This window comes from Macaca nemestrina, chromosome 14, assembly GCF_043159975.1.
Source record: "Macaca nemestrina isolate mMacNem1 chromosome 14, mMacNem.hap1, whole genome shotgun sequence".
NCBI classification, from domain to species: domain Eukaryota; kingdom Metazoa; phylum Chordata; class Mammalia; order Primates; family Cercopithecidae; genus Macaca; species Macaca nemestrina.
In genome coordinates, this window is record NC_092138.1 from 79,354,445 (window position 1) to 79,779,362 (window position 424,918).

The 424,918-nt window shown below is 41.3% G+C and overlaps 7 protein-coding genes, 1 long non-coding RNA gene and 1 pseudogene across 16 annotated transcripts; 4 read left to right on the forward strand and 5 right to left on the reverse strand.

Moving 5' to 3' along the window:
- The first annotated feature begins 84,940 nt into the window (after positions 1 to 84,940).
- On the forward strand, positions 84,941 to 85,203 carry LOC105481106 (ATP synthase subunit f, mitochondrial pseudogene; annotated as a pseudogene).
- Positions 85,204 to 103,478: 18,275 nt separating this feature from the next.
- LOC105481045 (actin like 7B) lies at positions 103,479 to 111,284 on the reverse strand. Its single transcript, XM_071078121.1, has 2 exons — positions 110,878 to 111,284; positions 103,479 to 104,868 (listed from the first exon to the last, which is right to left on the reverse strand). Exon 2 carries the CDS (start codon positions 104,822 to 104,824, stop codon positions 103,577 to 103,579), a length of 1,248 nt encoding a protein of 415 aa, XP_070934222.1. The 5' UTR covers positions 104,825 to 104,868; positions 110,878 to 111,284; the 3' UTR covers positions 103,479 to 103,576.
- On the forward strand, positions 109,202 to 113,009 carry LOC105481046 (actin like 7A). 4 transcript variants are annotated; one of them, XM_071078118.1, is made up of 3 exons: positions 109,222 to 109,328; positions 109,531 to 109,704; positions 111,494 to 113,009. In XM_071078118.1, the coding sequence occupies exon 3, from the start codon at positions 111,575 to 111,577 to the stop codon at positions 112,880 to 112,882; it is 1,308 nt and encodes a 435-aa protein (XP_070934219.1). In that variant the 5' UTR covers positions 109,222 to 109,328; positions 109,531 to 109,704; positions 111,494 to 111,574; the 3' UTR covers positions 112,883 to 113,009. The 4 variants fall into 4 exon arrangements, with proteins under 4 accessions (XP_011738596.1, XP_070934219.1, XP_070934220.1 ...); XM_071078119.1 differs by having other exon boundaries at positions 109,531 to 109,690; XM_011740294.3 differs by lacking the exon at positions 109,531 to 109,704 and having other exon boundaries at positions 109,202 to 109,328.
- ELP1 (elongator acetyltransferase complex subunit 1) lies at positions 112,681 to 183,130 on the reverse strand. Its single transcript, XM_011740296.3, has 37 exons — positions 182,900 to 183,130; positions 179,985 to 180,189; positions 178,688 to 178,840; positions 176,274 to 176,355; positions 175,445 to 175,525; positions 171,773 to 171,858; positions 167,875 to 167,971; positions 167,435 to 167,525; positions 166,203 to 166,326; positions 164,544 to 164,637; positions 161,559 to 161,789; positions 160,304 to 160,474; positions 157,624 to 157,723; positions 155,667 to 155,849; positions 152,928 to 153,034; positions 152,521 to 152,624; positions 151,314 to 151,367; positions 151,111 to 151,216; positions 150,164 to 150,279; positions 149,725 to 149,798; positions 148,581 to 148,659; positions 148,411 to 148,490; positions 147,065 to 147,202; positions 146,870 to 146,955; positions 146,411 to 146,559; positions 143,816 to 143,939; positions 142,807 to 142,904; positions 141,024 to 141,225; positions 139,159 to 139,220; positions 131,365 to 131,427; positions 130,610 to 130,670; positions 128,950 to 129,063; positions 128,348 to 128,459; positions 127,526 to 127,653; positions 126,897 to 127,051; positions 123,798 to 123,873; positions 112,681 to 118,442 (listed from the first exon to the last, which is right to left on the reverse strand). The coding sequence occupies exons 2-37, from the start codon at positions 180,132 to 180,134 to the stop codon at positions 118,375 to 118,377; spliced, it is 3,999 nt and encodes a 1,332-aa protein (XP_011738598.2). The 5' UTR covers positions 180,135 to 180,189; positions 182,900 to 183,130; the 3' UTR covers positions 112,681 to 118,374.
- A 197-nt stretch (positions 183,131 to 183,327) lies between these two features.
- Positions 183,328 to 200,237, forward strand: ABITRAM (actin binding transcription modulator). Of its 2 annotated transcripts, XM_011740295.2 has the most exons (6): positions 183,372 to 183,536; positions 184,595 to 184,646; positions 185,266 to 185,395; positions 188,144 to 188,220; positions 188,317 to 188,386; positions 188,476 to 189,500. In XM_011740295.2, exons 1-6 carry the CDS (start codon positions 183,458 to 183,460, stop codon positions 188,608 to 188,610), a joined length of 543 nt encoding a protein of 180 aa, XP_011738597.2. In that variant the 5' UTR covers positions 183,372 to 183,457; the 3' UTR covers positions 188,611 to 189,500. The 2 variants fall into 2 exon arrangements, with proteins under 2 accessions (XP_070934225.1, XP_011738597.2); XM_071078124.1 differs by lacking the exons at positions 188,144 to 188,220; positions 188,317 to 188,386; positions 188,476 to 189,500 and adding an exon at positions 199,803 to 200,237 and having other exon boundaries at positions 183,328 to 183,536.
- Positions 191,484 to 264,008, reverse strand: LOC105481107 (catenin alpha like 1). 2 transcript variants are annotated; one of them, XM_071078117.1, is made up of 19 exons: positions 263,798 to 264,006; positions 248,734 to 248,923; positions 241,630 to 241,817; positions 239,746 to 239,865; positions 235,478 to 235,567; positions 234,265 to 234,435; positions 230,423 to 230,623; positions 228,103 to 228,189; positions 223,791 to 223,949; positions 221,512 to 221,604; positions 216,560 to 216,710; positions 206,794 to 206,831; positions 201,752 to 201,802; positions 201,518 to 201,672; positions 197,432 to 197,480; positions 192,884 to 192,940; positions 192,626 to 192,739; positions 191,877 to 191,960; positions 191,484 to 191,739 (listed from the first exon to the last, which is right to left on the reverse strand). In XM_071078117.1, the coding sequence occupies exons 1-19, from the start codon at positions 263,936 to 263,938 to the stop codon at positions 191,674 to 191,676; spliced, it is 2,205 nt and encodes a 734-aa protein (XP_070934218.1). In that variant the 5' UTR covers positions 263,939 to 264,006; the 3' UTR covers positions 191,484 to 191,673. The 2 variants fall into 2 exon arrangements, 1 of the variants encoding a protein (XP_070934218.1); XR_011612777.1 differs by lacking the exons at positions 191,484 to 191,739; positions 191,877 to 191,960; positions 192,626 to 192,739; positions 192,884 to 192,940; positions 197,432 to 197,480 and adding an exon at positions 202,497 to 202,686 and having other exon boundaries at positions 201,585 to 201,672; positions 263,798 to 264,008.
- On the forward strand, positions 262,808 to 283,441 carry LOC139358191 (uncharacterized). The gene is made up of 3 exons (XR_011612778.1): positions 262,808 to 263,200; positions 274,070 to 274,175; positions 283,307 to 283,441. It is a non-coding gene; the product is annotated as an uncharacterized lncRNA (long non-coding RNA).
- On the reverse strand, positions 269,492 to 371,890 carry LOC105481049 (transmembrane protein 245). 2 transcript variants are annotated; one of them, XM_011740297.3, is made up of 18 exons: positions 371,297 to 371,890; positions 360,559 to 360,676; positions 358,621 to 358,722; positions 344,780 to 344,896; positions 342,233 to 342,466; positions 338,484 to 338,653; positions 337,325 to 337,348; positions 331,837 to 331,941; positions 324,545 to 324,627; positions 315,693 to 315,783; positions 311,835 to 311,933; positions 309,279 to 309,410; positions 301,858 to 301,980; positions 301,570 to 301,715; positions 289,286 to 289,386; positions 287,455 to 287,629; positions 284,582 to 284,776; positions 269,492 to 270,479 (listed from the first exon to the last, which is right to left on the reverse strand). In XM_011740297.3, exons 1-17 carry the CDS (start codon positions 371,876 to 371,878, stop codon positions 284,599 to 284,601), a joined length of 2,580 nt encoding a protein of 859 aa, XP_011738599.2. In that variant the 5' UTR covers positions 371,879 to 371,890; the 3' UTR covers positions 269,492 to 270,479; positions 284,582 to 284,598. The 2 variants fall into 2 exon arrangements, with proteins under 2 accessions (XP_011738599.2, XP_070934217.1); XM_071078116.1 differs by lacking the exon at positions 269,492 to 270,479 and adding an exon at positions 283,125 to 283,421.
- A 12,051-nt stretch (positions 371,891 to 383,941) lies between these two features.
- On the reverse strand, positions 383,942 to 421,456 carry LOC105481050 (ferric chelate reductase 1 like). 3 transcript variants are annotated; one of them, XM_011740299.3, is made up of 5 exons: positions 421,134 to 421,450; positions 403,257 to 403,341; positions 400,656 to 400,794; positions 395,016 to 395,262; positions 383,942 to 391,238 (listed from the first exon to the last, which is right to left on the reverse strand). In XM_011740299.3, exons 1-5 carry the CDS (start codon positions 421,369 to 421,371, stop codon positions 391,066 to 391,068), a joined length of 882 nt encoding a protein of 293 aa, XP_011738601.2. In that variant the 5' UTR covers positions 421,372 to 421,450; the 3' UTR covers positions 383,942 to 391,065. The 3 variants fall into 3 exon arrangements, with proteins under 3 accessions (XP_011738601.2, XP_070934223.1, XP_070934224.1); XM_071078122.1 differs by having other exon boundaries at positions 421,272 to 421,448; XM_071078123.1 differs by lacking the exon at positions 383,942 to 391,238 and adding an exon at positions 391,245 to 393,961 and having other exon boundaries at positions 421,272 to 421,456.
- Between the last annotated feature and the right edge of the window lie 3,462 nt (positions 421,457 to 424,918).

Sequence of the window (424,918 nt, forward strand, 5' to 3'; positions counted from 1 at the left end):
GATTTGAATGGAAAAGGAATGCAGGAGCAGGCCATTTATCACTCTTAAATAATAAGTTAAAGTTGCAGAGACTGAATTGGGCAGAGACTGGCTTTTAATACTGAGTGGGAGACAAAAATCAACTATGGAACTCGCACGCCTCCTAGTGGCGTATCGGGATTACTGCCGAGTTGGATTGCTCTCCCACTTGGAGCCATCGGCCCTGCCCCGAGGTTCACCGGGACATCATCAGTCCATATCAACTGAGAGCCTCCCTTAGACCAAGCTCTGGGCTATGTGGCATTGCATACTTAGTATCATTAATGCTCACAGTAGGTGACTCTCACTAGACCCATTTTATAGACAATGAAAGAAAAGCTCAAAAAGCTTCAATCACTTGCTCAGACTTACCAAGCTGGAAAGGATTCCAACCAAGATTTGCGGAATTCCCAGTTCAGAGCTCCCTCCCCAACATCACATTGAGTACAGAGCGTTAAGGATACAGAGATGAATAAGATGCAGAACCTGATGGGCTGTTTGATCTTACCGCATTCACATATTTTAACTGGGCAGGCAGACTCATATTAAATCACCAGAACGCAAAGTCCTAAGTGCTGTTTGCAAAAGGAGTCCAGTTCATGTGCTCCGGGATCCCAGTCCTCCCGAACCCCAGAGCATCCCTGACTCAGCACCCAGGCCCGGGGAAGCAGGGAGCTGGTGCGTAGACCACTGCATTGTTAGTGAGGCCAACATGAAGAACCGCCTGCCTCCAGCCTGACACTTATGTAAGAAATCAGGCCCTGGGTTGAATCGCTGTAAAAAAAACAGACATCATTAACCAGTCTAAACCTTCAAACGCTCCAAGTCAAGGCAGAGTCAAAAGAGAGTTAACAAGCCTTCCAATTTGTCTTTTACAGGGGTTGACTTGTCAGGTCAAGGAAGATACCGGATCCTACGGGAACTCTACACTGTGAAAGTCAGGCTGTTATTTTGGCTTGTTGATAGAACTGACAGGTTAAGAAATGACTGTGGCCAAAGAAGATCTGGGCATCTATTTTTGCAAGGTACCAGGGTGCCATTTTCTGCTTGGCACTGGCAGCAAACTATCCCACAAGAGAGAAAAACAGTCACAGGTTTCTTCACATGCTGGTCTTTTACATACATAGAATTTACGTGGCAGGAATTTTTTTTCTTTTGTTGATGTATATAAATACATTTCTATAGAAATAATATCATACTTTACACACTATTTTGCAAACTGCCTTTTTCCACCTATCCTGTGAATAGTTTCTCAATTAAATATTCTTCACTTTTTAATAATTGTTTGAAATTCTAATTTATAGATTTAGCTAATTTTGAAATGTGTAACTATTTAAAAATAGAAAATGAAGCTTATATGGCTTCAAATTTTTGTAAAAGTCCTTTTATTCCATTTATTTCTTTTATTATTATTCTTGGGTTTTTATTTTTTACCTTCTTCTAAGGAAAACAACACTAAAAAATTCTTAAAGCTAAAGTTTTGTTACATTTTCCTCTTTCACATTTAAATCTATGTGTGACATATTTTTCCAAATATTTAACCAGTAGCTCCACATCTTTTATTCATATAATGTAGAGGTTAAGGGTGGGAACTTCAGTGTTAGGTCTGGGTTCAAATTCTGATTCAACATCATACTAACAGGGTGACTCTGGGCTGGGCAGTGACTGCGCCTAAGCTTCATTCCTTTGTCTGTAATAAATGAGTAATGATAATTGATGCTTTCCTGCGCTATTGCAAGAAGTAAATAAATAATACAGCAATAATACTGCATTATCTTTTTGCCTGTCTCATATAAATGTAAATAAATACATTATCATTTTGTATGGAAAGCCCTTTACATGAGACAGGCAAAAAGATAAGTTTCAATAAATGTTATTAGTATTTCTTCCCTATTAATTCAAACTACAGTTGACCTTGAACAAGAAGGGTTTGAATCGCTGGGGTCCACATGTATGCAGATTTTTTCAGTAAGAGTGTGCCTACCTCTCCTGCCTCCCCTTCCACCTCCTCCATCTCTTCTGCTTCTGCCACTCCTGAGACAAAACCAACCCCTCACTTTCCTCCTCCTCAGCCTACTCAATGCTGAGACAAGGATGAAGACCTTTATGATGATCTGCTTTCACTTAATAGTAAATATATTTTTTTCTTCCTTACGAGTTTCTTTTTACTTTTTTGAGATGGAGTCTTGCTCTTTTGCCCAGGCTGGAGTGCAGTGGCGCAATCTCAGCTCACTGCAACCTCCACCTCCCGGGTTCAAGCAATTCTCCCTCCTCAGCCTCCTGAGTAGCTGAGATTACAGGCATGTGCCACCACACCCGGCTCTTTTTTTTTTTTTTTTTTTTTTTTTTGTATTTTTAGTAGAGACAGGGTTTCACCATGTTGGCCAGGCTGGTCTTGAACTCCTGACCTCAAATGATCCACCCACCTCGGCCTCCCAAAGTGCTGGGATTACAGGTTTCAGCCACTGCATCCGGCCTATGACTTTCTTAATTAAATTTTCTTTTCTCTAGTTTACTGTAAGAATATAGTATATAATACATATAACATACAAAACATGTGTTGACTGTTTATACTGCCAGTAAGGCTTCCAGTCAACAGTAGGCTACTGGCAGTTAAATTTGGGGAGAGTCAAAAGTTGTACATGGGTTTTCAATTGCATGGGAGATAGCACCCCTAAATCCCGTGTGTTCAAGGATAAGCTGTACTGCCTTTATGCCACTCTAGATCTGTCTATATCTGTGTCTTTTTCTGAGGTTTCTCTTTTGCCCCATTGCTTTGTCTAATTACTCTTGTACCAGAAGGACACTGCTTTAATTATTTCAGTGTTACGCTTGGTTTCAATAAAGCTGGTGGTGTGACTCTCTCTACACTTCTTTATGCCTATTTCTTAGCTTTTCTCACGTTTATTCTCCCAAAGAATTTGAGAACCATTTTTGTCTAGTTTGAAAAAGCTCGTGAGAATTTTTACAGACATGTCACTAAAGTTATGCCCCTCTTTTTAATATAAAATCTTCCTATCAAGGAATCATCTACTCCAGTCTTTTTTCAGCCCCTCTGTAACACATTCTAGTTTTCATCACACATGGCCTGCATATTTCTCAAGTTTATTCCTTTTAGTTAAGTCTTTTTCTACTTCCATTATGCTTGGGACCTTCTATCCCTATTATACGGATATTATACTAGCTGGTTTTGCTCATATTCATTCATTTATTCTTTCACTCACTCAACAAATATATATATGGAGTATCTATTATGTCCTAAGGGCTTGGTTTCATGCACGCATGAATTACACACATACTCACACCTCACCCTTGTGGAGTTTACACTCTAGTGGGGAAAAATAAAAAAGAGATATAATGAATATGTAGGTAATATAATATTGCACAGGATGTTACCTACAGTGTGGGGAAGGCAGTGTATCGGGATTCCGAAGTGCTGAAGGAGGTTGCAATTTTATATAGATTGGTCAGAGTAGTCCCTACTGAGATGTCTTTGAGAAAGGCCATGAATATATGAACTTTGGTGGAGATGGAGCTGTTGAGGGGAAGAATTCTTAGCAGAGGTTGTAGCCAGTGCAAAGGCCCTGAAGGAAGAGCATGGGCAGTGTCACAGCCATCTTATTGGAAAAGCTGTGATTTTTGTACGGCACTTTAAGTATAACACTCAGTACACATACCAGTACCAAGATCTTGGAGAAGATGCCAATCACAAAGACATCCTTAAACCTCAAACAAGTCAGCAGCCTTGGTTTAGGGGTGGGGGCGGCACCACCACCCATACTTGATTAAACTTGTGACTCCAAACCAGAGACCCCTCCCCCTCATCCCTCTAACCCAGTATTTCTCAGTACAGATACTATGGATATTTGGGGCAGGACAGTTCTTCACTGTGCAGGACTGTCTCATGTGCTATAGAACAATTAGAATCCCTGCCCCCTGCCTGCTAATTGATGTCAATATTCCCTATCATTGTGACATTTGAAGCAACCTCAAACTTATTCCAAGTATCTGCAGCCTGAGAACACCATGTGGGGTCATCAGGGACCAGCATTGTAGACAACTTCTGGTATCAGGGTTTTGTGTGCTTATTCATGAAAAGGCAAACTGTTTTGCAGATTGAACGAGGAGCCCTGTGCATTACATAGCAGCCATGTTGGCAGGAAAATCGGCATCATGATTTTTTTAAAAAAAAAAAAAATGAAGTTCAGAGATGTGAAGAAACATGTGCAAGGTAACACAGTTGAAAAGTGAAGAGATCAGAATAAAAGCCCAGGTCTTCCGGTTCCTTCTTCACACACATGATAAATTAACTATCAGCAACTATCAGCAATTCTAAGTTCACCCAACTCATTTCAGTCTCAGTAAAAGCTTTGCACATAAACAGGGGTATAATAGGAGGAAATGAGCTAATCCTATATAATTTAACATTAATAATAGTAGCTTTAATGATAGCTAACAGTTATTAAGTGTGTTCCAAGTGCCAGGTACCGTTCTAAAGAGGTAATCAATATTTCCTGTTTACACTTACTTCTACAATGTAGGTATAATATTACCACCCATTTAAAAATTAGGGAAAAAAGTCTTAGAAAAGTAACAGGGTCATGCAGAGAGGAAGGCAGATGTAGGGTTTGATATCCATAGTTAATCTCTTAACCCAGGGGTCCCCAACCTCCGGGCCATGAACAAGTACCAGTCAGTGGCCTGTTAGGAACCAGGTGGCCCAGCAGGAGGTAAGTGGCGGGAGAGCAAGCTAAGCTTCATCTGTATTGACAGCCGCTCCCCACTGCTCACATTACCATCTGAACTCCGCCTGCTGTCAGGTCAGCAGCTGCATTAGATTCTCATAGACGTACAAACCCTACTGTGAACTGCGAATGCAAGGGATTCAGGTTGCAGGCTCTTTATGAGAATCTAATGCCTGATAATCTGTCACTGTCTCCCATCACCCCCAGATAGGACCATCTAGTTGCAGGAAAACAAGCTCAGGGCTCCCACTGAGTCTACATTATGGTGATTTGCATAATTATTTCATTATATATTACAATGTCATAATAATAAACATAAAGTTCATGATAAATGTAATGCACTTGAATCATACCAAACCATCCCCCCTGCCCATCAGTGGAAAAATTGTCTTCCACAGAACCAGTCCCTGATGCCAAAAAGGGTTGGGGACCACTGTCTTCACAGACTATACCACCTTCAAATAGAATTTCCTTCTGCTTCTATAGCAGCAGTTAGTAAATCACATGGGAATAACCCTGCAGGGGTTCTATATTTTATATCGCGCTTTCATATAAAACTCCAATAAGTCCCTTTTTCAAAAGTGTTTCCTTACAGCAAATCAACCAATCTAAACAATGAAATCCCAGAATAGTGTCTAAAAGGTAAATCACCTCTAATTACAATTAGGAAGGTGTTTGGCTGAATTTCAAAACACTTTTGAGTCAATAGTTGCCTTTTGGCCACTGCTAGCAACAAAGTTATTTTAAAAAGCAAGTCAAACATAAGACTTTTTTTTTTTTTTTTTTGGAGAGGGAGTCTCGCTCTGTCGCCCAGGCTGGAGTGCAGTGGCCAGATCTCAGCTCACTGCAAGCTCCGCTTCCCGGGTTTATGCCATTCTCCTGCCTCAGCCTCCCGAGTAACTGGGACTACAGGCGCCCGCCACCTCGCCCAGCTAGTTTTTTGTATTTTTTAGTAGAGACGGGGTTTCACTGTGTTAGCCAGGATGGTCTCGATCTCCTGACCTCGTGATCCGCCCGTCTCGGCCTCCCAAAGTGCTGAGATTACAGGCTTGAGCCACCACGCCCGGCCACATAAGACTTTTTGTATGTCAAGCCATAAAGGCTTTTTGGGTATCTAATGGGTTTTGATGAGCACTGTGAGTGAGTTGTACTAGAAATCAATACCACACACTTTATGGTTCCCTGGGAATACTGTACACCTGTGTTTTAAACACAAGGGACAAAAAGCTTGCCCACATTCATCATATTGTGGCCAAACACAAGATGTTTGAAAAAGTCTTCAACCACACGGAAACAGGTCTGAATTTACCTCTTTTTCTACTGAGCCATGCAAGACATTTAATAGCTGGAATGCCTCATAAAGTATAAAATGCTCAAGCGGGAGAGTCACAGGAGAAACAGTTTTGAAGTTACTAAAAGCAAAGGGACTTTAAATATCACATAGTCCAAATTTATTCCAACATCTTATACATATGGGAGAATTATTTTTAAATGATTGCACAACTTGTGAGCGGCAGAACCAAATATGTTTATTTGTTGATTCATGTATTTGTAATTTTAGCCCACTAACATTTCTCAAAAATTAGGATCATCAAAACACAAAGATGTCGTCTGGTAGAAAGGAAAATATATGTATCAAAATCTCAGAGATAGCCCTGGGCAACACAGTGAGACCCCATTTCTACCAAAAAAAAATACAAAAACTAGCCAAGCATGGTGGTACACACCTGTAGTCCCAGTTACTCATAAGGCTGAGGTGGGAGGATTGCTTGAGCCCAGGAGATTGAGGCTGCAGTGAGCCAAGGCCACGCCACCGCACTCTAGCCAGAGGGACAGAACAAGACCCTGTCTTAAAAAAACACCCAGAGCCAATAAGGCTAATAGAGTAATTGTAACAAAACATTACTTTACTTAGCTATTTCCAGCCTCCAACACCGAAAAAGGGTTGGCAGGGGGCAGAGGAAGTTATAGACTTCTTATTGCCTTATAAAGGAAAATTGGTTACCATTTATCAAGTGAAACATGAATTTTCCTTATACTAATTTGTGGTAGGAATCTATCATTTGACACTTTATATGAGAGACATTGAAAATCATCCCCAACAACATCCTCCATGTTGATTTTACTAAAGGTATACAAATAGGATTTCTTCCCATGGTCATTTCTCATATCAGCCATGAATAAGAGTTAAAGCATGACATTAAACTGTTACTCAGTGGTGCCTTTGACTTGCAGGCAGCTGAGTTAACGCAGCTCAGGTAGGCATGGTAATGCTGATTGGTCTTTATTACGATGAGGACATAGTTCCGAGTATAGGGATAAATGGATAAAACCTCACTCAGAGTCACTTCCTCAAACAACAGTAGTCCTGGCCAAGCTTTGGACAAGGATTGGTTCCATCCATCCTTAACGAGCTGTACTCCCTGGTGAGACCTAAAATTGTAGCTACTCTTTTACTGGTTGACAAGATTCATATCTTTTGGTGGCTATGCTTAACAAAATAGTACAGAACACAGAAATGACCAAAGATCTTGAAAACTATATGGCATGGTGGTAGTAATGTACAGTAATGGCCCCTAAGGAATCAAGCATCCCTTAGGAAGTCCCCTCCTATACTGACTCTAGGCTTGAATATGTAACTTGCTTTGACCAATGAGATTTCCCCTCACTTGTTACCCTCAGACCACTATGTGCAGAAGCCCAGGCTAGCTTAGTGGAAGATGAGAGACCATGTGAAGTAGAGAGGAGTGTCCCATCTGATGCCCCAGAGAAAAACCAGCTTACCAATCTCCACACATGTGAGTGAGGTCCTCCTAGGCCATCCAGCCCTAGCCCACTGGCCAGCTGACTGCAAAATGCCCAGTCAACCACTGACTCATGAACAACAATAAAATGGCCATTGTTTTAAGCCATTGTGTTTAGGGTTGTATTTATACAGCACAGCTAACTGAAACAGATACCCATTGTAAGCAAATTACAAAGCAAGAAAAAGATTTCAAAGTATATTTGATATTTTTTTTAATCTCTGAATTGAGCAATCCTGTGCCCCCAGTTTCCAAGTGGGTGATGTTTCAAAAATCTGTGGAAGTGCTCTAAAGAACCCAACATGCATTTCCTACAGAAATTCTGACTACAAGGATGACTGGGTTCCACAAAAGTGTATTTTACCAATATAAAAGATATTGCTTAAGAGATGAGGTGTAAAAATGTTTAATTATTATAATTAAAGTTGAAAGTGCAATTGAACTAGCAAATTAAAAATATAAATGATGGTGCTTGAGAAAAACAAGTTCATTTTTAGATTGTTTTTTTCCTCAATTACCTAAGTTAATGGTTTCTGCAGTAAGAAGCATCTACAGGGCTCCAGATGATTCCTCCTCCTGTTGTTCATGCACCTGTCTACTGCCTCCTTTTGGGAGTGGACTGAATCTAGTGATCTGCTTCTAATGAATAGATTACAGCAAAATCATGGTATGTCACATTCGTAATTAGGATACAAGAGACTATGACTTCTATCTTACTGGCATGCTCTATTGCCTTCTCAGTTTGCACACTTTGAGGAAGCAAACCACCATACTGGAAAGGATCACATGGCAAGGAACCGAGGATGGCCTCTGGCCAATTGCCATTAAGAAACAGAGGCCTTCAGTTCAACAGCCTACAAAGCACTGAACCCTGCCAACAACCATGTGGAAGTGAGCTTAGAAGCAGATCCTTCCCCAGTCAAGCCTTGAGATGAGACCGAGGCCCCAGCCAATACCTTGATTGCAGCCTTTTCAGAGATCCTACAGCAGAAGACCTAGGTAAGCCATGCCTGGATTCCTGACCCACAGAAAGTGTGCACAACAAAATGTGTTGTTTTATAATGCTAAATTTTGAGGTACTTTGTTACACAGCAGTAGATTACAGATTATGATGTCCTGCATGGACATCAAAGTCACATGAAGAGCTTTTATGTTTTTAGTCATAGTTTAATTTTAAAATATTATTTTAAAATTTTTTAAGTAGAAAAAAATCCTTGTTATTAAAACATTTTCAAAAGAAAAAAACCAATTTTCTCCCCAAAATAACCTCTCTTTACCCATTTGGAGCATATCCTTCTATATATTTTTTATAAAATTATATACAGTAGGCCTTCTGTATCCATGGATTCCACATCTATGGATTCAATCAACCACGAATCAAATAATACCCAAAAGAAAAATGGTAAAAAATAACAACAATAAAAAAATATAAAATTTTTTAACCAATACAGTATAACAACTATCCACATAGCATTTACATTGCATTAAGTATATAAGTAATCTAGAGATGACTTAAAGTATACAGGAGATGTGCATAGATTATATGCAAATACTGCACCATTTTATATAAGGAACTTGAGCATCCTCAGACTTTGGTATCTAAGAGGGTCTTGGGGCCAGTCCCCAAAGGATACTGAGGGATGACTTTATTACAAATGGTATTATACTACGCATAGTGTTCATTAGCTTGCCCTTTTCACATAACAATGGCTAAGATCTGTTGGCAGACACAGACATAGTTATTTTTTACAGCTTCAGGATATTCCATATAATGAATGAATCATAATTAATCATTTCCTTACTAAGAAACAGTTAAGTTGCCTCTAATTTTTTATATTGTAAATAGTACTTTAGTGAACATTCTTGGACATGTCTCTTTGTGCATGTATATGAATAAAGGATAAATATTTTATTTTTAGAGATAGAGCAAAATGCTCTCCAAAGAGGGTATAGCAATAATCACTCTGACCAAATTATATAACACAAGTTTCCCCTCACCTTTATCAATAATAAATACTATAAGTCTTTGTTATTCTTGCCAATCTAACAGATGAAAACTGTTACTTCACTTTCAATCATGTTTTACTATAACCTAATAACACTAAAAAACATGTGGATTTCATTTTCTTGCACACAAGTGAATTGTGACCATAAGTATCATTTGTACGTGTCTTCCAGAACTTCAGGAATTTTTTAATTTATGGATAAGAAAAAAAGATTTCCTGAGGTAATTCACATGTGGCAGGAGATACAAAAGAAGGAAAGGAATTTTGTTAAAAGATGGGTTGAGAAGTAAAATAAGCCATGTTCTATGGGAGGGGAACAGGGTTGCAGCCAGTGTCCAAAGGAAATCAAGGGGCAGTGGCCAGCCACCAGGTGGTTAGGAGTGAAGTGGACAGATTAGGGGAGCATTGGCTCCACCTGGGAAAGATATTCTTTAACTCAGATGTTTAAAACTGTGGGCCTTGAAAATGCCTATATTTGTTTCTTGGGAGAACAGTTGTCTGTGTCAATAATCCTTGAATCAATTCACCTGAAGAAGCTATTTGCTCCAATAAAACCCAGCAATAACAACTTTGTCTCTGATTATCTAAAAGGAAGATGAAATATAGTATTTCTAATATCACGTCAGTTCTGCAGAGTATACACTATTCTCATTTTACAGATAGGGCAAACTGAGGCTAGGAGAGATGAAGTATCTTTGCCCAACTTTATAGTCATTATTTGGCAGAACAGAAATGAGCTTTTGGTACCAACATGCTCATTCTTTCTATCAGGTTCTGCTGCCCCAAAACGATGGAAAAACTTGGCCCTGGTGCTACTTTCTTATCATTCTATTATATCATCTTGGAAATGCCATTTAAACTCCTTGGACCTTGAGCTTGCTTTCTTTTTGGAAGAAGGGGGTGGAATTAGATAATCTGTGAGGTTTCTTCCAGATCTAACATTCTTGGACTCCATTATACTATCTCCTGGACTACAAAGCTGACTTAGGGCTGGGGAGAGAGAGAGTGCATGCACTTTCATCTGGAGGCTAATTTAACATAGTCCATGTACCTTTTAGAGATACAATTCCAGAGCAAGAAATCATAAGTTTGGGAATGGGAATCAGAGCAGGACAAGGAGGCCACTCCAGGAGACTGTTCCAGAAAGCTGAAAGTTTCAAGAAGCCTTTGACACTCAATGAGATGAAATAGGGTTCAGAGTCAGGCTTGTAAAAAAGGAGAGACAGGAGAAGAAGGGAGGACTAAAAAGACTAACTTTTGAAAGGCCATACACTAAAAGCCCATTTATTCAAAATGAGTTTTGACAAAGCCAATTTTTCAATTACTATTATCTATTTGGAACTGTTTCCTGGAGCGAACATGATTCTCCACTTATGCATAGTTGGCAAGTAGAAACGAAGAATGAGAAAATAACATCATGCTTAATGTAAGAAAAGGAAAGGAATCGACCTTTTTTAAATGTAACAATTTTTCTGATTATGAAAACATACGATAAAAAGTTTTGAATGGACAGAAATTATTAAAAATCACTTATAATCCCAGTACTTCCATCATGTAGGTACATTTCTTACTAGTTATTTTCCTATGCACGCTTTTAAAACAAAATTGGGATTCTATTATGCGTGCAATTTTATCTGATTTTAAAAACTCAATATTATAAATACATAACGTTTTCCCCAGCTGTTAGAAATTTTTCAAAAACAGCATTTTTTAATGGCTGCAGAATGTTTCATATTTTGGGCATGCCATGATTTACTGAACCCTTCTCCTGTGGGTGGGCAAACAACAAACCTATGTGACAAAGAAATGAGAGAAGCCAGGTCAGGCGCGGTGGCTCACGCCTGTAATCCCAGCACTTTGGGAGGCCAAGGTGGGTGGATCACTAGGTCAGGAGATTGAGACCATCCTGGCTAACACGGTGAAACCCCATCTCTACTAAAAATACAAAAAATTACCCAGGTGTGGTGGCAGGCACCTGTAGTCCCAGCTACTCAGGAGCCTGAGGCAAGAGAATGGTGTGAACCCAGAAGGCAGAGCTTGCAGTGAGCCGAGATCGCACCACTGCACTCTAACCTGGGCAACAGAGTGAGACTCCATCTCAAAGAAAAAAAAAAAAAAAAGAAGAAATGAGAGAAGCCAGGGAACTATGGGATTTGGTGTTTTCATTCTCTATTTTCATGTAACAAACTACCCCAAAACTTGGTGGCTTAGAATAATGCAACATTTATTTCATTCACAGATCTGCAATTTGGACAGGTACAGTGGAGTGGCAGGGGGAACACTCCCATTTAGTGTCTGGAAGTTGAGGCTGGCTGTCAGCTGAGATCGTAGCTGGTGCTGTCAGCTGGAACACCTACTCTACACATGGCTTCTCCTTGTGGCCTGGGCTTCCTAACAACATGGCAGCTTGGGTTCCCAGGGTGAACATCCCAAGAAGAGTGTAAGGAGTAGCTGTATCACCTTTTCAGACCTAGCCTCAGAAGTCATGCAGCATTCCTTCTGCCACATTCTATCAGTTAGAAGTGAGTCACCAGCCGCGCTTGGGACTCACGCCTGTAATCCCAGCACTTTGGGAGGCCGAGGTGGGCAGATCACCTGAGGTCAGGAGTTCGAGACCAGTCTGGCCAACATGGTGAAAACCCATCTCTACTAAAAATACAAAAAATTAGCCGGGCATGATGGCACATGCCTGTAATCCCAGCTACTCAGGAGGCTGAGACAGGAGAATGCTTGAACCCTGGAGGCTGAGGTTTCAGTGAGCCAAGATCATGCCACTGCACTCCATCCAGCCTGGGCAACAAGAGCAAAACTCTGTGTCAAAAAAAAAAAAAAGAAAGATAGAAAGAAATGAGTCACCAATGGCCGGCCAGCATCATGGGGAGAATTAGATTCCACCTTTTGATGGGTGGAGTGGCCAAGAAATTGAGAACCTGTTTTAAAGCCACATTTGGTACTACTATAAACTCTCCCACTGGAGCTCTTTCCTGAAGCTACAGTTCTAACCCAAGAGATGTGCATTCTTCTCCTCTGCCCATGCCCACCTGCAAGCTTCCTGGACAGATGACAGACAGAGGGCTGGACAGATGACAGACAGAGGGCTCCACAGATGGGGCCTTTCTTGGAATTAACTGTGGTTCTTGAATCCAAAGCCACAAAACAGAATGGATCCTGCCTTAGGGATACAAGCTTCTCCCTTTCTTGTCCCAGGCTAAGCTCACCACCCCAGGAATCCCCCATGGTTTTAGTTCCTACTCCTCCGGAAGCTTCTAATCCTATCAAGTGAGGTTCATAGACCTCACTGCTGGGGCAGCCATGACTGAGCCTGAAGCACAAACTCCTGGTCCCCACTTGCTGAGCCGCCCCTGCCCCCAGGCAGACCTTCCTAAGGCCCCAAAAGTCTCACTGCTCCCATGGTCCAAGGAGACTTTGAAGCCAGCAGAGCCATCGCCTGTAAGCTCTTCTCTCTTCCCCACTAGATGACCTGGAATGCTCGTTGAGCCACGTCTGACCCTCTGAGACCAGCTCTACAATATGTGGTCCCTCCCTCTAGAGCCTTCAGACTCTAGCCAGTGATTCCCCCTGCCAAGAACCTCTGTATCCTCTCTTCTTTGTATCCTCATTTCTCCCCTCAACCAGGCAGATGGAGTAAGAAACCCCTGTAACTCAGAGTGCTGTCTGAATAAAAAACTCCTCGGATTTTAAATAGTCTTAGGCTAGCTAGAACTCCACACCACTCTTTTCCCAAATATTTCAGGCATTGTGGGGCCAGAACCCTAGGGGTGGGTTTTTAAGGCTTCTCCTGGGGAAGGAGAGAGGATGAATGAGCAGGTCTTACGGAGGGATGAAAGAATGGGTAGCTGGCCGAAATAAGGAGGGAAATAGGTGGGAAAGTCAGGGGATATGGGGCTGAGGGGAAGAGGAGTAAGGAATGCTTTACAGAGAGCTGAAATGGGATTTGCAGCCTGAAGGGTGGAAGGAACTATTAATATTACATCAGCATAACTGCCCTTCATAATCACAGTTTGTTTGTGATCCTCCATGTCTGCTTTGAACTACGCAAATAGTCTTTGGTATAGCTCATTTTAAGGCCTGTCCAACCCCAGAGAGGTTAATTATGAAATCCACATCAGCAATACAACTGGGGATTCAAACTTGTAAATTCATTAGCCATAGAAAAATCTATCCTGCTCAAAAACAAAAAGCATTTTCTTTTCTCTGAGCAGTTGACATCACGAAACAACTCTTCCTTTAATGTTCTCCAAAAGAGACCCATTCCCCCACACTACACCTTCTTTATAATTCTGTTATAAAAGAAGTTTCACCCATAGGTCTCTGATTTTTTTTTAATAAAACTTCAGAGTATTATTTTTGGATGGTAATATTTTGGATAAACTCTTTCATCCTGGAGTCTGGTGAAGCTTTTTTCTTTGAACCTGGAAATTTTTTTTTTTTCCAGTTTCAAGAGTTTAAGACTTCATAGTTTGGATTTCACTCCAAGTTCAAACTGCCTGGAGGTCCGTTGGGATCACAACTTGGCAAAACATATCTTGGTTCCTAAAATTAAGCAACTGTTACCAACATCTGAGCTTCCACACTGAGCTATTGAAAAGGCATTTTCATATCACAAGTGGAGGCTTCCTGCTGGGCCATGGGTGGAGCAGAGCTGGAATAAGGGGAGGCAGACCCAGCTGAAACCCTTCTCAGCCCCACACGGCCCTCCCCCACCTCCCAGATTTGCTGGGCCTGTCATTTGAGGCTAAGTCATATAGACAAATTCAAAGTTCACTCTGGGACACAGGCAAGAGAAGACAACAAAACACACATTCTTCTCTCTGAAATCTTTTCCCAGGCTCTGGGATATTGCCTGGCACTCAGTAGGCACCCAATAAAGTTTGTTAAATGCTTGAAAGAAACAAAGGAGTAGTGGGAGATAAAAGAGACAGAAAGGAGGAGGGAAGAAGAAAAAAGAAAAAAAAGGGAGGAAGGATTCTGAAGTTATTTTAAATAAATACTTATTTACATATTTATATATGCTGCCTTACAGCACATTAATGATAGATAAAATTCATTGCTTACAGTGTGATGGGAACTGTGCTTAACTGCATTATACACATTAATTCAAACCTCATGATGACACCATGAAGCAAGAAGCATTATTAACCCCATTTAAAGGTAAGGAAATTGTGTTTAAAGAGATCAAGTCACTTGCCCATAGTGCCAATAGTAAGTGTGGGGCCAGGATCTGAATGCAGGACTATCTCATGAGAATCTGATCCCTTTCTTTCCCTCGACAATTTATCCTCAGGGATCCTGCACACTTTATGTCTCTTCATTTTTTTTGTAAGGGTGATAACCAATGCAGGTGAGAAATAAAATCCTAAGCCTCCCAACCAACTTAATGGACCCCCCTCTTGGCCAAGGAGACCACAAAGAAACTTACAAACTGAGCTCTTGGCCATGACAGGGTGGGAGAGGAGGTCAGATGTGCCTTGTTGTGCCCCCTCCCTCACTGAATGCCATTAGACTTTCTTTCCTATGAGTTCAGCTGAAACCAGCCCTTTCAAAAGATTTGCTCCACCGCTGATTTCCACCGACCACCTGATGCTGCAGCTGGACTGCCCACCATTTTTGTGGTTTTGACACAGCAGCTGACCAGCATTCCTTCCTGATAAGAGACCACTGACCACAGACTGATTCTGGCCAGTCCATGGAGACTGCACACAGGGGCACTTCTGTGTCCTCCATTTCCCCTTTTGACTTACGGAGCCTAAATTCACTGCATTTAAATGTTAAGTCTCCACCCCAAAGTGAACATGGGACATATGTAACGTGCATATTTGCTTACTATGCATGCACACCCTTTCACGAATATTCATAGCTCTTCCTATAACCTGTTGAATATGTATACTTAGCCAAGCTGTTCAGCATAAATTCCTGTCTCAGCCTTCCTCCAAGTGCTTGCTTTTGGTTTCTGCTGGAGGCTGTGCTTCCCAGCCTGCAGGTGGCCAGCCTGCAGCTGCAACCCTTTATAAAAAATTAAGCTCTCCTTTCCCGATGTATAGATCTCATGACTTTAAGTCAACACAAGTCATGGGCACACAAGTGTAAGCTTTAGCATTAAGCAATCACATGGCTCATAGAGTTCAGCCACCAGAACCCAGGGGTTTCCATTCATAGGCTGAGACAGAGGCAGGCTGCTCTTTCATGTCAAAAGTGGGGAAACAGCACTCTAAGTAGAAGAGACAGTATTGCAGGTGTTAAGGCAGGAAAGAACATTCCAGAAACTGAAAGACTTACTATGGCTCCATTGACAGTAGTGAGATCAGATGGAATCAAGAGCCACCATGATAAAGATTTCATCCTGAATGCATCAGGAGGCCTCTGAGGGGTGTTAACCAGATGAGGGATATGACACCATTTATGTTTTTAAAAGAACATTCTAGCTATGGTGTGAACATGGACTGGAGCCACTAGGAGGAAACGTGCAGATGCCCAGGGAAAACTCCTTGACCAATCACTCAACAAGCCTTCTGACTTAGGCTTGGTGCCAGGAGACAAAATGATTCCTCTGATCATTTGGGGGAATCAAAATGGTCCCCAAAGGGGATCACCAAGGGACACCTAAATGATTCCAGCTGATCTCTGTCTTCCAAGAATGCTCGGTCTGGAGAGGCAGAAACTAAACAGAGTAGTCGTGCTGTAATAGGGGCAATGGTGGCAGAAGGAACAGGAGAGGATCACAGGATGCTCCCCTGAGGTAGAAAGGTTTCTTTGACCAGGATCTTCAAAGATGAATAGGAATTCTACAGGCGAATATGGAGGGAAAGGTACTCCAGCCAGAGAGATAGCGTGGACAAAAGCACGGAGGCATGAAGCAGTGCGCTACACTTAGGAACCTGATAAGGTTCTGCATGGTGGGAGCACAGGATCAGGTGGGAAAAGGCAGTGGGGAGGAGGGCAGGGGCTAAGGCCAAATACAGGTCCAGAAAGACCTTGTGCATCACCTTACAGGAACAGTATTTTCCCTCAGCGAATGAGAAGCCTTGGAAAATGAGCAGAAAGATTTTGCTTTTTAAATGATACTTGAGGGAAGGATCTAGAAGGGAGAAGCACTGAGGGTCCAACAGAAGAGAGAAGCATATGCTGTCAATCTCTAACACAGGTGACCTGGGATCCGCCGCCAGTACAATCCCATCCTGGGCAGCTGCCCCCAGCCCCTGGCTTCTCACAAAGGCTCACACACCTGCTGAGCACGCTCAGCTTGTAACAGCCCTCTCAGTCCTAAGAACCAGAAACCAGAGAAACCCCTGAAGAGGGAGGGTCATGGGAAATCAAAAAGAAACTCTGGTGCAATCCAACCTCAGAAATCAGAGAGTCCTGTGTCACTTCCACTCCATAAGCCCTTCCCAGGGGAGCTCTGCTGTTGGCAGAGTCCCTCCAGGCACCTGCCCCGGGACCCCATCCACATCCTTGGGTTTGTCCTGTCTCCTGACCCCTCCTTGCTTCCCCACATCCTCTTTACCAAGCTCAATGTGTCAGAGTGGGAAGAACACACTTTTACCCAGAAGACCACTGGCCTAGATTCCCAAGTCCCAGCTCCCACACGTATTAACTACTCTCCATCCCTGGGCCTCAGTTTCCCCATTTAGAGTCCTGTTTCCCTCATAGAGAACAGATGGAAATGGGCTTTATAGAATAAAGAGCACCATCAAAGTGGAAGAAATCCTCTCCCTACCTCAGACAGTATTTAAATCAACCGCCTGATGCAGAGATGACTGTTTCCTTCAGTCCACAGTGTGGGTGCTTTGTAAGAAGTGCTGTTGTAGGGACCATGGAAGTTTCCAGAAGAGCAGTTCTGAAGCTTAGGGCTCATCAGAGTTTCTCTGATGTTTCCCCTTCAGTTCACGGTCAAAACCACTGAGGCCTCCCAAGAGGAAAGGATAGGTCAGGGTCACTTCAACCAGGTCCCCTGGAACATAAGTGGCTATCTCTGTTTCCAATGCCAAGGACCCACCTGTATAGACAGCCCTGCCCTCCTGAGACAGAGATGGGCACAGCGAGGTGGACTGTCCCGCAAAGAGAAGGAAACAGGCAGGCATTGTTTGCCCCTCAGGGTCTCGAAGGGCTGAGCCTGAGTGGGCAGAGGAGTGGGCTGGAGGCTCCGGCAGCCTAGGGGGGCAGTCCCTGTGGTGGGGAGGGGAGCAGGGAGTTGTGTGTGGCAGCTGGGCTTACAATGAAGACATTGTTCCCTCCCTGCAACATCTGTTCCCCTAAGGGTGGAGGGCAGAGAAGGAGAACTGAGTCAGGGAGCACCTGCCAAGGCCAGGGAAAAAGCTAGAGTGCCCATCTAGAGGAAGGGAAGTGTTGAATGCTCCCATGGCAGCCCACCCTCAGCCACCTGACATGGGTTAGTGACACAGAGGAAAATACTGACTCCCTTCCTCCACCACACCCCGTTCTCTCTGATCCTTTCTCTTATTTCAGTCAGTAATGCCATGCTGTGCTTTGCCTGCTTTTGTGATTTTAACCTTTTACTATCTAAGCATTTCTTTTACACACTTCCCTAAGCACCTTTTGTAACTTACTACGTTGACCTTTGAAATCAGAAAATTCAACGCTGGTGAGTTTGCACTGAGAGCTGCATCTGCTCATTACATCACTGATGATTCTACCTTCTGCAAAGGAATCTGACATCGTGGATCAAGAAGAAAAATGTCTATCCCGGGGCTGGGCGCGGTGGCTCACGCCTGTAATCCCAACACTTTGGGAGGCCGAGGCAGGTGGATCACGAGGTCGGGAGATCAAGACCATCCTGGCTAACACGGTAAAACCCCGTCTCTACTAAAAATACAAAAAAAATTAGCTGGGTGTGGTTGCGGGCACCTACTCAGGAATCCCAGCTACTCAGGAGGCTGAGGCAGGAGAATGGTGTGAACCTGGGAGGCGGAGCTTGCAGTGAGCCGAGATCGTGCCACTGCACTCCAGCATGGGGACAGAGAGAGACTCCGTCTTAAAGAAAAAAAAAAAAAAGTTTATCCCTTTCTACTGAAACCCACTCATTTTAGAATAATTACTATGTGCTAGTACTCACATATCTCATGAAGTATGACATAATACAAATCAAGTTTACAGATGAGAAAACACTAGCTCAATGGCTTTAAGGAAGTTGCCCAAGATCACACAGCGATCAATCCCAAGTCTTCCGACTCTGAAGCCAGTGCTCCTTCCACAGTGCCAGCTTTTTCAGGTTACCCCATAATCCCACTCCCGGGAATTCATGCTGAGAAATTTTACTTTCAAATTTTAAAATCAAAAATAAAAAGTGTTCACTGTATTGTTCATTGTGATTCCAAAAACTGGAAGCAATCTAAATATTCATTATAAAGGAAAAATGAAGCAAACTGTGACAATATTATTCAACAACAGAAATTAAAATGTTATAGATTGTAGCAACATAGGTTTTCATAACTGAAAAATGGGTATGTATATTATGAACGCAACTGTGTTAAAGTATAATTATGTAAATCACAGGAGGCAAGACACCAGGCCAAATGAAAATACTATTTACAGGGAAGTAGAATTCTAGATACAATTTTTTTTTTTTTTTGAGATGGAGTCTCGCTCTGTCGCCCAGGCTGGAGTGCAGTGGCGCGATCTCAGCTCACTGCAAGCTCCGCCTCCCGGGTTTACGCCATTCTCCTGCCTCAGCCTCCCGAGTAGCTGGGACTACAGGCGCCCGCCACCTCGCCCGGCTAGTTTTTTGTATTTTTTAGTAGAGACGGGGTTTCACCATGTTAGCCAGGATGGTCTCGGCCTCCCAAAGTGCTGGGATTACAGGCTTGAGCCACCGCGCCCAGCCTAGATACATTTTTTACAAGTGTTTTTTTAATGCCATTTTGATATCTTAACAACGTCAAACAAGTAAGTTTATAACATCCCTGCTGGCTTTTCAGTGCCAGATGTGTGTGCTTTCCCAAATTATCTATCTGCCAACTCAAGGAAATTTAATTTCACTCTACAGAAATAAACACACAATGTCTTTCTTTAAACTAGGATTTTTAATTCTGTATTTTACATGGGATCGTTTATAATTTTTCACTTTCTCTTTGGGCACCTTAAATTACATAAAAAATCAGGCCAATATCTGCCATTGCTCCTTGACTTTGGCAGCATTATTGCACTGTAACAACAGTGTGTCACTCCCCCACTCTGGGAAGAGAAGACAACAGAAGGCAAGAGGCGCACTGAAGGGGAGCTCGCCATGGCTCCGCAGCAGCCGACAGGGCAGGAAAGGTGCCTCCTCTGCACAGGGCTGCCTCTCAGCACCTCCACTGCTGCCAGTGTATGAGGATTTTGAGATTTCTGGTGTTTTCATCAGAGACTGGTCACAAGGAGCTGGAATCCCCTTAAATGAGTTTGGGTTATGTGAGACTTGATCGTAAGATTCCTGGAGACATCTGCAGCACCCCAAAAGCACAAGAAGCTCAGGCGGGCTTTGTGGGACTTGGGAAGCCAGTGATCATCTCTTTCTTTCTTTCTCCCCGCCTCTCTTTCACAGGGTACAGAGCCCCAGCCACTCGCCGAGATCCTGACATTGGCAGTCTCCTGGCTTCCTCAGGCCAGCCTCTTCCCCACCCTTGCCTCACCCCTCAGAAGGCATCAAGTTCTGTCACCATAAATGGGGGTCTGAGTCCGCCGAGAACAGTGATTTAGCACAAAGAGTGCTCAGTGCAACGTCCAAAGTGGAGGTGGGTGGATCAAGGAGGCTAATCCAAGAACACCCATTCTGTCCAAAGAAGCCAAGATCAGACTGCATAAAAAGTCAGGGTTTGATAAAATACCCAGGGCAACAATCCAGGGGAGACAGAAAGAATATTTATCCTCAAAGTAAACAGAAAAAGCAAAACATCAGTAAACTGAATGGGGTCATGGTTTCGTGGGGGGCAAGAGTCCTCAGGGTGAGCCCGTGCTGAGGCTGCGCGTTGTGGGGATCTCGTTGTGGGGATCGCAGGCCAGCTCCTCGCATGTGGTGCCCACTGGCCGCCTCAGGCAGCAAAAGAAATCGAGTCCAAAGAGGTCACAGCAAGAAAAAGGGAACCGCCAGGCACGGTGGCTCATGCCTGTAATCCCAGCACTTTGGGAGGCCAAGGCGGGCGGATCACAAGTTCAGGCGCTCGAGACCATCCTGGCTAACACGGTGAAACCCGTCTCCTAAAAATACAAAAAATTAGCCGGGCGTGGTGGTGGGCACCTGTACTCCCAGCTACTCGGGAGGCTGAGGCAGGAGAATGGCGTGAACCCGGGAGGCGGAGCTTGCAGTGAGCCAAGATCGCTCCACCGCACTGCACTCCAGCCTGGGCGACAGAGCGAGACTCCGTCTCAAAAAAGAAAAGAGAGAAAGAAAAGAAAAAAGAAAAAAAAAGGGAAGCATGGGTGTTTATTGAGCAGCATCAAATAAGCAAAGACAGCAGAACTGCAGGTTAGGAAACCTGACTGCCGCTAATTTGCCAAGTAGCAAATTGAGTAAACCATTCTCTTCTTTGGGCCTCAGTTTCCCCATTTACAATGTGAAGAGACTGGACTAAAGAACCTTCCAGCAATGGCCCTTGAGGCAGTGGTGTGCTAAAGTCACTCTTACTGGCTTGTGATAACCAATTGTTAAATTGGGGGGAATTTTGTGAGCCTGGAGGTAAGCACAGCCATTAGAAAAAATAAATATAAATATGCATTTTAAAATTAAAAACTAGATGTAAATATACATTTACAATTAAATACATTATACCAAAAACCAACAGTAAATGTGCTCAAATTCCTTACTTCCTAATTATTTTACTATGGTTCACTATTATCGATGCCAGGGGTCAGTGAAATTTTCTGTAAAGGGACAGGTAATATTTTAGGCTTTGAGGGACACAGACAATCTCTGTCACACTGTTGTGTGTTTTTTTAACCTTTTTAAAATATAAAAACCCATCTTAGCTCACAGGCTGCACAAAAACAAGCCACAGGTCAGAACTGACCTACAGGCTGTAATTTGCCAACCGCTGATCTCTGCCCTGAAGGTTATTTACATGCATTTCACCTGTACTGCGGAAGCCCTGTATAATGGTGTGCTGCTACAAATCTTTTCCCAACTCCATGTTGAGATATCATGTTAGTAGCTTAAAGTCGGCCGTGGTGGGAGTCTTTACACAACGGAAATGGGCAACCATTGCAAACCAGGTGTTTTTTCCTGAAGGGTCAGTTACTGCAACATTTACCAGCCCTCCACTGTCCCGAAGTCACAGTAGAGAGTATCTCAGAAACAGAAAGTGTTTCCCAGCTCACCCAGGAAGCCCAGGCAGGGAAGCAGAATGGAAAGAGAAACTCCAGGTCATGGAGTCAGAGGAAGAGCAAGACTGAGGGATACCCCACCCTGCACACTAGACGTGGCCTGATCCACAGGTGATCCTTTGTGACCACCTCACATTTCAGGTTCACTTTTTGATGGCCAAAGTTTATGCTATTTTTCTCTTCTGTCACTTTGAAAAGGCTGTTTTTATCTTCGCTGCTGCCCTCGGCAGTAACAGAGCAGCTGAGGTCTGCTCAGAAGCCGCCAGGGACAGACACTGTACAAAGGGGTCACGGCTGCGAGGGAGACAAAGGGAAAGGCAGCCTTGTGTGGAGCGGCCACATCTGCTATTCTGGGGTGGAGTGAGTTGGGGCTTCTCCTAAAATAGAACACAACGCGCAGGTCTAGACTAAGCAGCAATTTTGGTTTTAGGGAAAGCTGATACCCAGCAGGATGAGAATAACCCTGAGAAAGTTTGTTTTCAGCAATTTGGGCTCAATTAGGCAGGGAAAGTGCCTGGTAAGAAACAAAGATACAACCAAAACCAGGAGGAGGCCTTTGGGGCATTTACGGGGGGACCCTCCCAGGAATTCCCAGACAGCAAACAGCAGCAACGTTGCCTCTGCTGCTGGAGAAACGAGTTGCAGCCTTAACTCCGGTGGAACAAGTGGTCTCTGTGTACTATTCCTCTCCAAGACCCAAGGAAAATCCACCCTGGACACAAACACTGCCTCTCACCCGCCCACTCTGCTTCTCCCAGCTGACCATCATAAGGAAAACTGACCGAAACCAGGAAGAAGTCGTACTGTTCCCAATTCCCAGTTGTCTAATCCAAACAACACAAAATACTGGGGAAGGAGGGGACGAGAGAGCAAGGTTTGGTGGGGGAGGCAGATGCACACAGAAGTGGTTAGGGACAGCTGCTTAGAGAAAGGGATCCTTGAACTAACCCTCGAAGGAATGAGCAAAGAATGAAAGGAAAGGGCATTCAAGGAGCACAAAAATGCTAGACGTGGCTGTTACACATCAAGACATTCTAACTCATTAGCCACTGGAGAAATTCAAGTTACGAACCACAGTGAAAGACAAGAAGCCAGAAGAGAACATTACTCCCCCTCTATCAACAAGAGAAAAGCCAGATGATAGAAATGGTCCTACTTCCTTTAACCCATCAGAGAGCTGAGATTACAAGGCAATCAGGAGAACTGAATTCCAGAGTGACAAGCTCCTCCATAGAGACAGAACATACATACTCTCCCACCTTTGCCAGAGCCTCTTTGGAGAAAGTGGTGGCTGCCTATGAAAGAAGAAGAGTTAACACCATAACTAATTATTTTTAAAAATTGATACATAATTATGGTACATATTTCTGGGGTACCTGTGATATTCTGAATACACATATACAACATGTAACGATCAAATCAGGGTAATCTGAATATTCATCACCTCAAACAGTTGTCATTTCTTTGTGTTGAGAACATTCAAAATCTACTCTTCCAGCTATTTTGAAATATACAATAAATTATTCACTATAACAGATTCTGAAAAGCCCAGTGTGGGTGGGTGTGACAATTGAGAATCTCTGGGAGCCCAGACACAGGAGCTCATACTCCCAGCTCTTTTCCACAACCCCTACCAGGTGCTCAGAAGACAGACTGGGCCAGGCAGGAGAGCCAAGAGAGCCCTCGCTGGCCCACAGGCATGAAATCCCACCCATTTTCCAGAACTTTTCCTTATAAGAACCCAAAGCCTTAAGGGTAAGAGCAGGCTACCCTCCCACTCCCAAGGCCTGGGCAAAGACCCACTGTCGGGAGAAGGGACAGAAACTAGGCCACCTGTCCCTGGATAAGGGATAGAAACCAGGCCACCCGCCCCTGGAGGAGGAGGAGAAAAGCTCTCTGCCCTATTATGAGCCTTACACCAAGTAACAAGCCACAGCCATCTCCTGTAGGGGGAGGAGCAGAAACTCCCCCGCAACTGGTCTTAGAAAATGAGTTATGGCTCCATATTTCACCAGAATGGCTAAAATTAGTAAGACTGATGATGCCAAGGATTGGCAAGGACATAGAGCAACAGGAACTCTCATATGCTTCTGGTAGGAGTTTGAATTGGTGCAACCACTTGGGAAAACTATTTGGCAGTACCTACTAAAGTGAAGCATGTGCATATCCCAGGATCCAGCAGTTCCACTTCTAGGTATATATCCAAGTGAAAAGAGTACACGTGAGGCCCAAAAGACTTACGAAAGAAGATTTGTGGCAGAACTACTTGAAATAGCTCCTAACTGTAAACAACATAATAATCAACAGGATTATGTATAAATTGTGTAATTATATTCTCTTCACACAATGTAATAACTACTATACAACAATGATAATGGACAAACTACTGCTACCTGCAACATGAGTAAATCCAGCCAACGTGTCGAACAAAAGAATCCAGTTGAAAAAGAATCCATGAATTCACTTATATGAAATTCAAAAACAGGCAAAAGTAACATATGATGATGAAAATCAGACAGCAATTATCCTTTGGAGGGTAGTTACCGGAAAGGGGGAGGTGGAGAATTCTACGGTCTTGGCAATGTCCTACTTCTTGATCTGGTTCACATTGTGAAAATTCATCAAGCTGTCCCTTTATTATTTGAGTTTTTTTACTTCAATGTTATACTTCAAATAAAAATTTAAAAAAAAAAAAAAGGTTAAAGAGAAGTGCATAGTGTGATGAGAAACAAGTCAGCCAAGTCAAAGTCGTGAGAGAGAAGACAAAAGGCAGGCAGGGTAGCTAGAATACGGAAGGACCTCTTGAGTCCCAGACCAAGAGGTTTAGCCTTTATTCTGTTGGCAAAAAAGTGCCACCAAAGGCTTTTAAAAAAATAATTATAGATTCATATACAGTTGTAAGAAATAATACAGAGAAATCCTTCATCCAGTCTCCCACAATGTTGACATCTTACAGTACAGTATTACAGCCATGAAATTGACATTGATGCAAACCACCCACCTTATGCAAATTCTACCAGTTTTATATGCACTCATGTGTGTGTGTGTGTGCATGTGTTCAGCTTTATGCAATTTTATCACAGGTGTAGATTCCTATTACTGCCACCACAGTCAGGATACAGAATAGTTCCATCACAGGGAATCCGAGTGCTACCACCCTTTTATAGAACCATTAAACAAACAGTGGTACATCTAAACATGGAATACTACTCAGCAATAAAAGGGAATGAACTATTAATATATGCGACAACTTGGATGGATCTCAGGGACATTATGTTGAGTGAAAGCCAATCTCAAAAGATTACGTAATATATCATTCCATTTATATACCATTCTTGAAATGACAAAATTATAGAGTTACAAAACAGATGAGTAGTTACCAGAGCTTAGGGAAGAGAGGAGGGAGGGAAGTAGCTATGGCAGATGAGGGACATGAATAACACAAACCAGAGAATCCAGCACATTCTAAGTGCAACTCTGCCTTTCCAAGACTTTAATCCTCCCACCCTTCAACCTTACTACTCTACCCCATCCCACTGCCACCCCCAGCAGCTGCCTCTTGCTGCTTTAATATCTAGTAAATTAGCAATGGCTTGGGCCTTGATGAAAGGATCCTATTGATAATGGACCCTCCCTACTGGCAGCCCAATGTGGTGTCATCTGTCCAGTGGAAAAGGAAGCTTGCCCCTGCATTCTGTGACTCCTTTTCATTCTCCTGCAGACCTCCTGGAGGAGCTGAGAGCCCTTTGACATACTTAATGCATGAGCTGTCTTGTGAGCTTGGGAGGATTACTTGGCTTTTCTTTTTCTCTTGCTTCTGTTTCTTCCCTAGATGTAATTCTATTAAACGGCTTTAAAAATAAATATGTTGTTGTGGGAGGTTGGGTGAGAGGGTAGTTAGTATGACATTTCTGCTATTTTGAAATTAGACCCATGGGAAGCCTCCAGGCACACAGTAAAGTCTGACATAATCCACTTACAAAGGAGATTAAGGAGGCTGATGAGCTCGCACGAAACAGGCAACTCCCTGATGTACTCATGGATGGTACACTGAGCCCCAGGAGCCAAATAAGAAGAGAAGGTGCATTTCACAAATGCACACCAGAGAGAAAAATCCATGCCCTGTAGAGAGGTGCACCATGCCTCAGGAACAACCAGTCCCTGAATAAAACTTCAACTGGGACTGAGATGCTGTGAGCCAGATCCTGCAGTTCTGGCTGCGCACTCGTCTCTCTAGAATGGAGACTACCTTTGAGATGGGGGGAAGGGCTTCTCAGATGAGGGACATTTGAGCTGAACCTAAAGAAAGAGTCGCTTCCCAGGCAGCAGTACGGAGTGGGGAGTGGTATTCCACACAAGGGGAACAGCATGAGAAAAGAGGCTGGCTGGCATGGGGCAGGGAGACTTGGAGCAGTCTGGTATGACTGGGAAGTATGACATGCTGGGGGAAATAGGGGAAATTGAAATCAGTGGAGGGCTTGCCTGTTATGAAGAATCTGGCCTTTAAACGACAAGCATGAGCAGTTTTGAAAGCACAGGTGTGACTCAGGATTTTAGAAAGATGACTTAAGTGGCCCTGTGCAAGCAGATACATTGCAGAGGCGAGCCTCTGGTCTGAGAGATCTGTGAGGAGCCCCCGCCTTCTCTCATCCTCCTCACTAACGAGAATAAGACAAAGCTCCAGCTTCCTGGGAGATTTACACGTTAAGGTGGTTTGGCGGCAAGTGCTGCCGTCTGGTGTTGAGACGGGACTTGTCAGAACAAGGATCTGGCTCTGGTTGATGAAAAAATAAACAAGCACAGTTTTAATTGCACGTAGTTTTAAGAGGACTGGGGGCTCCCAGCTTGAGGCTGCAAGATGCAGGCCTTCCTGAATCTACAATGAACCATCATTGGGCCATGGAGCTGCCTTGAGAAAGAGCCAGTGCTGAGCCCAGGCTAGGGAGTCAGGAAGTCTGGCTTATCCAACAGAGGGGAAGCAGCCTGATGGTGTCTGTATGGAGAACTGTCTAAGGAGCCTCCTGGGAAGGGATATATCCTAAGGGAAGGAAGAGTCCATTAGGCTCTAAGGATGGGATACAATCTCTTAATACTGAGTTCAGGGAGGTATCTGCCTATCCAATTTGTCTCTTGACCCAGCCACCATTGGGTTCATGTCAGAGTCCCCAGTGGAACAAGAGGCTGTAAGTTAAAACAGAAATACCTTGGGATTGGGGCAGCCCTCCTTTGGGGCCCCTCTAACAGAATGTGGCAAAGATGAAGGAAACAGTCTTCCTCCACACACCTCAGACATCTGAGGGCGTGGGATGGCAGCGGTAAGGAGCTACAGGAGAATTACAGCCATTTACAGACCAGCACAGAGCAGAACAGCATTCCAGCCATACCCACTGTCTTAGTCTGTTCAGGCTGCTATAACAAAAATACCATAAGCCAGGTGGCTTATAAATAATTATTATTTCTCACAGCTCTGGAGATTGGGAAGTCCAAGATCAAGGTGCCTGCAGAGTCAATGTCTGGTGAGGGCCTGTTTGCTTCCTCATAGACGGTGCCTTCTGTGTTCTTACATGGTAGAAGGGGTGAGGGTCTCTCTAGAGCCTCTTTTATAAGGTCACTAATCCCATTCATGAGGACTCCCTTCTCATGACTAATCACCTCCCAAAGGCCCCACCCCCTAATACTTTCACCTTGGGAGTTAGGATTTCAACCTATGAATTTAAGAGTGGGACACAAACATTCAGTCCACAGCACCTGCCCTACAGCAGCAATGCCCACCAGAGAGATAGCCACACCCTGCAGTCATCTATGGTGGCCTGGCATGGACATGAGAACAGCAGACACACCCTGAGCTCATGGGAAACATGCCTTAAAGAGTTGCTGGGGGCCCAGCTAAAGCCTCTGCATGGGTGGTCAGGGCCAAGCATTTGTGTCACGTGCTCAGTGCAAAGGCAGCACTGTCTCCTGAGTTCTCATTTGTCAGGTTCTGAATGAGTGTTGTCAATAGAATGAAATATCAATAATCTTGAGACAGTCAAATGTTAAAGCCAAATTAGAATTTCAGTAGAGCAGGCAAAATACTTTCGAGACTGCACCCTCTACCACAATTTGACATTATCTCCTTTGAGCATAATAAGCTGGAGTAGCAGACATTTGTGTGATGATTCTCCCAGTGTTCCTATTGTTCCCTGTTATGTAAATGCTTCCTAATGCCTCTCTTATTTCCCTACATTCCTTCTTAGGAACCAATCTGGCCTATATGCAAACATTTAGGTAATTTGGGATTTTCAAGCACATGGTCATGATTAATCTTAGAATAACAAGTGTCAAGACCAAGGCCTTGGACATGATAGCAGGAGAGATTTTGTTTAATGGGTTGCCATGGTGGGGGAAGATCAATAGACTGAAAGGCATCTAGAAGTCATTGTCATTTGAGCTATTATAAAGTCTGTGAATATATCCAATATCCCAGTCCATCCTCAACTAAGATATAGGCCCTCAAATTGTGAAAGTACCTATATCTTAGTTGAGAATGGATTGGGATATTGCCTACCTTAGATGTGGTGGAGACCATATGATCAATAAAATATCCTAAGACTTTCTGCTAAGACTCTCTGCTCCATGTTACTTTGATTAGAACTGCAATTCCAGGACCATCCATCAATAAGCTGGGCCTTTGGGATCCCAAAGTGATGCTTCCCTTCCAGTCCCACACTGAAAACTATGCCACAAACACAAAACCCAAATACTGCTGGGCTAAATCAATAGACTGGTACAAATTGGCCTTCTTTCTTTTCCTCAAACATGCTAAGTTCTTCCCCTTGCCTTCTCATATTGTCCTCTTTTACTGGAACACTCTGAACCCAGATCTTTGCACAGCCACCAATTGAGCATTAAGGATCACTTCAAAAGTCACCTCCTCAAAGCACAGAGCTGCCTCTAGGGGATTGACAATGTCCCACTTCTTGATATGGGGGGTGGTTATGGGTGTGTTCACTTGGCAAAAATTCATCAGGCTGTACATTTGACTTGTGCACTTTTTTGTATATGTGTTATACTTCAATGAAAAGTTTCTTTTACAAAATTAGTCACCTCATCAGAGAAGCCTTCCCTGACCACCGCATGCTCCCCACCCTCTTGTCAGATGCATTCTAACCAGAGCAACTCCATCTTGAATAGGGAATGGGTAAAATGAGGCTGAGAACTACTGGGCTACATTCCCAGGAGGTTAGGCATTCTTAGTCACAGAATGGAATAGCAAGTTGGCAGGAATGGTATCACAAGATTGAGGTCACAAAGACCCTGTGGATAAAACAGGATACAGTTTAAATAAAAAAAAATAAAAAATAAATAAATAAATAAATAAAACGCCAGCCCAAACCCACAAAAATCAATATGGCAATGAAAGTGAGCTCTGGTCATCCTCACTTCTCATATATGCTAATTATAATGGATTAGCATCCTAAAAGACACTTCCACCGGTGCCATGACCATTTACAAATGCTGTGGCAACATTAAGAAGTTACTCCATATAGTCTAAGAAAGGGAAGACCCTCAGTTCCAGAAAATCTCTGTCCCTTTCCCAGAAAACTCATGAATAATCTACCCCTTGTTTAGCATATAAGAAATATCTAGGCCGGGTGCGGTGGCTCAAGCCTGTAATCCCAGCACTTTGGGAGGCCGAGACGGGCGGATCACGAGGTCAGGAGTTCGAGACCATCCTGGCTAACACGGTGAAACCCCGTCTCTACTAAAAAATACAAAAAACTAGCCGGGCGAGGTGGTGGGCGCCTGTAGTCCCGGCTACTCGGGAGGCTGAGGCAGGAGAATGGCGTAAAAACCCGGGAGGCGGAGCTTGCAGTGAGCTGAGATCTGGCCACTGCACTCCACCCTGGGCGACACAGCGAGACTCCGTCTCAAAAAAAAAAAAAAAAAGAAATATCTATAAGTGTATTCAGTCAAGCAGCCCACGCCACTGCTATGCCTATGGAGTAGCCAGTCTTTTTGTTTCTTCATGTTCTAATAAACTTGCTTTCGCTTTACTTTTTGCGCTTTACTCAATGGGCTTGCCCCAGATTCTTTCTTTCAAGAGGTCTGAGAATGTTCTCTTGGGGTCTGGATCAGGACTCCTTTCCGGTAACACTCTCAATCTCATGTTGGTCTTATGTATTTTCTTCATGGTGTTATAACTATATGATCTTGTCTATGTCTCTGTTTATTTTCTGTCTCCTCTAGAATTTAAGCACCAAGAGAGAACAAGGGCAGTACCCATCATGTTGCATGCTGTATCCCTAGTGTCTATAACAGTGCCTGGCAAAGAAGAGTTAACCAGGAAAGAGTGAACAAATGAATGGTAACTTTTACCCCGGTCCTGTCCTGAATTTTCTGCATAGTTGGAATGTCTCTGAATGAAGGATGAAGATGTCTCCTTTTGGAGGTCACTTAAGCCAGGGATTCTCAAGGTCTTTGAGGCCACAACACTTTCTGGTCAGTGAAAGATCATACATCTCTTCTGTTCCTGGTACAGCAACACACACTCTGCCCTGGAGTCCCTCGGTCCTGCATGTGTGACCAGCTGGGTGGGTGTGCTGCCTGTGTGACCTCCCTGAGCCTTTATTCTTTATGTATGAAGTGGTGAAAACCATCCCTTATCTCAGGGGTGCTTTTAAAAATTAAATGAGAAAACAAATATAAAACTACTTCCAAAATAATTTAAGTAGAATATAAGACTGCTGTTAAACAGACTTACTATCTTAAGAATAATTCAAGGAATAGCTTTGCATTTAGTAGAACTCATTTACTTTTGGATAGTATTAAGAGTGTGATGTTGTTTGGCTGTGTCCCCACCCAAATCTCAACTTGAATTCCCACGTGTTGTGGGAGGGAGCTGGTGGGAGGTAACTGAATCACAGGGGAAGGTCTTTCCCATGCTGTTCTCGTGATAGTGAATAAGTCTCACGAGATCTGATGGTTATGATAAGGGGGAGTTTTCCTGCACAAGCTCTTTTTGCCTGCTGCCATCCATGTAAAATGTGACTTGTTTCTCCTTGCCTTCCACCATGATTGTGAGGCTTCCCCAGCCACATGGAACTGTAAGTTCATTATAAACTTCTTTTGTAAATTGCCCAGTCTCAACTATGTCTTTATCAGCAGGGTGAAAATGACCTAATAGAGAATGAATGGAAACAAAAAGATTTCCTTCCTTCTGTGCCTAAGAAAAAAGACGCACTTGTGTGTTTGTCAAAAAACAAACAGCAGGAGACTGCGAGGGGACCCAGAACCACCTTCTAGGTACTAGTAATGTTCTGTTTCTTAATCTGAGTGCTAATTACATAGGTGGGTTCCATTTGTGAAAATTCAAGCTATATACTTGCAGTCTTTTTGTTTTTCTGTATGTATATTTTACTTTAAGACTTTTCAAATATGTGGCAAGTCCAGCTGATACAATAGTAGAAGCAAGAAGCAGAAAAATTCTAGGCAGACCAGGGTCAGGTCCGTGGCAGAACCCCATCTTTGAGCTGAAAAGCCTGAAACCCACAGCCCAAAATGAGAACTTCCATCCCTGTGTGCCCACTCTCTCCTGACTTGTTCTTTCTGAATAATGTCTTTTTATCAATCAAATGTTGCCTTTTCCAAAACTACCTATGGCCTGCTCCACGCCCATCCTGTGCCTATAAAGACCCCATACTCAGCTGGCAGAGAGAAGCATCTGGACATCAGGTAGAGGCAACTTTGAGACAGTGGCTGGGTGAGACAACCTGACTTCAGAAGAGTGAGAGGCAGAGAGATGGCTTGACTTCAGGGGAGAGAGACCTTCCCTTCCCATCCCCTTTCCAGATCCCCTCTCTACTGAGAGCCACTTTCATCACTCAGTAAAATTCTCCATATTCAACATCCTTCAATTCATCCTCATTCCTCTTGGGCACCAGACAAGAATTCAGGATGCACCAGGTGTGAGCACCCAAAAATGCTGTAATACTGGCCCTTTGCCCTCACTGGCAGAAGGCAGTCACCCCATGCAACGAGGCAAAGGGTCCACTGAACTGGTAACACACTGCTGTCTGTGGACAGCAGAGCTGAGAGAGCATTGGAACACACCCACTGCAGCCTTGGGCTTGCAGGCGCCCCACCTGGATGCTGCTGTGGGGCCCATACAGATTTGCTCCTGTCAACACTGAAGCAGCCAGTTCCCACACTTGCTCACTCTGGTTCCTGCACTCACTTGCCTGCTTACTCCCTCTCCCAAGGAGCAGAGCCCAGTGGACCCCAGTGAACCAAATTCATTCCTGCTACAGCCAAAGTGGCCAGTTCCTGCACTTGTTGGGTCACATGCTCCCTCCTGCAAGAAGCTGAACAGGGCAGGCTGAGTAAATGAGGCACTCCTGTCACAAGTCCCACAAAGGGGTCAAGAAAATATCCTGCATCATCTGGGGGCTCATCTGGGATATGTCAGAAGGATGAGTAAAGGTGGATCTGTCAGATCTGTCTCTTCTTGCCCTCAAACTTTCCTCTGAAGGCAAATGACCCACCAAACCACTGAGTGGCCAGTTAAGGGCAAACAGCACAGCTGCAGAGGACAGGATGTGACCCTATCACATCTCTTTCTTTTGTGTGAAAGGAATGTTGGCTGTTTCCCTTCACAGAGGTCTAGCCGTCGCGTGAGACCAGGATAAGGTCCTGGGGCAACCAAAAGCATCTGGCCAAGGCCCTGCCCCATTGTTGCCAGAAGACCCCTAGACTTGACCCTGTCTCCAACCGCCCGTAAGTGTGTCAGCCATGACCCCCAGACTTTTCTGTGCTATTTTTACTTCCTTCTTTCATGGCTTCTATCTCTTCTTTTATAATGTTAAGGGTATTGCTGCAAACTGCAGAAACGTTTACATAGCATGAGCATTTGGCCCAACCATCAGATATGCAATTCAGAACAATGTGATTTCCATCTGTTCTTAGAGGTTCCATCCCCACTCCCACCACAACAGCTTCAGGTACACAGTGGCTCCACTCCCCTGTCCCGGCTGGGGTGCTTGGACGTGTCTGCAGCATGCATGTGCCATACCTAGTGGCCACACAGGGTGGGAGAGAACCATGGCTGTCGCCCAGGTCCCAGGGCAGTCTCGGGAGTCAAGCTGGCCAGCATTTCCCACTCACCGTCCCCTTCCACCTTGCACCTACACAGTCTTTCCTCCCCTGGCCGAGGGGTCCAGCTTGGTCCAAACCAGAGGAAGGATACAGTCATTAAAGGAACCTACCTGCATAGGGCAAGAGGTTTTCTCCCACTTAAGCTGTTTTTTTTTTTTTTTCCTCTTTCCTCTTCTACACAAGAGGGTTCTCTTCCCACCTCAGCACTCTGCTTATGATAGGGAAGCAGAGGAGGAGTGACCCCGCTGGCTGGGACTTAATCTAAATGAACCCATGCATCTCCCTGATACACCCTTTTGTTACAAACTCTATTCCAAGCCTTGGGTTGAATCTCTAGAAAGGAAAGCCAGATCTAAGGGATCTAAAGCCAGGCAACAGGCACAGTATTAATGGGCAAGACTAATTCCTGCTGATTAAGCTCCCGCTTCATGAAAGGAGGCCATGCTCCATGGCATAGATGAGGCCCAGGGAACCCAAATGCTGCCAACAGTAGGGGGGATGGAGGTGTAGGTGAGTGCGGATAAATCCTATTCTCTAGTCCCTCCCTGCTTCACAGGTGCAGGCCACACTGGCACCCATGGGCAGTGTCTGTCTAAGGTTACTGGGACTCAGGGATAAAAAGACAGAAGACAAAAGAGGAACACCCTTTTTTTCTTTCACGCCCTGGGTTTTCACTGAAAGAGGGAAGAGAAATGAGGGGCGCCTACTTCCCTGTCTTTAAGAATGGGCAACCAACCATCTTCACCATCCTCAGTCTATACATCTCTGGAGTGCAGCCTGAATCACTGGGACCGCCTTGACCCTCAGACTCTGGAGGAAAAACACTTCATAGCCCTTCGCACAAAGGTTTGGCCAAATTATGATCTGCAGGAAGGACTGGCTTGGCCTCAGGAAGGAACCATTCATTTTGATACCATCTTGCAGTTGGATTTTTTCTGTAAACGTGAGGGCAAATTTCTGAGGCCCCAAATGTGCAGGCTTTCTTTACCTTGCAGGGTAATTCAGAAGCCAGTAGGATTGATCCTGCCCTCATATTTTCCCATCTCAGGAGAGCCTGCAAGAGGTAATCCCAGGGAACTAAGGAAATAAACCCCAGAGGCACCTCGGACAAGAGAGCCAGCTCCCTCTGGCCCTGCTTCTCCAGGTCCACCCTCTTCCCCCTATCCAGTTTCTATCCAGTTTCTCTCTCTCACTTGCCCCCTCCTAGAAATCCTTACCCTAGACAATTCCCAGTCTCACTCTTGCCCTTCCAACAGATGCCTGGTGAATTTGGCCCCAGTAAGGTCCAGGTCTCCTCTATACAGGACTTAAGGTAAATTAAGAGGAATCTTGGCAAGTTTTCAGATGACCCTGATGGATATATCGAAGCTTTCCAGAATTTAACCCATGTATTTGAATTTTCCTGGCCTGGAAAGACATTATGTTACTTTTGTATCAAACCCTGACTAACACAGAGAAGCAGGTTGCTCTGCAAGTGGCAGAGAGATTTGGGGATGAGTTTTGTACTCACGTAGTATCAGGGAAGGGGACACATTTTACCCGACTGGCAGAGAAGCAGTACCATTGGATGACCCTAAATGGGATCCCAATGATGAGATGAGAGAATGGAAGAGGAAACACTTTCAGATGTACATAACAGAGGGCCTATATAAGACTAGAACTAAGATTCTCAATTATACCAACCTATCCATGACAAACCAGGGATTGTATGAGAATCCCACTGCCTTCCTGGAAAGGCTAAGAGAGGCCTTGGTAAAGTACACCTACATCCCAATTCAGTTGAGGGACAACTAATCCTAAAGGATGAATTATTACTCAGGCAACCCCTGATATCAAGAGGAAGCTACAGAAAAGGCCCTGGAACCAAATAGTACTTTAGAGAACCTCCTAAAAATGGTCACTCTGGTCTTTTACAATAGGAATAGGGAGGCCCGAGAGAGAGAGAGGAGACATGGGAAAGAGGCACAGTCTTTAATGGCCATCGTGGAAGCCCACAAACTCCAGAATCCCCAGGTTGCACTTATTAACTGCTACAAATGTGGCAAGCCAGAGCATTTTAGGAAAAATTATCCAGGCAGCATGAGGGAGCCACCTCGACCCTGTTCAATCTGCAGTGGGGACCACCAGAAGGCAGACTGTCCCCAGGGATGCGGTCGCTGGGTCTAGAGCCAATCTCCCAAATGGTCTAGCAGGATTGATGGGTCCTGGGGCTCCTCTCTCCAGCTCCAGTGGTCCAGACCACCAGTACCATCCAGGAGCCCCAGGGAATTCTGGAAATCGAAGAGGGGAAAGTGGAACTCCTTCTGGACACTGGGATGGGTCTCTTGATTCTCCTCTCCAATCTGGGCCCCCTCTCCTCTCTTAGCATGACCATGAGGTGTGTCTCAGGAAGGTCTTTAACCTGATACTTTTCCCAGCCCCTTAGTTGTAGTTGGAGAGACCTCTTGTTCACCCATGCCTTTCTAATAATGCCTGAAAGCCCAATTCCTCTGTTGGGCAGGGATATTCTGCCCCATATGAGGACCACCATTCTCATGGCTCCAGGACAAACTCTTTATCTCCCCCTGGTGGAGATAGATATTACCCAGAAGTTTGGGCTATTCAATGGAAAATTGGCCGAGTCACAACCACCCTACTAGTCTTGATCCACCTTAAGAATCTCACCTCCTTTCCTAACCAAAGACAATATCCCTTGAAACCAGAAGTCATAAAAGGACTACAAGCCATCATTGATAACTTAAGGTTTCAGGACCTCCTCAAACTCTGCAACAGCCCTTGTAATACTCCGATATTGGGGATACAAGGAATGGAGACTAGTTCAGGACCTCTGCCTCGTTAATGATACTGTGGTTCCAATTCACCCATTGGTTCCCAATCCATATACCCTGCTAGCTCAAATACCTTAGGGAACCAAACGGTGCTCAGTCCTGGACCTAAAGGATGCCTTCTTCTGCATACTGTTATACCCTGACTTCCAGTATTTATTTGCAATTGAAGATCCCTCTAACCAAACCACCCAGCTAACCTGGACAGTGTTACCTCAGGGATTCTGAGACAGCCCCCACTTGTTTGGGCAGGCATTGTCAAAAGACCTGAGTTCCTTTAACCTCAGGTTAAAGTTTTACAATACATAGATGACATTCTCCTCTGCACTCCAACTGAGAAAAGTCTCTCAGTATGGCTCTTCTTCATTTTCTGGCTAACAGAGGATATAAGGTTTCAAAATCTAAAGCTCAGTTCTGCAGACTTCAGGAAAGTACCTAAGTCTAGTCTTGTCAGAGGGGACCAGGGTGTTGGGTGAAGAAAGGATTAAGCCCATCTCCTCCTTTCCCCTCCCCAGAACCCTCAAGCAACTGAGGGGATTCTTGGGCATTACAGGATTCTGCAGAGTATGGATAGCTGGGTACATGAAATAGCTCTTCCCTTATATCACTTAATAAAGGAGACTCAGGGAGCTAAAACTCACTCCCTAGTTTAGGAACCAGAGGCTACAAAGGCCTTTGACCAATTAAAACAAGCCTTGCTTCAGGCACCAGCCCTTAGTCTTCCCATAGGGAAGACAATTAATCTTTACGTGTCAGAAAGGAAGGGAATGGCTCACAGCTACTCACACCCCAGGAGTTCTAACACAGGCCCAAGATCCAGCCCAGTGGCCTGTAGGCTACCTAAGTAGGGAGCTTGATTTGGTAGCCAAAGGATGGCTGGCCTGCCTCTGGCAATTGCAGCAGTAGCTTTTCTGCTTGTACCTTTCAGGTACCAGAGGCTACTAAGTTAATGATGGGGAATAACTTCACCATTTACACTCCACATAATGTGGCAGGACTGTCTTTTAAGGGGAGTCTCTAGCTAATGGACAACCACCTACTCAGATATCAAGCTCTGTTATTACAGGGATCTGCAGCTCAATTCAAAAACTGCCCCTCCCTAAATCCAGCCACCATCCTCCAAGAGGAAGCTGGGGAGCTGGGACATGACTGTGAACAGATAGTAGTACAAACCTAATGCAGCCAGAGAAACCCCCTGTAAGTAGTACAAACCTATGCAGCCAGAAAGGACCTCAAGGAAACCCCATTAAAGAACCCAGACTGGATTCTCTTTATGGACATAAGTTCTTCTGCAGAACAAAGGATCCATAAAGCAGGGTATGCAATAGTTACCCTGAATGGTATTATTGAGAGTGCATGTCTCCTTGGGCACAAGTCCTCAACTAACTGAGCTAATTGCCCTCACGAGAGTGCTTGAATTAAGCAAAGGGAAAGCAGTTAAGATTTATACTGATTCTAAGTATGCTTTCCTAGTCCTCTATGCCCATGCTACTATCTGGAAAGAGAGGAACTTCCTCACAGCTAACATGTCTCCCATTAAACACTATCAGAAAATTAATAAACTATCATCCTCAGTTTTCCTCCCACGGGAAGTGGCAGCAATACACTGTAAAGGCCAACAAAAAGGGATGGATAAAAGAGCAGAGGGAAATAGGTTGGCAGACCAAGCATCTAAAGCAGCAGCGAGAGGGCCCCAGATTTCTGATTCATTTGAAGCCCCTCTGATCTGAGAGGGCTCCATGAGAGAAATAAAAATTCAATATTCTCCTTCGGAAATAGAATGGGCCACCTCTTGTGGATACATCTTTCAGTCCTCAGGATGGCTAAAACTGGAGGATGGCAAGCTTCATCTACCAGCTGCCAACCAATGGAAAGTTCCTTAAGGCCTTCAGCAGGCCTTCCACCTAGGTAAGGATAAAACCTATCAACTGGCCCAGAGGTTGTTCTCAGGTTTAAAAAAAAAACTGATATAAATGGTTAAACAGGTTGCTAATGCTTGTAAGCCTTGCCTTAAAAATCAACCCCTCAGTCAATGGTTATTTTCCCCTGGAACCCAAAGAACAAGAGGCTACCCAAGTGAAGACTGGCAAATGGATTTCACCTCTATGCCAAAGGCAAGGGGCACCCAGTATCTCCTAGTATGGAAAGATACATGCCTTCACTAACTGGGTAGAAGCATTTCCATGTCAAACAGAGAAAGCCTCTGAGGTGATAAAAGTAGCAATTAATGAGATAAATTCTTGCTTTGGACTCCCTAAGTACATCCAGAGTGATAATGGCCCCTTGTTCAAGGCAGCTGTCATCCAGGGGGTCTCAAAGGTAGTAGGCATACAGTACCATCTTCATTGTGCTTGATGACCACAATCCTCAGGAAAAGTAGAAAAGACAAATGATATTATCAAAAGGAACCTCAGGAAACTGTGTGAGGACACTCACCTCCCCTGAACTACCCTTGTGCCCATAGCCCTACTATGTGTTAGAAACACCCCTTCAAAGCTGGGTCTGAGTTCCTTTGAAATTATGTATGGACAGCCTTCTCTCAACAATGATTTCTTGCTAGACCAAGAAACCTCTGATTTGATTAAACATGTAACTTTTTTGGCCCATTTCCAACAGGAACTAAACTAGGGCAATGTCTATTCAACCCAGGGGAGCTGGTACTGGTAAGTATAGTCCCCCTTCCCTTTCTCCCTCTACAAGCCCAGACTGGGAGGAACCCTACACTGTACTTCTTTCTACTCCTATGGCAGTGAATGTCATTGGAACAGATTTTTTGATTCATTATACTCAAAGTAAAGGCCTGGGAAGCTGATGGAGTTACCTCTGTTGACGCAGAAGAGCACCCAAAGTACAAATGTGAAGAAATTGGGGAACTCAAGCTAAAAATCACAAAAGATAAGTGTTAATAATTAACTTTCCATGAATATCCTCCTTATAGTCTTGCCTATCCTTGATGTTCTTACCTTCATTCTGTTCTATAACATGGGACGCCTTTACCAAAGACCCCTTAATCCTGAACGCCTATGGGAATATCCATTTCCCTAAACAGTTATCTCTCCCCTAAAGTGTAACTGGTTTTATATAAGGTTTAATTTCTTTCACCAGGGTGAAACAGCTCAGGGCGCAATATTGTTTTCAGAAGGATGAGTATATTTCACTTATTTCTGTAATCTTTGGCACTAGATTCTTTCCTTTTAACTCCTTTTTGTATAATATATTCAATCCATGTATACTTAACCTCGTAAAACTTGTTTCTTCTCACCTAGAGGCCATCAAGCTCCAAATGGTCATACAACTTCGGAGAACGGCTCCCTTTTGCCAGGGACCCTTAGGTAGACCTCTGAGGGAAATCTGACTGCCATTTTCCCCAAAACAACACACACCCCCCACCGCCCCAGTTAGCAGGAAGTAGCTAAGATCAGTCATCATCCATATGCTAACGGCAGTTAGATGTGCCTCTTCAGAGGGAGAAATGATACAATGATAGAGGCAGGAGGCAGATAAATTCTAGGTAGACAAGGGTGGGTCCCTGGCAAAACCCCACCTTTAAGCCAAAATGCCTGAAACTCGCAGCCCAAAGTGAGAACTTCCATTCTTGTGTGTCTACTCTCTCCCGATTGGTTCTTTCTGAATACTGTTTTAAACCAGTCAAATTTCTCCTTTTCCAAAACTACCTAGGGCCTGCCCTGCCCGCATTCTGTGCCTATAAAGACCCCATACTTGGCTGGCAGAAAAAAGCAGCAGCTGGATGTCAGGCAGAAGCAACTGGACATCAGGGATAGGTGACTTTGAGACGGCAACTGGATAAGGCAATTTGACTTCAGGAGAGAGAGGCAGAAAAGCAGCTTGATTTCAGGGCTCTGCCCTTCCTGTCCCCTTTCCAGTTCCCCTGTTTGCTGAGAGCCGCTTTCATCACTCAATAAAATTCTTCACATTCACCATCCTTCAATTTGTCTACATGACCTCATTCCTCTTGGGCACTGGACAAGAATTTGGAACACATCAGGTGCAAGTATCCAAACAGGCTGTCACACTGGCCCTTTGCCCTCACTGGCAGAAGGCAGCTGCCCCATGCAATGAGGCAGAGGGCCCACTGAGCTGCTGTCTGTGGATGGCAGAGCTAAGACAGCATTGTAACACACCCTCTGGGGCCTTGGGACACAGGCACCCCACCTAGATGCTGCCACAGGGCCCACCCAGAGTTTGCTCCTGCCAGTGCAGAAGTGGCCTGTTCCTGTGCTTGCTCACACACGTGTTCCTGCCTCTGCCTCCCACGAGGGACTGAACAGGGTGGCCTGAGTAAACGAGGTACCCTGTTGTGAGTCCCGTGAAAGTGTTAAGAAAATATCCTGAATCACAGCTCTATCTCCATAAGCCACTCACATAAAATACGTGAGAAGGGTTTCCATAAGGTGTCCTTAATTGTTCTGTTTTTTAATTGCATAAGCAAAAGATTGACCTGATGAAAATGACCCATTTTATCTTTTAACAAATTCAAACTGGGCACAGCGGCTTATGCCTATAATTCCAGCACTTCGAGAGGCCAAGATGGAAGGATCACTTGAGCCCAGGGGTTCGAGATCAGCCTGGGCAACATAGTGAGACCCTGTCTCTACAAAAAATAAAAAATTGGCCAGTGTGGTGGCACACACCTGTAGTCCCAGCTACTCAGGAGACTGAGGTGAAAGGATAACTTGAGCCCAGGAGGTCAAGGCTGCAGAGAGCTGTAACTGTGCCACTGCACTCCAACCTGGGTGACAGAGTGAGAGGCAAGACCCTCTCTCCAAAAAAAAAAAAAAAAAAAAAAAAAAAAAAAAGAGAGAGAGAGAAAGAATTCTATTTATACTGCCACTGTGGAGAACCACTGAAACACTTAACTAAAAAGTTCCTGATTACATTTCTCTGTGTCAAAATAATTTATTAATTTTGGATCTTGCTATAACATACATGATAGAGACACAAACAGAGTGCAGAAAAATCAAACATTTTTATTTATAGATATTGATTCTCATATAAAGCAACGCCATCTGTTTAAAGCTCACAAGCAGTTAGAATTGAAAGCATTCTATGAAAAAGCAAACTGATATTTAAAAAAAGAATCGAACACAATAATATATGTGAGACTAATTAACTTACAAACTGATCTCCCCCACAGAATGGCCAGCAGTCTGTGATTGAAACTGCCTTTGCAAAAGTTGTATCAGTGAAAAAATTATAACAGTAAGCTAAGCTAACCCAACTCCCATCTTGCCTTTCCCCTAATTATTCCTGAGTTATTGGGCCAACAATGAAAGACATTTAGGCTACAGTTTAAATGATTATAGGCCTTGCCCAAAACTCAACCACAGTTGTAAAGCTAATGGCAGGTCATCAGGCTGCCGGGACGAGAGGAGCCTGAATCCTGGTGCATCCCATGAAAAAGCAAAGGAGGTTATAAGACATGAAACTTCCCCAATTACTCCTGCAAATAACACCACTATTGTAGATTGGCCTTTTGGGATATCTTTCCAGTTTGGGTTTTTTTTGTTTTTTTTTTTTTCATATCTGACACCCATATAACTCTACCTGGACCCAATGACTCCACTTTTGTGGCCCCATCCAGAAGCAATTCAGACCCCAAGAGGACAGCTTCGACCCTCTATGATTTCCTTTCCACCCCAATCAATCAGCAAGTACTTGTTACTTGGTCACCCTTACCCCTTCCCCCAAACTGCCTTTGAAAAAGCCCTAACCTACTAATGAGATGATTTGAGTGTGAACTCCATCTCCCATGTTGCACAGCCAGTCTCGTGTTTATTAAACTCTTTCTCTACTACAATACCATGATCTTTCTTTATGCAGTGGGCTGGAAAAACCCCTTGGGCGGTTACATGATGCTCTCCTCACAGTTTTAAGATATGAATCAGTTAGGTTCATTACTGAAACTCTTTCTAATGTTAGTATACATCTGACTCAACACAGATGTGCTGAGCCCTAATTGTGTTTATCGCTGTGCTGATCAGAAAAAGGACTAACCCCTGTCCTACAGAGGCAGCCTGAGAAGCAACTTCGCCTCCAAAAGACAGCTGAACTTCAAATAATGGGAGGCATGATTAGTGTTCACTGGGTTGCAATAAAGTCACATGCAATCACTCATTTCCTGATTTTTTTTTTAAAAAGTGGGTTTTTACCTATTAATATATCTTTCCCCATTTTCACATTAGATCTATTTTCCTGAAAGACATTCAAATGAACTAAAATTAAATGTGTGCTTTCACATTTCCTGTGGAAAACGACTAGAGAAGTCTTTGGAAATTGCATGAATTTCACCAGTTCCCTAAAAAGCTTCCCTACAATCAAACTGCTGATTAAAAATAATAAATGCTTTTAAAAATTGTTTGGGAAATAGTTTTATTCTAACCATTCTCTCAGATTCCGTGGATCTCTTCTCCAAATCGGCTAATTATATCACACGTATCCACAATTACAACACCTAAAGCAAAGACCCAAGTCAGTCCATTGGGAAGGAAATAGAGACAGCAGCACATCCCCATTGAAACTGCCTTTGCAAAATATATATCAGAAAAAAAATTATGGCATTGGGAGAGATCTGATCTAGCCAACCCTCACTGTGCCTTTAGCCTTCAAGCTGTCAAGCTTAACTTTGGGAGACATTTAGCTTATAGTTGAAATGATGATAGGCCTTCCCCAAAGCTCAAAGTGATTAGTGATGATGAGCATTTTTGCATGTTTGTTGGCCACCTGTATGTCTTCTTTTGAGAAGTGTCCGCTCATGTCCTTTGCCTTTTTGTTTTGTTGTTGTTTTTTTTTTTGAGACAGTCTCGCTCTGTCACCCAGGTTGGAAAGTAATGGTGCTATCTTGGCTCACTATAACCTCCACCTCCCGGGTTCAAGCAGTTCTCCTGCCTCAGCCTCCCAAGTAGCTGGGATTACAGGCGCCTGCCACCACACCCGGCTAATTTTTGTGTTTTTAGTAAAGGTGGGGTTTCACCATGTTGTCCAGGGTAGTCTTGAACTCCTGACCTCAGATGATCCACCTGCCTCAGCCTCCCAAAATGCTGGGATTATACGTGTGAGCCACCACGCCCGGCCTCCTTTGCCCATTTAATGGGGTTGTTTTTTGCTTAAGTTTCTTATAGTTTCTCAGTATTAGAATTGTGCGTAGTTTGTGAATATTTTCTCTCATTCTGTAGGTTGTCTGTTTACTGATAGTTTCTTTTGCTTTGTAAAAGCTCTTTCACTTAATTCGGTCTCACTTGTCAAATTTTGTTTTGTTGCAATTGCTTTTGGGGACTTAGCCAAAAATGCTTTGCCAAGGCCAATGTTGAGAAGGGTATTTCCTAGGTTTTCTTCTAGGATTTTTATAGTTTGAGGTCTTTACATTTAAATCATTAATCCATCTTGAGTTAATTTTTGTACATGATAAAAGGTAAGGGGCCAGTTTCATTCTTCGGCATATGGCTCACCAGTTATCCCAGCACCACTTGAATAGGGTGTACTTTCCCCATTGCTTGTTTTTGTCAGATTTGTCAAAGATCAGATGGTTGTAACTGTGCAAGTTTATTTCTGAGTTTTCTGTTTCATTGAGACCAGTGGTACCTGTTTTTGTACCAGTATCATGCTGTTCGGTTACTATAGCCTTGTATAGTATAAGGCTAGTATAGTTTGAAGTCAGGTAATATGATGCCTCCAGCTTTGTTCTTTTTGCTTAAGAATGCTTTGGCTATCCAGGCTCTTTTTTGTCCACATTAATTTTAGAACTGTTTTTTCTAATTCTGTGAAGAATAGCCTTGGTAGTTTTACAGGAATAGTGTTGAATCTGTAAAGTGCTTTGGGTGATATGGCCATCTTAATGACATCAGTTCTTCCACTCTGTGAGCATGGGATGTTTTTCTATTTATTTGTGTCATCTCTGATACCTTTCAGCAGTGTTTAGTAGTTTCCATTTAGAGATCTTTCACCTCCTTGATTAGTTATATTCCTAGGTTTTTTATTTTCTTTGTGACTATTGTAAATGCAATTGTATTCTTGATTTAACTTTCAGCCTGGACATTATTGGTATATAGAAATGCTACTGATTTTTATACACTGATATAATATCCTGTAACCTTACTCATATGGTTTGGCTCTGTGTCCCCACCCAAATCTCATCTTGAATTGTACTCCCATAATTCTCACATGTTGTGGGAAGGACCCAGTGGGAGATAATTGAATCATGGGGGCAGTTTCCCCCTTACTGTTCTCGTGCTAGTGAATAAGTCTCACGAGATTTGATGGTTTTATCAGGGATTTCCACTTGTGCGTCTTCGTCATTCTCTTTTTGCCTGCTGCCATCCACATAAGATGTGCCATGCTCCTCCCTGCCTTCCACCATGATTGTGAGCCCCTCCCCAGCCATGTCGAACTATAAGTTCATTAAACCTCTTTCTTTTGTAAATTGCCCAGTCTCAGATATGTCTATCAGCAATGTGAAAACGGACTAATACACTTACTAACATTATCAGTGCTAGATTTTTGGTAGAATCTTTCAGGTTTCCTAGGTATAGAATATCGTCAATGAAGAGACAGTTTAGCTTCTTTTCCTATTTGGATTCCTTTATTTCTCTGATTGCCCTGGCCAGGGGTCCCAGTACTAGGTTGAATAGGAGAGGTGAAAGTAGGCCTCCTTGTCTTATTCCATTTCTTAAGGGGAATGGTTCCAGCTTTTGTCCATTTAGTATTATGTTGGCTATGGGTTTGTCAGAGACGGCTCTTATTATTTTGAGATATGTTCCTTCAATGCCTAGTTTATTGAGGGTTTTTTATCAGAAAGGGATGTTGGATTTTATTGGAAGCTTTTTCTGTATCTGAGATGATCATATGTTTTTTGTTTTTAATTCTCTTTATATGGTAAATCATTTTTATTGATTTACATATGTTGAACCACATTTACATGCCAGAAATAAAGCCTACATGATTGTGGTATATTAGCTTTTTGATGTGCTGCTGGATTGTTTTGCTAATATTTTGTTGAGGAATTTTGCATCTATGTTCATCGGCAATATTGGCTTGAAGTTCTCTTTTTTCCTTCTCTTCTAGATTTTGGTATTAGGCTGATGCTGGCTTCACAGAATAAGTTAGGGAATAATTTCGGCAGTTCTTTGTACATCTGGTAGAATTCAACAGTGAATTGTTCTGGTCCAGGAATTTTTTTGGTTGGTAGGTTTTTTGTCACTGATTAAATTTCAGAGTATGAGGTTAATTAGCTTAAATATCTAGCAGGAGTCAATCATATGGTAAATAACACTTAGCATCCCCTTGTCGTCTTTTTCTTACATCCTTCAAGAACTACAGGCCATTGTGCAGGGACCAAGAAATTGAATGTTGAGAAGGATGGTGTCTGATAAACTGTTTACTTCCTTTCATTCACAGAACGATTTGATAAACCATTCACCTACATAGGAATCATAGTCTCTGCCCTCCCTGAAACCAGATCTTGTTTGGAAAAGTGGGGATTTCCTTACCGTTAATAGAAGATTCACGTATTAACATGGTGTCAATCATGTCTATCTGAGATGCTGAAACTCTTCCCTTCCCACCACCACACCAAAACATACCAGGTAGGGACCAGGGAGTGGGGAGTGGAAAAGGAGGGCCTTCAGGAACTTTCTAGTCTGTTTTCATGTGTTTAGCAAGTGCCTCGTATACTTCACTGTCTTGATTTATAAGCCATATTTAGCCAGGAAAATCACCCACGCTCCTTGGGGAATTGAATGAAGAGGAAATAAAACCACATGGTGGAACATGGAGCAAAGTATCTTTATCTGTAGTTCTCCCCTCCGCTCGCAAATTACAGGCATGTTCTCATAGGAAAAAACACACAGGGCCTCCCTCCAGAATTGCCCAGTATGGGATTCAAGAATCTGGCAAGGGAACAATAAAACCTCAAGTGAACAAGCCCCACTTCTGTACATGACACAGTGACATCCATAAGCCATCTTTCAATTGCTAACTTTAGGGTCTTGTATAACAGCCCAAAACCATTACGGTGGTACCACCTGACAGCCAAGAACAGTTTCAGCAGCATAACCTTCTGTGCCCCAAAGAGGGGTTTGTGCCTTGTATAGACAGTTAATTTCAGTGATTTGGTGATGTTTTTTTCTTTTTTGAGATCAGGTTTCACTCTTATTGCTCAGGCTGGAACTCAATGGCACGATCTCGGCTCACTGCAAACTCCGCCTTCTGGGTTCAAGCAATTCTCCTGCCTCAGCTTCACAAGTAGCTGGAATTACAGGCATGTGCCACCAAGTTCAGCTAATTTTTTGTATCTTCAGTAGAGACGGGATTTCATATGTTGGTCAGGCTGGTCACGAATTCCTGACCTCAGGTGATCCGCCCGCTTCAGCCTCCTAAAGTGCTGGGATTACAGGCGTGAGTCACTGCACCCAGCCCACTGGTTTTTTGTTTTTTTTTTTTTTCTATACAGTGAGTTATCAGCACTCTCTCTGCTTCTCTTGGAGCCCCTGCACCCTTTCCCCATCACTGCCACCCCTTCTCTGCTCCTATGCACACGCGCGCGCGCACACACACACACACCCTGCTCCTACCATAGCATTCTGTAGTCATCTGTTTTACTTATTTGGCTTGCACATAAGGTTTCATTTGAAAAAAATGGCTAAAAATCCAAAGCTAAAAATTTTTGAAAAGCATTGTTTTCTTTACCCTTAACATTTTTTCAAAAAAAGACAACGGGCAGGTGAAAATATGAATACTATTAATAAGAGGTATGGGATTACAAACTTAATATATTTAAGAAAAATAATGGTACTTGTTAGGGATGTTGAAAGTGGAAAATCTTTAGCCTTATTGGTTTATTGAGCTAGTTAATGGTGTTTTTCAATTGTGACTATGATAACAAAATTAAAGAACTTATATGAAATGTTGGAAAGATAGCATCAAAGATTGTGACTAAAAGACAAGGTATTATTTGAGACTATATTCACCTATTAGGTTTACAATCTTCACCTTATACCTGGTCTATCTATTACTGGATGTGTTCAACTTTTGCATAAGTATTCAGGAAGGTGTATATATATAAAAGTAAGGAATTGCCTGCAATCTGGCTTTTTCCATAGCTGTGTCTGATAGTATCTTACACAGTGGAACACACCAAGGAAATAGGCAAGCCAGTGCAGACCCAGGTGCAGGCTCATCAGGCAGCACCTAAACTATGCAGGTGTAGAATCAGATAGAATCATCCCCAGACACCAAGTCAAGGTGAGCTGCAAGTCAACAAACTCAAGAGCCCTTGAGAGTGGAAAGGAGAATTAGGAAGCTACTCCTAGCACGCTGGGACTAAGGACATAAAATCACCATTGCAAAATTATAATTGGGAGAGTGACACAGATCTGACCTGCCCAGCTCCAGCTTGCTTCTAACCTCCAAGCTGTCCTTGTTCATTCCTGGGCGTGGGCTGAGCTAACTTTGGGAGGAACTTAGTTTATAGCTTATAGTCTGAAACAAAGATGATAACAGCCTTTTCCCAAAACAACACTGCCTTTGTGGGACTAACAAATTAGTCAAAAGATGACAAATTACGGTTTAGGAGTCATGCAGCTGGAAGCTACAAGATTCTGACCCTCTCCAAATTGCTCCTGGGGATAACATCACTAACACACTATTGTAAAATCTAAGATCAGTGTTTGAGATATTTTGCAGACCCTGCACTTGATGGATCAGCTGGCACCCCCATATATTGATAAACTTGCTCATGTGACTTTGTGGCCCCCACCCAGGAACTGACTCAGAACAAGAAGACAGTTTTGACTCCCTGTGATTTCATCTCTGACCGAACCAATCAGCACTCCAGACTCACTGCCAACACCCTAAATTATCCTTAAAAACTCTAATCCCCGAATGCTCAAGAAGACTGATTTGAGTAATAGTAAAACTCGAGTCTCCTACACAGTTGGCTCTGTGTAAGTTACTCTTCGACTGCAATTCCCCTGTCTCGATAATCAGTTCTGTCTAGGCAGTGGGCAAGGTCAACCCATTGGGTAGTTACAGACAGAAGGAGAACTAAGAAGCCTCCACACAGGTATCATCACACCTCAATGAGCAGCCACAAGTCTCCACGAGTTCAGAGGGAGCAATAATTAGCACCTAATATAGAGAATAGGTTTTCCTGAAAATTCCTCATGTGAAACAAAATGTGGAATTTGACATATGGTCTGTACTGTTCTGGTCTGGAAATCCCTAGTTAACACAAATATTCTTTCACAGCTAATTCTAGAGCAGTGCTATCCAAGAGAAATAATACAAGATACAAATGTAAAGTTTTCCAGTAGCCATATTAAAAAATGAAAAAGAAACAGATGACATTAATTTTAATAATCTATTTCATTTAAAACAATATATCCAAAGTATTATTTCAAAATGTATCATTATAAAAAGACAATTAGAGATATTTTACATCTATCATATAAAAATCTAGTATATTTTCCACATAGCAGCATTCAACAGAATACTAAATTTTCATGGGAAATATTTGATCTGTGTTTACAACATAAAATTTATAGCTGAAAAAATGGATACAAAAATCCCTATTGTTTCAAACTTACTTAAAAGTTTTCCAAGAAATAAATTGAGTATCTACTTCTAAATTTAAATTTATTAAAGTTCAATAAAATTTTGAAAATTCACTTCCCCAGTACTATCAACCCCACTTCGGTAACTCAGCAGACACACGGGATTAGCGCCCCCCATAATGACCAGCACAGTTCTAGATAAGCAGACTTCAGGTCTGGCTATCTTCAGAACAGAACTCTTACTGTACAGACGTCCACTCAGAAACAGTAACATTACAGAAATAAGAATTCTTCATTTACCAACCCAAATGCCCATCAATGATAGACTGGATAAAGAAAATGTGGCACATATACACCACAGAATACTATGCAGCCATAAAAAAGAATGATATCATGTCCTTTGCAAGGACATGGATGAAGCTGGAAGCCATCATTCTAGTTTGTTAGCAAACTAATGGTCGAAGAAGAAACCAACCACCACATGTTCTCACTCATCAGTGGGAGTTGAACAATAAGAACACATGGACACAGAGCGGGGAATATCACACCAGGGCCTGTCGGGAGTGGGGGGAAAGGGGAGGGAGAGCATTAGGACAAATACCTAATACATGTGGGGCTTAAAACCTAGACGACTGGTTGATAGGTGTAGCAAACCATCATGGCACATGTATACCTACGTAACAAACCTGCACATTCTGCACGTGTATCCTGGAACTTAAAATTTTTTTTAAAAAATGAAAAAGAAAATTCTTTACTTTTGCAGAATGCTTTGAGATCCTTAAAATGCTATATAAGCCCAGTGAAATATGGTGGGTGGAATTTCCTATAGGCTTTCCTAGGAAAAATATTTGCACTCAAATTCCAGCTCAAACACTTCCTATTTGGATCTTTTACATTAGGCTTGCCCAGCTGCAGTTTCCATGTATAAAGAAAGGGTTGATGATTATTCCCCACCAAGCTCAAGGAGTTGAAGATTAAATAGGATGATATGCAAAGAAAAAAAAAAAACCATGCAGTTATAGAGATGTTAGCTGTCATTATTACTGTAACTATAAGAGGTGGGTATCACCCTTGTTTTACAATAAGGAAACAGTCTGGAGAATGTAACTGAATAACCCAAAGTCAGGACATGGTAGGGGAGGAACTCAAAATTGTATCTTCTAGCTCCAAATCAAATACTTTTTCCACTATTGGTATCACAAGTGCCTTACATAAAATCTAAACAACTCCAATCTGAGGATACTTAGAAGTTAGTAAATAAATTTAAATCAAGAAATTAGAATTCAATATATCAAAAGATGATGGGGGGGAAAAATGAAAAATCCCCAACATGTTCTAAAAGGAAATACTGATCATGAGAAGAATGACTGATTTTATCACGCAAAATTTTAAAGGCTGATTTAGCAAACTCTTTCTCAGAATGATCAAAAAGATAGCACAGACCTTTCAAGTTTTTAAATGCAGGTGGTCATTTGTCTTACAGAAACATTCATTATCAGCCTCCTGAGGAGATGCAGGCATGTCTTGGAAAGGCACAGACCTTTGGGGATAGGTCAGAATGAGAAAATATCTTTAAACCCAGCAGCACTTTTCAAGACAACTATTATTTGAAACCCAAGGTTTAAATATAACAAGTGAGACAATGTGAGAATCTCCTTGCTTTAGTTTGCTGCACTGATTCATCATGAAGTCAAAGGTGATGCTTTATGGATAACTCTGTGAAAGTAGAGAATTGTTCAGTTAACAACAAGCTAGCTATCCTCTAGGGGTCTGAAACTAGGATGTTGGGTAGGATCAGTGCTCTTGCTAGGCCTCTAGAGAAGGATCCTTCCTTGCCTCTCCCAGCTTCTGGTGGTTCCCAACAATTCTTGGCATTCCTTGGGTTGGATGCGTTGATCCAGTTTCTGTCCCCATCATCACAGGCATTCTCCTCCTATATCTGTCTCTGTGTCTCTTACTCTTCTCACAAGGCTGCCATTCATATTGGATTAGGGTCTACCCTAATGATGTCGTCTCAGGATATTGCTAGGATATCAACTTGATAACATCTGCGAAAAAAATCTAATTCCAAATAAGGTCATATTTACAGCTGCCAGGGGTTGGAACTTCAACATATCTTTTGGGGAGATACAGTTCAACCCGTAACAAGGGGAATAACCTGTGAATTTGTTTTCTGAGTCTATTTCCTCTCAGATAAACAAGGACTTTTCAATCATCCCTTCCTGCACCATCATTTTTCTTTCCTTTTCACTAAATCATTCCCATCAGCATGCAAAATACCTAATATATGCAAAGCAAAAAAAAGCCCTCCCTTGACGCCATCTCTGTCTCTAACTATGGCTCCAGTTCTCTCTCCTGTTAAAGCAAAACTCCTCAAGAAAGAGTCCCCTTCCTTCGCTTCCTCATAATCCAATTCTCTCTAACCCAGGTCCACTCAGGTTTCTCCAACACACTTTTTGTCAGCATCACGTATGACCTCCACATTGCCAGATTCCAATGGTAAATTCTCCACCCTTAGCTCCTTGTTCCATGAGCTCTGGTCACACTGATTGCTTCATCCTCCTCAGAAGGCTTTTCTCCTTGCTTCTAACACCTCACACTCTCCAGCTTTTTCTCGTATCTAATCACCACTCCTCCCCTTCCTTTGTTAGATTAGTCTCTTCTCAAATTCTAAGGTGGAGTGCTCCTGGGCTCAGTTCTCTCTAGATGAACTTATACAATCTTATAGCCATAAATATAGTATGTACACTAACGGCCTGCCCTCACCCATCTCCATATATCCAACTGCCTACTTAACATCTCACTTGGATTTCTAATAGACATTCAGAGAAGCACTATGAAATGTCCACCTCCAACCCCACCAAAATGTTGACTCTCCCTGTCTAGTGAATGACACCATTATTCACCCAGTTGCTCAAGCCCCCCAGATTCTGGAGAAACAGCAAAGGCATGATCTCTACCCCAACTTTGCCTTCCAAATCTCACATGAGTGCATCTGATAGGTGGAACCTGAATTACATCCAGAATGCTACCTACAAGGGAGTGCAGGGATCATTTTTCTCATACCCCATATACAGTCCAGCAGTAAATTCTCATAATTCCATCTTCAAAGTATATTCTGAATCCAACTACTTCTCACCCTATCTACCAATACAAACCACCATCATCTCCATCCAGGTGGCAAGAGCCTCCAACTGGCTCCCTATTCCAATTATGCCCCCTTACAGTCTATTTTCCACATAGTAGTAGCCTGCATGATCTTTAAAATTACATCAGATGTGCCCTGCCTCTGCCCTCAGCCCTCCAATGGCTTTCCATAGCCTGTCCCAACAAGGCAGGTAAAAAATCAACGGTCAAACTCCTAAGAGAAATGCAGGAACAGCACAAGCATGACCTCTGCCTCGCTTTTGCCTTCCCCATCTTAGGTAAGTGCAAGTGCTTTGGTGGAACCTAACTTACATGGTGGCTCATGCCTGTAATCCCAACACTTTGGGAGGCTGAGGTGGGTGGATCACCTGAGGTCAGGAGTTTGAGACCAGCCTGGCCAACCTGGTGAAATCCCGTCTCTGCTAAAAAATACAAAAACTAGCTGGGCATGGTGGTAGGTGCCTGGAATACTAGCTAGTCAGGAAGCTGAGGCAGGAGAATCACTTGAACCCAGTAGGCAGAGGTTGCCGTGAGCCGAGATCGCGCCATTGCACTCCAGCCTGGGCGACAGAGCAATACTCCATCTCAAAAAAAAAAAAAAAAAAGAAAAGGCCAGGCACAGTGGCTCACATCTGTAATCCCAGCACTTTGGGAGACTGAGGCAGGCAGATCACAAGGTCAGGAGATCGAGACCATTCTGGCTAATGCGGTGAAACCCCGTCTCTACTAAAAATACGAAAATTAGTCAGGCATGGTGGGGGGCACCTGTAGTCCCAGCTACTCAGGAGGCTGAGGCAGGAGAACGGCGTGAACCCAGAAGGCGGAGCTTGCAGTGAGCCGAGATCGCGCCATGCATTCCAGCCTGGGCGACAGAACGAGACTCCGTCTGAAAAAAACAAACAAAACAAAAAAAAACTCCAGCTGCAAGCCAGGCTGGAAAAAAATACAGCCTTTCAGTATAGAAGGGCCCTCGGAAAAAGGCTGGAATGTATATAAGGCCACTTCACCACGCCAGCATGTCCCCATGCTCACTACAGCAGCATTTGCATGAGCAATCAATAAAGAGGAAATAGGTTAAATGTCCAAAAGTAAAGGGCTGGTCAAATAAAGTGCACTATATCCCAGTTAAAAAAAAAAAAAAAAAAAAGTATGTTCATTTCTGAAGGATACTTTATCAATGAAATTAAAAAATTACAATATATCATTTACCAAAATAAAGTATGGTTGAAAAGTAGCACATTTAGGCCGGGCACAGTGGCTCATGCCTGTAATCCCAGAACTTTGGGAGGCCAAGGCGTGTGGATCACTTGAGGTCAGGAGTTCAAGACCAGCCTGGCCAACATGGTGAAACCCCATCTCTACTAAAAATACAAAAATTAGCCAGGTGTGGTGGGGGGCACTTGTAGTCCCACCTACTCGGGAGGCAGAGGCAGGAGAATCACTTGAACCTGGGAGGCAGAAGTTGCAGTGAGCTGAGATCGCACCACTGCACTTCAGCCTGGGCGACAAGAGTGAAACTCCGTCTCAAAAAAAAAAAAAGAAAAGAAAAAGAAAAGTAGTACATTTAGTCTCATCCCAGTTTTATGGATAACTGGGGAAATTTGAATATGGCCTATAAGTTCCTGATATTGTTGAATCAACATTAATTTTGCAGGTATGATTATGTATATTACATGATTATGTAGGAGGTCCTTGTTCTTAAGGAATGAATGTTGAAGTGTCTCGAATTTTTACTTTCAAAGTATTCCAAATTAAAGCAGAGACAGAGAAATGTTAACAATTGGTGAAACCAGGAAAATGATATATGGGCATTCATTGTACTATTCTTCTTTTAACTTTTCTTTTGGATCAAAATTTGTCAAAATAAAAATTTAGAGGCCAGGCACGGTGGCTTAATGCCTATAATCCCAGCACTTTGGGACACCAAGGCAGGTGGATCACCTAAGGTCAGGAGTTCAAGACCAGCCTGACCAATATGGTGAAACTCCGTCTCTACTAAAATTACAAAAATTAGCCAGGCGTGGTGGCATGCGCCTTTAGTCCCAGCTACTCAGGAGGCTGAGGCAGGGGATCACTTGAACCCAGGAGGCAGAGATTGCAGTAAGCCAAGATTGCGCCACTGAACTCCAGCCTGGGCAACACAGCAAGACTCCATCTAAAAAAAAATTAGACAGAAAACTGCTAGGGAACAGTGACCAGTTTTATTTGCAAGGCTGCTGTGAGTTCAGGGCTGTTTCCTTTGCTCATGCCACATCTTTTTTTTTTTTTTTTTTTGAGACGGAGTCTCCCTCTGCCACCCAGGCTGGAGTGCAGTGGCCGGATCTCAGCTCACTGCAAGCTCCGCCTCCCGGGTTTACGCCATTCTCCGGCCTCAGCCTCCCGAGTAGCTGGGACTACAGGCACCCGCCACCATGCCCGGCTAGTTTTTTTTGTATTTTTAGTAGAGACGGGGTTTCACTGTGTTAGCCAGGATGGTCTCGATCTCCTGACCTCGTGATCCGCCCGTCTCGGCCTCCCAAAGTGCTGGGATTACAGGCTTGAGCCACCGCGCCCGGCCCATGCCACATCTTAAGTATATGCTCTCAGAATGCATGTATACAGAATACATGTAACCCAGTGTGGATTTAGACTGTCCTTTTTTTTTTTTTTTTTTTTTTTTGAGACGGAGTCTCCCTCTGTTGCCCAGGCTGGAGTGCAGTGGCCGGATCTCAGCTCACTGCAAGCTCCACCTCCCGGGTTCACGCCATTCTCCTGCCTCAGCCTCCCGAGTAGCTGGGACTACAGGCGCCCACCACCTCGCCCGGCTAGTTTTTTGTATTTTTTAGTAGAAACGGGGTTTCACTGTGTTAGCCAGGATGGTCTCGATCTCCTGACCTCGTGATCCGCCTGTCTCGGCCTCCCAAAGTGCTGGGATTACAGGCTTGAGCCACCGCGCCCGGCCTAGACTGTTCTTTATTCCTTTTCCCATTCTTAGAATACGTGCTGAGAAAATACAACCGTTCCAGGAAATGATTCACACACACACACACACACACACACACACACACACACACACTCACACTCACACTCTCTCTCTCTCGCCCACTCCCTCCCTCTCACGAAATAATTAAATGAAGGATAGCAAATGCACGGTGTATCAGCCACCAGAACCCCTCCTACACCAATGGCAGTTGAACTAATTGATCAAGTACTCTTTCCTGCCAAACCTCATTATGCCTCAGGATCCTTCAACACAGCTCTCTAGATAGCCTTGATTAACGAACAGGAGCTGGTATGAGATGAAACGTTTACCATTCATTTACTAAATGTCTACTTTAGCAAAACCTAAAAAATAATAAAAATAAAAATAAAACTCTGCGATTGTCATGAGTATCTTTGAGGCAGTTATGAAAAAAAAGAGCTGAATTTGGAACCAAAAGACCTGATTCAAGCCCACCCTGTGCCTCTTACTTCTAGAACTTGGGAAAGCCTCTTAAAGTTGTTTGCCCTCAGTTTCCACATCTGTAATAGACCTTTCTCACAGGGGTATCAGGTGGTTAAAAAGAGACAATGAACACTTCGTAAATGCCAAGGACAGTTACATACGAGGAGTGAGATCATACGAAGAATGGCCTCATGAAAAACGTAAAAACTTGCTCTAGTGTTAGTATAAATCTGGATAGAAAATGAGTTCTAAGAGCCTAAAGTGTTTTGTTTTTGCTTGTTCATTTTTTAAGCCAATCCAGAAGAAGGGCAGACTGTGAATGCATTTTCTCAACATCCATTCTTGGTTCTTCATTTCTCCAACTTCTAAAAGCCTAAGGGTTCAATCCTCGGACCTTTCTGCTGTTCATTCCACAGGTTGTTTTCTCTAATCTCATGGCTTTAAGTATGATTCTTCATATGCTCTTGACTCCCAAATTTTGAAAATGTAACAAGACGTTAAAGTTTGGGCAAGGCTCCAACAAGGTCAGAAGCTAATGCAAATGAATATTTTCAAGGTAGATATCTGAGAAGAGTTTGACTTGGGCCCCTCACTGTAATCAAGGGCATAAAATGGTCTTGTTACTAGAGATTAAGGGGGGTAGGAAGGATTTGTGAAAGGTTTTCTTTGAAGAAAGCTGTGCTGTGAATAAGTTCTCTTCATGGAAAATAGAGATCTATTGACAGAGGATGACTTGGACAGCTGACAGGTGTTCCCTGCAGTTTGGAGAAGGGGAAGAAGCCACTTAATTGGAGTGTGACTCCTACCTGGGTAATGTAAAGGTAGGAGGCTGCTAAAGCAGTGGATGGTAGCAGAAAAGATGACCCCTCAGGGATCAGCCAAGGCATAGGGTGTGTGTGTCCCGTGGACAAGCGGTGGGCCGTGCAGGAGAAAGAGTGGGCCAGGACCCTTATCATTCTTTCTCAAGTGTTCTGCTTGGCAGAATAACAGGACTATACTTGAGAAAGTCTGTGTGTAGTGAGCTGCAGAAAAACCAGCAGCAGCTGGAGGAACAGGATGCATTACCCACACCAGCGGTCTTGCAAAGAGGAGCCACCAGAGAATTCACAAAAGAACCAAGGAAGATTCAGCGTTGAATATTAGCCAGCCCCAGGGAAAGTGTAACCATGTTAGGACAGAATCACTCAAGTAAGAACTTTCTGATCTCTTTTTGCTCTATCCTCCAAGGTCTCCAACTCTGGAGTGGTTGAAACCATAGGTAATGAGAAGATAAGCAAGAAAGAGAAAAAAGCTGACCATAACTTCTTCCCCAGTGTGGCAGCCTATGTGCTATAGGCACAAGCTTGAGAGGTTTAAGATGGGGGAGTTGGAAGCAGAAGAACCATGACCTCTTCATATTAAAAAACGTGTATTTTTTTAATCAGCCTCTACATTGAGTATACACCATGTGATGAGTATACACCATATGATGACATAAGTATTGATTAACAGAGTGAACTGGACATTTTTTCTGGATCAACATTGCATTTTCCTAAAGTGAACCATGGAACTTTCTGATACACAAGAATGACAAGAAAAATCATGGTGCCTCCCAGAGTTTTTACCCGACGGCACAGAAGACCACTACTCTACCAGATGTTAAAGGGACATTCAGAGACAAAAATAAAGTTGGACTCAGGTTGCATCCCTGGAGCTGTGCTTCTTCACAATACCTGTCATGGTCATAGAAGAGGCCTTTCAGAATCATCATAGCCAGAGATAAATTTTTGATGTCCATCCCCCAGACCTGTTCTTCCCCATCTCATTAAACAGGAACTCCATCATTTCACTTGCTCAGGCCAAAATCCTTAAAGTCATCCTTGAATCCTTTCCTCCGTTTACATCCAAGAGCCAAACTATCAGCAAATCCTATAAGGTCTACTTTCAAAATTCTGAATCTAACCACTTTTGACCACCATCTGATCTAAGCCACAATCGCGTCTCCTTTGGATTCTTGCTGCATCTTCATAAGAGGTATCCCTTCTTCTACCCTTGCCTTACGATCTGCTCTCAACACACAGCCCAAGTGACCCTGTACAGCAGGTCGGAGCTGCCCAAAATCCTTCAATGCCTTCACTTTTAATTTAGACTAAAAGCCAGCATCCTCAGGATGCCTACATGATCTAGCCCCTAATCCTTTTCCAGTCTCATCTCCTACCACTCCCTCCATGCTGGTCCTGCTCTGGGATCCTGCTTTCCCTCTAACATGCTCAGCACTCTTCCATCTCAAGCCCTTTGCACATGCTGTTCCTTTTGCCTGGAATTCTCTTCTACTTTTAGGTTTCTGCTGAATGATCACCTTAATAGAAAAGCCTCCCTGCCTAATATAAATAGCAACTCCAGCCTACCTCTCCCCCAACTCCCTCCTGAACTCTCTCTTCCTCCTCTATGGTTACACCCATGTCACTTAAAGCCACCTGAAATACTAAATATTTACTTGCTTTTTTATTGTCTGCCTCTTCCTACCAGCATGTCAGCTCTCCAAATCTAGGATTTTGCTTTGTCCACTGCTGTAAGCACTCAAAATTGTTTGAGTGAACAGATAATTTATATTAAAATACTTATAAGGGCTCCTAAGTGCCAATCATGATATGAAAAAAAAAATAATCTTCCACGGCCTCTTGCAATATTTGGAAACAGATTCTGAAATGGAGAGGAGCGAGGCAGCACTCTCAGCCTCTTCCTGACTCCTTTCAGGCCTACCCTCCCCCGTTCGTATCTTTCAACAGGAACATCCCCCCTCCCACCCTGGGAGCCTTTCCACGATAGATGGGGGTGGAGGGAGCCCAGGGGGTCTCTCCTTGGCAATTGCGGCCGCACATCAGAACTTGACTCTGACACACGCAGGCACCACAGCCAGATCCTGGGCTCCCCAGGCCTCTGTTGTGACCGCCAGACAAGAATGTCTGTCTCTGTTAATTTGACTTAAGCTCTGTTTAATTACTAACTTGGTCGTTTCTGTACTCTGCTTAGCTGCTTGTAAAGTATGTGGCACTTTTGATAATTTAAGGGTTGGAATTTAGTCTATTTTTGCAATTGAAAATCAGCCTGGAGCCAGAGTTTCCCTTTTATTCAGAAAGACGAAACAGATGGGACATCAAAAGGCGGTCATCCTGTAATTTTGTCTTTTCTGATACATTAAAAGCAGGCCTTGCACACTGGCTGCTTGGTGTCATTGAAAACTACTATTGGGCCTGTAAATATGAAATCTAGTGCTTTCATTTCATTAGTTTTTATCTTTCTGTGTCCAGCTTAAGAAAAATTACTCAACAATGTCAGATGGCCACACCCAGAGGCAGCATAGAGGATGCTCAGGAAGCATGGGGACTGGGAGCAGGAGCTTGGGTTCCAGGACTGGCTCACAAGCTCTGGGTTCCATGACCCCAGTGCTCACCTAAGATCATTTTAACTGCATTTATACATTCTACAGCATTTGTTCATTCAAACCAACACTTATTTGGTATCCCATAGATATTGGGGCAGATCCCAAAAGCAAGGAGATCTGGTTCCTATTCTCATAAAGCACTCAGTCTAATATGACAGCAGATGGGGAAAGAGACCAGCTCAGTCTACATAGTTGTTGTAACCAAGGTGTGCAGAAAGCAAACCAGGAGCATGGGAATAAGTCAGTCTACTTGAAGGATGGGTGGGTATTCACCAGGAAGCGTGGCATATTCAGGACAGAGGACAGCCTGTACCCAACAGGAAAATTTAGTGTAGGCTGTGATGGGGAAGAGAGGCAGAGAAGGGGTGGAGGCAGAGGAGGGGTGGAGGCAGAGGAGGGGTGGAGGCAGAGGAGGGGTGGAGGCAGAGGAGGGGTGGAGGCTGAGGAGGGGTGGAGGCTGAGGAGGGGTGGAGGCTGAGGAGGGGTGGAGCCAGAGGAGGGGTGGAGCCAGAGGAGGGGTGGAGGCAGGGGACTGTGAGGAAAGGATGAAGGTGTAAAAGTGAATAAAGTGAAGTTTGACCTGTTAGGTTAAGGTCAGATGTTCTGGAAAAACGAAGTCACTTGGTTAAATGGGCATGATAGAAATAATAGCTAACAATTATTAAGCTTTTATTGCTACTATTTTAGTACTTTCCACTTAAATCTATGAGGTTCAGAGATGGCAAATTATACTTGCCCAAGATGATTCAGCTGGGAAGAGGTGAAGATGGGAATTTGAAGGCAATCTGCAGACCTCAGAGCCCAGCCTTTAGCCATCACACTGTCTTGCCAGGGCTTTGCAAAATATTCAGTGAACTGACGAATCGGAAAGTACTTTGCCAACTGTGAAGTGCTGCCCAAAAGTAGCCACTGGTGTTTATTAGTTTTGTTATGAAGAGCTCCAAAACAGGAGATCTTTCTTCTTCCTTGATACTTGACAGTGCAAACCCTGAGCATTTTTTCCCAGGTTCAGAATAGCAAGCAAGAAAGGCTATGAGATTGTTAGATGGACATATTATGTAAACAAACAAACAAAAGGCTATGAGACAGAAATCACTCTGGATGAAAGGAAAGGAAGTCTGGGCTTTCATGAGTCACACTGAAAGACAGAAGAAATGATAAAGTCAGGCCAGGCAACCCTTCTGAAAGCTTAGCCTGTACTGGCACCTGCTGGCGCCCACAGTAGCTGTGCCAGCTTTACTTTCAACCAGGGATTATCCTTTGGAGGGTAAATGCCCCAGGGCAGTTGTATGTATGAAGGGATTAGGGGCAGAGGGAAGGGTTGCAGCTTTTCTTCTTTTCTTACTCAAGAGGCTGCTGTGCATCTTTGGAAAAACTTCCAGCCTAAAATTCACTAGTAATAAACTACTGAGCACCTTTTATGGACACGCGTGGCACTGAGGGTCTCACTCAGCTCCCCCAAGAACAGTACCCCCAGCCCACCTCTGCAAGACACAGAGAACCGGAGGAAGGTGCTTCATTTGACCAAGATCACGCAACTAACTACTAAGTGGCAGCCCTAATTTAGGCCAAAATTCAATTTAATTTATAGCTTTTTTTTTTGTAGCACCAGGGTATTTCCAAAGACTTAAGTTCAAAGTCTAATTTTCCTATTTGCTATATATGGGATCCTGGCCCTACCAGTTCACCACGGAGAGTTTTGTCTTGGTTGATTGATCCCCTTACCTTATTCCAGCAGAGGTGGAACATGGCTACCTTACTCAAATCCTTTTCTGCAATGTGGGGAGAAACCCCTCCCATGGTGTTTGTAATGATCATAAAAATAGGTTGAATCTAAAAACACAAATAACAATATAATTACCTTTAAAACCTGAAGACCTGCTACCCCATAAAATGTTTCTTTGAACTTCCTGGCTCCAAACGGAAAGAAGAATTCTAAGGTATCCCTTGAAATGGCTCCTAAACTTGTCAGTTGATGTTCGCATCTGGAAAAATCTCTTAACCCCAAAGGTGTCCAATCAAAGATCTAGAAAGCTTATTTTCCAGAGCTCAGTTGAAATTTAAAGAAAAACAAATAAAAGATACACAGCTGAACCATATGAAATTGCCAATATTGGACTATTCTGACTTACCAAAAATAAAGTAAAAGCAGCACACTGAAGGGATTCAATGTAATTTACGCAGGCCCTCAAAAAGACAGTGTCTTCGTCACTGTAAAGTCATGGGGCCGGGCGCGGTGGCTCACGCCTGTAATCCCAGCACTTTGGGAGGCCAAGGCGGGCGGATCACAAGGTCAGGAGATCGAGACCACGGTGAAACCCCATCTCTACTAAAAATACAAAAAATTAGCCGGGCGCGGTTGTGGGCGCCTGTAGTCCTAGCTACTCGGGAGACTGAGGCAGGAGAATGGCGTGAACCCGGGAGGCGGAGCTTGCAGTGAGCCGAGATCGCGCCACTGCACTCCAGCCTGGGCGACAGAGCGAGACTCCGACTCAAAAAAAAAAAAAAAAGTCATTGGACGAGCTCCCTCCAGGCCAGATATCAGCAGGCAGGCACAAGAGTCACCTGGGTGATTATTTAATATGCAGGTTCCCAGGCCCACCCCAGAAATGCGGATTCAGGACTGGAGTGGGGTGAGTCATTCAGGGTGCCTGTGTAAAAGACATCCCAGGCATCCCAACACAGGGAGGAGGTATACCTTGCTCTGGAGCACTACTGGGCAGAAGACTGTTCTCAAGTCCTCAGCAGACAGCATTCCAGGATGCTGCACTCTCAAAGGGCATCCAGTCTACGGCGGGCAGGCCGATTTAAGGATTTATGCTGTACAAGTGGACAAGATTCTGGAGGGAAACAGTTTCAAATCTCGTTTCCACAACTTGCCCACTGTGAGAAGTCTTTGGAGTACCCAGCTTTTTTGTTTTAATGATACAACCTTGCTTTTTGTTGTTTCCTTTTGTTCCTTTCATTTTGTTGCCCGAAATGTATTATGAATCATTGCGAGAGGACCTGGACCACTTTTTGAATAGCTGCTTTGGGGTGATGTGTTCAGTCCCCATCCTTCTACCCTCCAAGGCAGAATTACTGCAGCTCTACTTGTTGGTTTAAAGACTATTTATAAGCAAGGTCCATCTTCCACATTACAGATCCAAACCAAAGCCTCCTTATTTCCACTGTTTGTTTTGCTGCAGAATGGTAACATTTACATGGAAATGGGTCTTTTTCTCTATCCTGTAATTTGGATTGTTTAGTTTTCCTTTTTGGACTTCTTTGATGCTGCTGAAGAAAGAAGTCCGCAGGAATCTGGAGAAAGGAAGAGAGTGAGCTGCCGGGCGCTGAGTGGGCGGCAATGCTGTTTGCTTCTGTGTCTGTGTGGCGCCCCCCTGCCCCCACCACTTCCCCTAGCTGGACTAAGCTATCTCCTTCCTGTTTCTGCTTTTCTCCCTCCTACTGCTTGGCCAAGATATGCCAGCACTTAGGGCTGGAGGTCCAGCTTTACCACTGACTCAATATGGAACCTGGACCAAGTCTCCCCCGGAATCTTTGCTTCCCATGTGAACAGTGAAGGTGCTTAACCAGATGATCTCTAAATTCCATTACATTCCTAACCCTACTGGGCTTCCCTTTTCTATACCCTTCTCCTATCTCGGATGAAGTTAAAAAGTTGCTTTTTTTAATACCCAAAGCATGATAATAATAACCAATGAATGTCCCCCAGATGTCCCTGAGTTCCAAAGATGACATCATTGCTATATAAGATTTTCCAAAGACTTTCCAAGGCTTTAAATCCTCTTGCATTTCTACCTCACCTACTACCCCCACTACCATTCCCCATTAGCCCCAATTTAACTGCAACCCTAGAACTTTCTAGGTTTAATTTCTGTCTCTCCCTTTCTTGCTAGAGGAATCTACAAGAAATATAACTCCACTTCCATGTATCTACTATAGAGAAGCATTTTGCCAATGCCTATAATAAGGCATAAAGAAGTGTGTTCACTGAGGCCTTATTTACCACAATGGATGTCTATCAATCCAAAAAACAAACTGGGAAATCCATTTAATGGAATACTATGCAGCAGTTCAAAAGAATGAGATCAAGCTATATGTACTAATATGGCTAGACTGACAATATACATTGTTGAATAAAAGAAGCATGCTATAAGATGATATGCATAGTATACTATCTCTTATGTAAAAACTGTATATATTCTAAGTGTATATATACACACACACACATATATATAGATGTATACATACACACACATATGTAAAGACATAGCAAAGATTTGGAAGAATATATAAAAAACTGGTAACATTGTGTACCACCACGGAAGGGATGGTCAAGGGGACTTTTTAAAAACTTTTAGGCTGGGCGCGATGGTTCACACCTGTAATCCTAGCACTTTGGGAGGCCAAGGCAAGCAGATTGCTTGAGCCCAGAGTTCAAGACCAGCCTGGGGAACATGGTGAAATCCCATCTCTGAAAAGAAAAAAAAAAAGAAAGAAAACTTTAAAAATTTCTTTGTAGAGACAGGTCTCAGTGTGTTGCCCAGGCTGGTCTTGAACTCCTGGCCGCATGTGATCACCCCTCTTCTGTGTCTCCCAAAGAACTGGGATTACAAGCATGAGCCATTGCAGCTGGCTGAGGGGACTTTAGCTACATGAAATGCTTTAATATTTTTAGTCAAATAATCACTTAATAAATTTAAAATTATTTGAAAAATACAGTCCCTAAGTATATGACAATAGTACAAAGAATGAAAGAAAAATATTCTGTTGTAAAGTTATTACACTATATATGAAGCGGTAAATTATTTAAAGATGGCTATTTATGAATATTAATGAGTATTTTAAATCCTGAGAAATACACACAAAAGAAAAATTAGGAAAAGAAGTTTAACAAATAAGACAAGAGAAAAGATAAAATAGAATTGTAAAAAATAATCAATCCAAAGGCAGGTAGGCAAAGAGGGAAAAGGTAACCAAAAAAACAGATGTAACAAACAGGAAACAAATAGTAAATGATATATTTCAATATAACCATATCAAGCACTAAGCACTCCCCTTGAGAACTGGAACAAGACAAGGATGCCCACTCTCACCACTCTTATTCAATATAGTACTGGAAGTCCTAGCCAGAGCAATCAGGCAACAGAATGAAATAAAAGGCACCCAAATAGGAATAGAGAAAGTCAAACTATCTGTTTGCAGATGACATGATTTTATAACTAGAAAACACCACAGTCTCTGCCCAAAAGCTCCTAGATCTCCTAAACAACTTCAGCAAAGTTTCAGAATATAAAATCAATGTAAAAGAATTAGTAACATGTCTATACACCAATAATATCCAAGATGAGTGCCAAATCATGAACATAATTCCATTCAAAATAGCCACACATGGCCAGGCACAGTGGGCTCACACCTGTAACCCCAGCACTTTGGGAGGCCAAGGCAGGTGGATCACCTGAGGTCAGGAGTTTGAGACCAGCCTTGCCAACTTGGTGAAACCCTGTCTGTACTAAAAATACAAAAATTAGCTGGGTGTGGTGGTGGACGCCTGTAATCCCAGCTACTCGGGAGGCTGAGGCAGGAGAATCCCTTGAACCAGGGAGTTGAGATCATGCCACTGCACTCCAGCCTGGGTGACAGAGTAAGACTCTGTCTCAAAATTCCAAAAAAAAAAAAAAAAAAATAGCCACACACAACCCCCCCAGGAAGTGAATGAGGGAAGGGAAAGGTCTCTACAACGAGAATTACAAAACATTGCTGAAAGAATTCAGAGATGACACAAACAAAAGGAAGAACATCCCATGCTCATAGATAAAAGAATCAATAGGGGGCCGGGCGCGGTGGCTCAAGCCTGTAATCCCAGCACTTTGGGAGGCCGAGACGGGTGGATCACGAGGTCAGGAGATCGAGACCATCCTGGCTAATATGGTGAAACCCCGTCTCTACTAAAAAATACAAGAAACTAGCCGGGCGAGGTGGCGGGCACCTGTAGTCCCAGCTACTCGGGAGGCTGAGGCAGGAGAATGGCATAAACCCAGGAGTCAGAGCTGGCAGTGAGCTGAGATCCGGCCACTGCACTCCAGCCTGGGCGACAGAGCAAGACTCCGTCTCAAAAAAAAAAAAAAAAAAAAAAAAAAAAAAAAAAAAAAAAAAAGAATCAATAGGGTTAAAATGGCTATACTTCCCAAAGAAATTCAGAGATTCAATGCTATTTCTATCAAACTACCAATGACATTCTTCACAGAATTTTTTTTTGAAAACTATTCCAAAATTCATATGGAACCAAAAAGGAGCACAAATAGCCAAAGCAATACTAAGCTAAAAGAACAAAGCTGGAGGCATCACATTACCTGACTTCAAGCTATACTACAAGTCTACAGCAACCCAAACAACATGGTACTGGCACAAAAACAGACACATAGACCAATGGAACAGAATAGACAGCCCAGAAATAAAGCTGTACACCAACCATCTGATCTTTGACAAAGTCAACAAAAACAAGCAATAGGGAAAGGAGTCTATATTCAATAAATAGTACTGGGATAACTGGCTAGCCATATGCAGAAGAATGAAACTAGACCTCTTCCTTATACCATATACAAAAATTAACTCAAGATGGATTAAATACTTAAATGTAAAACCTAGAACTACAAAATCCCTTGGGGAAAAAAAAAAAAAAAAAAAAAACCTATGAAATACCATTCTAGACATAGGCCCTGGCAAAGATTTCATGACAAAGATGCCAAAAACATTTGCAATAAAAACAAAAATTGACAAGTGGGACCTAATTAAACTAAAGAGTTTCTGCACAGCAAAAGAAACTATCAACAGAGTAAATAGACAACCCACAGAATGGAAGAATATATTTGCAAAATATGCATCCGACAAAGGTCTCATATCCAGAATCTTGAAGGAACTTAAATTATCAAGCAAAAAACAATCCCATTAAAAAGTGGGCAAAGGACATTAACACTTTTTGAAAGACGACATATACATGGCCAACAAGCATATGAAAAAATGTTCATCACTAATCATTAGAGAAGTGCAAATCAAAACCACAAGGAGATGTCATCTTACACCAGTCAGAATGGCTACTATTAAAAAGTAAAAAAATAACCGATGGTGGCAAGGTTGTGGAGAAAAAGGAACATTTATACACAGCTGGAGGAATGCAAATTCATTCAGCCACTGTGGAAAGCAGTTTGGAGATTTCTCAAAGAATGTAGAACTAACATTTGACCCAGCAATACAATTATTGGGTATACAACCAAAGGAATATAAATCGTTCTGCCATAAAAACACACACATATGTATGTTCATCACAATTTATTCACAATAGCAAAGACATAGAATCAACAGGTGCCCATCAGTGGTAGACTGGATAAAGAAAATGTGGTACATATACACCATGGAATACTATCCAGCCATAAAAAATGAGATCATGTCCTTTGCAGCAACATGGATGGAGCTGGAGGCCAGTATCCTAAGTGAACTAACACAGGAACAGAAAACCAAACACAACATGTTCTCACTTATAAGTGGGAGCTAAACATTGAGTATACCATAGACACAAACAAGGGAACAATAGACACCAGGGCCTACTTGAGGGGGGAGTATGGGAGGAGGGTGGGGATAAAAAACTATCTATTGGGTACTACAATTAACTGGGTGATGAAATAATATGTACACCAAACCCCTGTGACACACAATTTATCTATATAACAAACCTGAACATGTAACCCTGAAACTAAAATGAAAGTTAAATATATATCCCATTAATAACAATGTGATATGGTTTGAATCTGTTTCCACCCAAATCTCGTGTTCAATTGTAATCCCCAATGCTGGAGGTGGGTCCTGGTGGAAGGTGACTGCATCGTGGGGGCAGTTTCTCATGAATGGTTTAGCACCATCTCCCTTGGTTGTGAAAGTGAGTTCTTGTGAGAACTGGTTGTTTACAAGTGTGTAGCACCTCCCTGGCTCTCTCTCTCTCACTCCAGCTCTGGCCATGTGAAGGGCAGCCTCTCCCTTCATCTTCTGCCATGAGTGTGAGTTTCCTGAGGTCCCCTCAGAAGCCAAGCAGATATCAGTATCATGCTTCCCATATACCCTGTGGAATAATGAGCCAATTAAACCTTTTTAATGTATAAACTATCCAATCTCAGGTATTTCTTTATAGCAGTGTGAGAATGGACTAATACACAATGTAAATGGCCTACACGTCCGAATTAAAAGACAAAGAGATTGTCTGATTGGATTAAAAAAAAAGCAAGATGCCACAATATGCTGCCTACAAGAAAACTACCTTAGAGACAGCTATGTTAAAAGTAAAGGAATGAAAAAAGCTGTATCATGCAAACACTAATTAAAAGGAAGCTGGAGTGCCTTTATGAATACCAGACAAAGTAGGCTTCAGTACAGGAGTATTACCCAAGATACAAGAGTCATTAGATAATGAGGGAGGGGGCAATTCATCAACATGATACAAGAATCCTAAATGTATATACATCTAACAGCAAAACTTCAAAATGCATGAAGCAAAAACTGATAGAACTCAAAGGAAAAATAGACAACTCTGTGATTACAGTTGGACACTTCAATAATCCTCTCTTACTAATAAATGAAACAGAAAGAAAATCAGGAAGAACATAGAAGACCTGAACAACAGCATAAAGCAACTAATATTTAAAGAAAATCCCATCCAAAACAGCAGATGAGACATTCTTTTCAAATATTAATAAAACAGTCACCAAGATACACCACATATTGGGTCATAACAAAATCTCAATAAAGTTCAAAAAAGTAAAATTGTGCAAAATGTGCTCTTTCACTACAGTGGAATTAAAATAGAAAGCAAGAACAGAAAGATATGTAGAAAATCCTCAGTATCTGGAAATTAAAAATATAATTCTAAATAATTCAGAGGAAGTCAAGTAAGAAATAATTTAAATTGAATGAAAATGAAAAAATATATTAAAATTTGTGGGATACAGCTAAATCACTGTTTACAGGGAAATTCATAGCATTAAAAGTTTATAATGATAGCATTCTTGAGAACATGAACATTCCTAAAACCCACCATGCTTTCAGTAAGAAGAGTAGCAAGCACTGAGCCCACAAAATGACACGGTACAGGAGGGCCCAAACTCTGTATGCCCAGGGAGAGCAGTGTTGTAATGGGAGGCAGGGTGGCTATGGTAAACAGACTAAGCCAAATTTCCAGAAGAAAAGCTGAAACTATGTAGAAGATTATGCTGAGGCTTGAATACTTGATCTAAGAAACTCCAACTGCAAATCTAAGAAAATGCCAGCTATTAACAGAGATACAAGCATTTTGAACTGAGAAGACATAAGAGAAAAAGTCAAAGATCCAGATCTGAGCTACAACTTTTGTTTACTCTGAAAACAATAAAATCATGAGGTTATGCTCACTTAGAAAAACCTGCATATTGAGAAAAGAAGAATGATCTAAACTGAGTAAGTATTCAGTTTAAGAAACTAGAAAAAGGAAGGCAATATAAATCCAAAGCAAACATAAGGAGCAACATAATAAAGATATGAGCAGAAACCTATGAAATAAAACTCAGAAAAGCAAATTAAAAAGAAAAAAATTCCATGAAACCAAAAGGTTTTTCTTTGAATAAATAAATAAATAAATCCTAGTCAGACTGATCAAGACAGAAAAGACACAAATGACCAATATCAAGAATTTAAGGCAAAGGACAGTGGCTCACACCTGTAATCCCAACACTTTGGGAAGCCAAGGTGAGTGGACCACTTGAACCTAGGGGTTCAAGACCAACCTGAGCAACATGGTGAAATGCCGTCTCTACCAAAAAATAAATAAATACAAAAATTAGCTTGGTGTGGTGGCACATGCCTGTAGTCCCAGCTACTTGGGAGGCTGAGGTGGGAAGATCACTTGAGCCCAGGAGGTGAAGGTTGCAACAAGCCATGATTGTGCCACTGCACTTCAACCTGGGTGACAGAGCAAGATCCTCTCTCAAAAATGAAAAAAGAATGTAAGAAGGAACATCACCAGATCTACCAACATTAAAAAAAAAAGAAAATATGAACAACTATATTAGTCTGTTTTCATGCTGCTAATAAAGACATAACCAAGACTGGGTAATTTATAAAGAAAAGAAGTTTAATTGACTCAGTTTCATCTGGCTGGGGAGGCCTCACAATCATGGTGGAAGGCAAAGAAGGAGCAAAGTCACACCTTACATGGAAGCAGGTAAGAGCACTTGTGCAGGGGAATACCCACTTATAAAACCATCAGATCTCGTGAGACTTATTCACTACTATGAGAAGAGTATGGGGGAATCTGCCCCCATGATTTGATTATCTCCACCTGGCCCTGCCCTTGACATATGGGGATTATTACAATTAAAGGTGAGATTTGGGTGGGGACACAGAGTCAAACCATATAATTCTGCCCTGGCCCCTCCCAAATCTCATGTCCTCACATTTCAAAGCCAATTATGCCTTCCTAACAGTCCCCCAAAGTCTTAACTCATTTCAAAATTAATTCAAAAGTCCACAGTCCAAAGTCTCATCTGAGACAAGTCCCTTCCAGCTATAAGCCTGTAAAATCAAAAGTAATTTAGTTACTTCCTGGATACAACGGCGGGGGGGGGGGGGGGGGGGAGGTATAGGCATTGGATAAATCCTCCCATTCCAAATGGGAAACATTGGCCAAAAAAAGGGGCTACAGGCACCATGCAAGTCCAAAATTGGGGTGGGGGGCAGTCAAATCTTAAAGTTCCAAAATGATCTCCTTTGACTCCATATTTCATATCTAGGTCACACAGATGCAAGAGGTGGGCTCCCATGGTCTTCGGCAACTCCACCCCTTTGATTTTGCAGGGTACAGCCTCCTTCCCGGCTGCTTTCATGGGCTGGCATTAAGTGTCTGTGGCTTTTCCAAATTCATGGTGCAAGTTGTCAGTGGGTCTACCATTCTGGGGTCTGGAGAAAGGTGGCCCTCTTCTCACAGCTCCACCAGGCAGTGCCCCAGTGGGGACTGTGTGTGGGAGCTCCTACCCCACATTTGCCTTCCACACTGCCCTAGCAGAGGTTCTTCATGAGGGCTCTGCTCCTGCAGCACACCTCTGCCTGGACATCCAGACATTTCCATACATACTCTGAAATCTAGGCAGAGGTTCCCAAACCTCAATTCTTGACTTCTGTGCACCCATGGGCTAAACACCACATGAAAGTTGCCAAGGATTGGGGTTTGCAGCTTCTGAAGCGTGGCCCAAGCTGTACCCTTTTAGCCACAGCTGGGACACAGGGCACCAAGTGCCAAGACTGCACAAAGCAGCAAGGCTCTAGGCCCAGCCCACAAAACCATTTTTTCCTCCTCAGCCTCCTGGCCTGTGATGGGAGGCAGCTGCTATGAAGGTCTCTGACATGCCCTGGAGACATTTTCCCCATTGTCTTGGCGATTACCATTTGGCTCCTCGTTACTTATGCAAATTTCTGCAGCCAGCTTGAATTTCTCCTCAATAAAAGGGGTTTTCTTCTCTACTGCATCATCAGCCTGCACATTTTTCAAACTTTTATCCTCTGCCTCTTCTTGAACACTTTGCCGCTTAGAAATTTCTTCCACCAGATACCCTAAATCATCTCTCTCATGTTCAAAGTTCCAGTTTTCTACGGCAGGGCAAAATGCCACCAGTCTTTTTGCATAGTAAGAGTGACCTTTACTCCAGTTCCTGACAAGTTCCTTATCTCCATCAGACCACCTCAGTCTGGACTTTATTGTCCATATCACTATCAGCATTTTGGCCAAAGCCATTCAACAAGCCTCTAGGAAGTTCTAAACTTTCCCACATCTTCCTGTTTTCTGAGCCCTCCAGGTCTCAAGGAAGTTCCAAATTTTCCCACATTTTCCTATCTTCTTCTGAACCCTCCAAACTGTTGCAACCTCTGGCTGTTACCCAGTTCCAAAGTCACTTCCACAGCACGCCACTACCTGGTACCAATTTACCGTATTAGTCTGTCCTCATGCTGCTAATAAAGACATACCTGAGACTGGGTAATTCATAAAGGAAAGACGTTTAATTGACTCACAGTTCCACATGGCTGGGGAGGCCTCACAATCATGGTGGAAGGCCAAGGAAGAGCAAAGTCACATCTTACATGGAAGCAGGCAAGAGATCCCCTGTACTCAGGCAAGAGTACAGGGGAACTCCCATTTATAAAACAATCAGATCTCATGAGGCTTATTCACTACCACGAGAACAGTATGGGGGAAACTGCCCCCCAATTCAATTATCTCCACCTGGCTCTGCCCTTGACACATGGGAATTACAATTCAAGGTGAGATTTGGGTGAGGACACAGCCAAATCATATCAACAACTATGCCAATAAATTCAGCAACTCGGATGAAATGGATAAATTCCTTGAAAAAGAACATAGCCTGTGACCTGAAGGAGCTTCCCGTCTATTTGGGGAGTGTAGTAGACTTTGAGAATACCAGTGTTTATCTGCCTAAGCAATTCCAGATAGAGAAATCTTAATGAATAGAGATGTAAAAGCACTGAACAAAACAAGAGGTTTCTTGATTACTGGGGTAGAAAAATATACAGCAGACTTCATTTGGTAGGGAACAGTGTCAGTGAAGAATTTTAACTAATGGCCACGTTTGTTTTATGTGGATTGTTCTGACAGTAGCGAGGGGAAAGAATCTAAGAAGGACAAAACTAAAGAAACAGATTAGTTAGGAGGCTACTGCATGGTGTGAGAACAGATGAGGGCCTGAACTACCAGGATGATGGTAAGAACTGAGAGGAGAATAAAATTTGAGAATTATGTAGCAGTTCATACTGGCAAAAAGGGATCTGGTGCTGAGGGTTGAGATTGAATAAAGAGCTCTGGGGGAGGTGGAGGAGAAGTAGAGAGGACCTTCCATCTGTTGGTTGAAAAGATGAGAAAGCTGGTAGTTGGGGTAAAAGAGGGGTATGGGTGAAAGATTAGGAGAGACGGGGTAAGGAGGACTCCCATGGCAGAGGAGATGAGGCCATGATGGGAGTGGAAAAAGAGATGACTGAGAATGTGGGAGTCAATCATACAGCCTCTTGTGGCAGAGGAGGCCAGTAATGGGGGCGGAAGGAGTGGCGAGAGAGTGGGACCCATTGTGAAAGGCAGGGTGCAATGAGAAGAAACCAGCCTAGGCAGGAGCAGAGGCAGAGACAGCTGGGGTACAGAAAGGGAAATGCAACTCAGAGGATCCCGGGCAGAGAGGCTGATAATAGGCCACAGGTAGAAAGGGCTCAGGGGAAGAGTCTGGAAACCAGAGATCAAGAAAGCTCAGGAACAGGAGCCAGGAACCACAGGGGACACAGAGTGAGCAGCAGCTTTCACAGTTTCCTGAAAGCACAAAGTCACCAGCCAGTCATGCTTCCACACCTCTCCCTGCATGGATCATGACCCACAGTTAGTAAAACTGTGTTAATCAGGGAGCTTGCCCAAGTGGCTGCAAGAGGCTGCAAGCTTCAGCCAGAAACAGTAGGAACAAGCGGGTCTGGCAGGGGATGGGCACCTGAAGCATGCTGCATGCTGGCCCCTACCATTCTCCCCCATCTTAAACTCTGTAATACCAACTCCTGTGTCTCACTCACCCCAAGGCTTGCTTTCAGGTTGTGCTCCTTAGGGATTCCTTCTTCAGGAACAACCCCAGGCTGACCCGGGGCCCTAAAATTGCACAGCCCATGCCAGGAAGAGGGAAACAGCAAAGAAAGGAAGAGAGTAATAACCTCCAGAAAAGGCCCCACACCACCACAGCTTTTCTGGAGAGTTCCACAAGCTGATAAAGCAGGAGACTGGGCTACATGTTAGGAAAGTGAAAATTCGTTTAACCTGAGAAAATGAGATGTTGCTATGCCATTCATCAGGCTGGGAAAACAGATGCAGATAAAGCCAGCTGCAAAGTTAGCAGAAAATTCTATTTCTCCCAAGGAAACACTGCAGCTGTGAAGCTACCTCATGACACTAACATGACTACTGTAGCATGACTACTACTTTGGTACTAATAAATCTAGTTTTCTAAAATCCTGGCTTATCAGAAACTTTGTTTCTGAAATCATTTCAGTAAGAACAAAACATCTCACTCTTGGCTGCAAGATCTAATTCACTTTGACACAGAGGAGCAGCCTTGATTTTTCAACCCAGGTACAGATTCCGTAGGGGCTTTTGGACCTCACATTCCACATCTTGATTTGTTTCTAAGGAAAAGAGACCTTGTGTCTACTTTGCCATTCGGACCCGATATTGTCCCTTTACACACAGCCCTGCTTTGCTTTCACCTACCAAAATACCGTTTCTTCTCAGCTTCACCTAACCACCACCCTTCCCCAAAATCGTATCATAGCTTTGCCCTTTCTTGGTGATACAGTCCACGGTTCTTCGGGTGTGTGATCTCGTTTGTTGCAATGAGCCAATAAGCCTGACTTTGTCGGACTGTGAATTTGCTCCTGGTGGGCTGAGGCTGGCCAGGTGAAGACATGTAAGATTCCTTTGAGATTTGAGATCCCCAGTACCATGGATTGGCCACCTTAACTCAGTAATAATGTGCACATCTGAGACTCTTTGAGTCAAGCTCAAGTTCTCTGTGTTTAATTGTGTGGTTTTACACTGAATTTAGGCTTTGCTTATTTCCTTGGCTGTTCAGTATGAGATTTATTATGTGTTTCCTGAAATTTTTGGTTTCCAGTCAGATTTTGGTGTCTCTTGGTGAAATTTGCCTTTTAACACTGTCTCTTGCCTTCTGTGTGTCCCCATCTTCTGTTCATGTAAGAGAACTTCCCCCTGGCTTCCCTGGTGTGAGACATTGGCTTTGGGAAAGATCTCTCCACACAGTCTGTGCCAAGTGGCTGCTAACTTCTCAGGACATCAAGTAGAGGCAGTTTAACCTCGGGGCTGAGGGTAGGAAACACAAGTAATATTTTACCTTTGATCAACAGTCAAGCAATTTCTCATGAGCTTGTCTGCTAATAAGCTTGCGCTATCTCCTCACATAACTTCACTGAGGATGAATTAGAACTACAGTGGCCACTTAGAGAACTTTGACATGAACAAGGATGTTCATTTGAGAAGTACCTGAGGCAAAAAGGGCAAAGAGACCCTCAAGAGGAGATTATATATCTGCTCGGTCTAGAAGGAGGAGATCACTGCGATTCACGTAGCAGATTTCCCCTCCATCTCCATTCTTTGAGGATTAATAAGCAGTGGCTTTTAATTGTATGTTTTGATAAAATTATTGAGGGCCGGGGTTACTGTTTAGCTATAATGACTTTCTCTTTTGTGTCTATGTGTACATGAAAAAAGGGGTCCCTGCATCTACATTTTCTACCTTCTTATGGAAGGAAAAATAACCTCTTACAGTAATAACTTCATATTGTTCTATCCTTCTCCCTTGGGAAATTGTAAAGATTAACTGCTCAGAAAAAAAATCATTGTTATTATGGTATGTATTAGGCAGTCAAAAATGTCATTAAAGAGTTAAACTCCCTTTTCCATTAAAAAAGTAAAGAAATATCCTCCAGCCTAGGTGACAGAGCAAGACTCCAGCTCAAAAAAAAAAAAAAAAGTAGACAAATATCACTGGTGTTCTCTACTCAGGGAAAAAATAAAAAGTACACAAATGTATTTTAAAATTAATAGGCTTTGTTACTATAGTTATGACAGAAAACATCTTAGTTTCAATATAAATGACTTTAAATATGACTTTTAAATTTAACATCTGTCTCATGAATACACAGTTTATAAAATATATTTTTAAAGCATCCTGAAATCTTTCTGATAAATAGAAAAATTTTGGACAAATTGGAATGAGTTATTTATGTTGATCAAAGACAACTCAATATCTATATTGCCCTCATTTGATTATGTAAAATAATGCTAATATTCTAATTTATATAAGACTGATTCAGTCATATATTAATAACTTTGTAGTTTAAATATTATACAATATTTATAACTTCTCAAGATTTAAACTTTTGTAATTTCCTATACAGATTTTATGGGACAAGAAAGGGGATCATTGTTGGAACAAATTTCTTAAGCTTACAAAATATAAAATTGCTTTTAAGTGAAATCATAGCACAGATGTCTTTTAAAATGGTTTTGATCTTGTAAAATTCTTACAATACTACAAATCATGAGAATTTATGTTTTAGTTAAAATTGTAATTTCCAAATATGAGTTAAAATTTTACAATCTTGGAAAATGTTGGCTTGTTATATAATATTTGGATTCCTGAACAGTTTCTAAGCTAAAAAAAATACAAAACATATAGTTTTAATTTATTGTTACTTAAATACATTATATAAAGGCTATAGATTAGTAGAATGTGTAATTGCCTTTGGATGATGTGTTCATTCTGCTGCCTGAAAATGTGAAAGGTAGTATAAAATGTGAACTCATGAAAACTTAGCTAGGCTTGACAGAGCAAACAAAAACATAAAATGGGGAAAGGACACCCTATTCAATAAATGGTGCAGGATAATTGGCAAACCACATATAGAATAACAAAACTAGATCCCCATCTCTCACCTTATGCAAAAATCAACTCAAGATAGATTAAGAATGTAAATCTAAAACCTGAAACCATGAAAAATCTAAGGTTAACTTTTAAAAAAAGCCCTTCTAGACACTGGCTTAGGCAAAGACTTCATGACCAAGAACCCAAAAGCAAATGCAACAAAAACAAAGTTAAATAGATGGGACTTAAACTAGAAACCTTCTGCACAGCAAAAGAAACAATCAGCAAAGTAAACAGACAACCCACAGAGTGGGAGAAAATATTTGCAATCTATACTTCTGACAAAAGACTAATATCCAGAATCTACAAAGATCTCAAATCACCAAAGAAAAAAACAATCCCATCAAAAAGTGGGCTAAGAACATGAATAGACAATTCTTGAAAGAAGATAAATGGCCAAGAAACAGATGAAAAAAATGCTTAACATCACTAATTATCAGGGAAATGCAAATCAAAACCACAATGTGACACTACCTTACTCCTGCAAGAATGGCCATAAACAAAAAATTTAAAAACAACAGATGTTGGCATGGATGTGGTGAAAAGTGAACACTTTCACACTGTTGGTGGGAAAGTAAACTAGTACAACCACTGTGGAAAAAGTGTGTGGATGCTTTAAAGAACTAAAAGTAGATCTACCATTTGATCCAGCAATCCCACTCCTGAGTATCTACCCAGAGAAAAAGAAGTCATTACACGAAAAAGACACTTTCACACACGTGTTTATAGCACACAGTTTGCAACTGCAAAAACGTGGAACCAGCCAAAATGCCCATCAATCACCTAGTAAAGAAAATGTGACGTGTGTGTGCGCATGTGTACACACATACACACACACACCATGGAGTACTACTCAGCCATAAAAGGAACAAAATAATGGTATTCACAGCAACCTGGATGGAATTGGAGATAATTATTCCAAGTGAAGTAACTCAGGAATGGAAAACCAAACATTGTACGTTCTCCCTCATAAGTGGCAGCTGAGTTATGAGGACGCAAAACCTAAAAGTGATGCAAAGGACTTTGGAGACTCAGGAGAAAGAGTGGGAGGAGTTTGAGGGAGAAAAGACTATACATTGGGTACAGTGTATATGCTTGGGTGATGGGTGCACCAAAATCTCAGAAATCACCACTAAAGAACTTATTCATGTAACCAAACACCACCTGTTCCCCCAAAAACCTATTGGAATAAAAAAAATCTATAATAAAAATTAAAAAGAAACAAAACTTAGCTAAGCAGTTCCTGGTTTCTTGCCTTCTAGTGTTCTCTGTATTTGGAGAAGACAAAAGTTGGTTACCTTGGCTAATTGTGGCAATTAATAAAATGCTTACGACTATACTAGTATAATGTAGATTGAATATTCCTTATCCATAAAGCTTAGGACCAGAAGTGTTGCAGATTTTGGAGTTTGGGGATTTGGTAATATTTGCATATGCATAATGAAATATCCTGATGATAGACCCCAATTCTAAACATGAAATCCATGTAAGTTTCATATGCACCTTATGCACATAGCCTGAAGGTAATCTTGTACAATATTATAATTTAATGCCTGAAACCAAGTTTTGACTGCAACCTATCACATGAGGTCAGATACTGAATTTTCCACTTGTAGGGTCATGTTGGCACTCGAATGTTTCAGATTTTGGAACATTTTGGATTTTCGATTTTCATATTAGGGATGCTCAACCAGTAACTGCAGGAAAGTATGAATGTATATGCAAGACGGTGAATACGGTATGTTAAGGAATTATTACTTTGTTTTTAAAAATGGTGATTCAATGTAATATATACATCTGTTGTAATATGCTAAGATAAATTTTATCTTTTTTTTTTTTTTTTTTTTTTTTTTTGAGACGGAGTCTCGCTCTGTCGCCCAGGCTGGAGTGCAGTGGCGCAATCTCGGCTCACTGCAAGCTCCGCCTCCTGGGTTCATGCCATTCTCCTGCCTCAGCCTCCCAAGTAGCTGGGACTACAGGCGCCCACAACCGCGCCCAGCTAATTTTTTGTATTTTTAGTAGAGACAGGGTTTCACCGTGGTCTCGATCTCCTGACCTTGTGATCCGCCCGCCTCGGCCTCCCAAAGTGCTGGGATTACAGGCGTGAGCCACCGCGCCCGGCAATTTTATCTTAAAACTAAAATTTTGTTATGTATATTTATGTACATCTACATATATAAAGATATATTAACATTTTTAAAAATCCTATAAATGATAAAAAGACAAAATTTTAGGCTATATTCCATGTAAATAGAATATGCCTGAAATTACTCACAGAAAAAAGGCTTATACATCTTTTTCTGCAAATTTTAATACACATATACCCCAAGAGTAAAATTAGTGTTTCCTTTCTATAAAATGAGCAAGTTATTTGATGCCCAGATAACAGAGTTTTCTTTTGACTCACCAAAATATTTTATTAACTCTGTCCTTCTGGCATTCTCTTGAATAATTTTAGCTCAAATTTTCTTATTTGTTAGTGGATTAGACATCAAGGACTGCTGTTGAACCTCAATGAGAAGGACCTTACCAGGTATTATTAACAACATAACAGTAAATCTTATACCTCCCAAATACAAAGACTTAAGTCACACTAGAATCACAAAAAGGCTGTTTGAACAGAGATCTCAAACAGATGTACTGGAGTAACCATTCTGAAGCAGATGACCTCAGGAAGGGGTACCTTCTACCCAAGATCGAGACCAAGCTGGTGACTTCATGACGTATACAACTCCCCCCAACCCACTACCCAAGTGGTCCGGAGCCAAAGATTATTATGCTATAATCTGCATGTGCTTTTGCTCTTTTTCTTTGTTCTTTCCTCTTTGCCAAGTTAAGATTTAAATTGCTGATACTTCTTGTTTATTAACTATGATAGCTCTAAGGTCTTTATCCTTAATTTTTTTTTTTTTTTTTTTTTGGCAGCCTTAGTCACTCCTTGGTACGAGTCCAGCAGCAGGCTACAATTTGCTCATGATGAGGCTACAGCATGCAATTACACTGTCTGTTGAGTTTGTACCTACTCTCCTCCGGGTGCCACCCAGCTTCCTTTGCTACCAATTTCTTGGAATTAATCCGCTGATTTCCTAAGTAATGAGACTCAACCAAGAAGTTATTTGGGGATGACAAATACTGTCACAGGCCAAATATCCAGAACCCTGAAACTCCCACCACATCATAAGCAGAAGGGAAGGTTTCAATATCAAACAAAACAATTCTCAGAAACCTTTTGTGTTTGTTGGAAACAGCTTTTCCAACCAAATTTTCACAGAAGGAAAGCCGGTGATGGGGATGAAAGGTGTGACGGTGAGGTGCTTTGAGAAAACAGAATACAATGAGAGGTCAGGAAAGAGTAAGGATTCAGTGAGGGAAAGTGGTCTCCATGGGGTCCTCAGACAAGAGGCCAGGAAGGTCAGGAAGCCTCTGGGAAGCCACAGAGAAGATGGTGACCAGTATCACAGGGGCAGCAGATGGCCTGGAGCTTGGACCTCTGTAGAATCCAGTGAGAAAGGAGAGGTAGAAGGTGGCTCAGAGAGAGGAGCTACTTTGGGTCTCCTGGGAGGCTGGTAAGAGATTGAGGGCAGGGATAAAGATGGTCCCACAGAGGAGCAGGGCAAGCCCTGGGTCTCCGAGGTAGCCGTGTCTTCCACAGGCTCCCCAGACAGCAGACTGCCAGCTTCCATGGCCACTATGCTGCACTGTTCACAGTGGGGATCCTGAGGAAGCCATTTCCACAAACTGCCTACAGCAAGGAGCTTGTCCAGGGGACTGCAAAAGACAGGAGGAACAAGCAAAAACCAAAGGAGTTGGGGGGTGGCTTGGCAGAGCAGGAAGCATGCCACATTCTCCCACCTGCCAGCTTCACAGCAGTCTGCCTATTCATCGCCCCAAGGCTTTCTTCCATGTTCCTTCCATTCGGGTTTCCCCTCCCTCAAACTTCACTGGGCCCTGACACTACATAGCCATCCTAGAAAGAGGGGAACGAGCAGAATGACCTGTGCCCTGGAAAAGCTTATCCCCTGCTACCTCAGGTCCTTTCAGGCAGCCACTCCAACTTGAGGAACCAAGAGCCTGTGCTAAATGTGGTGAAGAGAGGAATGAAGTGATAGGTGAGGAGGCTCAGTCGAATGATCCTGGGGAGACTCTTAAAAGACTAGACTCTGAAAGCATCAAGATTAGCACTGAAGGGGAAATGGTCCCTGACAATTACAGGAAGGCCTTTCACAGACATAATCTCACGTGAGCCTCAGAACAACTTGTGAGGTATGGAGGCCAGGTATTACCTCGGAGGTGGTACTTGAACCTTGGGGAAGTTAAGCAGCTTGTCGAAAATCAGGACCTGGAAGTTCTGCCTCCAAAACTAATAGTGGTTCCAATGTATCTCACACCACCTGCCCCTGGTGGGCAGGACCAGTGACTCAGCTCCATTACACTTTCATTTGGATGGACAGGCAGGACAGGCTGCCATGGGTCTCCCCTCTGAGAGCTCTGTTTTCTAACAGGGACCTGCTCTAGGCACTGACATCCTCAGAGATTGTGGACCTGGGCCCTCATGGAAAGGCGATATCTACTTTGGGAGGCCGAGGGTGATGGATTGCTCGAGCTCAGGAGTTTGAGACCAGCCTGGCCAACGTGGCGAAACCCCATCTCTACTAAAAATACAAAAATCAGCCGGGCGTGGTGGTGCATGCCTATAGTCCCGGCTACCTGGAAGGCTGAGGCAGGAGGATCACTTGAACCCGGGAGGGGGAGGTTGCAGTGAGCCAAGATCGCACCACTGTACTCCAGCCTGGGTGACAGACAGAGACTCCATCTCAAAAAAAAAAAAAAAAAAAAAAAAAGGTGAGATCAAGGTTAGCCCTTGGGGAAGCCTTGCGTTGATGAAACAAAATCTTATCCTTTAATGCTACGCCTCTGTTTCTCTTTTTGACTCTGCACTGATATTGAGAGACAAGAGTGGTTGGGATCCAGTTCTCACTGTCCTCTCCCTCTAGGCAAGCTGCAGACATTCATTATTCATAGGTCATCTGATGTTCTATTTTGAATAAACAGCTCTGTGATCCATCCTATTATTCACTTTAAAGTAGATTAAAATATGTTCTTTTTCTTTGAAATTTTCAAGAAGGGTTTTCTGCATATCATACTCAGTTGACTTTTTCAGTCCCTACCCTCCTTTCTCATGAAGGGCACAGATTCCCAGAACTGCAGAAGAATGTGTACTCCATCCCAGGGTTCTCTGCCCCTGATGACAGAGCGTGAGCCCCAGCACCTGACTTGAGGCTTTCACAGGCTCAGAGCATTTTTCTCCCTATCAGCCCTAACACAAAACAGCCCTAACACAGCCTTGACCCAGAAACACTAAGATGGGACTGTGGCCCATGACTAACAGTTGAGGAACTCTGTTCTACAGGTACCCTGAACTCTCTTAATAATCTAATCCATGGCCAGTGAATCACTGGGATTAGGGTTTTATCCTGGAGCCTTCCTGGAGACCTTACCCAGAGAGGGGATCTGTGGGCTTCAGATATAAACCCTAGCTCCCACTCCTACCTCTGGTCTGTTCCCCTTGATGATATTCTAATCTTTCCTGGGAATGTCTATGCCAGGTGGCTCTCTGTGCCAACAAAATTGATCTAGAAAACTGGGAAGGGAAATAGGGAAAGGTTGCACTCTCCTGGAAGTTGGCCCTAGGGTTCCCTTGCCAGATTGACGTGCCTGTGTTTTCTAAGTGTTGGTTATATATTTTTTTTCTTTTTTTGAGACGGAGTCTCACTCTGTCACACAGGCTGGAGTGCAGTGGCGTGATCTCGGCTCACTGCAACCTCCGCCTCCCAGGTTCAAATGATTCTCCTGCCTCAGCCTCCTGAGTAGGTGGGATTACAGGCATGCACCACCACACCCAGCTAATTTTTGTATTTTTGGTAGAGATGGGGTTTTGCCAGGCTGGTCTCGAACTCTCAACCGCCAGTGATCCACCTGCCTCAGCTCCCCAAAGTTCTGGGATTACAGGCGTGAGCCACTGCACCCGGCCTAAGCGTTGGTTATATTTTGATTCCTCTGTAAATAGTAGAGGAACAGCAACAGATGCCTCACAATGCACAAAGGATGGACGGAACTAGTGCCCCAAGGCTGAGATGCGCCCGAGCAGAGCAGAGCAGAGCTGATCCGACAGCTGCCTCAGACAACTGAGCACAGAGAATGTGTGCTCTGGACTAGAGGTCTGGGCCCACGTCATGGAGATAGAGAACAGTGACAGTATCTTTGGGGGGTGACAGAGGGCCGTTAAAGAGGAAAGTGAACCCATAATCCCTCCCCAACAGCATCCAGCCAAGCAGATCTTGCCACCCTTCCTGGGCCTTCTAAATCCTTCCATCCTCTCTGGACCTTACTGTTTTCCAATTCTACTCTTTCATCAAATCATAAATAAACTGCAGTGCTATTTTCTCTTTATTCCACCTAAAACCCAGATGTTAGCTGGGTTATCCTTTACCCCTTTGGTCATCTCAGCTTTGATTCTACCAATTACATAGCCTTTGAAAGTCGGAAGTTCTCCCAGGAATTTGTGCTGATTCCCAGGAATTTTGTACTCTCAGGATTCTCTTTCAACTTCAGCTTCCCACCTTTCATGGGCTCAGACATAGGACACAACCCCACCTTCAGATTCACTCAGAAGAGTCTACTTGGACATAAAAGCATTAGTAAGCAATGTAGCCTTTACAGAAGATATTGTAAGGGTGATGACGAGGGCCAGGGAAGAGGCTTGGCAAACAACTTTAAAATCCCAACTGCAGAATTAAGGACTAAATTACTTCTTTACCTGGCTGGGCACAGTGGCTCACGCCTGTAATCCTAGCACTTTGGAAGGCCAAGGCAGGCAGATCGCTTGAGCTCAGGAGTGAGACAAGCCTGGGCAACATGATGAAACCCCATCTCTGAAAAAAATACCAACAAAACAAAACAAAACAAAATAACTGAGGTGGAAGGATCATCTGAGCCTGAGGAGGTTGAGGCTGCAGTGAGCCATGATGGCACCACTGCACTCCAGCCTGGGTGACAGAGACCCCATCTCAAAAAAAATAAATTAAATTAAATTACTTCCTTACAACCTTGGCCTGGCATCCAATCTCTTCCCATCCAGATGATGACACTTTGCCAGAACTGGCAGCAAAACTATCAAGAATAAGGGAAAGGTTCTGTTAACATTGCTACTGGAATATCATTTTTTATAGGTTAAGTGAGCAGAGAAAGTAAAGTTTTACCTTGAGTTCATATTAATATATCCTATACAAATTTAACATTACAGAGTGTTTCATTTATTTTATTTGTATCTTTCTCTCCTAATCAAAATCTTGGATCTTAATAATATTAACATTCATTTTAAAAAGTTTTTTTTTAAAATAAGAGATGAGGTTTCAATGTTGCCCAGGCTGGTCTCAAACTCCTGGGCCCAAGTGATCCACCCGCCTTGGCCTCCCAAAGTGCTGGGATTAGATGTGAGCTACCACAACCAGCCAATATTAACATTCTTATCTTTTATCCTAATTATATATGAAATACTTTCAAAATTATAACACAAATATTACATCTAATAATAAAACTACTGAGGGAAGTTTAAAATTATTTGCAATTCTTTTTTTCTTAGAATATATCCCACCAAGAATATATACAAGAGAAACATGTTCCAAAGTCACTTGGAATAATTCTTTTCTCTATGTGATTATGTAACCAATTTGATAAAGTTTATTATTTTCAATTTCAGGGTTAACTTTATTTTCCTTGATTTTATTTTTTTGAAAAATGTCAAACAGTTTACATGGTTCAAAAGTAAGTTATATTCAGAGAAGTCTCACTCCCAACCCTGTCATGTGATGCTTAAAGTGGTTCATAAATACATCAGGGGGATATAGTTTAGATTTTACTTTTTCTCTCAAGAGGTGGAGGAATGTGAGGAGCAGAGAAGAGCAGCAACTTCTAGAAAGAGACACAGTTCAAATCCCATTTCATGTTGGAAGTGGGCATTTTCCCAGACTTTGAGACTTGGTTTCTTCACGTGAAAATGAGAATAACAGTGCCTGCCTCCTAGAGATAGTCTCCAGATTAAATGAGATAATATGTGAAGCACTCCCACTTCACAACTATTTTGGTAAGCAAAATTTGTAAGATTCCATGTGTTAAAATTCTCTTCCTGTCTACAGTATTCAGAATGGATTGTTTCTTGAACCCAATTCTTATGGATATGGTACAAAGCACTTACACCAGCTCTTGTGTTTCCAGATCACTCCTTTACTTTCCATACTCCATAAATGCAATCTAGTCTCCTAGCAATTGGACTAGGCAGCCAAGTGTCTGCTTGCCTTTTGAAATTATTTCCCTGCCTCACTCTCCTTTAAGGTCCTTTCCATTTTAAACTTTGTCTGCAGGAAGTAAATGTGGTCAGTAGGATAACCTAATTGCCTAGACAGATGGAAGCATGCTTATAGACCACAACTGCACTGCAATAAATGTACTGTATAGAACCCAAACTTTTCTAAGTCCACCATAGTGAATTACATAGATTTTCTTAGATAAAAATCCTGTCAGCATAAATCAGTTCAGGCAGATTGCTTTTTTTATTTCTACATGAAATGAGACCAAGTTAGGCATTTGGTTGAATTGTAGGGGAGGTGGCAATCTGAGGCCTGGTATGTAGCAACCTGGAAGTCAGGCAGGCCAGAAGCGTAGGCAGAATGGGCATGGGATTGTCTGGTCATTGGAGGATCATAATCTCTACCGTGACTCTTTCCTTGCTCCTTAGACCCTGACCTGAGGCTATGAGTTAATTGAGTCTGGGGATGACATGTGTCACCATGAATCACATTGATTCTGTGGAAGAGCATGATCTGAGTCCCAAGCAACAGGAATATAAATGAATTGTCAAATCCCTGGTCATTTATAATTGGGTATGGAAATTACAGCTTCCTGATAATATGAAATAGCCAAGACCTTTTCATTTGTGAAGTCAGAGTAAAGGATACGTTACTGTATCCAAAGACCTCAAAAATAGTTCAAAGGAGATGGAGGTTTGTTCCTCTGTCACTAACAATGCTGAGGTCCACGTTGGTGAAGGCTTTTTCTACATGCGGTCACTGATGAACCCAGGTTCCCTCCATCCTATTGCCATCACCAAGGGCATTGTCCTTGTCTGCACAGTTAGTGCTAGGCCACAGGCACGTTCATATTCAGCTCAAGGGAAGAAGGAAGAGGCCGGGCGTGGTGGCTCAAGCCTGTAATCCCAGCACTTTGGGAGGCCCAGACGGGCAGATCACAAGGTCAGGAGATCGACACCATCCTGGCTAACACGGTGAAACCCCGTCTCTACCAAAAAATACAAAAAATTAGCCGGGCGTGGTAGCGGGCGCCTGTAGTCCCAGCTACTCGGGAGGCTGAGGCAGGAGAATGGCATAAACCTGGGAGGCGGAGCTTGCAGTGAGCTGAGATCCGGCCACTGCACCCCAGCTCAGGCGACAGAGCAAAGACTCCGTCTCAAAAAAAAAAAAAAAAAAAGAAGGAAGAGAGCTGCTCCGGGACAAGGAGCTTCTTTACATTGAAGATGACTCAGAAGTTGCATTTAGCACTTCCATGCACCCCTCACTGGCCTGAACTTAGTCACACGGCCACACTTAGCTGCAAGGGAGATTGGTAATGCAGCCTCCAACTGGGCAGCCCTACACCCAGCTACAACTTCATTAATGTTGAAGGAGGGGAATGTTTTCCTAGACAACTATCAGTCTCTGCCATGCTCTTCATCCTGCTTCACGTTCTCTTTGCTCTAGCTGTGAGCCTCTGCCATTCACTAATTTGGGCCTTACCTGGGGGAAGCCTCCTCAGTGCCATCAGACCTCCTGGTGAGGTGCGATTAGCCATTCAAGCTTCTTAACACTGAAAGAAAAGCTGGGCCCCACAGGTGGCACTCCAAGATGGCATCACTTGTACCAGTGAAGGAGAAGAAACTCCTGGATGTCAAACTCGGGGAGCTGCCAAGCTGGATACTGATGCGAGATTTCACCCCTAGTGGCACTGCTAGAGCATTTCAAAGAGGTTACTACTGGTACTACAACTAGTACATGGACGTGAAGAAAGGATGTCTCAGGTTTCCATGGTACTGGCAGCTTACCTGCTCTTCAGCTACTGCCTTTCCTGCAAGGAGCTCAAGCATAAGCAGCTATGCAAGTACCACTGAAGAGGCGCTTGCAGACAGCAGGCTCTGCCACCCTGACCACGACCTCCTTTGCCCACACCAGTCCTTGAGGAATGTGATCCTTGCTGAATCCTTTTATATCCTAATGGGAATTAACCTCCACATAAAAGATGACTGGTTAAAAAATAAAAGAAAAGCTGGGGCCCAAAGAGGGATCCCTGGGAGCTCGGACCAGGGCCAGAGCTCTTCTCCGAGCACAAATCTGGCTGTTTTCTAAAAAGACAGTTTTGATGTGTGGGGCCTTTTTCCACAATATTGTGAGAGATGCTGGCTTGGCTGTGACTGGAGGTGACTCACACCTACTCTTTGTGGAGAACATAACACTGTTCCTGCAAAAGGAATGCTCATGCCAGGTCACTGGTACCCGCAGACAAGTCTGTTCCTCTTTAAGAGATTCTTAAAGGATTAAAAAGCAGGCAGTGCAAAGGCTTTGGATGTGCTGAGTTGCACGTAGCTGAACTGGAGGCTTTAATAATGTGGAGAGAGTGCAAGACCAGAAACTGGAAAATGTTACAGTGGTCTCAGCTCCCCATTTGTCAGCTGTGTGTCCTTGGGCAAGTCACTTCCCAACCAAGAGCTTCTGTTTTCTCAACTAAAAAATGTTGACTAAATTGGATTTATTATTAATCTTTGCACTCCTACAGTTTATAAAACTCTCATTCTGTTCCAGTTTCCTACTTGTCCACTGTGATATTAAAAAAAAAAAAAATCCTCTGGCCTTTGCCCCTGGCACACAGCTCCTAAACCCTTGGAATCTTTGGGGTGATGAGAGTTTCTTTTGTATGCTAATGAAAGACTGCTGGTGGGGGCGCCTAGGTAGCTTCAGGATGGGTGTTGGCTGCCGGAAAGACCAAGGCAGGATCGGAGGTTTGGAAATTCCAGCCTCCCTCTCTACCCTCAGACCTCCAGGGAGAGAAAAGGAGCTAGAGATTGAGCTAATCACCAACAACCATGATTTAATCAATTATGCCTAAGTAACGCGGCATCCATAAAAACCCTGAAGTGATGGGGTTTGGAGCTGGTGTTGGAGACCACACAGAGGCGCTGGAAGGGTGCTACACTCCAATAGGGCAAGGAAGCTCCACACCCCTTCCCCATACCTCACCCTATGCTCTACCTCTCTCCCATGTGGCTGTTCTTGAGTTGTATCCTGTATAAAAAACCAATAATAGTAAAGCATCTTTCTGATTTTATGAGTCATTATAGCAAATTATCAAACCTGAAGAGGGGGTCACAGGAACCCCCAGTTTACAGGCGATTGGTCAGAAGTGCAGGTGGAAACCTTGGACCTGTAACTAGCATCTGAAGTGGAGTGAGGAGAGGGCAATCACCTGGTGACCATTGAAGAGGCCCCAGAGAAAAAAACTCCTCATCTGAGGAATTTAGAAGGAAATGAAGACCACCTGGTGACTATCTAGCAGGCCCTCTGGAGGCAAAACTCCTTATCTGGGGAAATGAGAAGTAACTAGACTTCCCTATTATCTAAAGCAGGCACTGGTACCAGGTCTTCCCGCCCCCCACCCAAAATTTATAAAAAATTAGAATTCCTATACATCTCCAGAATGCTATACCGAAATTCATTGCGCAACCATGCTGACATCAGGACGTCTACATTTGTGGACGAAAATGTCTACAAATGTAACCATTTATCATGACCTACGTGGCTAACATGGTCCAAATTACCCTTAAGCTTCTGCTTTAAGGTCCATAAATGCTCCTAAGGAAAAAACCCACTGCGGCACACTCAGTCCTCTCACTGAGGCACCAAGTTGCACTCATCTTTTATACATTTTAATTTTTTTCTATTTATTTTTGAGATGGAGTCTCACTCTGTGGCCCAGGCTGGAGTACGGTGGCACGATCTCAGCTGACTGCAATCTCTGCCTCCTGGGTTTCAAGCAATTCTCATGCCTCAGCCTCCCAAGTAGCTGGGATTACAGGCGCCCACCACACCTGGCTAATTTTTGTATTTTTAGTAGAGTTGGGGTTTTGCCATGTTGGCCAGGCTGGCCTTGAACTCCTGACCTCAAGTGATCCACCCACCCTGGCCTCCCAAAGTGCTGGGATTACAGGTGTGAGCCACCACGCCCGGCCTCTATTGCAGTCTTCTGCAGAGTTTTTTCTAACAAACTTTCTTTTTCAAACCTATACTATTGTAATTCTTACCAACCCACAAGTCCACCACTTCTCAATGCTGGGCTCTGACGCCTTGCCCAGCATGGGGGACAGTTTTGTAGGACTGAGCCCTTAACCTGTGGGGTCTGTGCCAACTCTAAGTACTTAATGTTTGGATTGAATTGAATTGCAGGACACCCAGCTGATGTCTAAAGAGTTGTTAAATTGATTGGTGTGAAAAATTAGGGGAAATCCCACACATTTGGTGTCAGACATGTTGTGAGTAAAAACGGTTCATGTCCATGGCCTCTTCTCTCTTTTTGGAACAGTACAGCAGTAACTATAGGGAATAGACAGTTTTTCCCTTCTTCTCTCACTCTTTCTCCCATGTCCATTACCAGATGTGGAAAATCCTAGGACTCCTAAGTGACTCTCCCTTTGTACTTTCTGGGGACCAGGATCCTGGGCTAGTACTTTGGGCTAGGCTCAGACAGGTGTCTAAGGGATTTTAACACAGCATTGACAAATGGTTCCCACAATCCAAGTCCATGGAGAGACTGAAGCAGACATCAGGCAAAGAGAGAAATGAAAAATGTGTACAACTGATCATTAGGGAAATGCAAATCAAAACCATAATGAGATTCCATCTCACACCAGTGAAATTGGCTATTACTAAAAAGTCAAAAAATAACAGATGCTGGTGAGGTTGTGGAGAAAAGAGAACACCTATACACTGTTAGTGGGAGTGTAAATTAGTTCAACCATTGTGAAAAGTAGTATGGCAATTCCTCAAAGAGCTAAAAACAGAACCACCATTCGGCCTAACAATCCCATTACCGGGTATACACCTAGAGAAATATAAATCATTCTACCATAAAGACACATGCACGCAAATGTTCATTGCAGCACTAGTCACAATAGCAAATGCCCATCAATGACAGACTGGACAAAGAAAACGTGGTACATATACACCATGGAATACTATGCAGCCATAAAAAAGAATGAGATCATGCCTTTTGCAGGCACATGGATGGAGCTGGAGGCCATCATCCTTAGCAAACTACCACAGGAACAGAAAACCAAATACCACATGTTCTCACTTATAAGTGGGAGCTAAATGAGGAGGACTCATGGACACAAAGAAGGGTACAACAGACACTGGGGTCTACTTGAGGGTGGGAGGAGGGAGAGGAGCAGAAAAAATAACTATTGGGTACTGGGCTTAGTACCTGGGTGACAAAATAATCTGTACAACAAATTACTGTGACACAAGTTTACCTATATAAAAAGCCTGCACTTGTACCCCAACCTAAAATAAAAGAAAAATGTGTACAATCGTTGGAGCAATATTTCTTAAGATTCTATGGACACATCCAAAGCGTGAGTGGAGGCATCCTGAGGCATAGAGTCTTGTTTCCAGGGGTGAAAATGACCAAAGTCACAGATGTCCACAAAAGTCATTCCAGGATGATGAAAGAATAAAATGCAAATAGGAGCCACCTTTTGCAGGTTCTTACACTAGTTTACCAACATCTCTAGTTTTTAAGATTTTTGAAAAAAATTTCAGCAGGCACGGTGGCTCATGCCTGTAATCCCAACACTTTGGGAGACTGAGGTGGGTGGATTGCCTGAGGTCAGGAGTTCAAAACCAGCCTGGCCAACGTGATGAAACCCCATCGCTACTAAAAATGCCAAAATTAGCCAGGCATGGTGGCAGGCACCTGTAAGCCCAGCTACCTGGGAGGCTGAGGCAGGAGAATCGCTCGAACCCAGAAGGTAGAGGTTGCAGTGAGCCAAGATCACGCCATCGCACTCCAGCCTGGGCAACAAGAGCAATACCTAGTTTCAAAAACAAAACAAAACAAACAAACAAAAAAACAAACAAAAAAATTCATACTTGGAGAGAAAAATAAAAGTAATAAAAAGGTAGAAAGCAAAAAGTGACTTCTTCCTTCACCCCAGTTCCCTGGTTTCTCAGTTCTCTCTGAGGTCTGCCTTCCAGGTCAGCCCACACCCATCCAAGCATATATGCAGGTCTGTAACTTTGTGGAATTTCACGGTTGCCCTGGGTTTTATGGGATTGCCTTACTGAGTATAAGTTAAATCAAAGAAAATCAGAGTTGCAAGTAGAGCACTGGCCAGGTGGTGACCTCAGCATTCTTTTTCATCTCTCATTCAGGCTTTTGGAGATTTCATAATACATGTCCTTGGCTTTCCTCCCCTCCAATCTGAAGCCTCCCAGACCTCTACACCTGACTGTGGCCTTTTGTTTAGAGCCTGTATTTAATTCCAGCCACATCTCTTCACATAGACTGGGCACTCAGTTACAAATAGAATTGATCACTTTCTCTGAAACCTACTTCTCTTTGCCTCTTCCCAGACTCCCACTTTTCTCACTCAACCCCATTGGGAATGTCATTCTTTTTCTCCTCCCTCTGCCTCATGGCTCTGCTCCTCCAGTTAGTCCAGTCCAGTAATAACTTGAATCTCTGGAATGTGTTTTTTTTTCTGAGACAGGGTCTCACTGTTGCCCAGGCTGGAGTGCAACGGTGCAACCTCGGGTCGCTGCAACCTCCACCTCCCGGGTTCAAGCTATCTCATGCCTCAGCCTTCTGAGGAGCTAGGGTAACAAGCATGCATCACCATGCCTGGCTAATTTTTTTGTATTTTTAGTAGAGAGAGGGTTTTGCTATGCTGGCCAGGTTGGTCAACTCCTGGCCTCAAGTGATCCACCCGCCTCAGCCTCCCTAAGTGCTGGGATTACAGGTATGAGCCACTGTGCCCAGCCCCTCTTTCTCACCTTTTTCCACTGATCTCGTTAGTTTTATCATCACCACTCACTCACTCTGTACCAGGCATTCCCCTAAGTGCCTTATGAATGTAAACTCATTTTATCCTCACAACAACCTGACAAGGTTGGTACTATTATTATACCCATTTTACAGATGAGAAAACTGAGACTAAAATAGTAAAATCTCCATTCCCTAACTTCCCAGACTCCATTGTGCCTCCTGTACCTAGATCTCCTTCTGTGGCCTCTGCAGCATTAAGATCCAACTCAGCTGTTACTTTCTCCAGGAAATCTTCCCAGAGTCCCTACTATTATCATCATAATTTCAGACTTTTAGTCTTTCTTCTCCCATGAAGGGTTGTCAATTAACATACTGCCCCCAAAAGTTGCATGGTTCATATTTACACTGAAAAATTATTTATTGAAATTCCAATGTAACTGGGCATCATTATCTAGATTTGCTAAATCTGACAACCATCCCCACCTCAAACCATAAACAATTTGACAGCAGGGCTTATGCATTTTTACTTTGCACCCGCCCACCCTCAGGAGCTGGCAGTGCGTGGAGCAAGTGGGTACTCATTCTGTTCATTGTACTGAATTGAAGTCAGGTGCTTAAAAGAGGTTTCCGGCTGAGGCAGAGAATTGCTTGAACCTGGGAGGCGGAGGTTGCAGTGAGCCAAGATTGCGCCGCTGCACTCCTGCCTGGGTGGCAGATTGAGACTCCATCTCAAAAAAAAAAAAAAAAAAAAAAAAAGAGGCTTCCTTTGTCTGCTTTTATCATCCTGCCATAAGGAATAGTCTCTTATGTACTCCCAATGCACTAGACACAGTGCTATGTGCACAGCAACTAAATCCAACACAAAACTGAGTTCAGTTTGCCCATCTATAAAAAGAGAATACTGTTAAACACCCACCTAGTAGTCTTTCTTCTAGGCTACTTGTGAGAATCAAATGTGAAAAAGGAGGGGCAATGGTGCTTTGTAACTGCAAAGTGCTGCTGTGAAGGATGACTGTCACCAACACTGGCAGTTCATATTTAGTGATAGGGAAATAGCCTGTATCTAATTCAGTTTTTCAATAGTTTCATATATTGAGAGCTACTGATAGTTTGCTAAGGAATAGCATGGAATTTGGCAATCTAAGAGCCAGGGTGAAGTGCAAGCTCAGAGAAGGAGGGAGAAGGAATTGAAAAGATGAGAAGAGCCAGGTGGTCCCTGATAGCCAGGAAGATGGTAACAAGAAGAGCAGAGGGGAAGTATCCATTGGAAACAGTAGCAGGTACTGCCTAAATACTGCCCTGCTAGGTGTCCACGCAGAAACCCCAATCCACAGGGACCCAGGCTGATGCCAGGAAGTTCACAAAAGATTGCCAAATGGCTTTCCATGTCGTTTTTCTTAGTACCTTTATTAGTTCGTTCTCACACTGCTATAAAGAACTACCCGAGGCTGGGTCATTTATGAAGAAAAGGCTTAATTGACTCACAGTTCCGCAGGCTGTACAGGAAGCATGGCTAGGAGGCCTCAGGAAACTTAGAATCATGGTGGAAGGCGAAGAGGAATCAAGCACGTCTACACCACGCCGAAGCAGGAGAGAAAGAGCAAGGAGGGAAGCGCCACACACTTTTAAGCTGTCAGATCTCGTGAGAACTCACTCACTCTCGTGAAAACAACATACGGGAAACTGCCCCCGTGATCCAGCCACCTCCCACCAGGTCCCTTCACCGGCACATGGGGATGACAATTCGAGATGAAATTTGGGAGGGGACACAGAACCAAACCATATCAGTTTGTTTCTTTAAAGAAAATCGGCCGGGCTCGGTGGCTCAAGCCTGTAATCCTAGCACTTTGGGAGGCCGAGACGGGCGGATCACGAGGTCAGGAGATCGAGACCATCCTGGCTAACCCGGTGAAACCCCGTCTCTACTAAAAATACAAAAAACTAGCCGGGCGAGGCGGCGGGCGCTTGTAGTCCCAGCTACTCAGGAGGCTGAGGCAGGAGAATGGCGTGAACCCAGGAGGTGGAGCTTGCAGTGAGCTGAGATCCGGCCACTGCACTCCAGCCTGGGCGACAGAGCGAGACTCCGTCTCAAAAAAAAAAAAAAAAAAAAAAGAAATTGCCTTCCTTAGGAACAGAACAAAAACTGAAAATTAGCAGAGTGAAGTTCAGGTTTAGCTAGGGGCATGAGATTATTTTCCCTGCGGGAAATTCCATTGTCATGCTACTTATAATGTGGTCCCAGGGGGGCAGCATCTGCCTCACTTGAAAACGTGAGAGATGCAAAATCAGAATCTACATTTTTGGCAAGATCCTCAGGTGTTTCACATAAATATTAAAGTTTGAGACTCTCTTCCACCGTCTGAATCCCAGGTGATGTTAGTTCAATTAACATTAAAACTGATGCCTCATGCTCCACACAGTTGGCTAAGATACTGGTTTTCAAAATTGGCTGCACATTGGAATCATCTGAAAAACTTAAATATTAATACCTAGTCCTACCCTTACAGATTTTGATTCAAAAGGTCTAAGGTGTGGCTTGGACATTAGGATATATATTTTTTCCCTGTCTATTTAAGTTTTCTCATGTTGTACAATCAACACGAGATTTGGGTGAGAAAGAGAAAGCCAAACCACATCAGTACCATTTCACCAGTTAGGAAAATAAGATCAAGAACAGTGAAATGCTTTGTGTAACTTCTTCAAGGCTCAGACATCCTTAAGTTAGGACTGAAACCAGCCATGTCTCTCCAAGACCTGGGCCAGTAGAAAGGTTTCTTCTTGGTTTCAAAAGGAAAAACAGAATAGGATGCAGAAATACAAAAATACCTTTTTTTTTTTTTTTTTTTTTTTTTTTTGAGGCAAGGTCTAGCTCTGTCACCCAGGCCGGAGTGCAATGGTGTGATCATGGCTCACTGCTGCCTTGACTTCCCAGGCTCCAGGGATCCTCCCACCTCAGCCTCCTAAGTAGCTGGGACCACAGGCACATGCCACCACACCCAGCTTATTTTTGTGTTTTTGGTAGAGATGCGGTTTCACCATGTTGTCCAGGCTGGTCTCAAACTCCTGAGCTCAAGCCATCCCCACCCTGGCCTCCCAGAGTGCTGGGATTACTGGCGTGAGCCACTCAACCCAGCTGCCCACTGACTTTAATTACACCTTCTCCGATCTCTTAAGATTCATTTGGAGAGTTGCCCCTAATTCATTGAACCAGAATTTTAAGGATTTAATTTAACTGGGAACCAGCAAACTCAAAGTGAATGAAAAAATGTTCTTCAGAGGTGGAAAGATGGTGGGTAGCTAGTTTATGCAAAGCTCTAAATTCTTGGAAGATCATTAGAAAAACTTTGCCAAATGGCCACTTCTGAGGCTGATCCCGTGCTCCAAATCCATTTGGGAGGTAGAAGACCTTGAATTACTTGGTCTCTATTTATATAAACACAGCTGGTCAATCAAGTAATTGTCTTAATAATCCAAAAAAGCATCTAGACATTTGAACTAGACATTTCCAGTTGCATATATGGACTTTTAAACATAAAATTATCTCAGTTTTCTGTTATATTTTGAATGGATCCTGCTTTGACTTTATTTTTACAAATGTGCCAGTAATTTAATTAATTTAATTTATAACAGAAGCACATACAAAGAGAATAGCTTCCTTCTCCTTTACATTGTCATTCTTTTTACTTGGTGAAAGCCTGGTGCCAGAATCAGCTTTTTCCATACTTAATGTGTTTTTTAACTACCTTTGAAATCAAACACAGGCATTAAAAGGGATTTAACATTCACTAATGGGATGCCACAAGTCCTAGCTTGTTCTTATCCCAGGTGGCCTCTCACTTCTTCTGGGCATAAATTATTTGGGAATCAGGCGCTTTCTCATTCTCAACATCCATTTTTCTCTCTTATGCTTAGCTTCATCTATATTGGCAAAGTGAAGTGCACAATTCAGACGATGACCCAGATAATGCAACCAAAATTGCCCTTACAGGAATTTTATTTACATATTCATTTAAGTCTCTTAGACTTGAAAGCAGGGACTTACTTTTAAATCTAAGTGACCTTGACAACCACCTCTGTTGGGTAAACTATGGCAGATGGAGTTTTGCTGGAACAGAATCTGGACTGCTAAAGCCAAAAGTATTATTATTTATTACCTTTTGTGTGCCTCAGGCTTCTCGTTATAAAATTAGGATCACAACTCCTACACTGCTGAGTTGTTGATGAGATTAAATGAGATACTAAGCATGAAAATATCTGCATACAGTATATATTTAAAAACACACATATCTGTACATATGTACAATATGCATTGCCTGTTGATCAGGACATTTACATTACACTTTACAATTTATAAAACACTTAACCTACATTTTCTCCTTGATCTTCAAATCAGTTCCGGGAAGTAAGGACAGGTTATAACCAGTTTACAAAGAAGAGCCCAAGGCTACATGAGTTTAAATGGCTTGCCCAAAACCACACCACTCGTCTGCACTGATGTGTACAGCCCCAAAGCTCTCCACGGTCCACGGCCTCCTACGCTGGCTCCTCATGCTCCACACAGGTGGCTAAGACACTGGTTTTCAAACTTGGCTGCACACTGGAATCATCTGAAAAACTTATAAATATTAATACCTAGTCCCACCCTTAGACATTTTGATTCAAAAGGTCTAAAAATCTTTTGATTTAAAAGGTGTGGCTTAGACATTAGGATATATATTTTTTCCTATCTATTCATTTAACTTTTTAATTCAATTTTTTATTATGAGATTACAGTAAAGTCACATGCAGTTATTAGAATTAATACAGAGAGATCCTACGTACCTTTCACCAGTTTCCCCCAATGGTAACATCTTGCAAAACTGTAGTATAATGTCACAATTATGATACTGGCATTCATATAGTCGAGAAGAAGTCAACAGTTCACCACTACAAGGATCCTCCCAATGTTCTTTTTATAGCCATATCTACTTCCCTCTACCCACTCAACCCTAACCCTTGGAACAACTAATCTGCCCTCCATTTCTGTAATTTTGTTTTTTCAAAAATGATACATAAATGGAATTACACACTATGTAACCTTCAGGGATTGACTTTTTTCTAGCACCATAATTCCCTGGAGATTCATCCAAGTTGTTGCATCTATCTATAGTTTATTCTTCTCCAGTCCTCATGGGTGCCTCTCAGTAAGAACTGGAAAACCTGCTTTGTTTTTTGAGACAGGGTCTTGCTCTGTTGCCCAGACTGAAGTGCAGTGGCACAATCAGAACTCACTGTTGCCTCAAATTCCTGGGCTCATGTGATCCTCCCACCACAGCCTCCCATGTAGCTAGGACTACAGGCATGCACAACCATGCCTGGCTAATTTTTTAATTTTTTTTTTTTAGAGATGGGGTCTATGTTGCCCAAGCTGATCTTAAACTCCTGGCCTCAAGCAATCCTCCTGCCTTGACCTCCCAAAGTGCTGGGGTTATAGGAATGAGCCACTGTGGCTGGCCCTGCTAGAAAAATTTGAATCCACTACAGTTTAACCATTTACCCATTGAAAGATATCTGAGTTGTGTCTAGTTTCTGGCTATTATGAACAAAGTCATTACAAACATTTGTGTACAGGTGTTGTGTGAAGATAGGTAAGTTTTCATTTCTCTGGGAAAAATGTGCAAGTGCCACTTGTAGCATAGTAGTTGCATGTTTCATTTTTAAAGAAATTGTCAAACTGTTTTCCACAATAACTGTACCATTTTACACTCCCACCAACAATTTATGAGTGACCCAGTCTCTCCTCATCTTCATCTTCACCAGCTTTGGTGGTTTCTTCTTTTTTTCCCATTCTGATAGATGGATAGTAAGGTGTCATCATGGTTTTAACTTGCATTTCCATGGCTAGTGATGTGGAACATTCTTTTCATGTGCTTATCTGCCAACTATATATCTTTTTCGGTTAAATGTCTGTCATGTCTTCTGCTCATTTTTTAAATTGGATTTTTTAAACTGTTAGTTTTGAGGGGGTCTTTAAAAATTCTATATACTTGTCCTTTGCTGGCTATATTTAACATATATAGTTTGCAAGTATTTTCACTCAGTCTGTAGATTTTTTTTTTTAGCTTCTTTTTTTTTTTTTTTTAAGATGGAGTTTCACTCTTGTTGCCAAGGATAGAGTGAAATGGCCTGATCTCAGCTCACCGCAACCTCTGCCTCCCAGGTTCAAGCAATTCTCCTGCCTCAGCCTCCCGAGTACCTGGAATTACAGGCATGCGCCACCATGCCCGGCTAATTTTGTATTTTTAGTAGAGACGGAGTTTCTCCATGTTGGCCAGGCTGGTCTCGAACTCCCAACCTCAGGTGATCCGCCCTCTTTGGCCTCCCAAAGTGCTGGGATTACAGGCTTGAGCCACCGCACCCAGCCTTTGTAGATTGTCTTTTTTTTAGCTTCATTTAAAAAAATTAATAGATTTTAGTATTAGTCCATTTTCATGCTGCTGATAAAGACATACCCAAGTGTGGGAAATTTACAAAGAAAGAGGTTTAATTGGACTTACAGTTTCATGTGGCTGGGGAAGGTCTCACAATCATGGCAGAGAGTGAAAGGCACTCCTTACATGGCAGTGGCAAGAGAGAATGAGGAAGAAGCAAAACCAGAAACCCATGATAAACCCATCAGATCTTGTGAGATTTATTCGCTATCACGAGAGTAGCATGGGAAAGACCAGCCCCCATGATTCAATTACCTCTCCCTGGGTCCCTCCCACAACACATGGGAATTCTGGGAGATAGAATTCAAGTTGAGATTTTGGTGGGTACATATCATTCCATCCCTGGCCCCTCCAAATCTCATGTCCTCACATTTCAAAACCAATCATGCCTTCCCAACAGTCCCCCAGAATCTCAACTCATTTCAGCATTAACCTAAATTCCACAGTCCAAAGTCCCATCTGAGACAGGGCAAGTCCCTTCAACCTATGAGCCTATAAAATCAAAAGCAAGCTAGTTACTTCCTAGATATAATGGGGGTACAAGTATTGGGTAAATACAGCCGTTTCAAATGGAAGAAATTGGCCAAAACCAAGGGGTTACAGGGCCCATGCAAGTCTGAAATCCAGCAGGGCAGTCAAATTTTAAAACTCCAAAATGATCTCCTTTGACTCCAGGTCTCACATCCAGGTCATGCTGATGCAAGAGGTGGGTTCCCATGGTCTTGGGCAGCTCTGCCCCCATGGGTTTGCAGGGTACAGCCTCCCTCCCGGCTGCTTTCACAGGCTGGCATTGAGGGCCTTCAGCTTTTCCAGGTGCACAGTGCAAGCTGTCAGTGGATCTGGAGTCTGGAAGATGGTGGCCCTCTTCTCACAGCTCCACTAGGCAGTTCCCCAGTTGGGACTCTCTGTGGGGTTCTGACCCCACATTTCCTTTCCGCACTGCCCTAGCAGTGGTTCTCCATGAGGGACCCACCCCTGCAGCAAACTTCTGCCTGGGCATCCAGGTATTTCCATACATCTTCTGAAATCTAGGCAGAGGTTCCCAAACCTCAATTCTTGACTTCTGTGTACTCGCAGACTCAACACCACGTGGTAGCTGCCAAGGCTTGGGGCTTCCACCCCCTGAAGCCACATCCTGAGCTGTATGTTGGCCCCTTTCAGCCACTGCTGGAGTGGCTGGGACACAGGGCACCAAGTCCCTAGGCTGTACACAGCATGGGGACCCTGGGCCCAGGCCATGAAACCACTTTTTCCTCCTGTGCCTATGGGCCTGTGATGGGAGTGGCTGCCAGGAAGTTCTCTGACATGGCCTGGAGACGTTTTCCCCATGGTCTGGGGGATTAACATTAGGCTCCTTGCTATTTATGCAAGTTTCTACAGCCAGGTTGAATTTCTTCCCAGAAAATGGGTTTTTCTTTATTATCGCATAGTCAGGCTGCAAATTTTCCAAACTTTTATGCAAACTTTTATGCTCTGCTTCCCTTATAAAACTGAATGCTGGCCGGGTGCAGTGGCTCACATCTGTAATCCCAGCACTTTGGGAGGCCAAGGCAGGTGGATCACGAGGTCAGGAGGTTGAGAACACCCTAGCCAATGTGGCGAAACCTTGTCTCTACTAAAATACAAAAATTAGCTGGGTGTGTTGGCATATGCCTGTAGTCCCAGCTCTTTGGGAGGCTGAGGCAGGAGAATCGCTTGAACCCGGGAGGCGGAGGTTGCAGTGAGCTAAGATCATGCCACTGCGCTCCAACCTGGGTGACAGAGCAAGACTCGGTTTCAAAACAACAACAACAACAAAAATAAACAAACAAAAAAAGCAACAACAACAACAACAAAAACTGAATGCCTTTAATAGCATCCACATTAGCTCTTGAATACTTTGCTGCTTAGAAATTTCTTTCACCAGATATCCTAAATCATCTCTCAAGTTCAAAGTTTCACAAATCTCTAGGGCAGGGGCAAAATGCCACCAGTCTCTTTGCTAAAACATAACAAGAGTCACCTTTGCTCCAGTTCCCAATAAGTTCCTCACCTCCATCTGAGACCAAAATGCTATCAGCATTTTAGGCAAAGCCATTCAACAAGTCTCTAGGAAGTTCCAAACTTTCCCACATTTTCCTGTCTTCTTCTGAGCCCTCCAAACTGTTCCAATCTCTTTCTGTTACTGAGTTCCGAAGTTGCTTCCACATTTTCGGGTATCTTTTCAGCATTTTACTGTATTAGTCCGTTTTCATGCTGCTGATAAAGACATACCTGAGACTGGACAATTTACATAAGAAAGAGGTTTAATTGGACTTACAGTTCCACGTGGCTGGGATTACAAGTGTGAGCCACTGTGCCCAGGCTATAAAGTTAATTTCTTAAAAAGACCTTGGGGCCAGGCGCGGTGGCCCATGCCTATAATCCCAGCACTTTTGGAGGCCATGGCTGGGCAGATCACCTGAGGTCAGGAGTTCGAGACCAGCCTGGCCAATATGGTGAAACCCCATCTCTTCTAAAAATACTAAAATTAGCTGGGTGTGGTAGCAGGTGCCTGTAATCCCAGTTACTCAGGAGGCTGAGGCAGGAGAATTGTTTGAACCCGGGAGGTGGAGGTTGCATGAGCTGAGACTGTATCATTTCACTCCAACCTGGGCAACAAGAGCAAAACTCCATCTCAAAAAAACAAAACAAAAACAAAAAATAAAAAAGACCTTGGGCAAATAACTCTTAGGGCAAACTTGGTAACAAACATTTTGGGGAGAGAGATCAGACTGCCTGGACAGTGAGGAAAGCAGGATCTTGACATGTGGAAGTGGTAGGACTTCACCACTTGATGTCACTCTAATGCTTATGTCTGTGGAAGGTTCCAGCAAGACAAGTCTCTTCTTTGCTAAAAGATTGGCATTTTTAACTTTGAAACCTCAGGATAATGACTATGAAATTATATCAAATTTGTTGTGCATGATTTGAAAGCAATTTTTATATGTAAATTTTTCTTCTTGGAAAAGAGATTGATAATTTTCAGAAAGGTAAGTGACAAGGGCAAAAAGGCATTGTGGAATCTCAAAACTTTGATTTAGCACAAGACTTTGGTTTATCAGATAGGTGACCTTGCACAAGACTCCTAACCTCTCCAGCCCTCAGTGTCCTCACCTGTAAAATGGGGGGAAATACTGTAATGTCCATCTCACAGACTGGGAATAAATGAGTTCATTTGGCATGTACTAAGCACCAACTCTGTGCCATACTCTGCACCAGACTCTGAGAAAACTAAAATGAGGGAAACACAGTTCCTGCCCTCAAGAAGCTCTGAGTCTAACCTTAGGGACAAATATCTAAGAAGTGAATATATAAGATAATGGTCAACAGACACTCTTTGGTCTCTGCCCTTCAGTGTAGTATGTTATCTGATATCCTCTGGTACCTTGATAAAAACTCTTCTTATGTAGTTTTTTCATAAGGAAAAAATGAATTGTTGGTCTTAATATTTCAATTAAAAGAGGCCTCCCTAACCCCAGTCTCTTCTCCATGCAAACCTGCTCCAGAGGAATGCTGTTGTTGAGAAGGAAATTGACGCAGCTAGAATGCTCTCCATCGCAGGTAACAGACACACAACCCTAAAGGACATGAATGATGAAGTTGAATGCATGGCTCACAGAACTGAAATACCTGGGAGTGGGTTCAAACTCTAGGCATGGTTTGATTCAGAGGTTCACTTTGTCCCCAGGGCACCAGCTTTGTTTCTCTGAGCTCCACAATCCTTGGTGGGTCAGTTCCAAGCTGGCTTCTTTCCTAGTAACAAATGCCACAGCAGTGCTAGGACACACCCTTCAACTTCACATCAAGCTTCCAAGTAAAAAGCATAGGATTCACTCTCCAGGACTCACTCTACTGAGATCGCATGTTCACCCAGAACCAATCATTATGACCTAAGAGATGGATGTTCTGATTGGCTGAGCCTAAATCACATGTTCTGCCCTGGTGCTGGAAAGGAAGTCAGTCCTGGGTCACATCCGATGCCCGTGCAGAAACCAGGAGTTATGGAAAGGGATAAGAGGAAAGTTGGAGGCATCAAATATTCCACCTCGGGAATATGAGCTAGTTCCAAGTGTGATTTCTGGTCTGGAGAAGGGACAAGCGGGTGGAGGTGGGGCTCCTGGTGTGTTCTTCATAAGCTTCCCTCCTCCTTTTCCTATACCAGCACCATCTTTAGAGAGAGAATTCAACTTGTTTCTTCCTAAGAAACATACCTGTAGAGGTGACCAGTGTGCTCACCCCTCTCTGTGAACATGGAAAGCCTCAATTCTTCAGATAGAGACCACGGGCACCACCCCTCCTCAGCCCATTCCCACTCTCCCACACTACACTCCTATGTCTTTGCTGCCTGGAATTTCCAAGTTGCAAATTCCTGCCCATTCTGCAGGACAGGAAATTCCTACCCTTGTTTCTTTCCTTGGTTCCCACCTCCACTCTCTTTCTTCCAGAATCAGGTAGAAATGTCTAGTCCCTGTAGTTCCCCTACCATCCTCTTCATTTGCACTGAGCTTGTGCATTTATATTCTCTACTATGACTCCATGGACTCTGAGAAGGGAGGGGAGATAAACACACCGGGTCAGGGGGTCATCTTAAGCTAGAAGTCACTGACCCGTGTTTTTCCACCAAAAATAAATCTCCTGCTGAATCCTCTGGTTAGCTTAAATAGGTTCATGTCAGGGATCTAGCAATTTACTTACTGTTTTTACAACCCCTGCCACATGAGGGATGCTTTCAAGGAGATGACCAGGTAGTGAAGGGACTGAAGCTGTGACTAGAGGCAGGAGAAGGTGCTGAGGATGTGTGGGAGTGGGGTTCACATGTAGCACTTACTGCTTGTGTGATTTGGGGTACATCACTTTCCCTCTATAAGCCTCAGCTTCCCTCTCTGTATTTCATCAGGCTTTTTACGATCACTTGGGTTGTAAGCAACAGAAACTAATGCTAAGGAAGAAGTTGTGTTGAAGCCACAAATATATATGAAGACATCAGTGTGGCAGGGATGTTGGCAACCTGGAAAACGCAGCCCCACAGAAAAAAATTCACATTTAAGAAAACACTTGTACACTGTGACGGCCAAACAAAACGTCTATTGGCCACCTTCAGCCTCCAGGCTTCCAGTCTGCAACATCCCTCGACAGGAAAGAGCCCAGGTTCCATGCCTGCTGCCAAGGCCCTGCTTGACCAGGGGTATTCAAACTCCAGGCTAGATGCCCAATTCTGGACAATGGGGAAGGACTAAAGAGCAGGGCCTTAAGTGATAATGACTGTGTCTGGTTCTTGCCCAAGTCTGCAGCCCCCAGCACTGGGTCCAGGACAGAGGCAGCCTCATGGGGTGCCCCAAATCAGGACCCTTTGCTTAAGGTAAGAGATGACTCAGCCATATTTAAGTCTCAGCCCATCCCAGACTATGCAGCTCATGGATGTCTGATCCCATAGATGGCACCAACTGGGTCGTGAACTCCATTGGAAGGTGAGGGTAGGGAAGGGAGCAGGAACCCACTCTTCTAAGTAGGCAGTTAGTCACCAGCTGAAATCTCACAAGCCTCCACAGCCTCTCCCTCAGCCCCAAAGCCAGTAAGTGGCCACCATGCCCAGCAACTTCTCCATTTACAGCATTCCAATGCATCACCACTACCTTCTCGCCACCACGAACACTTAGCTCAGACCTTCCCTCCCTATCAATGTGGTCCATTAGCTGTGTGTGATTGTCAAGGGTAGAGACTCTTCTGGTCATTTCTCAGTCCCCAGCACTGGGCCTGGCCCACAGTAGATGCATGGTAAGTGCTTTGGGTTGCTGACTAACCATTAAGAACCATGTTCACCCTTCTGGGAATAATCTTGATGTGGATCAGGAGACCTGGGCTCAACCACTGGCATTAGGCTGGCCCTCTCCTCTCTGGTCCTCAGTTTCCCCATCTCTTTTTGTTTTTCTATTTTTGGACATGGAATCTTGCTCTGTCACTCAGGCTGTAGTGCAATGACGTGATCTCAGTTCACTGCAACCTCCACCTCCTGGGGTCAAGTGATTCTCCTACCTCAGCCTCCTGGGGAAGCTGGGATTACAGGTACCCACCACCATGACCAGCTGATTTTTCTATTTTTAGTAGAGATAGGGTTTCATCATGTTAGCCAGGCTGGTCTTGAACTCCTGACCTTAGGTGATCCACCTGCCTCGGCTCCCCAAAGTGCTGGGATTACAGGTGTGAGCCACCACACCCAGCCCAGTTTCCCCATTTCTATAGCAGGGAGAGTACCTGATTTCTAAAGGACCTTCTGGTTCCCCTGACATCCTCTGCAATCAGCAGCTCTGCTTTGTAACTCTGGAAAAATAGCTCCAATTTTGGTTGCGGTTGAAAGGGGTACACCCACAGATGGGTAGAAATGGCGCTTCACACTCAGGAGATGCACTGGCACAGCCTTAGGCTCCCACATTGAGGGTGGCAGGCACTAGAGGGAGGTTAGGGAACCTGGAGTGATCAAGCAGTGTTAAGGTTGGGAGTACTTGTGAGCAGCAGAAACAAGAGACTGGAGTCGGACACCCAGCTGTGCGTCTCCTCCAACCTACTGCTAGGTGACCCAAGCTAGTCCCTTCATCAGAGCCAACCCCCTTAGTTGAGCGAGCGATGAGGCATGTCTGTTGGATCAGGTTTTGAACCTGGAGGTGCTAATAAAACAGGAGGCCACTTTCCAGGCCCTGAGATGATGTCACCATCATGAGGCAGGCAGAGGGGGTGGGACCAGTATGGTAGCCCCTTCCTTACAGCCCACACCTCCAGTGCAAAAGGTGCTGCCACTTCTAAGCCCGACTCCCCCCAACCCTCTGCTATCAGATTGAAGCAAGAAACCCAGACTAGACAAGAGTCATTTCAGAGTAAAGCTTTATGTGAAATTCTGTAAATGTGTACAGAGTGGCCTGCGGCCACCTGTGCTGGGGGCCTTGTCTGTGGAGATGCCGAGGCTCAGCACTTGCTGTAGATGGCCATGCTGCCCCGCTCCTGAAACTCTTCCTTGCTGACCCAGAGCTGTTGGAAGGCCTGCAGGGAGGCCAGGATGGAGCCGCCGGTCCACACGGAGGTCTTCCTCTCAGGAGCTGCAGCCACCGCAGGGCTGTCCCCGGGGCAGAGGAGGCTCAGCTCCCTCTGGAAGCGCTCGGGGAAACCATCCAACATGGTGCAGCCGCCACACAGCAGCACGTTGGCGGCCATCTCCTCCTTGAAGCCCGTGTCCTGGCAGCGGCCCAGGCAGGCAGCCGTGAGCTCCGGGAGGCCCGGCTGGGTGCTGCCCGCCAGGGAGGGCTGGAAGAGCATCTCAGAGCAGCGGAAGCGCTCCTGGCCAATGGTGATGAGCTTGCCGTCCGGGAGCTCGTAGTCCACGCGCAGCTCCTCCGGGACCAGGCCGAGCTCCTCCTCGGGCAGGAAGGCCGCATAGCAGCACTTCTTCTTGATGTGCTCTATGATGTGCAGGTGGTCGTCTGTGAATGCGTGGCCCGCCTCATTGAGCAGCTGCATCAGGTAGTTGGTGAGGTCACCCCCAGCATAGTCGGCGCGGCTGGTCAGGCCCGGCAGCACGTCGCCCTCGGAGATGGGCACCACGTGCGAGACGCCGTGCCCGCTCTCCACCACCAGCCCCGAGGTCTTGCCGTACGAGTAGATGGACAGCAACGACTGGGACGTCACGTGCATAGCGGGGATGCCGAAGGTCTCGAACATGAGCTCTGCGTACTTCTCCCGGTTGCTGCTGGGGCTGAGCGGAGGGTCGGAGACCAGCACAGCGTGCTCCTCGGGCAGGATCTTCATGGCCGTGCGGAAGATGTACTCCCAGATGTCCTGCACGCAGTCCCAGTCCACCACGATGCCGTGCTTCAGCGGGTTCACCAGCTTGAGAGGTGTCTCCGTGTTGAGCAGCTCATGGCCCACCAGGGTCCCCTTGCGGGTGTCGCCAGCGTCGGCCGCCTCGGGGCAGCGTTTTCCCACGGTGGAGGAGATGAAGTAGGTGGGCCTCGGCTCTCCCGCGTAGCCGCACTTGCAGTACTGAGAGCCCAGGTCGATGACAACCGCCTTGATCTTGCGCACCTTCCTGGGCTTCATCTTGAGCTGAGTGGCCGCACCTGTGTCCCGGAGGCCGGCGTCAGAGCCTGGCCGTGTTCCTGCCTCTCCAGGGTCACCCTGAGCCGTGCCCAGGGCCATGGGGCTGTTCCTTGTCGCCATCTGCCTCTCTTGCTCCCCTTCTCACATCCACAGCCTAGAGCTCCCTGGGGAGAAATGAGACACCCCCCCCCCCCCCAGTAGTGCCATGGCAACCACCTGGGATTGTGATGTCACTCAGGGCTGGTCCATTCAGGCAGCAGGGGGAGGGCTTGGCTTTGGCCGACTCTTGGTGTGTCACCCCCATCTCTGTAACTCAAGTTTGCTCCAGGACAGAGCACGTGTTGGGAGTTTTAGAAATCCAAGCACACTGGGGTCTCAGAGGTTTCTGCTCAACCCCCTTGCATTTCCATGCCTAACCTGCTCACTACTGGACACCTTTCCTCTTCTGCCTCTTGGTGGAGAGGGCCTAAGTATTTGAGCCCCTCCAGTAAGGCAGGCACTGCACTAGGTACTTCACTTGTGTTGTTCTGCAGGTAGGCAGAGCTGAGGAAATGAGGCTCCGAATTCTAAGGACTTGCCCAAGAGCAAACAGCACTTGGGGTGTTTGTACCTTAACCCAAATTCATCAAACTCCAATGCACTAGGCCCCCTTGACCGCCCCAAGAGTTCTTTCCTCCCTTCATTCAACATTTACTGGAGTATGTAGTAGGTCCCGCCCCGTGCAGCCTGCCAGTGATAGATGATAAAAACCCAGGCCACCAGCAGTGCCCAGTCTAGACAAGAAAATGGAATGGGTGCCGGTGGGTTTGCAGGAAGAAGTCTACTTGGAGAACTCATTTGAGACCGGCAGTCAGAAGGTGCTCTAGAGAGGGGGTGATGCTTAAGTTGAATCCTGGAAGAGGTGTAGGTATTTGTCAAGTAGTTAAAAGGAGGGGAAGACATCCCAGGCAGAGAGTACAGCTTGAGCAAAGGCTCAGATGGAGGCACAGTGAAGAACTTCCCGCAGTGAAAGTGTTTGGAAAAACAGATGAAGCTAGAGAAGTCACAGAGCCAAATAGAGAGGGCATCAAATACCAGGAGTAGGTTTAGACTAAATTGAGGAGAGCCAGGGAATCTATGAAGACTTTAAGCAGGGGAATGATCAGATTTGCTCTCTAGAAAAATGTTAGAAAGGGCCAGGCGCAGTGGCTCACGCCTGTAATTCTACCAGCACTTTGGGAGGCCAAGGCGGGTGGATCACGAGGTCAGGAGTTCAAGACCAGCCTGGCCAAGATGGTGAAATCCCATCTCTACTAAAAATACAAAAATTAGCCAGGCCTGGTGGCGGGTACCTGTAATCCCAGCTACTTGGGAGGCTGAGGCAGAGAATTGCTTGAACCCAGGAGGCAGAGGTTGCAGTGAGTTGAGATCGCACCACTGCACTCCAGCCTGGGACAAAGACTCCATCTCAAAAAAAAAAAAAAAAAGAAAAAAGAAAAAGAAAAAGAAAAATGTTAGAAAGATTGGCATTTGGCTGTTATGTAGAGAATGGATGGGAGGAGCAAGACTAGAAGCTGAGACCTGAAACAAGGCCACTGGAGAAATTCTGATAAGACTTGAAGGTGGCCTGACCTAGGGCTGTGAGAATGTGGAAGCGAGGAAGAGCCTGGTTCTAGAGAAATTTAGAAAGTAGAATAGAATCCAATCTGTTGTTTCCCCAACCATCCCTCACTTTAATCCAAGCTCTTACTCTGGCATTTGAGGCCTTCCCTCATGGGCTCCTGTGATGTGGGATGTGAGGCAGAGGGAAGGATGAATCCCTTACCTGGACCCGAGCAAAGAAAGATGGCTTGTCATCTAGAAAGGACCAATTCACTAGAGTGCCAGAGGGACCTGCAACTTAAGCTGCCCCTTCCCACTCCAAAATCAAAAAGGCAGATTAGGGCTTTGGTGGTGAAGAGTCAAGAAAAAAAGGGGAAGAGCAGCAACTGGGCCTGAGGAAGTTTTCTGGGAGAATTAAGACAAGCAGAGGTGCCTGAGGAATTGATTAGGCAACATGCATGGGAGAAAAAGAGTTAAGAAATACTGCCATGGAGCATGTAAGAATGCTAATGAGGAACGTGTGGGGATTTTTGTTTCCTGAATTTTTGTTGGTTTGTTTTTGAGACAGAGTTTCGCTCTTTCGCCCAGGCTGGGGCGCAGTGGTGCAATCTCGGCTCACTGCAACCTCCACCTTCCAGTTTCAAGGGATTCTCCTGCCTCAGCCTCCCGAGCAGCTGGGATTACAGGCGCCTGCTACCATGCCTGGCTAATTTTTGTATTTTTAGTACAGACGGGGTTTCACCATGTTGGCCAGGCTGGTATTGAACTCTTGGTCTCATGATCCACCCGCCTCGGCCTCCCAAAGTGCTGGGATTACAGGTGTGAGCCACCACACCCAGCCTGCTGAATTGTTTCTTGGAACATGGCAGCATTCAACTATATTATTTGGGTAACAACTTTCTAAGGGTTACAATTATGAACATCATGACCCAGAAATGCCCTGTGGTGGGATCATGAAATCACAGAAGCTCAGGATTGGACCCTTCAGTTCCCTCTAGAACATCCCATCCAGCAGTCTGACATGGACAGCTTACCCCGTTTTGGCCAGCCATGAGTGATAAATGTTTTGTCACACTGGATTGGCATGTGTACCTCTCTGAAGCCATTAATTGGTCTTGCGTCTACTCTTGAAGTTCTACAGAGCAAGCAAATTCTTCCACGACAACTCTTAGGCTATTTAAAGGCAGTGCTCATGGACTGCCAGAGACTACTTTTTATCCACTCCTTACGGAAAGACAGTACAGAGCAGAGGGAAGACCAAGGAACTGGAATCCAGAGACCTGGGTTCAAACACAGATTTATTATTTATAATCTGTATGACTTTGTATAAACTACTTGAAATGTCGTTTGAATGTGATTACCATATTGCTATGTCCCCTCACCAATTTGACCCATATCCATGGCCTCCAGGTTTCTGCCTTGAGCTGCTAAGTGGATGGTGGCACCACAAACACACACATGGAATGCAGGGGGAGGAAGGGAAGGCATGTGCGGGGAGAGAATGAGCTCCATCTAGGGCATGCTGACTTAGAGATGCCCAAAGGCCACTAGGCTGTGGGACACTGGGCTGGAGCACGTGGAAGGGGAAGCATTCGGATCCAGATTTGCCTGCTCAGTAGCTCATCTCCCCCTGAAGACAGCTCCTCTCCCTTCCACCTCAGGGAAATGGGCACAGTCTTGGGACCTGAGTGTCCACACTGGGGTCTGAGCTGTGAGAAAGCAGCTCAAAGTGCCTGTTTGGCAAGGATCTTCTTTGTTGAGAGCTCCTGACTCAGGGGTTCTCCAGCATATTCAAGAGTTGGAAAGGCTGTGGTGGACTCCAGTAATTTTTAAGAAAAACTACAGGTGATTCATGAGAAGAAACGCCACACCAGATTTTCATTTTTTCCCTCCTATAGCTGCTAAACTTCCAGGGGCCTGGCTCACCTCTCCTCCAAAGGTCAAGGGCGGGTAGTGTCTCAAAAATTGAAGCCAGGAGCCAGGATGCACCTCAGGGATAAGTGTGTTCTTTAATCTCATCTTTCCATGTTCTCTCCCTCCACTATAGAAGAGAACCCCAGGGTTGGCCAGGCGCGGTGGCTCACACCTGTAATCGCAGCACTTTGGGAGGCCGAGGCGGGCAGATCACAAGGTCAGGAGATCGAGACCATCCTGGCTAACACGGTGAAACCCCGTCTCTACTAAAAATATAAAAAATTAGCCAGGCGTGGTGGCGGGCGCCTGTAGTCCCAGCTACTCGGGAGGCTGAGGCAGGAGAATGGCATGAACCCAGGAGGCGGAGCTTGCAGTGAGCCAAGACCCCATCACTGCACTCCAGTCTGGGCAACAGAGCGAGACTCTGTCTCAAAAAAAAAAAAAAAAAAAGATGACCCCAGGGTTGCTTTCAAAAAGGAGTCATCCCATGGTTTTTTTGGTTTTTTTGGTCTTGAGCCAGAGGACTAAAAGTATGTGTGATCCCATTAGAAAATATGGCCCAACATATTTTGAGCAATATAGGGTGCCTCTCCCTAGAGGGACCTCACTAGGGACCCCAGGGAGCCCACACAGACCTTAGCTGATGACAGTTGTGGGGGGCTGTGTGCTAGGCAGTAGAGGTTTGGGGCACGGTGTCAACAGTCTCTGCATTCTTCCATCATTACCGCTAACCGTGTACTGACCCACAGAGGGAGAGAAGAGGCACAGAGGGTAAGAGGAAGCTTAGGGGGAACAGGGTTTTGATTGGGGGTACCCAACATGTGAAACTGAGAGGTGAAGAAAAGGAGGGCAAGTGTTTCGTTGGCTTTTGCTCAGAGAATGTGAGGGGAATCCCTATGCTCAAGGACCTTACAGACTAGACAGAATAACTGCCTTACACTAAGGCATCACCTCTTCCACACACAAATGCAGAAAGGGCAATGACAGATGATAGATGGGCAAGCCTGGGCAGCCCAGGAAGAGCAAACGAGTCAGAGCATGTCAGGCTTGGAGTGTATTAGTGAAGAGGGAGGCACAGGACAGGTGAAAGGGTCCTCCAAAGGTGTCCACATCTTAATCCCTGGGACCTGTGAGTATATTAACTTTCATGCCAAAAGGGATTCCGTGGATGGGAGTAAATGAAGGAATCTGAGATGGGGAGAGTATTTTGGATGGCCTGGGTGGGGCCAATGTAATCACAAGGGTCCTTATATGGGGGATACAGGAGGGCCAAGGGCAGAGAAACAGATGTGACAATGATAGCTGTAGTCTGAGACTCTAAGTCTTTTAAGATGGAGGAAGGGACATGAGCCAAGGAACACAGGTGGCCTCTAGGAGCTGGAGAAGGCAAGAAGAAGTACCGTCTCCTACACCTCCAGAAGGAATACAGCCCTAAAAGAACCTTAATTGTAGTCCACTAAGAAGAATTACGAACTTCCGACCTCCAAAACAGTAAGATAATAACTGTGAGTTGCTTTAAGCCACTACATCCACGGTAATTTGTTACAGCAGAAACAGGAAGCTAATACAGGCTCTTCTAGGAGTCCAGGTTAGTGAAAAGGTACCAAGCAGCTATAGATTTCTCAAAATTCAAGTAGGGTTTGGGGAGAAAAAAAATGGAGGGTTTTAAATTACATATGCCTTTGGTTACCATATACAGAACTTTTGAAATAAAGTCAAACAATCTGAGTTGTCCATGCAAATCCCTGAACAGCAGAGGCAATTAAACTGTTTTTCAGGCAGCCAGGTATTGAAAGTACCATCCTATTTTTCCTTCAAAATTCCATGCCATGATCTCACCCACTAACCAATGAAGCAAGAAACTGAGATTTTGTCCCTGGGATGACACCTTGCTGCCCCCATCAGATAGTCACAAACCTCATGAGACTGGACTTGGTCCTTTTCTTCTCTCATACCCCAAAGGAACTGAAAGAAGGACCCATAGCCTCTCTAAAGGAGAAAGCCCATTATTGTGGTGACTGCCTTTTATGAAGGGCTGGGATCAGGTTCAAGGTATGGCATCACATAAGGCTGGATTCTGCCCTGAGTGTGGCAGGCATCCACACCAATGTGTCCAGCTTCAGAAATGGCATGCAAGATGGTGGCCAAGCAGCCCAAAAGATGCATACTAGGTCCCATCAAGCTGTGTCCCAGCACATCCTGGGGAGGAAGCCACAGTCGGGAGAGCTTGGCTACTCCTGGTTGGATATCCTTGGATGAGCTACGCACCTACAAGCCTCAGTGTTGTCAGTGGGATTTTTTAGGGTCTAATTTCACTGCCTAGCCAATGACCCTGATGAAGGCACAGTAAGTGTACAAATGTATATCCAAAAATAATTCCTCTTAAGGTTGTTCTAAGTGTCACCCTTAGTGCCCTTGACATAGTCACCATAGCAGCAAAGGATCCCGCTAACATCTAAATCAGATGGTGTCGGTGCTCTGCACCAAATCCTCTAGTGCTTTCTGACCTTAGGCATGATCCTCGCATTGGCCTATGAGGCCTACCGTGAGCTGCTCGCCTTCCCCCACCCCATCTCATCTAATTTTCCTTACTCCTTCCATGCCAGCCACATTTGTCTTCCTGCTCCTCCTCTAACTCAAGAGGTCAGCAAACTTTTTAAGGGCCGGTCAATACTTACTTTCATTCAGCTTTTTGGGCAACACAGTCTTCAAAGCCGTGACTCAGCTCTACTGCTGTGCTGCAAAGGCAGCCATGGACGATACAAACATGAATGAGCACGGCTGTATTCCAATCCAACAAGCTGGGGACTGGACTGGACTGCAGCCTGCTGACCCCTGATCTAACTCTTCACACATCTGCCTCCAGTCCCCCGCACCTGCTGTTCCCCTGACAAACACGTGGCTCTCTCCCTCACCTCCTGCAGGTCTTCATTCAGATGTCACCCTCTCAGGAAGCTCTGCCAAGGCCACCCTAGCACTGCCACCCTGCTTTTGCTCTTAATGCTCATTTTGGTTATTGTCTGTCACCCCCACCCCCCACCAACTAGAATAAGGGATTTTGTCTGGTTTTTTTTCACCACTGAATTCCCAGCTGCCTTGTATATAGCAGACACTCAAGAAATATTAATTAATTGAATAAATCAGTCTTGTTACAAAATTGAGGAAAAGGGGAGCCATTTCAAAAACAATATCCCAAATGTACCCTAACACAGGATAAGGGTTTGCAATATCTAGAAAGCCCAGGTCACCAGATTACATCATAATTAGTGATGTCATTGTTGGGAAAATTCTTAGGGTATCCTCTGATGTAGGCCTTTCAGGCCTTGAATCCAGTGGGATTGAGAACTTTCTAAGAGTGGTGCGGCTCTTGACAACATGTGGGCTCCACCGGCAGCAATCATGGGGGATGGGCCCGCCAAGAAGGTGGGTAACCAGGCCCCCCTGCAGACACAGGCCCTCCAGACTGCCTCTTTAAGGGATGGTCCGGCAAAGCGGGCTGTGTGGGTCCGCCGCAGGAGTTCAGAGCCACAGGAACCTACTGAATCAAAGGCAGCCAAGGAGAGGCCCAAGCAGGAGGTGACCAAAGCAGTGGTCGTGGACCTGGGCACTGGCTACTGTAAATGTGGCTTTGCCGGCCTGCCAAGACCCACCCACAAGATCTCAACAATGGTGGGCAAGCCCTACATGGAGACCGCCAAGACTGGGGATAATCGCAAGGAGACATTCGTGGGACAGGAACTCAACAACACAAACGTTCATCTCAAGCTGGTTAACCCTCTGCGACATGGCATCATCGTGGACTGGGACACAGTGCAGGATATCTGGGAATATCTCTTCCGACAAGAGATGAAGATCGCGCCGGAGGAGCATGCGGTCTTGGTTTCAGACCCACCGCTGAGCCCACACACCAACAGAGAGAAATATGCTGAAATGCTGTTTGAAGCCTTCAACACTCCTGCGATGCACATCGCCTACCAGTCGCGCCTGTCCATGTACTCCTATGGAAGGACCTCCGGCCTGGTGGTGGAGGTTGGCCATGGCGTGTCCTACGTGGTCCCCATCTACGAGGGTTATCCTTTGCCCAGCATCACCGGAAGGCTGGACTACGCAGGCTCTGACCTGACAGCCTACCTGCTAGGCCTGCTGAACAGTGCGGGAAACGAATTCACCCAGGACCAGATGGGCATCGTGGAGGACATCAAGAAGAAATGCTGCTTTGTGGCCCTGGATCCCACTGAGGAGAAGAAAGTCCCTCTCAGTGAGCATACGATCCGCTACGTGCTGCCGGATGGGAAGGAGATTCAGCTGTGCCAGGAACGGTTCCTCTGCTCAGAGATGTTCTTCAAGCCGTCTCTCATCAAGTCCATGCAGCTGGGCCTCCACACCCAGACCGTGTCCTGCCTTAACAAGTGTGACATCGCCCTCAAACGGGACCTCATGGGGAACATCCTGCTCTGCGGGGGCAGCACGATGCTCAGTGGCTTCCCCAACCGTCTGCAGAAGGAGCTAAGCAGCATGTGTCCCAATGACACCCCGCAGGTAAACGTGCTGCCTGAGAGAGACAGTGCCGTGTGGACCGGTGGCTCCATCCTGGCCTCACTTCAGGGTTTCCAACCACTGTGGGTCCACCGCTTTGAGTACGAGGAACACGGGCCTTTCTTCCTCTACAGAAGGTGCTTCTGAACGGCGATGAGGACGGCCGCTGCACTGGCAGTGCGTACCCTCGGCGGGGTGAGCGCACTCCTACACACAGGGGTGGAGCCGGTGCTTATTCCTGTAGCATTAAACACCCCTCATATGCCCCTCTTCAGTGTGTTTCTCTACTTCCTGACTTCATGAGAACAATTTCACACATGCGGCATCTGCCTTAAAATATACATTTCCTAAAACAAAAGCAGGAGTAGGGGGAGGATGAACGAAAAAGGACATGCATTGTATGTGGATTGCTTAAACATTCACTTGCTCTAAAATTATGCTGTCCCTTATTTTGTGCATTCCCCACTTTAGGAACTACTTTATGGTTAAACTCTGCGTGGAGGGGGGAGTGCAATGAAGATTAGACGGTAAATGCTGTTGGGGCATATAAGCAGTTCCCTTTCCATCAATGCCAGTAGGAAGCATGCTGTAACAGTGCAACCTCCCACAAAGCATCAGTGTCCATTTCACACTTCATCAGCAACCCGGACGGACTGGAAAGAGCTGGCAAAGCTGTCTGAGCCCTGCTTTAACAGGAGTTTCTTTTAGTTTCAACAGTCATTTATTGAGACATATCTCAATACCAGTTCTTACTAAGCCATCACGGCGACTGGCTGCTGAAGCCTAGCATATTACAAGCAAGGCATATGTATGTGCCTTAAAGGGCAACTCTTCAGAGAACAAGTGCCATACAGATTTCCCTTTTTAAAAACCGAAGTAAGATTGATCTTGGGCTATCAGCAGAGAGGTTAGGGATTGAAGCTACAGTCATTCTCTAGACACTTCAAGTAGTAGCTGACCATCTCCCAGCAGACTGGATTCTCCATCAGCCTAAAACACACACAGTTGGAGTCTGGGGTGTGCTCAGGAGAGAGGCTGCAGGTTCTGGGGCTGATGGTATGGGTCTGTGGGAGGCTGCCCTATGTGGGTCATTCTAACCCAACTGGGAGCCCAAAGGAATACAGAGACCCTCAGTAGCCAGGGAAGCCCTTCCAGGGCCCAGCGAACTCTATGGTGTTCCTGCAGGGGGAGTTTGTAATATGAGCACTTTAAATTGGAGATTCTTTAGAAGAGCCCCCAGTACATTCTCTGTCCTGTCTTTAAAGTTCAGAATCTGAACACTAGTGGGTGCATAAAACAGTGGACGGAACATGGGCTCTGGACTCTGTGGTTTGAAACACTATTTTGCTACCACCTAGGTGTGTGACTTGAGTTTGTCTGCCTGCAAAACTGAGTATGAATGCCTACCTCACACAGCTGATTTGGAAAACAGTGAAAAACATCTGAATACCAATACTAGACTCCTGGAGGTGCTCACAACAGCCAGCTAGTATCTTTAAGTTTCTACCTCTTATGCAGAAGGCCAAAAGTCTCTTACTATAGTCCTTAGTCACACAGGCACTCAAAGGCACGCATTCTGCATTTAGAGGAGAGCTGGCACCTCCACCATCTCCAGGGAGAAGCCCTCCAGAGCCGCCCTCACAGGTTCCAGGTTTGCCTACACAGCCTTGAAAGGCCTAAAGTACCTGACCCTGGATCCAGGCCTGGTGAGTAAGAGTATCTGGCTGGTACCAGCAGAGAGAGAGCCACAGAGGGGCATGTGAGGTTCCCATGGTTCAGCACGGATGACTAAGCCTTATGCTGGACTGTCAAGGAATCAGGAGTTGGGGACACTGACCTGAGAAAGAGGGACATCTTTACCTCAGTTTCTGCCCAAACCGCTCTACTGTCAACCCATGATCATTCACTGATGTGCAAGCTGAAGTCTGGTTAGTTCTTAACCTTTGGACCTCTTTGGCAGGGTGGTAAACCCATAAACCTCTTCTTAGAATAATGTTTTTAAATGCGTAAAATACAGTGTATGATTACAGAGGAAACCTATCTTATAGAGATATGCTCTATCTACCGATCCCTTCGGGATGTATGAACCCCACGTCACAGATCCCTAAAAAGGCAACGGTCTTAATGAAGAGGAGAGTTGGGAGGTGGTTCTGGAGGATGGGCGTCTCCAGGCCTTCTTAGGTCTCAATGTTCATTTCTAAATGAAAAAATACCAATTGAAGGCTGAGCAATTGTGCAGTCTTTTTCAAAGCACTTTATGAATGTTCTCACTTGATGCTCACAAGTATGCCCTCGCAGAAAAAGAGAATTTCCTCATAAAAAGCGATAGTTTTACTAAGTATTTGGAACTTACCTTAGCACAGTAGTTCTCAAGTGGGGGCAACTTTGGCCTGTAGTGGACATTTAACAACGTCTAAAGATATTTGTGTTTGTCATAACAGGGGTGGGAGTGTGTACTACTGGCATCTAGGGGTTAGAGACCAGGCAAGTCGTTAAAGATCTTACAATGTGCAGGGAAGCACCTCCCAACACCCAAAGAAAGAATGACATGAACCAAAACGACAACAGTGCTATTGAGAAACTCTGCTTAGCTTGATGGGCACACACAAGACTGAAGAAAAGCAAGGCTCAGTGAGATTAAGTGACTTTGTCCAAGACTGCTAAGAGGGTTGGACACATGGCCCAAAGCCTTGTTCTTTCCTTTATACCAACCCAACAACTGTTGTTCTTAAAGGTCTGGGGACTTTAGAGCCAGTAGGAATAGTGGTGGAGCAGCCCAGTGGTAAGGGCCCAGGGAGCACAGAGAACACAGAAGCACGAGAATCCAAAGCAGGCCTTCAGCACTGCCAAATGTTACCCAATTAGCCTTGCCTGATCTCCAGCCTCGTGAATATGTACAGCTACCTAGCTCCTAAGATGTATTTGCAGCCAGTTACTAATAAATATGACAAACAAGAAAGAACAGCCAAAGACTCCCCAGGGCTTGTCCAGGCGGTGCTTCTAGAGAATATGGGAGTACAATAACCAGCACAAGAAGAAGAACAAATCTAATTTTGCTTCTCAAATTTGCAGTCACCTTAGGTTACTAAGCATCGTCAGTTTTACTTATTTTTAAAAACACCCTCTTCAGTTATTGCTATGACAAATCTCTCAAATGTGTATGTATATATACATGCATATATAATTAAATTTAAAATATGCAGCAGGGCTAAGAAATTGCACCAAGCTACATCCATAAAGGCATATAAAAATTGCTCCTAAGTTTTTTTTTTGTTGTTGTTGTTTTGTTTTTGAGACAGAGTCTCATTCTTGTCCTATCCAGGCTGGAGTACAGTAGCATGATCTTGGCTCACTGCAACCTCTACCTTCCCAGGTTCAAGTGATTCTCCTGCCTCAGCCTCCCAAGTAGCTGGGATCACAGGTGCCCGCCACCACGCCTGGCTAATTTTTTTTGTATTTTTAGTACAGACAGGATTTCACCATGTTGGCTAGGCTGGTCTCAAACTCCTGACCTTGTAATCCACCCACCTCAGCCTCCCAAAGTGCTGGGATTACAGGTGTGATCCACTGCAGTCGGCCTCAGTTTTTTAAAAAGCATAAATTTAAAATGCACTTTGAACTGAAGAAGACAGTCTTCTGCAAGTTCCCTCTTGAAGTTTAGAGCATCTGAGCAAAGCTATCTGACTCAATGGAACCAAGAAAAGTGAAGGTTTTACCTTATTGCAGCATGAACTTGCTTTGGGACAGAGTCCAAATTTATGTACTCTTTTCTAAAACTTGACAGAATCTTGCCCCCAAATTAAGCATTCACCACTCAGAGGAGTTCTCTCCTTTCCTCATACACTCGGTTTTCCCCCATGAATTCTTCTTGGCTTTGCCTCAATTTGGAAGGTCTCCTCCTGCCTGCTTCTTCTAAAAATGAACAAAATTCAATCCTGCTCAGATGACAGAAACAGTAATTGATAGTAATTTGCATTCAAACAGATTATTTCTTGCTGCTTCAATACATTATTTAAGGAAACTGAATGTCCAGGAAAATTCACACCATTATCAATGAACACATTTACTTCTATTTCCAATCTATCAGCATGGGTCCCTTTACAATTATCCAAAGCAAGAGCACTATAATATATTCAAATATAAGCTACCATGCTTATTTACCCATGCCAAAGAGTGGCTACAAAGTACTTGCAGCCTTTCAATATTGGGCACTTAATTACAGCAAATCCATGTAAGTCAAAAAGTAGATTTCAAAAGTAAAGTGTATCTTCTTCCTCTTCTTTTTAAAAGCTATTATTTTGTGAAAATGTTTAAACATACAGAAAAGTTGAATTTTACAGTGAATACTCCTAGATTGATTCTGTAGTTGACACCTTGCTATACTGGGAAAGGTTTCTTAAATTACAATTTTGGCTATATCACTTCTTTGAGGATCAAACGCAGCATTTCCTGTTTGTTTATGTACAGTGCTGTAGTTTGGGCATTTGTTTCCCTAAACCTCATGTTGAAACGTGATCACCAATGTTGGAAGTGGGGCCCAGTGGGAGGTGTTTTGGTCACGGGGGCAGATCCTACGTGAATGGCTTGGTTCCATCCTTGAGGTAATGAGTGAGTTTTCACTCTATTAGTTCCTTTGAAAGCTGGTTGTTTAGAGACACAAATGGACTAAGATACACAGTCAGGAAGGTCTGGTTCTGATATTTAAAACATGGAAGAATTTTTAATTAGAATGAAGTGGGCGTTTTCTAGACTCACCATAAAAATAAAATATTCTCATTTTGAGACAGTTTTTTTTGGTGCGGGGGTGGGGTGGAGAATTGAGTAAAAGAGAAGTCAGTAAAGCACCATAAAGAAAAATAAATGAAGTGGCCTAGACGCTAACAAAAATATCTGAGTTAAAGAAACAGCATTTGGAGAACAGAGAATAATTCACAACCATGCATGCCATACAATGCACACTGATCACTCATACCAAACGTGCATGATACTGTTTAGAAATTCTAATCTGTTCCAGCTCTAACATTGCTAACTCTCTAGAAGAAAATACACAGGCAGTAAAACAGTCCCTGTAGACATTGTAATTATAGGAGGCTCAGCCCAGTTATAACTGAAAGCACATGACCTGGTAAGATGTTACAAAATAACAGCTGTCAGCAAAGGAGGGCTTATAATTTCAAAGGATACTTTTTATTCTGCTTTAGTTTAAGGTGACAAGAAGCCATTTAAGTGATTACATTTGACCAAATGTAGCACTAATAGCCATTGTAATCTTCTCCTCCAATAAGACAATTTAGAAACATTATTTTACTTGTCTTCACACTTTTGAGGTAGAAACCATGAAACATTAATCTCATGATTACCATAATTATGCTCTCAAACAGCCCAAGTGAAAGAATAATCATTCTCACATAATGATGCCATAATGGTCAAAGCTTAATGTCTTGCTAATGATTAAGATGTATACACAAAATAAAACAGAATTGCTTGTTGTCTGCTGAAGTTCTTGGCAACGCTAAGGTAAGTTATCATTTTACTCTTTCCAGTTCTCAACAGACAGGTCTTAAAGAGCAAGGGGTGGTAGGACAACAGGAATTAGTGGCAATGGTCTTCTCTGTTGGATCCCTCCTAACTGTGGTCACTCAGTCTAGCAGGCTCAGCTTCCACTGGGTTCTTTTGTTGATCTTTGGTGGTATAAAAAGCTCAGCATCTAAAAGTAAGAAAGGAAGGGAAATTGTGACAGACATACCCTTGTTGGAGGGCGCTGAGGCAGTAACTCCAAACTAAACAAACTAGGCAGGTGGGGTTTGCAGCAATATGACCATCAGAGCCAGAGTTAATGTGTCTGCTACCCCTGCAACCTCCAGGTCAGAGCAAACACAGCCTGGAGGTCCTGCCCTGAGAGGAGGGACTGCATTTCAACCTTAGGCATGCTCACTCAGTGATTCAAAATGGAACAATGTTCTGTATTTCAATCTGGTGGGAGGGGTGGTGGCAGCAGTTACATGGCTGTATACATTTATTAAAACTTATCAAGTTGTACACCTGAAATCTCTGCATTTCACTATATATAAAGTCTATCTCAATTGTTAAGGAATAGCAACATGTGGTAGCACATATTCAGTAAGTGAAGTTAATGGACAGAAACTATGATGAAACTTCGACAAACATGTCGATCAATAAAGATGCCCCTGCTTTAAAAAAAGTAAATGGAGAGAGAGGGTTAGGAAAAGATTCTGTCATTGTAACCTAAAACTCCCAGGCACTCTTTCACTTAGATTTGTTAAGTCTCTTTTCTAACCAGGAATCACATACTGGAAGCAGAGATATGAGAAAATATGTATATATAAGGATTTTCTTTTTCAGCATTATTTATGATAAACTTCCAGCAGTAAATCTGTACATATGAGCTATGCAGGCATGACAAATTACAGTTGATCCTTGAAGGTAGGTTATGGGTGTGGACCCCCGCTGCACAGTCAAAAATCTGCATGTACCTTTTTTTTTTTCTTTTTTTGAGACAGGGTCTCCTTCTGTTGCCCAGGTTGGAGTGCAGTGGCACGATCATGGCTCACTGCAGCCTTGACACCCCAGGTCCATGTGATTCACCTCAGCCTCCCAAGTAGCTGGGACTACAAGTGTGCACCACCATACCTGGCTAATTTTTGTAGAGACGAGGTTTCACTATGAGGTCCAGGCTACTCTCAAAACTCCTGGTCTTGTTCCACCCACCTCAGCCTCCCAAAGTGCTGGGATTACAGGTGTGAGCCACCACACCTGGCCCCATGTTTAACTTCCGAATCTCCAAAACTCAAGTGCTAATAGCTTACTGTTGTCCGGTAGCGTATTGGCAACATAAAAAGTCAGTTAACAAATGTTTTGTATGTTATATGTATTATATACTATACTCCTACAATAAAGTAAGCTAGAGAAAATATTAAGAAAACAATATTTACTATTCTTTAAGTGGAAGTGGATCATCATAAAGGTCTTCATCTTTGTCATCTTCACGTTGAGTAGGCTGAAGTGGAGGAGGAAATGGTGGGGTTGGTCTTGCTGTCTCAGGGGCGGTAGAGATGAAACAGGTAGGGGAGGTTAAAGAGGAGACAACAGAGGTGGGCACACTCAGTCACTAACTTCACAGAAATACACCATAATTTCTGATGTTTTTGCTTTTCATATCTCTAAGGTACCAATCCTTCCACAGTTTCTTTTAGTTTCAGTGCCCATATCATAGAATCATCTATGTTGTAGAAGAAGCCAAAGGCAGTCTTGAATAATTGGAATCTTTGGAACAAATGTCAATTTATTTTCTGGCACTGCTTCTTCTATGTCATCTTCCTCATTGTCTGGCACTGGTTTGGAAGCACTCTTCTCCATCAAGTCATCTTCTGTTAATTCCTCTGGTGTGATGTCTATCACCTCTTGAATTTCTCCAAGACCCCTATCTTGACATTCTTCATGCATTACTTTTTTTTTTTTTTTTTTTTGCCAGATCCACAATCTCTTTCATGATTTCCTTGATAGGCTGTCATAAATCCTGTGAAGTCATGCACATCTGGACACAGTTTTCTCTAACAGGAATTTATTGTCTTGGGCTTGATGGCTTTCACAGCTTTTTCTATAACAATGACGGCATCATTGATGGTGTAATTCTTCTAGACTTTCATGTTCTAGCAAGGTTCTTTTCCGTACGTTTGACAATCCTTTCCATAGAGTACTGTTTGTAATGAGCCTTAAAGGTCCTTATGACCCCCTGATCTAGAGACTGAATTAGAGATGTGTGTTTGGGGGCAAGTAGATCACTTCAACGTCTTCACAGTGTTGAACTCATGGGTTTAGGGGTGGCCTGGGGCATTTTCCAGTATCAAAAGAACTTTAAAAGGCAGTCCCCTTACTGGCAAGATACTATTTAACTTCAGGGACAAATCGACAAAGGAACCAATCCAGAAAAAGTGCTCTCCTTGTCCAAGACTTCTTGTTGTATGGTACAACCAAAAGCCTGGTAGCTGGTGTTAATCTTTTCCCTTCCAGGCTCAGGGGTTAGCAGCTTTACAGATAAGAGCAGTCCTGATCATAAACCTGACTGCCTTTGCTGCTGCCTCCTGGATGGCAGGAGCTGCTTTTCCTGTTATCTTGATATTTATAAAGCCAAACCTCTTTCTAAAATTATCAAACCATCCTTTGCTGGCATTAAATTCTCCAGCTTTAGATCCTTCATCTTTTTGCTTTAAGTTCTCATACAATGACTGTGCTTTTTCTCAAATCATATTAGTTGTATAGGAATGCCTTTCTCATAGCAATCCTGCACCCACATAAAAGCTGCATTTTCAATACAAGATAAAAAGGTCGTTTGCAAAAAGTACAAGGTTTTCATCCCTGCTGGCATAGCTGCAGTGACAGCTTCATGAATTTCCTTTTCTTTTACAATCATCCTGGCACTGGGTTCATTTATCTTGAAATGGTGGGCAACCACAGCTGCAGACCTCAATCTATAGTACGTATTGAGCAAGTCAACTTTTTCTTGTAATGTCATGACTTTTCTCTGCTTCCTGGAAGCATCACTTGTGGTACTTCCTATAGGTCTCATGGTGTTATTTAAGGTTTACGATATTACATTAAACATGATAAAAAAATACAGGAGAACGCAAGAGATCACTTTTCGCTGCCATATGCAATTAATGGAGACTGTCATGTGCTGCTCATGTGGACATGATTAGTGGTACATGGCATTTTAAGCAGATATTGGTGACACTTGAGCTCACCCACCACAATAGCAACAGGAGGTAGCTACAAAATTATTACAGTAGTGCAGTATGTACTACAGTTAATTTTATGCAGTTATGATTTCATACTACAGCTTTATGTTTGTTTATATTTCTCTCCACTAAATGGTGCCATAAAGATAAAAGAATATCAATACTGGAAAAAGGCTACTTAAATAAATTCACTGTCAACAAGGTCCATACTTTCATAAATAGCAATTAGAGTTGGAATAAGACTATCTTAAAAAAACTAGTTATGAAAATAATGTGCTCTATCTCATTTTTTAAAATTAGGCATAACTACAATTATATTTGATTCCAGACTTAATTTGAAATAAACGCAAAGTATAGACTTTTGGGCAAGAAAGTAATTATTCTGACAAATTATATGACAGCAGGACATGACATATTTCACATTTCTATATTTGAATTTCACAGCACACAAAAAAGTCATTTTTATAAAAATACCTTGAGGGCTTTGCAATTTTTCTAAGGAGCTCTCTCAATCCTTTGATGGTCAAAACCACTTGAAGCACTTATTTTGTCATCAATTGCAACGAGTCCAACCCAGCAGTGATTCAAGTACTTTTCCAACATCATTTTAATCTATTTTATGTAATACTAAATTTTTTTAAGGCTTGCAACTGATCTGCATGGTGCTGTATTGTATCAAAGCAGGAAACAATCAGAAAGGACCTATCAAGTCATTGATTCCGCTTGTGGGGATGTGCGAATATACTCAACTATTGTTAGCTGGGGAGGGGAGCTGAGTAATATTTGAGGGGGACTAATTTTGTGATTAGTTCATCAGTGGCAATTTTTGAATTATAGGAACTTCCCTTTTCCTATACAATCTTGAAACCACAAGGGTAATGATAATGAACACTCAGATAATGAGGGGCTCTCAAATATTACAGAGTGTCTTTAAGGCTCAGCTGGAAAACAAGAAAGTGCTCTTTGAAGTGGGAAAGCCATCTAGAATACCCCGGGGGATGGTGGGACTGACCTGACCTGAAGGTCAGCATCAGGCCAGCAACGAGGAACACAGGAGGCAGAAATCACAACTGGATTGCACTACCGCACAAAATAAACAATGACCAAATGGCCTCAGGTCTAATATAAGTTCCTAGCATCTGAGAAATAAGTGGGCTGGGCACAGGGGCACACGCCTGTAATCTCAGCACTTTGGGAGGCTGAGGCAGAAGGATCACTTGAGACCAGGAGTCTGAGACCAGCCTGGGCAACATATTAAGACCCCCCTCTGTTTTTTTTAATAAAAAAATTTAAGAAAAAAAAAGGAATAAGTGGATGTGTTGAAATTGATACCAAAAGTACCTTGCCATTCTCCAGACAGAAGAGGAGCTAGGTATACAGTAGTTACTGTCTGGATGTATGAGTTGAGCTGGGATGGAAGGTAGCTGCTCTTTCCTGGTAGCAACATAAGCTGTTAAAGTCAAACTTAATTTGAATCCCCACAGGCTACTTCAAATATCATCAAAATGCTATTACAGTGTAGCACTTCGGTGAAAAAAATTTCAGAAAATTGCCTGTCACATGCTAGAAATGCAAGTAACAGCAGTTAAAACTGCTAATTATTTTAGAAACTAATATTCACTTTTCAAAGCTAAAATGCTTGATTGACCCAACTATAAGTAAGGGCAAATACTCAAAGTCCCAAGTTGACCCATTAAATGTTTCTAACCAACTTTCAAAAGAAAGCGTTTAGGGTTTTTAATTTTTAAGGATATAAGTAATCTAATTGAGAATCATCTCCCTCAACAAATAAAACACTTCATGCATAACTAAACAGGAAATATGTATAAAATGCTAATATTCTTTGGATTTGCCTTCAAATTATATTGTCAATTCTAAACATAATAAAAAGGTCCCACTCATAAGCAAGTTTATGAAAATGCCCCCAAGATGCAACGCGTAACTGCCAACAGCCAGTAATGATGCTTCAGAAGAATCTTTTGATATATATGTAAATGTAGATGGTTTAGACTGAAACTGGAACTGTGATGTGCCTTTATGAAAAAGCGTATGCCACATAAAATATTTTTTTAAATTACACATACAATGGTCATGTATGAATTTTCCCGCACCAGGTCCCCCACCGCTAGAAGCATGAAACTGATCATACTAAAGATGTGGTCTTAGAATTGAGGAAGAATTGTAGTCAATTTTTTGTAGTGAAAAATTGTATCCAATCTCTCCTTCTACTGCTGATCTTCTCAATACTTACAGAAAGATAGTCCTGCTGCTTAGTATTGTAATATTAAATGAGAAAAAATACTAACCAAGAACAGGAAGCGAAGTCTTCTGTTGTTGATAAGATGCCATGATACTATTTGCAGTAGAATTGGGACCTAGAACCTAAGGAGAAAATAGACTGTATCAGCAAAGATTATCTAATACTTCTCAAGACTGCCAATACCAAAGGCCAAATCCCTACCAGCAGAAAACAGCCTGTCATTTCTACTGGTATGGTGTGAAACATAGTAACTCTCTTTCCTGATGTGATTTTAATTTGCCAGTTTCTCCAGCTGCAACTCAGACCTCTAATTCTCCTTTCTCCCAGAACAAGGTAAAGATAGGGGGTGGGGGAAAAGAAAAGAAACTCTACAATGATATATCCTGGCCTTTTCCAAATGAGCAAGCCACTCCCTGAGGAGCAGGGAAACAGTACAAGAGGCTATAAATATGCAGAGTATCAATTATATGCAAAGAGTTGTGGGAAACAAACATTTTTAGGTTGAAATAAATACAAATATGTGCATACTATGGAGCAGAATGCAAACTGTGCACATGTGCTCCAGGTAAAACACAAGACTCCACAGGAATGTCAAGCCTGCAGCGAGCCTCTGGGCACACCCTGGTTAGTGCAGACCCTTGGTGGCACACTCTCAAGAGCGACGCCATGAGAAGTCACTCACAGTATCCTGCACATACCACAACCATACTTCACCAATCAAAACCACAATAATAAAATGGATGTCTTAGAACTTAATGTGGGAGGCATGGCAGTTTACACCTGTAATCTCAGCACTTTGGGAGGCCAAGGCAGGAGGATCACTTGAGGTCAGGAGTTCAAGACCAGCTTGGGCAACATAGCAAGACTCCCCATGTCTACAAAAAAAAATTTTTAATTAGCTGGGCATGGTAGTGTGCACCTGTGGTCCCAATTACTCAGGAGACTGCGGTGGGAGGACTGCTTTAGCCCAGGCATTCGAGGCTGCAGCAAGCCATGATGGATCACATCACCACTGCACTCTAGCCTGGGTGACAGAGCAAGAAAAAAAATAAAATAAAATAAGACCTTAAAGTGATCGTGTGATCAGAAGAGAAGACGGAAGGGGACGGCATGGGAGTGGTATCATAAATTATCACCTTCAAGCAGGGCACGGTGGCTCATGCCTACAGTCCCAGCACTTTGGGAGGCTGAGGTGGGCAGACCGCTTGAGCCCCGGAGTTCAAGACCAGCTGGGGCAATATGGTGACACCGTCTCTACAGAAAATTTACAGAAAATTTGAAAATTAGCCAGGTGTTGCAGCATGTGCCAGCAGTCCCAACTACTCAAGAGGCTGAGGTGGGAGGATCACCTCAGCCCGGGGAGGCAGATGCTGCAGTGAGTGGTGATCACTGCACTCCAGCCAGAGCAACAGAGTGAGACCCTGTCTCAAAACCAAAAACAAAAACAAAAACAATTATCATCAAAAGTACTACAGTTTTGAAGATGATGATCACATTTCTTCCAAGAAATACCTATTATAATCAATTCAAGAGGTTGTAGGGTCCTGATTCCTAGTTGCTTTTATTTCAATGGTTTGTAAAGTGCTTTTACATTCACCCTCTTATTTAACCTTCAAAGCATTCTATTGAAGCACACAGGGAAGTCTTATGCCCATTTCTAAATAAGGAAATCAAGACACGATAAACATATGTGTTTCTAAACAGTGAGCTGATTTGTAATCTCTCAGCTCCAACCCACCCTTCTATCCACTGCTTGTGGTGCTGGGGCTGGGCACCTGAAAGATATTCCTCCTTGCTGTTGGCTTCCCATCATGTCCTGCCTACAGTGAACACCAGAGGGGGAGTACAAAGCTGGAGGATAAACAAAAGATTTCTAGATTTCTTCCTTGATTGGCTTTTTTTTTTTTCTGAGATGGAGATTTGTTCTTGTTGCCCAGGTTGGAGCACAATGGCGCGATCTTGGCTCATCGCTACCTCCACCTCCCAGGTTTCAAGTGATTCTCCTGCCTCAGCCTCCTGAGTAGCTGGGATTACAGGTGTGCACCACCACGCCTGGGTAATTTCGTATTTTTAGTAGAGACGGGGTTTCTCCATGTTGGCCAGGTTGCAGGCTGGTCTCGAACTCCCAACCTCAGGTGATCCACCCGTCTCAGTCTCCCAAAGTGCTGGGATTACAGGCGTGAGCCACCACTGCACCTGGCCTGACTGGCTGGCTTTTCCCCCAGCAGCAGCTATTCCTTCCAGTTTCCATTTACTTCTGTACACTTGGAACCAGCCCCCTCAGAAATGCCAGGACTAGCTGGCTGGCACCCTCCTCTCAGAGGTTCAAGAGTCAGCTCTACAGGGCCCCACTTCCAGGCTTCTAAATTCTAATGATCCCCAACTCCTCCTCCTGTTCCCTCAGGGAGGGTAAAGCTGCTTCCTATAGTTACTATCTCAGTGTCCTTCCTCTGTGTTTCCCTTTTGCCTTGTTTAGTCCTCTAATGCTTATTTAACCAATCCATGTATTAAATTCTGTGATAAAATAATAGGTAGGCTTTTGTTTTCCTTTCTAGATCTTGACTTATATACCAGCCTTTTGAATCCAAATAAAAACTCTTAACAATAGACTTGAGGTATAAGAGAGTGAACAGAGGTATAAATAACAAACAGACGACAATACATTAGAATTCTGCAACACAAAGCTGATTCAGCCTTAAACACAACCAGCAAAGTCCATCGTAACAACACAGAAGTGACAAGTCAAATTTTTCATAAAACAAAAGGAAAAGCAATTGCCTGGGGTCCCTTTAAAGCCTGATCCCATCCAAGTGACAGGCTGTCTCCGATCCCCTCTTCCCCACTCTCTCCCCACTCCAACCTCACTGAAGGCCAGGAGCAACTGCGTGACTTTCTCATTTTCTCCATGACACCTGCTTCACCCAGAAAGGAAAATGATAGCCCATTTAACCTACGCCAAGGTGTACTAGTCACTCTACAGGCAAATATAAAATCTTACTGACAGCTTAAACATAAATCTAAGATAATTTAACTACGGCATCTTACGTTTTTAAGAACAGGAAAACTTTTTGACTTGGGGAGGGTGTGAACATAATAACCCATGAAAATGATGAAAAACATGCACACCGTCTTTGAGAAAACTTACAGGGGTAGCTGAATTCTGCTGGGAGGTAAGAGTCCAAATTTCTGGAAGTGACCCTTCTATCAACTGCAGCGTATCTTCAAAGGCCTTCTGTAATTCCCTTCCTTGTTCATCAAACTCAAAGAGAAAGAGTACCTTTAAAATATGGTATATTTCATCTAGAGAGAAGAAATTTGAAAGAGTGGTAAGTTATATTCCCAGCTCCATAGACCAAATCATACCATAGCTTCTATCCAAAGCCAAAAATTTCTATGATTCCACTGCAGGTCCTTTCTCCTACATTATCTTTTCTCTTCCCAAATGATGGCATAACTAAACACATGTACTACAAAAAGAAAATCAAGCACACTGGGGGGCCCACGCAGAAAGCAGCGTCCCACAATTCTTTATCCTGGCTTAAGCATCTCTCCCAGTTCAGTTAGGGGGATGCCAAACGGAGGAAGGCTTCTCAGTTACCAGCTAAGAAGGGCTGCTTCAGGAATGTGTGCTGACATGACCCTTCCTGCTAAAAGTTCTCATCTTTCCTCAAATTGGGAAAATGGTAGCTTAATCACCTACTGAACTCTGCCTGTCTGTGCTGCCTGTTTAATACTGTTTGGAGTCAGGAATCATCATCAGGACTGAGAATATACCTTTCAGGTTTTCAGTGTTCTGTACCACTTCACTCAGTGCCTCCAGGAGGGCCAGGTGCTCCAGCGGACTGCCTTCTTTGAGGCTGTGCTTCTTCCGCTCTGCTTTTCGGCGATTCTTAGATGATCTCCTGTTAGAAATTACAGATATTTTTAAGCCTCCTGAGTAGCTAGGACTACAGGCATGTGCTACCTTGCCTGGCTACTTTCTGGCAGTTGCTGATCATCCCACACAACTTCACAGTTCTCCATTTCAAATTCCTAAAGCATAATTCAGTTTAAATATATAATACTGCATTGTTTTACATATTCCAAGCAAGACTTCAAGCTCTTATAACTCATACCTCCTTGTAAGTTTTTGGTAACATCTACTGCACCTACCTTACGGGTGTTGCATGAATATTTCTGACAAATTACTATAATTGGTAAAAGTGTGATGACTTATTTTACATGTATGGTCTCTTCCAATCCTGATTTTGAATTGAAGAAGCTTGATCTTTTCATTTTTTCAGTGCCTATACCTTAGTCACAACATTTGTTCAAAGCGTAAAATCGGATGTTAATGTAGACTGAGCACTCAGTGGAGGAACTGCCTCATGGGGAATGGGAAAACACACAGGCCGCGAAGCTGAGGAAGAAGACCTTTCAATGCCAAGTTTAATGTCTCAGATATGCTGGGAAAGTCTCTGAACAACTTCCACACAACATTGAATAATATTCTCTCCACTCCCACTACACTGTCCCAGTAGAAAACCAACCTATTTGCTTCCACTTTCCCCATATGCCCAGGGCATGGTCAATGTGCTGAATCAATGTGATACGTACGCTGATATCCTGGAGTTACTATGGGAGTATTTGGCACTCATCTCACTGCCACTCACAACACTGCTAGTTTCAGAGAAGAGGTCTGACTCTTGGCCGTGGGGTACCTCATCATCTAGAAAAGAAGAACCAGAAGCAGATGAAAACACTGCCTGCTAATGTGTGGGTTTACTTTCAGGGAGGTAAATGAACTAGAGTCAACTGGGGCATATCAAAGGATGGATGAAAATGATTGCAAAGCTGATCTCAAAATGAATGAGATAATATTAAATACAGTAATTACTAATGTAAATCAGTAGCTTCCTGAACTTTTTTCTGGAAATGAGGAAACTCATTTTGTTAGACACAGAAGTGGTCAGCTGCTCTGGTTGAATGGGGGTCAGTGGGAACGTCGGCAGAGCTCTTCCCGTTCATGCTTGGTCCTGCCCTCACCAGCACACAAACACAGACACAGATGGCCCTGAAGGGGCTCCACAGAGGCCTCACACTTCCCCATGGCACAGTAATCAGACTGCAGGAGGAACACTAAGCAATCGAGAGAATGTGTGGCATTACCCGACCCCCATGGCCCTGCACGTGTCGATGGTCTTCACGCAGACACTCACCCAGGCCTGCCTGCTGGGCTTGCTCCTTGAGCTCTCGAACTACCAGTAAACGTTTCTTGTGGTGACTGAATGTGGCTGTCTGAGAGTCCAGAAATGCCATATAATTTTTCTGGGCTGGAGATGCAGAATGTAAATAGTTTGAGCATGAGGTTTAAGCAGAGAAAAAACTACAGGTGTGGAGCAGTGAAGGAGGGTTAGAATTCTGCAAAAAGAAAGAGGTTACTAGGTTTTTTCCTAGTACGTTTTTTTTTTCTACTAGGTTACGAATTTTTTTCCTTAATAAGCATTAACAAATTAGAGACTGAAATTCCAGATCTTAGAGTTCATCAATATTATCCCAGAATACACGCTACCACTGAACTTGTAAAATCACCTGAACGAAGACTTGATACCTAAACCAAGAGAGGATTGGGGGAAAAAAAAAAAACGGTAGGGGGGAAGGGGAGCAGTTAACAAAAGTAAGAAGAAAGTTACCTAAACATTTCTGGCTAAACATCCATCAAAATGCCCATGGACGTGGAAAAAATGTATCTAATGATTGTCCAATGGAAAAATACGCAAGAGGAAAATAACACTAGTAGAATACATTTTAAAAAAGCAAAATAGTACTATCCAAGGATGTATTTTATTAATAGGTTTTGGGCCTAGGCAGATGGAGTTATCGGCATTTTTCTAAGAAAGGTTCTCATTAGTGGTGAAAATCCAAGAACTGGTTAGATTATTATAGATGAGGAATCATGCTTTCAGCACTCAGTTAGAAGTACCTAAAGTGAATAACATAAAAAGTACCCCAGCAACGTTTTAATTAGGATGGGGGAAGGGGGGTGCAGACAAGGTAAGAATGTGCATACATGTAAATGTCAGAAAGGCCAGATGTTACTTACAGGGTGGATTTGCATAAAAAGGCAGAGCTTAAAATCAACCACTCCCTAAGGTTTCTGTAAGCCAAACTGATGTCCTTCTCCGCTTCGCTTTTAAGGGGTCACAGTGACCATCTGAGTATTCTAGAACTGGTAATATTCGTATGTTCTCCAAGAACCACATACTTCATTTGAAAAGGTAATTTTTAAAAAATACTTTGAAAAAGTTGAAAACTACATAAAAGTTGTAAGAGTTCAATGAACACACATATACCCTTCACCTAGATTTACCAATTATTAACATTTTGACATTTTTTTTGCTTCCTGTTTCTCTGCATGCTTACACATATCCATTATTACTTTTGTGAAACCTTTTAAGAGTAAGGTAGAGATATGATCCTTCATTCCTAAATATTTCAGCATTTATCTCTTAAGAATAACAGGATATTACCTTACATAACCACAACGTGATTATTAAATGCCAGAAATTTATCACCGTTACACTATTATCTAATATAGTTCATATTCAAGTTTACCAACTATTCCCAAATACAAAGATTCTTAATCATATTTGATTACAGGACAGGTTTCTAACATTTAAATATTTTATTTGTTACCATTTAATTACTCAGCATATATAAAAATTCTAGTGAGAATTAAATATTATATCCAATGGGTAATTTTGATTGAGTCTACATGACATATTATTAAAAAAAACACAGTAATAGGAGGAGACTCTCCCGTGTCTCTCTCCTCTCCTTCTTCCAAATGAGGAATTCTATCTAAAATGGAACCCTCACCTTCTAAAATGGAAGGCTTTACGTTGGTTTCTATAATATCCAGTCTGTTATATTTGTATACCTAGAAGGAAAAACACAATAATTTTAGGAAGGAAAACTTCTAGTCATTGGAGAGTTAAGATACTTAGACAGACATGGATTACTTTCAGAGGTCATCAGAATATTTTCCTGAAAAACAGGCCTCCTACAAGGCAGCCAAGGAAATTCAATTCATTTCAGTAAAAAGACAGTAATATTTCAAATGTAGAGGATTAATTCCAAAATATTATCAAGAATGATAAGGCCAGGCACGGTGGCTCACGCCTGTAATCCCAGCACTTTGGGAGGCCAAGACGGACAGATCACGAGGTCAGGAGATTGAGACCAGCCTGACTAACACGGTGAAATCCTGTCTCTACTAAAAATACAAAAAATTAGCCGGGCGTGGCAGCGGGCGCCTGTAGTCTCAGCTACTCGGGAGGCTGAGGCAGGAGAATGGCATGAACCCGGGAGGCGGAGCTTGCAGTGAGCCGAGATTGCACCACTGCACTCCAGCCTGGGCGACAGAGCGAGACTCTGTCTCAAAAAATAAACAAATAAAATAAATAAATAAACAAAAATGGTTTTAAAAACACCGTTTTCCTTAAGCCAAGATCCTGACCTATTTCTACTTATTTCACAAGCCTCAGAAGACAAGAGATTCCAACTGATCTGGAATCCCTTGCTCGCCCTCTCTGCTTAGCACCCAATATCCAGAGGGTTTAAAAGATTCTTACCAGCCTCAAAGCTTCTTCCCAGGCAGCTCCTTCTAACAGCAAGAGCACAGCTTCTTCATAATCCTGACAAGGGAACAGGAAGAAGACAACAGGTGAAGAGAGTGTGTCAGATGTCATCACAGCCAACTGCAAAACTAACCACAGACTTGCCTCTATCTCCCTGGCCAGGGGAGAACTCCTAGTTCTCAACATCATGCCTATCCTAGAGTTCATGTCTCCATAAATATTGATACAAAAGACAAGAGAGCAGTGTAAATTCTGAAAATAATGACAAAACACAAGCTAAGCATCATCTCTCTGCATGCCTGGACATCAAAACCACCAGAAAGGTCTGTTAGACATGCCTATCTCCCCAGCTTTACTACCAAGTTTGATTCAGCAGGTTTAGGTGGGCTCCAGAATTGTTAACAAGACCACACTTTGAAAAAATAGTAGACTAGAATACCAATCTTCTAAAATTTTTTTTTTCTTTTTTTTTTTTTCTCAGACAGGGTCTCACTCTATCACCCATGCTGGGATGCAGGGGCACAATCATAGCTCACTGCAGCCTTGACCTCTTGGCCTCAAGTGATCCTACTGCCTCAGTCTCCCATGTAGCTGGGACTACAGGCATATGCCACCACACCCAGCTAATTAAAAAAATGTTTTTAGAGACAGTGTCTCACTATGTTGTCCAGGCTGGTCTTGAACTCCTAGCCTCAAGCAATCCTCCTTTCTCAATCTGCCAAGTAGCTGGGATTACAGGCCTTTGCTCCTTTCAAAATTGATTTATCTGGCTTTCTGTTGTTGAGTTGCAGAAGTTCCTTATGTATTCTGGATACTAAACCTTTATCAGATACATGATTTGCAAATATCTTCTTCCATTCTATATGCTGTCTTTTCACATTCTTGACAATGCCCTTGATACACACAAGTTCTTAAATTTTTTTTTTTTTTTTTTTGAGACGGAGTCTCGCGCTGTCGCCCGGGCTGGAGTGCAGTGGCCGGATCTCAGCTCACTGCAAGCTCCGCCTCCTGGGTTTGCGCCATTCTCCAGCCTCAGCCTCCCCAGTAGCTGGGACTACAGGCGCCCGCCACCTCGCCCGGCTAGTTTTTTGTATTTTTTTAGTAGAGACGGAGTTTCACTGTGTTAGCCAGGATGGTCTGGATCTCCTGACCTCATGATCCGCCCGTCTCGGCCTCCCAAAGTGCTGGGATTACAGGCTTGAGCCACCGCGAAGTTCTTAATTTTTATAAAATCCAATTTATCAATTTATTGATTGTGTTTTTGGTATTAATTCCAACCATCCATTGCCAAATCCAAAGTCATGAAGATTTAACCCTGTTTTCTTCTAAGAGTTTTATAGTTTCGTTTTGGTTTTCTTCGAGACAGGGTCTTACTCTGTCGTCCAGGCTGAAGTGCAGTGGCGTGAACTCAGCTCACTGCAGTCTCAAACTTATGGGCTCAGGAAATCCTCCCGCCTTGGCCTCCCAAGGATTTGGGACTACAGGTGCACACCACCATGCCTGGGTAATTGTGTTTTTGTTTTTTGTAGAAACAAGGTCTTTCTATGTTGCCCAGGCTGGTTTCAAACCCCTGGGCTCAAGTGATCCTCCCTCAGCCTCTCAAAAAGTGCTGGAATCACAGGCATGAAACTTTGTGCCCAGCCTTCAAGAGTTTTACAGTTTTAGCTCTTAAATTTTTGTTGTTGATCCATTTTGAGTGGCCAGCAGTTTTTGAAAACTCGGAAAATATTGAATAAAAATCCTTTCCAGCTTCTTTTGAAGAAAAAAAAAGAATAAACATGAAAGACAGGTCATTAAAAAATTTCCTTAAGCAATAATGATCACTTAAAGCAAAAGCAATAACAAAGTATTACGGACTGAATACTCTTGTAAGGTTTTTATACTATATATGAAGTGGTATACTATTATCTGAAGATATGGTCAATTAATGAGTTTTATTATAAATCCTGGAACAACCACTAAAATACTGAAATGAAGATGTATAGCTAATAAGCCAACAGTGGAGGTAAAATGGAATTATGAAAAATACTAAATCCAAAAGAAAGCAAAAAAAGAAAAAACAAGAAACAAAGGATCAATGAAAAAACAGAAAACAAACAGCAAGATTGAAGGTTAAATCTAACTATATTGGTAATCACACTCAATGCAAATGTCTAAACCCTCCAATTAAAAGGCAGAGATTGTCAAATTAGATTTAAAAAAAAAAAGAAACAACTATTGCTATCGACAAGGAACCCATCTTCAAAATGAAGACTACATTCAGATAGATTAAAAGTAAAAGGATAGAAAAAGATACGCAATGAAAAGTCTAACCAAGAGAAAGGTGGAAAAGCTATACTAATAACATTAAAGTCGAATTCAGAATTAGAAATAGTAACAGAGAAAGATGGATATCAAAATGAATACATCTAGGACATACCCATAAGCATGTATGCACCTATAACAGAGCTTCAAAACACGTGAAGCAAACACTGGTAGAACGAAAGGAGAAATAGACAAATAAATTATTGCAGCGGGAGATTTTAACACTTTCCCAGTCACTGATGGAGCAAGTAGTGAGGAACCAATAAGGATATAAAAAACTAGAACAGCATGATCAACCTAATCTAACTGACATTTATGGAACACTCCATTCAATAATAGTAGCTTTCATATTATTTTCAAATACACACACAACATTCTGTAAAACAGCCCATATTATAAATTAAAACAAATTATAAATTTAAATTAATAAAATGCATGCTCTCTACTCACAACAAAATTAAAGTAGAAATTAATAACAAAAAGATGGCTGGCAAATCTCCAATATCTGCAAGTTAAACATATATATATATAAATTTTTTTTTTGAGATGGAGTCTCACTCTGTCACCCAGGCTGGAGTGCAATGGTGTGATCTTGCCTCACTGCAAGCTCCGCCTCCCAGGTTCATGCCATTCCCCTGCCTCAGCCCCCTGAGTAGCTGGGACTACAGGCACCCACCACCATGCCCGGCTAATTTTTTGTATTTTTAGCAGAGATGGGGTTTCACAGTGTTAGCCAGGATGGTCTCAATCTCCTGACCTCGTGATCCACCCACCTCGGCCTCCCAAAGTGCTGGGATTACAGGCGTGAGCCACCGGGCCCGGCAAACATACTTCTAAATAAGCCAAGGGTCAATAAAGAAATCACAAGGGAAATCAGAAAACGAAAACAAAACATTTCAAAATTTGTATAATGTAACTAAAACGGTGCTTGAGGAAAATTATGGCATTATACGCTTAAACTATAAAGTAAGGAATCATCTCAAATCAATGGCTTTAAGCCATCACCTTGGCCAGGCCAAGTGGCTTACGCATGGAATCCCAGCACTCTGGGAGGCAGAGGCAGAGGGATCCCTTGAGACCAGGAGTTTCAGACCAGTGTGGGCAACAGAGTAACACCCCATCTCTACAAAAAAAATTAAAAATTAGCCAGGTATGGTGGCATGCACCTGTAATCCAAACTACTCTGGAGGCTGAGGGGGGACGATAGCTTGAGCCTAGGAGTTTGAGACTGCAGTGAGCCATGATCGTGCCACTGCACTCCAGCCTGAGAAGACTGGGACTCTGTTTCTTTAAAAAAAAAAAAAAAAAAAAAAAACCATCATCTTAAGAAACTAGAAAAATAAAGAGCAAATAAAATAATAAACAGAAAATAATTTTAAAAATTAATGATATAGAATACAGAAAAATCATAGAGAAAAACAATGAAATGTTTCATTCTTTAATAAGATCAATAAAATTGATAAACCTCTGGCCAGAATAATCAGAAAAAAAGAAGACACATCAATATCTAGAATGAAAGACAAGACGTCACCATAGACCCTATGGACAATAAAATAAGAGAATACTACAAACACTTTATGCCAATAAATCTGACAATTTAGATGAAATGAACAAATTCTTTGAAAGACATAAACTACCAATGCTCATTCCAGAAGACACAGATAACCTTGAATAGGCTAATGTCTACTAAAGTAACTGAATTAAGAGTGAAAAACTTTCATTAAAGAAACCCCCTGGCCCAGATGGACTTACTGGTATATTCTACTAAACGTGTGAGGAAAAAAATATCTCCCAAGAGCTGAGCTGTCAGGTATTGGAGTAGCTGACCAAAGCAACAAGTCAAAAATGAGTTAAGCCTTCAGGCATTGCATTGGTATAAGCAAGAGGCTAAAACCAGGGAAAGCACCAACTCTCTCTGTTCCATTTTTTCCCAAAGAACAACTCACTATTCAAGAGTCAGCTGGATCCACACAGACAAGAGGGTTGGTTCACTGTTGAAGGAGCTTGAAAAAAAAGGCTTTAGCAGTTTGATGGATCTTGGGGGTATGGGTGCAAAGGAAGGGGGCTAAGGGTGGAAAAGTACTGGGTAGTGAGTCACAGTGGGAAAAAATGTTAAGGTTTTTCCATTCCTTCTTACATAAAGAGGACTTGGCAGAGGTGCCTGAAGAAGACCTTGGCCCATGGCCTCAGATAGAGACCTAGGAATGAAAGCGCCAGGACTCTGAATGCAAATACTGTTTACAGGAGCATGACTAACAGGGGGCCCTGAGTCCTTGCTTGCAACTCCCTTTAGAAACTGTAATGCATTGGCAGTACGCCAAGCCTGGTGTGGGGAGGGCAGCTCTTCCTCATGTGGCCTCCTAGGTAAAGTCTGTAATTGTTTATGGTCAGGTCTGAAACATCACACATAGGTTTTTAACCATGAGTCAGACTCTCATACCAACTCTTCATGAAATCCTCCAGAAAACAGAAGTATAAAGAACACCACCCCTCATTTTATGACAGCAGCATTATCCTGATACCCAAAACATGGCAAAGACACTAAAAAACTACAAACCAATATCCCTCATGAACACAAACACAAAAATCCTCAAGAAAATTTTAGTAAATCTAATCTACCAGGAGAGAAAAAGGATAATAAATATATAATACCAAGTGGGGTTGAACCCAGAGATGCAAGGTTGGTTTAACAGTAGAGAAAATCAATCACCTAGTCCACCATATCACTGGTCTAAAAACAAAAAATCATCATAGTTGAAAATGCATTTGACAAAATTCAACACCCATTCATGATAAAAAAAAAAAAAAACTCTCAGAACAAGGAATAGAAGGGGATTTCCTCAAATAAGAGGGCAGGAATCTGCAATTTTTTCCTGTAAAAGTTTAGACAGTAAATATTTTAGGCCTTACGGACCAAACTATCTCTGTCACAACTCTTTAACTCTGCTGCTGTGGTGTAAAAGCAGCCATAGACAAGATGTAAACTAATGAGCATGGCTATGCTCCAATAAAACTTTATTTACAAAACGGGTGATAAGCTGACTTTGTCACAGGTTGTAGTTTGCCAACTCTGCAATAGAGAGCATTAAAAAAAAAAAAAAAAAAAAAAAAAGCAAATATCAGGCCAGGCACAGGGGCTCATACCTGTAATACCAGCACTTTGGGAGGCTGAGACAGGTAAACTGCTTGAACCCAAGAGTTCAAGACCAGCCTGGGCAACATGGCAAAATCCCATCCCTACAAAAATTACGAAAATTAGCCAGGCATTGTGGCATGTGCCTGTAGTCCCAGCTACTCAGGAGGCTGAGGTGGGAGGATCATCTGAGCCCAGGAGGTCAAGGTTGTAGTGAGCTGAGATCACACCACTGCACTCCAGCCTGGGTGACAGAGCAAGACTCTGTCTCAAAAATAAAATAAAATAGAATTAAATTTTTAAAAAGCAAATATGATACTTAATGATAAAAGACAACTGAATTTTCTCCAACATCAGGAAAAAGGCAAGGATGTTCACTCTTAACACTTCTATTCAACATCACATTGGAAGCCTTAGAAAATGCAATAGAGATAGAGAAAAAAGTACTGATTGTAAGAAAGACATAAAACTGTATTTATAGAAACTGTGTTTGTTAATGTAGAAAATCCTAGAGAATACACCCAAAAGCTTCTAGAGCTAATAAATGAGTTTAACAAGGTTGCAGGATACAAGGTCAATAAAATGAAATTAAAAGCTAGTCAAGCCTTGAGATGATGCCAGCCCCGGCCAATACCTTAAATGCAGCCTTGTAAAGGACTCACCTGAGCCAGAGGCCCCAGCTAAGCCCAGCCAAGATTCTTGGCCCATTGAAACAGTGGGATAATAGGGTCTGTTGTTTTAAGCTGCCAGCTTTTAAGGTAAGTTGTTACATAGCAATAGATAATACATCTAGTGTCACAGTAATACACCCAGTGTTGGTGAGTATAGGAGCCACTGATGCCCTCTCACATATCACTGGTGGGAACGCAAAATGATACGGCCACTGCAGATTAGTTCTGCAGCTCCTTAAAAAGCTAAACATCCACTTACCACGGGATGTAGCATTCCCACTCCCATCCCCACGAAGACCTGTACTAGAATGTCCACGGCTGCGTTATTCATAATAACCCCAAACTGAAAACAATCCAAATGTACATCAACTGGTGAACAGATCCACAAATTCTGACATATTCATACAATGGGATACTACTCAGCAATACAAAGGAATAAACTATAACATGGATGCATCTCCAATGCACTATGTGAGTGAAAGAAGCCAGACTAAAAAGACTACATACCATATGGCTCTGTTTATATGAAATTCTAGATAATGCGAAACTTTACTGACTGATCAGTTTGCCAAAGGCTGGCAGTGGAGGGAGAAGGCTGACTGCAAAAGGGGAAGTAGGGAAATTTGGGGGGTGTTAGAAATGTTCTACATCATGAGTACAATGGTGGTCACACAACTACAAACATCTGTCAAAATGTACTCAATTCTTCATCTAAAATTGGTGAATTAACTTCATTATTTGTAAATTATACATCTGTACCACACATAATTTTATTGTATGTAAATTAGACAAAACAAGGTTATGCATTAATCTTCATTTACAAAGAAAAAAAGATAATGGCATCTTATCCATTTAATTAACCCTCTATGTGGTATATCTTTCCACCCCAACCTCTCTACTCTTTTAGGTATGTTTCATTCACTGATTATTTTCAACTCAATCACCCAACAAATACTCTCTCCAGGATCTAATGACACAAAATTTTAGTTATCTTCTTTCACTCACTGTTATTTCATAAGAGACAATTGAATATTTTTAAAGCACAATTAAGTTACATAAATGTGCTCTCAGTAACAACTGTAAAAAACACTCTCTCATCAAAGGTCAAAACTACAAGGCAATAATCCCTGGTGTCAACTGCGCACCTGTGTACTGTTAGTCTGTGGCCAGTGTGACTGCAGTGTTCTTATTTTCATAATAAATCCTATAATACTACCAAATGCTCATATGGGTGCTTATCCTTATAATCTGCTGTAAAACTGGAACCTCCAGCTCCCCGAGGTAAAAGAGACATTTCCAATGGAGAGAATGGGAGTAAAAGCCAAGAATATGTAGTCTTCAATGATCCTGTTTTATAATGGTCCTTTCTCATTGTTTCTACTTTGGCAAACTCAATTTTTAAAAGCACAAAGACCTTTAGAGGTAATTAAGTACTTTCTACCAAGGTCAAACCACTAGTATGTTAAAGTACAGCCCTTTCATATTCTACCTCACAAAACTGATAGATGTACTAAATTTAGACTTCCAAGTCAAGCCAGCAAGATAAGACTGCTGGGGCAAACACTATCTCTGGACTTAATAATTATGCACAGTTCCTTTAACTTTCATCATCACTCAGATCATGAGAAGACCTTTCTTGCTGACTAGGGGGTTTATTTAGAAGGGAGAAATTGAGTTTACCTGGGCATACTGTTCCAAAACCATGGCTGCGTCAATGTGCTTCCTCTGCTCAACCAGCTTTCCTGTAGAGACAATAAGCAGCAGTTGACTACAAAGTTAAACAGATTCTTTGGCTCAAGTGCTTCTTTAATATGTCTTCATTATGCATGAAACTATGTACTTTCCGAATTTCTGTGAGGGAATAGGGATATACAACATAGAGTCCTATCTTAAATGGCAGCTAGAATCTAAAATTAGCACAGGAATTGAAAATCATATACAGCCAAAATTAGCCTTGAAAGATGCTTCCAAGGCATGTACATGGGAAAATGACCTGGTATCTCTCACAAACCCACTTCGTCCCTTAACAGCAAGAAACCACTATTTCTTTGGTTGAACACTAGATGGAGGTAGCTGACTTATGTCTGAGTCATGCAGTGTCTTTAGATCCTAGACTTAGCCCAGTTGAGATAAATCACACTGAGAGGCACAGAGAACCCGAGGCTTTCGAAGGGGCTGGCAGATTCTGGTCTCTCATTGCATGCTCACTCCAGGGCATATATCACTAAAAAAAGTAGGTAAAATCACCTCCACTATTTAAATAGTTACCTTTTCTTTCTTTTGCTCTCTTGTGTAAACTGCCTATGTTAAATGTACACACAGAGTGACTCCAGTGTGTAACATTTCTCAAACATCTTTGACCACTGCCCTCCCCACCTACTTTTGCTAAACATCTGAGAAAACTAGAAATACTCCATTATAAGACATGGGAAATAGCAAGCTAAGAGCTGTAAAGAATAGAAGACACAGATCCAAGAACAGAGATAGAAGGTATAAACAACCAATATCATAAATTTCTAAAGCAGAAAGGAACAATGGAGACTGAACAAACAACTAAAAGGCCTGAAATAAGGAATTCTTGACATTTGTAAAAAGAGGCCAGCTTGGAAATGGAGGGATTTGGGAAGGGCTAATAACCAGAAAAAGAAAAGTGATAATCCCATGCATTGTTATAATCCTAAGAAAAAAAGAATAATGCAAATGACAAAGAAGGACAGGTACATAAATTTAACAGGATAGAGTATGGAATTTTTTTAGGACTGCTTTTTATTTTTTTCTTTGAGATCTCAACAATATTTACAAGTTAGAGGAAAAAATATACTAGTCATTGCTTTACTTCAAGCACTGCTGAGAGGACCAGAGCTTCTGCTCATCTCTTTTCACAGGTGTCCTTACCCTTTCCTCCACTCTAGTACTAGATCCTGGTACCAGCCTCACCTCTGGTTCGGGCAACCCTTGTCCCTGATGCAGCTAAACTGCCTTTGCTTTCAGAATGCTTGGACATTTGGCCTTTTTTTCCCCCCACCTCATTCCTGGCTATTCCAACAACCTACTGGCTATACCAGAATGGACCCATCCCAAAATTCATCTTTACTTTCTTACAGGGCATAGCCCATCCAGCCACATGGTGTGGCCGAGATGGAATAGAAGGTGATAGTTTAACTTCCATCCAGGTCATTTCCAACTTAAAAGTAAATGTTTTACCATGACTCTAACTTCTCCCCAGTCTGCTTCCTTCCCCACAGATGTGGAGATAACCCAGCTACAACCATTTACCTAAAAGGATGCAGAGCCACACAACGGAAGGGCCGATGAATCCCTATGGCAGAGAGAAATAAACATCTTTCCATATTGGGTCACTGCATTCTGGGACTCTTGTTGTAGTAGCTTATCCTTTGAAGCATTCTAAATTAATTTTTATCAGTGAGAACGAGACTGTCTCAGGGTATTCTGCCCTAAATTTATTTGCAAAATTACCAAACAACACAAAGAAATAAATGTTTTAAAACCTTTGTAGATGTAGACATCTAAATGATTGTACTTACCGGCCAGAGTTCTGCCGAGGCCAGCCAGCTGGTCTTCGGTCAAGTGAAGCTGGGCTGCCACACAGAGGGCTTGCTTCCAGTTGCCACACGTCAGAAAGGCTGACAGAGCTTTCTCGTGGGCACCGCAACGGGCAAACATGAGCCCCGCTGGCTCATACATGTGCTCCTGCATCAGGTGTTCCCCATAAGCAACGCTGATATCCTGTGACAAGAGGAGATTTAGGACTGAGGAGGAAACGTGACAATCATTTCTCTAAAGCTCCAGTGTAGCTGCCTTAGTTCCTATACTTCAAACTCCCTTGAAAGAATTCCCTGGGAAAATCTTACAGTTGACCAGTTAGTGCAATCATTTTTTCATTCAAAACCTTACTGAGGATGTGCCATGTATTCACTCAACAAATAATTACTCTTAACTACATATGCACCATTCTGAGCAGTATGGATAATATAGCAAGGCAAAAAATAAAAGCAAACAAATGAAAAACCATATAAGAACCACCACCAAGTTGCTGCTCTTATAGTAACAGAGGATGGACTGATGGACAAAATACGGTCTATAGCATAATGGCAAAGGTGGGTTAAGGGACAGAGGACAGTCTCCTCGTAGCCCTCAGGGAGTGTGAGCTCTGAAGGCTGTCAGGAGAATAAACCACTTGACGAGATAGGTGACAGCGTACAGGCAGAGAGCACAGAAGGCACCATGGCCACGCAGCAGGAATGTGTATGGCAGGTCTGAGGAGCAACGGGACGGCCAGTGTGACTGGAGCAAAGTGAGTGTGGGAGAGAACAGAAAACAAGGGCGAAGAGGCAGCCACTGGCCAAATCCTCGATTCTCCAGGCTGGATGTTAGGCAGAGATGCAGACAGGAATACAACATGGAGTCCCTGCCCTTAAGAAGCCCCACAGCCTGGTGGAGGAGACAAAGCAGCTAATCGGCAGTTCGACAAACACAATCACCAAGGTGAGGGCAGGCTGCTCTGGGAGCTCAGTGTTTGGCGCCTGGTCCGCGAATTGCATTCAGGAGTAACCCAAGGGTTCTGATGGACAAGTGGGGCTAAAGGAAGGCTGGTGGGTAAAGAGATGGCAGAGGAATCACATGATGTGACATCTGTAGAACTACCTACAAGTAACTGGGAATGTGGACAGTGGCAGAAGCTGGTGCTGAAGAAACTGGCAGGCTTGATCACAGAAAGATGTGTATGTAGTCTGAGGACAAACTGAAAATGGTGATGCTGGTGGCATGGTAGACTAGTGGCTAATAGCATGGGCAGGGTGATCGGGCAGCCTGGGTTCTGTATCCCAGGTCCAGCACTCTGTAGCTCCGGATCCTCAGGCAAGTTGCTTCCTTATCTACAAAGTGTGCACAGCACCCCATTAGGCTGTCAAGAAGATCATATAACACATTTAGCTTATAAGCATGTGTGGTATATTAAAAAAAGCTAAAAGGATGCTTTTTTAAACAAACAAAACTTTCCCTTTATGCTGAAACATATGGGAAAGATCTGTACTTGTTAGGAAGATCAGTCTCACAGCAGTGAGGTTGGACAAGAGGAGGGGTGGGAAGGAAGCAGGAAACCCCACAGGGAAGGTGCTATGGTATTGCAGATGAGGAATCAGAGAACACGTCAGGACCATTCTCCCAGATAAGAAGTTCAAATTGAGGCTAATCAGTTTTACGATAAATTTTGAAGCCAAGAATGGTGTTATGAACTCAAGATCCCCACTTCTTTCCAACTAAAGCAAAAAGCAAAACCAGGACAGCCTCATTTCACACACCACATACCTGGTACTGTTGTGAGCTTGGTGAATATAACTTCAGAGCTTCGTTATACAAGTTTTTATCTTTTATCAAGTTCAAGCATTCTGGGAAGTACTCAGGTCCTGCAGGAATAAGAGTCACACAAAGACAGGCTTAGGACATGGGAAGCATAATGGACTTCATTTATACCAGTGGTCACCAAACAAAATCAATGAGGGACGTTTTTAAGACCTAAATAATCAGAGAATCTGAAGAACAGGATCCTGGAATTTGAATTTTTAATGAGCACCACTGCAGATTCTGAGGCAAGAGAAGCACTGATTGGGATCAGCGTCCTACTTAAGAGTCCCAGCTTTCCAGCCCGGTGTTTTCTCAGCCTCCTTGAAAAGACATCGCCTGGGAAGCTTATTAGACACATGCACACCTCAGTCCTATCCCAGATCAGCTGAATCAGATTCTCCAAGGATGCCAGCAGCTGAAGGCTTAACATGCACCCCAGGTGATTTTTCCTTCCCCTCCAACCCCACCCCGCCAGTCCTCAGTAAAGAACCACAACTGTTACAGCATGAGAAGAACAAATGGCACCCCATCACTGTCAACTAAAACTGTGTCTTGCAGGGCATGGGGAGGTGGCCTCATCACTCACTCCAGACAAGCAGAGTTTCCCTGACATATCTGCAAACAGCACGAGAAGGAAGAACTGTCAACCAATTTTGATTCTGAGACACTGACGTTAATTTCACAGGTGCTCATTCTTAACCAAACAAGGTTAAGAAAAGGTGCTCATTCTTAACCATAAAAGGACCTGCTCGACGTTCTTACCTAGGGAGCTCTTCCAGTTCATTAAAAGTGATTTCTTTACCTTCAGCTTTTCAGAATACACGACAAAACAAGGTGAGCATACATCATTGTTAGAGTTTTCAGGAGTAGGAAGTGAAATCAATCACTGTCTAAACTAACAGTTTAATTTATACCTTGCCTAGTTCCAAAGAAGATCTAAAGTAGAGATGAACATACTAATCCCCATGCTTACCACATTTGCTGAGGTGGCCAATGGCTTTTTCATATCGTTTCAAGTATTTGTCTATAGTAAACCGCTGATAATTAGTTTCCATTTTCTTAAGTGTATTAAGAAATGGAAGATACTCTTTGGGATCCTAAAAAAATGATTAATGAGAACTTTATTACTTGTGATATTTTTATATACAGCAATATAAATAGCATCTATATATAGCATTTATATATAGCAATATAGCAATAATAGCTATATATATAGCTATATACATAATAGCTATATATATAATAGCTATATATAGCTATTATTGCTATAGCATTTATATACAGCAACAAATAGCATTTATATACAGCAATAAACCCAAAGCTACATAATTTTTAAATGTATATTATATATTAACTACATATTATATAATATATAAAATCAAACTACAGTCGTTCCCCAGTATACACGGGGAATTGGTTCCAGGACGCCCCAAGGATACCAAAATCCAAGCATACTCCAGTCCTACATTTGAGCCCATGGAGTCTGGATACACAAAAAGTTGGCTCTCTGTATCTGCAAGTTTTAAATCCTGCAAATATTGTACTTTTGATCCACACTGATTGTGGATGCAGAACCTGTGGACAAAAAGGGCCAACTGTATTTGCGAGAGATCTCCATTTAGATAAACCCACACAGTTCACACTCGTACAGTTGAAACTCACGTTGTGCAAGGGTCAGCTGAACACCAAACAAGTTTTGGTAAAAATGCTTTCACATACAGATATTAAGTTACATTTGGAACAACAGTAACTTCCTTAACTAAGTCTCACAGTATCATTTATTTCATAGGCTAGTAAGGGAAATAAGGTTTCAGTCTACAAGATATTCAACAAATGCATGTAAGCTTCTCCTAAAAGTCTAAGACATTGCTGTTTTCATGATATTCCATGCCCTCCTGAAAAGATCACATTAAAACAAAAAATAAAATTATACTGAGTTGGACACCAAACTCTGAGACCCTGCCAACCTAGTATTTACTGGCCCTATCATCTCCGGCTCTGTGCCATGCCCTGTAAGCAAACTGCTCTTCTTCCTAATGGAGAGGTGTTCCTGTTTTTAACGCAACTTCCCTGCAGGCGCTGTGTGCAACAGAAGCATATAGGAGGGTCACCTCACCCAGTCCCTGAAGGCAAGCATGAATGGCTTACTGGGAAGAGGCCACCTTGGCATCCTTTAACCTAGATTAGTGAGAATGAGCCAGGTGAATGGTGAGGGTGGAAACAGTCAAAGCCCATGGGTGGCAGAAGTAATGCTGCCTACCAAGGCATGTGGTAGCTGGTGGTGGTGAGGGGCGAGGGAAGGGGGACAAAAGCATTGTCTTTCCTCCATGGGCGGAGGAAAAAAAGACAATACCAAGAAGTGAGAATGGAAAGATACACAGAGGCCAGGTCAAGGAAGGGTTTCTAAGCAGTATTATGGCTTCTGAATTTTATCCTCGTAACAATGGGAGCTTATGAAAGATTTTTTTTTTTTTTTTTTTTTGAGACAGTCTCGCTCTGTCGCCCAGGCTGGAGTGCAGTGGCCGGATTTCAGCTCACTGCAAGCTCCGCCTCCCGGGTTCATGCCATTCTCATGCCTCAGCCTCCCGAGTAGCTGGGACTACAGGCGCCCGCCACCTTGCCCAGCTAGTTTTTTGTATTTTTTAGTAGAGATGGGGTTTCACCGTGTTAGCCAGGATGGTCTCGATCTCCTGACCTTGTGATCTGCCCATCTTGGCCTCCCAAAGTGCTGGGATTACAGGCTTGAGTCACCACGCCCGGCGCTCATGAAAGATTTTAAGCAGAGATGAAGGATCTGATTTTCCTTTTTGGAGAAATCATGGGGAAGAGACTGAGGCTGCAAAAAACTAGATAAAAATAAGCATACCAGGGGTGCTCAAAGTTTTTGATCATAGCACATGTACCAACATAGGAAAGGAGGCCATGAGCCTTCTGTGCTCCATGTGCCCACCCTCCACTAGAAAAAAGAGCCATGTGAGAAAGAACTGGAGTGGAACATGAATCACTTGTTACATTTCCTTTACAAGAGAAGAAATTAGCTCACACATATGCCCATCATCTTAAAAATAACCATGTAAATTTAGACTGTACGCGGTGGTTCACACCTGTAATCCTGCACTTTGGGAGGCCGAGGCGGGCGGATCACAAGGTCAGAAGATCGAGACCATCCTGGCTAACACGGTGAAACCCCGTCTCTACTAAAAACAAAAAAATTAGCCTGGCGTGGTGACAGGCACCTGTAGTCCCAGGTACTCGGGAGACTGAGGCAGGAGAACGGCATGAACTGAGGAGGCGGAGCTTGCAGTGAGCTGAGATCATACCACTGCACTCCAGCCTGGGAGACAGAGCAAGACTCTGTCTCAAAAAAAAGCCATGTAATTTTACTTCACTTCCTCAATCTCATAATCCAGAGGCTTAGGAACGTGGGCCCTAGAAACTCACAGATCTGTCTCCAGCCCTGCACTCACAGGGTGATAGCAGAAAAGATACTGCACTACCAGAAGCAGTGTTTCACATACAAGGTTTGGTTCTTATATATAAACAAGAACCAAGTAACAACTCCACATACCTTCTGTGACTTCTCAGCTACCATGAGGACCAAATCAAAGTCATAGGTGCCAAGAGAATGATCATATAATTCATTAACATCTACCAGAAGCAGCAAATATTTCAGGGCCTCTTCAGCACTCACAGCATCAGGATCAGAGGGAGCATTTCCTAACAGTGTTTAGAAAACAAAACAGAATACAACCATTTGGGGAAAAAACCCGCAGACCCAGCAATATAACCAAAAAGACAATAACTTTTTCTCAACAGAACTGGACATCAGAAGAATTATATACACTTCTGATACTTTTAGATATGCTTTAGAGGGCAGCCCTGAAAAAAACCGACATGGGTCTTAAAATGGCAACTAAAAGGTCACGTATTAAATCTGTGGTGTGGCAATGACATGGTGATGGTCACCTGCAGAAGACTAGTGGCAGTCACGGCCACGTTAGCACTTTCTCTGTGAGCGGATCTCTACCTTGAAGCTCGTGTACTTTCTGCAGTACAATTTCCAGTTCTGGGGTTGTCTTCTTTACATGAGATGTAAGTATGGAGAGGCAGTATCTGAGGTAATAAGTGAAGAACACCAGAATGAGAAAGACGAATAGGCTGGACAAGGACAACTACACACTTCTGTTTTTCAAAGGATGCCTCCTGGTGACAGCATACGTACTTATGAGGATTTATGCTCTCCATGACTGCTCTCAGAGCATCGCAGACAAGGTCTAGTTTTTTCCCGTCAGGACCCCTGGATAGGTGGACACTGCTGGTAACTGGTGGAGGGTACATGGTCTTTGTGACATCTTCTTCTCTAAGAACAGGTGTGTATGGAAAGGTCATCAACAACATGTAGCCCAGCGATCAAATTACTAACATACACCTGGCATGCTGATGATGGTAAATAAAAATGACTTTTGGAAGTGTTGAATTATAAAAATATTGAGAAATAAAACATGTCCACAAAAGACTTATACAAATGTTTGTAGATGTTTCAGTCACATGAGCCCCAAACAGGGCACAATCCAGGTGTCCAGCAACAGGGGAATGAATAAGCAAATAGTGGTGTATTTATACAATGGCACACTACTGAGCCATAAAAGACGAATGAGCTAGTGATACATAGAAAAACACAGATGAATTTCAAGACAATGTGCTGAATGAAAGCAGCTTTATGCAGAAGAGTAATACTGTATGCTTCCATTTAGGTGAAGTTCTTGAACAGGCAAAACTGATTTATGGTGAAAGATTCAGAAGGGTAGTTGCCTGGGAAATGGGACAGGGACTGACTGAAAAGGAATTTGATGCATCTTTCTGAAAAGGAATAAATGCCCTCTAACTTGATAGAGGTTCATTCAGGTTACATGAAGTATACATTTGCCAAAACTCACTAAATGACACACTTAAGATTTGGACATGTCACTGTAGATAAATATGACCTTAAAAAATGCAACAAAACCATCCCACACACAAAGAATGCCCTCTAGTTAACGATATATAAGAAGTACAGGGGGTAGAGTGGACTGATGTCTACAACTCACTTAGAAATTTGTCTACAAACAAGATGAACGATGGATGGACAGAGTATACAGCATGAGAATGCATATACAGAAAAATATAAACTGGCGAATCCAGGTAGGGTATATATAGGCTGCTTACTGGACAATTCTCTCAACTTGTCTCCATTTTGAAAGTGTTTCATTAAAAAGTTGAGGGGAAAGATCATCAGAGAGAAAGATGCCATTTGATTTCAATCTCCAAAGAAAAAAAAATAGTTCTATATGTATATCTAAAAACCAAGTCAAATAATTCTGAATGACATATTTTAAAGACATAGTTTTAAACAGGCTGTTTTAAAAAGAAAGGAAAAGAGCAAAAAACCAACTGGCATCTAAGAGTTATAGCAATTTTTTAAAATGCACGGTAAGTAATTTTTCTTCTCTAGCTATTTATATTTGATTTCTTTAACAAGAAGAGAGAAAATTATGGAAAAGATACTCATGAATTATTCAGAATACTTACTTCAATTCTGTAAAAAACAAATTAATATGATTCACAGAATCTATCTGTTTAATGAAGGTTTCCACATTTTCGAGAAACACCTACCAAAAGAAGGGACAAAACACCTTCGTTCAGATCACATTAGTTCAAGTACAAAGTAAGCTGGAGTGGATGGCAGCGTAGAAAGTTACCTTAGGGTTATGATCATAAATCAGATTGAGATTGATTCGCAGTTTTCTCATGCATTCAAATGCCTCTTTAAACATAAGTCTGTGAGGAGACAGAGAAAAAACAGAACAGGTATTCACAAAAACTGAGCTCCACGGACCCAGTATATTTTCATTAGGGTACAAACCAGTTATAATCAGATTACAGCCCCAGTGCCAATCTACTATTACTGAATTTCTACTCTGAAATTACAGAATACAAAAATCAGGTACCACATTCATTTACCTTCTTAAAAGGTGTGATTTATTCATCATGGCTGTCTGAGAACTACATCTTCACATACATACAACAGAAAATCATTACAGAAGGCCAGCCACGGTGGTTCACACCTGTAATCCTAGCACTTTGGAAGGCCGAGGTGGGCAGATCACTTGAGGTCAGGAGTTTGAGACCAGCCTGGCCAACATGGTGAAACCCTGTCTCTACTAAAAATACAAAAAAAAATTAGCCAGGCATGGTAGTGCATGCCTGTAATCCTAGCTATGCAGGAGGCTGAGGTGGGAGGACTGCTTGAACCCAGGAGGCAGAGGTTGCAGTGAGCCGAGATTGTGCCACTGCACTCCAGCCTGGGTAACAGAGCAAGACTCTGAATCAAAAATAAAGAAAATCATCATGGAATTTAGGTCTCCTTTTTAAACAAAATATTAGTATAGATCTTTCTAATACAAAGTTTCCTCCAAATAGGTTCAGAAAATCAGTCACTTCCTTCACAAGAGTGGCTCAGTCTTTTTTGGGTCATAGTCCCCTCTGTAAATCTGTTGAAAGCTGTGGGCTTTCTACTTGGATAAATACACAAAGACAAAGTTTGGTGTGTACTATCTCCCTGGGTTCACAGGCCGCCTAAAACCCAGAGGTGTTCCCTCAGGTTAAGAGAAGCCCTCCTTTATATGATGAGCGTCACGATTCTTTCTGCTAGGAATCTCCACTACAAAATACTGTATTAAAGTCAAAAAGTTAAAAAAAAGAAAAAAAAAAAAAAAAGCGTCCCTAAGAATCTGATGATATAGGTAATGAGTGCTTTTCATACTTTTAAGTTCTCAAAATTGTAATAAAATACTTATTGTCTATCACAAGCCAACTAGTCGCAAACAGTACAATGGCACTTACTTGTCCAACCACTTCCGAATCTGAGCTAAAACCAGGGCTCGATGATGAACAACTTCTAAGTTTCCCCTTGGCATCTTAAATAAATTAAAGTAATAACATTTTTAATTAAGTAGAAAACATTTAAATAGCCAGGATACAGAATTCTACCTAACTCTTCACAGAGAACTACCACAACTCTCTAAAATGAGCACACTTTTAGCAGAATCTGGTTGTTCTCTATATTTATCTTGACTTTCAAGAAAAGTTTCCCTTTGAGCCTTACTGGTCACAGCCTGTATCAATACTACTTTGAATAAAGTGAACAGAAAGCTATCAAGGAAAGGTTTACAATAAACGATACAAAGAATAAGAGAGCCTAAAATACAACCTGAAAGAGTTATGCTTGGTACTTGGCTGAATGACAATCAGACTATCTATCTTGTCTGAAAAACCAGCTTACCTGTAACACAAGCTTTGTGTCCTGGGGCACAACAGTGACAATCCGTGAACCCCTTTCCACTTTCCGCAGAACTTCCCCATTGGACACGTGATTGCTGCTCAGGCCAGCCTGTAATGCTAAACACACCATTAACTAATAAGACTTAATTATCACAATAAGCCACTCTCCATTAATTGCAATTGAAACCACACATACTATGTGAAATAGAAGAGAACAAATAACAACCATGTGCCTTAGCTCTCCCACTGAACCTCAACACTATCAGCCCTGCTGATGAACATGCCCTCTCTCTTACAGAGCCCTCACGCATATTCACATACACAGCTTCTCAAATGATCTGGAGAAACACAGTAAGAATCGGGGCAACTTCTCTATTTCTTAGCATTATCAGTGTACTATAATCATATCAATGAAAGGAAGATTCCCTATTTCCAAGTTGGAAGCAAAGAAAATAAGCTGGCTTTTAGAATAAGGAAGACACACACACATACACGCCACACACGCAGAGATAGACAGGGCATGGAACAGAAGACAAAATGCAGCCAATATCCTATCCTACAAACCACGAGATGGAGCCCAGATGTAAAGTGGAGGGTGGGCACAGAGGGAAAAGACTACACAGAAGGTAAAACATTTGGGATCTACATAGTAATTTCAAATAAAATATTAGATCAATTACATAATAAAATTTCCTGAAAAATTTTTCAGTTTAGAATGTGCTGCTTAAGGAAGGAACTCCCTTCCTTGGATGTCTTTACTAAAGTGCAGAATGATTTAACTGAGACATTATGTTGAGATTAGGGTCTAAGTAAAATAACTCTGAAGATTTTCTCCAGCATAGGATTCCTTGATAAAAAGCCAAAGTATATGAAGAATTCAAAAAGTCATCAAGACTCCAAAAGACATTGGAGGTGGGACCATTTCTATTTTATACATTGAAAACTTACTTTTAAATGAAGCATCCCTCAGGCAAAAACACTGGCAGGTATGGGAATGGGTTGTCAACAATAAAAACTCATCATATACTGCAAATGACGTGACATTTGACGCAACCTACAAGAGAAGACCAGAAAGGCATGGGGGAAAGGCAGCTTGATTACTCGGAGCCAACACTGTGAAAAGGATCCAATACCAAACCAAGCCTTGATACCTCAATGTCATTGATGAAAAAGCGACACCGGTCAGTCAGACCAAGGACACATTCCTGCAAAGAAATAAAACTGAAATCATAAGCAACTCTATTTCAAATCAGTTAAACCTACCTTTTCTATCACATAGTTCTACCGCCCTATGATTTCACACCTAAGTTCCTGTAATCAGGACTAAAAATACCTAAAACGCAGCTGGCCCAGTGCAAAATGGAATGTGAAGCCATCCAATCCATCAGTGAGCCCTGACATCTCCATCTCCTACATATATCTCAAACCCATCTCCTTTTTCCCCTCACTAACTCCACTCAACCTGTGTTGATTCCATATTCCAATCTTGTCACTCTCTAACCAGCTCTCTTCTGGGCAGCCAGAATCACTGTCCAAACCATGAAGCAGAACACATTGCTCTGTTGATTAAAAATCACTAGAAGTTTCTAATCTTTGTTCAATTAAAAAACCCAAACTCCCTTCTCTGACTGTCATTGAGCTCCGGCCACAATGCTTCCATTCAGTCCCTTGAATAAGATGAGTTCTTGCTAAGTTCAAGGAGTTTGTTCTTCCTTGAAAAAGAGAGAGCCTTCTTTTTCTTCACATCTCAGCACACACCTCACTGACTCCGAGAGGCCTTCCTGGACCATCAAATGCAGGACTCTCATTCTTATAGCCACCATCCTCAAATTACCCCTCAAACATCTCAGTATTCTCTACCAGCACACCCTGTCTATTTCCATCACACTCCCAAAAAAGGGAATTATTACATTGAAATTAATAGATCACAAATTCCAGAAGAGCAGGAATTAGTTAAGTGGTTTTGTTTTCCAACCACTGTATTCTACCATCCACCACAATTACAGGCATTCTAATATGTGTTGAATAAAAATCTACTAAAACTATTTTCAAGATCATATTTCTATTTTCCTCAAAAGATATTAAATAAAATTAACTTTGAATGATTTGTACGGCTAGGGATAAAAGGTTGCTAATCACATATATTATCTCATTTAGTCTTCTGAACCCTGATAGATAGATATTGATTTGCCCATTTTATAGATGAATAAGGTGTGGCTTATGAAAGTGAGATCATTTCCCACTATTGCCCAGGCATTTAGTGGAGACCCAAGTCCACCTCCAAAGCCCACTTTCTTTCTACCTAATGCCATCAGTCCCTGGGTAACTAAGTAAGTTTCCTGCTCCGTGTTCACTTACCTCTTCTCCAATCATGGCCAATTCGGTCTGGGTGCATGGATAAGGAAACCGAACAGGAAATCCACCAGAGTTCTTCCATGGTTTAACAGCCAGAGAAGGTGACTCTGCAGGATTAACAGATCTAGTTTACAAATAGCTGATGTGCTCTTTGTAAAAACCATCAACATCAATACTTGCTAAAACACTCAACATGCAATTTCAATCACTTTTGTAAGAGTACGTTAGTTCATTAAAAGAGGAAACAGGAGTAGAATACACCTGCCAATTCCACTCTAAAGCTTAGGGTTTTCCAGGATAGTTAAAAGACCTGACAATCAATGTTGTACTGACAAGATCCAAGTACATGTTCTTAAGAACTAAGCGTCTATGTAAGTCATAATATGCTTTCCTAACACCTTGATACTCACCCCAAAGGTACTTAAATATCTGGCCATCAGCCAGCTGTAATGCTACTGACTTGGTCTTGGAATTGCAACATAGACCGATTATGACCCCATCCACTGTTGCAGATGAACTGACAAAAACAAAAAAAAAAAAAGAGGAGGGTGTGTAAATCTTTTTTTCTCAAAAATAGTAACATTTCACTGATTTTGAAAATCAACAATCTCCTTTTGGTGCTGCACTATTTCAATATAATGTAGACTAAGTACATATATACAGACCCAATACTACACACACACACACACACACTTACACACTTAGAGACAGATGGATGGTTGGATGAATAGATAAAACTATTCTAAACCAAAGCCCAGATAAAGCCACATCTGCTACATGACACCATTTTCCACAAACCCAATAAGGCAATAAGACAGTTATTTACACTGTGAAGTCATCACTCCTCTTCTGGCCACAACTTACTGCAACTTACTACAATGTATTGCCTTCACTAGACATGGATGGTACCAATATCATTTCTGTCTGCTTAAAATAGTTAAAGCAGCTCCTCTGTAGGAAAATGAGCACACTCAATGTCTGTATCACTAGCATATCGATTGATGGAAAATTGTGGATTTTCACTAACGAGATCAAGGGAATATGTTATCACCGTTACATTTTTTCCCTGAGTCAATGGAGATAAGTAAAATTTCACTCTTTTTTTTTTTTTTTTTTTTTGACAGTATCTTGCTCTGTTGCCCAGGCTGAAATGCAGTTGACGCAATCATAGCTCACTGCAATCTCAACCCCCTAGGCTCAAGTGATCTCCCACCTCAGCTTCTCAAGTAGCTTGGACCATAGCCACAGAAGCAGAATTTCTTAAAAGAGAAGGAAGAGGTAGTGATTAAAAAAAAAAAAAAAAAAGGAGACAAAAAGGTAGTGATAAAAACAAATGATGTTAATGGGAACATTTAATTCAAAGTTTTTAACCAATCTACAAAAAAACTAAAAATTATAACAATAGGGACTTCCTCTACAAATGCCTCACATTTTGTGAGGATAAACTATCTGTCAGGAAGAAAACAAACTCTAGAGCTAGACTGGCTGGGATTCGATCCTGGCTCCACCTGCATGATCTCAGGCAAGTTACCTAACTGTTCCATGTCTTAGTTGCCCCATCTGTAAAATGATGGTGCAAATGGCACATACTTTAAAGAGGTATTATGAGAAATAAATAAGCTAAGACAGAGAAAGGACTTAGAAAAGTACTTTTTACAAAGTACAAGCTACAGTAAATGTAGACTACTTAATTGAGGGACTTTGAAGTTCTCAAAAGCATTAATATTTTATATGAACAAAACAGTCTTTTTGAGAAACAAAAGTCAAAGCAGTAGAAATATACTGTAAATGACTTCTCATTTCCTTTATAGCAAATGAGATGACTGCATCAAGCTTTTGTTTCTACAAGCTAATGATGAAGAATTTCAAATCTGAAGAAGTAGAAACTTAAGTAAATTGCTCTGCTTTTCAAAAGGTAATCTACTGGCTTACTTTAAGTGCTACACATTTCTAGAACATATTCTGCATTTGGACATGTTAACAAAAGGCTTTTTCAAAATATCACGAAGCACTATGAGTCAAAGAGTAGGAGCAAATGACTGCATTAAAATGTTTTATGTCTGTAAATGCATGTAATGTATATATAAAGAAAAGGTTCCTAATTTTGCAACAACGTTTCTCAGAAGAGAAATCTCACCAGTAGAGCTTTAATTACAAATTAATCTGGGGATCAGTATCAGTGGCCAAAGGTGCCAAGTCTTGATACTGGAAACAAGGAGTTCTGGGAACTGGCTAGAAAATGCTCTCTACTACACAACAGGGCTTGCATTTCAGAGAACAGCATTCATTAACTGAAACCTGTTACATAATGAAGATATAGTCAGGAATCAAAACAAAACTCAGGCCCAGAGAACAAAGAAGAATAGAGACTTTCTAACGGTAAATGTAGTCAAGTACACAATAGGATATAAAGAAGAGGAGGCTGGAAGAAGCATTTTGAAGTCACCACATCAAAACAAAGCATATATACGCAGCTATGCATCATTTAACGATGGGGATATGTCTGAGAAATGTGTTGTTAGGTGATTTCATCATTGTGCAAACATCATACAGTACTTACACAAACCTAGGTGGTATAGCCTACTACACCCCTAGGCTATGGGGTATGGCCTATTGCTACTAGGCTACAAACCTGGACGGTGTGTTACTTTACAGAATACTACAGGCAATTGTAATACAATGTCAAGTATTTGTGTATCTAAACATGGAAAAGGTATGCACACACACACACACACATCCATGTATATATATACGCATGACTGCATTTATACAAAATTTCTTCCTATCACATTAGCCCATGAGAATTAGCCACTCTAATTATGCTTCACAGTTATTAAAATCAATTGTAACATATAACAAACATCCTGGAAAAACGTGAGTAGATGCTGAATTAAAATATTTAACACATCTTTAAAAAGTTGCTTCATCTATTAATATTTATCCTATTTTCCACTACTTTTTGATATACTTTTGGTCTGTTATTTTGACATGGCTCAAAACTAGATTTAATCTTTTTAAGTGCGTCTAACAAGAAAGCTACTGCTCCTCAACCTTGCTCAATGGAAGTCAAAAAAAGTTGTATCATCATAAAAGACAAAAACCTAACTCCATTTGCTTAACACGCGGAGTACAGGGAAAAACTGCAATACCTGACATTGAGCTGTCCATGCTCTTCATCCATCTCAGAAGAAGCTGCAGTCAAATGGTGAATGACAGATCGGGGACTGGACTCACTGTGGCTTACAGCCAGGAAGAGGTCTTCTTCAATCCAAGTGAGAAGGCCTAGTTTCAGTGGGTTTACGTCTTCATCTTCATTATTCTCAAACTGAATTCTGTTTTAAATATTGAAGAATATCCAAGACATGAATAAAACTTAAAAACCACTGAGATGTTCCTGGATGAAGGAAGACTGAAGCATCTTGTATACAGTCAACTCCTAATTATTTGGAGGGACAAGACCTGAGATATTACCAAATACTAGAAAACCTAAAATTAATGTTTGTCTGGCTTAAGAATATGTTTTTATATTTTCCTTAGATTTCTCATACCCCGAAATCTTTCGATTTGAAGAGAACACTTGAGGAAACTGACTACACAAGAAAATTACCTGCCCGAGTCCCTACACTAAAGAACCCTGGAGCCTTTCCACTGCCACAACTTACCGGCATTGAAACCAGGCTCTGGCACGTATGTGACTTGCAGTAGGGTCCTTTCCTAAGCACCTCACATTAAACTGACTGACTAGCTTGAGGGATGGTCTCCATGTCTCTAATGCGTTCCTTCGGTAGCATTTATACACCTGACCATGGCACTGTTCTTGTCACCTCACGTAGGAACCGATAATGGCTACTTCCTGCCTTTTAGATCAGATGGCAAATCCGCAGCTCCCACTGAAGAAGTTGGTCACTAGCCTGCTCTTCCTCCTCAAACATCTGTCCCCGGACTCAGGCTCTCCACTGCATTCACACAGAGTATCCCATGGAGGAGCAGTCCCACCTCTGGCTTTCACTGACACTTTCTTCCCCACCAGACCCAATGTTCCCAATTCCTTGCCAGCCCCAAACCTATCCCTTCCCCAAGGATCACGATGAGTATTCGTGTCTTTCGTGAAATCTCAGACGAATTGGCACTATCCCCATCAAATTTTTTTTAAATGAAACTATATTCTAAACTGCCTCATACTTTCTAATTTGTCTTCTATCTCTACTCTAGTGGTTTCAAGTCTGTGAAATGAAATAATGCATGTAAATGCTCTTTAAAAACTACTAAGCATTATACAGGCAGCCTAACTATATCACACATATTTAAGAAACATTATTTATTAAATTCTGTTATTTGTTGTACTTAGTTAATTATTTCTATTAATCTAACAATAAATGTTCCCTGGAGGTGGAGTAATTTAGAAATGAAGAACATGGACTTATCAAACAGAATAGAATCAAATCCTAGATTCTCTAGTTACCAGGTCCATGACCTTGGGTAAGTTAACTAACCTCTATGTTTTGTTTTTTTAATCTGTAAGTACTCAATAAGTGGTACTTTTAAAAAGTTCTTTCACAGACGTGGCATTATAATTTGGTTTCTAGGTCATTTTGCAAATGCCTATAGCGTACCTAAGGTATTCAATTACATCCAACTGTTTATAATACTGTTTCAATGGAAGAATGCTTTCTGATTTCCATCCCAGGAGCCTCAAAACACAGCACCCAGAAGTTCTAGATTCTGGGATGGAGCAAAGATAGAGGATGCATTAGGTCATCCATGTTAACAACCCATACATCCCCATTTATGTAAGAGAATGCAACTCCGTCTTATCATTGTCATCTCCATCTTTCCCAAGTGACTTTTCCTGGAGAACCAAGCGCTATTGGGAGTAGGTCCTAGGCCAGCTTACAACTCATGCTCTCCTGCTACCTATCAAATTATATGGCATTCAGACAAACTACATGACTGGCTTCTCCAACCAGATCCAAAAATCAGGGCCTGGCCATTGTATTTATTTCTTGTTCCACTCAGCAGCAGGCATAGAACTCTATCAGTTGGCTGAATTTAGGACTGCATGCTGGCTGATTCTGTTCCCAGAGCCCAAGATAATTAAGAACCTACTTGTATCTCTTTTCCAGCTGAGGAGTTCTAAGGGAAACTTTAAATCCACTTCCACCCACAGCTCCCAGTTTCACTGTAGGGTCGGTACTTGGACAATCACCTGGAAAACAAAAATGCAAATACTATCATTGTAAATTATAAGATTTCACCTAATACTAAGGGGATGGTGTCTGCAATTAATGAGTTCTAGAAGGCAAACAGCAATCTAGAAAATAATCACATCTCAACCTCCTTAAAATCTTTGCTTTTCCCTTAAGAACACATCAGTCATAATCTTCCCTGATAAAGGCCACATCTCAGCAAGACCCAGTGGAGGGGCTACCCTCTCAGCCCAGTGCTGTGGACAATTTCCTCCACTGCCTTCAGCCACCTCTCAATATCCTCCAATTCTCCAAAGTCCTAAGCACCTGCTTAAAAGTTTCTTTCTATTCTTCGTCCAGTTTATTCACTGCACAGCAGCCAATGCAAGCCTTTAAAAAATTCAGCCAGAACACTGCGCTCCTCTGTTCTAAGCCTTCTGGTGGCTCCTACCTCACTCGGAGTAAAAGCCGCAGGGCCCTACAAGAGCAGATTCCCATCACCTCTCTGAACTCACCCACCACCTTCCCCTCATTTGCTCTGCTGCAGCCACCCTGGCCTCCTGGCTATTTCCTAAACACTTCGGTGGTTGCTTTTTACTCTGCTTGGAACACACTTTTTTTTTCCTTCACCTTCAAGCATAGAATGCTTAGGACGCTCTTACCCCAGATGTCTACGTGGCTCCCACTGTGATTCTCACCAGGTCTCTGCTTAAATTTCACCTTCACAGAGAGGCCTTTGGAATCACACTAAATAGGAGAGCCACCTTCCCCCTGTAAAACCTTATCCTTAAGCTCTCCCTGTCCCTTATTCTGCTTAATTTTTCTCCACAGCACTTGCCATCTGATACATTATATTTAATTGGTATCTTTTGTCTACACCTAGAATAACAAGTTGTAGACAAAGGACAACTAGTTTTCTCGTACAACAAGCCAAGTACTAGAAAAAGGCTGGCATATAATAAACAAGAAACAATGAGGGGGAAAAAGGAGTCATACTCAGGATGCATCAAACACCATCTTTGAAAATTTAGGGAACTAACTTGTCTCCACACCACTCAAATGTCTACCACTTGGCTCCAAGTTGTTAATTTCCCTTCTGCTTGGGCACTGAGCCCTGACCTATTCCAGTCCAAGATCTCTTTTTCCAGATTCTCTTATATCCAAACTCTCCCCAGTGGGCTGTTTAACTTCTCAGGGTTTTTAGTTCATGGATTTGTTATGATCTTTCTCTTCTTTCCATTTCTATGAACACTGCCCTGGCTCAAGCTCTCACTAGCTCCTGCCTGGACACTTGACAACAGCTTCTCCTAACTGGAACCTCTGCCTCCAGGTGCCCCAACCTATGGCCAACCCCACATACTGATGCCAAACAATCTTTCAAAAGTGGAGCTCTCAGCCTGTCCTATCTCATCACAGGGAGTTTTCTCTCAAGGAAAATGAATGCTGGGTGGTACAGCGTTTCATCCTGAGGAGATAAAAATGTCCTAAAATTGATCGTGGTGATGGATGCAACTCTGTGAAAATATATATACAAAGATATATGTATATATATGCATAAGCACACATATAAACCACTGAATTGTACACTTTAAATAGACGAATGATATAAAGCCATTTTTTAAGTGAACACAGAACAAAGCATTCCATACATCATAAAGTGACATACAAACTCATTAGCATCATAGGGTAAGTCCCACAAAAGCTTACCTTACATCTGATTCTTTTTGCCTTGACAATGAACATATTTGCACTTTTTTAAAAGCTATTTTTAAAAGCTTAAGGAGGACTGTAACAGCATTTGACACACTGAAACTATAATCAGAGAAAGTGGTGATATATCCAGATAGGATTCATGTACACAGTGGGCTGCTGACTTAACAGAAAAGCTGATATGAAAGTAAGGAATTCCCATTTAAATTAATTAATTTTGATTACTCTCTTGGCAACTATCTAGGCTTTTTCTGAAAATTCAAAAGATATTTGAAAACAAGGCTACCACTGCCATATGCCAGCAGAATTTATGACATAACCACAGAACTCACAAGTAAAAACTAATTTCAGATTCTCCAGCACATCAGGAAAACAATGAGGAACTGACAGCAACGGGGCTGTGGAAGGACAAGTGGATTAGGAGCTAGAACACCTGTGTCGAGGTCCTTGTCCATTCTTGTTCAAACAAATTACAAAACCTCTGACACTGTGTTCCCTCATGTATAAAAGTGGAAAATCCCATCTCTGACACAGCTCCTAGGAGGGATGAGATCAACTGAAAATATGTGTAAAGGCAATGAAAATAGTAAAACATGTTAACAATGTATAACATACTATGTTATTTCCAGAGTTCAATGTTATTCTTAAATAACTGACTCTTCAAGTTTAGTAAGGGAAAAGGAATGGCTCATACAAACCAGTGTTAGGATTAAAAAAAAAAAAAAAAAAATTCCAAGCCAATTAAATATCATAATGATAATGATATCAACTGCAGACTTCAAAATTTTGAGAAACACTAGACCTATGGCAACACCAAACCATAATTTGCTTTTATGTAGGAGTAGAAGGGATTTGATGCAGAACATCTCGGTAAAAGTTTTTTAACATACCGCATTTATAAACAGAAATCTGGTTACTGGCATCTAGAACAGCAAGGTCATTACTCTTCTGAGGGTGTGCAAAGAATGTGACTTGATTCACAGGGTGTGGGAACAGCAGTTTGTAGGTACACATGGGAGGCGGAACCACAGTCTGCCGGAAGACTGTCACCAATACCCCGTCTGCAGTGAAAAAGAAAGAAGAGGATTAGACATAGGGATATTCAATTTGTAAGATAAGCCATCTGAATGGCACAGTATATCCAAACAATAATGGCAATTCACAAAAAAATAACTTTCAGTGTTTTTCTCATGAACAAGTTTAAAAACAGTGTGGGGTGGGGAAACGTCATGGGTTCCGTCTATACTTGGCCATCGTCACCTCCAGGCCTAGAGCAGTCCATCTCAGAACCTGGAGTTTCAGGTGCCAGGGACTAAGGCAAAAAGGCCAAGAGGTCAGAGCTCTAGCTTTAAATCCAGGCCTGCAAGCAAGCCACACTAAACCAAGGAAATTAATACCTTCAAAATCCTTAAAGCACTTTCCTATGTGTGGATTTGGTAATAAGGCAGATCTGATTAAGTTCTCTATATAGAATACATGACTATAAAATCAGTATAATATAGAACATTACACAGAATATGAATTAGTATACCACCTCACATTACAATCTTAGAAGCCAGTGTTCCCTTTTATTATCAGCAATAAAACTATTCATTAAGGTGACTACTTCACTCCTCAATCTTGCCCTCCCCATCCCACCCCCTAAAAAACCTTCTACCTAATTATAAAATATCAACCTAATCTTCATATTAGGCAAACGTCTATGCACGAACTGAACATACTAGAGAAGTATATAATCAGCAAGCATTTATATCAGGAAACAAAGCAGCACAAGTGGGGTGGTACAAGGATCAATTATAAATCTGTGTCAGGGCAAACAGATAAGGCTAACCAATCCCACAAGACTCTACTGTTGTCATCCTCTCTACCTAGAGTCAAAGTTTTCAGTGTCTTCAAAGGCCAGGCAAGTAAATGTGTGAAGGCCACAGATGCAGTATAACAGGAAACTGGGGTGGGGAGGGGGGACAATGGTTCTCAGGAAAGAATATACCCCACCTTATATCCCATTCAATAAAAAATCAAACAAGTAACCCAAACAGCCAAAATAAATAAAGATTCCCCACTGTTGCAATCAAACCACCACATCTGCAGGCCGTAGGTTCAGGACCCCTTGCAGGCTCATGGACACACTTCCCAGCAGCTTACTTCCATCAATGACGGCCACATTGGACAAGTCACTTGAATTATCTCCCACGCTCCGCTCAGTCGTCCAGTGCCAATCATAGGCGAGGTAATGCCAGCCCTGACAGAGAACATGCAGCCGGTATGGGGTCACAGGGTCCCACATCAGAGATACAAGCTTGCTCTTCCCACAGGTGCTGAAGGATAAACTTTGCTTGAGATACCAGTGATAGTTTCCAACAGTCCAGAGCTGAACTGCAAGGGAAAATGAAAAGAAGGCCATTAGAGGCTGGAAAGCAGACTTCATCCCACTTGCCAGAGGGGGACAAGGGCAATCTTTTCTTTTTCAAAGGACCCTTCCTGCTCAGCCTCTTCTCTAAAATAAGAACAATAATAATTGCCAAAAAGTAGCTTTCCATGCAGATAAAATGTCAAGAATCAATAAGGTAAGAAATACATGTTTATTTTCCTGTTTTTTTCTACTTTCAATTTTTATTCTTATGTTTATTTTCTTTCTTTTTTCTTTTTTTTTTTTTTTTTTGACTCAGAGTCTCGCTCTGTCGCCCAGGCTGGAGTGCAGTGGCACGATCTCAGCTCACTACAAGCTCCACCTCCCAGGTTCAAGCCATTCTCCTGCCTCAGCCTCCCGAGTAACTGGGACTACAGGCACCTGCCACCACACCCAGCTAACTTTTGTTTGTTTGTTTGTATTTTTAGTAGAAACAGGGTTTTACCGTGTTAGCCAGGATGGTCTCGATCTCCTGACCTCGTGATCCGCCCACCTCAGCCTCCCAAAGTGCTGGGATTATAGGCGTGAGCCACCGCGCCCGGCCTATATGTTTATTTTCAACTTTACTTCCAAACTTTATGATCATGATGGAAGGCTACTAGGACAAAGCATTCTTTTAGTGGGTTTTCTCATGAAGATTTAGGAAGACGATAACTTGGCAATTAGATTAAAAGTATTAAAACACTCAATCCAAGATCTAGACTAGCATCATTGTGTTGTATTGGGCTTAATATGCTTATTTTCTTTCAGGTGCTTTGCACGCACTTATGTACCAGGCTATCTGGGTATTAACCCTGATTCAGCTGCCCGAAGAAGATAAGCATGCAATTATCCTTCCAACATCTATTAAGTAAGACTTAATCATGCCAAAACCAACCTTCACTAAACAGATGACACGTATAAATTAAGACCTTAGTTATATTAGGAATTACATTTATATTAAGAAATATTAGTTATATTAAGGAATTCATTTTCTTAATCTCCTTGCTCACTAATGCTTAACTTAGTGATCACCGCAAATACAACCTAGTCTTAAACCGCATTATTACAACACTTTGAAGTTAGACCACATGCTGATGTTCTGTAAGCACAGATGTTGTGACTGTTCTTGTGCAATGTGTATGTATATATATACACACACACATGTTTTTGAGATGGAGTCTCACTCTGTCACCAAGGCTGGAGTGCAGTGGCACGATCTCCGTTCACTGTAAGCTCCGCCTCCTCTGGGTTCACATCATTCTCCTGCCTCAGCCTCCCGAGTAGCTGGGACTACATGCACCCGCCACCACGCCCAGCTAATTTTTTGTATTTTTAGTAGAGATGGGGTTTCACCATGTTAGCCAGGATGGTCTCGATCTCCTGACCTCGTGATCCACCCGCCTTGGCCTCCCAAAGTGCTGGGCCCCCAAAGTGCATGAGCCACCGCGCCTGGCCCATACCTATACTTTTAACAACAATGAGATCATTGCTATACTGAGATACATACATGAAAAAACTAGAAGACAAGAAAATTTGAATAGCGATTATTACGGAGTGGCAGAACTATGAGATTTCTTTTTTTCTCATCTTTATTTTCTAACATTTTCAAGTATTATTTAATACTTAAAACCACACACTGATATATTTTAAAAGCTATAAAAAATATTCTTTCCTTTTATATTTAATCTAAACCTTCTTTCACATCCACAGAATACCTTTGGTTATTGTTTTTTTCTGTGGTAATACCATCCACTAGGAAAAGCACGTGATGACTTACAACAGTTAATTTTATTGTGTCAACTTGGCCAGGCTATGGTGCCCAGCTGTCTGCTGAAACTCTAGATGTTGCTGTGAAAGTATTCTGTGGATGTGATTAATATTTATAATGGGCTGACTATAAGGAAAGCAGATTATTCTCCATAATGTGGGAGGGTCCCATTCATTCAGCTGAAGGCCTTCAAAGCAAAAACTGAGGCTTCTCAGAAAAGAAGAAATTCTGCCTTAAGGCTGTAACAGAAATCTTGCCTAAGTTTCCAGCCTGCCTTACAGATTTCATACACAAGTCTGCAACATCAATTCTTACCTGAGTTTCCAGCCTGCCAACCTGCCCCACAAATTTCAAACTTGCCATCCCCTACATTAGCCAATCTTTTAAAGTATATCTATCCACACTCTATTACTCTCTCTCCCTCCCACCCTATCCTGTTCCCTCTCTCACTGTCTCTCTATATAAGTACAGTTGACCCTTGAACGACACAGGCTTGAACTGCATAGGTCCATTTATATTCGTATTTTTTTTCAATGAATACAGTCAGCCCTTCATCTTGTGGATTCTATATCCACAACCAAATGCACATCAAAAATATGGTACTTGAGGAATGCAAAACTCAAGTATACAAAAGGCTGACTTTTCATATCTGAGTGTTCTGCAGGGCTGACTGCAGGACTTGACCACGTGTGGATTTTGGTTTCCATGGGCAATCCTAGAACTAATTCCCCAAGAATACTGAGGGACGAATTATATGTATGTATTAATTGTTTCTCTAGAGAATCCCGACCAATACATGACTGAAATCCACAATCAACCAAAACCTAATCACCCCCATTTCCATCTACCCACTTCAGCATCTTTGATTCTACTAAGAGACTAAGTAGAAGGGATGAAGGAAATCCCAATACCTGTCCACTTTCAACTACGTTCTATGGGGCAGAAGGTTGGGGTACTACAGCTGTCTTACCATAGGTTTTCAGAATGGAGTTTTCTTCTCTCTGAAGGTCTTCCAGCCAAACTGCAAGCACAGAGGAATCTGCATTCCAGAGCAAGTCATTTACCTAGGAGGGAAAAAAGATCCATCATTGGCTTTCAGTTATGGATTTACTTCCAAATCTTTATAATCAAATAATCCCACTACCTGAGCTCATCCCTAGCTGTAAATTACTAATTTATAGAGGCATTAAACAAATCTGTAAAATATGTCATTATTACGTAGAGGACTTAAAAAAAAGAAATACATAACTTAAGAAACTTAACCAAATACCAGGTGACATTTTTAGACAATCAGAGAAATTTGAATATGGACTGGGTGTTAGACAACACTGAGGTAAGATGTAATAATGGAGTTATGGTTATGTAAAGAAAAATGTCCTTAACTGTTAGAAATAAATATTGAAAATACGATTTCTAGAATTAAAACTCCAGGAAATAAAAATATATGTAAGTATGTGTATGTATAGGCCAAAGAGTTGTAGATAGATGAAAATAGTTTTGCAAAATGTTAGTATCTACTGAAAGTGAGTAAAAGTTACATGGGAGTTCATTAAACTTGTCTCTCAACTGAAGATGTTTAAAATTTTACACAGAGATATCATTTGATGTGTTCTCACTTCAGTCAATTTCTTAATTGTATACCAATTAAGAAATGGTATACAAACCGCTTAAGATTTAAATGTTATAAATGAAAAGCATCTTCATTACTGGAAAAATCATGCTTTTGTCAAAATAAACAATAAAAACTAGCATTTTTATTTCCTATTTCTGTTTTATCTAAGGTGGGGGAGAAATGCTATTAGTTGCAAAATCACTGGAAAAACAATATATCTTTTATTTAACAAAAAAAAATCAGTTCTGGGCCGGGCGCGGTGGCTCAAGCCTGTAATCCCAGCACTTTGGGAGGCTGAGACGGGCGGATCACGAGGTCAGGAGATCGAGACCATCCTGGCTAACACGGTGAAACCCCGTCTCTACTACAAAATACAAAAAAACTAGCCGGGCGAGGTGGCGGGCGCCTGTAGTCCCAGCTACTCGGGAGGCTGAGGCAGGAGAATGGCATAAACCTGGGAGACAGAGCTTGCAGTGAGCTGAGATCCGGCCACTGTACTCCAGCCTGGGTGACAGAGTGAGACTCCGTCTCAAAAAAAATAAAAATAAAAATAAAAATAAAAAAATCAGTTCTAAGAAACCACCATTTTTATTACTATTTACTCTAAAGCTTCTATTTATGTATCCATATCAAATATAAACCCCCTCTATAGGCCAGGCGCGCTGGCTCATGCCTGTAATCCCAGCACTTTGGGAGGCTGAGGCGGGTGGATTACCTGAGGTCAGGGGTTTGAGACCAGCCTGACCAACATAGAGAAACCTGTCTCTACCAAAAATACAAAATTAGCTGGCTGTGGGGGCGGGTGCCTGTAATCCCAGGTACTCGGGAGGCTGAGGCAGGAGAATCGCTTTAACCTGGGAGGTGGATGTTGCGATGAGCCGAGATCGTACCATTGCACTCCAGCCTGGGCAACAAGAGTGAAACTCCGTCTCAAAAAACAAAACAAAACAAAAAAATTCCCTCTATAGCTGTGGAAAGTCCTCTACATTTGAGGGCGAAACAAACTCAGGCACTTACCTTAACCTCATCTTTAAGGAAGGGAAGTGTGAAGTGTCCATGAAGGAGTCCATTTTTCTCAAAAAACACAATATCCTGCTGGTTGGGTTTATCTTGTGTAGATGCAATCAAACTGCCTGAGGGTCTTAAAGCAAACTCAGAGTGTTACAACATCCAAAGCTCCTCTAACTAAAGACAGCAAACATGAATGAATGAATGAATGAATAAATGAGTATCTTTATCTAAGGAAGTTTTAAATCCCATGTGTCCCTTGTCTCTTGGCAAGCGGTTCACCCCATTGTGGGACTTTACTTGCCAGAGGAAAGAGTGTCTTATCCTATTTTATACAGAGGTTCCATTTGCCTACAAAGCCTTACATATTTACACTGCATTTGGATGACTTTAAAAATAATAAGTTATCTAAACCATTGCACGTATAATGTCCTAAAAATCAAAATCTATTTCTCCTTCAATTATATGACTTCAGCAAATATTCTACGCTCAGCTAGGTCTTTTTTAAGACTTCTCCAAATGTTGAAAACATCTTAAATGCCTCATCTTATTCACATTTGTCTCTAGGGTTTTAATTCAAATACATTTCTTTTCTGCTCTATCATACAATACCATTCAGATAACTGGTGGGAAACAAGAGGTCTACATACAACAGATACCACTGAAACAGCAGAGATACATCTTCTATCTAAAATCAGGCAGCCACATATGACAGGCAAATTGTGACCTGCACAAGGGTACTGGGCCAAGGAGGAGAAGAGAAGGAAAGAGGGGGATCTGAATCCAGCCTGCATGTTCCTTGGCAAGCAGATCCTCCACTGTGAGAATTTTGTGCCAAGGAAGGAAGCTTTTTCCCTAATTTCCACAAAAGCTCCATTTGCCCCATAGAGTCTTGCAAACTGGGCCTTCCCTTCTAAACACCATTTTCTACTCTGTACAATGGCTTCATATACACCCTGCCTTAAAACCACAGCCTTTTAAGAATTAGGAATGCAAAATATATGGGGCCTTGGAATGATGGAATCTGTGAAGACGCGTAAAATCTACTATTCAAGTTGAATTCAGACTTTAGAGAATAAAAAAAAAAAAGAAGAAACAAACATAGATACAGGCTTACAACCAAATGAAGAAATGTAAAAATCCTTTTGGGTTACACAAACATCTGTATCATCTGTATCAATGGGTACCACCATCTCTACCCTGGTTCCAAGAATTTCTCTAAGGTTTCTTCTCCCACTCACTTCCAAGCCAGGGCTGGTCCCAGTCCTGCCACAGGCTCACTGGTTGACTGCAAAGCAAACTCTCGGTTCCACACTCTGACCTTCCGAGCCCCTGTACGGGAGTGGAGTCAAACACACACACACACTTAGAACATTATGATACAAGTTGTCAAATCAGAACTACTCAAACACCTTCCTTACAAACAAAAAATGCCATGGTTTTACACAGCCAATTAGATTAATCTTGTTAAAAATTTGTGTCCACCAGGTAGGAGGATGGACCAGGTGACCGCAAAGGACTCTTCTAATTCTTAACTCTAAACTCATTTCACATTTAAATCAGTACATCCTTGCCTCGTATGTATAATTAATACCTTACTCAAAACAAAAGAAAGAAAATTTTCCTTAATTTTAATAAGACTTTTTTTTAATTGTTGTTTAACTGCAATATATTTCCATACCTGTTTCTGGGCAAACAACACTCACAGCAAAAAACTGTCCATCCCCACGCCAGGTAACTTGAGGTCTACGATCATCCCAGGGCAAAGCAGACTCATGCTAAAGAGGGGAAGAAACACCAACATTACTGGTGGACCTTAAGTATCCCAGAATCAAACAAGCCTCACACCACTAGATATAGATCTTTTGTACGAGGTTTAAGCTACCTTGAAAGCCTGCCTCTAGAATCAGAAACCATCCAAGGGTTGGTTCTTCTAACCCAGAAATCACCAAAAAAGAGAAAAAAATGTAAAACAAACAAAATCCTCCTTTGGGCATTAAAAAAAAAAAAAAGAAAGTGGCCTCTGAGAACAGCAAAAGAGGAAAAGAGCTACAGATCTAGATCCCGAATATAATGAGCTAAGGAATCTATCAGGTAACTACAAGGAAACAAGTGTTCTGTTTGTCCAACAGGTTAGAGTTTTGTTTAAATATTGTGTAAGCTTCACAACAGGGCACAGATGAGTTAAGATGTGAAGAAGGTGAATAGGCAAGAGCCACAGAGGTGGTAAAGGCAGCAGCAAACAACGACGAAAACATGGAAATGTTCTCATTCTGCAGCATGACGGGAAGAAACGTCTCCTCCAGGACCACGTGTATCTCAATCCCGAAGCCAATTCTACTGGGTGGGAGACAGATGACCACCCGGGCATTCTTCATCATATTCTAGTAACAGCCTAATAATTCTGCTAGTACTATACTATAGTCTGCACCGTAGGGAATACATAGGTAGCCTAACCAAATTTATTCTCAATGAAACTGTCCTATGGTATAGAAACCAAACCTCCTTTAGTGAAGGGTTAAGGCCTGAAATAGGCGTTATATGAAATAGAACTGGAAATAATTGAGGACAGACAACGTAGATGGCAAGCAGGGTATTATTGAGTCATCTATTCTAGAAGAGTAGCTCATAGAAATTTCTACATATAATTATGCTTCCATTTGTTCAGGCCCAACCCTTGATATCCTCCTCAATTCCTCTCTCTCACCTACTTTTTTTTTTTTTTTTTTGAGAGGGAGTCTTGCTTTGTTGCCCAGGCTGGTGTGCAGTGGCGTAATCTTGGCTCACTGCAACCTCCATCTCCCGGGTACAAGCAGTTCTACTGCCTTAGCCTCCCAAGTAGCTGAGATTACAGGCATCTGCCACCATGCCTGGTTAACTGTTGTATTTTTAGTAGAGATGGGATTTCGCCATGTTGGACATGCTGGTCTCGAACTCCTGACCTCAGGTGACCCGCCCACCTTGGCCTCCCTAACTGCTGGGATTACAGGTGTGAGCCACCGTGCCCAGCTAAATGCAACCTCTTGAATCAGTGTTACTGGGCACTAGGAGAGCCCAGGCAGGGAACAGACTGAGGGCTAGAACAACACAACTTAAAAAATCAAAGTAAATTATGCTCACATGAGTACTTGCGTCTGACTACTCCATGGATTTTTGTTTTCTTTTCTGAAGGGTAGCTGTGAACTTTCAAACCAAGACGAGGCCCTAGAAAGCCTTTAGAAAAAGTTCATGAAAAAAAACTAGAGTAGTTTACTGGATAGTACATTAGATAATAGGATGCCCGGGGTTTTTTTCCCCCATTACCTGGATCATCCTATATCACTAATAAATCCTAATTTTGGCAATACTAGATAAGTCTTACTCTAGCAGGTACCAGTAGTAAAATGTCATCTCCTCCAGAGTTTAACAAAGTATGGAAAACTGCCTTATTCTCAATACTACCATAGATTCCCTTAAAGTACTATTTTTAAACATCTTTACTGGGATATAATTTACATTTCATGAAGGTTCACCCATTTGAATTACACAATGGTTTTTTTTGTTTGTTTCAACTCAGTGGTAAGAATCATTGTTTTTAAAGTATATTTACAAAGTTGAACAGCTATCACCGTAATCTGAATTTTGAGCATTTTCATCATCCCAAAAAGAAACCCCATATCCATTAGCAGTCACTCCTTCCCTACCCTGCCCCGCAGCCCTACGCAACCTCTACTCTACTTTCTGCCTCTGTGGATTTGCCCCTTCTGGGAACTTCATACAAATGGGATCATACTATATGCGATCTTTTATGACTGGCTTCTTTCACTTAGCATAATCTTTATGGGGTTTATCCATGTCATAACATGTATGAGTAAAGTACTACTTTTAAATCGAAAACATATGGTTTTAGAAAGCTGCCGGGCGTGGTGGCTCACACCTGTAATCTCAGCACTTTGGGAGGCTGAGGCGGGCGGATCACGAGGTCAGGAGACTGAGACCACCCTGGCTAACACGGTGAAACCCCGTCTCTACTAAAAATACAAAAAATTAGCCAGGCGTGGTGGCAGGCACCTGTGGTCCCAGCTACTCGGCAGGCTGAGGCAGGAGAATGGCGTGAACGTGGGAGGTGGAGGTTGCCGTAAGCTGAGATCACACCACTGTACTCCAGCTCGGGTGACAGAGCGAGACTCCGTCTCAAAAAAAAAAAAAAAAAAGAAAAAGAAAAAAAAAAGAAAGTTGTAACATAATTTACTTGTTGCTTGCAGCAAGAAAGAATATTCAGATTGCACCAACTATTTACTTGGTCAAGTTTCTGTTTAGTCATGGATACCTTTTAAGTCCTTCGGCCAAAAAAAAAAATCACTTAAAAATCAGGGGGACAAGAAAACCACTCGTCCAAAGCTGGGCATGTGTAGTGGATCACCCCAAAGAAACAAGGCTGTGTCTGAGAACACTTACTCTATGTTTCCGCCCTCTAATAATCCTTTACTATTCTAATAAGTCAACAGCCTTCAGAATGTTAAATTAGACCCCATGCATATTTTACTCACTACATAGTTGTTTTGAAATAAAACTATGCTTTTAAAAAAAAAAAGTTTCAAAAGTTATTTGTCTACTAAAATAAGAGCAGCAACTACTATTTGAGTGCCTACGCTGTGCTGATGCTGTGGTAGCTGTTTTTTATGTTATTACCCACTCATCTCAACCCTTGTAAGGAGACATTATGTTGTCCACTTTACAGAGAATACCGAGGCTCAGAAACGTTAGGAAACTTCCCTGCCAAGGTCTCATAGCTTCTAAATGTTATGAGGATAACGTAATCTGTACTTTTCTAACAGAGACATACACTGCTCCTGGGGGTACCTGGCAGTATGCCAGAGGGTAAATATGGCACACCTTCTTGGGGCATTAATTTTACTCAAGGGTAATACTTTTCAGTTCATATTTTAAAAAAATATTCATATTGTACATATTAAAATAAAATATAAGAGTTTAAATGAATTTAATGTGACATGCACACTACTTCCCCAGGTGCCCCAAGAGTTTGCACTCTTCTTGGGTCCACATACCTCTGCCTTCAGGGGCTGCCTACATTAGAAGATTTAAGAAATACTGCCTTGAGTCATCGAGACATCATTATATGGTCTTTAGAATTTTCTAATCCAGAAGTAAGGAAAACAAAGACTTTCATCCGACAGAATAAGAAAAATATCTAACATACACATATATGGGAGAAGTATGAGAACATGCATGTGAATGAAGGATGGCAGCTCTCTCCGGGGAGGAAGGCGAGGGACATCGGGACGGGATACACAAGGGATTTCCTTTGTCTGTGATGTTTTATTTTTTGAACTGGATGATGAATATTGGTTCTAATTATTTGCTACCGTGATAATAAATCACAAAGCAACTTGGCAATAACAAGGAAAAAAAGGATCTTTCTAAGGGGACTCATTTCCTGAAGGCTCTAGGCAGTTTTACTAAAGCAGAAGAGAACTGTTCATTACTGGCATCTAAGTGGACACAACAGAATTCCTGGTGGGTGGCAAACTTACATTTGTTCCAGTCAAGGCTCTTTATCCATCAAACCACAAACTTACCATTTGCATCTGAAAAGCTGCTTGTCTGCCTTCTGATCCATGGAACTGTGTCTCCTTCCTGCCCCATCCAACAGTGATAAACTTGCCTACGGAACAATTGGCAAGACAACCAATAAGCTGCATGAAATGAAACAAAAAGTTTCACGCTATTCTTCATGAAGTCAGTCACTGGCAATTACTCGGGTCCTCTAAGACCTCTCAATAAATTGACCAGCAGTCAGTATTTGAGAAACCTATGTTTCAGGCTGGGTGTGGTGGCTCATGCCTATAGTCCCAACATTTTGGGAGGCTGAGGTAGATGGATCACTTGAGTCCAGGAGTTCAAGACCAGCCTGGGCAACAGAGGGAGACCCCCATTTCTACAAAAAGTACACAAAATTAGCTGGACACGATGGCACACACCTGTGCTCCCAGCTACTCAGGAGACTGAAGTAGGAAGATCACTTGAACCCAGGAGTTCAAAGCTGCAGTGAGCCATGATTGCACTATTGCACTCTCTAGCCCAGGTAACACAGCGAGACCCCCATGTCAAAACAAACAAATAAACAAAACCCGTTTCATATTATATGCAGCAATGATTTTGAAGAATTTAAAATGCACTTCCTTATTCTGGAAAGCATTTTACTGCCATCTTATAACTTACTTGCCAAGTTTCTTAGATGACACAAGTCAGGGATCTCACCCTCACCTTATAAGTAAGAAGAATGAAACATGAAGAGTTTACAAAATATGTCCGGAACATAAAACTCCAAGACGAGAACTGGGAATAAAATTCTGATTGCAGGCTCCTCACTGGTGATAGAGGGGCTGCAGGTCACAAAGTAGCTCCTCACATAGGCTTAAGATATTGAGACCCTCCCTAACGGTGGAGCCCACAGTTAGAACACAGGTCTTCTGCCTTCCAGGCTGACTGGTGTTCTTTCTAGATCATAATGCTTCTCTTACATAAACTATAAAGGCAGAGTTGCTGAAACAACACAACGCTTCTGTTCCCAGAGGTAGGATCCATCTGCAAGAGGCACAATAAAGATGGTCCTGAAAGCATCACCCAATCCAGGACCCAATACTTTTCTCCTGCCATTGATTCTGATTCTGATGAAGCAGGGCTGTTTGCAATTCCTATAAATCATGGTCCATATGACCATTTCCTGTCTGCTCACATCCAAGCACTACAGTACCTCAAAGCATAACTTGCTGCTGCATACAAATGGTAGTGACTATCCTGGTGCAAACCCCCAGGCTTCTATCTGCAAGTTTCCACAGAAAGATTAAGGACCAAGGAGTGAAGAAAGAGAACTTCTCCAGTGGAAGACAAGAAATGATGGGGTTATAGCAGGGATTTACAAAACTACAGCCTACATCTGCTTTTACAAACAAACGTTTACTGGACCATAGCCGTGCTTATGTATCGTGTATAACTTTCACACCTCAACATTAGAATTGAGTAGTTGCAACATAGATCATATAGCCTGCAAAGCTGAACATATTTATGACCTAGCCCCTTTTCAGAACAAGTTTACTGACCCCAGAATAGAGGAAAAATATTCAACACTCCACAGAATGATTCTTTTTTTTATTTTTGTACTGAGAAACACATTTCTGAGACCTAAGACCTTAACTTGGACTACATTTCCTTTGATTTACTGCATTAGGATTTTTGTGGAAAAGTCGGTGGGAAACACCAGGCCCAGAGTACTTTCCCATCCCAAAGTGTAATGTGTGCTCTTACTCTCTCTCTGACTGTCCTCAAAGCTGGATGACCCAGAGTTCCACCCTGGATTCCAGACTCTTCCTGTACAGCATCTGCTCTCTGAGCAAGTCCATCTGTTCCCAAAATTGTCAGAATTTCCTACATACCCACCACTCTCAGTCCATAGCTCTGGCCTTTTCTGAGTTTCAGCCTTGTATTTGCCTACTCCACATGGCAATCCCATATGGTCCTTCAACAAATCCAAAACAGATCTCACCACCCACCCCTTACAGACCAGCACTTCCCCATCTTCCCTCTCAGTTACTGGCATCTTTATTCCCATCACCTGAGGTTCTGGCTGGAGTCCTGCTCAACTTTTTCTTATTCACCTTACATACGCAAAGCCTATTTATTTCACTTTCTAAACTGGTATTTCTCAAACTGGCCTAGGGCAGAAGGGGAACCATGCACGTATATTCTAAAAAAGTTTTTTAGCTAATTCTAAAAAATGTACTCCCATCCTCATTGAGATTCAAGTTTCTCCTGAATCATTCCTGCTTCCAGCCGCACATAAACCTTCCTTATCTGTCATCTGGATTCCTGCAGCAACCTCTTACCTGATCATCCTGCCTCTAGTCTCTTTCCTGTCCATACACAAAAACAACATGGCCATCACAAGCCATCTTTCTAGTAGATAAATCTCTTTAAACCTCTTATCATCAAAACTTGTAACGGCTGATCAATGTCCAAATCCCCCACTACAAACTCAATCAAATCTGTCCCATTCATTTCATTCTACACTCACATCCTGCCACTTCGGCAATGCTGACTTACTCACAGTTCCCTGAGTAACCTATAATGTTTCTATGAAATAACCTTCCCTTGAAATGGACACATTCACTTGCTTGGACTGTTCCCTACCCTTATCTCTCACCTACCCAACACCAATTCAGCTGACCACTCCCCATCCTTATCCCTCACCTACCCAACATCGATTCAGCTGAGACTCAGCTCAAATCAGCTTCCTTGGGGAAATCATCCCTCTCCAGTTACTGGTTTCCTTCCCTTATGCTACCCTAATACCTGTACATCATGTCATTACTGTGCTGATACTAACATGCCAGGTAATTTTTAAATTTTTTGTAGACGCTAGGTCTCCCTATGTTGCCCAGGCTAGTATCAAACTCCTGGGCTCAAGCAATCCTCCTGCCTCATCCTTCAAATGTGCTGGGATTATAGGCATGAGCCACTGTGCCCAGTCCTCCAAAATCACTTCTGAACAAATACATTATTTGTAAACAAATGGGTAGAAGTTGTCTAAATAATTTCTCAGAGTTGATGGAGCAAGAAGGCAGGAAGTTAGACCTTAACAGAAGTTGGAATATCTTCTTCCCCATCCCTCTTCAATCAGGCCAGTTATTTGATGACTTCAAGATGGCCAAAGCTTATACTTAATAAACATCTCTCTTCTTCTGCACTGCCCTTCAATACTCCCATAGCCTTAATGCCCAGATGACCTTGGCTAGATTTTGGCAAGAAAATAATCTGATTGTTCCCATGGAAATGCAGATTGGATCTAATCAGTAGGAACAAAAACCAGCCTTCTATCCCATTTTTCTTTTCTTCTCCCTAAAACTGTATCCCGGAAATACTACCTTTATTCTAGCTTGTACAGTCCCTTTCACTGAAGACCCAGCCTAAGACTTTTCCAGGGTTTGGGTAATAACTATCTAAGTGACCTTAAACATTGGTTTATATTTTCCAGGTTATTGACAAAGCCAACCCTCAGACCTGGAGAGGCACCAGTAGGCCTTTTAAGATTTGGGATGGGCTGAAGGAACTGAGCTAATAGACATTTAATAACTGGGGGTTTAACCTTCACAGTTCTTTGGCCTAATGACATGGCTATTAGTGTACAAGGAAATGGTCAAAAATGGGAAGAAACGTAGGTCACAAAATGTTGCAAACAAACCTATACTCACTTTCACCAAAATCATCCTGGTGGATCTGCTGCTCCATGATTGGCTCAAAATCTTTTGTCATCATAATCAGGGTCTGTTGACCTTAGAGAAACACAAACAAAAATGATTTTGTTTCCACATAACAAATTTGCCATTCCGTAAGTACCTATGGCACTGTAAGCTAAGGAGCTGGAGTTAGTCTGAACAAAGCGGAGAGAATTCATCCAAAATGCTTTGACTTAAAAAAACAATCAACAATGACCAAAAAAAAACCCCAAACAGCTTTGCCTAGATGAGTCACCTGGTGCTTATGCTCCGCTATTAATGTGTGTACAGTTGAACATAAAAGTCCACAAAGCCCTCCTCCACTAACTTCAACACTCCCTGTCCCCAAGATACCTCTAAATATATATGTCATCAATGGAGCTTGTTTACTAAACTCATCTGGAATGATGAGACTTAAAGGGGAAAAACAGCAACAGAACCCAAGAAGGGCTTTTAGAATGTATTCATACAGCAACTCTTAGAATGAGTTAAAATATATATTGCTGACATTTTTAACTCTAACTGGGGACTTAGCAGCCTCCCCAAGTTTTATGACTTTGTTTCTTACTCCCAAAAACTGAGAAAGTTATATGAAACAACTTTTTATGATGATAGACTAAGAGGTAAAACTTCAGTCACCAAAAAAATAAAAAAATAAAAATAAATTCACTCTACAGTATAATATTGGTATTATACTGGTTCAAAGAAATTTTTTGAAATTCAAGCAGCCCAAAACTGATGAAGCCTGAAAGACACCTGGAGTAACGTTTTAGAAAAGCGAGTGAGCCACCAGTAACAAGCTTACCTGTGGCAAGAAGCACCAGCTCTTGGTCAGGACTCCAACTCATGACAGAGATACCACTGGCTACACTCCCAACACACTCCAGCTGAGACAGAAAATTGAAAAGAGAGACTCAAAACACTAGCATCTTAGTAAAAATTGACTGCAACTTCAATCAAAACAATTAAAAAAACAAAAAGAAAGAACATCAGTATATGAAAGAGAGATCTGCACTCTCATGTTTGTTGCAGCTCTGTTCACAACAGCTAAGATTTGGAAGCAACCTGTGTCCATCAACGGATGACTGGATAAAGAAATTGTGGTACTATACACAATGGAGTACTACTCAGCCATAAAAAAAGAATAAGATCCTGTCATCTGCAACAACATGGATGGAACTGGAGATGATTACATTAAGCGAAATAAACCAGGCACAAAAAGACAAACATCGTATGTTCTCACTTATTTGTGGGATCTAAAAATCAAAACAATTGAACTCATGGACACAGAGAATAGAAGGATGGTTACCAGAGGCTGGGAAGGGTAGTGAGGGGGCTGAGGGAAGTTGGAATGGTTAATAGGTACAAAAAAAATAGACAGAATAAATAAGACCTGTTATTTGATAGCACAACAGGGTAACTATAGTCAATAGTAATTGCACATTTTAAAATAACTAGAAGACTGTAATTGGATTGTTTGTAACACAAAGGATAAACGCTTGATGGGATGGATATCCCATTCTCCATGATGTGGCTATTTTGCACTGCATGCTTGTATCAGAGCAACTCATATAGCCAAGCCCATAAATATATGTACTTACTATATACCCACAAAAATTAAAAATTTAAATTAAAAAATTAAAACAAGAACTTATTCAACACACAGTTCTTCAGTAATGGATATCAAGAGAATAGACCTGTTATTGGGCACAGGGATTAGAAATAAATCTCTTTCTTCCCAGAGCTGTCTCATGAGGGAGATAAAAGATGACTCTACAGAAGATGACAGCAATGACCAAGATCTCTGGAAAGCAAAGTGCATCTCAGCACAGAGAATGACAAGTGGCCCAGAGTCCACAAAAAGTTTTTCTGACGTGTTTCAAAGAGTGGTAATAAGGACAGGAACGAGACCAGGAAGAAAACACAGTGTAGAGGCACAAAGCCAGAAAAAAAGAGCAGTTAAAAATCAGCTGCAACTAAAACATAAAGTATACGTACACATGGGAACAATGTGGGGATGGGGCTATAAAGGAATGTGGGGAACAGATAGTGAAAGGGCTTATAAGACACAATAAGGAACATGGGCTCTGCCTTCCAGACAATTGAGAAGCCACTAAAGGGTAGAATCAGCACCATTAAATGAAGATAAATAGACTGGAAGAGCTCAGTAACCAGGAAACAATGCTACAAAATGTTTTGAAAGTAAAAGCATCTATCACTTAAATATGAGAAAAACCAATTAAGCTGGGCATGACAGGTTTGATATTTCCCACCATGAACTGAGAGTAAGGTTTATGATTGTACTAAACGGAATGGTTAAGAGCAAAGGTACCAGATTTAGACTGCTAGGGTCAAACTCCATTTGATTACTGTGTGACCCCGGTCTAATCACCTAAGCACTCTGTGCCTCAACTGCCTCTTCTGAAGAATAGGAAACAACAACCTACCACATAAGGTCATAGTGAAGATTAAATAAATTTGCATGAAAAGCACTTTAAAAAGTGCCAGGCACATGGTAAACAGTTAATAAATGTAAGCTGTTACTATTATCCTACTATTAGTAATACTCTAACTTCTGTGACACAATCAATGTTAAGGAGGTCACAACTAATGAAGTAATCAAAGAAGATTTAAAGAATCAGGCAAGTGTAATTTGAAACCCTTGCTGTTAAGAAGGTGAGGATAGAAATTTGAAACTCAACTACATACTAGAGCAGAGAAAGAAGCAATTGCTTGAAGTCTAGCTCTCCTGGCAGTCATCAAATATGCAGGTAATGATAATGTATTACTTCAGTGCCTAGAGTTCAGGGACTCTAAAGTTAGCCAATCAACATCCACAACAGAAAATCTATGTCAGATAAACATTCAAAGACTTCCTAAATTGAGAAACAAAGGTTGCAACTCAGGATGAGGGTCTGATAAGAGGTGATCTACACCACACAAGAATAGCCAGTTTTAACTTTTAAAAAAATATATTCTCATTTGGAATGTTCTGATTATTCTGATTAAAAGATGCAGCAGACAAAACTGAGTTTTAGAAGAATCTTAAAATACAGCTAAAGCCATGTTAACAATTTTTTAAATAAAGAAATATATAATGCAAATACTAATTTGCAAAAGGTTAAATATTATGGCAACTGATTTGAAAACTTCCACAAATACCAAGTAACCTATTTGAGGATGCTTGAGACTCCCCACTCACTGGACTCTTCCACTTACCTGTTGTGTGCTGAGACTAAAGACTATGACGTCTCCAGAGGCTGTGGCCACACACACAGACTCCTGATCCAGCAAGTCCTGAACACCAACAATGCGGCCACTTCCATCCTCTGGGAGAAAGCCTTCTGCTACCAAAGAAACTTCATTTTTCACCTTTCACCAAAGTAAACACATAAGCAAATTAACCCAGTCTACTTTCAAGAATAATTGATAACATTTCCAGAAATAAAATACTTTTTAATGCTTCTTTTATTATTTTTATTTTTTAAATTTTATTTATTTTATTTATTTATTTGAGACGGAGTCTCGCTCTGTCGCCCAGGCTGGAGTGCAGTGGCACAATCTCAGCTCACTGCAAGCTCTGCCTCCCAGGTTCACGCCATTCTCCTGCCTCAGCCTCCCGAGTAGCTGGGACTACAGGCGCCCACCACCACGACCAGCTAATTTTTTGTATTTTTAGTAGAGACGGGATTTCACCATGTTAGCCAGGATGGTCTCGATCTCCTGACCTCATGATCCGCCTGCTTCGGCATCCCAAAGTGCTGGGATTACAGGCGTGAGCCACCACGCCCGGCCTAATGCTTCTTTAATTATATAAAAGCTTTAGAAAATGTTTTTTCCAGATGAAAACCCAAACTTTCATTTAAGAAATATCACTACTCTGTCATCTTTAACAAGAAAAATAGGTAATATGACCTTGCCAAACAAAGATAAAAACAAAAATAAGAAGTCTGGTCTCTTTAAAAATGCCCAATAAAACATGATGCTAATAACTATGTTTTTCTAAGATTGCTACAGTACAGGGAAAAGGCACTAAAGGATGTAGCTGCCTAAAATGTATTAGTAGAAGAATATAATCAAGGGACCATATGAAAACCAACCCACAGAGGTTTTTAAAGCACATATAGTTAGCAGCCAACACTAAAGATTCTGATTTAGTTGACATGAAATGTGGGCTCAAACTTTTAGAAAGCTCCACAGGCAACTTTCATGTTCATTCCCAATTAAGAACCACTCTTATAAACAGAATTTGCATGACAAAAAGGGTAAAAAGTAGGGAACCCACTCAAAAAGTAAAGTCAGAGTTTTACTGACTTAGGTTAAAACAGTAGCAGAGTTAAAGAAGGGTTACTATTTAACCTATGTCTAACATGGCACATACATGAAGCAAAGGATGTTTATTTGGGAGGATATAAATTCAGTACGATGTAAAGAAAGACTATGTGGGGAAAGAAATTTGGAAGAAGACAAATCAAGGGTCAGATCCATCTGCTAGCATTCTCCATCAGTAACTTACTTCTCTTGAGACAGGGTCTACTTCTATCAGTCCATGTTCTGAACCAATGAGCACTGTCCCCTGTTCAGTTCGGAGAGAGAAGCACTGAGGTTTCCCTGGGCCTTGAATATCCCTGAATTCCAGGGTCCGAAATAATTTCAGATTTCGCATGATGAAGTGATTCCCACGAGACGAGTACAACTATCCCTTGATGAACCATTAATCCCTGAGAGAGAAAGAAATAGCTTCATAGTGATAAATGACCATATTTATTTAAGTGAAATGATTCAGGGGGTGAAGAAGTGGTAGTTAGAATCAGAACAGCCAAGAAAAGAAAAAACTTAGCTCTCTGAGTACACATCCACGTGTGGGTTATAGCAGCAGCCTGACCCACTCTATACAGTTATGGTCTACAAATTAGGAATTCTCAAACCTATTTTATGTTCTCACTTTTCAGGAGAGGCAAGATTCTCAACTTTAGATTCTCATCTTTAAAAAGATGTAATATCAGTTATTCCTTTGGGAAAGGTGAAAGAACAAATGAATGGGGAAACGTTCTATTTTTGCATGTTAGGACATCTTTATAAAATCATAAGGAAAAACAAAGGGGTATCCCACTGATTAGCACTATTTGAAAATCCATGTTTATATACTGGCAGTTGAAGAGAATCTGAAACAACTTTAATATTCACCAGGTCTATTCATTTATAAACTGGCTTTATACATTCATTAAAAAAATGAAATCAAAGATAGAAAAGCATTTATTGTTCTAAAGGAGAAGATAAAATACTGGGACATGACAACAATTTACTTGAAAATGATGACCAACATTTCAAGGACCTTGATGATCTGACATAACTACTTCCAGTAACTTTGTTCTTCTGGCCAGGCTTTTCCCAGGACAATAGAAAACGTGAGAAAAGAGTGCTAAACAGAATGTCTACTTTGGTCTGGCAAAATCAGACTTGCTTAAATGCATAACATTACCTAAGTAGGGAAAAAAAAATGTTGCTGTGCTAGTTATTTATATTCAGATCCCTTTAAGGCTTATGATTGTAAGTCCCTAAGTTATGTTGGGGTAGCAATTACAAGGACCATACTGGCCTCATTGTCACTTTAATCCAAGGAAAATTCTCTCATCTTGGCACCCCACATATGTATGACACAGAAAGAATAAAGATGAATCAATCCTAATAGTACAGAGAAGATAATGTCACATATAATAGGAATTATATAATATATAATGTGGGATAAGAGGAAGGTAAGTTTATATATGACGGAAGTGAGGAAATCAAGGCAGACAATGATTTTAGTAAGTTTTGGTGACAATTATATTCAAAAACTTCTAGAAATTACTTGAAACCTCTAACATATCATGCAGGTTGGTTTTTTTTTTTTTTTTTTTTTTTTTTTTTTTTGAGACAGAGTTTCACTCTTACTGCCCAGGCTGGAGTTCAATGGCCGTGATCTCGGCTCACCGCAACCTCTGCCTCCCGGGTTCAAACGATTCTCCTGCCTCAGCCTCCCGAGTAGCTGGGATTTCATGCGCCCGGCACCATGCCCAGCTAATTTTTGTATTTTTAGTAGAGACAGGGTTTCACCATGTTGGCCAGGCTGTTCTTGAACTCCTGACCTCAAGTGATCCACTCGCCTCTGCCTCCCAAAGTGCTGGGATTACAGGCGTGAGCCACCATGCCTGGCCGCGTTTTTCATCTTTAAACATCATAAAAACGCCTCAAAACTAGTTTCTTTGAAATTTGACACCCATCAGCCTTATTCCCTTATCTTCTTAAAGGAAGACTTCCGTCCACTTCCTTCCAGGGTAGGAAAGGAACATCCTCCACATTGCCACAGGACCTAGGCCTATTGATACTCTTTCTCTGACATCTGCAACCTCCAAACTTCCTGCCTCTACTGATTCAAACTTTTCTCAGTCCTTGAATGTACTAAAGATTCCTCCACACCAAAGGTCAATAGTGAATTCTCTCTTAAATTTTCTGACAACTCCTTCATTTTCTTCCCTTGTCCCTTCAACTATCCACCTCTTGGCTAGACATCATATGCATGATTACATGTACCAGGTAGATCACGAATACGCTGATTAGGCCTAAATGCCTAGCCCCGACTGAATTAGCCCAAACTGACCACTAAACCCACATTTTTAACCTCCTGATAATATCACAAGCAAGTCTCACATGCACATCAAATGCGACCTGGAAAGCAAAGAACTTGCTATTCTTCCCCCAAATGACAGTTCCCACTATTTCGGGACAGGCCATTTCTACGCCATGTCCCCGAGCTGGAAAACTGTCTTTGCTGCCTTTCTGCTTACTCTTCATATTGATCTATTCATTGGTTAGCGCCGTGGCTGTGGCTGTCAATATGCTGTTGAATTCTTTACGATCCGGTTTGTGGCCTACATCCAACACCGACTGGGCACTTGCTAAGTGCTGGGATCTGAAGATTACTCAGGCAGCCACTGTCTCCACGGAGATCATCGTTAACGGGAAAGAAAGCCACGTTAAAACACCACGTTAGATGGAGAAGCACAGAGGACACCACCTCCACGAAAAAGTCTCAGACGCCAGAAAGGACCCGCACGACAGCACCCGAGCCTCTATTAACCGCCGCCTTCCATCGTGAATTAATGCTCTAGCTTTCAGCGTTATTATCAACCCCCTGCAAGCAATCAAGAGGCTGGGTTAAGTCTGGCTAGAGGTGCTGCAGGTATCCCTGGGCTGTCGCGCCTCCCAGCGCCCCCGATGGAGCAGGTGGCAAAACTGCAAAAAGAATTTAAGGCTCTAGGAAAGAGGTGGTGCAGCCCGCGCTCCAGTCCCCGGCCCGCAGCAGGCAGAGGAGCCTCCGGGTCTCTTTCACCCGGACACTGCCGGCAGAGGGTTCCACTCCCGTGCCCCTGCCCCGGATGGATCGCTTACCTGAGGACCCCCAAACAGAGGTGCATCCGGCCTCGCCTCCCCAGCCACGCGCAGCCGGCTACCCAGAGTCCGCCCCGAACTGCGCACGCGTCTCGGTCCTAGGCTCCCGCTCTCTCACCGAGCGCACTAGGCCTCCAGGGGTGCGCTGAAGCACTGCAGAGGCCAGCTGCGCAATGGTCGCGTCAACTAGGATGGCCCGGCCCGCGGAGGGCGGCGCGGGGTGACGTCATCCAGCGGCGGAGGCGTGGCCGGGTCCGCTTTCTTGGTCACTTACCGGGACCGGCCTTCTTTGTAGCCCTGGCACCGTAGAGGTAGAGGAACTACATTGGCCGCGTCCCCTGTCCCTCTGCCCTCCTGCCCATCTGCCCACACTTTTGTATTTGATCTCTTTTGATGTGGAACCCCAAAGCACAGTAATGGGTGGCGGAACCTGCGGAGCTGGCAGAAGCGCGCGTGCGCACGACACGCGCTGCGCGCCGGAAGAGCACGCCCAGCCCGGGCTGCGCGGAGGAAGCGCTGGGGTCCGGGAGGGAGGGGGTGGCGGCGCCGGAGGTCGCCATGGCTACCGAGCCCGAAGCAGCGGAGCCGGTGGTGCCTTCGCTCGTGGATCGATACTTCACTCGCTGGTACAAACCGGGTAAGTGCAGAGTGATGTTGATCCCTCCTTGGCCGCATTGGCCTAATGCTGTGGAGACTACGTTGACAGATCGTAAGCCACGCGCTCTCTCCCTGGCGCTCCCTCCCCACGTCAGAAGGAGCTGGACTTCTGTGTTCCGTCTAGGCCCAGGTAGTGGCATTTGCAAAGACCTGGTGGCCTGAAATACTTCAGGGCGCATTCTGGGACCGGCGATTGCAGTGCGAGCTCTAGGGTGTAGCTCACGGAGGCCCCGGAGGTAGGCGCAGGGCTAGGTTGCCACAGTCCTGAAGTGCCTGGAGGGATTGAGGGGCTCACTGTCACAGCGATTAGCAATACATAAAATTATGTAAATGATCAGATCGAAACCAAGGTAGAGGCAGTAGGGCTGGCGAGAAGAGGGTGGGCTAGAGACATTTAGAAAGCAGAATTACACATTTACTTAAGGAGACGCCACCGGTATTGTTCATCTGCCACTTAGAAGTAGGTATTCTTTTTGTACTGTTTTGTGTAAGCAGTACCAGTGGCGGGAGCATCGTTTGGGACTCTCCTTTCTTCCTTTCATTCAGTGATAATGGTTATACTCAGTTAAAAAAATATATATTGTAGCATATTTTCTGTTGGTCAAACATAGGGTGACCAACCTGTCCTAGTTGACCCATGACTGAGGGGTTTCCCAGAATGTCGGACTTGCACCAGCATCAGAACAGTCCTGGAAACCACCAACAAAAAATATATATCATAAAGAATGGGATGCTAATTGCATTTTCCTAGCAAAAATACTGTGTGTACTCATTTTGAAGTGAGTGTAAAGGAAGATGGAGCAAGGAGTTAATTACCTTAATGTTGAATAAATTATTCTGTCTGGGCCAGATCTCTTTAAATACTTTCCAGGAAGCCTTTGGGTATGTCTTTTTGAGCAATGTAGGGATAGAAGTGACCAGCATGCAGCATGTATGTGTCCAATCTTCATTATTAACTATCTCTATGACCCAAAAAAGGACCACATAGTGGTAGTAAGTATTGATTTCAGCCACCAACAGACTCATTTATTCTTCTAGATGTCAAAGGAAAATTTTGTGAGGACCACTGTATACTACAGCACTCTAACCGGTAAGCAAATTGGGAATTTTAAATTATCAAAACCTTTTTTTTTTCTGGTATTGTAGCCTGGTATGGTCTTGTGGTCTTGGATTGAACAAATGCTCACTAAACAAACATGCATCAATTATCTTCTACTGTGTTGAAATGGTATTATTATAGGAGTTTGTTTGGCAAGAATGAGTATTCCAGTGCCTGGCCACTCTAAACAAATAAATTTGATTATTCAAACACCCAAATGGAGGACCACATCATCAGCTACTACCTGAAGTGGCCAGTCTGTTCCCAACTACTGAACTGTTAAGAGCCCACAGAAAGGGCTATGGTAGAGACATACATGGTATCTTGTATACACAGGCATGCCTTATTTTTTTGTCTTCTACCCCAGTGCAACCTACCTAAAGATCTCTGGTACTCTTCCCTTTCCTGGGAAAGAAATTCAATCTTGTTTTCTCTTTTATTATTGTATTCTCCTTTCTACAGTTATGCCCCAATAGTAGCCAAAGAAAAAAGGGGGAAGATGATAGTTTGACTAAACAAATACCAGTTCATACATTCTTGTTCCAATAAGAATTATGGGAGGAAAAATTATTCCAAGCAATCACATAGGATCAATTTTTTCTCCTTGTAGAATATGTGTCATCACATTGGCAGAATCTCATCCAGTTCTTCAAAGTGGAAAAACAATTAAAAGCGTTTCCTATCAGATCAGTACCAACTGTAGCAGACTTCAGAACAAGGTCTCTGGGAAATTTAAGCGGGTATGTTCCTGTAATTCTGTGATTATCTACTTACATCCTCTATATTCATGGTAATGATAGATCCAATGAACCTTAGAATCCAATAGCATATACTTAGCATACTTCTCTAGCAGTTTGAGGTGCTGATTTTAAGTGTACTTTCACCTAAAGAAATTCTTAGACTCCCAAAAATTAGGTATCTCAGGAGGTGTAGTATCTGTTTTATTGGGTTCTGTGCTACTATCTCTATAATGCCCAGGATGGGGGAGGGGGAAGGCAGGCCTTTGAAAGGAGAACTCTAATAGCAATATAACAAGATATTTTGTCCCTTCTAGTTGTATTAAACTAGTATCTCGAGTTCTGTAAAATTTAGGTGACCAACTCTTCTTTACCATGTATTTCCACATGTAAATTAAACAGAAAAAAAATTCCCAGGGGAGTAAGAAAAAAAAAAAAAAAACATGGGCCAGTCAGAATGGCTCACGCCTGTAATCCCAGCACTTTGGGAGACCGAGGTGGGTGGATCACGAGGTCAGGAGTTCAAGACCAGCCTGGCCAATGTGGTGAAACCCCATCTCTATAAAAATACAAAAATTAGCCAGGCGTCGTAGTGGGCACCTGTAATCCCAGCCACTCGGGAGGCTGAGGCAGGAGAAGGGCTTGAACCTGGGAGGCAGAGGTTGCAGTGAGCTGAGATCGCACCACTGCACTCCAGCCTGAGCGGCAGAGCAAGACTCTGTCTCAAAAAAAAAAACAAAAAAAAACATGAATATGAGAAAATATATGGTATTTGCTCCTTACGTTTTTCCATTCCTAAAGCATTGTCAATGTAATACACATCTACCCACCCCCTGTACCTGCACACAACACTTGGTTATACAGAATGCTAGCTCTACCCTCTGTAACTCTAGGCAAAATGGATAGATGATTAAAAGAGTATCATACCAAGGAGAATTTAGTGACGTATTAAAATGTCTTTACAAACCCACTTGTTGGGAAAGTTTCTGTGGATGATTTACGTCCTTCATTTACTGAGTTCATACTAAGAGTTTCTGCTAATTGCTCTCACTATTCTAGGAGACCCTTATTCAAATCCCCCTTTGTAGGCCTGAAGTCCCCTAATAATGTGCCTTACAGTTATTGATTTTTCCTCACTCAAGAAACGAGTGGACTTAGAAAAGCATGCACCTTTCTTAAAAGATAGTCTACAAGTTACAATAACACTTAAGACTTCCGAAGTTTCAATGATAAATCTCTGTCCAAAATAGTAACACTTAAGGCAGGTACAGTTGCTCATGCCCATAACCCTAGCACTTTGGGAAGCCAAGGCGGGAGGTTCACTTGAGGCCAGGAATTTGTGACAAACCTAGGCAACATAACAAGACCTCATTTCTACCAAAAAAAAAAAAAAAAAAAAATTAAATTAGCTGGGCATGGTGGCATGCGCCTATAGTCCCAGTTACCCAGGAGGCTGAGGTAAGAGGATTGCTTGAGCACAGGAATCAAGGCTGCACTGAGCCATGATGACACCACTGCACTCCAGCCTGGATGACAGAAAAAGACCCTGTCTCAAAAAAATAAAAATAAAAAACAAGTAACACTCTTGTTACAAGTGAAGAACAGAGAAGGACCTGCATACTGAACCCACTACAGGTAAGTGTTCATTGGATCTCAGAACTGCCAATCATTCTCCCAAAGGAGGTGATAAAAAGGCATCAAAATACTTCTGCTCTTTTGGCACAGACCTAGCTCTTTTGTGTCTGCTCTTTTGACACAAGCCTTCCCCTTCCTTTCAGAAGCAGAGAGTCACAATGACTAGTACTTTAAAATGAAGAACCCACGTGCAGAGGAGTGAAGCCAATACAGTAATATCTGAATGCCATCTAAAAATGTTTTGAGTGGTAAATAAAGGGGTCATAAAGAATAGCGTCTTAACCTGAAATGCCGATGTCCACTACAGGAAAAATTCATAGGAGAAAAGAGGGCAACACATGAAACATGCCTGCATTGGCTCTCATGAGCCTCCCTGTAGATACTTGTGAGAGCCTCCCCAGGTATGTTCATCTAGTGGAGTACCTGAAACAATAACCATGCCATAACATTCAAACACATACACATCAAAATGTAGTATTGACTCAGGGGTCAATTATTTTTATTTTGCTACTTAAAACTTTTGTTTTCCACATTTTCCTCAAAGTGCATGTTTTTGTTTTTGTTTTTCTTAATTAGAAAAAATATACCTTACTAACACACTAGGGATTTAAAAAGAGAGGGGGGAGAAAAAAGAACAATATCCAAAAAGTCTTAGTGATTGACCCTGGTAAATAAGTTCCTTTATCTATTGAGTTCTAATATTAAAATGAGGTAGAAGTCTTAAACTAACTTTATAAAATATTGCTGTCATACTATGACACACTGAATTTTATATTATTTCTTGATGGATTTTCCCACACTTTTGAAATCTTTATGCCTGGTTATATGTAGTTTTCTCATTTATAGTTGATAAAATATATTAGTAGTCTGTAATTAAATTCCCATTTATCATGTATATTAGCTTTTTTCCCTAGAAAAAAATGGGATGGCACCTGGCACACAGTAAGTACTTATATTCATATAGGTTTTGAAATTAATGAATGGTTTTTATATACTGAGGTAATTGATTTAAAACACCAGTTCCAGGAATACATCCTGTTACACACCTAAGGGCTATTTCTCAAAGAAAAGTGGAAATGTCCATCAATTGATTACTTCTTCCGTCTCATTACGCAGGGGGCACAGTTTCTAACAGAGCTTGCACCTCTCTGTAAGATTTACTGCTCAGATGGTGAAGAATATACTGTATCTAGGTGAGTAACGTTTTAGCCACCATTTAGAAGACCAAAGGGAGGGAATTTTTTTTTTTTACTAAGTAAACACGCTGAAATCTTAAATTTTTTAAATAGTTGTGTTAGAGGACGTTTGATGGAAGTGAATGAAAACATTCTCCATAAGCCATCTATTCTTCAAGAAAAGGTAAAAGAGAAAAAGTATGATCTCATCCGCATACCTTTTATTGGATTTTTTTCATCATTTGACAGTACTAAATGTTCTTTCCTTTCCAGCCATCCACTGAAGGCTACATTGCAGTTGTGTTACCCAAATTTGAAGAAAGTAAAAGCATAACAGAAGGGTTACTGACACAAAAACAATATGAAGAAGTCATGGTGAAACGCATTAATGCCACAACTACGTCATGAGGATTGACATGGAATAAAAAGCGAAGCGGGATTCTTGTTACCTGGCCTAAACCATCAGGGCACTAAAGGAGAAGAACCAGTATATGTAAAGCATACCTAACAGCCAGCTATATGCAGGGGAGGCCTAGTGCTTCACTTAGTTTTCCCTCTCTGTCTTGCATAATGAGCCTTGGTTCCCATTTGTCTACAGCCTGCCAGATCTGGCCTGCCCATGTACTCACCCTGTTCTCTTGTATCTCTCTAACAACTGGCATGCAAGGGATGTTTTTCTGATTAAAAACAAAGCTCTTTGATGAAAATTTAGAAAATACAGAAAATTTCTAAGTAGCCAAGTAAAAATAATTTACCCATCATCCCATAATCCAAAAGTAAATGCATTTGACCCTTGAACAACATGGGTTTGAACTGCGAGGGTCCACTTATGCACGCACTGTTTTCAACTATCAATGAATCAAAAATAAATCATTAACCAAACATGAAACCCACTTATAGAGCAGGTTCATATACTCAGTTCCGAAGGGCCAACTGCAGGACTTGAGTACTCATGTATGGATTTGGGTATATGTGGAAGGTCCTGGAACCAGTCCCCTATGTAAACCAAGGGATAACTACTACATTTTAACCTACTTCTGTTTGAACATATGGTATGGTTATTGCTTTTGCCTCATTTTCCTAACAGTTTGAAGTTTAAAAAAACCTAACCTGCCTTTCTTACCCAGTCTCCTATAATGTGCCTACCAAAATGCCTAGTCCTAACCCACCTGCCTCAACTCCTCTCCCTTTTAGGTTGTAGGGAAGAGGCCAGAGTGGAGAATATATTGTATCTTCTGTCCCCGCTTATGCCAACAAGATGGCCTTCCCCTCTGAAATAAAGTAAAACTGCAACACTGTGACTTCTTAAATGAGGGATATGTGAAAAGGCTATGAAAAATACAAAGGCTTTCCTACGAAATGTGTTATAATGCAGTGGGAAGCGAATTCTTGAAATATGCACATTATAGTCACTCAGTCTCACAATCTCTAGTTACTGGCAAAGAAGTTACTGAGAATATGTCATTCAAAGGCATAGAGGCCTTTGAATGGAACAAATGCTTTCACATCATTTAAACTAAAAAAAACCTCCAACAACTATGAATTTATAGTTTAAGAGTGATTTACACTGAATTTCAAATAAAAGGACTATAAAACATGTTATTTTTCTATGAGGGCTATAACATACATTTCAATATCCCTGTTTTTAAATAAAATACACTTTTATACAGAAGAAATCATTCGATATATAAATTCCATTAGTTATCTATCCTTTTATGCTGTTGAAGTCGTAAGTTACCCCTTTCCAACCTCCACTTGGTCTTTCATTAGAGAATATTATTTTTTCAGGTATGCAAAAATATTATCTGATGAAAGTACAAGTCGGGGTTGGGATTTTTAAGTTTTAATGATTTACAAAGTATTATTTTGTAAATAAAACTTAACATTTTGGTTCACAGGAAAAACTTACAATCTGAGTACCAGGATAACTGTCTCCCTAAATATAACCCCCAGACATGATAACGTGTAGTAAGTGGATAAACACCTCCATGATGGTGCTATTAGCTGAAAATATAAACAAACCAGCAGATCCTCACTTTAAGTAGCACAATGACTCTTGAAGGCTTCATAAACAAAGACTAAACATATTAAAAGAATTGTGTATAGCATTTTACATATAACATTACCTCACATCATTCTCCCATTATTTCTATTGTAATTTAAAATAATACTTTGGTTTCAGAGAATAAAAATCATGCTTAATGATTTTGACTGTTTAAGGAACAATTTTACAAAGGTTATTAACAGAGCTGAATGCATCACATTTTCTCCCGAAGGACTACAGTGAAAATTTTCCTCAATAAAATATTGACTAGCTGTGGTCAGTTGACAGTACTGTGGTTCTTCCAGATCTTTTGTGAATACTGATTGTGGTGGCTTACCCAGATAAAGATCATCAGATGAGCTTATATTATCTACTGCCATTTGATAACTGGCATGCCCTGTTAGATTTCAAAATGAATGTCAAAGCATTAAGATACAAATACTATGACTGGAGCCCACCACAAAGTTGGCCATACTATATTATAAGGAGAAAACCTGTAAAACAGATCCTTCAACCATGACCCCACCCACAAAAACAAGAAAAGCTTTAAACTCCTAAATTTAAAAAACTAAACAATGATGTTTTTGTTTTATAGTGAACATTTCAAAGCCATATATATATATATATATGATGTTATATATGATATATATATATGATGATATTCAGAATTTAGATAGCTTCTTGGCTTCCTTATTCTGTCTTTATCTTCCATTCCATCAATCAATACTGAGAAAGTTCAAAATATCTTTTAAGCCTAAAAGATAGGCTTAGAATCCCAGCTAATAATTCAGTCAGCTACGCTAGAACTAGAACCAAGGATTCTGTGGAGTTCCATTACCTTGCTTTTAGGAGTAGGAGAGGGACATACATAGCACAGCAGACCCACCCTTGCTGTATAAAATGCTTATTAGGGGACAAACTTGCTGCTCGCATGGATGATCTGGGACAGGGTCATCAAGGGGATTTTTGTCACACTTGGTAAAGAGAGGGATTGAAGAAGAGTCCACAGGTTTAAGGAAAACCCTGCGTTCACCCAGACTACTGTATGTTTGCTGCTGAAATTAGTGATCTAGATGATAAAGAAAGAAAACAGTTAAGGTAAAATATGCCAAAGGCGAACACATATTCAAAATAGCTTCTTTGGATTAAATTATCCTTTGGACAGTTGGGATATTTGGTTTGACTTTTAAAGAACACTAGTGCAATGTTCCATTTTTAAATCACACTACAATTAGAATCTAGCAATTGCCATGACATTTATTAGTTGTCAAAAAGCTTTACAGTTTCATGATCAGAAAATAGAGCAAAATTTCAATATTGTTTTCTTTATAAAATTGATGAATTTCCAAAAACATAAAGGATCATTTGCTTTTTTAAAATGTCAGCTTCATCACATGATGTTCCCGAGATCCAATCCCAAAAGCCTCTCAAATTTTACCATCCATACTGTCCTTATTTGTAACTGAGATCCATCCGTTATTTTCCATCTGAAGCTGGAAAGAGTTAAGACAATTAGTATCTGTTTCACTCTGAAAAAAAAATTACAAAATTAAGTAGTAACTATTTTCTTTTGCATTTTCCTTTTAACCAATTTTTAAAGTATGAGTCTAAAATAGAAAAGCTATCTCACCTTCTTCAGCAGTTTATAACAAAGTGAAAGAAGTTGGACTAAGAGAGCCATCATGGATCTTGTCTTTGTAATACACTTATCAACCTACAGTGACAAAAAGCATGCAAATGATATTCTAAAAGTAGTATTTAAAAGACCTTACCATTTATTTAGTTTTAACATGATAAAATTTTCTCCATATGGAAATCTAAGGGATTGTGAAAGATACATGGATTTAGGCACATGAGCTGACTTAAAGCCCCAGGACACAGGTGCAGGGGTCACTGCCTACATCTCATGTCTATCTCATGGAACCTCAGCAGAAAGAGTGGGTGGAAAATTCATCATTCTAATGCAGGCTGTTTAGGGGCTTCCCAAAACACTCCAAATAGTGGAATTAAATCTCATCCTTTGCAATTCCTTGCACTCTGCATTGTGGGCACAAACCCATATTCTCTCAGACAAATTATGGGAGACCAGACTCGGAGGCACCTGTGTCCTAGTTACAGAGGAAATGACTTCAGAATTGAAGGGTAGCTGCTCAGTGCTATGGAATTAATGATGTCCCAAAAACTACTTTCTTTGGTGAATCTGCTACTCTCTGGGGTCAGTTATAAGGGTAGATAATAAATGATTCTTGTAGACAAGGCATGAAAAAAAGGAAATAAAATTGCCCTTCTGTGGGTATTAACACTTTATTTGAAGAAAAAGGGGCTTTCCCTAACCAGATAAAGATAGATATGTGAACGTTTTTCAAATGTCTCTTTTACCTTTAGAAATACTTTATTCTGCAAAGAAGTCTTAGTTACTGTCTGGAGCTGGTGGCATAGAGGAATTAGCTTGTTTATTTCCAGGAGAAGCATAAGCTTGTCATCGTCTTTCAGCTGAAATGTAATTTAGCAAGTTATAACAGCCCGCAACAAAACTCCATCTTTAATACCTTAAATACCTTTATACCTTGATATTATACCCCCAAAGTGGGTATATATAATACCACCACCAGCACCAGGCAGGTAGACATGTGTTACCTGTTTTGAAAAAGCTTGTACACTGGAAGTAAGTTTTAAACCCTCTGCAGCGAAAACCTGATAGAAAGAGAAAACACCACTATTTTAGACTGATGTCTATGGATAGTTGGTAAGAAATACACTTACTAATGTTTTTTACATAGAATTTAAAAAATAAAGCCTAGACATAAAAAGTCTGTCATGGAACTCCTAAACTTTTTCCTGTACCAGGAATGCACAAGTGTTTACCTGTTTTCTGAAGGAGTTTTCACAGACCAGATGCAGAATCCATCCCTGGAGAGGCTTCTCTACACCAGACCTCCAATTATTCTGGAGGGTCACGCAGTTGTGTGATATTCAGCCACACAAATTATGTCTAGATTACTCAAGGGACCTAGAGCTCATCTCAAATATGCTCAATTATAAAAGGATGATGAATTTTCAAGCATGAGGTCAAAAGGGTTAGGACCTTCCCACTTCCATCTAGGCAAGGCAAAATTTGTCACCCATCCATAACCAGACATTTGAGAGAACCAATCCAGGTGGTTGGGTTTTGTTCCGGGTTTTTTTTTTTGTTTTTTTTTTTTTCAGATTAATTTTCACTATTCGCCATGTACCATAAATTCTATAATTTAGTGAGATGAACAGGATGATGGAGAAGAACCATGAAAAATAAGGTTGGGCAGGTATGATAGAAGTATTTAGGATATTATGTTAAGATGGTTTGCAGAGTATTTCGGAGTGAGATGCCAGGGGAGTAAAGGGAGGAAGGCTTAGTTTTAGGTGGCAGCAGTAATAATGGAGAGAACAGGGAAAATCTGAGAGTGATTTGTGAATGAAAGTAATAGGTCTTCGAAATAAATTAAAGAATACTAAGAAGGAGGAGGCAATAATTCCAGAGTTAGTTTTTACCCTCTATTCAAAAGGCTTAACACCTTGCTATCATTGGATAAAGTGATCTCAAGGTCAAATCGTACTTTGCAACCTTCCCTTTAAAAGGGAAACCAGTAAACTTTACATCTAAATTCCAACCAAATGAAATGATTCACTTCCCCAAGTGTTCCTTATCACTTCATGTTACCACTTTCTATTCTGCAAACTTTCTCTTTCCTTCTGGACTGCAAACCCCTTGGGGACAAAATCCATATCTGTCTCATAGAGTATGATGGTTTTAAAACTACCTGAAAGCTGACAACTCCCAAGTCTCTGTCTGCACTCCTGAACTATCCTGACATCTGTCTTGTACAGCCATCCCTCAGTATCCACGGGAGATGGGTTCCCAGAGCTCTCCAAGGATACTAAAATCTGTAGATGCTTCAGTCCCTTAAATAAAACAGTGTAGTATTTGCATATAACCTACACGCATCATCCCATATACTTCAAATCATCTCATCTCTAAATTATAATTATAGTTCATGTAAATACTAAGTAAATCGTAGTTATACTGTATTGTTTTTCCCCCCTTGGAACTCTAACTTGTTAAAATGTATTTTTTTTTTTAACTGTAGTTATGTTTTATTGGTTTTCTTCTTTTTTTTTTTTTTTTTTTGAGACAGGGGTCTCACTCTGTTGCCCAGAGTGAAGTGAAGTGGTGGGATCACAGCTCACTAAAGCCTCGACCTCCCAGGCTCAAGCAATCCTCCTGCCTCAGCCTCCTGAGTAGCTAGGACTACAGATGTGTGCCACCATGCCCCGCTAGTTTTTATAAATTATTTTTTGTAGAGACAAGGTCTCACTATGTTGCCCAGGCTGGTCTCAAACTCCTGGACTCAAGTGATCCTCCCAGCTTGGTCTCCCAAAGTGCTAGGGTTATAGGAGTGAGCCATTGTGCCCAGCCTGTTTTTACTGTTTTGGATATTTTCAATCCATAGTTGGTTGAATCTGCAGATGCAAAACCTGCAGATAGGGAAGGCCAAGTGTATTTCCTATCTGACCTGTACTTAACATGTGCAAAACAAAATGCTTGATTTCCACCCTCTAAATCTAGTGTTCTCCCTCAGTGTTCCCTGTCTCAGAAAATGGCACTACCACTTACTCTGTTGGCCAAGCCAAAAACCTTACTTAAAACATAATAGGATTGGCTGGGCGTGGTGGCTCAGGCCTGTAATCCCAGCACTTTGGGAGGCTGAGGTGGGTGAATCACAAGGTCAAGAGATCGAGACCATCCCGGCCAACATGGTGAAGCCCCGTCTCTACTGAAATACAAAAATTAGCTGGTTGTGGTAGCACACACCTGTAGTCCCAGCTACTCGGGAGGCTGAGGCAGAAAAATCACTTGAACCCAGGAGGCAGAGGTTGCAGTGAGCCAAGATCGTGCCACTGCACTCCAGCCTGACAACAGAGTGAGACTCCGTCTCAAAAAAAAAAAATTTTAAGTTCTCCCCATGGCCTACAGAGACATCATATTTTACCACTTTCCTGCTGGCTCACTTCACTCCCATCTATAATTGCCTCCTTACTCTTGTGATACACCCAGCCCTACCCTGCACCTCAGGGCTTTGCACTTGTTTTGGCTATCTAAAATCCTCTACCCTCATTTATCCATTCAACTCTCTCACTTCATTACTGTCTCTACTCAAACATTAGCTCCTTAGAGAGGTCTTTTCTGACCACCCCTCTACCACCTCTGTATTCTAGTCCTACATGATTTTATCTCCATGTACTTACATATGTGCACTGAATGCTTAAATTTTTATTGTCTGTGTTCTGCCACTAGAACATAAGCTCTATGGGGGCAGGAGCTTTGCCTTGTTCACTTTTCTCCACAGAGTTCTTTTCTCCCAGATCTGACATATAGCACAAGTTCCATAACTATTTGTTGAATGAAGTATGTGATTTTATGTTCATCACAGTTTGGAGACAATTCAACGGACACTGGTTTAATGACTAAGCTCACATAGGAAGAAGGTAAGTAGTGGATCTTTTGTAGTAAAACAACCCTACAGGGCAGTATGACAGAATGGACTTGGGCCAAACTGGAAAAAAAAAAAAAAAAAAAGTCCAGCATTTATTTCAACTATCTTAAGCGAAATAGCTCATTTATAGTCTAGAGAAAAATCTGGAGGACATATTTTCTATAATACTTCTGATTACGTTGACAATCATCCTCTTAAGCTGAAATCCCTTTCCTGCAGAACGCCAGACAAAACTATGTAAGAATGATAAAGTGAGGGCCGGGCGCAGTGGCTCAAGCCTGTAATCCCAGCACTTTGGGAGGCCGAGACGGGCGGATCACAAGGTCAGGAGATCGAGACCATCCTGGCTAACATGGTGAAACCCCGTCTCTACTAAAAAAATACAATAAACTAGCCGGGCGAGGTGGTGGACGCCTGTAGTCCCAGCTACTCGGGAGGCTGAGGCAGGAGAATGGTGTGAACCCGGGAGGTGGAGCTTGCAGTGAGCTGAGATCCGGCCACTGCACTCCAGCTTGGGTGACAGAGTGAGACTCCGTCTCAAAAAAAAAAAAAAAAAAGAATGATAAAGTGATAGAAATTTCTTTTCTCTTTTTTTTTTTGAGACGGAGTTTCTCTCTGTCTCCCAGGCTGGAGTGCAGTGGCATGATCTCAGCTCACTGCAAGCTCCGCCACCCGGGTTCACGCCATTCTCCTGCCTCAGCCTCCCAAGTAGCTGCGACTGCAGGCGCCCGCAACCATGCCCAGCTAATTTTTTGTATTTTTAGTGGAGACGGGGTTTCACCATGTTAGCCAGGATGGTCTCAATCTCCTGACCTCATGATCCACCCACCTCGGCCTCCCAAAGTGCTGGGATTACAGGTGTGAGCCACCACGCCCGGCCTAAAGTGATAGAAATTTCAAATCTCAGATATACATGGGAATGCCAAAGGAAACTATATGAGTGATAAAGTGACAGAAATTTCAAATTTACATACAAGAATGCTCTTGGTTCTAGAGAGGCAAACAGGCTAACATGGGGATCAGGGAAAACATAAAAGGAATTTTGCAACCCACTTGCCAATCTAAAACTTCTAACTAGAGGGAGCAGAATTACAGATGGGCCTACGTGGAGTCCTGTTAAGACACATGGCACAAGAGTGAGTGTTAGCATATCTGTCTCTCCTTTCATGCCCTAAATTATCATGAATACGGCAGGAAAGAAGGAAACTAACATGTACTTAATATCCTCTAATAGTCTTAAGCATTTTAACAGATGCTCTCTCATGTGTTATCTCATTTAATCAATATATTTTATCCAATTCGATAATGAAGAGGCCAAAAGTCTTTCTAGAACTCTGGATTTACATTTGCTTACAGGGTATTTTCATCTACTTAGGTAAACCTAAAGCTTATTATTGCATCTGTTGACTATCAGTAAAGCCCATTCTACTTTATGCTCATAATATTTTAAATTTCTTTCCAATGAGGTCAGGATAGTTTTGCAAAATGTCACTGCAATCCATCTACCTTTCTACTTTTGTACTGCTCTCTGTAGCACACAGGTATGTACAGATGTAAGCATATACACATGATGTAATAAATCATGTGGAAAACATTTATAACCCACTTTTAGCCTGAAATCAAAGTACTAGCATAAAAGGGAAACAAGGCATACCTCTAGTTGATGAATTAAATCCTGAGAAGTTTTCAGTGGCCCCTCTCCTCTAAAATAAAATTGTTAAGAAGGTAACAAAAAGTTATTACCTGAAAATTTATTTTATAATATTAACATTTTATATTAACATGTAATAGAGGAGATACATTTATTTGTGTATTAACAAATCCTAAATTTTGAAGAATAATATGAATAGATTGATAATATTGTAACTTTATTCTTAAAGCAACTTTAATATTTAACAATTATTTCTTAGGATACTTTTTTCCCAAGTAAACCTTATGTATGTTAATTTCATAATATAAAAAAATTTAAACAAACAAGTTATATTGAAGTTCCATTTCTCTTTTTAACCTTTTTCAGTTTATTTCATAAATTAAATATATGAGATCTGATAATGTCTTGACCAAAAGCCTTTGTTATATAATGGAAAGAGGATCAAACCAAAAGTCAGAACATTTCACTTCTAATTCTTATTTCAATTCTGGTAGTAACTCAATTATCTAACCTTGATGAGGCATATCACTTAATATTCAATTTTGAGTGAATAAAGTAGTCATAATAATACTTGTGCTACCACTCTCATCAGAAGATTGAGGAACAGCAGATTAAAAACTACAAAGAAGAATTAAGAACCCTAAAAAGTGAAAAGTAAATTATAATAAGAATAACCAAATGCATTAAGAGGAGAAAAGAACTAGGGATAAGTCACAAAATCTGGAATCTAGTAGCAACCAGTTCTTCCACTTCAGAGACAGGAGATGTGAACATATCATTCCTGTTCGCTGATAAACCGTTGTGAAGGTCAAATGAAATGATGAAGCAAAAACCACATTAAAAACTATAAGGTACTAGTAAGTTTGAAATTTTGAAAAACTATAAGGCACTAGAAAATCTTAAATATATAAATTATTAAGAAATATGAATGATTACATGTAAATCATTAAGAAATCATATAAATTATTAAGAGAACCTTAAACAGTAGCCTGAGGAACGGCTATAAATTTGACCAGGAAAACCACCACAAGGTATTTATCTATTACAGAAAACCCATTTTATTCTCTGGAATGTCATCACTACTATCCAATAACTATATTCTAGGAAGAAGTCCTATTCCACAGAGCTTCCCCTCACAGTGCAACCCCTCATGTTTCCCAGTGTCCATGGGATACTCTCTACTATTCTGACACTGAAACAAAAAATACTGAGCATGCCATCCTGAAATATTCTGAAATAACAACTAATTAAAGGGGATACTATAATCTTTTTTTAAAAAGTTGCCAGACATGGTGGCTCATGTCTGTAATCCCAGCACTTCAGGAGGCCAAGGTGGGCAGATCACCTGAGGTCAGGAGTTTGAGACCATCCTGGCTAATATGGCAAAACCCCATCTCTATTACAAATACAAAAATTAGGCCAGGCGTGGTGGCTCACAGCTGTAATCCCAGCACTTTGAGAGGCTGAGGAGGGCAGATCACCTGAGGTCAGGAGTTCGAGACCAGCCTCGCCAAAATGGTGAAATCCCATCTCTACTAAAACTACAAAAATTAGCCAGGCATGGTGGCACATGTAATCCCAGCTACTTGGGAGGCTGAGGCAGGAGAATCACTTGAACCCAGGAGACGGAGACTGCAGTGAGCTGAGATTGTGCCATTGCACTCCAGCCTGGGAAACAGAGCAAAACTCTGTCTAAAAAAAAAAAAAAAAATTTTTTAAATACAAAAATTAGCCAGGCATAATGATGTGTGCCTGTAATCCCAGCTAATCGGGAGGCTGAGGCAACAGAATCGCTTGAACTCAGGAGGCGGAGGTTGCAGTGAGCCGAGATCATGCCACTGCACTCCAGCCTGGGCGACAGAGCAAGGCTCCATCTCAAAAAAAAAAAAAAAAAAAAAACAAAAACCAGAAAAGTCTACTGATAAACCCTTCATCTGGGAAGATTTTACATATCAAACTATATTCGTTAAGTAATAATATATTCCCCCAAGTCTTATTATTCAAAAACATTTTTTAAAAGCATGATTTTCATCACCATGGAAATAACTAGCTTGATTCCAGCCAAAAGCTGAGATTTTTGTTATTTCAGTTAGTCTGTGCAAATTTATTGTGGGTAAACACAGGAGTTCCATTTTGCATTCTTTTGGAGACCTGGGCCATCAGATTATAAAAAGGTATGAACTTAAAAAGGTCAAAATTCATGTTGGGAAGACTCAAATCACAGGAGAAGCTTGCTAACAACAGTTAAGAACAATGGAAGGAAACCACCAAAGGAATGATCTCCAATGATGGAAAATATGATAAGGTACTGACAAATGATAGCTAAACAGCAGCAAAATTTCTAACTCCTATCATTTCTGCCTTCTTTTTCCAGAGAATTATCTATCTAGAAAAGGTAGAAGACGTCATCAAGAGGAAAATGATGCCTCTAAGCTTGGGACTGCATCTTCCCCACTCTTAATCCTCCTCCTATAGGAAGGAATCTTCACCAGCACAGCATCCCTCACTTCTCTCTGCCGCCTCACCTAATCCCATCCCATAAAGGGAGTGGATCTTATCTTTTCAGTCTTCCTGGTGACTTGGCGAAAATAAATTGAATACATTAACCCTTTCTTTTCTCCTTTTTCTCTTGGAAGTGAAGCTGCCTTTCAGATATAACTGGTCTTCCACGTGTTTTATAGAGATACATTGTGTCCCTATAAGTTAAGACTTTGTAATTCTAGGGATCATTTTTCAAAACTTAATTGTCTATGGACATAAACTACATTCTCCAATATCAGCTTTATCAATATAAATGTTACCAGCTCCCATCCACCTACTCTTTTGCTTATTTTTCATTTTGCTCAAAACTTGGGTGGGAAAAGGGGGTGCTATTTATTTATTTATTTATTTTTTTTTTAATTTTTTTGAGATGGAGTCTCACCCTGTCACCCAGGCTGGAGTGCAGTGGCACGATCTCGGCTCACTGCAAGCTCCACCTCCCAGTTTCACACCATTTTCCTGCCTCAGCCTCCTGAGTAGCTGGGACTACAGGCGCCCGCCACCATGCCCGGCTAATTTTTGTATTTTTTTTTTTTTTTAGTAGAGACGGGGTTTCACTGTGTTAACCAGCATGGTCTCGGCCTCCTGACCTCGTGATCTGCCTGCCTCAGCCTCCCAAAGTGCTGGGATTACAGGCGTGAGCCACCGTGCCCGGCAGGGGGTGCTATTTATTGAGTCCCAAATCCCACACAGTTGCAGATATCCTTCACAACTTTAGTTGAGCTCAGTCTCTAGAATACTGAAGCAACCTACAGGTGTGTCCCACTGTGGATAACCTTTTCAAAATCAGAATGAGTAGGAGAGGAGCCAGAAAACTGGAGATATCAAGTATTTCCCAGGTTTCCAAAAGTGAAAAAGATAGATTTCAGAAACTGAGTGAAAGCTTGACGTTATTCCTTGAGAAAATTCTAGAATGGATTATTGAGCAGATAACTGATTTTAACTAAGCAGAATTACTATACCTTATGTATAGATTAGTATAATGGAAGACCGAAATATGACTAACATTGACATCAACAAGGCATTTGATCAAGAGTCTTGTAATATGAACAAGACAGAGAATATAGGTCAGATAACATTAAAGTTAGGGGAATTCTCTACATAATGAATGCTGACTCACAGAGATTTGGCACGCTATTGACATAGGCCTCATAGCTCTATTCTGTGATCTGTGTCTAATCAATCTTCATCTGTATCTAGTCAATCACTGTATAAAGGCATAAAAGGCATGTTTTGTTAACGTACTGATGCTGGCTGGGAGAGGCATCAATATGCAGGAAAACAAAAAAGCAGGAAGTAAAATTATTTCAATGATGGAAAGAGTGGGCAGAAACCTAGCAGAAGATCCCTTCTAAATGTAAATCCTAATTAAATACATGTGTCTTCTTACTGCATTCACTTAAGTAACTTGTCATAGTAACTATTCTTAGTCTTTTACCATATATTTGATACTGACTTTAACCTATCAATGATTTCACATGGAACGTTTTTTCTTTATACCAGATATTATCATACTGATTTAAAAAATAAAAATTCAACTATATTTACCTAGTAAATAAATACAGAGAATAGGCCATACTGGACATGTTCCGTCCATATTGAACAATCTCATTCTCCTGATCTTCCCACTTCTCAATTTCGCAGTCAGCATCAGAGGTGAGCAAACCCAGCTTAAGTCCAAGCTTTGCTATCTTGGCTTGCTCCTACGAAACATACATTTTAATCACACGACTTTATCACTATTGATATAAAAGGCAGATTAGATGTAGGAATAGGTCTTACCTCAGAGTCAGGCTTGTCTGGCTTTAATGATTTCAGGTTTGCATTATTCTTCTGTGACAATAAAAAGATTAAGATTATCTTAAAAAGCAGTACATTAAACTGTAAGGAAATGCAACAGTAATACAAAGCATAACAAAGTACTTGTAACAACAGTTTAAAATATTCAGTATGTAATGACAAATACTCTACTAGTAGGTGAGTTCAGCTTTGAATAGGTTGTTAGTTTGAAATCTGGAGCCAGAGAAAGCAGGTCAGTGCCCTCTGTGCTCTGTGGCCTCTGTGCTTACAGCTGCTCTCCTCTTTTCACAAGAGCTTCCAGGGACACAAGACAACTTCTGCAGTATTCCTGGAATCCAATTACTATGCCCCCAAACCTCCCTGGCCTCTCTGTTCAACAAGATTCTTAAAATACTTGAATTATTCTTATGAAATGATATATTAAAATTAGCCACTACATGTAGTTTTCTATACATTCCTCATGTTATGACTCCAGAATTCAATTCCTTTAACTAATTTGCTCTTAGAAGGCTAAATTTCAACACTCTAGTTTCATTGATATCCCAACTGCTAATCTCATATCCCAAGGTGTAAAGAGATTATACTTAGGATTCTGAATTTAATACGTGAACCAATGTTCAATGGTTCCCTATTTTTGAAAGAGAGAGTTTGTTTTCATGTAAACTATCTGCACCTCAGAGTGTATTTTCCCTAGAAGGGGAGAAAATATTCCATACTAGTTAGTTACCAGGCTAGTCCACTGATGCCAGTGTACTTGAAGAATAGAGCACCAGGACAAATCACACCACCACCAATAGCAATATTTCTTTGAAAAATATATTCCGAAGTTCTCTGAAGCTGATAGCCCACAGACGGGGTTCCTCCAACTCTGCGATCTGGTGAAAGCTCCCATAGTAGAGGCAGGAGTTCCAGAACGGCTAGGGTTTGTAGAGAAAAGGGGGCCAGCAGATGCAGGGAGCGAACTTTTAAAAATGGAAACATATACTTAAGTCGTACACACTCACAAACACACATTGGGTATGGATTCACATACATGCACACAAAGTATAAATTACAATAAAACAAAACACTCATGTGTCCACTTAGCTTAAGGAGGAAAATGATCACAAATACTTTAAGGAAAAAGATCTTCCCATATATATAATTTTGTTGCCCTTATTACCATGACTTGTTACTTCTGACCAACTATTCTGTCACTAGTTTCACCACAGAACAAAACAGTCTCATGGAGTTTAGATCTGCTCATGGAACATAGCCCTTTTGAGATTTTCTAATGATGTTTACTATTAAAGAAATAGGTGAAGGACAGAAAATGAAAATAAAGGAACTCCTGTTACACACACACACAGAGAGAGAGAGAGAGAGAGAGAGAGTGAGAGAGAGAATAAACATATATGACCAATGATCTGTCTGGCTCCTCCTTGAATGATCACATCATCTTTATCTCCATCCTTGGTCGAGTTGACAATAGGCAATTGAAAAAACATTTAAAAAAGTAAGGAACACCCTCAAGGTTTTCAGGTTTTATTTTATTTGGAATTTTATACCTTATATTAGTCTTTTAAATTTAGTTGCATTTTCATTATTTTTATTTTTACTTTTTCTAATGATGATGATTATTAAAGAGTTTAATGACGACTGAAAGGTGATTGCCTGAAAAGGTAAATAAACCATCTTAATAATGTAGCCAAGTTTGCCATCTAGTGGACACTATTTTGGAATGCAGTCAGATGCATTCATTTCAGTTACGTAAAGCTAAAGACGTCAGCCCCCTAAATATAAATAGCACCAGACTCTAACTTTGCTTCCTAAAAGACAGAACTATAATTTTCTAGGAATATAATTAGCTATGCTATCCTCAACTAAGAAAATGTTTCATGATTCTGAAATGATTTGTTACTAAAGACAAAAATACTATTCAGTTGAATAAAATCTTTGCTCCATTCAACCTGTTAAAAGCTTTGTGATGCCTTTTCTAATTCTCAAAAAATTATTTGTAGTAGCCCTAAGTTATCACACTTATAAAAACAGTAAGTCTATCATTACTTGCTCAAACCCAGTAGGATATTAGCTACAAAACCATCTGTTAGGGTTAAGTTAACTTCAAATAACAAAAGTAGACAAATTGCTATCCGTACTTTCAAACTGTTCTGACAATAGCTTACGGCATAGAAACTGTTTTCTTTTTTTTTAAGTCACAGAATTAATTTGCAGTATTGTGATTGCTTTTTCACCAGCTGCATTCAGTTCCTAATGTTGTATTTCAGTATTAAATACCAGTTCCTTTTCAAAAAATGTACTAATTAAGTTTGGACCATTTTTTGATTTGGGGATTTGATTTATCATTTGTTCTTCTCCTACATCATCAACCATTCCCACGATCACTTCTACAACTCCAGACTTAAGACTTTTATATCTCTCTTCATTGCAAGTTCTTTCTTCTGATACTCACTATCTGTTCTTCACCACACTGTTACTATTGATAATCATCAGTAATTTTTCTCTCTTCTCTATTCATTTTCTTTTTATACAAGTTTAAACCTATCCAATACAGTAGCCATTAGCCACACAAGGCTACTGAACATTTAAAATGTGGCTAGTCTGGATTGAGATACACCCTAAGGGTAAAATACACACCAGAGTTTGAAGATTTAGTATGACAAAATGACTGTAAGAAAATTACCCTAATTATATGTTGATTACATGCTTAAGTGATAATATTTGGGATATATTGGATTAAATAAAAGATAGTAAATTAACTTCACAAGTTTCTTTTTTAATACGACTACTATAAAATTTTTAATTATATATATGTCTTGATTTATAGTCATCCCTCAGTATGCTCAAGTCCTTTATATAAAGTGGCATATTATTTGCATATAACCTATACATATCCTCCTGTATACATTAAATCATCTCTAGATTACTTATAAAACCTAATACAGCCAGGCACGATGGCTCATGCCTGTAATCCCAGCACTTTGGGAAGCCAAGGCGGGCAGATCTCTTCAGGTCAGTCTGGCCAACATGGCAAAACCCTGCCTCTATTAAAAATACAAAAATTAGCCAGGTATGGTGGTGAGTGCCTGTAATCCCAGCTACTTGGGAGGCTGAGGCAGGAGAATCGCTTGAACCTGGGGGGTGGAGGTTGCAGTGAGCTGAGATCACACCATTGCACTCCAGCCTGGGCGACAGAGTGAGACTCCGTCTCAAAAAAACAAAACAAAACAAAACAACTTAATACAATGTAAATGCTATATAAATAGTTGTTACACTGTATTTGGCTTTTAAATTGGTATTTTTATCATTATATTGTTATTTTGTATTTTTTTTCCCCCAAATATTTTTGATCTGCAATTGGTGGAATTCACAGATGTGGAATTCACAGATGTGGAAACTTCAGATATGGAGGGCCAACTGTATATTTCTATTGATCAATGTTGGGCTAGAAGGTAAGCTTCACAGTAGCAGAGGCCATGCCTGTCTTTTCCATTGACTCAGCAAATTATCAAAGTATTTTATGAGTGTCAAATTTGTGCCAGACAGTCAAGGCAAGGGGAATACCAGACAGTCAAGGCAAGGGGAATACCAGACAGTCTAGGCAAGGGGAACAAAATATTTTTTTAAATCCCTACTGTGGAATTTATATTTTAGTGTCTTTTACATCATTCTTTCATCAAGGCCTAGCAAAATGCCTGGCAAACAGTAGGTGATCAAGAAGTATTTAATATAAAATAAATATTTTTGTCCCTCCTTGACCTATAATTTGGCCTATTATGAATATTGTGAGCCATCAAAGTACTCCTTTCTTTGTGATTGAGAAACTGGGTATAATTTTACACTGGGCATAATTTACAAGTCTTTCATTTTTCTCATTTGCTGTCATGATTACTTCCTGCTCAGAAACTACTTCTACATGGGCCATTGTTTTCCTTTACTTCTTAAGTTACAGTTATTAGGACACCTGGTAGTTTCAGAAGATTAGTCCTTCTTGATAATTGATTTTTTTTACTATCATTTCTACTTTCCATATCTATCTTATTCAAAACTATAACTTTCCATAGAATGATCTCTATAATGAATTGCTAAGGTCATCAAAATGCCACCTGGGTAACATGACTGATGTTAAAATGCTGTCAGCCAGAAGATAGCGATTTTCGTTCCTGTCATTATTTTTTATTGTTGTATTGTTATATTTTTTTCAAATATTTTTGATCCACAATTTCCTTTTTTTTTTTTTGTTTCTTTTTTTTGAGACAGAGTCTCACTCTGTCGGCCAGGCTGGAGTGCAGTGGCACAATCTCAGCTCACTGCAACCTCTGTCTCCCAGGCTCAAGCAATTCTCCTGCCTCAGCCTCCTGAGCAGCTGGGATTACAAACAGGTGCCACCACGCCTGGCTAATTACAGTAGAGATGGGGTTTCACCATGTTGGCCAGTCTGGTCTCGAACTCCTGACCTCAGGTAATCCGCCCATCTCGGCCTCCCAAAGTGCTAGGATTATAGGCATGAGACACCATGCCCGGCCCACAATTTCCAATATTTTTGACCCCCAAAAGGGATCTTGTGACCACTACTTGGTTAATATACCACTCTGTATCTCTTCTCTTATGTATGACATGACATATTTTCATCTAGGTAGAAAGCATATGAAAGTCCTTAGTTTGCTGAAAGTGATTCCAACATGACTTTGCAAATTAGGGAAGAACAAAACAACTTCTGACCTCAGATATGGCTTTTTAATATCTTATTTATTTATTTTTATGATGCTATTACTGGGATATGGCTTTTTATTAATCACAAATTATGTTATCTATTCTCTCAAACCCCTAAACTTAAAACAAATATTCAGAGTATAAGCCACATCTAGATTGCTACCCAGAATAACAACTCTGAGGTCAACATTAATATCCTAACTTTTTTCTGTCACGTCAATTATTGGTGGTGGAGAGAGTAGCAACAGGCAAGAGCATAATTTGAATTCTGAATAAAAACATTCCAAAATGTACATTATTTTTCTACTTACCATTGGCTTTGGAAGTGAAAGGTAGCCATACTTCTCTCCTACAAATAACACATATAACTTAAAAATTTTTCTATTAATATATTTTTCTATTACTCACACTTAACTTTTAAAGTATTAATTAAACAAACAGGAATGTTAGTACATTAGTTTTGATAACTTAGTCTATTCATTACATAAAATTCAGAAATAAAATTGTAATTTGGCTAGTGAACATGAAGACTCTCAACAGCTACATGTCTAAGGTACCTATGCTGGCCAATCTCCACCTCTCCCAACATACAGGGAGACTGGCAAATGTCCCACTGACATTTACTGCCACTTACAATCAGCTTCATTCACAGAGTGCTCCTTTTACAGCAGTTTACCTCTAATGAAACCTGATTCCTCTTTTATCAGTACCAGTATCTGCGCTTCTTCCATTGCTGCAAGTACCAGACCAAATAATTTACAACTAACCTCATAATGTATTCTCTCGGTCAGGGAAGAAGAAAACCCTCTGTACAAGATAGGAAGATGAAGTAAAGCAAATAACAGGAGGTTTTTTGGCTGTGAACTGACACATGGCATGAAGCATGATAATGAGGAAAGGAAGGAGATGGGTAATGCCCACATCATCCCTGCCCCATCTATCATCTTTACAACTTTCAGGTCCTGAATACAGTCAGGTTACAATGAATGATAGACTTTTTATAAAAGCTGGTTTGTGTCATCTGGAGTAAAAATTCAAGACCTACATAGTAATTGCTTCTTGAAGAAAAATTTCTTCTTCAAGGAAAACAAGTATATTTAGCTATAATAGATTAGTTTGAACCATATGAAATTGCTGGTATTCAACCATTTTGAAATTTCATATGGTCCAAACTAATAAAAGTAAACATAATATAAGAGCACTAAATCACACCTTTTCTCATAGAATGACTATTACATGAAATGGGCAAACCTGTTAGTCTCAGAATGGCTTACACAAATATTTAAAATTTCATCTAGAACTGTACTATTAAATGTGGAACCTACTAGCCACATGTGACTATTTAGCACTTGAAATGTGGCTAGTCTGTACTGAGATGTGCTGTAAGTGTATAATACATAACAGATTTTGAAGACGTAGTACAAAGGGAGAAAAAAAGATGTGAAATATATTAATTTAAAATATTGATTATACAGTTAAATGGTATTTTGCATATTTGGGTTAAAAATTATTATTAAAACAAATTTCACATTTCTTTTTCATTTTTCTTATGCCAACTAGAATTTTTTTTTCTTTTTTTCTTTTTTGAGACAGGGTCTTGCTCTGTCACCCAGGCTGGAATGTAGTGGTGGAGATCACAGGCTTACTGCAGCCTCAACCTCCTGGACTCAGGTGATCCTCCCACCTTCTGCTTCCTGAGTAGCTGGGACCACAGGCATGTGCCACCAGCTAATTTATTTGTATTTTTTTAAGAGATGAGGTCTCACTATGTTGCCCAGGATGGTCTCAAACTCCTTGGGCTCAAGTGGATCTTCCCGCCTTGGCCTGCCAAAGTGCTGAGATTACAGGCATGAGCCACTGTGCCTAGCCTAGAAAATTTCAAATTACATATGTGTCTCACATTCTATTTCTCTTGGACAGTGCCTATCTAGAAGAAGAACTGTTGCTAAGAGTGAATTAATGGTACTTGAGAATAGCTTTATGATTCAAATCATTTCCTTGTAATGTCAAAATTGTAAGGGAATTTTATTAATTAATGGCTTTCTGATCTCAGAATGGTGAGGGGAAAAAACTTAAAAAGGAAGAGGCTACTTTCATGCCTTGTCTCTAAGCTCTGATGCAAAAAAAGTGCCCGATTTAGTTGCAATATTAACAGAAGATAGTCTTCAGGTCACTCAGAATTTCAAAATTCACCATCTGTCTTAATTCAAAGTCTGAATCCTGTCCATAATATCCTTTAAAAAGTGGTCTTAGCACATTATAAAGAGCACATTAAACGGAAGTAGGAACCCAGGCGTGGTGGCTCACGCCTGCATTCTTAGCACTTTAGGAGGCTAAGACAAGTGGATCACCTAAAGTCAGGAATTCAAGACCAGCCTGGCCAAAATGGTGAAACCTCATCTCTACTAAAAATACAAAAATTAGCCCGGCGTGGTGGTGCATGCCTATAGTCTGTTCTTTTTTCTGTTTTTTGTTTTGTTTTGTTTCAGCCTGGGTGACAAAGCAAGACTGTCTCAAAAAAAAAATAGAACAAAAAACAGAAGTGGGAAAGTACTAAAAATAAATAAATAATAAAAAAGAATTTTGAAAGGGCACCATCATTACTTAAATGTAATCAGCTACAGAAGTAATCTTGTATTATCTAACTTAGTAATCCTCTATAGTGCCCATGGCCCTAAAATGTTCATATTCACTCCCACAAGTTGGGACAAAACCAACTGTTTCAGTATCTCTTATATCTCTAAGATACCACAGAGTTAAAGAAAGTAGAATGTATAAATAAATGCATTGAGAAATAAATCCAGTGAAAAGAAAGCTTTTATGTAATCTGGTTTGCTACCATTTTCATCCACCTAGTAGTATTTATCACTTGATAGTTCTAATCCCTCTGGTCCTCTTACAGATACTTTGTTTTGCTTCCTATTCCCATCCTTCAGTTAGACTCAGAATGATTTATATGAATTTGAGGATAATTGCAAAATTGATCATTTTTTCAGATAGGCCTCCTCCACATACTATGCAGGTAAGATTCTTCTTTCCCCCAGTGCCAACAGAAACCAAACAAGTTGACAATAACACAAGAAAAAGCAATCTAATTCTAACAGAGATCTAAATTACAGTTAATTATAGACATTATTTCCCACTTTTTTTTTTTTTTTTTTTTTGAGACAGAGTCTCACTCTGTTGCCCAGGCTGAAGTGCAGTGGTGCAATCTCAGCTCACTGCAATCTCCACCTCCTGGGTTCAAGCGATTCTCGTGCCTCAGCCTCCCGAGTAGCTGAGACTACAGGTGCACGCCATCACGCTCAGCTAATTACAGATGTTATTTCTATGTGCATCTAATTATTGCCATTGATTCTAAGCAGAAAAAAAAAAAAAAAAAGAATAAACTGGCTCAGCCAGGCATGGTGGCTTATGTTCATAATCCCAGCACTTTGGGAGGCCAGTGCAGGAGGGTTACTTGAGGCAAAGAGTTCAAGACCAGCCTGAGTAGGCTGGGTGTGGTGGCTCACGCCTGTAATCCCAGCACTTTGGGAGGCCGAGGCTGGTGGATTACGAGGTCAGAAGATTGAGACCATCCTGGCTAACACGGTGAAACTCTGTCTCTACTAAAAATACAAAAAATAAATTAGCCGGGTGTGGTGGTGGGCGCCTGTAGTCCCAGCTACTCGGGAAGCTGAAGCAGGAGAATGGCGTGAACCCAAGAGGCAAAGCTCGCAGTGAGCCGAGATCACACCACAGCACCCCAGCCTGGGTGACAGGGTGAGACTCGATATCAAAAAAAAAAAAAAAAAAAAGACTAGCCTGGGTAACATAGCGAGACTCCCATCTCTGGGGGGAAAAAAAAATTATCCGGGTATGGTGGCCAGCACCTATAGTTCTAGATATGTGGGATGATCCCTTGAACCCAGGAGTTTGAGGCTGCAGTGAGCTATGATCACACCACTGCACACCAGCCTGGGTGACAAAGTGAGATCCTGTCTCTAAAATATAATAATAAAATAAACTGGCTAAATTATGTTTAGCTGTTATATCAAAGAAGTAGCATAAACAAACTCTATCATATTATAAACATTAAAAATAGTTGGAAAAACAGGACTATTTGGAGAAAATATACTTAGTACAGATTTGATATATAGAATTGTCTTCAAAGCACTGTCCTCAACGAGGTGTTGTATGTTTAATACTCCCTAAATCCTGTTTAGTCAACACTACAATTGTGCCATCTTCTGAGTTTATACCTTCATATAAATTAAGTTCGCAATTAAGTTCAAAGGCCCTCTCATCTTAAGGGAGCACTACAATTATTTCTTATGAAAACCTAATTGAGAAATGTTCTCAGTTACAATATGTAGAGCCTTTCTGTATATCTACAAAATAAAGCTAATTCCCCAAGAATGGAAAAGACTTATTATTTCACTGAAAATGTGCTAAATTATCCCTGATTCACATTTCTTATAATTAGCTATCTTTAGTTCTGGAGGCACTCTATATAGTATGATCAATTAAAAAATTAACGTCCCCAGACCCACTTAAAATTAATCCCTGACCACTAAAGGATAGGCAGCTTATCAGCTAAACTCAGGAGCAGGAATGAAGTATTCTATTCTAAACCCAGCTATCATCCTCCAACTCCTCCCTCTCCCTCACCTCCATATTCAATTGACCGATAAACTCTACCAATATTAGTTTTTAAATTCTTCTTAAATTAGTCCCCTTATCTTCATCTTGACTATCATCACCCTAGTGTAGGCCATCATCTCTTCTCTGGACAGATGACCCCCTTGTTGCAGGCTCCTACCATCCCCAAATAAATTCATCTTTACCCACGAACATGTTTATCTTCCTGTGCCCCCATTTTAAGTGGTATCCAATCTGCCAAACGATAATGTAAGTGCAGGGCTATGAAATAGGGCTACCAGGAAAATGAGAAAATGAAAATTTCAGTAGAACTGAAAACCAAATTAAGATTCTTGGCAGGATCCTTGATTTAAAAAAAAAAAAAAGTGGTTTATGAAAGTATGCCATCCATGATCATAACTGCCCTACATAGTTTAGTTAGAGCTGCATCTCTATAAACTGAAGTGTAGTCATATTTACTCTGAAATGATTCAAATAGAACAAAGGGAATTCAGCTTCCTTAAAGGAGGGATAGAGACTGCAACCTCTGAGATAAGGTTTTTTTCTGACATTTATTGTTCAAAATAATCTCGAATTCTAAACTGACATATATTCACCACTAAGGAAAAGTGGAGTCTTTTAGGTCTGGTCCCCTTCTAACACAAGGGCCACGACCTCTCTGGAGGTGAGAAGGCAGAATGGGATGAAAGCAGAAGACAGGAAGACAAGTATTGATTTTTACCTTCTTGAAATAATCCCAGGAGGTCCTTGTGTGAAATTTAAGTGTCTGGGGTTAAGGTGAACAATGACCTAGCTCTCAGACTAACTTTTAGCATGTGAACACTAAAGCCTCCCTCTTATTGCTTAGCGTGATGTTTACGACTTAGTTGGATGGTTAAATGATACTTACAAGTGTGTCTGGTAGTTTGCCAATCACAGGAGTCAAGTTATGCAGAGCAGAACTAAAGTAGCTAGAATACAGCAATGGCTTTTCAACAATAGTCATAACAGGAGTTATAACAGCAGCAAAGATAAATCAGGACCTGAAGAATACACCTTTGTATGAAAGTAGTGGGCAGGTGCAAGGTAATGGGCAGGTTTGTCACACCAACCATGCATAACAGGAAGAACAACACTGTGGCACTGGACTCAGTTCACTCAGTAATAGTTAACCCAGAGTTGGACTTCTTTGCGGAAAAAGCTATGCTCATGAGGTTCATGATAAAAATCAGGACAAATAAAGGCAGTACACACAATCAACCAACTCCATCTCAATGAACCCTACATAAACCCTTTCTGAACAGAGAGGCACTTTCCCAGTGAAACAATAGGTGTCCCATTGACTAAAGGCTGAGGAGTTTCCCACATAAGAAGGAATTTCTGTTCCATCCTTAGGAAGTTTGGGTAATGCTGATTTTTTGAACATAAGTTAACTGAACCTAAAGAAGACATTATTTATATAATATCCAGCTTGAAAGTAAAAGAAACTACAGTGCTCATGTAGTCTGAAAACAGGTATAGGATGTACAAGCACTATGACACATTATTTCATTTATGTCCATTGAAATAAAGAAACAAACTCAAAAGGGCAGGTAATGTGCCCGGGATTCCATTACTAACAGATTGTTTTATCTCTTCTGTAATTTAGCTGGCCTCAGCCAATAAGTGGGCCAACCAAAACAAGAATCCAGTCATTACTTGTTCCTTGCTCTGTACTTCCTGGGATCTCTCAGTCATTTCTGGAATAGCTTTGGGAGGGAAAAAAGCAGAACTCAGAGCTGCAGTCTGAGCATTTTTCACAGAATTGGTTCATTCTTGTTAGAAAACTTTAGGATTGGAGTGGAGTTTAACTGCTTGAGTAATGGAGTATGGGTAGTTAATAAAATTTCATCTTTGGCATCATTCAAACCTCAGTAAGGGTCCCAGCTCCTGTAGTTTACTCACTGTGGGATACTTTGAGCCTCAGTTTAATCATACGTAATATGTGGAAATAATACCTGTCTCCAGGTTACTGAGAGGATTAAATGAGAAAATGGACATCCAGTACTTATGAAAGTACCTGGAACCCAGTAAATTCTCAATAGATGGCAGCTACTGTTATTTTTATGGTTGTAATAGTCATAGACCCCTGAAGGATCATGTTTACAATGTTACCCACACAGACCTTAGTAGCCTGTGGCTTTTACTTTTCCTTAAACTTCCCTAGCTATTTTTTTTTTTTTTTTTTTTTGAAGAGCCTAACTTTGGTAGAAGAAAGGCAAATCTCGGAGACAGAAAAGGAGGACACTGAATTAATGTTGCATTAGATGTCTGGTGAGAGGAATCTTTCAGAGGGTGTCAATTCACCATTGGAGAAGGGATGAACTTCATTTGTACAAAGCAGCGAGGAGTTTACCTTTGCTTCTGCAGATCTAGAGATTTTTCTATGGTGGGGCCAGACAGGCTAGTCCTCCCTAGAGTAGAGTAGGAGAAAGGACATAGGGAGAGAGGGATGCCAGAAAGTTGGAGAGACTGAGGTTAAGGAAGAGAAATCGGACCTAATGTTTTCTCATAAACTATTTAGTTTTACTGCAAGGTAACAGTGGTCATGATGCTGAGGCTGATAGAGGTAACATTTATTGAGAATTTACTGTGAATTAACTTATTTTATTTAATCTTCACACTTACCATTATTAGGTAGTTTTGTCATCATTATCCTCATTTTGCAGATGTAAAACTTGAAGCACAGAGAGATTACGTTAGGAAATAGCAGAGGCAGGATTGGAACCTAGGCTGTCCACTTCAGAACCTGGATTTCAACTTCTACCCAATTCTATCCCTAACATGAGATCAGCACTCAGATCTCAGAGGAAGGAAGAGACCTCTTGATGGAAAATGCAACTTGGGTTTGTTTTCTGTTTTAAGGGAAAAAAATTACTTGTATTTATAGAAAGAAAACCCCCTTGCCAAGCTTATCAACTTTTAATTGCTACTGTAGTTGCTACTCAGAACATCGCCTGGGATTAAGGCAGAGAATAACTGTTAAATGACTGCTATCTTTCTTGAGAGGGGGGAAAAGGCTGTTATAACTCCTCTTCTTAAGGAAATAAAAGATAAAAGATAGTCCAAAATGTTGGTCTAACAGCCTGGTTGAGAAACTGTGAGGATCTTAAACACAAAGAGGAAGGGGGCTCAGGCCCTTGGTCAAGAAGACTAGAACTATGTCCGTTTCAGATGATGATGAATTCACTGGCCTAGGGACACGGAAGAAGTACAAGTAATGAAAAGTCAGCCATAGCCCATGTTTACATGAATGAAAACAAAAACCTATTCAGCACTGAAAACAGTATAGGAGAAACCTGTACTACGCTTAATGGCATTCTGGTAAAGAGGAGAAGCAGCTGGCCAGGCTTGACGCCATATTCTTTTCAGAATGGCTGCAGCTATTAGTAAAGCTTCTCACAGTGCATGTGGAACACGTTTACAAGTATGCAGAGTTAATCACATGCCAGAAAAATAGCCATCCTGTGGCACTCCTCCAGCCTCCCTATTTTCATGAGCTGATGACAACTGATAAAGCCAGAAGACAATATTCCTCTGGCCTTTAAAGAGAGCCAGGCAGGATAAAGACACAGTGCAGGGTATATTCTATGCCCAGAAGTCGAAAGTACACTAACTTCGGGTAGTGCTCACAAAAGACTTTTAGAGCTGACAGGTCACTGAGATCACTCAATCTAAGACTTTCATTATTGAGCCAAGGACACTTGGGCTGGGAGCAGGGAACAGCCTAACACCAGTTTGAGAAAGAGCTGGGCCTTACAGATACTCCAGGATAACCCACACCAGGTATCTTATCACCACAGCAAGCCACTTCTCTTCATTTCCCAACAGTCCCTAAGGCTAAGTGACCACTCTTCCTTTTAAAGGTGGATCAATTATATCATTTACCTTTTAATATCTGCAATTTGGCTCATATAAAAATCTATGTAACTATAAATATGTTACAAAGCATCAAAATCATATGCCATTCGACTATCACAGAAATTTTTAACTATGGAAGCATGGTAAACATTTACCATACTTTCCAATGTTACAGCTATAATTCTATTATGCCCTGATTTTTAAGCAAATTAACATTTATCCTAAATGAGTATTTTTAAAATACGAAATGTTTAAATGGGCATACTCAGTAAAAAATATGTAATTTGATATAATAACTTTAAATGACATTTTATTTAAAAAAATAAGCAAGCTTTGACACTACAGAAGCCATTTGAAGAGAAAAAATATAAACATGTAAACATAAATAACAGGACACACAGTACAATGGGAAATAAACAAAACTTCCACTCAATATTAAAATAAAGAATAAAAATGATGCCTTCCTATACATTGTATGGCGCTATTCTACATGTTGTAGAAATACCAATGAACTTACCCACCACAGGCAATATTCCAAGATTATGTAGTCATCAAGGAAAGAGATTCCATCCAAGTGGAAGGAAAGCAATTCAAAAATCAAATAACTACATTCATTTCATTATTAAGTTATTAGAATTAAAACAGAGAATTACTGCATTATAAAAGAGCTGTTGTATTATAACTAAACAACAATTTAGAAGAAGTAAATGACAATTTCAACAGGAAAACTAGAATGTTAATATTAATTCAGAGATCTACTATGCTGTTTTTGTTTTTTTTTTTTTTTTTTTTTTGAGACGGAGTCTCGCTCTGTCGCCCAGGCTGGAGTGCAGTGGCCGGATCTCAGCTCACTGCAAGCTCCGCCCCCCGGGTTTACGCCATTCTCCTGCCTCAGCCTCCCGAGTAGCTGGGACTACAGGCGCCCGCCACCTCGCCTGGCTAGTTTTTTGTATTTTTAGTAGAGACGGGGTTTCACCGTGTTAGCCAGGATGTTCTCGATCTCCTGACCTCGTGATCCGCCCAACTCGGCCTCCCAAAGTGCTGGGATTACAGGCTTGAGCCACCGCGCCCGGCCTGCTGTTTTTGTTTTGTTTTGTCTTGTTTTTGAGACAGAGTCTTGCAACTTCCGCCTCCCGGGTTCAAGTGATTCTCATGTCTCAGCTGTAGTAGCTGGGATTACAGGCACACATCAACACATTCGGCTTATTTTTGTATTTTTAGTAGAGACAGGGTTTCACCATGTTGGCCAGGCTGGTCTCGAACTCCTGACTTCAAAATGATCCACTTGCCTCGGCCTCCCAAAGCACTGGAATTACAAGCGTGAGCCACCACACCTGCCCTACTACACTGTTGTACAACAAACTTTACTGCTTGGCTACTAAAATAAAGGAGGATAAAATAATATTTTTGTAATTTTTTTGTGAACAATATTTTACTACAAAAATAACCCAGCAGGGTTACAACAAGAATTCATTTGCAGTTGAGGTTTGGCATTAAAAAACTAACAAGAGTTACATTAAAATAATAACACATTTCGTTATGTGGATAGTTTCTCACCTCGTCTTCCTTCAAACACATCACTGATTTCTCTTAGCAGTGTTGACATGTCACTAATTTGGGATTCCCAAGCTTCACAAAACACATCTAGGTTTTCTTTAGCAATTTTACTAGATGGATGCAATGTCAATGTTTCAGCAGCAGAAATTATCTAAAGAAACACAATACACACCTGTGTGAATTTCAAAATCTTAGCCCTCAGAATAACTTTGGAGACCAAAGGTAAGTAAATCTGCTGTTCAATTCAACTCAATAAACAACTATGAAGTAATTTCCATACACAAGCTCCATGTTGGGCAATATGAAGACACACAGTAGGACAAAATTTGCTGTATCTTATAATCTGACCTGCAGATAAATAGTATGCATTATTATATACAAACCTGCATTCAGGGAGCCATTCTCTTCATTCAAGTAAAACTGTTTGAACAAAGTTGTTCCCATAGAATAATTCAAAGAGTTATACTCAGACCATAAAAAGTGTATTGTATACAGAGTAGCAAAGGTAGCAGTAATAGTGGTGGTGGTAGCAGCAGTGGTAGTAGCAGGAAAGGTAGTGATAATAATAAGTAACATATATATACACCCATAAGTGGTTGGTAGATACATGCTTGAGATACTGTGTTTGTGTTTGAGATATATTAATACATTAAAATCACCCAAAATATACAAATAAAATACTACTTTTCCCAAATAAGCATTGTTCCCATCTTTCAGCTGGAAAAGTTGAAGCTCAGAGATACCCAGTAACTTGTGCCAGATCCTATTACAAGTATATACAGAGTTGATATCTAAACACAGATCTACCTGATTCAAGTTCAGGCTCTTTCCATCACATCACACTGCCTCTCACAAAACACTTGTAAAGAGGGCAGAAATCATCCTGGTACTTTTACGTACCACCACATGGGCTGAATAAATGTGTTGAATAAATAAATGAATTGTTGCAGAGACTGCTATGTTTTCATCAAAATCTGTTTGTCTTCCCTCTGGATACACAGGAAGATTACATTTCCCAGCCTCCCTAGTGGAGACGTAAGGCCAAGAGACTGAGTTCCATCCTCACTTGAATGTGGGTCACCACTTCCATCATAACTGATCCAAACCTCCCTCATGCCCCTCAGTGCTCTCTCCCTTCCACATCTGATGGTTCAGTGCACAGGATCCAGTAGGGACTCTGAGGTCCTAAGGGCTAACGAGGCACAAAATGAAAGGAGACCAGATTGCCAAGAGGGAAAAAGACATGCCATTAATCAGGACTTAATACAAGTGAGAAATAAACTGCTATTATATTAAGCCTGAGATTTTGGCATTTGGGGTTTTATTTAGTGTTAGCTACTACATGAATGAATTAATGAATCAATTAACATTTTATCTTTCATATAATAATCACTCTCTAACACAAAGGACTTGATGGATGCTAATTGTAATGTAGGCAGAAAATAGATGGCTGGGTTGAGTCTTCACACACCTCCTGACCTGACATTCAATAGAAATTAAACTTTAGCTTCTACCTCAAAATAGAAGCCATCGACCAGACCAACCTACTGAAATCTCCTGATGGCCCATTAAATAAAACACACACACACACACAAAGATCCAGGAGCTAGGAATTCAGAGTTCAGTCTTGATATATTCACAGCAGATCCTTCTACCACTTCACCTTCTATTTATGACAACAGTCCTTGATTCTTTCTACCTTCTTGTTTCACAGACTGGGGATATTATATCAAACACTCATCCAGTAAGTAGTATTTTAGAGAATCCACTATGTGTAAAAATAATACTAGGTGCTGGGGATAAGGTGATAAAAAAGAAGATAAAAGCCCTCTATTATGAAGCTTATACTCTAGTGGGGATTTGGAACAATAAACAAGCACACAATTAAAATATTATAAATTATGATAAGTGCTATGAGGGAAATTAACAGGACAATGTGATAGAGATGCCCATTACTAACAAGTGATGTTGCTGTTCCATGGAGTTTATTATATAAGATTATTCACACACACATATGTATACAACTAACACGACTATTCATTCACCTACTACATACTGGTAGGCACTGTGTCCACATTCCAGGTGCTGGGGAAACAGCTGTGAATGAAACAGATAAATGTCCCTGGCTTCATGGGACTCACCTTATAACAAGCAGTGGGGAGAGACACAATTAAAATAAATTATAAAATATTTTAGAAGGGAATAAAAAATATGTATCAAAATAAAGGGTGAGAATGATGGAGGGCTTTAGGTGGTCACAGTATTTTAAGTTAGAGGGTCACTGAAAAGGTAAGGGAGCTACAGGGAAATCGAGGAGCAGTCATTTGGGATGAGGCAGAAACATTTCTGGAGTGTTCGAGGAATAGCAAGTAAGCCAGAGGAACAGACTGACATGAGCAAAAGGAAGGTGGCCAGTGGCCATGTAATGGATAAGCATAGATGGTAAAATTTTCTTCTGAGTGAGAAAGTCATTGGAGAACTTATAGAAGATTAATATGATCAGGGCCATGTTAGCTAATATATTAATAGTTGGTTCCTTTGAATGAATTACAACTAGGTGCTCCTCCCTCTGGGGTGGGCATAGTGTCAAAGGCACAGCACTTGCCAAACAGATGGCAGTGTTATAAGAACAAGGTTCCCCCCTTCAGGGAAAGCAGGCACATAACTTGCCATGGACTACAGGCTAGATTTCGGCATTGCTCTCCTCTCAACTAGTGTACAAACTGTTCAGTTGTTCCCTCAGTATGTCTAACATTTTAAAGGAAGTATAAAAATAACATTGCCAAAGCAGAGATATCCAGAAATAAATTATCCCAGAGGCATGCTCAATGTCCTTAAATTATCCTTTTGTGAGGCAGATGGCAAAGACTAGGAGTGGAAGCTGAGGCTTTGGGAACAGAAAAAGCTTCTCAAGTTATACACGTTATTAACAACATGCTCTGCCACTATCCTGGGGAAGAAAATATGACTATTCCTAATATCTCTGCTGCAATAGAAACAATAAACCAAAAATTGCAACCAGATGGCAAGCAGGGCCTCAGGATAGGAGCAACAACTGATTGCATATGGCAGGAGAGTCAAGCCCTCCAGTTCTATTGGAATACATTCGCAGCCAAGGCAAGAAGAGTGACTCTCATACCAATATTGAAGACACAGTTTCTCCCACCAAACATGTCTCCTGGTTGTAATAAAGCGTTCAGCAGATAATCATTGTGGAGGTTCATTCATATAATTCCTGCTTTCATGATAAGCCTTTGACACTGTTCTCTACAGGAGAGCATGAGATCATCCCTCCAACATCCAACATGATTCTCCTAGAGGGCACATGCCATCATTGAGTCTAGGTCACTTGCACTGTTCTCAGCTATAAATCAAAGATCCAGGGACTCAACCTCTACTGCCCAATATTGCAAGTTAGGAGGAATCCTTTTGGCTGACAGTAAATAAACGGATATAAATAAAGTATAAATTAAAATATAAATAAAAGAACAACTGCAAAACTTTATTTTACAGCTTAGACTCTAAAAAAGAAGGAAACAGCTGGGCACGGTGGCTCACACCTGTAATCCCAGCACTTTGGGAGGCTGAGGTGGGGGGATCACAAGGTCAGGGGTTTGAGACCAACCTGACCAACACAGTGAAACCCTGTCTCTACTAAAAATAAAAAAATTAGCCAGGTGTGGTGGCAAATGCCTGTAATACCAGCTACTTAGGAGGCTGAGGCTGGAGAATCGCTTGAACCTGGGAGGCAGAGGCTGCAGTGAGCCGAAATCGCGCCACTGCACTCTAGCCTGGGCGACAGAGCGAGACTCCGTCTCAAAACAAAAAAAAAACAAAACAAAAAAAAAAAAGGAGGAAGCTCTGTCTTTAAACACTTTCCTTAGATTAATTTGACAGGAACAGTATTAAATGAGATGATCAGTTTTAAAAAAGCTTTTGAAGATTATAGGGACAAATGTTACCTCTACTATAGAAAATCCAGAAAAAAACCCCTAGCTACACAAGGATATTGTCATATAGGTATTTTCATATGTATATACATTTCTACACATATGAAATTATGGAAATAATTTGTATACATACAAATCTGTACCCTACTTTTTTCATTTAACATTGAACAGAACATTCTTACAGTGGTTGCTAATTCTGGTTATCATAATTATTATTTTAATACTATAATGTACTATTTGCCTAATTTAAGATAGTTATTTTGCTTCTGATTGGATCTTTTTTTTTCCCCCAGATATGGACACTTGCTCTGTCACCCAGCCTGGTGTACAGTGACACAATCATAGCTCACTACAGCTTCAAACTCCTGGACTCAAGCTATCCCCCTGCCTCAGCCTCCTGAGTAGCTAGGACTACAGGTATGCACCACTGCACATGCGTAATTTTTATTTTTTGCAGAGACAGGGTCTTGCTGTGTGACACAGGGTAGTCTCAAACTCCTGTACTCAAGTGATCCTCCTACATCAGCCTCGCAAAGTGCTGGGTTACAGGTGTTAGCCACCATGCCTGGTCCCAACTGAATCTTATAAGTAATATCATAACATTGTTTTGTTTGTGTCTTAGTCGCATGTCCTAATTATTACCATGAAACGTATTTGAATATTAGGTTGAAATGTGAATATTACATAACATATGGCTTCTTATGTCATGATAACTTAATCTCCAAACATGTTATAATAAGTACATTGTAAACAGCTTCCTTTAAAATAGATATAAACTAGAGTATTAGTTAAATGAACCAGTCTCCAATATGGCAGATGACCAGCTCCAATGGAAGGTTAGCCATGTTCTGGCACACTACCGACAGAAATTCCATTATCTTTCTTTCTCTACATAGATTTGGACTTTAGTTACGAAGAACCATTTATAGCTTCCATCCACACAATTTGTTACAACGCTCAGATAGGACACAATACAGAAGGAGCAATCTGCTATTATCATACCTGTTGGCCAGTCACCTGAAATGTCTCCTCTGCATGTATACAGGTTATTTCCATAGGTTCTGTCCCAGATATGTGTCGTAACAATCGACAGGTCTACAAGAAAACATGTCTACAGTTAACTTTCACATCCTCATCCTCCACAATACATAGTATCATTTTATAATTAAAAAGAAAATTTTACAAATAAAATTTCTTAAAACCTATTAAAATAAACTTAAACATTACTGAGAAGATTATTATAATATTATATTGGTCACCAATAGATTCTCTGGGAACAAAGCAGATACCAATAAAGGTATAACACTGTTTCTACTTCCTATCCAATCATAGCAAGGTGGTTACAGAATATTAGAAACATAAGGAACCTTTGGAAGGACCTAGTAGTGTCCTTCCACATATTTTATATATAAAGAAATTTGGCTCAGAGAAGTAACTTGCTCAAGGTCTCATAGCTAAACTATGTCAGAGTTGCTACAAGCTACATGTTCTATCAACACCATCTTCCAATGGAGCTAACATTGGATTAGGCAGACTGGTATAATAAGGAGAGACCCTATATCAGAGGAAATTACTGAAAATCTTGATGCTTAAAACAGAAAATCAGAGAACATTTTTTTTTTCAATGTTAAAAAGATTTGCTGCAGGATTCCTAAAATAAGCAGTTTCCCTATAGTTATAATATTTGGTTTATAAACACAGCAGCATCAAATTTATTAAATGAAGAAGCTATATCTATAGTCATTTTAAGAATGTTCCCCCAGAAGTTTTTAGGCTTCCACGTAAACAAGTAAAGGAGAGGAAGGCAGTTCAATTCGTCTAAAGGTTCCTTTTAACCATTAGTCTTTGAGATTTGGTGAGCAGGGTATGTTAGATTATGTGAAGATCGCCAAATGGTTCATATCTGTGCGTTTATATACATGTTGGCTAGCAATTACCTCATACATATAAGCTATACATGGGTTCAGTTTTTTGTTTGGTTGGTGATATGGTTTGGCTGTGTCCCCACCCAAATCTCACCTTGAATTGGTAATAATCCCCGCATGTCAAGGGCGGGACCAGGTGGAAGTAACTGAATCACGGGGGCAGTTTCCTCCATATTGTTCTAGTGATAGTGAATAAGTCTCACAGGATCTGATGGTTTTATAAACGGGAATTCCCCTGTACATACTCTCTGACCTGCTGCCATGGAAGATGTGCCTTTGCTCCTCCTTTGCCTTCTGCTTTGATTATGAGGCCTCCTCTGCCATGTGGAACTGTGAGTTCATTAAAAGCCCCCCCCCTTTTTTTTTTTAATAAATTATCCAGTCTTGAGTATGTCTTTATCAGCAGAGTGAGAATAGACTAATACAGTTGGGTTTTTTTTCTAGTAGATATCTGACATTTTCAATAGGCAGAAGGCTCAGAATATCAATTAATAAGCCTAACTGGAATTATAACACAAGTGTCAGGTGAAGCATCAGTAACTCATAACTAAGATTTGGAATTGTGTGTCAGATGTCTTCTCGTTGTCCCTCCTTAACTGCTCTCCTCCCTTCTCACATCTGCCATTTGCCCTGGGAGACTGACCTATATTGTCTACACTTATGTGTGGATAATTGGGATTATCCTAATGGGATATCCAGTGGGAAGCCCCATCCACAGATGAACAGAACCAAGGAGAGAATGGGCTTTGACTCCCACGCTCCTCGACTCCCATGCTCCTCCCAGGAGGGTCGCCTTGGGCTGTCTCTGGGCCTAGTCCTAAAATCACAAAGCTCTCAAGGCAGTTCTCTGAAAGGCTTCCACATTCCACATTCCCCTGTTAATGTGGGCCTGGGGTGGTACCAGCCTTGCTACCACTCGCCCCAATTACTGCTCTCTCATGTATGTTTCCCCCATGCCCTGTCTATGCAATTGTAAATAGCTTCTTTATTAAACTCTCTTCAAATTATCCTAATTTGAGTGTGCCATCTCCTCCCTGCTGAGACCCTGACGGATTCAAACAGAAACAAGGTCATACAACATACCTCCATGGCTCTACTCCAAGGTCTAACTTCTCTGAGAGGATAAGGAAAAGAAGATTAAGAAGTTCTTTTGTGGGTCTTAGCACTTTTTTGGTTTTGTTTTAGAGACCAGACCGTTGCAGGAACAGAACAGATACATGCTATGCTTTTAAGATTCCAAAGGAGAGAGAAAATGCTGAGATAAATTGACCCAAAAGTGTATTTGTGTTAACATTCCCACATAGTTTAATAAAGCCATTATTAAACTACAATTTCTTTAGCACCTTGTTTACTCACCTCAACAAGCTGCTCTTTCTGTTCAGAGAGTTTACAGGCATATTCAGCCAAAGCTTCTAAATTTCCTTCTACTCCAGTAAGTTTTAATGCTTTTAGAACCACATGATCAGCATGGTATTTTAATAGATCTGCTGCCAGCTGTGTCGCTGTACTATGAAGCTGCAGATGTGTGTGTGGGTGGGGGAGTGGGGGTTGGAGAAGGAGAAGGGTGATGAAGGAAAGAAAACAAACAATAACATTTTGTGACCAAGCACCACATCAGCACTTTAAAACTATTGATAAAGAGAAGCCGCAAAGCAGTTCCATGGGTTCCACTGAGGGGAGGGTGTAAAGTTCCCTGTGTAACAGTAGGAGTTGTGTAGCACTGGTGAGCTTACAGTTTCTCTCAAGGGCAGGAGTGATATCTAATTCATCCTTTAACCCCCTGGTGCTAGTGCTAATGCTGTTTCTAAAAGATGAACTGGTTATTCGCTGAGTAATCTTGTCTCTTTTCCATTCTGTTATCAACCAGTTCTTTCCCATGTAGTTTCTCCCTTAGGTGAAAAATGCTTCTGCTAGTCTTAAAGTTGGTGAGGAATGAAACAGCATTAAGAGTATTAAGAGTATTAAGAGTGCAATATTTAGAGTACTAAGAAAATTGGCATTTTGTGATCATTAATAAGTTCTTTAGCATACTTCTGAAAAAGTACCAATGTGAGATTCAGTCAATTAGGTATTTAACAAAATTTATTAAAAACCTATATCATGGCAAGCACTGTAGCACTGTACTAGAGGCTGGGCATACATGACAAGTAGGACACAACCCCTGCTCTCAGGGTGGTCAGAATCTGTCTATAGTTGCGATCCAGATCTTTACTCTCTACCTCTACGAACAAACTGGGTCCCAGGAAAAACAACAGATTAAAGGGTGACACAAACCCCGTGGTTTTATTGACTTTGGGTGGAATGCATGGCTCACTCTGACTGGATATCTTTGGACACTATTACTCCAAAATCTTTTCTTCTTATCTTGCCCTTTTTTTTTTTTTTTAATGACATGACAGGTTATTTTGGGGTTGTCCAAAAATAGATCATTTTTAATAACATTGTTCTCAGAAAAATCTGACTTTGAATTAAATCTATTTGAATGAAGTGACTTCTTTTTTCCTGGAAGTAATCCAATGTCAATTCAAATTAGAGGATTGTCTCCAAAATTAACAATAGGATAGTCTCTACATTCATGCAACTAAGTGAGAATAATTACAGTTAGAACAAAGAAACTAAAATTCACTTTCCTTAGGAAACTAAATGCCACATAAGAACTTAAAAAGATTTTGCTTTGCCAGCAGGACCTTAGAGAATATCTAATGCCAGTCATTTATTTTACAGACTATGAAACAGCTCCACAGAGACTGTATCTTGCCAAGGTCACGTAACTCTTCTCACGTGTAAGAGAGGGAGGCAGGACGAACGCAAAGTTCCTGCTCTATGCCACGTCCTGACAGCAGCCTTATATACATTATCTCCCTTAATCCTTACAAGAATTCTATGAGGTTGACAGGGATATACCCATATAAGAGGTAACGAAAATGAAGCCTATGGAAAGCCACTCAGTCTATCACCAGTAGACCATGTTCTACTGATAGTCAGGATTTTAACAATACTTTAGTTAAAACTGAATAGTCTGGAATAAAATGGGTAGGGTTTTTTCCTTCCTTTTTGTTTTATTTTGTTTTTTCCTTGTGTCAAGGGCAGCAGGCTTTATTATAAAGCATAGAAACCCATGTCTTTCTATGTTTAACAGGATGTTTAAATGATTTCAATAGACATATCAGCACCAAGTAAGATGTGAAACAGATCACCATGTATATAATTTATATAAGAAACATCCAAAAACCAATTTCAGCCAGGCATGATGGCTTACACCTGTAATCCCAGCACTTTGGGAGGCCAAGGTGGAAACACTGCTTGAGCCCAGGAGTTCAAGACCAGCCTGAGTTTATAATAGTGAGACTCAGTCTCTACAAAAAATTAGCCAGACATGGTGGCATGCACCTGTGGCCCAGCTACATGGGAGGATGAGGCAGCAGGATCACTTGAGACCAGAAGGTCAAGGCTGCAGTGAGCCATGTTCGCACCATTGTCTGGGCAAGAAAGTGAGACCCTATCTCAAAAATAAGAAAATGTTTTTAAAATTCTAATTTCATTGTCTTGAGCCCTTGACCATCGTCAAGAATATAAAAGAACTAAGCCTGGGTGCAGTGGCTCACTTTGGGAGGCCAAGGTGGGTGGATCCCTTGAGGTCAGGAGTTTGAGACCAGCCTGGCCAACATGGTGAAACCCCATCTCTACTAAAAATACAAAAATTAGCTGGGTATGGTGGCGAGTGCCTGTAATCCCAGCTACTCAGGAGGCTGAGGCATAAGAATCGCACTTGAACCCCTGAGGTGGAGGTGGCAGTGAGCCAAGATCACGCCACTGCACTCCAGCTTGGGCAACAGAGTGAGACTCTTATCTTAAAAAATAAATAACAAAAATAAAAGAATTAAGAAAGCAGAGTTAAGGGAAAGGAGAGGTCTGTGTGAGGAGGGTCTGTCTGGAGAGCTGCTGGGTGCCCACTGTGACTCCCTCCTCCAGGCATGCCTCAAAGTGGAGGGAGCAACAGGATATAGGAGTTGAGGGGAGGGAGTGGGGGTTGTGGGGGGCAACAGGAAAGCCTCTGAAGAACCACTAAAGTATCCATGAGAGTGAGAGTCTGCTGTAAATGTCTACCAAGCCCAAAGCCATTTGATAAGGGTGCTGGTCACTAAAAACCTTCTGCCTCTCAACTTTCTCTCTTCTGTCTCTATGCCACAACCTAACAAAAATCAACAACAGCTACGTAATGGAGGTTGAGGAATGTGAAAAAGGGAGAAGAGACCACATCTTCCCAAAAGCTCTATCTAATTGGAGCTGGGAAAACAGGGAACAGGGGAGAAGCCCTACAACTAAATGAAGATTTAAATACTGATTAATATATTGGAGGGAACATTCTAAGTTTTCAACTGAGATTGTGTTTTGTGACTTAAAGCAGGAATTGGCAAACTTTTTCTGTAACGGGCCAGAGAGTAAATATTTTAGGCCCTATTGCGACTATTCAACTCTGCGGTTGTAGTGAGAAAACAGTAGACAGTAGGTGCATGGGCAGCACTGTGTCCCCGTACACTCTACTAACAAAAATGGTCCAGTTGTAGTTTGTGAACACCTGACTTAAAGTGACCATAGGACTTTCAATAACCTGAGAGTGGACAAGTAAGTCATGAGATGACCAACTTTTTATTCAGGGAACAGGGAAACCCTCTCAACCAAAGGAATATTTTTTTAAATTTACTTCAGTGAGATAGAATTCATATACAACAAAAGGTACCCATTTTAAAGGTACTGTTCAGTGAGTTTTGATGAACATACACAGCCATGTAACCACCACAACAATTAATTTTGAACATTTCCAACATGCCAAAAAGTCCTCCTATGCCCTTTTGCAGTAAATATACCCCAACCTCTGACATGAGATAGCCACTGATCTGATTTATGTCATTATAAATTAGTTTCGCCTTTTCTAGAATTGTTTTTTTCTAAATGGAATTTTATACATATAATCATTTGTGTCTGGCTTCTTTTGCTTAGTATGTCTTCACTAATTCATCCATATTGTTGCATGTATCAATACTGTTCTCCTTTATTGCTGAATAGTATTTGGTAGAATTATTCCAAAATTCATTTATCAATTCCTCTGTTGATGGAATTCTAGGTGGTTCTTAGTTTTTTGTTACTATGAAGAAAGCTATGAAAATTCATGTATAAACTTTGAGAATGAGGGCATTAATAAAATCATGGCTTCAAAATAACTATGTCAAAGGAAACCTTTTTTTTTTTTTTTTTTGAGACAGGGTCTCACTCTGGCACCCAGGCTGAAGTGCAGCAGCGCAATCATGGCTCACTGCAGCCTTGAGCCCTGGGGATCGGGTGATTCTCCCACTTCAGCCTCCCGAGTAGCTGGGACTACAGGCGCTAACCACCACACCTGGCTAATCTTTTGTGTTTTTTGTAGAGATGGGGTTTCGCCATGTTGCCCAGGCTAATCTCGAACTCCTAGGCTCAAGTGATCCTCCCACCTTGGCCTCCCCACAGTGCTGGAATTACGGGTATGAGCCACCATGCCTGGCCTCAAAGGAAAACTTTCAAAACCATTTTCTAGGCACAGAGACATACTAATACTAATGCATTTCATACACCCATACAACATGAAAATTAGCAAAGAATTAGAAGAAGCTAAATTTCAAACTATACTTACTTCTTTCTTAAGTTCATTAAGACTGTGACTGATTTTCAAAATACTGAGTTCCAGTTCTTCAGCGATGCTTTTTGTTTTCTTGCTTTGCTAAAAATTTTAAAAAGTATATATGTAGTGTTACCGCATCTCTTTAATCTGTTAATTCCAATTTTATTTGAACTGTAAATTGTAATAAATTTTAATATTATTCTGTGAACTATAAAAGTAGGTTTTCAAAATTTACCTGTTTAAAGTTAGAGTGGAAAATAAAATTTCAGTTTAGTTATATTTTTCAATGCTAACTACAAATAGGTGAACTTTTGTTTTTTATTTATTTATTTTTCTGTGAACCTATGGATTATATTGAAAGGTGAACTTTTAAAATCTAATTTTCTTTAATAAATTCATCAAGTCTAAAATTGATCTCTTATTTTCTGCCTAGAATGTCCATGCTTTCACTCCTAACCTAGTTAAAAATTAAAATCCTACTCGTCTTTAAGATCTTACATAAATGTCTTTTTCTCAGAAAGGCTTTTTCAGATCATTCAATCTAAATCAGACCCTCTTCTTACTCATTGTAATCTTTTTGGTCAATAATCATCCCAGTTTGCAATTACATATTTATTTTTTCAGTCCAAACCATCTGGAATTTTTTATTTTTTGTTTGTTTAAAGTCTATCTTCCCCACTAGACCATGAAAGCTGGGTTCACATCTATTTTGCACACCACTAAATCCACAGTACCTGGCATAGCAAACAATAGGTAGTAGAGATTCAATTCTTTGCATGATAAATAAAAATTAAATATCAATACTTCATGAAGCCTTCTTGAGCCCTCTCCCTAATATAAGTTTGTCCTCCTTCAAACCGTCTCAATGCATAGTCTACGCCTTCTCTTAGGATACCTACAAAGCTATTTGTACTTGTCTCACCCCTTCCCACAAATTTCTTTATTGTAAAATTCTTGCAGACAAAGATTTTATCTTATTCATCTTTAGATTTATGGTGCTTGGCATATAAAAGGTACCAATAACAACTGCTGAAAAAAATGAACGAAAAACACATCTAGCATGCAGGATCAGAGATCTGAGTGCTTGTGAAATACGCACAGGGTAAATTTGCGAAATTTCTGACATTTGCTAATTGCAAATTTGAGTATTAATAGAATCACATTCCCAACACAGAGTATTTCATCACAAGCAACTCTTTATAGTGAGTGTTGGACTTAAAATTTAACACTGAAGCAATCTACACTTCAGATTGTGTATCACACAGATAATTCAAACTAAACACAAAACAATGCTCAAGTCTCTCACACCACTCTACTTTAGGGCAAGATTCCGTGTTAATAAGAATATGTGCACTACTGTGATGCCAAGAAAATATCTGAGAAATCTGTGATTCATATCTATGTTCATTCATAAATTAATCTATTTACAAGGAAATCAACTGCTGCTTCTTAATTCAGTCTCAGCCATATCCACCCTCCTTCATCATCTTTACTGCCAAAGCTTTGTTCATGACTTTCAGATTTGTACTATGGCTGCTGTATATTGTAAGCCATGTTAAATACTTTTTTGACAGAGCCTGGGCCTAAGAAATAAATAATCCTAGAGACATATCCCAGGGCTCTGTCTCTCCATTTTGCAATCCACCTGCTATAAGAGACTGTGTACACACTTCTTATGCTGTCCCATTTCCATCAGTCTTGGCCGTTCATTCTTGCCCAAATAAGCTCCTCTGCTTGAAGCACACCAACAGCCCATTTAAGGCTCATAGAGTGGCCGCCCACCAATTTTAGACCAGGAATTTGTGCAAGGGTGAAAAGCTTTTACTTGCCAGCTGGATCTACCCTTGTTTTCATTGAATCTACACCCCAATAAGTTTTCCAAATCATTGTGTCTGTAAATCAGCTGTCCTCAGAGGTAAGAACTGTGTACATCTGAATGGCTCCAGCAGTCAGGCTCAGGTCCCAAGAACTTCTAGATGGGGGTCTACTCCTCTGTTCTTCACTCTGAAGAAGCATTTTGGGGAGGAATTTTCCAGAGGTGAGTTTGGTGAAAGAGTGGGGACAACAGAGTAAACTAGTGATAGTGACAAAGGCACAGAATTCAGACTGGCTAGAATGAGAGTCAACAGGCCTGGAAATAAATGTCAAGTACTGTGAGTGCTAGATGGGAAGGATATTTTGGCCAACTAGGAGGGAGAAAAGGGATGAGACATCCTGTCCTATTCTGGAACAAATTCATACTCCTGGTGATTATGTTAGCTTCCACATCTTGCAAAACTTTATGGGAAAGCCATTATATAAGATTTACTTTGATTTTTAAAAAAGTTCTTACAGCTTGAATCCACACAGAAATTAACTGCTGCAGTTCCATTCTCGCCTGAGTTGACAGTTCCAAGATGCGTTCCCTGTGCTCATGGCTGGTGTAGGCAGAATCAGTAAAGTCCTCTGTACGCTCCAAGATGACTTCCAATGTCACAGAAAGATTCTCTTTGGACTGAAAATAAAGATTCTCCCGAAGAGCTTCAATATTCATCTGAGAACAAAAAGGACATCCATCCATCAATGTGAGTCAATATACACACTTGACCAAAATGGGTTGTAATTTCTAACAGTGCCCAGGAAAACACTAACATTTTCTTTTTCGAAGCTGAGGGGAAATACAGCCACCAATGATATCTATATTCTCCACTAACCCAGGAGGACACATTGCTCAAAAGCCTTCAATATACACGCAAAGCATCATTCCCAGAATAATTAATACAATGACATTCCTGTGGAATCAGTGAATACTAAGGCAGAAAGAGCATCATCCTGTAGCAACCAGTAGGAAAAATGAACCAGCCTCCAGGTAAAAGATTTGCACCTGAGAAAATGCGTAGGCAAAGTCCTGGAAGATAACTTACACCCAAATATGACATGTGCTGAGCCCAGGGGGAAGGATGATGTGGAAGATGTGGGGTGTGAGAAGGACTAGGGAAGGCATCCATTTTTCCTTCATTAATTCAACAAAGACTCTCCTACTTACCTAACTGGTCTCCCTAAATTTTGTTTAAAGTCCCCAACAGCACCTTACTAACCCAAACATCCTCTACCAGAGGGTCTATATAATCTAAAATGTAAACCGTCTGATACTGCCACCTCCCTCTAATAGCTCCTCACTATCTATAGAGAATCAAGCCCAAACATCTATGTTATAGCACAAAATCCTCTATGGCCTGTCTTTATATACCTCTCTAACAGTCTATCTCACCCCCCTGAACCCCCTAACAACCTTTCACTTCAGCCACCCTGTTTGGAGCTCCTTGACTATGTGATGAACACATGCTCACGTATGCAGTCTTTCTCTCTCAGCTTTCTACGATGCATCATGCCACTTCAACCCTACAAAACACTATAGTCCGTGAAATATGTCACACAGACAACTTGGGCCAAGAGGCAACAAGTGGTAATGATCATGATTATGGTCACAATGAATGTGATAATAAGGATAGCTTACATTTGTTTAACACTTTAAAGTCCTTTCACAAATGTTATTTTAATTAATCCTTACGTGTGACCCATTTTAACACGATCCATGAAAATACCAAAGTTTGGGAAAGTCAAGATGCCAGAGGAGAGTCCTTGCTTCCCCTCCTGCTCTTGGCCCAAGTTGTGTCAGGTGATCACTCCATCCTAGGTAGACAGAAACTCGTATTTAAGCTAGGAAAGAATATGGATAATAGTAAGGTATGGAATTTACAATGGGGATCTTCTCAGAGAATTAAATTTATTTTATTAATTTAAGAGAATTAAATTTGAGAATTTAAACAGAATTAAAACATAAAAATCAGTTATATTGGCCTCATACCATTTATGTTAAGGTTTTTTATTTTCCCTTTAGAGAGAAAATACACGTTTTTAGACAGCAACTTAGTGGAGTCTTGTGGGGTTTTTTTTTTTAAGAGGCTATTTATTGATATGGTTTCATAACATGTGTCCATATATTCATAGTACCAAATACAATAAAGTATCCAGTTTCTCTCCACAGATAATACTCTCCATCAGAAAAAAAGTAAGACGCCAAAGAGATAATCGCAGACAGTGAGACTGAGCCTATTTATAACAGCTCTGCCTCCAGCATGCCTGATGGTGAGAGGGCAGCAGCCAGAGCTGTCGGCAGCAGCCACAGGCAGAGCACTGCCCCTCCTTCACCTGCACCAGAAATGCAGCAGCAAGAGGCGAAAGATGTCTCTCATCCGACTTGTTTCCCTCATTATCCTTTGACAACACATCTCTTCCCTCAGCATTTATAAAAAGGGAGGATTAGAAAAATAATCTCTAAGATCGCTTTCAGCAATAAAATTTTTAAGAGAAGGTTTGGTCCCTATAAGCTTCTTTCCCTTCAGGAAGACTCAGTGGTAGGACTGGCATCATATAAACAAACCCCGAGGTGTAAAGTGAAAGGTCGTGGACTTTGGGATTAGAGAATCCTGGGCCTAAAGAAGGGTTCTACCACTTACTAGCTCTCCTCAAAAAAAAAAAAAAAACAAAAAAAAAAACAGTATATAATTATATTCACCTAAAGGGCAGGTAGGAATTAAATAAAATATGTACTAAGAGCAAAGAGAGATATTCTTCCCGTTACTGTCTTTCACCCCATGTTCCTACTTAGACCTTCACACAATTAAAAATCAAAGTGTACGGCCGGGTGTGGTGGCTCGTGCCTATAATCCCAGCACTTTGGGAGGCTGAGGTGGGTGGATCACCTGCGGTCAGGAGTTCGAGACCAGCCTGGCCAACATGGTGAAACCCCATCTCTATTAAAAGTACAAAAATTAGCCAGGTGTGGTGGTGGGTGCCTGTAATCCCAGCTACTCAGGAGGCTGAGGCAGGAGAATCGCTTGAACCCAGGAGGCAGAGGTTGCAGAGAGCCAAGATCATGCAATCACACTCCAGCCCGAGCAACAAGAGCAAGACTCCATCTCAAAAATAAATACATAAAATAAATAAAAGTGCAGTAAAATGGAAAGAATGTCATTCTCATCACAGTCCTGTCTGTTAGAAAGGTGGGAACCTTTAGCATTTGGATAATTTCTCAGGGCCTCAGTTTTCTGATCTGTTAAAGGAGGGCATTGTACTGGATGACTTCTTAGGGCCCTCCCAACTCAGACACTGCTCTTACCCCAAAAGCATCTTCACCATGTCTATGACTTCTGATGAGAAGTGAGACTTCCTGGAGTCACACTGCCTAGTTTCAAATCCCAACTCCGGTACTTAGTAGCCAGCAAGTTAATCTCCTTTCTGTTTCTCAAGCTCCTCAAAAGTGTGATGGAAATAATAGCAATAATTCTTTGAGGATTATATAAGTTCATATATTTAAAGCACTCAGAAAAGGGCTGGCACAGAGTAAGGACTCAATAACTGTTAGTGTGTATTACTGTTTATTTTTAAATTTTAATTATTACTAATTCTCTCACTATAGTCTCAAAGTATCAACCCTCTAACACAGAGAAAAGCAGGAATTCTAGCAGAAATGATTTGCTGCTCGCCATCATCCCATGGATGGTACTGCTCAAAAATGTATGGTACTGCTCAAAAAACAGGAAGGGAACATTCTTTTAAACAGCAGGCTACAGCTAAATCATACAGCTAAAAAGGGCCAGAGTAGCTACTATAACCAAAGACCAGTGTTCTTTATAAATATACCTCTAATGTAAATATTACTGAGCAACAGGTTTGTACAGAGTGGCATTGCTTTAAATAGATATATTTGCTTTTGTGAAGCATTGTTCTAAAACATTACACAAAAATATGGATACTATACATAATGGTGCTCCATTAAAATGGAAAAAAAAAGACTGGGTGCAGTGGCTCATGCCTGTGATCCCAGCACTTTGGGAGGTCCAGGCGGGCAGATCACCTGAAGTCAGGAGTTTGAGACCAGCCTGGCCAACATGGTGAAACTCTGCATCTACCAAAAATACAAAAATTAGCCAGGCGTGGTGGCACATGCCTGTAGTACCAGCTGCTTGGGAGGCTGAGGCACAAGAATCACTTGAACCCAGGAGGCGGAGGTTGCAGTGAGCCAAGATCACACCACTGCACTCCAGCCTGGGTAACAGAGCGAGACTCCATCTCAAAAAATTAAAATAAAATGGAAAGAGAAAAATCAAAATATACTCTCTTTATTCTTACCTTGAATTCCTTAATTCCAGTAAAAATACTGACAGATGAAATGTCAGTCTCTCCATTCGGTTTACAGTCAGTCACAATTTCAATGACCTTATCCAATGCCACTTTCATGCGGTCAAATACTCCTTCTTTGTTTTTATGGGCTGATTCGCAGTTGGGATGCCTCAGACATGTCTTCAAAACAATTGAAATTTTTTATTTTAATATTTGATTTATGTCATAATGCACAAAAATCTTACAGAGAACATGTCATGCTAAGAAAAATGGTTCTTTACCAAAATCTCCTGGGTCCCTGGCTCACTCAGCTGCTTCTCCTCACTAAAGTGGAAGCAGGATGAGTAAAAAGCGATAGCAAGGTTAAATAAAAAAATGCAGAGTGCAGAACTATACCTTTATACTTCAATAGTAAGTTTACTTAAAAATTTTTTGAGAAAAAATCTCTCCATCATGATTAAAACTATTTTTAAATGTTGCCTTACACATGCAAGAAATGAAAAAGAATGAAGAAAAATGAAATGAACAGAGATGAAATATGATCATGGATGCATCTTGACTTTTAAAAAATATTGTAAATGAAAACCTCAAGGGCCTAGACAAAACAGAGCCTTCTGAGTGGGTTCCATGAAGTCTCTATTTTTGTGGCTTCACTGATTCTAGTACAGGATAAATACTCTCAGAAGAAAAGGTTATTCCAAACAAATTGCTAATGAGACATTTTATTCATTCTTTCTAGAATTGCACCAATTTTCTGGCCAATTGCTGTTTGGAAATACTCTTGACTGATAATTTTGTTAAAAGTGGAAAAAGGAATTAAAGGGTGAATTTACAGAATAACCAAGGGGTGACTTCTTACTCCACTGTACTTAACAAATCTTAACTTGCCTCGCTTTTTCTAGAGCACATATGCTGGCTCCTCAATGAGACTGGCAAAACCCTGCAGGCAGCGACCATGTGTGACAGGCCTTAATTCACAGCACCTAATACACCATGTTCTGCTGAGCTGTTCAATCAAAGCTGACTCATAAATTAATTATTATTTGGAGTTGGGGAAGAAAGTTAGCATTCTTATAAATAATAACTGAGATTTAACTATTCAGGCCTATGTTCTAAGTTATCACTTTGATCTTTTTTAAAATGCAAATTATGTAAGTTAAATGCATTTAGTCAGGTTTTCTAATTATTAATTTATTACACATTAAAACAAAAATTCTCTTACCTTTGAAGCTGTAAGGAGCATCATCGTACACTTTTCAAGAACTGCCCTAGCTGCTGCCATTTTTGCCTTTTTCTTTTCATCTTTCAAATCCTAAATATGAAATAAAATCAAGGAGGATTCTAAGATCATGTAAACAATCCAATTTCTTAAGAAAGTATTTATTCAACAATAATACTCAAAAATTCAATAATATTAAGTGGAAAAAAAAAAACAGGATAAAGTTTTACAAAGTGTCACTGCTTCAATATAAACACATCAACACAATATGAGTAGAAAGAAAAAGCTACTCTTAGTAAGGCCTGGAGAGCCAGGAACTGAGACACAAGTAGAGGCTGTACATGGTTGACATTCTGGTGTTCTGTCATACCTGACATTCTCACGCCAAGTGCACACACTGCACCCCTAACCAGAAACACCCAGCCTATGTCTTACTTAATTAAAAGTAAATGTCTTCTGAGCATCTATCGACTATTATTTCCTTCAAAACAGATACTTAAAAGTTGATTATTTAAGGAGCCTTGTCTAATCCCATCTAACTGCTATACATCTCAAATTGGGGTTCATTTGTCTTACTCTTAACCAATATGCTGCTCTGAAATATTCTTAAGATGTTTCTTTGGTAGATTACTTTCCCCAACAAGATTGAAAAGGAACACTTAAGAAAGCATTGTGGATTGAATTTGTTTTGCTGGGGGGTGGCTTCTCCTCACAGAGCCCTCAATAGAACGTGTGCTATTATATGAGGTAGCCAAAGTTTGCTGATCAAATCTACAACAAAATACTCTGTTAATAATTTGGTTATTATATCTAAATCAGAAGTGGGCAATACTTTCAATTAAAACCCAGATAAACATTTGAGGCCTTCTGAGCTATATGGTCTCCATCACAGCTACTCAATTATATCATTGTAGTGTGAAAGCAAACAGAGACAATACACAAATAAATAAGAACGGCTGTGTTCCAAGAAAACTTTATTTATGGACATTGAAATTTGAATTACATAAAATTTTTCTCTGTCACATTAGTCTTTTTTATTTGTAAGTTAAAGGCCCTTTCTTACAAATAAGAAAAACCTAAAATTTGAGTATGATTTGCCTTTGAAAGTAAATTTGCTTGAATAAATTAGAATGGATTCAGAAGATAGTCCTACACAATATCACTCTTACTCACTTGCATCCCAATATAGATTTAATAAGAGATAGAGATGGAATTACAAATAGTGTACAACAAAGTGCGTATAACCCCAAAGCTAATGCAGATCACATCCCAAAGAACTGTGTCCTATATGTGAGTATCATCCATCATGGGTACCTATAGATAAAGGTTGAGGTTGCTTATAAAATTTCCACTCATTCCTCTTGTCTTTAACATTTTGGACAGGACTCCTTTCAAAACCACCTGTGGGTCTAGCTGACAATTCATCAGGTGTGTATGCCATACCTAACACTTATAAGCCACATATGACACCATATGATGAATAGTGATAACAAGCGACAGAAAAAGAAGGCATCTCAGCCTGGAAAGGGTTGGTCCACAGGACAAAACAGAGACGTCCATAAAACCCAGATGGTCCATGAAGAAGTACTTTCCCAGACTTGGGTAAGGCTGTCACCACTGCCACTTTCTTTTCTTTTTGAGACAGAGTCTCCCTCCCTTGCCTAGGCTGGAGTGCAGTGGCATGATCTCAGCTCACTGCAGCCTCTGCTTCCCGGGCTCACACAATTCTCGTGCCTCAGCCTTCTGAGTAGCTGGGATTACAGGCATGCGCCACCACACCTAGCTAATTGCTGTATTTTTAGAAGAGATGGTGTTTTGTCACATTGGCCAGGCTAGTCTCAAACTCCTGACCTCAGGTGATCCACCCACCTCAGCCTCCCAAAGTGCTGGGATTACAGGCATGAGCCACCACGCCCAGCCTTACCCCTGCCACTTTCTACCACCTTGGTCCAGGTCACCATCATCTCTCAATAGATTACTGTAATATCCTCTTGAGTGGTCTCCCTGTCTCTGCCCTTGTCTCCATGCAAACTATTCTCAACATGGCAGCCAGAGTGATACTGTTAAAATGTAAGTCAGAATGTCATTCTTCTACTCAAAACCTGCAGTGGCTCCCCATTTTACTTAAAGTCAAAGTCCTTACGCAGTTTGGCCTGCCCACTACCTCTCTGATTTCATCTTATTACCCTTCCCCTTTGCTCACTTTGATCCATCCACTGGCCTTCGTGTTCTTTGAACACACCATGCATGTTTCTGATTTATTGTCTATCTCCTCCCACCCCTACTAAAACATAAGCTCCACGAGTGCAGAGGCTTTTGTCACTTTTATTTACTGCTGAATCCTCAACACCTAGTGTAGTATTTGGTTAACAGTAAGCAGCTTATGAATATTTGCTGAGAAAACTGAGAATGCACCTGACCTATAGCTCTTTGCAGGATATTTTGACTATTCTAAAGGAGAAAGTATTTCAACCCTGGATGCATATTCCACAAAAATGACCCAGGAGTAGCACTTATCAAACACAAAGATGATAAAAAGGCTGCCAGTAAGTTTCAGGGGTCTCACACTTAATGAGCTAAATTGTTAAAAATAGATATCTCTTCAGCCAGAAGTTTTTAAATGTTGGATTACAATATTACAAGAATTGAGAAAAATAAAATGTTCTCCATGCCAAATTTCTAACTACAAATCAAAATGATGGTGAAAGTTTTTCAGTTATGTCCAGAAGCTGAAGAGGATCCTGTAGGAAGTGTAACTGAAGGATGGCAGCTTTAGAACCTATGACTCATGCCACACTTGCTCAAGGGATCAAGAAAACGCTAGATGATAAGCTATTATAATAAAAAAAATTCAGGCTAATAATTTTCATTGGGGAGAATGAGGAGAAGAAGGAAGATTAAGAGAAAGAGAAGGAAAAGAAAGGAAATGTGTTTTATAAAGAACAATACTGGCAGAGAGAAAATGAAACAATAAGGTACCTGCCTACAGAAACATCATTGGTATTAGAAACCAATGCCATTATTTAGCCTGCCACTTTCCAAACCAATACCCATCTTTCAACTCCAGCTGCAACCGGGAAAGTTCGTATCAAAAACTGAGAGAATACCTATGGGACTACACCCAGAACCATCCCAAGAAATGGTCAATTATTATATATATTTAACCTGCCAACAAGACAGACTCCTACACAAATACCCCAACAAGGAAAAGTCAATCCTAGACATAATATGGTCTTCTGTCTCCCAAAACTGAGGAGCTTATTGTCTGAATTGGGGAACAGACCCACAAAGAACTAATATTGGCTGGGCACAGTGGCTCACACCTGTAATCCCAGCACTTTGGGAGACTGAGGCAGGCGGATCACCCGAGATTAGGAGTTCAAGACCAGCCTGGCTAACACGGTGAAACCCAGTCTCTACTAAAAATACAAAAAGTTAGCCGGGCGTGGTGGTGCATGCCTGTATTCCCAGCTACTCGGGAGGCTGAGGCAGGAGAATCACTTGAACCCAGGAGGTGGAGGTTGCAGTGAGCCGAGATCATGACACTGCACTCCAGCCTGGGCGACAGAGCAAGACTCTGTCTCAAAAAATAAATAAATAAAATAAAATAAAATAAAAAACGACTATCATGTTGTAGTTTGAGAACTACAGGCTTTAGTATCAGATATAACTGAGTTCAATCTGCAAGAATAGTGACCTTGGGAAAGTTTATCCTTGTCTCAGATTCAGTTTCCCTGTATGTAAAACAGTAGTAACAATACCTACCTCATAGGGATGTTTTGAGAATTAAATGAGATCATGTACATTAAGTACCTAACACATAGGCAGTGCAAATAAATAATAGCTTGGGTTATTACTATTAATCTAATATGGTAAGAATAACAAATATCTAACAAGATACTATAAGAGTACGTATGATGACTCAATTTTACGTGCCTGAGCCCTGGGAGAGGAATCAAATGGAAAGCTTCATAAAAGAGAAAGTAACCAAATACAAAGAAGAAGTACTTAAGTTGAGCCCTGAAGGCAAGTATGACCTTTCCCAGTGTGTGAGGCGGGAACAAAATTAACTGTTATAAATGTACAAAAAAAAGACATACAGATCTACTTACAGATCTACTTTGCTGGCTTATTTGTGAAAGGCTTTCAAGACCAAGGCTATAGACTTAATAAGCAAAGAAACCAATCCAAACAATCCTAAAGATCATACCTCCATCCAAACTAAAAAGTATGTATTTATCTGAAGATTGTAAAATGTGATGAATACATACATTTTGTCTATCTCCACTCAGATGTGCAAACTCCACCATTTCATTTCCAAATTGACTGAATATTTGGACAAACTCTTGAAAGCTATTCACTTTCTCTAGTCTTTCCATAGTTGCAAGAACCTGCAAAACAGAGAATATTTCATTATTTGGTGATAGCTACGCAAGAGACTGAGATTGTCGAGGCTGAGTAGAGAGAAAAAAGGGAAAATTCTGAATTCTAGGTGAAAGCTGAGAAGGAGGAGCCAGAAAGAAGACACAGAAGGGGATGCTCAGAGAAGTAGAAGTAGATTCAAGGCACAGAATTATTAGGGGAATGATTTGTTTATAGGATGAGATTTTGAGTTATTTGAAAAAAAAAAGAATAAAAGAAATGACTACATATACAAAGGAAGGGATCATTTATGTAGCCAAGTCTAGGAGGTGAGCATGGGCAGGACTACAGTAATCAAATCTTCAGAGAACTGGGAAGGGGTGAGGATAAAAGTCAGCACACACAAGCTTTAAGGCTCAGTGAACCAGGATAACAGGAACCCTAACATTCTCAGGAAAGCAGAAGGAACCTCATCGTCTGCAGAGTATGGAGTCAAAAGGGAAGTGTGGGACTTTAAGAGGAGGAAAATCAGTCTGGTTCAGTCATGAATGGGCCGTCAGGGGTGAATATAGAGTGTGAATCTGTGGTAGAGCCAATGACTAAAATGTTATGTGTTTTCTTGATGTAAGAAATAAAGTAAATAGATGTGAAACATATTTTCAAATACTTTTCTTTAAAATAACATGACTAGATTGTTTTAGTCAGAACAAGATAGGTTAAAAAAACACAGATATCCTGTGTTTACTTATTTTTCATGAGAATATGATGAATATTTGGCATGTTAATCTGCCCTGGCAGCTCAGGAAGTTCAGGCAGCTAACACAGATAAGGCTCATTGCCACTGCTGTGCAGAACCTCCATCTTTCAAAGAGAGGAAGGTTGTTTCTGTTTCTCTAGCGCTGCCAGATCCACCTCTCCCATTTCTCATTCATTCAACATTCATCAGGTGGTTTTATCCTCAAATCCTACTAGGACAACTCCTGCCCTGGCCAACTGCTCTCCTCTTTGCCTAGGGAATTATCCAAAGAAAGAAGTGATCATACAGACCCTGGATTCCCAGATGATCATGGAGCATGATCATCATCTGAGAGATTAACTTCTGGACTGGAAGAGTCTAAATCTGTTCTGCACGTTTTGAGATTATTCAATAACATTTAGGAATTCTGCATGCAGAAATTTTGTAGCTGTGGATAATTATCATTTCCACTGATTTAACTGTGTCTTAAGTTATATATTGTTAGTCTCTGATTTGGGAGGGAAAAAAAGTACTGAAGAATTCAGTATTTTTATCAACGAAGTTTCTGCTACATACACTATCATAGTGCTTGCCTTTTCTTTCCAAATGTTGTACACATTTGAAGCTTTTACCAATAAGCCTCAACAAGCAGATAATGATTCTCTAAGAGGAGACATTACTTGCATTCAGAAGTTTAGGCACAGTATACTCATCATTTAAGAATTACACATATAGAAGAATTTAAATTACAGACAGAGTTATAAACAATAATAGTCAAGCATTGCCAAATTACTTAAATTAACCTAAAAAGAACTTTTTTTTTTTTTTTTTAAAGAAACGCTCATACAGGCATAGCTCCAGGAGGAACCCAGGGCCCAAGTGTATTCAATGTGTAGATGATCAATGTGTCAATGTATCCTGCAATTCACATTAATTCCCACAGCTAGCTGCACTCTTCATCCACATGTCAGCCAAGTGATCCACCACTAAAAGTCATAAGAAGCACTTTGAACAACACAGAAAGACAAAAATACAGCAACATCAGAAAGGTAAGTACCTTATTTCTTGATGTTATTATCTGTTTAATGACTACTCGGTCTGCCAGCAACAACACCTTTGTCACTGAAGAAAGAAGTAATCTTGCAGCCTTTATCACTCCTGTTTTGTCTGTAAAAATTGTGATCTGCCCATCAGATTCCAGATGGTTCAAGTTGGTTATGTCTGTCAATGCTGCAATTGTTTCTCCTAACAAGAAAGGAGAGAGGGTAAAGTTAAACTAGCAGTAAGACACACAAATTCAAATCTCAACTTTTCTCTAACCTTGAAGGTAAGGCACAATGAGGAGGAACTCCGCTTTGGACTCTTACTTCAGGAACAAGAAACAGTTTCACCTTGACGATTGCAGGGATTATCATACCAAGCTTTCTAACCAGAAAATAATAGCACACTCTTAAGAATGGTGACAAATTTTGCCCTCACCCAGTTTGAAAAACATCATAATTTTTGTTTCCAGTGGTAATGCAAACTACACAATCTAAAAGCTCCTGCCCTACACGACAGTAAGAGAAGTCCCATGAGTCAAAAACTAAAGAATACCCTAAAACCAGAGCAGTAAGCAGGTGCCAAGGCTTGGACTGGGGCCAGGCCAGGGAGAAGTCAGGGGTCACTGCCGATCTCCACAAGCTGAAGGGGCTTAGGTTTTCAGGAATCCTCAGGGAGAGAAAAAAGATAGGGCTTTGGGCCCCAAGGGATGACATCTTCAATATATTGGAGACCCATAAATAACTGTCAATAGGCAAAAAGAAACAATAAGGAAGTTTGTCTGTCAGACAAACAAAGCCTGGACTTTGGGTGGGGAAAGTAAACAAAACTAAAGCCTCCGTCCTGAGAATTCAAACGACAGGCTGGCCCTCATTCACGCTGCAGTTTGAATTTATATAAACTTCATATGATGCCTGGCATAAACCATTCTATTAATTGAACTCCCTCCCAACCCTCTAGAAAAATTATCTTCTTCACTGTTGCCATAAAAACTTTTGATTTCTGTAATGGTAATTATCTACTAATAAAACAATACAAGTGTTTGCCTCCTCAAGGCTATAACATTCTTGAAACCTCCATACTGTTATAAGTTAAAAAGATTTTAAAGATAATAAACTTTTAACCAACTTATAGTGTTCAAGATCATTTTTTAAAGTCCTAAATATACCTATGTGCCTAATGGATTGATTTTCTTACAAAAGCCCTCCTGTCAATTCTATTACATATACACAATAATGTGTCTGCTCATAGGCTAAGGATCTTGAGTAGAAAGTATTGGAATCTTAATGGAGAGGCCACAGGGTGAAATAAAAGTCAAGGTTTAGAAATCAGTCTGGCAGGCACGGTGGCTCACACCTGTAATCCTAGCACTTTGGGAGGCCAAGGCAGGCAGATCACCTGAGGTCAGGAGTTCAAGACAAGCCTGGCCAACATGGCGAAACTCGGTCTCTACTAAAAAAATACAAAAATGAGCCAGGTGTGGTGGCAGGGGCCTGTAATCCCAGCTACTCAGGAGGCTGAGGCAGAGAATCACTGGGACCTGGGAAGCAGAGGTTACAGTCAGCTGAGATGGCTCCACTGCATTCCAGCCTGGGTGACAGAGTGAGACTTGGTCTCAAAAAAAAAAAAAGAAAGAGAAAAAAAGAAAGATCAATCTAGTAGGAGTACATAAAACAGAATGGAAAGGAAAGACTTAAAGCCAGGCTATTATATCAATTGTGGGTGTGAAATAGTAGGGACCTTACTAGTATAGTAGCCATAGGAACATTAAGAAGATGATTTGGGAGACATTTTTATGAGAAAACATAAAATTAGTACCTGACCAATGATAAGAAGGAAAGAACGAGTGAAAAAATGGCCTCAAAGTTGTAAACCTAAGTTGCTTAAAGAAAATCAGAAGGGCATTGGAAGGGAGATGATAATTTTACTTTCAGACAACAGGAGCTTGAAATAACACAGGAATACACCAAAAATAAGCTATGCGACATGGACTGGTAATGCAGACTTGGATGTCTTGTTTATAAAGACAATTGCTGAAGCTCTACAGATAGAGGAATTCTGTGGTAACCAGCCTTCAAGAAGGCTCCCCATGATCCCCACCTACTGTTATGCACAACTTTGTGCTGTCTGTCCCCTCCCACATCATATGAGGGTTGGTATGGTGGAAGTAATGGTATGTCACTTCCAAGCTTAGGTTCTAAAATAACTGAGGCAGCTGTCTGGGTTGCTCTCTCTCTCTGAGAGAAACCAGTTGCCATGTCATAAGCAGCCCTTACTACGCAGAGACCTACATGGAGAGGAAGTGAGGCCTCTGGCCAACAACCATGAGAGGGAGGCTGGAAGCAGACCTGCAGTCCAGTCAAGCTTCCAGATAACAGAGGCCTGGTCAAAACACTGACCACTACCTTATGAGACACACTGACACGGAGCCACCCAGTGAAGCTACTCCCTGATTGGTGCCCCCTCAAAAACTGTTTGAGATAGCAAATGTTTGCCGTTTTAAGTTGCTAAGTTTGGGTTAATTTGTTATACAGCAATAGGTAACTAATACAAAGTTTTGATAGCAAAATATACAGAGAACAAAAGTGCTTAGAATTAACCTTAAAGCATACAGAAGGGGCAGGAGGAAAAGTATCACTTTGCATTCTCTCATTAATAGCTAAAAGGATAAAAATATTTCCTCTGATCCTCTGGAAAATGTTAATTTTTTTCTACACCTCTTAACCACAAAAGATACCACATATAAGCCTGCACATACAGCATTATTCAACCTTTCGTTTTTCTGAGTAGACCTCAGGCTTTTTTTTTTTTGATACAGAGTTTCACTCTTGTTGCCCAGGCTGGAGTGCAATGGCGCGATCTCAGCTCACCGCAACCTCCGCCTCCTGGGTTCAAGCGATTCTCCTGCCTCAGCCTCCCTAGTAGCTGGGATTACAGGCATGCGTCACCACCTCGGCTAATTTTGTATTTTTAGTAGAGACAGGGTTTCTCCATATTGGTCAGGCTGGTCTTAAACTCCTGACCTCAGGTGATCCACCCACCTCGGCCTCCCAAAGTGCTGGGATTACAGGCATGAGCCACCACACCTGGCCCGACCCCAGGCATTTAACTCATAAGTACGAGGGATAGTAGCATTTGGTCAGCTCCACCACCATGGTTAAATGCTTCCTTAACATTATAAAGTTGTTCAAAGTATAAACTGTTCAGAAATCAGTTCCCTAAAAAAGTCACAAAGCTGTCTTACAGCTTCACGGGTATCATTTTTAATTTATTATATGTAATTACTAGTGTTGCATCTTAATAGGAAAACCCAAGGTCAATCAAACACAAATATTTGTTGAACTTCCATAGAAAACATAAATATAAACCTTGCCTGGTAGCCAAGTAAAAAGCAACAATATAATGTAAGAGTTCAACACAGGGAAGTAAGAATAAAAATTGATTATTATAATGACAACTAATATTTATTGAGCACTTACTATGTGTGAAATGATACAAGCATTACATCAAAACACCTCTATAAACCCTAACAGTCCCATTTTATAGATGAGAACACTGAGGTTTAGAAATGTTTAATAGATTGCCCAATATCCCCTGCTTGCAAGTAGAAGCACTAGGATTAAAGTCTAGGCAGTCCGACTCTAAAACTTTAGTTCTTTTTTTTTTTTTTTTTTTTGAGACAGGGTCTCATTCTGTCATCTCCCAGGCTGCAGTGACACCATCACTGCTCACTGCAACCTCAACCTTCCTGGGCTTAAACAATCCTCCCAACTCAGCCTCCCAAGTAGCTGGGACTGGAGGCATGCACCACCACACCTGGCTATTTTATTTTTCTTATGTCTTGTAGAGACAGGGTCTCACTATGTTGCCCAGATTGGTCTCAAACACAGCTCAAGCGATCCGTCCACCTTAGCCTCCAAGTGTTGGGATTACAGGTGTGAGCTACGGCACCTAGCCAGCTCCAGTTCTTTATCTACTGCTTTATATTAGTTCCCTCAAATGAATGCTGTCGCCGAAAAAAGAAAATCATTCGTAGGGGCTGAGTGGGCTAGAAACATTACAGGAGTGATTTAATGAAGTCTTAAGTTTGTATGTGTTAAGAGAAAAAAGCCTTCTATATTTTACAACTCCAGAAGGTATCATTCTCATACTCTTACCTGAGTGACACTAGGAGGAAGATGACATGTGGAGCCCATGACACCTGATATCTTTCAAAATACTCCATTTATGGAGCTGCCTGGGCGTATGGTACTCATGTCAGTGTACCACGTCCTCCTTTCTCACCTTACACTGAGCACAATGACGTGCTACAAAGCCAACAAGGAGCACAGGACTCAGCTTGTCCTTTCATTTAAAAAATACTATACTCCTGCTTTAATCAGTGGTTGTTAGAAGAAACAGTAATTGTTTTATTTCTTTTTTTTTTTTAACCACAAAGCTTTCTTCAAAAAGAAACAGTAATATGAAGAACATCTCCACATTTTCTGTTGAATTGTCCGTTATGTAATGTCTGTTTCATAAGCACCCACACAATAATTTAGTGTCAGGAAAAAAAGTCTCTCCTCTTACAAGCTGGTTTGTTTCCTTTCAACAAACAATGAGATTATATAATCCTTTGTTTCCAACATTTTTGTCTTGACTTCCAGGAAGTACAAAGATAAATTTCATGCTTAATTAAAATAATAATGTTTGCCAAAGTTTCTGGTTTATTTATTTTCACATCCTATTTTAATAAGTTTATTGAACATGTCTTTTATTGTAAGTGCTTTCATATCCTTTTCTAAAGTAGGAAAAATATGAATTATGAATAGAATAAGGATATCTCCCCCTGCTTCCCACATAAAACTTATTCTCTATCCCAGTGAATGGCTAGAAATCCAAGACTCAACCCAGGGTCTTCCCTTTCCTTTAGTCAACAACCTACTTTTACCTATTCACCCACCTTAATGAGTATTTTGTGTACTCTTCCTGCTCTTTACAGTCCTATTACACTGACTTGGCCTAGCTGGTTTTACCACAAAAGCTTCCCTATTAGTCTCCCTGCCTTCAGTCTCAACCTTCTCTCGGTCTGTCCTCATTCGTTCATTTCCTTCATACTATCAGAAAGACTTCTATCTAACACAAAACATCTGTGAAATGTTCTTGTTTTGAAAAAACAAAACAAGGCCGGGCACGGTGGCTCACTCCTGTAATCCCAGCACTTTGGGAGGCCGAGGCAGGTGGATCACCTGAGGTCGGGAGTTCAAGACCAGCCTGACCAACATGGAGAAACCCTGTCTCTACTAAAAATACAAAATTAGCCAGGCATGGTGGCGCATGCCTGTAATCCCAGCTACTCGGGAGGCTGAGGCACCAGGAGGTGGAGGTTGTGGTGAGCTGAGATCATGCCATTGCACTCCAGCCTGGGCAAAAAGAGCGAAACTCTGTCTCAAAAAAAAAAAAAAAAGAAAAAGAAAAAAAAAGAAAAAACAAAACAAAACAAAATAACACAAAGCAATACGCCTTTCATCTGGCTCAAAATTTCTCAACGACTCCTAGTATAGAATAATAGCTGAAATCATCCACATAACATACAGGACCATGTATGATCTTGTCCACCCCTCCACATATACTTGGTTTTATCGCAATCACTCTCCTCTCGCTGATGACCTGCTCCTCCCTCAGAGTTCCCCATCTCAGTAGATGGCACCACCATTTGCCCAGCTGTTCATATCCCAAATCTTGGAGTTATCCCTGGCTCTTCTATCACATCCCACATCCAAACCATCAGCCAATCCCATCAACTCCACTTTGGCAATATATCGAAACACAGTCACCTTTCACCACCTCAAATGCTATCGTCTAGTCTAAGTCACCATCATCTATCACCTGGACCGCTGTGACAACCTCCTAACTGGTTTCTCTGAATCCATCCTCACACCCCCTAAAATGTATTTTCTATACAGGAGCCACCAGTTACCCTTTTAAAATACAAATGAGATCATGTCACTGCCCAGCACAAAATCTCCCACTAATCCCTCATTCCACTTAGAACATAGTCCAAAATTCCAGTCTTTGCCTATTCTCACTTTCTCCTTGCCAGGAATGCCCTTCCCCCCCAAGTATCCACATAGCTCAGGCCTTCACTTCATTGCAGTCTCTGCTCTAATGTTCCTTCCTCAGTGGGTCTTCCTAATCCCCTATCCCAGGAGTTCTCAACTGGGGGCCACTTTTCTCAACTGGGGGCAATTTCTAGAGCTATTGCTGGTTGTCACATAGTAGGAGAGGGGACCTTCTGGCATCTAGTAGGTAGAAGTTAGTGATGCTGATAAACATCCTACAATGTACAGGTCAACCCCCTACAACAGAGAAGTATCCAGCCCAATATGTCAGTAGCACCAAAGTTAAAAAACCCTGCCCTCTGTAAAACAGCACCTTCATTGGTCTCCTAACTCTTACCTTGCTTTTTTTTTTTACATGGTAACTATCACCACCTGACATTACATATTTATTCATTTATGATCTGTCTCCCTCAGCAGAATGCAAGGCCCACAATGGCAGATTTTGGACTGATTTGTCCATGCCTATCTCGCTATGGCCTAAAAGAACGCTGGTATATCACCAGCATTCAGTAAATATTTGTTGAAAAAATTAATGGATAAATGATACTTCAACAAAGCTACAGTTCTCAGAACACCCTAGGTTCTCAAAGGCTTCTGTGCTACCATCTATAGAGAACCGTGAACCATCATGAAGTCTGAAGTCACTATGATTTGTTTACTGTAGAATACTAATGGATACTAATGCTTATTTCCATTTCCTAGGTCGTGGAAAGTAGACTAATACGTTCTTAGAGAATAGAGGCCACAGCTCCCACTTCTTTATCTGTCTCACATCTCAATGGCTGATGGTGAGGATGGCCAATCATTAACTCTGACCAGTGAAGGAGTCCTATGTTTCAGATTTAGGACTTGATCCAAGCGAAGTGCAATATTTATGGAAGCTAATCCAGACCTTTAATGTTTGAGGCAGCCATAATCAGAGAGCTATATATCTTCATTCAAAATAAAACAATAATTTTTCATCATAACCAAAGCAATAAAAGTGGTTTGAATAGTCTTCAAAATCAATATCCACCTACCTGCTTGTTTAGCTTCAATACAGGCAATATTTATTTCTTCTTTCAAATCCCAGTTTTCATTGGCTATAGCTTCTCCTACTTTAACAAATCTTCCAACTGCCAAGTTGACAGCTTGTCCTACACGCTGAATTGCTTGCAGAGTTTTATCAGACTTTTTGGTATTATCTTTATGATTAATAAGTGTGGTGATCTAAAAATAAAAGGTAAAAGCAACTTTTATCTCAACACCTCTTTTTTTTAAGCTGTACCACAAAGTCAAAGAAAATTAAGCCTGGCATACAGGATAGCTCAACAGACTAAATCAATAGTTAGAGATGTTTCAACTGAGACAACCAGCAAAGTATCCTGCATCATTCCTTAGGACAATGTTTCCATTAATTACAACTCCAAGTTCACCTGAGGGCAGTTATCTGGGGCATGCAGTTTATCTGCGGCATACAGTTCCAGAGGCCCTCCAGATCTTTCAACAAATCTTAAGGAGAAAAGTAGGAGCGGATAGATCATTACATTCAGAAAGTCAAAGTACTTCAGGTCTTGTTTCCTCTACTACGACTTCAGATGCTATGAGAGTAGAGACAGCTCTTCTTCCTCTCCATTCCACTCCATTGCCTACCATGGTGCCCAGGTTGTACAAAATAGTACTTGTGCCATACATGTTTACCAAATTAACTGGATACTTTAGAATGAGCATTGTAATCTATATTTTATATTTTGCTAAGTTTTGTTGCATCCAACTCAAAATAAATGAAATACCAAGAGTCTTAACACTTGATCCCAGGCCCTGAAATAAAATACAAAAGGTGACAACTTCAGGTCACTGAAACAAACATAATTCTTCAAAATATCTTAGGAAACTAGTACATGAACTATGCTGACATCTAAGAATATTTATTAAAGAAATGTTGTATGAAAAACAACTACTGCTCAATGTACATGTACTAGTATTAAAAGAAGAGCAAGAGAATTACAAGAAGGGGAAGAGAATCACTTTTACTCTTTGTACAACTACTATGTGTCAAGCACTTTATATGTATGTTTAGGTATTAATAATTTAGAATTAATAGACCTAGGTTTGAGTCTTGGCTCGGTGACTACTTGCTAAGTGGTCTAGGGAAATTTAATCTCTAAATTTCCTCAACTACAATATTGTTTTTCATCAAATGTTGAATATCTACTATAGGCCAGTTCCTAAGGATGCATCAATGAACAAGACTAAGACAATCCCGCCCCCATTAGGTTTACATTATGGTAGAATAGCAATAATTCAGTTACACGAAATATATTTGTTGCACACTATCATATCCCAAATAAAGTTCTAGGCAAACCTGAAATAACAATCAACAAGAAAGAAAAGCCCATGTTTCCATGGGGCTTACATTCTAGTGAAGGGGGAGACCCAATAATCACATAAATAGGTAAACAAAAAATAAACTTTAATATAATTGTTATGTGCAAAATGTTAGGATAGTGTGATAAAAGTATCTGTATAGCTACCTGAAATTGATTGGTCCTTCTAAGAGGAAGTGATATTTAAGCTGAGATCTAAATGACAGCGAAGTGGTTAGACTGGCAAACGTCAAAGGATAAAGAGCATTCTAGGAAAAGAAACAGTGGAGGGAAAAAAAAACAAAAAGCCCTTAGGAATGAGCCTCTCCTGTTCAAGGAACGAGGTGAAGTCAGAAGTGGCTAAAGGATAGTGGGTCGGGGGCAAGTTAAAACCAATATCCAAGAGATGGGATGGGCAGGGACCAGCCTGGAATAAAGGGTTCTGGAATTGGAATAAAGAATTTATATTGGCCAGGTGTGGTGACTCATACCTGTAATCCCAGCACTTTGGGAGGCCGAGGTGAGCGGATCACGAGGTCAGGAGTTTGAGACTAGCCTGGCCAACATAGTGAAACCCCATCTCTACTAAAAATACAAAAAAAAAAAAAAAAATTAGCCAGGTGTGGTGGCACATGCCTACAATCCCAGCTACTTGGGAGGCTGAGGCAGGAGTATCGCTTGAACCCAGGAGGTGGAGGTTGCAGTGAGCCAAGATTGCACCATTGCACTCCAGCCTGGGTGACAGTGTGAGACTCCATCTCAAAAAAAAAAAAAAAATTGTATTTTATTCTATGTATTACAGGAAGATACTTAAGAGTCTTTAAACTAGAAAATACTATAATCTCTGTAGTAATTTGAAGTCATTGAAGGGTTTTTTAAAAACAGGAAAGTGATATAATCTCTGCAGTGGTTTGAAGCCACTGAAGGTTTTCTAAGCAGGAAAGTGTTATAATCTCTGTAGTGGTTTTAAAACATGTCCACAAATTCTCCCCTCAAGAGGTAGAGCCTCATTTCTCTCCACATGAATGTGGACTGGACTTGGTGACTCACTTCTAATAATGGAATAAAGTGAAAATAATAGAGTGCTTCTAAGAGTAGGTCATAGAACACATGGTGGCTTTCATCTTAGTCACTCACTCACTCACTCTCTGCAGGATCAATCACAGTGGGAGCAAGCCAACTGCCACAGAATGGAAGGCACTCAAGCAACCCTATGGAGAGCCCCACAAGGTAACTGAAGGCTCTGGCCAAAAGATAGTGAAGAACTGAGGCCTCATGCCAACAGCTGAATGAATGAACTTGAGAGCAGATTCTCCAGCCCCAGTCAAGCCTTTGGATTACTGCAGGCTCAGTCAATCACCCTTATTTTGATTTTATGAGAGACCTCACTCCAGAACCACCAGGTAAGCCACTCTGGAATTAACCTGCAGAAACCATAAGATAATGTTTGTTGTTTTAATGCACTAAATTTCAGTTAATTTGTTCTGCATCAATAGATAACTAATATAGATTTTGGTGCCTGGATCTGGGGTGAGGCTGTAACAAAACTTAAAATGTGAGAGTGGCTCTAAAATTGGGCAGTGAAAGTTAAATGAACTTTGAGTGAATAAAAACTAGAAATGTCAAAGAAACTTTGCAGAAGCATGATGACCTTTGAGGAAGCTGTCTTAGTTAGGGCTGCTATAACAAAATGCCTTATACTGAGTAATTTATAAATAACAGAAATATATTGCTTACAGTTCTGGAGGCTGGGAAGTCCAGGATCAAGGCACTAACAGATTTGGTGTCTACTGAGGAGGACCCATTCCTCACAAGTGGTGTCTTCTATGTCCTCACAAGGCTCCCTGAAGTCTCTTTTGTAAGAACACTGATCCCATTCATGAAGGCTCCCTAGTGACATAATCACCTCCCAAAGGCCCCAACTCTTAATCATCATTATGAGGGTTAAGTTCCAACACATAAACTTTGGGGGAATGCCAACAATCAGGCCATAGCAGAAGCTACGGGTGAAAGGTTAAGGAAAAGTGAGAAAAATCTTTCTGGAAACTGGAGAAAAGGGGTTCCTTGTTATATGATGACAGAAAGTCACCTTCATTAACATGAAAAGGAGAAAATATACCTAATGAACTGGAAGATCTAACTAAGGAGATGTCAAAGCAGATTTTGAAGGTGCTACCTGGTTTCTTTTTGCTGCTTACAGTACAATGTAAGAGAAGAGAAAAATTAAAGGAAACACTGATAAATACAAACAAGCCAGAACTTGCTGGTTTTAAAAATTCCTCCTCCATGCTGTGCATGGGGGCTCACACCTATAATCCCAGCACTTTGGGAGGCCGAGGTGGGCAGATCACCTGAGGTCAGGAGTTCGAGACCAGCCTGACCAACATGGAGAAAACCCGTCTCTACTAAAAATTCACAAAAAAAAGAAAAAAAAGAAAAGAAAAAAAAAAAACAGCCAGGCTTGGTGGCACATGCCTATAATCCCAGCTACTCAGGAGGCTGAGGCAGGAGAATCCCTTGAACCTGAGAGGCGGAGGTTGCGGTAAGCCAAGATCATGCCATTGCACTCCAGCCTGGGTAACAAGAGCAAAACTCCATCTCAAAAAAATAAAATAAAATAAAATAAAATCTTCTCCAGATGGCACACCATACTAAAATTAAGAATGGCTTTCAGGCAAAAATAAAATCTAGGGCTGTGTCAAGAAAGCACCTTAAGATGAAGCTAAGGGTAAGACTATAAAATCTTAAGATCTCGGCCGGGCGTGGTGGCTCACGTCTGTAATCCTAGCACTTTGGGGAGGCCGAGACGGGCAGATCACAAGGTCAGGAGATCGAGACCATCCTGGCTAACACGGTGAAACCCCATCTCTACCAAAATACAAAAAAAATCAGCCGGGCGTGGTGGCGAGCGCCTGTAGTCCCAGCTACTCAGGAGGCTGAGGCAGGAGAATGGCATGAACCTGGGAAGCGGAGCTTGCAGTGAGCCGAGATCACACCACTGCACTCCAGCCTGGGTGACAGAGCAAGACTCTGTCTCAAAAAAAAAAAATTCTTAAGATCTCAGAAAGGTCCAAGGTGTTGCTTCAGACAACCATTCAGTTAAACAACAGATCCCCAAAGAAGCCTAAAGCAGTCCCAGCAGAAGCCCAAGTTAAAGAAGAGCATATATCAAGAGACTTGTGGGTGTGGCTTTTGTCTAGAAGAATGAATTCAATATGACTCACAGGAGACAGACAAAATTTTTAAGATAATTGTATTGGCAGAAACACTATCAGCTTGGACTAAAAGGGAATACATCTTTGTATGAAAAGAAGCTTTCATACCAGCCCCTGCTCCAAACTTCCAAAGGCAGTCAATAGTCTGAGAAATCTATGCTGCTGCAAACATAGAATGACTCAGAGGGCAGAACGAAGAGCCATGAACTATTCCCAGGACTTGAGTCTTAATCAAGGAACTGGCAACATTTGCCCACAAGGAGTTCAGAATACCAAAAACCAGTGTCTCATATTTTTTTTCCATTTTTGAACAGGAGTATATAGCAGTTATTCTACACTTTATATTTTCTTGTTTTTTGAACAGTAGAGTCTATAGAGGTCACCCTAAAGCTGAAAGATGTTACACTCAAGGAACTACTACATACAAGAAGTCTCTCCTGGATCATATTTATAATAGATGCCAACATTGTGGATTTCCAGCTGATGTTGTGACTTTGGAAAGGATAAGGATGGGGAGAGGTTACTTGCAGGTGGGAATAAGGTAAACAATTTGTGGGCAGAGGTTAGAGTGTAGGGAGTTCTAAAAATGTCCACAAATTATTTACTATTCCTCCCTTAAATAGGTGAAGTCTCATTCCCCTCTCCTTGAGTACAGGCTGAACTTAGCTACTTATTTCTAACTAGTAGAATAAAATGGAAGTGACAGTATGCTACTTTTGAGGGCAACTCATAAAGTCACTGTGGTTTCCATCTTTCTTTCTCTCTGTTCACCCTAGGGAAAGACAATTCCCATGTCACGAAGACACTTGACTGTCCCAGTGGGAAGGCTCACATGATGAGCCTAAGGAAACTGATGCCAAAAGGTGCTTATTTAAGGTCACATATCTAATAAGTGGTAGAGTTAGGATTCAGAGTCAGACATTTCAATTCTAGAGACCGTACTCCTAAACACTACCCTATAATGTCACATAACAACCCAGTGGAATAGGTTAATATTAATCATCCTCATTTCCCCAAATTGGAAAATGGGGGTAATAATCATCCCTATTTTACGAATGAGGAGGTTGGACATCAAAAAGTGTGGGAGAGTTAGGATTTAAATCCAGATATTCTGACTGCAGAGACTAGCCTCTTAGCCACTTAGCCATTTTGCCTTCTCTGTCTTATAATGTTAACAAGAAGAGTTGGCTGCGTGCAGTGGCTCACACCTGCAATCCCAGCACTTTAGGAGGCCGAGGCAGGCGGATCATGAGGTCAGGAGTTTGAGACCAGCTTGGCCAACATGGTGAAATCCCATCTCTACTAAAAATACAAAAATTAGCTGGGCATGGTGGTATGCACCTATAATCCCAGCTACTCAGGAGGCTGAGGCAGGAGAATTGCTTGAACCTGGGAGGCAGAGGTTGCAGTAAGCTGAGATCATGCCATTGCACTCCAGCCTGGGTGACAGAGTGAGACTCTGTCTTGAAAAAAATAAATAAGAAGAGTTAATAAAATAATGAAAGTATTGTGTTTAACATAGTACCATAAACAGAGTTTATTGTAAGCGTTCAAACATACTATAATTAGCTCTCTTACTTTATCCTCAGGTATTATTAAAGATTAAAAAACTGAGGCTGAGTGAAATTGCATACTTGGCTCATACAACTAATAAGTAGCCTAGTTTAGAATTTGAACCCAGGTTTAAACTGACACCAAATCCCACCTAATATTCTTTCTTTTACTGGAGGTTTTCAATCTTCCCTTTTTTTTTTTTAATTGAAATGTTACCTAAAAGCCTATTGCATAATCATGTGAAAGAGTCACAACAATTTTAATTTGGAGAATGACTGTTGGCCATGCTGCTGGGAAGCAGAGAACAAATACAAATCCTGTTGGCACCAGCTTAATCCTTTTCCACACCTGACAGACCCTAGGGAACTGTTACTATCACATGAAAAAAAAGAGAACTTGCCCAGCATTGACTATTCCAAGCTACCATCTTGGAAGAGACTCTGCAGTGGAAAGGAGTCAAAGTTCTTGCTATAGATTGAATGTTTGTGTCCCATTCCCCTCCCCCTCCACAAATCCTTATGTTAAAATCCTAACCTCCATTGTGATGGTATTAGGAGGTGGGGCCTTTGGGAGACGATTAGGTAATGGGGGAGGAGCTCTCATGAATGGGATTAATGCCTTTTAAAAGAGGCCTCAGAAAGCTCTCTCACTCATTTCCATCCTGAAAGAACAGTGAGAAAACAACTGTCCATGAACCAAAATGTGGGCCCTCACCAGATACTGAACCTGCCTGAACCCTGATCCTAGACTACCCAGCCTACATAACTGTCAGGCATAAATTTCTGTTGTTTAAGGCACCCAGTCTATTGTATTTTTTATGGCAACCCAAACAGATTAAGGTGGTTCTGTGTATTAAATATTTCATTTACATAAAGTTTTAAAATTTCAGTTACAAAGAAAAGATCCTGCAATTAGGCTAAAATATCAACTATTGTTCACTTCCAAAAGAAGCACCTCCCCAGTGCATAATTAGGTGTGGCTGCCTTCCTTTTACTGGAAAGCAGTCTGGGAAATGTTTAATCCAAATATAGCATGCCTTTAAAATTTTATTTAGAGGAACTAAGTCAATATGTAACATACCTTATTTAAGGTCTACTTGTGTTCTAAAATTAGTTTCAAATGTTTTAAAAGGTAGGTTCATAAGTTATACATGTTGATTGTTTATAAAAAGAAATGGAAAATACAGGAGAGCCTCAAGAAATAACAATTACACATAATTCTACTATCCTCTGAGAATTCTGGCATAATTCTTCCCAGTCTTGCTTTATATATACAGATACTTAAATACACAGTTTTACAAAATTGAGATTAAACCTTAATTTCCTTCTTATATAAAAAATAAGACTAGTTAACATTTATTAAGCACAACAGTACCAGGCACTAGCCTATGTGTTTTACATGTATCAATTCTTTTAATGCTTGCTTCTCCAGCATCTAATAGGTACATACTATTATTACCCTAATTTTACAGATAAAAAATCTGAAATTTGAAGAGGTTAAGTATTTGCCCAAGGTCACAAAGCCAGGGGAACTACCTACACTCTTAATCACTACACTGTCTCTCTTACCTTCCAGGATCAAGGGAAAGACAACTAGCAAGAGTGCTTTGTAAATTATAGTATGCTAAATACAATCTTAGCTATAGTTCTGCAAAATAGGAGGCATACTAAATTAAGAGTCATAACTTGGAGTTGCCCTGACACCAGCGTCTAGAGAATGCCTAAATGAACCAGAAAAGAGGGCAGAAAAGGCATCCCTTGGGGAAGAAAGAAGATCTGGTGTACTGAAGAACTCTGCTATGGAATAAAAGAATAAGAATTAGGGTTTACATGATAGCTTCTCACAAAAGGTATCAAGAAGTGCAGAACACCAAAGCATATCCCAGCAGTTAAGGGCATGGACATCATTCTGCCTGGGTTTGAATTCTGGCTCTGCCATGTGACCACGTGGCAAGTTATATAACCTTTCTGTGACTCTGTATTCTCACCTGTGAAAATGGAAATAGTAATTGTACCCATCAGCCGGGCGTGGTGGCTCATGCCTGTAATCCCAGGAGTTTGGGAGGCTAAGGCTGGTGGATCACCTGAGGTCAGGAGTTCAAGACCAGCCTGGCCAACATGGTGAAACCCCATCTCTACAAAAATACAAACAAACAAAAAAATTAACCGGGCTTGATGCAGGGTGCATGGGTGCCTGTAATCCCAACTACTTGGGAGGCAGAGGCAGGAGAATTGCTTGAACCCAGGAGGCAGAGGTTGCAGTGAGCCGAGATCCCGCCATTGCACTCCAGCCTGGGTGACAGAGTGAGACTCCATCACAAAAAAAAAAACAAAAACAAACATAAAAAAACCACGCATATATTCACCTATACAAATCAGCAAAGAGCAGAGAGAGTACCTTATCTACTCTCTTCATCCACAACTTACTGCAACAAGAATCCTGAAAAGCTTCCAGGACAATGCAGAGAGTAATGGGAAAATGAGGTAGGCTACCTTAGAAATATAAGGGGTCTGTACAAATAGTGAATAAAGGAAATCTATCATAGACAGGAAAAGATTAGAATAACATTCCACATCAGGGTGGAGCTCTGTGGCAAATATCCTTCTTCCCTTCCTTGGATAAAAGCATTATAAGACTGGGAGTGGGAGTTCTGACAGGAAGAATAAAGTGATTATTAAAGGAGGTGGGGAGTTGCTCTGCATAAAATATGCTTGGTTCTTAGCCCAGGGCTTTTCAAGAAACTGTCTGAATTATAAAATATAAAACATATGAGTATATATAACATATATGTGTGCAGTTTACAGAAATGAAAGAAAGACCTGTGCAGCCACCACCAAGCTTAAGAGAACAATGTCAGTATCTCTGACAGCCCCTGTACTCTGTGGCTACTCCTGGTCCCTATCACTCCCTTGTCCCCAAAGAAACCATTGTCTCAATTTTGTGTTCATCACTCCCTTATTATAACTACTACACACACAGTATACCCTAAATGATATTTGGTTTAGTTTTATCTGGTTTTGAATCTTCATTTTTTTCATTCAACATTATGTTTTTGAGATTCATCCCCATTGATAATTATAGTTGTAGTTTATTCATTTCAGTGACAGAGTATATCATTATATGAACATAGCACAATTTATGTACACATACTACTGTTAAAAGACATTTGGGAAGTCCAGTTTGGGGCCATCAGAAGTAAAAATGCTACCCACATTCCAACCCATTTTTCTTTTCTTTTCTTTTTTTTTTTTTGAGATACAGTCTCACTGTGTTGCCCAGGCTGGAGTGCAGTGGCATGATCTCAGCTCGCTGCAACCTCAGACTCCCAGGTTCAAGCGATTCTCCTGCCCCAGCCTCCCAAGTAGCTGGGATTACAGGCATGCGCCACCACACGCGGCTAATTTTTGTATTTTTAGTAGAGACAGGGTTTCACCATGTTGGCCAGGCTGGTCTCGAACTCCTGACCTCAGGTGATCCACCCACCTCAGCCTCCCAAAGTGCTGGGATTACAGGCGTGAGCCACCACTCCCGGCCCCAATCCATTTTTCTAATAGGCGTGCAGGGGTTTCTCTAGGGGTACTGACTTAGGAGTTGAATTGAATTGCTGGGCCACAGGTAATGCCCACCTTCAATTATAATAGATTACACCAAATCATTTTCAATATGGTTGTAACAAGGATATTCCTACCATGTCCACATCCCTCACCAACACTTAATTTCACTGTGGATTTTTTTAGCTTGTAGTTCATTGATTTCTAATGAAGTTGAACATCTTTTAGCTGTTCTAACAAAGGGTGTCAAGAAGTGCAAAACACCAACGCATATCCCAGCAGTTAAGGGCATGGACATCATTCTGCCTGGGTTTGAATTCTGGCTCTGCCATGTGACCACGTGGCAAGTTATATAACCTTTCTGCGACTCTGTGTTCTCACCTGTGAAAATGGAAATAGTAATTGTACCCATTAGCCGGGCGTGGTGGCTCACACCTGTAATCCCAGCACTTTGGGAGGGCAAGGCTGGTGGATCTCCTGAGGTCAGGAGTTCAAGACCAGCCTGGCCAACATGGTGAAACCCCATCTCTACAAAAATACAAACAAACAAAAAAAATTAGCCGGGCTTGATGCAGGGTGCCTGGATGGCAAAGCAAGTCCATCCACCTTGTTTCTCTTCTGCCTAATCTTGGCCCTTTGTGCTTTCATATAAACTTCAGAATTACTTTTATCAAGTTCTACTGAAAAATCTTGCTGAAATTTTCATGGAAATTGCATTAAATTGATCAATAGGGATAACTGATATGTCTATAATATGTCAACCTAGGCTCGAACACAGTACGCTTCTCCCATTTATTTAGATCTTTTATCTGTTTCCTCTTCTGTGAAATTATTTTTTAACTGATTTTTAATGGCTAATCTTTTTATTTTTATTCATTGGAGTATTTTATTTATTCTAGGTACTACAAATCATTTGTTGGTTATTTGTGTTGGAATCATATTCTCCCACTTAACGACTTATTTCATTTTGATGAACAGAGGTTCATGCAGTGTTGTGATCACAGCTCACAGCAGGCTTAACCTCCCCAGCTCAAGCAATCCTCCCACCTCAGCCTCCAGAGTAGCTGGGACCACAGGTGCACACCATCACACCCAGCTAATTTTTTGTATATTTTGCAGAAACTGGGTTTTACTATGTTGCCCAGGCTGGTCTCAAAATCCTGGACTCAAGGGATCCACCCACCTCAGCCTCCCAAAGTGCTGGGATTACAGATGTGAGCCACTGCGCCTGGCCTAGGTTCTTCATTTTAAAGAGGTCAAATTTATCCATTTTTTTTCTTAAGGTTTGTACTCGAGGTATACTAACGAATCCTTTCCCAGCATAAGGTAATGAAGATATTGCCCATCCCAGCTACACGGGAGGCTGAGGCAGGAGAATGGCGTAAACCTGGGAGGCGGAGCTTGCAGTGAGCTGAGATCCGGCCACTGCACTCCAGCCCAGGCAACAGAGCAAGACTCCGTCTCAAAAAAAAAAAAAAAAAAAAAAAAAAAAAAAAAAGATATTGCCCTATTTTTTTTTCCTAAAAGTGTTGTGAGCTTTTCCTTTCACATTGTCTTTAATCCATCTGAAATTGATGTTTTTACTGGTATAAGACAGAGATCCAATTTCATATATTTCTATTTAGATATCCAATTGTCCCAGCTTAATTTTTTTTAAGTTCTTCCTTTCCCCACCGACCAGCAATGCCAATTGTCATTTACCAAGTTTCCATATATGTGTGGATCTGTTCTAGGGTTTTCTATTCTGTTTCATAGGTCTACGTTTTTCAGCCCTGTTCTGATACCCATATTGTCTTAATTACTATAGTTTTATAATGAGTCTTGAAATCTGGCAAAGCAAGTCCATCCACCTTGTTTCTCTTCTGCCTAATCTTGGCCCTTTGTGCTTTCATATAAACTTCAGAATTACTTTTATCAAGTTCTGCTGAAAAATCTTGCTGAAATTTTCATGGAAATTGCATTAAATTGATCAAAAGGGATAATTGATATGTCTATAATACGTCAACCTAGGTTCGAACACAGTACTCTTCTCCCATTTATTTAGAACCATGTTGGCTTTCAGAAAAATTTTTAAATTTTCTCCATGAAGTTTGACCACTTTTGCTATGTATGTATAGAGAAAGATCTCTATCTCTGTATATATATAGCAAAAGTGATATATTCTTAGGAAGCTCATATTTTGCTGTTATTGTTAATATAACTGGATTTTTTAATAATTACTTTTTCTATGTATTTTTTATTATTTTTAAATTATTTTTTAAAGATAGGGTCCTTGTTGGCCAGGCTGGAGCACAGTGGCATGATCATAGCTAACTGCAGCCCTGCGCTGCTGGGCTCAAGCCATCCTCCCATTTTTTAGCCTCCTGAATAGCTGAGACTAGAGTAGCTGGGATTACAGGCAGCAGCCAGAGCGCCTGTGCCTTGTTTGTTATCAACGTAGAAAAATGCAATTGATTTTAGTGTCCTACATTCAGTGAACTTGCCAACACTCCTAATTTTTATAATTTACTTGTAGACTCTTTTGAGTTTTCTATGTAGGTTATTATATCACATTGAGATTTTTGGTTTTTCCTTTCCTATATTTATTCCTTTTATTTCTTCTCCTTGTCTTATTACACTGGCTAGAATTTCCAGTGCAGTGTTGAATAGAATCTGTGATAGCAGGCATATCACTCTGGTTTCTGGCTTTAAAGGAAATGTTTATTTTAAATTTGACTGTGGCTATGATGTTAACTAAAAGTTTTCTGTAGATACTCTATCAGGTTAAGGACATTTTTTCCTAATACTAGTTTCCTAAGTGCTTCTTATCATTATTAGAAGTTGAATTTAGTTGAATGCTTTTTCTGCATCATTGTTATGAAAATATATCTTTTCTAATTTGTGAATGCAAAAAAACTGTACACATTTTTCTAATATTGATATAATCTTGCATTCTTAGAATAAGGCCAGTAACCCAGGACTTTTCACTTGGCAAGTCAGAAGAAGCTAGATGATACCAGAATAGAAACTATCTACGTTAAACTGTATAGTGCCAGTCCTACTTGTTTACCTCAAAACCCTGCCTCCTCCATGACATTGCTGCTGACTCATTCATGCCTTCTCTGAGCCTTTAGAATATGTACCATTGATGATGTTCATTTGACATTTTGCATGTGCTCTTCTATACATGACCTATCTACGAACTAGAATATAAGCCCCTCAAAAAACAGCAACAAATAAGCACACAATAAATGCATGCTTAAAATGCTTAAAATATCCTTGTGGATGAGAAGGTGAAACATGAGTTGGGTAATAATACAGCATTCTCAGAGAATGAGATTTTTGGACATATGAGTTTTCTGGAGAACTGCTGTTTTAATCGCCTAACACTGAAACTTTAAAATCATTCTAAATTGTACTTCCCTGCTTTGTTAACCGAGTATTCTGGCCATGCTTAATACACTTCTTGATTTTAACTTTTTCTTGTTAAGGACAGCCAATTATGAAGAATATCAGTTATGGTGTTGTGGTAGAGACGTAGCTGTAGATACACAATGTGTGGGATGCAAAACCTCAGCTGTGACCCTGAACAAGGCTTTAACAGGGGGAAAAAAAAAAAAAAAAAAAGGCAGGCATTCTTCCCCTTTGGCATTGACCTCTAACAGCAGTGATTTATACTTTTCTTCCTCTGCTTTCCTACTCTTCGCTGGCTTCTTTTACCCCAGAATTACACAATGCAGAACTGTAAGACTGATACATTTTTAGCAGTGATACTGTGAAAAGTTGCCATTTCTCCAGATTATGACTTTCTAGCTTGTTTTTCCACTGTGTACTATCTTTTTCTAAGGACCTCATTACTGCTTCTAATCTCTAGAGAGGACACAGCATACGGTGTAGCAAAGAGAACCGTCTGGAGTCAGGGTACCTGGATTCAAATCCCAGTTTGGCACTTATTGAAAGCCCTAATGACACATTATTTAACCTCACTATTCCTCAGTTTCCTCGCCCGAACCACGAGAATATATACCTACCTCACATGATTGTTATGAAAATTAATTAGAATGAGAATTAATGCCTCTTAAAACTGCTCCAATATTTCTCATTTTGGTTGTGTTTGTGCTAGTGGAGATGGGGAGGAGGGGTGGATCTGACATTACTGAGGGATCCCAGCGCCCCTTCCCACTGGTCAGAGCCTCTATGAGACACAGGAAAAGAGGGGGAGAGTGTCAGGTATATTCATCACTGCTGTGTTAGCCATGCGAAGGTGAAGAAAATAGGGATGTTTATTTAACCAGCATAACAGGAATCCAGTGACATGTGTGACTGCTGTTTTCAAATATTTGCAGGGCTGGGCTGGAGAAGAGATAATAGCATTGAGAATTCTATGCAACAGCTACAGGCTCCCCTTCACTGAACATGTTTAAGCAAGGTACTGGCGGCCAGGTGTTAAGGATGCTACAAGAAAGAATTTTTAAAGTTGGATAATCTTTAAGATTTCTTCTATCTCTAAAATCTTGGTAATCCTAGTGTGAGTCACGAAGCGGTTACAACCTAGATGTGAGTCACACATCGCCAACGCGCTCCCGAAGGCACAGAATTCACTCCCCACAGTGGTTGGCATCCTACCACAGACCTAAGTGAGGAATTCTAGCCCTGAAGCTGCATATAACCCAGCTCGGAGAAACAAAAACTTTCCTAAAACTCAGGGCGTCGGTTAGCTGATTGGCAAATACAGTAACGCACACATCCCAAACGGGACTGGGCAAAACGGTGTGCATCTGGATTAACTGTCGGACAGTCTCCACGTCACTTTTCCACGAGGCCAGACAGAAGCGGGCAGAAGTGAGCAGCAGCAAGTTCAGGGGAAGGGGCAGGGTGGCTGGGATGAATGGGAGCTCGGCGAACTGACCCACAGCGGGGTGGGACAAAGGATCGGGGAGCGCATGCTAGGCGGGGAGGCCGGGAGGAATATCCCAGGCGGAGGAGCCGGGCTCGGGACCGGGCTGCGAACTGGTGACAGAGTCGGTTAACGAGGAGAGCCCTAAGTGCCAGAGGGGGCCCCGCGGGGGTCCTCTCTCCCTCTGGAGCTGGGCTCGACCACTAGCCCCGCGGAGGGCGGCTCGCCCGGCCGGGGGCCCCTGGGAGCCGCAGACCCGAGGCAGGTACTGGCGGTAAAGGCCCGGGCCGGCACCCGCGCCCCGCAGCCTCCCCTGCTGCCGAGTCCACTCAACCCTGCCGCCGGAGTTTAGACTGTCCAGTCTCTCGCCGCCCGGGCCGAGGACCGTCCCGGAGCCCCACACAGGCGGTCGGACAACAAAGCCGCAGTGCGGGCGCGGAAAGTGGGGCAGCGACTGCCTCTCGTCCGGTCGTGCGAGCGGCGGCCGCCATCGCGGGCCGCGGTGGGAGGGAGAAGAGGGGCAGCGCCGGGCGCCACTTTACCTGAGAAACCAGCGGGAGCAGCGTCTGCTCCACCGAGCGAGTTTTGATCTCCAGTCCCGAGTCGAGGGCAAAGCCCAAAGGGCCGGAGCCGTAGACTGCTCCGGCGCCGCCAACGCCGGCGGGTCCGGGAGAGGCGGCCATGGCCCTCGGGCTATCCCGCAGCCGGGACTCCGCGCCACCGCTAGCCCGCCGCCAGTCAGTCCACCGCCCGCGGCGGTGGCGACAGGACACCCGCGCCGCCCGAGGCCCCGCCCCCAACCCTGCGTCCCCGCCGCCGTCCCCGTATGGCCCCACCCCCGCAGTACAGCCTAGGGTGGGCTCCCTGCAGCCCCGCCCCCTAAGCCAGGTCCCGCCCCCGCACAGCCCCGCCCCTATCTCGTCTCAGACCCCTTCCAAGGGTTCCAGGCACCATCTCGCCAGGGTGGCGAGGAGACTTAAGCAACAGACTGAGAAGCATGAAAAAATGTTTTGTCAACTACCATATCTGCCAGTGAGAACCTATCAGAGTAAAAAAGAATCTGAGGCTTGCCAGTCCACTCGGACACCTTGGCCTGGATCATTTCTTCTTCCATAAGACCAGATTGATGAGCTGGGTAACATCAACCTGAGGCATCAGAAAGCTCTTTCCCAAGCACCGCTGAAAGGTGCTTCACGGTGCTTCAACCTGTCGCTTCAGCTTCATCCACCTACCAGTGCTGCGCAGATGTCTTTGATATTGAAGATAGCCAAGCTTCAGCTTCTTTTTCTTCATTCAAAAAGGACAGGTCCTTAAACCAACTTTTTCTTCCAATTCTTACTTCTCAGCCAACCATCTCACCACTTCCTTACCTATCACCAGGCCACCTTCCCCTGTGCACTGAGGGCCCTTGACCTCTATAAGGCACCCAGTGTCCACTCCCCAGACACACCTTCCCTTATGAAGTTGACAGTATTTCATAAGAATTCAGTGTACAAAATGGTGCCGGAGGAAATGGCAAGACAGAAGGCCTAAGGATGGATTCATGGAAGTTTGGCTTCACAAAAGATCAAGTTTTTCAACACACAGGAGATTAAGTTTACCACCTGATTCATTCAACACTAGTAATTTTATTTCAAAATATAAATATTTCACATTAACAAAGAAGTTACATCAGTAGGTTGTCAAAGCAAGTTAAAGCTAAGAAACAGCATTTGTGTGAGAACAGAGAGTATTTACTGTATTCGAATATTCTTTTTTACTTTTGAATTGCCTCCTTCGCCTGAGAACCCGGGGATGATATATTTTCAAAGAGTCATGTAAGCCAATTACAACTCTATATCAAATCTTAGTTCAAAATTAAATTGCACTGGAAATACACTTCAGTTACCTAAATAAGTGGCACTGCAAAGGGTTTTCTTTGGGATGGCTACAATGAGAGTGACATCTGCTGGGTCTCTGCAATAAAAAAGAAATGGTATTTGATAATAAGCCAAAATGATCGGGATTTGCTTCCATACTTTTCACTGTTAAATAAAAACCTAGCAAAAAGCTAGTAAGAAACCAGGTGTCTAGTAAAGAACTCTGGACTTGGAGTCAGAAGTTCTGCAACTAAATTCTGGCTCCATCATTTTGTGGTATAAACTTAGGGGAATATCACCAAAAACTTTTCAGAGCCTCCAGAGCCCCCCCAACTTTACAACAAGGATAGTACTGTCTCACAGGGCTGTTACAAAAGGTGTCTGAAAACTATAAAGTGCCATACAAAAGCATTATTAAAATGTAGTATCAATATATCACCACTGTATTTGCACATTAGTTAATCCTTGAAAAACCTGCAAAATTAAACACAAATACTGATTTTACACACCATAGGTGGAAAAGAATCTCTATACCTTAAGTATAGCTCTAAACAGCAAATATGCTTGCTTTCTAGACTTCAAGATTTATTACACACTACATGGTACCACAGTAATAGATCTGTCATTCAGTATTTCCATTAGGGATGTCTTCTCAAACAGCTGTAAACTTGATCAAGGGCCATGTTTCCCAAAGGACCCTGTAGTCCTTTGAGATGCTCTGAGGAATAAAGAAGGGGAGTGCAGTCTAAGGTCAAACAGTGTTTGTCCCCTCTTATAAATTCACAATGTGTAATAGCATGTTCAAAACTCTTAGAAGTCCTACAGACAGGAAACAAACTCAGCATTCCTTCATTTTAATTGACCATGCAATCCCCCACCCCCAACACACACATACTTTTTTCTCTTACATCTATTAACATCTCTTGGAACTACTGCTATAAGGAATACATTTTGCCAAAAGCTGCTTGACCATGAAGAAAAGGAAAGAGAGGTAGAACAACGGACAGAAAAAAAAAAACTCTATTCTACTCTGAATTCTGTTACTAACTGGCTGTATGTGTATGTCAGACAAGTCACTTAAACCTATAAACTTGTGTCTTTCTCTAGAAAGTGACAGGACTACCTAATTTTAGAAGTCCCATTCTAGCACAGAATTTCTGACTCTAGCAGACAGAACAACTTGATTTATAATTCTCTTGAACTATCAAAAATAACCAGTGGCTGCAGATAGCATGTGTGTTTTTTTGCAGGTTCCCAATAATCAGTAAGTTAATAAAATGAATATATTTTGATGGCAGAATGTTGAAAGACAAGAAACTAATAAAAAGTACTCGTTTTTAGCTGGAACTAGCATTTGGAAGTAATGCTAGCCAGAGGCAATTTCCACTGTGAAATGCACATTCAAAGTCCTAGTGTAATATTCTTGTAAGGGTCTTAGGAGGCCCCTCTGAGGAAACTGCAAGGTCAGGGTTAGAGTATGAGAAGTCCTAAAGGTTTTTGTTTTTGGGTTTTTTTTTCCTATAAACCCTGAGGTTGAAAGCTCTGGATAGCTCACCTAAATTACTTTCCTCTAATCTAACCCCTCACAGCCTGAATTTCTGAGTATTTCTTGCCCAGTAGTGACACATTCCTGAGGCACTCATATAACCCAAATGGAAACTACAGGGCCTAGGAAATCCGGATAGGTCACAATGAGTTCATGTGAAGATCAAGGTGAGCCAGAAGATCTCCTCTGCAAGCCATTTAATAGCCCTTTAACTGTAATAAGCAGCTCAAAGGCTACAGAGTTTGTTTACTTACAGGGTCTCCATCTAACATGTTGGATTTCTTCCCACTGTCATGGGTCAACCCACACTAGTCTCAGAAGTCAAGGGAAAGCTCTGCCAGCTAAGCACTTCTTATCAAAGAGGGTGTGAAGAAACCTTGCAATTTTAACAATAACTAAGACCAGCACGTACGGTGGTCTTACAGAGATCACTTGCAGGAACCGACATTGATAGGAACACTTCAGAACTCAAACAGCACTCACATATCATGGAATTTATGCTGAAAATCCTATGCCTTCTTCTCTCTCAGAAAAGAGAGGAGCATACCTGTGTGGAGAGCTTGTATTTTCTCCCTTCCCATCCATTCGGTTTACAACTGAATAGCGAATGTGAACTTGAAACTAATCTTTAATAAATCTATAAAATGCAAGATATTATGACCAATTTCTGTACTCAGTTTTTACTGAAGTGACTTCTACTTCATCAATGTACCGTCTGTTTCCGAAGAAACTTCCTCTTTCTGGGTCAAATTCTGACTGAGATTGTAAAGGCAGGTTATCTTTGAGACTTGAGCTTAAAACTCCTACCTTTTCATACCACTTGATCTCTGTTGCCCTGTTCAAATTCTGTAAACTTTCCTCATTGCATCTGAGGAATCGTGCTGGGATGCTTCTTTCTGGTTTGGAGGGTTCCAAGAAGACCTACCCAGCTGGCGGACCTTCCTAGTCCTTCTGCTGTTGCTGTAGCAATGGGGCAGTTCAAGTTTCCTGATCATGGCTGTGAAGCACTCTGGGGCACCTCTGCTCCTGGTATTTCAGGGTGATATTACATCACTGCTGCTAATTTTGGTAGCTCTAAACTATTATCTTAAAGACCTCTAAGAACCTTATATTTATGCTAATAATTATCCCAGCAAGAAACATTAGCTCTAGTTTTTTGCAATATCACTTTATACAGCTAAAATCACTTTGTATATGTATAGTAACTCATTGTATATATTTGTCTCTGATGAATATGTACTAATTACAGCTATACACTAACCAGTGCATAATGAACAAAAATCAATGATTTTTTAGCCTTTTAATGCAAAAAAATTAAATTTTATATTACTTATTATCTGGCTAAGAGCAAGAGGCTTTTTTTTTTTTTGAGACGGAGTCTTGCTCTGTCGCCTAGGCTGGGGTGCAGTGGCCGGATCTCAGCTCACTGCAAGCTCCGCCTCCCGTGTTTACACCATTCTCCTGCCTTAGCCTCCCGAGTAGCTGGGACTACAGGCGCCCGCCACCTCGCCCGGCTAGTTATTTTGTATTTTTTAGTAGAGACAGGGTTTCACCGTGTTAGCCAGGATGGTCTCGATCTCCTGACCTCGTGATCCGCCCGTCTCGGCCTCCCAAAGTGCTGGGATTACAGGCTTGAGCCACCACGCCCGGCCAAGAGGCCTTCTTATGAGTGATCTCCATCACGCTGTACAGTGCCTGGCATGGAGCCTAGAGTTTAGCAAACTCTCAAGAAATGTTTTAGTGAATGAATGAATGATTGACTAAAGAAGAGCATGAGTTACTTAGTGACCAAATCTAATACTCAGTGAAATAGCTGATTATAATCGCTAAAGCATTCATAATAGAAATAAAGAGATCTGTATGCAGCCTACTCCATACAAACAGAAGATCTCATGGTGGCCTTTTCTAAATAACATTTTTCTTCAGCAGTGTACGAATAAATTTAAGCTGATCATAATTATCAGTAACTTCTTAGGGAGATGTTTTAGGACAAATTATTAATATTTCTACCTTTAAATACTTTCCAAAAAGGAAATCTTCAACACTTAAGAACTACCCCCACTTTTTTTTTTCCTTGGGACAGTGTCTCACTCTCTCAGCCAGGCTGGAGTGCAGTGGTGCCATCTTGGCTCACTGCAGCCTCAACCTCCTGGGCTCAGGTGATCCTCATACATCAGCCTCCTGAGTAGCTCGGACTATAGGCACACTACCATGCCCAGGTAATTTTTTTTATTTTTTGTAGAGATGGGGTTTTGCCATGTTGCCTAGGCTGATCTCAAACCCCTAGGCTCAAGCAATCCACCCACCTCGGCCTTCCAAAGTGCTGGGATTACAGATGTGAGCCACCATCTACAGCCTGGCAGAGAACCCTGTTCTTTTTCACATTCTCCTGGGAGCAGAGGATAGGCCTGATGACTGTTTTAAACAGTAGAAAGGGTTCAGCTAAGAACTACAGTCCACTCTCAGCCCTGTCATATACTATAGGACAAGTCTTCATTCACAACAAATGGATAGCAACACCTGTCTCGTAACACTGGGAAAACTGCATACAGTATTTAGAAGGAACACTAGTACAGCAGAATCTGCAGACAACGGAGTCAAAGATCTGAGGCCAAATCCTACTAAACTTTACAACTTTGAGTTGGTCACTTTTCTGAACTTTAGCTTCTCCATCAGTGTAAAACTGATGTAAAATAATATAAAGCTATATGAAAGCTGATGTGATGTACTTGTGAAATAGTATGTGCAAAAGGACTTTGTAAAAATGTAAAGCACTATGCTGGTTATTGTGATATCTGAGATATTTTTAAAGTTGCAATTCAATTCAACAAGCATTCATTTAGAGTCATGTGCAAGGCACTGTGCTAAAAGATGGGAAAATACTACATAAATATAAAATTCTGCTGAAAACTAACTTATTGGCAGAGTTCCAAATAATGAAACGGATACATTTAACAAATCAAAGTATTGCTACACCTGAGATTTTTCACTTCAAACACTTGGAAGGAGAAAACCTAACAACAGCATGAATTTTATCATACTGTTACCATTCATAGCAGCTTAATAAGTATTTCACTTCAACGTGGTCAGCCAAGTTTTATAATTTGGCAATAGTGTAAAGGAGCGTTAAGAGAAAAGGAAGAGGAGGAAGAGCTTCAATCTTTGTATCTTCCAAGGATACAACACAAAACTGAACATCAAATAAGCCACCCCACCCTTATACTTATGATTTATTCTTTCTTAAAGAACGTATAATACATTGTGGGAGAAGCGTAGAAGATTCATTTTTCCTGCTCACTCAACTACACACTCAAAAGTGAAAGCCCTCTTCCTTGAAAAGTGACTGTCTTAGAAAAGTTTAACAACAGATTTCTTAAACCAGGAAAAAATTACACCATATATTCTTTTAACAGCAGGTAGTTTAGAGTTCTTAAAATAACTTTATAAATATATAATATAGTAATATAGATAACCAAAGTGGAAAAATTTCAAGCCAGGGTACCAGTGTATAAAATGAAACTTTTCAAGCCATCTTAACAACAGTTAAGTGAGCAAACTACCAATTCTGAACTCTCAAGCTGTGTTTTAAAATACAAAGCATCCCGCAGCAAGTTCTCTCTTGTCCAGGCATTCTGTATGTAAGGCCAGGAGGTTTCTGCTTCTTTCCTGGGTTCTGCTTGCTAGGCACAGCTGAAAGGGCAGAAGGCCACAGCTGAGCTTAACTTACTGTCAAATTTGAACTTCCTAGAAAAATCACTGCAGAGGAAACCATATCAACCTACTGAAGATTTCAGATCTTCAGAAATGTCACGGAAAGTCCTAAAAGAAAAAAAGACGGAATGATCAGTTGATTACCATAAAACAGTATCCTAGTTTTACAATCTTTTGGAGCCCTAATAAGATTATACAGTCACTATTTTTTCTTAAGATTTTCATTGAGTATTGTTTCAAAGTCTGCTAGTTGTTGCTCTTTCTTTATCAACAAGAACTCCATTTTTTTGCTGGATCCATTGTCCAAAGGACTATTTCCCTTGAAACTACACATGACCATGTGACTATACTTTGGTCAATGAGATTTAAGTAGACGTGCAACTTCTGGGCAGTTCCTTAAAAGAGAAGAGCAATCTTCTTCAGCTCTTCCACCTTGTTACTGGCTCCAAGTGGATATGATGATTGATGTTAAAGAGAAAAAACACTAAGAGATCAAAGATGAAATGCTAAGTGGATACATTTTATTACAAAATAGAAATTGTAATCTAACAGAGTCCAAGCTCTAAGGGATGTGGTTCAGTGCAGGAAAAATGGGGTAGGTCTTTCAATCAAGTGACCTTGTACTTCTACTGTTTCTGACACACATTAAACAAGCTAAGCAAACAATGTTATTGGCAGGTAATATCTGGGCTGGATGATGGTGGCTGAGCACCATGCCTGGCTGCTGCATACATGAAATGTCTACCTCAGGACTGTAGTAGCTAGCTTGCTTTTGCTACATAATTTACATGTCTGAGCTGGGATAAATCACCTGGTTAAATTCACATCTATGCTGGCAGCCAAATGGCCAGGTCAGAATTTATCAATGAACATAAGCTCAAGCATCCATATAAGACAAAAAGGCCTCGCACCAAGGCTGACAGTATATCAGGATGAAGAGAGGCTGGGACCAGATGTTTATGCAACAGTCATTCAAGCCCTGGATGGCCTACCTTCTTTTACACAAGCAAGAAATAAACTACTAGGTTAAGTCACTGTTACTTTGAGTCTTGTTGATGATGGGTTTTTTGTTTAGTTTTTGGTTATGTACAGCCTAAACTACCTTAAGTGATACAGATATAAAGCACAGTCTATTACCATCCTTTCAGATAGAAGTTATATTGCTGCTCCTTTACAGTAAGTCCACATATTAGAAATACAGAAAAATATTTGCCTTTACAGTTTGTTTTTGTTTTTTTGTTTTGTTTTTTTGAGACAAGGTCTCACTCTGCTGCCCAGGCTGGAGTGTACTGGTGCTATCTCGGCTCACTGCAACCTCTGCCTCTGGGCTCAAGCCATCCTCCCACCTCAGCCTCTTGAGTAGCTGGGACTACAGGGAACATGACACCACACCTGGCTAATTTTTGTACTTTTTTGTATAGACAGGGTTTCACCATGTTGCCCAGGCTGGTCTTGAACTCCTGAGCTCAAGTGATCTACCCACCTTGGCCTCCCAAAGTGCTAGGATTACAGACATGAGCCATCATGTCTGGCCCCAAATAATTTTAATATTATAATAAAAGTTATATTAATTATATAATATAAAGTTATATAATTTATATTAAATTTATAATTATGTAAATGATGTTAAAAGTTATATTACTTTGCAATATCACTATATTTTTTCTTTATACACACATACACATATACTATGTTGTTTCTTCATAGATAGATAGATAGATAGATAGATAGATAGATAGATAGATAGAGAGATAGATAGATAAAAACACTTGTTTTTTAAAGACAGGGTTTCACTCCGTCACCCAGGTTGGAGTGCAGTGGTGTGATCACAGCTCCTGGGCTCAAGAAGCTTTGGGCTCAAGTGATCATCTCACCTCAGCCTCCCAGGTAGCTGAGACTGAGCTATGCCTAATTTTTTTTTTTCAAATTTTTTAGTAGAGATAGGGTTTCTCTATGTCACCCAGGCTGATCTCAGACTCCTAGTTTCAAGTAACTCCACCTCAGCTTCCCCCAAAGTTCTAGGATTACAGGTGTGAGCCACCGTGCCTGGCAGATTTTTTAAATCATAGTCAAATAAAGCTAAGTTTATTTCATACTAATAACTCTTGGTTATTGTCAACAAATTACTCAACTTTTTCATTAGAAATAGAGCTAAAGGCCAGGCATGGTGGCTCACACCTGTAATCCTAGCACTTTAAGAGGCTGAGGTAGAACTGCTTGAGCCAGGAGCTCAAGACCAGCCTGGGCAACAGTGAGACATCTCTACAAAAAAAAAAAATTTAAAAATTAGCCAGGCATAGTGGCACATGCCTACAGTCCCATCCACTTGGGAGGCTAAGGTGGGAGGATCACCTGAGCCCAAGAGGTTGAAGCTGCAGTGAGTCTAGGTCATGCCACTCCAGTCCACCCTGGGCAACAAAATGAGACCCTGCACCACCACCACCATCCCCCACAAAAAAAAAAGAAGGAAGGGAGGGAGGGAGGGAGGGAAGAAGGAATAAAATGAAGTACAATATAAAGTAAGTGTTCCATAAACTTAAGAAACAGCTCACAGTAGTAGAAACTAAAGATAACAAAAAGCTTTCATTAGGTACAATCACCTAAAAACTTACAAAACAAACAATCTGAACTTCAAATGTAATTCCACAATCATGCCCCCTCCCTTACTCCTTTTCTCTCCTGACTCTCAATTCATACAAATATTTAGGAGGCCCACAGGCAAGGCAGAGTTCAATTAAAGACTAACCTTGCAGCACTCAATGAGGAAAATACTTCAGTGTTAAGAGGGGAACAGGTAAAATGTCACAGAAAAGAAATTACCTTCAAGGATGTTCACTTATCTCAAGGCTCTTTCAAGGATGGTGCCCTAAGCCTCTGGATCTCTGAAGCACACCTCTACTAGCACAGCTCTACTTTGAAAAACTGTGAGTCTCCTGGCTATGGATCCTGAGGCTTTGAGAGGGTTTATGTGTGACAAGAATACACCAACCATTTTTAAAGATGCTGGCTGATCTAATAATTGAAATGAATTTTCTTTTCTTAAAGATTTTTATGTTCTGAAAACAAGTCCGAAAGTGAAGATTTGTATACACACATGTATGTTTATATGCATTAATATCTATTTATCTATCTATCTATAACCAGTGTTTCTCAATCTTGACATTGTTCTACATTATAAGATGTTGTGTAGCATCCCCAGCCTCTATCCAACTAGAATGACAATCAAAATGACTCCAGACATGAGAAAATGTCTGGGGAGAAAAAAAATCACCTTCACACTCCTGTCAGCACTATAGCTCTAGATAGCTATTTTTCAGTCTCACCCAAGTTTGTGTTTTTACATTTGTCTACAGGCCAAGCTGGCTGCTGTCTCAGACAATATGAATTTCAGGTAGCACTTAATTCTGAAAAGCCCTGGAAAATCTTTGCAAGCAATAGTCAAAAACTGGCTAATACTACAAAGCATTTTCTAGTACCCAACGGGGTTCTCTGACATCTTTTCAAATTTCTCAGATACCTACAATTTTATATCTATTAACTATTCATTTCCTCTAAATTATGAATGAAGATTTCTGCCTCAGGGCAAAGACACATTAAATAAGATTAAGGCTGTGGTTAGTCTAGTCACTGCTCTCTGTTGACAAGTAAGCTTAGCTGTAACCTTGAAATTCCTACCTACTATTAAATTTTGTCTCCAGGCCAAGAAAGCCTCCAAAACGACTCAGGAAAACAAAGAAAACCAACAACTTGAAGCAAGCTTAGAAATCAGTTACTAAGAGTCTTTCATCTCAATGTTCTCTCTAGGTATGTAGGGTATTAGGGTGATGGAGCGGGAGGTGTGTGTGTGTATAGAACCCTACTGAAGTAACACTGATCTTGAACAAATCTCTATCTCCAGGAAAACAGTATCTATAGTCTAGAGATGCAGAAATTATTTGGTTTTTGGCTTATTACAGAGGCACAGCTCTAACTAATAAGCAAAGTTCACAAAACTATAACTCTCTGCGTTAAAAATAAACACTGCATTGATACTATTTTCTGAAAATGTTTTAACATCCTACCTAAACCATTTAAATACAGTATTCTTTCACAAATTCTAAGGATTATTATGCTGCAAGGAATCATGGTTATAGAATTTCTCATCTAAGAATAAGCAATGCAGAACGGGACCACAGGTAACTGGGGGACTACAGGACTGTTAACATTTTACACCTCCTTTCAGAGCAACAGGGATTGTGCAGTGTAGTCTCTCACTATTCCTTGCTCTTTGAAAATATTTTGGGATCTGCTTACCTCAAAGTTTCAATGAGATCTTTACAAATTCATTTCACCCCCTACCCTCTTCCCTCCATGTAAATGTTTAAATCTTTTATGATTTAACAACGGAAGACTTGTTGACTTCCAGCTTCCTAGACGTGCAGAATAAGTTATGGATGCCTGAAAGTTATAACTGACTAATTTAACTTACTTAGCTGGCTCCCCAGCACTGACTGTATATTTCCTACACCAGTGCCAGCATACAATCCTGTGACAGACCACATGCAACCACTATTATACATATCCCCTCCCTTCCAACAAATTTGGAATAAAGTTCTAAGGCTAGGGTTTACTATGTCCCATCCTCTTTTATCAGCCTCAAGGTTGTATTGAAAAATCCTTTTTATCTAATCTGCTTTTGGTTTCACTAATTCACAACTTCACTAAATCTTCATCTAGCACTTTCTATGCACCAAACACCACGTTACGAATAGCAAAACAGTGGTCAAGTTAGATATAGCTCCCACTTTCAAAAAGTTTACCAACTGATGGGAAAAAACAATGAATTAAACACACATCTATAAAACATGTATTAAGTTTCAACAGAAGTATAAGATACCACAGGGACACAACAAGGACTTCTTACCTAGTTCAGTTTCAGTAATATTTCTCACAAAAAGGGTACTTTGTATGACCATGATATTGGACTTGGCTGGGAGGGAAGTGGTATTCTTTACAGAGGGGACAACACTGCAAAGATGACACTGCCTTCTGGTAACTAAAACAAGTTTAATAAGGTTGAAAAATGAAATGCAAGGCACACAGCACAGAGATGAATCTGGAGAAGTGGACAGAAAAAAGGCATGAGAAGAGAAGTCTGACAGGACAAATTAATATGTCAGCTTTATCTTGAAGGCCACGGGAAGCCACTGTGGGAATTTTAAGCAGCAGCAGAGTAGAATATTTATGTTTCAGAAACATCAGAGAGAGGGTGCTATGAAGAACAGACTAGAGGGGGGCCAAACTCGAGGCAGGCACCAGTAAAGAGGCTGCTGAAGCAATCCTGGCAGTGGGTCACACCGCTGGGAGTAAAGAGGATGAACAGATTCAGGAAATTTTCAAGTAACAGAAAGTAAATCAAATGTATTCCCTTTCTAACCCCAGTTTACTCTCTTTTCTCAATCTTCTAAAGTGGAATGACAGACAGCAAGTGCACCCCAACTGAAATTCTTAGGGTTAGCGTAAAGATCTGCAGAAGTGGGGATGGTTTATGGCGCGTATCTTTATGCCTCACTTTACAGAGACCCAGAGATGGGGTTTCACCACGTTGCTCAGGCTGGTCTTGAACTCCTGGACTCAAACGATCGCCTGCCTTGGGCTACCAAAGTGCTGGGATTACAGGCATAAGCCATTATGCCCAGCAGATACTCATTTTTGATTATACTTTGGGTATTTAGTTATGAAAGATATAAACCTCAGATTAAGAAAGCGAGTACAAAAACAGCCACAAGTTACTAAATCTTCCCTAGAGAAACATAAAGCTGAGTTCCTAAAGGACCACATTCCAGTTGTCACCTTCAACACTGTCAAGGTGTAACAGAGGGCAAAGGAAAACTATAATATGGAGAATAGCATCCCCCAAAGACTTCCTGGGATATACTCCTTACAGGATTTTCTGGGCTTTAATATTCACAGACTGCTGCTCAATTTTTAGTAGAAGTGAAAGAAGTCTATCAAAGCAAGTCTGATTATCCTGTCCAAAAATCAAGAAAGTATGCATGATTACAGGGATGTTTTTGCCTTTCCCTACCATCCCATCTCCCTAAACAAGCCCACTATTAATAGAGAACAAAGGAAGTGAAAGGTTCTGATTATTCAGTAGAGGCCAAAATAGTTGGCAGCCCAAAGCTGTGCTGTATCCACTACATTCTCACTATCAACAGTGAGCAGCAGAGAAGGTCTTCCTTCCTACAATCTTTCCTTAGGAGAATGGGCATTCATCTGTGTGAAGATAGTAGTCCAACAAGTTTTTTTGCGGTATGGAATTAAGAGGTATGTCTGTTTAATAAAATGCAACCGTCTATCCTGTATTGTCACACTGTAACAATATACAAATTCCTAGAAAAAGCCAAGCCCTTTCAGAGCTCATGCTTCTGTAGCTACTATTCCCTCACAACCCATTCATTTCTTCCACTAGGAATTGAGCATTCTGAGTACAAAATACTGTTGACAGAGGTTGACATCAGTAATTAAAACAGACTTGGCCCTGGCAGTAACAGCAACTATAGTCAAGTTGGGATGGGGGAGAGAGAAAAATAATCAAGTATATAAATGAAAACTGTACTCCAAAAAAAATAAGTACAAGGTACAAACTATAAACACATTAAACTGGCAAGGAGGCCATAACCTAATCTTGGGGGTAGGAAACGCTTCTCTGAGGAACTGACATTCGAACTGAGATCTGAATAGTTAGGAGTTCCTTAAGAAGGAAAGATGGGGGGATTATCCAGATGAAGGATTATCCACATAGAGAAACCAGCAAGCACAAAGGCCCAGAGTTTCAATGGCACCTAGTGTATCTGAGGCCTGATGGAAAGCCAGTGTGGCTGCACCACGGACAGCAAAGGCCATGAAAGAAAAAAAAAAGAACTAAGAGGCAAAAGCAACAAATACTAAGAAGGTGGAAAGCGGGTGGGACTGCTATGATCTGGCATATGTGATAGAGTTTGGCTGTCTGTCCCATGCAAATCTCATGTTAAAATGTGATCCCTAATGTTGAAGGTGAGGCCTAGTGGGAGGTGTCTGCGCCATGGGAGCAGATCCCTCATTAATGGCTTGGTGCCCTCCCCCCAATAAAGATAAATGAGTTTTTGCTCTATTCCTTCAGGTAAAAGCAGTTTGTTTAGAACAGCCTGTCATCTCTCTTGCTTCCTCTCTCTCCGTGTGACACACCTGCTTCCCCTTTGCCTTCCACCATGACTGGAAGTTTCCTGGGGCCTCACCAGAAGCAGGTGCTGGCAGTATACTTCTTGTACAGTCTGAAGAGCCATGAGCCAAAATAAACTTATTTTCTTTAAATTTTCTAGCCTCAGGAATTCCTTTATAGCAATGAAAAACAGACTAACACAAGACCCTAAAAAGCTGAATCTTAAACCAGTAGTGAGAAAGGCCAGGAAACATTTTGATTTATTCGGAGAAATCCCCCAGGCTTAGGAACTGGTGACATCAAGTAACTCTGGAAGTAGAGTCGGAGGTGGGGGAAAACACAGGACTGCTCTACAGTTTCCTTAAAGAGCAGTAAGACAACACCCTCTGATAGCCTCACCCCACCTCCCACCCAGCCAAGCAGCTGACTCCACCCTCTCCCCTCCTTGGCAGAAAACTAGAGGTTTTTCCCCTCCGGAGGTAAAAAAAAAAAAAAAAAAGTCTCTGAACTAGTGCACAACAGGCAGAAATGAGAGTGGGCATCCATCCCAACACTGGGAGATTAAGTGGATGTTTACATCTTGAAGGCCGTCCAGACCCTTTCCTCCTCCTGGCTCCCGGGAGGCTGGCAGCCAGGCTTTTAGTCTCTAGCCAGATTAGAAGCTCTTTCTTTGAGGACTACACGAGCCCAAAAAGGGGACCAAAATCACTGACATTAAGGGCTGGACAAAGCAGTGGCCCTGCCACATTATATTATGGTAACACATATCATAATCCACCACAGCTTCTGAGTCTCTTTTCTTTTTGGGACAGAGTCTCGCTCTGTCACCCAGGCTGGAGTACAGTGGCACAATCTCGGCTCACTGCAACCTCTGGTTCCCAGATTCAAATGATTCTCCTGCCTCAGCTTCCCGAGTAGTGGGGACTACAGGTGCATGCCACCATGCCTGACTAATTTTGTATTTTTAGTATAGACGGGGTTTCACCATGTTGGCCAGGCTGGTCTTGAACTCCTGACCTCAGGTGACTCACCCACTGCGGCCTCCCGAAGTGCTGGGATTACAGGCGTGAGCCACTGCGCCCGGCCATATCTCATTCTTAACATGAGCCAACAGCCAAACATCTTCAATACCCGATATTGTGGTTCTGTTAATACAGGTTAGTGTCCCTTATCTGAAATGCTTGGGAACAGAAGTGATTCACATCTTTTTTGCATTTGGGAATATTTACATTATACTAACCCCAAATCCAAGAATCCAAAATCAAAAATGCTGGCCGAGTGCAGTGGCTCATGCCTGTAATCCCAGCACTTTGGGAGGTTAAGGAGGGCAGATCACCTGAGGTCAGGAGTTGGAGACCAGCCTGGACAACATGGCGAAACCCTGTTTCTACTAAAAATACAAAAATTAGCCAGGCGTTGCGGCATGCACCTGTAAGTCCCCGCTACTCAGGAAGCTGAGGCAGGAGAATCATTTGAATCTGGGAGGCAGAGGTTGCAGTGAGCCGAGATCGTGCCACTGCACTCCAGCCTGGGTGACAGAGTGAGACTCTGTCTCAAAAAAAAAAAAAAAAAAAAATACAAAATGCTCCAACAAACACTTCCTTTGAGTATCATGTTGGCATTCAAAAAGTTTCTGATTCTGTAGAGTTTCCAACTTGGGATTTGGGATGCTCAACATGTATGGCAAAGGTGGATGGATTTTATAGATGTCATAAATGTCCCTCATTAGCTGACTTAAAAAAGAGAAATTATGCTGGGTGGGCTAGGTCTAATCAGGTGAGCTCTTCTTTTAAAAAGTCTAGGGGTCAGAGACTGAAGTTAGAAAAATACTCTCCTGCTGGCCTTAAAGAAGCAAAAACCCAGATTATCAGCTGCCTATGAAGAGAGGCAGCCTCTAGGAGCCATGAGTCTCAGTTACACAACTACAAAGAAATGAATTATGCCAACAACAGGACCGCTTGAAAGAGGACTCCAATCCACAGATGAAACCCCAACTGTGACTGCAGATTGTCAGGTCCTAAGCAGAGGAACCAACCAAGTTTTGCTTGAACTCCTGACCCATAGAAGCTGTGTCGTAAATGTATAGTAAGCTGCTAAACGTGTAATTTGTTACATGTCATACAAAACATAAACCTCTAGGCTAAAAAGGCACATTTTATTCTAAGGAAATAACACCTCAATAAAGGAGACTGAAAAACATGTGCAAGTAGAAATGGAAAGTGCTATAGTAAAGCTACAAGATAAAGTTGAAGAAATCACCCAGAAAATGGAGCCAAAAAGACACAAGTGAAAAAAGAAAGTATTTAAAATGTGAAATGCCCAGTCCATGAGGGTCAAGGTCAAAATAAAATAAATTTCTGAAAGAAGAAAAGGAAATAATGAAACAACTCAAGAAAAATGTCAGAACACCAGAACATAAGTTTTCACTTTTAAAGGTCTTAGCAAGTGCCCATCAGGACAAAAAACACAGATAAACAAAAAGATCTTATATGTCTTCAAACAGTTAAATTAACAAGAATCAAGAATAAAAATTGCTTGACTTTTAACAACAATCCTAGAAGCTAGAAAACAATGAATAAAGAAATGTTAAAGAAAAAATGTCAAGCATAGAATTCTCTACATAGGAAAGCTATCGGATTAAGTATGACATTAGGAAAAGCTTTTTCAGACATGCATCGTCCCTCAAAATTTACCTCCTATGCATATTTTCCTGAAAATCTACAAGACGATGTGCTCCACCAAAAAGGAATAAATCAAGAAAGAAAATTATATAGGATATAAGAAATAAGGATTCCAACGCAAGGGAGAGTTGAGGGAATACCCAAGGTGATAGCTGAACAGCAAGCCAAAAGGACAGCACTCCAATGGGGCAGACCAAGATACTCAGTAGAGTCTTGTTCAGAAGACCAACTATGCCTGGTGCAACTGAACATACCAAGTGGAGAGGCGAGTGCCTGGTGCGGAGCTTGAGATGGGATTAGTTATAAGTACATGGAAAGCAAAGCAAATAAAAACCAGTATCTTTACTAACTCAAGAGAAAGCAAAAGTCGTAGGGGTAAAGAAATATTAGAATATATGACAAGGCTCAAATATGAATATAATTTAAAGTCATAATAATGTAAAACCTGAATACTGATCTAACCAGTATCACAGTTTGTTCCAGGGGAATGGGTAGTGAAAGCTAACTTCTAACCTTCCAAGTGGGAAGTTATTAGATGATGCCTATACATGACCAAATCAGAAATAAGCATGTCATTTCAAGATATGGAGGTAAATACCAAAATAATTAGGGTCAAAAAGTGGTTCCTCTTAGAAAAAGGAAGAGGGAGAAGGCAAAGCCCTTATTTTTCACTGAGTTTTGTAGAAATTTGACTCTTTAAACTACGTGCATGAGTAACTTTGAAAGACAAAGGCTATATACATGGGTCCTCACATTATCTTTTTCTACTCCGCCATACCACATAAGCATTTTGTACTTTTAGAAAGAGAGAGGGTTAAAAAGGTTTATTACCTCTAAAAGAATTCATTTAAGTTGCTTTTGTTTCGCCTTAAAAACTAACTCTTGCTTTAGTAACTTGAAATCATTAAGTTTTACTCAAAATAACAGCAAAATATTGATCAATTCTCTTTTTTCTTTGTGTTTGGCAAGCCCATGGAACACAGCCTCAAGTTAGCAAGTGCATTCTGTTGCTTTTGAGCACACTGGCATCTCAGGTACCTGAGCACTTGTCTTTTTTTTTTTTTTTTTTTTTTTGAGACGGAGTCTAGCTCTGTTGCCCAAGCTGGAGTGCAGTGGCCGGATCTCAGCTCACTGCAAGCCCCGCCTCCCGGGTTCACGCCATTCTCCTGCCTCAGCCTCCCGAGTAGCTGGGACTACAGGCGCCCGCCACCTCGCCCGGCTAATTTTTTTTTTTTTTGTATTTTAGTAGAGACGGGGTTTCACCGTGTTAGCCAGGATGGTCTCGATCTCCTGAACTCATGATCCGCCCGTCTCGGCCTCCCAAAGTGCTGGGATTACAGGCTTGAGCCACCGCGCCCGGCCCTGAGCACTTGTCTTTAAGAGGCAAAGGCAGAAAAGGATATCATAGTGTCACCACTACCAAATTGGGAAGGCCCTTATCAAAATCACCGAGGCATCTCTCCTTTTATTCTTTTGGAAAAACTGATTTTCCCCTGCCATCAAGTAAGGATCATGCATTGGCTAAAATGGCCCCCTAACCGGCTCTAACTCAGAGACTGTACTGCATTTGTCCCGAGTTAAAGGACCACGTCTCTTTTCACAAAATATAACACTGAAAACAAAATTAAACAGAATCATATGTTGTTAAAGAATTTTACATAAAAGCATAAAATATTTTCATTAAATGCATTGTCAGAAACAACTTGTCAATGACTCCTTGATTATACAAGAATATCCAGTGGCAGGAAAACTAGTGTTTTCCAATTGCAGATAACAAGGTAAATGCATATAGTTTATGGAAAGTTAAAAATCTTCTACTTTTTATTCTGAGACTGTCCTTCTTACTTTTTTGTTGTTAAAATGTAATTTCTGGCACACGACATAGAAAACTGTTTTTAAGTATCCACCTAAACTTAAAACCAGATGTATAACCAGACATTCCACTTTTAGGTATATGTCCAACTACAGTAAGTACTATGCGCATGTCCACCAAAAGACATGTACAAAAACGTTCATGGCAAAATAAGAATTTTTTTTTAAAAAGAAAGTATAGCAACTTGAATTGTAACAGACATAAACTGCAAACTACCCAAATATCTATTAGTCCTACAATGATTAAATGTGACTGCAATATATTCATGTAATGGAAGATTAGACAACAATGAAAGAATGACCCATGAACAAAGTAAAACATCCAACAACATGGATGAATCACACAGAGACACACTGTTGAGCAAAGAGGGCTGACTATATGAGTATGTACCTACCATATGATTTCTTTTACATGAAGTTCAGAAACAGGCAAAACTGCCGGGCGCGGTGGCTCACGCCTGTAATCCCAGCACTTTGGGAGGCCGAGGCGGGCGGATCACAAGGTCAGGAGATCGAGACCACGGTGAAACCCCGTCTCTACTAAAAATACAAAAAATTAGCCGGGCGCGGTTGTGGGCGCCTGTAGTCCCAGCTACTCGGGAGGCTGAGGCAGGAGAATGGCGTGAACCCGGGAGGCGGAGCTTGCAGTGAGCCGAGATCGCGCCACTGCACTCCAGCCTGGGCGACAGAGCGAGACTCCATCTCAAAAAAAAAAAAAAAAAAAAAAAAAAGAAACAGGCAAAACTAATGAAAAGTGACTACAGTTAGAATATCAGCAGGCAGTGGGGTCTGAGAGGAGGCAGGGAGAAGCCTCCTAGAATAACAAAAATATTCTATATCTTGATATGGGTAGTGGTTACATGGGTGTGAGTATATGGAAAAATCAACCTGTCTATTTAGAGGTATATGTGGCTACTTAGATGTACATCCTCATCATATATAAATTATACCTAAAGAAATTTAAGAAAATTATAAGACAATTGGGAAAATTTTTCAAACATTATAATTTATTTTATGAAATGCTGGTGACAGCAGATAACAGCAATTGTTATTTTCATATTTGTACTTACAAAATAACACGTTGCAACTCTATATTGGCGTCCCAAATAATTTTTTCCCAACTTTGTATTTTAAAAATGTATAAACCTACACAAAATTGAAATGCTGGTACAATTAACAACCATATGTCCTTCATCTAGATTCACCAGTTGTTAATATTTTGCTACAGCCACTTCCTCTCTCCCTCTGTTTTGGCTGAACTGCTTGCAAATAAGTGGCAGACATCATGACCGGTCATCTTTAAAGGACATTCTTCTACAGAACAAAAGTGTCACTGGTTATGACTGGCTATCATTGTATCACTGGTTATCGAAGTATCATTATTAAACTGGTTAAACCAAATTTAACATTGATATATTATTTAACATATGGTCCACGTTCAAATTTCCCCAATTGTTTCAGAAATATTCTTTTTAGATTCCTCCCATCCCCAATCCAGAAATCTATCCCAGACTCATGCCATGCATTTGGTTGTCCTATTTCTTTTCCTTTTTTTTTCTTTTCCTTTGAGACAGAGTCTCACTCTGTTGCCCAGGCTGGAATCCAATGGCATGATCTCGGCTCACTGCAACCTCCGCCTCCCAGGTTCAAGCGATTCTCCTGCCTCAGCCTCCCGAGTAGCTGGGATTACGGGTGCCTGCCACCACATCTGGCTAATTTTTTGGGTATTTTTAGTAGAGATGGGGTTTTACCATGTTGGCCAGGCTGCTCTCAAACTCCTGACCTCAGGTTATTTGCCCACCTCAGCCTCCCAAAATGCTGGGATTAGCGGTGTGAGCCACTGCATCTGGCCTGGTTGTCCTATTTCTTGAGTCTCTTTCAATCTGGTATACCATGTTCCACATGGTATTAAATTTTTTAACTTTATTTTTGGCTTTTCATGACATTAACAATTCTCAAACAATATAGGTTTTTTTTTTCTTTGAGTCTACAGACTCTCATTCTGTTGCCCAGGCTGGAGTCCAGTGGCACAATCTGGGCTCAATGCAGCCTCCGCCTCCTAGATCAAGCAATTCTTCTGCCTCAGCCTCCCGAGCAGCTGGGATCACAGGCATGCGCCAACACACCTGGCTAATTTTTGTATTTTTAGTAGAGATGGGGTTTCGCCATGTTGGCCAGGCTGGTCTCGAACTCCTGACCTCAGGTGATCCACCCACCTTGGCCTCCCAAAGTGCTAGGATTACAGGTGTGAGCCACTGCTCCCTACCCCAATATAGGTTTTAAATTTTCTTGGTATGTGAAACCCAAAACTCTGCCAACGATTTGTATTACTTAGTGTCTTCTGCAACCTTTATCACAGCATTGGTACTCAAATACCTTTATCCTGACAAGTCTGGATGAAGCTACTTATCAAATACAGAGACAGGACAGCTCAATGTATAAACACAGCTTACGATTATTCTGCTTTAACTCACCGCTGAGTCTGAGCAGGTCATGGGGTCTGGTTTGGCGTGGGCACTGAATTCGTGGGACTCACTAGCATGGCACTATAGATATTGGAAGCAACCACAAGTATGCAGAGAAGAATAGGCCCGATGATTGCTCCTTCCAGGCCTAGGTAGTATGCTCCACCGGCCACTGCCAAGCCTGTCAGGTAAGGATGGCCACCTCTGGAATAAAGAGCATGACCTTTAACACACAAAAACTGGAGTAAATCTGAAATACATTTCTAATACAATGTTCATTCTTTAATACACTATGCTTTTTGGCATATTATCAGCTTTCTTTAGATCTTTCTTTAGATCACCTCGATGCATACAATGAACACTGACTGCAATAACATTGAGATGCAAGATCTTCTTTTTCCTATGGGTGACATCTGCCTCTTTTTATAGCTCCAGGAATGAAATAATAAAGTCAGCAATGTTAATAGATATTTTATACCCATTTCAGGTGCCTGCCTATGATGGGTTAATGTTGGCTTAGGACTGGTTAGGAGTCACCTGTTAAGTTTTCCTCCATCAAGGATAATTAAGTGAGCATATAATTCAGTTAATTATGCTTTTATACGACAACAACAACAACGATAGCATCCCTGTTACTCAAAGGTCAGACTTTTGGCAACCTCCTAAAATACAGTTTTTAACACAGGTAATGATAAAAGGCCTCCTGAGGAAAATATCTGTCACAAAGCCCAAGATTTCTATTTCACAGGAGAATCACAAATGCCCTCCAGCTTATTACAGTATCACTTACAGAAATGGAATGAAATAAAATAGAACACAGTAGCACAGCACATTGACAATGACAAGAAAGGACCACTGACATCAGAAGGACTGGGAAATAAGTCACATTCTGTTTGTTTCTAGTTTTAAACATAGATGAGAAGAACAATTCAGTGAAGGGCAAATAACTAAATATCCTGGAAGGATGTTCTATATTACAGTTAAATCAAAGTAAGACTTGTGGAGAACCAGTCTTCAGGAAACCAATGTATTATATTCATAATGTGTTTGTCTTTCTCATTCCAAAAAAATGATTTAGGGCAGTATTCAATGTTTGCTAAGTAAACTTCTTCCCTAAACAACACATTCAAGGAAAACTATCAAAAATGCTTAAAGCTTTTTCCCCCGTTCCGTCACCCAGGCTGGAGTGCAGTGCTGCAATCACGGCTTAATGCAGTCTCGACCTCCCAGGCTCAAATGACCTTCCCACCTCAGCCTCCTGAATAGCTGGGACTACAGGCATGTGCCACCACACCAAACTAATCTTTTTATTTTTGTGCAGAAGGGGTTTCACCATGTTTCCCAGGCTGGTCTTGAGCTCCTGGGCTCAAGTGATCCATCCACCTCGGCCTCTCAAAGTGATAGGATTACAGGCTTGAGCCACTATGCCCAGCCTTAAAGCTTTAAAAAAAAAAAAACGTGTGGGAGTTTATTAATAAAAGCTTAACCTACTAAAAACTAAAACAATTTATGCCAAACCTTTCATTTCCCAATGACAACGTTTAAAGACAGTATTTTAGGCCGGGCATCGTGGCTCACGCCTGTAATCCCAGCACTTTGGGAGGCCAAGGCAGGCAGATCACCTGAGGTCAGGAGTTCAAGATCAGCCCGACCAACATGGTGAAACCCATCTCTACTAAAAATACAAAAATTAGCCAGGTGTGGTGGTGCACGCCTGTAATCCCAGCTACTCAGGAGGCTGAGGCAGGAGAATGGCTTGAACCTGGGAGGCAGAGGATGCAGTGAGGTGAGACTGCGCCACTGCACTCCAGCCTGGGTGATAGAGGGAGGCTTTGCCTAAAAAAAAAAAAAAAAAAAAAGACAGTATTTCTTTAATTCCAGCTGTAAACCTTAATATAAAATGTACAGCAAAGTTTAAAGAAATAAAAGCACTTAAGTATAAATCATACTTAGTCCTACTCAAATGTCAACTGTGACACACTAGTTAACCACACTATGACGTTCAGCCTTTTAATTTTCTCTCTCAAGTTTTAATATGACTGAGAACTGGCTTGATTTATTTAGTGCAATTTCTAAAAGAGATACCAAAACCTATGAAAACAGACATTTATTTATTGTATTATATGGCTAAAGTGTTGATTCTGACTTAGAGTTAATCTGTATTTATCACAGAACGATTCCAATTATACCTTTAGAGAGCTCTGCTTGCCAGAAATTAACTTGCTGAGATTTGGTTTCACATGGAAATCCTCAGACATACAATCTAACATCATTTTCTCCAAAACCAAAGAAGAGATAAATATAATCATTAACAGTTCACTGTACTTAAAATATTTGATGTACATCAGGTCATAATTCTTTTCTAGGTTAAATGTCACTAAATCAAGACAAAATTATTCACAATTTGGTTTTAACCCAGGACATCATATATTAATGATAAATAATACATATGTAATAATAAAATATTGGCAGGGCATGGTGGTTCATTCCCATAATCCTAGTGCCTTGGGGAGTTCAAGGCAGGAGGATTGCTTGAGCCTAGGAGTTCAAGGTTCAAGGCTGCAACGAGCCATGACTGCACCCTGCATTCCAGCTGTCTGGGTGAGATACTGTCTCAAAAAAAAAAGTTGCTCTGGAACTTTCAGGCAACAACCACCAAAAAAAAAAAAAAAAAACACCCCAAAATATCATGCCTTGTAAACAATATTATTTTAAATGAAAATTTCATTATATCAGTGGGAACACAAAAGGCTATTTCACTGAAAACTCCTACTACCAGTTCTTTTGTATACCCGAGAGGAAAAAATCCTCCTTTAAAAAAAAAACAACAGAAATGCCTGGAGGATTCACTAATAACTTAAGAAATTCTGTGGCTTACTTACCCTGATATGTCAGAGTAGATTGCAGTATCTACAAAGTATGTTGGCAAGAGATGAAAAATCAAGAGTAAAATGGCCTTGCATCCTAACCCTTGTGTCAGCCACAGGTCGAGAACTGCAGGTACTGCTGCCCAGTATGTCCCCAAGAATGGCACTGCTCCAAGGATTGCTGCTAACGCTGAAAAAAGAGTAAAAGAAAAGCAACTTAACATCATCAGCAAAACACTAACAAAGCAAAAGAATCGAAGCCGTAGCTCCTCCTCCTCAACAATTTCCAACAAAACAAGTTAAATACTCACAAACTCAAATATTAGGGAAATGATATGCCCTATCTAACTGAATTTTCTAGCTAAGTAAAGGCTCAGTATCTTAAAACGTGATACTAAAAATCTTTCCAAGTCTGTGTCTTATTTATGGATCTCTTCTTAAGCAATAGAATTTGAGGGTTCTGGAGTTGTTACTCTCAATCAATAGTTAATATACGGTCCTATAAATATACCTACAGAACATGTGTCAAAACTTATACTGAATCCAAAGCCCAATCAGAAATTACTTTCTAAACCTCAGCATATTCTTTACTTTGCTTCTTTCTAATAAAAATAAACAGAAAAAATCCTGAGATGAAGGACCCTGCTTCAAGGTCATTCCCGTTCAGAGCAGTTATGTTCAAGTGCTCTTCCTCCATCTGGCTTCTCTCCAGGTTAAGAGTAAAGCAGATGTACCTTCTAGTTCTGGTCCTACCAGAAGCCAGGTATGTGACCTTGGAAAACTGGTCTCTCAATCTATATGAAAAGTCTACCACTCCACCTCACAAGGTGCTTGCAGGCCAGAGGGTAGGTTTGTGAACATCACAGTAGGGAAGAACGTGAATGAACTTGAAAATGTAGAAGGAAGCACAGACAAATGGGGGAAGAGGGGGATAGTGGTAGAGGCAAATGTGGAAGGCAGAGATATTTAGGAAAACAAGCAGCCATAGAAATAAAGGAAGGAGAAGTAGAAGAACCACCACAACAGATCTTAAGAGGTATGGAGGCAGCTTATGTGCCCTCAGAAGCATTCATCTTGCCCTGGGATGTAATCCCTCATGGACAAAGCTATTTGACAACACATTGCTCCCTGCCAATCAGTTCAATTCAAACATTACTGAGAGTCAATTATGTCCTACGTGTTATGCCAAGTGCTAGAACATTCATTCATTTAACAAACATTTAGGGCAACTGATACGGGTTTGGATCTGTGTCCCCATCAAAATTCCATGTCAAATTGTAATCCCCAATGTTGGAGGTAAAACCTGGTAGGAGGTGACTGGATCATGGGGGGCAGATTTCACCCCTAGGTGCTGTTCTCATGATAGTGAGTGAGTGAGTGAGTTATCGTGAGTCTGGTTGTTTAAAACTGTGTAGCACCTTTCCCCTCTCTTCCTCCTGCTCCAGTCATGTAAGACATGCCTGCTTCCCCCTCACCTTCCACCACGATTATGTTTCCTGAGACCTCCCCCAAAGCAGGAGCCACTATGCTTCCTGTACAGCCTGCAGAACCGTGAGCTAATTAAACCTCTTCTTTATAAATTACCTAATCTCAGATATTTCTTCATAGCAGTGACAGAACAGACTAATAGCAATTTTACTATGTGCTGGGTATGGTTCTAGCTGCTGGGGATACAGCAACAAACACATTATAAATCATATTTCTGTTCCTAATGTGGACTAGATTCGATCTCAAGCCAAAAAATTTAGTTTTTTAAACTTGAGGAAGTAGACATTTCCTAGACTTATGTAAAATGCTTTAACTTTCCTTAAACAGAGAACAGTGGAAGGTGTAATATGGTTGTTACCTGATGGTATGAAGACAATATTGATGCCAAATATAGTATGAGTCAGCCAGGTGTACAATCCATAGAAGCCAGCCATTTTGAGGGAAGCATCAAATACCCCTCTGGAATGCCCAAAGATAAAAAGAAAGAGTAAATAAACACAGTGTCATATCATGATTCAGAAAAATCACGTGGCCACTTGATTCCAAATCAAGTAATAGCGTTAGTTTTTCTGCTGGCCTGAGAATGCTGTTTTCATTTTATTTCAAAGAAACATAAACACCTTATTTTAAATACATTTACTAAGTTATTCTTCATGTAATATGAAATATGTTTTATTTGGAAATATATTTACTAACTATTCCTTAAATTTCTGATGGAAAAAATAACTGAAACACCTTAAAATACCCTATTCTCTGAAATAATTCATCAACTTTTCACTCTGAAGCAGATATTTCACCACCAAAACAAATGGAAAGAAAATCAAGTGTGAATAACATGTTTCCAAGAATACAGTTTAAACTCTAAGAAACCCCAGGCTCTGGCCAGTCCTCCCCTTTTGGAAACAGCCAGTAACGGACAGTGTAACTTGTATTTCACCATCTTTCTTTTATTTAACAAAACCTTCCTACGTTTCTTAAACTATGCAACTAAGCCTACAAAGTAACATCTCTTACAAATTCTATCAAAGAATGCAGGTCATTGGGAGAGAATTTACAGGAAAAAAAAAAAAAGATTCCTAACTCCAGAGTAAAATCAGAGAGAAAAATACAAGAGAGATAAAAAGAGACACATATATTTGGTGACTAATACAGGAATTCAGTACATGAAAATCTGCAATGTCAGGTGCTCTGTGTTTTTCAGTTGGAAGATTAGTAAGGCAGGACTGTAAGGAGGGGAAATAAGGAACTGTTCAGAGAGCACAAAGGCAGCAACCTATAAGTAATCTCAAGGCAGCACAAAATCATAAAAACCTGGACTCTATGGGGTGGTGCAGAGGGGTGCAGGGAAAGCACCCTCATACGTTCACCACAGAAGAAAAGCTGTAGTTGAAAAAGAAGACGTTAGCAGCAAAGGAGACCTTGTACATGCAAAAGGAAACACCAAGCTTTTCTAAAGCATCCCAAAAGAGGTATACTGTTAGGAGCAAAGTCAAGCCCTGTAATCTAGTGATTCAGTCATTTAGTAGGGTTCTGGGACATGGATCCAGTGGCAGAATGGCTCCCCAATTATAAAATCTGCTTTGTCATCCTGACCAATAGCTTTCACTAGACAATGTCATAAAGGTGCCATATGACTCTGCAACAAGAACCCAGAATAAAGTGGTATCAAAAATACCAAAAGGAAGGGAAAGACCCCAAAGAAAATACCAAGGATCTGCTCAACAACTAAACAGAGAAGACAGAGCAAAAAGAAAATAACAGAGCTTCAGGTTTTAAACCTGAGGGGGAAATAACAGCAGTGTCTCAAAGACATGGAGAAGGCCAGAATGGAAGAAGCATGGAAGAAAAGGGGAGTTTGTTTAGTAAGGGCAACAGGAACTCAAAAAGGATGATGAAAATACCATAGAGGCAGCTGAAATAAGAGACAAGGCTTAATAGAAAATTCAGAACAAGACGTCTGAGACGCACCAGAATAATTATAGAAGAGCATAGGACATCCTAAAGGGGCAAGTGGAGAGAAAAAAGGGCAACAGGTTGTGTTTTCATAAAGGACCTAAAGACAAAGAAATAACAGCCAGAGAGGTAATGAAATCATTTCTGTAGTAGGAGGAAAATCACTAGAGTGCAGTATTCCCGGAGACCAAGGGAGAAGGTAGGTTTTGAGGGGGAGGGAATAATGACATCATTGACCACAGAGAAAAAGAAAGGAAAAAAGTATAGAATTTGTCTAGAACTAGAGAGGTCAGTGAGGAAAAGATAGAGCTATCATGATCCTTCCTTAACCTTATGTTATTTAAAAAAATTTAAGCCAAAAATAAGTTGACATCAAAGGTGCAACAGAATATTGCAACTCAATCACCCCTCTGGGTGGCAAGTAACCAAGGCCCAATCCAGTAAGGATCACGTGCAGAAAACAGCACAGTCTTCTTTCTTTCACCGCTGAGAATACTGGTTGCTGGTAATGTTCTCAAGGCAACTTTTAAATGCACTATATATTGTTTGCAGTTACTAAACATATTCATGTAACCTAGTGAGGGATGAGAAGACAATATATTCCCTTCTACCTCATTACTCGTGATCTGGCACACAAGAAGTTTTATAAATAAAACAGCAGAGAAAAATCCTCTTACAATTTACCAGAAAACAGAATTTAACTCACTGAAATTCCTAGCAACTTTTTCTTCTTTTTTGTATCAGCTTTATTAAACTATGATTTACAAATAATAAAACTCACCAATTTTAAGCATTCAATTCAGTAATTTGGACAAATATAAACATTCTACAACCATCATTACAATCAAGATGTAGAATATTTCCATCACCCCAAAAAGTTCCCTCATGCCCTTCTATAGTCAAACCCTTCCTAAACTCTGGCCTCTGACGGCCATTAGATATGCTGCCACTATAATTCTGCCTTCTCTAGAATCTCATGTAAACACAACCATACATTATACAGCTTTGTATTAAATTGTGGCAAAATATCCATGGCACAATATTTAGCATCTGAATCATTTTGAGTGTGCACTTCAATAGTGTTGAGTACATTCACGTTGTCATGTACTTTTGGTGTTTCTTGCACCTAGCATAATGCTTTTGAGCTTCACCAACATTGTTGAGTATGTCAGTAGTTTGTTCCTTTTTATTACTGAGTAGTATTCCATTATGCAGATCGACTAGAATTTGTTTGTCCATTTACCAGTTGATGGGCATTTGAGGTGTTTCCAGTTTGGGGGTATTATGAATAATACTGCTATGAACATTTGTGTACAAGTCTTTGGGGACATATGCTTTCATTTCTCGTCTGTAAATACCTAGGAGTGGAGATACTGGGTCATATGGTATCTATTTAACTTTATAACGAATACTAGCTTTAATCTCTCAATTCAGAAAAAACTAAGAGTCCACGGACACCAACCCAGAAGCCACTGCCTCCTACCGCACCGCATATCTCCTCAAGGTATGAGGTTAAACCTCACAGTTTTATGTGAGTGGATGCTGGCAGGAAGAACAATTCAGCTCATGAAAAACTAAATGACAATGCATCTGAAGCTCCTAGTAACTGACGTAGTGCACAGTGGATGCTCAATAAGCAGTGGCTATTAGTAGAAAATGTGGTGTGTGCACAAGGAAATATTATTCAGCACCCCCCTAAAAAAGGAGGAAATCCTGTCATTTGCGACAACGTGGATGATCCTGGAGGACACTATGGTAAGTTAAATAAGCCAGGCGCAGCACAGATAGACAAATACTGCATCTGGAATGTAGGAGTTGAACTCACAGAAATAGAGAGTAGGATGTGGTTGCCAGGGGCTGAGAGATGGTCAAAGGGTACAAAGTTTCAGTTAGGATGAATAATTTCAGTCGATCTATTGTACAGCATGGTGACTACAGTTAATAATAATGCACTGTATACTTTAAAACTGCAAAGAGTACATCTTAAATGTTCTCACAACAAAAATGGTATGTGAAGTAATGAATTAGCTTGATTTAACCATTTCACAATGTAACATTATATTACAAACTATAAATATATAGCATTTTTATTTGTTGCCTGACTGGTTGCGGTAGTCCACATCTGTAATCCTAACACTGTCAGAGGCCAAAGCAGGTGGATGGCTTGAGTCCAGGAATTCAAGACCAACCTGGGCAACAGGTGAAACCCCGTCTCTAGTATAACTACAAAAAATTAGCCAGGCATAGTGTGTGCCATTAGTTATATGCCAGATGAAGTTTTATTTGACTTTGGGAGTAAATTATTCCTAGCAATCTCTGAATTTTAGGTTCCATAGAACCCTGGAATTCAGTGATAATTATATGCCCAGTATTACAGGTTATTTCACCTTACAATTTAAAATAACCAAACTAAAACTTTTTGGTATGCTACCTGCATGTGCACAGCACATAACTGTGCTTGGCATGTAGTGGGCTGTGTTAGTTTCCTGTTGCAGCTGTAATAAATTACCCTAAACTTAACTGGCTTAAAACATACTTTTTATCTTATAATTCAGGTCAGAAGTCCTAAAACCAAGACGCCACATTCTTTCTGGAGGATTTAAGGGAGAATCTGTTTTCTCTTCTTTTTCAGTAGTTTTTTTTTTTAGGCTAGCCAAGTAAAGCAGTGAGAGTTGAGAGGCAACAGAGCAATGTGTAACTGGTTGTGATCATTTAGTTGTAAATACAACCACACTTGGACTAGCCTTTTCCAGTTTTTAAAGGCTGCCTTCATTCCTTGGCTCAAGGCCCCATCTTCCATCTTTCAGATTAGTAGTGTGGCATCCTCCAATCTCTCTCCATCTCTCAGCTCTGCTTCTGTCCACATGTCTCCTTCATTCTGACTCTCCTGCCTTTGTTTTCTAATAAAATTTTTTTATTGAGATGAAGCTTATATAACATAAATTCCATCATTTTAATGTATACAATTCAGTGGTTTTTATTATACTCATAATTTGTGCAACTATCACCATTAATTCTAGAACTTCCTCCCTCTTATAAGGACTTTTTCTAAACTTGTTTTTCTTCTTTCATTAATAATAAAGGTATAGCTGATAATTTTTTTTTGAGACTGGGTGTCAATCTGTCGCCTAGGCTTGAGTGCAGTGGTGCAATCTTGGCTCACTGCAACCTCCACCTCCCAGGCTCAAGTGATCCTCCCACCTCAGCCTCCCAAGTAGCTGGGACTACAGGTGCACACACAACCCCCTACGTGCCAACCACTGTTACATGCTGTGCACACACAAGTTTTGGTTTGGTTATTTTAAATAACCTATAATACTGGGCATATAATTATCATTCGTCTCCAGGGTTCTTTGGAACCTAAATTTCAGAGACTGCTAGGAATAATTTACTCCCAAAGTCAAATAAAACGTCATCTGGCATATAACTAATGGCAAGCACCATATAGTTTGAATGGGCTACCAGAAATCATTAATCAATGCAAGAATATTACTTACAATCATACCAAAGATCATTTCCCCATTTCATTCATTCATTGGTTGACATCAACCAGTTAGTCAACATTTTTTGCATACTCAAATTCAATAAGCACTTCCCTGTCTTATTATCTATGAAAGACATTATGATACAGTTCATCAACTCTCTTGCAAAAATCACGATAGACGTGGGCTTCCGGCATTCCATAAAGGTGACCGTGTATGACTTATGCTGTGTGAATCCACGGTGCCAATGGTCATGACCCTTCCCTTTGTAACTGCTCACAACCATGTGGTCAAGCACTTACTGCAGAAATTGACAGAACACTTACATCAAGTTAACCAGTCTAAAATTTATGGAATATATAGGCTTCTTCCACCTTTATGTCTCAAAAAATATCTGCCTGTTCTTGGTTTTCTGGGACCTTTTTCTTCAGTGATTCTTCAAAGATTATTGACAGTTGTTCTTTAATTTTACTCCAAGCTCTCCTAGCACTCAGTAGTTGATGAGAATCAAATTCAAAGACTCTGGAGGTTCTTTTCCTCCCTCCTTTTGGTAGCTCAGGTGGACCTGATTTAGCTCAATGGAAGAAGAGACTGACACACCAGCCACTGAGCTGGAGGCACCGCTTTCTAACAAGGCCTATTCCCTACTCATAGACCTCCCATTACTACATAGTCTTAGAGATGTTCTCCTGCCCCATACTATATATAGACTATTACAGGGCAGGATTCCTGTCTGTTGGAAGGTAGGCCATCGTGCATCCAATCCAGCTATGCCCCACCTAAGCACACCTCTCTGTGGAATAAAAGTTCCAAGAGTTAGGCAGGATCAGCTTTTTCTCAGCTAGGATTTTCCCCTAATAAAGCCTGTTGTATATTTATACCGTATGGCACTAAAGGTGTGAATATTCATGCCTCCTTTCCACAACTATATATAATAATAACTCCTCTGCACCAGGAGCTTGAATTGACTTCAAATGATTGTTTACAATGTTAACTCTTCCTAACCAGCTCTTGATCTTCATCCTTTATAAACTCTAGGATGAAACTTACTTTTTCACACATTTCCTGACACTTAACTTTAGCTCTCAACCCTCTCTTTTCTGACAAACCAGATTGTGCTTGCTACTTTTCTAAACTGAGTAAGAAAAAAATAACAAGACAATTCAGGATTTAATCAGATGACCTGCTTTTAATGGAATGATATTTGAAGCAAGGAGTGGGATGGGGAGAGTAACAAGCCAGTCCAGAGAAGCTCTATGAACTCAGTGTACACAGGGCCTTAGACCACAGCTGAGTAGGAATTACCTGTCTAAGGAAGAAGAAGAATAATGAAGAAAAGGAGAAGTGAAGAGTTCAAAGTGAAATTCTGCCTCCTCCACATTTCCTTACACTGGTTCCACCCTCTTTTCTAAAGGATTGTCATTTCTCTTCCCAGTATTCTAGCCTCACTGCAATATGGCATATCTCAAGTAGAAAGTGAGCTAGTGTGAGAGACCAGTCAGCTTTTAGAGACACAGCATATACAATTACCAGTGGGAAAAGTACTCCCCAGCTCCCTTGACAGCTCTCTACATATTTATGGGGTACATAATAATGCTTCAATACATATAATGTATAGTAATCAGATGGGTTAATTGGCATATCTATCATCTTGATCACTTATCATTTTGGTTTTTTTTTTTTTTTTTTTGAGACAGAGTCTCACGCTGTCGCCCAGGCTGCAGTGCAGTGGCATGATCACAGCTCAATGCAATCTCCACCACCTGGGTTCAAGCAATTCTCCTTCCTCAGCCTCCCGCGTAGCTGGGACTATAGGCGCGTGCCACCACACCCAGCTAATTTTTGTATTTTTAGTTGAGATGGGGTTTCTCCATGTTGGCCAGGCTGGTCTTGAACTCCTGACCTTAGGTGATCTGCCCACCTTGGCCTCCCAAAGTGCTGGGATTTGAGGTGTGAACCACCGTACCTGGCCTCATTTCTTTTGTTGGGAGCATTCCGTATCTTCCTTCTAGCTACTTGAAACTATATAATTTATTGTTGTTAACTACAGTCATTCTACAGTACTGTAGTACATTATAACTTATTCCTTCTAAGTTTTGTATCCTTTTTTTTTTTTTTGTATCCTTTAACACATCTCTCTCTACCCACCCCTTCCCAGCCCCAACCTCCCTTGAGATGTCACATCTTCCCTTTCTTGATTCATTTGCCCTGGAAACCCAGCTCCACAGGGTGTCATATAGCAACCTGGCTGACATTAAATTTCCAGCATGAGGGGAACGGCCACACTGTGCATTCAGCCTTAGAGAGCTGCTGAGGGGCACAGGGGATGAGCTGCTTATGTGGAATTCTTCCATTCTCACCCTCCAAAATAGTGGTGAAACAGAGAAACATAGAATGACAGCATCACACTAGATCATCTGCAGGCTATGGCAGTAGTAAATATTAATTCAATATTTTTATACAGTAATACATGGTTTTGTGTCCTTGACAATGCCTAGTGATTGTGCACACTTACTCTAATGCTAACTAAAAAAATAACAAGGGGTTGTTTCAATTACATAGGCAAATAGTAAACATGTAACTCAAAACTAGTTCCATTATAAGCCCATTAAAATGAATTTAGTAGTTTTCAAAGCATCACAATGAGAAACTAAAAGAAACATTTTTAAGGTAATTTACCTTGGAAACTTAAGTTTATGAGATTCTTTCATCAAGTAGGTTAAGCATACCTTTACTGTCTTGATTATTATTTAAGAACTCCAGCTAATTTAATTTCCCCAAATAGGCGTAAGAGATTTCTGTTTCTCTATTCCAGTGTTGGGAAAGATTTCTTCAAATAAATGAAAATACATTTTCTTACAGCTTTACATTCTTCCTTACACATTTAAATATTGTTTATACTCTTAAATCAATGAGAATTTGTAATAAATATTTCATTTGCTCAAAGCAAAAAATGGAAACACTGATTCACCAAATGATCAACGCTCACTTTTTTTAATCCAAACACTTTTATTTCTCCAAAATTGGGAGGTACCAGTGGGAAGCATGTTCACTTTCCAAATGAGAATTGCATGGCATACACATTCTCTTATCTAATTCATCAGGACGCCCACCCACTGGCACTGAAAAGCTGTAATCCCAGCAAGCAAGAGCCATACCCGTGTGCATGCACTCATGTGAAAATATCACACACACTAAATTGCATTGAGGCCGTGACAACATGCAACTTAGTAATGTGCAATATCTCCACCAGAGCAAGCAGAATGGGAGCATCAGGGAAGAAGGGTGTGATGTATACATTCAGGAGACAACATGCTGCTAAAGAGAGGAAAATGGTCTGGGGATAAAGGATGCATGCCACTGACTCAAAACTTCATGAAATGAAAACCCAATTGCAAATGTATTCAACTGAGAAGAATACTTATTCAGAATCAAAATAATGAGTAATGTTCAAAACTTCAATGAGATAGTGATCATAAAGAAGCCACATACTTCAGAAGGCAAAGCTTCACGAGCAGACACTTTCACTGTCTGGTCATGCAATTAACACCCAATTTCAATTCCACTTTTGACTTATTCACAGATCATAAAAATGAATGTAATGATTTCCACTTAGCTGCAACATAGATGATGATTAATGACTGATGCTTATAAAAGTTGGTATCACTGATATTTGTAGGCTAAACTGCACTTTGAGGACATTACAGTATTTTCAGAGTCATTTATAAATTATAAATCATAACCACTTATTTTTCCCTCAAAATCTTTTTCCATGAAGAAACATATTGCCTCTTCAACACAAACCTTCAGGATGAAAAATCCAACAGGAGCTCTTAGAGAACTCACTACCATCTTCTCCACAGGAGAAAGCTCTTCAGAGGAATCTCTATAAAACCTGTACCTTTCAAGTCTTGAATTTGCGCCAGTAAAGAAATAGCCCTAGGAACTTAAATTACAAAAAAAAATCACCTTGAATTACAGTCTTAAAATTATATAACTTGATATAGCTTTGGTTAGAAAAATGGCTCAGGCCATAACCCATTTAGTCTGTACCATATTTATCAGATTCATAAAAATCTATCAATTCTGAGAACCACTCAACTATAGTTCTGGTACCAAAGGTTGTTAAATTTTTTTCTGTATTTAAAGTAAGGTGATAATAAAACAAATGGTTTTTAAATTCCAGTATACTATGGAACCAAGACATGAGCTACTGTTATAATACATAATAAGTGTGTGCACTCCCAAGAAGGTAAGTCAAATCTAATTTGTAAAAGACCGATTTCCTCATATCCCTGTAGATGACAGCACTCTTTCTAATCTCAAATTCTCTCCTGAGCCAAAGACCTGAATTTCTAAGTGCCACCCTCTTATGTCCACAAATATAAGTCATGATCTTCCCTAACCAGCTCCTCTTGAAAGAAGGCATCATGGTGTAACAGAATATGTGCTTTCAATCAGCTGAACCTAGGTGTGACTAACAGCTTTACTTACCACTGACTGGCAAACACAACATCTAGGAATTAAGTTTAAAACAAAAAAGGTGGCATATTTGGTAAGAAAAAAAGTGACAGACATTTAGAGGATGGTCTGCTCTAAGAAAGCAGAACAACAGAAAATTCAAAACTGTGATGTGAAAACAGAAATATTTTTCTAAGAATAAGAGTCAGTAACAATGAAGGTTACTTGAGGAAAATGGAAGCATCATCTTTCCTGAAGTTCTTTATGAACAAGGTAGATATTTTTCTGCAAAGCTTGGCTTAAGCCACACTGACTGGAGAATTCCTACCAGCCTTTGATATGGCTGCTCCAATAGCTTTATCCTATTGGGAAGATAAAAGATTAGCTTTCCTTTTTGGTACAGCATTTGCAAAAGCTTTTTTGAGTCAGAAAGATCCTAGATAAACAAAGATAATCTATTGCTAGAATTTTCATCATTTCATTTATTCAGTAAAGATGATAGTCAATGGTCATATAGGACTTAGGAGGGAAGCTATAGCCGGTACTTCCTTCAAAACAGCTTCACCCCAAATGCTGTTACACTGGATAATATACTCCGAAATCTGGAATCTTTACAGATGGCCCCCATGCGGATACCTGAGGGCACTATATAGGTGTTAAGAGCATTTTTTTTTAATCCCACTTGATAGCCAATCGCACAAACAAGGTATTGGTGAAGACCTTATCCAGGCCTTGCTAGTAGGAAAAGGGGAGAGAACTTAGCAAAAGTTATACAGACATCGTATTTTAGGAGCATGCATCCTGTTTGAATGTTAACTGAAGGTTTTCTAACAATCAAAGTGGGATTCTCACTAGCTATTACATGAACACAGTGAAAAAATAAACCAAGATCAATAAGATACAATTATCAGAGAAAAAAAAGAAATCAAGATTTCTGTGGAAGACTAGTTCCAGACAATGGTATTTATTAAAAGTATGTGGAGACAGAAATGCCAGCCAAAGATTCACTATTCAAGAGACACTTAAGACTACCTGGTTAACAACATATTAGAAAAAGGAGCTCTAATGGACAATAGGAGGGTTTAATTTGAGATGTATGCATAAGAAGTAAAAATGTAGTTGAGTCTTGTTAATGAGCAATGAGAACAGGGGTTGGAAGAGGGGCTGAGAGAGGCCTGCTCTGCAAAAGGGCCCTCCCTACCAGAAATGATGAAGAGGAAAAGATAAAGGAAGTCAAGAGCCAATGACCTGGAAAGAGCTTATAGGGAGGAAAAGTTGAAGTTCATTCAGAAACCAAGCCTGTAAATACATGGATGCCAGAAGTCATAATGAAAGTTTCTGGCCAGAACCTCCAGTGCATACAGAGCCTATAACTTAAGAGATAAACAACGATTCTGCATTTCCAGTATCCAACCTACCCCTCGCGGAGGGCACAGCTTGGCTTTAGGACAGAGGAGAAACAGAAACGCCACCTACTCTCCTTCTGGAGCAAAGCTAGAAATCCTGACAGCAGAGGGTTCTGAAAGAAGTTGGAGATGGGGGTGGTGGAAGCGGGGGTTCTCTTAAGCAAGTGACATGATGCTAAGAGCTAGTCTAAGATCCTGCTGATGGAAAGCTGATGGAGATAGACCATTACATCTTTGTAAATCACAGGTTTGAGAGAAGGTTATCAAAACTGCTTTGAATTGTTAAATTTTGTTTTGTTTTTGAGACAGAGTCTTACTCTGTTGCCTAGGCTGCAGTGCAGTGGTGTGACCAAGTTCACTGCAGTCTCCATCTTCCAAGCTCAAGCAATCCTACCACCTCAGCCTCTTAAGTAGCTGGGACTACAGATGCACACCACCATGCCTGGCTAATCTTTTTCATTTTTAGTAGAGACAAGGTCTCACTATGCTGCCCAGGTTGTCTCAAATTCCTGAGCTCGAGCAATCCTCCTGCCTTGGCCTCCCAAAGTGCTGGAATTACAGGTGTGAGCCACCACACCCGGTCTGTTTTTTTGTTTTTTAAGAAACAGGGTCTTGGCCGGGCATGGTGGCTCATGCCTGTAATCCCAGAATTTTGGGAGGCCGAGGTGGGCATATCACTTAAGGTTAGGAGTTTGAGACCAGCCTGGCCAACATGGTGAAACCGAGTCTCTACTAAAAATACAAAAATTAACCGGGTGTGGTGGTGCACGCCTATAGTCCCAGCTACTTGGGAGGCTGAGGCAGGAGAATCACTTGAACTCTGGAGGCAGAGACTGCACTGAGCCAAGATCACACCACTGCAATCTATCTCCAAAAAACAAAGAAAACAGGATCTAGCTCTGTCACCAAGGCTGGAGCGCAGTGGCATGATTACAACTCACTGTAACCTCAAGTTCCTCAAGCAAGCCTCCAGCCTCAGCCTCCCAAGTAGCTGGGGTTACAGCTGCATGCCACCAAGCCCAGACAATTTTTAAAATTTTTTTTATAGAGACAGGGTCTCACTATGTTGTCCAGACTGATCTCAGACTCCTCGCCTCAAGCAATCCTCCTGCCTCAAGCAATCTGAGTGGCATGAGCCACTGTACCCGGCCTGAATCTTTTTCTTATTAACAACTGCACTGTGCATATTTATCCTCTCAAAATGAGATGAAAACCTTGAAAATACCAGAGTCCTTCAGAGTTTAGCACTGAATGTTATCAGGATGCTCACGACAAAAAACAGGCTTATCATGGAAAAAAAATTCTGGGAGAAATAAGAATAGCATAAACCTTATCCCTACCTGATAGCTTCTTCCACAGACTGGCCAATAATATTAGAAGAAGGACCTGGCTGAGATAGTGGAGTCAGGCTTATCACCCACTTCACTGGCTTGTAGTACTCATCACTGGAACTTAATAGATAAAATAGTGTGGTCAGGAAAATTATCTGCAAAACAAAGGACAATATCTCCTAAAAAAAATCGTATTTGGAAACTATAGGAAGACAGACATCTGTAATTGCAAATGAAATCAGAAATATGCTTTAACAAGGAAGGAAATGTGAGGTGTACTTATCTATGTGGACATACCAGAGAAAGTACAAAATTGAGAAGGGCTGTCCCACTGTAGAAGAGGATGGTCAAGAGTGTAGTGACAGTGGTGAAGAGCAGGCTCACATTCCGGCTCATAACGATCCACAGAGACTCCAAGATCTGGCGAGGAGGAAAAGCTGGATATCAGAACCAATCCTCATGAAAAAAGTTTCTACAGCCATCTAGTGTGCTTTTAATACAGTGTTTTAGTAACATGAACTGAAAAGCTAAGAACTGAGGATTACTTCAAATGAAAAATAAAAAAATTAAAAAATAAACCACAAACAGTTGTATAATCAATAGTAAAGAAAATGGTGAATCCACACCAAATAATATAGACAGCCATTAAAAACATCACTGTTATAACATGGTAAAATATTTTACAATAAAATGCTAAATTTAAAAAACAGGATTAAAAATTTTTATATATAATTGGTGGGGCATGGTGGCTCATACCTGTAATCCCAGCAATTTGGGAGGCTGAGGCAGGTGGATCACCTTAGGTCAGGAGTTCCAGACCAGTCTGACCAACATGGTAAAACCCTGTCTCTACTAAAAATACAAAATTAGCCAAGTGTGGTGTGGCGCATGCTTGTAATCCCAGCTACTTGGGAGGCTGAGGCAGGAGAATCGCTTAAACCCAGATGGCAGTGGTTGCAGTGAGCCAACATCCTGCCATTGCACTCTAGCCTGGGCAGCAAGAACAAAACACTGTCTCAAAATAAATAAATAAATAAATAAATAAATAAATAAATAAATAAAACACACACACACACACACATATACATACATACATATATATATCATTGTAGGCCGGGCGCGGTGGCTCAAGCCTGTAATCCCAGCACTTTGGGAGGCCGAGACGGGCGGATCACGAGGTCAAGAGATCGAGACCATCCTGGCTAACACGGTGAAACCCCGTCTCCAGTAAAAAAAAAAATAAAAAAACTAGCCGGGCGTGGTGGCGGACGCCTGTAGTCCCAGCTACTCTGGAGGCTGAGGCAGGAGAATGGCGTGAACCCGGGAGGCGGAGCTTACAGTGAGCTGAGATCCGGCCACTGCACTCCAGCCTGGGTGACAGAGCGAGACTCCGTCTCAAAAAAAAAAAAAAAACCAAAAAAAAAAAAAAAAAAAAAAAAATATATATATATATATATATCATTGTAGCTATGCAAAAATGGCAAGCAGAGAAAAAATATAGTCATGCATCACTTAATGATGGAGATACATTCTGAGAAATGTGTCATTAGGCGATTTCACCCTGCATACGTCATAAAGTGTACTGATACAAACCTAAATGGTAAAGCCTGGCACACATATAGGCTATGAGATACAACCTACTACTCCTAAACTATAAACCTTTGTGGCATGTTACTGTACTGAATACCACATGCAATCACAATACAGGTATTTGTATATCTAAACATGTAAAAGGTACAGTAAAAATACAGTACTATAAATCTTATGGGACCATGATTGCATTATGTGACCCATCATTAACAGAGACATTATTATGTGACACATGTCATGACTTTACCTCCAGGGGAATATGCTAGAGTACAACCTGTGGTGACATTTATCTTGTAGGATCCTAAGTGCAGGCCATGAAATTCCAGTATTTGCTTTACTGGCTGCCTGGCGCCCACCCTTGCCATTTCCAACTTAGAGCTATCTACAAATATAAAAAGCATCACCTCAATGACTTCATTAAATCACAAGAAAAGCAATCAACAGACAGGGACAAGAGCAGTGCTCTGAGGCCAAAAATCTTTCCTGAGACAGGCAATGACCAGTATATTGAGGTCTACTGAGTTCAGCTGATTTGTCACCTACACATTCACTAGAACCAGATATCATGAGGAAGGTTTCTCATAGATGTTAAATATTAATAAAGGAGAGGTACAATATTTATAGTATACCTGCATGTTTCATTTACGATCTCAAATCCCATTATAATATCTGTTCCATTCTTCCCAAGTGGACTATCCTTCCTCTTAATGAAAAATACAAAAGCAAAATGACCAGAAAAACACCTCCCGTTACCATTTCTAAAATGCTTCCACAGACCTCCCAACAATGCCATGAGTGAAGAAATGTGGATGATATTATCTCTATTTTATAGATACATAATTTGAAGTTCACAAATTTTTTAAAAAACTTGCCTAAGGGCACAAAGCTAGTAAGTAGAACTAGAGCTTAGAGCTTATATGCTGTGGGGCAGAACTCACAACATCTGATTTTTGTTTTGGTGCCCTTCCCAAAACAGCAGTTCTGGTTTTTGTCATATGTCCATCTGTTCTATGAAAAGTCCTCTCCATTCCTTTCCTACTTCAGATGTACCATTTATAAAGGCATACTTTGTTGCCCTTGGCATTTCTTGCAAACCTCAGCTCAGTTTCCTAAGAGAGCTCTGGCAGGCTGGTTTCATTTACAAAAACTCCTTACATAAAACCTTGAAAATGCTTCACAATGCCCACAAAAATATGCAAGATTGACTAGTTGACCTCGTGGGATAAAGAATGAATGAACAATGCCATCAGTTCCAAGAAACAAGCCAACAATGCCTTTACTTGTGATTTGACAAGCATTCTTTTTGCAGTTTCAGTCATTTTGGAATTTTTATTAAAAAAAAAAAAAAAAGTTTCTGGGTTGCATTAAGAGAAAATACCTTGTGGTAATTCTTAAGAAATTAACTAAATACATTAATTTTAGACTGTTAGTCTCCAACAACAAAAAAGTAACCTTTCCTATTTGAAAGAAAGAAAGGGAATCAACTGGAGAAAACAGAGGAAAAAACATTTCTAGAATATTAACTAAATCCTTAAAGTAAAGTGGTTTTAATTTATATGGCAGGCTTAGGGAGGAGAAAATGGGTAAAGGCAGGCACAATACCAAGGCCCATGAAACTCTGAAAACAAAACAGATTTATGGAGACAAAATGTATTGCAACTCAGGTTGGGTGCAGTGGCTCACACCTGTAATCCCAGCACTTTGGGAGGCCAAGGTGAGCGGATCACTTGAAGCCAGGAGTTTGAGACCAGCCTGGCTAATATAGTGAAATCCCATCCCTACTAACAATACAAAAAAATTAGGTGAATGTGGTGGTCTGTAATACCAACTACTCAGGAGGCTGAGGCACAAAAATTTCTTGAACCCAGGAGGTGGAGGTTGCAGTGAGCTGAGATCATGCCACTGCACTCCAGACTGGATGACAAAGCGAGTCTGTCTCTGGAAAAAGAAAGAAAAAAAAAAAAAAAAAAAAAAAAAAGGATCCTAACTCATAAGTAGAAAACATGAGCCAGGTTTGATATCAGTTTAATCAACAATAGCAATGTAAGTACTGGAAGAACGTCACAAAGAGTTCATTATGAAACATATAAAAAGCCCAAGAGACTTACTGAACCAACTAAGCAATGTGGTCATGAAAGGTGGTCTCTACTGTGGATAAGAACTGACCAACAAGGCCTCACCATCTCCAGTGGCTCTGCAGTCCTTTACTCTGAGTCCACCACTCACCAAACAACCGTTTGATTATTAATTTGATTTCCCAGTACTTATTAAGAGCCATCAGCCCATCTTCTTATGGAGCCAGTGAAGGAGATTCAAAGGCAACAGTTTAGAAAAACAGAGGAGGAACAGGACATTGCAGAGATGCAGAGGTCTAAATAAGGGAAAATGTCTCCCCTGGCAGAACTCAGCCACCTCTGTCTGCCTCAGAGAGTTGGGAGGGAGCCTGGAGACAATGGACCACATGAGCTCTGCTATCTTTCTCTAGTTCCAATCTTTTTTATCTATCTATAAAGGAAGGGAGATGAGTCAGGTGACCTCAAAACACCATTTCAACTCAGCCACTGTATTTCTAAATACAAAAATAATTATTGGCTGAGCGGCTCATGTCTGTAATCCCAGCACTTTGGGAGGCCGAGGTGAAAGAATAGCTTGAGCTCAGGAGTTCAAGACCAGCCTGTGCAACATAGCATGACCCCATCTCTGCAAAAAACTTAAAATTTAAAAATCAGCTGGGTGTGGTGGTATATGCCTGTAGTCTCACCTACTCAGGGAGAAGAAGGAGGAGGATGAAGCAGGAGGATGGCTTGAGCCCAGGAGGTCGAGGATGCAGTAAGCCACAGTCAAATCACTGCACTACAGTCTAATGTGCTTCTCTTAGTTTAACTGAGGACCTAACACTGTACTAAATTCTAAGGCAGGGATATATGAGATTCCTTCTACCTCCAAAAACTTATAATCTAGTCCAGAAGATTGGGTATAAACACTAAAGTGTCAAAAATATGTTTAGGTATCAAAAGAGTGAAAACAATAAATGCAAAAGGAATCTGAATGTAGAGAAACCTCAATGTATTCTGAAATACACTGTGAAGATTTCATGAACAAGACTGGCCTAAGCCAACTATTTACAACAATATCCAAAAAAAAAAACTGATAAAACAAAGCAAATAAAAATATAAAGGTATGAGACTAAGAAATGTTGAGTTCTCTAGAGGATGAAATACAGTTTGAAAGATAACACAACATTACATATAAAGTCTGGCCTCTGGAGCCAAGGAAAGATGAACTGAATTTGAATATCAACTGCTATTTACCATGCTAACTATTTAACACCTCTGAGCCTTTTTTTGGTTATTAAAATGAAGGCAATTATACTAGTTTTGCAGAATCACTGGGAGAATTAAATTGGAAAATATTAAGCACCTAGCACAATATTTGACACAAAATATTTCATACAAAAACTACTAAATAATCATCTGTTCCCTGAACTGTCCATTACTCAATATTTAAATGTGTTTAGGGATACAGAAATTGTACTTTTCTTTTTGAGGGACTACACAGCAAAACTGTTATTTTAGTGTCAAAAACTGCCTCTTCTCTTTCCATAAGAATTTATAAAATTTAATTTTTCTTTATCATCTATCTTAGTATGATTTAACACTGTCACTTCATTCATCAGTAAGAGATGCTTAGGTCAGGCGCGGTGACTCACGCCTGTAATCCCAGCACTTTGGGAGGTCGAGGAGGGTGGATCACAAGGTCAGGAGATTGAGATCATCCTGGATAACATGGTGAAACCCTGTCCCTACTAAAAATACAAAAAATTAGCCGGGCATGGTGGCGGGTGCCTGTAGTTCCAGCTACTTGGGAGGCTGAGGCAGGAGAATGGCTTGAACCCGGGAGAATGGCATGAACCCGGGAGGTGGAGCTTGCAGTGAGCCGAGATCGCGCTACTGCACTCCAGCCTCGGTGACGGAGCAAGACACTGTCTCAAAAAAACAAACAAAACAAAAACCAGATGCTTTTAAGTTCAATGACTACAGTCACAAAACAAAACAAAAAGGGATTCAGTAACTTTTAGTTAACACACCTGAATTTTGGGGGAAAGCAAACATTCAAAGGTATTATTAGATGATACACTATTTTGTGTATGCACTGGCATTAAAGAGCCAACTGGAAGGTCCAGGATACTGGATGGAACCTGCTGACTGACTAATGGGCTTTTCTATAGGCTGATCTGGCAGGGACCTTCCAGCTGCTTTTAGTGTTGCACTCTTAAAAACGAACATACTGCCAGGGATCCCCAGACAGGTAACAAAAGAGAAAACAAAACAAACTTTAAAGAAACGTAGAGCAAAGAGAGAGCAGAAGACATTTTAAATATTTTATTAGTAATATTCTCAAATAAGTAAAAAAGGAGGGTTCAGAAGAAAGAGCTGTTGGATATTACAAGTATGATAGCAGGAAAAATGAAAATTTCAATCACAGTTTTTGTTTTGTTTTGTTTTGAGATGGAGTTTCGCTCTTGTTACCCAGGATGGAGTTCAATGACACAATCTCAGCTCACCACACCCTCTGCCTCCCAGGTTCAAGTGACTCTCCTGCCTCAGCCTCCTGAGTAGCTGGGATTACGGGCATGTGCCATCACGCCAGACTAATTTTGTATTTTTAGTAGAGACGGGGTTTCTCCATGTTGGTTAGGCTGATCTTGAACTCCCAACCTCAGGTGATCTGCCCGCCTCGGCCTCCCAAAGTGCTGGGATTACAGGCATGAGCCACCGCGCCCACCCTCAATCACTGTTTCAAAGGCAAGTTGAAGCTATTTCTCAGGGGAAAAAGAAAACAAAGAGATAGAAAACAGAAAAGAGGCTTTCAAAATTAAGGAATCCATGTTAAAGGCCCAATATCTGATTAATAGCACTTCACCTTCCACATTAAGAAGGCAAAAGATAACATCTAAAACTGCAAAACAAAGAAAAGAGTAGCATAAACATTATTTTAGAAATTCAGAGGTAAATACCCAGGGAAAGCTAAAAGAATTGACAGTTGTTTGTAAAGAAAAAGATGGGAAATTGGGAGGCATACAGCAGGGCACTGCTGCTTATTCAAATCTTTCAGCGTTATTGCCTTTTCAGTGATGGTCATGTATTATTTTGATAAAAATTAAATTTAGGCCAGGTGCGATGGCTCATGACTCTAATCCCAGCACTTTGGGAGGCCAAGGCAGGCAGATCACTTGAGGTCAGGAGTTCAAGACCAGTTTGGGTCAACACGGAGAAACCTGTATCTACAAAAATGCAAAAAAAAAAAAAAAAAGAAAAAATTAGCTGGGTGTGGTGGTGCACGCCTGTAATCCCAGCTACTCAGGAGACTAAGGTAGGAGAATCGCTTGAACCTGGGAGGCGGAAGTTGCAGTAAGCTGAGATCACACTACTGCACTCCAGCCTAGGCAACAGAATGAGACTCCGTCTCAAAAAAAAATTAATTTTAAAAAGTTTAGTACAGCAAACCTCAATTTTTGTTCACTTGATGAAAGTCACAAATTTATGCACAAGAAAATCACTCTCTGTGAAATTCTATGTCCAAGACACCATACAAAATATGCTATGGAATGAGGAGGAGCAGTAGTTAGCACTTAGGAATGCTGCAAAGACTGCAGAGGTGATGGCGCACGGTGGGAGGTTAGGTGGGAAGGTAACAAGCTAAGCATTCAACACATCCCATCCCTCCAATGTAACTGGAACCATATTTCCATCTAGTCAAGGGACTTCATACACCACAAAGGCAGGTCCCTCTCTAGTAGTCCAATTGGAGACATCCTGATCAGCCTAGAGGGAGGACGAGGATCCCTATCTGAGAATCTGGCAGCCCACAGCATCACTCACATCACATAGCATCACTCAGGACTCAGCATCTCTCACTCTACAACCACAGGGGAAATACCAAGGGAGTGGTGACACCTGATGCCTGTGGCTTTTGAACATCATCCTAGTGCATTCAGAGTTCTCAAACATGTAAATGTCATGACGTTAAAAACAGGATAGATGAGGCCTCAAAATGCATACGGAAAACTTGGAATTAGAGTGTCTTTTATTTTGAACTTCAGCTTAACTATAAATACTATTTCTTACCGAAAGAAATGTCTCAATGTTCTCGTGAACAAAGGAAGCAATATCCTGCCAGTCCAGAATGTCTCCCAGCCAGCTATTCTGACGACTGACATGCAACTTCTGTCCTTTGTGCCTTCCAGAGTGTGTTACATTCTATGGAATAAAACAGTGCAGACATGAAATTCCCATCTTAATCTAAAGATCAAAAAGTATAAAAGTCACATTTTGCTTCAGGTCCCCTTAATCACTTCAGTAAGGACTCCAAGGAGAAGAACTTTCCATTATTTAAGAAATCAGCTAAGAACTCCATTTAAAGACCTGAAATAAAAAATGCTTTTGTTTATATTCTAGGTACCTTGGCTAAGTCTTGCTCCAGTGCTTCCCTCCTAAATACATTTGCAAACACATCTTACTCCTCAGTATCTACAACAACACACTAAATAGCATTTACTTTTTTTTTTTTTTTTTTTTTAGTTTTTAGGTCCTCTACCTTTCTCTTGATCTCCCATCTTTGCTTTTTCCTCCTTTCCTCATTTTTCTTTTTAATTTACCATACAAGATAAGCAAAACGAGGAGAGAAGAATATAACAAGCAAATGTAAGGCAGTAAATAGAATTTGTCTATCTGGAAGACATTGGCAGAGATACGAGAATAACTAACTTTGAAAGAGATAAAGACCAGGTAGAATGGCTCACACCTGTAATCCTACCACTTTGGGAGGCTGAGGCAAGAGGATCACTTAAGCCTAGGAGTTCAAGACCAACCTGGGCAACACAGTGAGACCCTATCTTTACAAAAATTTAAAAATTAGACACGCATGATGGTAGGAATGTTGTCTTCTTTTTTTAGAGACAAGGTCTTGTTCGCCTTGTCACCAGGTTGGACTGGAGTGCAATGGTGCAGTCATAGCTCACTGCAGCCTCCAACTCCTGAGCTTCAGTGATCCTCCCACTTCAGTCTCCCCAAGTAGCTGGGACTATCGGCGCACACCACCACACCCAGCTAATTTTTTGTAGAGATGGGGTCTCACTACGTTGCCCAGGCTGGTCTGAAGCTTCAAGCCTCAAGTGATCCTCCCACCTCAGCCTCCCAAACAGCCAGGATTAGACATGAGCCACCATGCCCAGCCAACAAATATGTCAGTTTGTACAAAGAACTTGAGCATCCCTGGATTTTGGTACCAGTGGGGTGTCTTAGGACCGATCATCCAGCACACTGGGGGACACACTGTACTTAACCGCTTAACAAACCCATGCTTATGAAACACTGACCTTCCTCTACTATAAAATAAAGCTCACGAGGTATGAGGGGTAATAAAAGCTATTTGTCTGTAAGCAGTCCCAGAGTTAGCAAAAGAAATAGATACACCTTTCTAATTATCTGGTTTTTCAGCAAATGAGATCAAATCTATGATACTCACCTAGATATTCCCTGGATATTTTTTCCCAAGTCTTTGAAATCTATAAAAACTAACAATCTTCCCTCAACTCATCCCAAAGCAAGAGTACGTAATCCCAAACAAGTCACTAAGGAACAAATTCAAATTTAAAATCAGCCCTCCTCCCCCTCCACCCTACATTAAGAGACTTACATATATACTTGCTCTCCTTACATCAACTCAGAATCATCACCACCAACTCTGCCCACTCTATACATAGCACAGCTCCTGCTAGCCCACAGGCCCTGCCAGAACTAGTGTATAGGATGGCCTGGGCAATATGGCAAAACCCCATCTCTACAAAAAATACAAAAAAATTCACCAGGCATGGTGGCATGCACCTGTAATCCCAGCTACCCAGAAGGCTGAGGCAGGAGGATCACTCGAGTCCAAGAGATGGAGGTTACAGTAAGCCAAGATCACACCACTGCACTCCAGCCTGGGTGACAAGAGTGAGACCCTGTCTCAAAAAATAATAATAATAAATAAAAATAAAAAGTAAAAGATCTCTAAGCTTTTAGATCCAGTTTCACTTCCTCAAAGAAAAGTTCTTAATGCCTACAGTTGTACTGTCTAAAACAGTAGCCAGTAGAAGCTAGCCACATGTGGCTACTGAGCACTTAAAATATGTCTAGCTCAAAAACTGAGACGTGCTGCTGGTATAAAATGCATGCTAGATTTCAAAGACAGTATGGAAAAAAAAGAATATAAAATATCTTATTAAATTTTTTCTAATGATTATATATTAAAATAATAGTATTTGGGGTATACTGGATTAAATAAAGTATCACTGAAAAACTAAAACAGGTAAAATTTGTTTGAGTATAAGTACTAGAAAATTTAACATTACCTTATGTGGCTTGCATTACACTTCTCCCGCACAGAGCTGGTCTAGAGGATGAGATGTCCATGACAACAGACTGAGGATGGAATACTGATGCACCAGAGAGGTAGGCAGGTTCTGCCATGGAGACTAACCATCAACTCACACTGACTTTAGTGACCTGAGGCTTAAGGGTTTTGCTGTTTTAAAATTTCCATGAATGAAATCCCGCTGTGAATATAATCCTATCTAGTTGATGAGTCGATAAAAGGACTTTATTAGTTTACAACATAAAACCTTAGCTAAAATAACTTACCTTTACAAACCAAGAGTGATACAGTCTGTCCCAAAGTTCTAGTACTTGCTTTTCAATTACAGCAGTATTGTTCACCTTATCTCCTAGAATTTTATGGAGCTAGAAAAAAAAACAGATACGACCTGGTACAATATTTCAGGCAACAATAGAGTAAATTTAATATATGCTGTGTATTTACATTTGTTTCAAATCAAACAAAAATGTCCAGACTATTTATCTCTAGCCACATTATGTTCTTTCCTTAAACTCTACTCCTGACTATTCCCAGTAAATTTCCTTTCTCATCTTTTTGCTCCTATCTTGTTTGCTCTATTCTCAGGTCTCTAAGAGAGCTACCTCACGCTATCAGAGAATGATGCAAATGAAGCCATGATTGCTGACTTATCTGATCTTACCTGTCTAGAGAAAAATCTTTCCCCTGTAATCCCAGTGCTCTTCCATTATACATATGTCTCATGTTACATTTATCTCTATTATTAAGAATTACCACAGAACTTTAAGTAAAATTTTAGGACGCTGGCTATAAACACAAATCCTTCCCTCCATTTGCATGCTGAGAGATGTGCGGTCTCATTTACAATTGATCAGACTGGCCTCGGGTTTGTGGAAATCAAGTACACTGAGACGACGTAACTTAGAGGAAGGCTATCATTGCAAGATGTTATCCCACTTAGTTATTATTAAAACCATATTATAATATAAAAAACAATTTTTACACTTTCAGAGGCTGAGGTGGGCAGATCACTTGAACCCAGGAGTTTGAGACCAGCCTGAGTAACATGGTGAAATCCCATCTCTACAAAAAATACAAAAAGATTACCAGGTGTGGTGGTGTGTGCCTGCAGCCCCAGCTACTTGGGAGACTGAGGTGAGAGGATCACCTGAGTCCAGGAGGTTGAGGCTGCACTGACCCGTGATCATGCCAATGCACTCCAGCCTGAGTAATAGAGTAAGATCTGGTCTCAGGAAAAAAAAAAAAAAAAAAAATTCCTAAAAGAAATTTGTAGGCCCACTTCCTTAATACAATTGTTTCCATTTTTCTATTTCCTCTGCAACTTTCTGCCTGTTTACATAGAGACAATTTAGAATTCTATATTTTCTACTGCATTATAAACATTTAATCTTCAGCCATCACTAACCTTCATCTTCAATACTTTTCTATTAGTTCATTATGTTCTGGTATTAGCTAATCATTACCCACTCTAAGGATATATAATTAAATCTTTTTTCTTTTTTTTCTTTTCTTTTTTTTTTATTTTGAGATGAAGTATTGCTCTGTCACCCAGGTTGAAGTGCAGTGGTGCAATCTTGGCTCTCATTGCAACCTCTGCCTCCCAGGTTTGAGCAATTCTCCTGTCTCAGTCTCCTGAGTAGCTGGGATTACAGGCGTGCACCACTACACGCAGCTAATTTTTGTATTTTTAGTAGAGACAGAGTTTCACCATGTTGGCCAGGCTGGTTTTGAACTCCTGACCTCAAGTGATCTGCCCACCTCAAACTCCACAAGTGCTGGGATTACAGGCGTGAGCCACTGTGCCGAGCCATGAATCCTAATTTTTAATGTCATGAGTAACACTGCAATGAACATCCTTTTACACAGTTTTTAAGGATATCTATGGATGCTCATTGCAGGGTTACTTGTGACATAAATAAATGTACTGGAACCAAAGAAAATGAGTTTTGTTTTTTTTTTTTTTGAAACAGGGTTTTACTCTGTCATCCAGGCTGGAGTACAGTGGCATGTTCACGGTTCATTGAAGCCTGGACCTCCCGGGCTCAAGCGATCCTGCCACCTCAGAGACCCAAGTAGCCGGGATCACAGGCGCATGACACCACACGCAGCTAATTTTCTTATTTTTTTGTAGAGACAAGGTCTCACTATGTTGCTCAAGCTGGTCTGGGATCAAGTGATCCTCCTGCCTTGGCCTCCCAAAGTGATGGGATTACAGGCATAAGTCACCACACCCAGCCGACAATGAGCATTTTAATGGCTCTTGCTACGCACTGGTAAACTGACTTCTATAATAAGAAATATACCAATTAATGCTTTTCAAATTTACAGAAATGGGCCGGGCGCGGTGGCTCAAGCCTGTAATCCCAGCACTTTGGGAGGCCGAGGCGGGCGGATCACAAGGTCAGGAGATCGAGACCACAGTGAAACCCCGTCTCTACTAAAAATACAAAAAATTAGCCGGGCGCGGTGGCGGGCGCCTGTAGTCCCAGCTACTCAGGAGGCTGAGGCAGGAGAATGGCGGGAACCCAGGAGGCGGAGCTTGCAGTGAGCCGAGATCGCGCCACTGCACTCCAGCCTGGGCAACAGCGTGAGACTCCGTCTCAAAAAAAAAAAACAAAAAAAACAAATTTACAGAAATGACCCAATTTCCTCAAAGCCTTATGAACTAACTGGACAATTTTTAGGGAGTTTAACAGGTATGAAATGTAGCCATTATTTATTATTTTCTTATTTAGTAACAAAAGGAGTGACCATTTTCCCGTGTTAGTTTACAACATCTATTTCCTTACTCTTTGTCTGTTTGATTCTGGCCTTACAGATATGTGAACCAGTTACTAGACATATTCAATGCAAACATATCTGTTCAATTTGTTCCTTTATATTTGATTTATTCATAAACTGAAAACAAAATACTCAATATAATAAAGCCATTTGGCCAGGCATCGTGGCTCATGCCTTGTAATCATAGCACTTTGGGAGGCCATGGTGGAAGGATTATGTAAGCACAGGAGTTTGAGACCAGCCTGGGCAACATGGTGAAACCACGTCTCTATAAAAAATAGAAAAATTGGCTGAGCATGGTGGTGCATGCCTGTAGTTCCAGCTACTCAGGAGGCTAAAGTGGTAGGACCACTTGAGCCTAGGAGGTGGGGGTTGCAGTGAGCTGAGATCGCGCCACTGCACTCGCCTGGGAACAAATCTTGCCGATTCTTACATAATCCTAATTACTTCAGTATACTAAAAGTGCAACTTACCTTTATTCCTACAGGCAATACTAGGGAGGGAAAGAATATTCCAAATCCATATTGTGGAACCTAATCCTTAACTGTGTTGTCTTTTCCTCTATCATTCATTTCCCCTTCACAAAGCTCCCTCCACTTCAGTCAAGATCATTTCCTCAAGCACACTCCTGTCTCAGCATCTCAATCATCTCTTCAAGCTCACTCCTGTCTCTGCATCTTGGCTCACACAAATACCCTTCTTAAAAGCCACTCTTTCTTGATCTGTCATTACTTCAAGGTTTATCTCAAGTGCCACATCAAAGCACTTAATCCAGTTCTGGGCACACACTGCAAGCATGCTACAGTAGACACAAAGGATTTGAAGTTAAGCTTCAGTTTCAAACTAAGCTCTGCAATCTACTACATGACCCCTGGGAACTGACTCAGCCTTGCTGAGTCTTGTTTCCTCATCTGCAAAGTAGGCAAAATAATTTATATTGCAGACTTCTTAGAAACAGTAAAAGAAAAAAAAAATTAAATGAAAATAACTGGAAACTGCCAAAGATAGTTATCAGCAGATAATAAGATTTAACAAGCATGAATACCTTTTTCTCTACAAAGCCTTATTTGACTACCCAAACCAAGTGATCATTCTGTCCTAACTCACAAGTAATGAATCAGATCTATCTTGAAAAAGTACACGACCAACCTCTCAGATTATTTAGGCCACTACCCCTATTTAATGTGATCTTTCAAAAGATTTAATTGTATGTTGCTTACCTGTTTATTTAAGCCTATTTACTGCTGCGAATAGCATTTCTATTTATGTTTTATCAAAGCAAGAAGCTATCACCAGTAAAGACCCTGAAAAGAGAAAGCTACAAAGAAAGGTTCTTCCCTTACCTTGTGAGTTATCCATTCTCGTCCATACTGATACACATTGTTAGCCGCAGAATTCAGGGCTCTTTGGACTACCTGGGCCTCAGGAAGCCAACTAATGTAAAACAAAGAAAGAAAAGAATGAAAAAAGTACACTTTCTGTGTAGTGTACCAGTAATGCTTTGAACTGGATATGCTTAATCCATAACAGACAGACTGTTGATCATTCATCAATACACAGATACTGAAGCATCATGAGCAGGACTGCCAGACTTAACTGGCCTAAGTCTAACATTCAGGAAGTCCTTTCAATCTTTCCTTAGTTTTATTTATTTTATTTTATTTTATTATTTTATTTTGGAGACGGAGTTTCACTCTTGTTGCCCAGGCTGGAATGCAATGGCACGATTTCGGCTCAGTGCAACCCTGCAACTTCCACCTCCTGGGTTCAAGTGATTCTCCTGCCTCAGCCTCCCAAGTAGCTGAGATTATAGGCATGTCACCACACCTGGCTAATTTTGTATTTTAGTAGAGATAGGGTTTCACCATGTTAGTCAGGCTGGTCTCAAACTCCTGACCTCAAGTGATCCACCTGCCTCAGCCTCCCAAAGTGTTGGGATTACAGGCGTGACCCACGGCACCCGGCCTCAATGTTTCCTTAGCTTTTAGACTCACTTTCCCCACAACCTCCCTTTCATTCTACTCTGCCTGGTTTCTCTGTTCACATGTCCTGAGTCATCCGCCTTATTCGGCACCAAAGAAAGTGGTTCTGGGAGACTGGGATATTCAACATCTGGGACAGGGTTCTCAAAGTGTGGTCCACAAATCAGCAGCATCAAAACTTTTTGGAAACCTGTTAGAAATGAAAAATTTGGGGCCCAAACCCAGATCTACTGAAAAAGGAACACGACTGGGGCCCAGCAATCTGTACCTTAACAAGCCCTGTAGATGATACTGAAGCATGCTACAGTTTGAGAATCACTCATCTAAGGAAGTGAAGAAATCAGAAAGAATGAAGGAAATGAAGACAGTGAATCATTATCCTCAACTTGGTTATCTGCTGAAGATCTTTTAAAGATAGAATTCCTGAACAGAGTTCCAACTATGTAAGGAATCATAGTCCACAAGCTTTACTTGCTGTGCAGTGAGAGGTGGCCTCCTCACTCTCCTGTTGACTAAGCAGGCTGCACCATATACTTTAATCAAGAATCCTTTACACAACCATAGTGTTTCCACAAGAGAAAACATGTTCACGTATTCTCTAAATTGTTCCTTTTAATAATATATGCTGGAGATGCTGACATTCACAAATTTAACAGTCCTCATTTCAACTATTCCAAAGTGAAGCCAAAAGGTGAAGGCAAGAAGAAGCTAGTCATTTACTTTCCTGAGGCCCCAAAATGACACATCCTACAACTCTAACATAAAAGGGTCAATTAGGTAAAGTCAAATGTGCAACATCCTCAACTCACTGCAGCTGTATGTGTTGTGTATGAGCAAGATGGTCATAAAGAGAAAGTCAGTTGCCACTGACAGCCACAAAGTCTGGGTGCCTAGGAAAGTGGTCTTTAACTAGAAAAAATAAGAGATCTTTGAATGAATTAAAAGTAGACTATTAAATTAGTAGGTTTGAATCGTAAGTATTAACCAGTTTGCCCCACACTCCAAATAAAGTATCTGTGAAACTTCTTGGCAAATTCCTCAGTCCATTCAAATATTTCTCAGCAAGGTCAGCACGCTGGTTCATGCCTGTAATCCCACCACTTTGAGAGGCCAAGGCGGGCGGATCACTTGAGGCCAGGAGTTCAAGACCAGCCTGGCCAACAAGGCAAAAAATACAAAAATACTAAAAAATACAAAAATACTAAAAAATACAAAAATTAGCTGGGCATGGTTGCACACAACTGTAGTCCCAGCTACTCAGGAGCCTGAGGCACAGGAATCACTTGAGCCCAGGAGGGAGAGGTTGCAGTGAGCCAAGATCATGCCACTACCCTCCAGCCTGGGCAAAAGGTCAAGACTGTCTCAAAAAAAAAATTTCTCAGCAAGTCAAAATTTCAAAATTTTAGACACAAATATAATAATGTACAGTATAAGGACATAAACAGGAAATCTGGATCACTAAACTGAAATGTGATTTGGGAGAAATTAGGTAGCTTTTAAATTACTCCTTTATAAATTCATCAGTGGCTTGAAGGGATTGCTAAATATTTTCAATTATATGGTAACTCATAATTGATGTGATATTGATATACTGGTATTATATTGATATTATATATTATACTGATAACACTATCCTGTAGTGTTATTTACAAGTGTGAAGATGGGCAGGGCGCAGTGGCTCATGCCTGTAATCCCAACACTTTTGAGAGGCTAAGGCAGGTGGATCACCTGAGGTCAGTAGTTCGTGACTAGCCTGGCCAACACAGTGAAACCCCATCTCTACTAAAAATTAAAAAATTAGCCAGGTGTGGTGGTGTGCGCCTGTAGTCCCAGCTACTTGGGAGGCTAAGGCAGGACAATCGCTTGAACCCGGGAGGCAGAGATTGCAGTGAGCCAAGATCATGCCATTGCATTCCAGCCTGGATGGTACGGCAAGACTCCATCTCAAAAAAAAAAAAAAAAAAAAAGTGTGAAGATTCATAGAGGTATCTGGACAGATTCTTAATGATTCACATACATCTACTGGGCCTGGGAAAATGTCTTACTGGCCACTATGAAAACACTTTCCCAATGTACTCACACAGGTTTCCTAAGAGCAACAAATGAGAGGAGCTGTTCTGGGGACAAGGTAGAGGCACTGGCTCAGTCCCAGCCTCCCTCAGGAGACATGGGGCCAGAAACACAGGAGCCGCCTTAGCTGGGTTGTACTCTGGCCTTACACACCTACAGGCCCTGAAATGAGCTCCTTCCTTGGAGATTCACTGCCTCAGCCTATCGCTAACTCCCCTACTCACTCAAGAGGGATTCCTCAGCAGAAACCAATGCCCTACAGTTTAGACTGGTCTGCCCTCACCTTCCTGGGTAAAGGTTAATCTCTATCACCTACGACCTACCCAGAGAACAACCCTGATTAAAATCAACTTAGTTTAGCCTACTGGGTTTCTCCCAAGTAAGCGAAGGGATAAGTGCAACTGAGAACCATTTCAGTACCATCTCCTAATGAGGGTCCTGAGACGCATGAATCAGGCTTGAGACAAGCCAGGAGAAAGCAGAAAATGAGCTCTCAACTAACAGAACTGCCAAAGACAAGAATCAGGATGTGCATCAACCTCATTTTCTTTAGAGCTCCACTAAGATGATCCTAATCTGTCTAATTTACCCACCAGCTTACGAGGCACATCCAGCAGAAGTCAAGGGACTACATGGGCCATATAAAACCACACCAAGTTGGAAGAAAGTACATCTGGACTTATTCTTAACTGTATCTTCTCCACTAGGAGTATCCACATGAATCCCCCACAAGGTCAACTACCCTCCTCCTGACAGAATCCACTGAGTACTGAGAGTTGGAGGAAACCATTATCATTATTTCATGCCAATCCCTACTATTTCCAATCCCATTCCCACTTATCTGCTGCAAAAGAATCAGACCTTCCATGAATCATCAAAGTCTAAGCAGCTTTAAAAAGCCTTCCTTTTGGGAGGTCGAGGCGGGTGGATCACTTGAGGTCAGGAGTTCAACACCAGCCTGGCCAACATGTAAAACCCTGTCTCTTACTAAAAACACAAAAATTGGCTGGGCGTGGTGGTGCATGTGTGACTGTTGCGTGCGTGACTGTAATACTGGCTACTTAGGAGGCACAAGAATTGCTTGAACCCAGGAGGTGAAGGTTGCATTGAGCCAAGATCACACCACTGCACTCCAACCTGGGTAAGAGTGAGACTTTGTGTCAAAACAAAAACAAAAACAAAAAAACTTCCTAAATGGAACATTACTCAGCAATAAGAAGGAACAAACTTGATATATACAACATCTTGGATGAGCTTCAAGAGAATTATGCTAAGCAACAAAAAGCCAACCTCAAAAGACTGCATACTCCATGAATGGATTTACGTATTACTCTCAAAATGATTTTATAGCTATGGAGAACTGATTAGCGGTTGCTAAGAGTTACAGAAATCTTGAAGGAGAGGGTAGAGGGTGGGTGTGGCTGTTAAGGGGAAGAAGCCTGCAATGGAACAGTTCTGTACTGTGTTGGTAGCTGACATGAAGCTACACATATGATGAAATCTGAAGTATATTATAGCAATGCCAATTTCCCGGTTTTATTGTACTACAGTTATGCAAGATGACAACACTGGAGGAGGTGGGGTGAAGAGTATATGGGTCTTCCCTGTATATGTCTTTGCAACTCCCTGTGAATCTATAATCATGATCTCAAAATTTCAAGACCAAAAAAAACCTTTCTTCCACTATCTGATCTGGGGCTGCTCAGATCGTGTGCCTTTGCTACAGTTGCAGAGAGAATGCTACTACTATTCAAAACCAGTACAGAAGGGCTCTGCATTTACTTCCAGTACAGAAGAATGACCCAAAGAAAAGGAGCCCTCTGGATGTAAAGGCTGAGGCTGAGTCCTAGAGGACAACACTTGGAAGGTCTATCATCCCATGAAAGGCTCTATCCACTTGCCTAGATCCAAGATGGCTCCTTCCTAAAATCCCATACCTGATACATGTTGGTTCCTCTTTTTTCCCATCCTCCTTTTAAAATGTATTATATCCAAAGAGCCAGAGGACAGAAGACCTTACTTCTTACTTCAAAGATATATGGCCCCTAATTTCCCACCTTCCCCACTCCACTGAACTCACAGTGTTTATATCCATACCCACTCTGACCTGCTTTCCCCAGCTGTTCCATTCATGCCATGGATTCATCTCATGCTTCATCCTCAGAGAAACGCACTAAGAATTATCTCTCTCCTAATATTACAATCCCTTCCACTCTACCAGTTCTTTCCCTGGAGCATATAAACAAGGCTTCTCCATCTTAAAAAATTAAACAAAACTGCTCTATACCTCCCTCCCAGCTACGTTCCATAGGCAAACTTGGGAAAGAGAAGTCTATACCTGCTTTCTCTACTTCCTTGTTCCCAACAATTTCTCAACACACTGTGATCTAATGGGCTTCTGCTACACCAATTAAATGAACTGCTCTTGCAGTTGCTAAATCCAATTTCACTCTTACAAATTTCTGCAGCAATTTGACATTGCTGACCACTACTACTTTCTCAAAATGTTCTCTTTCCTTGGTTTTCCTCTTACCTTTCTCATAGCCCATTCTCATTTTCCTTTGTCAACCTATTGTTTTTTGTTCACCCTTAAAGGCTTAAGATACCCACAGGGCGCACCTCCAGACATCCTCTCCGTACCTTATATACATTCTTTCTTTATGCTGATGCTTCTCAAAACTCAAGATCCAACCCAGACCTCTCGTCTGATTCCTGGACTTACACAGCAACTGCCCATTTTTTAACTTCACCCCATCTCTCCTGAACCTCATACCTATAGAGTCAACAGCCTACTGGATGCCTCTACTTACAACAGTCACCTCAAACTCAACAGGTAAACAGGTGAATTAGTTTCCCTACCAAATCTGCTCTTCTATTTCCTATCTTGGTGAATCTGTCATCATTCAGTAATTTCCAAAGCTAGAAACATCAGTCATGCTAGATTTCTTCCTCTTATATTCAATTAATCACCAACTAACCCCTCAAGACCTTATAAATCTGTCCCTCCTGTTCACCTCCACTGAAACTGTCTATAGTTCAGGGCTTTGTCACTTCTCATCCAGTTTACTCTAGAAGCTTTTGTCTCAAAGGCTCACATCTTGTATACCTTCAATCTTTTCTCCACAAAGCAGCTGAAAAGCCTGTTCTAGAATGAAATCTGATGATTCTACTTCTCTTCTTATATCCTTAATCAATATAATAAACATATCTATCACTCCCCAAAATTTCCTTGCACCTGTATGTATGTCCTCCCTAGAGCTCCACCCCAATCCACAGGCAACCATTAATCTTACTGTCACTACAGATTAGTCTGCATTTCCTAGAACTTTAAATAAATGAAATCGTACCATTCGGGTTTTTTGCACAAATTTTTTCACTCAGCACACTTTTTTGTTGTTTTTTTGAGACAGAATCTTACTCTATTGCCCAGGCTAGAGTGCAGTGGCACAATCTTGGCTCACTGCAACCTCCATCTCCCGAGTTCAAATGATTCACGCGTGTCAGCCTCCCAAGTAGCTGGGATTACAGGTGTGTGCCACCACACCCAGTTCATTTTTGTACTTTTAGTAGGGACGGGGTTTCACCACATTGGCCACGCTGGTCTCAAACTCCTGACCTCAGGTAATCAGACCTCCTCGGCCTCCCAAAGTGCTGGGATTACAGGCGTAAGCCACCGCACCCGGCCAGCATATTTATTTTGAGAGTCATCCATGTTGGTATATGTATCATTAGTCCATTTTTTTTTCTAATGCTGAGTAATATTTCACTGGATAAATATACCACAATTTATATTTCAAAAGAAATACACTTCCATTACGAAGATTCAAATAGGCCAGGTGCAGTCATTCATGCCTTTGGGACTGAGGAGAGAAGATCACTTGAGCCCAGGAGTTCAAGACCAGCCTAGGCAACATGGTGAAACTCCTACAAAAGATATAAAAATTAGCCGAGTATAGTGGCTCATGCCTGTAGCCCCAGCTACTCAGGAGACTCAAGTGGGAGGACTGATTGAGACCAGGAGATCAAGCCTGCAGTGAGACACGACTGCGCCACTGTATTCCAGCCTGGGTGACAGAGCAAGACCCTGTCTCAAAAAAAAATAAAATAAATCAAATATTATTCTAAATCAAGTTCAAGTAATATCCTAGGCAGGTTTTACAGAAAATAATAAAGTAGAGGCAAAGGAAAAAATCAAGTTAAATCTCAACTTATAAGCCTAAAACTGGCAGAATATTTCCTGACTTATGACTGTGTTGAGGTTAATAAAAGGCAGGTCATACAATGTGTCATCAAGTTGTTATGTGGATAACACAGCTCTGCTGAACATCCCCCACAAAAACTGAAAATCCTTCTTCCCGAAGCCAAATTAAACATGTACACAGAGATCCTATAAAACAGAAGTTAGCAAATTTTTCTGTAAAGGACCAGAGAGTAAATATTTTAGGCTCTGCAGAACATATACTCTCTGCCACAGCTTCTCAATTCTGTTTGTCCTTGAAACCTCAAAACAGCCAGAGAATATATGTAAACGAGTAGACACAGGTGTGTTCCACTAAAACTTTATTTACAAAAGTGTTGGGAAAAAGGCTTGTGGGGTGCCATAAAAATATGGGACAATAAGTTGTGGAAAGCCACAATAGGCTTCTGAGGAGGAAAGCCTGCTAATTGCCATCATGTTCCCATACTCAGAGTGAGACCTGCTCTCTTCTCTGTAAACACTGTGTTCAAGGAGAAAGACACTCCTTTGAAACACTGGAATGTGGACAGACGTGCAGGCTCCTAGTTAAGCCCCACTAGCTACTCTCCAGTAAGTTAAAGATACGCTGTTTGAGCACAAAGGAGATTCATTTAAACTGCTATTGCTATAGATTACACTTATGACGTATTGCCTCCCTTTCACTGTTTCACCCTGAACATCTGCTTCTTAGATCTAAGTGACTAAATAAATAGTCTGGAGACCAGAGCTCACTGCCTTTGCAGCCTCCATTATGCAACTGGCCCCCTGACTCCCACCTTTATGAACTCTTAACCTGTCTCTTCTCATTTCTTTGTCACCACCGGACTTCAGGTATCCTATGGGTGGTGTTGAGGCTGGTCCCCAACACAAAAGGAGGTGGCTGAATTTGGCCCTGGACCATAGTTTACCTATCCTTCCTCAAAAATAATACAATATGGGAATATGTCAAGAATTATAAAACTGGGCATGGTAGTATACACCTGTAGTCCCAGCTACTCCAGAGGCTAAAGCAGGAGAACTGCTTGAGCCCAGGAGTTCAAGATCAGCCTGGACAACATGGTGAGACCTCATTTCTTAAAAATAAATAAATAAATAACAAATTTAAAAATTATACAGAAAGTTGAGGAGTTGCAGTTTCCACGTTATAGTGGAAACTTTCCTTCAGTTGATCGGGAGCAGTGGTTATAAATGACTCTGCCACTGGGGGATTATCATCTCAAGTTCCTTACCCTTTGATCTTGTTTCCTCATGTGTAAAATGGGGATAATCTCTTCAATCTATCTCACACAGTCACTGTGAGGAACAAATGACATAAGATAGATGAAAATGGCCGGGCACAGTGGCTCACGCCTGTAATCCCAGCACTTTGGGAGGCCGAGGTGGGCGGATCATGAGGTCAGGAGATCGAGACCACCTTGGCTAACATGGTGAAACCCCATCTCTACTAAAAATACAAAAAATTAGCCGGCCGTGGTGGCGGGCGCCTATAGTCCCAGCTACTTGGGAGGCTGAGGCAGGAGAATGGCATGAACTCAGGAGGCGGAGCTTGCAGTGAGCCGAGATCGCGCCACTGCACTCCAGCTTGGACAACAGAGCAAGACTCCGTCTCAAAAAAAAAAAAAAAAAAAAAGATGAAAGTGCTTTGTAAATTATAAACATGCTGTAAACCTCAATTATAAAACATAAAATATCATTTACCATAAATTGTACCTAAAATCCTGAGCACTTTCCTCCCACCCTCTGTATTATATGCCATTCTTCTGCAAAAATGACAATATTTGTCAAAGCTCTGGCAAACCCTATCTTTTATCTTCCAATGCAGCTGCATCAATGAAGGTCATTTCATACAAACAGATGGTGAAATTAGGTTATTCATCTCTCTTCTTTTTCAAAACAATATTCTTACTTTGCCCACTCAGGGTGATTTGCTAGAGTTTCATTAATCAAATTACTTGTGACTTCAATCATGTGTACACTCTCTTGATGTACCTGTATTACGGATAAAGAGAGAAAAGAATCTCAGTAAAAAATAAACCCAATTTAACATTTATTTTTCTACTTTATTATTGGAACAATGCTTTGAGAGCCAAATAAATACACATCTTTGCTTTAATTAATTTAGAAACATGCACCTCAAAGTTACTATACATTATATCTAATGATGCACTCTATGGGAAATAAAAAGTACATGCTAGCTCCCTGTTCAACAAATGACTTAAGAAAAAATACATAGATATGTTCGAATACTTGACACATACATGTGCATACATTTCATTCACATGGATATATTGTATACATGTGTTTGTATATCTATGTAAGCAATACCAGCACTTTGTGAGCTAACAGGTTCGTCATGTAGTGTGAGACAAACAGGCAAATAAGGAACTAAGGGTTTTTTTGGGTTTTTTTTCCAGCCCGATTCTCGCTCTGTCATCCAGGCTGGCTGGAGTGCAGTGGCACAATCTCGGCTCACTGCAACCTCCACCTCCCAGGTTCAAGCGATTCCCATGCCTCAGCCTCCTGAGTAGCTGGGATTACAGGCACTCGCCACCATGCCTGTCTAATTTTGTATTTTTAGTAGAAACAAGGTTTTGCCATGTTGACCAGGCTGGTCTTGAACTCCTGACCTCAAGCAATCCACCCACCTTGGCCTCCCAAAGTGCTGGGATTACAGGTGTGAACCACCGCACCCAGCTGCAACTAAGTAAGGTTTCTGAGTAAAAAAAGCCAACAGAAGCTGCACCTCTGAATTTACCTTGCCCAATAACCAACAAAATGAGGGGGATAAAATGGGAATTAACCAGTTGAAAAAAATTTTTTTTCACCCAGGACATCCAAACAAGGAAAGAAACATAATCTGATACAATTTGGAACTCAGCCATCAGGTAAAGAAACAAAACATTCTGGAGCACAACAGAGAGCGTAACAGCTCACTTCTAAACTGACCCCATCACCCAGGAGCCACACAGGTGAGCTGACAAATATATTACAACTCACCGGTAACAGGGAGAAAAGAAGCCACATCCTTATCCTTTTCTGATGACAGAGGGAAAGAAAGTGTAATGAGGGAGAAAAGAACAAATCAGAGGAAAGAGATCAAAGTCCCCCACCCATACCCACCCCTCATCTCTGTCCCTTTCTGCAGTGAAAGTTCCACAGAATGCAAGGAATTGAGCGAGACAGTACAAAGATTGACGGTATTTCTCCATGGGCATGGGTATGAGATTAACCAAGTAGCAAAATCACTAGGGCAAGTCACATACCAACCCAGAACAGACCAGAGTCTAGATATCCTAACAAAGATACATAGCCAGCTAAGCCATCAAGTGATACCACTTCCAATTCTATCAGGCCCCAGAAAAGTAGCAAGAACACAGAATACAAACTGTACCAAGAAGGGGAAAAGAAACTGATTTCAGACACAATGAAGAGATAATCAACTCAGATGCAATGCCTAAAATACAGCCAGAATGAATAAGGCCTGATATGTTCTTGTGAGGACTTAGGCTAGCATTTTGTGGGATATGGAAAACGAGATGGCTGTAAACTAGGGGATATAATCTTACTTAGATGTTTAAAGTAAGTTTGGACGCTGTGTTGAAAACACACTAAATGAGGCTAAGGAACAATTCAAGAGAGAACAGGGATAGCTTTGAGCAGGGCAGCAGCGGTACTGAAAAAGAAGTGACTGGATTTGAGAGCTATCTTACATTAACCAACTGTTGGATGTTAAACGGGTTTTACATTCCCGAAATAAACCTCACATAGATACATTTTCCTTTTTACATATTGCAGGATTTAATCTGTTAACATTTTGTTAAGAATTTTTGTGTCTATTTATAAGGGATATTGGTCTGCAGTTTCCCTTCTGTAAATGCCTTTGACTTTGGTTATCTGGGCAATACTAGCCTCGTAAAATGAGCTGGCAAGTGTTATTTCTTTGCTAACTGAACAACATTGTGTAGAACAGGCAGTATTTCTTCACTACATGTTTGATAAAACTCAACACTGAAACCATCTGGGCCTGAGTGCTTCTTGGTAGGAAGATTTTCAAACACTAATTCAATTTCTTGCCCTCATAGTGGGCTACAATTTTTCTATTTCTTCTTGAGTCTGTTCCATTCCTTCTCTACAAGGAATTTCTCCATTTAATGTTATCAAACTTGTTGGCATAAAGTTGTTCACAATATTCCCTTATCTTTTTAAGATCCGTGAGATATGCAGAGATGTTTCCTCTTTTGTACTTGATATTGGTAATTTGTATCTTCTTTCCTTTTTTCTTCATCAGTCTGGCTAAAAATTTGTCAATTTTATTGGTGTTTTTCAAAGAACCAGCTTTTGAGTTAAAATGTTTACTATTGTTTCTCCATTTCAAATTTCCTTCATCTACACTCGACCCTTATTATTTCCTTCCTTTCATTTACTTTAGATTAATTTGCTATTATTTGCTAGCTTCTGAAGGTGGAAACTTAGGTCACTGATTTTCCTTTTTCAAATATAAGCATTTAATGCCATAAATTTCCAACAAGACACTGCTTCAGCTTCATCCCACAACTTTTGATACACAGCGACTTTTCTTCCATTTTAAAATCTTCTAATTTCCTTCGAAATTTATTCGATTCACAGGTTTAGAAGTATGCTGCTTAATTTCTAAATATTTGGACATTTCCTAAATTTCTATTACTGATTTCTAATTTAATTCTGTGTCAGGAAATGCTTCATTTTTTCCTTTTTTTGTTTAAGACAGTGATCTCTGTCTGTCACTCAGCCTGGAGTGCACTGGCACAATCACGGCTCACTGCAGCCTCCACCTCCCAGGCTCAAACAATCTTCCCACCTCAGCCTCCTAAGTAGCTGGGACTACAGGCATGTACCACAATGCCCACCTGATTTTTTAAACATAAGGGTCTCCTTATGTTGCCCAGGCTGGTCTCAAACTCCTGGGCTCAAGCAATCCTCCTGCCTCAGCCTCCCAGGTAGCTGAGATAACAGGTGTGTACCACTGTGCCTTGCCTAATACTTCCAAATGTATTGAACATACTGTTTATTCTGGTGAGTATCCCATGTTTTCTTGAAAAGAACGTAATTTCGAATTGTTAATTAGGTCAAGTTGACTGACCGCATTTTTTGGTGTGTGTTTTGTTTTTGTTTTTGCTTTGAGACAAAATCTTGCCTGTCATCCAGACTGAGGTGCAGTGACACGATCACAGCTCACTGCAGCTTCAACCTCCCGGGATCAAGCAATCCTCCCACCTCAGCCTCTCAAGTAGCTGGGACTATAGGCTTAAGCCACCAAGCCCAACTAATTTTTTCTATTCTTTATAGAGATGGGATTTTGTCACGTTGCCTAGGTTGGTCTTAAAACTCCTGGAGTCAAGGGATCCACCTGCCTCATCTTCCCGAAGTCCTGGGATTACAGGCATAAGCCACCACACCCAGCTGACTCACAGGATTTTAAGGCTTCTAAATATCCTTATAATTTTCTAACTACTTATTCCCTCAATTATTGCAAGGAGTATTGAATCCTGAACTATAATCATAGATTTATTTCTCCTCTTAATTCTGAATGTTTGATTTCATGTATTTTAGAGCTCCGCTGTTAGGAACATATACATTTATAACTGTTATCTTATGGTAATATTAACTCTTATCCATATGAAAAGTCCTTAATTTGCCTCTAGTAGTATTTCTTTTTGACATCTATTTTGTCTGATAATATATAATCAACTGCACGTATTTTCTGTGGACAGTTTACAGTGTATGCTTTTTAATCTTTTTACTATCAACCTTCCTGTGACTTTGAATTTAAAGTGTGTCTCTAACAGATACCAAAAGCAAGTTGGAACCTGCATTTTTTTTTTTTTTTTTTTGAGACGGAGTCTCGCTCTGTCACCCAGGCTGGAGTGCAGTGGCCGGATCTCAGCTCACTGCAAGCTCCGCCTCCCAGGTTCCCGCCATTCTCCTGCCTCAGCCTCCCGAGTAGCTGGGACTACAGGAGTAGCTGGGACTACAGGCGCCCACCACCTCGCCTGGCTAGTTTTTTGTATTTTTTAGTAGAGACAGGGTTTCACCATGTTAGCCAGGATGGTCTCGATCTCCTGACCTCGTGATCCACCCGTCTCGGCCTCCCAAAGTGCTGGGATTACAGGCTTGAGCCACCGCGCCCAGCCGGAACTTGCATTTTATATTCAGTCTGACAATCTCTGCTTTTTGACTGTTTAGTTGCTTCTCATGTAACCTAAGTATTGTCATAACCAGGTTTAGGTCTGCCGTTTTGCTACTTGCTTTCTATTTGTCCCATCTCTATTGGTCCTCTGTTCTTCCTGCACTGCCTTTTGTGTTCAACAAATTTTAGTATACCACTTTAGTTCCCCTAATCCTTAGGTTATTTATTGCCTGCTGTTTAACTTATCTAAATCTTATCTCAGCTTTTATCACAACCTACTTCCAGTTAATATTGACTTATATCCAGGAAAATATTTTAAGAACTTCACACCAGTACAGTTCCACTTTCCAGCCCTCTTCTTTGTGCTATGGTTTTATATATGCATAACTCATCTATATATGTTATAAAGGCCACATGAGTGTTTCTGTTTTTCTTTAAATAGTCATATTTGTTTAAATAAACTAAAAGAAGACAGGAGAAAATATAACCCACATATTTTCCAAGTGCTTTCATTCCTTTCTTTGGATCCAGATTATTTTTGGAGTCATTTATCTTCACCCTGAAGGAATTCTGTTAGCTTTCCATATAAGTGCAGGTCTGCTATCAAAAAATTCAGTATCTGTTTATCTAGAAATGTTTTCATTTTGCCTTTACTTTGAAAGAACAGTTTCACTGACTATAAAAGTATTGTCTGACAGAGATTTCTCCCTATGACTTTAAATATGTTACTCCAATGTCTTTTAGTCTTTGCTGTTTATTAAGAGAATTAAGTCACTAAATGTATTGTTCCCCTGTTTGTGATGTGTAATTTTTCTCTTGCTTCCTTCCAGATTTTCTTTTTATCTTTGTCTTTCGGCAGTTTGACTATGATGTAGCTAGGTATGGTTTTGTGTTTGCATATGCTTATTCTACTGAAGGTTTGTTGAACTTCTTGGATCTGTTAATGTTTTTCACCAAACATGGGAAATTTTTTAGCAATATCTCTTCAAATAATTTTTTCTACCTTTTTCTCTTCCTCTTTTCATCTTCTAGGATGCCTATTACATGTCTGCTAGAACGTCTGACATTGCCCCACAGGTGTCTGAGGCTCTGCTCATCTCCAGTTGGACCTGACACCAAAAGCACAGGCAACAACCAAAAGCAAAGGCAAAAACTGACAAATGAAGCTACATTAAACCTAAACACATCCGTGCATCGAAGAACACTTCCTTCAAGAAAAGCTGCAGGTTTTGCTGCCCATGTGAGAATGCCACCTGTTTTTACCTGCAAAGAAAAGGTATCTGTTTTTACTAGCTACAGTAGCAGCTTTTCATCAATGAAAGATCTCCTGGTTGCCTACCTGGTCATTTTCTAATGCTTTTAAATGGTGTTTTAAATAATTTCATGCTGTTTTATTCTTGATTTCTGTGGAAAGGAATTACCTGACATCCTCACCCTGCTATTATCCCAGGACATATTAGTAAAGAGGAGCCAAAAAGGATTTTCTGGCAAACTAGATGTGGATACAAAACAAAGACAGTAGTCAAAGATGATCCTGAGACTTTTCATTTGAGCAAGCAGAAAGAATGGAGTTGTCACTGAAGACTATGAGAACAGACAAGCGGAGGAAGGTCTGGAATTCAGTCTCTGACACGTTACATTTGAGATGTCTATTAAACATTCAAGTAGATACCGTCATGAATGTTTCAGAGAATGACAGCTTTCTTGGCCGGGAGAATGAATTAGATAACCAACAAGGTTCCCTCAAAAACTCAGTTTGGATGAATTCTACACCCAGAAAGAAATGGTTCAGTAATACTTGTTATCAAAGTTCAGAGAAGCAAAAGCTCACTGAAGCGGGGGATGAACAAAGAAAAAAGACTTAAAAGATAAAACTGAGATGGCCAGGCAAAAGATGCTACGCAAAGGGACAAAGAAGGAAAAGTAGAATAGAAGTGTAGGAGAGAGGAGAAAGGAAAATGAAAGACCATACTAATGAAAGCTTTCTCTAATGAAGAACTGGAATGTAAGATTACACAGTACCAGGCTTAAGCAAAATATGACAAAAACAAAGCCTCTAAATAAGTCTGCACAGTATATATACAAGACTATACATAATTAATACCCAAGGAACACACAGAAACTATACATAGACTGACACAGAAGTACAAGAAGAGGAGGCTTTCAGAAGCAAATGATAAGATAGCTTGAGGGTGTACTGAAGATGACACTAAGAATAGGACTTCCAAGCGGAGATGCCACTTAAGAAATAATGCAGTTCTTTAGCAAACTGGTTAATTAGATTATCAATTATAGTTACCAACAGGTCTCCATGGGACTAAAGGAATAAAAAAAAATTTGGATCCATGATTTCACATAAGCTTCACCAATTCCTTGAAAACAACATACCAAAATCTGGGTTGTAGAGTTCGATACGGTTCAGATAAAATAAAGATTAAAATGTACTATAAAAGTGGGAGGAAAAAAACTTGTCAGACTTGATAAGCCTAAAAAAAATAGTAAGAGATATCACTATAAAGATAACATTTTAGGTGTGCTTTACAGAATAATTTTCTTTGATGAGATGGAAATGGGGAAAGGAACTGTAAGCTGGAAGGACCTGGGAAGTGAGAAATAAAGGTGCTATGGTATATATCAGAAGAAGGATCAATGAGACAAGGATGGAATGTGCTAATCAGCAAATTCTGATCTAGTGAAGAGTACTAACCAGATTAGAATTCATGAGACCAGATCCTAATTCTTCTATTAAAAAAAAAGCGCCACTTGTTCTTCATTATCTCATTTTTTTTCATTTGTATTTCCTCCCAAGGGTTTTGATAAAATAAAAATGCATGTAAAAGAGTTCTGAAAAGAAAAACACTAGGCAAATTCATGGCAAAATTAGTAATATACAAATCATAAATCCTTTAGCTAGTGTATATACTTGTAAGTCAAGTTAACATTTTCCATGCTGCTTCTGCTAGCTTTTTATCCAGACTACAATTCTAACAATTAAGGGTTTATTAATGAGAATAATAATTATTGTACTCTACCTTTGCAGTCAGGAGTAGGGCTAAAAGAAGAGTTCCTATCACTAACAAAAATATGATGAAAATGCTAATTATTTTATCTAACATCTTCTCCAACCAGATGATCATCTGCACAAAAATGAAAAAGAGAATTACTTATCTTTAAAGTAGAACTTTAAAAATACAGATACTCAATTATCATAAAGACAAAACAGGATCTTCAGCATGGCAAAGCAAATTATGGCATAATAATTAAAGCAATAAAAGCTTTAAGCAACTTTAAAAACTTCACAGTACTCATTACTGCTGGTGTTACATAGTTTATTACTGTCATAGCTAAGAAAAAGGCAGTCGATTTCAACATAACCTTTATCTATATTCAAATTCTCAAACTGTAGGATATCTATGTTTCAAATTGTAATTTATAACCTGGTAAGTATTCTAAACAAAATATTGACAATCCATTAGCTGACCTAAAATCTCATGAAGCTGTATTATCAGTTTAACAAATATCCAAGACTTTAGCAAAAGTCTCTTATAATACAGGCATGGCCTAAAAAATACAGATAAAATTGGAGCAAATTAAAAGAGGAGTTGCATTCAAAATATTTTTTCCATTTGATATCATTAGAATTACAAAAGCAGTAACAAAGAAAATCGAATGTTAAGGCAATGATAAATAACAAAGATAACAGTTGCCCAAGGAGCGAGGGGTTGGGAGGTGAATGCACAATCAAGGAGGGGCACAAAACACGCTTCAGGTTAATTTGTTTTATTAAGGGGGGAGTCACCGATAGATAAATGGGTATTCTTTACATCTTTTTATGTTTGAAATATTTCATAATACATACTAAAATGCTTTTCAAAATCTGATATTCTACTTAAGTTTCTATTATTCTGAAAACATAAGCTTTATGACATGATTGTAATTGATATAAATTAATCAATATAGTAGCTGTTCCTTAATCAATAATTAAAATTGTGCTTCCCCTAAATGCTATCTGACATTGTCTTGCTATAACTTCCCTCATCTTTCACAACCACAAATAATCCTACATTTTAAACAACTTGTGTTTTCAGAATATATACTTGATAGATTGCTAGAATTCCTTTCATGCAAAGCTACCATCTAACATCTCAAAACTACATTTAACTAGATTAATAACTGCTGAAACACCACAATGCACCGCTCAACCCCAACGTGAGCAACAGCATTGCTTAATAAGTTATTCTTAATTTAGATCTGATTTATGCTCTCTAAACAGTGAATTAAACATCCAAAAGCAAAGAATGTTGGTTGAAAAAACAACATGACTTCTGCAGCATTTACTTTCACTTGACATTTATAAGCTTGTGCCCTCCTTATCTGTTTTTCATCAAGGACACTGTCACTAAGAGATCAACGCTAAAGTGAACTCAAAGATAAAAAGTTAATCTTTAATCTTGACAATTACAGCTTCAAACAGAAGAGTTAATTTTCAGTGCATGCTACCAAAGCATCAAAGATAATGCAGACTAAAAAAAAAGGAATAACAGGTTTCTAAGATATGGAAGGTCAGATGTCATATTCCGAAGTTAAATTCTAAAATCAATGAAACTGAAAACTTTCACAATTAGAAACCAACTGAAAAACTAGTTCCCAAGGCAGCTTCCTGAGGAAAGAGCTAGGTTTGTATCACTTCTCTTTGTATCTCCAAAATCTAAGCGCTTAGCATGTGGTAACCATTCAATTACTATGTGTTTGAATAAGCAAGCATAAATAAAATAATTTCAAAATTAAGACTATATTTTTAACCACAAATTACAATTTCTGAAAATAATGTAGGAGCCTCTATTTTTTTCAGAAAAGTCATATCCTGAAATGCATTTTTAAATGTAAATATCTATTTAGAAACATGTTTGAGTATTTTTAACATATAAAATTATATTCAAAAGAATATTCAAAAACATATTACGTACATTAACATTACAATATCAAATTTTTTAGTTTTAAGTTAGGGTAAAATTTTTCTAACACAAGCCACAAAGGTAGAAAAAAATTCACAGTCACCTAAATAAAAATGTATATCCAAAGGATGACAGTGAGGGTTGGATGTTTCATTGAAATTTAAAATAAACAAAATTATTTAAGATGCTCAAAAAAGAAGCTAAGAAGTTGTTTTCATCACATGTGGCCAGTTAAGTTAGCTGAGAACAGGGCAAGAAGGGAGACAGTAAGAGAGAGGAAAGAATGGGAAAGAGAAACAGAGACTAAGACTTATTCAAGAATAAAAGGAAACAGAGAAAGTCAAGAGGAAAAAAAAATGGGGATGGGAGGAGTTGGTACATAAAACTAAGGACCAAAGGAGGAAAAAAAGCAAAGAGGATAAAAAACTTAGGAGGAAAAGATGAACCAACTCCCTGAAAGACTGAATAGTACAAGACTCACAAAGAAACAGCAACTCGGAGAGAGGAGAGAAACAGAAAGAGAGGAAGCAATGGAGAAGGGGACCAAAGGCCAGAAGTGCTATCTCATGAGGCTGATCCTGTCCCACGTTCTGCTTTGGGCAAAGGAAACCAATCCACTTGCCCTCACATAGAAATTACCAAGTCTCTAAATGTCCCCAATCTTTCCATGCTGAAAGACTGAGAAGTGACTTTAATTTTTAAAGTTTATTTTTCAAAAAGAGAAGAGAAATAATTTTAAAATGACACTCTGAATGTTTCAAATTAAAATGAAGGGCATGCGTTTTTTAAATTTAGAGATGTCAGTAAATTTATAGTTACACCAAAAGGTACTCTAAAACTTTTACACTAACTGGCCTTATTTATCAAGCTATTAAGAGAGTATTCCACTACCGAGTTTTTCTTCTCTTTCATTATTCTGCGCCTACAGATTTTTCATTTTGCTTTGTTTTTAAACAAAATTCCACTTGAGTTTTAGTGCAAGTAATCAATACTAAGAAATAAAACAAGGCCAGGTGCAGTGGCTCACGCCTATAATCCTAACACTTTGGGAGGCTGAGGCAGGCTGATCACTTGAGCTAAGGAGTTCAAGACCAGCCTGGGCAACATAGCAAAACCCCATCTCTACTAAAAATACCAAAAAAAAAAAAACAAACAAACAAAAAAAAAAAACCCCAGGCATGGTGGTGCACACCTGTGGTCCCAGCTACTTAGGAGGCTGACGTGGGAAGATTGCTTGAGCCTGGGAGGTGGAGGTTGTAGTGAGTCAAGATCACGTGACTGCACTCCAGCCTGGGTGACAGAGCGAGATCCTGTCTCAAATTTAAAAACAAAAAAACAAAAAAGGAAAAGAAATAAAACAAATAACTCTGTGGGTTACATTTCAATTAACCTATGTATGCTCTCTCACCCTCTCTTCTCTCGAATTGGTTTCCTAATTCACTCCACTTGAAATTTCTACATGCCAAAATTACCCAGTGCTGCAATTTTCTGACTTTGAGATGTGATGTAATATAATAAAATAGTTCTCAACTTATGTATGTCCTTTCTTGGAATATACCCACTCAAAATCTCAAGCAGTTACTCTATCTTTACACCAATGCTTTACTATGTTACATGCAATCATCAAAGGAAAGAAAAAAGGTACTTGATCTTAGAGATCTTTTAAAATTAACTCAATGATTCAGTTATGAATTAGGCTCATAATTAGGTAATCTAGCTCATTTAGTCCACTGAAGGTTAAATCAAATTTAATCCAATGAATTTAGTTCTCCTTTCCCCATCTCTTGAGGGCAATTTCATTTCAATATAACACAAATTGAAGAAAAGTACAAAACCACCTACTTTGATCGCTTGAGCCCAGGAGTTCACAGTTGCAGTGAGCTTTCATTGTGCCACTGCACTCCAGCCTGAGCAACAGAGCAAGACCCTGTCTCTAAAAGATAATTGAAACAAATAAAAATTTTTTAGAAACCACCTTCTTTGGTCAAAATTTTAAAACGTGACTTATATTTGCACATCATTTGCCAAGGATTGAACTCGCTTACCCATACTAGTTTTATAGGGAATGGAGAGATATATACAACCATGTGAGACTGTGGGAGTGTTTATTTTACATAATGCTTCTTTCCAACCCAAGTTTAAAACTTTAGGTATTGTAAAAAGTCTCCCCTCGGCCGGGCGCGGTGGCTCAAGCCTGTAATCCCAGCACTTTGGGAGGCCGAGGCGGGCGGATCACAAGGTCAGGAGATCGAGACCACAGTGAAACCCCGTCTCTACTAAAAATACAAAAAATTAGCCGGGCGCGGTGGCGGGCGCCTGTAGTCCCAGCTACTCAGGAGGCTGAGGCAGGAGAATGGCGGGAACCCGGGAGGCGGAGCTTGCAGTGAGCCGAGATCGCGCCACTGCACTCCAGCCTGGGCGACAGCGTGAGACTCCGTCTCAAAAAAAAAAAAAAAAAAAGTCTCCCCTCTCCTTTTCAACAGAAAAAAATGAAATCCTAACCCATCCAAAAGTCTCATTTTGATCTATTTTCAAGAAGTACCACATCTTTCTTAAGGCCTGATATAATATTTCCACAAAAGACATATATATAGAGAGAGTTTTATTATGTTTAAACACAACATATATAAATGATGTCATCTCTTGCTATCTGTCCTAGAGATTCATTGAAATTATTATCATTTTTTTAAGAAACAGGGTCTTGCTGTCACTCAGGCTGGAGTGCAATGGTGCAATTATTGCTCACTGCAACCTTGAATTCCTGGGCTCAAACAATCCTCCTGCCTCAGTCTCCTGGGTAGTTAGGACTACAAGTGTGTGCCACCATGCCTGGCTATTTGATTCATTAAAATTAATTTAAACATTACAATATGTGACTATATGTCAAGGTAGAACATTCCTAATATATCTGGATTAGCCTTTACTGAAGTTATTAAAACTGAATTATAATGCCATGCCAATCATGTGAAGCATTTACCATAGATACAACCTCATACCTTGGAGAAAATACAAAATTCGATGTCACAGGTCATGACTACAATCTGTTTTAAGTTAAAAATAAATTTTGAAATACTAGTTATTTAAAAAAAAGACAACATATAAAATTATCTGCCAAGGAAACCATACAAATAATTCACAGATTTGTCTTTTTAAAAAATTCCTGTGTCTTTTATAGAAAAAGTAGCAAACAGAGAGTTCTCTCTTGCCCTTACAATAACTATTGCCTAACGTGTTTTCACACATCAAAGGAGACTAGAATGTCAGGCTAAGCCACATTTACATAACTGAAAAGGAATGAAAATCATTTACAGTGGACAAAAGGACTAGGAGACAGAACTTCTTACACTTGAGCAAGGAGATGCCATCCATATCATAGACAGCCTTTGCTGAGTTTTTAGCAAATTATACTGTGATAGTATTCATGCTTCACGACCTTCCATAGCTTATAATTAAAACTTGAAAACAAAAACTTAGTTTGACACATGGACAGAAACAGAGTGAGAAAGGCGATACGGGGGCATTACAGAATTCAATAGTAAAAACCAACATCTGGATGTTCATTTACCTTCTTATTTAGCCAGTGCCAGAGCTTGAGGATAGTGGGTAAGGTGAGAAAGAGAAGATAAGAACAGTGGAATATCATTAGAGAATGCAATCACAGTATGAAAAGAAAAGAAAAGCATGAGAAGGTAACTGTCCCAGACAAAGGAAAAACTAGGGATGGAAAAACTAACACAATAAAGTTTTAAAATCAAGAGAATTTTAAGATATATAATGATTGAAATGATAACCACATCTTTGTTGGGAATCCAACAATTAAAAATACATAAAATAACCTGCATGCCCATAGGCTTAGTGTCTCCATGCCTTTGCACTGCTCCGCCTGCTTGCCCTTCTGGCCATGTCTACCTAAGAAACTCCCACCTGTGCTTCAAAACTTGCTCCAGGATCATTTCCTCCGCTGCCGTTCCCTTTCTCATACCCTATTAACAGTGAGTCATTTCTTGCTCAGTGCTGCCACTGTATCCTGTACACACTTTTCCTACATAAATTCCTAATACTTACATAGAGCTTACTGTGTACCAGGCAATGATCTAGGGATTTTACATATATTACCTCATTTAACCCTTACTACCACTCTAGAAGGTAGGTTCTATTGTACCTATTTTACTGGTATGGAAACCAACGCACAGAAAGGTTAGGAAACTTAATGGATTCATAGTCCATGCTCTTTAACCACTAAGGCTCCAAATCTAACCACCATCTCTGAATTTTTATGAATTGCTGTCTTTCCCCAACAAACAAGGCTTCTGTATCTGGTTTTCCAGGATTCATCTGATTTTCCATAGGACTTAATACAGTATCTGACATATGGGAATTACTCCAAAAATACTCACTAAACTGAGCCACTGCCTAGCTACATAATTTTAGGCAAGTCGCTTAACCTCTCTGGATTTCAATTTGGTCCTAATATAATAAGGGAATTGAATCAGAAGATCCATTTCTCCCATTTTTATGAGGAAAAAATACTTACACAAGCCTTATTTAAAGTAAACCCATCTTATCCTTGTGTAAACCATAATTTTAAACGTTAAACTTTCATCATAGAATTAGATATTACACGTGTTATCAACAGTTACAATATAAACACATGGAATGGAAGATTTCAAACCATGAAATATATTAACTCCATTAAGACAGCCCAAGTCCTTAAAATACAATACCTTGCTATCAACTTTTAATAAGAATTTTCCAAGCCCGACAATGGGCCAAGGTGCGAGAGCCCCCTGCCGCTCCTTCAGGAAGCTTTCTGTAACACCCCACCACACATGGTAGTGTTTCTCCAGGAAGTCCACAACTCCAAAGTGAATGACAAGCTTTTTGAGTATCCAGACTAAAAAAAGGTAAAAAATACAAATATAAACATTATAGATATACATTAACAAGTTGTAACATGAAAAGGTTCCTTAATTTCACATGACCTTTCTAAAATAGTAAAACTAGTATTAAAAAGAAGATCAATGTTAAAATGCAGGGTAGGACTCAAACTATTCCACACAGATGGAACTGGACAATGTAACTTTTCAAACCATCCCCAACTGCCTATATATTATCTTCTTCATGAAGTCTGAATCCTTGAAGAGTCTGGGATTATGTTATGGCCCATATAAACATAAGATACTCTTATTGTGAAGATTTCAGTGACTATAATTCTGGCCCCTCACATATTTTCCCCCTTCCTGAGTAAAGAATACAAAACCCTGACGTTTCCTCATCTCCTTGGCTTTTCAAATTTTCTTGTTTTCCTTGGTTGCTCATTATTTAGTGACCAGAAAAGCATAAGGTATTCCATACGCATCATGATTTTGTACCACTGCAGAGCAATGTTGTTCCTATTTCCCCATTTGATGCTGCTCTCAACATCTGAACAGATGCCAGGGTTCAATAGAGAAGCAAGCTGAGTACTAGCAGGGCTGCGACAAATGGCCCAAGGCTGTGCACTGCACCTTCAGTGGGGACCACTCTCAGACCACACCATCTCCTCCTGGAGTTGGGCAGTGAAGTGGCCTTCAAGCAGAGGTTAAGCTTCCTGTTAGAAGCCAATTAAGAAGGTGGTAGGGCCAGAAGGAAGTGTTACTCAACTGTGAGGCTTGCCTTGAAGTTTGGACCCTGGATCTCAATCAGTATATAATTTCTCTAACTCTAGAGATTTGTGTTCTTAGCTCTGGCCTTATAACCTAAAGGTTCACAATTTGCTGTTTTGAACCATGAGCTCAGTGTTACACACAAGTTCCACAATTTCTTTACTACCATTTTTAAATCCCTAAAAAAGTCCTAGAAGAGCTCCTATAGTTTCACTAAGTCCAGGTAATTACAAGCTGTAGAAAAGCTTTTAGGGGCCACATTATTCACAGCCTGCTCTCCCAAGATCATGTCAAATTCCTATGGTGACCAGAAGATTAAGCTACAACTAAGAGAAATGAAATTCCTGCTAACAAACTTAAGGAAAAGAGAGTTGCAACAGCATCTGACAGAGTTTGCCAGCAGAGTAAAATCATCTGGAAAAAAACAAAGTATGGAACAATCTAAAAGACCAATTTAAACTGCTCCACTCAGTTTAACAGGAAGCATGGCGATGGTATCTGCTCTCTGACTTGCTTAATTAAAGCTGTATCTTATTCGAACTGCCTAACAGAAGTTGTTTGAGGACACAAGAACCAGATATAGGCCGGGCACGGTGGCTCACACCTGTAGTCCCAGCACTTTGGGAAGCCAAGGTGGGAGGATTGCTTGAGTTCAAGAGTTTGAGACCAGCCTGGGCAACATGGCAAACTACAAAAAATACAAAAAACACAGCCAGTGGTGGCCAGGTGCAGTGGCTCACACCTGTAATCCCAGCACTTTGGGAGGTTGAGGTGGGCAGATCACGAGATCAGGAGATCAAGACCATCCTGGCTAACACAGCGAAACCCCGTCTCTACTAAAAATACAAAAAATTAGCCAGGCGTGGTGGTGGGCGCCTCTAGTCCCAGCTACTTGGGAGGCTGAGGCAGGAGAATGGCGTGAACCTGGGAGGCGGAGCTTGCAATAAGCCGAGATCGCATCACTGCACTCCCACCTGGGCAACAGAGCAAGACTCTGTCTCAAAAAAAAAAAAAAGCCAGTGGCACGCACCTGTAGCCTCAGCTATCTGGTGGGGGACTGAGGCAGGAGGATCACTTGAGCCTGAGAGATCAAGGCTGTGGTGACTGAGTGACAAAGTGAGACCCTATCTCAAAAAAAAAAAAAAAAAAAAAAAAACAGATACACACTTCAACCATTTATATTGTATGCTCCCTGAGGACAGGCACTACTATACTGTGCTCTGGTCATAATAAATGTTAAAAAAATAATGCCTATTCAATTAACTATCCAATTTAGTGAGGAAAAATAAAAATAAGTGATGAAAACTAATGATCTAGAAGGTAAATGCGCCAATAAGTTTAGACTTTTAGACTACGGTGGAGAATAGCTTTCAAAAATCAGATTACGTTTTAATCAATATGAAAAACCCTGACATAGGAAATAAGGAGTAATCAAATGTAGGAGGTACCCAGATGGCAAAATCCACAGCAGCCATTGAGGACTCAATGAATTTGGCACAAAATATGGCTGCCGCAAGAGGAAAGCCCAAATAATCAGGAAAGTATTAGGTAAAAGATGTTTCTACAACGCACCTGTCAGAGAAAACTCTTCTTTATCTAGTCTTAGAAGAAAGACAGTTTTAGACAGAATTAAAACTGGTGGGCCTTAAATTACCACAGCATTAAGATACAAAGACCTGATTTAATGGATTATGGAAAATCATGATTCCATTTTGATGTAATACATATAATACATACATACATGTAATTTAATTTTTCTGTCAAACAAATCACAAGACTTTACATACATATATTTCTCAAAATCTACATTTCCTTTGAATTAAAAAGGCAAGGTAAAATGTGCTTCCCTAAGAGTAGCTCTCAAAAATCATTCAATCTCAGCTGGGTGCAGTGGCTCACTCCTGTAATGCCAGCACTTTGGGAGGCGGAGGTGAGCAGATGACTTGAGGTAAGGATTCAAGACCGGCCTGGCCAACATGGTGAAATCCCATCACTACTAAAAATACAAAAAATTAGCCAGAGGAGGTGGCGCGTGCCTGTAGTCCCAGAAACTGAGGAGGCTGAGGTGGGAGAATCATTTGAACCCAGGAGGCGGAAGCTGCAGTGAGCCGAGATCGCGCCACCGCAATCCAACCTGGGTGACAGAGCGAGACTCCATCTCAAAAAAAAAAGAAAAAAAAATCATTCGATCTTCAAATTCCAAAACACAGATGATTGTTAACATTCTCCTCCACAGAATCATGGATGGCTAATCAGTCAAATCTCTACATGGAGCTATTAATCTCAAATACTACATGAAACTGTAAGAGGCTAAACACATTTTCTGAGCTTAAAAGTGAAATATTGGCTGGGCGCAGTGGCTCACGCCTATAATCCCAGCACTTTGGGAGGCAGAGGTGGGCAGATCATGAGGTCAGGAGATCGAGACCATCCTGGCTAACATGGTGAAACCCTGTCTCTACCAAAAACAAAAAAAATTAGCTGGGGATGGTGGCGGGCACCTATAGTCCCAGCTACTTGAGAGGCTGAGGCAGGAGAATGGCGTGAACCTGGGAGGCGGAGCTTGCAGTGAGCCAAGATCACGCCGCTGCGCTTCCACCCTGTGTGAGACTCGGTCTCAAAAACAGAAAAAAGAAAAAAAAAGTGAAATATTAAAGATGCATCAAAATAATAAATTAACAAAATGGTGTTTACTATTTAAATGCAAACGTAAGACTGTTTTACTTTGCAAGACAGTAAATTTATCTCAAATATTAAAATCCAAAAGTAAAAAAAGAAGAAAAAAATCTTCAAAGACAAGACAAGATCGTACTTAACCAGATAACAACCTGCAATCGGCACTGGCAGCAGCTGTACAATCCACAGGTTCAACCAGATCTGCACGACGACAATGGCCCAAACCAGAGAAACGAAGTAGATGTCACTAGTTTTCTTCTTTCTAAGAAATGTTCCTATTTCAGGCCTTCGTCTGCCCAGAGTGGGTGAAGGGGAAGTGGGTGAAGGGGAGGAGGGTGAAGGGGAGGTGGACAACGTTGGAGGGGATTCTCCCCTGTCCAATGCTTCTGAAAAGGGAAAGAAAAACACCACACACCGTATTAGTCCACATGAGGAAATGGGATACAGAGCCACTCGTTAGGCTAGCCTGTTTCAGGCCTTCAAAATGTGCTGATATGGTATGATTACATTGGGTTAAAAAAGACAAAATTATTTGGACCCATGTTTGCATATGCACTGAAAAACGTGGAGAATCACAATGCCAACAGAGCTTGAATCTAGAAGAGTAAGTTAGTTGGTGACAGAATTGGGAGTCATTAAAACAAAATACATGACAAAGTAGCTGAGAATTATAATTATCCCATAAAACTTATTCAAACTATTTAAAGAAACAAATGCTAACATATACTAGAAATTCTATATTTAAAAATCCCTCTTCTTTTAATAGAACTTTAGATTAGATGTATTTATATCCGTTTCTGACACAAGAAGACTTTTCAGTGTTATTTCACCTAAAATGGAACGAACTGATCTTACAAGAACCCAGGGCTTTCAAACAGATAGAAGATATAAAACATGAGTGAGATACAAAAACAATGACAGATTTCTCGGGTGAGGATTTTCAAATAAAGGAAACCATATTGGATTATTTCACATAAGACACCATTTCCTAACAATACAACCACCATGTTACGTTTTACTATAGGGTGTTATTATTTCTATTTCCTAGTTTTAATAAGATATACCACATACATCAGAAATTACATAACTCCTAAAGCAGTATTACTCTATATATACTATAATAATGAAAATTATTAAGATCCTAAAACTTGCATTTTGCCTTTCATTAGAAAAAAATGTTAATTACAATAAAGTATGTCACGTTGAACATGTGGATTGTTAATTACAAAAGTATCATATGTCAGAAAGTCTAGAAAAAAGAGAAAAGAAATAAGAACTCCCATAATCCCAACCTCACATTTTCCCCCTGGTCTTTTACTTAGTCGTAGCATGTTCTACTTATCCTTTCTCATTCTTTCTCTTCAGCTGAACGTCAGCTCCACCAGAGCTAAGACCTTGTCTATTTTGTTCTCCCTCCACTGAATTCCTGGCACATACAATAGTATCTCATATGCAGGAGGTGCTCACTAAATATGTAAATGAATGACTTCCCTGTTGTTTCATAATTTTCATAAGCAACCACCCACACAGTAGCCCACTAAGTGCTGTATCATAATTTCCTTAATGTTTTTCATGTTAAATGTTCAGTTATTAATAAATTTTTACTACTGAGACCACTTGCACCCTGGTAAGTCAGCTCACCTCACCAGGACCAACATTCTACCCTTACAAGTTCAGGGCTAAAGCCCAAGCTAGTTAACAGATGCTTTTGTTTGACTCTGCTCTAAGTAGCTTTCTAATTTGGAAACTTCATGTTGGTGGGTGTGACAGATATTTGGAAGAAAGAGTCCAAAACCAAAACATCATTTCCTCTCCACTTTGGAAACATAATTCCATGTGCAAGAAAAATAAGTGTTCCTACTACACCAAATTCCTTTCTCTTAGCTGACATTTCAAAAGTCAGTTCTTCAAGGAGAATTCACTCTAAATATTGCCTAACTCCAAATACCTCTGGCACTAATGGACCTCTAAGCACAGACTAAGGTGGCCTTTTACATTCCAGAACTCTTCAAGAGAACAGCATGACTCTATAGCTGGTATATCTACCAGCTGGATCCCTCAGGAGCCTGCAATTCCCAAAGCCAGGCCACACATGACAATGAGTCCAAAACAATCAGAGAGGTCTGTTTTAGGGGTCAACATATTAACACATGAAGCATGCAAACTTTCAGAGAAAGAATGACAGAGAAATGGATGACTGCAACATGGAAAATAAAAGTCCTCCCCAAAAAGAGAGCTGGGAAAAGGGAACAAAAGAAAGAAAAAACAACAGGAAGAGACAGGGTAAAATAAAATCATGGAGGAGAACTGACAGTTGTAGAAGAAAGAAATGGAAAATAAGAAATCAAGATAAGATATGCAAAAAGTGGAGGGAAATGTGGGAAAGGTAAATGGAGACTGAGAAAAGGAAAATAAAAAGAAAGGAATGAAGAACAGAAGAAAAATAAGAAAAGCCTTTTTTTAAAAAGGAAAGAACAAAGAACTAAGATCAGAAACTCAAAAAGGTAAATAATTAAATGTATTTAAAACATGATATATAAGAATGAAGATGAGGGAAAAGGGCATAAAAAAAGGAACCAAAGAGAATAAATGAAGCATCAGCAGAAGTAGCATTTTGTGATGCTAGTGTCCTAAATTTTACATTCTATGTACATTTCATTTTCCAGAATAACCTTGAATGTCACCAGAACATCAGTCACCTGCAGGCTGAGTGGAGAGCTGGTCTTCACTGCTTGATTCATACCCTGTGATAGAGATGGCCAAGTTTGCCAGAGTAGAAGCTGCCATGGAGATAACCTGCCCTGGTAACTCTGCCCCTGTAAAAGAAGCATCCATTTTCAAAACTCTTTAAAGTGGGAAATAATGGCTGCAAATTTAAACACAGTCCAACGTTTTCAACAACAACAAAATAAAATGGTTACTACTGACCCACTGAATAAGTGGTTCTTCACCAAGGAAGAACCATTAAGAATCGACATGAGAGTGTGCTAAAAAAGCAAATCCCTCGACTTTCTGTGTACCTTTCTCCTTTGGGAACTTCATGCTGGTGGATGTGGCAGACACTACACATGTAAATTTGGAGTCCCACACTTATATTTGTTAACAAGTTGATTTTAATGCATACTTCTATTGAAAAACACTACCACATCAAGTCTGTGAGCTCCCTGATCTGTCTTAGGCTGTGTTGTATAACTAGGTCTCATCTTAGTACAAGACAGCCCACATTTGGTGATCATAATAAAAACATTCCACAAATGAGTATGCGAATATATGGGTATTATGCAAAACCATATAGATCTATAAATTACATAACTCAGTACAGGCAAAATCTACCACTTTAAAATCTAAAGGAACAACATGACCTTGTTTCATGTTATATATTTCCATGTTAAATTCCTAATAGGTAGTGCCAACCTCAATCATTTGCACTAAATTCAAGCAAAACATTCACTGGCAAAGGAGGTCTGTCAACCTTTAACCTTCTACAGCAGACAAGGAAGAATAGCTCACACATCATCAGGTTCTAGCACACTTTCTTGCACACTACTAGACTGGAGAGCTAAAAAATTGTATTTTTGGATTCCCCTGTAGCTAAGGTCTCACACGTGACAGTTTCTAACAAGCAGGTACACCTGTGCAAGACTTGAGAGCCTGAAGTGGCACACTGTAATCTGGAAGCCACAGAGCTCTCGCGTCAAACACAGTCTGTCAGGAAGGCACATAGTTTTTCTGCAGCAACTTAGCAGAAGTTCTGATGTCTGATCTCTAACTTCACGGTGAGCAGCAGCAGCCGTGGCCCTCTGCCCAAACAGTCCTTCAGTGTCACTGAGCATTTCTCCTGATTGCACTGCTTCTGCCTGTGTCAGATTCCAAGATTAGTTGTCTGGTCTTTCCAGAAATTCCATGTGCAAAAATTGTAAGCGCTAACCAATACCTCCTACTATTTATTTAAACTACCTGGAATAGAATATATTGTTCACAACTAAGAACACTAGCAATTCCTAGTCACCAAATCATACACCCACACTCATACAACTGAGACATTATTTTTGGTAGGCCAAGACTCAGTATGGTAACATAGGATTCTGCCACGGCAATGAAAAGAGCCATGACCCTTCAGAAAGCCGATGAATTTCAGCTCCAAATTAACTCCACACACCCAAATATCCAAGGCTGGCCCTCTCCCAGAAAGCAGCAAGCCAGAGCCTGAGGTGGGGCTCTTTGGTAGATTCAGACATCAGGATAAGAGTACTCACCTTGCTCAATCATACCCTGTCCCTCCTCTAATAAATGCCCCTGTGACCTGAAAGAGTTTATTTTTAGATATGGTATCATATCTCTCAATATTAGAGAAATTCAAACTCATGGTCTGAGAGGAAAGCATAAGTTAGATTTCTGGATTAGAACCTTACTCTCCTGGCCTGTGTAGCCAAGGTCCTCCTGAAATGCCAATAAGACAGCAAGGGTTGACAGAGAAAAACGGTCTTTCATTTCTTACATGTACTGTGTGCTGGGGAGAAAGACACAGACCCTGCCCCCAGGGAGTCTAGTAAAAGACATTAATTAAAGAACCACACAAATAAACGTGTGTATACAAATTATGGTTGCTATAAAAAAAAAATCCTGGGTATCTTGTGACATCCTAACAATATCCTGGGCAGAAGGAAAGCTGTGAGAAGAACCCAGCATATTGAAGACAGTGAAAGAAGGTCAGTGTGTCTGGAACACAGACAGCTAGTAAGAAACTGGTATCAAATAGACAAGGCTGGAGAGGTAAGCCATATGATGCAGATCACAGAACACTGTATGAAGGACTTTAGTCTTTATTCTAAGAGGAAGAAGAAAGCACTGAAGAGTTTCAAACAGGATAGCAGTCTTTTTTTCACTGAAATTTTATTGAGATAAAAGTATACTCATATGCAGTTGCAAGAAATAATCCCAGTGTACCACCATTTGTCCAGTTTCTCCTGACACAAGATACAGAACAGCATCATCACTACAAGGTCTCTCATGTTGACCTTTTATAACCACACTCAACTGCCTCTCACCCCTCTCACCACCCTGTAAATAAATAACCCGTTTAAGATATAAGACCATTCCTGCTTGTCTGGAGAAAGAGAGACTAGAGGGGACCTATAATGGGTACAGGGAGATAAGTTGTTGCAGTACTATAGGAAAGACATGATGCCAGCATAGTCTATAGCCACAACAGGAGAGATGGGGAAAAGTGGCTGCGTTAAAGAAACATAGAAGAGTCAAAGTGGACCACACTTGGTGAGGAAGCAATAAAGGGAATCAAAGAGATGATGGTATCCAGGTTTCCAGACTATGGTTAGATAGAGAACATGTAGCAGAACTGGATGAAGATTTTTGGCATATTAGAGTTATTTTTAGACTTTCAGATAGAAGTTCCACAAACAGGCTGGGTGCAGTGGCTCATGCCTGTAATCCCAGCACTTTGGGAGGCCAAGGTGGACAGATCACCTGAGGTCAGGAGTTCGAGACCAGCCTGGCCAACACGCTGAAACCCCGTCTCTACTAAAAATACAAAAATTAGCTGGGCATGGTGGCGCATGCCTGTAATCCCAGTTACTCAAGAGGCTGAGGCAGGAGAATCGCTTGAACCCGGGAGGCAGGGGTTGCAGTGAGCCTAGATCGCGTCACTGAGCTGAGATCACATCATTCAGCTGAGATCACGCCAGTGAGCCAAAATCACACCACAGCACTCTGCCTGGGTGACAGAGTGAGACTGTCTCACAAAAAAAAAAGAAAAAAGTTCCACAAACAAACTGACCTATACCAGAGATGGGGCAAGACTTAGCTTCGCAGCAGTACACCCAGGGGGGATCTTTTAGGCCCCACTCAAGAGCAAAGTTTGGGAACACCTCATGGCCTGGGACAATACAGTAGAAAAAGGAAAAACAAAAACAAAGACCTTCAGGTCAAAAATTTTAAAAATTAAGAATTCTCTCTTACATAAGATTACAGACTAGTCAAGGGTCTTGAATTACTAAACTGGCCTCTTCAAGAGTAATTTAATTAAGTGGTCACTCTTCGTCACTCATCTAGAGACACTGTAAGAAAAGTAAGTCCCTGGCCGGGCGTGGTGGCTCACGCCTGTAATCCCAGCACTTTGGGAGGTCGAGGCGGGCGGATCACAAGGTCAGGAGATCAAGACCATCCTGGCTAACATGATGAAACCCCGCCTCTACTAAAAATACAAAAAATTAGCCAGGCGTGGTGGCGGGCGCCTGTAGTCCCAGCTACTCAGGAGGCTGAGGCAGGAGAGTGGCGCAAAACCAGGAGGCGGAGGTTGCAGTAAGCCAAGATCACGCCACTGCACTCCAGCCTGGGCGACAGAGCAAGACTCCATCTCCAAAAAAAAAAAAAAAAAAAGAAAAAGAAAAAGAAAATTAAGTCCCTTGATGGTTTTTGCAAAATAACAAGATCATTGGATAACTCTTCAAATAATGGACTTTCAGTTCAGCTGCATTTTAACTTACATTTCTAAATGCCTACTAAGCATTCACTCACCAAATAGGCGAATAGGCTATATGCTGATATAAGAAACTAAGACCCTGGTCTCAAATTCAGTCTGATACTTAAGAGCTAATGTAAAGTAAGTGTAAACTGTTAGGGAGCAGTTTAGAAATCAAACCCATGCGGGGAGGTCTGGGAAAGGTTTCCAAAGGAGCTGTCTGACAAGAATATTGAAAGATGCCATCCTTTAAATCCATTTTAACAAAAGTGAGCTAGATAAAGAAGACAGAACAGTTCTACCTCGGAAAGGAAGCTCCTGAGAGACTGGTGTCTTAGAGGGCAGGGGAAGAAAAGTGTTTCAGGAAGACAAAAAAGCAGGTGTGAAGACACAAAGGCAAGCAAAAGCAGAGTGTCCTCCTCAAAGAACTCTAGGAAGTTCAATCAGGCCGGAAGATAGTGTGAATGAGAACAGCAGAGTAGCATAAGAACGCAGAGGGAAGCTGGGATCAGGGCACGAAAGGTCTCACATTTACTATGAGGAAGCAGCACGATTCAGTGGCTGGAAGCACAGGTGAGGAAAGAAGACTCCCCAGGTTCAAATCCCAGGTCTATTCTTACTACTTAGATGGCTATAGGCAAGTTAGTTAACATCAAGATGTCCCAGTCTCCTCATGTGTAAAAATGAGGCTTACATAAATTTGTATCTAATGTGACAATGAAGTGAAACAATACATATAAAATGATGGCTGGGCACAGTGGCTCACACCTGTAATCCTAGTACTTTAGGAGGCTTAAGGCAGGTAGATCAACCGAGGCCAAGAGTTCTAGACCTGCCTGGCCAACATGGTGAAACCCCATCTCTATTAAAAATACAAAAGAATTAGCTGGGTGTGGTGGCACGCGCCTGTAATCCCAGCTTCTTGGGGCTGAGGCAGGAAATCACTTGAACCCGGGAGGCAGACGCTTCAGCGAGCCAAGACGGCACCACTGCACTTCAGCCGGGGCGACAGAGCAAGACTCCATGTCGAAAAATAAATAAATAAATAAAGTTTAGAACAACGCTGGGTATGTAGGAAGTACTCAATAAATGTTAGCTATCATCATCATCAATATCAATCTATTGGCTTTGACAGTATAAACTAGAAGTAGAAGCCACTAACACTTCTATAGTATTTCTTTGCACCTCTCCTCCCCTTTCTACTTTATATTATAGCCATCTATTTTCCCTTAGTAGATATTTTTAGATCTCCCCACAAAGCTAAGCAAAGTATCTTGTATCTATAGAGTAGGCACTGAAAGATTCGAGAAAAAGCTAAAACCAATCAATTAAATCTTCAAAACTGTGGCTTAAGGAATAACTCTCCAACTTGCTAATGGCACTAAAATATGCAGTAAATATGCAATAAAGCTTAGCTACATCAATGGAAGCTGCAATTTTTTTCTAGTTAATACACAAATGACTCAGCAAATTTTTCGAGCACCTCAAACTTCACAAAAGCATGAAAGGAGTAGCACATACAGAAAATCAACAAAGTATTTGAAAATTATGAATACAAGATTTGGCAAACTGCTTTTATCCAACAGATCTGTACTTTAATGACTTCTGTCTTAGTGATACCCTTCAGCACTTCAAAAACCTCAAGGAATTGGCCTGGAACCAGAGTCCAAAAAAAACCAAAAAACAACAGTCCAGGCAGGGAGATGATAAACCTAACAGAAGAATGCCAGGACTGAGACTCTTGGCCAAGTTGTGGTATTAGAATGGTATTAGATTTAAAAGCCACAGCTAAAAATAGGCACAAAAACAAGGGAACATAATCTTGGGACTCAAGGACTGAAAAAAAAAAAAAAAAAGGAAAGAGCATCCAAGGTTTCAGGTATCAATCCACCCAGAGACAGGGCCAGCGTTAAGCAGAAGCCAAATAACAGGGATCTACACAAATCCAAACAAGCATGCTACTGACATTAGCAGCCTAGCACCAGGGGACAGAAACTCAAAGAGTCCGGCACACAAGAAAGAGACCTCAGGTCAGATAGTATCTGTCAATACAGCAACTCAATGATGAACAGACTAACCTTTTTAACAAGCATTGGTAAATATACTTTAAAGCCAGTCTAAATAAGGAGATACTTCTTGATCCACTCCATTCTTTTTCACAGATATAGCAGCAGTTAACAGAAATACATCCAAACATGCTTATTGGAAGGAGGCACTGCATACCAACTAAATAAAACCTCCCCAGCCTGCAAAGTTCCCTTTGAAGAAGGCTTCTGTTTCCATTACTAATGTGGAAAATACAACTCCCTCTCAATGGTTTCTAGTATCACGTCACAAGGGCCTGCAGATGGACCAGTAGACTTTTCTCTAGGCCTGTTTAACTTGCACTATCAGAACTGGGGAGTGGGAGGGGAACAGTAAAACATTTGGTTTGCTCCCTTTTTCCAATTTGGGTTTGACTGAACCAAACTTGTTCATATCTCATGCTATCCCAAAACAAGTAAGGCAACTATCAGGATTTGTCTCTGCAAAGACATTTCTAGTCATTTACAAACAATTACCAATGCCAGGAGGAACAGCACTCAGCAGTACTCGCTGGTACTTCTCAGGCTGGGTACCCAGGCTATTATAGATATATCTGATGCTTGTTTCACTAACTTTTGAAGAAATTTCTTATACTCAGAAAAAATGGCTCTCTGAGCCTAAGTTTCTTCATTTGTAAAATAAGTATAACACCAATCTCACTAGACTGCTTAAAAAAAAATTGAGCATTTTTTAAGAGTCTAACACAGCCTTGCTTATAGGAGATAACGATGCTAGTGTCCCTCTTTCCTCAGACGCCAAGGGAACATACTGAAGGTGGATTCCAGGTGCCATGGTTTGAGTGTTTGTCCTCCAAAACTTGTGTTAAATTTAGTTGTCATTATCACAAGTATTAATAGGTAGGACCTTTAAGAGGTGATTAGGCCATCAGGGCTCAGTCCTCATGGGTAGGATTAATGTCATTACAAACAGGTGAGTTCAGCCCCAGTCCTCTCTTGCTTGCCCTTGTACCACGTGATGACACAGCAAGAAGACTCTCACCAGATGCCAGCACCTTGACAGTGGACTTCTCAGCCTCCAGAACTGTAAGCCAATAAATTTCTGTTCATTGCAAGTTACCAAGTCTGTGTTACTCTGTCACAGCAGCACAAAACAGACTAAGACATAAGGTTTCTACTAAGTAAGGTTTCTGGGATCTAGGAGGCAAGGAAGCTAGGTCATGTAGTTAAGTCAACAGGACCAATATGGAAAACTGAAGGAGCTGACAACTACAACTGACGCAAGAAGGATGAGTAGTCAATACTTTTTCAGGATGACTGACACTTACTCAAAGAGCCTGGGGAGGGGAAAGAACACTGGGCTTAGGGTCAAGAACCTACGTTTATTTATTATCATTATTATTACTTTTAAGACAGGGTCTCACCTCTGTAGCCCAGGCTGGAATACAGTGGCATGATTACTACTCACTGCAGCCTTGACCTGGGCTCAAACAATCCTCCAGCTTCAGCCCTCCCAGTAGCTGGGACTATAGATGCACACTACCACACCCAGCTAATTTTTATTTTATTTTATTTTTATTTATTTATTTTCTGTAGAGACAGGGTCTCACTATCTTTCCCAGGCCAGGCTAGTCTTGAACTCCTGGGCTAAAGCAATCCTCCTGCCTTGGCCTCATAAAATACTGGAATTATAGCATGAGCCATTATGCCTGGCCAAGGACCTAAGTTTAAATCTTAGCTCCACTAGTCACCTGTGTGACTGCAGGCTAGTCAGTTAATCTCTAGAAGTATCTTCATCTGTAAATGAAGATACCATCTATTTTACAAAGATTTATTTGTATGGGTTCTGTTTTGTTTGCTTGTGGATTTAAAAAGATAGCACATTTAAAAGCACTTAAAAGTTCTTGGCGGCCAGGCGCGGTGGCTCAAGCCTGTAATCCCAGCACTTTGGGAGGCTGAGACGGGCGGATCATGAGGTCACAAGATCAAGACCATCCTGGCTAACACAGTGAAACCCCGTCTCTACTAAAAAATACAAAAAACTAGCCAGGTGAGGTGGCGGGCGCCTGTAGTCCCAGCTACTCAGAAGGCTGAGGCAGGAGAATGGCGTGAACCCAGGAGGCGGAGCTTGCAGTGAGCTGAGATCCGGCCACTGCACTCCAGCCTGGGTGACAGAGCGAGACTCCGTCTCAGGGAAAAAAAAAAAAAAAGTTCTTGGCTCATGACAGGCACTTAAATATTCTTCCCTTATTATCTTAAGCTTTTGGGAAATACTATGTTAGAACTTCTCGGGTCTAAGAGGAAACCACTGAGTAAGACCCTTGGGTTGAGAAGGAACCACTGAAACTAACTCAGCAATGATTCACAAGAAGAGTTTTCTGAGGCTGAGGTGGGAGCACTGCTTGAGCCCAGGAGTTCAAGCTGCAGTGAGCTATGGTCACACCACTGCACTCCAGCCTGGGCAACAGAGCGAGTGTCAGTCTCTAAAAACAAAAATATGAATAATAAATAGAAGAGTATTCTGGGTCTAGGAACCAAATTCAGGCTTTGAATTCTGATGAAATCCAGGACTAATTCTGTGAGTCTAGTGAACCACAGATCACGAAAGTTTCTACAGCACAAAACCTTCAAAGCTCAGAAGACACACAGAAGGATACTCACACAAGTGACTGGAAAACAAGAGCAAGTGACACAATGGGACATTGGAAATGACAAGGAAAGAGCAGATGCACACATTGTCGTGGCAGTATACTAAAGCATTCCCGTACCTACCTATATTACAGTGACATCTACAGCAGGAAACTGTAAGTATAAGAGAAGGGCTGTCCCATTACACACCAGATGATTTGAGTTCTGATACTTAAACAGAAACAATGTTCTTAGGGGCAAGAAGAAAAAAATACTCAAAAATTTAGAAAAAAAAAATATTTAAAAGATTTATTTTATGATGAGGATTATTTAGACTAGAAGTCCAGAAAGGGATTCTAGATCAGTAATCACCTACCTTGACGCAGGTTGAAATGAGAGTAAAAGAAAACAAATAAAACCAAGATTTCCAAATCTGTACTCAACATTTATTCTGTGTGTCTGTGATTTCCTTCCTTGTCATAGCCGGTAATACAAATAACAGCAATCTGGCTTGCATGTCAGCATATCACTATTCTAAGTTTACGGCTGGTAATCATCATCGACCATGGTCTCCTTTTTCCCCTTGCTCAAAAATTGGTCTTAGAAGTCTTATCCTTACAGTTTTCTAGGCTGACGTCATCAGATGACTAGAATTTACACCATAGAGAAAACAGAATTGCAACCTTTGGTTTAGACCTGCATTACTTATATTTTTATAATAATTACTTACTTGGCCCTGGACAAAAGTAGTCAAAAGGGGAAACCATTCTGGGGTAAGGGGTAAAGGGTAAGCAGAGCTGTCTGAGTCACTTGCTATTAGGTGAACGAAAACACAGGAGATAAAACTAACCAGAGAAACAAGTCGAAACTGCCAAGCTTTCTACAACAGTTGCCAAAACAGGAAATTTACTTCCACTAGGCAGATATATAACCACAAAGTTTAACAGATTATAACCAGAAAGATAGGCTGAACAAAGAAAACTTAGACACCAAAATATAAATAAAATCCTCCCTATTTTCCACGGTGAGAGAGATATGTAGTTAAGGTTACTTTGCTTCAGGTATTTTAAAATTCTAAATATATATTTATAAATAAAAATATGGCTTACAATTGCTAGATATTACTCATTTATCAAATAAAATAATAAAAAGCAAATTAATTTTTTAAAACTTTTGCAAGGTACCTGTACAAACACACCAGAGTGCCACAAAGAGCCTCATGATTAGAATAAAATGAAGACGTTAAAAATAACGCTGTATAAGTGTATTCATTGACACAGAAAGTTGATCATGACATAATTAAGTTTAAAATGTGGGTTACAAAAGAGAATGTTCACTGTAATCTAGTTTTTTGTGTGCTTTTAAAAGTCTGAAGGCAAAACAACTATTAGTTAACATTTTGGTATAATCTGTAGACGGTGAGATTTTGAGTGATTTTTAGTTTCTTCCTTTTGTTTCTCTGTATTTCCTCGCTTTACTGCAACACACATATTATCTGAGAAATTAATTCTTTTTAAAACATACTGCAGCTAGTAATCTGCTCTTGGAGTTTATTACAGCCATCAGAAAGAAGCAAGGAGCAAAGTATTGGTCAACTACAGAAGCTTTGTGTTCAGACTTACCTCTCCAGTCACAGCTGCTTCCACACGGCTGGGTAACCAGAAGTCTGGTCTGATGATTTGAGGACCACTACTATATCCTGACAACCTCCCCACTTTCAACTCCTTAGAGACCTCTACCTTTAACAAACTATTTCCAGATATAGGTCACTCACAGCCAGGGTACCTCAAAACTAATCTTTAAAAGCACATGGTCTATTCAACTTTGTACTAGAAATTCCAACCAGAGCAATCTGGCAAGAAAAATAAATTACAGGCATGCAAATTAGAAAGGAAGAAGTCAAACTATCCCTATTGTAGATGACTGACCTTATATATGCAAAATCCTAAAGAATATACCAAAGAACTACTGAAGCTAATAAATTGAGCAGAGCTGAAGGATGCAAGATCAACAAGCAAAAAATGTTTTATTTCTACCCAGCGGCAATAAACCATCCAAAAAGAAAATTAAGAAAACAATTCCACATGATAGTATCAAAAAGAATAAGGAATAAATTAAAGGTGCAAGACATATACAAAGAAAACTTCAAAACACTGCTGACTCCTATGTTCATTGCAGCACTGTTCACAATAGCCACAATTTGGAAGAAACCTAAGTATCCATCAACAGATAAATGGATAAAGAACATGTGGTACTTATACACAATGGAGTACTATTCAGCCAAAAAAAACAGAATGAGATCCTGTCATTTGTAACAACATGGATGGAACTGGAGGCCGTATAAGCTAAGTGAAATAAACTAGGCACAGAAAGACAAACATCTAATGTTATCACTTATTTGTGGGATCTAAAAATCAAAACAATTGAACTCAGAGATGGAGAGCAGAGGATGGTTACCAGAGGCTGGGAAGCATAGTGGGAGGGTAAGGGGAAGCTGGAAGTGGTTATTAATAGGTACCAAAAAAATTAAAAAGAATGGACAGGGCACGGTGGCTCATGCCTGTAATCCCAGCACTTTGGGAGGCCAAGGCAGGCGGACCACCTGAGATCAGGAGTTCAAGACCAGCCTGGCCAACGTGGTGAAACCCCGTCTCTACAACAATACAAATATTAGCCAGGCATAATGGTGGGTGCCTGTAATCCCAGCTACTCAGGAGGCTGAGGCAGGAGAATCACTTGAACCCGGGAGGTGGAGGCTGAAAAGAGCTGAGATCATGCCATTGCACCCCAGCCTGGCCAACAGAGCGAGACCCCATCTCAAAAAAAAAAATAAAGAATAAGACCTAGTATTTGATAGCACAATCTGAGGGTGAGGCAGGAGAATCGCTTGAACCTGGGAGGTAGAGGCTGCAGTGAGCTGAGATCGTGCCATTACACTCCAGCCTGGCCAACAGAGCGAGACTCCATCTCAAAAAAACAAAAAAATTAAAAAGAATAAGACCTAGTATTTGATAGCAAAACAATTATTGACTGTAGTCAATAATTTAATTGTATATTTTAAAATAACAAAGAGTATAATTGGATTGTTTATAGCAACGGATAAATACTTGAGGAGATGGGTACTCCATTTTACTTGATGTGATTATTAGACATTACATGCCTGTGTCAAAACATCCCATGTACCCCATAAATATATACACCTACTATGCAGCCACAAAAAATAAAATTTAAAATTAAAAAAAAAAAACTGCTGAAAAATTAAAGTGTAATGAAATAAATGGAAATGCATCCCATGCTCATAAATTGTAAGGTTTTTGTGGTTTTGTTTTTTTATATTGTAAAGATGGCAATGCTTTCCCAAGTGATCTCTAGATTGAATGCAATCCCTATCAAAATCCCAACAGGCTTTTCTGTAAAAACAGAGAAGCTGATCTTAAATATGGAAATGCAAGGGACCAAAAAATAGTCAAAACAATTTTGAAAAAGAAGAATAAAGTTGGAGGATTCATGCTTCTGAATTTCGAAACTACAGTAATCAAAAGAATGTGTTAACTGACATAAGGATAGACATATAGATCAGTGAAACACAACACAAAGGGCAGAAATAAACCCATACATATATGGTCAATTGATTTCTGACAAGGGTGCCAAGGCCATCTTCAACAAACAGTGCTGAGAGAACTGAATATATGCAGGCAAAAGAATGAGGTTGGACCCTTACCTCACTTAATGTACAAAAATTATTTCAAAACGGATCAATGACCTACATATAAGAGATAAAAGTATAAAATTCTTAAAAGGAAACTTAAGGGTAAGTATTCACCAACCGTAGATTTGGCAATTGTTTTTCAGATGACACCAAAAACACAAGCAATAAAAGAAAAAATAAATTGGACTTCATCAAAAAAATTTCTGTGCATCAAAACAGACGGACTATCAAGAGAGTAAAAATATAACCCACCAATGAAATATTTACAAATCATATATTTGATAAGGGTCTAGTAGCTATATAAAGAATTCTTAAAATGAAACAACAAGCAACAAGGCAAACAATTTAATATTTTTTAAAGGGGAAAGAATCTGAATAAACATTTCTCCAAAGAAGAGAAACAAATGGCCAAAAAGCAAATGAAAAGATGCTCAACATCATTAGTTATTAGGGAAATGCAAATGAAAACAACAATGAGATACCACTTCATACCCACTAGACTGGCCATTATCAAAAAGTGAAAAATAATAGATGTCGACAAGGATGCAGAGAAATTAGAATCCTGATACATTGCTGGTAGAAATTTGAATGGTACATCTGCTATGGAAAATAGTTTGGCAGTTCCTTAAAAAATTAAACACAGAATTACCATATGACCCAGTAATTCTACTCATAGGTAAATATTCAAAAGAACTGAAAACGTGTATTCAAATAAATACTTGCACACAAACGTTCACAGAGGCACTATTCACAATAGCCAAATGGTAGAAATAACTCAAATATCCATCAACTGACAAGCAGATAAACAAAATGTGGTATACTCTTACCATGGAATATGATTCAGCCATAAAAAGGAATGAAGTACTGATATATGTACAGGGTTTCTTTCTGAGGTGATGAAAATGTCTTGGAGCTAGATAGAGGTCATGGTTGCACAACATTGTGATATATTGTATGCCTTTTTTTTTTTTTTTGAGACAGAGTCTCACTCTGTCGCCAGGCTAGAGTGCACTGGCACGATCTTGGCTCACTGCAACCTCCACCTCCCGGGTTCAAGCAATTCTTCTGCCTCAGTCTCCCAAGTAGCTGGGACTACAGGCACACACTACCATGCCCAGCTAATTTTTGTATTTTTAGTAGAGATGGGGTTTTCCCATATTGGCCAGGCTGGTCTCAAACCTCGTGATCTGCCCACCTCAGCCTCCCAAAGTGCTGGGATTACAGACGTGAGCCACTGCACCCAGCCTGTATGCCATTTTTAAATGGTTACTGCACTGGTAGCCCTTGCTACTTGGGAGGCTGAGGTTGGAAAACCCCTGAGCCCAGGAGTTCAAGGTTACAGTGAGCTATCATTGTGCCACTGCACTCCAGCCTGGGCAACACAGCAAGACCCCATCACTAAAAAATAAAATAAAAATATTTTATTTTATAAAAATAAGATATTTTAATAAAATTAAAATACAATGGCTTATGATTAATTTTAAGTTATATATGCCTCAATAAAATAATACCAAAACAAAGCATGGTCTAACAACCTAAAACATTTTAAACGATTTATTTTCCATTCAGAAACCATCATAGGTTTTTAAATAAATTAAAAGTTATTTCATCATAGCATTTTTTAAAAAGCTACTCTCCAAAATGCTTCAAAGAGTAATATTAATAGAACGCCCTATTTCTTACCAGAAGACTCTTTTCCATTCTGTTTTTCATACAGGGTGCCCACAGACATCAGGAAAACAATAACCAAGAATACTGGAATTCTCCATGAGCCAGCGAGGGATGCTGCAAATTAAGAATTAACATTTTTAGTGAAATAAAAACATAGTACTTGTTTTTACAAAACCGAATTCTGTAGTTTGACAGAACAATCTGGTATATATGTTAATTACAGAATTACTTATCAGGCAAAAAAAATTTTTTAAGTCCATTAGATAGATTAAACTTCAAGGTTTCCCAAAATTAAGTTCATCCCTGTTCTCAGAGGCCCCTGGTCAAATGGATAGGGTATATGCCAGCCTACCTTTAATGGAGTTTAAAGACAGTCTATTGTAATGCATATCAAGGGTCTAAAACCATCCCGAACTCAAATCACCTACTTCACCCCAGAATGACCAGAATTAGGCATAGATCTCAAAGTCATAAAGTCTGATTTGGTTTCTTGAAAATACCACCGGGTGTGAACTTTCTCTCTCAAGAAAGAGAATGGCCCAAAAGAGCACAGCAAAAGAGTCAATGTCTCCTCCTCAGTGTATAATGCAAAAATGTTTACAAGTTGGCCACATGCAGTGGCTCACATGCGTAATCTCAGCACTTTGTGGGGGCCCAGGCAGGTGGGCTCATTTGAGGTCAAGAGTTCGAGACCAGCCTGGCCAGCATAGTAAAATCATGTCTCTACTAAAAATACAAAAAAAATTAGCCAGGCGTGGTGGTACGTGCCTGTAATCCCAGCTATTTGGGAGGCTGAGGCAGGAGAATTGCTTGAACCCAGGAGCTGGAGGCTGCAGTGAGACAAGATCACACTACTGCACTGCAGCCTGGGCAATGGAGTGAGACTCCATGTCAAAAAAAAAAAAAAAAAAATGTTTACAAGTCACCAAGAAACAGGTCTCTAGCCATAACCATTTCCCTGAGTCCACCTAAAACCTCATAAACATCCCTGCCTGCCTGCCTCCTTCCTCTGCCTTCCTCAAGTTCAAAATGAGTCATATCTGACATATAGGATCTAGGAGATAAATTCCTCTATCATTTCAACTCAACAAAGCTAGAGAATAATGCTTTGTTTGACATCAAACAAAGACAGACACATAGCTGTTTTTTATTTTATTTTTAACAATAAGTAGTAGTTCTAGAAACTAAGGCTACCCACTGCTCTGGGTTACTGAATTGTGTTGTTAAATTAGAACTTAATGTTTCCACGGGCTCAAACTTGGGAGATGAAAGTCTCAACCATAAATACCACACTGAAAAATCAACATCTGAGCAGTCAGCCACCCAGCTAACATGACAGGGAACCCATTACTCTGAGCAGTTCTGACATCAAACATCCTTATGTGGAAAAGAGATTTGTCTCTCTGAAGCTACTCACGACTCTGACATCTCTCCCTCATGGTTAGAGATCTGTTTAAAGCACTCTTTCACAGGACAGTCCTTCAAATATTAGAAATACGCTTTCATGTCTTATATCCTCCTTACCTCTATCTCCTTTCTACCCTAGACCCCCAGTTCCCTCCTCTCATCCAGAGTAAACATCTCTAGTTCCTTTAACTGGTTCTCACACATGATTCTGAGGACTTCCTATCGTTGACTGCTTATCTATATCCTCCCTTAAGTATGACACTCAGAAATGATATGAAAATCCAAGGGTGCTCTACTTTTTAAGATGTATTGACTTTTAAAAGGACCTTTTGGAAAATGAACATAATTAAAGACATTTTAAAGCACATCATTTTCATTAAAATTTAATGAAAGATTAAAGCATAACATTTTCTAAAGATTAAAGAATTTTAAATGCAACATAAAACACTACAAAAAAATCACTTCCATTCACAGTCAGCCTCTGCAGACCTTAGGCCAGACTTTTAAAAAAAAAAAAAAAAAAAAAAAAAAGAAGGAACCCACCTAAATGAAAAAGCAATATAATCCAGATAGGAATTGAAACTGCTCTCAAGTAGCGTTCAGTGCTTGCATTCCACTTGAATGAAACAGTCAACACATAGCCAACCACCAACGTCCAGATCTTAAATAAATGAAATAAAGACACGGCTGTAAAATCTATACACATGAAAATGAACATAGAATTATATAAAATCTGTGTCTATACAGCAGGAGGGCTCTGGACATAGCACAGAAAAGATAAAGGTTGATGGTGCCAAAGAAACGTGCCTAGGTTCTCCTCGTTTAGAGAATCTAAGTTTTGAAACATTAGGCATTTGAAATCTCACGTAGTGATATTAAATAGTTGTTTAACAAAAGATACATAGCTCAAAAACCATCTTATACATAAAATGTTTGAGATAAAATATACAAAGCATAAACCATGGATTTAAATTAAGAGTCTAATCTTGTGGAATTCCTACAGTTTTCTCTGTTAATCAATGTTTAGAAAAGAAATGGAAAGAAAAAAAAAACAAGAAAAGGAAAGCTTTCCAAAAAGAATCAGGTTAAGATTCTATTGCAGCTTATAAAATATGTTTGTTACTAGGAAAATAACTCCATAAAAGTTAGAAAGCAGACAGCTGAAGTGTGACCCTGCTGAAATAATCTAGGCAACAGATGATTAGAACCTAATCCAGAATTATGATGTACCAGCTGAAGAAGTGTGCCTGAAAAAAAATATTATTAGAGGAACAAACAGCAGGATTTCAGAACAGAAGAATCAGCCAGGATACCCTCCTCAGTTCTTTCTATACTAAAGTTAAATGACTCTAGAGCTTAAGAAGCATCAAAAGAAACCAGTATAGCCTACACAGAAACTCATATTTTAATAGAACATTTATAAAACACAGGGAATACATAATCCAGAACACATCTGAGCACAAAGAACTTAATTAACATAAGACCAAGAAGCTAAAATTCAAGTTTGACATGAATCTTGCCAAAAAAAAAAAAAAGCACATTAAGACAAAAAGAAACTTCAAGCTATGTAATTCAGAGCATGAAGAAAAAAGAACTGATGGGATTACTAAAAAAGACAGAAAAAAACTATCTCCTACATTATTTTGGTCAAATCTGTCAATAAAAATAATCTTCACATCTTAAAAATGTTTATAGCTTCTAACCTCAGAATTCAACTTTCAGACTTTATCCTTACTAAATAATGATAAATTCTGAAAAAGCTTTAAATATAAAGAAGCTTATCAGAGTATGATTCAGAACAGTGGAAAAAGTGATTACCTAAAAGGTCAACAACTGGGAAACGATTATGACTTACTCAATAAAATGTTATGCAACCATTAAAATCACTTCTTAAAAACAAAGACTATACAGTTTTAAAATTCCCAATATCATACTAAGTTAGAAGTAAAATACAAAGAATGTATATGATGTGATTACATCTACTATATGGTGGGAGGAAAAGAAAATGTACTAAGAAGTTAGTGGCTGTATTTGGGTGGTAAGATTTTGTTCTTCCTTTCACTTTTTTCTGTATTTTCCAAATTGCCTTTAATAAGCACTACTTATTTTATAATAAAAAGGACATTAAAATATCTTCTTCAAGTAACTCTATCAGATGAAATATTAAAGAGCTCTGAAGCTCAAAAATATGAGGACATGGGAAGTGAGACTACAGCTGCTTCAAAAAGTCCAGTCTTGCTGGACCAGACCAATTAACCCTGGGAATTCAAAGAATTTGAGATCTGATGGTAGAGCGTAGAAAAAAATCTGAGTACAATAATAGTACACTTATATAACAGTCCTATGTGCCAGGCCCTATTCTAATGCTTTATATATACTAACTCATTTGATCCTCATAACCCCACAAAATAAGTACTATTATGATCCTCATTTTACACATGAAAGAAACTCAAATTTCAGAGAAGTGACTTGCCCAAGGCCACAAAGCTAATAAATGACAGAGGCAGGTTTAGAACCCAGGAATTTGGCTCCAGAGTGCACTTTTCTAACCATAAGGAGAAAGAAGTGTGGTGCTAGAATACCAAAGATAAACAAAAGCTGCTCAGATTTTCACAAGGGAAAATTAAAATAGTCAATTTTGATAACTACAACTTGTTGAAATTTAAAAGAAAAAATTTCAGTAAATGGATAGTCTTCAGAGGTACGTCAGTTAGCCCCACCCTATTAAACATTATGTCAGTCACTTAGATGAAAGACTAGAGGCACAATAATCTAAAAAACTGATTGTACACAAATCAGTTACACAAAACTGAGTTGTCAATAAACACTGAGATAACATATCATGATGCAAAAAGATATCCTGAAGCCAGAACAATGGGCTAATCCAGATAAGATTAAATTATATGAAAAGAAATGCAAAGTTCTGCTTCGAGGTTCAAAACTCAACTGTACAAGTATGGAATCGAAAGAGAACATCTAAACCACTTTTCAGTTCAGTGTGAGTCAGCATATGACTAGTAGAAGCACTTATTTCTGAAAGTACAATACTCATATCAGGGAAAGTGATTGTTTCAATTAATTTTGCACACCAAACCACACAATAAAATTCAGCCTTGGAAAGGAAATAGAAATCACAACGCGATATATAAATGTAGCTGGGGGAAAAAAAAGTTTTGCTTAGAAAAGAGAAGGAATCAGCTATCCAAAATGGAATCATCATCACTAAAAGTGTTTGAGCAAACGTCAACCAGAGATGACAAAGTAAGTACTACCCTTAATAAGAAGCTGAACTGGAGGTCACAATATATACAGTACCTCCAGTAAGTTTTTGTTTCTTATCTGTATGCATAAGGAATTAATATCATTTGCAGGGAGAGAAAAAATAAGAGACTGCATACTTCAGATTTTTTAAGAGAAATTTATGATCTAACAAGAAGCATGTATTTTCATCTATCAACCTGAAACTCACAGATTACCCCATTCCAGTTTAAAATAACCATTTTAAAATATACTCCCCAATTCTACTTTTAGGAGTGTTTTACAGAAGCACACTGTGCAGGCAGATATAAAAATATTCACTGTTGCCATTTACAATATAAAAAATTGAAAACAACTTAAGTATTTTATAGGGAACTATTTAAATAATGCTATCTCCAAAAATTGAGTAATTACTCAGACTTTCAACAGTATGATGGACATCAATATGCAGTGCTACAATGTCAGTTTATTCGTCTGTAAATTTATAATGGTGAAAACATACTAAACAAAAAAATATTTTAAAATATTATCTCTACATGGTTGGACTTCAAGGAGTAATTTGCTTATGTTTTTTTTACAGGTACTTAATTTTCTACTAAGGTTATGCAGTATCTTTATAAACAGAAAAAGTATTTTTAACTTCTAGGAAATTCTTTTGGCTTCTGGATTTTTTTCCAGTATTTTGAAGTGTTTCCTCAGAAAAGATTCGCAGAAGTAATATCAGTTTAAGAGGTACGGGCCATTTATAAAAACACTTTAGAGTTTATATTAAGCCCATTATGATTATACAATTACCAATGGTTAAAAATGTTTATCAAAGTATTCTAATACAAATTCAGAGCTAAGAAAATCTGTTAAAAACATTTTCTAAAAGTGTTTTAGAAATCCAGGGGGAAAAAGATTTATACTGTAGCAGTATTAAAAAGAAAGAAGTGGCCAGGCGTGGTGGCTCACACCTGTAATCCTTGCACTTTGGGAGGCTGAGGCGGGCGGATCACATGAAGTCAGGAGTTCAAGATCAGCCTGGCCAATGTGGAGAAACCCTGTCTCTACTAAAAATACAAAAATTAGCCAGGTGTGGTGACATGTGCCTGTAATCCTGGCTACTCGGGAGGCTGAGGCAGGAGAATCACTTGAACCCAGGAGGTGGAGGTTATAGTGAGCTGAGATTGCACCATTGCACTCCAGCCTGGACAGCAAGAACAAAACTCCATCTCAAAAAAAAAAAAAAAAAAAAGAAAGAAAGACGTGTATCTCTAAGTGCTAACAAGGAAAGATATCCACAGTACAATGATAAATGAAAGAGCAAAGTACAGAACTGTATGTTATCTCATCTTTGTTTTAAAAAACAAAAAACCAAAACCTTCTACTTTGTATGTTCACATGGGCATAGAAATGAATTTAGGAGCCTTTACATCAAACAGTTAACAATAGTAACATCTGAATAGTGGGACTAGTGGTGGAGAAAAGGGATAATTCGGCCGGGCGCGTTGGCTCACGCCTGTAATCCCAGCACTTTAGGAGACCAAGATAGGCAGATCACAACGTCAGGAGTTCAACACTAGTCTGGCCAACATGGTGAAATCCCACCTCTACTAAAAATACAAAAATTAGCCAGGCACGGTGGCGGGCACCTGTAATCCCAGCTACTCGGGAGGCTGAGGCAGGAGAATTGCTTGAACCAGGGAGGCGGAGGTTACAGTGAGCCAAGATCACACCACTGCACTCCAGCCTGAGTGACAGAGCAAGAATCCGTCTCGCAGGGAAAAAACAAGAAAAGGGATAATTCACTTTTATCATATAAACTTCTATTCTGCTTATGTTTTTTTCAAATGTAACAAACATTTTACTTGAGTCAACATTTTGAATCACTAAATATCCTTTAAAATAACAAAAATAAGGATTTGTACATTCATGTTTTACACATAATTTCTAGTCTAGGAACCCTTAAGAGTTTTTTAATTCTTAAATCTTCACTAACACAGAAACATGAGGTTAACAAGTCAACTTTATATATGTTTAGCCTCTGAGCAAACCTATTCAAGTGTGAATTTATTCCAGGCATTAAATCAATGAGCCGCAGTTACAGATAAGAGGGCATATTTTTCCAAATTTATGTTCTCCAAAACGAGATGTCCTTTTCAAAATACACATTCCATAGTCGTTTTTATAGCACCAATGTGCTAGACACTACATAAGACTGCATAAAATTTGGCAACATTTACTTAGCACTTCAAGTAAAGGGAACTAATAGGCAATCACATTTTCCTTTCATTTCACACAATTATCCACATATACTTTCCTGGTTAAGTAACATATTAAATGTAGAAAACATTAACTAGAGACTCTGCCTTTTCAACTGTCTTTGTTTCATTTATTGTCATCTGGGCATTAACTGGAAAAACAACTTGGTTGCTTCTGTTACACATTTTTGCAGAACAGTTTAAGCTTTTTTTAGAGAGAATAAAACTACAGGCTGGGCGCAGAGGCTCACACCTGTAATCCCAGCACTTTGGGAGGCCGAGGCAGGTCAATCACCTGAGGTTAGGAGTTTGAGACCAGTCTGGCCAACATGGTGGAACCCCATCTCTACTAAACATACAAAAAATTAGCCAGACATGGTGGCAGGTGCCTGTAATCCCACCTGCTCGGGAGGCTGAGGCAGGAGAATCACTTGAACCTGGGAGGCAGAGGTTGCAGTGAGCCGAGAACGCGCCATTGCACTCCGGCCTGGGCAACAAGAGCTTAAATCCGTCTCCCTGCAAAAAAATACCACAACTACAAACCTCCTTCCAAGTTAAGGTGTCACAGCCCTAATCATAGCCTCAAGCAGCAACTGCTTCAGGTCCTTCAATTATCCACTTAATTCTAATGAGAAAACCATTCTCTTTGTTATATGGCAACTTAGAGTCAACAATTTTTATATTCAAAGTCTTTCACCGAGAAAACTAAGTATTAGAAACTTTCCTCTCCTTGTTTCTTGCTGCCAGGCAAGCAGAAACAAACCCAGAAATGTGTTTAAAAGTGAGTCAGTAGTGAATGGCTGACTAATGTCCACTGCTGAAGAGCCTCTTGTGATCTGTAAAATAGAACATCGTGAAATCTTAGAAATTGTTCAAGCCAACCCCTCACTTTACACAACTGGGACTGAATGTCCCAGAGGAGGGCCCTGGTCTGCCCAAGGTCACAAAGTTAGTTACTAGCAAAGCCAACTTTAGAACTTAAGGTTTTTTTTTTTTTTTAAATCTTTCAGCCACTATTATCTCCACCTCATGCTTCTTTAAAAAGATGGAAACAATAGGATCAGAGACCACAGAAAAAAACAAATCTATTATTACTGCAAAAACTAAATGGTCTTCAAATTTTCCACCAAGTCTAAATTAACAGAATGAGGAAGATCAGAATGCCCCCCAACAGAGAGAAATGGTGGAGCAGGGCACACCATCAGCTTTTTCAAATTTACCTTGCATAACTCCACTATGGGAAGATGCCAAGAACTGAGTAACATATGAACCCAGTGCAACAGCTGATTTTTTTTTTCAGTGTTCTGAAGTCACTTACTAAGTCAGTGCAATCTTCTAACCTATCCGAAACTGCTGAAAAAGAGTTACTCATCCCATAAATGATAGTTTTTCAATTGTAAGCAGCATGGAGTTCTAGGAGACTGAAGAAATCTACAAATGGCATGAAGAGGAACCGAACTGGAAGGATAAACTAGTGACAAAGAAAAACGTAAGTCCAGGCCAGGCGCGGTGGCTCATGCCTGTAATTCCAGCACTTTGGGAGGCCAAGGCGGGTGGATCACCTGAGGTCTAGAGTTCAAGACCAGCCTGGCCAACATGGTGAAACCCCGTCTCTATTAAAAATAATACAAAAATTAGCCAGGCATGGTGGTGGGTGCCTATAATCCCAGCAACTCGCGAGGCTGAAGCAAGAGAATTGCTTGAATCCGGGAGGTGGAGGTTGCAGTGAGCCGAGATCACACCATTGCACTCCAGCCTGGGCAACAAGAGCAAAACTCTGTCTCAATATACAAAATGAAAAAAAGAAAAAAGAAAAACATAGGTCCCAAGAACACTAAAAAGGAAAACTGATGGGATCTGGAAAACTGCACAGGTATAAAAATAAAAGAGAAGAAAGAAGAGAGATGAACAAGGTTTCTAGATGAGTAGAATGCTGATATTCTTCTGTTTTTTCCTAGTAACTAGAATCTTTTTTTTTTTTTTTTTTTTTTTTTTGAGACAGAGTCTCGCTCTGTCGCCCAGGCTGGAGTGTAATGGTGCAATCTGGGTTCATTACAACTTCCGCCTCCCAGCTTCAAGCAATTCTCCTGCCTAGAGTGGCTGCGATTATGGCATGCACCACCACACCCAGCTAGTTTTTGTATTTTTAGTAGAGACAGGGTTTCACCATGTTGGCCAGGCTGGTCTCAAACTCCTGACTTCAGGTGATCCACCTGCCTTGGCTTCCCAAAGTGCTGGGATTACAGGTGCGAGCCACCGCACCCAGCCTAGAATCCATTTATATTAAAAATAATTAAACAATGAATTAGGGAAAACTTTTTAAAAATCCTTACTGAAGGTTACTACAAACAGTTTTGATAACAGCAGGACTTCAACTGCTGCTAGGTCTATTGAACGCCATTTACTGACAGCATAAACAGATCAATCTCTGAATTAGTTTTCTCACATATGAAATCCCTCCCTCCTACCTCACAGGACATTGTGAGAATGAAGTAACACCCATGTAAAAGAACCTAATCTAGTGCCTGGGACATGGCAGATGCTTAAAAGTTGGATCTTAAATGGATGAACTGTCAGTTCATCAAAACAGGGATTCACTTAAAGTTAACTATTCTCTCTGCCTCCCTCATCTATACTGCTCTTCAGCAGCAGGCCCATAGTTAAAGTAGCCTAGAAAGCATAAAGACCATGTTCTATACCAGGCAGCCCTGCTTGGGCTCATAAAGCCAAACCACTGTGAACTGTGGGATGGAAAAGTTCCAGAATGGGCCTCCTGCCCAGTCACATAACCTACTTTCACTTCATGTCAGGCCTTAATCAGCACTTTCTTTTTTATTTTAAAAGATCGGGGGCGGGGGGATCTCACTATGTTGCCCAGGCTGGTCTCACACTCCTGGGCTCAAGCAACTGGCCTCCCAAAGTGCTGGGATTACAGGCATTAAGCCACTGTGCCTGGCCTTTAATCAACACTTTTTTTTTTTTTTGAGACAGGATCTTGCTGTTGCCCAGGCTGGAGTGTAGTGGCACAATCTCGTCTCACTGCAACCTCCACCTCTTGGGTTCAAGTGCCTCAGTTCTCGTGCCTCAGCCTCCCGAGTAGCTGGGACCACAGGCGTGAGCCACCATGCCTGGCTGACTTTTTGTATTTTTAGTAGAGACTGGGTTTCAACATGTTGGCCAGGCTGATCTTCTCGAACTCCTGGCCTCAAGTGATTCACCTGTGTGGGCCTCCTACAGTGCTGGGACTACAGGCGTGGACAACCCCACCTGGCCTTAATCAGCACTTTTGGATGAGAGCAAGGACTCCTTGTCTTCCCAGGTATACTTCACCCCAACCAACTATCCACCCTTAAACACTGCTTGAGCAAAATGCAACTCCATGCCTTGTTTCTCTGAAACTCTATCAACCTGAAGCTTCTCTTTCAAATTTAGCCCTTCTACCACTCCCTACTCACTTCTAAACTCATACTCTTATTATGTTGAGTTTGTTCGGTTTTTTTTTTTTAACCCTCTCTCTTTTTCCTTGCTCCCAACACTTGAGCCAAACAGCTGAATTTCAAGGGTTTTTTTTTTGGGGGGGGGGGGAATGGAGTTTCGCTCATCCCCCAGGATGGAGTGCACTGGTGCAATCTCAGCTCACTCCAACCTCTGCCTCCCAGGTTCAAGTAATTCTTCTGCCTCAGCCTCCCAAATAGTTGGGATTACAGGCGCCCACCACGACACCTAGCTAATTTTTTTTTTTTTTTTTTTTTTTGATGAGATGGGGTTTCACCATGTTGGCCAGGCTGGTCTTGAACTCCTGACCTCAGGTGATCCACCCGCCTTGGCCTCCCAAAGTGCTGGGATTACAGGCATGAGCCACTGCATCTGGCCAATTTCAAGCTTTTAAAAAATCATTAATTGGTTGGACCTTCCTTCTCCCACTCCCAGGTCTAATCAATGTTGGTCCCTACTTCTCTTCCACTCATCCACAACCCATACAAATGAAATACAAAGATGAAGGTTTATCTTCAGTAAAAAGATACTCAAAGGTATACTCCGAGCTGTGGATGTTTCTTTAGAAGTGCTCAACTCTTTCCATTGAGTATCTGAGACAGACTGCTAGAAATGCCTCATAATCATACCAAATTACTCACGTATTCAATTTCTAACTCTAGTATGAAAATATACTATTTACATATGGCAGGCCTTTCTTTTCTAATTTCCTACAGTTTGATGGATAAGCTCCTTGAGCAGTATCAACAGTCAAAAATGTTCGCAGAATCTATGTGTCTTTTACAAAACTGAATTTCTTGAGGAAAATAACCAAGTGTATTTTTCTTAGCACACAGTGTTCTGCCTTCTAGATAAGCAGTATTCGATCCACTTAGTTGAATTGTGAAACTGCAAGATAAACGATAAAAAGCACTGAACTGGGCCTCCACAAAAGTGAACCACAGATTCACTCCGTAAAAGTGAACCACAAAATGTGACTTTGGACCAATCACATTCTCTGGGCCTGTGGCCCATAACTGGTGAGTCATGAGCATTTATCTGTATGTCTGTCATCTCCATTAGAATATGCTCATATACCTTGAAGACGGGACCCGTATCTTAGTCCTTTTTTAAATCCCTCACAAAGCCCAGTACCTAACATATGCTCGATCAACTTTAAACACGAACCAAGAGGTGGTATTGAGGGAACAAGAGAAGAAGGGTGTTTGGGGTCATTCACCACTCTGCCAATAACCTCAGGCAAGCCACAACACTGCTGGACAGATAAGGGGAATTAGTATTTTGCAACTTAATGATGTCAAGGTACACTGAACTTTATTTCACTGACAAAAGTAGTGAATCAAAATTTGTAAACGGTACTGTTTATGAATCAATTGGCATTCTTACGCACTAAATCTCCACTTGTTTTGAACAGTCACCAGTTAAAGATGTGGATAACTAACTAGTCCACAATATAGTCTGAGTTAGGAATTGTGTCACTAGATTATCTTTGAAATCCCTTCCAATTCGAAAGCTCCCTGATTTTCTAAGAGTAAGCTCCGGGTAATCCAAGCATCACAAATCTACGTCTCTCTCCTTCACGCGGTCCGCTGCTTTACTCCAAGCGGAAGGAGGTCTGCTCTGGTATACCAGTCCGTGCACAACAGAAGTAGTTACCAAAAAGTAAATCGTGGAGAGGAAGAAGCACAGGCGGCTCAGCACCCACTGCCTTGCACAAATTATACAGAAATCACCTGAACTGAGCGAGAGGCAGCACCAACCAGTTAAGCAAGCTTTGTTTTAGGACTTGTGAGAAATCTAAGACACTCAGACCCCTCTTTGCCCCTAAGTAGCCCTAGCCTGGTAAGAGGTCACCTTTCCTATCTGCAGGATGGCAAGTTGGCCTAGAATCTCTGAAGGTCCCTTTCAGATGCGCAGAACTGAGGGTGGCCGAAGCACTCCCGCCCTCTCCAACCAGGAGTAAAACCAAGGCCCACTGCCACGCTCTGAGGCCTCTCTCTGCAAAGCGGAATAGCGATTCTCAATCCAGGGCACTATCTCCCTAAAAGGGCCTGCGAGGATTGAGGCAAAGCGGGAAGCAGGGAGGCAATTTCAAATTATGCCCGCCCTCTTTTTGGAAGAATGTGCGCCAAATTCCTGAGGTGTGAGAAGGAAAGCGGAGACGGACAGTCACTGCAGCACAAGTGTGGCCCCTCGTCGCCCCTGCACGGGGAGGAACTGCAGGATTGCATCCCAGTGCGCCAGGACCACGGGCTGGGGGCGGAGGCGGACTGCCGCTCACTCACCCACAGGCTGCTGAAGTAGTCAAGCCCGCGGCAGATGAGCGCGGCAGCGTGCAACAGCAGCACCTGCACGCCCAGGTAGCTGCCGAGGCAGTAGAGGCCGTACAGAAGCGGGCCGCCGGCGCCGAGCAGCAGGAGCAGGCGGCGGCGACGCAACGCCTGCTCGCCCAGGGCCTCGACGCCGTAGTCGATGAAGCAGAGCGGCAGCAGCAGCGCGGCCAGGACGATGGGCGTGTGCGCGCGGTGCAGGCGCTGCAGCCAGTGGCGGCCCAGGCGCGTCAGCGAGCTCTTGAAGGGGTGCAGGAAAGTGCCGCACAGCACGGCCCAGAGCAACGGCCGCAGGAAGGCCTCCAGGATGAAGTAGACCAGCACCGCGGCGCCGCAGCACAGGCACACGAACAGCACGGCCCCGGTGTTGTAGAAGGCCTGCTTGATGGGCTTGTCGAAGCGCAGCGCCAGCGCCGCAGTCCGCGGGGTCTCCCCACCACCGCCACTCGGTCCGACTGCGCGCGGAACCCGTGGCGCCGGCCCGGGAGAGCCCCGCGGGCTGGGCGCCGTCGGAGAGCCGCCGCCGTCGGCCATCATCCCTCCGCCACAGCCGCCCCCGAGGGGCGGTAATGGGAGCCGGGCGAGAATCGCGGGCGGGAGGCAGGGCGGGAGGCGCGCGGGATTGTGGGAGTTGTAGTTCCACACTGGCTTTTAAGGACCACCAAGCGCTTAAAGGAAACTACAACTCCCAAAGGGGAATAGGGAGAACGCGTCCGCCCCCTTGGTCTCCGCACGGTCCTGATAACAAGTTTGTAGGGTCTACATCTTCCTGGAGGGGGCGGGGGGGGCGGGGGAAAAAAGCTGCGTTCACTCATTCGTTAATGTCAATTTCTCGCGAGGCGAGATCCCAAAAGGCGCCACATTCAGATATTAAAACCCAATCTACATACTAGAATACCGTGAGGGAGTACTTTTAAAGAACCAATGCCCCGATTCTATTTTAGTGATTTATTTAACAGAAACTTTTAAAGTGTTTGCTTTGGTGTATCTGACAGGATTTTAAATAGAGATTACCATATAATAGGCCATATTCTAAGTGGCTCACTCCTATTAACTCATTTAATCCTTGGAAGAACCCTACAAAGAAGGTGTAATTATCCTCATTTTACAAACAGAAAAACTGAGACAGAGTCGTTAAGTACGTAGCCAGAGTTACACAGCTACCAAGTGGCACAGGCAAGATTCAAACGCAAGGATTCCGGCTCCAAAAGCAATACTTTTATCTGCCATAGTATTTGGCCTGAGGAAAGAACTCTTGGCATTTTTTTAATGTTCCTCAGAAGCCTGTAATTTGCAGCAGCTGTTGACAACTGTTTGTGCAGGTTTCGCTGTGGAAGCAATCTAAACCCTTAAAGAGTCGTAGATCAAAGTCTCAAACTGCCACTGTTTCTTTTTGAGACTTGATGTCAAGTCAGTTAAGCCCCCAATCTCAAGTTTTCCTCTGTCACAAGGCGATGATAATAATAATACCTTTTGCTTTAGGGTTATTGTGGGTGGGGGAAGGAAACTCTGGGGCGGTACAAGGTGCTTCTGTTCTCCTATTGGAAAAGTGCTGAGATCCAAGCCCACTACCCATAAAATATCCCAATTAACATTATGATTTTTAAAAAAAATTAAGAAAGCCTTGACTGAGTTCTCAACATGTGATTGCTTCAAACCCTGCAAGTTATCCCTTTCCTGTTTCAATAAGTATTTCTATTAATTTCAACATAATTTTTGTTTCCCTTCTAAAGCAGACAAGACAGGTATCATAATCCACAGTTTTCAGATAAAGAAACTATTGCTTGATAGATTTTGGAGACAAAGGGATTTAGTAAAGGAAGTAAAGGAAAAAGTAATTCCCTATCCATCTCGTTTGTAAGTTTCAAGTCTCAGTATTTCAGATGGCCTTTGGAATCTGAATACATCTGAAATAACGCAGAGTTAGTTGCTCACCACTTGCAGATTCCAATTAACAAGAGTAAGGTCTGGCAGAAAGAAAGTGATGTATTCCAAAGCTAGCTCAGGGGAAGAAGTACAGGTTTCCTCCCTAACGGTACTTGTGGAGCAGAAAGCAGGCCTTTTTTTTTTTTTTTTTTTTTTTTTTTTTTTTTTGAGACAGTCTTGCTCTGTCGCCCAGGCTGGAGTGCAATGGCGCGATCTCGGCTCACTGCAAGCTCTGCCTCCCGGGTTCACGCCATTCACCTGCCTCAGCCTCCCCAGTAGCTGGGACTACAGGCGCCCGCCACCACGCCTGGCTACTGTTTTCTGTTTTTTAGTAGAGACGGGGTTTCACCCTGTTAGCCAGGATGGTCTCGATCTCTGAAAGTAGGCACTTTTAAATTGAAGGAAGCAAGCAGTTGTCGGGGGAGGGGTCTGCATGCCTTATCTACTGGGTGGTCAAGCTGGTGACTGCTGGCACCTTCGTCTGCAGGACTAAGCCAGAAACCCCCCAGATGGAAGAGAGTTTCACATTTCTCAAGGCAGTCTCCTGGTGGGAGGGAGTTTTGTAGAAATTGGATGTTATCTCTTGAGGAATCCTCCTGGTGGGTGAGAGTTCCTTTCTGGAGCTCCTAAGCACATAGTTAGATGAACTTGCCCTATAGGGACTGTCTGGTGAAGACGAGGTAAAAGGCTATATTTACCTTTATTAAATTATTTATTTATTTATTTATTTATTTATGAGACAGAGTCTCGCTCTTGTCACCCAGGCTGGAGTGCAATGGTGCGATCTCGGCTCACTGCAACCTCCCCTTCCTGGCTTCAAGAGAGTCTCCTGCCTCAGGCTCCCAAATAGCTGGGATTACAGGCACCCACCACCATGCCCAGATAGTTTTTTTGTTTTTTTTTTTTTAAATGGGTTTTCACCATGTTGACCAGGCTGGTTTCCAACTCCTGACTTCATGTGATCCACCCACCTCAGCCTCCCAAAGTGCTGGGATTACAGGCATGAGCCACTGCACCTGGCCTACATTTGCCTTTTTAAAGGGCTAAGTAGGAAGCGAGAAACTAGGGGAATGAGAAAAGAAGAAAGAATAAACTATCTCTCAGAAAAAATGAGGGTACTCAGTTACAGTTTGACTCTGTAAATATTTTTGTTTCAGTTGTTCCTACATTTTACTTTGTTTCTTTATTTGTTCAGGCTTTCTGGGATTACGATTATAAAGTATGGTCACATTTGCCTTCAGTCCATGTTACACTGACTTAAGCCCCCATCTACATAATAACAAAGGCCTCAACCTCCTTCCTAAAAAGTCCTTGGTGATTTCTATGGGGGGTCCCAAAAGAGGTTCCTCACATATACCCAGAGACATGAGTCAGCTGCTACCAACCACCCTGCTGCCCACATAGCTCAACTGAGTCTAGTGCCCATAGGAAGATTTCTGGTGCCTGTATGATTATCCCCAGATCCTGGATACTCCCAAACTTCTAATCCTCAAGGTACCAAAGCAGAGCTGCATTTAATTCTGATAAGGCGAAAAAGTCTTTCTCCCTCGCTTGACAAATATTTTGTCACCCAATCCCTAAAGTAGGTCAGTGTGCCAGTGTTTTAGTTTTTTGGTTTTTTGTTTTGTTTTGTTTTTTTGAGATGGAGTCTTGCTCTGTCACCTAGGCTGGAGTGTAGTGATGCAATCTCAGCTCACTGCAACTTCCGCCTCCTGGGTTCAAGCGATTCTCCAGCCTCAGCTTCCCGAGTAGCTGGGATTACAGGCACACAACACGACCACACCCAGCTAATTTTTAGTGTTTTCCGTAGAGACAGGGTTTCACTATGTTGACCAGGCTGGTCTTGAACTCTTGACTTCAAGTGATCCACCTACCCCAGCCTCCCAAAGTGCTGGCATTACAGGCACACATGACCCCGTCCGGGTAATTTTTTGTATCTTTAGTAGAGATGGGGTTTCACCATGTTGACCAGGCTGGTCTTGAAACCCTGACCTCAAGTGATCCACCTACCCCAGCCTCCCAAAGTGCTGGCATTACAGGCACACATGACCCCGTCCGGGTAATTTTTTGTATCTTTAGTAGAGATGGGGTTTCACCATGTTGACCAGGCTGGTCTTGAAACCCTGACCTCAAGTGATCCACCTACCCCAGCCTCCCAAAGTGCTGGGATTACAGGCATGAGCCACGGTGCCTGGCCAATGCCCAGTGTTTATAACTCCTCTCATGAATAGTTCCTTCCATGTCTGGCCTTCAGTCCTCTAACCACAGGGGTTCAAAACCCATCCAATGGATCAGTGAGGGAACAAAGACTGAACCCTCCTCTCTGTCCTGCTCCAACCAAAGACTCTCTTCCTCTAGTTACAAAATGAGAGCTCCCATGTTACACAACAAAAGCATTTATCAGTGGAAGCAAGCAGAAGCGGGACAGGACATGGGGTGTTAATGCTGCCTAAATTGTGTTGGGCCACAATTTAGCAACAACTCAGCAAATCAAAAAAATGCCCTGTCATGGTGCTTTGCTTCCAAGTCTCAGTGAAAGTGAAAATTGCTGAGCATTTCAAGATGGTTCTAATGGCCAAAGCCAGAGGACTGACAGGTGTCACTCAGCATTTCTAGTCAATGAAACTCTAACAGAAATGAAGGCTGAAGCACGAGAATCTAACTAGACTAGTCTTTATGTGGCCTAGCACAAGGCTGAGTTCACACAGGGTTTCACTCACCCCTCCTATGATTGTCCTCACCACAATGCAGTCAAAGTTAGTGGTTTATGTGTCTGTCTCCCTACAGAGCTCCTTGAGAACAGGGACTGGGTTTTCTTCATTTCCGTGGGCCCAGCACCTGGCACAGCATAGGACATACTGAGTAGGAACTCAGTGTTCGCTGAGCAAGAGAATGAATGAGTGGTGTCCTTTCAAAAAAGACTGTCTGTGCTTCCTGCGAGAAATGATACTGAAACCTGGGGATGTTTCTACTGAGCATCCATGTGGTTGAGAGCAGAGAAAAATTAAAATACTGGGACATAGGACCTAAAAACTAAATTTGAGAAAGAAGTCAATTGTCCACTCAAATCTCTAGGTCAAAAGTCATATGATTTTAGATATCTCCTCCAAAATACGAGGTTACTTCGGGTTCTCTCTGTTGGCCTTCACATGACAACTCACTCCAACAACCTCAGGGACAAACAGCCTCCATCGGCACGCAGGATACAGTAGAAGTGAAAGACATTCAGAGTAGTGGATCAAGCTGACCCTGGAGACCACACTGCCTCTTGCCTTCCAGTTGCGTGAATGAATGAATTTTGTAATCATTTAAGCCAGTTTTAGTTAGATTTCTATTACTTGCAACAGAAAGCTTCCTGATTTATAAAAATGGTTGCTGTGAAGGTGAAATAAGAAAGTATGTATAAAACAGTACCACAGTGTCTCTGACATGGTGAGAATCTGACAGTGACTCTCGGGGTAACTCTTAGTTTTGTCCTAGAAAAGATAAGGGGTATCTCTTAAACAACTGATGTCTACCGACTCCCAGGGTATCAAGATAACATCCACCAGAGATATTACAAACACAGGTAGGGAGAGGATTCTCCAGCATGGTGTCTGTCTTAGAGCTCTCCAAGTGTCTCCACAAACATTTACTAAGGTGTGCTGAGTATCTGCTTTGTACAAAGTCCAGTGCTTACAATGTGGTATGTGCGTTGTGTATAAAGTAGTATGTAAAATGCAGAAGAAGTGATCATGTGAAAATGAAATCAGGGTGACATGCATTCAGATTCCAAATCTGCCACTTATTATCTGTATAATCCCGGACAAGTTACATAGCATCTCTGAGCTCAGTTCCTCATCTATAAATGGTGCATGATCCTTGTTCACAGGGTGGCAGTAAAGATTAAATTGGAGAATAACATATATTAAACACCCAGAGGCCAGGCACGGTGGCTCACACCTGTAATCCCAGCACTTTGGGAGGCCAAGGCGGGCGCATCACCTGAGGTCAGGAGTTCAAGACCAGCCTGGTCAACATGATGAAGCCCCGTCTCTACTAAAAATACAAAAATTAGCCAGGCATGGTGGTGGGCACCTGTAATCCCAGCTATTAGGGAAGCTGAGGCAGGAGAATCGCTTGATCCTGGGAGGTAGATGTTGCAGTGAGCCGAGATCGCGCCACTGCACCCCAGCCTAGGTGACAGAGCGAGGCTCCACCCGGGACTGCATTGTGGTATCTCTCCATGGTCCAGGGCCACCCCTTTGCACAATTCCAGGGATACAATTCACATTTGGGGGCGCTATTTACATTTGGCATCCTGTGCAGTTGTGCAACACATTGAGCTCCTTAGACAACCAACCATACGTTGGACATCTTTTATATCTTCATAGCACCAGCCTTCCAGACAGATACATAACTCTCCAGTCTGTACCTTCACCACTTTTGTGGTGTCTCAGCTGTAAAATGCTCTCCTAATAGGTGTCTTTGCTCCCAATCTTGTCCCTCTCACTACAAGGATTATATTTCTAAAATAGGCACTTAGTCATGTCACTCCTTTGCTAAAAAAGAATTGCTGGTGCTTCCCCATTGCCAAAAGAATGGAAGCTTTTGCATGGTACATGATGCCCTAGATGATTGAGCCCCAGCTCTTCCCTCTTGCCTATCTGGATAATTCCCATTAATCTTTCAAGCCTCAGATCAAAATCATCTCCTTTGTGGAATTTTCCTGATCCAGGGAAACTTAGCAGCTACCTTTACCGTGTAGTACTTACAGCTGCCTCTTCTCAAGTACCAACCACATTATATGGTAATCACTTTCACAAATACCTGAATTCCCCATTGGATCAAAACTCATCAATAAACTTCTTTGCATTTGCTCCAGTACTTTGCACACTTTTTAAAATAATTTTTTTAAAAAAATGAGTAGACACCATATTATTGTAGAAGCTGCAAGATGTGCTGGAAAGAACACAAGCTTTTAAGGCAGACAGGCTTGGATTATAATCCCGGCTCTACTGCTTTCTTGCTGTATACCCTTGGATAAATTAACTTACTGAGCATGTTTCCTCATTTGTACGAGAGAGAAGACATCTACATTGCAGAGCTGTTGTGAGGACTAGAACTAGTTTATGTAAATAACTAATATGGTACTTGGCCACAGAGTAGTCATTACTTACCTTCCCTTGGGCCCCTTTATACACAGTACTTAGCTGCCAGGAACTGAACCCAGCTATGATGGTTACTTTACAATAGAAATTCAAACAGTGACTATTGGAATAGTTATAACAAGGTCTTTTGTTACAATTACTGTAAACCAGGGCTGGCAGTTGCCTGGCATGTGAATTACTACTTTCCTTTGCTAAATCCATGGCAAACATTATTAATCTATCACTGAACTATTACTGAATCTTTCTATTTTTTTTTTTTTTTCTTTCTTGAGACAGAGTCTCACTCTGTCGCCCAGGCTGGAGTGTAGTGGCGCAATCTTGGCTCACTGCAACCTCCGTCTCCCGGATTCAAGCAATTCTCCTGCCTCAGCCTCCTGAGTAGCTGGGATTACAGGCACACGCCACCACACCCGGCTAATTTTTGTATTTTTAGTAGAGACGGGGTTTTACTGTGTTGGCTAGGTTGGTCTTGAATTCCTGATCTCAGGTGATCTGCCCATCTCGGCCTCCCAAAGTGCTGGGATTACAGGTGTGAGCCACCACGCCCAGCCACTGAATTATTTCTCAGTAAGCCTAGACATAGCCTTAAAATCTTTCTCAGCAGAACATTCCAAGGAACCACTACCAAATGAACACTGTAGCCACACAAGATAAAAGTTAATTGCCTTTACTGCTATAACTAGCCATTGAGTGTTTGCTACTAGACAAAATTGGTAGTCTAAAAATGTAGATAATTGATTTAGAAAAAAAGGAGTTTGGGAAGGTAAGGTTAGTGTGTATGTGAGAAATGACTAAGAAAAATTATTTTTCTTTTCTTTGAGGCGGGGTCTTACTCTGTCACCTAGGCTGGAATGCGGTGGCGTGATCTCGGCTCACTGCAACCACCGCCTCCCAGGCCCAAGCACTCCTCCCACCCCAGCCTCCCCAGTAGCTGGAACCACAGGCACATGTCACCACCTTTGGCTAATTTTTTTGTATTTTTGGTAGAGACAGGTTTTGGCCATGTTGCCCAGGTTGGTCTCGAGTTCCTGAGCTCAAGTGATCTGCATGCCTTGGCCTCCAAAAGTGTTGGAATTATAGGCCAAGATTTTTTTGAATCTCAGTGGCTGAAGGATAAATGGTGCAAGCAAGTCTGATACCATCAGGCCCCGCCTGACTCCCTACCTACTTCCCCCTCACCCCTCCCACTCCCATAGCTGGACATGTGGCCCCTACTCACAGTGCAGGTCCTGCTAGTTCACTGAGTCAAGGGTAGCCTTTCCTGTCCTTTTGGTCTGTGCCATCCAGCTGCAGCTAACCTCCCATACAATATCGTGCCATGTCAACGATTTACCAGTTAGTGAAACGTTTCAGTGAAAAGCTTATCAAATCAATTCAACCAACCCTGCTGAAACTGATGTACCCAGGAGAGGGCCAGATAAATAAAATGAAGTGTAGAGATACATAATTTTTTAAAAGTCTGTGACAAGGCACCTCCTTCCCTTCCTAAGGTGGAAAGTTGGTAGGAAGGATGGGCTTTGCAAGTGGGACTTTGTAACGAACAATTATGCGCTGAAAGCCAGAATTCCCTCTCCAGAAAGTGGCTGGCCTCCAGTGTCCATCACTAGTGGTTCCTCCTCCTCACAGGAATGGCTGACACTTTACCTAGAATAGTTAAAGTTTAAGCCTTAGGGCTCAGGATTTGGAATTCTTAGCCCATGCTTCCTTGGCTCTACTCCCTACAATATGCTCACGCTAAGGCTGAGGCAACCAAGTGGCTTAAACAATCAGCCTTCTGCTGCAAACCTGAGGAAGACTGAAAAACAGGAGATGGTGGATGCATTTCAAATTGCCCAGACTAGGCCAGGTGCAGTGGCTCATGCCTGTAATCCCAGCGCTTTGGGAGGCGGAGGCAGGCAGATCACTTGAAGTCAGGAGTTCGAGACCAGCCCAGCTAAAATGGTGAAACCCCGTCTCTACTAAAAATACAAAAAGTTAGCTGGGCTTGGTGGCATGCGCCTGTAATCCCAGCTACTCAGGAGGTTGAGGCAGGAGAATTACTTGAACCCAGGAGGCAGAGGTTGCAGTGAGCTGAGATCATGCCACTGCACTCCAGCCTGGCCAACAAGAGCGAAACTCCATCTTGAAAAAAAAAAATTGCCAAGACTAATCTTTCTTTTAAACAAAAAAATTATTATTTATTTTGAGACCTAGCTATGAGACTGGCTGATTTTTGTATTTTTGGTAGAGATGGGGTTTTGCCATGTTGCCCAGGCTGGTCTCAAACTCCTGGGCTCAAGCAATCCTCCAGCATTGGCCTCCCAAAGTGCTAGGATTACAGGCATGAGTCACCATGCTGAGCCAGACTAATTTTTCTTTATGTGTAAAGAAACCAACTTTATTTGTAGATTAAGTCCTGCTGGTTTTGAATTCTAAGTGCTACATGTTTATACACTTTGTACCACACTGATGTCACTGCAGCCTCTAACTAGTCTTTAAGTTCATCCTCTTGCTCCACTCCAATCAACATGGCAGTCCGCATGATCTTTCTAAAACACAAGCTAGTCCCTCCCCAAGCCTCCTTAGCCCCTGTGGGAAGGTGTCGAAGTTCTTTATTATGATTTGCAAGGTCCTCTGTGAACAGGACCCTGCTCACCCTGCCTCACCTCTCCCCATCCTCATTTCATCGTTTATCCTCCAGCCTTGGGATGGTAGGAATAATCATCCCCACAGGTAACCAAGCCTTAATTCCTGGAACCTATGAAGTGTTACCTTACATTGCAAAACGCACCTTGCAGGTGTAATTAAGGATCTTGAGGTAGGGAAATTATCCTGGGTTATATGAGTGGGCTCTAAATATAATCACAAGTATCTTTATCAGAGGGAGATTAGACTATGGAAGAAAAGAAGGTCATCTGACCAGGGAGACAGAGACTGGAGTGATGAGGCCACAGCCTAAGGAATTTGGTTAGCTACCAGAACCTAAAAGACACAAGGAATAAATTCTATCCCCTGGAGCCTCCAGAAGGAACCAGCCCTGCCAATACCTTACATTTATTATTATTATTTATTAACTTTTTTTTTGAGATGGAGTCTCGCTCTGTCACCCAGGCTGGAGTGCAGTAGTAGGATCTCAGCTCACTGCAACCTCTGCCTCCCGGGTTCATGTGATTCTCCTGCCTCAGCCTCCCAAGTAGCTGGGAATACAGGCGCCTGCCACCAAGCCCAGCTAATTTTTTGTATTTTTAGCAGAGACGGGGTTTCGCCATGTTGGCCGGGCTCCTGACCTCAACTGATCCACCAACCTCAGTCTCCCAAAGTGTTGGGATTACAGGTGTGAGCCACTGTGCCCCGCCACCAATACCTTACATTTAGCTGTGTAAGATTCAGTTCAGATTTCTGGCCTCTAGAACTGTAAGAAAATGTGTTTCTGTAGTTTTAAACCCCTATGTTTGTGGAAATTGTTTTCAGGAGCAATAGAAAACTAAGATAAGCCTTGTCAGATGACAATGGCTCCAGAATACATCCCGCTTGTCTTTCGTCTGAGGTTGTTGGGTTGTTCTCCCCTTTCTTGGTGATGCCCCTGTACACCCTTTGCCTAACATATTTCTACCCCTTTGTCTTAATCGATTTAGGCTTCTCTCACAAATTACCACAGACGGACTGGTTTCAGCAACAAAAATTTGTTTCTCATGGTTCTGGAGGCTGGGAAGCCTGAAAGCAGGTGCCAGCATTATTGGGTTCTGGTGAGGGCCCTCTTCCTGGTTCAAAGATGGCCAGTTTCTCATTGTGTACTCACATGGTGAAGAGTGGAGAAAAGAAGAAAATTCTCTCCTGTCTCTTCTTATACGGACACTAATCCCATTCATGAGGGCTCTACCTTCATGGCCTGATTACCTACCAAAGGCTCCATCTCCAAATACCACCACACTGGGGATTAAGGTTTCAACATATGAATTTGGAAGGAACAAATGTTCAGTCCATAGCACGCCTTCCTTAAGGTTCATTCAGTATCATCACCTGCTTTCCTAGTTGCCCCAGGCTGCGTGAGGACCTCCACTCAGGTTTAGCATCAGACCTGAGCTGTTCCTTACCACTGCATTCACCACGAAGTACTGTCATGGTGTGTGTTTGTCTGACTCCCCAAACAGGCCCCCAGGGTGAGCCCTGGGGTGGGGCAGAAATCAAGAACTCTTCTTCCTAGAGTCCTCTCTGTGTAATGTCTGGCACAAGGACTGGCCACATAAGAGTCTCAGATAAATATTTATTGGCCGGGCATGGTGGCTCACACCTGTAATCCCAGCACTTTGGGAGGTTGAGTGGGAGGATCTTTTGAGCCCACGAGGTCGAGGCTGCAGTGAGCTCTGATCGTGCCACTGCACTCTGGCCTGGGTGACAGAGCAAGACCCTGTCTAAAAAAAGTAAAATAGGCTGGGTGCGGTGGCTCAAGCCTGTAATCCCAACACTTTGGGAGGCCAAGGCGGGCGGATCACGAGGTCAGGAGATCGAGACCATCCTGGCTAACATGGTGAAACCCCGTCTCTACTAAAAAATAGAAAAAATTAGCTGGGCGTGGTGGCAGGCGCCTACAGTGTCAGCTACTCAGGAGGCTGAGGCAGGAGAATGGCATGAACCTGGGAGGTGGAGCTTGCAGTGAGCCGAGATTGCGCCATTGCACTCCAGCCTGGGCGACAGAGGACAACTCTCTCAAAATAAATAAATAAAAATAAATCAACAAATAAAATAATACATAAATAAATATTGATTGATTGATTGATTGAATGAGTGGTGAAAGCTTCTTAACCTCCTGGATGCAGGTGACTCTTATGTCCATTGCAGTTCCTCTGTCTCTTCTTATAGCTTATCATCTGATCATCTGATCCTCGTACCTGTGACTGAGCCCTAAGAAATCTCCAAGTCAAACACCAGCCAGGCTCAGGTTTCACAGCTGGGCTACCCACTCAGGATCCTGCAAAATAAATACTACACGGAACAAGCAGAACTACTAAACAAAGGACAAAATATTTGAAGTTTTGTGTGTGTGTGTGTGTGAAAATTAGAGCCTCGAATGCAGAATGTGGTAATGCCTGATTCTTTCTTAACGTGCCATTCCTTGATCTTCTCAAGCTAGCCCCTGTAGTACTGGCAGCTCAACGACCTCCCTGGTGGTTCATTATGCTCTACAACTAAACTCTAATTATTCTCAACATATTATATGATTTAGTTGCCAATAAGGCCGATAATTGAAATTCTTAGAGCTGGCCATGTGAATTAACCAAATGATACACTTGAAATGGGATTATAGGCCTCCATTCACTACCTAATAAAGTATTAAACCAAAGCTATAAATGTAAGATTACATTTTACAAATTGTGTCTCTACAGGGATTTTTACCTGATGACAGCAACATGATTTTCCTCTGTCAGACAAGACAGGCTATCGTCTTCTCCAAGGTCTATAGATTCAGGGAGAAATGAGAGTGACTTTACTGATGAAAGATTTAAAACAAGAAACAGAAAAAGAAAAATGTACCAGAGCAAAGCAATAAGGAATTATAAACTAACTTTAATTACATCAACAGGAAGAATTTCAAACTACGTTGCGAATTCTTATTTTAAAGTTTAAACCTAGTTAACATATTCTGACTAACATAATCATCCAAAGATAAAAGTATTTATGATGGCAAACGGACAGAACAATCATTTAGGTAGCATCTAGGAATATTGCTACAATTACTTTACATAAATAGAAATCCATGTCTTTATTAGTAATGTGCTACACATCTTAGAGTAAAAATTTACATGAGACAGGCTTATAAATATACATAAATCTCAAAATTAATCACAATCGAACATTAGGTACACAATTGTTATAAAAGAAATATAACCTATCAATGTCTATGTAAAGGCATAGTTTTTACAAAATAGTATTTTGTAGACAGTCTCAAAAAAGTATATTAATACTCCTGGAGCCAGATTGTTCCAGCATATCAGCATGTCTGTGGGAATAAGGCATCCGGAGAAGCTGCATTCACTCTTCCCCATGGCCAGGGCCTTCTATGTGATGAAACAGGTAGGACTCTAGTGACCTGGGTGAATGCCACACCCACTGCAGCACCCCATTACCTTAGAGAATCAATTACTCTCCAGAAGAATCCAACTGAATGGCTATCAGCCTAATAGCAAATATCCAGGGGAAAACTGAACACATTAATCAAGCAGCAGTGTATTTTATGTTAAAAATCCCAAATAGCTTGATGATTCCATTACATTTTGAGTTGCCAGACATACTTAAAAATCACACTAGCCTAGCCACTATTTTCCTGAAGAGGAACTTATATGCAAGTCTTTTATTAAATATAAAAACAAAGAAATCTAACTTGAAACTAAATAACTGGATACTTGAATAACTGAATAAGGAACCTAATTAAATACAAAACCTGTATAGGTTGCATCAACATGCCAGTTACTCAGCTAACACTAGTCTCGGTTTCTTAACTAACAGTATAGAAAAGTCACATTCAACAGTGGTACTTTATATGTTCTTAACAATTCACATAATGTTGAATGGAGGAAGCAAGGCTTAGTAAAAGATCCAGGAATCCTTTCTACAAACTACATTGCTATAAACTCAAGCATAGTTTTGCCTGTAATATGCATAATGTTCTATCTCTTGGGTTTTACAGTACGCAAGAGATCAGAAACAGAAATAACCTTGACAAAGACCTTCAAATGCTCATGGTGTGTATATACAGGCATTTATGTATAAACACACACCATCATGTATGTACAAATATACAGATGCTCCTCAAGTTACAAGAGGGTTACGTCTCAGCAAACCCATCAATCGTAAGTTGAAAAATATCATAAGTCAAACACTTATGGGACATAACCCCATTGTAAGTTGTAGGAGTGTACCGAATGTATATCACTTTCATATTATTGTAAGTTTGAAAACTCTGAAGTTGAACCATCCAATTTGGGGATCATCTGTGTATATAAACACACAGAGAACCACCTAACTGTTCAGTAAACATAACCAATTCTGTTTAGAGAACAAGGACATACAATTATACACGACAGCAAAGTATACACATCCCAGCCTTTGGCCTAGTGCAGTGGTTCTCAAACATTTTTCCATTATGGTACATAAGGTAGATGTACATCACACGTGTAAAACACTCCCATGGTGCAGCAGATTTTGATACAACTTTTTAAAACATCTCTAGGTTAATGAATTACTCTGAAACACCGAAATCCTTACCATGAAGAGCAGTTCAGCAGTAATCGTTGTCCACGATCACCACACTTAAGACAAAACTGCTGCTTAGTCAGCTCTGTACTTTACTGCCACCACTTTTGCATCAATTCCAGAAAATTATATTAGAATGCAAGAGCATGAGAATGCCCTGTGCCATTTATTTATAAAAATAAATCAACAATAATTCATTTTAAAAACAAATTATTCACTAACTTTGATCTTCTTACAACTAACCAGTAATAATACATTACTGGCAGTATCCTTTACAACATTCATGATATATTGGTGTGTCCCTGTCTAAGAACAAGGGTGGGAAAACCACAATCCATCAGCAAACCCAGCCCGCTTCCTGTTTTTGTGCAGACTGCAAGCTAAGAATGGTCTTTGGATTTTTTAATGGCTTTTAAAAAAAAAATCAAAAGGAAAACATTTGTGACATTTGAAAAGCATATGAAATTCAAAGTTCAGTGTCAGTTAAATTTAATTGGAACATAGCCATGCTCATTCATTTATGTATTGTTTATAGCAGAGCCAAACAGACTGAAAAGCCAAAAAACTAGTATCTGACCCTTAACAGAGACTAAGTTTGCTGACCCTTGGATTAGAACTAAGAATGACACACAACCTCAGTGGTCACATCTCTTATGCACAAAATCCTGAATATAGACAGTAAACTTAATTCCAGAAATAGTAGTAAGTACCATCTAGGATGGAAATCCATTCCTGAGTTGTCCAAACTTTCTGATTTCTTTCATGACAAAAGCCAACTTAATTAAATACAGCTTCTGCATTTTATCTGAAATCACGTTTATATATTCACCTTTGACTACAGTGGAGCAATAAAAAAAGCATTGGGCTCCAACTTAGAAGACCTAGGTTTTAGGCAATTCACTTTTAAATTGTCAAATTGTTAAAAATGTATTTAAGTCTTGTTTGATCTGTGTATTAACCCTATTGAAAGAACTAAAATGACTGGCGAAATAAAGAATCAAAATGTTTTTCAGCAGAGAAGAAAGTTGATATAAAGTAAAACATGCTCCTTTCCTCTAAATATAACTATAAAAAGTCCTCCAATTAATTGTAAATTACTAAATGGGGGGGGGGGGAGAAGGCACCTAGCTAATTGGAGTGTGGATAGTCGGTTCCATTTAATAGAAGTTTTAGTGGATGTGCATGAAGGTGCATGAATGTGTAGGAAATCATATCACTTACTTAGGCTTCAGCTGCACCTCTGTAAAATAAGAGCATTGGATTAAATGGTCTCTAAAGTCCTGGCCAGCACTGGTAATTTATGTCAAATGACCAGCCTCAGTTTTTTCATCTGTAAAATTGGATAAATAAGGCTGGGCGCGGTGGCTCAAGCCTGTAATCCCAGCACTTTGGGAGGCCGAGGCGGGCGGATCACAAGGTCAGGAGATCGAGACCACAGTGAAACCCCGTCTCTACTAAAAATACAAAAAATTAGCCGGGCGCGGTGGCGGGCGCCTGTAGTCCTAGCTACTCAGGAGGCTGAGGCAGGAGAATGGCGTGAACCCAGGAGGCGGAGCTTGCAGTGAGCGGAGATCACGCCACTGTACTCCAGCCTGGGCAACAGCGTGAGACTCCGTCTCAAAAAAAAAAAAAAAAAAAAAAAAAAAAAAAATTGGATAAATAATAGAATCTACTTCCTATGGTTGCGGTAAGGATTAAATGAGTTAATTCGTGTAAAGTGCTTAGAGCAGCAATAAATACATTTCACTAGCATTATTATTAATCAGTTCAAGTGCTTTACAGAAAACACTGGTTGGGCATCTCCTCTGTGACAAGTAGTATATTAGAAAATGGGAATACAGACATAAAATAGAAGTTAATTCTCTTATATTAAGTAGGGATGAATGAAACTGAAGTCTGCGGAGTTACTACTTCAGCATGTCTATCAATTGGTTGTTCTCTGAGATAATGGTCAAAGGCCATCTGTATCACTGGTGTGAATTCTTGTTAGTACTGTTACTAAGGATGTTTCTATTTATTTTTCAAAAGACAAAGTTCAGTGTTTGCTAACATAATTATTTACGGTTTGAGCACAGGAGGAAGAATATAAAAATGTTGGCCAGTCTCATAATATACATGAAAGGCAAGCCTTCTGAACCAAACAAACTTGCCATAAAAGTAGAGTTTCACATATACATTCATTCCACAAATGTTTGCTGAGTGCCTGCTATGGATAAATGTCTGCTACAATGATGAGTAATGGTCTCTGCATTAGGGAGATAACAAGGAAGACAAGCCAGCAATTCTAGAAAAGTATGATGAGCATGTTGCTGAGGAAGCCTAATGTGCTATGGGAGCATTTGATAGGGGCCTGGACCTATGTAGTCCAGAGATCTGGAGGAAAAAATATTTAAGTTGTGACCTGATAGGTGAGTAGGAGTTCATCAAGCACAAGAGGTGGAGAATATGAACAAAATGAGAGGTGAGATAGAGCAGGTCTGAAGAACTGAGAGCCTCTCGGTCTTGCTAAGACATAGCAAATGGGGAGAAGTGGCAAACGATGATATTGCAGGTCACAGAAATGACTTCATTTTACCTTAATGGCACTGAGAAGTCACTGAAAGTTCTAAGCATAAATAAGCAAAACAGGTAATCAAATGAGAAATATTAGTGAAATAATTAGCTTGATTAGAAATGTAAGAGGAAGGAAGCTGCATTCACTTCTTCCTTCCCTGCCTGCTACTAAGCTGAAGTCTCTCTTTCGTTTTAACCTGTTTATAGCTCAAATATTATACACATAAGAGAGAGAAATATAAAAATATTTGCTTCTTATTTACAACGTGGGTGCCTGCCTATCAGTATCTTCACCTCTAAACAGCCGCTAGAGCTGAGAAGATGAGGCACAGGCCAGACTTAGCCATGACCAGAGTGAAGTCAAGGACTTGAACCAGGGGACCTGAGTTTGAATCCTACCCAGTTCCATTATGCACTTGATGTCATTTAATTTCTCCCCATCTGCAATGAACAGTATTTCTCCTCTGTCCCTTGCAAACTTTTGGTAACTGTGCTTGTTGATGTTTTCCTTATTTTGGTTCAACTCCAGGAGAATGTGAAAGCTCTCCTCACAGGCAGACTTTCACCTGTGACATGAACCTGGAGGGTGGTATTAGAAATCACAATCACCAGTGTTGTTCAATCATAAAGCCCACAGAGTTGGAACCAGCTTTAAAGCAACAAGGGCAAGCCAGAGAACTCTAGAATGCCACAGTGGAAATGTCTCAGCAACACTAACTATACCTGCAGACTTCTCTCCTCAAAATGGGCTGTTAGCACAGACATTTGGAACAAAGGAACTTTGGGGCTCCTTTAGAAAAAAAGCATATGTGAAGGCATTATTATGAATTATGCTGACTACCTGTCCAGTTTTTAAGTCTGAACATTTTATTTTACTTATTTTTTTGAGACAGGGTCTCCCTCTGTTGCCCAGGCTAGAGTGTGAGTGGTGCAATCTCAGTTCACTGTAAACTCTGCCTCCCAGGTTCAAGTGATTCTCGTGTCTCAGCTTCCCTAGTAGCTGGGATTACAGGCGTGTACCACCACACCCGGTTAATTTTTGTATTTTTAGTAGAGACAAGGTTTTGCCATGTTGGTCAGGCTGGTCTCGAACTCCTGACCTCAGGTGACCCGCCTGCCTCAGCCTCCCAAAGTGCTGGGATTACAGGTGTGAACCACCGCACTCAGCCACAAGTCTGAACATTTTAAATGGATATTCTAGGTGAATTCACTTTATGGGTCATTTTCCCATTTTCAAATTTTTTTTAAAAAGCCACCTCATAAAAAAAAATTCTACTCTAAATCTCTACAGTCTCAAAAGCTGTTGGCTTATTATTAAAATGCCCTAAATTTTTACTAAGATGTTTTGTCTGATATAATACATTTTTAGGCGAGGCGCCGTGGCTCACACCTGTAATCCCAGCACTTTGGGAGGCCAAGGCAGGCGATCACCTGAGGTCAGGAGTTCGAGACCAGCCTGACTAACATGGTGAAACTCTGTCTCTACTATAAATACAAAAAAATTAGCCAGGCATAGTGGCACGTGCCTGTAATCCCAGCTACTCAGGAGGCTGAGGCAGGAGAATCGCTTGAATCTGGGAGGTGGAGGTTGCAGTGAGTTGAGATCATGCTGTTGTACTCCAGTCTGGGTGACAAGACGGAAAATTCATCTCAAAAAAAAAAAAAATACAAAACATTTTAAATCATACTTAATGCATGCTGGCTCTGACAAGAGAATTCACTGTAACCACAGATGAATACCTTAGTTTTATAAAATTCAGTGGTAGAAAAGTTCAAATTTTAACTGCTAAGAATTCCCTTTTTTTAAAAAATATCATTAACACAACTTTACATCTTCAGGAATGCTCACAGTTTGGTCTCTAACCTTTCCAAATAAGTAAAAATGTTTTATCATAGCTACTCTCTAACTGAGAAGAAATTTCAAATAAATATTATTTAGTTAGTTATTTTTGAGACAGAGTCTGGCTCTGTCACCTAGGCTGGAGTACAGTGGCACAATCTCGACTCACTGCAACCTCCGCCTCCTGGGTTCCAGCAATTCTCCTGCCTCAGCCTCCTGAGTAGCTGGGATTACAGGTGTGCACCACCACGCCTGGCTCATTTTTGTACTTTTTAATAGAGATGGGGTTTCACCATGTTGGCCGGGCTGGTCTCGAACTCCTGACCTCAGGTGATCTGCCTATCTCGGCCTCCTAAAGTGCTGGGATTACAGGCGTGAGCCACCGTGCTTGGCCAAAATTTCAAATAAATATGAACTATTTTCGTATCATTGTATTTTCCTCCAATCTCCCCACTGGCTGCGTAATATCCAAAAGCACTTCTGCTTTACGGAGATTTGAAAGTTCTTCTCCCCAAAAGGCTGACTGTGAACTTATGACATTCAGTAAAGTTCTCCCTAGTAATACTCAAAATAACTCTCTGTGCTATGGCACTCATAGTTAAGACTGTTTTGAGACATTATTTCTATACCTAATTATTTCTCTGCCTTTCTATTTTTCATTTCTAGCCAAAGTTATATGGTATGTGGATCATAAAAAGGCGGTCTTTTTGGGTCTCAAATCCCATTCAGGAAGATGGCAATCATAATTTTCATCAATCCAACTCACAGATGTTGCGAAGTTAAAGAAGAAAACATATTTGAAAGTGCTTAGAAAAGGTGTAAGTACATTCCAAAAGTATAGGGTCATTATTAAACAATCTTCTTTGACTAGAAAAGAAGCTTGTTCTTTCTCCCAAAAAGCTGAAATTATATGAGGGTTTTTTTTCTTAAATAATTGAAGCTAAAATTATACTGGATATTCTTTAAAAATATATTTATACTAAAGACTTCCCAATCCATGTAATCTGTTGGCCCTGCAGTTGTGGTTAGGGGGTTCCCATCAATAGGTAGAAGGTCAGAGCAACAATCAGAAGCAAACAAAATGGAGATGAGAAGGTTTGATAGGCAGCTGATGGCATAAAAATGTCTTCATACTTGTAAATACTGACAACACGCTCTGAAGCTGGTGGTGAGTCTATATCATGTCGAGTGATAGAGCCTTTAAGAAAAAAGGAGAAGGGTGGGGGGCAATTGAAAAAGAACAGATTTATAATGGTATAGGCAAACAATGGAAAAATCAAAAGTCTATTTAGTGTTGAATACATAAGCAGTGGTTACAAAGATCTGGATTCAGGTATTTGAGTTATCAGAATTCTCTATCATTGTACATATGATGAAGAACATAGAAATTAGTTAAATTTATCCAAAAAGACTAGTTCTCATTAATCTGCACTCCCCTATAGGAACAATGCTGTTGGTCTGTTTCCTGGCATCCAAATTTTAAGCCTCCTAGTCATAATCATACAATATCGTATGATTATGATTATTGTATGATTGTCTTCTTTAAATGGCTCTAATGAGTTTTGTCTTATTAATACCCAAAAGGGCAAACTATATTTTTCTTTCAAACAGCAGAGACTACTAACTTTTTTCCTTCAAATCTATCTTGTATATATAGGTATATCATCAACATATACATATATATGTATGGATGTGTACATGTGTACACATATATATACATGTGTATATATATGGATCATCAGCAACTCCTAACATCTCCCTTACAGATGGAAGCCCTCCTCTACTGTCTGTGGGACACTTAGTAGCCTGCCCAGGCCATGCCAGAGGGAGTGTGGTATGCTGGGTGTGTGTCTGTGTGTCTGGCAGATTAGGGTAGAATGGTACAGAAAGTGGGATGATTAAGGTACCAAACAAGTCTTTCGATGGGAAACTTTCTTTTAATTTGGTTACAAGTGGCAAGAAGTACAGACTGTGTTAAAATATATTTAATAATCTTCAGTTGATTGAAAGCATCTGACCTTCTGAATAATCCATATGAAACTTGGGTTAGGGAGACTAAGGCATATGCATTCAGTGCAAAGGTCTCCTTAGGAATAGGGCTCAGAGTGAGGGTTTTTAAGGTCCTATCTGCTAGGGAAGCCCTGCCAAACTTGTCATGTCCAGGTCCCTGCTTAGTGTCCGTGCTGGCCCCAGTTAGCAAAAATCAAACTTCTCAGGTTTGTATGCCTGTAGTTTCAGATACTTGGGAGGCTGAGCGGGGAGGATCACTTAAACCTGGGAGGTGGAGGCTGCAGTGAGCTGTGATTGTTTCACTGCATTCCAGACTGGGTAACAGAGAAGACTTTTCTCTCAATAGATCCCACTCACCTCTCCTACCTAACCTCAGCTCATTGGTCACCTGCATGGGCTGCTCAACTATGTGTCTACAGTTCATGCCTTCCTTGAGTGAAATCCAACCTCATACCCCTTTCAAGCCTTAGTTCAAAGTTTTTCCCCTTACAGAGACCTTAGGAGAATGAGTAGGATATAATCAGTAAAGAGGCATTAAAAGGGCATTCAGGAGGCCAGGAGTGGTGGCTCATGCCGGTAATCCCAGCACTTAGGAGGCTGAGGTGGGCAGATCACGAGGTCAGGAGTTTGAGACCCGCCTGGCCAACATGGTGACACCCATCTCTACTAAAAATACAAAAGTTAGCTGGGTGTGGTGGTGGGTGCCTGTAATCCCAGCTACTCGGGAGGCTGAGGCAGGAGAATCGCTTGAACCTGGGAAGCTGAGGTTGAACTGAGCCAAGACCATGCCATTGCACTCCAGTCTGGGCAACAGAGTGAGATTCCATCTCAAAAAAAAAAAAAAAAAAAAAAGAAGGGTATTCAGGAAACAAGAAAAGCAGAAGCCTGTATATGGGGTACGAATGTGCCTGTTTGCTTAGAGTTAGTGAGAAGAACAGAAGTCTTGAGAGAGCTTATCAGGTAAAGCAGGACCAGATTTGGAGAAGGTTTTGAACTTTAGGCTAGTCTGCCATATCTGCCATGTATGTAAAAAGATGACCTGAAAATACAGCTTTTTCCAATTGGTAAAGCAACTTAAAATACTTGTTTTCACTTAATCCTTACAATAATTCCATGGAATAGGAAGTATTATTATCCCCACTTTAGATATAAGGAAATGAAATTCAGAAATTAAATAACAGGCTAAATATTATACAGCTACCAAGGGGGCAGAACCAATACTCAGACTCAAATTTTTAGACTTCAAATCCCACTATTTTAGATGACTCCATTTCTCCAGGCTGAGATATAATTTATTTCCCAGGGTACCGAAAGGAATTGAAGTTATAACTGCAGCGCCACTGTTGGTAATCAGGGAAATTAGCAAATGGAAAAGGTGTCCCCAATCTGGAGGCAGCCAAGTGTCTTCCCAGTTGGCAACAGGCAAAATAAAAGGTAGATTATGTCATCTCTGGGCTGATCGGTGGAAACCAATTGAAGGAAAAAAACAACCAGATCAGATTAGGCAGCACATAGTTGATGAGCACACAGTAAAGAAAGATGCAATTACCAGGAGCCGGAATGAGTTCTCAGTGCAAGGACTGCAAACCAAACTCACTTCCATTCTTGAGCAGGCCCTCAGGCTAATCAACCAGAAGGAATGCTCAAGGCTCAGTGTAACTTGATTTTAGCAGTCTCTAAAAGGTCTCATGATATCCTTGGGTCTTTTTTGGGGAAATGCTGCAGAGTCTTGCCACCCAAAATGAGGTCATCAATGAACCAGCATGACTAGGGAGCTTATGAGAAATGTAGAATCTTGCCAGGTGCGGTAGCTCACACCTGTAATCCCAGCACTCAGGGAGGTCAAAGCTGGTGGATCGCTTGAGCCCAGGAGTTCAAGACCAGCCTGCGCAATATGGCGAAACCCCGTGTCTACAAAAAAAGAAAAAAAAAAGTTAGCCAGGCATGGTGGTGCATGCCTGTAGTCCCAGCTACTTGGGAGGCTGAGGTGGGAGGGTCACTTAAACCTGGGAGGGGGAGGCTGCAGTGAGCTGTGATTGTTTCATTGCACTTCAGCCTGGGTGACGGAGCAAGACCCTGGGAGAGGAGGGGAGGGGAAGGGAGGGGAGGGGAGAGGAGAGGGGAAAACCTACAGAAAACTGCACTTTAACAATATAGCCAGGTAATTCCTATACACATAAATATTTAAGGAGTAATGGGTTAAACTATGGGATAATTTGGTAGATTTGTGACTAACAGAATAGTCACAAAGTGGGCCCTAATGAAATGCCTGGTATCAATCTCTGGAGAAGTCTCCAGAAGCCCTTCCTGTTCAGTACTTGTTATTATTTCTTTCTTCCTCTTTTTTTTTTTTTGAATGGAGACAGGGTCTCACTATAGTGTCCAGGCTGGTCTTGAACTCCTGGGTTCAAACCATCCTCCCAAAGTGCTGGGATTATAGCGTGAGCCACCACATCTTGCCCCTGTTCAGTCTTTTTATATTTACAGCATAGGAGTTAAGAGTATTCATGGGCTTTGGGGTCAGACACTTAGGATTGAATTTTAATTCTTCTACTAATTAGTTGTATAACCTTGAGCAAGTTTCTTAATCTCTCTAAAACCTGGACAATAATACCTATACCTCTCAAGGACATGGTGAGGAGTAAGTGAGAATGCTGGGAGAATTCAACAGAGCCCTACATACAGCAGATGTATGATCTGTTTCATTAAGCACATCACTCATGACATACTATCTTGTACTGCTGTAGCTTTGCATGTGTATAACTGTTCATTTGTTCGTCTGTATAATAAGTCCATTATAATAAGTCCATTATAACCTTCTGAAGGTAGGAGTCGCATCTCCTTTTCCTTTAAATGACCCAGAGTGCTTATCGCTCTCTTGTGCACACAGTGTGACTTCAATTAAGAATGAACACAAGCACAGTGATGTCTGGTGTTTAATCCAGATGCTAAAATGTAAGCTTACCCTGAATGGCTGGACCCCAAGCAAACAGATAATACCAACTCAAATGCAGATCAACAATTGTTTCATCTCTGGGAACATTCACAGGGCGTTTAAATCTGCAGGTGACGCGATTATTCTCAAAAACTCCTTCTTCATCTCTGGCAGGGTTTCTCTGAATCTCCTTTGCCCACTGGCCTACATTATAGAAGTGCTGTATGCGGACCCTGCCATTGTCATCATGGACGCAGGCCATGACATCATCACCACCCTAACATGAGAAATGATTAAGAAAAAAAAAAAGTCAAAGGTTCATCTTTTGCACACTGGTCACTAGAAATATACATTTGATCACCTCTGCAATTTGAAATCCCACCAAAAAAATTCTTTTAAGTGCCATTAAAAAGTCTCAACCAGGAGACCGAAGTTACCAGCACGATACGTGACATTCAGTGCCTCCTGACTGATGTTTGGAGAAGACATTACCACCTATATGGTATTCCTGCCCAAAACACAAACCAACCTAATCATGAGAAAACAATAAGACAAACTCAACTGAAGGTCATTCTACAAAAAAATAAACAAAAAACCTAGCCTATAATCTTCAAGGAGTCAATGTCATAAAAGACCAAAAAAAGAAAAAAAAAAGGCTAAAAAACTATTTCAAAATACACATGACAACAAAATGCAGTTCTAGGTGTTCCTACATAGAAATTTGGGCTATAAACCCAAAATTTCCCTACAGGTCAGTATTGGGACAAGTAGCAACATATGAAAACAAACAATATATTTAATAATACTCTCATATCATAAACTTCCTGAATTTAATAAACAATATAATAAAAGAGAACATTCTTGATGTTAGGAGATACTTACTTAAGTATTTAGGGTTAAAGGATTATGATATTTGTTATTTAAATGCCAAAGTTCCAGAAAATAACAATCAAAAAATAATAATCAGTAGTTGTAGCAGTAGCAGCAGTAGTAGAGAGAATAAAGCATGTGTGGCTAATGTCATTATTTATGAAAAAGTTCTGGAACTAGGAAGTAGTGATGGTTGCACAACACTGAATGTAGTCGATGTCACTGAATCGACACTTTAAAATCGTAAATTTTGGTGCCACTGCACTCCAGCCTGGATGACAGAGTGACACCCTGTCTCAAAGAAACAAAATAAAATGGTCAATTCTGGCCAGATGTGGTGACTGGCGCCTGTAATCCCAACACCGTGGGAAGTCAAGACAGGAGGATCATTTGAGCCCAGGAGTTCGAGACCAGTCTAGGCAATACAGTGAGACCCTATCTCTACAAAAAATAAAAAAATTAGCTTGGCCTGGGGGCTCATGCCTGTAGTCCTAGCTACTCAGGAGGCTAAGGTAGGAGGATCACTTGAGCTGGGGAGGTTGAGGCTGCAGTGAGTCTTGTTTGTGCCACTGCACTGCAGCTTGGGCAATAGAGTGAGACCCTGTCTCAAAATAATAATAATAATAATAAAAATACACAACAACAAAAAATAAAATAGTTAATTTTGTTATGTGCATTTTACCACAATAAAAAAGTTATTATCTTGTTAATCTAGATTTTCTGTATATGAGTTTACTGTACTATCCTTCCTGTTTGTCTATAGGTTTACATTTTTTTCAAAACAAGTTTTAAAAAGTTTAAAAAGTTTGGTTGGGTGTGATGGCTCACGCCTATAATCCCAGCAGTGTGGAAAGCTGAGGCAGACCACTTGAGGTCAGGAGTTCAAGACCAGCCTGGCCAACATGGTGGAACCTCGTCTCTACTTAAAATACAAAAATTAGCTAGGTGTGGTGGCGGGTGCTTATAATCCCAGCTACTCGGGAGGCTGAGGCAAGAGAATTGCTTGAACCTGAGAGATGGAGGCTGCAGTAAGCCGAGATAGTGCCACTGAACTCCAAGCCTGGGCAATACAGTGAGACTCCATCTCAAAAAAATAAAAAGTTACAAAAAAAGTGTTCATCAGTTGTAACACATGTACCACCCTGTGCAGGATGTTGACAATGAGGGAGGCTCCCCAGGGGGTATAAGGGAAATCTGTACCTTCTGCTCCATTTCACTGTGAACCTAAAACTGCTGTAAAACATAAAGTCTAATTAAAACACACACACACACACACACACACACACACACACACACAAATGTACCTTTTTATCCCCCCCGGACAGAGTCTCACTGTCACTCAGGTTGGAGTGCAGTGGCGCGATCTCGGCTCACTGCAACCTCCGCCTCCTGGGTTCAAGCAATTCTCCTGTCTCAGCCTCCTGAATAGCTGGGACTACAGGCACCCACCAACATGCCCAGCTAATTTTTGTATTTTTAGTAGAGACAGGGCTTCACCATGTTGGCCAGGCTGGTTTCAAACTCCTGACCTCTGGTGATCTCCCCGCCTCGGCCTCCTAAAGTTCTGGGATTGTGAGCCACTGCGCCCGGCTAATAATGCACCATTTTAAAAAAGTTAAAGGCTTTTAAAAAGGGGTTGCATTTTGTTTTTCCTATGCATTAGGCTTTAAAAAAAATTAATCTATGCTATTTCTTGGAATAATACAAGAAAAAAAGAGACCTCTACTTTCACAGAAAATATGACAGTAGATACTTTATAGGCCTTTAGATAGCAAAATATCAAACAAAATTTGAATGTTCCTCACTCTGCCTCACTCCTCTCACCTTAACAGCCCCATCACGTGTGCAAATGCATTTAGGATGGGAAGTGGTCACTTTCAATGCAAGCCAGCTTCTGGGTGTGGCATGCCCTGCTGTTTCTCCTACTGCCTCTAGGGCAAGAGATAAGTAGACTAGTATCTATCCACGCAGTCTTACCAGTTGTACCCATTGTCTTACCACCTGGACTAGAACTCATTGAAGGCTATTCTCCTGGTGACCTCTCCAAGAATAAAGCCACCAGAGCAGCCACTGCTTAGACGGCTTCCCAGTCTTTTCCTACAACACACCTACAACCCATATCCAATTGCAAATCCTGTCAGTCAGTACTACTTTTTTTTTTTTTTTGAGACAGAGTCTCGCTCTGTTGCCCAGGGTGAAGTGCAATGGCGCGATCTCAGCTCACTGCAACCTCTGCCTCTCAAGCAATTCTCGTGCCTCAGCCTCCCGAGTAGCTGGGATTACAGGCGCCTGCCACCATACCAGGCTAAGTTTTGTATTTTTAGTAGAGACAGGGTTTCACATTGGCCAGGCTGGTCTCAAACTCCTGACCTCAAGCAATCTACCTGCCTCGGCCTCCCAAAGTGCTGGGATTACAGGTGTGAGTCACCGTGCCCAGCCAGTTGGTGCTATTTTCTTTGTTTTCTTTTTTTTTTTTTTTAAAGACAGAGTTTTACTCTTGTTGCCCAGGCTGGAGTGTAATGGTACGATCTCAGCTCACTGCAACCTCCGCCACCTGGGTTCAAGTGGTTCTCCTGCCTCAGCCTCTCAAGTAGCTGTGATTATAGGCGCCCGCCCCCACACCCAGCTAATTTTTTGTATTTTTAGCAGAGATGGGGTTTCACTATGTTGGCCAGGCTGGTCTCGAACTCCTGACCTCAGGTGATCCACCTCGGCCTCAGTTAGTGCTACTTTCAAAACATCCAAAATCTGAGCCCTTCTCACCACTGTCACTGCTGGAACTTTGGTCTGAGCCGCCCTTCTCTCTCCCCTGTAGCCCTACACAAGCCTCAAAATAGACCAGATGAAGAGAAGGGCAGGGTGCTCTAGGCAGAAACAGCAACAAGTGCAAAGGCACAGAGGCCTGAGAAAGTCTGATAATTTGGGAACAAGCCTGGCCCAGTGAAGTGGCAAAGAATGGGGCCCCAGAGGAAAGAGAGAAAAAATGCAGCAAGGCTCAGTGAAGAGCAGGGGCCAGTAATGACAGCTGCCTGTGTGCCTGAGGCCCCGCCTGTGCCTGGCCACTGTCCTGTCTGAGGTCCAGATGTTTACTTGCCCCTGGGTACAGAGGAAGACAAAATTGTTGAACCAAATTCTTAACTTCCCTGATGTAATCCATTATGCCTATTATAATGAAGCCTCCATAAAAATTCAAAAAGAGGCCAGGCACGGAAGTGCCTGTAATTTCGGCACTTTGGGAGTCTGAGGGGGGCAGACTGCTCGAGGCCAGGAGTTCGAGACTAGCCTGGCCAACATGCGAAACCCGATCTCTACTAAAATTATACAAATCAGCTGGGTGCAGTGGCGCACGCCTGTAATCCCAGCTATGTTGGGAGCCCGAGGCAGAAAAATTGCTTGAACCCAGGAAGCGAAGGTAGCAGTGAGACGAGATCATGCCACTGTACTCCAGCCTGGGCAACAGAGTGAGACTCTGCCTCGAAAAAAACAAAACAAAACAAAACAAAAAAACCCAAAAGGACAGGGTTCAGATGAGCTTCCAGATTGCTGAACAGGTGGAGGTGCCTGAAGGGTAGTGCACCCAACAGAGTGTTGAAGCTCCTCACTCCTTTCCCCATGCCTTTCCCTAAGTGTCTCTTCCATCTAACTGTTTATCTGTATCCTTTGTAATAGCCTTCATAATAAATGAGTAAAGCAGGCTGGGTATGGTGGCTCATGCCTTAATCTGAGGACTCTGGGAGGCCCAGGCGGGTGGATCACCTGAGGTCAGGAGTTTGAGACCAGCCTGGCCAACATGAGGAAACCTCATCTCTACTAAAAATACAAAAAATTAGCTGGGTGTAGTGGCAGGCGCCCGTAATCCTAGCTACTTGGGAGGCTGAAGCAGGAGAATCGCTTGAACCTGGGAGGTGCAGGTTGCAGTGAGTTGAGGTCACACCATTGCACTCCAGCCTGAGCAACAAGAGCGAAACTCCATCTGAATGAATGAATGAATGAATGAGTAAAGTGTTTCTCTGAGTTCTGAGAGCCATTCCAGGAAATTAACTGAACGTGAGGGGGTGGTGGCACCCCAGATTTATAGCTGGTTGGTCAGAAATACAGGTCACAACCTGGGGCTTGTGACTGGTGTCTGAAATGGGGGCAGTCTTGTGTGTTGAACCCTTAACCTTGGGATCTGATTCTGTCTCCAGGTAGGTAGTGTCAGAAACAAATTGAATTAAGAGGACACCCAGCTGTCCACTGGACAAATGCTTGGGGTGTGGGGGAACACCCCCACACATCTGGTCACAGAAATGTTCTTTCTGTATTGAGAATATGAGTAGAGAGGGGAAAATGTTGTTTTTCCCTCTTTTAAGTGGTTCTTTCACTTCTGCTTCTGCCATGAAAAAAATATACCTTGGATGACTAGTGAAAACACAGAAAGCCTGAACCCAACTCATGGACTGGAGTCAAGTCCAGCTGAGCCCCACCTAAAATGAGCTGCACCCCAGTCAATCCATGCACATGTGAGCAAGCAATACATGCTCATTGTTGTAAGCCATATAAGGCTTATAACATGCGGGTCTCTTCTTGTAGCCTTACTGTGGAAACAGCTGATGAATAGAGGTGCCACAAGACAGCTTGGATTCTGATAGCCAACCCTTTCATTTAAGCTAGACTGAATTTTTTTTTTTAACTTGCAATCAGAGAGCCATAACTAATATGATCATTATACTGCTTTGATCAATTAACTTGCTTCTAAAATCAAAATAGCACAGCCAACTGAAGAGAAAAAATCAGCTTCTATCATGTTTTGCATCTTACCATTTTCTTGTCTGAAGAGAATCCAACTGCTACCCAACCATCTGTGTCTGCACTCAGCTCAAATTCTACATCAGCCCCTATCATCCGGTAGCTGAGGAAGTAGTCACAGGTCTCTGCATTACAGCCTGGTTTGCCATATCTAGAAGATACATCAAAAGAGACATCACTGCTTCTACTTACTCAAAAGACATTAAGAGAGCATCTACTATGTATCAGGTGGGATGCTAAGCAATATTATTAAACACATTGGATTTTTGCTACCTGGAATCTTAAAAACACAGTTTCACTCTCTTAGGAGGAACCTTGGAGATGATCTGCCCCTCTTTATACCCAAGAACTGCCGTCGTGAGATGGGAAGGGGCTTGCCCAAGGTTGTATAGTGAAGTCAGCAGTTGCAACAGGACTTGAACCTGGGTCTCCAAACTCCCAGCCAGTGTTCTCTACATTATACTAATATTAGAGTCTTTTACATGTTAGTTACTACTGAATTATTTCTGAATCCCTTTTAATGGAGAAAGATTCTCCAAGTTAACCATTTAAATTGTTCGTTAATTAAATGTATACCAACTCTTTTTAACTTACAAATTTTCGTATAATCAAACTAACACAAATTTACAAATTCAATATAAATTAAACTGATAAACCAGGAACATTGAAATTCACAGCATTCTTGCAACAGATGATGGGGCTTTACTGAAAGTAAATTTCTGCTTATGTGCATGTGGTATCTGACTAGATCATACAGGGTCTTTGGAGTTGAGAGCATGTTCTTACTACTCTCTATAGCATGATGACTCAACTCTTCACTTTTATCTGCTTAAACTGCTGCAAAACCCTCATTTATGCAATACACCAAATGAATACCTCCATCTGGTACTCATGGACCATGAATGAATGCGATAGATATTTATAACTTTTTTTTCTTTTTTTTTTGAGATAGAGTCTCACTCTGTTGCCCAGGCTGGAGTGCAGTGGCGGGATCTTGGCTCACTGCAGCCTCCACCTCTTGGGTTCAAGCAATTCTCCTGCCTAAGCCTCCCAACTAGTTGGGACTACAGGTGTGGGCCACCACACCTGGCTAATTTTTGTATTTTTAGTAGAGATGGGGTTTCACCATGTTGGTCAGGCTGATCTTGAACTCCTGACCTCAGGTGATCTACCTGCCTTGGCCTCCCAAAGTGCAGGGATGACAGACATGAGCCACTGCACTTGCTTTATTTATAAAATTTGCCTTTGTTCTGTTGGGCTACTTTCTGCTAATACAATTACAAATTCAGGCACTAAAACATACAATATAAGGTGATTATCCAGATAGTGAGATTATGCAGACATTCATGTTTTTTTCAAGAGCACCACTCAAATGAAAACACAAATTTAAATTTTCTTACAGAGGATGTGTGGATCCTTTCAGAATTGGCAAGCCCTGGTTTGGGGAACACTGTATTATGCCATTTGCAGAATGGTAGAAAGTTGAAGCAATGGGCGGGACAATCTAATCGCAGATGGAAGGTATCTAAAGGAAAAGGCCCCGGGGTGCTAAGTGTTGAGGAGGGGACAGGAATGTACTACTATATTGGCAGAGATACCTGAGCAGCCAGGAAGAGATATAGGATCAAGGCCACAGGGCACTGGGGTGAAAAAGATGAAAAGGAGCAAGGGAAGTTAAAAAAGGAGTAAATGGACAAGAAAACAAGTCACTTTGAAGCCAGTAGAGTACTAAAATTCCCTCCCTTCTCAAAACATCCCCCAGTCACCAGATCTATACGTTGCTGACCATCTTCCTCAATGAGAATATTATTGGATATTTTTATGTATTCCTTAGAAATGGCCTTGTAATCCAAAGAAAGCTCAAAGCCCCTGTATTCAATTTTTCCTCCTTAGACCTCAAGTACTGAACAACAGCAAAACCAGAACCTTCAGTGCAGTGACCATCAGAACTTTGCCCCTGGCCAGCAAATTGCCCCGACCATCAAATTACTCAGGGGCAACTTGTTTTAGGAAGTAAAGGGTTCAAAGGAGGAGGCTTTCCCAAAGAAGCAGAGCTGTCTAGATGGGAGGCCCACTGTCCACACGACTGTTTTCTAGCCCAGTCTGTCAAGTCGCGTGATACTACTAATAATCATGTAGAGACTCACCATGCCCGAGATAACAAGCTAGCAACAATGAATGCTTAATGACTAATTAGAATCACACAGATATCCATAGGTCATGACTATTTATTAAAAAAGGAATTGGGTATTAAACATGTTTATCATTGCCTGCCCTGCAATGTTATTCAGCCCCTGCTGAATAAGCACGGACACATTCTGCGTCACATGAGTCTTCTGCATATCAGCAATTGGTGAGTAGAAGACACCGGGAGCAATGGTGGTACAGCTACAGAAGAACCATGGAAGAATGGTCCGGGGCCCAGGACATACTAAAGTTAAAAGGCCTTTAAGACTGAAAAGCGGGATGGCCATTACGAAACTTCACAACCCTGCTGAGGTGATGAAGGAGCTCAGGTCCCCTGATCAGAAGGAACTGCATGCAATTTAAATACTACCCTGAGAAGTAAATCAGTCTTAGCCTTAAAGTTATCCAACCTGCGGTTCCACCAACCTAAAGCATCCCTTAGTTTTTCCACAGTCGTCCACTTTGATTTTGGCAAATGGATCCACAGGAGGAGCAGTAGGGAAGGGGTAACCTGGGCAGTGAGAATAAAGAAGGGTTAGAAAATCCAGTAACAACTGTTCCAATGAGAATTTTTAAAAATGTGTTGACTGTTTTTTCTCACACATATCGAGAAATGTTTGAAGACTCAGAAAACAGCTTTGATGAAGCCTAATCATCCCCTTCATGGGGGAGGGTGCAGGACACACACCTTTGGACCTAATCTTGTATGTGAACTGGGAGTAGGTGTGTCTTTTTCTCATTTTACAGGAGAGGAACCTGGGGCACTCAGAGAGGCACAATTTCATATAACCACGTGCTTACCGCTGTCCCCTGAGAGTTTGAGAATCATACTTTTAATACAATATACATGCTCTAAGAGAAAAAAGTTAACAATGATACATTTAAATACTTGATAGTGGGGTTTTTCCATTTATTTATTTTTTTATTTTTGAGACAGAGTCTCACTCTGTCGCCCAGGCTGGAGTGCAGTGGCGTAATCTCAGCTCGCTGCAACCTCCGCCTCCTGGGTTCAAGCCATTCTCCTGCCTTAGCCTCTGGAGTAGCTGGCACTACAGGCGTCCACCACGCCCGGCTAATTTTTTGTATTTTCAGTAGAGACGGGGTTTCACCATGTTAGCCAGGATGGTCTTGATCTCCTGACCTCGTGATCTGCCCACGTCGGCCTCCCAAAGTATCCATTTATATACTTGATAATGGGATTTTTCCATTCCATTTTTAACTTCCATTTTGCATTAAGTTGTAGGTAACATTTTCTTATGTCACTAAATTCTTTGTTTTTGTTTTTTGTTGTTTTTGAGACAGAGTCTCACTCTGTTGCCCAGGTTGGCGTGCAGTGGTGCGATCCTGGCTCACTGCAACCTCTGCCTCCCAGGTTCAAGCGATTCTCTTGCCTCAGCCTCTGGAGTAGCTGGGATTACAGGAACCTGCCATCACACCCGGCTGATTTTTGTATTTTTAATAGAGACAGGATTTCACCATATTGCCTAGGCTGGTCTCGAACTCCTAACCTCAAGTGATCCACCGTCCTGAGCCTCCCAAAGTGCTGGGGTTACAGGTGTGAGCCACCACACCCAGCTTGTCACTAAATTCTTTAAACACATCACTTCTAACAGTTGTCTATCTTTCTTATATTACCATAATGCACCAAACCATACATTGAAGGGTAAGGCTGCATTATGCCTCCACTTTGTGAAAGAAATCTTTTCTCCTAGACTGTTTACTCCACGTACACAGGAACCATGTGTGACTTATGTTGTATTCTCTGCCCAGCATAGTGGCACTGGACACTGAATAAATGACTGTCAAATGAACAAATAAAATCACCCACAGACATTAGGAAATGTAAATCAGTACAAACTTTTAAGTTTTTTCTTTGGGATTTGTAACTTTTTTTTTTTAAGTGAGACTTTGCTAATTTTCTCTATTAGATTTATTATACTTTTAAAAAAGCCACCAGGTCACACTTTTCAGGCACACTTCTGTGCACTCTGAATAGTCCATTTTTACTATCCTAGATCTTGATCACATGATAAAGTACAATCCTAACTTTTTACCACCTAAGTAATTGGGTCAAATGCATTACTTTTTCTAGTTTTATGCTTATTTTATGCTAGGTCCTATATCTGCTTCAGTACCATAGACCAGGGGTCCCCAATCCCCAGGCCACTGACCAGTACCAGTCCATGGCCTGTTAGGAACTAGGCTGCACAGCAGGAGGTGAGTTGCAGGCAAGTAAGAGAAGCTTCACCTGTATTTACAGCCACTCCCCATGGCTTGCAAAACTGCCTGAGCTCCGCCTCCTCTCAGATCAGCAGTGGCATTAGATTCTCATAGGAGTGGGATCCCTATTGTGAACTGCACATGTGATGGATCTAGGTTGTGCGCTTCTTATGATAATCTAATGCCTGATGGTCTGTCACTGTCTCCCATCACCCCCAGATGGGACCGTCTAGTTGCAGGAAAACAAGCTCAGGGCTCCCACTGATTCTACATTATGGTGAGTTGTATAATTATTTCATTATATATTACAATGTCATAATAATAGAAATAAAGTGCGTGATAAAAGTAAGGTACTTGAATCATCCCAAAACCATCCCCTTGACCCAGTCCATGGAAAAATTGTCTTCCATTAAACCAGTTCCTCGTGTCAAAAAGGCTGGGGGCCGCTGCTATAGACTGAGTCCTGACTTGAATGAGTTTTGTTTTTCTCTGAATAGTTATTGAGCCACTACGAACCACTGTATGTTAAGCAGCTTCATATACCTTCTTCCTCTTACTTCTCACTACAATCCTGAGGCCATTTTTCTCAGAATATTTATCCAGGAATTCAACAATTGTTCACTTGCATGTTTTTGGAATTCTATAGTTCACGGACAATCTCTTTTAATGTTGCATCTGACTCAGGTTCCCCATCTTCTTCCATTTTCAAACATATCATCCTCACTACTTCCTGGCATCTAGAATAATACATCAGCATAAAGCAGATTTCCAGCTCAATAAATACAAGTTATTATTACTACTGGATTATTATCACTTTTTTTTTTTTTTTTTTAGACAGAGTCTTGCTCGGTTGCCCAGGCTGGAGTGCAATGGCACAATCTCAGCTCACTGCAACCTCTGCCTCCCGGGTTCAAGCAATTCTCCTGCCTCGGCCTCTTGAGTAGCTGGGATTACAGGCGCCCACCACCACGCCTGGCTAATTTTCGTATTTTCCATAGAGACGGGGTTTCACCACGTTGGACAGGCTGGTCTCGAACTGCTGACCTCGTGATCTGCCCGCCTCAGCCTCCCTAAATGCTGGGATTACAGGTGTGAGCCACTGCACCTGGCCCTATTATCCCTATTAAATTTTGTAAACTGGCTTGAGAAGTAATAACCATTGGGTACAATTGTCTCTTTAAGAACAACAGGTTTCTAAACTCCAAATGAAAGCAAATTTTGGAACAAAGTTCACTTATAAATGTTCTGAACTAGTTTATTCATGTTGGCAAATGGCTTCTCAGGGCTTTTCTAGCACTAATTTTCTATTATCATATATGCTTCTAAAACTTGTAATAGGAACTTGTGTTCTGTCAAATGCACTTGGACATGCCTTTAATAACATTTTCCTCTTATATTGCAAACTTTTGAAAAATAAAGGATTTGGCCTTTGTCCCTGGTTTCTGGGAGAGAAACTCTAAATCCTTGGAACTTCCCAAGTAATGGGAGTGTTTTTGTTCTTCATGAGCCCCTTGGATCACACCTGAGTTAATGCCGAGCAATGAGATGACTCAGAATAGAGGCTGGTCACTGGAAAAACCATGTGATTAGAAGGTTGGGGCTTTGTGCTAGACCTGCCTCTGGGGGGGTTGTGGGGCTGGAGATTGAGTTTAACCATGTGGCCAATGATTAAATCAATCATGCCAACATAGTGAGACCCCAATAAAAACTCTGGACACTGAAGCTCAGTGCAGCTTCCTGGTTGAACACATTGATGTGATGGGAGGGCAATGTGCTAATCCTACGAGGAGAAGGCATGGAAACTCTGCCTTTGGGAGCCCCTCAGACCTCACCCTATGTGTCTTTTCATTGACTGTTCCTGAGTTGTATCCTTTATAACAAAACTGTCACAGTACAAATAGCACTTTTTTTGCCTGAGTTCTGTGAAACATTCTAGCAAATAACAGAAGCTGAAGTGGGAAGCTTCTTCTATCTTGTGGGAAGACCCCACATCTATAGCCAGTTGGTCTGAGGTGTGGACAGTCTTATTGTGAACCATGCCCTTTCACTTGTGGGATCTGCACTAACTCTGGGTCATTAGTGTAGGAACTGAATTGCAGTACACCAGTGGGGAGTTGATATTGGAATATAAGCAGAGCAGAATTAGATTTTTTTCCTGAAATTAAATGATCTCTATTTGGTATAAAATAAGTTTGGACCATGTACCAATATTTAAGCTCTTGTCTCAGCTACAACCCAGCCTTCTATAGGCTGATGGTACTCTGCAACCCACTTCTCCTTTGCCAGGTGCTTAGACTCTGCCAGTAGCAAGCATTAGAGGAAGGCACGTGGGGGGAAAGAGGACTGTTCCTTCCTGTGTGATTGCTGTTCCAATAAGCAAGTTCTCAGCAACTCTACTTCATCCTGGCAGTTGGTCTGAGTTCTCAGTTCGGTGCTAGGCTCCCACAACAAGCCTCATCCCATGCTGCTCCAAGGTATCAGCAGCAGCTGAGCACAGCCTCATTCTCAAAGGATGGGTCACAGCTCTGTAAGGCCCTGGTCTGGGACCTTTTTATAATCTCAAGCCCTTCTCTTTGCAACTCCAGCCCCAGGGGTGGTAACTTTCCTGAAGTTATTTTCTGTATGCTATCTTGGTACTTCCTTTTTGCTTCTCCAGTCCTGCAACTTCTTACTTAGACAATTCCCTGGGCTGGTCTTTTGTTTAAACAGTTAGTATGATTTCTATCTTTCTTACTGGACCTTGACTGATACAGACTAAATGGATTAACCTTTGAATACTGACACAATGTGTTTGCCAAAACTGTAGCTTATTAGTACTTATCTGAAGGCTAGAAAATAAAGACATTCAATAGGATCTATGTTTTACATGCATTACATAATCCTAATGGGAAATTATTTTAATTGTAGAATTCTAACTACCCTAGGTGCACAGAATTAAATTGATATTTCTTCATTTATGGAACACTAATTATCAGTCTATGCAAAGCCAATCCGAGATTTTTCTTTTTCTTTTTTTCTTTGAGATGGAGTCTTGCTCTGTTGCCCAGGCTGGAGTGCAGTGGCGTGATCTCAGCTCACTGCAAGCTCCGCCTCCCGGGTTCACGTCATTCTCCTGCCTCAGCCTCCCAAGTAGTTGGGACTACAGGTGCCCACCACCACGCCCAGCTAATTTTTTGCATTTTTAGTAGAGATGGGGTTTCACCGTGTTAGCCAGGATGGTCTTGATTTCCTGACCTGGTGATCTCCTGACCTGGTGATTCTCCTGACCTGGTGATTTGGCCTCCCAAAGTGCTGGGATTACAGGCGTGAGCCACCGTGCCCGGCGCCAATCTTAGATTTTTTCTCCAATCCATCACTAATTCCATTTTATTCCCCACCTTAGACACAAGATCCAGTGTATTTCATGCATATCCTTCTCCCAAGGATAGAAGTTTTAACAAAAAATGAACACTCTGACACATACGTCTTAGAAAAGCAATATTTTACTATGATAAACTGAAAGGACACATTAGCAATAATGGATAACAGACAATTTGGTGGTAGGGGTAAGGTTTTCATCTCAGTACGTTCCATGTAGCATGGAATTCTCCCTGTCCAGGGTAAAGTCCTGCCAGGTTGCAGAAAGTTTTTCATATTCCTAAGATCATCATCCTGAAACTCTTGCATGATTACCTTACAAGATAATTACCAAATGGCCTTCAACAGATCCTGGATGTAAGGTTCAGGTTCCAGGCACAATTTCTCACTCTGCCAACAGCACCCCTGGCCATGTTGCCCACAGCTGCACTGCATTAGCCTGTTTATGGCCATGCACAAAGTCTGGAAATGCCCAAACAGAGCAGACCAGTGAGGGCCCACTGCAACTTACCGTTCACCTCTATGTTTATTTTTACATAGGTGTGCTCTTAATATTTCACTTGTATATGTTTTAATGTGCATAAATGACACTGTGCAGAACATCTCATTCTGTTTATTTTTTCCCTTTGGAAATCTAGCCACATATGTAAGACTGAATATTATTCAGTCATAAAAAATGAAGTACTGATGTATGTTACAACATGGACGTACCTTCATTATATAATCTCATTTACATGAAATGTCCAGGATAAGGTTGGGCACAGTGACTCATGCCTGTAATCCCACCACTTTAGGAGGCTGAGGCAGGCAGATTACTTGAGGTCAGGAGTTTGAGACCAGCCTGGCCAACATGGCGAAACCCTGTCTCTACTAAAAATACAAAAAAAAAAAAAAAAAAAAAAAAGCCGGGTGTAGTGGTACACACCTGTAGTTCCAGCTACTTGGGAGGCTGAGGAAGAATTGCTTGAATCTGGGAGGTGGAGGTTGCAGTGAGCTGAGATTGCACCACTGTATTCCAGCCTGGGCGACAGAGCAAGACTCCATCTCAACAACAACAACAAAATGTCCAGGATGACAAATATTGAAACAGCAAGATTAGTGGTTGCCTCGAGCTGGGGTAGGGAGGAGGGGAACGAGGGACTGCAGAGTGATAGCTAAAGGGTATAGGGTTTCTTTTGGGGATGATGCAAATGTTCTAAAATTGATTGTGGTGACAAATGCACAACCCTGCGAATATACTAAAAAGTGCTGCATTGTACATTGTAAATGGGTGAATTGTGTGGTATGTGAGTTATATTTCAATAAAACTGTTGCAGAAAAAAAAGAAAAGAAAAGAAAACAATGGATGTCTTGCATCCCATTCCCTCCCTTCACATACCCAGTTCTGACTCAAGTGTCATGTACACGATTGATGGAATCAAAATCGTATCCAGAACTCAGGATTCCAGGTAATACTCTAGCCTCTGCATCAGGGGCTGGAACACTAGAGAGTCTGGGGTAGATGCAGAGAGAGTTCATCTATCTTACTCGTCAAATTTCTCCTTTTTAATTTCATATGTAGTTTATGTGTATTTTCACCCTTTCCCTTGATTAGTCATGCCAGAAATTTGTGTATCTTATGAGAGTTTTCAAACAGTCCACATTCAGTTGGGGTCATCACTCTCATTTTCACATGTGTTTTCCATTTCATTTATTCCCACCCAGATCTGTTATTTCCTTCCTTTTCATTTCCATTTTGAATTAAATGCTTAGCTTACTTTTTTGTTGTTGTTTGTTTTGAGATGGAGTCTCACTCTGTTACCCAGGCTGGAGTGCAGCAGCGTGATCTCGGCTCACTACAACCTTTGCCTCCCAGGTTCAAGCAATTCTCCTGCCTCAGCCTCCTGAGGAGCTGAGAATACAGGCACCCACCACCATGCCTGGCTAATTTTTTTGTGTTTTAGTGGAGACAGGGTTTCACGGTGTTAGCCAGGATGGTCTCGATCTCCTGACCGCGTGATCCACCCGCCTAGGCCTCCCAAAGTGCTGGGATTACAGGTGTGAGCCACTGCACCCAACCTTTTATTATTATTATTAATTAATTATTATTATTATTATTTTTTGAGACAGGGTCTTGCTCTGTCACCCAGGCTGGAGTGCACTGGCGCAATGACGGCTCACTGCAATATCCGCCTCCTGGGCTCAGGTGATCCTCCTACCTCACCCTTCCAAGTTGCTGGGACCACAAGCATGAGCCACCACACCCAGCTAATTTTTTAAATTTTTTGTAGAGACAGGGTTTTGCCATGTTGCTCAGGCTGGTCTCAAACTCTCGGGCTCAAGCGATCCGCCCCTCTCAGCCTTCCAAAGTGCTGAGATTACAGTTGTAAGTCACCACACCAAGCCTCTAATCTTTCTTATTTTCTGATAAATGTATTCAAAACTATAAATTTCCCTCTAAGCTCTCTTTTAGATTCACACCAGATATTTTGACATGCAATGCTTAGATGGTCATTATATGCATATATCTTTTCTTTATGATTTTCTCCTTAACATATAGGTTAATATTGTTGTTTTTACTTACAGACATAGGTGATTTTTCCCCTTATACTTTTGTTAATTTCAAATTTTACGGCATTGGAATCAGAAGACATCTGTATGATGTAAACTGTAATTTGTTGACTTTCTTATATTCTGGTATATGGCTGATGTTAGTGGATTTATGTGCTCAAAAAGAGTATGATTTTGTATTTGTGGATTTTACATATCTATTTAATTGAACTTATCATTCATATAATTGAAATTATATGATATATATCTATATATCTATTATATGATATATATCTATATCTTTTATTTTTATTTTTTGGAGACAGGGCCTCACTGTGTCACCCAGGCTAGAGTGCAGTGGCACAGTCATGGCTCATTGCAGCCTCAAATTCCTGGACTCAAGCCATCCTCTTGCCTCAGCACCCCAAGCAGCTGGGCCATAGGCAGGTGCCACCATGCCTGGCTAATTTTTTTTGTTTTGTATAGAGAATATGTTGTCCAGGCTGGTCTCAAACTCCTAGTCTCAAAGCTATCCTCCCGCCTTGGTCTCCCTATATCTTTCATTTTAAAACTTTGTTTGATTTTTCAATACCAAGGGTGGTATGTCCAATTACAAATGTCAGTTTATATTTTGCTCTACACTATTTCCATCAGTTATTGCTTTTATGTGGACACGATACTGTTACAGGTAAACATCCCTGATTGGTTTCTTCTATCGGCATATGACATAATTTGCTCCTTATGTTTTATCTTCTATATTTTGTCCGATGTTACTGTCATCTTGGTTTTCTTATGGTTCATCTTTGCCTAAAATATCATTTTCCATTCCTTCAGAAATATTTTGTATAGTATTTATGCATTTATGTATGTGATCAAAACTCTTCTGTAATGTTCCTTTCTCATTGTGTACTTGTCTGGTTTTGCTAATAAAGTTATGTTATCCTCATAAAACAAGCTGGAAACTATTCCTTCTTTGAGTGTCCCTTGAAATAATGTGTTTAAGATTAGCATCAGCTGTCACTTGAGTGTCTGGTAGAACTGAGCCTGGAGTTTTCTTGGTTGGAAGATGTTTTTAACTGATTCAATTTCTTTGATGGGTAAAAAATTATTTGGCTTTTCTAATTTTTCTTGAGTCAGTTTTTGGTAAGTTGCATTTTTTTCTAGGAATTTGTCCATTTAAATTTTCAAGTGTATTGGCATAAAGCTGTTCGCTGTATTTCTTATTAGCTTATCTGCTTTCACTTTTAGCGAGCTATAATTCACATACCGTAAAATTCACCTTTTTCAAGTATACAGATCGGTGTTTTTTAATGTATTCATAAGGTTATGCAACCATCACCACTATCTAATTCACAAATTAGATGATTCCAAGAAGAATCCCTGTACCTGTTAGCAGTCACTCCCAATTCCCCCTCCTCTCAGTTCCTGGCAACCATGAATCTACTTTCTACCTCTATGGGTTTGCTTATTCTGGACATTTTATATCAATGGAATCATACAGCATGTGGCCTTTTGTGTCTGGCTTCCTTCACTTAGCATAATATTTTCAAGGTTCATGGCAGCATGTATCAGAACTTCATTCCTTTTTCTGGCTAAATAATATTCCATTGTATGGATCAACCACATACACGTGTACATCCATTCATCAGTTTGATAGGCATTTGGGTTGTTTCCATTTTTTGGCTATTATGAATAGTGCTGCTATGGACAAGTTTTTGTGTGAACATATGTTTCCAGTTCCCTTGGAGTAGAACTGCTGCATCATATGGTAATTCTGTGTTTAACTTTTTGAGAAACTGCCAACCTATTTTCCAAAGTAGCTGTACCATTTCACATCCTTACCAACAATGTATGAGAGGTCCAATTTCTTCACATCCTTGCCAGGACTTGTTATTTTCCTTTAAAAAAATATCATGGCCAGGCGCGGTGGCTCAAGCCTGTAATCCCAGCACTTTGGGAGGCCGAGACGGGCGGATCACGAGGTCAGGAGATCGAGACCATCCTGGCTAACACGGTGAAACCCCATCTCTACTAAGAAATACAAAAAAATAGCCGGGCGAGGTGGTGGGCGCCTGTAGTCCCAGCTACTCGGGAGGCTGAGGCCGGAGAATGGCGTGAACCCGGGAGGCGGAGCTTGCAGTGAGCTGAGATCCGGCCACTGCACTCCAGCCTGGGCTACAGAGCGAGACTCCGTCTCAAAAAAAAAAAAAAAAAAAAAAAAAAAAAAAAAATCACCATCCTAGTGGGTGTGAAGTCGTATCTCATTATGATTTGGATTTGCATTTCCTTAACAGTCAATGATGTTGGGCATCTTTTCATGCGCTTGTTGGCAATTTGTATGTCTTCTTTGGAAAAATGTCTTTTTAAAGCTTTTTTCTATTTTTAAATTGGATTATCCTTTTATTAAGTTGTAATAATCACAATTAGCTTTTAAATCTCTGCTATGTCTGAGGTTCTCCCTTTGTCATTCTTATTTTTTTCTTGATTAATTTTGCCAGATGGTTAACTTTATATGTCAATTTGGCTGGCCAAAGTGCCCAGATATGTGGTTTAAAGAACCTGAATATTTCTTTAAGGGTGTTTTAGGAGTGGATGAACATTTAAGTGGGTGGGCCAGGTGCGATGGCTCATGCCTATAATCCCAGCACTTTGGCCAAGGCGGGTGGATCACGAGGTCAGGGGTTCAAGACCAGCCTGACCAACATGGTGAAACCCTGTCTCTACTAAAAATACAAAAATTAGCCAGGTGTGGTGGGACCCACCTGTAATCCCAGCTACTCAGGAAGCTGAGGCAGGAGAATCGCTTGAACCCAAGAGGAGTAGGTTGCAGTGAGCCAAGATCGCACCATTGTACTCCAGCCTGGGTGACAGAGCGAGACTCCGGCTCAACAACAACAACAACCAAAAAAAAAAAAAATTTAAGTAGGTGGACTCTGAGCAAAGTAGATTGCCCTCCATAACACAAGTTGGCCTCATCCAATCAGTCAAAGACCTGAAGAGAACAAAAAGAGTGACCTCCACCAAGCAATGTAGCAGCAGATGGCCTCCGGACTTGACTTGCAAACATCAGCTCATCTCTGGGTCTCCAGCCTGCCAACCAATCTTGCAGATTGTGGAACCTGGTAGCCTCCATAATCATGTGAACCAATTCCTTAAGATAAATCTGTCTACATAGATACATATCCTATTGGTTTTGTTTCTCTGGAAAACCCTGATTATACACTTATCTGTCTTATTAAGTTTTCAAAGAACCACTTTTGGCTTTGTGGATCCCCTTTACTGAATATTTGGTTTCTATTTCATTAATCCTGCTATATCTTTATTATTTCGTTATTTGTTTCCTTCTACTATCTTCAGATTTATTCCCTTCTTTCTCTCACTTCACAGTTTTTGGTCTTTCTTCTTTTCTTCTATCAGTTTAAATCCAACAGCCAACTGCCTCCAGGGGTTTCTCCCTGGATATTCCACAAGCAAATCAATTCCAGATGAGTTCCTCCACCTCCCAAAAGCTCTTGCTCCTATGTTTCTTATCTTAGTGGATAATCCCACTAGCCACCTACAGTCTCGCAATCCTGAAGCCTCAGTCCTAAGTTTCTCCCTTTCCCCAACCTGGCACATTTACTCAGTCATCACTTCCTGTTATTCCTTTTATTTATTTTGAGACAGGGTCTCACTCTCTCACCCAGACTGGAGTACAGTGGTGTGAACATGGCTCACGGTAGCCTCAATCTCCTGGGCTCAAGTGATCCTCCTGCCTCAGCCTCCCATGTAGCTGGGACCACAGGTATGTGCCACCATGTCCAGTTAACTTTTTTATCTTTTTGTAGTGGTATCTCTTTGTTGCCCAAGGCTGATCGCAAACTCTGAGGCTCCTCTCGAAGTGTTGGGATTACAGGCATGGACCACTGCACTTGACCACTTCTTTTTATTCCTACCTCAGAAACCAGAGCCTGACTTTTGTCTGTAGCTCTACCTCTTATCTGGTTCTCTGGCTTCTCTCTCACTCCTTCCGCCCTGCCGCCATCTTTTTGAAAAAGAAATCTTTTTTTTTTTTTTTTTTTTTGAGACAGTCTTGCTCTGTCGCCCAGGCTGGAGTGCCATGGCACGATCTTGGCTCATCACAACCTCTGCCTCCCAGGTTCAAGTGATTCTCCTGGCTCAGCCTCCTGAGTAGCTGGGATTACAGGCACCTGCCATCATGCCCAGCTAATTTTTGTATTTTTATAGATACAGGTTTCACCATGTTGGCCAGGTTGGTCTTGAACTCCTGACCTCAGGTGATCCGCCTGCCTCGGCTTTCCAAAGTGCTGGAATTACAGGCCACCTCACCCGGCCTGAAGCAGAAATCTAATGCTGTCATCCCACTGCTCCTCATAGTACTCCTCAACATTCCATCTCCCCTACACCTACCTGTCCTCCTTAGTCTTGAGACATATGTGTTGAACAACCCAGACACAGCCAGCTTTTCCCTCTTCCCTTCGCTCTGTCCATTCCCCCATTTTTCATCACTTAAATTGTTTTGGCTTGTTCCTTTCTCTCCATTTTCCATTTTGATGCTATTTTTTTCCCTCTAAAATAAAAACCTGAATGAGACTAAATAATATTGGCTTGGGGCTTTTCTAAAAAAGGGTGTATCAATTCTTCTCCTTCCATTTCTTTCCTTCTTCTGACATGGACTCTATAAGCTCTTTCAGTAACTTCTGTTTTGGAGAACAATTTGAGCCATTTTTTTTTCTCTCCCTCCTTTCCTCTCTATTATTTTATACTCCCTTCATTTATTCCTGAACCATGAGAGGTACTTATTTTCTTGGTTGATTTTTTAGGTTCTTAATCTGGCTTTGTGGTTTCCATTCTTGTCTAATTCAAGAAACTATCTTTTCCTTTTTTGCAATCCCTTGAGCCTGTTTTGCCATACTCTACTGAGTGGTTAATGGCTTCTGGTTTGCTATTTATTGCTTCTAATTAACTGCTTGGCTCACAGCCTTTAGGTATTAATTTAGTACTCGATTCCTTGAAGTTTAAGTTTTAATTGTCTGGCCACACCATTCAGTTTCATCCGAGAACTATTGCATCAGCCTCTTTCTGGATGGCCTCAATTTTTGTTCCTTCTCTTTTCAGGGTCGTATTATGAAGTAAAAATATCAAGGGGTTTTATAAGGTGTAAAGTTCCACACAGAAGTGAATTCAGTCTTCATGGTGGCACTCCACTGCTTAGGAAACTGTAGGCCCTAACTGTCTACCATATCAGTTCCGAACCCACCCTCTCAAGTTCACTCACAAAAATACCTAATTCTAGACTGGACGTGGTGGCTCACGCATGTAATCCCAGCACTTTGGGAGGCCAAGGCAGGCAGATCTCTTGAGGTCAGGAGTTCAAGATCAGCCTGGCCAACATGGTGAAAGCCTGTCTCTATTACAAATACAAAAATTAGCCAGGTGTGATGGCACATGCCTGTAATCCCAGCTACCTGGGAGACTAAGGGACGAGCATCATTTGAACCCAGGAGGTGGAGGTTGCAGTGAGCTGGGATCGCACTACTGCACTCCAGCCTGGACAACAGAGTGAGATTCTGTCTCAAAAACAAAAACAAAAAACCAATTCTACCTGTCCAATCCATGTCCTAGTGCAAGTCAACAGGGACCCTCCATTCCAGGTGGACAGGACACCTTAAACCACCTTGTCCATTAAGTCTATCAACAAATCCACAGAGTTCTCTCTACTTTCTAGCTGTGTGACTTTAGCCAAAATATTCAAACTTTCTGTGGGTCAGTTTCTTTATCTCTACAGTAGCAATAATAGTAGTATTTAATTCACAGTGTTGCTGTAAGGATTAAAATTAATATGGACAAAGTATCTTAAAGTGGTGCCTGCTGCATAGTAAGCACATATTAAAAGTTGCTCCAATTGGTATTATGATCAGGCTAGATTCATGAAGGATACAAAGATAAATTAGATGTAAATTGTTACCCTTAATGAACTTCCAGATTAGTAGAGTGGTAAGTAATATAACCACATACTGTCCATGGTAGATGGGGGAAGGATATAGGGAGACGATGAAACGTCTGCCCTTTGCCCCATGTTCTGTCATTTCTACCTCTCTAGCTCTTTCCCAAGAAAAACTGTGATCAGAACTCAATGGTCAGAAAATCCTTGATTGAGCCACATTTTACAAGTAGTCAGATGACTATGCCTTAAAGATAAGTGACCACAAATGACGTTCTGTCTTTTCCTTCTTAGGCAGGGTATGGCTCCAAGGGTCAGGCAGTTAACATCATCCATGTAGCTGGCTGGGTTAAGACTCAGGGTCTGCTTCTCAAACCTGGCCATCTTAGCAGCAGGGAGAAGCAAGCTTCATTTGTGACTTAACCCTTAGCCAACATCCAACTCAGTCTTGTTTGTTTGATTTTCCCCAAAGAACCCTCAGAAATGAGCATTTGCCCATAATCAAATGGTAATCTGTTCCACATTCTATCACTGCTCTGAATATGTAGATTCCGGGTTAAGAACCTCAAGGGAACGAAGTATGAGTGGTAGGATTCAAGCACTAAGACCGTACCTGAACTCCTGACCATAGAGAGCAAAGAGGGTCATGGCAGACTGTGTGCTGTGGAAGCATATCTTTGCCTAGTGGGAGGAGAAAATCAGGGAAGGCTTCCTGAAAGAGGTGGCATTTGAGCTGAGACTGTAAGGATGAGTAGTATACGCTTAGACAGTGGGACCCTCAAAGAATTCTGAACACTAGCACAGTTAAACCAAAACACAACTTAAATTTTTAAAAATGACCACATTAGGGGGTGATCTTTTTTTGAGACAGCAAATTAGCCAGCATCCCGCCTCTGGATTTGAGGGCCTTGGGCAATCTGGATACTGGGGAAATAGTCTCTAGGTAGGGTAGGTAATGATCAGTAAGCTCTCTCTCAGTTTCAGTGGAATTTCCATTCCCACCTCCATTACTCAAATTCCTTTTTTCTGATTTTTGTACTCAGTTTCATGGCTATTTGAGACATAAGAAGGGGGTACCCTGCACAGAGGGAACAAGTAGCCCAGTCACTAGAAATGGACAACCTCAAGTGTATTGATAGAATAAGTCAAAGGCATTCCTTGCACTTCTTCACTTGCCACATCCTCCAAGGTCAGTCAGGTTCCCTCCTTCCTTCTCCACTGAATCTATCCTAGGAGAGTTCCACCTATAACCTCTCATCTCCTGAATCCATCGATAATTTTGAGTCTTCATGCTATCAGGCCTCTCCTTGGTAGGAAACAGGCTCTTTTCCTTTGCCTTCTGGGACACCCCTCTCTCCTGGTTCTTCTTCCCTCTCTCTGACAACCCCTCCTCAGCCCCCGCTTTTAAGGCAATGTCACTGTTTATTTCTAGGCATCTTGGGAAAGTCTCTATTCAGGACCCACAGGGCTGAAGCCCAGGCCCAGGGTAATCTAGCAGAGGCACTGCCTCTGATAGGCCCACACCACTTACATCCCAACTAGCACCCACCAGATGGTGGTAGAATCTGTATGCAAAGAGGAAGTGAAACTGTCAGAGAGAAGAGGGTAGGAGAAGAACGGAGAGTAAAAGCTCAGGGTGAGGGAAGCGGAGATATGGTTATAAAAGGAAGTTGAGTCAGGGAGGAAATTTCAGATAAAGCAGTTGAATATTCATTCGGGGAACAGGTTGAATTTTTTTTTTTTTTTTTTTTTTTGAGACTGAGTCTCACTCTGTTGCCCAGGCTGGAGTCCAATGACACAATCTCAGCTCACTGCAACCTCCCCACCTCCTGGGTTCAAGTGATTTTCCTGCCTCAGCCTCCTGAGTAGCTGGAATTACAGGCATGCACCACCACGCCCGCCTGATTTTGTATTTTTAGTAGAGACGGGGTTTCACCATGTTGGCCAGGCTGGTCTCAAACTCCTGACCTCCTGATCCACCCACCTCAGCCTCCCAAAGTGCTGGGATTACAGGTGTGAACCACCGCGCCTGGCCTCATCACAGACTTTTGAGTGCAATGCCAACAGGTTAGAAGCAGGCTTCAGGAGGGTTAAACCAGTTTTATGTGCAGAATGGTGGGAGGGAGAAGCAGACACACTAGGGATTGGTACACACGTAGCAAAGCCCTGCTGCCTGCTGTGCAGTCACCTCATCTAAATGCCTTCCCTCTTCTGTGTCACTGAAGTCTTTCCTACTTCATAGCTTGACTCTATAAAGCTGTCCTTGATGGCTGTGGCCCACCTGATGTCCATGTTCATAAAACTTTCTGGACCATACAATGAACATATCATTCTCTCTGTAGAGAGACTCAAAGGACGTACAGAATCTGACCCTACCCTTCATTTGTTAGATGCATGAACCCAATCAGAATAGAAGCTCTCGCATACCACATTTCAGTCACCTGGCAGCACTAGGTTGTGTACAATGTAAAGATACACTAGATGCTTTCAGAAACAGATGGGCTTTGGGATATTTATTCTTTTCCAGAGTGACAGATTCTGCCACATGTCTCTCCAGCTAGAAGACTACATTTCTTAGCCTTCCTTGAAGCTAGGTCATTGTAACTATGTTTTTGCCAAAGGAATGTGAACAGCAGTAATGTGGGCAGCCAGCCTAAAAGGTAACTACTTGCTCTGAACTTCTTTTTTTCTTTCTCTCAATCTTGAACAAGGACATGCAAGCAACCTGGCTTCTACTGTACAGATGAGGACAAAGCCTCAGGGGGATGGTAGAGCAACAAGATGGAAAGAACCCGGGTCCCAGAATGACCTTGTGGAACAGAGTCCTCCCACCAGCCCCAGACCAACCAGACTTTTATCAGAGAGAAAAATAAACTACCTTATTTAAACCACTATACGTAAAAATCTCTAATTCAGCAGTTAAGCCTCTAGTTAATACATTTCCCCAAATCCATTCTCTCCATCTTCTTTAATACAATAATTCTTATTTTTGAACTGGGCATATTATGTCTCAGCTAATAGGCTGTACTTTCCATCCTCCTTTGTACCTATGTGCAACCACATTATTAAGTTGTGGCCAAAGAAGTATAAAAATTGTTATATGAAACTTCTGAGTAATCCCCTTATAAAGTAGTCAGTGACCTTCTTCCTGCTTCATTTTTCCCACTGTCTGGAATGTGAATATAATGGCTGTAGCTCAAGCAGTTATTTTGAACCATGAAGTTACACGCTAAGAACTGTGAAGAACCAGAAGGGCAGGATCCAGGGGCCCTGGTGACCAAGGAGCCTCCACACCAGTTCTGGATTACCTATTTCTCAGTTTCTTTCCATAGAGAGAAACTTTTATCTTGTTGAAGCTATTAATGTTTGCTTGTTGTATGCAGCTGAACTTAATCCTAACAACAGAGACATCCACTAACAGATATGAGCTTCTGCGACTCAACACTTCACACCCCAGCTTGATTGTTGGATATCCTTCTTAGCAGAAGAAAAGCAAAATCACTACTTCCCAAAGTTGCTAAAGTAAGAGGCCAGTTTCCGTTCCTTCTGACCACCATCCGCTTGGCTTTTGTGCTCACTGAAGCAGCTCTACAGGGAGGCCCTTGGCTGACAAACTCCCAGTCCGTGGGCCCAGCAGGCCACAACAATGGTGGCTCACACTAGGGGACCATAACATATGTGGCATCATAAAAGAAGAGGGATGGGAGTGGGGAGGCTGATGTGACCCAGCTCTGACGGGTCAGTAAGCAAGAACAGAACGCTACGAGGTGGGCGCTGGTCACTGCAAATTTAGGTCAATACAGACAGGGAGGAAATAAGGCAACCTCTCTCTCTAGGTTGTGGTTTTTCTGCTTCCCCACAATTGCTCTGGCCAGATGGCGGCCTCCTCCCCTATAACCCAACCCCAGGCGGCAAAGGTGGAAGCCAGATCTAAGAACTGGGGGAGCTTAGACTCAGCATCCACCCCTATCCACAGTCTTGCAGAACTTGGGTGATCCCTCCCTCTCCCAGCCTCACTCTCCCCATCTGTAAAGCGGGCGGCAGGCATCGACAGCTCTTTGGGCCTTTCCTCCAAGCCGGCGAAGGTCTGGGCACTGCGCTCCCCATCCTGGCCTCGCCTCTGCCAGAGCTGCCTCCACGGACATCTTTTCCGACCCCCTCCCCCTCCCTCTCCCCTGCTCCTCGTTCCCCCATCCTCGGTCCCCCACCCCGGGTCTCCCCTCCCGCAACCCCTCGCCCTCCCGCAGCCTCACCCTCCTCCGACAGGTAGCGCAGGTCGTAGAACTCCCCCGCAAAGGTGCCGTAGGAGGAGTCGTGGCGCTGCACCGCCTCGTCGGCGCCCGTGTCCCCCCGCGCGCGGCCCCGGGGTCCCCGGCCCCCCGGGCCCGCACCGTCGTCCGCTGGGCTGGCTGCGCAGGCGGCGGGTCCCGTCAGCAACAGCAGGAGCAGCGGCGTCCAGACCCTCGGGTGCTGCCGGAGCGGCCGCGCCATCGCTGCGCACAGATCCCGCAGCCAGGCCGCTCGGGCCGCAGCTGGGGCGCCGCGGGCGCGGGCCGGGACTGAGCCGCCGCCGAGGCCACCAGCACGCGCCCGCGCAGCCGCGGAGCCTCCCGCACCCCCGCCTCCCTGTCTCGGTCTGCGCATCCTCGCTCCAGCCCCGCAGCCTCCCTCTTCCTCTTGGAACCCCCTCCTCCCCCCACCGGACTCTCCTTCCTAGCAGCTTCCCTTCTCCTGTCCTTCTTTCCATTCTCCCCATCTCCCCGACTTCCCTCCACTCCGGCAGATTTGGCCCTTCTACCCCCTTGCTACTCGGGAGTGTGGTCCGCGGACCGGCAGCATCAGCATCACCTGGAAGCTTGTTAGCCTCACTATGGCCCCATTCCAGACCCATGAAGCTGGATGTTCATTTCACCAAAATTCCCAGGACATCCCAATTTATGAAACACTCCTCCAGAGAGTTTACCCTGGACACACCTGGTCAGGGCTGCCTCCTCAACCTTGTGCCGGCGCTTTTTGGCTTACATAAAGCACTTCCTAGACCTGTTATTTCTTGGATCATCACAGAAGGAACTTGAAATTCCAACACCCCCACTATAGAGCTAGGTAAACTGAGGTGTTTAGAGACAGAGAAAAAACTGGAACCCAGATCTCCAGACTGGATTCACCTGCTTCCTCTCCATGCTCTTGCGGTGTGTAAACAACAGAGGCTGGTGCCAGTAGGTAACCTGTCTCTCTTCAAAACTAGGCTTCTGGTTTACTCTATTTCCCTGCAGCAAGCACGCACAGGCCTTGGAAGGCCCATGTCTGAGGGCCATGCTGAATTGTTGATTTTTCTCAAATCCATTCCTGCTGCTTGCAATTCAGTTTTGGCTATTTACTCAGCCATCCATTGATTCACACCAAGCATTTGCTTTATGCCAGGTCCCAGGGTTTTCTTCTGATGATGGTTGTTGGGGTGATATATTAGAATTGCTAAGCTGTTTGCCATTAGAGACGGGGACACAATTCCTTTCATGCTGGTGTTGCAGAGCCAGCATTTTAACCTGCTTTTCCTATTATTTTATTTTATTGCATAAACAAAATAATTATGGAGGCAGAAAAGCATAGAGGTAGCAAATGCAGACCTAGAAGTCAGACTGCCTGATCTCTTATGATTAGTCATCGACGTGATGCAATGAAGATTAGGCAAGATCATAGAGGTAAGGATCAATAGAGTTCAGTGCTATAAGCGGCATGCACACTTGTACACAATATTATGAAATGTTAATATTGAAAAGGAAACTAGTGATCTTAACCCTTTATGGCCTGGTTGACTGAGAGATAAGGGTAGTGCTGTTGAAATAGGGGACACATGATGGGTGACTTAGAGGTCACGTATTTTCTATTAAGTATCAGCTAACAGTGGGCTGTCCAACTGGAGTTTAAACATGTTAATCCTGATGGCTGAATTGAGGTGTAATTCATGAAAACCTTGGGCTTCACTAGGTCCCCCAACATAGTAGTTGTCACAAAAAATAGATCAGATTTATTTGAAAAAGGTAAGATGAACTATGATTACTTGAAAAAATCAAGAGACTTCTTCCCAAAAAGCATAGCTTGGCAATGCATAACATTCTAAAAAAGCTAATCCAACAGATTGAAAATCTGTTAAAGTGTAGTCCTTCAAAAAAAAAAAATTGAAATTTCTTTCTGTTCTTCTCTCTCTGTTCACCAGGGAAGGTACGGTCAATTTAAAATGGACCAAGGTTTAGCCAAAAAAAGAAAGCATTAGACTTTGATTTCAGTGTAGATTCTCTGGTTTGGGAATACAAGCTTTTACCTTTTACTTTTCTTTTTATTCCCTTCATTTCGGTTACTGAAATTAATAATGGTGCACAAATAGAAGGCAAATGAAAACCAGGCCATTCTTCTCCTCGTAAATTAATCTGATATAAAAACACGTGGGCAGCCGGGCATGGTGGCTGATGCCTGTAATCCCAGCACTTTGGGAGACCAAGGCGGGCGGATCACAAGGTCAGAAGATTGAGACCATCCTGGCTAACTTGGCGAAACCCCGTCTCTACTAAAAATACAAAAAATTAGCCGGGCATGGTGGCGGGCGCCTGTAGTCCCAGCTACACGGGAGGCTGAGGCAGGAGAATGGCGTGAACCTGGAAGGTGGAGATTGCAGTGAGCTGAGACCCCCCCCAAAAACAAAAACAAAAACAAAAAAACCCGTGGGCTTTCTATATTGCTTTCATGGGGGAATTTTGGGGACAGTTTGCAACTACAGCCTAAAATGAAGTTTGCAGGTAATCTGTAGATTTCAGTTCTCTCTCTACTCATGTAGACTCACAGGGGGCCACAGATAGGCTTCAGGGGTGATATGAGGACCTTATGAAAGTGCTGGAATAATGCTGTGATGTATGGGTTTTTCTAGGGAGAAAACCCATAGTTTTTTTTTATGAATTATTTTTTCCATGTTCAAAGTTTTTTTTTTTTTTTTTTTTTAATGTACTTTAAGTTCTGGGATACATGTGCAAAACGTACAGGTTTGTTATGTGTGCCATGGTGGTTTGCTGCACCTATCAACCCATCATCCAGGTTTTAAGCCCTGCATACATTAGGTATTTGTCCTAATGCTCTCCCTCCCCTTGCCTCCCACCCCGCAACAGGCCTCGGTGTGTGATGTTCCCCTCCCTGTGTCCATGTGTTCTCACTGCTCAACTCCCACTTATGAGTGAGAACATGCGGTATTTGGGAAAACCTATAGCTTTTATGGATCATTCAAAGCCTTATGCTTTCTCAGTGCCTAGCAACCTATTCGGCCGCTTCCATTTCATGAGATTCTTTCCCATTAACTCAAATTGCTTTTGGGGATTTTCTTACTCTGTGTGTTTTCTGACAAGATTTACGCCCTGGAAAGACTGGAGGCAGACCTATTCCAACCCTAAGCACATGCTCCTCTCTTAGTTACATCCTAGGTTTGCAGAGACCCTCTGTTCCCCACCAATGTGACTCTACTGGACAGCTAAGAAATATTGTAGTTTCCTCGACTGTGCAAATTTTCTGGGGAGGAACTTTGCCTGAACGTTCTGAGACCACTGGCTGCACAAGAGCTGGCCATTCAAACAAAAACTTAGAGATGAACCAGATTTAAATTCATTTTCATCTTAAAAAGAAAAACAGCACCTTTATTTTCTCTCCACCTCAAAGCCATTTCTCTGAAACAACCTTTTTTGTGATTAAAAACTCCCACAAATCAGTGCTGCATCTTGGTATCTGATGAGTAACTGATTTGCCCAGGCTTCTGACTGTTTAGTATATATAATTTTTTACTTTGGGTTTGTAAGAAATAAAAGCTGATTGTGGCAGTTCCTTAGAAAGTTAAACATGGAGTTTCCATATGACCCAGCAATTCCAAGAGAATTTAAAATAGATGTTCACGCAAAAACTTGTACACAAATGTTCATAACAATATTATTATTATTATTATTATTTTCTGAGATGGAGTTTCACTCTTGTTGCCCAGGCTGGAGTGCAACGGCACAATCTTGGC

Bases quoted from the DNA above. Each gene is read 5' to 3' on its own strand.
- LOC105481107 (XM_071078117.1), bottom strand. From the start codon at position 263,938: ATGGCCGCCTCTCCCGGACCCGCCGGCGTTGGCGGCGCCGGAGCAGTC. The intron at 235,568-239,745 runs GTATGTATTCAT...TTTCATATTTAG, and splicing joins TGAGTGGAGATAGACAAAAT to GATTTGAAAGATGAAAAGAA. The intron at 230,624-234,264 runs GTAAGAATAAAG...TTTTGTTCTCAG, and splicing joins CTGGAATTAAGGAATTCAAG to ATGAATATTGAAGCTCTTCG.
- LOC105481049 (XM_011740297.3), bottom strand. From the start codon at position 371,878: ATGATGGCCGACGGCGGCGGCTCTCCGACGGCGCCCAGCCCGCGGGGC. The intron at 315,784-324,544 runs GTAAGAATATTG...GTTTTACATTAG, and splicing joins AATCACCCTGAGTGGGCAAA to TTGGCTTCCTGAGGCCCAGG. The intron at 301,981-309,278 runs GTAAGAAATAGT...CCTCCTCGCCAG, and splicing joins ACATTGAGACATTTCTTTCG to ATCTTGGAGTCTCTGTGGAT.
- LOC105481046 (XM_011740294.3), top strand. From the start codon at position 111,575: ATGTGGGCTCCACCGGCAGCAATCATGGGGGATGGGCCCGCCAAGAAG.
- LOC105481050 (XM_011740299.3), bottom strand. From the start codon at position 421,371: ATGGCGCGGCCGCTCCGGCAGCACCCGAGGGTCTGGACGCCGCTGCTC. The intron at 400,795-403,256 runs GTTGGTGGAACC...TGTATCTTCTAG, and splicing joins AAAACTAAGGGATGCTTTAG to ATATGGCAAACCAGGCTGTA. The intron at 391,239-395,015 runs GTAAGCTTACAT...TTTTTCTTAAAG, and splicing joins TTGGGGTCCAGCCATTCAGG to GCTCTATCACTCGACATGAT.
- ELP1 (XM_011740296.3), bottom strand. From the start codon at position 180,134: ATGCGAAATCTGAAATTATTTCGGACCCTGGAATTCAGGGATATTCAA. The intron at 167,972-171,772 runs GTAAGTTTGTGG...TCCCCTCTTTAG, and splicing joins CAGCTTTTCAGATGCAAATG to CATGAGTCTGCTTTGCCCTG. The intron at 127,052-127,525 runs GTATATTCTCAG...TCTTCTCTCTAG, and splicing joins GAACACTGAAAACCTGAAAG to ATGAAATATACCATATTTTA.
- ABITRAM (XM_011740295.2), top strand. From the start codon at position 183,458: ATGGCTACCGAGCCCGAAGCAGCGGAGCCGGTGGTGCCTTCGCTCGTG. The intron at 185,396-188,143 runs GTATGTTCCTGT...CTCATTACGCAG, and splicing joins TCTCTGGGAAATTTAAGCGG to GGGGCACAGTTTCTAACAGA. The intron at 188,387-188,475 runs GTAAAAGAGAAA...TTTCCTTTCCAG, and splicing joins CATCTATTCTTCAAGAAAAG to CCATCCACTGAAGGCTACAT.
- LOC105481045 (XM_071078121.1), bottom strand. From the start codon at position 104,824: ATGGCGACAAGGAACAGCCCCATGGCCCTGGGCACGGCTCAGGGTGAC.